The sequence below is a fragment of the Bos taurus genome, chromosome 14 (genome assembly GCF_002263795.3).
Source record: "Bos taurus isolate L1 Dominette 01449 registration number 42190680 breed Hereford chromosome 14, ARS-UCD2.0, whole genome shotgun sequence".
Lineage (NCBI taxonomy): Eukaryota > Metazoa > Chordata > Mammalia > Artiodactyla > Bovidae > Bos > Bos taurus.
In genome coordinates this window covers 19,082,256-19,658,971 of record NC_037341.1, presented here as the reverse complement: position 1 = coordinate 19,658,971, position 576,716 = coordinate 19,082,256, and the positions used below count along the sequence as shown (strand labels likewise).

The following is a 576,716-nucleotide window of genomic DNA, read 5'->3' as shown; positions in this document are numbered from 1 at the left end:
CTTCTGCCTGCGCTGCGGGACCCTGTGCTCTGCTTGCTCTAGGTTCTCCGGTTCCTCCCAGCACTTCTAAAGGAAGGTCAGAGGCTGCCCTACTTGGGACACAACTTGATGAGACCTCAAAAGTCAGTCTACTGAGCTAACTCTGAAGGAAAGAGATACCCAGACACCCTTGGGCACAGGTGGGGGCCCAGCTCACCTACAGGACCATGAAGTGGATACCCTGGCCTCAACCCCCTCTGGCCAGGTCAAGTCACTGACTCACACCTCCTGGTGCTCAGTCTAATTATGTCATCTTGATTCCAGAAAATTCCCTGGGCTGATGACAGCATAGAAGGAATGTCCAACAACTTATTCCTTTTTTGCAGATAATACAGACTGAGCAAAAAGCTTCCAGAACATGGCACTGAATCAGACACAGAGACTTGCAGCTAGAAGTAAACCCAGAAAACACTTTAAGACCCTCACTTCACAAAAGAGGGGACAGACTCAAAGCAGTTCATCCACCCCCATCACAAGCCATTGAATGTTCAGGCAAGGTTGAGTCCCTGTGCCCTGGGTGCCGCCCCTGACCCCACACACCTGCTTGTCTGGGACCACAACATACAAGTCACCTGGCACCACAGACTTGTCTGGTCCCACGGGATCACAGAGGGCACCCCAATCACTGCCCCCCAGGCCAGACACAGAGGGGCAGGCAGAGGGCCGTGCCAGGAGGATCCACCAGCACAGAATTTCCTCCCACTCAGAGGCCGAGATTCATGTCTTCTTAGTAAGAAAATCAGACTCCATCACTTCACAATCAAGATTAGCCGCAGCCCCAGAGGACGAATTACTCACCAGATTGCCATCTGGGAAACGTCCACCGCTCTATCTCTTCCTGGGTGAGGAGTCCCAGATGTCCAGATGTGGGGGCCGCTGGCTACCATGGCGACCAGACCAACACAGAGCAGCCTCTCCACACTGTGCTCCAGGGAGGCGGCCTAACCCGAATTCTCTCTCCTGCTACCAGAGCCAGACTTCCCACTCAAGTGGAAGCAGGTCCCTAAGAGGGTCTCAAATGCCCCTTGTCTGTTGTCCGCCAAAGCCCAGATAGGGGTCCAACGGAATACCACACAGACCAGAAGCTTCCGGAAGATGGAGGGCAGACTCTTCCACCCTGGATCACTGTCCTGACGGAAGGTGAGGGGCTTAAGCACAAGCCAGGAGCAGCTGCTCACAGGCACCATCTTCCTTATGGGAAGTGTGTGATCCTACATAAATTCAGGGTGATCTTGCGCTGAGTGGAGCCCTGGTGCAGGGCCCCTGACGGCTGGGTCCGGCTTGCTGCCTGGTGAGGCTCCTCAGCTTCAGGAGCTCCAGAAGTCTTGTGAAGACAGAGCGGGAGGGAGAGAAGATCTTTCACTACAGCTGGGCTTATTTCTTGGCCCTAAGTAAAAATTTCAGAAAATATTTTTAACCTTATTTAAACAGAAAATGAACACTAAAAACACCTCTGTGCCCCCCGCCAATTCTTGCAAAGAAGGAGCTGCTTGGATAACACTGAGTCGTTATAAAATATTTATCTAAAACAGTTTACTTATAATTACATTAGACTCTGTGATATATTTCTGATCACAGGCTGCCCAGCGCAAACCGACCAGACGGTTCTCGGAAGCCAGCACTTCTCAGAGGTGGGCCTGGAAAGGGCCTGCGTCAGCTGGTTCCTGTCTAACAAGAGTCCATACAGTAACCAGCTGCCCTGCTCCCCAGCCCAGCAGCGAACCTCTGGACCTGTTTTCTGATCTGTGGTCTGAGAAGCTGAGCCACTGGAGAGGCTGAGCCACAGGCAAGGCCACCTCTTCCAACACTGGTAGCCATGAACACCCAGTCCCTCAGCCCAGGGGCCAAGGTTGTTCCCGCAAACAAACTCGGGCCCCCCTGGGGTCCCCACAGGCACGTGCACTGTGGCCACTGCCCTTGGCCTGGGTGCTGGGAAGTGCCAGGGACGCTGCCTCTTCATCTTCTTTCTTATCCTGAGCAAACGCATCTCCAGAGCAGAGGGCCACCTGGCAAGGCTCAGGGAGCTTTGCCTGCGCTTGTGCGCCTCCAGCAGCACACGGGGATGGCTCCCCGGCCTATGACCCGGAGCCCGATGCCAGACCGGACCCCGTGGAGTCCGAGAGGCACCGGCAGCACCCACAGGTGGCCCTTGCCAAACTTCACGTGCAGGGCCTCAGGTTCTGTGGGGTCAGAATCTTGGGCAGGTGGGGGTCCTTCGTTGGGAAGAAAAGCGTACAATCACAAGTACAAAATGACACTGAGACTTGACCAGGATGAAGAAACCAAACCACACAAATTCAGCGAGCTCCGGGGACTCAGACCCTTTCTTCCGAAAGCCTTTTGCCAGAAATGCTTACATAAAAGGGCCTCCTCTCCACCCAGAGCCACCCCCATGTCCCACCCACCCAGGCAGGGGGTCCCTGAGCACAGACCCTCCCTGGCTGCCGGGGGAGGGAGAAAGCTTCTCAGCTGGGCTGTCCCTCCCGCCTCCCACGCCTGCTCTGGCCTCTGTGATCCGAGCTGCTTCACTGTTTGAGTGTCTTTTCCACCCACAGGAAACCCAGGGACACAGCAAGGGTCAACGGCAGGGTCCCAAGCTCCACATGTGGCACCGACGTCAGCCTGAAACATACACTGAATGGAAACAGATGTGTGAAAACGGGCTCTCAGAACACGTGTCCCACACCTGTCACCTGAGTCCCGGCCCCACAGCGCTGCCCGGGGCATCCCCGAGTCCCGCCCTCCGTTCAGACTCGGAGGACTCCAAGCCATAAGCGGCCGTGGAAACGTATACATACATCCTCGTCCCAGCGGCTGTCTTCTAAGGGCTATTTCTGTGTGATCCAGCTTTAGGTTTTCAACTCTTGTCATATTTTCTAAACTCCGGTCTCTTGCATTTACTTTAGGTCTGCGGCACCGCCCTCCCCAGAGGGAAAGCTAAACAGTGCGGTCAGGACTTGGTGTTCCCACGCAGCCCATGAAAACCCCTGTCCTCACTGTTAACTGTGGCGCTAACAGCTGTGCTGCCCCCACCCCACGAGGTCTATACCCCCCCACTGCCCAATGGATGGGCGGGCAGGTGGGTCCATGTCCACGCACATCAGGACCAGGTGTGTGGGAACTGGTCCACGCAGCAAGCAGCTCGGCTCCCAACCAGCAGAAAAAAACCATGCAGAGAGGGTTCACTGGAGGCCCATGCCACATCGCTGAACGAAAAGCTGGGAAGCAAGACCTAATACAATATGGCCTTATTTATGTACATATCTATCTGCCTGTATTTGCATGTTTCATACACACACATGAAGATTCTAGAATAGTGTTCAGTCAGCAAGTCAGCAGACTGATTATTTCTGAACAATGGGATCTTGTCTAACTCTGAATCCCTTATCTGACCCTCTCTCCAGATAAACACAAAAAATAGGCACAACGTGCAAAATATAAGTTTTACAATGAACAGTGACTATTTTTCAAAAGGAGTAAAGCATTTAAAGATGAAGGTGGCAGGCCTGGGGGCTCAGAGGGAAGCATGCGGAGGAGCCCTCGGGGTGGCGGGGGCAGGGGAGGACAGGCACCCAGACCAGAGGGATGCACACGAGTTGGGGCAGGGAGCAGCCTCAAATTCAAGTTACAAACGCCCTGTTTTTGCTGTTTTCTCTCTCAGCATTGCTCCAAACTCCCAGTCCCACAGGGTTCAGCGGAGATGGAGGACAAGAGGGGCTGGTTACAGCGGGAGGCACCTGGGATCAACGTGGGGCCTGAGTTTAGAATCCAAAGACCTGTGTTCAGACCTGGTCTGGCTGCTGAGTGATGACAACGACAGAGTCAAGGGCACTTTCCAAACCTCTGTCTGCTTGTCAGTTGCATCTTTACCAGGAAACCCGCAACGTCACACATTTAGCAATGTCATCTCCATCTCTAGGTTGTGCTAAACAGAAAACCAAATAATTTTACGACTGTATTTTGTATTTTCAGAGGCTCAGGAATAGCGGTCTTGGAAGTCGTGCCCACCTCCCCTCTGGACCTGCCTGCACATCTGAGAGCCCTGCCCCCTGCCCCGTGGAGCCCCCACACGGGTCCACCAAGGTTGGCAAAGATTTTTAGTCACTAGAACTTATTAGGGGCTTTCCAGGTGGTGCTAGTGGTAAAAAATCTGCCTGCCAACACGGGAGACATAGGAGACGTGGGTTGGATCCCTGGGTTGGGAAGATCCCCTGGAGAAGGAGATGGCAACCCACTCCAATAACTCCTGCCTGGAGAATCCCATGGATGGAGGAGCCTGATGGGCTACAGTCCATGGGGTTGAAAAGAGTCAGACACAACTGAAACGACTGAGCACAGGATCCCCGCCCATCTCCTCTGGCCCCTCACCTCGCTAGAGATGGCACGTCCCTTGTCACAGCAGCCGCCTCCTCCCTGGTGGGAGCCTCGCAGAGCAGCTCAGTCCATGGTGACTGTCCAGGTAACCGTCCATGGTGACCATCCATGCCACACAGAGGGCTGGGGGCTTCTGAGACCCATGTTTCTGCTCTTCAGGGAATCAACAGCCAACTCCTTGGGTCAGAAGGTACTTGTGGCCAAAATCACTGGCTGTCAAAAAAGTTCAGGAAGTTATCTTCCACAAATCACGAAGACCAGATGTGTAACCAGTGGGAGAGATTTTTTCCAAGGGGTTGATCACTAAAAAGTAAATGATCCAGCCCGCTGTGGGCATGCCCACTGCCCCGGCCACTGCCCCTCCCCTAGGGCTGCTGTCCCTGTGGTCACAGACACCTCAGTATCTCTCCCCTGCTTCCTCCTTTCATCTCGTGTTTCATGGTCCATGAGCTGGACTAGGTCACAGGCCTGTTCTGTGTTTGAAGATCAGTAAGAATAAGAAGTTGTGCTGGGCATAAGATGCAGTCCCTTGGTTTTACCACCAAACCAGAAACAAACTCCCAGTGGGGCCGGTGACATTGGGATGGAGTGGTTGCAGTCCCCAGCACCTGCTCCACCCTGGGACCAGCGGCAACCTGATCTCTGCTGGGGGAGCCACACACACACCCCGGGGCACACCAGCTCCTGTTTGGGTTCCTGACCCAAACAGCACCTCAGGCTCAGCACCTCCTGGATGAAGCACAGTGCTTCTCTGTGAAACTGGCTGTGTGCGTTTAATTCGCAGTAATTCCTTCAGCTCCTCTGTCTCTCCTCCACCGCCAGCTTCCTTCCCACCCAGAAGTCTATTTTATCTGAAAGAAGGACAGTTGCCTTGCTTTTTTTTTGGTTTCCACTCACATGGAATATCTCCTGCCAGACATCACTTCCAGCCAACATGTATCTTTAAGCTGAAATGCATCTCCTGTTGGCAGATACAGTTGGGTCTTCATTTTTCATCCCTCCAGCCATTCCACGCCTTTTGATTTCTGGGTTTGATCCATTTACATTTAGAGTGATTATTAATGTGTCAGGATTTTCACCTGCCTTCTTATTGTTTGTCTTCTGGTCATTTGTATTTCTTTTTTTTTTCTTTTCTTTTTCCCCTCTGATTCTGTCTACCTTTGTATTAGGTTGGTACACACATAATTAGGATTTTGGATCATGAATTTTATTAATAGGTTAGTTTCTTTTTTCACTGGTTGCCTTTAAGATTCTTTATCATTGATTCTTTGACAGTTTCATTAGAATGTGTCTTAGAGAAAGTCTTTCTGAATTGAGATAACAAGAACTTCTATCAGCTTAATGGATCTACATCTAATTTCTTCCCAGATTTGGGAAGTTCTCAGCTATTACTCCTTTAAATAATCTCTGTCTCCTCCCCTGCTCTTCTCCTCTGGTGCACATTTATTATTATATCTGTCTTTCTGAGCAAACCTGATAGCTCACATAAGGTTTTTTCACTAAGTCCACATTCTCTATTCTAATGGAATTATTTCTTCAATCCTATCCTTCAAGTCACTTAGTCTTTCTTTTATCTGGTTTGCTCTGTTACGAATACTCTCTATTGCTTCTTCATCTCATTCACTGGATTCTTCAGCTCCAGAATTTCTGGGTTTTGTGGGTTTTTTTTTTTTTCAATAATTTCAGGATCTGATAAAGAAATCCTCTGTTAATTTTATCCCTGAGTTCATCAAATTGCCTTCTGAGATTTCTTACGACTCATTGAATTGCTTTATAATGGCTATTTTTAAAATTCTTTATCAGCTACATTGCAATATTCTGTGTCCTTGAGTTCAGTTGCTGAAGAATTTTCTTTTCCTGATTCCATCTTTTCTTGATTTTTCATAGTGTCTGACAACCTGTGTTTCTACTTTCACACCTGAGTGAACAGACAGCTTCCTTAGTTGAGAATTTATTCTAACAATTCAACAAAGGTCTGTCTAGTCGCTATGGTTTGTCCAGTAGTCATATATGGATGTGAGAGTTGGACTGTAAAGAAAGCTGAGTGCCGAAGAATTGACGCCTTTGAACTGTGGTATTGGAGAAGACTCTTGAGAGTCCCTTGGACTGCAAGGAGATCCAACCAGTCCATCCTAAATGAAATCAGTCCTGAATATTCTTTGGAAGGACTGATGCTGAAGCTAAAACTCCGATATTTTGGCCACCTGCCGCGAAGAACTGACTCATTTGAAAAGACCTTGATGCTGGGAAAGATTGAAGGCAGGAGGAGAAGGGGACGACAGAGGATGAGATGGTTGGATGGCATCACTGACTCGATGGGCATGAGTTTGAGCAAGCTCTGGGAGTTGATGATCCTGTCCTTCCCACACCAGCACAGGGAAGCCTGGCGTGCTGCAGTCCATGGGGTCTCAAAGAGTCGGACACGACTGAGCGACTGAACTGAACTGAACTGAACCATTCAACAGGCTGGCAATTAGAAACCTTTCTCCTGTGTCCCAGAAGGTGGCGCTACAGCCCAGTCTTGCGGCCTCTCCTGAAGGCGTTCGGGCGGGTCCACCGAGGCTTGTGCACCTAAGCTGCCTGAGAGGGGCCTGGCCTTGGCACGGGGTCTTGGGGGTCCCCGCGAAAGCAGTAAGGTGACCCTCCGGTAGTGCTCCCGGAGGTCCCGGGGGAGGACTCCAGGGCAGCAGAGGGAGACACGATCCTTCAGAGAGTGTTCCCTCTGCCCCAACCAACCCCCAACCCACCCCCCACCCCGGTCCTGCCACCTCCCACCGCCCCCCCAACACCCCGCCTTCCGGTTTCCCCTCGCCCCCTCGCCTCTCCCCCATCTCCACCCCCGGTCATCCATCCGGCCTGAGGAGTCCAGGTGCCGCTGGACTGAAACGGGTTCGTGCTGCCACAATCCCACTGCTGGGTCAACTGGATGGTCATTTGCAACATCCCACCTTCTCGGCCAAAGCGATCCCCTTGGGGAGGGGAGCTGACTGTGTGAGGCCCTCCACCGCCCCTCCCTCAAAACCCACTGCCAGGTTCCCCGTGGGCAGGCGGGACTGCCACCGATGCTCGGCCATTGGCAGACATCTGCCCAGTTTTCACCCGAGGCTGCCTTCCCCATCACGGCTCGTGGGGGTGGGGCAGGCTCTGTGACCCCCTTGGACCTTCTAAGGCCTGTCTGCTGACTGTCGGTGCACAGGTGGTTAAACCTCCCTGGTTAGAGTCAGTCACAGGTGTCCAGCTAGTGGTACGTCAAAGGGGAGAGAAGAAAGGAGCGACTCAAGCTGCCATGATGGTGACTCCACTCCCCCTGCTTCACATTCACCTGACCTGTGGCCTTGGAGCCAAAGTGGGTCTCTGGCTTGGAGCATGTAGTTGGATCATGCTTCTGGTTTTCTGTTTTTTTAATCCCTTCTGCCAATCTCTGTCTTTTGGTTGGAGAGTTTAATCCATTTAAATTTAAATCAATTGCTCATAAGGAAAGACTTATTTCTGCCACTTTGCCATTTGTTTCTGTATATCTTATATAATTTCTTACCCATGTTTCCTTCCATTATTGCCTTTTATGTTAGGTGATTCTTTGTAATGATGTTTTGATTCTTTTTTTAATTCACCTTGTGTATATTTTATAGATATTTTCTTTGTGGTTGCTGTGGGGGTTACATGTAATACCCTAAAATTATGATGATCAAATCTGAAATGATATCAACTTCAATCACATATAATAACTACTCCTACACAATTCCACATTATCATTGTCACAAATTACATTTTTATACATCACCTGCCAAATTAGATTGGCACACGATGTACACAGATTTTTAATTATTTTATGTATTTATCATTTAAATCCTGTAGAAAATAAAAAGTAGTTATAAACCAAAATTACAGTAGTACTGGTATTCACATTTGCCATGTATTTATCTGCACCAGAGAGAGATCTTTACAGCTTCTGTGACTACTATTTACATCAAACACGCTTGCACTCCACTGTCAGCAGTCCCTCCAGCATTGCTTATAGGGAAGGTCTAGTAGTAATGGGCTCTCGTCTATGGGGTTGCACAGAGTCGGACACGACTGAAGTGACTTAGCAGCAGCAGCAGCAGCAGTAGTGATGAGTCTCCTCAGCTTTTGTTTACCTGGGCATGTCTTAGTTTCTCCCTCATTGGGAAGGGCAGATGGAGAATTCTTGGTTGACAGTTCACTCTATCACCCTACTGCTGACAATCTTATGGAGGACACCTTGTATGTAAGGAGTCACTTTTTATATGTTTTATTTCATCTTATCTCATTTATTTACTTCTGGCTGCACTGGGTCTTCCTTGCTGTGCCCAGGTTTTCCCTAGTTTTGCTGAGTAGGGGCTACTCTCTAGTTGTGGTACACGGGCTCCTCATTGCACCGAGATGTCTGCCATTTCTGAACTCTAGGCTCGATAGTTGGGACACATGGGTTTAGCTGCCGCTTGGCACATGCAATCTTCCCTGACCAGGGTTGAAACTGGTACCCTTTGCACTGACAGGCAGAATCTTGACCACTGGACCACCAAGGAAGTCCTGGGTTACTTTTCTCTTGCTGCTTTCAAGATTCTCTTTTTGCCTTGCCTTTTGACAGTCTGATTATAATGTATCTCCATTTGGGTCTCTTTGAAATTATCTTACCTGGAATTATTGAACTCTTACTTGTAGATTCACATCTTTCATTAAATTGGGGGTTTTGGCCATTCTTCTTCACATAATCTCTCTCTCACTCTCATGTTTGGGGACTCCCATAATGCAAACATGTATCTGCTTGTTCAGATCAGATCAGATCAGTTGCTCAGTCGTGTCTGACTCTTTGCGACCCCATGAATCACAGCACGCCAGGCCTCCCTGTCCATCACCAAATCCCGGAGTTCACTCAGACTCACGTCCATCGAGTCGGTGACGCCACCCAGCCATCTCATCCTCTGTCGTCCCCTTCTCCTCTTGCCCCCAATCCCTCCCAGCATCAGAGTCTTTTCCAATGAGTCAACTCTTTGCATGAGGTGGCCAAAGTACTGGAGTTTCAGCTTTAGCATCATTCCTTCCAAAGAAATCCCACGGCTGATCTCCTTCAGAATGGACTGGTTGGATCTCCTTGCAGTCCAAGGGACTCTCAAGAGTCTTCTCCAACACCACAGTTCAAAAGCATCAATTCTTCGGCACTCAGCCTTCTTCACAGTCCAACTCTCACATCCATACAGGACCACAGGAAAAACCATACCCTTGACTAGACAGACCTTTGTTGGCAAAGTAACATCTCTGCTTTTGAATATGCTATCTAGGTTGGTCATAACTTTCCTTCCAAGGAGTAAGCGTCTTTTAATTTCATGGCTGCAGTCACCATCTGCAGTGATTTTGGAGCCCAAAAAAATAAAGCCTGACACTGTTTCCACTGTTTCCCCATCTATTTGCCATGAAGTGATGGGACCGGATGCCATGATCTTTGTTTTCTGAATGTTGAGCTTTAAGCCAACTTTTTCACTAGTTTCCCATAAATCCCTTCAACTCTGTTCACTTGAAACCTGCCCCGGCTGCAGGCAGGAGAGGGGTGAGATAGGGAGGAACACCACAGGACTCTCCGACCACTCTGAACACGGTGTGTTCTTGACTGGACGTTGGCTTGGCGACTGTAAACTGCCGGTTTTCCCGAGCCCCAGTTGAGGTGGTTGAGATAGTTTGTTTCCTTCAATGCTTCTATCAGGGAGCAAGAATTATAAGCTTCTCAGACCACCATTCTGCTCATATTAACCCCTCTCCCAGTTCTCATTCTTATTTTACCACTTTCACTACATTTCTTGAACTTCTAGTGTAGTGACATTCTGAAACAAAGTATACAAATTTACCAGTTTACTTGAAAGACTTTGGCTTGCTGGACCTTCATCACACTACCTTTCAGGTAATCGTGTCCAGCGTGATCTTCGTCTCCACCAGCTTCCTGTCATCCACAATTCTCTATTCAGAGTTTTAGAAAAACAGCATGCTTAGTCGCCATGTTCTCCTAGTCTTCTGCCCTGTCTCACCAGCATCTGTCCCATAATCAGAACCCTGCATTAGAGCTACTTTGGTTTTTACTGAATCACAAACTAAGGCTCCCAAGCCATGAAATCTCCCCAGGGAAAACAGTCAACAGGTGTCAAGAGCCTTGTAGATGTCAGAAGCACTAAGAGTCAAAAGGTGATAATTACAGATAGTCTCATGAGTGTATGCTTAGTCGCTAAGTTACGTCCGACTCTTTGTGACCCCGTGGACTGTAGCCCCCCAGGCTCCTCTGTCCATGGAATTTCCCAGGCAAGAACACTGGAGTGGGTAGCCATTTCCTCCTCCAGGATAGAGACTCATCCATTCTTAAAATTCCATGATAAGAAATAATGTTGGTCCCCATTTAAAATTAAGTAGAATTTTATTTGCAGCAGTGAAAACCAGGAAGTAGGTAGTTTATCACAAAAACAAAGGCTTTGAAATCAAACAGACCAATATTCAAATATGGATATTGGCACATACTGATAGCAAATTACTTAATTTCTATAAAACTCTGTTTCTCATCTGAAAAGTAAAATGGAAAAAACAACTGTCTGGCAGGGATAACATGAAAATGAAATAAAATAGCAGATTCAAAGTTGTAATATTGAATTTCATGTTCCCTTTGCTAGTAAAAAAAATGAAAATTTCCCCAAAGCTATGAATTCTAACTTTATTAAAGAGATACTACTTGGACACCAGTCTTGGTTTATATACTTTTTCATTTGCACATGCTGTAACAGTGTGTAAATGTGATGCAGTGTATCAGGAGGTTCCAGGGTGAAAGTCTAGGGTATTTCTGGAAGACAGATGGAGTGGCCTGCCAGCGGGATATTTTGCACGAGGGGTCAAGATTCCTAGGAAATGTTTCTTATAAAAGAGGAAAGAGTCAAAGTCACAGATATGCCCCTAAGCTGGTTGAGTACAAGTCAAGGTGAGGTTTTCCTGAGTGTTGCTAGCATAGTGATGTCTAACATCACTGTGTAACTCAGCACACCCTCCACCTGCTCCCAGCTCAGGACTGACTCCCAGGGACAGAGGAACAAAACGCAGACCAAGGAGAAATGAGAGCTATTTCCTCGATCTCCTCGGGACATGGGGGCACTCATCCACTCTGGTTTACAAACAAATGAAACAGGAGTCCAGGAGAGAACTGCCTCCAACATTGGCACAGCTTCAGACTTCAGACTGACAGGCAGAAGCCAGACCAGGCAAGAGGGGACCTGCCCCAACTCTGCTCGTCGTAAATACACACAGCAAACTGAAGGAGCATGCAGTGCCTGGGGGGCACAGCCTTCACGGGAGGTCTGGCCTGGCGCTTTCCCCGGGACACGGCCCCGCCAGGCCCCACCACCACCTCCCCGCCTCCAGCCCACTCTCCTTAGCGAGGGCGGCCATGTCCAGATGTGGTGCCGGTCTGTGGGTTGAACCACTGCCCTCAGCCGGGACCAACGCTGCCCTTGCACACGGGGGGACATGTGGGTGTGAAAACGGATGTACGAGTTACACTTGTGTGGAAAGTTAACCTACCTTCTCAATCTCCCTCACCATAAGCACAGCAGACCTTGCACGATGAAGCAGGACCCAGGGCGCCGAAAGCACTTCTCTCACTCTCTGGTGGTTCTGCCCATGGGTCCTGAGGGGTCCGCTCAGCAGCCAGGACTCACTGCTAAGCCGAGAACCAAGGGCACCTGAGAAACCGCGTGCCATCTCTAACTGCTCAGGATACTCATGAACCTGTGTGTGTCAGCCTGGACACAACATGCACAGAGCGTGATGCCAGTGCTTTACATCAGGACGAGATGGACATTTAATGCTAGAAACACAGATTGCTTTATATTGATAAAACACAAATAATACAAATTACATAAGGTATCATCAGACTTTTTAAAATTAAATTTCAGCTTCATTTCAATCATTTTGATTGAAAATTAATATCCATTTTTGTAAATTTGCATTTTAATGTTAATGTTGTAAAATAAAAATAATTTTTGAAAAATATTACTTTCTGTAATTTTCACTTGTTTTAATTTATATTTTTAAAGACATTTTCATCTTAACCGTTTAGAGCACTACTGTCAATTGAACACAAATTATGTAAAAATCATTGTTATATCTATAATTTGTGATTTAGCTGAAATAAGGCAAGAGAAAATAAATTTTATATGATATCTATTAATTGTATAATTACGTATATTTTATTTTATTATTTATTCAAACATTCACAGAACACCCATATATATGGAATAATAATTAAAATCATCTTTGATACTTTGCTCTTAGTCATACAAAACTTGTAGCTTTACTTATATTTTTGTCATTATAAAGACATTTATCAGGATAAAACAACAGAACATGTACACTGGTACCTGTCTACTGGTCTGAGTTACAAGCTTAATATTATATGTGGCACGTGGGGCCAACAGGATGGAGGGGCCCAGAGACACCCCAGGCCCAAGCCCCAGGGCCCCCACAGCCCAGAAGCCCTGGGAGGAGCCCCTAAACCCGAGTGGCAAGCTGGAAATAACAGCCCAGCAGGTCCGGGCACCAGCACCCCCACCCCAATACTCCCAAGAAATAGCCAGAACTGGGGGTAAACTGGAGGCCAGTGTGATTGTACTGAGAACAGAGAACACCTCTGAGCTTCTGCCCTGTGGACCACTTCTACCCCAAGACCATGTGGCCTTAAAAACATTAAATCACATAAAGAAGCAGAAAAGTCCCTCTCCTACCAAGCCTACCAGAAAAATGTGCTCTGCAAACGTCTAGACTGATCTTAATTCTGCTGTAATAAGCAATTTAGGACTTCCCTGACAGCTCAGTGCAAAAGAATCTGCCTGAAGTGCAGGAGACTTGGGTTCAATCTCTGGGTCGGGAAGATCCCCTGGAGGGGGAAATGGCAACCCACTCCAGTATTCTTGACTCGGAAATCCCATGGACAGAGGAGCCTGGAGGGCTACAGTCCATGAGGTCACACAGAGTTGGACACGACTAAGCAAATGAACAACAACTGAGTCACCATGGAGTGAAGCAGGGTCCGGAGCTGAGCTGAGCTCTAGGAGAGGCAAGTGGTGCCTGACCCTCTCAGTGCCCAGGGTCCTGCATAAACACATCCTCTCCAGCCAGGGTGGCCCCCGAGGAGTGGTCAGTGTTCACAAACACCAGCCTGCAGCCCTGCTGTCTGGGGTGGAGAGGTTAGTCTCAGCTTCCTTGGCGTCAAGTGGGGGTGACAATCTTCAGAGGCCCCCACACGTGGGAGAGAACACACCTGTCCCCAAGGTAAGTCAGGTTCCTCTGAGACAGGAAGGATGAAGGGGAAAGCAGGGAGGCTCCATCTTCACGTAGACCGTGCCCGCCCAAGGGGTAGCCTGGACAGTCTGGAGACCTGTCCAGGACGCGCCACTTGGTAGAGTCCCTGAACCCCAGGACTACAGGAGGCTCCCCTTACTCTCTCTGTATCTTGCTGTCATCAGAGCATCAGTCACTGTCTGGAACTGTGTGGTTTATCTCTTGACATAATTCTCTCTCTCCCTCTCTAGAAGGTAAGTTCCAAGAAGGCCAGGCCTTACCTGTGCCACTCTGACGTGGTGAGGACTCAATAGACACACAGAAGAAAGTGGGGAGGGGAGAGAGGAGCTAAAGCTGAGACAACCCCTCATATTCCCCCAAACGGAGACAAAGATGAGGCCATGTCGTAACCACACCTGAGCTCGCCCCCAAAGGTGGTCCCCGTAAACAGCTCCTGGCCAGCGTCCAGGCACAGCCCTGGTGCCATGTTTTTAATGGTTCAATTTGTATCTAGTAAAAAGGAATTGGCATCAAACTGATAATTAAAACATTAAAAAGACTGCTGAGTGTTTTATTTAAATTTTTCTAAGCCTATTTTCTTAAGGAAATGTGCCTTTCAGCCAGTGATCTTGGTCAAGCTTTAATGACTTATTTATGGATCACATTCTAGATCCCCATTCTGCTGATTGAAAACAGCACTGTCTTTGGAGGGAGACTCCAGGGTGAGATAACTTCCTGAGGCTGGTGAACATTCACCCGATGCCTCACTCAGAAGGAACTGTTACCTGACTTGGATTCGCTTCAGCCCGTGTCCCCAGTTTCAACTCTATTAAGCTGCGTATTTATACACTATTTACAGTAAAGCCTCCAGACTTGATCACCAACTTTTTGAAGTCTGAACAGTCACGGTTGTGCCCTTCCAGCCCCTCTGAACCACGTCCTTTCGGCCCTCTCAGTTGTCCCATCCGCTCCTTCATGAAAATGACAGCTCCTGGTCCCTCGTCCACCGTGAACCTCCTCTGTCCTGGGCAGGCACTTCCATCCTTAGAGCCATCATCCCATGACAGACAGGGTCTATGTCCTTCCTGAGTGTCCTGAGCGTGGTGGCGTGGGCAACCTCACCGTGGACAGCTTGCCCAGAGGAGGTAGTGCAAGAGTGAGGTGATCATGTGACCACATGACATGAGGACTCCCCGGGTTGAAGGCCGCCAGCTGAGGGCACAGACAGCAGGATCCGAGCACCCTGCCTTACAGCTTCAGTGAGGACCGCAGGGCAGCAGACACCTTGTTCCAGCCCAGGAACACCCTGGCTGGCTTCTGATGTACAGAAACGTGAGAGAAACCACGGTGTTTGAAACCACTATATTCGTGGCACTCTGTTACGGCAGCAATGGGAAACCAATATGCCATGGAGTAAAAATAAACTCTTTTGGAGAAAAATAAACACTTTGAGAAGTATTTTTTAAATAAATTTTCAAATTCTGTCCTGGTTTTCCTGATTATTAATAAAACTTCTCAATAGGATAAGTTGCAAGAATATGGTAGCTGTTATTTTTAATTTTTCCCCTTCCCCTCCCTCTAGCCATCTCTTGCTCCAGTTTCCATGCTATTCTAAGCTGTAATTTAAGGTGAAGCTGAAAGACCACAAAATGGAAAGCTGTCATAAGTGGTTCTCTCAAGTTGCTTGGACCCTGGGACCAGAACCTTGCTGGTGGCTTTTTTGGTTTGACCCAGTTAATTCTCTGTACACTGAATTCTTTATTATGAACATAAAATGTAATGACCACTTTTTATTTTTAAAATTGCTAATAGATCTTTGCATCAAAGCAAAAAAGCAAACTCTTATGCATTAAAACTTCTCTTAAAATGAGAAGAATTTTTCAAGCCTGCTTTTTTTTCTTTTACATAAAACTCAAGTTTTACTTTATATTTTTCTAAATTTCATTTTTTGTTGCATTGGGTCTTCATTGCTGCAAGTGGGCTTTCTCTAGCTGTGGCAAGCAAGGGTTACTCTCCATTGAGGTGCGTGGGCTTCTCATTGTGGTGGCTTCTCTTCTTGCAGAGCATGGGCTCTAGGGCGCTTGGGCTTCAGCAGTTGTGGCGCATGAGCCTAGCTGCTCGGAGGCACATGGAATCTTCCCAAACCCAGGATCAAAAGGGTGTCCCCTGCTTTGCATGGCAGCACCACCAGGGAGGTCTGATTTAATTTAACTTTTATTGGTGTCTAGTTGATTTATAATGCTGTGTTGGCTTCTTCTGTACAGCACAGTGAACTGTACATCACAGTTCCCTACGATCCTTCTCGGGGCCATTGATCGTTCTGCAAGAGGAGGAGCTGGGTGGCTTCAGTAATGGCACCTGCCCCGCCTCTGGCCTCTGCCCTCAGGGAGCCCAGGGCCCTGCAGCATCAGGTGCCTCATTCAGCTGGAGACCTGCAGCCCAGGGCCAGCAGGAGGCCAAGCCTCAGCCGCCGGCGACCTTGGGCCCTGACCTCAGTCCTTTGCATCTCCCACAGGACATGCACAGCATGCTGAGGTCTGTGGGTCACAGCAGGAAGTGGCTACGGTAACCCTAGTAGTGCTGTGAGGTCCCCGCTCTTCTGCATCTGACAAGAGCCTCCCAGATGGTTCCTACTCTGATGCCTCTTGAGAAGCGCGAGCTTGGCACTAAGCTGGGGTGCCAGAAACAAGAAGGGGCAGGGTCATCCTGCAGGGCCCTGGGGACCCTGACTCACTCTCACAGTCAAAGTCCAGACAAGAGGAATGTGGCAGGTGCTGAAGTTGAACCAGAGCTGCTAACAAGGTTCTGTGACTCAAGGAAGAGGCCAGCAGTAGCATGAAAACTCAAAAGAATGATCTTCCTTGTCCTCTGTATTTGATGCCTTCAAGAAATAAATATGCTAGCCTGAACTAAAAGATGTGTAACGTAGTAGTAATAGTAGTATGAGTCACTCAGTCATGTTCGACTATTTGTGACCCATGGACTGTAGCCCACCAGGCTCCTCTGTCCATGGGATTTCCCAGGCAAAAATACTGGAGTGGGTAGCCATGCCCTTCTCCAGGATGTATAACATAACAGAAATAAAAATGCTATATAATTTACCATCGTGTATGTGTCTGATACTATCCTGAGAGACTTACAGACATTTTAATTTTCACAACAGCCCTATAAGACAGGCACTATTATTACTCTTACTGATGAGAAAACCCAGGCTCAGAGAGATGGTAACTCATGCATGATCACACAGCTTGGAAGTCACAGTTAAAAGCATGATGGAGGGCGGAGGGCACCTCCCGGCCATTCCCCAGACCTACCCTGGTCCTTGCAGCCCATTCGAAAAGGCAACCTCATTCATCACCAACTATATCAGCCTGGAGTCCCCACCCCAGCAAGGGGTACAGAAGACTGAAGGATGGACACACATGGACGTGTCTGGTGCTTAGACACCTGCTCCTTTTCCTCTGCCCAACGGCTGTGTTTGGGCAGGTCCACACACCCAGCCTCGCGGAGAGCACGCCCACATGGACCCCAGCCAGAGGGCAGCAGCCCTGACCTGGTCCTGCTCACACCACTGGGGCACTGGTGCTGCGGTCCCACGGCCATCTAACTACCTTCTTCAGTGTAATTTCAGAACCTGGTATTTCATGAGCACGGGCGCTGCTATTACAGTCTAGTCGCCAGGAACCTCTGTTTCCGTGATGTGGAGCCTGGACAGGGACAGTCAGGCGCAGAGACCCCGAGCTTCGGCCCAGAGGGAACTTTCTTCCTGTGAAACTGGGGGCAAGCTACTTGGCTGTTTAAAAGCTAAAAATAAATACAACTTACTGGTTCCAAACAGTGTTTGCAGTAGTTCAGCTCCAAGATCACGAGTTGTTTGTCAAACAATTAGGCCACAAGGTTATAACTGCTTTTTCTATTTAAAATAATAAAAAACAGAGTATTCTGATTAAAAAAATGGACAGCTGTACAGTAAATTTTCACTCATTTTCCCGAGGATATCAGGAACCTAGAGGCAGGGCCCTGTGATGATCCTTTCAGCAGAGAAACTTTCTCCACCAACCACAGCATTCCACCCAACATCGCAGAAATCCACAGGCTCACTCACTCAGGATAAAAATTAGGCTGCACCCTCCACAAGCCCTCTATTCATGCCGTAGGACTGAACAAATGGTTTCTGTCTGTTTCAAGCTCCTCATGAGAAAGAAGGAGATTTAGAATGCGGATTAGCAAATGTAAATTCAATGGTTAGGCAACGGGAAGTTTAAGTGTGTTTTGATAACGTGGCCTCTAAGCTGAGCTCCGGCCTCCTCGACCCAAACGCACAACCTGGGCTGGGCCACCCGCCTCCCCTCCACTCCTTCCCCCAGTCCTGCAACCCTGTGACCGACTGGGAGCTGCCACCTCAGGCCTGTCCTCGCTGCCCCCCACTCCCCACATCCTTCCTCACCGGACTCCAGGTGGGGTGAGTGACAGAGGCAGTCACAGGGAACCAGCTCCTCCCTGGGGTGGGGGTGCTCCCTGGAGCCTCCTTCCTGAACGGCAGAGACCTGGGCGTCTCCCCTGGGCCTCTCTGTGCTCGGAGAGAGCGTGGCCCCGCACGGTAGTGAGCGATGCGGCAAGAGTCACCGCAGCTTCCTGCTGGGGCCACCACGGCCCAAGTGGCTGAGGCCTGCGTGCCCTCAGCGGAGACCCTTCTGGGAGCAAACCCAGGTACCTGAGCCCCAAGGTCTCAGAGCTCAGTGAGGGACACGATCACGTCCCCCACCAACACCACACACACACACCACATACCACACACACACAGATACACACACACCACACACAGATACACACACACCCAACACAGATACACACATACCACACACAGATACACACACACCACACAAAGACAGACACCACACAAAGACAGACAGCTCACATACACACAGATACACAGACACACGCACCACACAACCACATCACACACAGATACACATACACCATACACACAAACATACAAACACAGATACTACACACAGACATACAAAGGCATACACCAGACAGCTCACATATACACACACCACATACCACACACACAGATACACACACACCACACACAGACATACAAACACAGACACCACAGAAAGACATACAAAGGCATACACCACACACACAGATACACACACACAACACACACACAGATACACACACAACACACACAGACATATAAACACAGACACCACACACAGACATACAAAGACATACACTACACACACAGATACACACACACACACACACAACACACAGAGACAGACACCAGACACACAGACAGCTCACACAGACACACAGACACACACACTACACAACCACATCACACACAGATACACACAGACACACACACCACACAACCACATCACACACAGATACATACACCACACATACAAACATACAAACACAGATACTACACACAGACATACAAAGGCATACACCAGACAGCTCACATATACACACACCACATACCACACACACAGATACACACACACCACACACAGACATACAAACACAGACACCACAGGAAGACATACAAAGGCATACATCACACACACAGATACACACACACAACACACACACAGATACACACACAACACACACAGACATATAAACACAGACACCACACAAAGACATACAAAGACATACACTACACACACAGATACACACACACAGATACGCACACAACACACAGAGACAGACACCACACACACAGACAGCTCACACAGACACACAGACACACACACTACACAACCACATCACACACAGATACACACACACCACTCACAGACACACACATACACATAGCTCACATACACACAGATACACACACACAGACACATATACCACACACAGATATACACACACCACACAACCACATCACACACAGATACACACACACCACATACATACACACACACATCACACACATAGACATACAAACACACACACCACACACACAGCTCACATACACACATATACATGCACACAGACACACCACACACACGCAGGTACACACACTCACCACACACACACACCACACACAGATATACAGACACACATTACACACACACATCACACCATGCCAACACCACATACACATACACACACAGACACAGACACCCAACCTCCCCTGCCTTACCTCATCCAGCTCAACACCTCCTGCCAGCCCTGAATTCCGCAATCAGCCGGAGGTTCCTGCAGGCTGGCTCTGAACCCGCAGCCCCACCGCACACACTCGCAGCGCTCCCTGCAGGCTCCACGGAGAAGACACACGACCGCACCCAGGAGCCCTCTTCTGGCACCTGCTCAGCGAAACTGAAGGATCAGATCCCATTTCCCCCAAATGATGAGAAAGTGAACACGTCTAAATTTGAGAATCTGAGCGTGCCCTCTAACTGGTATGCTTCTGGACACACTCTAAAAATAAATCAGGGAAAAGGAAACACAAGATGTGGACTGGGGTCCGATACTGCACGCTGACTGCGCACATGACGCCCATAGTTTATACAGCGCTTTCACACGTGTCATCTTATTTGACCCTCACAACCACTACGTACACAGAACAAGCATTTAATTTCCATTTCTCAGAGTCAAGTGTAGGCTTGGTGTGCAGGGGACAAGAATTCAGCAGCCTCAGATCAAGGTTGGTCCCACTGTTTAACTTTATATCTTTCCTGTTGCACTTTCTGTGAAACATGCAGGAAAAATTCCAAAACAGCACAAGGCTGAGGTCTCTGCTTATCCAATTTACAGTAAATGTGGATTTCCCCCCTTTTCAAAAGTGATGGCTTGAATGAGAATTGCATGAGTAATCAAGTTATCTTCTTAATTAAACCACCAGAGAGAGCTGGTTATAAAAGTGCTTCAGCGTGAGGAAGGGGTGGCCCTGAAGGGTCCTCATTCCCCCAGCCACCAGCCCCTAGTAGGCTCAGGAGACCCTGGGGTGGCTTTGTGAGGATACTTCGGGTGTGGCTGTCAAGACGGCAACATCCATCTGGGTCCTTTGTGTGGGACCACTGTTTCTCCACATTCCTTGCCTCTCTTGGTATCTGGACATTAGAAACAACAGCCCCCTCTCCTGGCCACCATGACCTGACTGACCGCTTCAGAATACAGAGAGGACCCCTACCCAGCCTAGCCAGAGACTCCAGAGGCTTCTTGGATCTCCGTGCTAAACCAAACCACTGCCTGCTTCTTACTGGCACCCTGGAAGCTGGAGCAAGCTGGGCCCGTTGACACCCCCAGGCCAGCAGGACAGAGGTTGGCTGTGTTCCCTCCCTCCCCTGCAGGAAGCACCCAGGACCTGGGGGTCCCCTCCTCCTGCAACCCTGGGTTGGGGAGGGATTACACCTGGAGGAGGTCTCAGACTTTACTACCAGCTTGGACAGGCATGTGTACCTACCAGTGCGGGGCACTGATGGGCACGAAACAGCACCTGCTTCACAGCCAGCCCTCGGCACAGAGGGCCCACCCACGGCCTTGGGTACCAGGGGGCCTCACTCCCCTTTTCTGGAGGTCAGCAAACTTCCTTCAGATCGTCACCCTCAGCCCCCATGGGGCCACACGTGCTGAAAGCCCACCAGGCCTCTCCCCCTTCACTCTGCAGCCACGTCCTGGTGGCTCTGAACTGCTCTGCTGGGTGTGACCCTGAGTCACACCTACGGGCTCCTCTCCACACCCCCAGACCAGCCAGAGCCAGAGCGTAGCCCAGGCATCCAAGTGGCCCCAACCAGGAGGGACAGCCCCCAGGTGGGACAGAGGCGGCAGGAACCAGGCTCCATCTGCAGAGGTACTCGCCCTGGAGCCAGACTGCAGCCAGTATTCTGGAGCCAGGACACTGGCTGGTGAGGAGAGGCCTGGGTGGGCGAGGCCAAGGGCGGAACCAGCCTCTCCAGCCTTTTCCAGTGAAAAGAACTGGGTTTGGTTCTCAAGACCCGACGTGCGGAAGCAGGAGCTGTGGCCAGGGAAGCGGGCAGCTTGGCAGCCCCTGTGCTGGTTTCTCAGAATTGCTGTGTCTTCTTCCAGACCAACCTCAGGAGAGCCACAATTTAAAGCTGACTTCATCTGGGAGAGTCAAGTCATGCTGGCAGTTCTCTGCAAGGAGGAAGAAAGACAACTAACCGCTTCCCAACTCCCTCCTGTGGACAAGAAGCAAAGTCACAACACAGGCTTCTGGGAGCTGGAGGCAGAAACACGGGGAGACCCGCTGAGCTGCACGTGTGTGAGTTTGGAGAAGCAGTGCTGAGGCAAAGCATCCAGAGACTCTGCTGAAGCGGCTCTTTGTCTTTGGCCGGCCAGGCCTGCACCTCAGGGTCACAGGAGAGGCCTCTGTGTCCTTTACAAATCAGGAAACTGGGCCAGTGGAGCAGGACCTTCAGACACCTGGGCCAGGAGGGCGGGGCCTTCAGGCACCTGGGCCAGGATGGTGGGGCCTTTGGGCACCTGGGCCAGGAGGGCAGGGCCTTCGGGCACCTGGGCCTAGGCTTCAGGAGCCTGAGGGCATGCCTCTGCACACTGCCGGGAGAGGGTCCAGTCCGAGGCCTTCGTTGAGGAGACACACTCGCATTGTTAATGTACAAGATGCACGTCTGACACATGGCTCCACAATGCACCCAAGACAAAATCTCAGGCTCGCCCAGCATCTCCAGGCATTCGTCCCTCTGGTGCCCACTCTGTTCTCAGAGAAAGGCCAGTACAGTGGGAAGCAGCCCAGGGGCCCAGTTAGAATGAGGGTGGGGGTGGTTGTGGGGTGGGGGGTGCAGCTTCTACTGGAGAACCATTTGGAGAAATGATGTTCTGTTGTTCAGTCACTAAATCGTGTCCGAATCTTTGTGACCCCATGGACTGGAGCACTCCAGGCTTCCCTGTCCATCACCAACTCCCGGAATTTGCTCAAACTCACATTCATTGAGTCAGTGATGTCATCCAACCATCTCATCCTCTGTCACTTCCTTCTCTTCCTGCCTTCTGTCTTTCCTAGCATCAGGGTCTTTTCCAATGAGTCAGCTCTTCACATCAGGTGGCCAAAGGACTGGAACTTCAGCTTCAGCATCAGTCCTTTCAATGAATATTCAGGACTGAGCTCCTTTAGGATTGACTGGTTTGATCTCCTTGCAGTCCAAGGGACTCTCAAGAGTCTTCTCCAACACTACCGTTCAAAAGTATCAATTCTTCAGTGCTCACCCTTCTTTGTGGTCCAACTCTCACATCTGTACTTGACTACTGAAAAAAACTGCAGCTTTAACTACATGGAACATTGTTGGCAAAGTGATGTCTCTGCTTTTTAATATGCTGTCTAAGTTTGTCATAGCTTTACTTCCAAAGAGAAAGCATCTCCTAATTTCATGGCTGCAGTCACCGTCTGCAGTGATTTTGGAGCCCCCCAAAATAAAATTTCTCACTGCTTCTACTTTTTCCCCATATATTTGTCATGAAGTAATTGAAGGCAGGAGGAGAAGGGAATGACAGAGGATGAAATGGTTGGATGGCATCACCGACTCAATGGACATGAGTTTGAGCAAGCTCCAGGAGTTGGTGAAGGATAGGGAAGCCTGGCGTGCTGCAGTCCATGAGGTTGCAAAAAGTCAGACACGACTGAGTGACTGAACTGAACTGAATGGGACCAGATGCCATAATCTTAGTTTTTGAATGCTGATGATGACAGAGCACAAATGATCAACCCGTGTAACATCACAAAGGGTGGAAGCCCCTGACAGGAGCCTCAAACTCCCTGGGATGAGGGGTGCCCTATGAACTTCAGGGGTTATTCAGCTTTAGTGGAGGGAGCAGGGAGTGCAGACACACAGCCTATTAAGTTGTGGGCCCCCCAGGCAGGCAAACTGCAGGGAGTGGCGGGCCCCCTCAAGCCGACCTGGGGTCCTTCCCTCTCCTCGCCCCTCCCCCACATCAGCACATCCCACCCGCTACCTCCTCTCACATCCTGACACCAACCTAGGGGTTCCCTCAGAACTGCAGCCCCTCCCTGCAACAGTAAGAGTCCAACCATCCCTTCAGGCTTCCAAAGGCTCCCCCGCAGGCACCAAGACACTGACACCCGTGGGCAGCTGGCCTGGTCCTGCCACACCGGGAGCCCCCAGCTCCAGCCCCTACCCCAGCCCGGGCCCACGGGACTGCACACTCAGTCCCCAGCACTGTGACCATGGAGGACTTGCCTGTTCACAGCCCTAGGGGCCCCACAGTCAAGGTCAGAGCCACATTCAGACCTGCTGTTGGCTCCCCATAGCGGTGTGCGGATGGGAGAGGGAGCCAGGGTCTCACTCACGAGAACACTGCTCAGGAACTTGGTCCACTACTTGCAGCATGGGGATGAGAGCTGTCACCTAGCAACTGTTCCACAAGCATCTTTGGAGGAACGAACATGGCCTGAGAGCATGGCCTGTCCAGAAGCCACTGTGTTTGTGTGAGCGGGAGGAGTAACAAGCAACAGAGAGCACAGGGGGATGAAAGGTAGAAGCCCAGTGGGGTGACACGTGTTTTTCATTCTGAAACCAGTAAAAAGCTACCAATAGAGCTTCATCCACTGCTGCAAATGGCAACAAATGGTTCCCGAGACACCAGAGTAAAGGCAGAGGAAGGGTTAGAAGACTGTTCCACCATCCAGGCCAAGAACGTGGCCCAAACCAAGAGGGTGGCTTTGGGATTGGACAGCACAGACTAGGGTGGTTTGTGAGCCATTAGTGATGAAAACTCGGCTAGGGTTCATCTTCCACTGGATGCCACATGCAGAAGGGACAAGCCCAGGGCGAATTAAAGGTTTCTGAACGGACAGAGGGGCAGGGAGCTGAGAAGGAAATCCTGGTCCAGGTTTGGGGAAAATGAGTCTGATTCTGAAAATGCTGAATCTGACATCACACACCCACGTGACGGCGGCTGGTCGCAGTTGGAGGCCCAGGCTTGGCGCTCGGAACAGTTTGAGCTGGAAGCACGGCACGTAGGTTGGATTTAAGCCACGAGAGTGGATGGGCTCGTGCAGGACAGCTGTAGAGAACACGGAAAGTAAGGGAAGTCTGAACACAAATCCTAATGAAAACTACACCGAGGGTGCAGGTAGGGAGCCACAGGAACAGGAAAGCGGCGGAGAGAGAAAGACTAGGGTGTGGGGTCTCATGGGCATCTGGAGAAGGGTTCCAGGGGACAGAGGCAGACGGCAGTCCAGGGACTTGGAAGTCACAGTCCAGTGACTGGGCAGTCGTCTAGAATCCTAGCAACATGACTTCAGGGGATGGTGGAAGCGGGGGAAGGAGGGTGGAAGAGGAGAGGAGACTGCACAGCATCCTTGAGCCAGCCTTCCAGCCTCCAAGTGTGTTCCCATCCACCAGTATAGGAAGTACTGCTGATCGGAGAGTGCTGGCACCACTGCCCTAAAAGCCACCAGAAAGGTGACTTAACCTTGCCACATTGACACAGCCATCTTTACTATGAAGTCACTTCATTTGGGAGGATGCAACTTTTTAAATTTCTAAACTTTTTTATTTATATTTCTGGTCATACCACAAGGGGATCTTAGTTCCCCAAGCAGGGACTGAACATGGGCCCTGGCAGTGAAAGTGCCGAGTCCTAATCTCTGGACTGCCAGGGAATTCCCAGGACACAACTTTAAAAAAAGACTGATCACGATATAAAAATAGGAACCACAGAAGTGCGTGTGTGAGGTGTCAGTGGAGAATATGCCATGGAGAACTTTCTGTGTTTGTGTCTATATTTTGCAAAGCCCCACAATATTTCATAAGCTACATACTTGCGCTAGAAAACGCTCACTGTTCTCTAACAGACATGAAGGTGGATTCCAGGATTCGCTATGCAGCACTGCAGGGGGTATTTAATTTTTATTCATCTTGTGTCCATATGCAAGTATTCATGCAAGTTGTATGCCAAATATGGAATGGCTGGGTCAAAAACGTGCATTTAAAATTTTTTTAGATTCTGCCAAATTGTGACGGGTATTGCCAAAAGCCATCACGATGACCACAACAATATGCACCTCAGGACCTGACCCCACCAACCCCAGGACAATTTCTATCTACTTAGCTTCCACAGGGCTAACCAGTGAAATATGGCATCATGCTGAGTTTTTAATTTGCAGTCCCCTAATTATTAGGGACATCAAGCAGAAAGGAGAAAGGGGGCATTTCAAGAGAACAGCTCCTCCTCCCAGGGACTGCCAGGGAAGGTAGAAGAGACTAGCCAAATCCTGGTGCTCTGGGGGTGATGCGGCTTCCATTACTTCTTCAAAGGAAAAGATACACTTTATCCTGAATACTGCTTTCATATACCTCACCAGTGTGTGTGGCTCACCTCTGGTGACCGTTCCAAGGCAACTGCCACTCAGCCCAATTCCCACTTATGGCCAGCAGCCCAGACGTGCGTCCACATCTCACGGACACAGTGACACAGTCACACTTCTGATTGTTTTCACTGTAATTTTTAATTCCTCACAGGCCTGGGCCATGTGTGAGGCCTGTGTGTGTGTACCAGACCGTCTTCCAAGGACCTGCCACCAATCAGACAACAGACACGAATCCGAACAAACGACCCCCCTCCTCCAGACCTCTGACACAGTGCAGCTTCCAAAACAGCCACAGGCACAGACAGCTCAGATCTCTGTTGAGCCGGAAGAGGTAGGGACACTGAGTTTCAGAGTCCAACACTGCCCCCCCACCCCCCGCCAGCCTGAGAAACTCTCTGCAGGAGGGTCGTCAGTCTCCTCACTTTGGGGTCCACTGAACCACGTACCAGCAGAGTGCATGGGTGAGGCCTGTCACAGGCACAGGTTCGGGGAGCAGGTGGATGCTGGGGCCAGGCCAGGCAGGTCAGGGATTCTGCCCCCATGGCTGCAGACACTGCCCTCACGCGGGCACGCTAGGTGGCCTCTGGTATGTCATTACCTTCCCAAATGGGCAGTTTCCTTTCCTGAGAATTTGGGATAATGACCGTTTTGGGAGACTCAGAACACCATGGGAATGATTGCAAATTCCAGGCAAATATTACTTGTGACTATTTCATTGCTGCAGTGAACATCCGCAGAGGTATAATCTACACACAGAGATGATGCTGTCAATGCTGCAGCCCTGCCCTGAAAGGGGTGATGCCCTGAATGTCCGTCCCAGGAGTGAGGGTGGCCAGGTCTTGCTCCCATGACTCCACCTGCCCCAAGGGTATGAGTAAGGGCTCAGGGATGAAGGGAGAGCTTTGTGAAGAGATGAAGTGAAGAAAATGAGAAGTTGTGACCAGACACATAACAGCAATAGGCCATTTCCTTGGGGTCTGGAGCCAAGGGGAGGGCGCAGTGACCAGGTCACCAGGGTCTTAGGGAGAGTGACACAGGCATCTTCAGGCTTGGCCAGCCAGCAGGGAGCAGGGATACACACCCTGAGCTTGCACCTCTGCTCTCCAGCATCCCACTGGTCCTCCCATCGACTGAACCCCCAGAGATGAGAAGGAAGCAAACCTGGGGCCTGCAGTCGACAGCAATCAGGAGTCCATTCCCAGAGCGTGGCAGGAACACTGGAAACACAGTGACCTGGACACTCAGAAAAAAGGAGATGTCATTCATAAATAGACATCAGTCAGTTCAGTTCAGTTCAGTCGCTCAGTCATGTCCAACTCTTTGCAACCCCATGAATCACAGCATGCCAGGCCTCCCTGTCCATCACCAAATTCTGGAGTTCACTCAGACTCACGTCCAGCAAGTCAGTGATGCCATCCAGCCATCTCATCCTCTGTCATCCCTTTCTCCTCCTGCCCCCAATCCCTCCCAGCATCAGAGTCTTTTCCAATGAGTCAACTCTGCATGAGGTGGCCAAAGTACTGGAGTTTCAGCTTTAGCATCATTCCTTCCAAGGAAATCCCAGGGCTGATCTCCTTCAGAATGGACTGGTTGGATCTCCTTGCAGTCCAAGGGACTCTCAAGAGTCTTCTCCAACACCACAGTTCAAAAGCATCGATTCTTCGGCACTCAGCCTTCTTCACAGTCCAACTCTCACATCCATACATGACCACTGGAAAAACCATAGCCTTGACTAGACGAACCTTTGTTGGCAAAGTAATGTCTCTGCTTTTCAATATGCTATCTAGGTTGGACATAACTTTCCTTCCAAAGAGTAAGCATCTTTTAATTTCATGGCTGCAGTCACCATCTGCAGTGATTTTGGAGCCCCCCAAAATAAAGTCTGAAACTGCTTCCACTGTTTCCCCATCTATTTCCCATAAAATGATGGGACCTGATGCCATGATCTTTGTTTTCTGAATGTTGAGCTTTAAGCCAACTTTTTCACTCTCCACTTTCACTTTCATCAAGAGGCTTTTTGGTTCCTCTTCACTTTCTGCCATAAGGGTGGTGTCATCTGCATATCTGAGGTTATTGATATTTCTCCCAGCAATCTTGATTCCAGCTTGTGCTTCTTCCAGTCCAGTGTTTCTCATGATGTACTCTGGATATGTTAAATAAGCAGGGTGACAATATACAGCCTTGACGTACTCCTTTTCCTATTTGGAACCAGTCTGTTGTTCCATGTCCAGTTCTAACTGTTGCTTCCTGACCTGCATACAGATTTATCAAGAGGCAGGTCAGGTGGTCTGGTATTCCCATCTCTTGAAGAATTTTCCACAGTTTATTGTGATCCACACAAAGGCTTTGGCATAGTCAATAAAGCAGAAATAGATGTTTTTCTGGAACTCTCTTGCTTTTTCCAAGATCCAGCAGATGTTGGCAATTTGATCTCTGGTTCCTCTGCCTTTTCTAAAACCAGCTTGAACATCAGGAAGTTCACGGTTCACTTATTGCTGAAGCCTGGCTTGGAAAATTTACAGCTCCAAATCCTAGGGGCTTTTGGTAATGGCCATGCATCTGTCTAGGGATGAACCAGTGCAGGGTCCTCCACACCATCATCCCTGAGGCCAGCAGACCCTGATCACCAGTAGGGCCCAGGTGGAGGCAGTCGGGTGGCCCTGGGTCATGGCCTATCAGAGTCACCCTGTAGTTTCTGAAGTCGAGAAGACAGGACACATAACTTAGCAGACACGCACACTGCTGAGATCCCTCTGTGCTTCCTTCATGGTTATATTCAGATTAACAGCGACGCCTCCACCCCTGCAGAGCTGAGGTCACATTCAGCGAGGAGACGCCCACACTGCAGGGGAGACAGCAGCACCTGCCTGCATCCGAGGCATCTGGGTCCCTGTGGACAGGGATCCTTCCCTGGGGAACAGCGTCCTCCGTTCTTTATGAGGGTGGGTACTGCCCTCTGCTGATGACTCAGAGTTGGGGGAGGACAACTGCCTGGTGCAGGCAGAGCAGGCATCTCCCTCACACCCTCCCTCATCTGTCCCCTCCCTGCTGGTGGGGGAAGGGGACAGGCAGGCAGACCCCCACAGCCATGTCCAGCCCGATGCCACCCACTCATCACTGAGGCCGCGCCCATCACAGATTGGACCTTGGTCCCCGAAGAGCTCAGGATCACCAGGGAGACCCCTGAGCACAGACGTGTCAGGGACCTAGGCTCCTCAAAGGGGACAGGAGTCCAGGGGAAACCCTCCTAGAAGTCACGGCCACATACAGGGTCCCTCTGCTTGGTGCCGATGCTAGGAGTGAAGACTGCCCCTCACAGAGAAGCTGGTCACCGGGGACAGAGTGCCCTCCCCAACATGGCCGTGCGAATGCACGTGTGTCGACCTCATGAGGCTCAGAGCGATGCCACCCATGGCCCCTTCCAGAACAGGGTGCCCCCTTACAGGCTGACACAGAAAGTCAAATAACACACATTAGGTTTTCAAATACACGTGTGGTGTTTACAAGTAGGAAACATAGTAAGAAAGGATCTTCTCCAAGTCTCTAAGGAGCCTATGCTGCTTTTGTCTAAGTATAGAGAAACCATGTCCTAATATTTAATGGGGCTTCCCAGGTGGTTCAGTTGGTAAAGAACCCACCTGCTAATGCGGGACACTCAAGAGACGGGGGTTCAGTCCCTTGGTTGGGAAGACTCCTTGGAGGAAGAAATGGCAACCTGCTCCAGTGTCCTTGCCTGGAGAATCCCATGGACAGAGGAGCCTGGTGGGCTACAGTCCATGGGGTCGCAGAGTCGGACACAACTGAAAGAATAGAAGTGGATTTGTTAAAATGAGTCTGATTTTTGGGGTTAAAATTAAGATTTCAGAATATGATTTAAATCACTACAAATTCTTTCCTTGGGAGAATACTTAAAAAAAAACTTATTTCTTGAGATCCCCTTAGGCCATGAAATTAATACATTCAACAATGCTTGTTCTGCATTTAATTATCCACATCCTCCTTATTCCCACACCCAGAAGTATTCTCTTCACTTCATCCCTATTGGGAAGAAACTTCTTGGCAGGCAACCTGAACGAATAGCACCTAGGGAAGCAGCTCAGACCCGTGGGTCACAGGAGCCTCAAGAACACCCTGCAGAGGCGGCGGCCTGAGTCATGACACGGCACTTCCTCTGGGTCCTGGGCTCAGCTGCATGGGCTCAGTCAAACCTCCGGTCACGTACTGGGCAGGGGGCCACTGTCACCGCCGCTCTTCCGGAGCATCAGCTGGGCCTGGACCCAACTCAGGCCTCCCTCCCACCTGGGGCCGCACCGACGCACAACCCCCAAGCTGGAGACGTGGCAGGAAATGCCCAGGGGCCTCGGCCCACCCCTCACTCAGGCGCCACAGCACCGTCTGCATACACAGCAGCCCCAGGAACACCTGTTGAATGCCTGTGCCTCAGGGGCTCGGCATGGTACTGGCGACTCCTCCGCCTCAGTCTCCCAAGCCCTGCAGTGACCGCTCAGGTGATTTTCAACAACAGGTAACACTAGTCTCATAGAATGAGTGCGAAGTGTTCTCTCTTTTTGGAAGTGTGTCTGAATTCTCCTTAAATGTTGGGTGCAATCCATCAGTGAAACCTTCTGAGCCTGGGCTTTCCTTCATGGGAAGTTGTTTTTATTACTAATTCAGTCTCTCTCTTGTTCTAAGCCTGTTCAGACTTTCTCTTGGTCTGTAACTGATAGTTCACAGCTTTCTAGGAATTGGTCTCAGTTAGCTAATGCGTCCCCTGGATCCCCTCTCAGCCCTTTTACTGGGGGCAGCGGGGGGTCTGAGAAGATTCCCCCAGGAGTATGGACACAGCGTCCCCATACAACATGGAGAAAGACCCCAGCCTGGAAAGGTTCTCTATGCAGCTGATCAGCTGCGGGAAACGGCCAGGCCTGCGGGAGAGGCCCCGGAGCCCCGGACCAAGCTCTGAGCCCGGCTGGGCAGGCGCCCCTGGCTGAGGGGCGGGAGGAGCCAGGCGCAATCCCTCCATTCTGACCCTCTCAGTTGCAGGGCCCCCTCGCCCAGGCAGCTGCACCTGTTTGTTGCCCAGCTAGGTCCCACCCCTTACCTGGAGCTCTTCTTACCTGAGGGCCTGGGCTCTGGGGACACAGTGCGCCTCCATTGGCTCGGGCCGTTGGGAGTTCCCCTGGACATGCGCACACACACCTGTGCGCTCCATATGTCCCAGCACCCACGTCCAGGATGCTAAGGCCACAACGGGCACGGCAGGGACAGTCAGTGGCTCTGGGAACATTCAGCCTCCAGCTCTGCCACAAGGCTCAGACCCAGAGAAGCCCCCGGTGCACTGAAGGGCCAGAGGACAGAAGGAGCCAGGCACCCCACAACGAAGCCCCTCAGAACCAGGCCTGTCCTATTTGCAACTTATTCTTCACCCGTATTTCTCCTCCAGTAAATTTAGATTTCAAATTAGATTGTAAACATTTGGAGAGAAGCAGAGGCCACACTTCCACCCACACTGCAACTAGCAGACTGAAATACTCACCTGGTGGTGGGAATTAAGTAAATTCTTAATTGCGTGAAGTCGTTGGAGGCTTTCTCAAAAAGCCTTTTCTATTGCGAAACGTCACAAACACAGCCAGCATCACAGCTGACCGAATTATCCCCTCAGTTCTCAGGACCCTCTTGACAAAACAACAGGATCCATGCTCTAGTTTTACCACAAAAGTCTAAACAGTATAGCTCAGGTTCAGTTACACACACACACTTTCCCATTATAGGTTATTAAAAGATACTGAATAGTGGGGCTGAGTCCCTTAGCTGTTCACCTCCAACTACCACAACATTGTTAATTGGCTCTCCTCCAATACAAAATATAAAGTTTAACATTTGAAAGATAACTGAATATATTTCCCTGGGCTATACAGTAAATCCTTTTAATCTCTTGTATATATTGTACTGTGTATGCATTAATCTCAAACTAATTTATCCCTCCCCCACCTTCCCTTTTGGTAACCAATATGTTTTCTGCATGAGTCTGTTTGGTAAATAAATTAATTTGTATTTTTTTTTTTTTAGATTCCACATAGAAGTGGTATCATGCCTTCTCTTATTTCACTTAGTATGATAATCTCTAGGTTCCTCCATGTTGCTGCAAATGGCAATAATTATTTTTTTAAGACTCAGTTATATTCTATTTATATGGCACATCTTCTTCATCCATTCATCTGTCAACAGACACATTGCTTCCATGTCTTGGCTAAAGAGTGCTGCTATGAACATTGGCCATTTTTGTCTTTTCCAGAATGTATGCCCAGGAGTGAGACTGCTGGATCAGATGGTCATTCTATTTTTGGCTTAAGGAAACTTCATGAAGTTTTCCATAGTGGCTGTACAACTTACATTCCCACAAACAGTGCAGGAAGGTTCCCTTTTCTCCACATCCAGCCTTTATTATTTCTAGACTTTTTGATGATGGCCAGCTTTTTCCTTTTCTTAATGGTATCTTGGTTCTATCATACATTTCTTATTTATTGATCTTTAGTATTATCTTTATTTCCTCCTGTCTACTTTCCTTAAGTTTAATTTTGCTTTCTCTGACCTCTTGAGAGGAATGTTTAGATAATCAACTTTTAGCCTTTCACAATTTTAAATATGTATGTTTTGTGTTTATACACTTTCTTCTACACAATATTTTTGCTTCATCTCACAGGTTTTAGCATGTAGATTTTTGTCATCACTCAATTTAAGACATTTCCAGTTTCCACTGTGACTTTTCCACTGACCCACTGGTTACCGACACAACAGAATCCCTAGTGTCTCATCTCATCACTTTCTGGTCTTCATTTTAATTTCCTCAATGCTTGGAGAGCACACTCAGTGGCAAAGATGTGCTTCCAAGGAGTGTTCACTCTGCAGTTGGCGGGTTTATTTTTCTACACTCGCCCTTTAGTTCAAGTCTGCTAATCACATTCAGGTCTTCCGTAAACTTAATGGTCTGTGCTGTATCTTACACAGAGAGACATATGTTAGTGTGCAAGTATGGTTTTCTTAAAGATGTCTGATTTCCTATCAATTTTTCCCGTGCCTATTTCAAGACTATGTTTCGTGGGTATGAACATAGGATGCAGATGTTTCCTAGTGACCAGCCTGCTTTATCTTCAGCAAGTTGTCTTTGTCTAGTGTTTGTATTGTTACCTTCCTGCATTCTTTTATTTTCAATCTTTCTGTATCCTTATTTTTTAACAGCTTTGAGGTAGAATACAATTAAACAGCAAGTTTAAACTGCACAATTTGATAAATTTCATGTTTATGTAAATAAAACCACCCCCACAATCAAGACAATATTATCCATTATCCCCAAGTTCTTTCACACTCATTTATGACTTCTCCCCTCCCAACGTCCTGTTACGAGGCAACCATCAAGCTGTAGACGTGATGGATTAGTACACTTTCTAGAACCTCATAAAATAAAGTCACATAGTATGAACTCTTTGTCATCTTTCACTTATTTTGAAATTTCATTTTATTGCTGAATAGCATTCCATTTATGGATATATCACACAGTTTATCCATTCACTTGATGATAGACATTTGATTATTACATGATAGGTTCTGACTACTGCAAATATTCTGAGTATTCATTTCTTTGCATGGACATATGCTTGTCACTGTCTTTTGAGGGCATACCTGGGGATGGAAATGCTATATCAGATAGTAGATGTTACTTTCAGAAGTCATACCATTTTACAGACCCATCAGCAACATATGAGAACTCGTTTACCTACACCTGCCCCAACATTTGGTATGGTCAAACCTTTTTAATTCAGACATTCATAGGTGTGTAATGTTATCTCATTATAGCTTCTATTTGCATTTCCCTAATGATGAATGATATTAACCATCTTCTTATGTGCTTGCCACCTGTATACTTTTGTTACTCAAGTGTCTGTTCAGTTTGTGCCTATTTTTTTACTGGGTTGTTTTCTATTGGGGAGTTTTGAGAGTTCTATATGTTTTCTTATACCAGTGTATCAGTTTTCAATTTGTCATCAAAACAACCAACCACAAACTTAAGTGCTTTAAACAAATGTATTACCTTTTAGTTCTGCAGGTTAGAAGGCTGAAATGTCTCACTGTTTGGCTAAGATGAAGTTGTGGTTCCCTGCAGGCTTGAAGTGTGTGTCCTCTTCCCTTCTCCAACTTCTAGAGGCTGCTCGCCCTCCTTGCCTTGGGGCCCAGCTCCATACTCACAGCCAGCTTTGCCTGTCACACCACCCTGACCCTGACCCTCGTCCACAGTCAAATGTCCCTGTGATCACCCCGGACTCACATAGACAGCCTCTTCTCAAGGTCAGCTGATGAGCAACCTTGATCCTGTCTGCAACCTGACCCCCTTCTGCCTTGTGATGTAACATTTTCACAGATTTGCAGGATGGGGACATAGATGTCTTCGGAAGACAATTACATGTGTGAGTCACAATATTTTCTTCCAGTCATGGCTGGTAGTTTTCTTCTCTAACAGAGTCTTTCAAAGAACACAAGTTACTCATTTTAGTGAAGTTCAGGTTCTGAACTTTTGTTCTGCAAATCCTGCTTGCTGTGGTTTGTTATCTAAGAAAGCTTTGCCGAGCTGCCCCCAAAGTTAACATTTTTCTATTTTTTTCCTCTAGAAGTTTGAGGAAAATGTAAACACTTTACATTTCTATGATCCATTCTGAATTAACTTTTTTATGTGGTGTGAGGTATGGCTTTAGTTTTGCATAGTGATCCCAATGGTTCCAGAATCATTTGTGGAAAAAGATTATGGGAAGTGACAAAGGGTTCCACTGGTCAGCAATGAGCGTGGCAGGAGCGCAGCTGGGAGGTCACAGACACAGGGGTCGGAGAGGCAAGCAGATGGTCCTCTGGGAGTTGGCACATAGCATGAAGACCACTGATCACATGTCAATGCCCATTAAGAACATCACCTGAACATCCAAGCAGACAGAACAGTCAGCTCGCCTGCTATCACGACCTTGGTGTGGGCAATGGGTACGTGAAGAGAGTGTCCATGGTGGTGGGTGGGGGCCACAGGTGGGCTTCTGCTCAGCAAGGCCTGTCTCCAGCTGCAACACCACCCTAGATGGTCAGTCAGACACTTTGGGGCAAGGATGAGTCCACGGGACCTGGTCCACCTTGCGGAAGGTTGGCTTCCTCCTCCACGATCCCCATGCTCCCCTGCCAAAGCCACCTGAGATGTCCCACCAGGCAACTCAGAGCTGGAGGGGAGGGGAGCAGCTCCTGGTGCCCGACTAGTACTAGTGCTCCTTCAGACTCAAAACAGAAGCACACCTGAGCGCTCTCAGGACCCGGAGCTGGCCTCTCACTAGTCTTTCAGGAGCAACCTGTTTCTCACACACACTTCATTCACCCAGTTGGGCTCCCTTCACTGATTCCTACCACGCAACATGACAATCGCAGTTCAACGTGTCTGCACATTGTCACATCTGCCAAGTTCTCGATACCAAACAAGTCTGCTGCCTGCACATTTTCAGCATTTATTTAACTAAACCCACAGCATAACAAATAAACAAATGCCCTATTTCGCTGAGAAACCTGCCTCCTCTGGTCAAGTACACCAATTTTTGCTCCCAGACGGCCTAGATGGCCTCCATGCGTGTGAAGAGCAGAGCGGCATTCCTGAAAAGTGACGCATGAGGATGGGTTGTGTCAAGCTGCTTTCTCACTGCGGGCCTTGCATCTTCTCCAGTCAGCGTGGTCCTGCCAGCCACTGTAATCTCCACCAGGACAGAGGAAACAAGATTTCTGTAAGTGGTCCTTCATCCTGAGCGCTGCCAGTTCACACCACTGCCCACTGAGGTTATAGTTTTTCTGGAAACCATCCAGGCTGTCACCCAACGCAAAGGAATATAAAGCACTGTCTTCTTCAGGCTTTCTCGCTGTCTGGCCACTTCCAATGCCAGAACCCTATTAGCTCTGGTTTCAGCGACAACCTCACACAGTCCTCTGCATCCTGCTATCCAAGTGGCCGCCTCTTCTGGGCCTCCTGACTTGGGCACAAGGGGACACACAGATGGGGCTGTGGAGGACCGCTCACCAGTGCCTGGTTGCAGCCTCAGACTGTGCAAACCTGACTGCCTCCCTGCTGAGGAACTGCTGGGGTGGCCAAGGACGCAGATCCGCTCCTCTCTGTGATTTGGGAAAACCCACATCTTCACACAATACTAACAGACCCACAAAGAACATTTATCCCTACCACTGCTGATGTCACCTGCCAAGTTTCAGCCCTCCTGGACTTCAATCTCACTTGTACGACAAGGATCTCAAAAAAATTGCTTCCTTAAAGTTATTGCTTACTCTAATAAACTCTTTTTTTCCTCTCCTCTAATTTTAGGACATTTTTATGTACAGAGAATATCTGTGTACTCCCGCCCCCTGCTGCTTCTCCTATTACTAGCATCAAGCCTTAGTTACTGTGGTACCTTTGCCACAACTGACGAAACAACCCTAATTATTACTAACTCAAGTTCATAATTACTATGAGGGCTCACTCTCCATGCTGTACACTCTATGGGCTGGGACATGTCTCCACCATTACGAACAGTGTCACTGTCCTAAGATCTCCACCAGTCATCCCTCTTCCTCCCCATCCCTCCCCGAAACCTGGGCAACCACATTATCTTTTCATTGTTTGTCTTTACCAGAAAGTCACATAATTGGGATCATACAAAATACAGCCTTTTCAGATTGACTGGACTTCTAGAACAACTTGTTCTCCACAGTTTATTAGCTCCAAGTTCATGCAAAGTTAGCACACACTGCTCGGAGAAGGCAATGGCACCCCACTCCAGTACTCTTGCCTGGAAAATCCCATGGACAGAGGAGCCTGGTAGGCTGCAGTCCATAGGGTCGCTAGGAGTTGGGCACGACTGAGCGACTTCACTTTCACTTTTCACTTTCATGCAATGGAGAAGGAAATGGCAACCCACTCCAGTGTTCTTGCCTGGAGAATCCCAGGGACAGGGGAGCCTAGTGGGCTGCCGTCTATGGGGTCGCACAGAGTCAGACACGACTGAAGCGACTTAGCAGCAGCAGCACACACTGCTGGAAAGCACAGTGACCGAAGAAACACAATCCCATGGACCAGTTGTACAACACAGAGCATTTCAAGACTATACTCCCTTGGATTAAAACATAAACACAAACTAAGCCTTTTATCCAATTCATAATGAATGTTACTGCTAGAAATATCTAGATCTCCAAAACAAAAAAAGTTCTTAATTAAGGAAAGGAAGAAAAAATGAGCTAGGAAATGAATTAGAAATTATGACTGCAAAAGATAGCAGAAAAGCAATTAGGTTAAAAAAAAGAAGAAGAAACGAAAGACATTCAGAGTGGAAAATAAGGATGACTATCTTTATTTGCAGATGATACAAACCTACATACAGAAAACCGTTAAAAATTTACAGCAAAAGCCTACCCACACTAGTAAGTTCAGTAAGATGGCAAACACAGGACCCCAAGCAAAGTGGGTACAAAGAGGATATACCTCAGCTGGTGAAGGCCACAAAGTGCAAGCCCACAGCTAACACCTCACTCCGTGGTGAAAAGCTGAATCATCTCCTCCAGGACAGTAAGACAAGGCTGTCTACTTCTACCACTTTGATTCAACATAGCACTGACAGTTCTAGCCAAAACAATAAGGCAAGAAAAAGAAGGGGAAGGGATGCAAGTGAGAAAGGAGGACGCACAACCGTACTTGTGGACAACGTGCTATTACGCTCAGGAAACCTTAAAGATCCCACCAAAAACACGTGTGAACTCATCAACAAATTCAGTCAAGTTGCAGGATGCAAAATCAATATATAGAAATCAGCTTCATTTCTATACACAAATAATTAGCTCTCAAAAAAAAGAAATTAAGATAATTTTCATTGAAAATTACATCAAAAACTAAAATACCTAGGAATAAATTTAAACAACATGAAAGAATTGTACATTTGAAAATGTACAGGACCCAGAATAACCAAAACAATCTTGAAAAAGAACATAATTGGAGGACTCCTAGTTCTTGATCCCAAAACTAACTATAAAACTATACTAACTACCTGTGCTTCTGGCATTAAGGCTAGATACATAAATCAATGGAACAGAATTGAGAGTCCAAAAATAAACCCATACAGACATATGGTCAAATGATTTTCAACAAAGGTGAACCACTCAATAAATGGTGCTAAAAATGAATGGGTATGTACATGCAAAAGAATGAATTTAGACCCCTCTCTCACACCATATGCAAAAATTAACTCAAAACAGACCAAAAGCCTAAATGTAAAAGCTACAAGTATAAATTCTTAGAAAACATAGATGTAAATTTCTGTTACTGTATCGGTTAGAACACAACATTACAGATAAATGGTAGACAGATAAAGAAAAGAGAGACAGACAGGCATAGAGATAGATTTATTTTAAGGAACTGGCCTAAGTGACTGTGGGGACAGGCTGGCAATTCAGGCAGCACTCGACACTACAATCCTGAAGCAGAACTTCTCCTGCAGGAAAACCGTTTTTGCTTGAGGCCTTCAGGAGACCAGAGGTGGGGTTCATCACGTTGTTAAGGACAACATGCTCTACAAAACATCTCCAAAGGACCCAGATTAGTGTTTGATTTAGTCACTGGTTACTACAACTTAGCAAAGTTGACACAAAACTAACCATCACAATGACTTTGGACTAGGCAATAATTTCTTAGACACAGTATTAAAATGACAAATGACCAAAGGAAAAATAGAAAAATTATACTGCATGAAAATTTCAGAATCTGCACATCAAAGAAATAGTATCAAAAACAGTGAAAAGATAGCCTAGAGAACAGGAAAAATATCTGCAAACCATGGATCTAATTAGCTCTAATATCCAGACTATCTAAGATATCCTGCGTGCATGCTAGTTTGCTTCAGTCGTGTCCAACTCTTTGTGACCCCATGGACTGTAGCCCACCAGGCTGCTCTTCCACAGGAGTCTCCAGGCAAGAATACTGGAGTGGGCTGCCATGTCCTCCTCCGGGGGATCTTCCTGACCCAGGGATCAAACCTGTGTCTGTCTTCCTGCATTGGCAGGTGGGTTCTTTACCACTAGCACCACCTGGGTATCCAGAATATCAAAGACCTCTTACAGTTCAACAATAAAACAACAAATAAGCCAGTTTTTCATATAGACAAAGGACATGAGTAGACATTCTCTAAAGAAAATATGCAAAAAAAAAAGAAAATATGCAAATAGCCAGTGATCTTGTACAAAGACATTCAGCATCATTAGTGACTAGGAAAACCTGCAACGAAAACTACTTTACACCTACTAGGATGGTGAGAATCAAAGACAGTAACAGTGTCGGTGCGGAAGTGGAGATGTATGGCTTAGCCGCTTTAGAAGACAGCCAAGCAGTTCCCCAAATGCCTGAACATGGGGTTACCTTATGACTCAGCAATTCCACCTCTAGGTATCCACCCAAGAGAAATGAAAACAGGTCCTCACAAACATTTGTACACACGTCTGTAACAGCGTAACTTATCACAGCCAAAATACATAAATAGCCCAATATCCATCATTTTGGAGTGTTCTACAATTAGACAGTGGTGATGTTTGCAGTCTTGTGGATATGGTAAGTCACTGAGCTGAACAGTTTAAAAAGTGAATTTTATGATATGTAATTTACATCTCGACTTTGCAAGAAACAGGAATAATAAATATGACCCAACCTCCTCTCCCGGCTCTCCTGGCCTTGGGCCTGCACTTCCAGGTGGGGTGGAGCCCCGTGCAGTGGGGCTTCAGCTCCAGGGAGCCCCCTCCCCAGATGGGGGATCCTGGATCCCCCTGAGGATCCGACTGAGATGTCGGTCACTAACCCTCCAGTAAGGAGCCTACTAGGCAGCATTTTACACCAAGTTAGCTCAAATGGCTTAGTCCCTTTTGTCCAGGGCTTCCGCTATACGCCCTGAGCAAAAAGGATGGTCCAGCCTCTGCAGGCCTGCTCTAAGTTCCAGGTCAGGGTCTGTGCTTCTGGTGGGCCAGCGAGGTGTGTGTCCCCACGGCGTGAGATGAATGCATGGATGAACCACACCAACTCCCCTCCAGGTCCACTTGTAACTTGTATTGGTCAGAACAATAATGACAACAATCATAAATGCACTAATAATGGACATGACATGGGAGGGCAGGAGTGGTGTGCCCCCAGGGGTGGACCCACCAGGGTGACTATACCCAGGGGGTTGGGGGAGGGGTGCCAGGCATGCCAGGTCTCCCTGGCACCCAGAACACCATCTGTCAGTCTTCAACCATGAGCAGAAATTAACTTCAGAAAGCATGAGTGGTTTAATGAAGCCTATAGAACCTCATATAACCTCTTGGAAAGTCAGCCTACCCCTTACACACGAGGACAGACCTGATGTAAATGCATATCTTAACATGATTTAAGTGAACGTTCTTAGATTAAGTAACATTTTTTAATACTACCATTTATTGATAAATCATTCTGCATCTGATTGTGATTAAGAGCATTTCTACTATTTCATGAAACCATAACTCTACAGGGTAAGCATAACCTCCTCTCAGGAGAAACTGAAGGACACAGGGCTAACTGGCCCAAAGCCATGGGGAAAACTGCCCTAGGACTTGCACCAGCTCAGCTTAGAACTTCATGGTTGACAGCGCTAGGGCTAGGGTTAGGGCTAGGGCTAGCCTAGGGCTGTCAGTGAGGAGCTCCAGGGGAGGCCCACAGGCCTCATCACTCACTCCATCACCAGGGCTGACTATAACTGGCAAGAGGCCTGTAACATCCATAGCACCGTCTACCTTTATGTCTTCACCAGGACTCAACACAGGGAGGGCTGGAAAACACACCCCAGCCTGTCTGCTGAACAAAACTCAGTAAAATCTGCATCACATAAAAAGTAACCTAGTTTCTGGCAGATATGTCAATAATTTTTAATCTAAATAAATAATTCCAACATTTCTTTGTAGCCAAGTACATTGGTTTCAAAAATGTATTTCTAATAATCTTAAATATCTCAAATAAGAAAACACGTTTTGATTTATAGTTTCAAAAAATATACTTTGGAGATTTTTTAATTCAAATAATATTAAATTATTAGAATACATTTATAAATATTATTAAAATCTTATTACTATGATGGGCGACTTAGAACTCTCAGAAGCAAATAAAGCAAACACATCACACACAAGGATTCAGCTCAGGGGAGGGCCTGTGCTTCTGGTGGGCCAGTGAGGTGTGTGCCCCCACGTAAGAGACGAATACATGCCCTCCCATGTTGTGTGTCAAACAGGACAAGAGTGACAGGGAGAAGACCTGCAGACCAAGGTGGCAGCGAAGGTGCGAGAGGACCCAGGTAATGAGGGGAAGGGGTAAACAAAGGGCACAGGCAAGAAGGAGCCACGCACAGCAGATGGTGTGAGCTCCGACTCTTTGGGACCCCATGGACAGCCTGCCAGGCTCCTCCGTCCATGGGATCTCCCAGGCAAAAATACTGGAGTGGGTTGCCATTTCCTTCTCCAGGGATCAAACCCCGGTCTCCTGCATTGCAGGTGGATTCTTTACCATCGGAGCCACCAAGGAAGCCCCATCACGAGTCTTCTTTAAGTCTGTGCTGAGAGATGACGTGCAGAGAGCACATCCAGGATGATCCGAGGAGCAGCTGAGAGAACGGATCCACCTTACATGACGGAGCACAGGAACGGGCTGACGAGAGGGAGACACAGAGACCACAGGTGAGGGGGACTACCAGAGAGCCACTGATGACAGACTCACAGAGGGAGGGGCCATGTTCACCTGCAGTTTGCTTTCTAAACCAATAAACGCATTCAGCACCTCGAAGCACTAAGCATGGGGAATCGCAGCACTTAGCTCTAACATACAAGGGATTAAACCGTTATCACCCAGATTTAAAACAATGTTACTAATAGATCAACTTATAGACCATCACCAATCACAGATTATGTTTATGTCTACAGAGGGCCATGAACACAGCAGAGTGAGTGTCACGGTCATTCTTGAGAACCAGGGTTTAAAACAACTATGGTCTCAAAGTGGAAGCCAAAAAGTCAGGAGTTCTAGTTTTCTGGTAAAGAACAGCAGAGGGGGACTTAATGCAGAAGCGTGTGTGTATCAAATGAAGGTCAGACAACAGAAAAAAGGTTTTTTTGTACCAGTATGGCAAGAGAAAAAAAGATAAAGAGAAACAAAAAAAAACTAAGGTCCAGCAGCACATAGTATAGACATGACAACAACAGAAAGCCAAGGAGAGACAATATTTACATTTCAAGTAGAGATTAATTCAATAAAACATTTTCAGTATTAAAGTCTTTTACATTTTAATTACTGTGTAACTTTTATAATTTTATTGGGCTTTATAATTTTATAGGACTAAGAAGTATATACATTTGCATTAACACAGTTTTATGCATTAAACAATATTTTAACAAAAATAATTCAAGACAATATTGAGTCCAAAAGAATTATTTTTTTCCTTAAGGAAGTCCACATGTTACTCAAGGTAAAGAAACCCAGGCAATTAGATACTGCACTTTTCTTGTGAACTCAATTTTTTCACTTGGGTATTCAGATGATTTTTTCAATTATAGCAGTAAAAAGATAATCTATGTTAGTGGATATAATCTGAACGTCTGTCAATCACTACTTATCTGGGCAACCTGGCTTAAGAAGCAGTCAGACATTTCTCTTTATCAATTATCAACTGTGGAGAGAATCTACTCTTCTCTCATGTTAAGGACAAACCACACAGGCCATAAGACTCCGCCCTGTGTAATACAGCGTTCACAATGACCAGGTTTGTTGACTGAAAGACAGTGAGTCTTCAGACCCAAAAACATGACCGTAAGTACTGTACCAACTTTACATTCTAATGCAGGTGTCATGTCAAAACCTCACTTTACGTTAGATGGTTAATCTTCAGATTACTTGGAAAAGTTATCTACTGTTAAGTGCCTGTTAAAAAAAAAAAAACTATTAGATACAGGAAAACTATTCCACTTAGTAGTTAGCAGTGTTTCCCCATAACTTCTGAACAATATTTAATTACTCAAGTGCAGTGAACAAACAACGCAAAGTTTCACTCTCAACGTATCCAACAGTCAGCTTCTTTACTGCCCACAGGTTTCTGACTTCAGCTGGCTCCTCAGTGTCAATAATTAGCCCTCCTTTGAAGGTGGAATATTAACTTCACTTTATAATGTTTTGGCTGCCAAAATCTCAGACGTCAGCAGCTGTTCTTATGGAACAAAGACAAGATGAAGGGATTCACAGGAAGTCTACATCTGGAGCAGAGGGGTCAGTGCCCAGTCCTGACACACTACCTGGTCAGTCACCACTGGAGGGAGGACAATTCCTGGACTCTAAGAAGTGAAATCCATCTGGCTTTAATCACCGACTTCACAAATGAACTTGAAGATAAAATCTTGTACAGATCTTCAGACTGCATGTGAAAATGAGATGGAGCAGATCTTTAGGGAATCTTTAGTGAGACTGTCCTATTAAAGATGTAAACTCCAAAAAAAAAAAAAAAAAAGATGTAAACTCCATGGGCAATCTCTTCAGATCCAGTGATTTTTTTTTTTAATGACATACTCACTCCATGAGTTCCTCAAACTCCCTTACTTCACAGGATGATGATTTTGACTTGTCATTTATTTTCTGTCATCAAATACCTTCAATACTTTTGTCTTCAGAAAATACTTGTAGTGTACCTTTTCTTTTCTGTTCTCTTACTATACTTATAAAATAACCAACATTTTCAGTATGACCCATAACAACATTTCCATCTACAGTTTAATAACCTCAGAGGCATATTAATTTAGCATAAAAGACATTCTATTTCCATATACTTCCTGCTTTTCAATAAAAACAGTACTGGAAAGGAATTAACTGCTAATGCTACCAATCCTGTAACATACTGTATCCACTGCTTTTCATGTTTCTATTTTTATATACAAAATATATACACTTCCCAAAATCTCAGGAGCTGGACTCTTTTTGTGACTATAACCAAAAGCCAACCAAGTTGTTACTGGAAAATCATACTGGTACTTCATAGTTTTCTGGTAGAAAAGTGAAATCAGTACCTCTTAGATCCTTCCCAGCAATTAATTATACTATAATGCTACACATATGCATCTAAAAAATATAAAAGGAAATCTGGGGGGAAAAAACCTGTTAAGTAACTCGCCAATCCTGTAACTCATGACACCAGACTGCAGCACACATACTTCTGATATGAGAGCATGGCCGTGTGCCCATCAGAAAGAACACAACTTTGACCAAAGCCAACAATTCACAAGGCTCCTTCCAGAGCCGCCCACTCCACCACGCCCACGTCACCACACACCACATCTAGAATGGAAAACACATTGATATTTTCCAACTGTGTCCTCTAAAATTTCAAAACAACTGAATTTCATGTGTATTTATCAATAACAATATATACTTAGTGGAAACTATTTAAGTCAATGAATCAGTATTAAGTAATCCAGACTATAAACTATATGCAAGTCAAACCAATTCTCCACACACTTACTCAAATTTGAAGTGTAAATTCCTTTAAAGAGATTTAAAATAATTTTTTTCTATTTTATACTCAAAAGATCAAACACCACTGACTACCTGTAACAAAAGTTTATGTTCCAAAATCCTGAAAAGTCACACATAAACCTGCAACAACAAATGCCTTTAAAGTACTAGAAAAAATATTTTTTAAATAAGGGATTCTGAAAATTAGTAATTAAAACCATTCAAGAATAACACTGACCTAACAGGACAAACACTTTACTTTTGCAATTTTTATTAATATATGATCATCCCCGAGGGTCTTACCTGCTAGCCTTTCAAAGGCAATGCACACCTTGGGGGGGAAGAGGAGGGGAGGCCTTCACAACACTGGATGTGGGGAAATGAGAGAAGACAAGAGGTCAAGGTGCCCAGGTGATCAGCCCACTTATGTGGAAACAACAAACAGCATTCAGGTGGTTATTGGCGACCACGTGGGATAGGACACACTCTCCCTATGAAAGGGGCCACTACACACCAATCCAGACCATCAGGAACCACCACTCTCACACAGGATGTCAGTGGGATTCCACTTAATCTCAACCAGTTAAAATTTTTAAAGAATGTATGCCAAGGTAACAGTCCATTTCAAACCCATTTTAACAAAGTACACACGCACTAGTACGTATGTATACATTCTCTACGTGTCACTTTAAACATCTTTGCTATTTCAAGTCATACTGAGATTAGTAAATTTAGATACAGTGCTGCTAACTTTAATGTATTCTGGCCAAGAAAAGGTAGCTGAGTTTTAACTCTGAATGCACTTGATAAAAACACGCCAGTGGTTGTTTGAGAAATAAGTTCTTATTACACGACCACCTGTCTATTTTCTTCAGAAAACACAACTCTTAAGAAGGAAGGATTTTCAACAAAGTAGTACACCCAAGTGCTAGGAGATGAAAAATAGCGACCCAAAGCCTCAAGTCACTGTGGTCAAAGCAGAGCAAAAGTGAACTTTCAATTCAGAATTACACAGCTGCCAGAGTTAAGGGTAAGTGGACAAAATTAATCCCAGTCAGTACTAAGAGCACTGGGAGCAGATACTATGAAGAAAACTAGAATGTATATTTGGATAATCTGTAATCTAAATTTTATAAAAACTGCTAGAACTCAGACATCTCTTTAATAATATTTCTAGTGAAATCAAGTTGAAAACATAATACCTGGGATTATTCTTCCTAACAAGAAATTAAAGCCTAATAGGAAATCTGTACTCTGAAATACTCTGCAAATTCCAATTTGCAAGAAGTATACCATACGGGATAAATAATGAGAGATGTGTATAGATGAACAGCTACAAGAATTCCAATTTTTGCAATCTCAGCAAGTTACTGTACACACACATCAATATAACAGAAATGGCACCGTTTCTGAAGACACATTCCACATTTTATTTACAATTTAAGACTAACTTTAATCTCCAAATCACATATCCATACACCTAATTCCTTTTTGATTTCATTTAAACGTAAATGCATGGTCTGTCCAACAAAGACTGTAAACAAATATTTACCACATCTGTTACATGGAACACACAGGAACAGCTTGTAACAGAAATTCATCCACCTCCCCCACAACATTTTTTATTATAAATACAGGTATCAAAACAATCCTGAACATATTTTTGATACTACTAGTAGTCAGCACCCATACCGCTTCAAAAATGAACACACTTTGTGACAATATTCATTGTACCTGCTACTTTAGACAATTTCAACTGAAGCTCTTTCTCTAAGCAAGATGATGGAGCACACCACTCGAGTTTCCTTCTCGGCTTTCTCGTCAGAAACACACCTGCCTGCACAGCCAGCCGACACTTCTTGCTGTGCTCTCACCTGCAAACCTGAGCTCCAGTGAGGACTCCAGGTGCGTGCTTAAGTGGTGGTGCCTTAACAAGAAAAGACTGCTGAATTTTCTTCCTGTTACCTGAAAACATAATGGGTGTACATATATTAAATATATTCTTACAAACGTCCAGGTCATGTTTACCAGCTGGAATTATCTTACTTTAATGTGTGGGTATTTTGCATTGTGATATTTAATCAAGACATTAACATGAGTAGAAGGTTGCTGATTTAAGACAAGTTTGAGATCCACTAAAATTAATTGTTGTATGTTTGTCCTTCTGGTGGCTGTGGAAGCTTCATATTTTCTTTGGACATCATTAGACGTCTTAGCTCTTGAAGTACAACTTTAATGCTATATGAATTTTGCCATTTTGCTAACACTGGTATGCTTCGTGCATCCACCTGAAAGGAGGGGAAAAAGTACAATTAACTGCGAAGTTTAAAGTACTTGGGCACCAATTTACTCGATGTAGTTTAATAAGAAGGGCTTTAAAAATCCAGTCAGGCACTATTTTCACAAAAGCAAACATTATAAAACCACAGGTCCACACAATACTTAGGGCCACAATCCAAGGCCTGAGCAGTTACTCACACCAGGGATCAGCAGACAGCGGTAACCCTGACTTCTGCTTTCAGATCCCACTCCAGCGTGCTCTTTGCACTGTGCTGAACTCATCTTCCACTGGGGGAGATGGACAGGCTGGGGCTACCGCCCCTTCGAAGCCTCAGCCACAGGTACCTGCTGTCGCCTGGCCTATCTGGCAGCTCCCTGGAAACTTGCCCACTGAGGACCACCTATTCCCTGACCACCTCCTCTCCACCCTGGTACCTGTCAAAAATAACCAGTGTCCAATGTGTAACACCAGAGACACAGACTACTATGTAGAAAATAGAGGCACCACGGATGTCTGGTACAGCACAGGGAAAAGATAATCATGATTTTGCAATAACTTTAAATGGAGTATAACTTATAAAACTACTGAATCACTATATTGTACATATGAAATAAATATAATATTGTAAATCAACTATACTTCAATAAAAAATACAATTTTTTAAAAATTAAAGAAAAAACTGTTTTAATAGTTCTACTGCCTGAAGCGGCAGCAAGAGGGCAAGCAGGAAGGGGACCAAAGATGCCACAGGAAATGCTGGGAGAGGAGATGTCCAGTGAGGCTACAAAGTCCCATACACACCCGAGGGTCCAGGAGACACACACGTGTGCAAGGCTGCACACAGGCTTCAAAGCCTGAGAAAGCAATAAACTCTCACCTATGGCTGACCCTGATCAACATACAGACATTTTGATTATGCACCATAACCAAGCAGAATTTATCTAGGAAGTGCAAGGTTGGCTCAACATACAAAAATCAATGTAACACCCCATATTAACAGACACAAAACAGCTTCTGACAAAATCCAACACCTTTCATAATAAAAATACTCAACTAATTAGGATTATCAACCCAATAAACAGCTTCCACATGCTTCTCTGTTTTTTAATGTTCTCCTGACTATAAACTTATAAGTTGTGTAAAAATAAAATAACTACTTTAACTTACCATTCCACTGGAATTATTTATTCCATTCATATTAATTTTGGTTACAAATCTAACTGATGGAGGAGCTTCTGGGTATTTAGGTCCACATTCTACTTTCAGGCTATATATTCTGTTTTCGTAATTTGTCTGGAAGGCAGAAATAATAACAACAATTTTCAAGTGCTAATAAATCGGAAAAGCACAAGATAAATGTACTTAATATTGCCACGTGTGTGACTAAGAATTTACTTTTCAACAAATTTATTTGATCTATATGCTTAGCAAAAATACAGTTAGTATGCAATTAAAACAAGAAAATAAAACATAAATGAAAGTGACAAATTTAATACCTGTTGATTCTTGTATAAATCTGTAAAAAAAGAAGCTGACCATCTATGGATCTCAGTCACCCCAACGGATCCACGGCTTTCTCTCTCATAGTAAGAGATCTCCCAGTGGAGGTGGATCTCGGGTGTTAATAACCATGGTTTAAAAGGTATACAACAATCTTGTACATATATTAATAAATGTTTCATTATTTTTAAATAGTAAACAGCTATATAAAACTCATCTAAGTTTAACAGCAAGCATATATTAACAGTATGCCCAGGACCCAGAAAGGCTTAAAAAGAACTAAAAAGGTCAAGGAGACACCTATCTGTTGCTCTCCACTCACACGCATACCAGCCTCTCTAGAACTTGCAGTAAAAGTATAATAATTAGATAACCAACAAGGACCCCACTGTACAGCACAGCGAACTATACTCAGTATTTTGTGATAATCTTTAAGGGAAAATAATCTGAAATAAAAATAGACACATATGTAGATAAAACTGAATCACTCTGCTGTACACCTGAAACTAAGACAACACTGTAAATCAACTACAAGAAAAAGAAAACAAAAAAAGGCCCTGAAAAATCTCATACTCTCAAAAATACTCAAAGTACATGGAAACAATCAGAATTCTCATACTTTGCTAGGAATAGGGAATGGTATAACTACTGTGGAAAAAATATGGCATTTTTTCCTATGCATTTCACTAGACACATTCAACTCTCCTTCCTTAACTCCCCTGCTGCTGCTGCTGCTAAGTCGCTTCAGTCGTGTCCGACTCTGTGCAACCCCATAGAGGGCAGCCCACCAGGCTCCCCCGTCCCTGGGATTCTCCAGGCAAGAACACTGGAGTGGGTTGCCATTTCCTTCTCTGATGCATCAAAGTAAAAAGTGAAAGTGAAGTAGCTCAGTCATGTCCAACTCTTAGCGACCCCACGAACTGCAGCCTACCAGGCTCCTCTGTCCATGGGATTTTCCAGGCAAGAGTACTGGAGTGGGGTACCATTGCCTTCTCCGCCTAACTCCCCTACTACGCAGCAATTCCAACCCTAGGCATTTTTGATCCAAGAGAAATGGAAACAAACCTATGTTCACAAGATGACGTATAATCACAGCAGCTTTATTTGCAATAACCAGAGAGAACCATGATCAGGGGAAGTGACAAGCACACTGTGGCATATCCCCACCATAATAAAAAGAAACAAACCACTACGCAGCGCACGGATGAAACAACGTAGGTGAACCTGAGGCACACCCAGTCAAAAGGAGCAGACCTCTCGGTACATACGCTACACGATTCCACTTACACCAAGTTCTCCGACGGGCAAAATACTCTAGGGCGTCAGAAGTAGTGACCGGGTCAGCTCTGGGGTGGAGGAGGGGCAAGGGACTCTCTAGGGTGATAGAAACGGTCTGTATCTCGACACAGGTGCAGGTAACAAGATACACCTTTTGAAAGTCATGGTAAGACCTATGCAAATTATAAAAGTTTTTCAGTTAAAAACAAACAAACAAACTCTAAACTAGCCTACAATGCTTAAAATTAAATATCCTAACTTTTGATACCCTGGATTAATTTCATCATCACTGGATTTTAAATTAAAAGCCAAGCCTTTCTGTTACCTAACAAAAGAGTAAAGAAGAGAATAGTAAGTAAAAGGAACTACTATTCAAGAACTATATACTAGAGTCAGATACTCTCCTATTGCCTAATTATTAATTCATTTAATTCTCAAAACTTCTAAAGTGATATGGTACTTCACTTACATAAAAGTAAACTTTGAAAAATTACTAAATCTCTAATGCTAAAAATTTAACAAACATGGAAAAACAAAACTGCTAATTATATAAATCCAAATAAATACTGGAATAATATAAAGCAACCAGGGATCTTAATAACATAAAAAAACAAGCAACAACTAACCAAGTAATAGAATGTTAAGGTAGCAATTTTCACATTACCCTAAAGCTGGGACAAAACTGTTCTAAATCTGGTACCCTACAAAGAAAAAACAACCAAGATGAGATGCCAACTCCTGCAAGTTTAATTAAAAGGCAGCTGAACGAATGCTGGAACCACAAGCCCTCATCCAGCCCCCCAGCTCAGCGAGGGGGCTGAAGCCTGGCTGGAGGACAGGGTCCACTCAGGCTGCGCCCTCCTGCACCACAAGAGGGGGAGGGGCTCCAAGTCGACCACCACAGAAAGCGGCAGGAGGCACACCTGTCTCTGAAACCCTGCCAGCTGGCCCACCCCCATGTTACCCTACAACAGCCAGGCCCCCAGTGGGCACAGCCGGACACAGGGGCTTCCTGTGGCTCAATGACACCAGGGAACAGCCAGTGTGGGGGTCCTGTGGATGACCGGAACTGGGAGAGAGATATCTGCAAACTAGGTTATGGGGCTGAGGGTCTTACTTTACATAAACTCCAACACTCTTCAAGTTCCCTCAGAGGAACAAATGGGATAAAACTCAAATCTAAGTAATTTCAGGACTTCCTGGTGGCTCAGTGGTAAAGAATCTGCCTGCCAATGCATAAGACGTGGGTTTGAGCCCTGATACGGGAAGATCCCACATGCCGCGGAGCAATTAAGTTCGCGTGCCACAACTATTGAGCCTACTCGCTGCAACCACTGAGTCCTAGAGCTGTGCTCCACAAGAGAAGCCACTGCAATGGGAAGCCCGAGCACCAGAGCTAGAAAGTAGCCACCACTCACCACAACCAGAAAAGCCGATGCAGCTGTGAAGATGCAGCACAGCCAAAAATAAATAATTAAAAAAGAAAAAATCTAAGTAATTCTGAAAGCATACTCCACTCAGTTCAGACTGTCCAATCTTCAAGTCATTCATTAAGTAAGAATGCTCAAAAGTTATAAGCACTTACTTTTACCAAACAGACCATGGTGATACTGTTCACAGGTAGTGAAAAAATCAAGGTTTTCATTACAAAAACTGAGTTACAAAACGACAAGAATTTTAACCATCAGCATTTTATTTCCTTCCTTACATGTCTAATGGAAAAATCAGAGCAGTGGAGGAAGAGAGAACTTGTTAGTTTAGGAGAGTGCATGAATTCTACAAAGGAATACTAGAAAACGGTAAACAAACATTTGTCTGAAGTTATCAATGCTAATTACCTGACCATTTTTCTTTTATAAAAATAAAAAAATCTAAATTCTACCCAACAGCAAAATAGTTGAAATAGTCCCATTACAGGTAGCAAACAGTACACAAAACCAAAGACTAAAAAGAAACTTAAAATTTGTGTTCTTTCTAACAAAGTCAAAGGTCATACAAAACCTATTTAAAAGACTTGCTGCAGGGGCATGCAGCAAATGCGGCCTTTGAGTGAGGAATGCAAGGTACAAAAAAATTTCCCAATCTAAAATAGATTTTGAGTAAAAATAAAAAGTCACGAACTTGAGAAAGACCTAAAATTAAAACAATAGGTCTGTGGCCAACACTAGGAAACATGCAAGAATCAGCCTTTCTGACATACTTTATAGATGAAGACATTGAAGCCAGAACATTTCCAAGGCCAATCAACCGTCACTGGCCAACAGCAATGTGCAGTCAACACAAACCAGTTTGGGAACCCTGTTGATACACACGGGCGGTTAGCAGCATGTTACCTCACGGCACGCTGTTCGCTCTTCCCAAATACCCCTCCGCTCCACGCCTCATCTTTTCCACTCTCTACCTGGAATGCTGTCCATCCCCATCTCACCTTCTGAAATCCTACCAGCCAGTCCTTTAGGCACTCCAAAGGCAACTTCCTCCACTGTCCAGCCTTCCTCAATTATTCCAGCTAGAAGAGACATATTCCACAGTCCCACCGTGGGCTCGCTCTGCCACATTCAGTCTGTCGTCTGCATTCATGCCTTCTCCTCTACTGAATCGCAAACACTTTGACAGCAATGATCACACCAGTCTTCCCGCCCTCCAACTCCTCCAGAAAATCCAGCATCAACAAATGTACAAAAAATAAGTAAAAAGTCACGAACTGTTTCACTTAAAGTTATCTTAACTATTTACTTTAATATTAATAACATAAAATAAAATGCATACTTGAAAGTTACAGTAAATATTCATAGGAAATAAATGTAATGTATGCACTGACCCGTGGTGGCCCAATGATCATGCCTGTCCACCTTGTGAGTGTCATGTCTTCATCATCTTCCAGGCCCCAGCTGACCGTACCGTCGCCCACTCCTTTCTGTCCTTCTTCAAGTTCTTCCAACAAACGAAAATTACGAGGAACTTTAACACCTATACAAAAGGAAGCCAATGTAAGTAGCTCATAATTATAAGGGCTACACACAATCAAATTCAGCTTTTCCCAAATTAACCGTTAAAAATTATTTACCAAAAAGACAAAATTCTCTAAAAAGTCTTCTGCCCCAGGAAATGCTCAATCTAATAATAATAACTCTTCAAAATGAAAAAGCTACAGACAGCATTGTTCCAAACATAACAGCAGCACAGAACATGTATAACAACACCTAACCAGTTTTACAGTGATGTACATCAATCATAAGGGAATCATTACAAGTGATTATTTTCCCATAATTGAGATTTCTGCCAAGAACAATGTATCAGGTAAACAGGCATGACCAGAAAGTCCATAAAAGTGTCACTGCATTAGCACATATTCTCCAGTGATCTGTAAAAAAGAGAACTACGTTCCATTTGTAAAAATGCACTAAAAGGCACTACTTTCTAGAATGCTGACCCCACCCTTGGTCCTCAACCAGTCTGCTGGCTGCCTAATAACCACAGCGTCCTGCCTCCACTGTGAGCAGGTCCGCTGCTGGAGAGCCAGTCTCCTGGTGGGTAATTCCCTATGACATATCTGTCCCACCCTGGCCCACCCCAGCAACACTTTCATAGCCCTTCTCACACGTCCACTTCTGAACCCTTTAGACCTCATCACTCTATTTCTCAAATCTTAATAAAAAATCTTCCCCTCTGCCCAGAACCCCAGCCTTTCACAGTCCCCACCCCCTCATTCTCACTGAACCTAGTTTTGCCACCATCACCATCCTGACCTCCAACCCCTGGAACCAGCAGGGCTGGTGATACAGCATGTGACTTGATCACAGCCTCTCTCAGGATCACTGGCCTGGCCTCTCCAGAGGATGGACCCTGTGGTCTTGCGAGCTCTCAACAGCATCCAGCCTGAAAACTCCCCAGCCCCACTGCGCAAGTTCTGAGAAAAACCAAGACCCCTCTGCTGGCTCTGGAGCACTGCCTCCCTCCCTCCCTTCCCACTCTCAGAAGCAAGCACACACAATTACGAGACAGGAAAAAACAGTGACATCTCTTTTAAGGCAACTGTCATTCTGCATAACTTATCTCTCCTGCCGAAACTAAAACATCTCTTTCAGGGTTTCCCTGGTGGCTCAGTGGTAAAGAATCCTCCTGCCAATGCAAGAGACACGGGTTCAATCCCTGGTCCAGGAAGATCCCACATGCCGCAGAGCAACTAAAACATCTCTTTCAGTTACTGATTCATAGTAGTCCTTCTGGACAAATAATGAAAAGCCAATAAATATTGTAACTTAGAAATAGTAGCCACTTTATGTACTGTGCTTCATAAAAAGTGCTTTAAAATTCTGGGCCACAGAAACATGGATATGTCAGAAACCACAAAACAAGAGTAAGCATTATTACAACTATAATAACTATTAATAACCATTTGCTTAGTGTACCCTCTGCACTAAATAAACTATCCCATTGGATCCTAAAAGCACCCATTTTACAGTTGTGGAAACTGCAGTTTGAAGGAGTTAAATGACCTACTCAAGGTCACATAGTTTTAAATGGCAACTGTTGCTGCTGTTGTACTAAGTTATGTCAGCCCCAGTATTAACGCCCAGTTTCCAGACCGAAGTCACTCTCAAGCGTTAGGTTCTCCAGGCAGCACCGTGGGCGCAGACCCGACCTCCAACCAGCCCAGCCGGCTCCCAGTGCTGCTGCCTCTCGGGCAGGGCCTCTTGCAGGTTCCTCATCTGTGAAAGGGAAGCCACCGTGGTTTCCACTTCACAGAGCCTCTGTAAGGTGATCGGTCTCAAACAGGATAAACTGACTCTCATCATTTTAGTGTTCATATTAAGAAAAATTACATAAATCTTCCACTCACCTTGACCTATGTTTTGTGAGAATTCAAGCTCTCTGCAGTCCAAAAGAATGACCCAGAAGGGGTCCCTGAGCCGAGAGTGTCTATAAACACACACTGTGCTCGCACCCTGAAACAACAGCCACTCTGTCAGAATCTCCACCATCTGTCGCTCCTGAGCTGCTCTTTAAAGGAATATGAAAGGAGCCTGATCACCCTCACCATCTAAGAAATCATTACCCAAGAAAAATTCTAAATTTGTGTGTAATTTCCTTTCCTCCCTTTCAAAAACAATTCAGTCAGGAGAGCTTTATAAGCATCCAAAACTACAAAGTAAAAAATGTAAAAATGTTTCTTTATGTAAGTGCCATAAAAGCAATAAACTGAGGGACTGCTAAACTTCTCACCATTTCTCAAAGCAGCATTTTGAGAAAATAATTCTAAGATTACCGGCAATGGTAACATTTAAAGGGTTACAGCAGCTAAGGTTGTTCTGTTTTTTTTTTTTTTTAAAGTTTAAGACTCAAACAAATATTAGTAAGCTCTATTTTCAAACTGAGGCCTGGTGTACTCTGGCTTCGTTTCTCCCCACCACTAATGTCTGTAAAGAGAACACACCACAAGGTGGGGCTGTGCGGCTGTGAATGCTGCAGGATGTGCGTCAGCTGCCCTCTGATGGCTGGCCATCTCGGAGCCCTTTCCTGACTTCCACTTGCCTTTATCCTGTGTGTGTCTATGTGTGCGTGGTGGTGGTACTATCCTTATTTAATAGTTTTAAATATTTTAAGTCCTTAGTCCGAGATCTTCATTAAAGGAAAAACAAAACGGCCCATATACATGATATGAGTTCCAAAGGCCAACCTCTTAGCCACAACTCTCACTGCCTGGGAAAACAAGAATTAAACCCTAAAGACCATCCGCCAGACTGAAAAACAAATGTTAACTCTGGCAACACCTGGTTTGACAAAGATATGGAGATGAAGGCTCTTCCACTGCTGAAGGTGGAATAAACTGGCACAACTACTTCAAGAGGAAACTGGTAACATTTACAGAGATGCTGGCACCAGGCTAGAGAAAGGCAGGAACGCTCATGTACTGTGATTTCTAACCGTGAAAATTTAGAAACAATCCAGACATAACATAGCATAACCCATGACACAATGATATTGCAATTAGAATGAAAGAATCAGAGCTACAAGTATCAATTAATGCTAAAATTTTAAAACACTGTTTAATGAGTGCACAGTTTCAGTTTTATGGCTGCACAACAAAGTGAATATGCAATATTGCTGAACTGTACAGAGGAAGTTAGGACAGTACACTGTATATTACATACACTTCACCATAATCACAAAGAGAAATAAACAGAAAAGCCATATAACAACAGACCTTTATACTGTTCTGAGTACATACATATCTAGCAAGAGTATAAAAATACTTGTGGAACAGACTCCAAAGTCAGAATACTGATCACCTCTGGGCCAAGAAGAAGTGGCCTAGTACTTGGAAGGATGCAGGTAACGTCTTAGTTTCTCAAAAAAAACAAAACAATCTGAAGCAAGAAAAACTTAGCACCATTTGGGAGAGCTGGGCGAGGGTGGGAGGGGGTGTAACATGTGTACTTACCCATTTTCTTGTGTTTTAAATCTTTTGTCTCAACAGAAAAGGAAAAACAGTATCCAAAAAAGGAGAGAGGGAACTGCAGGCAATGTTTGGGGACAGCAGCTGAGGATAAATGAGCAAAGAGCCAGAAACTGTCAGGAGGGACAGGTGTGCTTGCAAATTCAGACTTAACCTTTGGTGACAAGGACCCAGGGCGGGATTGAAACCCAGACTTTAAGGATGGGGAGGCAGGGTACAGTATCAGCTGTGATGAAAGAGGAATCAGGCACATGCCTCCACTAAGGAAAACGTGGTACATTTTATTGTAATTCTGTGATTTTGTCATCTGACAACCAAAGCTAAACATCGAGTACGAGCTAGGGACTGTGCGAGGCCGCCCTGCCCTCATGGAGCACACAGCATACCAGGGAAGCAAGACAAGGAAAACAAGGCACAGGAGAAGCACCGAGACAACCAAGGCAACGAGCACGTTCCATAAGGCAGGGGATCTGCTCTACCACAAAAGCAGAGAGCTGCATACTCTGACGTCAAATATGGAGCTAAAACTCACAGGCGATGACGTCCAAGCTTTGCCCGCTTCACCCCAGCTCAATGACCAATATGTGCAAGCCTCCTTCTGGAGGGAGTCCACTGGACTGGGCAGAAAGGAGAACTCCTGTCCCCAGTCTCTGCCCCTCACCTCTATCCCCAGGTTCAGAATCCCTGCAGAACCACAGTATTCCCAAAGCTCCTCCCAGGTTTAGGACCCTGGAATTCTATCTGAAGGAGTTTCAGAACAAGAGACATGACTTGAAGAAGTTTAAAAAACACAAATGCAAAGGGGAAAAAGTAACAAAAATAAGGTGAAAGTCGCTCAGTTGTGTCCAACTCTTTGCGACCCCATGGACTATACAGTTCATGGAATTCTCTAGGCCAGAATACTGGAGTGGGTGGCCTTTCTATTCTACAGGGGATCTTTCCAACCCAGGGATCAAACGAACCCAGGCCTCTTGCATTGCAGATGGACTTTTTTACCAGCTGAGCCATAAGGGAAGGCCAAGAATACTGGAGTGGGTAGCCTACCCCTTCTCCAGCGGATCATCCAGACCCAGGAAGTGAACCGGGGTCTCTGTATTGCGGATTCCTTACAAACTGAGCTATAAGGGAAAATTTTTAAGTTGATTTTTAAACAACTAAAACCCTATGTCAATAACCAGCTGCACTTAAGTAGTAATTGGATAATATATTTCACAGGTGTGAAATACAAATGATAATTGAACAACAAAAATATGCAGATAAAAAAATCATATTATTATTAGACCCCCATCAAAAAATAAAATTAACACCATGGTAAACACAATGCCAGCAAGACAGTGGAAAAACTCATTTATCCACCTCAACACATCACTGAAAATTGAATACACCTTGCTGAAGGGGTAAACTGACAAACCATCGCAAGAATTCTTAAATATTCATGCACACTGACTTAAAATCCCACTGAGTGAAATTCGCCCCCAAGAACAAAGCACGAGGAGGCAGGCAGCCTCCAGCACAGAGTCAGCTGTGAACAGCTTCTCCAGGCTCCAGGCTGGGCCCCTCCCGGCCCCCCGGAATCTGGGCTGGCCTTGCCACTTGTTCTGGTAGAACACGACACTAGTGCGGTTCTGGGACCATCCTTGTTAGAGCCCTGGTACCCTCTGTTTGGTCTTTCAAAAGCCAACTCCCATTTAAGTTCTGACTCCCAGACACTACTGGGATGCAAGTAAGTCCAAACACGACGCCTAGACTGCCCACATGGACAAGAAACAAGGCCCTGGGCAAAGGCCAAGCCCGTCTTCAGGCGAAGGGAGACAACCAGGCCCAGCCAGTCAACCCCCAAATCATAAGAAGAAACCCCTGTCTGAAGCCATGTATCCATTTAAGATATTAAAATCTGTCTTAGAATTGATGAACTATAGTAAATAAAAATAAATCTGAAAAAATTTCAACTCAACGGTGTACCTGTGAAGCATCTGAATTTACCTTCAATCACCAGGAAGACAGACCTCTGCATTACAGGGTTTGTGAAGAACCTGGAACCAAGGTGTGGAGGCTGCACTACATACAGCAGAGGGTGAATCACGCTACTGGTACAGGTTACAGCCAAAACCACTCTGCCCCCAGCCACTGCCCAAATTCTGGAACTCTTCTCACATCCCACATGCGATATACTAACTCAGGGAAGGAAGAAAACAAGCAGCTTCATGTGTTTATTTAATGAATGCACCCAAACACAAAATATCCTTAGTACTGTTTCATTTCAGAAAAGTAAGCTCAAAACAAAATTTATGAGTAAAACATTATAATACACTAAGGAGGAAAGCTGGATTTTACTTGTGCCGTTTGTCTTTTCATCATTAAAATCACTTACACAGAAACTGGACCATAAGTAATGCCGAGTGCCAGAGGCGCTCAATAAACCCGGGGTGCGTTTCCGGCAGATGCTTACTGTCCACCTCTCTGTCCACACTTAAGGGCCTGTCCTGTAAGAAGTGCTGCTGGTGGAGGACACAGACTCCTTTGCCTAGCATCTTGGCAGAGATGGCAAGCGAGGACAACCACGGAAGCAGACGCATTCAAATGCAGTAAGCTGTCCCAAAAGATTTGCTTGAACACACTATTGGTATCTCCGTGGAACAGACAAGCCAGTGAGAACAGAGTGACTCAATGTTCTCCAGGAGAGCTGCCAGCACTGTTTACTTCAGAGCTAAGGAGGAATGCCTCCCTCAGAAGAAACGGGGGTGGAGGGCGGTCAGGCCGCCTCTGGTCCCTCCCTAGCAGAGACTTCTAAGGGGATCGAGGGCTGGCACACTCTCCCCTGACAGAGACCACTTCCAGGAACACAACTGCTCGCCTGGGACTCCCGGGAGCTGCAGCTAGAAACAAAGGAGCGATCCTGCCAAGTCGCTGCCGGTAGGTAAACACTTCAGAAAATTAAAAACTTCTCAATAACTTAAGTATATCCTCTCAGGAAACAACCACTTCTATCAATACTGGTTAGTCAACCGTAACTGATAACTGAGGGAGCAGGTGACACTACCATGAAAAACAAACAGTAAACCAAGCTATGCGCTCTTGGTCCTTTTCAACAGCATTCCAGACACTAGGCTGAAAAAATCTTTGCATGATTATATACCTACAAAGAATAAACTGCTTGGAGCATTGCCTGTTACCTGGCTGTATTTCTCTTTGCTGCTGCTGCTAAGTCGCTTCAGTCGTGTCCGACTCTGTGCGACCCCATAGACGGCAGCCTATCAGGCTCTCCCGTCCCTGGGATTCTCCAGGCAAGAACACTGGAGTGGGTTGCCATTTCCTTCTCCAATGCATGAAAGTGAAAAGTGAAAGTGAAGTCGCTCAGTCGTGTCCGACTCCCAGTGACCCCATGGACTGCAGCCTACCAGGCTCCTCCGTCCATGGGATTTGCCAAGAAAGAGTACTGGAGTGGGGTGCCATTGCCTTCTCTCTCTAATGTAACCTTAAACCTCACACCTGGCAAGGCAGGGTTTAGACTCCTGCCCTCTGTCAGATGGTAATCATGTGCAGTAATCACAACCAGACCATCACTGAGAACTCACATATACCAACATGATGTTTTTAAAACAGAGTCAAACAATGAAGCACATATCAAAAGCCAGACTTCCCATCTTAATAAAGTAGAAAAAATAAATTGGACTTTATAAAAATTTACAACTCTGAGGTTTCAAAGGACGCCATCAAGAAGGTAAAAGAAAATACAAACACATAGCTAACGAACTCGTATCCAGAATATAGAAAGAACTCTTACTACTCAACAATAAAAAGACAGTCAACACAATTTTTTAAACATGGATAAGCCTATGAGAAGGCAATGGCACCCCCACTCCAGTCCTCTTGCCTGGAAAATCCCATGGATGGAGGAGCCTGGTAGGCTGCAGTCCATGGGGTCGCTAAGAGTCGGACACAACTGAGCGACTTCACTTTCACTTTTCACTTTCATACATTGGAGAAGGAAATGGCAACCCACTCCAGTGTTCTTGCCTGGAGAATCCCAGGGATGGGGGAGCCTGGTGGGCTGCCGTCTATGGGGATGCACAGAGTCGGACACGACTGAAGCGACTTAGCAGCTTAGCAAGCCAGAAATGAGCCCACACTTACATGAGCAGTTAATCTACAATGGAGACAAGAATATACAAAGGAGCAAAGACAGTGACTTCAATAAATGGTGCTGAAGAACTGGACAGCAATATGGCCTTGAATCATACTAGACTACTCCCTTATACCATCTAAAGAAATACACTCAAAACTGATCAGACTTAAATGTAAGACCTGATGCCTTAAAACTCCTAGAAGACACAGGGAGCACGCTCTCTGACATCAGTTTTAGCAATGATTTTCTGGATCTGTCTACTCAGGCAAGGGGGAAAAAAAGCAAAAATAAACAAAATGAGACTACATCAACTAACAGCTTCAGCACAGCAAAGGAAATTATCAACAAAAGAAAAAGGAAGCTTATGGAATGGAAGAAGACATTTGCAAACACTGAATCTGACAAGCAGTTAATACCCAAAATATACAAAGAACTCATACAATTCAACATTAAAAACAAACAAACAAGAAAACTGGATTTTAAAAAGTGGGCAGAGGATTTGAACAGGACATTTTCCCAAAGAAGACACACAGATGGCCAACAAGCGCATGAAAAGATGATGCTCAATGTCACTAATCATCTGGGAAATGCAAATGAAAACCACAATGAGATACCACCTCACACCCGTCAGAATGGCTGTCATCACAAAGACAACAAACAACAAGTCAGCAAGAATGTGAAGAAAAGGGAACCCTTGTGCACTGCTCATGGGAATGTAAATTGGTGCAGCCACCATGTAAAACAGTATACAGCTTCCTCAAAAAGTTAAAAATAGAACTACCATACAATTTAGCAATTCTACTCCTGGGTATTTAATGGAAGAGAACAAAAACACTATTTTAAAATGATACACACGCCCTCATGTTTATTGCAGCATCATGTACAATAGCCAAGATGTGGAAGCAACCTAGGTTCCCATCAATACATGAATGACTGAAGAAAATGTGGCAGGCATGCACACACACCGCAACACTACTCAGCCATAAAAAAGAGTGAAATAAAATGTTGCCATTGCAACATGGATGGACCTAGATAGTATTATGCCATGTGAAATCAGCTTCTCCAAGCGAGGCTTCAACAGTATAATTAGAACCGGACATGGAACAACACACTGGTTCCAAATTGGGAAAGGAGTATGTTAAGGCTGTATGTTGTCACCCTGCTTATTTAACTTAAATGCAGAGTACATAATGCAAAATGCCGGGCTGGATGGAGCACAAGCTGGAATCAAGATTGCCAGGAGAAATATCAATAACCTCAGATATGCAGATGATACCACCCTTATGGCAGAAAGTGAAGAAGAACTAAAGAGCCTCTTGATGAAAGTGAAAGAGGAGTGTGAAAAGTTGGCTTAAAATTCAACATTCAGAAAACGAAGATCATGGCGTCTGGTCCCATCGTTTCATGGCAAATAGATGGGGAAACAGTGGAAAACAGTGACAGACTTTATTTTGGGGGCTCCAAAATCATTGCAGATGGTGACTGCAGCCATGAAATTAAGACACTCGCTCCTTGGAAGAAAACTATGACCAACCTAGACAGCATACTAAAATGCAGAGACATTACGTTGCCAACAAAGGTCCATCTAGTCAAAGCTATGGTTTTTCCAGTGGTCATGTGTGGATGTGAGAGTTGGACTACAAAGAAAGCTGAGTGCAGAAGAATTGATGCTTTTGAACTGTGGTGTTGGAGAAAACTCTTGAGAGTCCCTTGGACTGCAAGGAGATCAAATGAGTCAATCCTATAGGAAATCAGTCCTGAATATTCATTGGAAGGACTGATTCTGAAACTGAAGCTCCAATCTTTGGCCACCTGATGTGAAGAACTAACTCACTGGAAAAGACCCTGATCCTGGGAAAGACTGAAGGCAGGACAGGGGACAAAAGAAGATGAGATGGTTGGATGGCATCACCAACTTGATGGACAGGAGTTTGAGCAAGCTCCAGGAGTTGGTGATGGACAGGGAAGCCTGGTGTGCTGCAGTCCACGGGGCCGCAAAGAGTGGACTCAGACATGACTGAGCAACTGAACTGACTGACGTGAAATAAGCCACACAGAAAAAGACAGATGCTGTATGATTTCATTTATAGGCAGCAACCAAGTTTACAGAATACAGTGTGATACAGAAGAGGCACCAAAGAAGCTGAAATCAAGAAACTAGTTTGGAATCAACATCGAGCTAAATAATCTTGGGAAACTCACTTTATATCTATATATTCACTGTTCATCTATAAAATGAACTTGGCTAGAGCCTAGATGATTCATAATGTACTTTCTATGAGAACTATTATTCCAGTGTATGTAAGCACCTATACAAAGCCCTAAGAATTTCTTCCCTTCTGTGGTCTGAAATTTTGCTGAGTTACAACTTAAACTGAAAATAACATCCACTTTAACACAAGTCAGCAGAGACCTTGTAAACAAGAACACACTCCTGAATCCAGTCTTGCAGTGCCATCTCATAGTATCTCAAAGATCTTATAAATATATTGGCTCTTTACAAACAGTCAACTACTTTTAAAACAAACTTTTAAATGCCGGGTTTCATTTCATTTATTCTGTTATATCAATTTTGAAGCTTGGTGTCAAAAAGCTCCCTAAATACTTGCTAAGTAGATGTCTCCACATATGGGCAATCTCTGCTTTTCATGGTTTCCATGTGTGACTTTCAGTTACCATGATTTAAACGCCAATCCCCCAACAAGAGGGTTTAGACTCTAGTCTCCAGGGCACACACACTAGGAATAAGCACAGAGTACACATGACTGCTACTCTTCTGTCCACAAGACCAACAAGAGAACTCGGACTCCAGGCTCCAGGGCACACACACTATGAGTAAACGCAGAGAGTTCACAAGTCACTATGTGAGTAACTGCCGAGCAATCCCGACCAGCGGCCACATGCCACATCTCTCAGTCTGCAGGTGATGGTTCACCACACAGCTTACTCAATTCACAGACAACAAAGCCTGTAGTAGAGCTTCCTCCTTGCGATTAAATTTTTGAATCACACATACTAAATATACTAACAAATTTCTATTCTGTAGAGTCGTGCCCTATGAAATTATCTTGATTCCCAGAGATGACTGTCTCTTGGGAAAGGGAAACCTAGCCAGTGGAGTCTCCACCACAGTCCTACTTCCATCCATGAGAAACACTTGACAGTCTGAGACAAGGAACCTGCAGAGAGAAGAGAAGTATGAAAGCCACTCTCAAGTCTCAAAGGAAGTAAGAGTCTTCATTTCAGGACTACTCCAAATTCACAATTCCAGACTAAGCAAGACACCTGAATTCTGATCTGGACTCTAGTGCTAACCAACTATGTAAAAGCTTATACTTCCTTAGGCCTCAGTCTTCTCAACTGCAAAACAAGAGAACCAAGTGGTATGGCTAAGTATTTTCCAGCTTAGAGGTCTCAGTCTAATTAGTACTAAGTCGCTTCAGTCATGTCTGACTGTGTGTGATCCTATGAATTGTAGCCTGCCAGGCTCCTTTGTCCATGGGATTCTCCAGGCAAGAATACCAGAATGGGTTGCCATGCCCTCCTCCACGGATTCTTCCAGACCCAGGGATCGAACTGAGTCTCTTATGTCTCCTGCATTGACAGGCAGAGTCTCTACCACTAGCGGCCCCCTAGGAAGTCCCAAGTCTAATTAAAATTCTTCCCAATTCTTCTTCTTAGTAACAGCAAGTGTAAAAGTATATGACTTAAATAATACATGTTAAAATAAAATGCTTTAAATAAGATTTTAAAAAATCTGTCAGTGTTTTTTCTTTTTGGATGGTCAAACAGTTATTCTTACATTAATTTGGCTTAAATAAAAAACACGTACAGTTTTTTTCCATCTAGTTCATCTATTTTAAATTTCAAACTTTATCATATTTATTTCACAAACAGGTACTGTTTCCCTCCCTTGCTACCAAGAAGCAAGCAATACTAAAGTATAACTAAGCGAAAATGTAATTTAAAAATAGTTATTTACAAAACATAGTCTAAAACTGCTTCTGCACTCCTCTCTCCCCATGCTGGATGATACTGTCAAGGTTACAAAACACAGAAGAGGAATAATCTGATATTGACCAAGGCAATCTTCAGCAACAGTGTCAAAACAAGTTTCAGGGTCTAAGAAAACATCAATTAATAGTCTAACAGTTATTCTTCCTAATTATGCTAAGATTTCAAAACTCATAAACATAAAATTAGTGTAAATGTAACAACTGGAATGCTGAAATATAAACTATAAAACTCAAGCTTCAGATGTACAACAAAATATACTAATAATCTCTCAGCAACTTCTTTATAATTCCTTCCAAAAATGACTTAAATGTTACCAAGAAGTTTCTGTCATTAATATAACCTAATCATTGGTTTTTTCAAAATATTTCCACACTCTTTCATATGTAAAATGGTACAGGGGAGAAAAACTGTATTTAAAAAATGAAATCTACAAAATGAAAACTATCAAGTTAAAATACACCATTTTATTACTAATTTTTCAAGAACCTAAAGATAGGATGCACAAGTCTTAAAAAAGACATGGCCCCATTCATGAGCACACTCGATTTCAAATAGCAAGGACAACAGCAGAGTCTCAACTCTAAAACGTCACTTTTCAAATCACCTATGTTTTACCTCTTAGCTCTGAGCCTAAGCTTGAAATAGTTCCGCAATGCTAAAATCGTTAAACAGCTTATCCTGACACCTGCACGGAACAGAGACACAAAAGACGCAATTTTCCATTAAAAGGTAGCTAGAAAGGTACTACCTTCAAAGTACCAATCGCAACACACAATAAAGTATTCCACTTAACGAAAATTCGTGCAATGATGGCAAGAAATACAAAACCACACTGTTCTCTAGTCTGGTTTCAATAACGATCAGAAAAACGAAAGACCACACGTACTAAGGTTTTAGATTAATACAGCTTTCAACATTTTTAACATTTTTAAATAGTCAGATTTCTAAAACCTCAGTGTTAACATTTAATTTCAAAATCTGTGCTTATAGGAAACCAAAATTGTATTCAGTAGGAGAGAGGAGTTGAAAAGCTAATATAAGAAGTCGTTTTTTCTTCAATGAGCGTTCACCTCGCTCGTTGCTTTTACTTAGTCGGCACCGCAGTTATGCATTCACGGGAAAGACAGACAACACGCATTCAGTCAGGTAAGAATGGGCCCTCCGCCCACGTTAGGGCGAGCCGGAGGATCCGACTCGCTCCATCCACGACCCCCACACGAGCCATCGCGCGCCGAGGTGGACAGCGGGCCGCCCCAGACTCCTCTCCTCGCTCCCGCATCACCCGCGAGACCCCGCCAGCCGAATCCTGCACCGTCTGCCGGACCCCCAGCGAGCCCGGCCCAGCCCAGCCCCCCGGCGCGCAGCCGACGCGGGGCACGACCGCCGCCCCGACGGTCGCCAGGACCCTCCCTGCTCCGCCTGCGCTACGCAGGAAGTCTGGCGGTCGAGGGGCCGTACTGTGGCTTCTCTCACACAACCAGGCCGGTCGCCAGATGCAAGATGAGACGCCGCGCGGGTCGGGGTGGAAAAGCAGGTAGCCGGGCAAGGAACCGACCTGTGGAGACCGCCATCTTCTCCTGCAGCCCGACGCACCGCTCAGACGCACGCGACGTCCGCGCCACTTCCGGGAGCGCCACCGCCCGCCCCGCGGCTTCCGGCTCCCGGCTCCCTCTCCTCGGCTTCCGGTGTGTCACCGCGGGCCCGCCCCGCGGCTTCCGACTTCCTGAGACGCAGCCGCTAACTCTGAGGGAAGGGTTGAAGGCTAAGATCATGGAACAGACTTGAGTCAGTCAACAAGAAAAAGCAAGAGCGTGAGGCGAGAATGCTCTGTGAGGGTCTAGTGCTCCGGGAGCTCCCGCCGGCGCCAACATCACAGGCGTGCCTCGAAGCAGGCGCGCGGGCGCCCCCCAGAGGGCTGTCCTCTGTCTGGGAGAGGGTGGCGTCTGTGTTGAGGTACACCAAGTGTTTGTAGAAATGAGGCCCTGACCGGGGCGTTGACGGTTCTGCAGAAAATGATTCAAGGAGTGACAGAATGTTTAAAGAGACCTTAGAATTAAGCCGCCGTATTCATATTTTCTTTTGAGATAGGCCTCCTGGAGAAACATGATTAAAGTCTCTGTGACTCTAGAAAGTTCTTTCCGTTTCTGAGTGATTAGGGAGCATGACTCCGTCCGGCGGGCTGAGGTGCCCACGGGGCTTGGGCGGCCACTGGCACGGGGCGGTTCCCGGCCGTGACAGCCAGGACGACCCCCGAGGATACGACTTTCCTGGGGCACGCCGATCTCTCCCTCCCCGCGGCCCGAGCTCCAGCCCCAGTGGAACTTGTTCTGCGCAGGGCGGTGGTCCCTGCTGGGTGGACCTCTTCTTTCCATCCTGTGCACTCATTTACCCATGCCTTAGCACGACCGAGGCTTGGGGAGAAGACAGGCTCTAGTCTTAGTTCTGAACGTTTAGTGTCAGCTGCTGCTTCTTCCCAATTGGTCCCAGCTACCCCCCTAAGGTGAAGTGACACTGCTGGGCGCTCTGTTACTTTTCACTCTGGTGGAAAACTATCGTGGCTCCCCGCTTGGCTTTCCTGTCTTGTTCTTTATAATCCTCTCGCCTTGTGTGTGCGCTGTTTACTGACCAGCTTCCATCGAATAAAATAACAGAAGCGTGGGGAGGTGGGGTGGCGGAGGTAATCACTTCGGAGATTTTGTTTTAGAAGACTAGATGGCCGGGAATTCCCTGCCGGTGGTTAGTACTCAGCTCTTTCACTGCCAGGGGCCCTTGGTTGGAACCTTGGTAAGGGAACTAAGAGAACTAAGATCCCACAGCCCTGGTCTGGGCCAAAAAAATTAGATTGCATGCATTGCTGTCCCTTGCTCCAGTCCTCCCTTTGAGGGAAGCCAGCTGTCAGTTACGACAGCTGCCTTATAGAGAAGCCCGCATGGCAAGGAATTGAGATCAGTCTCTGGTCAATAAACTTGACGATGTGAGGAGCTCAGTTCAACAGCCTGAGGAGCTGAATCTTGTCAACAAACATGGCTTGAGCTTTAAAGCAGATCCTCCCCAGTCAGGTCTTCAGCCTGCCCCAACATCTTGATGGCTACTCTGCTAGAGACCTTGAGACAGAGGAACCCATCTGGTCACCCCATTCCTGACCCTCAAAAATTGAGATAACAAATGTTTAGTGTTTTGAGCAAGGACATTTTGTGATAATATGCAGCAATAGGAAACTAATACACTCTTAATAGTAGCCAAGATATGGAAGCAACCTAAGTGTCCATCAACAGATGAATGGATAAAAATGCAGAATATGTGTGCAATGGAATATTACTCACCCTTTTAAAAGAATGACATTATGGGACTTTCCTGGTGGGCCAGTGGTTAAGAATCCACCTTCTAATTCAGGAGATGCAGTTCAATCTCTGGTGAGGGAACTAAGATCTTACATGTCGACGGGCAACTAAGCCTTGAGCTGCAAGTACTGAGCTCACGTGCTCTAGAGCCCCTGTGCCACAACTAAGACCTGCTGCTGCTGCTGAGTCAGGTCAGTCATGTCCGACTCTGTGCAACCCCATAGACGACAGCCCACCAGACTCCCATCCCTGGGATTCTCCAGGCAAGAACACTGGAGTGGGTTGCCATTTCCTTCTCCAATGCGTGAAAGTGAAAAGTGAAAGTGAAGTTGCTTAGTTGTGTTGGACCCTCAGCGACCCGATGGACTGGAGCCTACCAGGCTCCTCCGTCCATAGGATTTTCCAGGCGGGAGTACTGGAGTGGGGCTTCTCTCTGGATCCTAACAAATCCACCTCTTATCGCTTTGTCTCTCAATGAATTTTTGCAATGAGACATCAGAGCCTGAGTTTCATTAGTTTTGGCTGGGCTTGAGTCCCGGGAGAGAGCTGAAGGACAGGAGGAAAAAGCAGTGGGGAAAACGTGCCAAGGAATCCCCTTCATTGCCTGCTGGAAAATTTGCTAAATATCTGACCGGTGCTCACAGTTTCATTGGTCTGATCCTTGGCACAGAGAATAGAAAGGACAGAAGAACCCCCACAATTGTGCGGTAGTTTGAGCATTCTTTGGCATTGCCTTTCTTTGGGATTGGAATGAAAACTGACCTTTTCCAGTCCTGTGGCCACTGCTGAGTTTTCCAAATTTGCTGGCATACTGAGTGCAGCACTTTCACACCATCATCTTTCAGGATTTGAAATAGCTCCACTGGAATTCCATCACCTCCACTAGCTTTGTTCGTAGTGATGCTTTCTAAGGTCCGCTTGATCTCACATTCCAGGATGTCTGGCTCTAGGTGAGTGATCACACCATCATGATTATCTTAGTCATGAAGATCTTTTTTGTACAGTTTTTCTGTGTATCCCTGCCACCTCTTCTTAATATCTTCTGCTTCTGTTAGGTCCATACCATTTCTGTCCTTTATCGAGCCCAGCTTTGCATGAAATGTTCCCTTAGTATCTCTAATTTTCTTGAAGAGATCTCTAGTCTTTCCCATTCTGTTGTTTTCCTCTTTCTTTGCATTGGTCGCTGAGGAAGGCTTTCTTATCTCTTCTTGCTATTCTTTGGAACTCTGCATTCAGGTGCTTATATCTTTCCTTTTCTCCTTTGCTTTTCGCTTCTCTTCTTTTCACAGCTATTTGTAAGGCCTCCGGTGGAATCTAAAAAATGAAACAAGGAAATAGATATAACAAAACAGAAACAAACTCCCAGATGTAGAGAATAAGCTAGTAGTTACCAGTGGTGAGAAGGAAGGAGGAGGGGCAAGATAGGGGGAATGGATTAAGAGGTACAAACTACTATGTAGAAAATAAACTACAAGGACAGGACAGGAAATATAGCCAATGTTTTATAATAACTCTAAATGGAGTATAACATAAAAATTTAGAATCACAATGTTGTACACCTGAAACTAGTAAATCAACTCTGCCTGAATTTAAAATAAATTTGTAAATTTCTCTTGAGATTTTTTTATCTTTGCCTCTGCTGTTATTTAGAAGTGTGCTATTCTGTCTCCATATATTTTGGGAGTCAGTGAACTTTTTTGATGTATGGTAATGGTTACTCAGTATTATAAGATAAGCTAATGTACAATAACAATAAGCAGTTATATTCTTGCCTTCTCTGTTGTAGATTAATTGACCCTAAGTGCGTGGGTTTATTACTGGCTCTTCATTCTGTCCCTTTGATCTATGTGCCTGTGTTTGTGCCCATTTCATACTGTTTATGGGTTTTTTTGGGGGGTGGTGGCTGGGATGCTTGTCAAAAAGTTTATTTGAACTAACTGTTTTGGCAGAAGCATCTGTACATCAGCCTCCTGGTAAGCCAGTGGTGTTTGTTAGTGCTTTTACCCTGTGCACCCTAGGTTGGGGCGGAGGAGGAAGCAGACAGTCCAGGAGAAAGGGAATGCACTGGTGTGTCCCACACAGCTCATCTAACGGGAGTTGTTAGACCTGTTCTAGCTCTGTCTTCAGCATTATCTGACTGTTCGGGCCTCTGTAGATCTCAGCTGCCTCATCAGCAGCTGAGGGGTGAGGACTGATTGATGCTATCATACTGTTTTGATTAATGTAGTTCTGTAGTGTAGTCTGAAGGCTGGAAGCATGCTGCCTCCAGCTCTGTTCTTCTTTCTCAAGATTGCTTTAACTATTCAGGGTCTTTATTGTTTCTCTACAAATTTTAGAATTATTCTAGTTCTGTGAAAAACACCATTGGTGTTTTGATAGGGATTGTGAGAAAGCGTTTTTGTTTTGTTTTTTTTTTTCTTTGCCACACTGTGAGGCTTGTGGGATCATAGTTCCCCAACTAGGAATTGAATCCAGACCCTGGCAATGAAAGCGCTGAATCTTGACCACTGAACTGCCAGGGAATTCTTGGGATTGCTGTAAAGCTTTTTAAATAAATGAAAACACAACTTACCAAATTTTGTGAGATACAGTGAAAGCCATACTTAAAGGGAAATTTAACACCAGGCTCCTCTGTCCATGGAATTCTCCAGGCAAGAATACTGGAGTGGGTAGCCATTCCCTTCTCCAGGGGATCTTCCCAACCCAGGGGTTGAACTTGGGTCTCCTGTATTTCAGGCAGATTCTTTACCATCTCAGCCACCAGGGAAACCCTAATAAAAGAATAGTATGAACAAATCTATGCCCCACTTTTGACAACCCAGATGAAATGGATTAATTCCTTGAAAGGTATAGTCTGCCAAAGCTTACAGACAGAACAGATTGTATGAATAGGTCTGTGTATATTGAAGAAGATAATTAATCACCTTTCAGAACAAAGCACCAGCCGCAGATGTGTTCACTGGTAAATTCTGTCAAACATTTAAGGGAAAAATTACACCAATTCTCTACAGTCTGTTTCAGAGAAAACAAACTGAATATGTTCTACCTCATTTTATGAGGTCAACATTACCCTACTACCAAAATCAAAGACATAAGAAAACTGTGATCTGTGTCTTCAACATAGATAGAAAATCTTCAACAAAATATTTGCAAATAGATTCAGTAATATATAAAAAGAATTACACATTGCAACCAAGTAGGATTTATCTCACGGATACAAAGCTATTTCAACATTCAAAATCAATTAATATAGTTCATGATATCAGCGGGTTAAAACAAAAAACACACGATCATATCAATAGATACAGAAAAGCATATGATGAAATTCAAGATTCATTCATGACAAAAACTGTCAGTAAACTAGGAATAGAGGAAGGGCCTTCCCTGGTGATCCAGTGGTTAAGAACCTGCCTTGCAGTGCAAGGGACACCATTTCAATCCTTGATCCTTTTCAACATGGTACTGGAAACCAAAGAAATAAACTATTTGTTTGCCAATGACATGATTTTCTGTGTAAAAAAATCTGAAAAAAATCAAAAAAATTCTGGAACTATAATCAATTATAGCCAGGTTGCAGGATACAAAGTTATCATACAAAAGTCTATCAGTTTCTCATATATCAGCAATGATCAACTGCTGCTAAGTCACTTCAGTTGTGTCCGACTCTGTGCGACCCCACAAACGGCAGCCCACCAGGCTCTGCCGTCCCTTGGATTCTCCAGGCAAGAACACTGAAGTGGGTTGCCATTTCCTTCTCCAATGCATGAAAGTGAAAAGTGAAAGTGAAGTCGCTCAGTTTGTCCGACTCTTAGCAACCCCATGGACTGCAGTCTACCAGGCTCCTCCATCCATGGGATTTTCCAGGCAAGAGTACTGGAATGGGTTGCCATTGCCTTCTCCGATCAACTGCAACTTGAAGTTAAAAACATAATACTAACATAAGTACCCCCCAAATTAAACACTTAGGTACAAACCTAACAAATAACATATAATATCTATCTGAGTAAAGTTGCAAAAACTGATAAACAAAATCAAAGAAGAACTAAAATAAGTGGAGAGATATCTCATGTTCATGGATTAGAAGTCAGTATTGTCAAGATGTCAGTTCTTTCCAAATTAATCTGTAGTTTCAATGTGATCCCCATCAAAATCCTGGTAAGTTAGTTTGTGAATGTGGACAAGCTGATTCTAAAGTTTAGAGAGGCAAAGATCCAGGGCAGCCAACACAATATTAGGGAAGAACAAAATTGGTGGACTGATACTGCTCAAATTCAAGATTTACTATGAAGATGCAGTATTCAAGATAAAATCATTTTGGTGAAAGAACTGATCATTGGAACAGAATAGCAATCCCATAAATGCTGCTGCTGCTGCTAAGTCACTTCAGTCGTGTCCGACTCTGTGTGACCGCATAGACGGCAGCCCACCAGGCTCCCCAATCCCTGGGATTCTCCAGGCAAGAACACTAGAGTGGGTTGCCATTTCCTTCTCCAAAGCATGAAAGTGAAAAGTGAAGGTGAAGTCGATCAATCTTGTCCGACTCTTGGTGACCCCATGGACTTCAGCCTACCAGGCCCCTCCATCCATGGTATTTTCCAGGCAAAAGTACTGGAGTGGGGTGCCATTGCCTTCTCTGGATCCCATAAATAGACCTCTATAAATAGAGTCAGCTGATCTTTGACAGACAACAGAGGCAGTACAATGGAGGAAAGAGTCTTTTCAACAAATGGTACTTGGACAACTGAACATTCAGATGCAAAAAAAAAAATCTGGACACAGACCTTATGTCCTTCACAAAAATGAACTTGAAATGGATCACAGACTGAAGTATATAATGCAATACTATAAAATTCCTGAAGTTAACATGGGAAAAGCTTAGATGGCAATGGGTTTGGCAATGACTTTTTAGATAGGACCCTGAGGGCACCATCCATAAAAGAACTGATAAGCTGGACTTAAGTAAAATTAAAATTTTTCTTCTTTGCAAAAAACACTGTCAAAAGAATGTAAAAACAAGCCACCGGCAGGAGAAATATTTAAAGAAGACCCATGTGATAAAGAACTATTATCCAAAATATAAGAACTTTTATTTATTTATTTTTTTTATTGTAGTTTTTTTTTTTTTTTAAATTTTATTTTATTTTTAAACTTTACATAATTGTATTAGTTTTGACAAATATCAAAATGAATCCACCACAGGTATACATGTGTTCCCCATATAAGAACTTTTAAAATTCAACAAGAAAACAAACAACCTAGTTAAAAAAAAATGAGCTGGAGATCCTAGAAGACCCCTCAACAAAGAAGAAATACTAATAGCAAGTAAGCACATGAGAAGATGCTCCACGTCATGTGTCATCAGGGAGAGGCAAACTAAAAGAGCAATGAGATGTTGCTACACACCTTTTAGAATGGCCAGAACCCAGAGCCCTGACAGCACCAAATGCCACTGAGGATGTAGAGCAATGGGACTTCTCATTCTTTGCTGGTGGCAATAAAAAAAGGTGCAGCCACTTTGGAAGAAGTTTGGCAGTTTCTTACAAAACTGAACATATTCTTCATATATAATCCAGCAGTTTTGCTTCTTGATACTTACCCTGCTGCTGCTAAGTCACTTCAGTCGTGTCCAACTCTGTGCGACCCCATAGACGGCAGCCCACCGGGCTCCTCCGTCCCTGGGATTCTCCAGGCAGGAACAATGGAGTGGGTTGCCGTTTCCTTCTCCAGTGCGTGAAAGTGAAAAGTGAAAGTGAAGTCGCTCAGTCGTGTCCGACTCTTAGCGACCCCATGGACTGCAGCCTACCAGGCTCCTCCATCTGTGTGATTTTCCAGGCAAGAGTACTGGAGTGGGGTGCCATTGCCTACTCTGTGATACTTACCCAAAGGAGCTGAAAACTTATGTTCACTTGAAACCTACATGTTAATATAGTAGCTTTCTTCATGATTGCCAAAACTTGGAAGCAACCAATGTTACTAGGTGCATGGATACATAAACTGTGATGTTTGTAGACAATGGAATACTATTCAGTGCTTTAAAAAAAAATGAGCTATGAAATCTTGGAAGAAACTTAAATGCATATTACTGCATATTAGGTGAAAGAAGGTGCTCTGAAAAAGGTTACATACGGTTTGACTTTATGAAAGTCAAAACTGTGGAGTCCATAAAAAGATGGGTGGTTGCTCAAAGTAATGGGAGAGGTAGGGATAAATAAACAGAGGACTTTAGGGCAGTGAGATTACTCTATGATTCTGTAGTGGTGGATTTGTGTCATACACTCATCCAACCTATGGAGTAACAACACCAAGAGTGAACCCTAATATAAACTGTGGACTTGGGTGATTATGATGTTTCAGTGTACATTTATTAATTATGACAAGTTTACCATCTTGTCAAGGGTGTTGATAACGGAGGCAGGCGGTGGGACTATGCAGGGTTGGGGCAGGGAGATATATGGAAAATCACTCAGTTGTATTACAAACCTAGACTGTGCTTTAAAAAAAAAAAAAAAAGATTTTGTAAAAACCTTACCAGTGGCTTTCCTTGTCCTCAGCTAAGGTTCCTGCAGTTGACTAGAAGGTTCCACATGGTCTGTTCCCATGCCTGCTTCCTTATCTCCCATGCTCGCCTCTAGGTCTCCACTCCTCTGTGCTCTTTCACGTATGGTCCATGTGCTTACCCACTGTCTGTTCAACAGTGTAGATTCAGAGTCAGTTCTGGGTCTGTGCCCTGGCCATTGCTCCTACGTGGACCCCTTTCCTCCCAGTACATTGCAGCTGAGCGTCCTCCCTGCTGGCTCCTTGCAGTGTGTTGCCAGTGCATCCTGATGCTCACCTGTCCTCAGTCAGGCTGTTGAGAGCCCATCACCTGTGATTTGGATTACCGCTGGCTGTGCTCTGCTGAGAGCAGCCCCCCAGGGGTAGGTCTGCATGTTTCTGCTGCCCATTCCAACCAGCCCTGGGTTACAGCATCCTTTCTGGAGTGTCCAAGCAGGCAGAGCTGTGGGGTGAGAGTAGATTCATCCTTCACCATCTACTGTGAGCTGACTGTTCAGGCCCCAAGCTCCACAAGTAAGCACTTGCACCCTAGTGGTGGGCACTCTCAGGTCACCTCTGGTTTAGAACAGTGATTGGTGTCATGGTGTTAAGTTCAAATTCACTGGGTCCATTCTCCCTCCTCTCATTCAGCAACTGGAGTATTCTTAAATCTAAATAAATAGGAGATAATGAAAACTTAAGATAATACAGATGGAATTTGTTCTTACTCCAGTGTGTTATTTTCTCACTATGAAGGAGATTCTTAGGAACATTGATAACATTTGAAGTTTCATGTCCATAACTGGAAAGAATGGACAACAACTGAAATAACATGAACTATGCATGCTAAAAGTGGAGAGAGGACTCAGGGTTACAAAGAACTCTGAAAGAGAGGATCTGACATAAAGTCATAAACTTCTTAGATATCTAAATTCCTTCTTTTTAAAAAAGATAAATAATAATTCTACTATAATTTACTCATGACTATTACTTTGAAAGTGAAAGTGCTAATCACTCAATCATGTCTGACTCTTTGGGACCCCACAGGCTGTAGCCCGCCAGGCTTCTCTGTCAAAGGGATTCTCCAGGCAGGAATACTGGAATGGGTTGCCATTCCCTTCTTCAGGGGATCTTCCTGACCCAGGGATCAAACTTGGGTCTCCTGCATTGCAGGCAAATTCTTTACTATCTGAGACACCAGGGAAGCTAACACATCTATTTTTAGTTTCTTATACACCTTTCACATAAACATACTTTTTAATCACTGCCCTTCCATCCTACATATTATTTACTACTTTCAGTAAAACATTTTTTTCCAGTTTTCAGAAGTACAATTTTAAAGGCTTTAAAATATTAATATTTATCATATTATCAAGACATTTTCTTCTCTGGTCATTTATCACTGCTTCCAAGACTCTTCTAGAATAAGATCTTCTGTCCACATCCTTAAGCAGTTAGGGGAAAGGTCAGAGGTTCTTCCTGAGTCTTTGGGGCCTTAAACATAATCAGCCTAAATTAATCCTCATGCTGCCAAGCCAAACTCAGGTTTGCTCACCTGATGAGCGCCAAAGCCAGTCTACCTGGTTGTGGTGAAGAAAAGTACAGAGTTTAGTCATAGGCGCCAAGCAAGGAGAACAAGCAGCTGGTGCTGGAAAGACTTGAACACCCCAAGGACTTTCAGGGAAGTTTTTAAGGCAACAACTGGTGTGAGGGTCTCAGGGTGTGGGACCAGCTCAGGTACATTCTTCTGACTGGTGGTGAGGTCACAGGGTGATGTTTCAGGAATATTAATCATCAGTCTTCTGGTTCCAACTGAAACCACACAGCTGTCTCACTCAGCTTAATGAAGCTTAGGTTCTTTATGTCTCAACACAGTAGGAATTCGGTCAGAGACAGAGTGAGAGGTAAGAAGTGGATTTGTTAGTATAGGATTCTTGTGAAGGATATGAGCAGGCAGGCAGAAGAGCTCCACCCCAAGAACTTACTGGGCTACACTTTTATAACCAGAGGAAAAGTGGGGCAGAAGAGAAGGCCAGCTTCCCCCTCATTCTTTGAATAAACTCCAAGCTTACATCACTAGCTCCTCCTTCGAGTCTTAAAAGCAGAAATAAGCAGTTCTGCATAACAGTTGGAGTCTTTGGCACCCCACTTCTGATAATGGAGACAACCATGAAGCAGAAGATTGGGAAAGAAATTGAGGACCAAGACATAATATGGACAACTTGGACAACTTGGACTCAGCAACAGTATCACCCACGGTTTTCTCAAGTGCACATGGAACAGTCTCCAGGATGAGCATCTGTCACAAAACAAGTTTTAAAATAAATTTTAAAAGATAAGAACCATAAAAAGTATCTTTTCTTATCACAAATGAAACTTAAATCATTAACAGAAAAAAATCTGGATAATTCACAAGCATGTAGAAGTTAATCAATACACTCTTAACCAGTGAGTGTGTCAAAAGAGAAATCACAAGGGAAGTTTTCTAATTTCCCAAGAATACAATTTACCGAAACTTATGGGATGCAGTGACAGCAGTGTAAACAGGGAAATGTATAGCTGTAAATATATACATTAAAAAAGAAAAAGATCTCAAATTAATTACCTAATCTTATAGCATAAGGAACGAGGCAAGGAAGCACAAACTAAACCCAAAGCTAGTAGAAAGAAACAATGAAGATTAGAGTGGAGAAAAACAGAGAATAAGAAAACAATCAAGAAAATCAATGTAATCAAATGATGGTTCTTTGAGAGGATCAATGAAACTGACAAACCCTTAGCTACATTGACTAAGAAAAAGACTACTTTTTTTTTTCATGATTAAAATCAGAAATAAAAGTGGGTATGTAACGAACTACACAGAAATAAGTATTATAAGAGACTGTCATGAACAATTGTATACTCAAAAAGTGATGTAACCTAGATGAAAGGGACAGATTCCTAGAAACACAATCTTCTGAAACTGAATTATGAAGAAATAGAAAATCTGAATAGACCTATAACCAGTAAGATTGAATCAGTAATTTAAAAAAAAATCTCCCAACAAAGAAAAGCCCCAGATCTAGATGGCTTCACTGGTGAATTTTACCAAGGATTTAGGGAAGAATTAATGCCAGTCCTCTCAAATTTTCCCCAAAAATTAAAGATGAGGGAACACTTTCTAATGGATGTTATGAAGTCGGCATTACACGATATCAAAGCCTGACAAAGACCGTGCAAGAAGAGGAAACTGCAGACCAACATCCCTCATGAATATTGAAGCAAAAAATCTCAACAAAATACCAGAAAGCTAAAATCAGCTGCATAGTGAGAGGATTGTACACCATGACCAAGTGGGACATATTCCAGGAATGCAAAGTATGGTCACATGATACCCACATTAATAGGATGAAGAAAACATTACATTGTAATCTCAATTGGTGCAGTAAAAGCCTTAGACAAATTCACCACCCTTTCATGATTAAAAAACACTCAAAAAAACTAGGAATAAAAGGAAACTTCCTCAATATCATAAAGTCCACGTCTGAAAACCCTACATCTAACATCATTCTCAGTAGTGAAAGACTGAAAGCTTTTCCCATAAGATCAGCAGTAAGATAAGGATGCCCACTTTGTCACTTCCATTTAATGCATTATTGGAAGTTTTAGAAGAATTAGGCAAGATAAGGGGATCAAAGTTACCCAAATTGGAAAGGAAGAAATAAAATTTATCTCTGTTCACTGGTGACCTGACCTTATATGTAGAAAATCCTAAAAAATGCCAAAAAACAACTTTTAGAACTAAGAACCTAATGCAGCAAAGGGGCAGGATACAATCATCACACAAAAGTCAGAAGCATTTCTATACACTAACAATGAAGAATTTTTAATGGAAATTATGAAAACCATTTCATTTGCAATAGCATAAAAATAAAAGACTGAACAATATTGAAAACATCGCTGAAAGAAACTAAAAAAGACATACCTAAATGGAAAGACAGCCCATATTCACAGATTGGAAGACCTAACCTTGTTAAGATGAGAGTATACTGACGTGGCTGCAGATAAGCACGCAGGCAACAACGTAAGCAGATGGGCCAGGATCTGAAGGCAAGGAGGTGCCTCTGCCGCAGGGCTGTGCTCACACCTGCTCCCAAAGGAGATACCTGCCTCCTCCCCACAGGTGAGCCAGCACTCTGCACCTGGGAAGGGGTGCAGCTGCAGACGGAGTGGCTGCTCCTTTACTGCCCCTGGGTCTCCGGCTGACCACTCCTGTGGCCAGCCCAGCCCAGACAGCCCAGGGAAGGAACTGCACAAAACATAGCTTCAGGGCTTCCCTGGTGGCTCAGTGGTCAAGAATCTGTCTGCCACTGCAGGAGACAGGGGTTTGATCCCTAATCTGGGAATATCCTACATCCCACTAAGCCGATGCACCACAACTTTTGAGCCTGTGTTCTAGAGCCTGGGAACGGCAGCTACTGAGCCTGCACCACAGCTGCTGAAGCCAACATGCCCTAGAGCCTGTGCTCCACAACAAGAGAAGTCAACGAGCTGAGAAGCCCAGGCACCGCAACTAGAGAGTAGCCCCCGCTCTCTGCAACTAGAGAAAGCCTGCAAGGAAGACCCAGCACAGCCAAAAATAATAAATAAAATTATATTTAAAAAAATAGTTCCAGCTTAACCAAGTTGACAGGGAACACAGCCACCACACACATGGAATATTTATAACCCAAGAAAGAAAGTCTGTTGACAAGTGAGGAGGCTGCAAATGCTTCATGTAAAGCCATTGGACTGTGTTCTAGCTTTGATTGTAACTGACATCTCCTTCCAGTTGTCTAAGAAATTCAACATGCAGAGTTGAGGACACTCATCATGTTGGTTTGCACAGAGCTTCTTTTTACCCATTCAAACTGTAATTTTATGCCTGAAGAGACATCAGAAAGATTTATGAAATATATTTTAGATTACTTCCAAATTCATAAAATTTTTTGATAGTGCTAACTTGTATGCATATGTATCTGATTATTTTAGATACATCTGAACTTACAGTGAATTCACTTTTTCCTTTTTTTTTCCACCTTAATCTAGAATAGCTTTTTTCACATACTGCTTTCAAAACTAAATGTATCAGGCTTCCCTGATGATCCAGGGGTTAAAAATCTACCTGCCAATGTAGGGGACATGGGTTTAATCCCTGGTACAGGACCCGCATGCCCAGGGGCAAGTAGGCCGGTGCACCACAACTATCGAGCCTGGACACCCTAGAGCCCGTGCTTTGCAATGAGAGAAGCCACCGCAGTGAGAAACCACAACAGCTACACAGTAGCGCCTGCTCACTGCAACTAGACAAAGTCTGTGCACAGCCAAAATAAACATAAATAAGTAAAATTGTAAAAAAAAAAAATGCATCTTCTGATGGTTGAAATAGGTGTTTCAATTGCCATCTCCCTGCTGTTGCCATTTATAAAACACTTGAAAGTTTTTTTTGACATTTTTGACAGTTTCAAACTTAAAGCAGTAAAAGGAAAAATTGTAAAAAAAAAAAACAAAAACAAAAAACTATGAAATGGACTGAGAAGCTCACTGGGTATATGCGATGGAAACATGTCCGGGTAACCTGATTCTGCAGGTTCTCTGCTCCTTTTGCTGTCTTTATGCTATTTTACAACTCATTAATTTGTAAAAAAACAAAAAACTGGTAATGATCCATGATTTTTGTCCACAGAAATACAAATCAATTGTGTCCAGTAGTTTGCTATGGATTATTCCCTGTGGTGGGATTCCCAGGTGACTCAGTGGTAGAGAATCTGCCTGCACAGGCAGGAGACACAGGAGACATGGGTTCAATCCCTGGGTAGGGAAGATTCCCTGGAGAAGGAAATGGTAACCCACTCCAGTATTCTTGCCTGGGAAATCCCATGGATGGAGGAGCATCTACAGTCCACGGGGTCTCAAATAGTTGTATATGACTGAGCACACACATGTGCATTCCCTGGGTGTAGTTCCATTTTGCTTCAATTTATAAATTAATGCCAATATTCTTCCAGTTTTCATTTGAGCCAACTGTAATTTCTTTTTGATTCTTTGATTAATAAGTTAAAATCTTTGACAATCATTGTATCTTTCTCCATGTGTTGATTGTATCTTTTTTAAAAGTCACCTTTTACCAACAGAGAGAGTGAACCAAGAACTTCCAGATGTCCAAGCTGGGTTTAGAAAAGAAAGAGGAACTAGAGATCAAATTGCCAACACTTGCTGGATTATAGAGAAAGCAAGGGAGTGTGAAAAAATCATCTATCTCTGTTTCATTGACTACACTAAAGCCTTAGACTGTGTGGATCATGAGATGGGAATACCAGGCCATCTTACTTGTCTCCTGAGAAACCTGTATGCAGGTCAAGAAGCAACAGTTAGAACCCTGTGTGGAACAATTGATTGGTTCAAGAGGGGGAAAGGAGTACAACAGGGCTGTCTGCTGTCACCCTATTTGTTTAACCTATGTGCTGAGCACATCATGAAAAATGCTGGTCTAGATGAGTTACAAGCTGGAATCAAGATAGGTGAGAGAAGCAACAAGCATCTCAGATATGCGGATGATACCACTCTAATGGCAGAAAATGAAGAGGAACTAAAGAGCCTTGATGAGGGTGAAGGAGGAGAGTGAAAGAGCCGACTTAAGACTAAATATTAAAAAAACTAAGATCATGGCATCCAGCCCCCATACTTCATGGCAAATAGAAGGGGAAAAGGTGGAAGTAGTGACAGATTTTCTCTTCTTGGGCTCCAAAATCACTGCAGATGGTGACTGCAGCCATGAAATCAGATGATTGCTTCTTGGCAGGAAAGTGATGACAAACATAGACAGTGTGTTGAAAAGTGGAGATATCACTCTGCTGACAAAGGTCCACATAGTCAAGGCTGTGGTCTTCCCAGTGAGAGCTGGACTATAAAGACGCCAGAACACCAAAGAATTGATGCCTTTGAACTGTGGTGCTGGAGAAGACTCCTGAAAGTCCCTTGGACAGCAAGGAGATCAAACTAGTCAATCTTAAGGGAGATCAACCCTGAATATTCACTGGAAAGACTGATGCTGAAGCTGAAGCTCCAGTATTTTGGTCATCTGATGTGCACAGATGACTCATTGGAAAAGTCCCTGATGCTGGGAAAGGTCAAGGGCAGAAGGAGAAGAGGGCGTAAGAGGATGAGACGGCTGGATGGCATCACCGATTCAATGGACATGAACTTGGGCAAACTCCAGTAGATGGTGAGGTACAGGGAGACCTGGCCTGCTGCAGTCCATGAAGTTGCAAATTGGTGGACATGACTGGGCAAACTGAGCAACAGCAAAGAGTGAGTGATAGTCACTCAGTCGCGTCCAGCTGTTTGTGACCCCATGGACTCTAGGCTGCCAGGCTCCTTCCTATGTGCATGGAATTCTGCAGGCAAGAATACTGAATTGGGTTGGCATTTCTTTCTCCAGGGGATCTTCCCAACCCAGGGATTGACACACAGGTCTGCATTGCAGGCAGATTCTTTACCATCTGAGCCACCAGGAAGCCTACTAAGAGACATTCTAAGTATAAAAGACAGATCAACTAAAAAAGTATCAGCAGATACATGCTTGACTTTATCTTATAATCTATAGACAATATATTAGAATATGTAATGAATCCATACACTTTTTCCAAAGGAATACCCAAGATAGAAGTAGCAATAAAGTTATAACTGACAGTCACCACAGATTAAATAATTTAGATGAAGCTTACCTCTCTCGAAGAGATGGACTCTGGGCAAGTGGTTAGGAAGGAAATAACAGTGTGCTTTTAACTTTGTATGAAAAACAATGTTCAGTCCCATGTTGCCGAACACAGTTGTTTTTGCCAAATAAATCCTTTTCTTCAAATTTCTGTCGGAATGCTTTATTAAAACTCTGCTTCTGGCCTTTGTTTTGGAATCTGTTACTTTTGTTGCCATCTCCTGATTGCTGTCCTCTGAAGCTTTTACTTCTTTCCCACTGTCCCCTGACACCTCGGCTGTTCTCGCGCTGTCCCCTGAAGCCCCAATTGCCTTCCCCCTGTTGTGACATCGCTCTCATGGTCCTTCTAGCTCTGGTTGCTCTGTGGCCACAGAAAGGTTCCAATCGCCATGAATCATTCCACTTTTCCTGTTCTTCTGTTACTGATACAGTAGGGATATCAAAGCAAACACCCTGCTTTCCTTTGAGAAAGACCATTCCCTTCACTTTGGAATCAATATCCTCACCCAGTTGCTCTTTAAGTTCTTTCCAAGCATAACTAATGTTTGGTGTTTCAGTTGAGCATCACAGATCATGGTCACAAAGCCCGCATTTGAGTTGATCAAGGAGCGCTGATCTATTGATGTGGCACTGGAGAATTGGGCCAGGGCTGCTGCCAAAGCTTCCACAGCTCCCTTCTCCTCAATCAGCTTCTCAGCTGACTGCTTGAAGTGACCAATTGCAGTGGGAGGCACAGAGTCCAAGAGCCTGATGGCACCTTTGCTAGAAGCTTTTTTATTATCTCTGCTGCAGAAGGAATACCTATTCGCTTAAATTTAACTCTCACTTTTTGCTCCACTTGGGCTAACTCCATTTCTTCTGAGGGATTCCTGCCTGCAGTAGTAGATATAATGGTCATCTGAGTTAAATTCACCCATTCCAGTCCAATTTAGTTCACTGATTCCTAGAATGTCGACATTCACTCTTGCCATCTCTTGTTTGACTACTTCCAGTTTGCCTTGATTCATGGACCTGACATTCCAGGTTCCTATGCAATATTGCTCTTTACAGCATCGGACCTTGCTTCAATCATCAGTCACATCCACAGCTGGGTATTGTTTTTGCTTTGGCTCCACCCCTTCATTCTTTCTGGAGTTATTTCTCCACTGATCTCCAGTAGCATATTGGGCACCTACTGACCTAGGGAGTTCCTCTTTCAGTATCCTATCATTTTGCCTTTTCATACTGTTCATGGGGTTCTCAAGGCAAGAATACTGAAGTGGTTTGCCATTCCCTTCTCCAGTGGACCACATTCTGTCAGATCTCTCCACCATGACCCGCCCGAATCCCTCAGAAGAAATGAAGTAGCCACGATGGTCAACAAAAGAGTCTGAAATGCAATACTTGGATGCAATCTCAAAAACAACAGAATGATCTCTGTTCGTATCCAAGGCAAACCATTCAATATCACAGTAATCCAAGTCTATGCCCCAACCAGTAATGCTGAAGAAGCTGAAGTTGAACGGTTCTATGAAGACCTACAAGACCTTTTAGAACTAACACCCAAAAAAAGATGTCCTTTTCATTATAGGGGACTGGAATGAAAAAGTAGGAAGTCAAGAAACACCTGGAGTAACAGGCAAATTTGGCCTTGGAATATGCAACGAAGCAGGGCAAAGACTAATAGAGTTTTGCCAAGAAAATGCAGTGGTCATAACAAACACCCTCTTCCAACAACACAAGAGAAGACTCTATACATGGACATCACCAGATGGTCAACACCGAAATCAGATTGATTATAGTCTTTGCAGCCAAAGATGGAGATGCTCTATACAGTCAGCAAAAACAAGACCAGGAGCTGACTGTGGCTCAGACCATGAACTCCTTATTGCCAAATTCAGACTGAAATTGAAGAAAGTAGGGAAAACCACTAGACCATTCAGGTATGACCTAAATCAAATCCCTTATCATTATACAGTGGAAGTGAGAAATAGATTTAAGGGCCTAGATCTGATAGAGTGCCTGATGAACTATGGACTGAGGTTCGTGGCATTGTACAGGAGACAAGGATCAAGACCATCCCCATGGAAAAGAAATGCAAAAAAGCAAAATGGCTGTCTGGAGAGGCCTTACAAATAGCTATAAAAAGAAGAGAAGCGAAAAGCAAAGGAGAAAAGGAAAGATATAAACATCTGAATGCAGAGTTCCAAAGAATAGCAAAAAGAGATAAGAAAGACTTCTTCAGCGATCAATGCAAAGAAATAGAGGAAAACAACAGAATGCGAAAGACTAGAGATCTCTTCCAGAAAATTAGAGATACCAAGGGAACATTTCATGCAAAGCTGGGCTCGATAAAGGACAGAAATGGTATGGACCTAACAGAAGCAGAAGATATTAAGAAGAGATGGCAAGAATACACAGAAGAACTGTACAAAAAAGATCTTCATGACCCAGATAATCACGATGGTGTGATCACTGACCTAGAGCCAGACATCCTGGAATGTGAAGTCAAGTGGGCCTTAGAAAGCATCACTATGAACAAAGCTAGTGGAGGTGATGGAATTCCAGTTGAGCTATTTCAAATCCTGAAAGATGATGGTGTGAAAATGCTGCACTCAATATGCCAGCAAATTTGGAAAACTCAGCAGTGGCCACAGGACTGGAAAAGGTCAGTTTTCATTCCAATCCCAAAGAAAGGCAATGCCAAAGAATGCTCAAACTACCACACAATTGCACTCATCTCACACACTAGTAAAGTAATGCTCAAAATTCTCCAAGCCAGGCTTCAGCAATATGTGAACCGTGAACTTCCTGATGTTCAAGCTGGTTTTAGAAAAGGCAGAGGAACCAGAGATCAAATTGCCAACATCTGCTGGATCATGGAGAAAGCAAGAGAGTTCTAGAAAAACATCTATTTCTGCTTTATTGACTATGCCAAAGCCTTTGACTGCATGGATCACAATAAACTGTGGAAAATTCTGAAAGAGATGGGAATATCAGACCACCTGATCTGCCTCTTGAGAAATTTGTATGCAGGCCAGGAAGCAACAGTTAGAACTGGACATGGAACAACAGACTGGTTCCAAATAGGAAAAGGAGTATGTCAAGGCTGTATATTGTCACCCTGATTATTTAACTTATATGCAGAGTATATCATGAGAAACGCTGGGCTGGAAGAAGCACAAGCTGGAATCAAGATTGCCGGGAGAAATATCAATAACCTCAAATATGCAGATGACACCACCCTTATGGCAGAAAGTGAAGAGGAACTCAAAAGCCTCTTGATGAAAGTGAAAGTGGAGAGGGAAAAAGTTGGCTTAAAGCTCAACATTCAGAAAACGAAGATCATGGCATCCGGTCCCATCACTTCATGGCAAATAGATGGGGAAACAGTGGAAACAGTGTCAGACTTTATTTTTTGGGGCTCCAAAATCACTACAGATAGTGACTGCAGCCATGAAATTAAAAGATGCTTACTCCTTGGAAGGAAAGTTATGACCAACCTAGATAGCATATTCAAAAGCAGAGACATTACTTTGCCAACAAAGGTTCGTCTAGTCAAGGCTATGGTTTTTCCTGTGGTCATGTATGGATGTGAGAGTAGGACTGTGAAGAAGGCTGAGTGCCGAAGAATCGATGCTTTTGAACTGTGGTGTTGGAGAAGACTCTTGAGAGTCCCTTGGACTGCAAGGAGATCCAACCAGTCCATTCTGAAGGAGATCAGCCCTGGGATTTCTTTGGAAGGAATGATGCTAAAGCTGAAACTCCAGTCCTTTGGCCACCTCATGAGAAGAGTTGACTCATTGGAAAAGACTCCAATGCTGGGACAGATTGGGGGCAGGAGGAGAAGGGGACAACAGAGGATGAGATGGCTGGATGGCATCACTGACTTGATGGGCATGAGTCTGAGTGAACTCCGGGAGTTGGTGATGGACAGGGAGGCCTGGCGTGCTGTGATTCATGGGGTCGCAAAGAGTCGGACACGACTGAGCGACTAAACTGAACTGAACTGAACTGGGCTAACTGGTATTCTTCCTTGTGCTGATAAAAGCAGATGCAAACTCTGGTCTTTCCAGCTCTGTTCACCCAGAATGGTGAATGTAGGACTCCACGTCCTTTGGTGGAGAACTTGGAACAACCAGATCAACCTCAGGGATGTCTAACCTATGTGCAGCAATATTGGTTGCAACCAGAACTCCAACATCATCGTTTCTAAAACCTTTCAGGGTGATTTCCCCTTCCTTCTATGGAATGTCTCCATGTAAAGACTGGGCATCCTGCTTTATGGCCACATTGTGTGACAACTGGGTTTCTTCCTTCGTTTCACAAAATGTGATAGTGCACCCTTAATAACCACTGTACACTCAGCTCACGTCCCCAGTAACTGCTGCCCTCTCAGTCCAGTGGCACTTGATAGCCAGAGGCTCTACAGTTATTGCTCTTTTCTGTGTCTTTTTACCAATCGGGACTGCCTATTCATTTGTAGGTTTCATGTATTTCTTAGCAACATTATACACCCAATGAGGACAAGTTGCAGAAAAGACCAATGTTTGGGGATTTCTTCTGAATCTTTCTTGTATGCTACATATAAAATCTCTTCCACTTGATCAGCAAAGCCCATGTCCAACATCTGGTCAACTTCAGGACATCATGCCTAAGTGTGTTGAGAAGCTTTGCTTATATTCCAAATGGTGAATTTCAGCAAGAGCTCGTGGGACTACAAGTGCACCCCAGTTGTATTTATGTATTTCTTCCACTCCCACAGAGCACTCAGGCCCTGCTGCTGGGCCCTGAGGAGGAGGGAGGAGACCCACGACAGTAGGTACAGAAAGCACTGCACTGCAGAACAGAGATCCCAGAGAGGTGGGTGCAGGGCAGCGGGAGGACCTGGGGACATCACAGATCTTGGAGAACAGGTAGGACTTGGTCAGAGAAAGCATTTGTGTAGAAGCACCAAGTGGGGGAGCATAACACATCCAGGGGTGAAGGGGGGCAGTGGAAGGAAGGTTGGTGTCTTCCCCTCATGGGCTGCTGTAAAAAAAGGAAATACCAGAGACTGGGTGGCAACAAAAATGTATTTCTCACATTTTTAAGGCCTGGGAAGTCCAGGGTCATGGCACCAGCAGATTCAGGGTCTGGTGGGGGCCCTTTGCCGGGTTGCAGAAGGCCTATTGTGTGCTCATGGCATGGTCTCTGGGGCCTCTGTTACAAAACAGTGCTGCTTTTATCGCAAGGCTCTGCAGTCACCCCGCAAATGCTACCCACTAATACTATCACCTCGGGTATGAGGTTTCAACACAGGAATTTTAGGGGGACTGGACATTCAGCCCACAACAGTTGGGGATCTGGATAGGCCCCCCTGCCAGCCTGAATGAAGTCCTCGTTGAAGGACGGCACATGGCAGGTCCTGCCAACAGGAGGCTGTTTTTCTTCAGGAAGATGCTGCCCTGTCCTTAGGGGTGGGGTAGGAGAGTGCCTCACTGCCTGCATGGCTCAGCTGCTGCCTCTGTGTACACTGTGTTACCCAGAATCCAGGGACAAAGGGCTCTGCCTCTCAGGGCCAGTGGAGCTGGACAAAGTGGAAAAAAATTCTCATTTGCTCCTTCTTGATGCATCATCTTCAGTTTATCCGGGACATTTTTCCAAAGAAGACACACAGATGGCCAACAGGCACATGAAAAGAGGCCCAGTATTTCTAATCATGAGGGAAATGCAAATCAAAACCACAATGAGATACCACATCACACCTGTCAGAATGGTTGTCATTAAAAAAATAATAATAACGAATGCCAAGTGTTGGTGAGGATGTGGAGAAAAGAGAACCCTTGTGCACCGGTGGTAGGAATGTAAACCCATGCGGCCACTATGGAAAACAATATGGAGGATCCTCAAAAAGCTAAACAGAGCTACTGTTTGGTCTAGCAATTCCACTCCTGGGCATGTATCCCAAAAGGAACCAAAACAGTAATTGGGAAAAAAAAAACACACACCCCAGTATTCATTGTAGCACTGCTTATAATAGCTCAGACATGGAAGCAACCTAAGTGTCCATCAGCAGATGAATGGATAAGGACAATGTGGTGTGTATATACGATTGATATTGCTGCTGCTGCTGCTGCTAAGTCACTTCAGTCGTGTCTGACTCTATGTGACCCCGTAGACGGCAGCCCACCAGGCTCCCCTGTCCCTAGGATTCTCCAGGCAAGAACACTGGAGTGGGTTGCCATTTCCTTCTCCAATACATGAAAGTGAAAAGTGAAAGTGAAGTCACTCAGTTGTGTCCGACTCTTAGCGACCCCATGGACTGCAGCCTACCAGGCTCCTCCATCCATGGGATTTTCCAGGCAAGAGTACTGGAGTGGGGTGCCATTGCCTTCTCCAACCATTGATATTACTCAGCTATAAAAGAATTGAATTTTGCCATTTGCAATAACATGGATGGACTTGGAGGGTATTATGCTAAGTGAAATAAGTCAGAGAAAGACATTTAAATGACGCTAAAAAATAAAACAAACTAGTGAATATAACAAGAAACAGACTCACAGATATAGAGAACAAAACTGTGGTTACCAGTGGGAACCGGAGTGATGGAGGGGCAACGTAGGGAGAATGGAGGAGTACGAGGCGTGAACTACTAGGTATACAATAAACCAGCTAAAAGTTCCCTGACCCAGGAATATAGCCAGTACTTTATAGTAACTATGAATAGAGCATAACCTCGTAACAACTGTGAATCACTATGCTATACGCCTGAAACTGATATAATATGGTAAATCAACTATGCCTTCCCCAAAAGTTGATATACCTACGGCACCTTCATATCTAGTTATTAATATGTAGAGGGCACAAGATGTAAAAGTAAAATATTATTACTATTTAAACAGGCTTATCAACAACATGAATTAATCTTTCCTTGGTGGATAAATGTCTAATTTCTTTAGTAACAGCTACTAATTAAGCAACCCAATAGTTTGATGTGACATTAACTTTGTTCTGGTCTTCCCTCATTGCTCAGTTGGTAAAGAATCCACCTGCAATGCAGGAGACTCCAGTTCAATTCCTGGGTCGGGAAGATCTGCTGGAGAAAGGATAGGCTACCCACTCCAGTATTCTTGGGCTTCCCTTGTGGCTCAGCTGGTAAAGAATCTGCCTGCAATGTGGGAGACCTGGGTTCAATCCCTGAGTTGGCAAGATCCCTTGGAGAAGGGAAAGGCCACCTACTCCAGTATTCTGGCCTGGAGAATTCCATAGACTGTATAGTCCATGGGGTAGCAAAGAGTCGGACTTTCACTTTTTTTCTAACCTTGTTCTAAAAGAATCATTAAGGTGTAAAGTTAATAGTTTAGAAAGCACCTGGACCCCACAGTCAAAGCCTGTTTCATGGAACTGTCTGTCCTTTATCCATAAGAAGTTGAGTTTATGTAGGATCATCCACAGCCTGGAAATCTGACGTTGAGAACAAGTGAGCAGAGTGTTTCTTGAAAATTCTCCAATCTGGCATCTTTTCTTCTCACTTACAAATTCATTCTGAGCAAAAATTCACATTTGGCAGTGTTTTGATGTGGAAATCCTTCCAGATATTTTGCATTTTGACAGCAAGCTCCAGAGTTGAACTGCGGCTAGGCTGATTGGGCAAATTTAGGTCCTGAGACGGAGCCGCCGAAAGGGTCTGCTCAGGTCCCACAGAGCCATTGTTATAAATGTGCAGAGACAGTTACTCAGTGAGTCACCGAGGACAGGCTGTACCTGGTTCTGAAGCTTTCTTCTCTGTGACTGTCTGTAATTTTTACTTCTTTGCCTGCCTTTACTGTATCCTTTTTTAATTTTCAGGAGTCTTGTAAGAAACAGTCATTGAACTTTATTCCTGAGTCAAATGTGGCTTTGCTGTAATGATGCCAAAAGTCTTAAGGAGCAACATGAAGTCAACTGAATCATTATTCCCCAGTGCTTCAGCCCTTTTCAAGGTTCAGAGGGAAGAGACTTCATCCATTTAACATACATGTTGCTGAGCTTGAGTTTGGCCCTCTGGTTGTGCAAAAATTCAGAATGTATCTGATACAGTAGAAATAGGTTTCAGGGATCTTTTACTGTAAGCCCTTTTTGAAATAATCACAGGAGATAGCTTATAGAAATCGTTAGCACAGATGCTATATGTTCCATAATATTACAATATAATCTTCCAACTAAGGGAAGACTGTTTTCATTTTTGTGAGATTATGTGTTCAGGGTTCACAGCAATTCAGGCCAGCAGATCACATTCTGCCTGTGAAATCCCGCTGAAGACACATTGGCCGTGCCAGAAGCACAGCCCTCGGAGGAACAGACAGGAAGTTGGAGACTCTGAATTTTATGAGCCGGAAATGTCACTGAATTGTATGTTTCCAGTAAAGACTGATATTCTGTTGGGTAGAGCAGGGCCCCTGCTTAGCTGCTCCCAAGTGGTTCTGGAGCAAACACTGCGGAAGGCTGTCCATTCCTCAAAGACAGCTCTCCACCCTTGCAGGAATCGGCCCTGCATTTCAGCCCCCATGCCAGGAGACCCCACAAAGGTAAGGCAGCTGGATCAGCTGCTTGTCTTTCATGAGGGAAGGAGCTGGACCAGTGTCCTTCTCCAGCCCTCCCATGTCCGGGGCTGCAGAGACGTGCCTGTGAAACGGGACCAGCACTGCCCTGCGGAGCTCCTGAGAGGGGAGAACACTGCACATGGGCCGAGTGGTGTGTGTTTGTGAAATAAAACATGGAATTCATTGCTTGGTCTCGGCAGAGCCTGATAAAGCCTTGGGAAACAGAAAACAGTGGAAGTGTTATTTGCTCAGTTGTGTCCAACTCTTTGCAACCACCTGGACAGTAGCCTTCTAGGCTTCTCTGTCCATGGATTTCTCCAGGCAAACATACTGGAGTGGGTTGCCATTCTCTTCTCCAGATCTTCCCTACCCAGAGATCGAACCCAGGTCTCCCACATCATGGGCACATTCTTTACCCTCTGAGCCACCAGGGAAGCTTGAAAAACATAGAAGCAGATCTTAAATCCAACTTTCCATTTACAAAAGTAGACAGAGAGCAGTGAGAGAAAAGAATCCAAAGAATAAACACCTCTGAGGTTTTACGTTGTTTTGTTTTAGACTCCACGTAAAAGAGATTGTACAGTATTTTTGTCTTTCTCTGACTTATTTCCCTTGGCATAATGCCCTCTAGTCCATCCATGTTGTCACAAAGGGCAGGATTTCCTTCTTTTTTTTATGGATGAATGATATTCCATTGTGTGTATATGTACATACGTGTATGTATAATTACATATATATATTTATATAGAATTTCACATCTTGTTTATCCACTCATCCACCAATGGACACAGGTCGTTTCCATGTGTTGGCTGTTGTGAATAATGCTGCAATGATCATGAGGCCCATGAGGTTTTATAAATTGCTCTTTTAATCTGGAAAATTTATAGTTGCCTTGGAAAAAGTCCCTGCCTTCATGGAGCTTATGTGCTAATGGAAGTAGACAAATAGCAGACTTAAACAATACATACATGAGACACTTTCCCATCATGATAAGTACTGAAAAGCAAACGGGGCAACAGAAGAAGAGCAACAGAGTTGGCCCCGTTCTTTAGGGCGGGCAGTGAGGGAAGGGCCCTTTCAGAGGAGGGTTGCAGCTCAGACCATGGGGCAGAGGTCCTGTGAAGCCTGGAGAGAGCCCAGGCAGAGGCTGGGGGCTGAAAGAGGAGGGCCTGGGGCCTGGGGAATGGGCCTCTGAGAGGGAAGCCCTGGTATCTGTCACTGGCCTTAGTAATGGGCTTATTTGGCCACCAGAGGAAATCCAGTGTGACTGAAAGTGTTGTTTTAGTGTTGTGTCCCTGAAGTCCCAGAGACAGCTAGAGCCAGATCCTGCAGTGTTTTACTTACGAATGACAAGGAGTTTCTGTTTTAATTAGAATAGGCAAACTTGGAAAGGTTTTTAAGAACAGGATATGTAGTGTGAAATCGTGTGGCATTGCCAGATTGCAGTAATGTGATTTGTTTTAAAATGATCAGTGCTGATATTTAAGGGTTGTTGTTATCAGTCGCTAAGTCCTGTCCAATTCTTTGCTACCCCATCAATGCACGCCAGGCTCCTCTGTCCTCCACAGGACAAATTCATGTCCATTGAGTCAGTGATGCTATCTAATCATCTCATCCTGTTACCCCCATCTCCTTCCTGCCCTCAATCTTTCCCAGTATCAGGGACTTTTCCAGTGAGTTGGCTCTTTGCATCAGGTGGCCAAAGTACTGGAGCTTCAGCATCAGTCCTTCCAATGAATATTCAGGACTGATTTCCTTTCAGATTGACTAGTTTGATCTCCTTAGTCCTAGGGACTCTCAAGAATCTTCTCTAGCACCACAGTTCGAATGCATCAATTCTTTGGTGCTCAGACTTCTTTATGGTCCAGCTCTTACATCCATACATGATCACTGGAAAAACCATAGCTTTGACTACATAGACTTTTGTCAGCAAAGTGATGTCTCTTTTAATACATTGTCTAGGTTTGTCATAGCTTTTCTTCCAGGAAGCAAGCGTCTGTTAATTTCATGGCTGTAGTCACCATACTGTCAGAAGTGGTTTTGGAGCCCAAGAAAATAAAATCTGTCATTGTTTCCACTTTTCCCCCATCTGTTTGCCATGAAGTGATGGGACCAGAGGCCATGATCTTAGTTTTTTAAAGTTGAGTTTCAAGCCAGCTTTCCCTGTCCTCTTTCATCCTCATCAAGAGGCTTTTTAGTTCCTCTTCACTTTCTGCCATTAAAGTGGTATCACCTGCATATCTGAGGTTATTTGTCCTGGAAATCTTGATTCCAGCTTGTGATTCATTCAGCCCTCCTTATCGCATTATGTACTCTGCATATAAGTTTAAATAAGCAGGGTGACAAATATACAGCCTTAATGAACTCCTTTCCCAATTCTGAACCAGTCAGTTGTTCCATGTAAGGTTCTGTTGCTTCTTGAACTGCACACAGATTTCTCAGAAGATAGGTAAGGGGATGTGGTATTTCCATCTTTTTAAGAATTTTCCAGTTTGTTGTGATCCACAGTCAAAGGCTTTAGTGTAGTCAATGAAGCAGATGTTTTTCTGAAATTCCTTTCCTTTTTCTGTGATCAGATGTTGGCAATTTGATCTCTGGTTCCTCTGTCTTTTCTATCCAGCTTGAATATCTGAAAGTTCTTGGTTCATAGACTGTCAAAGCCTGGCTTGGAGAATTTTGAGCATTACTTTACTAGTGTGTGAGATGTATGCAATTGTGCAGTAGTTTGAACATTCTTTGGCATTGCCTTTCTTTGGGATTGGAATGAAAACTGACCTTTTCCAGTCCCGTGGCCACTGCTGAGTTTTCCAAATTTGCTGGCATATTGAGTGCAGCACTTTCACAGCATCGTCTTTTAGGATTTGAAATAGCTCAGTTGGAATTCCATCACCTCCACTAACTTTGTTCACAGTAATGCTTCCTAAGACCCACTTGACTTCACACTTCAGGATGTCTAGCTCTAGGTTAAGTCACCACACCACTGTAGTTATCCAGATCAATAAAATCTTTGGGGTTCAAACATACTCTCAAAATCTGACAAGAAACAGAATATTACATCACCCCAGATTGTCTTCTCAAAAGATACTTCTAATTTAAAAAGAAAAAAAACCCAAACAATTTACAATGAAGAAGCGAGGAGAACACCACCTTACTCAGGTGATAAAGTTCAACCTCAGCAGTAAAGGTCAGGTTCATGACCCCCTGGTGTGATGCGCTGAGGACACAGCCTCACCTGTGCTGCTGCTGCCAAAGAGTACCCAGAATCCAACCACAAAGATGTCAGACAGACACAAGTTGAGAGACATCTCCAAAAGCAGTGGCCTGCACTCCTTAAAAATGTCAGTCACAAAAAGATGAGAAAAGACTGAGGAATGCTCAAGACTGAAGAGGAGAGACATGAAAACTAAATGCAACTTGTGATCCTAAAGCAGAAACATGAATTTCTTAGTTTTACTATGAGCATTATTGAAGACATTTGATGAATTATGAATGTCTGTAGATTAGGTAATGAATAACTTAAAAAAAAAAATTAATTTTGGCGGTGCTACTGCATGGCAGTGAGATCTTAACTCCCCAACTAGGGACTGAACCCATGCCCCCTGCAGGGGAAGCACTCATTAACCGCTGGACCACCAGGAAAGTCCCTGAATTTTTATGAGTAATTCTGTGGTTTTATATGAAAGCTACTGGATTTAGGACATAAATGGTATTAAGGACATACTTATACGTAAAGGGGCATCCTGTCTAAGTGTCTTAAATAATTAAAATTTTATAGAGAATGTTAAAAGCAGATTTGAGAAAGCCTAACAAAGGAATTTGAGTGAAGGGTCAATGAGAATTATACTAATCTAACAACTTTTTTGGGAGAAGGCAATGGCACCCCACTCCAGTACTCTTGCCTGGAAAATCCCATGGATGGAGGAGCCTGGTAGGCTGCAGTCCATGGGGTCGCTAAGAGTCAGACACGACTGAGCGACTTCACTCTCACTTTCCACTTTCATGTATTGGAGAAGGAAATGGCAACCCACTCCAGTGTTCTTGCCTGGAGAATCCTAGGGATGGGGGAGTCTGGTGGGCTGCCGTCTATGGGGTCACATAGAGTCGGACACGACTGTTGCAGCAGCAGCAACAACTTTTTTTAAGTCTGAAACTTCAAAGTTTTAAAAGTTGAGTTGCAGAGTTATTTAAGAAATTACCTCAGACTTAATAAGTAACAGCACTTTCTTAAACTAAACATTTCCTAACTTCATTCTAAGAGAGTTACATTTTGAGCATCTTCAGTCTTGCTGATCTTTGATTCCTTGGGTGGAGGTGGTTATATTTATAACAGATGCTAGGAGTATCTGTGTCTGTGTCTAAATCCAGTAAGGATGCTCCAACTAGTAAGTCTGGGTGAAAATTAGAGGGAAAAATTCAAATTCAATTACATTATTTTATAGCATTTGAAACATGTACTTGTAGGAATTAAGCTGAATTGTACCGTCCTAACAAGAAAAATTCTTCGTTTGCAGGGACACTTGGGCAGGGACCACGTGCCAGCCCGGTGCATGGGTCAGGAAGAAGAGGAACCAGGACCCTGGCCTGGGCCGCCCATACCTATGCTCAACAAACCACATTCCACAGCTGGGAAGGTGCCATCCTTCCTGCCCCAGCACTTGGGGGTGAGTCCGCACGCTCACCCTCCAGCTCCAGCTCTTGGAACTGGGTCTGGCAGAGCTCTCCAGGGAGACGCACTCTTCCTCCTCCGTCTCACTGCCTGCAGACCTTTCTGTCCCGGCTCTGCCCCGGCTCTTGGGGACCCCCCCCCAGACCAAAAGGGACCAGAAACGTGCCCTAATAAACTTGGATCCTGCACAACAGAACCCTCATTGGGTTCATTCGACTCAAATTCCCTTAAAATCGAACTTCATCTGCAGCCTTCAGTTCTATGTTGTTACTGAATTAGAGTTCAGAAAAACATCATTAATGTGTTACTTCAGGGGAAGTCAAAGGTGACACTGCTCGGGTGACCTCAAATTCCACCCCTCACTCCCAATGTAATGCTGTTTAAGCACTCAATTTGGTCCGGACACTTTCCCAATGAATAGTGACTCTAAGTTATAAAAAGGCCAAACTCACAGAGTGACACGTTTCAGGGATTACTTGTTACAGTCGTATTTCTGCCTGAGATTGCAGCCAATAGTGGTTTTATGAGAATGACTGCTAAAACCGAAATAATTTTTAAATATGATGAAACTTATTAGTGACTTATAGAAAGTAATTAGCATCATGAATTTCCATAAAAGCAGTGTTTATTAAAGCTTTTTTCTTAGTGAAAAATGCCAGATAACCAAGTATTACTTATTCTATCACTTATTGAGGAAGAAGCTTTACACATTAGAGCAAAGCAATACAAGTTAACATGGAACCCCATTGTTACCAGCCTCTTGTAGGCAAGAAAACAAGCCTGGAGGACTCAGTGGGGCCCATCGCCTCCTCACAGGGAGGGATGGGAACACCTGCGTGTCTCCAGTACCTGACAGAGTCCAGCACAGACCAGGACCGAGACTGCAGTCTGCAGAGAAGAGCGTGTCCTGCTGTCTGTAGGGACACGCTACTCAGCCCTGGTGCTCCAGGAACAGTATCTGCCACACACTCACAGACAGCCCAGGATACTTCACTCAGCATCAACAGATGAATACCCAGGCTTCCCAGGAAAACTGAAGCCACGTGAGCAAATTCTCATGGTGCCAAGCAATGACCTTGAAGCCCTTCCTCCTGCTGGTGGTAGGGCCAGGACCATGCTGCTCCTGGGCCTTCAGAGCAGACGCACAGTCTTCCCAGTTACTGTCAAGAAGTCGTCATCCGCCAGGGCGCGCAGCGCTTCTTCAAACATGTCCTTGGTGATTGCCTTCGGGTAAGAGTAAAGAGTTTACACTTGGAGCTGCCCTCCCCAGACACACAAGGAGCCCAAGTTCAGAAACCACTGGAGTCTCCTGCCTTCTGGGTGGCTGGACACACATTTCATGCTCCAACTCTTCCCCCAAAGGGCCCGATGCTAAGCACCACAGGCCTGGGGCCCCTGGTCTGTGTGCACCACTCAGCGGTCATGTGGGGCCAAGAAAGGGGTGTCAGGAAAGCAGGCAAGGGCTGGTCCCAACCAGCAGAGCCCCTGTCATGAACCTGGCTTTCCTAATAACAGCCAAAAATTGCAAACACTCTAAATGCCCACCAACAGTCAAGTACATGATGGGGAAGGCATGAGACAGAGCAAACATGTCGTAGTGGCTTCAGTGTCACAGAGAGAGCTAAGACTGTCACTGATTAAAAAAGAAACCACTGACTCCGCTCAAAACCACTCATCGACACCCACACAGAAGACTGAAAAAATTCTCACTGTGATCACTCCCAGATGGTGGATGGGGACCTTACTTCTCTTCTTTATCTGTATCTACATTTATTACTCAAGCAGTAAATGAAGGGGGAAAGCTAGGGAAAAAAACTTTAAAGCAGCATCAAGGGAAAAGAAAACTATTAAACAAACAAAATGTCCGTGTAAACACTTACTATGTCAGACTGTCCCCGAATATCTTCAAAGAGCTGCTGGTATTTCAGGGCTGGCGTCTTGCCCTTCGATAAAATAAGCTTTCTCAATGCTTCCGCTAACTCTTCTTTCCGCTTCCGAGAGGTGGCACTCATTCCTGAGTTAAGAGAAAGCAATGAAGATGTTTCTCCCATAAAGAAGGGAACACCTTTCAAATCTCTAGAAGTATTTCTTCAGCCATAAATCAACTTTAGTCTAAAATAATCTTTAGTCTTGTCACCAGACAAGGTAAGGGGATGGTGGCTGAATGCCAGAACACACAAAGTCAGAGTGAGGTCTGAATCCTGTCCCCAATTTTATAAAAGCTCAGAGCCGCTACTTGCCACTGAGACACAGCCCAGCAGTCCACACAGGAGCAGAGCCCCCCTCGCGGGGGCCTGAATCACTCCGTGCCTGGACAGCTGGGTGGGACAGAGCTAGGCGGAGTGCGCCAGCGTCTGTCTCCGTCCAGCCCATCGCGTGGTCATGGGGGCTCTGACCCGAGACAGGGCAGCACCCACGTCGGGGGAGGCTGACCTGTGGTGAGGATGGAGATGTCCACGATGCCCGTCCGCGGGTCGGTGGCCGACTGCTTCAGCGCCTCCCGGTGCAGGCGCTTGGCCTCCTCCACGTCGATGGCCTCCACCTTGTTTGAAAACCGCACTTTCGCGTGGGCTTCTGCCAAGCGGATCAGCGACTCCAGCTGCCGGGGATATGCAGACACCATCCCTCGGCTGCTGCCAACCTTCCTCATGTCCACGTAGGCCTGCAAGACAGGAGACAGGCTAACTCTTCACATGGTGACTGCAAGGAGGTTAGTCCTGAGGGGAGCAAGAGCTGGTCTAGCCTTAGGCCTCCACCCTCATCCGGGGGAGGGGTGGCACCTGTGGGGGGATCGCGGTGCTGGGGAGGGAGCGGAGGACTTGGCCTGTTCACACCCTGGGAGGATCAAATAGCAGCAGGCCAAGGGGCGCTGACACAGAGCACACAAAAGGTAAACTGTGGCGTGTGGATGACCTAATTCTCTCAAGATGATGACCCAGAGGGAAAACTACGAATCACTTGTAACAGTCACTTGAGCATCTTCAGGACTGTCAGGATGAAAAACCCACCGAAGCACCAGGAACCTTCGTAGTGTCACAACGTCCATGCGTGTGTCACCAGGCACTGCTGCCCACTTAAAAGGTACTGAGAAGTGAACGTAAAATACTTCCAGTTCTTTAGAAATGAGCAAACGCAGCTCAGAGACCAGAACTACAAAGTCACTAAGTATTAGCAGCCTCACCGATATTTCAACTCAGGCATCCTGGTCTTAAATACACCGTGCTTACAAGAACTTAAATATAAAAAGAGCGCACAACTTGTAGAAATCAATCCTTTTTCCTCTTCCACACTTGGAAAAGTCAATTTTGCAACACAGGAAGGAAAACAGTTGTAGAAGACAGTGTTGTTCTCGAATAAAGACCGTTTCAGAGCTGAGCAGGGCCCAGCAGCACTTTGGGCCGCAGGTACCTCGATGAGGGCCTGGCTGGCGTCCTGGCTGAGCCTCGGCATCACGGTGCTGTGTGCGTAGGCGATGTAGTCCCTGAGCACCGCCATGTCCATGCCCTCCTCCTGTGCCTCCTCCTCGCTCTGGTAGTACAGGGACACCAGGTGGTGAGCCAAGCGCCGGTCGTACGCCTCATCCTGGGGGTCCAGCATGAGGAAGATCAAGTCAAACCTGAGGAAACATGGTGACGGTTCCCAGTCAGAACACCCAAGCACCTGAGGCCTCTGTGTGAGGGCGCAGGCGTGCCCGGCCCAGGTGGCCTGAGGAGCCCAGACCCCCGGGTCTCCTGCCCTGGCCCTCAGTCTGCCTGGGAACAAGTGTTGGGCGCTGAAGGTAAGTCAGAAGCAGGAGGCCCCCGAGGGAAACACTGCTGTGATTCTGAAGACTGGAGGAGGTGAGTGAAACACATTTAGCTGTGCTGGGGAAAAGCAACTATTTGTGTAAGAAGTGAAGGAACCAAATTCTAAAACCCATTTATGAAATATCCATCCTTGAGGGGAAGCCTGCGTCACGTCTCCCCTCCCACAAATGCCACTCTCAGACCCTTGTCTACTGCAGGAAGCTGCTCTCTGCACTTTGCTGATTGTCTACAGCGGCTATAGGACTGAGTGCAGCAAGAGGTGGGCTTCTGACAGAATGGAGCACACAGGCCCCAACTGCTCCAAGAAACGAGCATGCATCAAGGTGAGCAAACGCGTGGTCCTCACTTCAGGACCCATGACTGAGCAGACATGCTGACCACACCGCCATGAAGAGATGACGATTGGCTGTGTTAATCCTGGTTATTTCCTTCTCACCCTCACCCTGAACCTTCCACAGATAAGTAAAATAAAACCATCTGTTTGATGAACATGTGCTATCATACCTTGATAAGAGCGTGTGGGGCAGCTGGATGTTTTCAATGGTGGTTTTTTTTGGATTCCACTGAGACTCGATCGGGTTTGCTGCTGCCAGGATGGAGGTGCGGGCGTTGAGCTGACAGATGATCCCAGCCTGCCGGAGGGACAGCGCACTTAGCAGCCTCACAGTGAGGCCGGCAGGAGCTGAGAGCCCCTGCCTTGGGTGGCCTTTGCCAGGGACCCCTGGCACCACAAGCCTGGTACCTGCAGCATCCACCGGGGAAGCCTAAACTGGGTTTCACGCCAAGGATGGAGGTGGGTAACATTTGCCGTGGCTACATCCTTCTCAAAAACCAAACCCCTGGCGTGAGACTTAGGACAAACTCAAGTTCTGAGCGCCAGGCGTTAGAGGTTAGTACTGCACAGAGCACACAGGTCCCATAGAGTCCACTCAGATGGGCTGGGACCTGACAGCAGAGTGTTGGCCAGCCCCCGGAGCTGCAAGTCCAGAGGCTGTGGTTCAGGCCCCACCCCCCACCTCCACGCAGACCTCAGAGCGGGTGGGTGGCTGACCTTGGCGATGGACAGTGTCTGCTGCTCCATGACCTCGTGTAGTACGGAGCGTGTGCTTTCATTCATCTTGTCGAACTCGTCGATGCAGCAGACGCCGTTGTCGCTCAGCACCAGGGCGCCGGTCTGCAGCACCAGCTGCCGTGTCTCAGGGTCCTTCATGACGTAGGCAGTGAGGCCCACGGCGCTGGAGCCCTTCCCGGACGTGTACTGGCCCCGTGGGACCAGGTTGTGCACGTACTGCAGCAGCTGGGACTTGCTGGTCCCTGGGTCCCCGCACAGCAGGATGTTGATCTCCGCGCGGAACTTGCCCCTCCCCGTGTGGCTGAAATCCTTTCTAGTCCCGCCGAAGAGCTGAAGCAAGATTCCCTGGACAGACGGACAGACAGGTCTCAGCACTCACCTGAGGTGGGCGGTGGAGAGGCAGGGGGCTGAGCATGGATGGTGAAGAGATCAGAGAACGAGAAGCATGTCAGAAGCTACTCGGGGCCTGCCTGGAAATGGGTGAGCCGTGGGTGGAGATGAGGGTGAGGCCTCTGTTCCACCCTAGGCTCAGCCTTTCCGGTGTTCACACCATCTGACCTTGAGCTTTCAGGCCTGGCCATAAGCAAGAAGCCTTTCCAGGTCAGTTACCTTCTTTATATCTTCATGCTCATAGATGCTTGGTGCCAGGGCAGATGCAAGCCTCTCATAGATGTCTGGCTTCCTGGAAAGCTCCTTGAGCAACTCCACACGTTTCTCAGAGAAAAGTTTCTGCTCTGCTTCTTCGTCAAGGCCATGCAGACGCTTTGAGTCGGTCTTCCGGTAGTGAATGACATCAATGTGGGTTTTGTAGACAGACTTCACATTGCTCACTCTGGGGTTGATGCGAATGGGTACGGCTCGATAGATGCCTGAGGGTACAAAGGACACCTCTCACCCGCCTGCTCTCAGCCCAGAGCGCGGGGAGCGGGGCTCTGAGCACAGCCGAAAGGCTGACTGGGGACCCCCACCTCCGCACGGCGCCTGCTTGCTGCTGTGTTCAGTGTGAGACAGAATCCTCATTTCTCTTTAAGTGAATGTACACTTATTAATAATTTGACTAAAAATTCTAAAATCCTGTTCCAAAAGCCTAAAAAGAAAGGAAATCCAAAAGGCTAATATATTTAAAGTCGCTCACTAGTTATTTCGGACAATAGCAGGAAGACAAACTGCTGTCTGGGAAGGCACCACATTGGAGGTCAGAGGCAGGCACTGAAAACAGCAGCCCCAGGTCATGCGCCCCCGACCAGGTCAGAAGCCTTACGGTGGAGCCCCTCACCTGTGACGTGCACTCTGTCCCCAGGCTGGACCTTGTCCACGAGGTCATTGTGAGCAAAGAGGACGACCGTGTGCGGCGTCTGCCCCGCGGGCATGTCTTCGGGGGACTCCTGGAGCTTGATCTGGAAGGATGGGGAATGGACATCTCAGGACATCCAGATACCTGGCACCTCCACTGGCCCAGGGACGTTGTTCTGGAAGATGGCTATGCTCACCACAACACACTAGTCTCCAGCAACTCAGTCTCACCTCCATTACGAGAGCATTGTTGAGTAATGCTCCCCTATGTGGGGTGGCCACATCAGGGTGGCGGTGGGTGAGCCTGCATCACCCTCTGCCTGCTTTTCCAATTCATTCTGGACGGTACTCCCTTCCAGGTCAACCCAGTCAGGAAGCGCGGTTTTAGGGTTACATGAGTGGGCAGGTTACACTGGGCTTCAGAGGGCCCGGCAAGGGCAGAACAAGGACAGGGCACGTGGAGGGGGCACGCACCATCTGCTTGTCGGAAAACACAGAGCGGTTGTGGATGAGGGCCATGCTGTGGCTGGTATGGCAGCGCTCGCACACGCAGGGCTCGGCAATGCGGCCACGGTCTATTTCCACGCGGGCCGTGTGGGCACATACTTGGCACTGGAAGAAGGCCTCCTGCATCTCTGGAATCAGCTGGGATGTCCTGATCACCATGCCACTGATGGCGATGAGCTGATCGATGTCTGTAAGGCGGAGAGAAGGTGGCTCGTCCCAGCTGGGTGTGGGCCTCCCCAAGGGTCTGGGTCTGCTGTCCAGCCCTGGAGGACCTCACCGCAGGCCGCATGGGGGTGCTGGAGTCATAGGAGACGCTGTGGCCAGAGCACCGACACCTCACTGGGCACCCTCAGCTCTGGCCTGCGATGCCCCTCCTGTGTCCAGCCAGATTCCTCTCAATCCCTCAAGTCCACTGATCTGCACTAAGCTCAGCTGGCCCAAGGCTGCCTGGGGACGACCGGACTTATGAAGCAGCTGCAACAGCCCATGTGCTTGTGATAATATTCTTTATAGCCACACCCACCACCCACTATACATGCGGGGTTCACCTGTCCCACTAATAACTGGGGCCCTGATATAGCATTTCCCCAAATAAAGAACAGAAGCTTCAGGTCTGCTTTCTAAACCTTCCGATCAGGGCCCAGAGTGCGCCGTCTCCTGGACTGAGACCCCTACACTGTTCTTCTGCCTCTTCTCCTTCTTCCCAAACCAGACTTTCTCCTATGTATCAGGGAAGGGACCATATTTTATAGATCTGTTTTCTATACTGATTCTGAGAAAGTGCATACTTCGTAAAGTAAGTAAAACTATTATCATTGGATAAGTTTACCTTAGGATAGAAAACTGTCAAAAGTTGTATCTTTTATGTAATTTCATTTGTCACTAATAAAAAAAGGTATGGTGGACTCCAAGCATACGGCACAACACAGCCTGGTTTCTGCTCCTGGTTTCTGTCAACTCACAGTCCACCGCCGTCACTGTTAGCAACTCCTTTAAGGTTCCCTGGTGAAGTGACTCTCACGCAAGGTATTTTCCTGCTGTTAAAAACATTACCTTCTATATGTCAACAGTATCTCAATAAAACTGGGGGAAAGACAGTACCTTCCGGATTCAGGTTCCTCATATTCTTAGTCTTCAAGGCGTTGAATGGTCTCACTTGAATCTGATGCTCTAAGATTGAGTCAGGGTAGCGGTCAAAGAAGATCTCATTGACTGCCATGTCAAAAGTTGGGATGACTTCCTAAAAAACCAAACGTAGGATGCCAAGCTATGCTTGTATTTTTAGCTTAGGATTAAATATAATAAAGCAACTGACATTAGCAAGGGATAAAAACAAAAGAACATGGTATAATCCAGAAGCATTACCCTAGAAATCACACACGTGCAGTTCACAAACCCTTGAGCATGCTGCAATCTCACACATCAGCACTTTCTCACTTGACTTAAAGAGGCGCGTCTACAGTAGTTTCTTCAGGCCGTGCTGGCATGACTGTAGGCTTTTAATTAGTAACACAAGCCCATACTTTCATATCTTTTTCTCCATATCAAAATGATAGCAAGGTAGGTTAAACCATAATTCTTACTCAAATTTGTTAACACCTGTTCTCCGTTCTGTAGATGAGGAAATGGCTGCTTGGAAGCTGAGAAACTGAGCCAAGGTTACACAGCAATTCAGCAAAATCAAGACTTAATACCAGTCTGCTTGCCTCCAAAGCCTACAGCTATTAATAGGATCAGTACAGCTGATGCTTTGTTGATAAAGCCTGGCCTTAAGCCCAGAGAAGACTGTAGTATGGTTAACACATCCTGTTAAGACATGGCAGGCATGTGACCATTTTCATTCAAGATATTTCACATCAGCAAACCCAACGCACTATTGTGAGTCACTAATACCTTATGCACATACTAAGAAACACTGCCAATCAAACTATGACATGCCAGCAAAAGTAACACAGATCTTGATTTCAACGTTAATATGTACAAAAAAGTGTTCAACTTAAAAAAGAAAGAACATGGTTTAGGAGTTTGGGGGTAAATTCCCTGGCGGTCCAGTCATTTGGACTCCAAATCTTACATGCCATGAGGCATAGGCCAAAGAAAAAAGGAGAAAAAGGAAAAAAGGCTCTTTGAGGCATATTCTATTTATTACAAAATTTTTTTTTTAAAGTCTCATTGCCTTTTTTATTGGGATATTGTAGATCAGCATGCAGGTGTAAGAAATATAAAGATCTGAGTCTGCCCAGTTTCCATTAATGATAACATTTTGCAAATAGTCTAATATCACAAGCAGATATTAACTTGGTACAACTCACCTATATTCAGATTTTCCCGTTTTACGTGTATTTACTCTTGTATGTATATGTGTGTGTATCAAGTTCTATCAATTCTATCACCTGCATAGGTTCATGAATCTGTCACCATAATTAAGGTACTGAATAGTCCTTCAAAGCCAGCAAGATCCCTATGTTGTCCCTTTGTCACCATACCAAGCTCCCCCTCCCCTATTCCTTCTCTGTAACCCCAAGCAACTACTCATATGTCCATCTCTAAAATTCTGTCATCTCAAATGTTATGTAAGTGGAACCGTACATTAACATTACCTTTTAGATGTGTATGTAACCTTTTGCTCCCGTGGGATCCATCCAAGTCCCAGTATGTTTTACCTGAGGCATGTTCCAGACTGGCCATACCACAGCTGTTTGCCCACAACTGACCTGAAGGACATCAGGGCTGATTCCAGCTATGAACATCTGTGTACAGGTTTTTATGTGAACATAAGCTTTTGTTCCTCTGGGATAAATTTCCAGACATGCAATTGCTGTGTCATATGATGGTTATATGTTCACTTATTTTTTTCTAATTGGAGTATAATTACTTTACAGTATTGTATTAGTTTCTACTGTACTACAAGAATCAGCCGTAAGTGTACACACACACCTTCCTCACTACTATGCTGTCACAATTTGTCCCATCCTCTCATCCCCTGTAGTGCCCCACACACACGGGCACTCTGCAGGCATATTCTGTTACTGAGAAGACTGCTATCCAGAAACCCTGCAGGTGTTCTAGATGTTTACTGTAGTCTGCCAAGGTCAAAGCCAAATTCTTACCTGTGGGTAGCAGATGAGCTGTCTGTAGAGATTTGTATCAAATGATTTTATGTGTTCACAGTTTACGTTTAAAAACGGCTCTCCAGTAACATTAATCTACAGAATAGAACAAACAAATTATATTCTAACTGTTTTTACAACAGTTAACCTGAATTTTTAGGTAAGCACATTTCATTACCTCTTCGAGTCGCTGCATGTACAGAGGTTCAGTAATGTCTATGCCAACATTTTCTTCTTCTTTAGCCAGAGGATCAATGAAACGCTGAAGAAATCTCTAAACGTAGAGAATAGATTAAGCAGCTACTCAAGTTATGGGCACTAGGGTTCATGTATCTTTTCAAGTGCCCATCAATAAACAATTGGCTAAAAGATGTGATGGGACTTCCCTGGTGCTCCAGTGGTTAAGAATTAACCTGCCAATGCAGAGAGTATGAGATTCACCCTTGGGAAGAGCCCACATGCCTCGAGGCAACTAAGCCCCACAACTACTGAAGCTCACACAACCTAGGGCCCATGTTCTGCAACAAGAGAAGCCACAGTAGTGAGAAGGCCACGTACCGCAACTAGACACAGCTCCTGCTCACCGCAACGAAAAGCCCCGGCGTGGCAACAAAAACCAGGCAAACGCACACACAGTGACATATATGTGTTTATATAAAATGGAATACAACTCAGCCATAAAAAATCGGCCACTTGCAGCAACACAGATAGGTGCAGACAATATTATACTTAATGAAGTAAATTAGAGAAAATCAAGTACTATGTATCACTATCACTTACCTATATAACCTAAAAGATAACACAAATGAGTCTACGTACAAAACAAAGACTCACACAGAAAAGAAATGCGTGGTTACCAAAGAGAAGGGGGAGAGGGGAAGGGAGGGATGTATTATCAGTATGGGGTTAACAAACACAAACTACTTTATGTAAAATAGAAAAGCAACAAGGATCTACTATATAGCACAAGAAACTATGTTCAATATCTTATTACCTAAAATGAAATCAAATCAGAAAGAAAATGTATCACTTAACTGAATCCCTTTGCTGATTGTAAGCCAATTCGACTACACAAAAATAATAGTAGGAATAGTGTCAGAATTTGAAAACAAGCACATTTTTTCTTCCTAAAAACTACATCTATGGTTCTGACCCACATAAGCATCTGTGCCTAAACACTGGGGCACTTGGACATAGGTCACACATACTTGCTCTCACATTTTCGAAGCCTGGAGAAATGGTATCTCACCTGAAAGTTTTCTTTGCACGTCGCCACGTTTACATCTGTTCCCCAAATCACGAGTTTTTGGCCCAAAGACTGCTCGCTCGCCACTGTATCTTCTGCGGCCGGCTGCACAGGAAAAGCCGACGGGAGTGGGTTCGGGGGATCGCCCGCATCGCGCACCCCACCGCGCCCCGACCGGCCCTGGACTCACCCCGTCCGAGTGCAGATCCACCTGCAGCCCCTTCCGGGCCGAGCCCAGGTCGGGTCTCTGCCGCATGGGAGTGCCGCGCACGCCGCTTCTCGGGGTGCCCTCCACCCGCGAGCTGGGGGTGCCGTAGGTCAGGGGCGAGCTCATGTCCAGGTCCAGGGGGACCGCTGGGGATCGCATCCACACGGGTGAGCCGGGGCGGAGGGGGAAGGAAGGAGCCCAGCGGGGCGTCCACCCCCCGCCCCGGGTCCCACCCCCGACAGCGCACCTGCGGGCGGCGCGCGGGACGGGGTGCGGGGCTCGGCGCCAGGCGACGAGGGCAGCGGCTGCGGCTCTCCGGACGACAAGGGGTCCTGGCCTGTGGGGGTGGAGGGCACCGCGGCGTCGGCGCGGGCGGCACCGGGCCTGCACGGGGGCTGACCCGGCACCGCCCGCCCTCCCCGGGGACCCCATGGGGCACAGCAGGGACCAGACACTCACGTGGCTGAGCTGGGGCCGCCCGCCGGGAGCCGCGGCGGCTCGGGGTAGATGCAGGAGACGACATGGCGGGCTGCGCAACAGGGACGCGGGTTCGCGTGAACGCTCCCTACAGACCCCCGTCCCTCTTCTCTCGCTCCTGTCTTCGCTCCTCTCAATTCTTACACCCCCTCGCCCCCGCGGCCGACCACAACCAAACCCCCCCAGCCCCGCCCGGGCCCACCTAAAGTGCGCGTTTCACCTCGGCTTCAGCAGTACGCAGATTTCCCGCCGGCGGCACCGTTGGCTCCGCCCCCAGCGGCGGCCCACCAATCGCGACAGCGTCCTCGCGCGTCCCCGACGCCGGAAGGCACCACTGTGCAGCGATAGGGGGAACTGGACGGCCTCAGCCCGCGCCCCGCAGGACACCTACGCACAACTGGCTCGGCGCTCCCCCTCTAGAATGGTCTTGACCGCAACCGGAACGCGATTTCGCGGGAAATCTGTGGAGGCTGCGTTCCGGGCCTTCCTCCAAGGCGGGGCGGGGCGGGCGCGGGGGCGGGGTAGGGGTGGGGTTTTGTCCCTGTGTCCCTTGGGATTCCAAACGACCGCCCCCACCCCGATCCCCGTTACCAAGGACTAGCGGTGGCCCCTGACCCTAGCCCTAGCCTGTCTCTTTCTGCCTCGGGCACTTGGTCACCTCCAACTCGCCACCTGTCCTCCGCATCTATTTCCGGAGTCGAGCGGATGGGTTCCTGACTCTCCCTAAGTTTGACTGCATTGTGCTCTGTGTATCTTAACTTAGGATGTCTAAGCCGCCGGTCCTACAAGGCAGGCCACCTCCTCGAAGATCTCCAGCAGGGACCCCTCGCCCGCGTCCAAGTCCGGAGCACTACAGGGCCGAGGCTGGATGTGCTCAGGGATCATGGATCCCCCTCCCCGGCCCACTAAGGCCCCATTCGGCCCAGCACCTCGCCCCCAAGTCCTAGGGGCAGGTTCGGGCCCAGGCAGCTGTGCGCACGCGCTGGAAAATCCGCCCATCCTCTCCTTTTCCCGCCCCTTCCCGCCCAGCGGCACTTCCGGTCCCGGCAGAGAGAGTGGTGTTCGCGGCTGGAGGATATGGCCGATTCGGGGTCCGGCGTGCGGGGCTCCTTACTGCAGCTACAAGAGTCCCTGTCCGCTGCCGATCGCTGCGGCGCGGCGGTGGCCAGTGGTCAGCTGCTGCGGGGCCTGGGGCAGGAGTGCGTGCTGAGCTCTGGCCCCGCGCTGCTGGGTGGGTACGGCTCGGGGCTCCGGACGGCCGGTGCCCGGCCGCCCGCTCGAGTCCGAGTGGGCACCCGGGGTGGTGCTTGAATGGGCCCGTGGGAATTTGTGATCTGTGTAAAACTTTTGTCAACTTCCTCTGTTCTTAACACCAGAGGAAAGGTATTTCAAAGCCTGAGTTGTGGAAATGCTCTGAATTTGGCATCACTGCTAACCACGGTGGGGAGCGACGATGAGAGGGAAGTTTTATGTTCTTCCACCTCATTGTTGCCTCAACCCACCAGCACCTTTTCCAAACTCCAGTTTTGCTGTTCCTTTTGAGAAACAAGTCATGCTCTTAACTTGACTTATGCCTGGGTAAGAACTTGACCCTTTGCAGCTGAAGTGCCTCTTAGCATTTTTAATGTGTCATTGTGTGAAAACTTGGTTACATTCCCTTTTAAAAACCCAAACATGCAGAGTCTTAATTAGAGGATGAGATTTTCTTCTGAAAACGTCATTGTTAATAAAGAGGAGAAATAAAGCCTTAAAGAGATTGCTGTGTAGTACCTACAGACTGCCAGGGTGTGTTCATGAGGAGCATCACTGTGTAAATGCTTTCCAGTCTGTTCTAAGAGTTCAGTTTTGTTCTTTAGTAACCTTGTCGTAAAGCAGTTCGAGGTTCACTCTATCCAGGATGTGTCCTTTCACTTGAGGCATTGTAGGACTGTGTACTAATTTCCTATTGGTCCTGAAACACACCACAAACTTGGTGTTTACTACAGCACAGGCTTGTCGGTTATCCGTCTGAGGTTGGAAGCCAGCAGGGATCTCATCAAGCTAACACCGAGGCAGCAGGCAGGGCCACTCCTTTTTTGAAGCCCCTGGGGGAGAGTTAATTTCCTTTTCATTCAGGTTGTTAGCAGAATATCAGTTCTTTGCAGTTGTAGCACCGAGGTTCCTTTTCTTCTGGCATTCCTTGTTTCCAGAAGACACCTGCATTTCTTGGATCATGCTGTCCCTCTCCCCGCTTCCTCAAAGCCAGCAGCAGAGGGTTAAGTAAGACACCTGGAACCTGTCCTGCTTGCCTGTCTTCCATCTCCTTTTCCCCCTTCCACTTGTGAGGGCCCTTGTGACTGCATTGGGCCCGCTTGATAACCTGGAAGTGAAGTGAAGTGAAGGTTTCTCAGTTGTAACCAACTCCTTGAGACCCCATGGGCTATACAGTCCATGGAATTCTCCAGGCCAAAATACTGGAATGGATAGCCTTTCCCTTCTCCAGGGGATCTTCCCAACCTGCGGATGGAACCCAGGTCTCCCGCATTGCAGGCAGATTGTTTACCAGCTGAGCCACAAGGGAAGCCCTGATAACCCAGGGCACTCCCCAGTTTAAAGTCAGATGATTGGCAGCCTTAATTCCATTTGCAACCTAATTTTCATTTGCTGTGTAAAGTTAGCGCATTCACAGGTGTGATGCTAGGCATCAGGGTTCTGGCCATTATTCTGACCTTATCACTGTGGAACATTGTCTAGAGTTTCCCGTTTTCCTTTGTCAGTTATGAGGCTGAATTGAGAAACAAGCATCACCTTTAGTGTGCGTTAATGGAGAAACTTGGCAGCTCGCTTACCTGTTTTTTTTTTTTTTTCCAGCATTACACACTTCCTTAGTTTTTTCCAAAGATTTTGGTTTGCTTGTATTTGTTCGGAAATCACTTAGCATTGATGAAGTAAGTTGACCATTTTCATTTTGCTCTTCTAGTGTATGTCTCTTCATGTTGAGGTGACTTTTTTTTAGCCCAGTTTTCCGTAATGTTTATTTCTTTTATTATAGTTTCGTGATTGTAGAGAAGAAGCCCTAAAGTTTTTATGTGTTTTCTTAGAAAAAATTGGCCAGAAGATCATACCTTATTCTCTAGATATTAAGGTAAGAAGAAAAAACTTACCTCTTTGTATATCAGCATCTCTTAACTTACATGGAAAGTTACATGGTAACTTACGTCATAACATGGTTAAGCTTAATTTTATTTCTCTTTCTTGTTGGGGAGTTTACTTATTTTTGCTTGATTGTATTAGAAATTAAGTGGCTAATTTTTAAAAAATTTAATGAGCTGAGGCCCTTGTAGAAAACTATTAAAGTGTAGTATGTCAAGTATTGGTATTTCTTCTCCCAGGTGTAGATTTAGCTATTAAGTCTTAGTTATAAGAAGTAAGATCTTATTGATGATTTTGATATCTCTTTTTAAATCCTAGAATATTTGTACCAGTGTTTACACAAAAGATAAAGCTGCTAAATGTAGAATTCCAGCCCTAGAACTTCTTATTAAGGTAATTTAAAAAAATATGTCTAAGTGCATGTAGTTTGTGGCGCACATATAACTTGAACTGAAAATGAGAGTTGTGGGTGAGACGCTGAGGACTCCCGTTGGTGTGAGAAGGTGCCCGTTTCCAGCCATCACCAGCAGCACCTTGGTGTTCTGCCCTCACACCACTCTGGGGAGCAGAGGAAGAATCTGGGCTATGAGGGGCAAGAAGTGCAAAGTGAAAGTCGATCCGTCGTGGCGGACTCTGCGACCCGATAGACTATAGTCCGTGGAATTCTCCAGGCCAGAATACTGGAGTGGGTAGTCTTTCCCTTCATCCAGGTGATCTTCCCAACCCAGGGATCAAACCCAGGTCTCCCATATTACAGGCGGATTCTTTACCAACTGAGCTTTAAGGGAAGCCCTTACTCTGAAAACCTAATGCTGCTGAGACTTGCCCAGATGCACCTCATTGTGTCCTTGAATGTTTTCTTGAAACCTTACACTCACACCGCGAAGGGTCTGTGTGTTGTGTGTGTGTGGTCGTTGGGCTCGCTCTCACCTGGATCTCTGCTCAGATGCAAATCTTTTTTTTGCATCTCTGTTGTAGAATTTCTTTGGGTCTTGTTGGTTCTTAAGTGCCTCTGAGAGAATGGGTCTAGTCATAGAATAATTTTCTTGGGAAGGTGAAATTAAGTCTACATCCCTTTCCACTTGGTCTCCCCTGTTTCTCCACCACCCACCTCAGCCCCTCATTCCCCATAACCTAGCTTGACACCTATCGTGAGTGCCTGGAGATCATGGCTGTGGAACATGGCTGTGTGCGAACAGGTGCAATAGATGGAAGCCTTCCATTGCTTCCTCCTAGACTCTGCTAACTCGTGTTCTCTTAGTTACTTCAGACTTTGAGAAGTTCTAGACTCATGGATGAATTAAGAGTTGGAGAGTTATTTACCAAATTCTATGGAGAACTTGCATTGAAAGCAAAAATACCAGATACAGGTAAGATGTATTTAAATGTGTCTTTAAAATGCTTTAACAAATTTAACAAGTTTTTAGTGTAAAACTTGGATTTTTTTCTGCCAAGGTATTTATATTTTACAGATGAACTTTTTTTTAAACTTTTGTTGGAGCATTGTTGCTTTACGACATTGTGTTTCTACTGCACAAAAAAATGAATCAGTTCTCTCTTTTTTTGGATTTCCTCCCCATTTAATACAGATGAATTCTTTTTGCTGAAAAGAAACCAAAATGGAAACAGAAATAGTGTGTTAAATCTGCTTATAAAAATTTTAATCTATACAAAATGATTTCTTCAAATAGAAAACTCACACGTCAAATGTAATTTAGCTTATAATAATACATTCACATAAAACATATCAGGAAAGATTCAGTACATAAAACTAGATAGTTTGTGTGGCTTATTGTTAAATTATTTTGAAGTAAAATCCTCTCCTTTTATTTGTGGATTTTTGCTTAATATATTTAATTTTAGGCCTTAATTTGTCTAAAATTTATTTTTCAGTTTTAGAAAAAATATATGAGCTCCTAGGAGTATTAGGTGAAGTTCATCCTAGCGAGATGATAAACAATTCGGATAAACTCTTCCGGGCTTTTCTGGGTGAACTTAAGACCCAGGTATGATAAACTTTATGATCTTCTTTTCTGCTTCCTTGTATCTGGTGGGCTATTCTCTTTTTATGGTACCTTGTTAAACTCTCCTTTCAGATGACATCGACAGTGAGAGAACCCAAACTTGCGGTGCTGGCGGGGTGTCTGAAGGGACTGGCGTCACTTATGTGTAACTTCACCAAGTCCATGGAGGAAGGTATCGCTTGATGGCACTTGAGTTTCTTTCTTTATTGAAGAACTGCTACTAGTCTGATGAATTCCTGTGTGATTTTTAAATTGTATACCAGTTGTGGATTCACATGGAGTCGTGAGAGGCAATGCAGAGATGCACGTGTGGCCTTCCCCTGGCACCTCCCGGTGATGCCTGTCGTGACGTAGTGCTGCCTGATGAACCTTCGGGTCTTCTCGGTTCCAGTTGCTTCCCATGCACCGACTTGGGTGTTGAATTTAGTTCTGTGCCGCTTTATCGCATGTGGGCTAGTGTGTGCCCGTGACAGTCGAGGCCCTGGCAGCCTGCCGCGGGAGCAGCCTCCCTCCTGTCCTTCTGTAGCCACATCCCCGCCCCGCCCCCCACCCCCCCAACAGCCACTGCTCAGTCTCCCACCTTGAGCTTTGTCCTTTCACATTTATGTAAATAGACTCATAGCAGGTAACTTTGTGGCTGCCTTATTTCACTGTGCATGAGAATCCCAGGGACGGCGGAGCCTGCTGGGCTGCCGTCTACAGGGTCGCACAGAGTCGGACACGACTGAAGTGACTTAGCAGCTTAGCGGCAAGGTCTTCGAGGTTCACCCCTGTTGTAACAGAATCCTGCTGTATGAATACAGTACACGTATGTCCATTGGGCCATCAGTGAGTACTTGGGTTGCTTCTGCTTTTTTGACTGTTGTGAATGATGGTGCTGGAAATGGGTGTGCGAACACCTGGAGTCCCCCGTTCCCTTAGAGCATCCCCAGAAGTGGGCTTGCCGGCCCACGTGGTGGTTCTGTAGTTTCCAGGGGCTGCACTAATTCCCGTTCCCACCATCAGGGCAGTCTCTTCACGCCCTCAGAGTACTTGCTTCCTGTTGTGTGACGTAGCCTTCCTAGTGAGCGTGAGGTGGTTTCTCACTGCATTTCCCCAGTGGCTGTTGGTGTTGAGTGTATTCACAAGTGCCTCTTGCCCACTTGGGTGTCGTCTTGGTTGAAGTGTCTATTCAGGTTCTCTGCCCATTTGAAAAATCAGGTCATTTGACATTTTGTTAGTTGTATGAGTTATTTACGTATTCTGCATATCAGTTCCTTATGGGATCATAATTTGCAAATATTTTCTCCCATTCCATGGGTTGTCTTTTCACTCTGTTGATCGTGCCATTTGATGTGCAAAAGTTCTTCATTTTGATGAAGTTCAGTTTATTTTTTCTTTGGTTGCCTGTGCTTTTCGTGCCACATCCATGAAATCATCACCAAATCACTGAATCGTCGTGTCTTTGTAGAAAGCCAGCTGGGCATTAGCTGATTGGCTCATCACTTGTGGGGGTGGATCCTGGTTCTCTGTTCCCCTGCCCACACCACACTGTCTTTATGATATAATTATATAGCAAGCTTTAAATGTCCAGTATAGTTCTCACATTTTATTCTTTAAAAATCATTTGGGTATTATAAGGTCTGTGCCTTTCCGTGTAAATCTTAGAACGAATTGGTCTGTGTCGACGAAGTCTTCCTTGGATATTTGTGGTCTTTGTGCTAAACCTGTGGATCAGTTGGAGGAGAGTTGATGCCTTAACCATGTTGAGTTTTCCAGCCCATGAGCACAGTGCACCTCTCCATTTAGTTGAGTTGGGTCCTCTTTGATTTCTTTCGTTAGCGTTTTGTAATTCTTGTGCTGCAGATCTTTGCCTTTTGGTTTTAAACTGTTTAATACAGTTTTCTTTGTAACTGTCAGTAGTGTTCTTCTATAGTATCTCAAATTTAAGCTTAGAGGATAATCTAGCTATGAGAGCTTTATAATGAATTCATTTGTTTTTAAAGGACAAATAAAACGTTTTTAATCCCAGAAAATTCTTTAAAAGAAGAACTTGTTTGCTGTTCCTTACCATTTTTGTTCAGATAATTGCCAGATTTTTCTACCTCCTGCATGTGTTTGCTTTTATTGAATTGCAACTTAAGAAAATTCCAGATCTGATCATTTCAACCTGAGGAAGCAGCAGTTTCTAACGTTTCCACCGGGTGTTCCCAGTCTTTGCTGCCTCTGAGTAGGAAAGCTGGCCCAGCTGCTCCTGTTTCCCCTCCTCGGTCTCCTCTCTCCGGCTCCCTGTCCGTGGAGCATCCTGCCCTCTCAGCTTCCTGCTCAGGGATCTCCTGTTGTCTGAAGCCTCTGTGCCTCCTTGTGTGAGCTGCTTCCTTGGGCTTCTGTAGTCCTCTCTGTTACAGCACTTTCTGCGACATGTTTTTCATCTCCTAGACTGTCTGTTTTGTCACTTGACCTCGGTGGCAGGTGACGTTGCTTATTTCTGTTTGTTTTTGCTTGGCGTGTTAACTGACATTTGGTGAACAAGAAAATTAATAGTACTTATTGCTCATTAACCATGTGCTAAGGATTATCGTGTTCATGTTGCAAGGGAAATTCCTGTAACAATTCACTAAAGCAGGCGATAATGTTTGTTTCCTGGATTAGAACACTGGACTGAGGTGGACAGAATAACGGCTTCCAGAGATGTGCCATGCTGATCCTAGCCCCTCGACTGTTAGGTCTGAGGCAGAGGGGAATCATTTGTGGATGGGACGTTGAGACGAGGCTGTCCAGGTGAACCCAGTGTGATCACAGGGACATTTGACTGTGGACGAGGGTCAGGGTCAGGGTGCTGTGACGGGAGAAGCTGGCTATAAGGATGGAACTGGGGCCCCAAGGCAAGGGGGTGAGCAGCTTCTAGAAACTGAAGGCAGCCCTCAAGCCTCTAGAGAGGAGCACACCCAGGTGACTCCTTGCTTTGTGTTATTTTAATGGTTTATTCATTTATATTTCTGGCCGTCCTTTGCAGCTTGTGGGATCTTAGTTCCCTGACCAGGAATTGAACTTGGACCCTGTCGGTGAACGCACCAAGTTGTAAGCCAGGAAATTCCCTATTTTATTTTTTAACTGAAGCGTAGTTGCAGTCCAGGATTGCGTTACTTCAGGTGTACAGCATAGTGATCTGACGATGAAACACCTTAGGAAATGACCATGACGAGTCTCATAGTGTCCGTCAGCAGAGTTGTGACAGTGCTGACTGCGCTCCCCAAGCTGTGTGTCACGTCCTGATCTTCACCTGTGTCTCTCATGCTCCCGGCTCGCTTCCCTCTGGCAACAAGCAGTTTGCTCTCCGTATCTGTTTCTGTTTTTCTGTGTTTCTTTGTTCTTTTAGGTTCCACTTTTAGGTGAGATCACGTGTAACGTGTCTTTCCGTGACTCTGCTTCACTTAGCATAATGCTCTCTAGGTCCATCTGTGTAGCAGCAGATGACAAGACTTCATTCCTTGCAGCTGAATAGATTCCTACAAATACATATACCTGCACATTCACCACATTTTCTTTATCCATTCTTCTGTCTATGGGCACTTAAAGGTTGCTTCCATGTTTTGGCCATTGTCAATAATGCTGTTGTGAATACTGGAGTGTGTATATCTTTTCTAATTACTGTTTCCATTTTCTTTGGATAAGTACCCAGAAGTAGAATGCTGGATCATGTGGTAACTGTAGTTTTTTGAGGAACCTCCGCTCAGTTTTCTGCAGTGGCTGCACCAGTTTTCATTCCCATCAGCGGTGCATGAGGTTCCCTTTTCTCCATCTCCTCATCAACACTCTTTATTTGTTGTCTTTTTGATGACAGCCATTCTGACAAGTGTGAGGTGAGATACTGTGGTTTTGATTTGCATTCCCCTGTTTAGTGATGTTGAGCATCTTGTGCCTGTTGGCCATCTGTGTGTTTTTGGAAAAATGTCTATTCAGATCCTCTTCTCATTTTTTATTTTTATATTTTTTCTGTTTTAAATGTATTTGTGTTTAATTGGAAGATTATTGCTTTACAATATTATGTCGGTTTCTGCCAAATATCAGCATGCATCAGCCATCTGTGTACATACATCTTCTCCTTCTTGAACTTACTTCCCACTTCTCACCCCATCCTGCATCTCTGTATTGTCACAGTCTGCTCATTTTTTTTTTTACTGAGTTGGTTTTTTTTTTTATATTGAGTTGTTAAGTTCAGTTGTTCTTTGGACGTTAACCCCTTATTAGACCTATCATTTACAAATATCTTCTCTCATTCAGCAGGATGCTTTTCTGTTTTGTTGGCGGTTTTCTTTGCCATGCAGAAGCCTTTTAGCTTGATGTAGTCCTGCATGTGTCTGCTTTTGTCATCCTCTAGTGAGGTAACTCCAGGTGGCACCGGTGGTAAAGAACTTGCCTGCCCGTGTAGGAAATGCAAGAAAGAGATGCAGGTCCGATCCCTGGGTCGAGAGGATCCCCTGGAGTAGAAATGGCAACCCACTCCAGTGTTCTTGCCTGGGTAATCCCATGGACAGAGGAGCCTGGTAGGCTATAGGTCATGGGATTGCAGAAGAGTCAGACATGACTGAACACACACATATGCACTCATGAAGTAACAGATCAAAAAAAGCACTAAGACTGATGTCAAAGAGTGCCATGTATGTTTCTTCTAGGAGTTTTGTGGTTTCAGATTATAGGTTTAGGTCTTTAATCCACTGAGTTTATTTTTGTGTGTGGTGTAAAAAAGGGTCAGGTTTCATTCTTTTGCATGTAGCTGTCCAGTGTTCCCACCACTATTTGATGAAGAGGCTATCTTTTCTCCATTGTATATTCTTGCCTCCTTGTCATACATTAATTAACCATATGTGTGTGGGTTTTTTTTGGGCTTCCTACTCTGTTTCTTTGATCTATGTTTCTGTTTTATTGTGCCAGAACCATAACGGTTTGATTACTGTAGTGTAGTTTGAAATCAGGGCACACGATGCCTCCAGCTTTGCTTTTCTTTCTCAGAGACTGTTTTGACTATTTAGAGTCGTTTGTGTTTCCATTCAAATATTTTGCTTAACTGTTACAGTTCTGTGAAAAATGCCGTGGATACTTTGATAGGGATTGCATTAAATTTGTCAACTGCTTTGAGGAGTGTGGACATTTTATCAAAATTAGTTCTCTCTGCCTGTGAGCACAGTATACGTATGTATATTGTATATATGCATATACATATGTATTTTTGTGTGTATTTTTGTATGTATGCATATACGTATGTATATTTGTACGTATTTTTGTATGTATATTATGTATTGTCTTCAGTTTCTTTCATTAATATCTTAGAGTCTTCAGGGTATAGATCTTTTACCTTCTTGGTTTAATTTATTCCAAAGTATTTTACTCTTTTAGATGCAACTAATGGCACCCCACTCCAGTACTCTTGCCTGGAAAATCACATGGATGGAAGGGCCTGGTGGGCTTGCGGTCCATGGGGTCGCTAGGAGTCAGACATGACTGAACAACTTCACTTTCACTTTTCACTTTCATGCATTGGAGAAGGAAATGGCAACCCACTCCAGTGTTCTTGCCTGGAGAATCCCAGGGACGGGGGAGCCTGGTGGGCTGCCGTCTGTGGGGTCACACAGAGTCGGATGCGACTGAAGTGACTTAGCAGTAGCAGCAGTAGCATGAATAGGATTGTTCAATTTTTCTTTATGATAGTTTATTATTAATGTATAGGAACACTATAGATTTCTGTATATTAATTTTACACTCTGCACCTTTACTGAATTCGTTTATTCTAATTGCTTTTTGGTGCAGTCTTTAGGATTTTCTGTATATAGTGTGTCATCTGCAAATAGTGACAGTTTTACTTCTTCCTTTCCACTTTGGATTCCTTTTATTTCTTGTCTGATTGCTCTCACTAGGACTTCCAATACTATGTTGAATAAAAGTAATGAGAGTGGTCATCCTTGTGTTGTTCCTGATCTTGGAAGAAATGCTTTCAGCTTCTTGCCATTGAGTATGACGTTGGCCCTGGGTTTGGCATGTATGACCTTTACTGTGTTGAAGTACATTCCTTTTTTACCTACTTCATTAAAAGTTGTTATCATAAATGGGTGTCAGTTTTGTCAGAAACTTTTTTCTTAATCTATTGAGATGGTAATATGATTTTTAGTTCTTTGTTGAAGTTCTTACTGTATTCTTTTATTCTTCTCCCGAGTTCATTGAGCATTTTTATGACCATTACTTCAAAATTTTTTTCTGGGAAGTTACTTAACCTCTGTTTTACTCAGTTCTTTTTTTGAGAATTTGTCTTCTTTCTTGTAACATGACCTTTGGCCCTGTTTTGTCAGAAACTTTTTTCTTAATCTATTGAGATGGTAATATGATATGATTTTTAGTTCTTTGTTGAAGTTCTTACTGTGTTCTTTTCTTCTTCTCCTGAGTTCATTGAGCATTTTTATGACCATTACTTTGAAATTTTTTTCTGGGAAGTTACTTACCTCTGTTTTACTCAGTTCTTTTTTTGAGATTTTGTCTTCTTTCTTGTAACATGACCTTTGGCCCCTTGTCCTGCCTAACTCTCTATTTGTTTGTGTTTGGTAGCTCAGTTACGTTTCTTGGTCTTTGTGTAGAAGGTGTCCTGTGGGGTCCAGGAGTGTAGTTCTCCCCCTCCCCTTGACTGCCCTGGAGCCAGGCACTCCAGGAGCATCCCCTGTGGTAGGTGGGCCAACCTGGCCTCCTAGGGGCCACTGTGCTGCGGTTTCTAAGGCCTGTTACCGCTGTGGCTGGTGCTCTGGCATGTGGGGGCAGCTTGGGGGAGGGAGCCACTTTGGGGGATGCTGGTGCTGGCTGAGGTGTTGGCACAGCAGGGGTCACTTTGGAGGGGTCTTGGTGCTGGCCAAGGGCCTGCATAAAGGGCTGGTGGGGGAGCAGCTTGGAGGAACACCAGCTGTGTCGGGCCTGCAGATGAAATTGGGTGGGGTGGGTGGTGCTGCTGGCTTAGATGGAGAGTCAGACCCTGCACCTCGTCTTCTGGGTGCAGGGTCTCCAGCTGGGGGGCTGAGGTGGAGTCCAGACCCTGGGATCCCAGTCCTCGGGATGGGGCTGACAGCACCGGCCCCCTCCAGGGGCCGCTCCTTCTGTCTCCAGTTGTGGAAGGTCTGTCCTGCTGTCTTCAGGTCATTCTCGGGGTTTTCTGCTTGTGTCTGTGATGATGGTTCCAGATTGCTCACCTCCAGAGCTGGGTGGTAGTGGGTTTGTGCTGTTTTAAGGCACAAAGTTGGTGATAATTGATGACAGTGGTGACGGGAAACTAACGTAACCAGTGCACGCAGGACTGGGACTGCCCCCTTGGTCTGAGGCTAAAATTCAGGTTCTGGTCACGTTGTGATTATGTGACTCCAGGCAGTAGTACTGGGTACTAGCACGTTCACTAATGGAGGAAGAGCTCCTACTGTCTCCAGCAGAGCGGTGGGTCGTGAGTCTCATGAGCTTTGTCAGACACACCTTGTGATCTGTGACAGCGGCTGCTTTCTGTCTTTCCTCAGATCCCCAGACTTCAAGAGAGATTTTTGATTTTGCATTAAAGGCAATCCGTCCTCAGGTAGGATTTAGTATTCTAATTCTTTCACAACTGAGCCTTGTGATTGTCAAACATTGATGGTAGGTTTTTTTTTTTTTTAATAGATTGATCTGAAGAGATACGCCGTGCCTCTGGGTAAGATTCTGCATTTAAGGAGGTTATTAGGTTGGTGTCTGAGTGAGCGTTTGCTTAAACTGTGAGTGAAGGTGGTACTGTGACCCCTGTGATGCTCCCACGTGGTCACTGATGGCAACTCTTGGTGCTGTTCAAGATGGTCACACTAAGATTGTACCATTTCAGAAGAAATTACTTTAGAGCAATCCGGATCTTTTGACTCTGTCTGTATTTAAATAAACCCTGATCCTACTTCTGACCTTTGTTTTGGGGGTCACTGGCCGGATTGTGGGCCTCTTGATTCAAATGGAGGATGGAGGCATTAGGTGTGAGGGGACCCTGGGCCCCTGAAGTAAGGATTCGAGGGCTTTGTGAGCACGGTTTTGGTTTGATGTGTGCCTGAAGCTTCCTAAGTTCTTTGTCTTGCCCTTTGTCATCCTGTTTTCAATACGGTGTGTTCTGTGTTTGCAGCTGGCCTGTCCTTATTCACCCTGCACGCATCTCAGTTTAGCACCTGCCTTCTGGACAACTACGCTTCTTTATTTGAAGTCCTATCGAAGTGGTGCAGCCACATGAATGTGGAATTGAAGAAAGCTGCACACTCAGCCCTGGAGTCTTTTCTGAAACAGGTACTGTGTAAAATTCTTTCTATGCGAAGACATAAATTCCAGTCTTGTGCATGAACATTTGAAAAAAAAAAAATACAAGTTGGTCCATTAGCTTCTGTAGTACCGAGTGACTTCACTTTCACTTCTCACTTTCATGCATTGGAGAAGGAAATGGCAACCCACTCCAGTGTTCTTGCCTGGAGAATCCCAGGGACGGGGGAGCCTGGCAGGCTGCCGTCTATGGGGTTGCATAGAGTCGGACACGACTGAATTGACTTAGCAGCAGCAGTACTTAAAGAGAAAAGTTGGTTATCCCTCTGCCACAGGAGTGGCAGCAGGTTTGAAAGAAAAAAAACTTGAAAGACATCAAGTCTGATCAGGTTCTCAGAGCCAAGGCCAGACAAGAGAGTGAGGAGGTGGGACGGAGGGAAGGTTGGCAGTCAGGGCTCCCTAGGGGTGGTGCCTGGGTCAGGATGGGAGTAGGAAGGGGTGAGGGAGGGCTGGAGGTCAGGGCTCCCTGGAGGCGGTGGCTGGGTCAGGGTGGGAGGAGGGAGGGGAGGGGGAGGTTGGCGGGATCTGCTGTCCTGTTAGACTGGATGCTTGTATCTCTGTGGCTTCTCGGCCGAGGCGAGCCCTCCTGCCCCTTCTGCCCCAGGGTGTTTCCGTCTAGGTTGGGTATGGGTGCAGGGAGCCTGTAGGCGGCCTGCCGTCTCCGGGTGCTGAGACCTGAGGCCTTCCTACGGGTCGGCGCGGGCTGCAGGTCGGCAATGTGGATGTCTTCTTTCTCCCTTTGGTGATTGTCTGGCTTATTCCCATCCTTGTCTTAGACGGTTGTGGGCAGGTGGCAAGAGCTTCCTGATGCCCTTGCTGGTCTCCAGTTCTGGCAGGTGTCACCGTGTATGGTGGATTGTCATCTGCTTGCTTCTCAGAGTACTTGCTTTGGCTCACGTAATTATTGTAGCTTATTGTTTTGAGAAATGAGACACCTTTTTTTTTTCCCCTGGTTGTTTGTTTTGAATCCTCTCTGTGTTCCCTCCTGGGGGTCCTGTCTGTGGGTGACTCTGAGCTCGCCAGCTGCTGGGCCTGCCCAGCTCTGTGTCACCTTGAGTCAAAGATGAGTCTAAGGAAGCTTTCTGCTTCATCAGGGAGCTTTAGTCCAGAGCCTGTGTTTTGTGCATATGTCTTCCTGTATCTACTTGGTTTTTCTCTCAGTCCCTTTCCCTAGGAAGAATGCATCACGTGTAATAAAGGCTTACTTAAGGAAGTGCCTTTTCTGAACCTGATGGAGACTAAGTGGATTGAACAGATGGTTCTTTACAAGTAATAGCTGCCGTGGACCTGTAGTAGCTCACTGATGTTGTCCCATTCGGCCGTTCCAGCCTTTTCACGTTTGGAGGGATGCCTCTAAAGTGAACGTTGTGTGATGCAGGTTTCCTTGTTGGTGGCGCACGATGCCGAGGCACACAGGGGCCCCCTGCGCTTCTTCATGGAGCAGTTCTACAGCATCATCAGGAACGTGGACGCCAACAGCAAGGACCTGTCCATCGCCATCCGCGGATACGGGCTCTTCGCAGGGGTATGTCTCACTTACTGACCCCTTTTAGTTTCATTTGATGAAACTGTAGTATATTTTGATATATATCACTTTAGTATATTTTGAATAGCGTCTCACACTTTTGAAAATATTATTCTTATTTGTTTTGTTGTTAATGCGTTTTTTCAGTGCTTCCTGTGTATTATCTCAAATATTCATAACTCTCCTCTAAGCTTTTAGGAATATTATTCCACTTTACAGTTGAGGAAACTGAGGCCAGAGGAGTTAGAGGACTCGTGTAAGGGTTCAGCCAGCAATAGACAGAACCGAGACATGGCTGCAGCCTGGAGACGAGGAACACCATGTTCTCCTGGCTGCGCCTGGCCACCCATCACTGATGAACCCCTGAGCTCACTCTGGCATGAGCCCCTGAGCCCGGGTGAGGTCTGCTGGAGATGCTGGGAGTCGGCATGGCTGCATCCTCCTGGAGGGGTCTATGGCTCCCACTGGCGGATTACATCTCCTGCTGTTTCTCTGTATAGATCCCCATTAGGGCTACTCCCCTGTTTTTGGGATGGAGAGTCTCTTCCAGCCCTCTGCTCACTCCTCCATCCTGATGCCTCCTCATTTGCTTCTTCCCAACACTCCTTTCTCCTTAAAGTCTTCATCTCCACATGTTTCCGTGGCTTGTTTATACAAACTTAGGGCAGAGGAAATGTGTGTGAGGAGGCTCAGAGGTGACCAAGGGCACGGACTTTGTATCCTCAGACGCTGAGGTCTGGCAGCAGGGACCTGTTTACTGTAATGAGCTGGTGTAGACAGAGTATGGTGGAACAAGGGAGAGGACACGGATCAGGCGCTGGTCCAGGCTCGTGAGAAGGTGGGACTGGGGCCGACGTCTGAGGAGCCTTTGGGAAACGTGCAGCTGGACTGTCTCCGAGTTAGGAGGGTGTGGCTGTGGGAGCCGCTGCTGTGTGGTGGGGGGATCAGGCCTGTCCCTTCTCTGGGTGTCAGGCCTCTGCAGGGATGGCACCCAATTGTCTGCCGTCTGCCCCTGCCAGAAACACAGGTGACAATAAGTGTTTTGTGTGTTAGTAACTGTTTAGAATGTATTTACAGGTTTTTTGGAAAGCATCTTTCCGATGTACAGTGCATTCTATGTCTGTATTTCTTCTCCACTGATAAGCTTGTTAACATTCAGTTATAATAACATGGCCTAATGAGACACCTTAGGTGCCATCACCCGGAGGTGGATAAGGCTGATGGAGACTGGTTTTACCGCTCTCCAGCCGTGCAAGGCAGTGAATGCCCGAGACGTGGACTTGATGTTCGTGGAGCTCATCCAGCGGTGCCGGCAGCTGTTCCTCATGGAGGCGGACGCTGCCGAGGACCATGTGTACCAGCTGCCCAGCTTCCTGCAGTCTGTGGCCAGTGTCCTGCTGCACCTTGATGCCGTGAGTGAGGGGGTGGCCCGCCGAACATGGGCTTGGCGAGTTTAGCTCAGGTCTTCAGCTGGTTTGATGCAGTGGGAGTTACATACAGTCAGTTCAGGCACCAGTATGACCAAGGTGACCTCTTTAGCTAGTACCTTGTACAGTTTTTTGGTATAGTTTTTGTCATGAAACTTGATGATTTGTTTCCAAAACAGAAAAGCTATCTGTTACTCTTTTCATATTTCTAAAAGATTAGGATTGCTGCTTGAGATAGAATCGTAGCTAACATGTCATGCAGACAGTTTTACTCCGCTGTGTTCAGGCGGTCCCAGCGAGGAGTTAGTCCCCTAGGTAACAAGCCGCTTCTTCATGGTTCCGCCCCCCTGTGTCTGCTGTGCCTGTTGCCGCAGCCCTGACCCGCGTGTGCTCTCGTCCCTGCAGGTTCCTGAGGTGCACTCGCCTGTCCTGGAACACCTCGTGGTCATGCAGATGGACAGTTTCCCCCAGTACAGCCCCAAGATGCAGCTGGTGTGCTGCAGGGCCATCGTGCGCTTGTTCCTGGCCCTGGCGGAGAAGGGGCCCATCCTCTGGAGCTGCATTGGTGCTATGGGTGAGTTTGGAGTTTACTCCTGAGATGATGCATGAAGAATCTTACCGTGTTATTTGAGATAAAGAACATCCAGTTGCCAAATTCTTTTTTGTCTTTTGATGCCTCTTGTAGAACTGCTAATATTTTGGTGAACCAAAATCTTTTTTTCTCTAGTGTTTTGAATTTCTTCATCTTTTCCTTTTGAATCTTAATAGTCTAAAATTTGAAATTAAACATTAAAAAAAAGAAAAAAAAATTAAAGGTGTTAGCAAACTTAGAGAAAAAACCAAGAGGTACTGTATATTCAAATGGCTGTCAGTTTGTTGAGAGTTTAGTATTTTTCAGTGTAATTTTTCATTTTTGTTTTTATTTTCTTTTTTTAGTGCATCAAAGTTTAATCAGAATATGTTCTAAGCCAGTGATCCTTCAAAAGGTAAATTCTGAATATATGCTTTGAAAATTAGTCTTTTGTCACCTTGCAAGTTAGAGATGTTGCTGGAACTTTTAGTCTGTAAATATACAAAAGGGGCCTTTTTGATTGCCTGAAAGATTTTTTTTAATGAAGTTGACCAATAGGATGGTTGTCACTTAAAAGAATTACCATTACTTTCTATAGTAGGTGATAGCTGCTTTCCCAAATGCAATGTTAATATTATATTCAGGTGTTTGAAATTGCAGACAAATGTGTAAATTACTTGCAATGATTGGTAATTCTTTTGGGGGGGAAAAATGGCCTTTCTGTTATTAGAAATGCCTTAGATTTTGATAAGTGTAGGATGTAATACCTAACTATTTTTTCAGATAAATAAAATTCTGGGTGTGAAACATCCTTAAACATAACCTTATTACTGTACCTACATTTTTACAAAAGGATATTTTCCCCTTGAAAGTCTAGGACAAAATACTTAGTATATAATGGGAGGCTTGTCTTAAGTTTACTTCAGTTAGAGAAAATAGGATGAGATGAGAGATCTGTATGAGGAGTTGAATTATTGGGTATTGTTTTGAAGCTTAGTTCGTGCATCATTATTTTGGTCCTAGAGAATGGTGACTTTTTCCCAGCTTTTTAATTGTGCTTTCATAACGTGCTATCTTCCTCAACCAAGTTGCATTCTTCAGCCCGGAGCTCCCTTAGCTCCAAGAATGCACATCGGGAGGCACAGCAGTGCCTCTCTTCTCCGTCCCTCCTCAGCGTGGCTGTCTGTCTGTTTTCCCGCCAGGGAGCCGAGCCCGAGTCTGAGGACCCTGGAGCGTTGGGGGAAGCCAGGACCGGCAAGTGGAGAGTGCCCACCTACAGAGACTATGTGGACCTGTTCAGGAGCCTGCTGAGCTGTGACCAGACGATGGTAAACACTGCAGCTGAAAGCCACAGAAGCGCTTTGGCTCCTCTACAGTTTCCATAGTTCACACTGGAGACTTAATTATTTCAGAAACGTATTTTACTTTCGGTCTTTTTTTTTTTTTTTTTTTAAAGTACTTCAAGTAATGTAAATAAGGATAAAGTGAGACTTGAAAAAAATCAAATTAGGGGAGCGAAGTCATAGAACTCATTTGAAACTAATGAGTAGTTGTAGCCAAGTCCTCATTTTAGCTTAAGAAACTGCGTACAAGGTATCAGAAATGTGGCAGCGTTATCATGGTGGGAGAGCTGTGCTCTCTGTATTCCTTAAGGGTGATGTGATAGGATGGAGACGGTGCATAGTTCTGTCACCATTTGAACCACCCCTCCTGCTTCCTGTGTTGCTGGCAGGTGTTTCTGCAGTATCTGCTCCAAGCCAGGTTGGTCACCATTTCACATAGTCTCCGACAGAGCATGGGTATCCTAGGAAAAGCAGTTTTTGTCAGTAGATGGTTCCTGTCCTGTGGACAACCTCAGGAGTTTTTCTTATCAAGGTATTAGTAAAGTAGTACAGGAGTATTACTAAAATGTTTTTTTTTAATATGTGATATTAGGTATATTTTGAGGTTAAGTTCCATAGACTGTTTTGAGTGAAGACAGCATAACTGGTCTATGTTTTGGGATGGTAGAATATTTCACTTTGAAAGAAATAATAGATTATAGTGCTTTTCAGTCCCTTCTGAGTATGCATGTGTATGTGAGTACATGTGTGTTTACAAGTGCACATGTATATACGTACATGCATGTGCATTTGCATATAGACATACAGAACGTGTGTATATAGCATATAGATGTGTGTATACACACACTGCTTGTGTATATTCTCAGTCCCTCAGTCGTGTCCAGCTCTTTGCAACTCAGTGGACTGTAACCTACCAGGCTCCTCTGTCCATGGGATTCTCTAGGCAAGAACACTGGAGTGGGTTGCCATGCCCTCCTCCAGGGGATCTTCCCAACCCAGGGACTGAAACCACATCTCTGACATCCCCCGCATTGGTAGGTGGATTCTTTACCACTGAGCCACCAAGGAAGCGTCTCTCTCTCTCTCTCTCTCTCTCACACATACACTCTCACACACACACACACACACACACACACACACACTCAATAATGGAGTAAATACTTAGACGAGGTTGGCCTAAACCTTCTCACTACTGTTTATGTGTATTGCGTGACTGTGTAAGTCATGTCAGACTCAAATGGTGTTGTCTTAATAATTCGAAAGGTGTCTGTATTTTACGGCTTGAAAACTTAGAGGTAAGTCTGCTCTAGTTTACACAAGTGTTTCCATAAAACCTAATTACACGTGTATGTCATGCTGATTTAATACTCGTACTGACACTGTTTTGTGCAGCATTTTAAAATTTATTTTCTTTACTTTCAGGATTCTCTCTTAGCAGATGAAGCATTTGTCTTTGTGAATTCCTCCCTTCAAAGTCTGAATCGTTTGCTATATGATGAATTTGTAAAATCAGTTTTGAAGATCGTTGAAAAACTGGATCTTACACTGGAAAAGCAGAGTGTTGGGGAACAAGAGGTTAGAAGATGTTGTCAGTAGCAATTTTGCATCATTTTTGTACCAGCTCTATCTGCATGCTGCAGTATTCAGGAGCAAATCTTACATTTGTAAAGGATGGCAGGAAATTGGTTTATCAGCATTAATATGTGTCATTTATACTTTTCTATTGATATTTGAATTGCCCAGTGTGCAGAATATATTCTGTATTAGATTGTTCAAGAAGTAATTTATATGTTTAATAAGTTAAAGCAACTTTTTGGAAAAAGTTTTTGGGAGGATTAGAACTCTTGACTTAGCAACAGCAGAGACTAGTCTGATTTTGTGTAGAGGTGGCTTTTTGCAGAGGGTCTGGGCACCCTGGTGCTCCTCTGATTTATAGCCAGGGGGACTCTAGGCTCTGGAGACAGTAGAAGGGAGGGCAGGAAAGGCCACGCCTCCCGCGTTTCTGCACCGTTTTTCTGGCTGGGCTCAAAGATCAGACTGGGTATGAGGTTGCTAGCTTGGAGCTGCTGTCCCTCTGAGGAGACAGGACACTCAGGTAGTGAGACTGTCATCTAAGGTAGTTTGTTTCTGAGTCCAGTGGTTCCTAGAATCAAGTTTGCACGTTGGCTTCCATGGCTGAGGCCGTGTGGTCAGGGGGCCTACAGGGGCAGAGCCCTGGCCTTGGCTGCACTCGTCAAGGGCCAAGTTTTTGCGCTGGTTGTCGGGGCCATTGAGGGGTCGCCTGCCACTCTTCAGGCTTTTTATTTATTCACGTCTAAAGTAATTTCACGAGCAGACGTGCTCACTACCTGAGGTGATTGGCCACATGTCTGCGTGCAGAGCGCCCGTCCTAGTCTCTGTGTCTCTGCTCCCCCGCAGCCACCGCCCGGTCACCGTCGTCTCTGTTGGTGTTTCCCGGGACATGCCTGGTCTCCAGCCTTGCTCTTCTTCCTGCCTGTTTGACATTTCCACCTGGGTCTGAAACACAAATTGAACGTGTTTATATTTGTGTTTTACCTAACAGTAGCCACTGGTCCTCTGTCTCTCGTTTTGAAGTCTTGGCAGTACTGGTAACTGTCTGTTTTGAGATCCTGCCTCTGTCTGGGCGCTGTGGCTCCTGTGCGCAGTTCTGCCCCGCCCCGCCCCCCGCTCTTTCTGTGTTTGCACTTTTCTTCCTCCTCACTGCATCCCTTGTGGCCTCCGGTGTAGCATGTTCTAAGGGTTCTGTCATTTTTATCTGACTGTTAGCTTTGGGCCCATCTCTTCCTCCTCACTGCTGCATTCCTTGCTCAAAGCCTCACCCATGTCTGTGGTTCACTTGCTGAGTCATTTGTTGAATGACTGAACGGTACCGTGTTTTTGGTGCAACTGATTTTTAAGGATGAAAACAAAGCTGCTGGCATTTGGGTGATCCCGACCTCAGATCCAGCTGCTAACCTGCATCCTGCGAAACCCAAAGACTTCTCCGCTTTCATCAACCTGGTGGAGTTCTGCAGGTATTCATAAAGTTTTGTATACTTAAGAGTAGATACTATCAATTGTTGGCTGTGACATAGGAGAACCACTTATGTAGATACAAGAAATAGTAGGACTTAAAATCTAAAATAGCTTATATGAAATTTTAAAATAGATCTAATAGCTGTTGAAAAAAATTTTTTTAAATTGTATTTAAAAGAGCCTCAGGTAAGGACAATAAGGGGGCATCCCTGGTGACTCAGACAGTAAAGAATCTGTCTGTCTATGCGGGAGACACAGGTTCAATCCCTGGGTTGGGAAGATCCCCTGGGAAGGAAATGGCAGCCTACTCCAGTATTCTTGTCTGGAGAATCCCGTGGACAGAGGAGCCTCACGGGCTACAGTCCATGGGGTTGCAAAGAACTGGACATGAGTGAGCGACTGAGCACAGAACACAGCACAGCAAAGAAAGAGTACAGATACACCCGAAAATGGTGTATAATGGAACCACAGATGATGACTTTGTTTTGATTATGTCACTTACAATTTCAAAGCGGAGTAAAAATAGTATATGATGAGGATTTCTGTGTTAAGCTTTAAATTTGTTTTTACAGGGAGATTCTTCCTGAGAAACATGTAGAATTTTTTGGGCCATGGGTACATTCCTTCTCATACCAGTTAATTCTGCAGTCTACACGGTTGCCACTCATTAGTGGTTTCTACAAACTGCTTTCTCTTGCTGTGAGAAATGCCAAGAAGATAAAGTATTTTGAGGTAAGTGTTTTTGAGGGCATTGAACATGCTTGTGTATTTTGGATTACATGAGTGTGTATAAGTACATTCTAAAATATGATACTGTGCAGCATATTGCAGTTTTAAAGTCCACTACTTTTATTATTTGTATTTTGAAAAACTGATGTGAGTGGCAGTTGGATGACACGGTTTAAAAGTTTAAACGTTGAACGTTTTCCCCATTTTCTGATCTGACTGGCGAGCATCTGACTGGTGCTGTGAGCTCTTCAGCACCCACCTGCAGCATCACTGGCGCCCTTTCCAGACTCAAGTCCTCAGAGCCTCTGGGCCACACCTCAGCAGCACAGCTGCTGCCCGGGGATCTGGTGGCTCCTAAGGTTGGAGAGTGGCCGCGTCAGTGTCCAGGGGCACTAGTTGAGAGCAGCTGTCTCAGCTCACAGGCGTGCACGTCAGATGACTGGCACGGGGAGTGGACTTGGGCCCGGACTCCTGGCCAGCGGTCCCCCTCCCACCTCACACGTGCTTCCTCATGGGCCTCTGCCTGAAGTGTCTTCCTCTCTGCATGAGGCCTCAGCAGAATGAGAATGGGTCCCCTCACAAGGACCAGTGGGAACCACCAGATTAGAACATGGGACTATCTGGTTATCATTCCCTGAGCTCATTGCCTGTTTTATCTGACAGGGCGTTGGTCCAAAGAGTCAGAAACCGTCTCCCGAGGATCCAGAGAAGCATTCCTGCTTTGCTTTGTTTGCAAAATTTGGTAAAGAGGTAACTTTCAAAAGCTTTATCCAGTCTTATCATATATTATTTAAAGATGAAATGGGTTGCTTAATCCACATGGGGGTGGAGGGGTTGAAAACACTGGCAGAGAGTCACTGCACTTCCAAAGTCCCCTGAGGTTTCTCACGATAATTTTAGTGATGATGACTCAGGGTCCATAGATTCTTTAGCTTTTCCACATGATGGGAACTAAGTACTCAACACATGAACTTTTGCTGGAGATAAGTACTTAATTTTTAAATGAACATGATCGTGTCAAAGGCCACGTGATCATTTTTTGTATTTGCAAATCAGATGTTCCGTAGTTGATGATGGAGCTGAAGGCTCTGTTCAGGTGCATAGCACTAACCTTGTCTTCCCTGCCGAGGTGTCAGTTAAGATGAAGCAGTACAAAGATGAACTCCTGGCCTCCTGTTTGACCTTTGTCCTATCCTTGCCACATGACATCATCGCACTTGACGTCAGAGCCTACGTCCCCGCGTTGCAGGTGGGCACATCACTCGTGGGGGTCGTGGTTCCTGAGAAACATGGCAGTCACAGCGCCACTCACATGTCAGAACCCCCATCCCCACCCGCTGCCCACATCCTGCGTGGGCGGGCCTTCCTGAGGGGGCTTCAGTGCCCCTTCTCTCCAGCCTGCATAGGTCTGACAGAGGAAAACTTGTCATTTAAGAAGCCATCTCTCAATACTAAATTCCTGGTGTTCATTATCTCATTTGTTCTCATGTACAGATGGCTTTTAAACTGGGCCTGAGCTATGCCCCACTGGCAGAAGCCGGCCTGAATGCCCTGGAAGAATGGTCAGTTTATATCTGCAAACATGTAATTCAACCCTATTATAAGGATATTCTGCCTAGCCTTGATGGATATCTGAAAACTTCAGCCTTATCAGGTAAGTATAGAAGAGTTTTGATGTGTATCTTAAAATGGTAATGTAATACATGTGTTGGTATTTCTACATATTATGCATTCAAAATACATTTGGTTGATATTTTTGTAATCTTTCCAATTCATTTCAGTATAATTGGACATAAGTATAACTGAGGTATTAAAACTACTTATAGGTTACTTACTCATGTATATCCTAGCAAAATTTATAAAATCTTCAAGGGGAAGAACTCTTAAACATCTTGAACTTCTTATAAATTCTAATCTATTGTCTTGCAAAGAAAACCTTATTTAATCAAACAGGGATTAAAACTATAAGAAAATCCAATAGTAAAGTTATATTTTGACCTAATTTTACCTGATTTTTATTGGTTTTTCAAATAGGACTGATTTAGTACTGCATTGGGAGTGCAGAGTCCTAGCCACTGAACCACCAGGGAAGTCCCTCCAAGAAACTGTTTCTTTTAATTGGTAGTGGTGTTTAAAACTGAGACCACTGTTAATATTTTTGTTCTAGAAATTTCATTTTTAATCATACTTTAAATTAGCATTTTAATGTCTCTGTATGGTAGTCTAGTGTCTTTCCCCTTGTGTTTATTAACTAAACAAATGAGTGCTGTTTAAAATTGACTTCTGTTTACCATTGACAGATGAGACCCGGAGTAACTGGGAAGTGTCAGCGCTTTCTCGGGCTGTCCAGAAAGGATTTACTAAAGACGTGTTAAAGCATCTGAAACGGACAAAAAACATTTCATCTGTAAGAGACCCTTAAATTTTCTTTAGCTTAAATAGTGGAGAGATCAGATTCTGATGCTCATGAGTAGTAAAAAATCTTCATTTAAAATATCATTGTTACATATAAATTTGTGTACAGTATGAAAATAATTTCAGTATATGTTTAGTGATAAAAATGTAAACCGTGTTAACATGTAAACCGTGTTATTGTCTTGATCTTGTTTGTTTTGTTTGAAATAAGCAGTTGCCACACTGATATTGATGTATAAGATTGCCTCATTTACTGATTAAATCTGAAATAGGTCGTTTTGTCGAATTTAGTTCATGGCAGTTTTTATGTTTTTTTCCCAGTGATAATTTCTTAAGACCGGTTTTTTTTAGATGTGGCACATAATGTAAGAGATAAAAATGATGTAAATAGAGAAAATTGAGTTAGTGTAACTTAACATCTCGGAGAAGGCAATGGCACCCCACTCCAGTACTCTTGCCTGGAAAATCCCATGGACGGAGGAGCCTGGTAGGCTGCAGTCCATGGGGTCTCTAAGAGTCGGACACGACTGAGCAACTTCACTTTCACTTTTCACTTTCATGCAATGGAGAAGGAAATGGCAACCCACTCCAGTGTTCTTGCCTGGAGAATCCCAGGGACGGGGGGCCTGGTGGGCTGCCGTCTATGGGGTCGCACAGAGTTGAACATGACTGAAGCGACTTAGCAGCAGCAGCAGCAACTTAATATCTAGAACTGGTATTGCAAGCTTTCAGGAAGTTTCCTCTGATCTCATTATTTTTGACAGTTTTTGTTATAGGATCAGAAATTCATTTATTTCTTTTTTAAATTTTTACTTAATTTTCGCTGTGCTGGGTCTTTGTTGCTGCAAGGGCTTTTCTCTACTTGTGGCAAGTGGGGGCTACTCTCTTGACAGCTTTTGATTGGGCGACTTGAATGAAACTAGAAGTGGTGTCTAATGATTTTAAATTATTTTATCACATTTAGGTAAAAGAACATAAAGTTTCTTGAGAATATCTCTAGTTTTGCATATTTCTTTACAGGCATAGGGCCCAGGGGTCCCAAAGTGCGAGGCCAGAACTGTTTTCACTCGTGACTATTTGCACTGTGCAGTGGTGGGTGGGGCTGTTAGTTCCTTTAAGCTTCACGAAGCCTCGACCCTTGAGCACACACCGTGTACCATCCCGTGTGCTGGGGCAGGAGGCGCTGGCGGTTGTCCTCAGGGAGCATCGAGCAGCCACCTCCCCCATGAGCACCACTGTTACTGGAAGCATGGCAATGGACTCCTGGCTGCTCAGTGTCTGGCTGACATTTTCTCTGAAATAGAGAGCGGGCCTGTCACTTCAGGAGCACATCTGAGAATCTTTGCTGCCAGTGAACCACTATCTCCAGATGAGCAGTGCATTGTATTCCTAAACCGAGTGTAAGATAAAGCAAGCGGATTGTACTGTAATAGACTACATAAACTTCCCTCATGTGGGCTCACATGCCACATTGTAACTAACCTTTAAGAATCTACTGCTTCAGTTTTGAAGTAGTATCAAAGAAAACCCTGCTGCTGCTGCTGCTAAGTCGCTTCAGTTGTGTCTGACTCTGTGCAGCCCCATAGACGGCAGCCCACCAGGCTCCCCCGTCCCTGGGATTCTCCAGGCAAGAACACTGGAGTGGGTTGCCATTTCCATCTCCAGTGCATGAAAGTGAAAAGTCAAAGTGAAGTTGCTCAGTCGTGTCCGACTCTTAGCGACCTCATGGACTGCAGCCTACCAGGTTCCTCCATCCATGGGATTTTCCAGGCAAGAGTACTGGAGTGGGGTGCCATTGCCTTCTCCAAAGAAAACCCTAGTTTCCTAGAAAAACTATGAAGTCCTCCTCCCTTTTCTAGTCGCAGCCCAGAAGTCTGTCACAGACGCAAAATGTGAACAGCACCACTTGCCTGAGGTTGTTTATTTGGAATATATCCTTAGTTTTCCTAAAAGTATGTCATTTGTTAACATGTCATGGGTTTAGTGTTTTTAAATAAAATGATAAGTATTTAAATAATGGAAAGTAAAAGTGTTAGTCGATCAGTTGTGCTGACTTATTGCAACCCCATGGACTGTAGCCCGGCCAGCTACTCTGTCCAGGGGATTTTCCAAGCAAGAATACTGGAGTGGGTTGCCATGCCCTCTACCAGAGGATCTTCCCGACCCAGGGATTGAACCTGGGTCTCCCTCATTGCAGGCAGATTCTTTACTGTCTGAGCCACCAGGGAAGCTAAGTTTTAACAAGATAAATACTGGTAAATACGACCCACATTAACAGAAGCTCTGTGGGAATCCTCAGTACTTTTTAAGGGTATCAGGACTCCGGAAACAGGAACTGCTGACCTAGAAAATGGACATTGGCTGCAAAAGTGGGAGAATTGTGGCTTCTTTTCATGTTTTTGCAGTAAAATGACGGCAGTGCTGTGGAGGATTATAAGGAGACATTGAGGGCATCAGTGGAAGAGAGGGTCTTTCTTTGAGCTCAAGGTTGTTTCTCATTGTCACCACATTTGCAGAATGAAGCGCTGTCCTTAGAAGAAACACGGGTTCGAGTAGTGCAAGTACTTGGCCGTCTCGGGGGACAGATCAACAAAAACCTGCTAACAGGTGACGTTTCCTGAAAGTAACTCAACCCCTGAGACATGCGGGCCCCTCAGCTGAATGCACACCGGTCACGGTGTCTTCTGAGAGTGAATGCTTCTGCCATGCCCTGAAGCCTGTGGGTTCCTATCTTCAGGGTCTGGCATTTGTTCATTTTTTAAGCAGAGTCTAGCTGGATAGGCCTTTATGTTAAACATCGTGTCAGGAATTCAGAGTTACCTTTTTGAATACTAATATTGTTAATGTTTGGATATTTTTAGGTTGTTTTTGATCAGAATTAGTGTTTTTTGATGAGTAAAAATTTGTATTTTTAGTTTTAAAATTTCATCCTAAATGTACTGGTGATTTTGGCATTTCAGCGGTTAGAATGTGTATTAGAAAAATATGTGTTTTAAAGAGGAACTATTTAATGAAAGTATTGTTCATTTATCATTTTTTCACAGAAGAATAACTTAACTAAAATTGAAAATTAAACGTTCCAGACTATCAGACTTGTTTAAAAATAATCTGACTTTCAGTCAGATTAGAAACAGCGTGTGGTGGTTTCTGATGTTGCTGCTGTGTGTGTGTGATAAACAGAGCAGGAGAGGGTGGGCCAGGGCCGTCCCGGTGAGGGGAGGAGGGCTGACCGGCATCTCCCCTACAGCGGCGTCCCCTGAGGAGCGGGCCAGGGGCTGTGTGGCTTGGGACCGAGAAAGGAGGCTCAGCTTCGCAGTGCCCTTCATGGACATGAAGCCCGTCATTCACCTGGACCTGTTCCTGCCGCGTGTCACAGAGCTGGCACTCTCTGCGGGTGACAGACACACCAAGGTACTCACTCGTCACTCGCCGCGGTCAGCTGCGTGCTCCTTAGGAGACATGTGTTGTGTTTCATGGGCTTTGTGTTTTCTCTAGCTTAGTGATGGGGAAACTGCTCAGTTATCAGAAATCGGTACCCTTGGAAAATGGAAATTAACCCTAAAGAGTCTGAATAGATGATAAAACATTAACACACTAGAATTCTTCATCGTAGAGAACACAGGGCACAGGGTGTTGGGAAGGGATTTTTTAGTCTGTGCTCGATTCTGTATTCAGGTTGGGAGATTCAGAACAGATGATCTCAAGGTTTTCTATTTGTACCTTTCCACATTTTGTTCATTAAAAATAGATTTTCAGGAAGTAACAGTTAAAGCGTGCTCACAACTGGAGCTGTGTTCTGTGATACGGCACCGTGGGACTGTGTCTCTTATGAATGTGTTCGTCCCAGTGCCTGGATCTTTTACGTCTCAGTTCTCAGCTCTTGGCTCCAGAGCAGAGTGAACAGAAGCATTAATCTTATACGACAGGAAGTGTTGCTTAATGTTAGTTCGTATATGGGTGGGGTGGTTACCTGCTGCACAGGTTTACCTTTTCAAAGGGCTGCGTTCTGTAGCGTTTCAAGCTGCTCTTGACCTTTGTTGGACCCCTGGTCTGTTTCAGGTTGCGGCCTGTGAACTTCTGCACAGCGTGGTTATGTTTATGCTGGGAAAAGCCACTCAGATGCCTGACGGTGGCCAGGGCCCCCCACCCCTGTACCAGCTCTATAAGCGCACGTTTCCTGTGCTGCTTCGACTGGCGTGTGACGTAGACCAGGTCAGTGCGTGATCGTGAATCTGAAACAGTTATAGAATTTGGAAAAATGTCGCATCGGGTCCAGTGATCATCTCAGCTTGTTGCATGTTGGGACGACTCTTAGCATCCTTGAAACCTGCTGCCCGGCGCTGCCCTCCCACCTCTAGATAGGACCTGGGACTCAGGACTTCTCAAAGCGCCCGCAGTCCCTAAACATGTGCCACAGGGTTTGGAAAGAGTCCCTGCTGTGGCATCTGAGGCTGTGTGTGCCATTGGCCCTGTGACGTCAGCGCTCATGGTCTCGCACGGAGGGGAGGTGGGGGAAGCCGTGGCCAGCAGTCAGGGGGCTCAGAGATACTGGCAGGGTGCTCTTTCCTTGTGGCTTTGTGGATAGGGACACAGCCTTTGGTGCTGGGACACAGAAAACATTCAAGTTCTCACTTTATTTTGTGAAGCAATAGAGGGTTCACACATAAAATAGAAAATGAAAAACCCACTTATAAACATGGATGGAAAGTCCCTTGGAATATGTGAACCAGTACAGTCCAGCAGTGCAGTGAGATGCACTGTGATTAAATAGAATTTGGGGGTAAAACTAGAAATTTACCACAGTAGATTTCTTTAGTGGTGATTCTCTCCATATAGGCCAGAAAAATATTTGTGTTGGCAACCCAGGAGTAGTTTACTTTTGCCTTTAAAATGTCATTTACCTGAATGACACAGTTGGGTCGCCCCCAGCCTTGAAGCACTGTGCTGCCTCTGTTTGGGCCTAGGTTGAGATGTGGTGAGACGTGACTCTACACCCAGAGCAGGACCTGTGGGCAGCCTGTTCTCAGAACGGCTTCATGTGTGTCTAGGAATTTATTTGTGGGGGTTGCTGTCTGTGTCTCTCATCAGGCCACGTGGTCCCTGAGGGCATGGATGTCAGAGAAAGGAAGAAAGAAGTTACTTTTTTGAATACAGTTTGTAAAAACTCTGGAAGGTTCAGATGTCAACCCATAAGTCTAAGAATCAATGAAGGTGAAAGCTGATGAATTACAAAATAGGACTCTCATATATCAGTGTTTTAATATAGCTCGTATTTTAGTATTGACCCCTTGGGAAATGTGTCTACAGTATGCCGTTCATAACAGCATCAAAGAATATAGTGCAGCATCTGGGGGAGTTCCCTGGTGGTCTAGTGGACAGATTCCGGACTTTCAGTGCTATGATGCAGGTCAGTCCCTGGCCTGTAGACAACGTGGTGCAGCCATAATAAATACAGAAAGCATCTAGAATAGACTTTAACATGCCAGGCATTCGTGTATTTTATGAATATAAAATGAATGTGATGTGTGCCTGAAGAACCAGTACTGAGGGAATTTCCAGGTGGTCTAGCGCTTAGGGCCTGGCATTTCCACTGGTGGAGCCCGGGTTTGACACCTGGTCAGGGAACTAGGGTCCCGCATACTGCATGACTTGGCAAGAAGAAAGGATCAATACTGAAAAAAGGCTGAATCTTCCTCAAATCCTTCAGTAAGTTTGGTATCCTTCGAGCAAAAATCCTGAAAGTATTTCATTTTGAACATGAAAAGCAGTCTGAAAGAATAATTGCTTGAACCTAACCCCCAAAACTTGTGGGCGGGTCAAGTCCTGGAGGGAGTCCTGCCCTCGCAGACATCAGGAGGATGACACTCTGAGTACAGCGGTTGGACTACTGCACAGGTGTCAGTGGGGCTCTCTGGCAGTGGACATGTGGGCCCCTGTGTGCACATAAAGTATGTGTGGTGCATGGGGTTTTCTGGGTCAGTGAGAAATGGACCGTTTAGTATATTCTTTTAGAGTTATTAACATATGAAAGGTTAATTTCAGATTTAAAAGATACAGAAGGAAAAACAAACTGGAGATATGAGAGAGAAATGTAATGAATTATAGCCTGTGTGAATCTTTGGATAGGGATGGTCTTTTTCACTGGTAAAATATATTAATATGGAAACATAGGTTGCTAAAAGTAAACTCCCCACCGTCACCCCGCGCCCCCCATCACTCCCCAGGAAAAGGCATGTCATCCTCTGCAGAAAACCTGGGAAGCTTCCCTGAGATCTTAGTAAAACACATTCTTACAAACATATGTATAAATTTTGTTTTATAGAAAAAGTAGGGTCACAGTGTTCAGAAATTCTTTTATTTAAAATGAAGTTCTGCTACTCTTGTGGACTTTATCATTACATTGTAGGTGTCTTTCTGTAAAGTTTGTGTAGAAAGGGAGATTTTCATACAAGATTTGAAGGCAGATATGTGGAAGAAAATTATTAGTATATTGACTTGATCAGTGTTTAAAACTGCTGAATGACACAAACCCCACAATTTTGATATATATGTATTTAATGTGGGAGAGTCTCTTGGACAGCAAGGAGATCCAACCAGTCCATCCTAAAGGAAATCAGTCCTGAATATTCATTGGAAGGATTGATGCTGAAGCTGAAGCTCCAATACTTTGGCCACCTGATGTGAAGAACTGACTCATTTGAAAAGATCCTGATCCTGGGAAAGATTGAAGGCGGGAGGAGAAGGGGATGACAGAGGATGAGATGGTTGGATAGCATCACCAACTCGATGGACATGTGTTTGAGCAAGCTCAGGGAGTTGGTAATGGACAGGGAAGGCTGGCTTGTTACAGTCCATGGGGTAGCAAAGAGTTGGCCATGACTGAGCGGCTGAACTGAACTGAACTGAGTGTTGCCAGGCCAGTAGGGAAGAGGTCTGTCGTCCTGGCAGGAGGGAATGCGGATGCCATGCTAGTCCAGAGAGGCATTCAGAGCGTGTGCACGTGGCTGTCACGCTTGTGAACCACCTGTGTTTCTAGCAATAGGTCCTGCTGCGTCCATACAGGAGATGCTGGGCCTCTAGGAACATACAGATACAGCCCATGTATTTATGTGAAAGGTATTCAGACAAGAGGAAAAAAAAGGTGGTTACAAAAGTGTATTTTTACAGTCGTGTATATTCATATATTTAAGTGTAGAAGTGTATCGTGTTAACAGTGATTTTGAATGTTAACAGTGGTTACGTTCAAGCCCTACATTGGATGTAGGGTTATAGACGGATGGTTTTCTACATTTTCTATAAGGAATATGTATGTACATATATATAATTTATGTACTAGGAATGCAAAATAATTTTTTTGGAAACAAAAAAGTAACCCTTTAAGACCAGGTTAATTTCCAAACTGAAAGGTAAGACTCTTTTACTTTGATTTAGTCTAAAATTGTTTCAAGTTTAGGAAGATAATTTTCGGAGAAATATCTGGGTACAAGAGGACCTGTTTAGCCTGAGCCCCAAGACATGCACGTGAGTTTTGATGTGGTGTGCGTACCAAGTGCTTCCTTCTCGAGCACCGTATCACTGGGGAAGTAAAAGTCCCTGGACTGCGTGGGGCACCTTTGCGGCCAGCCTGTAAGACACAGAGGAGAGAGATCTGAACACGGAGGATGTTCGCCTTCACTTGGACTGTGAGCATTTACTCCTCATAGAGAAAGGGGACTAGCCACATAACCACGTGTCTCAGGAGATTGCTCTGATCCAAAAGGACACTGCAGCTTCTCCCCAGGCCTGGAACTGTGAAACCCAGAGGCCAGCAGGCTGTCTGGGTCCTGGAGAGACTGTGTCTACATTTGAGCCGCTTAGGGTAAGAAACTGGGATGCCATACAGTGAAGACTTGCCTCCCTTCTTCTAGCCGGGGATGGGGGAGTGCCTCTTCTGTGATGCGTGTGGAAGCGTGTCCGCGGAGGACGTGGGAACGGACCGCCTCCTGTGCACGCTCAGGGCCAGGTTAATAGGATAGTTGTGGGAAGCTATCACTGTCAACCCTGATTGCCCTGCTTAGAAGAGGAACAATGACTCCTGGGACACATGATTTTTTTTTGCAGGCCTCTTAGAAGGGGAGAAGTTAGATCATGTTCGTCACAGAATTTAGCTGGAGAAGGACACTGGTATAACCACAGTAGTGGTATTGCTTAATTTTGCTTCTGTCGTAGAAATGGAACTTTCTCTGCTATAAGATCAGCATGAAGGAAGTGAATTGTGATGGTCTTGCTCTTCCAGGTGACAAGGCAGCTATATGAACCTCTGGTCATGCAGCTGATTCACTGGTTCACCAACAACAAGAAGTTTGAGAGTCAGGACACGGTTGCCCTGCTGGAGGCAATACTGGTGAGTGTGATCCCCTCCTGCCATTCTTGTTGACTGGCTTGTGTGGTCAGTGTTCAGGATCTTAAGCTGCCCATCGGGGTGTCAGAATGTAGCATCTTGCTAGATCCATCATCTTTTTCTTTTGTTTTAGATAATCGGTGAGATGCCATTTAATGAATGTGGTGCCATATTTATTATCTTAAGTGATACTTTTAAATAGCTGCATGCAAACAGATTTTTTTGCTTTGTTTTGGGAGGATAACTATAAACGTGACAAACTTCATCTACTTTGAGGGACTGTGTGTGTGTATGTGTGTTTGGAGGGTGGAAAGGGTGAACAGGAATGTCCCTGGACTTTTATCAGAGTTGCAGTATCCTCTTGTTTTTAAAAACATGTCTCTGGTATAATAGTTAAAAGTAAAAGGAATTATTTGAGCTTGTCCCATTTTCTCCTGCATTCAGATTCAGTTCCTCAAAACCCCTAAAAATCTCAGCTCAGCGTTTACATACAAGTGTCCTGAGCTACTGGAGCTGGCATTGTTGGGCTGTGGTCTCTCGCTCACGGAGGCAGAAGGCAGTGGTCAGCTAAAGCCTTACTGTCTTTCCACACTTATTTTATTTTCATTTTCTGAACTTGTACAAATACATGTGATTTCTTTAAATGTCATATTAAGTGATTTTTACCTATTATATCAACCCATACTTTTATTTTCTCATATGCTGACTTTGAAGTCAAAATCCCCAGTTGAACTCATAGCACATTTGTCTAAACGAAAATCCTGTAGTTCTATGTTTTTGAAAACTGATTTCTTTGAATCTCTGTGTCACTCTCTGTTGAGTGAGTAGCGTCCTCACTTGGAGGACTGCCATCCGTCCCTGCTGGCCCAGGTCAGTCCTGGCGTCCTGTCAAGTGTGTCGTTACTCGCAGAGGCCCCCGACTAGAGGTCACGTGTGGGTGGTGGGCGTTAGTGAACACTTGTAGTTAGGATGGTGGCGTCAGTACAGCTGTGGTGTACTTCCAGCAGGGCCTGGTGGTGGAGCTGCCTGTGACAGATCCAGTTAATTCAGTTTCACTTGTGGATATTTCAAGCAGACGGATTTATTCTGCTGTTTCTAAAGTCGCTATCTTAGCTGATCACTGAAGGCAGTTTAAGTCAGGGTGAGAATGGAAATGTAATGTGAGCCGGTTGTGGAGGTGAGAGCTGGTTGTGGAGGTGAGAGCCGGTGCAGGCTCCAGCACCCACGTGTCTCTCCCGTCCGCGCCTCTGCCATTTCTGCTGTGTGTGACCATCACCTCCTTGACTCTGGTTGGGACTGTGATCAGAGATTTTGTGTATGGCAGGGAACCAGTTGTGTTAGAATCCTCTTATTTCATTTTCTGAGTACTTTCTCAAGTTAAACTTCTCCTTCGTGGATCGAAGAGGGAAACAAACACTCAAGTTTCCTAGGCAGTTTTTTCTAGGTGTTCAGAGACCATGGGCTTCGGTGGTGACTCAGCTGGTAAAGAATCTGCCTGCAACATGAGAGACCTGGGTTCAGTCCTTGGGTTGGGAAGATCCCCTGGAGAAGGGAATGGCTACCTACTCTGTTATTCTGGCCTGCAGAATTCCATGGACTGTGTAGTCCATGGGGTCGCAAAGAGTCGGACACGACTGAGCAACTTTCACTTCTCTTTCAGAGACCATACCATTGTGGAGCATGCTCCGACAGAAAGTTATATTTTCAGAACCGCATCTGTCAGATTTTTCTTTGTGTAGCATTTCAGTTTCCTTGAGACTTGCAAGGTCTTTTCTTCATCCTCAATAGATAAGCATCCCAGGTGCTGTTACAGGTAGAATCAGCAGCAGAAGGTTTCAGGATGCAGCCATTGTGTTTATTCAGGGAACGAGAGACTGCTTTGTTGATATATAATTAAAGTATTCTCTCTCTTCTTACAAATGTTTCAGCTTCTTAGTCAGTGTAAAAGACAGTTTCATTTTGTCGAAGAAATTTGTTATTAGAGTCTAGATGCTTCCTGCGAAGCCCCTTGACTAGTGTCTATTTGTTCCTGAATTGAGCTCTGACTTCATTCCCATAATGTACTCCAGTTATGTTCAGGGTACTCAGCTGTCACTTTATGCTTTGTTTCAGGATGGAATTGTGGACCCTGTGGACAGCACTTTAAGAGATTTTTGTGGTCGGTGTATTCGGGAATTCCTCAAATGGTCCATTAAGCAGACAACGCCGCAGCAGCAGGAGAACAGTCCAGTAAACACCAAGTCACTCTTCAAGCGACTGTACAGCTTTGCACTTCACCCCAGTGCTTTCAAAAGACTGGGAGCATCGCTTGCTTTTAATAATATCTACAGGGAGTTCAGGTGCGTGAGTTCCCTGTCTGGGGTACCGGGGCGGGGGAGCGGCACAGGGAGAGTAATACTATTTACAGGGAGTTCAGGAGTCCCATGCTTGGAAGAGTGTAAAGATTCTTACGTTTCCAGTAGTGATTTTGTGAAGTACTGTTTATGCATCCATGTAATCATGTATCAAGCACGTAGTGAAAACTTATATTCTGGACACTGTGCTGTTTTCTGGGGATTAAATAATGAATTAAAATGCTGTTTGCATTCAAGAAGAGGCTCAGAAAGTGTTGAGAACTACATTCACGCTTAATATACACAGTCTGGAAAGTGCAACAAAAGACGTCATAAGAGACTTGTGAAGCACGTAAAGGAGTCTGACACAGGGTGAGTAGGTTACACTGAGAGTGAGACTGGAGCCGTGTGGAAAGGCCCAGGCCCAGGTCAGAGAGACAGGCAGAGAGAAGAGATGGACGGGGGTCTGAGGAGACACATTTTCTCTTCCTTGCTGTGGGGGTTGAGGTGCTGATGCGAGTGAAGTGAGGCTGGCCCTGGGCCTCTCTGTAGAGCTAAGATCTGAAGGCCACAGCCAGGCCCGGAGTCATGGGAGCAGGGAACACGGTTGGACTTGTCCTGAAGCTCACCTGCCAGCAGCTGTGTGGGGAGTGGTCTGAGTGCCGGGACACCGGGGAAGAGGCTGTTTCATGGTCCGTGGAAAAGATAGTCCCTGACCTAAGGTCATGGCGATGCTGGCTTGTTCCTTCATCGAGCACTGGTTGCTAAGTTAGACTGCGTGTGCCAGGCTCCATGCCAGATGTGGGAGGTACAAAGATGCCGTGCTTCATGACGGTTGCATTTAAAAAAGCGAGGCAGGTGATAGTCACTTAGATAAAGGTAAAATTTGTAGCTGAAATCAGTGCTTTTAGTAGTAGTATAAGGGATTCCCTGGTGGCCCAATGGTTAGGACTCCATGCTTCCATTGCTGAGGGCTCAGGTTTGACCCCTGGTTGGGAAACCAAGGTCCCATGAGCTATGGTGTGCAGAGGAAAAAGAAGAAAAATTAAGTAGTGGTACATGATTACTAAAGGATCTTATAACAAATAATCAGACCTCATTTAGTCAGAATAGCTTCTCTCAGGAAATGGCACTTGGATAATGACGAGGGAGCAGTTGTTAAAATAAGAGAGATGATGGGTGGATGGGGGAGGTAGGTGGATGGTGAGTAGATAGATTGTAGATGGATGGATGGTAGATGGAGATATGACGGACGGGTGGACTGATGGATGTCTGTATCTGCATGTGGGGGCATGTTCACGTTTGTATGAGAATTGACTGGAGTTTGAAGTCATTGTTAATTTTTTAGTTGAGGTGGAGTTGATGTAAAATGTTAGGTGTACAGTGTGATTCAGTTTTTAAAGTTTATGCTTCATTTATAGTTACAATAAAATATTGGCTATATTCCTGTATTGTGCATTGCTTATCTGTGTTGTACATAGCATTGTGTGTCTTGAATTCCTCTACCCTGTTTTGCCCCTCCTCCTTCCCTCTGGTAGTCACTGGTTTGTTCTTTGTATCTGAGAGTCTGTTTCTGTTTTGTTATGTATATACGTTTGTTTTATTTTTTAAAGTCCCCATATAAGTGATATTATGCGATATTTGTCTTTGATCTGCTTCCCTAAGCATAAAACTCTCCAGGTCCAGCCATACAGCTGTGAATAGCATTATTTCATTCTTTTTTATGCTGTGTAATAATAGTCCATTGTCTATATACGCATCTTGCTCATCCTTTTATCTGTCAATGGAAACTTAGGCTGTCTCTGTCTTGGCTGTTGTGATTCGTGCTGCTGTGAGCATTGGGGTGCCTTTATCTTACCGAATTACAGTTTTCTCAGGTATATGCCCAGGAGCGGAGGTGCTGGGTGGCATGGTAGTTGTAGTTTTAATGTTTCGAGGAACCTCCGTGCTGTTTCCATGGTGGCTGCGCTAGTCTACATTCCCACCAGCAGTGCCCAAGGGCCCCCTTTCTCCACATCCTCAGCAGTACTCGTTATTTCTGGTCTTTTTGGTGATAGTTATCTGACAGGTGTGAGGTGATATGTCATTGTGGTTTTGATTGAATTTCCCAGATGCCTAATGATGTTGATCGTCTTTTCATGTTCCTGTTGGTTGTCTGTGTGTCTCCTTTGGTGAAGTGTCTGTTCAGGTCTTCTGCCTATTTTTAAAGGGGCTGCTTTTTGATCCTGAGGTGTCTGTGTATTTTGTATACTAATCCATATTTATCATATCACTTGCAGATGTTTTCTCCTGTTGCGTAGGTTGTCATTTTGTCTTGTTGATGGCTTCCTTTGCTGTGCAGAAGCTTAAGTTTAATTAGGCCCCATTTGTTTCTTTTTGCTTTTGTTTCCTTTGCTTTAGGAGACAGATCCAAGAAAATATTGCTACAATTTATGTCAACGAGTATTCTGCCTGTATTTTCTTCTGGGAGTTTTATGTTTTGCAGTCTTACATATGACTGCATATACAGTCACATATACAGTCTTTAAAGTCTGTTAAAGATCTTACATATAGGTATTTAATTCATTTTTTTTTAATATGTTGTTAGAGAATGAATGTTCTGATTTCATTTTTTGTATGTAGCTGTCCAGTTTGCCCAACAGCATTTATTGAAGACCCTGTCTTTTCTGCATGTTATATTCTTGCCTCTTTTATCATAGATTGACTGACCATAACTGGATGGTTTTATTTCTGGGCTCTCTGCTGTGTTCTGTTTATCTATCCGTCTGTTTTTGTGCCAGTCTCAGACCATTCTGATTACAGTATAGTCTGAACTCAGAGAGTGTGATTCCTACAGCTCTGTTACTCTTTCTCAAGATTGTCTCAGCTATTTGGGGTCTTTTATATTTCCATACAAAATTTAAAATTATTTGTTCTAGTTCTGTGAAAAATGCCTTTGGTATTTTGACTTTTTTTTTTTTTTTTTAGCTTTTTAAGTTGTGAAACCTATCTGTACATAAGAATGTTTAAAACAGATGGCCACACCCCACGGTGTGTGGGATATTAGTTCTGCAGTCAGGGATCAGACCTGCACCTCTTGCAGTGGAACCTCGGATTCTGAACCACTGGACTACCAGGGAAGTCCACAGATGACATGATAGTTTGCATAGAGAACCCTAAAGACTCCACCAATAAAACTGTTAGAACTGATAAACTCAGTAAAGTTGCAGAATACAAAACCAGTACAGAAAAATCTGTTGCCTTTCTGTGTACTCATAACGAACAATCAGAAAGTAAAATTAAGAAAGCAGTCTCATTTACAGTTGTATCAAAAGGAATAAAATACCTCAGAATAAATTTAACCAAGGAGTGAAAGACCTGCACACTGACAACTGTAAGACACTGACGACAGAAACTGAAGAAGACGCCAGAGACAGGAGGCTGTTCTGTGCTCACGGATTGAAGTATTAATGTTGTTAAAATTTCCATACCTCCCATACAAGTCGCGAGATGCAGTGCTGTCTCTATCTAAACCCTGATGGCTGTTTGCACAGAAATAGGACCAGCGATCCTAATACGTGTGGGGAGCCACAAAGACCCGAATAGCTGAAGCAGTCCTGGAGGAGAGCCAGGCTGGAAGCATCCCCTGGGTCTCAAGACTCGTCCAGCCCTTCTGTCCGCCCTGTCTGACTTGCCTCTGGCCCTGTGTGCTCCCCTCTCCCTGTCTGCGACTCTCCCCTCCCCTTCCGCTCCTCCCCTCCCTGTTCTGGTGAGACCTTGTTTCCTTTACCCTGTTGCTGTCTTCCTCGAATACCTGGGTTTGCTGGGCCACATTCCAAGTGGCTCTGAGAGAAGATGCCGAGGGAGCTGGGTTGGGGGTGTTGTGTGTTGGACTATATGAGTACAGGCTTGGACACTTCCTTCCCGCATGCTCCAGGGCCGTTCTGGAAATCTTTCTTTGGGGAGCACAGTTTTAGAGATCATTTGTCTTGTCATTTCTCTTCTCACTACCTTAAATGGATTTGGTTTTTGTCTTACTGTCCTTTGTTTAAGATAAAACTACTGTAGTCACCCTGGCCCTCTGAGATTGACTCCAGCTCTGGAGTTTGACCACACGATGCTTTTCAGGGGAATCTCTTCTTCCCGCTCTGACACCCATGTTCCATCCTGCCTCACGCCTTTGCCCACAGCCTGTATTTTCAGTGTCAAATCTGGGTGTGTGACAGGCTGTGCATGTGGAAGATGAGGAGCCTGTGGAAACATAAGAGGCTTCTGGGATCCCCTTCTGGGATTCAAATTGAAAAAAAAAAATTAGGGTAATATTCCTGCCAAACCAGACAGCAATGTGCAGTCTTGTCCTGATGCCCCCTTCCTCTAGCCCCGCTGGTCCCTACTCTGGCCCTCACTCTGGTCCTTCACTCTGGTCCTCACTCTTGACCTCACTCTCATCCTCACTGTGGTCTTCACTCTCGTCCTCACTCTGGTCCCTCACTCTGGTCCTCACTCTTGACCTCACTCTCGTCCTCACTGTGGTCTTCACTCTCATCCTCACTCTGGTCCCTCACTCTGGTCCTCACTCTTGACCTCACTCTGGTCCTCATTTCTGGTCTTCAATCTCATCCTCACTCTGGTCCTCACTCTTGACCTTACTCTCGTCCTCACTCTGGTTCTTCACCCTGGTCCTCACTGTGGTTCCGGGAAAACACCCCTTCCCAGAGAGGGGAGCGGTGCCTGTGTACTTGGTCACAAGCTGGAACACCCATGAGACTGCGAGCCTCCGCCTGGCAGTGTGTACACAATCACTCCCTGTCCTGTGTCAGAGGAACAGATTTTCCAGGGGCAGGCTGACCTGTGCCCAGACCCCCCAGAAGTCAGCTGTTAGTGGATCTTCCAGAGATGGTAGTGGTCCGTGTAACTGTTACATGTGGTGGGTATGCCTGTGAAAGGCCCAGAGTTGACTTGTTTGGGGCTGGGTAGAGAGCTTTTGAAGTTGCTTTAAAAGGATGAATGTAGGACCGGATCTTCTTTTCTGCTACATGTAATGTTGCGGAGGTGCGTGGATTGTGGTCAGAACAGTGGTTCAAGGTCCTGTGCTGTGAGCAGGTCCACAGGTGGAGGAGGGTGCTTGTCATGAAAGGCCATGTCTCTTGGGTCTGTTCTTGGCCAAGTTTTCTTCTTTGAGATGTTTTAGGTTGTTTTCTGTTTTAAAGTATTTGAGCCGTTTCTAAAGACAGATTCAGTTCAAGTGTGTTCTGTCTGGCAGCACTGCTGTGTCCCGGAAAACAGTGTCGTGGCTGTTTTCCGATTCTCAGATGACACTCATGTTCTCTGTTGCAGAGAGGAGGAGGCTCTGGTGGAACAGTTTGTGTTTGAAGCCCTGGTCACGTACATGGAAAGCCTGGCCTTAGCGCACACAGACGAGCGGTCTTTGGGTAGGTCCATTCGGGCTTTCTGTGCACGCTGGCCTGCACAGCTCGCCAGCTTGTCCACGCGGGGTGGGGCCAAGGCCACTCCCTTGTGAGGCGCTGTCTTCTTTCGTCTCCTGTTTAGGGTGATGAGTGAAGCAAGGACGGGCCCCTCACAGCCTCTAACCCAGTTTATACAAGAGGTGTCTGTATCCCTACCACTAAGACTCACCATGTCCCCCTGGTGGCCACTCAGGTTGACCCTGGTCATGCGGGGTCCTGCCCAGGGCTGGCGGGCCAGTTTTACGGTGAAGCCCCAGTGAAGCCAGTCAGCTGCCGTGGTGACTCAGCTGGTGGAAACTCACAGCTGGTGCAGGGCAGACAGTGGACCTGATAGGCTCAGAGAGGAGGACAGTGTCTCTGAACTCACTAACTGTGGTCTACAAGGTAGGAAATAGCTTTCCCAACAAAACTGTGATAAAGCTGTTGTGACAATAATGAAGAAAGTTTTAAAATACTGGGCCAGACATAGGCTACATTCTGTCCGGAGCTGTCAGAATCATCCTCAGTTTTCTAAGACTTCTTGGCGATCCCCTACTCGGTCTGCCTGGAGTCTGGCCCAGGGTTCTGACGTGGCTCTCAAGTGTGGAGACCCCCGCCCTCACCAGGGAGGTGCCTGTTATTAACAGACACATGGAGCCCTGTTGTCCTCCATGTTGATAGCCCTACTAATGAGTAAAAGCATCTAAACTTCAGTCCTGCCAGCATTACATTAAAATTGCTTCATCTTGACATCATATACAGGTGACTTTTCTCAACAGGAGAAATTTGACTCTTAAAAATCACTGTCAGGTAAAAAGTGTAGAGAGAAAATGCTTTCTTGGTAACAGGTGAGGGAGGCCTCTTTCCTAACCACCCTAGATGTCTGTGGATGATTTCACCGTTTTACTTCTGTTCTCCTGCAGTGCTGTATTATCAACTATAACAGAGTTTAACCTAAAGCAGAGAAGGAGGGTCAGGGAGCTCCCCCGAGATGACAGCCTGCAGTGGGGGTGTGTGGCTCTGGCCAGCTTGGTGGGTCCTGCGTCCCACCCGAAACTGAGGCTGCCTCTGGCTGGCGGGGCTGTGGTGTTGGTCTGTGTGAGTGCGCACCATGCTGACCTGCGTTTCTTGAACACGGGTTTTGGTTGTGGACGTGCAGTGTTGTATTTTATAAAATCACCTGTTTGATTACAAAGCTCGGCCAGTAAGCCTAGTACTGCTGTATTGATGACTGTCAGCTGTGAATCTCCGTGGCGATGTCTGTGTGTTGAGAGCAGGTACGGTTCAGCAGTGCTGTGATGCTGTCGACCACCTGGGGCGCATCATCGAGAAGAAGCACGTTTCCTTAAACAAAGCTAAAAAGCGACGCTGTCCCCGGTAGGTGATGTTGCTTCCTTTCTCTTTCTTTTTTTTCCCCCCAACATAAAACCAATTCTCAGTCAACACATGGGAATCTGGGAGGAGTCAGTTTTGCAAAGTCATTTAAAAGCTGTATGTTTAAAAGTGCTTCATTTAAGGTGTAATCTTGGTTGGGGTGGTAGATGCATTTTTAGAGTCGTTGTTGGAGCTGAGATATGTTTGCACTAAATACAGCTCTGATGTGGAATTGCTTGACATGCTATGGAGTAGGTTTGGAATGCAAGAACCAAAATACTAGAACAGTAGGATTTTGAGAGACATGAAGTTACAGGATTTTGAAATGAAGTCCTTCAAAACCAAGGCTGGCTCATCGCCCAGTGGTTTCCTGTCTTTACTCCCATTTCCATTCTGCTGGGTCCCATTCTCAGACGGGGTCAGGGTGTGCCATGTCCCCTCTCCCCTGGGTCTGTGCAGGGGCCTGAGGAGCCCTGGCATATGCTAACACTCTGCAGAGGCATAGCCTGTGGACTGGACATTGATTCTTACTCTGTGGTTTTAAAATCGATTCTCCCCGACCCTAGGCGTGGCATCCCTCCAGGTTGCTATGCTCACTCTTGAGCAGCAGGATTACTTTGAGGTCTGGTGACAGCGTGGGTCACTGGGCCCTGCCCTGGAATTGGCCTTTGTAGGTTTACAGGGGGCTGAGAATTTGCCTTTCTGCCGAGTTTACAGATGACACTGATGAAGCTGGTCCAGGGAGCACAACTTGAGAAGCTCTGCTTCGGATCCTTGACCCCTTTTGTTTTAAACTGCACTTAACAGAAAACATGAAAATATGTGGTGCTGTTCTTTTAGAAATGCTTTTTAATTTTTCCCTCAATTAAAAAAAAAGGCAATGAGCATTTAGGATCTATTTCACCTGTGACATTTTGATTGTATTCCAATGATAATACATTAAAAATAAATCAAATACCTTTTAATGAGTTTTCCACATGTATTAAGGAAGCAAAATTAAATTTATGGTTTATGGTTGGCTAAATGCTGAATGTTGGGGCAAATACTGAATGCAGTGTGTTCTCCATACAGAGGCTTCCCACCTATGGCGTCCTTGTGCCTGTCGGACGTGGTCCAGTGGCTTTTCACCAACTGCGGGAGGCCCCAGACGGAATGTCGACACAAGTCCATAGAACTCTTCTATAAGCTTGTTCCTTTGCTGCCAGGTATGGCGATCATTGTGCCCTATAAGTGTCTTTTACCAGTAGTCTAGAGATGTACTTATATAAAATGTGATCTTTCCATTTAGACTAATGTAACATGCCTCTAACAAACAAAAAGTAAGTTATGTTCAATAGTCATTTCAGGTCATTTGTATGACAGCTGATAATTTATGGCTACAGAGTTCTCAAAGATTTGAGAACTTTAGAAGGAAAAATCCTGTTTTGATGTTAGATGAAACAGAGGAAGTAAATTTAGGATTTCTTAGTATCTTTTTTTTTCTTCTACAACATTTTTGCTTTTCTATTCCACTTAAAAGAAGGAAGAGTTGGATGACCATGGTAGTTGTTAACGTGATATTCAATTAAAATTTAGAAATCTTATTAACGGTTAATGAAGAAATGTAGTTGTTTTATTTTGACATGTAAATTAATAAGGGATTCCGGACTCCCAAGTCTGGATGCTGTCAGATCTCTGTGACATTAAAGGAAAGCAGTGGACCTGTGCTTTTTAGTAGTCACTGTGCTGGATCTCTAAACTGTGCTTAGAGACGTGAGATCATGTCTCAGTGTCTCAGGAGTGAGCGTCTTGTCTCTCCAGTTAGTCCGTCCCCAGGTTTGGTGGCTGGGGCGTGGGGATGCTGGGCTTCACGTGCGCCGGGCACGAGTCCGGAACCAAGTGGTGCTGTGCCACGTGCATCCGGGTGCGGCGGCGCCCTGCACCATGGCTCCTCAGCCTGTTTAGCAGGTGGCGTGGAGGACCACTGTGGGGGACCAGAGGCGAGATGCCTTCCTGTCATTCTGGGAGTTAGAAGGATTGTGCATTTTGTTATACTGTGGAATATAGTACAAGTCGCTTAGTCGTGCCCCACTCTTTGTGACCCCATGGGCTGTAGGCTCCTATGTCCATGGGATTTTCCAGGCAAGAATACTGGAGTGGGTTGCCATTTCCTTCTCCAGGGTACTATGAAATACGTGATGTTAAATACTATATAATTTACATACTATATATCATGATTGTATTCATGCTGTATATTTACATATACTATGTAAACATATAGTATGTATTTATCCACTGTACTATAATTTAACATATGTGATAGAGATGTATGTTTGTGCTTTTAATTTTTAGGGAATTGTTTAAAAAGCATTAGTATTTTATATATGCTTTTAGTCAGCAAAGTTTGTTTCACATGTTTCCATTCTCACAAGGAAGTCAGTGCAGAGTGGATGGACGGGGTGGAGGGCGGAGCAGAGGTGGGACTGCTTCCTGCAGGCCCCATGCCTGCAGGTGGCATTGGCGCGGCCGCTCTTCCTCCCAGCTGCCTGCTGCAGGCCCTCCTCCCAGCTGCCTGCTGCAGGCCCTCCTCCCAGCTGCCTGCTGCAGGCCCTCCTATACTTTGGTGAAATATCAGGGCTCTACCTCTCAGAATGATCTGTGTTGAGCACCGGACGCTGGGTTCGCCATCTGACTCGTCCTCCTGTGTCCTCTAGGGGGCCTCTGCCCACTTCAGGGATATTTAAGGTCCTGCGTCCTGCAGAGGTGCCCTGTGCACCAGGGCCAGGCGCGTGGACACCCAGATGCATGGGACGTGATGAACAGTGCAGGTTTGTTCCCCACCAGGGGATGGTGGTGGAAAGGCCCCGCCTCACGGGGAGTGGGAGCGAGAGACAACCTCCCCACCCTCCCCGACTCATCTTGTTTCCCTCTAGGCCTTTCTTCCTGGGCCCTTCATTTCTGCATGTTCTCCACCGCCACTCTCAGCTAGCACTTGATGTAGAATTTACATATCTTCTTATTCTTTACTCACTGTTACAGTTTTCTTTGTCTCTTAGTGAAAATAATGAACTGGTAATTTTTCTTTCTAAAACTCTGAAAACATGGTTCTAATCTTTTCTTACGTGGCTTGTGATACGTATTTTCTGAGACAATAAAAAAACATTCCTTCTTTTGCATCAGAAATACCTTACTGTTTCAGTTTCTAACTTCATTAGAATGACTTGACGTGTTTAAAGGCACTGATTTCAGAGCCTACAAAATACGCTTTAACATTCTTTGTTTAATTTAGAAAATAATTAATATCTATTAGAAAAATATCTTTTAAAAAGTAGATCATTTAATTCTCTTATTTAATGAACACTGGACTTTGCCACGTGGTAGATGCTCTTCCGAGCACTGTTTCAGATATTAGCTGCTTTGGTTCACGTAATCTTGGCGACAGCCCCGGAGGCGGATGTTGTGTGAGTCACTGGACAAGGACACAGGCCAGGGGGCCGCTCCCCATGGCGCCGGCTGGCCAGGCAGGACCTTCAGAGGGCCTCACTACTCCTGTGCTTGTTCCTGCGAAAAAGCAATAATGGTTCTCAAGATAGAGGGCAGGAGGAAGAGTCTGAAGTTTATAGATAGTGAAAAGGTATCCAGTTAGGTTGCTAATGGTTAAAGACACTGAGGAGAATGACTTCTGGTGAAATTACCTTCTTGTCTGTGGGCACAGGGAGTGAGCTGTGAGTGCCACAGTTAGAAAAACACTATCCTGGATCATTTTGGAATTTCATTGCATTGGTAGGTTTGTTTGTGTGAGTCTTTTATGGGGGGCTGTATTTGAAATATTGTGATATTGCCCGTTTTGTTATGGTCTGATGACATTTTAACCTACCAGACCTTTTTTTGTTCTTTATTGGTAGGAGAAGCTATTTTTTATTTTCGTATAGCGATTACCAAATGATTTTAATCACCCGAGAGTGACTGATGTGTGTGTTTGAATCCTGTTTCTCTTTTAAGGCAACAGGTCCCCTTCCTCATGGCTGAGAGACCTGGTCCAGAAGGAAGGCGTCCCCTTCCTCGTGAGCACCTTCGAGGGCGGAGGAGCCCGGGACCAGCCGGCCGGCCTGCTGGCCCAGCCCACCCTCCGCCACCTGCAGGGCCCTTTCAGCCTGCGCGCCGCCCTGCAGTGGATGGATGCACTGCTGGCTGCGCTGGAGTGCTACAACACCTTCCTGGATGCGGGCACCCTCAGCGCCGCCGAGGTCCTGGGTGGGTAGAGCTTGTTGGCTCAGCTCCACGGCTCTGCCCGGAGCCAGGCTGGGGAAGAGATGGGGCATGTGACTGGACGGGATCATGGGTGTCATTCTCGGCTCTGCCTGCTCCCTGCGCTCACAGTCAGGGTGCGAGGCCCCCTGTCTCACCGCCCTGGGATCCACACCACTCTCTCGCCCTGCTCCCTGGTTTTCCACCCCCGTGCCCCCTCATCTTCTGAGCTCCTGGGGGGGTGTCTGTAGTTTTCTTAGCTCTTCCTGTTCCTGGAGCATTTCTGTTCTAGGCGGTAGTGACGGCGCTTGCGGAGGACAGCGGGCGGTGGGATGTGTGTGCTGAGCGGGCCCTGTCCCCTGGGGACCTGCATGGCCCACGTGGGCAGGTGCCACTCTGGGAGGGGAGTCCCTAGGGAGGAGTGCGTGCAGCTGGCCGGTGGCTGCCAAGTGCGCTCTGCTGTGAGGCTCAGAGCAGCTGCATTTAGTGTCTGGGATTTCTCCGGGGTCCTCGCTTGCATGGGCCTAACTGCAGACTTTCCCACAGAACAGGTTGGGCTGTTCAAATGATTGAACTGGGGGCATCTGCTCCAGCTGTGGTGACAGCTGACTGAGGGGACTGGGTCCTCCCCCAGTCCTGTCAGAGGTGACAGGGTTAGAAGGACTCAGGTGGTCCCTGGTCTGCTGCACTCAGGGCAACTCAGGTTTGAGAATGTGACTCTGACCAAATGTACTCTCAGTTACTTGAATACATAATGACCTGTCCAAAATTACTCAAGTGACCCGTCAGGTGGCAATTTGATTAACTTTCCTTAAATCTAATGACACAGAGAACTGGACACCCCACCCGAGAGGGTCTCACCCAGCCTCCACCTTTGCTCATCTCTCGACTTAGGCACCACTGGGGTCACTTGTCCCCGTCTTTATGCCCAGATGGTGAGCTGCACTCCGATTGCAGAGTGGAGAGCTTATGTCTGTCCTTCTGTGGCAGACGGGGTGGGCCAGGGGAGTGTATCTCAGACTCATGAGTTTTGTGGGAAACCCATCTGGGAGTTGGCCTGAAATTGACTCCATGAAACAGCCAGTCAGAGCCCCCTGTTTAAGGCCAGGATGTGTCTCCCCCGCTGCCCCTTTGGGGAACATTTATGTGGTTTCTTCTTATTTTAAATTGAAAACATTGCTAGAATGAACATCCTCAAAGCGCATGTTTGCAGTTCCACTGTTATTTCATGAAGATAAAATCTCAGTTCTGGATCAAAGGATATGAACTTTTAAACCTTTGATAGAAATTGGTGTGCACGTTATTTTAAAGCTTTTAGTATGATTGAGCAAATAGCCCTTCAAAAAGATTGTGTGAATTTATGGTCCCGTGGGTAGTGTTTGAGAAGCAGGATCTAACCCTGCATAGGTGTGTTCTTACTGTGTGGGTCTACAGCTGAATTCTAGGTGGGTTGTGTTTTGAAATGAGAAGAAATAACTGCCCGTTTTATTCAGCTTTTATTGAACCTTTAAAAATTTGACTGAAAGTATATATATCACGCCCATACTTAAAGAAGGAATTTTACATTAATCTTAGTGATTTTTGAAGGAGGTGTATGCTGATATTTTACTATAACTTTTTCTAGGTGCTGAAACGCAGTCTTCACTTTGGGAAGCAGTGGCTTTCTTCTTAGAGAGCATCGCCCTGCACGACATCGCGGCAGCACAAAAGTGCTTTGGTGTGGGGACCACGGGTGACAGGCCCAGCCCGCAGGAGGGCGACAGGTACAGCTACAGCAAGTGCACGGTGGTCGTCCGGGTCCTGGAGTTCTCCACGACGCTGCTGGGCACCTGCCCCGACGGCTGGAAGGTGGGCCTGCCCTCCCACCGGCTCTGCTTTCCCAGAGCTGTCCCTGTGTGGGAACAGTCTGTTCTTGAAAATACTGGACTTCAGGTTCTCACGTGGGAACAGAAGACAATTTTCTAAATGTCTTATTGGCTCTTGGGTTTTATGCTGTGACCGAGTACCTGCCTGAGGAAATGCACATCAGCCAAAGTTTGTAAATGTGTCTGTTTGGCCGAGGCCCACAGCCCACCCATTGGCATCTACTGTGTGCCTACTGTGCACCTGGCCTGCCCCTCCCAGGGCTGGGGGCCCAGGCTGCCCCATGAGGGTGCCATGGGAGCACCTCCAGGCCCACCTTTCCCAGGACTGGGGGCCTGAGCTGCCCCATGAGGATGCCATGGGGGCACCTCCAGGCCCACCTCTCCCAGGGCTGGGGGCCCAGGCTGCCCCATGAGGGTTTCACGGGGGCACTTCCAGATCCTACTCTCTGGTGGCTGAGGGCTCAGACCACCCCATAAGGGTGTCATGGGGGGCACCTTCAGGCCCGCCTCTCCCAGGGCTGGGGGCCCAGGCCTCCCTGTGAGAGTGTCATGGGGGGCACCTCCAGGCCCGCCTCTCCTGGGGCTGAGGGCTCAGACGACCCCATAAGGGTGTCATGAGGGCACCTCCAGATCTGCCTCTACCAGGACTAGGGGCCCAGGCCTCCCTGTGAGAGTGTCATGGGGGCACCTCCAGGCCTGCCTCTCCCGGGGCAAAGATGGAGAGCGGGTGCCAGCCCTTCCCCAAGGCAGACGGACTCCCATGTGCCTGGCCGTCCAGGGCACTGGGAGTCCCACTGCTGCCATTACGTCTGTCCAGCTCCTTGGGAAAGACTCGTGCAGCGCAGACCTCATGAGGCTCCTGGTGAGGACATTGTGTGCACCCTCAAGTGTGGGCTTCAACGTTGGAGATGTGCGGGTGATGGAGCAGCTCCCTGACGTGTGTGTGGCCCTGCTGAGGGCCCTGAAGACATCTCCACACCAGGACATGCTGGAGGCCCGCCTCCGGGAAGAGGTCACGGCAGAAAGGTGGGGCTCCGGATGGGCTCAGCACGGGGGCGGCGTCAGCCAGGGCCTGCTCGGCCCCAGGACAGCGGCCATGGCTGGGGCCCTGCAAGCTTGTAAATGCATTCCAGCAGGACTCATGATTGTCAGAGTCTTTACAGTAAGGAGGCCAGCACTCACCTGGTTTTTCTTTGTTTTCCTTGCCTGGCCAGCATTGGGGAGCTGTGTGCTGTTGACCTGTATGGCCCGGACGCTCACATGAAGAGGGCCAGACTGGCTTCTCTCGTGTTGGCTTGTAAGCAGCTGCACAAGGCTGGCTTTCTGCATGTCATAATGCCGTCTCAGGTAACTGTGCTGCGTTGTTTTACATTTGTCTTAGCTTATTATGCCAGTTAGTCTATTTGTGTGTAGTCTTTTTGAAGACATTGTTATGTACAGAGCTTGCTGAGATGGGAATTAGAGAAATACTTGATCCAGACACGTCAGTGTTGCCTGCAACAGTGAATGCTAAAGGTCGTGAATGTAAACTGGAAATCCAGTGAAGGACTTGTGAATGTTTTCAGCAGCCTTCTGAGACCTTTAGGCACTAACTGCTGTCCTCCCTTTGTGGCAGGAAGCAGAGGTGAGTGAAGTTGCCCCTGAGAGTCGGAAGGCAGTGGTCAGTGTTAGTGAACGTGGCTTTTTATGAATGAAAGCGGTGAGGTTGTGTTTTCCTCTCAAATGTCTCATTGCTGGGTATCTCAGTGTTGCTTCACTTCAGTCTGCAGATGAGCAGCATTCTCTCGGCATGAAGCTTCTTTCCTTGGTTTATAAAAGCATTGCCCCTGGACATGAGGGGCTGAGTCTGTCCTCCCTGGACCCCAGCTGCCGGCGGTTCGCACGTGAGCTTCTGGAGCTGGCCTTTGCGTGCGGAGGACTGGTAGGAGACGCGCCCGCGTGCTCATGTGCCTTCTGGTGACCTTGGGCAGCGTTCACAGCGTCCCTGGAGACGGGAGTTTAGTTGGGGACCCTCTCAGCTGTGGCTACCCACTGCTGTATTCTGACCTGGAGAATTCCATGGACTGTATAGTCCATAGAGTTGCAGAGAGTCTGACACAACTGAGCAACTTTGACTTTCACGCCACTTTTCTGAGCTGCACAAGGACTTTAATAACTGATTTACGTGAGATGACTTTTTCTCCCATAAGAAAAGAGTTTCCCTTTTTTTTATAAAAGGAGTAGAATGATGTTCTTCTTGAACTGAGGTTTGGTTTTTCTCAGGCAGAGCACATTCTGTGGGTGCAGAGCCACCCTGTGCTGACGCAGTGGCTCTTCCTCCCCCGTCCTTGGTGACTCGAGAGGCTGGTGTGGGAGGCGCGTCCAGACGCCCCAAGTGCTCATGGCCTCGGGCTCTGCCGGGCGGCCTCTGATGATCTCGCTGGCCGAGGGTCCCCGTCCACCGCCCCCCTTCTCCTGCCTGCCCCCATACCCCCTCAGCACAGACAGACTACTGTCTAACGTCCTCACCTGAGGGTCCCCACCCACCGCCCCCCTTCTCCTGTCCCCTTGTCCCCTCGGAACAGGCAGACGACTGTCTAACGACCGCACCTATCCCAGATGCTCCCCTCAAAGCAGGATTTGGGGGAGCCCTGGGAGACACGGGAGTAGGGAAGAGTTCTGACCCCAAATGGAACCTGGGAAATGGAGCCTGGGGAGGGTCTTCAGTGCACACCAGCCCGACCTCCCAGGCCAGGCCCCTATGCTTTACATGTCAGAGTTCTCTGTCGCCCAGAGAGTCCTGACCACTGCCGTCCCCTCTCCTCCTTGCAGTGTGAGCGCCTGGTGGGTCTCCTCCTGGACACAGCTGTGGTATCCACGCCATCCTCAGGAGGCACCCAGAGGAACGTTGTCAGCTTCTCTCATGGACAGTATTTCTACAACCTGTTCTCAGAAACAGTCAACACTGAACTGTTGAGAAATCTGGATCTTGCCGTATCAGAGCTCATGAAGTCATCTATGGGTAATCCCAAAATGGTAATGGGTTTTTCCTCTTAGGAAAGTGTGTTTTCTTTAGTAATAAAGGGGTTGCTGTACTGCTGAGAAAATGCATCATTAAAACAAAATACAATCTCTGCCTGGAAGGTCTAAAACTCCTGTCCAAAGCCTCTCCTCTGTGAGCAGTTAGTGACGTAGTGGATATGAGACTTTGACCCTTGTTCTCATCTCGCAGGGCCCGAACGACACGGCTCAGCTGTGGGAGCGACCGGCCTTAGTCTCCCCCGGCTACGGCTGTGCCAACGCCGCAGTCCCCGCCACAATGCTGCGTCCTCGCTTCCCACACATTCATGTTCTGGCCCCTCTGCCCCTCACACTGAACCTTTGCAGGTCAATATTTAATATGTAGTTGACTTTGGTCTGCTAAACTTAATTTTGAACTTTAAGTTGGTTGGTAGACCATCAAAAATTGTTAACTGTTGCAATGGCCATTGTAAGGCAGAGGCATAATTTCCTGCTGAGTTAATGAGCTGTTATTGCAAGGAGACTTTACAGCTGGGGCCCGAGTCAGCAGGTTTTTAACTATGTGAGAGTTAAGAGCAGGTGTTTCCGATGCGCCTGGTCTCCACGGGGTCTGTGTCTGTCCCGTGCGCCTCTCTGGGAAAGCTGCTGGGGCAAGTTCTGCACCAAAATGGTGTTGCAGTGGGGACTGAGGAGGACATAGATCTGGGAAGTGGGCAGTCTCCCGGGGAGGGCGCTGACCCCCACGCAAGCCCCGGGAGGCGCCCCCCCACCCCCCCGATGATGCACAGCCTCCCCCCTTCCCACCCCCGCCCCGATGCGTTTGATGACAGCAGTGATGGTCATGAGAAAAGCTCAGGAGGGGGACACACTGGGGCGCTGTCCCTCTGCCCAGCGAGAATCCACGTACAGCCTCTGTGTGTGCGAATCCCTCCCACGGACGGCGGTGCTAGAGTGCATTTCCTCGTCAAGGGTACCTGCGCCATTCAAACCATGTTGTTCACAAGTCAAGTATTAGGTTCATGGCCGACAGTGTTGCCAAGGAAGGAGACATATGCTAGCCTGGCTCATCTGTGAGTGGCGTCATGGCAGCGGGGACGTTGATTCGTGGATCTCAGTGGACTTAGGAGAGCGCTGTTGGGAAGGCGGTTGGACAGGAATACATGCGCGTGTGTCCCTGTGTGTGCACGTGTGTGCCTGTGTCCCTGTGTGCATGTTCCTGTGTGTGCATGTGCCTACGTATGTGTGTGCTCTGTGGCTGTATCTCTGTGTGCCTGTGTCCCTGTGTGTGTGCACGTGAACATGGTGGTAATGGTGACCACGGAGAGCTGACTTCCCCTCCCATGGAGGATGCCCCCACTAAGAAGACAGTAGTGGTGTAAGCCTGATTTAGTCAAGGGGCTGGAGACCACTGTGGGCCTTTGTAAGAAAACTCACATGTTAAGTTACATGTGAACTTCAGATTTGAGGAGCTGTGAGGTAAGAGGCTTTTCTGGAAATAGCGTCTTCATTTTCCGCGAAGAGCTTTGAATGACAGTAAATTCTGTTGTCCGTCTGTCGGCCTGGATGGTAAGTTTCCCTTTCTTTGCCCGCACTGTTCCAGGTGAGCACCGTTCTGAACGGCCTGTTGGATCAGAGCTACCGGGACCGAGCTAGCCAGAAGCACCAAGGCCTGAAACTGGTCAGCACCATCCTGCAGAGTTGGGGGTGCTGCAGCACGTGGTGGGCCGGGGACGCCACCCCTGACAGCAAAACTGCGGTGCTCACCTTACTGGCAAAAATTCTGCAGGTATTTTCAGAGAGCTTGAAAATGTAATTGTGTCCATTGCTTGTGTCTTTGAAAGTTTGGTGGAGGTTTCTTGAAAAGCTCATTAGTTTGACTAATTTCCGATTCACTTACATCTTATGTTTTTCTGTTTTTTTACTTTATTGTCCTTTATCTTCATTGTTTCTTCTTATACTTTATCTTCTCAGTGTGCCTTTATGTGCATTGTTTTAGAGGATAGTTTTAAAATATTTCAGAACAGAAATTGTTGACATCCTTTTGAAGCCCAAAAACAAATTTATAGATCATTTATGAAATTTGAAAAGTAGAAAATGTAGTATAGGAAATTGGAGGCACAGTGTAGAGATCTGAGTTTATTTTCCCTCTGTTAGATCGATTCATCGGTATCCTTTAATACAAGTCACAGTGCCTTCCCGGAAGTTTTTACAACATTTGTGAGTCTACTTGGTGATCCAAAATTGGATCTACATTTAAAGGTAAGAGATTAACAAGATTTTTTTCAGATTATGGTCTCCATTTGTTTCCTGTTTTATATTTTTGTGTATTTGTGATATTTTCTGTTTTTTAAAAAAATTTTATTTTATGGAAAATTTCAGGCATTCTCAAAAGCAGAGGGAGCAGCACAGAGAACCGCTGGATCCCTGTCACTGGTTTTTGTAGCCATCAGTCATCTTTCTACTAATTAAGAATCTAAAACTTCTCAGTAACTTGGGTCCAGAACTTCATAGACTGTAATTTTAGAGTCCTGTAACAGTTAGATTTTACTCCAGTAAAGTGTAGCCTCATGAAAGTGTCTTGCTCCTGGATCACAAGGATTTTTCTTTGGGATTTTCTGCTTCATGTGCTTAGTCAGGTTTCACATTTCTCAGCACAAGGGGCTCTGGGAACTGATGTCCCACCCAGGGAGGAAGGCCCTGCCTGGGATCTCCGGGGCCCTGGTGGAGGAGAGTCAGCTCTGTATTCACCCTGTAGGCTGTCCACAATGGTCTTTCCTCAAGGACTTGGGCAGCAGGTTCCTAGTAGTGGTTCTGCTTGTAGGAGGAGAAATCACGCAGACTCATGCTGCCCTGTCCCATGCTCTCGGGTGGCTCTGACTTGGCCACTGAGACGAGAGTGGAAGCCTGGATGCGGGCACATCCCACCGTGGGCTTGGTGTCCTGCAGTGGTCATTGAACCCCCTGGCTCCATCTGTAGAGAGCAGTCATTGCCCTTGTCCATGGGGCCTGCAGCTAGTCTCACCCTTGTGCTTGCTCCGCAGGGCCAGGCCGTGGCACTGCTCCCCTTCTTCTCCAGCCTCACGGGGGACCGTCTGCAGGAGCTCAGACACATTCTTGAGAAGCTCATCGTCTCTCATTTCCCCATGAGGTCTGGAGAGTTTCCCCCGGGGACTCTGCGCTACAGTAACTACGTGGATTGTATGAAAAAGGTTAGTTTTCAGTAGTAGCAAACAAAGGTAAAACACTGTTTGTTTCCTGTTAACATTTCTTGGGGAGAAGTAACTGAAATATTGAGAGAATGTTCTCATTTTAAGGATTCTGTTGAATTCATTTTGAAAGCTGGGTGTCTGTGGAGGCAGAAGCGTTATTTAAATCCTTTGTAACTAATTGTTCCTCAGACTTCCCTGGTGGCTCATACAGTAAAAGCATCTGCCTATAATGCGAGAGATCTGGGTTTGATCCCTGGGTTGGGAAGATCCCCTGGAGAAGGAAATGGCGACCCACTCCAGTAATCTTGCCTTGAAAATCCCATGGACGGAGGAGCCTGGTAGGCTACAGTCCGTGGGGTCACAAAGAGTCGGACACGACTAAACGACTTCTCTTTCTTTTCCAATATAAAAATTGTGAGGTATTTTATGCATATAAATTTGTGCAGTATTTTATGCATGATGTGTAACTTTTGAAGAATAATACCCAGACGCAGGGAAGTTCACACTGCTCTCAGACCCTGTGTTCTGTCGTCTGTGGTCACACTTCTGATGTCCTTGTGTTTGGCTGGATGTTTCAAATCAGGATCTAATTAACAGTTGCTTTAAATTGTCATGTCTCTCTGGTGTCTTTACATCTGTAACTGCTTCCCCTTCATCCCTTTTGTTTCTCTGTGATGTTGGGTTTTGGAAGAAAGCAGAGCCTGTTCTTAGAGGCTGACCCCCTTTGTCTGATTGGTTCCTTGAGGTGCTCTTTTGTTTCCCTCTCCCTCTGCATTTTCTCTAAACTAGAATTCAGGCTGCAGGCATGGCCATGATATTCAGGCTCACCTTTCTGGCAACAGCACCCTCCCCCAGTAGGCCTTGTGAGCGACCTCACGTCTGCTGGCTGGTCACAGTGGTTGCTGCCTCACTTCTCTGTTGGATGGTGTATTCTTTCTGCAAATTGGAAGTCATCAGTGGGCAGCAGCACCACTGCACCAGTACCATCTGAATTTCCTGCTCCCTCACAACCTGCCAGCGACTTGTTGAGTCCACAAAGGTTCTGAGTAGATCTGTAGTACCTTTCTCTTACTGTAAGTGCAAGTGCAAATAATCATGGAACGTTTGAAGAAAGCTTCTGGCCTAAAAAAGATGTAAAACAACAGGAACTGAGAGGGAACAGAGTCAACAAGTCAAGATAACATCAAAGAGACTGTTCAGAGTAACTTCAGAGACTAGAGATGGTGTCATGTTGAGAAAGAACAAGTGAGGGCTCTTGGAAATTAATTACACGAGGGCAGAATTAAAAAGCCTTCACCAAACGGCAGATGAGATTGCAGCTGTCTCCTGAAGTGTAGAGAGAGCAGAGGGACATGGAGGTGGAAGGTGGGACGTGAGGTGAGAACGCTGCACCCGCAGCCTGGAGTGTGTGTGGTGTGGCGAGGCTGGTGTGAGGGGACACTCGCACCCTGGGGGCTGGAGCCCAGGAGCGGCCTCGTGGAGGGGAAGAGAGGACCCAAAACGTGGTCAGAGGAAAACTATCTGTGAAACTCTGAGGGAATCAAAGCTCAAGTATTTTGTGAACATTATGGGCCAGGCATTAACTGTAGCCCCCAAAATGACCTATATTGGCATTTGTTAATCTTTGTGAAACTGTTACAATTTTCTCTTTTTTATTTGAACTGTCGAAAACCAGTCCAACGATTATCACCACCATTGGTGTGTGTTTCTTTCCTAGTTTCTGGATGCATTGGAGTTATCCCAGAGTCCTATGTTGATGGAGTTGATGACAGAAGTTCTGTGTCGGGAACAGCAGCATGTTCTGGAAGAATTATTTCAGTCTACTTTCAGGAAGATTGCCAGAAAGTAAGTCACTCCTAGTTTGTGATCCCAGGAACCATAAATGTTTTATTTCTGTGGGAGATTATTATCGCTGTGCAGAAAACAGTGAGTGCCTTATAACAGTAGATGCAGTTAAATTTTTGACAAAATCCAACACTCATTTACTCATTTATGATAAGAGTGGCAAAAGGTCATCTAAGAAAAACCAACAGCCAACAAAATATAGTGAAAGGCTGAGTGTTTTCTTCCTGAGTTTGAGAACAAGTTAAGGATGTATATTCTTTTCTACTCAATATAGTACTGGAGGTTCCAGCCATTGTAATCAGGCAGGCAAAAGAAATAAAAGACACTCAAGGTGGAAAGAAAGAAATAGAACTGTATTTACTCACAGATGGCCCAAGGTAGAAAATCCTGAAGATCGCAAGAAACTATTAGAACAAATAGACAATTATAGAAAATTTATTACGTACAGGATCAGTATTCACAAACCAACGATATTTCTATATATGAAGAGAGAACATTTGACACTATAATTACAAATGTAATTCCATTGATAATAGCATAGAAAAGAATAAAACAGGTGGGAATAAATCTAACAAAAGAAGTTCAAGACTAGTACACCAAAAAGTACAATCTATTGGTTAAGGAAATTAAAAAATGAAAGATCTAAATAAGTGGAGTGATATTCCATGTGCATGAATTACAAGATACAATATTGTTAGCATGGTTATTTCTATCTGCATTGGTAGCTTTCGTGCAGTCCATATCAGAATTCCAACAAGTCTTATTTTTTTGTATATAGGAATTGTCTAGGGGTTTCTAATATTTTATGGAAGTGCAAAATACCCCTTAACAGCCAAAATAATTTTGAAAAAGAGGGATAAAATTGGAGGATTTTTCACACCCCAGTTTTAAAACTTACTCCAATGCTACAATTGTCTCTATGTAATTTTTTTCATTTTTAGAGCTTTTTAAGACAAAACAGAGGTAAATGTCAGTCCATTGCCATCACTTTTCTTTCTGATGTTCCTGCTGTCCCATCTGTGGCCAGTGGGTCCCTGGTAGCTAGTTCCTCAGTGCTTGGGCAGCTCTCCACTGGTCTCCGATTGTCTTTCAGATGCTCTCTGGCTCTGCAAATTGTCTCAGGCTCCTGAATCACACCATTTCTCCAGAGGGTCCGTGAAATGGTGTTTAGAGACCACAGTCTGGGTCCGAGGTGAACTTGGTGCTGCTGGGTTGCAGTGTTACTTTCAGTTCACACAACTAAGGAAGAGTTTGTTAAGGAAAAGAAAAATACTCTGATCTTTCTCTTTCAATCTTAACATTATGAGTTCTTTATTGTTTAACTTCTTTTATTATTTTTTCCTTTACATTGTAGATCTTTATTTTTTCTGTTGAGTATTGATTTAAATAACATTCCATGTTACTAATTGTTTTATCCTATAATACACAGAAAGTATCTTCAAAAATAACTAAGAATAATCATAGCTGGATGAAGTTAACATTTAAAATTTTATTTATAATTTACTTAGAGTGTATTCTCTGAGGATATAGTCACACTTTATGTTCACTTGAGTGTTTTTCAGTGTGTGGTTATTACACCACTTCATTAGGTACACTTTAATTAATTTTCAGATCTTAGAAGTTATTTTCTTTTTATTTAATTTTGTTTTTGAACGTGTGAAATACATGCATTGAACACGTTGAAAGTAAGTAATGTGCTGTGTTCTGGAACCTCCTTCCATCTTGGTCCCTCTTCTGTCATCTTATGCTCCTTTACCTTTTTTTCTACTTATTATATTCTACAGACACTCCAAATCAGCTATAGAGATCTCTGCTTTCCTTTTTTTAAAAAAAGCAATTGTGTAATTATTCACTGTGTGGAAGTGTTGCAGTGTGTGGACACAGTCCCTGCTGCTGGGCTCTGTGTCAGCCTTTTGCTGTTGAAAGTAGTAGCTCAGTGACTAGAGTAATGGCTCAGTGACTAGAGTAATGGCTCAGTGACTAGAGTAATGGCACAGTAACTAAATAGCTCAGTGAGTAGGGGAATAGCCAGTGACTGGAGTAATAGCTCAGTGACTAGAGGAGAAATAGCCCAGTGACCAGAGGAGTAATAGCCCAGTGACCAGAGGAGTAATAGCCCAGTGACCAGAGCAGTAATAGCCCAGTGACCAGAGGAGTAATAGCCCAGTGACCAGAGGAGTAATAGCCCAGTGACCAGAGGAGTAATAGTGCAACGACCAGAGGAGCAATAGCTCAATGACTAGAGTAGTAGCTCAGTGACTAGAGTAATGGCACAGTGACTAGAGTAATAGCTCAGTGACTAGAGGAGTAGCTCAGTGACTAGAGTAATGGCTCAGTGACTAGAGTAATGGCACAGTGACTGGAGTAATAGCTCAGTGACTAGAGGAGTAATAGCACAGTGACCAGAGGAGTAATAGCCCAGTGACCAGAGGAGTAATAGTGCAACGACCAGAGGAGCAATAGCTCAATGACTAGAGTAGTAGCTCAGTGACTAGAGCAATAGCTCAGTGACTGGAGTAATAGCTCAGTGACTAGAGGAGTAGCTCAGTGACTAGAGTAATGGCTCAGTGACTAGAGTAATGGCACAGTGACTATAAATAGCTCAGTGACTAGAGTAATAGCTCAATGACTAGAGTAATAGCACAGTGACTGGAGTAATAGCTCAGTGACTAGAGGAGTAATAGCACAGTGACCAGAGGAGTAATAGCCCAGTGACTAGAGCAATAGCTCAGTGACTATAAATAGCTCAGTGACTAGAGTAATAGCACAGTGACTGGAGTAATAGCTCAGTGACTAGAGGAGTAATAGCACAGTGACCAGAGGAGTAATAGCCCAGTGACTAGAGCAATAGCTCAGTGACTATAAATAGCTCAGTGACTAGAGTAATAGCTCAATGACTAGAGTAATAGCACAGTGACCAGAGGAGTAATAGTGCAACGACCAGAGGAGCAATAGCTCAGTGACTAGAGCAATAGCTCAGTGACTATAAATAGCTCAGTGACTAGAGTAATAGCTCAATGACTAGAGTAATAGCACAGTGACCAGAGGAGTAATAGTGCAACGACCAGAGGAGCAATAGCTCAGTGACTAGAGCAATAGCTCAGTGACTATAAATAGCTCAGTGACTAGAGTAATAGCTCAATGACTAGAGTAATAGCACAGTGACCAGAGGAGTAATAGTGCAACAACCAGAGGAGCAATAGCTCAGTGACTAGAGCAGTAGCTCAGTGACTAGAGTAATGGCACAGTGACTATAAATAGCTCAGTGACTAGAGTAATAGCACAGTGACCAGAGGAGTAATAGCTCAGTGACCAGAGGAGTAATAGTGCAACGACCAGAGGAGCAATAGCTCAGTGACTAGAGTAGTAGCTCAGTGACTAGAGTAATGGCACAGTGACTAGAGTAATAGCTCAGTGACTAGAGTAGTAGCTCAGTGACTAGAGTAATGGCTCAGTGACTAAATATCTCAGTGACTAGAGTAATGGCTCAGTGACTAAATATCTCAGTGACTAGAGTAATAGCTCAGTGACTAGAGTAATGGCTCAGTGACTAGAGCAATAGCTCAGTGACTAGAGTAGTAGCTCAGTGACTAGAGTAATAGCTCAGTGACTAGAGTAATGGCTCAGTGACTAGAGTAATAGCACAGTGACTAGAGTAATGGCTCAGTGACTAAATAGCTCAGTGACTAGAGTAATAGCTCAGTGACTAGAGTAGTGGCTCAGTGACTAGAGTAGTGGCTCAGTGACTAGAGTAATGGCTCAGCGACCAGAGGAGCCGTAGCCCAGTGACTCGCCCTGGGCCTGGCCTGTTGTGTGTTGCCAGTGCAGCTTTGCAGTGGATCCCTAAGTGTGAGAGCAAAGGTAAACGCATCTTTAATTGTGCTAGAAAGCATCACATCCCCTCTGGGGGATGTGTTATTTGTATTCCTTTCGGCAATGTATGGAAGTGTGTATTTCATCACAGTCTTGTCAATGGAGTATACTGACAAACGTGGATTTTTTCCGGTGATAACAGGTGAGAAAGAATGTCTCAGTGTCACTCTAATGTGTTTCTTCTGTTATGAGTGACGTGGAACACGTGTTCATAGTGAATGCTCATCTGCACTGACTTTTCAGTAAACTGTGTGGTGGCCATTCTTGCTCTTTTCCCTTTCCTCCTCCTTCCTTTAGCAGGATGGTCCTGGAGAATTTAGGTCTGGGACAGAGTCTGGACTCACATTGCAGAGCTCTTGTAGGTCCAGTCGTGTCCTGAAACCTCAATTTTTTGTGACTGAATTACCCTCAAATTCAGTATTTTTTCTCATATCTAACTTGTGAACATCAAGATTTTAGAACTGGGAAAGATTTTAATGGCCATTCAGTCATAACCTCTTTTTTTTTTTTTGTAACCTCTTATTTTTATAGGCAGGGAAACAGTCTATCCTTTAACTTCAAGATTCATAGACTGAATTGTGTAGGCAATCATTCATAGACCGTGTTTCCCCGATGGCTGAGTCTCTACCTGGAAAGTACAATGGTGGGTCCTTGGTTCATGAGTTTCAGGGTCCGGGACACATGCTGGAGTTCAGCCTGGGGCTCTTCGAAGCCTTGCAGGTGTCCTCTGAACCGGACCAAACTTGAAAATAAATGAAAATATCCTTTTTCCTAGGCCTAAAAAGGCACGAAGGTTTCTGGGGATGAGTAAGATCACATGGCTTATGTGCATATTCTTCTTGTATTTCATGGTTTTATATACATAATCATTGGTTTTCTAATTCATAATCATTAGCATTTACTTGTAGCATAGTGGGCCCTCGTGGAGTATTCGTTTAAAGCCGGCATGTGCATGTAATTTTCCTTTGTTCTTAGGAGTTCATGTGCCACGCAGTTGGGCCTTCTGGAAAGCGTGTACCGGAAGTTCAGCAGGGACGATCTGCTTCCCAGCGCCACCCGCCAGGCGGTAGTGGGCCGGGCCCTTCTCACTCTGCTGCGGCACTGTGGTCTGGGGGCTCTGAGGGACTTCTTCAGCAGAACTGTGGTGGAGGCTATCGATGTGTTGAAGTCCAGGTTTACAAAGGTATCAAAGTCTGTTACTAAGTTGGATGTTAGTAAGAGATGACAGCCCTCCTTGGTCAGGGTCACTAGAAACTGCCGTGTATTCAGCCAGGGTGTCAGCAACTCAAGAAGCATCCCCTCCGTGCTCTGATCTCAGCCTTTGGGCACATGGCGTCTGCGTTAGTCTCTGGAGACGTCTGTAACAAATGACTGGGAGTGTGGCTTAGACCCACAGGGCTTTCTATCTCATGGTTCTGAGATCAGAAGTTAGAAATCTGCTTCCTGGGGCTGTACTTGCTCTGGAGGCTCCAAGGAGAACACGTTTCTCTCCACCAGCCCCTGGGCCCAGCATCCCTCACTCATGGCCCCGGTGCTCCTCCCTCCGAGTCTTGGTCACTTGACCCCCCCCTTCTCCTCTTCCTCTTCTTCTTTTTAAAAAAATCCACTATTTTTCTTTTTTTAAATTGATATATAGTTGATTTACAATGTTGTGTTCATTTCAGGTATACAGCAAAGTGTGTGTTATATTAAGTTGGTGCAAACATAATTGTAGTTTTGGGCTGTGAATTTTAAAACATTATAACTAGGCTCAAACACATCTTTATTAATCAAAGTAGGGACCATTACAGTCATTCACTGTTGTCGCATAGAATAAGAGAAGATGACTCTTCAAAACAACCAAGCCTTTTCACCTTTCCAGTTTGCTTCACATACTGAACAACCATAGAGTGGTTGACAATGAGTTCTTCGACAACTTCTCTTGTAGTTTTAAGAGGATCAGCTTCAGTGATGGCTCTCAATTGGTCATTGTCAACATTCGATGTCTGGGTACTTCACTCCTTATCTGCAAGGCTCTCATCTCCTTTGCAAAACTTCTTGAACCACCACCGCACTGTACATTCATTAGCAGTTTCTGGGCCAAATGCGTTGTTGATGTTGTAAGTTGTCTCCTCTGCTTTATGACTCATTTTGAACTTGAATAAGAAAAATCGCTCAAATTTGCTTTTTGTCTAGCTTCATTTCCATAGTCTATCATTACACATATCATTACATTACATTACAGACCATATCATTACACAGCTATAAGTCATTAGCAAAAATCTTAGTGAGAAATGTGCATTAAAATGATGTAATGATATATAACATAACCAAATTAAGAATGTATTCCAATATCAAACAGCAGAGTTCAACAGTGCAAAACCCCAATTACTTTTGCACCAACCTAATACATATATCGGAGAAGGCAATCGCACCGCACTCCAGTACTTTTGCTTAGAAAATCCCAGGGACGGAGGAGCCTGGTAGGCTGCAGTCCATGGGGTCGCTAGCGACTTCACTTTCTCTTTTCACTTTCATGCATTGGAGAAGGAAATGGCAGCCCACTCCAGTGTTCTTGCCTGGAGAATCCCAGGGACGGGGAAGCCTGGTGGGCTGCCGTCTATGGGGTCACACAGAGTCAGACACGACTGAAGTGACTTAGCAGCAGCAGCAATACATATATGTGTGTCTATTCTTTATTTGATTCTTTCCCATTAGAGGTTATTACAAGACACTGAGTATAGTTCCTGTGCTATACAATGGGTCTTTGTCTGTCTGTTTTATGTATAGTTACGTGTATGTTAATTCTAGACTCCTAATTTATCTGTTTCCCCTCCTCACCCTTTAGTAACCAGAAGTCTGTTCTCTGTCTTTGAATCTATTTCTGTTTTCTAAGTTGACTGTCTCATAGTTTAGATTCCACTTATAAATGATACCATATGATATTTGTCTTTGTGTGACTTACTTCCCTTCGTATGATAATCTGTAGGTCCATCCATGTTGCTGCAAATGGCATTATTTCATTCTTTTTTATGGCTAAGTAATATTCTCTCATGTTGATGTATGTACCACCTCTTTATCCATTCCACTGTCAGTGAACACTTGAGTTGCTTCTGGCCTCCTCAGTTCTGTGTACTGTCTCTCTCTGCCTCTCTCCTGTAAACAGGAGTGCGTTTAGGACCCTCTTGGATAATCTCAGAATTCTTTGTTTCATTTCATCTGTCTCGTCCCTTCTCTCATGCAAGGTGACAGACCCAGGTTCCAGGATTGGAGTGTGGGTGTCCTTTCAGGTCTTTAATTCAGCCTCACAGCCCACCTGTGCCAAGTGTTTCTACTTGCAAAATACAGTTACCTCATTCCAGGTCTAAACCCATTACAACATCAACTTCTGTGTCCAAAAGCTCACCTAAAAATCGTTAGCACCAAGTCCCAGACCTCATCATCTAAATCGGTATGGGTGGGCTTCTCAGAATGGTGCATTCTGAGCCCACATCCTCTCCGTTTGTGGACCTGTGAAGCTAGAAAACACGTTATTTGCTTCCAAAATACAGTGGTGGGACAGGCATAGGATGATCATTATAGACATTCCTATTCCAAACAGGAGACAGTGGAAGGAAGGAGTTTGTTCTCCAAAGCAGTTTGAAAATTCAGCCGGGCAGATCCATTAGGCTTCAAGACCTGAGAATAGTGCTCTGTGGCCTGATGTTTATGCTCTGGGCCAAAGACTCCGTCCTTGGAGTCATCTCCTTTTTCCTTGAAGGTTAGCATTTGTTTTCAGCTGAGCAGTTTTGTCTGTTTCTTGCCTGTAGCATTTGGGGAATATAGCATCCTTTTTTTAAATTTCATCTTGTCTCCTTCCCTTTCAGTTCAAACTGGTCTGAGCTTCTCAGAAACTTTCTGTCTGTCTCCTGCCCATCTTGGAGATTCCTGCCACGGCCCCTCCCTGGTCCTGGGTCTTACGGGGGTTGGGGGGAGTGCAGGCTGAGGCAGCAGTGAGCACAGGCTTCTTTCCCTGGCTGCCCCTGTGGTCTTCTCCAATCGACTTCCCTCACCATGGATCTCCTCGTGGCAGCGTCTTCTACAAGCTGGATGGGCTGAGAATTTCCCACATCATCAAGTTCTGGTTCTTTTTGTTTAATAGTTCTGTCTAATTTCTCATACCCACATTTTATTATGAGCAGCAAAGAAGAAGCCAGGCTTATCTCCAACAAATTTACTTAGAAATCCTTTCAGCTCCATATTCAAGGGCACAGCCTACATTCTCTGCTTCCCGCACAACCTCTGAACATTCTTCAGCTAAGCTTTCTCCCACCATAGGGCATGGATCCTCTTTCCTCCAGTTTCTAAAAACTGTTACCTACTTCATTCTGAGACCTCACCACCAATTACTTTTAACGTCCGTATTTCTACCAAAAATAGGTTTGTGACGATGCCATTCCGAGACAGCATTCATTGCTTTTGCTGCCACTGCCTTGCCCTCCACTTCCTTCTGAGCGCTCACCATCAGTGCCTTCAATGTTGACATTTCTAACAACAGTCTCTACAAGGCAATATAGACATTTTCTGTCATGTATGGTGAAATTTTTTTCCTCCTCTCTTCCCTGTTCAATTCCAAAGCCACTTATGTATTTTTTTCATTTTGAAGTAGCCCCCCCACTCTTGGTACCCAAATATATATTAGTTTCCTTAACCCCCTGTAATAAATTACTGTAAGCTCGGTGGCCCCACAGAAGTCTGTTGTTGTTTTGGAGGCCAGAAGTCCAAAATGAGTTTCACTGAGCTGAAGTATTTGCTGCTACACATCAGTACTTACGTTCATGTTTTAGCCCCTGGGCTGTTTCTTACTGAAGTGGTTTAACATCTTTGTTAAAATTATTTTCAATTTAAAGGGCATTGAGTATTGACAGACAGCAATTCACTCAGTCCTGTCCGACTCTTTGTGACCCCACAGACTGTGTAGCCCGCCAGTCTCCTCTGTCTATGGAATTCTCCAGGCAAGAATACTAGAGTGGGTTGCCATTGCCTTCTGCAGGGAAGATTCCCGACCCAGGGATTGAACCTGGGTCTCCTGCATCACAGGCAGATTCTTTACTGTCTGGGCCACCAGGAAACATTGAGTATTAAAGTTGATTTATTCAATAAAATATTTTCCATGTTTGATAGGACCAAAGATAATCATTTTTTATATGTTTTTAGCTGAATGAATCTGCCTTTGACACTCAAATCACCAAGAAGATGGGATATTACAAGATGCTAGAGGTGATGTACTCTCGTCTTCCAAAAGATGATGTCCACTCCAAGGAATCTAAAATTAACCAGGTGTTCCACGGCTCGAGCGTCACAGAAGGAAATGAACTTACAAAGACATTGATTAAGTAAGGTTTTCCTTAACTTTAGATTGTAGTTAATTTTTTTGGTGCATGTATTTTTACTTATGTATATAATATGAATACATGCCTAAACACTGAATCTTAGTAGTTTTCCTGTGTACAGACTATGTGGTGGTGGTGGTGCCTCTGTCCGTGGGATTCTCCAGGCAGGAACACTGGAGTGGAGTGCTGTTTCTTTCTCCAGGGGATCTTCCCAACCCAGGGATCAAACTTAGGTCTCCTGCATGGCATGGCAGGCAGATTCTTTCCCACTGAGCCACCAGGGAAGCCCCTACAGAGTACTTGGATGGAGTTAATTCAACATGTCATTGAGCAGCATGTTTTATCCAATACACATCATCCATAAAGAGTACAGCTTTTTCCCTTACTGTTTTTCTACCATTTTTTCTCCCTCAACAGCTCAGTATGTTTTCAGTGTATGATTTACAGGAAGGCAGGATTGAGTGTATTTTATTTCTCTCTCATTTGAAACTGAAGGAGTGTTTAGCATTTCTAAGCAGTGGTTCTGTAAGGCACAGAATAGTCAGACGTGTCATCTCTGAAGCCAGCTTTCTGTGCAGCTCCTGTCTTAGTGCTGAACACAGATGTGTAGGGTCTCGCTCTGCAGAGTCCCCTCCACCCCTGTGAAGCCTCCTTATGTGTGCGCCTTGGGGGTGATGTCACCCCCAGGCATTGGCATCGATGAAGGTCTTGAGGGCCATGTTTTTCCTTCTGAATCCAACCTCTGAGCACAGCCCCCAGGGCTGGTGGGTTTGTGTTGCTAGTCTCCTGGAGCTAGTGGCAGGGAAATGTTGGGCTTGCCAGGTGGAGCTGCATAGGCCTCCTGGTGACAAGTCTTGCTGCCCTGTGGTCACAGCTACCATCCGTGTATTTCCGGAACCTGATCGATTGCTCCTCGGCCTGCAACTCTGCAGAGGGACCCCGTCCCATAGCTGGGGGGTCCCATGGCTGGGGGTTTCCTGTAACTGGAGGGGGCCTGGCAGGGTAGGGGATGTGGTCCCCTGGCTGGGGCTGGTACACTTCTCCCGTCAAGGGCTGGCCGGTGATCCCTTCCAACTGCAGGCTGTGCGGAGCAGCTGGGAGCAGCGTAGACGGAGGGGCAGCTGTGTTCTGATGGCAGTGTGCTCACAGGGGCTGGCCGCTGTGGGCAGGGCCAAGACCAGGCTCCTGGGTGTGCTGGGCACCTCTGTCACCGCTGCCACCCACCTTCCATGCCCTCGCACAGACCTTGGACTGTCATTTCAGACCCGGCATCTTGGAGCACCCCCTCCTCCTCAGGCTGGGCCCCCCACCCCAGCTTCCTGTGCAGTACAGCCTAGGTGTGGGCGCGGGTGTGCAGGGCAGGTCCCGTGCTGTGGACTGGAGCCGGTCGCCCCTGGAGGGACTGACCGCCACCCGGTCGCCCACAGGCTGTGCCATGATGCCTTCTCGGAGAACATGGCTGGGGAGGCCCAGCTGCTGGAGCGCCGGCGGCTGTACCACTGTGCCGCCTACACCTGCGCCATTGCCCTCGTCCGCTGCGTCTTCACGGAGCTCAGGTTTTACCAGGGCTTCCTGTTCAGTGAGAAACCAGAGAAGGTAGGCCCCTCCAGACCGCTGGCTGTGCTGCCTGGGTCCCGCGGGGTGGGGTTGGGGTTGCTGCTGGGTCCCACAGGGCAGGGTGGGGAGGGGTGGGGGGGTCTCCCGGAGCTGGGTGCGGATGCGGACGGCAGGTGCTGCAGTGACATGAGCACCAGGTCTCTCTGCTGCTGGGGCATCGTCACAGGACTCTTTGCATTTACAGAACTTGCTCATTTTTGAAAATCTGATAGACCTGAAGCGCTGCTACACGTTTCCCATAGAAGTGGAGGTAAGTGAGGCTGGTCATGGTGTTTCCAAAGTAAAAACACTTACCAAGGCTTGAAGGGAAAAAAGTACATGGTGGTAAACACTAAATGCCCTCTACTCAAGTCCGCTGTGAACTGTAAACACAGGCGGTTTCTTACAGTTCAACCTCAGGTATTATCTCAGGCAGCTGTAAAAGATTGGCCCTGACTCACGTTTCCCCTTAACTTGTAAAGGAGAGAAAATGCCAGTAAAAGGAGCTGTTAGCACACATCCCCCTAGTGGTCTCCTGAGTAAGCTCCTGTGGTCAGTGAGTTGAGGTCTGCCCTGTGCAATGTTGGGCCCTGGTGGAGGCTCACCCAATCCTGGGCGCCGGGAACAGGAGTAGGGTGATGGGGAGGACACTGTGACCAGAGCCGAGCTCAGTGGGTGCTGGGGGTGCTGCAGCCTTTCACAGCCCAGAGTGGTGGACGGGCAGAGCAAGTGCGAGGGGAGGCTGGCATTCTGTCCCGCGCCACTGACCTCCGCCCTGTCCTAGTGTGGCTCGGTGGCTCAAAGTTCAGGTAAGTGGTTGCTCCTGCCCTTGTGCCCTGTGCTCTTTTGGAATAAAGCTAGGACTGTTTTCTAGGCCTATGTTCAAAGAACTAAGACATCACATAATCACACTAGTCTTTGGGGCACTCAAATACTCTGTGTGTTACCTGTGAGTGTCTGGGAGCAGCTGGGAGCTCTGTGGTCTGTTGCAGCTGTGCAGTTGAGGGCCTGAAGCTCCTGACCAGGCCTGAGGCTGGAGGAGCACCACCCGCTGAGTCCCAGAGCCAAAGGAACACCAGCTCCCGGGCTCTTGGGGTCTGTCTCTGTGGGTGTTAGTTTTGCTTAAAATGAGTAACAGTGATGTTTGTCAGATTGCTGTAAAAATAGAAAATATGTGACCCTGAGTCTAAAAAGTTTTAAATTGTCTGTTTTTGCCTAATAGGTTCCTATGGAAAGAAAGAAAAAGTACATTGAAATTAGGAGAGAAGCCAGGGAGGCGGCAAATGAAGATTCAGGTAGGACATTTTCAAAATGATGAGGAAGATTCTAGTATATAGATAGTATTTTAAATACCTCAACTTTGAATTGGATTTAGAAATTTTTATTTTCAAGTGGTAAATAGAATTGTACTTTGAAAGAAATGCAGTTAGTTAAAGCAGCACAGAAGCATCTCAGGGTAGCCAGAGGAGTTCAGATCTGGTTCACTTTCTTAAGCAAGATTGGTGAGCTGTTTGCTTTTGGATTCTGTTTGTGTGTTACTTAGACTCGTCTCCCCACGTTTGCTGCAGTGTCCCTGAAGGGGGTCTTGGTCCTCGAGGTCAGTGTGGCCCGCGATCCTTTGTGTAACGCCAGTCTCTGAAGAGAGCTCTCCTAGCCTCTGTATTCACTACTTACATGCCTGCATCAAGCCTTGGTTGTGACGCTCAGGCTTGGTTGCTCCGTGGCACGTGGAATCTGTTTCGTAACTAAGAATTGAATGCGAGTCCCCTGCCTTGGAACGCAGACTCTTAACCACTGCACCCCCAGGGACGTCCCTAGCCTCTCTATTTAGAATCAACCCTCTGTCCTTCCACGTGGTCCTGGTTTCAATTTTTGGCTTAATTTTTCTTCATGGCTTTCCCCTCCTCTGATTCAAGGGTAAAATTTGGACCAGTTTTGTAACCTTACATACTTTGGATTAGTTATTTATCAGTAATACCTCTAGCCACATTTATGTTAGGGTTTGTGAGCAGAATGTGCATCATCAAAATTTTAAATTCAAGAAGTTCTGTTAGCATCACGTCCAAAAACTGGATCTAGTTGGACTTAATGTCTTTGTTTTTGCTAAAGAGTAACTGCTCAGGGATTCCAGATCACCTGGATGGTGGGTGAGAAGTACGGATTTAATGAAAGTATCCTAAATGCACGAGTCACTTGAGCTTCGAGACACACGTACGTGTCTTACTGACTTGAGTGATGGTAGCTCATCCTCTTTTTCCTTCAGGTGGCCCCCAATACATGTCTTCACTATCATATCTGGCAGACAGCAGCCTGAGCGAGGAAATGAGTCAGTTCGATTTTTCAACTGGAGTCCAGAGCTACTCGTATGGGTCCCAAGACCCTCAGTCCAGTGCTGGTCATTTCCGGAGACGGGTGATTAAAGAGTGTTGTTGGTGTTGGGAAGGAAGGGGCGCCTCAGGATAGAGGGGCCCGAGCCTCTAGTCCAGGCGCAGGGTTTAATGCTGCCAGCACAGGGAGGAGGCAGTGGGGGGATGGTCACATTCCCGGCTCCTCCCGGGCTCAGAGTTGATGTCAGAACTGTGTGTCTGCCATCAGTGCTCCTGGCCCAAGCAGAGCCTCCCCCTTGGAGGGCGGGCCTCCAGGGAAGGAGTGTCTGGCAGCAGGGGCAGGCTGGGACCTTCACTTGTCCGATATGTCCTCTCGGGGTTTCCTGGAAGTGGTCTGTGCTGGGACAAGCCCACATCAGTTACTCCTCCCCGTGTGTGTGACACCTCAGTTCAGCATCCCGTGTGTAAAATGATTATCCCTGCTCTTTCTTTCTTAAAAAGGATCAGGAATTTTAAAAATTCTATTATTGATTAAAATTTTCAGGCAGATTAAGTTCACAGAAGTCCTCAGTACTTTTCAAAGTACTGACAACACGATAGGAAACCACGTACCCTGTGATTATCCTTCAGTCGCTCTACTTTCTACATAAAGTGGCAGCTGAGAATCGTGGGGACTGTTGCTCTCAACGTGGAGTGTTCTGGGGCCACCAGGACACGTCTGAAGAGATGTGTGTGTAGAGAGCAGCAGCTCTTCAGTGATGCCCTGACTTCGGTGTGGCCCCAGAGAGAGCTGAGCAGACGGGGGGAGGGGACACTTCCTGAGAACATGAGGAAGATGTGAGGTCGGACTGTGTGCACTGCGTGGCGGAGCAGGCAGTCGGGTGCTCAACCCCGACTCTCTCTCCCCAGGAGCGTCAGGACCCTGACGGCCCAGGCGACGTGCTGGACCTGGACGTGGATGAGCTCAGCCAGCACGAGTGCATGGCCCCCCTGGTGGCCCTGGTCCAGCACATGCAAAGACTTGAGGCTGCGCTGCCCGGAGAGGAGGTCTCTCTGCTCTTTCTGGTCTCATTCACCACGTCCTGTTGAACGAACATTTGACATCGAAGACTAAGCTGAATTCCATCTCTAACACTCGTGATGTCTTGTCACTCATGTCCTGCTTTGTCACTGTTGTGTCATAATGCCACTTTCTCACTAAGTAATATTGAGTGTGTTATTTCAGGGTTCAGTGCCAAGAAATCTTCCTCCTTGGATGAAATTTCTTCATGACAAACTGGGAAATCCATCAGTGTCATTAAATATCCGTCTTTTCTTAGCCAAGCTGGTTGTTAATACAGAAGAAGTAAGTTATTTATTTCTTTAAAAACTCTTTTCAATTACATGCATCTCCTTAGAGAAGGAAATGGCAGCCCACTCCAATATTCCTGCCTAGGAAATCCCATGAACAGAGGAGCCTGGTGGGCTACAGTCCATGGGGCCTCAAAGAGTTGTACATGACTTAGCGACTAAGCACAAAAGCGCATATGAATCTACTTTTAAAAAACCCATAATAAAGGAAGACGTTAAGGGTCACAGCATGGCTTTATTCTCTGAATAAATTAGCCAGCCTGGATTACTTATTCAGCATCATTTTTCTTTCATTTTCTTGTAAAACACGTAAATTAACTTCTCCTGAGTTAGAAGTGGCCTTTGTTATGAAGTATGTGGGTCGGCAGGTTTCTTACAGCTGCTAGCCTTCTTGGTTTAGAGTGACAGAGAACGTGGTGAAGAGATTCCTGGTAACTGTATGAAGAGTAGCCAACGTGTTTGCATCATGGCTCTGTTTATCTGTCGGTCACACGTGGCCCTGTCAGGAGGGGCACTCGGACGGGTTTATGAGTGATCCTAGGCTGACCTGGGAGGGGCAAGGGATTCACATGCAGCTCAGGAGGAGCAAGTGTCAGGAGGGGGCCTCTGGGCAGCAACTCGTGAGGCCTTAAGGCCATCAAGTAGTGAGGGCCCTTCCTCAGAGTCATACTTGGCTTCTAGCTCCTGTGGCTCAGACAGCAGAAATGACCCTTCTGGTTCTGGAGCTGGAATCCCGAGACTGGGATGTCAGCCACTTGGCTCCGATGATGCATGACCAGCTGCTGTGCACCTTGGCTGTTTCTTGGCCTGTGGACGGTCTTCTCTTGGCACCTATCTCACATGTAAAAATTTCCCTTTTAATCCTTTTATCAGATAAAGACACTGCCACTGGTTAAGTTCCCCGCTAATGACTCTTAACCTTCCAAGACCCTGTTTCTGAATCAGGTCACATTTACAGGTCCTGTGAGTTGGACCTCAGTGTCCTCTTGGGGTTCACAGGTCAGCCATAGTACTTGGGATCATGTGACTTCCAGCTTGTGTTCCTGTAGTGCTGGCTTGATGGCTGGAGGAGAGGAGCTGGCATCTAGTGTTTAGTTCAACAAGGGGGCTGCTGAGCTGTGTGCACTCGTGTGGCATGAGGGGCCTGCAGTATTGCACACGTCCTGAGCTCAGGAACCTTCAGGGCCCATTGTCTTAATGGAAGAAAAACAGAAGTTGTATTACAATTCTTTTTAAAGTTTGAACTTTTATCCTTTTTTATAGTTTAAAAACACAGTAAAGAAGTTTATATTTAGAATTTATAAACAAACCAGTAGACATATATGGAAAGTGTAAACATTATTTACCTCTGGGGTACTTGATCAAAAAGATTTGAGACAACACAGATTTAATTGTGAGCATAGATTTGAAATCCCTGAGAAAACATTTGGAGAAAGAAGAGGGTGGCAGAGGGGAAGGAGGCCGAAAGTCTTGGGTTACACTCGGTCTGAGTTTCTAAACTAAATTCAGTGGAATTTAGTACATCGAGGTGCTCTGGATTTCAGAGACCTTGGGTGTGTGAAAAAAATTCGCCACATGCACCTCACTTCTATATCCTCCTTTCCCACTTCCCCTTGCTTCTATATCCAGTAAGAGTAGGATCCTACAGCTGTATGCTGTGTGGAGGGTGGGATTGGCGTAGAACGTTGTTACTACTCTAAGCATAGTTGGAGCTGCTGCTGCTGCTAAGTCACTTCAGTCCCACTCTGTGCGACCCCATAGACGGCAGCCCATCAGGCTCCCTGTCCCTGGGGTTCTCCAGGCCAAGCATACTGGAGTGGGTAGCCATTTCCTTCTCCAATGCATGAAAGTGAAAAGTGAAAGTGAAGTCGCTCAGTCGTGCCTGACTCTTAGCGACCCCATGGACTGCAGCCTACCAGGCTCCTCTGTCCATGGGATTTTCCAGGCAAGAGTACTGGGGTGGGTTGCCATTGTCTTCTCCGATAGTTGGAGCAGATCTATGCAAAGAGCAGATCAGTTTGAATCCGTCTCCATTGAACTGTGGTTTCAGGGCCCACAAAGAAGACTTGAGCTGAGAATCTAATTGAATCAAGCAGCATAGTTGTTGACATTCATGTCTGTTTTGAATTTAGGTAGAGTTGTGAAACAGAAGGATGTTCCTGAACTCCCATCTTGGTTACTCAGCAGTTCTGACATCTGACCTTTGAACTCTCGCCTAGGTCTTCCGGCCTCATGCGAGGCACTGGCTGGGCCCCTTGCTGCAGCTGGTGGTCTCTGAGAACAACGGTGGGGACGGGATCCACTATCTAGTGGTTGAGATCGTGGCCACGGTCCTTTCGTGGACGGGAATAGCCACCCCTGTGGTAAGAGCAGCTGTGCCTCTGGTGCCCTCTCCCCACGCAGCACCCGGGACCCAACCCCGAGTGTCCTCAGCGTCTCCAGCCCAGATCCTGCCCATCTGTGCTGCTGCAGAAGGCCCCAATCTACTCCTTCACTTCTGTCTACTTTGCTTTGCTTTTGATAATTCCTCTGGCTTTGCTTTTGTTTTTAAGGTGTTGGATGTTTGTTCTGATTTCTTACTGCTTTAGCTTGCTAGGAGGACTGACCCTGATAATTGGTTTATTAAAAGTACATGTGAAGTATCCAACCAGGCTCCTCTGTCCGTACGTTTCTGTAGGCAAGATTACTAGCATGGGTAGCCATTCCTTTCTCCAGGGGATCTTCCTGACCCAGGGATCGAATCCAGGTCTCCTAGCATTGCAGGCAGATTCTTTACTGTCTGAGCCACCAGGGAAAAATATTTTATTAAAAGTACATGTAAAATAGATGTTGGCAGACCTTGAATGTGAGGCTGAGGTCATGGTCTCCGGCATCCGTCTTGTCAGCCTCCCTGCTCCTGGTGACCTGGTGTGACTTGGTGACCTCTGGTGTGATGGTGATGCTCAGTGCCCGCACTGTCCTGATGCAGGCCGTGGCGTCCCCCAGCTCTCTGGCTCTCTGGAGCTCTCTCTGCTCTCCCATCTGCTTACTGATGTCGGCCCCAGTGGTGTGCAGAGTTCCCCTAGAAGGATGGCCTGGCATGTGCTTACTGAACAGAATATGCGCCCATGGAGCTGTCACATGTGTTTGTGTTGGAATGTGGCTATCCCATTTCACAGCAAGCCGAGTTTAACTGAGGAACCTCTGCAAGAGGTTGACTCCCGTGTCAGGCATTCAGCTGGGCTAGGAGAGCTGCAACAGCCAGGTTGAAGGCCATAATGAACTTTCACCACTCATTGCAATAGTTTGAGCAAGAGGCTGAAAGCAGAGGGAGGGTGTCCCCGCCCCGTTCCTTGTACCCCATGGAGCAGTGTCTTGGCAGTGGGTCAGGTGACCGGCACAGACCTGGGGTCACTTCGCCATTGAGGGGTGGGAAGGCGCCAGCAGTTGGTGGGATCCTGGGTTTGGAAGGAGGCCGGGGCAGGGCTGGGTGCCCAGTCAGAGCAGGGAAGATGTCTTCAGGGACCCCATAGGGACGTCTCAGCAGAGGCCCCCAGGGGCTGCAGGACCCTGTACAGACCTGTAGGAGCACAGCCACCCTGGTGTCAGGGCTGCCCTTGAGGATTCTGGGGGAGACCTTCCAGGGGAGACCTTTGTGTTACAGTCATGTGTCGTCTGAACAATCATGGGAGCCAGAGTCCTCAGTACAATGCCAGTTTTCTTTTATAAACAGACTTCTGAGTTAAGAAATGTTTTCCCAGAAGGGAATGCTACGTATTTACATGAAATTTCTCTGCATTTTTCAGGGGGTCCCTAAAGATGAAGTGTTAGCGAATCGATTGCTCCATTTCCTAATGAAACATGTTTTTCATCAAAAAAGAGCTGTGTTTCGACATAACCTTGAAATCATAAAGACCCTCGTTGAGTGCTGGAAGGATTGTCTGTCCGTCCCTTACAGGTATTGGTTTAATGGGATTTGCAGTGTCCTTTAACTTTGTGCAGGGTTAATTACCATGAGATTTAATGACTTCAAGGCTTCCCTGGTGGCTCTGCCTGCAATGCGTGAGACCTGGGTTCAATCCCCAGGTCAGGAAGATTCTCTCGAGAAGGGAATGGTTACCCACTCCACTCTAGTCTTTTAGCCTGGAGAATCCCATGAACAGAGGAGCCTGGTGGGCTGCAGTTCATGGGGTTGCAGAGTCAGATACGACTGAGTGACTAGCATACTAATGGACTTGAAGTGCTGGAAGGAAGGATGGTTCCTGGAGTGGAATCTGTTGGTAGGGCATGATGTCACTCATGATCAGCCCTCAGCATCTCCGGACTGCACCGCCCTCAAGTAGCCTTCCCTCTCTCTGGGCCTGCAGCATGTGCTCTGCCCACAGGGCTGATTCCTGTCAGCATAGCCTGGGCTGTGCAAACCAGAATTTCCCAAAGGTTCTCCACCAACCATGGGCTTCCCTGGTGGTTCAGATGGTAAAGCATCTACCTGTAATGGAAGAGACCTGGGTTCAATCCCTGGGTTGGGAAGATCCCCTAGAGAAGGAAATGGCAACCCACTCCAGTACTCTTGCCTAGAAAATTCCATGGACAGAGGAGCCTGGTAGGCTAGTCCATGGGGTTGCAAAGAGTCAGACATGAGTGAGCAACTGCACTTTTCTTTCTTTTCTCACCATCAACCGAGGGAGAATTAGGGCAGATAACTAGATTGTGGGAGATGCAGAGCTCCCTGTGTCCCAGAGGCAGAGTAACCGGGTGTAAACAAAGTAATGGGAAGCAAGGGGTTTCTTACCTGACAGTCAGCTATGGAAGATCTTATGTCTGTCTTCCTGCTCCTTACATCTGACAACTTACACTGTTTCTTCACACTCACATTTCAGGTTAATATTTGACAAGTTTTCCAGTAAAGACCCTAATTCTAAAGACAATTCTGTAGGAATTCAGTTGTTGGGTATTGTAATGGCCAACAACTTGCCTCCCTACGACCCAAAGTGTGGCGTGGAAAGTGTCCGGTAAGTGTCATGTTTTTTTGCTTTGTTTCTTTTTTGGGTAAAGTGTCCCTGATTCTGATTGGAGACTGGAATATGGTTTAATTTTGATAAATTTAAGGACTAGAACCCATATTAGTATTTCCACCTAAATTAAGTAGTTGGGTTTAGAGATCATTTGGGAGAAGAAATACGTTAGTAGAGTGAATGAGAAAAGTGAGACCGTATGGTTTTTTCCATGCAATTTTGGCAGACAAGGTGTTAGCTATTTCTGTTATTTTCTAAGCTGCCATTTTCAGCATCCGTTCCAGAAAGCAGCCTGAGGTCCGGAGACCCTTCACCACAGGGTGTGGCCACGAGGGGGCGCTGCAGCTCTGCCGCAGGTGCAGCCTACCGGCTCCTCATCACCTGGGGTAGGGGAGGGTCCACGTGGCCGGGCCTTAGCAGGACAGCCCGAAACTTCACAGAGAGGGGCTGGATCCCTGCAGAGGCGGTCACTCGGTCCAGTTCACTGTCTCTCTGGAAGTGTTCACTGTCCAGTTGGTCCTCCTGGGTCAGCCTCCGAGGCACCAGGGGCTTTGGCCGCCTGGTGCCATGGACTACGTGCAGCTCAGCACAGCATCAGCGGGAAGTGGTTAACTTTCGAACAAGTGGCTTTCCTGATCCCCAGTCCTGCTGTCATGAGGCCAGGGTGCACCGCCCCCCACCCCCACCCCCACCCCACCCCTGTGTGACTGTGTGTCCTCCTCCTGTCGTATAGACAGCTTTAGAGGGGTCAGAGGTCAGGCCATTGCTGATTTCACCGCTGTCAGTGTCTATATCTGGAGCTGTGTGGGTGGGCGGGGCCTGCCCAGGGGTCACTCGTTTGGGTGGGTGGGGAGGACTGTTGTGATACACTTCTGTCTGACAGCAGCTTCGCTGGTGGCTCAGCTGGTAAAGAATCTCCCTGCAATGCGGGCGACCTGGGTTCAGTCGCTGGGTTGAGAAGATCCCCTGGAGGAGGAAACGGCAACCCACTCCACTATTCTGGCCTACATAATTCTATGGACTGTATAGTCTATGGGGTCGCAGAGTCGGACACGACTGAGCAACTTCCACTTTCTTTCGGATAGCAGGACGGGTTGCCCTGTGCTCACTGGCTTTCTGTGTTTCTTGCAGGTACTTTGAAGCTCTGGTCAGTAACATGTCCTTTGTCAGATATAAAGAGGTGTATGCAGCGTCAGCGGAGGTCCTGGGGCTTGTTCTCCGGTATCTCAGTGGGAGAGAGAAGGTGAGTGTGCACACACGGCATGAACGCCTCTTCTTCACTGTTGGCTCAGCCTCGGTACTGCGTCCTCTGTACTAGGAGCTAGAGTGGGCAGTTTTTTTAATGCCTGGAAACTTGGCAAGCGTTAAGGTTGTTAACCTGCTTCTTATTGTAAAGTTGGGATGTAAGCATTGGAGCAGCTTTCATTCCTCTGACCTGGCATCAGGGCACTTTGGAGAAACTGCCCTGATGGAGCCTTGCTTTTGTTTGGGGGAGGGTAAACACTCTTCCAGTTTCTGGCATAGTGCAGCTGAAAAGCAGGGGCAGCCTCTGACTTGGGCGCCTGGTGTGTGCTCTGCCCCTCCCGCACCCCTAAGCACAGTCTCCGCATTGGCCCGTGTATGGAAATCACAGGTTATAACTTGCTGCTCCTTGGCTGACCCCCATGGGTTACTGCAGGGACTTCACGCTAGCCTCTGCAGAGCCTGTCGCCCACGCTGACAGGACGCGGGTGCAGACTGTCCAGGACGGTCTGTGCTGGTGCCTGCAGAGTCCGTCACCCGTGAGGACCAGACTCAGGTGCACTGTCTAGAATGCCACACTGGACCAGTCCTTGGCCCTCTGTCACTGCTCAGAGGACACTCTCTCTCCCTCACTGGGGTGTCATCCCGCCGGCCTCCCCCACAACTTGGAGTGTGGGCCCCTAGCCGGTCACCTAGTCTCATGGCTTGAGAACTCCTCAGGCTCCTGATTCCCAAATTCGTGTCTCCAGTCCCCTCTCCTCCTACAACGAGACAGGATGAGGAGAGGCTGGGGAAGTCGGGGGATCCTTAGGGCAGAACCGTCCTCCCACAACATGTTGGAGCCCGGCCTATTTCACCAATTAGGCCTTTATTTGGATTTAGAGGAAAATTAAACTGAGAGGAAATAGGAACCCCCTCCCCTGAGAAAATCAAACTTATAATTTATTTTAGGGATTGCTAGCTATTTTTATAAAATAAAAACATGTTTCAAATTCAGGATAACGTTGTGATGACATGATTCTAATGCCCTTGAGTGGTGGGTTTCAATTCACATAATGTGCTTAGTTATCACCACGGGTGGAGCACACAACAGCAGATCGAAAGGTTAATCTCTCATGACTTAAGTCTCAACTTAATACAAATGATACACCCTTTGGTTTGACATAGCTCTTTTCTGAGTGTAAAATGGCTGATTTAGCATGCAAGATGGGGGAGCAGTGTGGGACACAGAAGTGGGGGTCACTTGTGTTCTGACCACTGACCAGTGCGGCTCCAGACCATGGTCTCTGGTCCCAAGGGCCCCTCGTGCTCCTCATTTCTCCCGTGGGGTCAGAGCCCCCTGTTCTGTGGGTGGATGCTCCCTGGGGGTACGGCTTTCGGGGAGCAGTCAGGAGAGGCCAGGCCTGGAAGGTGGGCATAGGGAGACGGGCAGGCTGCCTGCAGATGGAGCTCTCTGAAATCCTGGTTTGTGTGAGTCTTTGCCCAGATACGTGCACACTGACATAATAAAATGCATCTTTTTTTTCTTAAGATTTTTTGATGTGGACCATTTTTAAAGTCTATTGAATTTGTTGCAATATTGCTTCTGAGGCTTGGGAGTTCTTAGCTCCCCAACCAGAGATTAAACTTGCACCCCCTGCATTGGAAGGCATCCCAACCACTGGACCGCCAGGAAAGTCCCTCAAATGCGTCCTAAACAGCGTTCAGTCCCTGGTCTTTGTTCAGCTGCTCAGATGACTCGCTGGCAGAGTTTTGGTGTCAGAAAGAAGTTTAGTCTTGATCATTCTTTCACCCGCTGTGTGGCCGAGGCCTGGGTCACCTGAACCCGTTGCCGCCGAGCCTCTGGTGGTGCCCAGTGGTGAGGGCCCCCACGGCCTCCTCGAGATGGTGCTCTGGGTGGTCACCTCAGTCCTCTCAGTTCCTCCGAGTTCCCACTTGTGTGTATTTGAAAGGAAACTTGGTCTTCCAGATGCTAGAGGAGTCTGTGCATGAACTGGTGGTGAAGCAGCTGAAGCGGCATCAGAACACGCTGGAGGACAAGTTCATCGTGTGCCTGAGCAGAGCCACGAAGAACTTCCCTCCTCTGGCTGACAGGTGGGGGTGGCGTCTGCCTGCCTGCTGGGGAGGGTCATGCGCGGGGTGGGTGGTTGTGTCCGTCTGCCTGCCCCTGCCTGCGGAGAGGGTCGTGGGGCGTTGTCAGCACCTGCCTGCCGGGGACAGTCCTGGTGGGGGTCAGTGCCCCTCCGCTCACTGGCCCTGCCCGCTGCCCAGGTTCATGAACAGCGTGCTCTTCCTGCTGCCGAGGTTCCACGGCGTGATGAAGACACTGTGTCTGGAGGTGGTGCTGTGTCGTGCGGAGGAGACCCCTGACCTGTACCTGCAGCTGAAGAGCAAGGATTTCGTTCAGGTCATGAGGCACAGGTGAGTGGCCGCTGCCTGTGTCCTTGGATGCAGCTGTTTGTTCCGCTGTCCCCTCAACTCAAGGGGACTTGTGAGTCTTCGTGACAGGAGTGTTTGTTCACTTTGACACCTGACACTTGAGAGGCCCCGTCTTGGGTTGTCCAGGGCTGTTTTCAAATTCAAAATGTGTGGTTTTGAGTTCCGTACCTGTTCTGTCAGCTAACAGGCTTCCATTATTTGTTAAATTTGTTTATTTTCAAAATGGTAACACGCGATTACGGTAAATGTTAACAGAGGGCTGCTGATGGCACCCCGTGTGTTCCTCCCTCTGCTGTTTTCCTCCCGCCTGTGTGCACACTTTTACACGGTGATAAACTGTCTTTGTGTTGGTTTCCTCCAGTCAGCCTGGCTCAGTGTCTACTGTGTGTGGAGCCTTCAGCTGGTGCTTATTTAAGGAGGACATGGGGGTGCACCACATTGGGCCCTGACTGCACTTAACCCCTGGTGCCTGACCAGCCCTGGAAACCATTTTTTAAAGTCATGAAATCCTTTATAGTTAGCTTATTTTGTTTGACTTTGTCAGGTTTTTTAAAAATGAACTTTTTATTTTGGAATAATTTGATTTTTACAGAAAAGTTAGAAGTACACAGAATTCACACACACCTTTCACCTAGCTTCCCCATCTTACATCATCAGGGTGTTTGTCTAAACCAAGAAGTTAACATTAGTGTACTTCTGTCTATTTGAAATCACCAGTTTCCTCATCCTCTTCCTAGGATCCAGGCAGGACACTACAGTGTTAATTTCCTTTTCATAATCTAGCCCATGATAATTATTTTCAAGAGTTTAATTTTTATATAAATGTAGTATTAGCTATAATAATAAAATCTGAAATACAGAACAGCACAGAGAAGAAAATGTTACCTGTCATATCTAAAGGTATAGTAATAGCAGTTAAGTCTGTGTTTTTGAAAATTCCTGTTTTTATAGAGATGATGAGAGACAGAAAGTGTGTTTGGACATAATTTCCAAGATGATGGCACGGCTGAGACCGGCAGAGCTCCGGGAGCTCCTGAGCGCCGTGGTGGAGTTCCTGGCTCACCCTGCAGTGCTGTGCCGTGAGCGGATGTACGCCATCCTCATGTGGGTCCATGACAACTACAGGTGAGCGCCTCGCCTGTCCCCGCCAGACGCTCGTGTCCCGTCTCTTAGAGAGCGTCTGGGTGCCTCCAGCAGTCTGGAACGACTATAATAAATGATAAGACATTTAAAAATGTGTGGTTAACAACTGCAGCAAGTTTGGTATGTTGAAATATATTCTCATCTTACTGCATTTCGTGAACCCGTGGGAAATGTTCAGAGCGCGGTGTTACTGATTGAGCTAAAAGTGTACTTTGTTTTCCCTTACAGTCTGACAAGGTTTAGGAAGGAGCTCCTGGGATGTTTCCTCCTTGGGGACTGTGGTCCTGCTCGCCAGCTGGCCACCAGGGCCCGGGTCAGGGTGCAGGCCCCGTGGGGGGGGTGGAAGTTGGGGAAGAGGCCGGTTTCGTTACTTTCATCCTAGACAACATTGTTGGGTTGACCTAGAGCAGCAGAAGGAGCAGTAACAGTTTTATTGTCTTGTGACTGCTCTCAGAGACCCAGAGAGTCAGGCAGATGAAGACTCGCGTGAAGTATTCAAGCTGGCGAAAGATGTGTTGATCCAAGGGCTGACCGACGAGAACCCTGGGCTTCAGTAAGTGCCCCTCCCGGAGCAGCGTGGGTGGGTGGGCACATTCAGGGCTCTTTCTAGGCCAATGTGGGGTCTCTCTGAGGTGTAAAAGGGCCTTTGCTGTATTAGCCTTTTCTCTGCCTCTTGCTGGCATAAGAAAAATGTATTTTAAATCACATTAGAACCTGAAAGTCCTGGCATGTTACTTTAATATACAAGTCTTGAAAAACTGGTGTGGGTAACGCTGTCTTAACTGTGCTGTGAGTTACAGCATCTCAGGATGAGAAACCTGTAATGAAAAGTGGGTTGTCATTCCCCATTTAACCCCAAGTGAGCTCCCACCCTGCACATCAGTGTCAGACGGCGTGCTGGAGGCCTTGGAAACCAGAGGGCGCTGCAGCGCCATCACAGATGCCCACACGCTCGCCATGCGCTCGTTATGTTATAGCAGGCACGGCGGAAACCCTGACGATTCTGTGTGTCAGCTAACTTGGAGCGTACTGCAATTTTTAATTCATTGAGCTTTTAAAAATTGTATTTGGACTCCTCAAACATTCACAAATTATAAAGCCGGATCTGGTTTTTAATTTCTTTAATAGTTTGACTATTTTCTGTTCACATTATGTTTTGAATATTTTGTGGCACTAATGTGTAGAGTGAATTGTCTTAGTAAGACAATGAAGGACTATATATATAATTTCTCTTGGTGTTTTCTCAGTTTCAGAGTATGTAATGTAAAATTCTCATCTTTGCAAACTTCTGGGTAATAGAAATGAGAATAGAATGATCCAGCTTCTCACCTCCTGTTAAGTATGCCAGCATTCTGGAATATTTCCCCTTCAGCACGTGCCTCATCTGTCAGGCAGCTTACCTGTGGATGGAGGTCTGCACGTGGATGGAGTCCCAGGGCTGATCTCCGGTGGAAGAAGAGATCTTCCCCGTGGGGCACACGTAGAGACCTCCTCTTCTTCTTTCTTCTCTGCCTTCCAGATTAACTATTCGGAACTTCTGGAGCCATGAAACTAGGTTGCCTTCAAATACCTTGGACCGATTGCTGGCCCTAAATTCCTTATATTCTCCTAAGATAGAAGTGCACTTCTTGAGTTTAGCAACAGATTTCCTGCTTGAAATGACCAGCCTGAGCCCCGACTTCCGGACTTCCCTGTTTGAGCACCCTCTGTCAGAGTGTGAGTTTCAGGTGAGCTCTGGCCCTGTGAGCTGACTATCCCGCCTGTTGGTCAGCAGACTTTGTCCACTGGTGTTAAATCCTTGCTTTTTTCTTTAATTAAGGTATAATTAGGATAGTATTTGTTTTCAGTGCACAAGGTAGTGATTTGATATTTGTATATATTACAGAATTATCACCACAATAAATCTAGTTAACATCCATCACTGCCCATAGTTAGAGGTTTTTTATCTTGCGATGAGAACTTTCAAGATATACTCTCTTACAAAACTTCACGTATACGAATGGTGTTACTGACTGTAGTCGCCATGCGCACATCGCCCCCCAGATCTTACTTACAGCTGTGAGTTCGTGCCCTTCGACCCCCTTCACCCGTCTCCACCACCCCTCACCTCTGACAACCACCAATCTGTTCTCTGTTTCTATGAGCTTTGTTGGTTTGGTTTTGTTAGGTTTTTGTTTTAGATTTTACGTATGAATAAGATCACGCAGTATTTGTGTTTCTCTCTGACTTATTTCATGTAGCATAATATCTTCAGGGTCCATCCATGTTGTTGCAAATGGCAGGATTTCGTTGTGTTTCAAAGCTGAGAGCTGAGTAGTAGCCCATCATTGTGTGTGGTGTGAGTGCGTGCGCGCTCACCACACGTCTTCTTTCTCCTTTTGTCTGCTGACGGACACTTAGGTTGTCTCCATATCCTGGCTGTTGTCAGCAGTGCTGTTATGAACACTGGGGTGCCTGTGTCTTTTCCCATTAGTGTTTTTGTTCTCTTCTGATAAACACCCAGCTGTGGGGTTGCTGGATCCTCTGGTGGTTCTATTTATAATTTCCTGAGGAACCTGCACTCTGCTGTCCACATGGCAGCAGCAGGTTACACGCCCACCCAGTGCACAGGGTGCCCTTCCCCCCTCAGCTGCAGGTGCCACCTCTCTCTCCTGGTCACAGCCACACAGCAGGCGTCTGGTGATGCCTCACTGTGGTTCGATTGGCGTTTCCCTGACGACTCGTGCTGGCTTCCTGAGTTTACTTGGAATCCACACACATTCTTCCCGAGATGCCCACCTGCACGTCACCCCGCTCGCCCCCTGTCCTGCACACAGCTCACCCTTGTCCCTTCGGCCTCCATGGAGGCATTTCCCTCCCCCGCTCCCCCGCCACGCCCCGTAGGTGCTTGTTTGCACCTCCACCTGGCAGCACCGCTGATGAGCCACATGATGACTCACAGCCCTGACGCAGAGCCCCCGCCCCATCCCCCCATGTCCCCAGCATCTCCCATTCTGGATACTTGGCAGGGGCAGTGGGGTCAGAGGAGCCGAGTCATTCCCTGAGCGTGGCAGTGAGCCTCTGAATGCAGGATGTTAGGAGGAGAAAAGCAGTTTTTCTCCCCAGCACTGATTGGTTTTATTTGTTGACAGATAATTGTTCTGTTAAAAATTTTAAATTTGAGAAAGTTGTTCTTCAGCGACTTCTTGCAGAGCTACATGGAGTGTAGTACTGTTTGTAGAGAGGACTGTGGAGTTTTAAATAAAGCATTTGCATGTTCTGAGAAGGGCCGTGACCTCACCTGACCCTCTCTCCTGGCAGGAGTATACCATTGACCCTGACTGGCGCTTCCGGAGTACGGTCCTCACACCAATGTTTGTTGAGACTCAGGCGTCTCAGAGCACGCTCCAGGCCCGGACCCAGGAAGGGTCCATCTCGGCTCGCAGGGCGATGGCTGGGCAGGTCCGGGCCACCCAGCAGCAGCTCGACTTCACGCCCACACAGAGCGCAGGTACTGCCTCCGCTGTGGGTATGCACGCCGAGGGCACCGTGAAGGCCTCGATGGCAAGAGGGAGGATGGGCTGGGTCCCTGGGTTGTAGATTCGGGGGTGGGGTGGCCTGAGGGGCCCTGGGGACAGAGGTGGGGAGGGCTGTGCAACCAGCAAACGTGCTGGGCTCTTTAGAGTGCGTGACGCCATCCATTGGACTGTCTGTGTTTTTACCACAATTTTAAAAAGGGGGAGAAAAACATTTCTGACTGGAGAAAACAAGAAAGATTTCAGTACATGTAAGTTTTAGTTTGATTTTTGTCCGGAAACATCTGTCCAGTGCATCCCATTTAAAACCGCTTGTCTCAGAAGCAAAGCAGAGCTAAACCAGATTCACTTACTGTGTTCGTAGTTGATTAAACTGCTCTTTCTCAAACGGTTCAGCTGTTTCCTTTGATCAGCAGAGTATCAGTTGTAGAGTAAAATCCCCAAGTCGTTTTTATGGAAATACTTCAGGGTTTTTCCCTTATGTAATTTTTTCATACTCTGTTGTGGAAATAGGACTAACTTGGCCAATTACCGTGGGACCTTTAGAAACTGATGTTAGAAATCACAGACCTTAGTGGCATGTAGATGCTGTGTCATCCTGACGAACATGTGGTGGTCTCCCTCGTGCCCACAAGGACAGGAGGTCCAGCTGCCGGGCCTCCTTGGGACATGGCCCACCCTGGTAACTGTGGGCTGCCCTGCTCTCGAGCAGCAGGTCCTGGCCGAGGCACCGGCCAAGCGGCGCTGCTGTGACCCGCGCATCGTTTGTGTTTGCAGGGGGAAGAGTGCTCTCCCACTGGCTGACGGCGGGCAGCACCGACCCTCTGGGCGGCAGCCTGGCCCCCACCGCCGAGGCCTCGTCTGCGTCCCTGCTGTTTGCCCACAAGAGGCCCGAGAGGCCCCGGGGGACGCCCCTGAAGCCCGTGGGGCCTGAATTTGGGAAGAAAAGGCTGGGACTCCTTGAGGATGAGGTGGACGACGGAGCACAAGGTAAAAGTGTTGAAACGCCTGCCTCCACAAACTCATGACTGTTCCTGAGTCCGGGTGGCCTGCGTGGAGCCCAGCACCACGTGGGAGCCTGGTTTGGAGTCCAGAAAGCGGTTGCCTGAACTGGCTTGGCCCCTCACTCAGGGCTCCCAGGGGTCTAGAGGCCATGGTACTAGCAGGATGGGGAAGCTGAGTCAGAGAGAGTTTAGGTTCGGGGGCTGGGAGGGTCAGGGCAGGCCTGAGGGCAGGAATGGGGATGCAGACATTCGGCTCACTGGGGTTGGGGGTGTGCTCCGGGAGGAGCCCCGGCCAGATGCCCCCCAGACTCTAGAGAAGCCCCCAGCCCCATCCCCGGGCCCCCTTCCCCAGCCAGCCTCATCTTCACATCCAGCTCGTCAGTGTTGCTTCCACAGCTCCAGTTGGCGTTACTGTGGCCCCCTTTCTTTGGGGTCTTGGTCACTTTCTCCCTTGCCCACCCCCTCTCTCCACACTGTCACCGACGTCCTGAACAGGTCTTGCTGCGGCTTGGCTCACGTCGGGCTTCTCTCCTTTCTCGTGTGGTCACTGTTCATGGGCATTAATGGCCTCCGTTTCCTTTTTGGTTGCAGTAGAGTTGTGTTGATTTCTCCTGTGTGGCACAGTGATCCACCTGCATGTATGTACATATATACATGTTCTTTATCATTAGGAAACGGCTTCCCTTTTCTCCCGTGGGTGATTTTGCTGATAATTTCCAAACGTCAGTTTTCTCTTGTAGGAATTCCACCTTGACTGTCAGACCCGAGGGATTACCCTTCCAATTTTCCCTTCTTACCATCTCTGCTCGGCTCTGGGCACAGCGATACCTTCTGACTGTGCGTGTGCGTGACGATGTCCAGTCTCTAGTTCCCACGAGCTTCTGTGCTCTTGGAAAGTCCCTTCCATGCCCTGTTACAGGACCTATTTTTGCTCTTGTGATAAAGGGTCATTTAACAAATTTTTTTCCTAGATGGTCTGCTTTCAACATTTTCTCCCCCCTGTTGCTTTGGTTCCTATTTTTCTTACTTGAAGCTTTGCTCAAACGTCAGCTGATTTTCGGCTTTTGCTGTGTCCAGGCAGGCAGTAACTGGCGTTGGGAGTGGTGGCTGCACACTGGGTGTGCTGACTGGCCTCATCAGACAGGGAGGCCCCCGTTTTGTACTGGGTGGTCCCCCTCCAAGGCCAGGTCTCCCCGCTCCCGCCTGCACGTCCAGGCCTGGTGCTGGGGCAGCGCTGGGTTCCCCAGTGGTCCCGGCTGCGGGGCTCTGCTCCAGCCATGTGGCCCCGCACCTCCAGCCTCAGCCTCGCATTTCCAAGCCCTCTCTTTCTCCAAGATGTCCGAGCCCTGCCTGCTTCCTCCATGCAGCCTCAGTTCTCCAGCTTCCAAAACTGCGCTTCACAGGCTTAGGTTGTTTTGGAAATAGAGCTGCGGGGAGTAGGAGATGGAGATGAGCAGATGCCTCATTTCATGTCAGCAATTCTGGGGAGGAGGGGACGACATCAGCCGCGCATAACCAACCTGCTGTCTGTTCTTCAGCTCCAGATAATCGTGCAGAAATACTGCGATTACGCAGACGATTTCTAAAGGACCAAGAAAAGCTGAGTTTGATTTATGCCAGGAAAGGTGTTGTGGAGCAAAAGCGAGAAAAGGTTTGTACCCATTTCTGGAATTTGGTCGGAAATAGGTATTTCTGTCACAGGATGTGTGCCCAGGAGATGTCTTCCTGGCTGGCCTAGGCCAGATCGCAGAGATGGCCCATGCGATCCCACCTCCAGGTGTCCCCTGAGCCCCACTGCTCTACTGGGGAGTGGGAGGTGCTGTTCTCTCTGGACAGACAGGCTTTCTGCATGAGGTGGAGATCAGACCCCCCTGCCCCCAGTGCCCTGGGGTCACGTCTCCCAGCTGCAGTCCCTGCAGCCTTGAGGCCAGAGCCCTGACGCCGTGGCTGAGGGCAAACAAACCGAGGGGCTGTGCTCCTGGAGGCTGGTGGGGAGCTGGGTGAGGAGCGTGGCCAGTCCCGAGCTGCCTACTGCAGACACACGTGTGGCATGAATGGATGGTTGAACGTTTCTCCCAATGTGGAAGTAACAGCAGAAGTTGTTCAGCCCTAGAGTCAGTGTGAGATACAGATCAGTGATGTTGACAGGCTGTTCTAGGACTAGACTGTGGGTGAGAATCCTGTTTCCACTGTGACTCAGTTTAAATCCTCAGGCACTTCACTTCCAAGTCTGCGTGTGAAATGGTCAAAAGGTTCCACTGTCTTCTGTGGAAAGATTGGACTTCCCTATATCTCTGTAACCACAGCACTGCAGGCCAAGGGCCGGCCCCACCCAGCCTAGGGTCCTTCGCTCCAGCCTCCTCATTAAGCCTGAGTCCTGCCTGGGCTTCTTGAGGGGACAGGGCGGGGGTGGGATAGAGGCACTCGGCTGATCGCTGAGGGTCTCAGGGAATGGATGGAGTGTGGCCTGGGACCTGGGGTGGCCTTGCTGGGTGTCGTCACCACTCTCAGCAGAGGTGTTTGGGGGTCCCCTCTACTCTTGCAGCTGCAGAGCAGCATGTTGCAGATGGAGAAGCTGGGCCGCCTCAGGGGTTAGCCAGGATGTACGCATGTGAGGGAGTGCCCTGTGAGGGGAACAGGGCCCGCAGGGGGAACCTGGCCCCACAGAGGGAACGGCCCCTTGGCATTGGAACTGGTACCCGCTGGGGGAATGGGGCCCGAAGGGGGAACAGCTGCAGAGAGCAGGGCCAGCTGGGGCCAGTGGGCTCTGTAGCCAAGGTTTGTCTTGAGAGTGACAAAGAAATACAATCTTCTCATTTGTGGGTTGAAAAAGTTTTAAATCAAGTTCTCTAATTTCAGAGAAACTCGGATTTCTTTGTAACAGATCTTTAAATAATCTTCCCATTGCACATCTGACACTGGTTTTGGGCTCACTGTCTGCCACCTTGATCAAGTGTAGTGACTAGAGCATCTTGGATAGAATTGACCTTGATTCACTTTTGTCAGTGGTGGGTGAGGATGCTTTCATCACCCAAGCACTACTCTTTAGATGAAAGTTGTAACCTTCCTGTATTGCTGATGATCGTAGGAGATCAAGAGTGAGTTGAAAATGAAGCACGAGGCTCAGGTCGTCTTGTACAGAAGTTACCGCCGGGGAGACCTTCCTGACATCCAGATTCCACACAGCAGCCTGATCACCCCGCTGCAGGCTGTGGCCCAGGTCAGTGCGGGGCTGGCACATGCCCTGGGGCCGTTGCCTCGTGTGGGAGCAGGGGTGACCTGTCCCCAACACGGGCCTCAGTGCTGAGCCTCATCCCAAGTCCTGGCTCCCGGGGACCCCGCCATGGGGTCCCATCCAGCACTTTGCTCTGGGCCCAGTGTCTCTGTGTGCTAGTCACACCGCACTCTTTTTCTCACCAGTGATGTTGGTGGGAATGAAATAGTATGTAAGTAGCTTCACCACTTAAATCATTGATTATACAAAACCCTCTTGTGGGGGTGATAGGGAAGGTCAGTGGTATCAGCATCCTCCTCCAAAATTCCCATGCACCGAGGACTGAAATACTCCTCTGCGTCGTTAGGGTGACCACGAGCTTCAGGAGTGAGTGAGGTTCTGTAGCTGAGTGCTCTGAGATAAACGGGATATTTATCCCTCAAAAGTCTGGTTAAGATTCCTTTGACTTTAATGAAGTAATTTTAAAAATCTTTATACTGTGTCATATAGTACATAATTAGGTACTGAAACTTGATGCCTCATATTTTTACTGTACTTAAGTTTGCAGTACTAATATTGATCATAAGTGATAAGTGAAAGTCGCTCAGTTGTGTCTGACTCCTTGTGACCCCATGGACTATACAGTCCATGGAATTCTCCAAGCCAGAATACTGGAGTGGGTAGCCTTTCCCTTTTCCAGGGAATCTTCCCAACCCAGGGCTTGAACCCAGGTCTCCTGCATCGCAGGCACTTTCTTTACCAGCTGAACTATTGGGAAAGCCCAATATTGATCATAATAATAGGTTACGTCTGTGTAGCCCATTACTGCTTTATAATCTTTTTACTAATCTAACTATTTATAAAGTGATAGGAATTTGCAAAATAGCGTACAGCCCCACGTCCCTTCCCAGCTTTATTGGTGGGCACAGTCCTCCAGTGACATTGCCCAGCATGGCGACCGGCGGCAGCGCTTGATGTTTCAGGCCGGGCTCTGACGCATGGGCAAGTCAGTGCACCTGTCCCACTCGGGAATGTCTTACAGAGAGACCCGCTCGTCGCGAGGCAGCTCTTCGGCAGCCTGTGCTCGGGGATCCTGAGGGAGTCGGGCGAGCGCAGGACAGTGGCTGAGGGGCGGGGCGCCGCCCAGAAGCTCCTACAGGACTTCACGCACTTTCTGGACACCAGCTTCTCCTTCTTCCCGCCCTTCGTGTCCTGCATCCAGGTGAGGCTGTCGGCACGCCCGTGTCCCAGTGGCTCTGCTGGTTTCCCAGTTGCAGTATGGGTTTAACACAGCAGCTGGACTCTGGTGGGGCCACCTCCTCCCAGGTGGCTCAGGGCAGCTTACTTATTCTTTTTGGCTGTGCTGGGTCTTCCTTGCTGTGTGGGCTCTTCTCTAGTTGTGTTGGCGGGGGGTGCGGGGCCTAGTCTTTGTTGTGGTGCACGGGCTTCTCATTGCCATGGCTTCTCTTGTTGTGTAGCTCAGGCTCTAGGACACGGGCTTCAGTAGTCCTGGGTCCCGGGCTCTAGAGCACAGACTTGGTAGTTTGGCACCTGGGCTTAGTTTCTCCATGCGATGTGGAATTTTCCAGAGCAGGGATTGAACCTGTGTCTCCTGCCTTGATAGGCAGATTCTTTACCATTAAGCCACCAGGGAAGCCCCAACTAATTTGTATTTTTTTAAAAATTTATATATGACAGAATAATCTGAGATCCAACTTAATACAAAGTTGCTCTGACTGTGTCAGCTCGTCCCTGCAGGGTTCTGGTCACACCTGCATGTCACGTGGCACCCAGCCCTACTGTCACCTTTGGGGACATTGACGGAGTACGTGCCTACCTGTGCACCGGGTGGGGACCAGGCAACGGGGACACAGAACTACATTCGGTGGGGGCAGGCGGGGGGCAGGCAGAGGTGGAAGGTCACGAGGGCATGGCACATGATGCAGAAGTGGGTGGGGTGCAGGGCCTGATGGGCAGATCAGCGGGCCACACCTTGCTGGGGGGTGGGGGGTGCTGTGCACCATTGCAGACACGGGGGACACAGGTGTCAGAGAAGGTTTCCAAAGCAATGCAGTTCGAACAGAGGACTAGTGTGGATGTACTGCTGTAACCACTAAGCATACTTATTAGGGGATTAAGAAATACTTTCTTTATACTCGAAACATGGATAATTACAAAGCTCCTAATAGAAAATCATCTGGATTCATGTCAGTATTTTTGTAGTTAGTTATGTCCTTGGAGTAGTTTAAAAATTTTGTTCTTTAATGCTATTTATCAGTAGCTGTGGTTTGCAAACTGGGTAATAATTCCTTGAGTTGAAGTATTTATTATGCCTACTTTGTTCTTTTCCATGCAGCATGAAACTGTTAATACAGTTTCTTTTTATGTACTCTACTTTTTATTGGTTTATAATTTACATGTAGAATTCTTTCATTGATTTTCTCCTGGCAATACCAAAGACAAGGCTTGAGAAATTATATTGCATCAGCCAGTGTTTCAGAGTAAGTTTCTCTTCACGTTGTATCCTACAGTGATTTTTTTATATCTGAATTTTTAGTTTTGCAGTTTTGTCCACTGCTGTGTAAGGAGGTTTCCATAGGTAACATATCGCCCTGCAGCTTGCCTTCGGGCCCGGAACTGGGGGAGCTGCACGGGAGGGATCCAGGTGCAGACTTGGTCTGAGACTGTGTGTGAAGTGTTCCATGTCTCTCTCCCGTGACTGCTAACGCCAGAACTTAGTGTTTTTGGTAAAACGAGGTGCTCCTGGTTGGAGACCCTCTCACTGAAGGACTGCGTATCTGTATCTTGCCAGGAGATCAGCTGCCAACACGCTGACCTGCTGAGCCTCGATCCGGCTCTGGTCAGTGGGGCTGGCCTGGCGGGCCTGCAGCAGCCCGGGGCCATCTGCCTGCTGGAGGAGGCGCTGTTGCGACTGGCACCCCAGGAGCCGCCCGCCAAGCGTGCGCGGGGGAGGCCCAGCCTGCCCCCCGACGTCGGCAGGTGGATGGAACTTGCCAAGTAAGCTCTGGGCCCCGACCCTGCTGTAGCCAAAGCGATGCGTCTGACACAGTTACTTTATTTGGGCAACACACAATCCTGTTTCAGTCTTCTCTTACCTGAGGTTTATCATGAGAAACCCAGTGCCTAATTCTCAGGCACTGGATTCTGAGGGCGCTGGATTAGGGTGAGACTGGGTTTGCACTTTTCCTGAAGCACTGGTTTTAAAATATTCCAGGTTCTGGGAAAAGCATAAAAGAGTGTCATTGTTGTGTAGTCACTCCTGTCCCTGTACCAGCAAGAAGTGAGCAGTAGGAGCTGTGTCGCTGCCGAGGAGCCTCACAGTCCGGGTGTGACCCATCCCCTGGGGGACCACGTGCTGGGGCTGCTGCTCTGCCCACTGGCTGTTCCCACCCCGTTGTGTCCTCTGTGGGCATGGATGGTCGTGACACCTTGTGTGGAGACACTGAAGACAGGAAGAAGTCTCCAGGGAGGAGGGAATGGACTTTTAGACACCTGAGCCTGTCTTCAAGTGGGAGGCTTGGCTGATGGGCCCACAAATTTGTGTTGACATCAAAGTTGAAACTCTCAGTAACATCGAGACAGCCGTTGAATGTGGAGTACATGGCATCTGTAGGACCAGAACTAGTTTACCTACTTCTGGGTTTTGGACCACATTCCAGATTCCAGAAAGGTCCCCACAGATAAGTGTTTCAGTGATGGCGTGACATAGAACAGTCTCATTTAATGAGTCAACTTGTGCATTGTAAAGCTAGGATATTTTCAGCTTTTACATTGAGTGCACTTTAGAATGGGCTTCCCAAGGGGATGCTCTTGGCAAAGTGCCACTAGTGGTTAGTGGCAAAGAAGCCGCCTACCAATGCAGAAGACATGAGAGAAGACATAGATTCCTGGGCCGGGAAGGTCCCCTGGAGGGGAGGGCATGGCAGCCCACTCCAGTATTCGTGCCTGGAGAATCCCATGGACAGAGAAGCCTGGCAGGCTACAGTCCACGGGGTCACAAGAAGTCAGACCAGCTGAGGTGACTGAGCACACATGCATGCACTTTAGAATAATTTCTGCCTTCTCTATGGCTCAAGTAATAAAACTTAATGGTAACTTCAAAATTCTTAAGATTTTATGTTTTAACAAAACAATATGACATCTTTTTTAGTTATTATAATTGTGGCATCTTGATTTAATGTCATTTCAAGAAAGACTTGAAAAATATTAGGGCATTCACTGATTTGTCCTCTTTTTTTTTTTGATCTGTTTCATAGACTGTACAGGTCGATCGGGGAGTATGACATCCTCCGTGGTATTTTCAGCAGTGAGATTGGAACAAAGCAGATCACTCAGGACGCACTGTTAGCAGAGGCAAGAAGTGACTATTCTGAAGCTGCCAGGCTATATAACGAGGTAGAGCTGATCTCCAGCGAGTGTGTCAGTTGCTTTACCACTTCTGTTCTCTGGATGGAAACACTGTCAGCTTTAGAATTTAGACCTTCAGATATTCCGCTGTATTCCTTAACTTTTGCACAAAGATTACTACCAGAAAATGGTTTCATAATAACTGAACGTGAACTAGTTACTGTTCTGATTCTTACTCTTTTTAAGAAAATACTGAATCAAAGAGAAAGTGTTTTTTACCAAGTTAGTATGAAATTGTAAGATGTCATTTCAGTATCTGGTATTGTAATATAGTTTCTGTTTGAGTCGATTGTTTCCACTCTGGAAGTAAAACTTATAAAAAGGTGGGTGAGGGCTGGTTTGGGGAAGTCCAGTTTTGCACGTCTTGTGTTGGAGTTGCCCGTGGCTGAGTGTGGGTGTGTGGCAGGTACACACTGCAGTTGAGGGCCTTTGGCCTGTGCGAGACGTCTACATGGTGAAACCCTCTGCAGTCTTCTATAAATGTCCTGTTTTCTAATTTTCATTCTAAGAACTTTCCAAGTAGTGAAGAATCTACAGTATTTACATCAAATTAGGGGCCGTTTTCAGTTTTCAGCTTATTAATTGACTTTATAGTTAAGTTCCCCAAAGAAGTGGTTCTGTCCTAGCTGGGATTTTTAATATTCATTTGACTGTTAGGTTCCCTCAAGTTAACTCTCTTTTCCCTTTTTTCTCTACTTGTCATAAATCTGACAGTGATTATTCTTAGTGTGAATGTTACCTGTATCCAGTTTGGTAAAATAATCTTCACAGGCCCTCAACACACAAGAGTGGGCAGATGGCGAGCCCACGGAAGCTGAGAAGGACTTCTGGGAACTCGCATCCCTTGACTGCTACAACCAGCTGGCCGAGTGGACGTCGCTGGAGTACTGCTCCACGGCTAGCGCTGATGGCGAGGGCACCCTGGACCTGAGCAAGATGTGGAGCGAGCCCTTCTATCAGGTGCGGGGCCATCTGTGAGGTCATCCAAGTAGATGTCCTCGATGGTCAAGTGCTCTCTCATTAATGAAGGTGTTTAAAACTTTTCAGAAACAGGAAAGTGGTTGTAAAGCATTAGAGTGTTTATAGAACTTGACTCCCCCAAACTCCATAATATGGTTAAACCACTGTGCTTCCCTCATAGCTCAGTTGGTAAAGAATCTGCCTGCAATGCAGGAGACCTGGGTTGGATCCCTGGGCTGGGAAGATTCCCTGGAGAAGGGAAAGGCTACCTACTCCAGTATTCTAGCCTGGAGAATTCCATGGACTGTATAGTCCATGGGGTCGTAAAGAGTCGGACATGACTGAGCGATTTTAACTCACTCACTGTGCTCTTAGCTAATGCTTTCAAAACAAGCAGATGCCTTTACAGAGGAATGTTAGCCTCCCTGGTGTGACCATAGGGAGAGTGCTTCCTGTTGTGTCTGCACCGCACAGAGGCCTCACTGGGCCGGCCTGGCACCCATCTGCACCGCTGCCCTCACCCGGCCTTCAGGTCCTCACTTGGTACTGCACGTCCGGTTCTCTTTCAGCTACAAGTAGTTCCTGTTTTCCATAGAACGTGTTCCTGTATGTTTTGTGGTTATAAAATAAGCAATTGTAGATGAACTTGCTTTAAAGATCGTGGCCTTAGGTTTGAAACATTAAGCGCCATCATTTGAACCTGTGAAGTGACACCACAGATGCGTGGCGACGCCATCTCGGCATGTCACATCCATTCTTGCTCTGCAGGAGACCTGCCTGCCATACATGGTACGCAGCAAGCTGAAGCTGCTGCTGCGCGGGGAGGGCGACCAGGCACTGCTGACCTTTGTGGACGAGGCACTGACCTCCGAGCTGCGGAAGGCCCTGCTCGAGCTCCGCTACAGCCAGGAGCTGAGTCTCCTCTACCTCCTGCAGGACGACATTGACAGGGCCAAGTATTACATCCAGAACTGCATCCAGATGTTCATGCAGGTAACCTGGGCGCACCCGCTGGTGGTGCGCTATTCCTGTGAGCTTGGGTCGACGTGGGCAGCTCGCTGGCCACTTCCCTCTGATTCCCTGCACACCAGCCAACGGCCTGGGGCCTTTTAGTGGCTGTTTCTGATTTAGAAAGTTCCTTTTGTTTTCCCTTGGGGTTTTCTTTCTCTCCCTGGACGAGTACCTGGGAGCAGGCCCCACCCCCAGGCATCTGGGTGGAAGGTGGTCGTGCAGGAGGGTCGTGCGGCCCCACCAGCCAGGGTCTGTCCTGCCTCTGAGGTTGGCCATTACGTTGTTAAAGATGCATCTTGTGTAGAGTCCCTGAATGTTTGTTGTTGCCAAACATAGACATTCACTGTCTTTATTCTAGTTTTTAAACATGTTTGAGGTTGAGTAGCAGTCCACTCTAGGAAGTTTATGGAAGGAGACAGGTTGGCTTCTATAGTTGGCAGTTCTGTATTATAGGATATTGTGACTTTTAAGAATTGGTGGGGAATGGAGGCAGCAGCCCCTGATTGTATTGCTCTTATTGATTTTGTTGAACCAAAATGTAATTGAAAACCAAAATTTAAAAATAAATTAGACCATTTAATTGCTCCTGTGACCACTCAGAGACATCCCGTGTAACTGATCTGTTTATAGGGTGGTTGCTGTTTCATGTTTAGACTGTGTTAAAATCTGAAGCAGTACAGTGACCTGTAACCAATGCTAAGTAACTTTTCCAGAACTATTCCAGTATTGATGTCCTCTTACACAGAAGTAGACTCACCAAATTGCAGTCTGTACAGACGTTCATAGAAATTCAGGAGTTCATCAGCTTTATTAGCAAACAAGGTAATTTTTTATTTATATGTATCTTTTGTCCTTTCATAATTAGGAAGAGTTTTGGCATCTGTGTTTGTTTGTTTGTTTGGTGATAGTACATGTTTCTTAATGTATGGGTTAGAAACTGTCTTGAGTTTACTCCATGAATGTGTGTTTTGAGATTGTTGAAATAAGTGTTTAAAATTGTCCAGTGCTCTTCCGGGTGCTTAAAAAGCTTCCAGGGAGCAGACGCTGTGGTCCCCACAGAGCAGAGCAGTCCAGGAGCCCCATGAAAAATTGGGGTGATAGAATCTGCAGGTAGGGCTTGAGTTGGGTATGGTCGGAAGAGAGGGGTTCTCAGAAGGCCAGCCTGAGCCTGGGGTACTGGTGTGACTGTCCCAGGTACCAGGTGGTGAGGTGAGGCCCTGGTGGCTGTGCCCAGACCGAAGGCCTTTCTGCTGCTGCTGAGTGGGCTTAATCTTGGTGCCGATGGAAGGTCCCCCAGAGTCAGAAGTGATGTCTTGTTAATTTCATTTCTATTTCTAAAAATAACTATGAAAGACTTCTTAGAGTACCGATAAAAGTTGGTATTCAGAACCATCTACCTGACTGTTCTCTGTTTTAAATTTGGAGAATGGTTTTTCAAGTATGTATTATTAGTGGCGTATCATTCTAGGAGCTGTGTTAGTTTCTTTTCTCTGTATTTTACCCAGTTTTATAACAGCCTATGAGATGTAGGCTCAAAAACTAATATATATCATGGCATCTGATGACCGATGCTGAAGCTGGAATACTTTGGCCAGGTGATACGAAGAACTTACTCATTAGAAAAGACCCTGATGCTGGGAAAGACTGAAGGCAGGAGAAGAAGGGGACGACAGAGGATGAGATGATTGGATGGCATTACTGACTTGATGCGCATGAGTCTGAGCAAACTCTGGGAGTCGGTGGTGGACAGGGAAGCCTTGTGTGCTGCAGTCCATAGGGTTGCAAAGAGTGGGACATGACTGAATAACTAAACTGAACTAAACTGATCAGGTTTTGTATTTATTATGTCAGCAAATCTGGAAGACCCAGATGGGGTAGTACTAAAGAATGCTCTAACCATCAGACAATTGTACTCATCTTCCATGCTAGTAAGATCATGCTTATAATCTTGCATGCTAGGTTTCAGCATTATTCAAACCAAGAACTTCCAGGTATCTAAGCTGGGTTTAGAGAAGGAAGAAGAACTAGAGATCAGATTGCCAACATTCACTGGATTATAGAGAAAAATATCTATCTCTGTCTCATTGACAATGCTAAAGTCTCTGACTGTGTGGATCATACAAACTGTCGAAAGCTCTTAGATGGGAACACCAGACCATGTTACCTGTCTCCTGAGAAACCTGTATGCGTGTCAAGAAGAAACAGAACCTTGCATGGGACAACTGATTCATTCAAGACCGAGAAAGCAGTGTGACAGGGCTGTCTGCTGTCACCCTGCTTGTTTAACCTATACACTGAGCACATCATGCGAAATGCCAGCCTGGATGAGTTACCAGCTGGAATCAAGATAGGTGGGAGAAACAACAACCACCTCAGATATGCAGATGATACCACTCTAACGGCAGAAAGTGAAGCGGGAACTAAAGAACCTCTTGATGAGGGTGAAGGAGGAAGGTGAAAGAGCTGGCTTAAAACTGTCAAGAAAACTAAAATCATGGCATCTGGCCCCATTACTGCATGGCACATAGAAGGGGAAGAGGTGGAAGTAGTGACAGATTTCCTCTTCTTGGGCTCCAAAATCACTGTGGACGGTGACTGCAGCCATGAAATCAGAAGATGCTTGCTTCTTGGCAGGAAAGCAATGACAAACGTAGATGGTGTGTTGAAAAGCAGAGACGAAAGTCCACTGTGGTTTTCCCAGTGGTCATGTACGGTTGTGAGAGCTGGACTGTTAAAGAAGGCAGAATGTCAGAGAATTCATGCCTTTGAACTGTGGTGCTAGAGAAGACTTCTGAGAGTCCCTTGGACAGCAAGGAGATCAAACCAGTCAATTTTAAGGGAGATCAACTCCGAACTGGAAGAACTGATGCTCGAACTGAAGCCCCAGTATTTTGGTCATCGGATGTGCACAGACGATTCATTGGACAAGTCCCTGATGCTGGGAAGGATTGAGGGTAGCAGGAGAAGAGGGTGTCAGAGGATGAAATGGCTGGACAGCATCACTGAAGCAATGAACATGAACCTGGGTAGACTCCGAGAGATACTGAGGGACTGAACAACAACAAATGAGACGTAGATTCTTTTTCCTCATTTATAGGGCATCAGAGATTGAGTAACTTGCCTGAACAAGGTAAGCATGCTTTCTCACCATAGAAAGAAAACAAAAGCTTAAAACGTTGCTATTATTGTTCAGTCGCCCAGTTGTGTCTGACTCTTTGTGACCCCACGGCCTGCAGCACACCAAGACTGCGTGTCCTTCACCACCTCCTGGAGCTTGCGCAAACTCATGACCATTGAGTCGGTGATGCCATCCAGCCATCTCATCCTCTGTCGTCCCCTTTTCCTCCTGCCTTCAATCTTTCCTAGCATCAGGGTCTCTTCTTATAAGGTAGCTCTTCCTATCAGGTGGCCAAAGTATTGAAGCCTCAGCATCAGTCCTTTCAATGAATATTCAGGACTGATTTCCTTTAGGATGGATTGGTTGGATCTCCTTGCAGTCCAAGGGCCTCTCAAGAGTCTTCTCCAACACCACAGTTCAAAAGCATCAATTCTTCAGCACTCAGTCTTCTTTATGGCCCAACTCTCACATCCATATATAACTACTGGAAAAACCATAGCTTTGACTAGAAGGACCTTTGTTAGTAATGTCTCTGCTTTTTAATATGCTGTCTAGGTTTGTCATAGCTTTTCTTCCAAGGAGCAAGCATCTTTTAATTTCATGGCTGCAGTCACCATCTGCAGTGATTTTGGAGCCTGAGAAAATAAGGTCTGTCACTATTTCCACTGTTTCCCCATCTATTTGCAATGAAATGATGGGACCAGATGCCATGATCTTTATTTTTTGAATGTTGAATTTTCAAACCTTGATGGCATCATCCTTTAGGGATTTGAATGGTTCTGCTGGAATTTCATTAACAGCAGCTTTATTAAGAGCAGTGCTTCTTAAGGCCAGCTTGACTTCGCAGTCCAGAATGTCTGGCTCTGGATGACTAACCACACCATCACAGTAATCTGGTTCATTAAGATCTTTTTTATATAGTTCTTCCATGTATTCATTCCATCTTTTCTTGATCTCTTCAGCATCTACTAGGTCTCTACCATTTTATCCTTTATTGTGCCCATTTTTGGGCGGAGTATTCCCTTGATGTTTCCAGTTTTCTTGAAGAGATCACTAGTCTTCCCCCTTTTGTTGTTTCTTCGATTATTAAGCACTGTTCATTGAAGACGGCCTTCTTGACTGTTGCAGCTGTATTTTGGAACTCTGCATTTAATTGGATGTACTTTTCCGTCTCTCCCTTGCTTTTCACTTCTCTTCGTTCTTCTGCTATTTGTAAAGCCTCCTCAGATAACCACTTTGCCTTCTTGCTTTTCTTTTTCTTTACAGTGGTTTTGTTTGTCACCTCCTGTACTGTGCTTAGTTCTTTAGGCATACTGTTAACTCGATCTAGTCCCTTGAATCTGTTCATTACCTCTGTCGCGAATTCATATGGGATTTAAGTCATACCTGGTTGTCCTATTGTTTTTTCTAGTGTTTTTTTTTTGTTTTTTTTTTTTTTAGTTTAAGCCTGAATTTTGCTATGAGAAGTTGATGATCTGAGCTACAGTCAGCTGCTGGTCTTGTTTTTGCTGACAGTATACAGCTTCTCCATCTTTGGCTACAAAGAATGTAATCACTTTGATTTCAGTATTGACCATTTGGTGATGTCCACGTGTAAAGTCATCTCTTATATTGTTGAAAAAGGTTATTTGCTATGACTAGTGCATTCTCTTTAAATATTAGTGTTGTGGAATTTAGAAGCCCTTGAGCCAGGTTGTTTGGGGACTTTTGTCATGGTGACCTCACGTGCACACCAGATCTGGGTTGGTGGCCAATCCTCCAGCAACGGACGAGTCTCCCCCTCCTCTGGGCACTCCCACGAGTGGCACGAGCAGGTTCGGTTGTCCCGCGACGATTCATATTAGATTTTGTAAACAAGAAAATTGGTTGCAACCCCATGAATAGCTTGTCAGTTTTCAGTGCATTTTAGATTTTCGGATTGTGAGTGAGTGGAGCATTGTGATTGTGGACCTGTGGTGAGTGTAAAAACTGTGCATGTTTATGTCCTCCTCTTTCCTTGATGGCCTGAAGACATTAAGTTTTCATGCCAGAATATATTAAACATGGTAACTTTGTGCTCCTGTTGTGAACAATAGGGCCAAGTGTTGTAGTTTGGACCAGGAATCTGAACTAAGTTTCTGTTTACTGATGGCAGCTCACTTTGTAAGGTGGTCTGATCATTGGGCTGTTGGCCACACTCATACCATAATGTCATTTTAGGTAATTTATCATCTCACGTTCCCCTGAAGAGACTTGTGAAAACCTGGACAAATCGATACCCTGATGCTAAAATGGACCCGATGAACGTCTGGGATGATATCATCACGAATCGGTGAGATGTGATCCCCCAAGTTGATGTGATCTCTTTTCTGAAGTTTCCAGAATTGTTTTTCTCCCAAACTGTGGTTGAGCAGTGTGGAGTCGGAGCCTTGCGTGCGCCCGTTTCCACTGAGGTTGTCCATCAGCAGTCTCCCTGCCTGTGTGCGATCATGTCCCCTGTCCGTCCTGTGCTGGGTGGTGAGCTGTGGATGTGCTCGGAGGTGAGAGAAGGCGGGGCGGCCCCTCTGCTCCTGTCTCAGGGCTGCATGACGGGGAGCGACACCCCAACTTCTCAGCCCTGTTATGCACCATATGCCTCACTTCACCAGGTCTGAGGCTCTCTGCCTCCCTTGTAACAGCCCTGGGTGGTCCACAGGCAGATACTTGCCACACGTATCCGTGGGAGGAGCAGGGCCAGAGAGGCTGTGAGCTGTTTTGTGCAGAAACACAGTCAGCGGGACTGAAGGACTGTGACCCCACAGTTCCTCTTCCTGCCATTGGACCCTGTTTCCTCTGGTACTACAGCTTTTCAAAGATTGTCTTTTAATACTTTTTGTTTTTCAAACTTTTTTACTTTTTATTTTGAGACAATTCTGTAAAAAAAAATAACAAGAGAAGTGGCACTCTCCTGTATGCCTTTTTCTCAGATTCATGGTTTTTTAAACATTTTAAATAGATGGCTGTATTAGCCTTTTGTTCTTTCTCTCTACATATATGTGCTTATTTTTGGAACCATTTGAGGATAAGCTACACACATCTGCTTCTTTACCTCTTTGTTTATCAGTGTACCTTTCCTAAGAAAAAGAGTATTTTCTTAGAATCACAGTACAATAGTAACTTCTCTGTTTTCACTTTAATGTACAGCCTCAATTTCAGTTTTGTCATTTCTCCATTAATGTCCTGTAAAGCATTCTGGCCTTTAAGACAGGACGCAGCAGCATCGTATATGCATTTATTTAGCTGATATGTCTTCTTGATCTCCTTGAATCTGGGACAGTTCTTCAACTATCTTTCAGGACACTGATGCTCTGGAGGTGTTTTCTGTAGTTTGGGTTTAGCTGTATGTTGTCACGACTGTCCAGGTGAGATGCCCATGGTGGGAATGCGGCTGAAGCAGTGTGTGCGTCCTGCGGCATCCCTCCTAGAAACACAGAGTGTCCCCTGCCCTTCCTTTCCTGGGGGCAGTGGTGTTGGCTGTCTGGTTAAAGCAGTGTCCGGCCTTCCCGGGTGTCAGGCCTGTTTTCTCCTCTGCACCTAACGGATGACAGAGGAGGTGCTCTGCGACACGCTGGTCCTGCTCGATGAGGCTGCCGCCTCCACACTGGGTCTGGATGACCTTGGACAAAGCAGCCTTGGCAGTGCTGTCCAGTGACCATCGTCTCCCCCTGCCAAAGTGCCTGTGTTTGTCTGCACCTTGTAGGAAGCCCTCCTTCTTCCCCACCTGTTTATCTACTCATTTACTTAAATTTTAATTATTAGTATATAATCATGGAATCAAATTTTATTTATGGAATATAATCCATTCCTGTTCTTCTTTATTTCATGTTCAGAATGTCTCAGGTTTAGTTAGTGGGAGACCTTTCGATCTGGTATTCCAGGCTCATCTTGCAAAATCATCCTCCTGTATTTTCTTCTAGAAATGTTATGGTTTCATTTTCTATGTCTAGGCCTGTGATCCAGTGAAAGATGATCCTGTAGATGGTGTGAGGCAGGGGTACAAGTGCACTTTTTCCATGTGGATATCTGATTGTGTAGATTGCCTTGGCACCTTTTGTGAAAATCAGTGGCCATTATATTTGTGGGTCTTTTTTTGAATTCTCTGTCCTGTTTCTCGATTTTTATGCTTATCTTTTTACAATATCAAACTGTATTCATTACTGATGCTTTATGCTGCTGCTGCTGCTAAGTTGCTTCAGTCGTGTCCGACTCTATGTGACCCCATAGCAGCCAACCAAGCTCCCCCGTCCCTGGGATTCTCCAGGCAAGAACACTGGAGTGGGTTGCCATTTCCTTCTCCAATGCATGAAAGTGAAAAGTGAAAGGGAAGTCGCTCCGTTGTGTCCAACTCTTAGCGACCCCATGGACTGCAGCCTACCAGGCTCCTCCGTCCATGGGATTTTCCAGGCAAGAGTACTGGAGGGGGGTGCCATCGCCTTCTCCGGATGCTTTATAGTAAGTCTTGAATCAGATAGGGTGAGTCCTCCAACTTTGTTTCCCTTAATGAAAATTGCTTTGTTTCTGTTAGGATACTTATATTTATATATACTCTTGAATCAGATAGGGTGAGTCCTCCAACTTTGTTTTCCCTAATGAAAATTGCTTTGTTTCTGTTAGGATACTTATATTTATATATACATTTTAGAATCTGTTTATCAATTTCTACCAAAAAAAGAAAAACAGAGTTTGGTTGGACTTTTGTTGACTATAGATCAGCTTGGGGAATTGCTGTCTTAACAGCATAGAGTTCTCTAGTTCAGGAATGTGGTATGTCTCTCGGTTTACTTAGGTCTTATTTAATTTCAAAGATTTGTATTTTTTCAGTATGGAAATCTTAGATGTCTTTTGTTAGATTTGTTTCTAAGTATGTGTTGTTTTTTCAGCACTGTTGTAAATGGATTTTTTTTTTCATTGTATTGGTATTTTCCAATTATTTGCTGCTCATCTACTGATTTTCTGACAGTTTTTTTTTTATAATGAAGAAATATTGAATTTTGTCATATGCCTTTTCTTTGCATCGTTTAATTGAACTTGTTTTTCTCTTTTTTTCATGTATGTGTCTGTTAGGTCAGTATTGTCTATAGTATTGTTCAAATCTGCTATTTCTTTACTGATTTTCTGTCTGGATGATCTATCCATTGTTGGTGGTGGAGTATTAAAGTCCTAACAATAGTTGGATTGCTGTTTATTTCTCCTTTTAGTTCTATTACTGTTTGCTTTGTAGGTGTTTCGATGTTGGGTGCGTAAATATTTATAATCGTTATATTTTCTTGACAGATTGGTAGTTGGCCCCTTTATCCTCGTGTAATGACCTTCCTTGTATCTTTTTACTGTTGTTAGCTTAGTTTGCTCTGATAGAGTAGAGCTATGCCTGCTCTTTGGGGTTACCATTTACTTGAAATATCTTTCCCTTTACTCTGTCAGTGTGTCTCAGAGCAAAGGTGAGTCTGTAGTAGACATCATATCGTTGGATCTTTTTTGTCTTCTGACTGTGTCATGTGGCTTGTGGGATCCTAGTTCCCTGTCCAGAGATGGACCTTGGGCCAGGACAATGCAGGTGCCAGATCCTAACCACTAGACCTCGAGAGTTCTCCCTGGATCTTGTTTTTATCCATTCAGACATTCTGTGTCTTTTGCTTGAAGACGCTAACCTGTTTACATTTGAAACAGTTATTGATGGGTAAGGACTTACTGTTCCCATTTTGTTACTTGCCCTCTGACAGTTTTGTGGGTTCATTACCCCTTTTTGCTTTCCCTGTTCTTTCTTGTGTGATTTGATGACTTTTTGTCTACTGAGTTTTGACTTCTTTATCACATCTTTTGTGTGGCTACTACAGGCTTTCCTTTGTGTCTAGCATGTGGCTTACATAAACTGTCTTGTAAAAGGATTCTCTGTGCTGCCTGGATTCTCTGATCAGGCTTCCTGGGTTGTTGGAACAGGGTCCTGTGCTCAGCAATAAGGTAGGGTACTGTTGAGGGGAGGGGACAACTTATCATTTGGGGACCCAGATCAGGTGGGACTGCACACCAATTCCCTGGCCAGACAGGGCCACCAGTTCCCTCTGAAGACAGGACGGGAGAGACACTGGCCAAGCTGTCTGCTGCAGCAGTGCTGTGTGCTGGGCTGCTCCACAGCCCACATGTTCTTGTGCGGCTCCCTGGGTAGCTGAGCTGAAGGCTCTTCCACAGGTCAGTTCCCGGCCCATGTGGGGACACCCCGTAGGCCCCTCAGCTGGCAGGACTCTTGTCTGGGAACCAGATGCAGCAGAACCATGCGCCAAGCTACATGGCTCTGTGGCCAAACCACTGACCTGGCTCTGTCCACGCCACTGTCCTGGCTCTGTCCACAGGCAGGGCCTCCTGCTGGGCTGTCCCATGCTGCTGTGAGCAGGGTCGCAGGGTGGGCTCTGCAGGTGCCCGAGCTCCAGTTAGGCTTCCCAGTACGGTGGCTGGGGCTGTGAATTACCTTCTCTGCCCCTGCAGAGGACAGAACACACTCCAGGACTGGCGACACTCATTGTTTGGGTCCTGAATCAGGCAAACCTGCACCCTGCCCAGCTCCCTGGTCAGACTGGGCCAGCATCTTGGCTCAGGTACATAAAGCCACTGGTTAGGATTTCTGTTCAGGCACCACTGGGAGCAGGGCCCTGCCTCCCTGGATCCATTGGTGGTTGCTGTAATCCCCCCAGCTTTTCTGTCATGGTCTGAGCCCTGAGACCTCTAGGAGGTGAGAACCACAGCCCTGAGAGCGGGCATCCCCTCAGTCTCTGGGGTACAGGCTTATTTACAACTCACCGTTGTGTTGGGGGATTTTCCCAGGAGTGTCTTGTCCGTGAATGTTGTTTGGTTTTCCTGTGAGGGGACCAAGGTCAAGAATGACCTGTGTCACCATCTGGATAATGTAGCTCATCTTTGCTGTGTTTTTGGTGTAATATGTTGCTTTTGATTCTGAAGTAGATGGTGCATTTGAAGGTAAACCTGTGTGGTTATGGTGATCTCTTTTCCAATCTCTTTTCCATATTCTTGGTTTGCTAACATTTTGTTAAGAATTTTTTCTGTCTGTATTCAAGTGGGAACTAGTCTGTAATGTCTCCCTTTTTTGTAATGTCTTTGTTAGGTTTTGATGTTAGGGTTATGCTGGCCTCATAAAATGAGTTAGGACAAGCACCCTTCTCTCTTTTTTGAAAACAGTTTGTGTAAGATACTTCTTATTTCCTAAATATTTGATATAGTTCATCAGTGAAACTGTATATACCTGGAGGTTTCCTATGGGGCAGCTTTTTGATAGTATATGTCATTACTTAAGTAATATAGAGCTGGGACCTCCCTGGTGGCCCAGCAGCAAGGGCTCCATGCTCCCAGGGCAGGGGGCCAGGTTCATTCCCTGATGGGGGAAGTAGGTACCACCTGGTGCAACTAAGACCCAGCATGGCGAAATAAATAAATACTGGGGAAAAAACACCTTTCTGAAGACAGATATATAGGACTATTTAAATTTAAATTTTCTATTTCTTTCCATATCAATTTTATTAAATTGTATTTTTCCATTTCATGTCAAATTGTTGGCATAAAGTTACTCATATTATACTCTAATGTTATTATTTGTGGTATCTGTAGTGGGAGATCCTTATTCAGTCCTGATATTGATGATTTGTGTTTCTTTTTTTTCTTCATCAGTTTCTCAATTTTAGGTGTCTGTCAATTCTGCTGATTTTCTCAAAGGATCTGCTTTGCTGATTTTATCATCAATCTGTTTTCTGTTTCGTTTATTTCTGGTTTCATCTTTAGTATTTTCTTTCTGTGTACTTTAGACTTAGCTTTTCCTTTTTCAGTTTCTTAAGGTGTAAACTTTGATCATTGATTTTATGCTTTTTTCTTCAGTATATTTAAAGTTATAATGTTCCTCTAAGCACTGCTTCAGCTGCACACTGCAGATTTTAGTATGTTGGTTTTATATTTTTATATTTTATATTATCTTATAGTTCAAAATATTTTCTCATTCTTCTGTGATTTCCTTTTTGATCCATAAAATAGTTATAAGTGAGTGTCTGTGTCTTACTGAATTAATTCCTCGTGGTTATAAACATACTGTATGGTTTCGGTCTCTTTAAATTTATTGAGTCTTGATCCATGGCCAGGCATATGGTCTATTTTAGTAAATATACCATGTGTACTTGAAAACCCAATGTACTCTGCAGTTCTTGGACATAATGTGTATAATTTTCAATTAGATCAAGGTGGTCAATTGTGTTTTTCAGATCTTCCATGTCTTTAGTGATTTTTTGGTGTGCCAGCGTTACTGAAAATTAAAACACTGAAATACAATCACAGGAACCAAATCAGATATGTATAAAATTGGCCATATGTGTAACACAGCCACTGAGAACAGTGGTTATAACCTGCCTACCACTTGACACTGTCTGACTTTGGGAGGAGGACCTTAGATCTGGAGACAGAAGAGAAAAATGGTTTTGACCCAACACCGATGTGCTGTCCCTTCATTAAGAAGGCAGGTTATGAGTGTAAATACTGTACTTTGTGGAGGTGGAGGCAATAGATGATATCTGAAAAGTTAAAATATCCTCGGTGATCTTCAGAGGATCCTCAGAGTTGGTTAATAAAAATGGAGATTAAGTCCAGTTCCGAGAGTGTAACATTAACCGTCTAAAAAATGAGCAAAATTTCAGTAAGTGTAGAATTTCTGTCTAAAGGCTATCCAGTAGCTTCCTGTATGTCAGAGATTCCTTTCACAAGTCCGGCATTAACTCTTACTTTTCTTTGTTTCATGTAGATGTTTCTTTCTCAGCAAAATAGAGGAGAAGCTCTGTCTCCTTCCAGACAGCGAAGGTGCGAGTGAGGACGGGGCCGAGATGGACTCACAGGCTCAGGAAGAAGACGCACGGGCCCTGATCACGAGCTGCAGCTTCTCCATGAGGATGCAGATGGCCGAGAGCGCGAGGAAGCAGGTGGGCACCAGGGCCACAGACTCGAGCTGGCGGTCTCTAAGCCCAGCTCCTCTTAAAAAGCTGATGCTTAGAGGTGATGGAGTTGTTCGTATTTCTTAAGAAAGTAAGCTTGAAGAAAAATTAAAGTTTTCCAGAAAGCCTCTAAAGTTTATTATTCACTTGTCAGTCATTTCAAAATGATTATTTTCTGTAACTTACAAAGAAAATAGGCCTAACATCAGGTTTTCTCTTCTTTAACAAAGTGAGTGCTTGCCAGTTTGTTACAAATTGTATTGTATTGTATTTAAGTTTCAAATTGTATTTTGTGAAAAATATGTCCTTTGATAATAAGATCCTTAATTTATACAAGTGTGCTTTGTTTAAAAGTGGCATATTAACATTTTAAGTATTAAAATTTTCATGTAATCATATTTAAATGTACTAGGGGAACTTTCTGTTTTAATGACCCTATGTTGATTGCTGTTATAAAGCAAAGAATATTATGCCAATAATAATTAGTATTTCTGTTTTGTGGGTTTTAATGCTCTTGTATAATGTTTTTCTTTGAGGTAAGTATTATATGAGGAATTTTTATATTTTCAATAAGAAAAAGCCCAGCCTGGAACAGCCTGAGTGAACAAAGGAGCTGTATCAACCCCTAAATTGTGTTTTAGAGGAGCACAATTTCAGATGCTCTCAAATTCGCCACCGAGGAGGATCTGTCTCCTGTCCCAGTCTCCCCTGCCACACACAGACTAATCTTGTTCTTTGTGACTCTGGTAGCTCCAGGCTTCCCTTGGAGTTGGAAATGCTCTTGATGTTTTGTGTATTGCTTTCCCACTGCGTCTTTCTGGGATTAGGTAGTCTCTCCATGACTATTTCCTGCAGAAAAGAAAGAAGATTCTCTTTTTCCAGAAGGTCCTGGCCATTTCTCCTTCTGTCTCCTTAGCTCTGGGTGCAGCAGTAGTGGCTGTGGTCCAGGGCATGCAGCTGAGGTGATGCACGTGGCTTCTCAGCAGGAAGCGGGGCACAGCGGGTGCTTTCCACTGCTGGGGGGGCACAGGGTTGTGGGGGAGAAAGGCTCCAGGGAGAGGAGGCACCTGGGAATGGTAGGAAAGAAAGGTGCTGAGATACATTTTTAGATAATATCCCAAAGATGAGAAACTGGGAACTGAAGAGCCTGCTGTGAGGGGAAGGCTATCCCGTGATGCTGGTTTGAAGTGGACCGTGAGGCTTGTGGCCCCAAATTAGGTACTGGAGACTCCAGGAGGTCCTGGAAGGTCTTGAACATGCTGGTGGGAACAAAAACTGTGTTCAAGAAGACCAGAGATGACAGGAGTGATGAGGGCGACCTGGACTTCTGGTCTGAGTGGTTGGAAGGGTCGTAACACACTCTAATGTCAGTGTCCTTGAAGCTTTGGCAGAGAATTAGATTTAAGAGATGTCCATAAAACAACCAGATAAAAAGTAGAGAAATTGTACATTAAAAGCTTCTGTACCTCAAGCAACACACTAAAGAAAGTGAAGAGACAACCCACACAATGGGAGACAATATTTGGAAATTGTTTATCTGATAAGCGTCCTCTTATCCAGAATACATAAATAACTCTTTACGACTGAACAACAGAAAGTCAAACAATCTAGTGATAAAACGGGCAAAGGATCTGAATGGATGCTTCTCCCAGGAAGACACTCAAGTGGCTAGTACACACATGAAGAACACAGCACCACGCGTCGTGGGAGGAGGCGGGTCAGACCACAGCAAGGGCCCACCCACCACCACCCTCGGGACGGCTGGAGTAGAGGTGCACCCTGCGGTCACCGGTCTGGCAGCTCCTGCAAATGCCATGTGACTGTAGTTCCCTCCTCGGAATATACCCACAGGAAAGCAGAGCTTAGGTCCACACGGAAATTTGTATCTAGGGGCTTTCAGTTCAGTTACTCAGTCATGTCCAACTCTTTGCGATCCTGTGGACTACAGCATGCCAGGCTTCCCTGTCCATCACCCATTCCCAGAGCTTACTCAAACTCATGTCCCTCGAATTGGTGATGCCATCCAACCATCTCATCCTCTGTCGTCCCCTTCTCCTCCTGCCTTCAGTCTTTCCCAGCATCAGGGTCTTTTCAAATGAGTCAGTTCTTCGCATCAGGTAGCTAACGTATTGGAGTTTCAGCTTCAGCATCAGTCCTTCCAATGAATATTCAGGACTGATTTCCTTTAGGGTTGGCTGGTTTGATCTCTTTGCAGTCCAACGGACTCTCAAGAGTCTTCAACACCACAGTTCAAAAGCATCAATTCTTTGGCACTCAGCTTTCTTTATAGTCCAACTCTCACATCCATACATGACTACTGGAAAAATCATAGCTTTGACTAGACGGACCTTTGTTGGCAACATAATGTCTCTGCTTTTTAATATGCTGTCTAGGTTAGTCATAGCTTTTCTTCCAAGGATCATATGTCTTTTAATTTCATGGCTACAGTCACCATCTGCAGTGATTTTGGAACCCCAAAAATAAAGTCTCTCACTGTCCATTGTTTCTGCATCTATTTGCCATGAAGTGATGGGACCAGATGCCATGATCTTAGTTTTCTAAATGTTGAGTTTTAAGCCAACTTTTTCACTCTCCTCTTTTACTTTCATCAAGAGGCTCTTTAGTTCTTTGCTTTCTACCATAAGGGTGGTATCATCTGCATATCTGAGGTTATTGATATTTCTCCCAGCACTTTTGATTCCAGCTTGTGCTTCATCCAGCCTGGCATGTCGCATGGTGTACTCTGCGTAGAAGTTAAATAAGCAGGGTGACAATATACAGCCTTGATGTATTCCTTTTCCAGTTTGGAACCAGTCTGTTGTTCCATGTCCAGTTCTAACTGTTGCTTCTTGACCTGCATACACATTTCTCAGGAGGCAGGTCAGGTGGTCTGATATTCCCATCTCTTTAAGAATTTTCCAGTTTGTTGTGATCCATACAGTCAAAACCTTTGGCATAGTCAATAAAGCAGAATTAGATGTTTTTCTGGAATTCTCTTGCTTTTTCGATGATCCAATAGATGTTGACAATTTGATCTCTGGTTCCTCTGCCTTTTTTAAATCCAGCTTGAACATCTGGAAGTTCTTTGTTCACATACTGTTGAAGCCTGGCTTGGAGAATTTTGAGCATTACTTTGCTAGCATGTGAGATGAGTGCAATTGTACAGTATTTGAACATTCTTTGGCATTGCCTTTCTTTGGGACTGGAATGAAAACTGACCTTTTCCAGTCCTGTGGCCACTACTGAGTTTTCCAAATTTGCTGGCATATTGAGTGCAGCACTTTCACAGCATCATCTTTTAGGATTTGAAGTAGTTCAGCTGGAACTCCACCACCACTAGCTTTGTTCATAGTGATGCTTCTTAAGGCCCACTTGACTTCACATTCCAGGATGTCTGACTCAGCGTGAGTGATCACACCATCGTGGTTATCTGGGTCATGAAGATCTTTTTTGTTTATTTCTTCCATGTATTCTTGCCATCTCTTCTTAATATCTTCTGCTTCTGTTAGGTCCATGCCATTTCTGTCGTTTATTGAGCCCATCTTTGTATGAAATCTAATTTTCTTGATGAGATCTCTGCTGCTGCTGCTAAGTCATTTCAGTTGTGTCCGACTCTGTGCGACCCCATAGATGGCAGCCCACCAGGCTCGCCCGTCCCTGGGATTCTCCGGGCAATAATACTAGAGTGGGTTGCCATTTCTTTCTCTAATTCTATTCCCATTCTATTGTTTTCCTCTATTTCTTTGCATTGATCACTGAGGAAGGCTTTCTTGTCTCTCCTTGCTATTCTTTGGAACTCTGCATTCAAAAGAGTATATCTTTCCTTTTCTCCTTTGCCTTTAGCTTCTCCAGGGGCTTTATTTCCATTCAGATTAGCAAAGAACATTATTTGAAATAGCCGAAAGGTGGCAACAACAAAGCTGGAATGTGTATCAGGAGGAGGTGGGTGATAAACTGTGGTTCACCCTGCGAGAGAGCATTGTTCAGCTGTAGGGAAGAGTGGGATTGTGAGTCAAGTCGAAAGTTGTCTGCTGATTTGACGATACCAAGGGTCCGGAAGAGGCAGATCCAGAAGCAAAAGGCCATGGTCGCCAGCAGCTGGGGAGGGGAAACCCCTTTGGACAGGGCTTTCGTGGTTGAGGAATGTGTTGTGAACTTGGTGGCAGTGACGCTCTCCCAGCCTCCCTGGAGTGCATGTTGTGGCTGCGACTGTCCCTACGGTAAACACAGGGAGACCCCGTGGTTTCAGCTCAGGTGATGGGTCTCTGCTTCCTGCTGGATTGTGTGCTGCGGGCCCCATCTCATCTCTCTGCTTCCTCTCTCTCTCTCTCGCAGAACAATTTCTCACTCGCCTTGAAGCTGCTGAAGGAGCTGCACAGAGAGTCGAAAGCCCGGGAGGACTGGCTGGTGATGTGGGTGCAGGCCTACTGCCGGCTCAGCCACAGCCGGGCCCGGGCCCAGCGCCGGCCCGAGCAGCTGTGCACGGCGCTCAGGACTGCGTCCCTGCTGGGTGCGAGCTGCTTTCTGGGCGGCGCACATTCTGCATCCTGTCTTCTCACCTCTTCTTTGTGCTGCTCTATCTGACATTTGGGAACTCAATTTTATAAAAATGTTTTAAAAGATAATTTTATTTGTTTTTGGCTGTGCTGGGTCTTCAGTACCACACGAGCTTTTTTCTAGCTGCAGAGGATGGGCTCTGGAGCACTCGGGCTTCAGTCACTGTGACATATGGGCTCAGTAACTGGCTCCCTGGCTCTGGAGCACACGTTCAGTAGTTGTGGCCATGGGCTTAGCTGCTTCTTGGCATGTGGAATCTTCTTGGCTCAGGGATGGGACCTGTGTCTCCTACATTGGCAGGCAAATTCTTTACCACTGAGCCACCAGGGAAGCCCTGTAAAATTTTTCTTAAATGTTTATTAGGTATTTGGAGCCAAGGTACTTTGTATCCTAATAATACTATTAAATATGACTTTTGGAGCTTTTATTTCTTTAAAGTTTAAGTTTAAAATGTTCTTTTTAACACTTAGCTAAGTTTTGGGTGTAATAGTTTAATTATGACTATATTTTCTTTAATTTGTGTTTTTACTCACTTCTAAAAAATTTGTGTGTGTGTGTGTAATCCAATAGCTGAGAACACATTGAGCACAAGCACCCTGGCTTCCCGTGACCATCACGTCCTCCTGGGTACGACCTACCGGATCCTAGCTGATGCTCTCTGTGACGAGCCCACCTGCCTTGCTGAGATTGGGGAGAGTAAGGCCAGGAGTGTCGTGGAGCTGTCTGGGTCCAGCTCGGAGGATGCAGACAAGGTAGTGAGGCTGGGGACCTGAGCTCCTTGTGTCGTGTGTTTGTCCTGCCCGTGATGGTTCTGCTGCATGAAAGCAGCATCAGGTCTTGCTGTGTGCTTTTAACACGTAGCTGGCAGTTACACGCAACTGAGTTTGCCACCGGGCTAGTGACACGCTCCATGTGCTTCCTGTTCATTCGGATAACACCTTTCCTTTAGTGTCAAGAATGAGGAGTCTGTGTTGATCCCTGTGGACAGTTTTTCCATGCACTTTGCTATAATCTTGCCACCCATCGTTATCCAGACACCCCACTAGCTTGTGGGGAAAACCAGCTTTTCTGCTTTTTTGTGTAGCAGCTGCTCTGTTGGCTTTTTTCAGGTGATTCTGTATTATCAGTAACTCCCATGTGCTCCTCATGTCTCTTGTGTCCCCAGCCCTTCCTCAGCCCACTCTGGGGCCTGGGGGCCCACCTCGTGTTGTCTTTCAGGTCCTGAGGTTGTATGAGGCTTGTGTCTCTCCTGGTCTGGCACTAACAGCTTTGTGTTCACTGGTGGCCCATGGGGCCCAGGTAGGGAGGAAGGTCCTCAGGAAGCTCTGGGCCCACTCATAGCTGTCGGGGTCTCTGAATTCCAGGTCATGGCAGGTTTATACCAGAGAGCGTTCCACCACCTTTCTGAGGCTGTGCGGGCAGCAGAGGAGGAGGCCGGGCCCTTGGCACGGGGCCAGGGCCCTACAGCCGGCGTGACCGTGGCTTACCTGACACTCGCCGAGTTCTGTGACCAGCAGCTCCGCAGGCAGGAGGAGGGCATGTCCGGTGAGCCTCATGTTGTGTCAGCGTGCAGTTTGTTTGAGCGGCAGTGACACGGACACACCCTGTGGCCTGCCTGTGACCGGTGGCAGGCTGTCTCTGTCCCTCCGTCTGCTTACCTGACGCGAGTATGACCGGCTCCTGTGGCCGCCCTCCTGTTGCAGCCCAGGACTCAGATGGCTTCACCCAGGAGTAGGGGTCAGCCCCTGAGCGAAGCCCTCACACGTGGCCCAGGACCACCTGCTCTGCTGCAGTAGTTGCTGCAGAGGGAACATGATAATTACAACATGCAAGCCCTGGGAAGTGAGCGTCAGAGTCGGTCACTGTGTCTGCCTGGGGGTAGTGACCGCATCTCCCCTCTTCTGTCCCACTAGTCCTTGGGTCCGCAGAGCTGCTCACGTATCCAGCCCTTGTGGTGGACAAGATGCTGAAGGCATTGAAGTTTCACTCGAGCGAGGCCCGGCTGAAGTTCCCCCGGCTCCTGCAAATTGTCACACAGTATCCAGAGGAGACGCTGGGCCTGATGACCAGAGAGGTCAGTGTGTTCATTCCAGCAGCCGGAACTTGATAGAACTTATGTCCAGACATGCACCATGTATGGGGCATGGGTGATGGCTTTTCCTAACCACCGCTTTCTGCTCCATCCCAGAACATGTGTCAGTGAAACGCTGAGAGTGAGCTCCCAGGCCCTGCTTTCCTCTGGGGGTGTTGGTGTGAAGACTCCGTCTGCAGGGGGACCCGAGGGGCAGAGAAGGGGCGAGGCTGGCACATGACCCCCTCTCCCTTCAGGGCCGAGCCTCGTCTGTCGCATCCCGGGCCTTATGCTCAGCTCACTGTTTGGCAGTGCCACATTTTGGCAGGGGACGTTTTGGGAGCCAGCCCACCACACCCTGCATCTCAGCGACCCTGAGGGCTCCTGCGAACATCCCACTCCCCTGCTCATGTCCTGTGCTGGCCTCTCTGCTGGGGCTGCGCTGGGGCAAAAGGGCGGCAGGGTCCTCAGAGAGGCTCCTTAGTGACTTCTGTGGTGCTGTAACTGGAAAACTAGGCCAGGCTTTGAATTGACAATGTTCAGAAAGGGTGACACAGCACTGTTAACTGGGCACAGCAGGCTTGTAGATGGTGCTGTCACCGAGCTCAGAGTCAGTGCTCTGCGCACTTGGATGGGTGAGCATTTCAGTAGGTGCAACACAGGAAATTAAGGTAAATTTAGTATGCAACACACAGGTGTTTTTCTTAAAGATAAGTAAAGAAATTTCAATAAGTTATTTCATTTTTCCCCAAATCATATTTATATATAATAAAAATAACATCTCGAGTTTGTGTGGAAACAGAGCGGTGGGTCTATATCAAGACCCTTGAGAGGGGCAACTGGCCTCGCGCTGCGGGTTTCCTAAGCTGCCCGCCCTCCCTCGCTTTACACCAGTGTTTTAGGTGCGTCAGACTTTATCCTGAAACAAACGGCTGGAAAAGCTTTGGAGGAAAACCTGAGCGAAATTTTAAAATGATCTTGAAGTTGAGAGACAAAAACCAGGGGCTATAAAGGAAAATAATTTGATGCTCCTATCATTTAAAAAAAAACAACAACAACAACTGTATACAAAGTTTAAAAGAAAACTCAGAGAAAGATATTCGCAACACATAGTGGAGATGGAGAGCAGTTGTCCCCGGTCTCCAAAGTAACAGACTAATAGGAAACAGCAGATGCTCGCGTGGTTAAAGTATGTGAGGCCAAGACGCGCAGGCTTCTAAAAATGAAACATGCAAATTACAATCAGATGCTTTTTCATTTCTCAGATTGACAGTAAATTTTAAAAGTTGATTGTCCTCAGTGTCGGAAAGGATTTTGGAAAAGACTTAGAGGTGAACATTGGAAAAATCTTCTTGGAGGAAAATCAGTGATTTTTACTGTTAACATTAAAAGTGAGCAGAGAGTTAGGAATTTCTCCTGTGGGCGTATAGCACAGGTACAAAGAGATAAACATGCAGGGATGAGCCCTGTAGTATTGTCTGGAAAGCAAGACCTGCGGGCACCCTAAAAGTTGATGATGGAGCACAAGTGAGATGACGTGGGATACAGTACAGCTGGCGGAAGGAATGACGTAAATCTAAGGAGAATCAGCAACAGCGGTTCTGTCTGCTTCCCATCTTATGAAGAAAGGGGCCGTGTGAGTGCCCAGAGAAGGCTCGTGGCGGGTCAGAACCGAAAGGGCAGGAGAAGGCCAACCTCCATCAATGCATCTGTCTGCTTTTACGCTGACAATCGCAAATGCAGCTGTGCTTTGATGTTGGACACACAGCCCCTGTGTAGGGAAAGAACATTAAATGCCCTGCTCTGTGTTGCAGATCTCTTCTGTCCCTTGCTGGGAGTTCATCGGCTGGATTGGCCACATGCTGCCCTTGCTGGACAAAGAGGAGGCGGTTGCCATCCAGCGCACCGTGGAGGACATTGCTGACCACTACCCGCAGGCCATCGTCTACCCGTTCATGATAAGTAGCGAAAGCTACTGCTTCAGAGACACTTCTGCTGGTCATAAAAACAAGGAGTTTGTGGCCAGGTGACAGAAAAATTAGGTCGCTCAAACACTGAAAGGTTGTAAAAATGACTGTGGGCCAAGCAGACACACGGACGCTTATGTTTGTCCTCAGATGAGTTAGCGCCACCCTGGGGCGGGAGGCCTGGGCGTCTGCAGGCTGGGTGCATCCACCTGGAGTGTTACTTGCTGTAGAATTTCTTTCCTTTTGTAAGCACAATTCATCTCACAGTGTTGGTCAGGAGAGGGTTGCGCTAAATGCTAGTGATCCCTTGGTTGAGACAGACTCGAGATGCATTCTGAAATTAGTTCCTGAAGTTGTTCTGAAATTGAAAGTCTCTGGGAAGCCCCTCTTAATTAGGACTTGCAAAATAGCCCAGATGTTATCCTTTTGGCTTCTTCAGTTGATTGGTGAGTGAGCACACAGGCAGTGGTGTTTCGCTTTAGAAAGAGGACTTTGGTAGACACCAGTGTTGTAGCCAGCCTTCTGTGTCAGGAGCTGATGTGCCTAGTTATTTAGAGTGGTGAGCTTCTGAGTGGCAGTGTGGGGGAGTTCAGTGCCCTGATGGGCTGGCCATGCACCCACCGCCCCATGACGCCCACCACCCTGTGGCACCCACCTCTGTCTCAGCAGAGGCAGCTGTAGCGTGATCAGTTCCTTAGAAAGAGAACAGTTGCAAGTTTGTTGAGAAAGGGACCTTTTAACCACAGAAACTGTATATGTCAGTTTGTGTGCATCAGAATGTCGAGGATTTGCTTTCTTTTTTTATATAAGTATCTTTTTTTTTTTTTTAAAGTTCATTTACTTATTTGGCTGCACTGGGTCTCAATTGCAGCATGTGGGATCTTTAGTTTTAGTTGCAGCATGTGAGATCACGTTTCCCGACCAGGGATTGAACCCCAGACCCCTCGCATTGGGAGCACAGCATCTTAGCCCCTTGTCCCACCAGGGAAGTCCCTGTTTTAATTTTTAAATTGCTCCTTCCCTGGACTAGGTAGCTGGTTAAATATTTTCTTATATATAAATATAGTTATATACACATAAAAATTGTTGGCCTTGATCTTTGGAAGACGTTTGAGCACCTAAACTTTAATTTTTGTAACAGGATTAAAGCTAAGCTGGATCGAGAAGGCGTGGTTCAGGATTTCATTAACGCCCTGGAGCAGCTCTCCAACCCTGAGATGCTTTTTAAGGTGAGGTGACAGCTCCTGGCGTAACTCACGGAACTCAGTGCGACTTGCCTGTGGTCCCGCTTGACGTGTCTTTCTCTGCGCAGGACTGGATGGAGGACGTTAAGGTTGAACTAGGGAAAACACCTGTGGATAAAAAGAACATTCAGAGAATGTATGAGAGGATGCATGCAGCCCTGGGAGACCCACAGGCTCCTGGCCTTGGGAGTTTTCGAAGGAGGTTTATCCAGGTACGTGGATGGCAGGCTCCTCGAGATTACAGAGTCGTGTGGAGACCAGGGCTTATACTTGCTGGTTCGTTGATAATTCTGGTTTTAAAATGTCTGTTGCGCTTGTAAACTTGCATTAGATCTGTGACTTTCTGGTAGATATTGATGGCATGTTTGTAGGTCAGATAGTGGCACGTTTATTACATTCTGTTCTTCATGGCTAGATTCTTAGATGTACAGGTTAAGTGTGGTTTAATCTTCTTGGTTCTCAGAGTGATCCTGGATACCACACATGTCTGCACCATCACCACTCAGAATCCCAGATGGCAGGTGGATGGACCGCAAGGCTGGCAGGGTTCAGCAGAATTTGGGTGTGAGGTCAGGCAGGGGCTGGCCCAGGGTCGACCAGAGAGGGCAGCAGAGTAGGTGCTGCAAGCGGTCACAGAGCAGCCTTCCAAGGAGAGGAGGGGCCCGCCCGCTCCTCCTGTGGAGGGCTCCTGCGGGGTCATACCCAGGTCAAGCCCGTTGTCACTCTGCACACTGGGTTTCCTTTCCCTCCTGCTGAGCCCATCAGCTCTGACCCAGAAACTCTGGCCTGACTGGGTCGAGTATAGCCCGCTGCCCGCCTGGGCAGAGCCCCTATAGAAAGAAACCTTGCTGCAGCTGCAGCTATGGTTTGTCCTGAGGTTGGTTTCTATTACCTGGGACCATCCATCTAGAACTTTCTACTTCATCACAAATCAACACATAATTTACATCAATTAAAAGGTTAATCCACCAGAACAGGGTTGAAACATTCAAGGAAAGTGAAACTGTTGATTAAAGGCACAGGAAAAAAGCAATGTAACTGAGTACCTATTTGTTATAAAGATTTATAAACCTAGAACCTTTCCAGGAGTCAACTTCACATTATTATTAAAGATAAATTAGATGGACGTGTGTATACTACTGTGTATACCATAGGTGACTAACGAGAACCAACGGTATGGCACAGGGAACTCTCCCCAGTGCTCTGTGGTGACAGCAGAGACTAACACTGTGAAGCAACTGTACCCCGATAAAAAAATTTTTTTTTAAATTTAAGGTAAGTTTATTATTACTTTCAGGCTTTTGGAAAGGAATTTGATAAGCACTTTGGGAGAGGAGGCTCTAAACTCCCAGGCATGAAGCTCCAGGACTTCTACACCATCGCTGGCTCGCTACTGGAGAGGATGCTCAGGGCCTCAAATGCGCCGGGGAACCTGAGGGAATGTTCTCCCTGGATGAGCAACTTCAGGGTGGAATTCCTGAGAGCGGAGCTGGAGGTCCCTGGTGAGTTCACCTGTGTGTGTACAGCACGGTGCTGGGGAGAGTCGTGCCAGAGCAAGAGCCTCTGTCTCTAAGAGGGTGAAATCAGAATCATGACAGTTTTCTTTCTTTTTTTGAAAAGATTTTAAATTCCACATGTTTTTCATCATGAAAATCTGTAGTTTCTATGGTCAGTACACTTAAGCACATTAAAGTCCTGTCCCATTCCTGAGGACGAGTGCTCAGCTGGCCCCCTGCTGTCATGGTAGCTAGTAATGTCCCCAGAACCTGCCCACGCTTTGCCCTGCAGAACTTTTCTTCAGAAATAAAATTCAGGCAACCCCCCGAGATGCTGTGTGTTTTATTCCAGCCCCTGCAGCAGAGCACATCAAAGCGGGTGACTGCCCAGTGACGCATTGTAAGTGCTGTGTTTATACCACACTGTGCAGTGGCCTCCTGTCTACAAAACAGAGTACATACGAAAGTTAAAACACACTGTTTCTGAAAAACGCCATCTCCTGGCAACTCAGGGCCGTCACCAAGCCTCCATTTGTAAAAACGGCAGTGTCTGCAGAGCAGTGAGATGCAGTGTGCCTGCACCCTGCTTCTCTGGAGACGTGCTGGTCCCACCTGAAGTGAGGGGGGTGATGGCACCTGACATGCCTTCAGGAGGGGCTGGGGACTCTGCAAGCAGGCGGCAGCAGGCTGGCCAGATGTGGGCACTGTGATCCCCACATCCCTTCTTCCCCCTGGAATTTGCCAGACAAAAAATGTTACAGTACAGTGACTTGTATCCTTACTCCAGTGGGGGGAAAAAAGATTTGGAGAAACACTTCTCTTTGTTATTATTAACAGCTATGCATCCCAGACTGTGAGTTTCAGGAAGAACGTTGAAGCATAGCCTCCTGATACACAACGTGACTAGAATCGGGGCTGAGGTGGGGGTGGGGGGCTCGCCCAAGGCCCTGTCTCCCCATTTGCTTCTGCTCCACCAAATAGGAAGCAACATCCATTAGTCAAACGAGAAATAACAGCATTTTTAAAAAATACATCCACTGAAAATTTTGAGTAACATTTTTCTCCTATTAGACTGGGGGAGGGGGATGAAGCGGGGTGTGAAGGGCATGTGCTGTCCCTGCGGCCTCTGAGGCGGCTCTGTGTCCATCCCAGGTCAGTACGATGGCAGAAGCAAACCAATGCCCGAGCACCACGCGCGGATCGCAGGCTTCGACGAGCGGGTAGGTGCCGGTTCCACCAGGTCCAGGGCCAGGGTCAGCCCCTCGGTTCACTCCTCACATTGGTCTCGGGCGCATGGAGTTCTGTGAGAGTTGTGTTATGAGTTTTCTGATGGAATTTACTGGCCTTAATGTAATGTTCACTTTCAACTTCAGTCATGTGTAAGGGTCTAGTAGACTTGAGGCATCAGCTCTGTGTGTGTCCATTATAGACGTAACGCAAGTGGACGTGTCGTGTGGCTTGTTCACGAGCACGCGTGTTTGTCAGTGTAACTCGTAATCAGGGCAACCAGGGGCCCCACAACCTGTCACCCACCTGCGTCCCTCTGGGGACGAGACCACCCGGTCTCTCAGCTGCACCTGAGGATGCTGTTCAATCTCTAAAGGTCAAAGTGATGGCCTCGATCAGGAAACCCAAGCGCATCGTGATTCGCGGCCACGATGAACGGGAGTATCCCTTCCTGGTGAAGGGCGGCGAGGATCTGCGCCAAGACCACCGCATCCAGCAGCTGCTCCAGGTCATGAACAGCGTCCTGGCCCACGATGCCGCCTGCGGCCAGAGGGGCCTGCAAATGACCACCTACCACGTGGTGCCCATGACCTCCAGGTGCGGCTGCCCCTCTGTGGGGGTGGGGGGCTGCCCTCTGTGGGCGGGGGCAAGGGACAGTTCGGGTTTCAGGTGTCACAGGACAGAGAGCAGCAGCACAGACTGCTCTGCTGTGAGGCTCCTTCTCGTGGAGGAAGCGAGAGCAGAGCTGTTGTATAGAGAAGGCCGAGCAGCGGGGGCTCATGACTGTCCCTTCCTTTCAGGCTGGGGCTAATCGAATGGATTGAAAACACCTGCACGTTGAAGGAACTTCTTCTGAGCAGCATGTCGCGGGAGGAGAAGAAAGCCTACACCAGGTGACCCGAGGCCCAGGGCCCATCTCCCACTCCACCTGGCCGCCCCAGCCCACTGCCCCCCTCCCTGGGCAGGACTCCTTCACCCCGTGCCTGCAGGGATGTTTTCAGGCCCTTTTCATTGCTTCCCTGCCCAGCCTGTTTCAGTCTGCCTCTAGGTGGGTAAAGATGACCTGGAGTCAAGGTTTCTAAGCAGTCATTCACTCACTCATGTCCAGTTGTTCAGTCATACCCGGCTGTTTGCAACCCCATGGACTGCAGCACTCCGGGCTTGCTTGTCCATCACTATCTCCCGGAGTTTGCTTAGACTCATGTCCATTGAGTTGGTGGTGCCATCTAACCATCTCATCCTCTGCCTCCCGCTTCTCCTCCTAAGTAGTAGCTGCATATATTTTATCACAATCTTTAAAAAAGAATTAACCTTGAACAAAAAGAAGAGTGTTTGAAGAAGATAAAGCAAATAATAAAATTTCAGCTAACATTTAGTTACATGTTTTCTGTGGCACCATTCTCAGTTTTTACTGTGTATGAAGTTATTTTTTACCAAAACTTAACATGGTGAGTACTACTGTCCCCTCTGTGCAGACAAAGCAGCTGAGGCTGGAGAGGTGAGGTGTCCCTGGTGTGTAAGGGGTGCAGGTCAAAGACTGCTGGGCACGGGTGGGTGACTGGTGGGTGTAGGTTAGTGCATGTGAGTGACTCATGGGTGTAGGTCAGTGCAGGAGGGTGTAGGTCAGAGTATGTGAGTGACTGGTGGGTGTAGGTGGGTGACCGGTGGGTGTAGGTTAGCGCAGGGGGGTGACTGGTGGGTATAGGTTAGTACACATGGGTGACTGGTAGGCGTAGATTAGTGTGTGACTGGCTGGTGCAGGTGGGTACAGGTTAGAGTAGGTAGGGGACTGGTGCTGAGTTCCAGGTCAAGATACAACTTTATACTTTCCTTTATCCTTTTTTATTTTCCAAGTTTTCTATATGTACTTTTGTAATCAGTAATTAAAAAAAAATTGTTCCTTGTTTCTGTAAAGAAAGGAAAGAACAGTGTGGCTTACAGCCATTTTGAAGCGGGAGTCAGCATGTTTGGGGACCAGCAGGAGGATGGTGGGGAGGAGACAATCATAAAAGGCTTCAGGCCTCTCCTTCTTCTCAAAGCATTTGCGTAGGAGCAGCGCTCTTACCCAGGGATGGGAGCCTGGTGGGCTGCCGTCTAGGGGGTCGCACAGAGTCGGACACGACTGGAGTGACTTAGCAGCAGCAGCAGCGCTCTCACCGCCTCTTACTTAACGTAGGAGCACTGCTCTCTTCAGACTCTCACGCCTGGGTAGTAGTTGCTACAGAGTGTTTACCCACTTTAAATTCCAATCACTGGAGTCCTTTGCCTGAAATGACTCCTGCTGTCCCTGGAGGACTGCGCCCGGGGTCAGGAATCTGCTCTAGGATCTACTAACACGCAGTGAGCCCAACTGGCCCCACAGCCCCACTTGTAAGGTGAGAAAGTGTGAAAAGCACACTGTACACAGATGTCCATGGAGTGTGAAGTGCTTTTCAAATTGGGCTTCCCTGGTGGCTCAGCTGGTAAAGAATCCGCCTGCAATGTGAGAGACCTGGGTTCGATCCCTGGGTTGGGAAGATCCCCTGGAGAAGGGAAAAGCTACCCACTCTAGTGCTCTGGCCTGGAGAATTCTATAGACTGTATAGTCCATGGGGTCGCAAAGAGTCAGACATGACTGAGTGACTTTCACTTTCAAATAGGAATCATATAAATTGGAGAAGGCAATGGCACCCCACTCCAGTACTCTTGCCTGGAAAATCCCATGGACAGAGGAGCCTGGTGGGCTGCAGTCCATGGGGTCGCTAAGAGTCAGACACGACTAAGCGACTTCACTTTCACTTTCCACTTTGATGCATTGGAGAAGGAAATGGCAACCCATTCCAGTGTTCTTGCCTGGAGAATCCCAGGGACGGGGGAGCCTGGTGGGCTGCCGTCTGTGGGGTCGCACAGAGTCGGACACGACTGAAGCGACTTAGCAGCAGCAGCAGCACCTTTTTAAAACAGCCCCCTATTCCTAAAATCCTTGCCATTTTTTCCCTTAATTTGTACATTGCAATTTTCCTGCCTACACATTTTTGTCCAGTTGTAACTGAAAGAGAATTTAGTTTGAAATCATCTCTTCCTGAAATTAACTTAGTAGCAGCTCAGAAAAGCTTCAGGGAAGTGATTTGATTACTAAGTAGTACATGTAACCCTGTTTCATCTTCAGCTTTTGATACAAACCCCAAAGTGGCTCTACAAGCACCAGCTGTTTCCACCTGTCCAGACACTGCCTTTTGTCTGTGAAGCGTCACTGAAAGCAGCTTTTCAAATTGAGCTCACCTCCATCGTCATTTAAGAAAATGCTTTTTTGCACTTACTCTGGATTTTGTCTGTATTTCCTTATTGGAAATGTTTTAAGAAAACGTGTGGCAATGTTTAAATAATGACAGAAGCAGACAGTCTGCCATCAACAAGTAATTTGTGGCTGTGTAGTTTGTTAGTGACTGGCCTGCTGTGAACAGGTTGTGTGTGGTGCTGCCGTCCTGCTGGGAGGGGTCCCCCCTCCCCGGGGCCTTCGGAACCATATGCCTGCATCATCAGCTCATTTTCCTCCTCTGTGTGAAACGGGATGTCACTTGTATCTGGTGGTCTATCCCTGCATTTTTGCACAGGAAGTAGCCATGGGTTTTGAGGAGTGATTCAGAATGAATAGTGTTATGTTGTTCTTGGCCCAGGGTGGCAGGAATGCAGTGTCAATATTAAATATGATTTAAGTCGTATTTGTTTTTCCTGCCTCTTCACTATTTTGCAGTGAGTCCCTGGTGGTGGGGCCTCTGAAGTCAGCTGCCCTCGATACCTTCCTAACATTGGTTCTCTTTCTCCTGCATGTTAGTGACCCCCGGGCGCCTGCATCTGAGTACAGAGAATGGCTGACCATGATGGTGGGAAAGTGTGACCCTGGGGCCTATGCCCGCATGTTCAGGTACGTGGTGTTCTCATCCCCTCGTTCCAACTAGTTCATTCTTCTCAAAGTTGTACATTCACTTTGTTTCTGAGAAAATTTTGCCTTGGAGTGTCAGTTTAACAAAAAATTTTAATTTTAAATCATGGGAAGTTTGTTCTAATCAGACATTTCCTATGATTAAATCATAGAGTAGCTAATCGCACTGAAGCAGTCACATCTTTTAGGAAAAGAGAAAGTAGAGTGCCTGCAGATCTCTTAAAGTAAGTGCCTTTCTGACTTTACACCTGTGGGGGAGGGGCAGGGTTGGGGCAGAGGCCACATGACCGTCCCCTGTCCCCTGTAGGCGGGCCTTCCTGAAGATGAGCACTGGCCCCGAGGCCTTCTTAGCCCTTCGCAACCACTTCACCACCTCCCACGCACTCCTGTGCGTCGGCCACTGGGTTCTGGGCATTGGAGACCGGCATCTGAACAACTTCATGGTGAGCCTGGAGACGGGCGGCGTGATCGGGATTGACTTCGGACATGCGTTCGGCTCTGCCACCCAGGTGAGCTTGCCCGGCTCTGTGCTGGGGTGGACCTGTCGTCAGCTTTGTGAGCCCTCTATGGACAGTTGGCCTGCTGTGATCATTAAAGTGGCCATTCTTGCAAAATGGGAGAGTCTCAGCTTTGTATCAGCCTCATTCAGGTGATTGTAGACGGTGTGCTGATAGATTAATTACATCACTTGCTCCTGTAAAAAGGTAGGAGGCTCATCAGAACGTCTTGTGTGGATGAGATACACACCTTTCCTGATGTCAGACTACAGCTCTCCTTCTCTTGGCCGTGTGGTTGCTCCGGGGTACGGTGACCTCACACGCATGTGGCCAGTTCCAAGAAGAAGGGAGCAGATGTGCTCTGCACGCATGAGCGACAGCTGCAGGAGGCCTCACTCATCCGCCTCCTGCATCTCATTTGCTGTTTAGGTCCTGCGGGTCCCTGAGCTAATGCCTTTCCGGCTGACTCGCCAGTTCATCAACCTGATGTCACCACTGAAGGAGACGGGGCTCGTGAGCAGCGTCATGGTGTGTGCGCTGAGGGCCTTCCGCTCGCGCGCCGACCTGCTCACCACCACCATGGACGTGTTCGTGAAGGAGCCGTCCTTTGACTGGAAGGTCGGTGGTTCTCCCCGCTTCTCAGCTTTGTTCCAGCGTGCTCATGACTGACCGCCTTTCCTGTCTCCTGGTGGGGATGTGTTTACCAAAGTACTTACCTGGTTCTGTACAGCTCTCAAAGTTAACATTTGGGATCATTTAGCTTGAAAATCAGACAAGAGACCTGCCTTTTATTTGGAGGACACTGTTAGACTTGAGAGTATTTGTAGTCCTTTGGTGATGGGGATTGGTTTCTTTTAGACAAGTTTTAGTTTTGAGTCTGTTCCACACAAGGTCAGCATCCTTCTCAGCTCAGCCCCCAGGAGGAAGCGCAGCAGTGACACGTCCTCAGGGAGGGCCGCGGTAAGCCCAAGTGTAGACCCTGGTGGTCACCATCACTGTCACGTGTGCTGCAGGGAGGGTGTGTGCAAAAAGCTGCAGAGCCCTTCCTGGCTGGAGACTTGCTTTATTTTGAGATCACTACCTGTTGGGTCTGTTTGAACGTGACCGTATGTACCATTAAGCAGAGAAAATCATGTTCCTTTCCCTCAGAATTTTGAACAGACAATGCTGAGAAAAGGAGGATCGTGGATTAAAGAAATAAATGTAACTGAACAAAATTGGTATCCACGGCAGAAGATTCATTATGCTAAGAGAAAGCTAGCAGGTGCCAATCCAGCAGTTATTACTTGGTAAGCATTTATTTGTGGAAAAACACACACACACCAACATGCCGCTGTTCCCAAGAGAATCACTAAACGTATTTGTGTGTGTGTGTATGTCCTCAGCCTGTGTCATCAGCCCGTCACCCCCACTGACAATGCCTCTCACTGCCCGGCCAGGTCCTGACTCTAAAATACACACACACACACGCCCCACACCCCGGTCAGCCTGGCAAGGTCCTAACTCTGAAACCCACACTCACACCACACATACACAGGCACACACCGGTCAGCCCAGCAAGGTCCTGACTCTTAAACACACACAACACATACCATACTCCCCCAACACAACACCACCCCCCGTCAGCCCAGTGAGGTTCTAACTCGGAAATCCACATTCACACCACACACACACACGCACACCCCACACCCCACACCCCAGTCAGCCCTGAAACACACATAGACTCATAGACACAGACACATACACCCGAGTCAGACCAGGCCCCCTCACCACACCCCCGGGCCAAGACACACACACCCCCCCCAATCAACCTGGATGCGCTCATGCATGTACACACACACACACACACACACACACACCGATCAGCCTGGGCACGTGCGCACACACGCACATACACACACACGCACCAATCAGCCTGGACTCCCTCACCACAGTCCTGGACTGTCTCATGAACATGTCTACCTGCATGAGCAAATGTTGTTTTTAAATTTGCTTCTGTCTTTTCTCGGGACAAATGTGGCCCTGGTGGCAGAGCCCTTGGTGCACAGAGCATAGTGGAGGCTCATTAATGCATATGCAGATCAGGTTACCTTTAACCTAGCTTTCATGTTTTTCTGGTTGAGGTCTACAACAAATACAGATTTGCAGAAATGATTCACAAGAAGGAAAAAAGTTGGATTTTCCCATTAATAGTAAATGGTGACCGTGGTCAGTTCTTTTTTGACAAAGATGCCAAGACCATTCAGTGGTCTTTCCAGCAAAGATCACTGAGAGGAATGAAGGTGGAACTCCCACCCCAAACGACATACAGAGTTAATTCAAAGAGGATCAAGACCTACCTGTGAGAGCTAAAACTATAACGTCCTTAGAAGCAAACATAGGGGTAAATCTTTTGGACCTTGGATTTGGCAATGATATTTGACCTTCTTAAGTCTAAAACCAAAAGCACAAACAAGAAAAGGAGAAAGAAAAGCATAAATTCATCAAAATTAAAAACTTTTGTGCCTCAAAGGATACCATCAGGAAAGTAAAAATATAGTCCACAGAATGGGGTAAGACATTTGAAAGTCATATAGCTAATAAGGAATTTGAGTATAGAATCCATTAAAAAATTCTTACAGCTGAATAATTAAAAGACCACCCAATGAAAAAAATGACCAAAGGACTTGAACAGACATTTCTATAAAAGAATGTAGACAAATGGCCAATAAACAAATGGAAAGATGCTTAAAATCGTTAGTCATCAGATAAATGCAAGTGAGACTCCTCTCCCACTAGGATTGCTATTAATATAATCAGAAACTGGAATATAACAAGTTGTTGGTGAGGATCACACACACACACACACACACACACACACACGGAGTCTTGACTTTAAGGACAATGAGCAGCAGAGAGTATGCTGTGTGACCAGGTGGAGCGTCTGGTTTGGACTGGAGAAATAACCTGCAGTTTGTGTCTTTGTGTTGCTTGATCTTTTCTCCAGTAATGAGCTTCTCCTGGGCCATGAGAAGGAGTCTGCCTTCAGAGACTACGTCACTGTGGCACAAGGAAGCCGAGAGCACAGCGTTCGTGCCCAGGAGCCTGAGAGTGGACTTTCAGAAGAGGCCCAAGTGAGGTGCCTGATTGACCAGGCAACTGACCCTAACATCCTCGGCAGAACTTGGGAAGGGTGGGAGCCCTGGATGTGAGATCCCCCGGAGGCAGCAGACAGGGCCCCTGTGTGTGTGTTTAAAGACCGTCCTGAACTCTGATCCAAGCCACCAGTGACTTCATCTTCCCAAAGCCCCAGAGAGCAGGTGTCTGTGTGTGACTTCCTCTTGTATCACAGTTTAATCCAGCTCATGATGAAGTGAATGCTGACCCGGGTGAGGGACTAGGCCATGGTCAAGGATGAGCTTAGGATCACAGTGGACATAGAAGGGCGGGTGTATCCAGGCTCGTGCAAGTGCCGAATCATGGCACAGCAAACAGGCGCTATGGCCGGATGAACAGCTGTCAGCGTTAGTGGTGTGTGTGAGCATCCCACGTGCCTTGGAAATTACGCCCAGAAGACTGTCCCGCAGACTTTGTGAGAGTAACTGATGGGATGTTAGGTTGTATCAGCAGCGCAAGAATATGAACAGCTCAGGGTGCGGTTATGGCTTATATTTACACATGGTTGTGTAATGTGTGAACAGAAAGGATCTCTTTATTGTTGTCTGGAATTGTGGCACCATCTGTTACCCGGTGGCTTTTAGAAAATTGATAAATAAACAAACACAAGAGAGTCAGAAATGAAGTTACCTGAATGCTATGAGAACTTTATAGATGTTTATCCCCAAATTTTTCCTTGATTGTGATTTGACATGATTGTGTTTGACATTTTAGGATATTTTTGTAGGTTTTCTCTTTCACATTTTTCTCCTCTAGCTTTGAGAGTTTATGATAGAATTGTCCTCTAGAAGGTAAAGTGTTGAGGAGAGAGAAAGTTTTGGTCTTAGCTTTGCTACCTTTGCTACTCTGATCACAGCTGGAAGGTGGATACAGGAGCTTTGCATCCCAGACTCGGGAAGTCTGAGTAGGCCTGGCACTTGACATTCCTGTTCTAGGAACATGAAGAAAACCCCTGCTTGAAATGAGTCCTCCTTGGAGATAAAGCATGATTCTGGGGCCACAGGTCAGGTTATGAAATGCAGGATGGAAACAGTTTCCTGTCCACTCACCAAGCCTTGGTCCCCACACCTCCCCAGCTGGAGCCTGTTTCAGGCTGACTTGAGCTTTGTGTTAGAGCTTTCCAAACATTTCTAATCACAGACTCTTCAATGTTTGGGGAAATGGTGAATCTTAGTGCCCTGACCAGGGATCAGATCCACATCCCCTGCATTGCAAGGCGGATTCTTTTTTGGTGGGAGAGTTTGAAAGACCATTTGTCCTTCAGTTTTATTTTCACTTTAATTATTGTGAAATAATATTTAAGTATGGACCATATTCTCCAATTCTAGCTAAAGAGATAAGCATGTTTATATATGTGTGGACAAGCTTGTAGATTTCTGTTGTCTCAACACTTTAAATCATAACATTTTAAAATCATAGGTCCCTCCTTGGAGAGGTTAAGGGTTGTTCCTATTGCTGTTGGCAAGTGTAATCATGGACTGACAGTGTAGATGAACAAAAACGATCTCTTTATTGTTGTCTGGAGTTGTGGCACCATCTGTTACCCAGTGGCTTTCAGAAAATTGATAAACAAACACAAGGGAATCAGAAGTAATGTTCCCTCAATGCTATGAGAACTTCTTTACAGTTGTTTATCTCCAAATTTTCTCCTTGTAAAACATTAGTTATAGAAAAACACACATTTATACCATGTTCAGTTGTGAGGTTTTTGAGCTCTACCCTATATAATTCAGAATCAGTCTCTCTTTGGTTGTAATAAAATGTAGGCAAGTTGCCCTTTAAACTTTGGCATTGTGAATTTGAAAACAGACTGCTGTTGTCCACCTGCACCTCTTGAAATGGAGTTCAGATCAGTGGTGTGCCAGAGCCCTCTTGTTCCCACCCACACGAGCAACATTCAGAACACCAGGAATTTTGCCAGCGAATTGTTACGCTCACTCAGAAAGTCAGCAAGTGCTACGAATCAGGGTTTCTGTTTATCAGAGTCTGTGCTCCAGTGGACAGCTGGCGTCCACGGTTAGGGCGCCGTCAGTCCAGGCTGGGTCCATCCAGCATGACGCCCGCAAGCTCCTGGATGCCAGTGTGTGGCGGTCACGTCCCAAGTGTCTCCCACTATGTCCCCTCTCGTCCTGTACCTCTCCCTGGATCCTGTCTTTATGGTCTTTGCCCAAGATCACTGCCACTGCCTCCCAGCAGACTCTCTACCACTGGAGGGACTTCCCTGATGGTCCAGGAGCCAAGACTCTGTGTGCCCAGTGCAGGGGGCACAGGTTCAAGCCCTGGTTCAGGGAACTAAGATTCCCACAGGCTGCACGGTGTAGCCAAATAAATAAATAAGTAAATCTAGTACTAGAATACAATTTAAGAAAGAACCCTGCTATCCTGGAATTGAAGAAAAGGTAGTTATCTCCAACTATTGGGGGAAATTGCTATATAAATAGGGCGCTTTTGATTGACTGTAAAGTAGGTGTGGTTTTTGTGTAGTAGTACCCAAAAAAATTGTTCTACAGACTGAATCTATGACTGTAGAATTTATTTTCAAAACAGTTGGCCAGCGCTAGGTTACAGCCCATAACTATGTGACAGTGATAGTAATACAGTCACAGTGCTGCTGACCCCGTGAGTTCTGACCTCATGATTGTCCTGTTCTAGCCAGCTGATCAGGAGCAGTTTGTGGATGAAAACATCCCCCAGAGGGACTGCTCCCCTGGGGCATGGTCACACCCATCTCTATCTTACTCTGCCCGAGCCTGGGCTGGGGGAGACCCTCCAAGCTGCCTCAGCTCCAGTGTGGTATCACCCAGCCTGCTGCAGGCATGTCCATAATTAACACTGGTTGTTGTCATTTTAATTGCTAAATCGTGTCCAATCCTTTTGCGACCCCATAGCTCTTCAGGCTCCTCTGTCCATGGGATTTTCCAGGCAAGAATACTGGAGTGGGTTGCCATTTCCTTCTCCAGGGGATCTTCCCCACCCAGGGATCAAACCTGCCTTTCTTGTGTCTCCTGCATTGGCAGGCAGATTCCTTTCTAAGAAACCGAGCTAATTAACAATGTTAGATGTGCAGAAATACAAGAATGCTGCGTTTTCTTCTTTATTTTTTTTCCATTTTCACCATGTAAAAAATTTTTTATTGTTTAAGTGAAGCATAATTGCTTTACAGAATTGTGTTGGTTTCTGCCAAACATCAACATGATAGCCACATGGCCTCATTAAGAAAGTAAAATGTTTGTGAGTCTCCTGCAGAATTTTTCTTCTCCGGATTGTAGGAGCTCTCTGTCAGCACAGCACTCTGAGCCTGGAGAGTTCAGAGAATCACTTCAGTAATGTGACAGCCTCGTCCATTTAAAATGGAATTCAGTGCCAGCTTCCCTCAGAGGCATTCACTGAAACTCCGTGCATGAGCTGTTCCTGTTGTCACTTAATAATGTCTCTCATGTTTGCCAGACATGACAGCATTGCTCAAGTTCATTAGGCTGGACTGGGCTTCCCTGGGATGTGTGAAGCCTCCCACAGTTCATTCTGCATCTTGTTTGGAGCAAGGAGCAGCAGCCCGTGCCATGCTGTTAGGGGCATGAGCAGAGGTGATTGGGGTCTGGGGCTGACCCCTGTAAGGTGGATTCTTAACCAAGTGGTTTGATATTTAACAATAGTAAATCTTCCAGTCCACGAACATGGTGTCTTTCCTTTTATTTAACTTCTTTCAGCAGTGTTTTGTAATTTTTACTAGTTTTTGTTTCTCATCTTGAATTCCATTTTTTGAGACAAAGGATAGTATATGAAAATGACATACCGATATTTTCTATAAAGTTCATGAAAGATATGTAGCCCAGGTAAGCACGTACAAAGGAAAGCGTGTCACCCTGACCCCTTACAGAGCTGGGAAAGAACATTGTTGTTTTAAGTTACACTGCTAGCATCAGAAGGAAAAGAAACACTGATCTTGATGGCTGAGCAGGCACTCCACCTTGAAGGAGCTGTAGTTAATGTGTGATCGGACACACCCTACATCCCTCTATACACTAAAGGGACGGCAGGGAGGGAGGAGGCCTGAACAAAGAAATTTTTGATTTTTCTTGTCCTGCCTTCAAATAGAAATTTTTATTTCATCACATTTTAGCGCCTATATTAGAAAAGAAAGATTGCAAAAAGTAACCTAATGCTACACGTTTAGGAGACTAAGAAAAGAAGAACAAACTTAAACTTGGTGCCAGTAAAAAGAGCACAAAAAGAAGCAGCAAGCAAAACATTGATTCTTTGAACAGCTCATTGATAAACCTAGACTGATTCAGGAAAAAAAAAAAAACACGCAAATATCTAATACCAGAAACTAAAGTGGAGCGCAGAACGGTTTGGTTGTTCGTTGGAAGGTGTTCTTCCGTTCGTTGGAAGGAGTTTATCCCGTAGCTGAGCTATTGCGGCTCTTTGGGCAGCAGCGGCGGCGAGGTGGTCGGAGAAGAGGCCTAAAACTTAGGCGTTGGGTAAAAGAAAATGGCTCGAACCAAGCAGACTGCTCGGAAGTCAACGGGTGGGAAAGCGCCCCGCAAGCAGCTGGTCACAAAAGCAGCCAGGAAAAGCGCCCCCTCTACCGGCGGGATGAAGAAACCTCATCGCTACAGGCCCGGGACTGTTGCGCTTCGAGAAATCCGTCGTCACCAGAAATCCACCGAGCTTCTGATCCGGAAACTGCCTTTCCAGAGGCTGGTGAGGGAGATCGCCCAGGATTTCAAAACCGACTTGCGGTTCCAGAGTGCCGCCATCGGTGCGCTGCAGGAGGCTAGCGAAGCGTACCTGGTGGGCTTGTTTGAAGATACTAATCTGTGTGCCATCCACGCTAAGAGAGTAACCGTCATGCCCAGAGACATCCAGTTGGCTCGCCGGATACGGGGAGAGAGAGCTTAAGTGAGGGCGGTTTTTATGGTGTTTTGCAGTACATTTTTGTAAAATACTTTGGTTTAATTTGTGACTTTTTTTGGTAAGAAATTGTTTATAATATGTTGCATTTGTACTTAAGTTATTCCATCTTTCACTCAGGATGAAGGCGAAAAGTGACTGTTCACAGACCTGAGAGATGTGAGCGCTGTTGCTGAGGAGTGACAAGTTGCTAATATGCAGAAGGGATGGGTGATATTTCTTGCTTCTCATGATGGATGTTTCTGTATGTTAATGATTTGTTGGGTAGCTATTAAGGTACTAGAATTGATAAATGTGTACAGGGTCCTTTTGCAATAAAACTGGTTATGACTTGATCCAAGTGTTTAACAATTGGGACTGTAAGTCTGACCATACATCACTGTGATGGAATGTGGGCTTTTTCAGGAGTGAAGATACAAGTCTTAACCACAGTGTAACTTACAGTTTCCTTAAAAAAAAAGTCAACCTGGCAGCTATAGAATACACTATGTGCATTTATAATAGCTATTTTATATATTGTACTGTCAACATTTTTCAATTAAATGTTTTACATTGACATGTGCTGGAGACTGTTGTCTTTAAGGTGTGTGTAATTCAGAGGCCAATAGGTTTTCTCCTGAGTAGACTGCACTTGTTTATGCAGTAAAATGCTTTGTGCGTTATGCCTTGCATAAGTCCTCGTTCTACCACATGTTAAACTAACCCTCTAGCTGATAATGCAAACACTAACGGGGAGGGGGATTTATTTATAAGGGCTCTAGACTATAATACTGGAGAAGGCCATGGCACCCCACTCCAGTACTCTTGCCTGGAGAGTCCCATGGATGGAGGAGCCTGGTGGGTTGCAGTCCATGGGGTCGCGAAGAGTTGGACAGGACTGAGCGACTTCACTTTCACTTTTCACTTCCATGCATTGGAGAAGGAAATGGCAACCCACTCCAGTGTTTTGCCTGGAGAATCCCAGGGACGGGGGAGCCTGGTGGGCTGCCGTCTATGGGGTTGCACGGAGTCAGACACGACTGAAGTGACTTAGCAGCAGCAGACTATAATACAAGTTATTCACAGCAGCAGCATCTGTTACTAATATAGTAGTTAGTGCAGCTTTTCTTTGTGTTGTGATTGGTCTGATAACTAGGTTGAACTTTTCTCTACCGAGGAGGAACAATACCGAACTTTTTTTCCTGGTGGGGTTTGTATTATAACCGTTAGGGTAAACTTGCTGTGGGGGAGGGACACAGCTTCAGCTTATGGAACCTCTGCCAGTTAAAATGGTGTTCATGTGGCATAGGTTCTAGGAAAATCACTTCATAGAGATGGCTTTCCAAGTGGTTTAAAATTTATCCTTCATTGAAGTTTTTAGGTCAATTATGTAAGTTGACTAAATTTACAAATAAACTTGTTTATTCAAAAAAAAAAAATGAAAGTGGAGACATCAGCCTTACAGAAATAAAAATTCCTAGAAATATAAATTGCCAGAACTGACTCAAGAAATAGAAAATCTGAACAGATCTGCAATGAGACTTAATTAGTAATTAAAAACGAACCCCCGCCCCCCACCCACCCGCCAAAAGAAACAGACAGTATACTGGTGAATTCTACCAAACACTGAAAAAGGAGTTAACACCAATCCTCAAATGCTTCCAAAAAATATCAGAAAGGGAAAAGCTCCCTAACTGATCCCAGGAACCCAGCATTACCCTGATATCAAAGCCGGAGACTCTATAAGAAAACAGTAGACCAATATCCCTTATGGACACTGATGCAGAAATCCTCGATAGAACACTCCGAAATGGAGTCCAGCAGCACGAAGGATTACTCACTGGCACGTGGTGCCATCCCAGCGTGGCAGGGTTGCTTCAGCATCTAAAACCCATTGTTGTGATGCATAACATTAATACACAAAGGAAAAAACAGGTTCATCTCAATGCAAAAAAGTATTTGACAGATTCAATACAGTTTCCCGATAAAAATCACACAGCAAACCAAGACTAGAAGGAAACTTAATCAACCTGACAAAGGACATCTATGAAAATCCACAGGTAACATTCTACTCATTGGTGAAAGAGAAAACGTTCCCCTGAGGTCAGGATCAAGAGAAGGATGCCCACTTTCACCACTGCTGTTCAACACTGCTGGATGTTCTAGTCAGAGCAGTCAGACAAGAAAAAAAGATTCAAATTAGGAAAAAAGAAATAAAACTATCAGACAACTAACAGACAACATGATCATATATACAAAAAAAAACCCAAAGATGCACAAAGTACTAGAGATGGTAAATTAATCCAACAGTAATTAACTGTTCTTACCTTCTTCAATACATCTGTTCTCAGATTTTTTGCTCCAGAGAAGTGATGGAACTTCACTGCTGGAATCAGGACTCCAAAAGAAGTACCCTTATCAGTGGGTGATTGTCCAAATACTTATTCTTTGGAAGGATAACAACAGAAAACTTATTCCACCATCTTGCTGTGATACCACTCTCCTACATAGCTCTCTTGAAAAAGGTTTCAACACAGTTTCATAGGTATATAAGCAAAACCAGTAACACATGTAGCTTATAGTGTTTCAGCATATTTCAGTTATAAAAATTGTACATACGTAGATACAGTAAAAGGATGAATGTGCAAACATACAGCTAAAAACAATTTTTAATTCCAAAAAATAGTATACACCTAGGTTGCTTAACGGAGAAGGCAATGGCACCCCACTCCAGTACTCTTGCCTGGAAAATCCCATGGATGGAGGAGCCCGGTAGGCTGCAGTCCATGGGGTCGTTCAGAGTCAAACACGACTGAGCGACTTCACTTTCACTTTTCACCTTCATGCATTGGAGAAGGAAATGGCAACCCACTCCAGTATTCTTGCCTGGAGAATCCCAGGGACAGGGGAGCCTGATAGGCTGCTGTCTACGGGGTCGCACAGAGTCGGACATGACTGAAGCGATTTAGCAGCAGCAGTAGGTTGCTTAAACACAGAGGTTAGTACACATCAGTAAAGTAGGAAGTAACTCACCCTATTGAATACATTAATTATGTGCAGTTTTTTGTATACCTGTATCTCAATAAAGCTGGAGGGAAACAAAGTATGTTTCACACATATACTTCTATCCATAGTAAGGCACCCACCAGTTTTAAATACACTGAATTATGATATACCATTTAATAAGGGGGCAGCCATGCCATGCACATGTAAACACAATGTTTCTAACATCTCAATACTGATGAACACTCGCCTATCACTGTTAAACACACTGTTTCAACAAACACCATTCAAAGGTCAGAGTAAGACTTAGGCGCAGAGTCCAGTTTAGAGTCAGACTGAAGGTCAAGGTCAAAATTGGATTTAGGGTACTTGGAGTGTGTGGTCCAAGGTCAGCTTCAGGGTTATTATGGGGGTAAAAGGTCAGGGACAATGGGGAAGAATCAAGCAGCAGATGAGATTCAAGCTCATACAGTCAGGACAGGTTCAGGATTTTGGTGAGGAGGTGAGGACAAGGGTCAGAGCTGACAAGATGTTCATTGTGAGGTATATGATCATCAGGATCTCCATGGTTAGGGTCAAGGTCATGGAAATAGGGTCAAGGTCATGGCAGTAGTAAATGGCAGAATTAGTGTCAAGGGTAAGTTTAGGATGAGGATCTAGATCAGGGTCAATGTCAAAGTTATGAGGAACGTTCTATTCAGTATCGCGGTGATTATCAGGGTTAGGAAGATGTAGCCCGAAGTGAGTGTAAAGGTCATAGGGTCAGGGTAAAGGTCAAGTTCTGGTCTGTATGAGAATTGAAATCAGTTTCATGTTAGGGGTGGGTATAAGGGTGATGGCATCATTGACCCAATGGACATGAGGAGGACAGGGAGGCCTGGCATGCTGCAGTCCATGGGGTGGCAACAAGTAGGACACGACTGACCAACTGAACCACAACAATAAGGGAGAAGGCTCGGTCATGGTAAATGTTAGATTCACTTATGGTGAATGAGGGTGTTTATTAGTTCTTAGGTCTGTGTAACAAATTGACACAAACTAGTTAGCTTAAACCAAAAGAAGTGTATTCTCCCACAGTTGTGGATGTCAGAAGTCTGGAATCTAGGTGTGGGCGGGGCCATACCCTCTCCAGGGGAGGAGCCTCCTTGGTCTCTTGCAGTTTCTGGTCCCCCTGCAGTTCCTGGGCTTGTGATGGCATCACTGCAGTCTCTGCCTCTGTCTTCATGTGCACTTCCTCCATACCTGTGCTTTCTCCTTTTCTGTGTTTCAACATATATCACTAAACAAACTAGTACATGCGCCACCCACAATGCAACGGTGTTCAGCGTATCTCATCTAGAGGTCCTTAATTCTGCAAAGGCCCTATTTCCAAGTAAGGTTAGATTCACAGGTACTGGTATTAGAACTTAGATACATGTTTTGGGGACTACTATTCAAGCCGGCATAGGGTCAAGGCATTTCGAATGATGTACTCTGCATGTAAGTTAAATAACAGGGTAACAAACTATAGCCTTGATGTACTCCTGAACATTAGGATTACAATAAGGCCAAGGGTTAGGTTCAGGACTAGGGCTGGGTGACATGAGGGTCCAGTTTAGGTGTGGGTCAGTGCTGGAGTGAGGGTGGGGTGACTTGAGGGTCAGGGTAATCATGGTCAGTGTTGGGTGTTAGGGAGAGAGTCATACTGATGGCTGCAGTTACTGTCTTAGGAGGGTCAGGATCACAGGTCAAGGTCGGGTTAAGTTTCAGTGTCAGGTTCAGGGTCAGTGTCAAGCTCTGGGTAAAGAGTGAGTATTGTGATCAGTTCAGGGCTATGGTAAGTGTGGGTCAGGGTGAGATTCAGGATATGTGTTAGGGTCAGCATTAGAGTGAGGGTTAATATCAGTGATGTTTAGGTTCAGGGTTGGTTAAGACTCAGGAAAAGCGTTAGAGTCCAGGGGAGTTTGAGTATCAGGGTTAATGTCTGTTGGTTCAATTGTAAATTCCTCATAATTACACTGCGTTATGAATGGCATAATGTAGAGAACACAGACCTAGGTGTCACACTCGAGTCTAATTCTAAACATTACTAGCTCTGTACCCTTAGGCAAGTTTACTTACTAATTATTAGTTCATTTATTCATTCATATCTAGTATTTATTTGAGTGCTTTATATGTGGAAGAAACTGTGAAGTGCTATGGATGTAAAGGTCAAGAAGACAGAAATGGCACTGCTTTATATAGGTGGAGCCAGATGATAATTATTTAGGTTATGAACATTGTAACATCATCAAAGGAGCATAGGGTTTGTGAAAATGAAGAACAGGGAGGTTCAGCCTCCTAGGAGTTCAAGGAAACTGAGAACAGGTTCAAGTTCACTCTGTCTTGTTTTTTTAAATCTCAATTGAAATTAAAAAAATTATTTTCATATATTTCATTTATTATTATATAAAAACATATATCAAGGAATATTATAGTGAACCTCCATGTGCTGACCTCCCAGCTTCAGCACTTTTCAGGAGCTGTATATAAACTGGCTTGGCAGAGACCAGAGCCTTTCAGGAAACGGAGTAGCGAATGTGCAGACTCTGAAGCACCATGCACATTCAGTAACTGCAGGTAAGGCTCCCATGAAGAGCACACACATCCCTGGGTATCTGTGTGGAGAATGGATTGTGTGTGCTTATATGTGCACGGACGAGGGCAAGAGCGGACCAGGGACACTGCTTATGAGGCCACTGAGTAGACGGGGCAAAATAAATCAGGGGCCTGAGATACATCCATGGAGGAGTCGGGTGGGTGGAGAGATCAGCACAGGACAGACAGGGCTTTGACAGGAGAGCCAGACGTGCTCATGATAGTTCTCAGGTTTTGTTACTGATCCCCAGCGGGTTGGTTCTAGAAGATCTTGCAGGTCTTCATAGAATTGGTCAACTTCAGCTTCTTTGGTATTAGTGGATGGGGTATAGACTTGGATTGCTGTGATGTTGAATGGTTTGCCTTGGAAATGAACCAAGCTCATCCTCAGTTTATCCCAAGATCTACAACACCTTCTAGCACTAACACCAAAAAAAGATGTCCTTTTCTTCATAGAGGATTGGAATGCAAAAGTAGGAAGTCAAGAGATACTTGGAGTAACAGGCAAGTTCGGCTTTTGAGTCCAAAATGAGGGAGGGTAAAGGCTAACAGGGTTTTGTCAAGAGAACACCCTGGTCATAGCACCCTCGTCCAACAACACAAGTGATGACTCTACACATGGACATCATGAGGTGGGAAATAGTGAAATCAGATTGATTATATTCTTTCTAGTTGAAGATGGACAACCTCTATTCAGTCAGCAAAAACAAGACCTGGAGTTGACTGTGGCTCAGATCATGAGCTCCTTATTGCAACAAATGAAATGAAAGTCATTCAGTCATGTCTGACTCTTTGCGACCCCATGGACTATACAGTCCATGGCATTCTCCAGACCAGAATACTGGAGTTGGTAGCCTTTCCCTTCTCCAGGGGATCTTCCCAACCCATGGATTAAACCCAGATCTCCTGCATTGCAGGTGGATTCTTTACCAACTGAGGTATCAGGGAAATTGCAACATTCAGGCTTAAATTGAAGAAAGTAGGGAAAATCACTAGACCATTCAGATATGACCTAAATCAACCTCTTATGATTATACAGTGGAGGTGATGAATAGATTCAAGATATTAGACCTGGTAGACAGAGTGCCTATAGAACTATGGACAGAGGTTTGTAACATTGCACAGGAGGTGGTGATCAAAACCATTCCCAAGAAAAAGAAATGCAAGAAGGCAAAGTGGTTGTCTGAGGAGGCTTTGCAAATAGCTGAGAAAAGAAGAGACACAAAAGGCAAGGGAGAAAGGGAAAGATACACCCAACTGAATGCAGAGATCCAGGAAATGGCAAGGAGAGATAAGAAAGCCTTCCTAAGTGAACAATGCAAAGAAAAACAGGAAAACAATAGAATGGGAAAGACTAGAGATCTCGTCAAGAAAATTAGAGATATCAAGGGAATATTTCATGCAAGGATGGGCATGATAACAGACAGAAATGGTAAGGACTTAACAGAAGCAGAAGAGATTAACGAGAAACAGCAAGAATACACAAAACTATACCAAAAAAGTCTTAATGACCACGATAACCACAATGGTGGTGTCACTCAGCTAGAGCCAGACATCCCAGAATGCGAAATCAAGTGGGCCTTAAGAAGCATTACTATGAACAAAACTGGTGGAGGTGATGGAATTCCAGCTGAATTATTTCAAATCCTAAAAGATGTTGCTGTGAAAGTGTGGCACTCACTACGCTAGCAAATTTGGAAAACTCAGCAGTGGCCCCAGGACTGGAAAAGATGCGTTTTCATTCCAACCCCAAAGAAGGGCAATGCCAAAGAATGTTCAAATTACCATACAATTCCACTCATTTCACATGCTAGCAAAGTTATGCTCAAAATCATTCAAACCAGGCTTCAACAATATGTGAACCAAGAACTTCCAGATGTTCAAGCTGGATTTAGAAAAGGCAGAGGAACCAGAGATCAAATTGCCAACATCCACTGGATCATAGATAAAGCAAGGTAGTTCCAGAAAAACATCTACTTCTGCTTCATTGACTATGCTAAAGTCTTTGTGTGGATCACAACAAACTGTGGAAAATTCTTAAAAAGATTGGAATAACAGACCATGTGACCTGTCTCCTCAGAAACCTGTATGCAGGTCAAGAAGCAACAGATCTGGACATGGAACAACAGATTGGTTCAAAGTTGGAAAAGGATTTTTATAAGGCTATATATTGTCACCCTGCTTATTTAACTTCTATGCAGAGTACATCATGCAAAATGCGAGACTGGGTGAATCACACGCTGGAAACAAGATCGCCAGGAGAAATATCAACACCTCAAATATGCAGATGATACAACTCTAACAGCAGAAAGTGAAGAGGAACTAAAGAGCCTCTTGATGAAGGTGAAAAGAGGAGACCGAAAAGCTGGCTTGAAACTCAACATTCAAAAAATGGACATCATGGTATCCAGTCCCATCACTGCATGGCAAATAGATGGGGAAAAAGTTGAAACAGACAAATTTTATTTATTAGGATCCAAAATCACTGTAGACGGTGACTGCAGCCATGAAATTAAAAGATGCTAGCTCCTTGAAAAGCTATGACAAACCTAGACAGCATAAGTTATATGGTTATAACTTTAACCATATAGTTAAAGCTAATGTTTTTCCAGTAGTCATGTATGAATGTGAGAGTTGGACCGTAAAGAAGGCTGAGTGCCAAAGAATTGATGTTTTGAACTGTGGTGTTGGAGAAGACTCTTGAGAATCCCTTGGAGAGCAAAGAGATAAAATGAGTCCATCTTGAAGGGAATCAGTCCTGAATATTCATTGGAAGGACTTATGCTGAAGCTGAAACTCCAATACTTTGGGCATCTGATGTAAAGAATTGACTCATTTGAAAAGACTCTGATGCTGGAGGGAGAAGAGGATGACAGAGGATGAGATGGTTGGATGGCATATCTGACTCAATGGACATGAATTTGAGTAAACTCAGGGAGTTGGTGATGGACAGGGAGGTCTGGTGTGCTGCAGTCCAAGGGGTCACAGAGTCAGACATGACTGAGCGACTGAACTGAACTGAAGAGAAGTTTAAGGGGTAGGAGGCAGACTTGTTAGTGGGGTTCTAGGAATGGCTTCCCTCATAGCTCAGTTGGTAAAGAATCTGCCTGCAATGCAGGAGACCCAGGTTTGATTCCTGGGTCGGGACAATCCCCCGTAGAAGGAAACGGCAACCCTGTCCAGTATTCTTGCCTGGAGGATCCCATGGACAGAGAAGCCTGGCAAGCTACTGTCCATGAGGTTGCAAGAGTCAGACATGACTTAGCGACTAAACCACCAACCAGGAAGGGGATGGAGATTTCCGAGGGCAGCCAGGTTCGGGGGGGTGGTGGTGTGTGGAGCAGCCAGGGCTTGCACGCAGCATGAACTGTGCCTGCTGCTGCTGCTGCTAAGTCACTTCAGTCGTGTTCGACTCTGTGCGACCCCATAGACGGCAGTCCACCAGGCTCCCCCGTCCCTGGGATTCTCCAGGCAAGAACACTGGAGTGGGTTGCCATTTCCTTCTCCAATGCATGAAAGTGAAAAGTGAAAGTGAAGTCACTCAGTCATGTCTGACTCTTAGCGACCCCATGTAGTGCAGCCTACCAGACTCCTCTGCTCATGGGATTTTCCAGGCAAGAGTACTGGAGTGGGTTGCCATTGTCTTCTCCGGTGAACTGTGCCTAGCAGAGTACAAGTCTCCACCCCCGTCCTTGGATGGAGATCTTAACATAGTAATGAAGCAGTGGTAACTTCTGGAGACCTCCAAGTCTCATCTGCAGAGGTGCATTCCTGTGGTCAAGTCAGAGCCAGTTTGGAGCAGTTGATCACTACATACCTCTGAAAGTACAGCTGCAAAGCATCTGTCAAACATCAGATGCTTCCGAAACATAGAGGTGAATGGAGGCAATGATCGTTTAACTGTCAGAGGCTGGTATGGGTGACAGTTTCAGTATGAGCTACTGGCTGGATGTCAGTGCCACCACTGAGATGGAGATTTCTGAAAAGGAAGCTATTTTGGGAAGAGAAGAATTTAGGTTAAAGAGTCTCTCAGACATTCAAGTGACAATGACCAGAAGTTAGTGCAATGGGACTTTAGTTCAAGCATCAGGAAGCGATCTGTTTGCAACTTATAAGTTGAGAGCCAAGAAAGACACAGTGAGATGGCTGAGCTGTGTCATTGGGCCTAACTGAGGCAACCATTTGTGCGGTGTCCCAGTCAGAGGCCCAATATTCTAAACCCTAAACTAGCTACATTTAGAGTCCAGTTTATCTTAGGCTAAGTGTTGACAATAATAGTATTAGCAATATCTGTGTGTGTGTGTATGTGTGTGCGCGTGCTCTTTGTGACCTCATGGATTGTAGCCTACCAGGCTGCTCTGTTCATGGAATTTTCCAGGCAAGAATTCTGGAGTGGGTTAATATTTCCTACTCCAGGTGATCTTCCCAACCCAGGGGTCAAAACTGTGTCTCTTGGGTCTCCTGCGTTGCAGGCGAATTCTTTCCGCTGAGCCACCAGGGAAGTCCCAGTAGAAATGTCTACCTAGAGCTAATATGTTTCTTTCTTTCTTTTTCAAAAATCGCAGTGTGGACATCTTTATACAAAGTATTTGTGCTTTAGTGAGTGAAACTCAAATGCAATATGTTGAAAGAATAGGGACTAGGCAGGAAAGATGGAAAATGGATCAAGTGCAAAATATTGGTATTCTTACAGAGGCATGAGAAAGTGCTTTTAGAGCAAAAAACTCCACTTCCGCCAAGTTATGAGGGTACAAATCGGAATCCTTTCCTCCTTCCCAGGCTGACGCTTTTCAAATCACTATTGTCGGTTTTTTCTACAATAGACACCTTTATTTAGACAACAGCCTGCCTGGTGAGTTTGTAACCTAATTATGGCTCTCCTCAGCCCCAACCCCCCTTCCCATTACATTTCCTTTAAAATCTCTGCCTCCAAGTGTTGGAACACTTAAGCAAACTCACGTGCAGGGTATAAGGAAGGGTTCTCAAAATGACGCGGGATGGCAGCAATGTCACCTGAGAACCTGTTAGAAATGCAAGTTCTCCGGCCCCAGTCCGGACCTTCCGAGTCCGAGACCCAGTCACGGGCTGTAGCAGGTCCCCGGGGATTCTGGCGTCTCTGAACTTGAAAACTGCTCTGGATACTGCTGCTACTGCTGCTGCTGCTGCTAAGTCGCTTCAGTCCTATCCGACTCTGTGCAACCCCTTAGACGGCAGCCGACCAGGCTCCCCTGTCCCTGGGATTCTCCAGGCAAGAACACTGGAGTGGGTTACCATTTCCTTCTCCAATGCAAGAAAGTGAAAAGTGAAGTGAAAAGTGAACTCGCTCAGTCGTGTCCGAGCCTCAGCGACCCTATGGACTGCAGCCTTCCAGGCTCCTCCGTCCATGGGATTTTCCAGGCAAGAGTACTGGAGTGGGGTGCCATTGCCTTCTCCAGCTCTGGATACTAAGCCCCCCCAACCACACCCCTGCCTCCGCCTCAGCAGATGGGGCAATAAGACCCCTATCTCCGGGTACCCACGGCTACAACCATTTCCTAAGCACCGCTTGCTGAATTCATAGCCCACTTGGGGTTATCATTTATTTTTAATTTCGGTCCTTATTATTAATGTCGGTCCTTGCCTGACAAAGCACACCCCGGACGAGCTTTATTTGGAAAACCCCGCGCAGGCTTTTCAGCAGCTCCCTGGCCAGGAGCCGACAGCGACGCTGCGCGTGCTCCGTTAATCCGGGTCCAGCCACAGGTTGGGGCCACAGCGCAGAAAATCCGTCCCCGGATCTGTTGCCCGTGCCGGTTCCCAGACGCCACGGTTCAGGTCAGTGCCAGGGGGCGCGAGTAGCAGGAAAACCACGCCCCCCCGCGGACCATCAGTTCAGTTCAGTTCAGTCGCTCAGTCGTGTCCGACTCTTTACGACCCCATGAATCGCAGCACGCCAGGCCTCCCTGTCCATCACCAACTCCTGGAGTTCACTCAGACTCACGTCCATCGAGTCGGTGATGCCATCCAGCCATCTCATCCTCTGTCGTCCCCTTCTCCTCCTGCCCCCAATCCCTCCCAGCATCAGAGTCTTTTTCCAAAGAGTCAACTCTTCGCATGAGGTAGCCAAAGTACTGGAGTTTCAGCTTTAGCATCATTCCTTCCAAAGAAATCCCAGGGCTGATCTCCTTCAGAATGGATTGGTTGGATCTCCTTGCAGTCCAAGGGACTCTCAAGAGTCTTCTCCAACACCACAGTTCAAAAGCATCAATTCTTCAGCGCTCAGCTTTCTTCACAGTCCAACTCTCACATCCATACATGACCACTGGAAAAACCATAGCCTTGACTAGACGGACCTTAGTTTGCAAAGTAAAGTCTCTGCTTTTCAATACGCTATCTAGGTTGGTCATAACTTTCCTTCCAAGGAGTAAGCGTCTTTTAATTTCATGGCTGCAGTCACCATGTGCAGTGATTTTGGAGCCCCAAAAAATAAAGTCTGACACTGCTTCCACTGTTTCCCCATCTATTTGCCATGAAGTGATGGGACAAGATGCCATGATCTTAGTTTTCTGAATGTAGAGCTTTAAGCCAACTTTTTCATTTTCCACTTTCACTTTCATCAAGAGGCTTTTTAGTTCCTCTTCACTTTCTGCCATAAGGGTGGTGTCATCTGCATATCTGAGGTTATTGGTATTTCTCCTGGCAATCTTGATTCCAGCTTGTGCTTCTTCCAGCCCAGCGTTTCTCATGATGTACTCTGCGTAGAAGTTAAATAAGCAGGGTGACAATATACTGCCTTGACGTACTCCTTTTCCTAGTTGGAACCAGTCTGTTGTTCCATGTCCAGTTCTAACTGTTGCTTCCTGACGTGCATATAGGTTTCTCAAGAGGCAGGTCTGGTGGTCTGGTATTCCCATCTGTTTCAGAATTTTCCACAGTTTATTGTGATCCACACAGTCAAAGGCTTTGGCATAGTCAATAAAGCAGAAATAGATGTTTTTCTGGAACTCTCTTGCTTTTTCCATGATCCAGCAGATGTTGGCAATTTGATCTCTGGTTCCTCTGCCTTTTCTAAAACCAGCTTGAACATCTGGAAGTTCACAGTTCACGTATTGCTGAAGCCTGGCTTAGAGAATTTGGAGCATTACTTTACTAGCGTGTGAGATGAGTGCAATCGTGTGGTAGTTTGAGCATTCTTTGGCATTGCCTTTCTTCAGGATTGGAATGAAAACCGACCTTTTCCAGTCCTGTGGCCACTGCTGAGTTTTCCAAATTTGCTGGCATAGTGAGTGCAGCACTTTCATAGCATCATCTTTCAGGATTTGAAATAGCTCAACTGGAATTCCATCACCTCCACTAGCTTTGTTCGTAGTGATCCTTTCTAAGGCCCACTTGACTTCACATTCCAGAATGTCTGGCTCTAGGTGAGTGATCACACCATTGTGATTATCTTGGTAGTGAAGATCCTTTTTGTACAGGTCTTCTATGTATTCCTGCCACCTCTTCTTAATATCTTCTGCTTCTGTTAGGTCCATACCATTTCTGTCCTTTATTGAGCCCATCTTTGCATGAAATGTTCCCTTGGTATCTCTAGTTTTCTGGAAGAGATCTCTAGTCTTTCCCATTCTGTTGTTTTCCTCTATTTCTTTGCACTGATCGCTGAGGAAGGCTTTCTTATCTCTTCTTGCTATTCTTTGGAACTCTGCATGCAGATGCTTATATCTTTCCTTTTCTCCTTTGCTTTTTGCTTCTCTTCTTTTCACAGCTATTTCTAAGGCCTCCTCAGACAGCCATTTTGCTTTTTTGCATTTCTTTTCCATGGGGGTGGTCTTGATCCCTGTCTCCTGTACAATGTCACGAACCTCCATCCATAGTTCATCAGGCACTCTATCTATCAGATCTAGTTCCTTAAATCTATTTCTCACTTTCACTGTATAATCATAAGGGATTTGATTTAGGTCATACCTGAATGGTCTAGTGGTTTTCCCTACTTTCTTCAATTTCAGTCTGATTTTGGCAATAAGGAGTTCATGATCTGAGCCACAGTCAGCTCCTGGTCTTGTTTTTGCTGACTGTATAGAGCTTCTCCATTTTTGGCTGCAAAGAATATAATCAATTTGATTTCAGTGTTGACCATCTGGTGATGTCCAAGTGTAGAGTCTTCTCTTGTGTTGTTGAAAAGGGTGTTTGCTATGACCAGTGCATTTTCTTGGTAAAACTCTATTAGTCTTTGCACTGCTTCATTCCGTATTCCAAGGCCAAATTTGCTGTTACTCCAGGTGTTTCTTTACTTCCTACTTTCGCATTCCAGTCCAGGAGCATCCAAATGCAGGGCAAGGCGGGGCGCCGGGAGGTGGTGGGGCCGTGCGCCGGAGAAGCCCCGCCCCCAGCCGGAGCATCTGCCAATCGCAACGCTCGCGCCGGTAGGGCGGTGCGTCCGAGGAAGCCCCGCCCCCTACCCGAAAGTCCGCCAATCGCAGCACGCTGTGCGGCCCGGCGCGCCGAGTTGGTTCTGCGACTCACGGCCTTCCGGTGCCTTCAGAGGGCGGTGCACCCTTGAGGAGGTGGAAGCGCCCGGAGATGCCCGGTGGGGGTCAGTCTCGAGGCCCCAAGGTAGGCTGTGGGCTTGTGGGCGCAGTCTCCCTGGTCTCCATATGTTGGAGGACCCGCGGGGCGCGTATGGCGGGCTCTGGGCTGGTGGAAGTTTGTGGAATGGACGCCGCCTGCGTCTGGCCGCCTTCCTGGAGAGCGAGGGTCGCTGCCTTGGGGCCACGATAACGCATGAGCCTCGCTGGTGTTCAGGGTTTCTGCCTGGTCGAACCATGACAGCGGTGTCGGGGGTCTGGGAGAGCTTCGTCCCTGCTGCGATGCCTCTCCTGCCCCGTTGCAGAGAAGAAGCCAATTCTTACTCCATGTTGAAATTGTTTCTGTGACTTGCTTTTTGTTGCTTTTGTTATTATAATCATACTTAATACCTTACCTCAGAGAATCCTGCCCCTCTACCTGACTGTTAACTAAAGTGCCTTTGTTCAGAACCCTGTCTACCTGTAGATGGCAGGGAGGAAGAAATTAACACATCCCCTGCTTTTCTAGGAGATGTGTGCAAGATTAATGGCCTTTTTACTTTGCTTCCTCACCTCTGCCCATCTCTGATCTATAAAAGAACCTGGCATCTAGACCCCGAGAAAATGGTTATTTTGAGGTTCTAGCCTGCGATCGTCTCCTCAGCTGCTTTCCGAATAAAGTGTGTTTCCTTTCCTCAATACCTCCTCTCTCGAATTCATCAACCTGTTAGGAGAGCAGAGAGAGCTAGGATTCAGTAACAGTTTGGCAAGCCAGCCGGGAGCCTAGCTGCTTGGGGCTAGCTGGCCCTGGTCAGGGAACACTAGGGCAAGACCCTAGCAGCTGCTAGAACTGTCCTGAGGTTCTTTCCTTCAAGATTCCCTGAAGTGGCACCAGCTGCCCCCAGCTCTTGGCAGTTGAGACAAGGAACTGACAAACGTCTAGAGTTGACGGACTCGATTTTGTTTATAGTGTGAATGAGTGATAGTTGCTCAGTCATGCCTGACTCTTTGCAACCCCATGGACTGTAGCCTGCCAGGCTCCCCTGTTCATGGAATTCTCCAGGCAAGATTACTGGAGTGGGTTGCCATTTCCTTCTCCAAGTGATCTTCCTGACCCAGGGATCCTGCATTGCAGGAGAGTCTTTACCATCTGAGCCACCAGGAAAGCTTACTATTAAGAGACATTTCTACATATAAAGACAGGTCACTTTAAAAAGTATTAGCAGATACATGGAGAAGGCAATGTCACCCCACTCCAGTACTTTTGGACAGAGGAGCCTGGTAGGCTGCAGTCCATGGGGTCGCTTTTCACTTTTCACTTTCATGCATTGGAGAAGGAAATGGCAACCCACTCCAGTGTTCTTGCCTTGAGAATCCCAGGGACAGGGGAGCCTGGTGGGCTGCCGTCTATGGGGTCACACAGAGTCGAACACGACTGAAGCGACTTAGCAGCAGCAGTAGCAGCAGCAGATACATGCTTGACTTTATCTTATAATCTATAAACAATACATTAGAATAGGTAATGAATCCATACACCTTTTCCAAGAGAATACCCAAGATGAAAGTAGCAATAAAGTTATAAATGACAGTCATCAATCAGATGAAATAATTTAGATGAAGCTTTTCTCTCTTGAAAAGATGGGGACTGGGCAAGTGGTCAGGAAGGAAATACAATGTGCTTTTAACTTTGTATGAAAAATAATTCCACATTGCTGAACATAGTTCTGTTTTTGCCAAATAAATCCTCTACTTCGAGTTACTGTCCAACTGCGTTATTAAAACTCCACTTCTGGCCTTTGTTTTGGAATCTGTTACTTTTGTTGCCACCTCCTGATCGCTGTCCTCTGAAGCTTCTACTTCTTTCCCGCTGTCTGCTGACACCTCGGTTACCCTTGTGCTGTCCACTGAAGCCTTGATTGCCTTCCCTCTGTAAGTCTACCCAATTCGGTAGCGGGTGCAGTTGGTCCACTTGTTTTATGTGTTCTTTTTTGTTAAGAGTGATGGGCTCGATTTTGGAGGATAAGTCGCTCCAGTGTCCGGGAACATATTTGCCTCTCAAGTTGGGCTTTTCCTTCATGGGACAAGCCAATTTGGTTGGGGTACCCTGTTGGAGAAGGGAAGTGTTGGACGCTACCCTGAACCAGTTCACTGGGGAACTAGTTCTTGTGGGGCAAGCCCACCCTAGTTTGAATTAGCTTATTTGTTGATTAGGGTAAATTTCTTTATCTGATTTGGGAATTGGTTCAGTTGGAACTGGTTCATTGGAGAGCTAGGTCTTTTAGGGGTGGGTAGCCTAGTTAATGGAGAAGGCAATGGCACCCCACTCCAGTACTCTTGCCTGGAAAATCCCAGGGATGGAGGAGCCTGGTAGGCTGCAGTCCATGGGGTCGCTAGAGTTGGACATGACTGAGTGATGTCACTTTCACTTTTCACTTTCATGCATTGGAGAAGGAAATGGCAACCCACTCCAGTGTTCTTGCCTGGAGAATCCCAGGGACGGGGGAGCCTGGTGGGTTGCGGTCTATGGGGTCGCACAGAGTCGGACACGACTAAAGCGACACAGTAGCAGCAGCAGCAACAGCAGCCTAGTTGAAATTAGTTCATTTGTTTTGTAAGTTAAATTTATTTACCTGATTTGGGAATTGATTGATCTGTATGCATCGATGCTAGAATCTGTTCATACCATTTTTGTTGGAATTTGTGTGCGTCTTTTGTGTTTTGATGTTATAAAACTTATAAAAATGGGAAATATTTCATCTGTCACAAAGGAAAGATCTTTGGGGCATATATTAGATATGTTAAGATCAGAAGAACAATGGCCCCCGAATGGCTCACAGTTAAACAATCTGGTAAGCAGAAGGAGAAGAACACTGATAATAAACAGGCCCAGGGGCTCCCCTGAACTTGAGGCATCCCTTTCTAATTTCCCCTACAGTAGCCTCCGGTAATTGTGACAGTAGGGAACAAGTTGATTGACTTTCTAATAGACACAACTCTCCTTTGTAAATTAAGTGCTCAAATAACTATTTCCCCAGAACAGCCTTATATGAGAGTCCCTGCCGGGGCCTTTTTGACCTTGTCCAGCCTGGGGAGCTTTGGCTCCAATTTAGGGTGTTCTCCCTGTGAAGGGAAACTGTTTATAAGGTGCTTTGGAGAAAGGCCACTAGTCTAATGGGACTGGGAAGGCATGTTCAATGTGGCTTTCCAGCTGTTAGGTTTTGGTTTATTCTGGTTACTTTGGTAATGCACAGACATCTGGTACTAACTGCTTCCTCTAAGGCTTCTTCTACAGTTTTCTCATTTCTTTCTTCTTGAACCCTGTGCACACAGGTGAGTGGCTGTGGAAACAGTTGAAGAACTCTGGCCAGGGTTACTCTGGTGTGTTCCAAAGGCCTCCCCTACCCCATCCCATCCCCTCCAGGTTCGTGGCTGAACCAACCATTCTAATTATGACCTCAGGATGCACTTCAGCAGAAACCATCAGGGGACTCTGAGAAACAAGATTCATTGCTCACAGATCCTGAAGGGTACGTGGTACACCCTGGGGCTGCACAGTGAGGTCAGAGGCAGAGAGACACAGAGGGAGAGAGGGAGGTGCACCTGGGTCTGCCTTTATTAGGGTCTGAGGGCTAGGTGTCTAGAGTTTCGTGTGCTCACTCTTCATTGGCTAGTTTAAAGCAATAGCAGGGATCAGGGTGCAGGAATGGAGAAGGAGGGTCACTCAGACGGTCATTTATGTAGGTTACCAGGGCTTTTTGAAATCGGGACCTCCATGTGTGGAGGCAGGCTAGTCCTTGCCTTGTTGTTTTGGAGTACAGCTGACCAGAGCAGACCGTGCCCCTGTGGCCAGTCCTGCGGGATACTTTTATTCAGGTTGGACTTCTGAAGTGGATGCCACTTGGCAGTCAAATGATTAATGTTGGGCAATTACACTACATCTTCACTTAGAAATATTCGTGTTTTTGACCTAATACTCACTTTTTCCCCTAGTCATTCTATTAGTTTTCGAGACCTTATCATTTTTTTAAATTGTATTAGTTAACTATTGTTGATATAACAGATTTGACTCAAAACCAAAGCAGCTTAAAAAATGTTTGTTTTCTGATACAGTTTCTGAAGGTCAGGGATTGGGAATGGTTCAGCTGTGTGGTTCTAGTTCAGGGTGTCATCAAGTTGGAGTCAAGGGTCATCACAGCTGGAGAATCTGTTTCTAAGCTCATGTGTGTACTTCTTGGCAAGTGTCAGTTCCTTGCCACTTCCATAAGGCAGCTCATGACATGGTAACTGGCTTTCTTTCTAAGAGACCCTGGTGTCTTTAATAACATAATTTCTGAAGTGACATACCATATTTTCTATTAATCACATAGATCAAACTGATAGTGTGAGAGGGAACTGTAGAGGTTGTGAACACCAAGTGGGGGATCATAGGATGCTATCTTAGAGACTGGCTATCAGGATAGTTTTGCTCCAGGATTTTTTCTTTTTTTTTTTTCATTTCTTCCTAGATTGGGTACAGAGTAAATACTTTATGCCTGGAGTGTTTGTGTGTAACAGGTAGCGTACTCCCATTCCATCTTCTGAGATCCTTTCCCATAGGAACCACTTTAATTATGTGTAATTAAATATGTATAATTCCTGTGCTTCCCACGTGGCACTAGTGGTAAAGAATCCCCCTGCCAATGTGGGGGACCGAAGAGATGCACGGTCAGTCCCTGGATCATGAAGATCCTCTGGAGAAGGAAATGGCAACCCTTCTAGTATTCTTGCTTGGAGAATCCCATGGACAGAGGAGCCTGGTAGGCTACAGTCCATGAGGTGGCAAAGAGTCGGACACGAGTGAGCACACACACACATTCCTTTGCTTAAGCATCATTTTACTTCTTATTGACTGCATAATAGTTTTATTTTGGGCTGCAGTCAGTCAGTTCAGGAGCTCAGTTGTATGACTCTTTGTGACCCCATGGACTGCAACACACCAGGCTTCCCTGTCCATCACCAACTCCCAGAGCTTACTCAAACTCATGTCCATTGTGTCAGTGATGCCATTCAACCATCTCATCCTCTGTCATCCCTTTATCCTCCTGCCTTCAATCTTTCCCAGCATCAGGGTCTTTTCCAATGAGTCAGTTCTTCACATCAGGTGGCCAAAGTATTGGAATTTCAGCTTCAGCATCAGTCCTTCCAATGAATATTCAGGACTGGTTTCCTTTAGGATGGACTGGTTGGATCTCCTTGCTTTCCAAGGAACTCTTAAGAGTCTTCTCCAACACCACAGTTCAAAAGCATCAATTCTTCGGCACTCAGCTTTCTTTATAGTCCAACTCTCACATCCATACATGACTACTGGGAAAACCATAGCTTTGACTAGACAGGCCTTTGTTGGTAAAGTAATGTCTCTGCTTTTTAATATGCTATCTAGGTTGGTCTATGTCCAGTTCTAACTGTTGTTTCTTGACTTGCATACAGATTTCTCAAGAGGCAGGTCAGGTGGTCTGGTATTCCCATCTCTTGAAGAATTTTCTACAGTTTGTTGTGATCCACACAGTCAAAGGCTTTAGCATAGTCAATAAGGCAAAAGTAAATGTTTTTCTGGAACTCTCTTGCTTATTTGATGATCCAGTGGACCTTGGCAATATGATCTCTGTTTCCTCTGCCTTTTCTAAGTCCAGCTTGGACATCTGGAAGTTCACGGTTCACATACTGTTGAAGCCTCGCTTGGAGAATTTTGAGCATTACTTTGCTAGCATGGAAGATGAGTGCAGTTGTGTGGTAGTTTGAGCATTCTTTGTTTGGCATTGCCTTTCTTTGGGATTGGAATGAAAAGTGACCTTTTTCTAGTCTTGTGGCCACTACTGAGTTTTCCAGATTTGCTGGCATATTGAGTGAAGTGCTTTCACAGCATCTTCTTTTAGGATTTGAAATTTCAATTTGAAATCTGAAATTTGAAAACCTGTAATTCTATCACCTCCACTAGCTTTGTTCGTAGTGATGCTTTCTAAGGTCCACTTGACTTCGCATTCCAGGATGTCTGGTTCTAGGTGAGTGATCACACCATCATGGTTATCTGGGTCATGAGATATGCAAATATTGCAGATTGGGGAAATAATCTGGTCAGAAGACTTCGGTACCAGCCTCAGCTCTCCAACTAACTAATTATATGATTTTTAGCAAGATATATAAATCTTTCTGGACTCTTAAAAGGAAAGTTGATATGGGCCTGAACTAACATGGTAAAATTGGAAATAGTGTTGGGAAAGGACTGAGTAGATAGATTTAAAAAAAGGAAGATGAGATTTAAGCACCTGAAATCTCTTGAAAGATGAAGAGGGAGGAGTCAGAGTTGACTCAAAAGTTGAACCTGTGAAAAATGGGAAGCTTGAGGAGAGTTAGTTGTTTCTTAACCTGATGTTAGGATACACAGATACATGAAACTTAAGGCCCAGGGAGAGCTTAGGGCAGTCAGTTGCAGAGTTTTACTTCTTCCTTCTCTCTTGCCTTAGCCGCTCTTACTGTTCTTTCAAGTACTATGACTCTTATTCCCTTTATGCTTTGTCTTCTTTCCTTGCTAAGTAGCCACGAATGACCACAAACCCTTTATCAGTTGCTTGCCCCCTGAGAACCCCTGATCCTACCCTCACTCTCACAGTTCCTTTTGCCCCCTCAGACTCAATCCTGGGTGTCCCACTTCTGTTTCTCACTGAAAGAAAACCTGTATCTTGGTAAGATCATAAAAGAGATCTTTCTGATAATACCCTGCTTCTCTAATCCTTTGGGTCCTCATTACAAAACCTTATTTCTGGTGCTTCTTGTATAATGTCAAGGACATAGTGATTATTAATTAAATGAAGTGTACCCTTCATTTCAGAGAGTTTTTCCTTTTTTAAGAAAGAGAAACATGGCTTCTTTGAAGCAGGAGGGGAGGAGCCAAGGGGAAAGTAAGGACCTGGCTTCTGTTGTATTACTGAAAGGAGTCAGCTTTGGGTAACAGGAGCATTTTTCCTCTGGGACTGCTGGGGAGAAGGAGAGCTCGGTAGATGAGAGGTCTGCTGAGTTTCGTGGTGGCTCATTTTACCCTTTGGGAAGATGAGACGATCAGAGCTATGATGGTGACATGGAGAGGTAAAGGCAAGCCTGAGTGTGGAACTTGTGTATATGTAAGTGTGTGTGTGTAAGAGTAGAGGAGTAGAGAGTGGAAACTGTTTACCAGCATTGATCAAGGACAAGTAATAAGAAAATTTGAAGAGGGTCGCTCTCTTTTCGGGTCTTTTTATGCTAGCCCTGTGGGTTGGTGACTGGTAAAGTGAACTGGTAGAAGGGTAGGAGTCCTAACACTTGAAAGGCCACCCTGAAGTCGTTGGCCATGAGTGCAGAGTGGCAGAAGAGCCTTCATGACTAGGGAGGCTGGTGATGACAGTGTGATTGGGCTTGAGACTCATAAGTCCCAGTGAATTCCCAGGTATTCAACCCAGTCAGAAGCCCAGATGCCGGTATGTACCTTTATGAGGGACAGTTTTGTTAAAGTGAGATAATGTGGAGTGGCTAGAGTCTTTATTTCTGGGAATTAGACATACATGGGAGAAAATCCTGACATATTGCTTACTAGCTCTCTGACTAGCACAATATACCCAGCATTTCTAAGTTGTAGCTTCTTTGTCTATAAAATGGTGATAATACCTGCCTTGCAAGGTTGGTATGAGGGTTAAATGATGAGAATGCATGAAATGATATACTGAGCATATAAGTGTTCAATTACTGTCAGTGATAATGAAAGCAATTAATAAAACACCATGATAATGAAAGTATCTTTTAGATACTATTGTGAAACCTCTACTGTTTTGCCTTTGACTTTCCCTGGGATTGTTGACTCAACTTGTTGAACAAGGAATAGGAAGAGGGCTTAGTTTTAATCTCTCTTCAGTGATGGTGAGAGATTCTCTTATAGTTATCTTTGGGTGTATACCTTATGGTTCCAGTTTTAGCTCTTGGTAATGCCACTGGATGACTTAGTAGTAATTCCTTGGGATTCTCCAGGCAAGAATACTGGAGTGGGTTGCCATTTCCTTCTCCAGGGGATCTGCCCGACCCAGGGATCGAATCCAGGTCTCCTGCATTAGAGGCAGATGCTTTAACCTCTGAGCCACCAGGGAAGCCCCTAAAATCCATTGAAGACTTTTCATATGACAGGTACTTCACATACATCCCTGTGTAAAGGAAAAATATTTTCTTTTAAGTCAAGCATACATAGATAAGATAAAGTAGTATGAAAAAATTTCTCATGAAAACTAGAAATCATTGCACTGGTCTTTTCTCCACTTAGTCCTGACCCTGTAGGCAGTCTGTCTTTAAAACTGCGATATTTGTAGAAGCACATACAGTTGTAAAGAATAACAGAGATCTCATCTATTCTTTATCCAGTTTGTCCCATTGGTGACACTGTGCAAAACTGTAGTACAGTATCACCACCAATATATTGACCTGAATACAATCCGACTGCCTTATTCAAATCTCCCTAGATGTGTGTCTGTGTATGTATTGTGTGTGTGTTTAGTTCTGTACAATTTTGGGACATGTGTAGGTTCATACTACTTTATCAGCTGGAATTCCACCACCTCCACTAGCTTTGTTCATAGTGATGCTTCCTAAGGTCCACCTGACTTTGTATTCCATGATGTCTGGCTCTATGTGAACACCATCGTGGTTATCTGGGTCATTAAGATCTTTTTATATAGCTTTTCTGTGTATTCTTGCCACCTCTTCTTAGTATCTTCTGCTTCTCTTAGGTCCATACTGTTTCTGTCCTTTATTATGCTAATCTTAGCATGAAATGTTCCCATGGTATTTTATATTTTCTTGAAGAGATCTCTAGTCCTTCCCATTCTATTGTTTTCCTCTATTTTTTTGTATTGATCACTGAGGAAGGCTTTCATATCTCTCCTTGCTATTCTTTGGAACTATGTATTCAGATGGGTATATCTTTCCTTTTCTCCTTTGCCTTTAGCTTCTTCTCTCAGCTACTTGTACAGCCTCCTCCAACAACCATTTTGCCTTTCTTTTTCTTGGGGATGGTTTTGATCACTGTCTTCAGTACAAATATCATGAACCTCCACCCATAGTTCTTCAGGGACTCTGTCTATCAGATCTAATCAGTTCAGTTCAGTTCAGTTGCTCAGTCATGTCCAACTTTTTGCGACCCCATGGACTGCAGCATGCCAGGCTTCCTTGTCCATCACCAACTCCTGGAGTTTACTCAAAGTCAGGTGAGTCTATTTGTCACTTCTACTGTATAGTCATACGGGTTTTGATTTAGGTCATACCTGGACCGTCTAGTGGTTTTCCCTAGTTTCTTCAGTTTAAGTCTGAATTTGGCAATGAGTTCATGATCTGAGCCAGTCAGCTCCTGGTCTTGTTTTGCTGAATGTATAGGGGTTCTCCATTTTCATCTGCAAAGAATATAGTCAATCTGATTTTGGTATTCACTATCTGGTGATGTCCATGTGTAGAGTTGTCTCGTGTGTTGTTGGAAGAGGGTGTTTGCTATGACCAGTGTGTTTGCTTGGCAAAACTCTGTCAACCTTCGCACTCCTTCATTTTGTACTCCCAGGCCAAATTTGCCTGTTACTCCAAATATCTCTTGACTTCCTACTTTTGCATTCCAGTCCCCTATCATGAAAAGCACATCTTTTTTGCTGTTATTTCTAGAAGGTCTTGTAGGTCTTCATTGGACTGTTCAACTTCATGTTCTTCAGCATTAGTGGTTGGGGCATAGACTTGGATTACTGTGATATTGAATGGTTTGCTTTGGAAACAGAGATCATTCTGTTGTTTTCGAGATTGTAGCCAAGCACTGCATTACAGACTCTTTTGTTGACTATGAGGGCTACTTTATTTCTTCTAAAGGATTCATGCCCACAGTAGTAGATATAATGGTTATCTGAATTAAATTTGCCCATTTCGGTCCATTTTAGCTCACTGATTCCTGAAATGTCAATGTTCACTCTTGCTGCCTCCTGTTTGGCCACTTCCAATTTACCTTAATTCATGGACTTGACATTCCAGCTTCCTATGCAATATTGTTCTTTATAGCATTGGGTTTTACTTCCATCACCAGTCACATCCACAGCTGGGCGCTGTTTTCACTTTGGTTCAGCCTCTTTGTTCTTCCTGGGGCTATTTCTCCACTCGTCTCCAATAGCACATTGGGCACCTACCGGCCTGGGGCGTTCATCTTTCAGTGTCCTGTGTTTTTGCCTTTTCATGCTGTTCATGGGGTTCTCAAGGCAAGAATACTGAAGTGGTTTGCCATTCCCTTCTCCAGTGGACCATGTATTTTTTGTCAGTTCACATGTTTTATAGTCTCACCAGCATGGAATGAGGATTCTAATTTTTCCCATGCATGTCAGTACTTGTCACTGCCTTCTTTTGACTTTAGTGTGCTCAGTCTTGTTTGACTGTTTCCAACCCACCAGGTTCTTTTGTCCATGGGATTTTCCAAGCAAGAATACTGGAGTGGGTTGCCATTTCCTCCTCCAGGGGATCTTCCCAACTTAGGGCTCGAACCCTCTTCTCTTGCATCTCCTGCATTAGCAGATGGATTCTTTATCAGTGTACCACTTGGGAAGCCCCAGGGATGACTATATTATCTCTGAATATTCAGAGGTAGTTTTACTTCTTCCTTTCCAATTTGAATGTCTTTTATTTCTTCTCCTTCCCTAATTGCCATGACCAGAACCTCTAGTACAATCTTGAATGTAAGTGGTGAGGGCTGGCATCCTTTTCTTGATCCTTATCCTAAGGAGAAAGCATTCAGTATTTTATTATTGTGTTGTTGTGTATGATGCTCTCTGAGTTCTATTTAGAACGCTAATATCATGGAAGGATGTTGGCTTTTGTAAGTTGTTTTCCTGTTGATCCTGTTTTTTTTTCCCCTTGATTATATTGATACAGTATATTGATTGGTTTTGGATGTGGCATAAATCTTGCATTGCTAAGGGGAAGATCCCTATTGGTCACTGTGTATATTCCTTTGTATATGCTGCTGGATTCAGTATGTTAGTATCTTGTTGAGGATTTTTGCATGTGTATTCATAAGTAATAATGGCCCGTAGTTTTTTTGTGATGTCTTTGGTTTTGTTATAAGGATATTGGATTTCATAGTATGAATTAGGAGTTTATGAAGCATTGCTATTAATGGGTTTTTACATGTTTGGTATAAATTATCAGCATAGCCATGTGAGCCTTGCTTTTCTTTGTGGTAAGCTTCTAAATTACTCATTCAATCCATTTGTTATGTCTGTTCAGTTTTTTATTTTTCCTTGAGTCAGTTTTGCTAGTTGTGTCTTTCTAGGAGTTTGTCTGCTGTATGGTAGTTATCCATATTTTCAGCATGTGGCTTTTTCATGTTTCTCTCTTGTCAGTCAGTCTCTCAGTTGTATCCAACTCTTTGCAACCCCATGGACTGCAGCACGCCAGGCTTCCCTGTCCGTCACCAACTCCTGGAGCTTGCTCAAACTCATGTCCATCGAGTCGGTGATGCCATCCAACCATCTCATCTTCTGTTGTCTTCTTCTCCTGCCTTCAGTCTTTCTCAGCCTCAGGGTCTTTTCTAAAGAGTCAGTTCTTCGCATCAGGTGGCCAAAGGATTATAGTTTCAGCTTCAGCCTCAGTCCTTCCAATGAATATTCAGGACTGATTTCCTTTAGGATTGATTGGTTGGATCTCCTTGCTGTCCAAGGGACTCTCAAGAGTCTTCTCCAACACCGCAGTTCAAAAGCATCAGTTCTTTGCTGCTCAGGTTTCTTTGTGGTCCAACTCTCACATCCATACATGACCACTGGAAAAACCATAGCTTTGACTAGATGGACCTTTGTTGGCAAAGTAATGTCTCTGCTTTTTAATATGCTGTCTAGGTTGGTCATAGCTTTTCTTCCAAGGAGTAGGCATCTTTTAATTTCATAGCTTCAGTCACCATCTGCAGTGATTTTGGATAATCTTATAGTGTTTTATATAATCCTTAGTTTGGTAGTGCTTCTCTTCTTTCATTTCTTATTTTTGCAATTTGAATCTTCTCTCTGTCCCTATTTTTTCTTGTCAGTTTAGCTAAAGTTTTGTCAGTTTTTAAAAATGTTTTTCATATTGATTTTTGTTAATTTATTTGGCGGTAAGGAATCTTTAGTTGAGACATGCAGGATCTAATTCTTTGACCAGGGATTGAACTTGGGTCCCCTGCATTGGGAGCACAGAGTCTTAGCCACAGGACCACCAGGGAAGTCTCAAGACCTGTCAGTTTGGTCTTTTCAAGGAATCAACTTTTGGTTATATTCTTTGTTGTTCTGTTTTCTATTTTATTTCTGCCTAATTGTTCTCATTTCCTTCTTTCAGCTTGCTTTGTATTACTTGCTCTTTTTTTCTAGTTTTCTAAGATGAAAGGTTAAGCTGTTACTTTAAGGCCTTCTTTTTAAAAATAGGTATTTAGGGCTATAAATTTCTCTGTAAATGCTGCTTTTTCTACATCCACAAGTTTTATCTATTTTATTTTTTCATTTTTCTCATAGTGTCTTCTAATTTTTCTTGTGATTCTGTCTTTGATCCAATGGGTATTTAGGAGTCTTTTGTTTAATTTCCACATTTTTGTGGTCTTTGCAGTTTTATTTCTGTTGTTAATTTAATTGTATTGTTGTCTTCAGTTCAGTTCAGTCGCTCAGTCATGTCCGACTCTTTGCGACCCCATGAACCACAGCATGCCAGGCCTCCCTGTCCATCACCAACTCCTGGAGTTCACCCAAACTCATGTACTTTGAGTCAGTGATGCCATCCAGCCATCTCATCCTCTGTCGTCCCCTTCTCCTCCTGCCCCCAATCCCTCCCAGCATCAGAGTCTTTTCCAATGAGCCAACCCTTCGCATGAGGTGGCCAAAGTACTGGAGTTTCAGCTTTAACATCAGTCCTTCCAATGAACACCCAGGACTGATCTCCTTTAGGATGGACTGGTTGGATCTCCTTGCAGTCCAAGGGACTCTCAAGAGTCTTCTCCAACACCACAGTTCAAAAGCATCAATTAGTTGGTGCTCAGCTTTCTTCACAGTCCAACTCTCACATCCACGCATGACTACACATGAGAAAACCATAGCCTTGACTAGATGGACCTTTGTTGACAAAGTAATGTCTCTGCTTTTTAATATGCTGTCTAGGTTGGTCATAACTTTCCTTCCAAGGAGTAAGCATCTTTTAATTTCATGGCTGCAGTTATCATCTGTAGTGATTTTGGAGCCCAGAAAAATAAAGTCAGCCACTGTTTCCACTGTTTCTGCATCTATTTGCCATGAAGTGATGGGACCAGATGTCATGATCTTAGTTTTCTGAATGTTGAGCTTTAAGCCAACTTTTTCACTCTCCTCTTTCACTTTCATCAAGAGGCTCTTTAGTTCTTCTTCACTTTCTGCCATTATTGTCTTACGAATAGTAATAATATGATCTCACTCCTTTACAGTGTATGGAGGCTTGTTCTGTCTAGGAGAAGTTTTCCTCTGTGTGTGAGAAGAATGTATTCTGCTGCTGTTTGTTTGAAGGGTCTTCATGATTTCTTGTGGACAGTTAGCTGTTAATCTTACTAAGGGTCCTTTTACACGGTGAGTCGTTTTTCTCTTGTGCTTTTATGATTTCTCTTTGTCTTTCAGTTGACACGATGTGTTTATAGTTGGTCTCTTTGAGTTTATCCTCAAGAGTTTTTTGAGTTTCTTGGGTATATATTTAATAGCTCATCAAATTTGGGAAGATTTTGGTCTGTATTTCTTGAAATACTGTTTCTACTGCTTTCATTTTCTTACCTGATGGTATCCCACAGGTCTCTGAGGTTTTGTTCATTTTTATTCATTCTATTTTCTTTCTGTTCTTCACCTCGGATATGCGCAATTTTCCTATCTTAAAGGTTGATGACTTTTTTTTTCTGCTAGCACAAATCTGCTATAGAGCCCCACTTGAGATCTTATTTCAGTTATTGTACTATTTAAATCTTGAATTTCTGTTTTATTTTATTTTTTTTTTCCCTTTTTTTCTAAAGAATAATTGTTATGGCTTTATATTCTCTATTTGCTGAGGTGTTTTCTTTTAACGTTTTAAGACAATTTCCTTTTTTTTTTTCCTTTGAGCATATTTACAGAACTATTTTAAAGTTTTTGTCTAGTGCATCCAACTTCTGGCCTCCCTCAGGTACAATTTTTTTTGACTGCATCCTATTTCTTCATGTGTCTCACAATTTTTTGTTGAAAACCAGACATTTAAAATATAATGTGACCACTCTGAACATTGAGTTCTCCCACCCCCTTTCCAGAGGATATTTTTGGTTTGTTATTGCTGTTTATTTTGTTTAGGGATTCCCAGGTGGCACTAGTGGAAAAGAACCAGCCTGCCAATGCTTGAGATGACCCTCCTAGTCTGGTTTTGTGATGTTCATATTTCCCCCAGGAAAAGGGGTACCTCCAGCTTTTCCTGCTGGCTCCATTAAGGGGCAAGGAGAAGATTGCCATCGCCTTGAGCTGGAGGTAAAGGAGCCTTGCAGTCCCAACCCGTGTCCTGTGAACCCGGACCCACAGACTGCATAAAATGTGGTATTAGTGGCTGTTTGAGGTAAATGCCAAAAATCTGAGGAAAATTTTCTGTCATGTGTAGCTGCTGAAGACACTCCATTGTTAGTTTACTTGTCTATGAGTTATTGGACAGAGATTTCTTTAAATGCTTTGAGCCAATAAGTCCATCAGTCTTACTGAGGAACTCACTGTATGTTGATACATGCCTTCTGTACTCTGGCAATTTATAACCGACTATCCCCTGGAGGAGAAAATGGCAACCCACTCCAGTATCCTTAGGGCTCACGGTGGTTAACGTTAAAGAATCTGCCTGCGATGCAGGAGACTCGAGGTTGATTCTTGGGTCAGGGAAGATCCCCTGGAGAAGGAAATGATAACCCACTCCAGTATTCTTGCCTGGAGAATACTGTGGACAGAGGAGCCTGGCAGGCTACTGTCCATGGGTCACAAGAGTAAGACATGACTTAGTGACTAAACCACCACCATTGTGAATGACTATTCAAACCTCTTGCCTATTTTAATGAAACTTATCTTTCCTATGGGGCTTCCCTGGTGGCTCAGACTGTAAAGAATCTGGCTGCAGTGCAGGAGACATGAGTTAGATCCCTGGGTCAGGAAGATCCCTTGGAGAAGGGAATGGCTACCTACTCCAGCATTCTTGCATGGAGAATTCCATGGACAGAGGGCCAGGCGGGCCACCCTCCTTGGGGTCACAAAGAGTCGAACATGACTGAGTGACTAACACTTTGACTTTCCAGTGTTCTTGCCTGGAAAATTCCATGGACAGAGAAGCCGGGTGGGCTACAATCCATGAGATTGCAAAGAGTTATACATAATTGAGCATGCACACACACTCACACGCTTGGCATGTAACTCTGTGCAGGGCCTCAATCCTGAGGTACTAGGGTCTTCTCAGGGTTTCCTGGGCATACACACAGCCCTTCAAACACAAATAGCATTCCAGATCCCCTGAAGGTGTCAGCTCTTCAGTGCTGCCTATGGACATCTCATTCTTCAGATATTCCTTTAGTATTTTTTGTCAGTGTGATTTCTTAATCCACTGTTTCTGTCTCAGGCAGCTATAATATTAATTAATTGCTGTCAATTGTTTTAGACAAATGCTCTGATGGTAGGGCTTTCCCACTGAGTGAGCTCTGAGTTAGAGCAAATTACGGTAATTTCTGTGAGTAGTTTTTTTTTTTTTTCTCCACTAGCTGTCGGGCAGTTCAGGTAGGGATAGTACTCTGAGGAAGCAGCCTTTTTGACAGCTGCAAGCCCAGTTTGCTCTCTCCTATGACTGCTGGGCTATCAGTCTACACAGCTACCCGGGCTGTGAGGCTGCTGTTTTTCAAGGCTGCCATGGAGCTAAAGAGGGGGTATGAGATGAGGGCAAGTTAAAACACCAAAAGTTCACTGTTCTTGCTGATATTAAGCTGTTTTTTTGAGTGAATGCTGTTCAGATTATGAGCCTGTGGTTAATTTCCAAAGTTTTGAAAAATTAAATTAATTTGAAAAAAATTAGTTAATTAATTAATTAATTAGATTATTTTTTGCCACTATTATTATTCCTCTTATGGAGGAATGGGTTTTTAGAGGTTGTTATTCTCTTATTCTGGAAGTTTGTCCATCACAATTTTATTTTAGCTATTTTTATAGGTGTGTGCAGATAACTCATTGTGACTTGACTTTGTATTGCCATGATGGCTAGTAATGTTGAATGTGTTTTTATGTGCTTATTTACCATCTGTCTATCTTCTTTGCAAAATATCTGTTCATGTCTTTTGCTGTTGCTTAGAAGCGAAGTCGTGTCTTTGTGACTCCATGGACCTTAGCCTGCCAGGCTCCTCTTTCCATGGGATTTCCCAGGCAAGAATACTGGAATGGACTGCCATTTCAGTCTCAAACGGACCATGTTTTGTCTTTTACCCATTTTTAAATCAATTTTTTTTTTTTTTGGATATTGCTGAATTTTGAGTGTTTTAAAAATATTCTAGATATTAGTCCCTTGTTGGACATGTTGTTACCAAATATCTTCTATCAGAGCAACATTTAAAAATTTTTACAATGTCCATTTGCTAGTTTGTGCTTTTGCTATCAAATTTATATAAACTCTTTGCCTAGCCATAGAACCTAAAGATTTTTTTTTTTTCACAAACAGCTTTGCCATTTAATAGTTTATGTTTAAGTTTGTGACATATTAGATTGGCCAAAAAGTTTACATGGTTTTCCCATAAAGTCTAGGTTAATTTTCATATAAGGTGAGCAGTTTAGAGTTTTTTTTTTTTTTTAATTTTAATTTTTTGGTCTATGGATGTTCTGTTGTCCAGTACCATTTACTGAAAGTCTATTCCTTTCTCCACTGAATTGCTTTTGTGTGTTTGTCGGAAACCAATTGCACTTTGGTTTTTACTTCTGGGTTTCTGAAGCAGTCTAGTCATCTACATGTCTGTCTCTTTGCCAAATGTATTGTCTTGATTATTGGAGTTACGTAATAAGCCTTGACATCTGATAGAGTGACTTTCTACTTCATTCTTCTTCAAATAGTTTTAGCTTTTCTAGGGCCTGTGGCTTTCACTGAAAGTTTCAGAATAGCCTGGCAATATCTATAAAGTACTTTCTGGAATTTTGACAGGAAATGAACTCAAACTATAGATCAGTCTGGACCAGATAGACGCCTGTGAGTCTCCTAGTTCATGTTTCTCTGTTTATTAATCTTTCTTTAGGTTCTTTCATCAGCATTTTGAATTTTTTAGCCTGTAGATTCTGTACATATTTTGGTAAGTTTATGCTTAATATTTCATTTCCTTTGGTGTGATTATAAATTGTATTCTGTTTTTAATTTCAGTTTGTATATGTTTATTGCTAGTATTTAAAAATGGATTGGTTTTCGTGCATTGATGTTATATCCTGTAGCCTCACTCCACTCACTTATTAGTACTGGTCATTGTGGGGGGTAGATTTCGTGGGATTTTCTACATAGACTATAATGTCTCTGTTGTTTTTCTTTTTTCTTTTTCAAGCTGTATGTTCTAAAAGCCATCCTTCACCGCCTGCCTCCCACCCCATCTCCTGGTCTTATTGCAGCAGCTTTAGCTTCCAGTTGTGGCTCAGCTGGTAAAGAATCTGCCTGCGGGAGACCTGGGTTCAATCCCTGGGTTGGGGAGATCCCCTGGAGAAGGGAAAGGCTACCCACTCCAGTATTCTGGCCTGGAGAATTCCAAGGACTATATAGTCCATGGGGTTGCAAAAGAGTTGGACACGATTGAGCGACTTTCACTTTCACTTCACTATAGCTTCCGGTACCATGTTGAAGAAGTGATGAGAGTGGACATCCTTACTTGTTACTGATCTGAGGGGGAAAGCATTCATTCTTTCCTGGTTGAGTATGGTGTGAGCTGAAGGTTTGTGGTAGTTGCTCTTCGGTTGAGGAAGTTTATCTCTACTTGTAGTTTGTTTATAGTTTTTCTTGAATTGGTTTTGGATTTTGCCATACGCTTTGTTTTTGTATCAGATGGTGCAGTTTTTTTAACTCGTTGATATGGTAGATTACATTGGCTGACTTTTGCATGTTGAATCAGCCATGGACACCTGAAATAAATTCCCCTTGACCTTGATGTGTAATTCTTTGTAAACATTCAGTCAGCTCAGTCACTCAGTCATGTCCGACTCTTTGCGACCCCATAAACCACAGCACGCCAGGCCTCCCTGTCCATCACCAACTCCCGGAGTCCACCCAAACCCTTGTCCATTGAGTCGGTGATGCCGTCCAACCATCTTATCCTCTGTCATCCCCTCCTCCATCCCCATCCCCTCAATCTTCCCAGCATCATGGTCTTTTCCAGTGAGTCAGGTCTTCTCATCAGGTGGCCAAAATTTTGGAGTTTCAGCTTCAAATCAGTCCTTCCAATGAATACTCAGGACTAATCTCCTTTAGGATGGACTGGTTGGATCTCCTTGCAGTCCAAGGGACTCTAAAGAGTCTTCTCCAGCATCACAGTTCAAAAGCATCAATTCTTTGGTGCTCAGCTTTCTTTATAGTCCAACTCTCACATCCATACATGCCACTGAAAAAACCATAGCCTTGACTAGACGGACCTTTGTTGGCAAAGCAATGTCTCTGCTTTTTAATATGCTGTCTGCTGCTACTGCTGCTGCTAAGTCACTTCAGTCATGTCCGACTCTGTGTGACCCCATAGACAGCAGCCCACCAGGCTCCCCTGTCCCTGGGATTCTCCAGGCAAGAACACTGGAGTGGGTTGCCATTTCCTTCTCCAAGGCATGAAAGTGAAAAGTAAAAGGGAAGTCGCTCAGTTGTGTCCGAGTCTTCGCGACCCCATGGACTGCAGCCCATCAGGCTCCTCCGTCCATAGGGTTTGCCAGGCAAGAGTACTGGATTGGGGTGCCATCGCCTTCTCATGGTCATAACTTTCCTTCCAAGGAGTAAGTGTCTTTTAATTTCATGGCTGCAGTCACCATCTGCAACAGTCTTGGAGCCCAAAAAAATAGTCAGCCACTGTTTCCCCATCTATTTGCCATGATGTGATGAGACCAGATGCCATGATCTTAGTTTTCGGAATGTTGAGCTTTAAGCCAACTTTTTCACTCTCCACTTTCACTTTCATCAAGAGGCTTTTTAGTTCTTCTTCACTTTCTGCCATAAGGGTGGTGTCATCTGCATATCTGAGATTTTTGATATTTCTCCCGGCAATCTTGATTCCAGCTTGTGCTTCCTCCAGCCCAGCGTTTCTCCTGATGTACTCTGCATATAAGTTGGATTCCTTTTGCTAATATTTTGTTGAGTCTTTTTTTTTTTTTGCACTTAAATTCATAAGAGACATTTGGTCTGCAGTTTTCTTTTTTATACTGTTTTTACTTGACTCTATCAGGGTAACATTTGTTTTCTAAAATGAGTTTGGAAGTGTTCTCTCTTATTTTCCTGAAGTTATTATATAATATTGACATTAATTCTTGTGTTAAAGGTTAGTTAGAACCCTATAATGAAATCACTTGGGCCTAGTGGTTTGTTTTCAGGGACTTTTAAACTTCAGATTCAATTTCATGGACTTTTAAACTTCAGATTCAATTTATTTGATGGTTATGAGGTTTGTTCACATTATCCTTGATTGAGTTGTAGTTTTTGAGGAATTGGTTGGTTTCCTCTAAGTTACTGAATTTTGGGTGCAAAGTTTGTAGTGTTCTTTTATCTTGTTAATGACTGTTGAATTTGTAGTAATATCCCCTATTTTAAACTCATATTGGTCATTTGTGTCTTCTCTGTTCTTGTGTTTTGTCAGTCATGCTAAAAGTGTATCAATTGTCATTATCTTTGAAGAATCAGCCCTTGGTTTCATTGCTTTAAGAAGTAATTGTTTTCCTCTTTTCAGTTGAATTGATTCCTACTGTTTATTCTCTTCCTTTTGCTTGCTTTATTTTTTGTTCCTTTAGTTTCTTGAGATTGGAATTTTGTTATTGATTTGAGATTTCCTTTATTTCCAGTGACAGTAAGTTGACCCTTGAACAGTGCAGGGTTTAGCAGGCTGATCTCTTGTGCAGTTGAAAATCCATGGTTAACTTATAATTAGCCCTCTGTATCCACGGTTCCACATCCATGGGTTCTGGCAACTGTGGATCATGTGCTCCTGGAGTATATATTTATTGAAAAAAAAAATCCATGTGTAAGTGGACTCACGCAGTTCAAACCTGTGTTGTTCAAGGGTCAACTGTATTTAGTATTATGAATTTCCCTCAGTTTTGCTCTAGCTACATCCCATATATTTTGATGTTTTCTTTTTCATTTAATTGTGTATATTTTAAAAATTCTCTTAAAGTCTGTATGTTTGATTTGTTATTTTTTAGTCATGTGTTTAGCATTTATTTTCATTCCTGATTTCTAACTTAATTTGTTTATGATCAAGCCACACATTCTGTATGATTTCAGTCGTTTAAATTTACTCTGAATCTGCTTTATTTGGGTAAATATTCCTTTTTGTTTGGTGAAATAATATGTATTTTGTTTTTGACAGGTGGGCTGTTCTCTCTGTGTCAGGCATTAGGTTTGTTTTTGTGTGTGTGTAAGGTCTTGTATCATTTAGCTTGTTTTCTCCCAACTAGTTCTATCAGCTGCTGAGCACGGTGGGCAGGTGTTGAAATCCCCAGTATTACATTGGTGGATTTCACTGTTTATTCTTTCAGCTCTATCAGTTCTATTTTATGCATTTTGAGGCTCTGTTGTTGGGTGTTTATAAAATTAGTATTATATCTTGCTGAATTTATCCTTTTATCATTGTGTAATATCTGTCTTTGACCTGAGTCTACTTTACCAGATACTAATATTGCAGCCCCTGTTCTTGTCAGTGTTTACTTGGCATATCTTTCTATTCGTTTACTTTCAATGTCACTGTAATATTGAACTTGAGTTTCTTCCAAACAGCATGTAATTGGTTCATGTTTTCAGTTTATTCTGCCAGGCTCTGTGTTTTGATGGATGTACTTAGGTCATTTACATGTAAGAGATAATTATTGATATATTAGTGCCATCTTGTTATTTGTTTTTTGTGACTTTCTTTCTGTTGTTTTTTTCCTTTCTCTCTTCTTGACTTTTTAGAGCTACTTAAACATTATTAGGTTTCCAGTTTGACTTACTTATAATTATTCCTAGCTTATCTTGTTTTATTGTGTTCTCGATGGTTTTTCTAGGTATACAATAATACGTATGTAACTTACCACAGTCTACATGTGCAGCATTTTACCACTTCTGGTAAAATATAGGAGCTTCACTTTTATCTTTAATGTCAGCTAGTGTTTTAACTTGTTTCATATTTCATATTTATTGAATGTGATTTGTACAGTTCTTGAGAAGGATTGTCTTTAGTATTTATCCATATATCTGTAATTTCTGTTTTTCCTTTTTCATCACTGATGACAAGATTTTTAAAAAATCATTTTCTTCTGTTTGAGGACTTCTTTTTACCAATCTTTATACATCTGTTGATTTCTAAGTATTATATATTTTTTGGGTCTAAAAATGTCATTATTTTCTCTTTACTGATGAGGATATTTATTGTTTATTGTTTTGACTATTATTGTTTATTGACTGTTTATTGGATATCAAGTCGTGAGTTACAGTTATTTTCTTTAAGAATTGAAAAATAATTACTCCAGTTCATTCTGGCCTCTAAGGTTTCAGATAAGAATTTTGCCACTAGAATTGGTATTTCTATATAGGCAATATGTTATCATGACCCTTTTCCAAACTTTTTTTTGTCTTTGGATTTTAAAAGTTTAATTTTGATGTCTCACCATTGGTTTCTTTAGGTTTATCCTGCTTTGGGTTTATTTAGCTTATTAAATCTGTAGAAGTATTGTACCTTTGGCCAAGTATAGAAGGCAATGGCATCCCACTCCAGTACTCTTGCCTGGAAAATCCCATGGATGGAGGAGCCTGGTAGGCTGCAGTCCATGGGGTCGCTAGGAGTTGGACACAACTGAGCGACTTCACTTTCACTTTTCACTTTCATGCATTGGAGAAGGAAATGGCAACCCACTCTGGTGTTCTTGCATTGAGAATCCCAGGGACGGGGGAGCCTGGTGGGCTGCCATCTATGGGGTCGCACAGAGTCGGACACGACTGAAGCTACTTAGCAGCAGTAGCAGTAGCAGGAAATTTTAAGCTGATATGTTTTAACATATTTTTCCAATCTCCTTTCTTTTTCTTTACCTCTCGGGGCACTGATGGTATGAATGATGAATCTTGTTACTGTCTCACAGGCTCTGGGGCTCTAGTCAGGTTTTTTTAAAAGATATTCTCTTAATCTGTTATTCAGATTAGGTGAATTCTATCGATTGGCCTACAAATTACTGATTTTATCTTCTGTAATTATTTTACTACTGAGTCCATACAGTAGTGTTTTTTTTTTTGGTAATTTATTATTATTTTTTAATTTGATAATTGTACTTTTCAGTTCTATAATTTCCATTTGGTCTTTTTAAAATAATTCTTTTTTTACTAGTTTTTCATTGTTTCAAGAGAACTTGACGTTGATGGTTGAAACATTTTTATGACAGCTATTTAAAAATTCTTGTTAGGTATTTCCAGCACAAGATTCATTTAATTGTTGGCATCAGTTAACTTTTTTCTTACTTGTTTTTTGATAGTATTGATTCTTAGTGAAGAGCAATTTTTCAGTTGTACTCTGGACATTTTGTCCATTTAGGAGATGCTGGGTTCCATTTAAGTGTTTTATCTTAGTAGTATGCTGCTACGATCAAGCACTCAGGTCCTGACCTACTTTTGTGGACTGTGGTTTCAGTGATAGTTTAATTTTTAGAATCTTTGTGATGGTGTTGGTCTGCCTGGCATATCTAGTGCCAGGAACCTGAGGGAACAGAGGATGGTTCCCCAGGCTGCCCTGCTGCGTGTCTCTCGGTGAGGGAGCAGACAGTCTCGGGGCACAGAGTGACCAAGAAGCTTCCCTCGTCAGGTTCATGCTATGTTCCTGCCCCCATGCCTCTGACATCAGTGAATCTTCTGTTGTGGTGGAGATTTGTCTTACTGACACTCATGTCTTCTCCACCTTTCTCCTCTCTCTTCCTTGTCCTGAAACCTCTAATGAAGAAGGAGGTCTGAGTGCATTGGGATTCCCTTGTTCACTTATCTGTAGGGCTCGTGATTGCTCTCGCTGGTGGTGCTCGGCTTACTTGATATTGTCAGAGAGACTCCTGCTTGATCAAGTGGAGGAATGAGGTAGATTGCAGGTGGGGACACATGGGATCTGGGTGACCTTCTGTTGGATGCTGGGACATAAGGCACTTTGTTGCTCTGTTATTCCTTCAGTCTTGGGCTCTTCAACCAGCTTGCCACCTTCTTGCCACCTTCGAGAATTCTCACCAGTCTCTGTGGTACTTCCAGGGATGATAGTTGTTCTTGCTTGGCAGAAGCTGGGAGAAACAAATCTGTACCATTTTGTTTAGGTTAGAAGTTTGCAAATCACTAATTCTTTTAGCTATTTTTTGTGGAGTTTATTTCCTTATTTTAAAAAACACGTTTTGGCTCAGCTGGTAAAGAATCTACCTGCAATGTGGGAGACCTGGATTCCATCCCTGGATTAGGAAAATCCCCTGGAGAAGGGAACAGCTACCCACTCCAGTATTCTGGCCTGAAGAATTCCATGGACTGTGTAGCCCATAGGGTTGCAAAGATTCAGACATGACTGAGTGACTTTCACTTTCACTTTCTTTAAATCTGTTGATTACCTACTATGGAAAATCAGGACATAGCTCCCTGTGAGCATTCCATATCTCTGTTAACCTTTCTTGTATAGTTATGTTACAGTTTTTTTGCTAAACCAGAAGTGAATATTAATACTATGGTCACAGAAATATGGTCCATTGAAAACTCAAGTAGTATATACTGTTTCCTTTCTGTGCAGCCATTATTTTAATATAGGAAATAATCACTGCATATTTTTCTTTACATCATTTTTTACTTAATTATAGGTAATTAAAGTTTTTATGCCTGTCTCTAGTCAGGTATATGGCTTATTTCCTCCTTTTACTGTGATATATCCTCCAGTATCTTCCTAATAAAGAGTTTTTTTGAGTTCTGCATGTCTGAAAATTTCTTTATTTTGTTTGCACTGTTGATTAATAATTTGGCTGAGTATATAAGTCTAGATTGAAAACCAGTTTTCCTCAGAATTTTAAAGACATTGTTCCAGTGTCTCCTAATGTCCATTTTGTCTTAAATGACTTAATTAAAATATAAGTGCAGATGGAGTTGGGCTTTCCTCGTGACTCTGAGGTAAAGAATCTGTCTGCAGTGCAGGAAACACAGGAGGGGCAGGTTCGATCCCTGGGTCGGGAACATACCCTGGAAAAGGGAATGGCTACCCACTCCAGTATTCTTGCCTGGAGAATCCCATTGACAGGGGAGCCTGCTGGGCTGCAGTCCATGGAGCAAAAAGAGCTGGACACAGCTGAAGTGACTGAGCACGTAATCAAGGCCCGTGTATATATTTAGGAAAAGAAAGTTAAAAATTCAGTACTCTTAATACTTTGCTTCATAATTTGGATTTTGATCAGCAAAGCTAATGGATTCAGATGTATGGAGAAAAAAGTTTGAAGGTATGGAAGACATTGAAGGAGGTAGCTAAAGAAACTTAGGAAAGAAAAGCTTTAGAGTGGTTAAGTTGTTTCCTGATACCTTGTTAACTTGCTCTGAAGTTCATAGTTCAGGTATCATTGTCTTTTGATATGATTTGATTTAAGAAATCTTTGCCTTCTAACCATTGCTCTTACTTTTGGGGAATTGTTTAAATAACCAGCAGGGGGAGTACTTAGGTTCCTTTTGGAACAGAGACTCAAGCTGGAAAGATACTTGGGATTTTAGTGTGTACAGTTTAGAACAGTTAAATTTTTTTTTTGTCTTTTCTGATAATAATACACACCTATTATAAAATTGCTATAAAATAATACACTAGAGAATATCACCTGTCAATCTGCAGTCAGGTGACACAGGCACTTTCATGCGTTTCCTGCAAATATTTTTTTCTATCAGTGCTTGTATCTACATCAAAATTGATGTTACTGTTTTAAAACTTACAGTCATTAGTGTTAATAGATATATACTTGAAAATAAATTCTGAATATTTTTTTCCATCCGGATACAGTCAGAAACAGAACATTGATTCTTGTGTATAAATGGTTTCCATTGGCTTCTCATAAACTCATAGGTTTGATTTCTCTTCTTTTAAGGGGTAGGACTTTTGTAGAGCATCAGAAAATTCCCATTGAGCAAAGAAAAACAGCAGAATACAACATTATCTGTTTTAAGGATACAGCTAAAATGTGTGTAACCAGAAGACACGAATCGGGCAGCAGTGTATTAAAACAGGTGTGTCAGTGGCTAGCCTGGTCCCGGGTACACAATTTTGTACTCAGTTTTTGTAATAGACAAATAGTGGAATAGAGTGATTCTTTAAAAAAAGTTATTGTAATGTCAAGACACAAAAAGGAATACTTCTGTAAAGATTGAAACACACAAGAACAATTTCTGTAAAAGTTATTTGTAAGAAAACCTGTCCAGTTTGTGTAACTCTAGGTTATCTCCTCCTAAAAACTATGACAGAGAAAAACAGTGTATTTTGTATACCCAATAACTAATTTATTTACAGAAAGAAGAGAAGCATACTTAGTGCCTGAGTTCTTGGCCACAGTTTTATGAAGATCTCAAAAAATTTTCCCTTTGAACATTCTGTATAAGTCTTTCCTTATTTTGAACCAGTTTATTGAATTCACCTGGGCTTCCTAGGGGGCTCTGGTAAAGAAACTGCCTGCCAATGCAGGAGACTCAGGAGACGCCAGTCCGATCCCTGGGTCAGGAAGATCCCCTGGAGAAGGAAATGGCTACCCTGTCCAGTATTCTTGCCTGGAGAATCTCATGGACAGAGGAGCCTGGTGGGCTACAGTCTGTGGGGTTGCAAAGAATTGGACATGACACATTGAATTCTTTTTTCAGTTCTTGTCATTTATTTATGAAAATAATGATACCTGTACATTTATGAGTGTGAAGCAATACATTCATCAAAGGGAAAACAGTTTTGAGGAGAGGTTAGTGAAGAAATGAAGTTGCAGTAGTCTCTGTGTAAGTGTGCTAGGGAAGAGAAGGAGCAAGGGATAGCTAGATGGGGTCATGGTAAGAGAGAGATTAAAAAAAAAAAAAAGCAGAGAGAAACTTGTGCATGGTTGAATGACGGCTTGAGGAGTGGAACTGTCTATGGTAGGAGAGTTTGGAGCCTGAATATAGTGTCTTGGGACTTGCATCCTGGTCTTTGAAGATTTCCTTCTTACAGCCTCCAGCCCCTGGGATGTAAAGCTTCATAGGTTTCTCCCTTGGCCTTTTCAAAAGCTCAGCAGAGCCAATGGTATTTTTACTTGTTTTACCCAACAGTGTGTACTTGACAGCTATAGAAAATTCCAAGTATGTGCAGAGACGCTTGTGTGTTTAGTTTCCCCTTACAGTGCGGATTTTAACCCAGTGTGCTGTGTGGCAGTTCTCAAACTGTAATAGTGGAAGACTCAGCAAGATGGTTGCTGAAATGCAAATTCCTGAGCCTCTCCTCACTCAGGGTTCTCATTTGAGGTTTGAGGATCTCCTGTCTCCAGAAGCATACCTGATGATTTTGATGTGCATTGCCCTTGATAGCAATTTTTAGACTTGTGGTAAAATAATGTAGTTTACTGTTTTAACGATTTTAAGTGTATGGTGTGTGACACTAAGTACTTTCCTGTTGTTCTGGAACTGTCACCACCTTCCATCTCTAGAATTTTTTGTCATCCCAAACCGAAACCCTTTACCCATTTAAACAACAGCTCCTCATTTTTCCCTCCCCCAGCCCCTGGCCACCATAGTTCTACTTTATGTCTCTGTGAATTTGATGACTCTGAGGACCTCATGTGAGTGGAATCATACGGTGTTTGCCTTTTGGGTCTCTTTTATTTCACTTAGCTTAATGTCTTCAAGGTTTTTCCATGTTGTATCTTGTGTCAGAATTTTTTTCTTTCTTTAAGGCTGAATAATGCTCCATTGTGTGTGTATACACTGGCTTTTTCCAACGAGTCATTTAATTCCTTTCTGCTCCTTAAACTCTCTGAGAGACTGTAGGGTGCTAATCAGTAAACTTCATTTTCTTTTTTTGAGTTTTGAAATATTAAAGCTGGTCATTAGATTGAAACAGTATTTTTGTGAATCCTAGTAAACATCTTTATTAAAAATGTCTAAAGTACATTCTCATATTAACTCTCCTGAATATTAACCAACTCTTCTTCTTCCTTCTGTTATGGTGGTATATGGTACTATCATCTCACAGTATTGTTTTTAAGTACAGATTTTATCTTGGTGGTGGTCTTGAGATACGTGCATCTATTATCCATATTTTACTGACACAGAAACTGGGTCTTGAGAATTGTAAATGTAGCCAACTGGTAGCACAGCTGTGACTCAGGCCAGACCAGTGTGACAGCACAGCCTGAAGATGAGGGCGAAAGGATTTGTGTTCTGCTTGTGAAATTTCCTGGGTATTTCTGTGCTTAAGGAGGATCATAGCTCACGACATTGACTAGCCTGGACAACCCAGGATCTACAGGTAGCCGTCACCAAAGTATATTTCTTCCTTTGTTCAAGTCAGAGCGAGCTTTCTCCAGGAAACATTCACTCATGAACCTGTTTCTGAGCTCATCAGCCCAATGTTGGTCTATTTCTTCCTCCACTCTAATTATGTCGTTAGAGCCCAAGGTCATTGAAGGTGAAAATGGGTTTTGGCTGTGTACCTTCAGAGGGCTCAGTGAGTCACTTCAGCTCAGTATAGATATTTACTGAATACTGTGGCTCAGCTCTTTTAGTATCTGGTGATTGAAGGCCAATTTAAGTTGGATAGAGGCTTGGAAGATTGCTGCGTTGGCCTGCAGCTCACAGCATCTGGGCACCTGGGCTGCTTGGGGACCTGCCCTCTAGCCTGGAGCATGGCTTGTTCCTCTTCTGACTTTCTCAGGTTTCTTCCCATTGTATGGGATAAGGTGGCTGGCTGCTTTGGGGACACACCCTTGACCAAGTTGAGAAGAGAATCTTCTCCAGTGGTCCCACTGAGCGGGTCTCTGACCGCCTCAGCTTGGGTCCCGTGGCATTACTGGACCAGTCACTGTGGACAGGCCAATGTCCTATGATTAACCTTGACCATGCTGGGTGCCCAAAACTGTGGTTGGGGAGTGTGTGTGTTTTTTGTGGGAAAAAAAAAAAAAGGTGGATGAACGAGAAGGTTGGGTAGTGAAGTTGCCCTGTAAGCACCTGCTTGTGGCAGAGTGAACACTGTGGAGAGAGAAGTATCCATGCTGTCTAGCCATGTAGAGAGGGATGCTGGAGGTATTGTTTTTGACCATAGGTGGATAAAATGGAAATGAAGTGGGCTGCATTTCCCCATAGGCTTATACTTACTGACTGACTTACCTTGGATATTTAAAAATTTTGTGACAGATCTGGTGTAATAGTCACAGAATTTGCCTGTTTGTTCAGTAGTTATGTAAAGAGGACCTCAGGGGGGTGCTGTGCAGCGGGGATGAGGTGCAGAGGCACGGGACTCCTGCCCTCAGGAGCTCTTACTCCAGGGCAAGGGGTAAGTTGGGCAAGAAACCGGATGGGGTCCCTGAGGGAGGGCGTTGATGGAGACTTTGAAGGATATTTCATGGAAAAGATGAGCATGATCTGTGGAGGAATCTGTTAGAGAGACCAGAGGAGGAGAGGAGACGTCTGGCAAAGTGTGCGTGGATGCAGGTGTGGTGTTGGAAATGCCCCGCCTGGCAGCAGCACGGGAAACGAGACTGGCTGGGGCAGTCGGAGGGACCGCCGAAGAGGGCTGTGGAGGGCCGGGCTGGGAGCTGCCTGAACTGGGGCTCAGACCCTTTTGTCCTTGCACTTGTGGAAGGGTCTGTGTCACTCCTGCCTGAGCTGCTGGAGGGTGGGGTCCTTCTTGCTCATTTTGTGTCCCGGGGCCTGCAGAGTGTCTGCATTGGCTGACTGGAAAGCAGGACCTTAGAATTCTGTCCTTTATGTTAAGTTACAGGGTTCTAGTCCCTGAAGAATCTTGAGTGTGGATGAAATCCAGAGAAGCAGAGGACGGGTCAAATGTAACCAAAGTAGTGAGTGACAAGCCTGAGAGATGTTCTATTGTCAGAGCAGAGGAAGGGTCTCTGAAAAAAACACGCACTCAGTAAACCTCACAGGACAGGCTCTGAGCACCACAGTGCGGGCATACTCGCTGATGTAGTTAAAACTTCACATCTGTTCCTCATTCTCTCTCCTTAATGTAGATCAATTCCTGGGTGAAAAGTGTTGACATCCATTGAGTATGTGGCTAGAGCCACTGAGATTTTTTCAGATACCCAAGTAAACTCTGTATTGGTAGACATTTGATTTGTTCTCCAAATTTATTACATGATATCCAAAGCAATATTTAGAAATTTTCACTTCTTTCCAAAGGGAGTATCCCACAGATGTATAGTGGCGTGCATTTGGTATCAAAGGAATAAAGTTTCAAAATGAGTAAATACATACACCTGATGTGAAAGAAGTGAAAATTTGAGCAGAGAGGTGAGAGGAAGGAAAAGTGGTCTGTGAGGGGCTGATGTGGATAGTAAAGCAGAATTTAACGTTTTTGGGTTTTAACTAGTTGCTTCTTTCTAAGTATGCTCCGTTCAAAGTACAGTCAATTATCATTTTTCAAAGACTGTATATTTATGAAATTGCCTCCTTGCTCAACTTTATTTGTAATCCCTGAATCGCTGCTCATGGTGCTTTTATAGTCTCTTGCAGGCATGTAGAGCAGGGAAAATTCCGAGTCACCTGACATGCATGTTCCCAGCGGAGGTTCATGGCCCCACTCTGTCTGCTTGTTCCAGTTCTCAGATCCGCTCAGTTCAGTCGCACAGTCGTGTCTGACTCTTTGCGACCCCATGAACTGCAGCACGCCAGGCCTCCCTGTCCATCACCAACTCATGTCCGTGTTCTCAGATCAGTTGCCTAATAATGGTCTGTTTTCCTGGTTCAGGATCCAGTCCAGGATCACATGCTGTATTTTCTCTCCATGCCTCTGCAGCCTTACGTTGATCTGGGTTAGCTCCTCAGGTTCTCTCCGTGTTTCTTGGCCGGGTCCTTGTTGAGGCGGGCAGTCCAGTTGTTTTAGGTTTGTCTGATGTTTTCAGTGTTGAGATTGAGGTTATGTGTTTTTGGTAGTAATATTGTGGAGGTTGACTTATATTCTGCTCGGTGCCTCATATCAAGAAGCACTTGTTGATGGTTTGCATCAACATTCATGACTTGATTAAGATGGTGTCTGAAAGATTGCTCCACTGTAAAGTTACTGTTTTTCCCTTTGGAATTAATAAGTCACTTCTGGGGAGATGTTCTGTGACCATGTATATATTCTCTTCATCCTCAAACTTCACCTACTAGTTTCATTGATGATATTCTAAATCTGTCATTTGTTTGTTTATGTCGTTGTAGACTTACGTTCTTATTTTGTTCAGTTGGTTATAATCCTTTACTATCATTACTTACTTGATGCTGGAATGTCCCACATTTGGCCATGAGGGCCCCTTCATGCAGGCCCCTATGTCTTTTTTGCATGCTCTCATTATTCCTTGAGCAGTTTCTTACTCTCTGGCTCAGGATATTTCAGGCTCATGCTGTCCTTCCCTGTCCCATTCCTGGTATCACCCACTTTACTGAGGAGCCGACCTGGACCGATTTATTGTATTAGAGAGATATTCGGGAGTTAAAAACATATGTATATATATAGACCAAGAACTGAATAGACCAAATGATGTTTCCCAGTTTCCTTACTGTTCTAGGTAACTCAGTGAACCTCTTCAGATAGCTGCACTGTGGTGGAGGTGGCACCTTCCTGAGGTCGATGCCTCTTTGCTTGCAGTTCTCCCCACCACGGGAATTTCTACATAAGAGGAAACAAGCTTAGACCTCTTAAGTATTAAAATGCCATCTATGTTATGGCTGAATTTATGTTTATGAATTTGTTCCCTTCTTCCTCATTAAGGAAGTTTTAATGGTGTATTTTAATCTTAATTTATTTTTTAAAACTGCAGTGTCATTGGTTGGGGGGTTTTATTTCTGATAAAGTGATCAGCTTCTAGTAGGTTACCTTAATTTAATTCCCAATGCAAATCTAAAATTTTCTTTAAAATAAAATGCAAATTAAAGAACTTATAAGGTGAGTGTTTGTTTGTCACATATTGTGTTAGTCACTCAGTCATGTCCAACTCTTTGTGACCCCATGGACTGTAGCCCGTCAGGCTCCTCTGTCCGTGGACTTCTCCAGGCAAGAATACCCGAGTGGGTTGCCATTTCCTTCTCCATTGTTTGTCGTAGACATTAAAAAAAAACTAAATAAAATAGCTTGAGAGAAAACAATCAGTGTTGTCACCGTTTTTGGTCGTAAGCTCCTTGGTTCCTTTGGGTCTCGGGTGGAGCCCCTGCCCTCCCATTTCTGGTGCATTCTCAGCTGCTGCTCTCCTGCCTGCTGCACACCAGCTGCCTCTGTGCTCGGCCCTCCTCTGCTTTCTTGCTTCTCTTGGCTCTTTCCTGTCAGATGGGATACCATGCAGGACTTTGGAGGGTTCATGGTTTGTCCTCATCCACTTGTATTTTAGAGTTGGTTGTCTAGTTGTGTTGTTCAAGCCCTTTTAGTTTTGCTGTCTTCTGACTCTTCTTTCTGTGGAGGTTCAGAGACAATTTGCAAACTCTGCCAGTTCTCTCTTGCCTCCTTGCTTCCATTTCCAAAATGACCACGGAAGGAAAAAACGATGGTCGTGTCTAGGAAGGGCCGAGGCCACGTGCAGCCTGTTCATGCACCAGCTGTGCCCAGTGTGTGCCCAAGGACAAGGCCATTAAGAAGTTCCTCATTTGGAACAAAGTAGAGGCTGAAGCCATCAGACATTGCTGAAGCGAGTGTTTCCAATGCCTGTGTGCTTCACGAGCTGTGTGTGAAACTACCTTACTGTATGAGCCGTGTCACTCACAGCCAGGGGGTCAGGAGTCATTCCCAGGAAGCCCAGAAGGACCTTCACCCTGAAGCAGACCTGCAGCTGTTGCCCCACGGCCTCCACCGAAGCCCATGGAAGGAGCTAAGTCCTTAAAGACTGGAGAAATACTGTTCTCTAAAAAGACACTAAAATGGAAATTCTACATGAAAATGAAATAAAAACTGGGTCCTCACTGATGCCATTGCTGGGCTTGCTCCCCAATGCCATTTGTTAGTGTATATTTAATGAAATTGATTTCCTTATTTTTTTTCTTTGAAAACTGTTTCTACAGAGAAAAAGAAATCGGGATGCAGAGTACCCGTCCTTTCCAGGAGAGAGTCCCCTACCATGCAGACGACCAGGGCTCAGGACCGTGGGGACTGTGGCTTCCCTGTCTGAAGCATGGCTCAGGTGTGGAGAAGGATTTCTGAAGAGTCCTGGCACTCCGGTAAAGTCATGATGCTGTCTTCCCCGAACGCTGAGCGATAAATCCTAGCTTCCTGAGAGTTCACGCCACTATACTTACATTTCTTTGGAATTCCCTTCCTTATTTTCTTTCAGAACACTGTAATTGATGTGTTCCTTGTTTTTCTCATCCTTGAATTCCCTACAATCGTGGCATAGTAGTATTCACCTCTTTCTGTCATGTAGGACTTTGCACTTTGTAAGTAGGGATGCATACTGGAAATATTCTCAGAAGATGACACTGTTGAGCATCCTACCTTTAAAAGAAGTCTATTTAATGAAATGCTTATGTATCAGGACCTGATGACACTGGGGGATTCTGGTTGATTTTGGTTTATGTGGTAACTTTGAAGTACTCACCGTAAGAAGGAGTGCTCACCACTGTTATCAACTCTAAAAAGACAGTCCTCTGTTTAGATTCTGGAAAAATATAAAAATGCAATTATAAATATGTGCTTTGGGAATACTTGTTGATAAATAAAGGAAAATAGACGAATATGTTAAAGGGGTGTAGTGTAAGTTCTTGAATATTTTATGTAATGTTGGTTTTTAGCTTTTGTCACATGAATTACTACATCATTATTAATTATTATTATTATTGTTACCATTATCTGCTTGAAGTCATTAACAGATGAAAAGAAGACTACTACAGAAAAACACCTTGAATTATCCTGTCGACCCAAGAAAGGTAATATTGTTGATTTCTTGGCAGGAAAGATAAAAGCCTAATATATCCTCCTTTGATTTATTTGTTTTCTTTTAAAAAGTCATTTATATCGTTTGGAAAAACTATATATTCATGGTTAGAAAAAACACCCAAACAATGTAAAAAGGTGTTTTTTGCATCTCTCTCATCTTTTTTTCACCATTTGTCCCATTTTTTATGCCTCCTATAGATAATTATTAAATTTTTTTGTTTCTTTATTGAATTCAGTGTTATCAACAGAACCCAGTAGGTAAGCTCAGATTCATGGCTGCAGGGTTTTAAAAGGAATCTGATTTGAGAAATAAAGTTATGACCGGTAATATAAGGACTATACTACTTAGTCAGTGATGGTTAGGGAAGACTTGGAGTTATGGATCGTAGGAAAGTGTATTGAAGTGTTTGAAGGGATGGGTTGAATTTATCTCCTGCAACAAGAAGGTCAGGGGGCTGGACTCATTTTGAGTTCTGCTGTCTGTTTTTGTAGTCATGAGGTAGAAGCTGAATTCTGCAGGCCCAGTTCTCAGGAAAAGTGTAGACTTGGGAGGATTTTCTCCAAATGAACTTTCCTCTGAGAAGGAGTACTCTCCCTCGGACCTCTGCCTTTAGCCAGAATCTGTTCCACAGTGTCACCTCCACCAAAAGAGACATCAGTGAAATTAGGGATTTTTAAACATATGTGTTTCTGCTCCAATAAAACTGGGATTTTGTTGGTAAGGAGGAAGGGGTGTGACTATCAGGGAGGCTGCAGGTTCTGCTGCTACACTCGCTCACCCTCAGGCTGGGCAGGAGGGGTTGTGACTCCAGACTTCGGGGGTCTCATTTGATTGTGCCATGTCCCGACTGTGTTTTGACTGTGGTATCTTGAGAAAGCAAGCTAAGCATGCTTTGCTTCAGTTTCTGCATCTGGAAAATCAAACTTGTGTATCTCACTGGGTTGTTGTGAATTAAAAAAAAAGATCCCTGTTCAAAGGTTAACACTTAGTAGGAGATCACATCAGTCAGTCCTAAAGGAAATCAACCCTGAATATTCATTGGAAGAACTGATGCCGAAGCTGAAGCTCCAGTAATGTGGTCACTTCATGAGAAGAGCTGATTCATTGGAAATGGGACTGATGCTGGGAAAGATTGAGGGCAGGAGGAGAAGGGGATGGCAGAGGATGAGATGGTTGGATGGCATCACCAAGTCAATGGACATGAGTTTGAGCAAGCTCCAGGAGATGGTAGAGGGCAGAGGAATCTGGCGTGCCGCTGTCCGTGGGGTCGCAGAGAGTTGGACATGACTTAGGGACTTAGATGGTAACAACTGCAGCAATTGCTGTTCTGTTTGATGGCAGAGAGGTGAGCGCCTGCTCAGTGTCCTGCTGAGTGAAAAACTTTCTGTGAATAAGAGATTTAACACTTTAAGCTGTATTATTATTTTAAGGGGATTCCTTTTATGCAATTGAAAAATAAAATTCTCCTAATTTTTTTGATTCTTAAAATACTGTATAGTAAAATAATACCGTAATCTTCTGATGGTGCTACAGAATTTAAATTTTACTATTATTAATGCCAAATGTTGTAATTTTCAAAGATCAATTTAATTCTAATTTCTAAGCTGTCATAATATGAAGTATGGAGAAAATAAATAGTACAGTTGTCCCTTGAATGACTGGCGTGGGGGGCTGGGGTGCTGACCCTACACACAGTCAGAAATTCGCCTGGAGCTAACTTCACAATCAGCCCTATCTGCAATTCTGCATCAGCAGATTCAACCTACTGTGGGTTGTATAGGACTGTAGTAGTACATACAAAAAAATTTCTGTGTAAATAGACCTGTGCAGTTCACGCCTGGGTTGTTCAAGAATAAACTCTTTCTTTCTTTTACACGATGTGGGTTATACCTTTTTCTGCAGATTTGAAGGTATAATCAAATTTAACTTGGACAGAGAAAGAAATATTAAATAAGCTGCTACCTTGTGTTTAATTTCAAAAGCATCTTTTGAGTTGGTTTTCCATGCCAATGTATATTCAACCTAAAACCTACTCTGCTATACTATCTTTTCTGTGCAATGACCAGTATGTTCTGATAGACTGGAAAAGCATATATCCATGTATAGTTAATTTGTTTACAGCATAAGCAGCTTGTTAAGAGAACAAAGTGTTATTAATAATTTACCAAAAACTCACAAATAGAAACTGATAGAAAAGGGAACTCAAGGCATTCCCTGAAACTGGTTTATTTTAAAAATAGTAACTTTTAAAGTGTTAGTTTAAGATAGGCTGTTAACAAAATTTCTAGAATGTGGAAGTAGTATTTTTTTGAGAACAGGGAAGCAAAAGTGGGGGAACATACTTTGGCAAAGTGTGCAAAAAACGGGGAGACTCCATTTCCTTATCTCCATGTCTGTTTCCTTACCTGTAAGGTACTGAGAACCAGACAAGGAAGGGGGAGGAGATGGAGGAGAAGAGAAGGGGTGAGAGAGGTGATCCTTTGCTTGCTGGCAAAGGATCTTGCCGGAAGGTTTGTAGCAGGTGGAAGAAGAGAAAACTGAAATAAAAATAGGCTGGAACCTTTGTAAATAGTGATTTTCTTTAAAAGGAAGAACTTTTTAAAAAATGTGAAAATGTGTTTCCTAAGCAAATGAAACCATGTAATAAAAAAAATAGTGTGTTTTATTTTATTTTTCTTGAAATATTCTGCAGAATATATTCTCAGAGGCTGTTTTTTGTTGAGGTCAGAAATCTCCTTGAAAGGCATCAGTAAATTTTTAAATTGTTATTTTTTGATGTGTCTTTCTCCCTGTTGAACCATAGGTTTTTTTCAGGGCAGACCCTCCTCTGTTGCTCATCTTTCTCTCCAAAGTGACTTGGGTTAGCATATGGCTAAGGCTGCCATAATGAAGTGCTACAGACAGGATATTTTAAACAACAGAAACTTTATCTCTCACAGTTCTGGAGGCTAGAATTCCAAAGTGAGATATTGGCAGGATTGGTTCCTTCCAGGAAATGTGCTCCTGACTTGTTTCCTTGACTTGTAGGTGGCTGTTTCTTTTCCAAGTATCTCTTTCCTAGGTCTTCCCTCTCTGCATGTGTGGTTAGGTGTCGAGATTTCTCCTTTATGTAAGGAGAGCTGTCGTAATAGATGGGGGCCCACACTAACTTCTCACTTTAATTTGATTACCTAAAGACCCAGTCTCCAAATACGATTACATTCTGAGATGCTGGGGTTAGAACTTAACATATCAGTGCATTTGTTGTTCATTCGCTGAGTCGTGACCAGTTCTTTGCGACCCCATGGACGGCAGCACGCCAGGCTTCCTTGTCCTTCATTATCTCCCAGAGTTTGCTCAAAGTCATGTCCATTGAGTCGGTGATGCCGTCCAACCATCTCAACCTCTATTGCCCCCTTAACCGTCTGCCCTCAATCTTTCCCAGCATCAGGGTCTTTTCCAATGATTGGCTCTTCTCATCACGTAGCCAAAATATTGGAGCTTCACCTTCAGTCCTTCCAAGGAATTTCAGGGTTGATTTCTTATAGGATCGACTGGTTTGATGTCTTTGCAGCCCACGGGACTCTCAAGAGTCTTCTCCAGAACCACAATTCAAAACCATTAATTCTTCAGCGCTCAGCCTTCTTTATGGTTCAACTCTCATGTCTGTATCTGACTCCTGGAAAACCATAGCTTTGACTATACTGACCTCTGTCGGCAAAGTGTTATCTCTGCTTTTTAGTACGCTGTCTAGGTTTGTCATAGCTTTCCTTCTGAGGAGTAAGTGTCTTTTAATTTCATGACTGCAGTCACTGTTATCAGTGATTTGGAGCCCAAGAAAATAAAATCTGTCACTGCTTCCACTTTTCCCCCTTCTGTTTGCCAGGAAGTGATGGGACCAGATGCCGTGATCTTAGTTTTTTGAGTGTTCAGTTTTAAACCAGCTTTTTCACTCTGCTCTTTCACCTTCATCAAGAGGCTCTTTAGTTCCTCTTCACTTCACCTTGTGCTAATTGCCTTCCTGAGGGCTTCACCATTATGACCTGATTACCTCCTGAAGAGGCCATCACAGAGGATTAGGCTGCAATGTGTGAGTTTTGGGGGACTCACACATTCAGTGTATAGAGCATTCCACTTTTCCCTTTTGATTACTTTTCCAGATGCATAATAATGAAAAAGATTGATAATGTCTTTTGTAAGTAAGTTCACAGCTTAGTTTTATTAGCTCTTTAAATCAATATGGGTTCTTTGTTTATTCTGAATAGTTTACATTTAATTTTATATTTTGATGGATAGACAACTTTAGTAATTCTAGATGTTCATAACACAAAGTAAGTGTTCAGTAAATGTTTACTATTATTTCATGTTTTTGTGCCTTTGTAAGTGTTGATTTTCTAGACACCATTTTGTCAGTGAATCTTCCTTTCCTGATTAGTATAAAGTGGAGCATTCACTTTTTTGTGTGATCCTCAATATTCTGTGACATATCTCAAATAAAGTATTTGATTTTTCTTTTCATAGTTAATTAATGTTGCATTCCTCGAGGGCAGGAATTTTCTTCTTTTTTTTGTTTTCCTCAAGGTTTTACTGTATCGAAGATGTTATATAAATATGTATTTAATGAAGCCATTTAGCTTCTGATACTGTTTCCTCTTCTGTAAAACTTGAGTTGTAATATCTAATCTCTTATAGTGTATTGAAATGTGGTTAAGGGTTTTTTCCTTGGTTTTAGCATTATAACTCAATTATCCACTCAATGTGAATAGGAAAATTGATTTTTATTAGATATCTAATCTGTTCTGATTAATATCAGTAAGATTTTCTGTTAAACTTTGGTTCCACTGCAGTGGAGATGCTCCATTCCTGCTAGATTTCCTGTCTGTAGAATGGACAACATAAAAATAGTGAGCACACCACGTGCTGATGATACGGAGAAACTGTATCACCCTCACAGTGCTGTGGGACTGTAGAATGGCACAGCCACTCTGGAACACAGCTGGGCAGTTCTTTATAAGGCTTCACATGCAATTACCATACAGTCCAACAGTCATACCCTTAGACATCCTGGAGAATGAAATTGCAGTCACATGAAATCCCGTACACAGTGTTCGTAGTGGCTTCATTCGTCATAGCCCCAAACTGAAAACAATCCAAATGTCCTTCAAGGGGTAACTGATTAAACGTGTTGTGCTTCATTCACACCACAGAACAGCGCTCAGTAATTTAAAAAAAAAAAAAAAAGGAAGTGACTGTTGGTACATACAACAGCCTGGTGAACGTCCAGGTAATTATGCTAAGCTCAAAAAGCCAGTGATAAAAGGGGATGTAGGTGATATCATTTGTATGTTATTCTTGAAATGACAAAATTAGAGAAGTGAAAAATTGCTTTGTGATTGCTAGGAAATAGGAATTGAGGTGGGGAGGCGAGCTCTGTTACTGGCTTTGAAAAGGCAGTGCAAGATATCCCCACAGTGATGGAGTTGTTCTCTGTTTTGACAGCATCACTGTCGGCATTCTGGCTGTGATGTTGTACTGTAGTTTGCAGAATGTTACCCCTGGAGCAGCTGCTTGAAGCATACCAGGGCTCTCTTGTTATTTCTGACAATTGTATGTGAACCAACTATAATCTGAAAATAAGGTTAATTAAATTTAAAAGTTCGCTGTTAAGCATTTTAAGCAAACTGCTGTTACCAGGGCTCCTAGTATAGTAAAGGAAGCACACAGAAGCATTCCTTTTGTAGATAATTATTGATTTTTTGTTTTTTGGGGAACTTTTTTACCCTTAAGGCTTGATGAAATATTCTATAACAAAGTTATAGTTTTATAGTTATTTCAGGGTTATTTTTTGACTTTTCATTTGTGCTCCAGTCATTTTCCTTGTCTTTTATAACTTTGATTTTATTTTTTTTCTTCTTGTAGTTTGGATTTAATTTAGCCAGGTTGCTCATAGACCTTTAGTTGGAAAGATTTGAAATAAGACATTGTTTTCACTATCAACAGAACTTTGTATATTTGTGCCTTTGGCAAAGTAGCATGTATTAAACCTCATATTGATCAATAACCATAATCAATTGGCCATTAAGATTTTTTTTTCTTTTGCAGAACCTACCACCTCTAAGAGTACCAGTGGGCTTGCAGCTATAACGTGGAGTTCTAGTGGAAGTGATCTGTCAGATGAAGATAAAACAGCTTTTAAATCACAAAGAGATAATGGATATCATTCTAGAACAGGCAGGTGTTGTAACAGCAACATTTTATGTCCAGAAGATGGGGCCAGTGAAGGTAAATTGATAATTTTTTAAAGAAATTTAGTTTCTATTATATATTGTGTTTTAATAATACAAATAACTTATACTTCTCTTCTAATACTTAGCATTGATTTTGATATTACTGAGTCCCAACCTTTTAGAAACATTTTCTCATAATAATTCTCACAATAACTCCCTCAGAGGTAGGTATTACCAGGATTATTTTTACAGTTGACAATTTAGGCTTGAACATGTTAAAATTGATCAAAGCCAGTTCTCTAAAGTACAATATAAAATAATATATAAAGTATAAATAATATAATATAAAGCATAAAGTACCTGGAGGTATTTGGGTTTGGCTCCAGACCAGCACAGTAAAGTAAAGTGAATGTTGCAGTAAACAAGTTACCTGAATGTTTTGGTTTCCCAGCACATACAAGTCATGTGTTTATACTACTGTAGTCTAGTAAGTGTGTGTGCACTAGTATTATGTCTAAACAAATGATAGACACACCCTAATTTAAAAACACTTTATTGCTTAAAACTTCTATGTACCATCTGAGCCTTCATTTAGTAAGTCTTACATTTTTGCTGCTGGAGGGTCTTACTTCAGTGTTGATGGCTACTCAAGTGAAGCTTGGGGTTGGTGTGGCAGTTTCTTAAAGCCACAGTGAGGTTTGCAACATCGATGGAGTGTTCCTTTCATAAACATTTTCCCTGAAGCGTGCAGTGCTGCTCAGTAACATTTTACCCACAGAACTTCTTTCAGAATTGGAGTCAGTCCTCTCAGACCTTGCTGCTGCTTTATCAGCTAGGTTTATGTCATATTCTACATCCTTTGTTGCCATTTCAACAGTCTTCACAGCCTCTTCACCAGGAGTCAATTCCATCTCAAGAAACCACTTTCTAGGAGCACCTCCTCACCAGTTAGAATTTTATCCTGAGATTTGAGCAATTCAGTCATATCTACAGGCTCCACTTCTAGTTCTCTTGCTGTTTCTACCACACCTGCAGCCCCTTGCTCCCATGAAGTTTTGAACCCCTCACAGTCATCTGTGAGGCTCCAAACCACTTCTTCCTCACTCCTATCACTGTGGGTATTTTGACCTCTTCCTTTGCACGAATCATGAATGTTCTTAATGGCATCTAGAATGCTGACTCCCCTCCAGAAAATTTTCAGTGGACTTTGCCCAGATCCATCAGAGAATCACTGTCGATGGCAGCTGTAGCCTTGTGGAGTGAACTTCTTAAATCGTAAGGCCTGAAGGTTGAAATTATTCCTCGATCCATGGGCTGCAGAGTGGATGTTGTGTTATCAAGCATGAAAACAACATTCATTCTGTTGTACATCTTCATCAGAACTCTTGGCTGACCAGGGACATTGTCAGTGAACATTAGTATTTTGAGGGGAATCTTTCTGAGGAGCAGGTCTCAGCAGTAGGCTCACAGTGCTCAGCAAACTGCCTGATAACAGATGTGCTGTCACACGGACTCTGTTGTGCTGTCACTGGAGCACAGGCAGAGTAGACTTAGCTTTGATGCTTAAGCACCCTAGGATTTTCAGAACGGTGGGGAACACTGGCTCAACCTCAGCCCACCAGCTACATTAGCCCCTGACGAGGCGGTCAGCCTGTCCTTTGTAGCTTTGCAGCCAAGCACTGATTTCTGCTCATCTATGAAAGATCAAATTGCAAACATCTGTTGGATCATCAAAAAAGCAAGAAAGTTCCAGAAAAACATCTACTTCTGTTTTATTGACTATGCCAAAGCCTTTGACTGTGTGGATCACAACAAACTGTGGAAAATTCTTCAAGAGATGGGAATACCACACCACCTGACCTGCCTCCTGAGAAACCTATATGCAGGTCAGGAAGCAACAGTTAGAACTGGACATGGAAAAACAGACTAGTTCCAAATTGGGAAAGGAGTATCTCAAGGCTGTATATTGTCACCCTGCTTATTTAACTTCTATGCAGAGTACATCGTGTGAAATGCTGGACTGGATGAAGCACAAGCTGGAATCAAGATTGCAGGGAGAAAGATCAATAACCTCAGATATGCAGATGACACCATCCTTATGGCAGAAAGTGAAGAACTAAAGAGTCTCTTGATGAAAGTAAAAGAGGAGAGTGAAAAAGTTGGCTTAAAGCTCAACATTTAGAAAACTAAGATCATGGCATCTGGTCCCATCACTTCATGGGAAATAGATGGGGAAACAGTGGAAACAGTGACAGACTATTTTTTGGGGCTCCAAAATCACTGCAGATGGTGACTGCAGTCATGAAATTCAAAGACACTTGCTCCTTGGAAGAAAAGTTATGACCAACCTAGACAGCATATTAAAAAGCAGAGACAGTACTTTGCCAACAAAGGTCCGTCTCTAGTCAAGCCTATGGTTTTTCCAGTGGTCATGTATGGATGTGAGAGTTGGACTATAATGAAAGCTGAGCGCCAATGAATTGATGCTTTTGAACTGTAGTGTTAGAGAAGAGTCTTGAGAGTCCCTTGGAGTGTAAGGAGATCCAACCAGTCCATCCTAAAGGAAATCAGTCCTGAATATTCATTGGAAGGACTAATGCTGAAGCTGAAACTTCAATACTTTGGCCACCTGATGCAGAGCTAACTCAGTTGAAAAGACCCTGATGCTGGGAAAGATTGAAGGCAGGAGGAAAAGGGGACTACAGAGGATGAGGTGGCTGGATGGCATCACCGACTCAATGGACATAAGTTTGAGTAAACTCCAGGAGCTGGTGATGGACAGGGAAGCCTGGTATGCTGCAGTCCAAGGGGTCACAGAGTCTGACACTACTGAGCATCTGAACTGAACTGATGAAAATCCTAGGTGGCCTCTTTTCCAGTAGCAGGCTGTTTCACCTGATTTGCTAATCTGTTGTTTAGTGTAACCACCATCATGAATTCTCTTTGCCTGATCACTGGATGACTGGGTGAGGCATTTACATCTGCACTCACTGTTTCACTTTGCACTTTTCTGTCACGGAAGTGACTTCTTTCCTTAAGCCTTGCAAACCAGTCTCTGCCAGCTTTAAACTTTTCTTCTGTAGCTTCCGCACCTGTCTCAGTCTTCACAGAACTGAGGAGAGTTAGGGCCTTGCTCTGGGTTAGGCTTTGGTGTCAGGGAATGTTGTTTCTGGTTTGATCTTCTATCGAGATACTAAAACTTTCTCCATATCAACAGTAATGCTGAAGAAACTCCAGACGAACAGAAAAGCAACTAATAGAAGTTGAGAATTGAGGTGGTAGTCAGAGGTGGGAGAAATGAGATGCTTATAGATAAAAGTAGAAATATACTTTCTTCTGCCTTTTAATATATTTTTAAATTGTTGAACAACATGGGTCTTTTAAAAATCCTGAGGACACACAGATTTAATACAATTTAAGAATATTTTAAAATTGTATTTTTAGATGACCTGCAGGTTATTGACTGGGAGATTGACAGTGAGAGGGAAGATGCTTGTGAATGTGATGAATTTGAAGAGCGTGAAAGTGTGGAGATATCTGACTGTGCTTCCGGCGCAAGCAGTCGTTCTTTGACACCAGCAGAGACGCCACCTGAGCTTCCTAAGGTGAGGACGAACTGTTTCCAACTTTCCATTCTGTTCATGGCATGTCTTAGTCACAGCCTTTGGTGTTTTGTTTGCAACTCCTCTAAACAGTATGCTGGTAATGTGCTTTTAAACATGGATAAATACTGAGTTCTCTTCTCACCTGCTCTCCCCTCTGGTACACATGGGTCTTTCCCAGGATCCTTCTGTTCCATCCGGACAGGTGTCTCGTGGTCTAGTCAGATTAGATTCAGCAATGTGCAATTCTGAATAATAATATTCATAGCAATACAACTACTAATTGTGATTTTCCTTTACAGCTTTCATTTTTTTATGGAGTTAATTATTTGGGTTTATGCTGCTTTGTTTTACTTATGAATAAAACTCTTAAGTTTTCACTGTTCAGTTCTCTCATTAAGATTTTCAGACATAGCAGGCATTCTATTAAGTTTTTAGAAAATTAAAAAAATATTTTATTGAAGTATAGTTGATTTTCAATGTTGTGTTAATTTCTACTCTACAGCAAAGTGATTCAATTTTATATATATGTATGTGTGTATATATGTATTCTTTTTTCATATTCTTTTCCATTATGGTTTATCGCAGGATATTGAATATAGTTCCCTGTGCTATACAGTAGGACATTGTTGTTTATCCATTCTAAATATACTAGTTTACATCTGCTAATCCCAAACTCCCAATCCATCCCTCCCCTGTCCCCCTCCCCTGGGCAGCCACAGGACTGTTGTCTGTGTCTGTGAGTCTGTTTATGTTTGGTATATTTGTTCATATGTGTCATTTCAGATTCCACAAAGAAGTGGTACCATATGATATTTGCTTCTGTCTGACTTACTTTACGTAGTATGATTAGGTCTGTCTATGTTCCTGCAAATGGCATTACTTCATTTTTTATGACTAAGTAATATTCCATTGTGATTATATACTGCTGCTGCTGCTGCTGCTGCTGCTGCTAAGTCACTTTAGTCGTGTCCGACTCTGTGCGACCCCAGAGACGGCAGCCCACCAGGCTGAGTGGCAAGGTTCACAAAGCAGAGAGGACTCTCAGGTGACATCAGAGAGGCTAGGAGTTTGTGAGAAATAGTTCTCCACAAAAACAAAACTAATCAAATGCTGAATGAATAAATAATGAATGAATGAATAAATATTCAGCATTTGATTAGTTTTGTTTTTGTGGAGAACTATTTCTCACAAACTCCTAGCCTCTCTGATGTCACCTGAGAGTCCTCTCTGCTTTGTGAACCTTGCCACTCTTCACCCTCTTTCGGGGAATTCCCTTCACCTTGTTCCTGCTTGGAGTAACTTTATCCTGGATTCCATGTCTTTTTCTTTCTTGGTTTTTACTCTCATTTTGATTGAGCACTTCTTCCAATAGCTTCCAAGGAAGGATTTATGGAAGATAATTTTGTGGAATTTGTCATGTCAGAAAATGCAGTCATTATACTTTGACCTGGGGTTGAAACTTTATATAGAATTTTGGTTGGAAATCATTTTTCTTGAGAATTTTGAAGGCAATGCTTCCTTTTCTTTTAGTTCCAGAGTTGCTATCAAGAAACCAGCAGTTATTCTTACTCTTGATGTTTTAAGATTTCTCTTCCCTGTTTTAAACTGTTTTGGTTGTGATGTGCTTAGATGTAGTTTTCTGTTCGGAGTTTGCCAAGTTTTTGGATCTGTGGTTGGTCTGGGATCCCCAAGTTCCCTTCTAGGTTCGGTGATTTGCCAGGAAGACATGCAGAACTTAGCATACAAAAGCAAAATCATCACTCTTCCAAGAGTCTTTCTCAGCGGAGTCACACAGGGTATGCTTTATTGCTCCAGCAGTGAGTTTTGACAACATATGTGCACTTGTGTCTACCAGTGGGGCTCCCTCATCAGTGACTCTGAGCCCAGGATTTTTACTGAGGGGTGCTGTCTGCCTAGCATTGCCAGAATTTCAGATTTCAGGAAGAAAAACGGGTATTCAACATAAGCCGCATTGTTGGCACAGTTGAGGCGCAGGGAGCCACTGTTATCATTTAGGGCATGGTGGGCTCATCCTGACATCTTTTAGGGCATGGTGGGCCCATCCTGACATCCAGGTTAGTTCCCAGAGGTTGGCAAGGACCAGCCTTGCAAACAAGGAGCTCGCGGGACACCTGTCTCAGGTCTGCTGAGTTAACTCTCTTCCTCACAAGTGGGCACAAAGCTTTCATCAAATTTGAAGAGTTTTTTGCCTTTATTCAGCACTTTTTTTTTCCTTTCTGATTTCCCTTTCCCTTCTCTTCTGTGACTGTAATTATCTGTGTATTAATTGGGTTGCTTGATTTTATGTCATGGTTTATTGATGTTGTGCCCATTTTTTCTCGCATTTCATTTTGAGCGGTTTTTATTGTTATATCAAGTTTAACCGTTTTTCCTGTCATTCTAGTCTGCTGTTTGCCACCTCTAAAAGTTTGATATGAGTCATTTTACATTGTCCATGTCTCTCCTTAACACAATCATACATTTATCTGTATTTTCAGCATAAATAGTCTATTTATAATAGCTGTTTTAATGGCTTTTTCTGTAAATCTATCATCTGTGTCATTTCTATGTCTCTTTCTATTGATTGATACTTCTTTTCATTTGAAGTTGTATTTTTCTCCTTCTTTACCTGCCTGGAAATTTTTGAGTGTATATCAAATATTTTGAATTTTATGTTGTTGGGTACTAGATTTTTAAAAAATTTCTTTGAATACTCTGAGGCTTTGCTCTGTGGTACAGTTACTGGAAACAGTTTCATCCTTTTTAATGTTGCTTCATGGTTTTTTCTCTGCGTCTGGAGGAGTACTCAGTCTTAGGTCTTAGTGCTGAAGCAGGACCTTCCCGAGTGTTCTCTGTAATGCCCTGAATTACGGTTTTCCACCGGGTTAGCAGGAACAGCCAGTTTCCTGACCCTGTATGAACTCTAGGCGCTGGTCTTCTCTGCTCCCAAGGGACTCTTTCCCTGATGTAGAGTTTCTTTATGTGCACATGCTGATCAGTACTCTGCCGAATACTTGAGGGGGATGTTTGGGTTTCTCTGTGCAGCTCTGGCTTTTCTGGTGCTCTGGCCTATGAACTTGAGCTCCTTCTGTCTCCATGGACTCTCGGCCCTGTCCCTTCAACTCAGGGAGCCCTGAGTCTCCACCTCAGTTCCCCCTCCTCACTGTGTAGTTTGGAAATTCTTTCCGGAAAGTAAGCTGAGTCAATTGTAGGGCTCAGTTCTTTGTTTCCCATCTTTAAGGAGTTAGTGTTCTTCTTGCCTGATGTCCCATGTCTTGAAAGCCATTGTTTCAAGTATTTTGTCTCATTTCTTTCCTTTTGGTTATTTCAAGCAAGAGGATAAATCCATTTCCTATTATACCATCATGGCCATATTCTGGATTCTTTCCAGGCAACCTGGAACATGAAAAGATGTTCCTAATTGTTAGTCATTAGCTGATCAAAACCATAATGAGATATTACTATATACCCATTAGGATAGCTGTTACCCATAAATGGGAAAATAAATGTTGAGGATGTGGAGAAATTGGAACCCCTGGGTACGATTGGTGGGAATTTCAAATGATGCAGCCACTCTGGAAGGCAGTTTGTTGGTTTCTCAAAAGTTAAAGTAGAATTACCATATGACCTAGTGATTTTGCCTCTGGACATAGACCCCAAAGATTTGACAGCAGGGTCTCAACAGAAATTGTACCTTAATGTTCATAGTGGCACTATTCACAGTGTCCTAATGGTGGAAGCAACCCAAATATCTATCATCAGGTGAAGGAATAAACAAAATGTGTGGGTATGTGTATTGTCTGGGCTTCCCTGGTAAAGAATCCGACTGCCAGTGGAAGTAGACGCGGGTAGATCCCTGGGTCAGGAAGATTCCCTGGAAAAGGAAATGGCAACCCATTCCTCAGTTTTACCCGGGAAATCCCATGGACAGAGGAGTCTGGTGGGCTAAGTCCATGGGGTTGCAGAAGAGTTGGACACGACTTCGTGAGTGAACAACAACAAATGTATATTGTGTACTAAAAAAAATATTCACAACCTAAAAGATGAGAGTTATGTTTTATTTGGTGGGAATTTTTAGGACTTAAGGCCTGGAAGGCAGCATCACAAGTAACCCCGAGATAAACTGCTGTAATGAGCTGAGTGGGGAGGGGTAGTCAGAATATATAGGCGTTATGCAACAAAGGGTAGGTAGTCTGAACATCAAAAGGTTATTGTTAATTAAAGAAAACCTGGTATCTCAAGTTAAGGAATTTAGTGCTTTTCTGTGTTTGGGAAGATACCAGAGTCTGAATTCCCTTAAATCATTCCTTAGATACACATCTTAACTGTCTAGGGCCAGTATCCTGTGTTTTCTCATCCCAAGTTTCCTCAGGGCTCAGTGTGGGGGGTGACTGCAGTCTGATGGCTGCTAGACAGCAGGTACTTCCTTCCTGCGTTCCCTCAGGGCTCACCAGCTCATCTTCTGTGGTGGCTGCAATCGGTAATGACTGTGCCAGCCCTTGTTTACTGATGTGGCAGGAAATATACCATTTCTCAATGTGTGTGTACGTATATGTGTGTTTTTGTATATAGATATAGATGTGTGTGTGTGTGTGTGTGTGTGTGTGTGTGTGTGTGTGTGTGTGTTACGGAATTAAACTTGGGTCTGCCTGCTCTGGTGTAGTAAAGCCAGTCTGTTGACACTGGGTTGTGGTGAGGGCAAGTGCAGCCTTTGTTGCATGGCACTCCCACTGTTTGGGGCTGAGCGTGGAGGCATGAGTTTGGGTCCCAGGGACCCAAACTCCGCCATGGCTTTCAGGGCAAAACTTTTAGTGACAGGGCTGCAGGGTGACTGATCAGTTGTGGACATTTTTCTGCTTGGCTGGTGCTGAAGTAGTCAGGAGTCACCATTATCCCACTTCTGGCAACATCCAGCCTGTGGCTTGTGTGCTTGTGGTCAGCGTGCAGCTAATTTATTCCACCTGGTGAGGTTTCAGTGTCAGCAGAACGACTCAAGGACAGTGCTCAGGATAATACCTCTGTCCCCTGCGGAAGAACTGAAGGTCCTTGACTGTGTTCAGTAGCTGAACTGTTACTGTTTTATGTTGCTTGACAGCTTTCCTTTGTTCCTCCATTTTCTTACTTGTCTAATTAAATTTGTTCTTTGGAACTTGGGAAGGTCCTAGCAGGTGAAGCTTTTCTACAAACGAGAGGCAGGATCCTATTCTGTTTCATACACAGTGGTTATTATTCAGCATTCAAAAGGATTGAAATTCCGATACGTGGTACAAGGTGGATGAAACTTGATAACATTATGCTGTGTAAATTTTTTTCTTGGCTTTTTTGGGGGGAAATACTCTTGTTAATTACGGTTATATTTATCACTTGAAAGTTGTGTAAATAACCACGTCTGTTAGAACTGTAATGGTGCGTGGTGGAGATGCAGTTGGCTGACTGGGGTTTACTAACTCAGCTAATTGAGAAACTCGTGCACACAGGTCTTGTAGTGCTTGCAATTCAAATTCACACCTTGTTAAAATTACAAATTACAGTACAACACAGACTTTTCAGGCTAGCTCTTGAAGAAGTGGGCTTCTGTGGTGGCTCAGATGGTAAAGCGTCTGCCTGCAATCCGGGAGACCCAGGTTCAATCCCTGGGTCGGGAAGATCCCCTGGAGAAGGAAATGGCAACCCACTCCAGTACTCTTGCCTGGAAAATTCCATGGACTGAGGAGCCTGGTAGGCTACACGTCCATGGGGTCGCAAAGAGTCGGACACAACTGAGCAATTTCACTTTTCACTTGAATAAGTATAGTTTATGAGAAGTGTGTGTCTATGGGTGGTAGAATTATTGGAGAAGTTTATTTCCTTCTTTGCTATATATATATATATATTTCATAATAATAATAATAAAAGACAGAAAAGTCATTGGCTTTTCCCTCAAGGAAGAGGAAGAATCAGATCATGTATATTGACCATCTACTGGGCCTTATATTGTACTAATTGCTTTATGTATTAGTCTGTTTGAGTTGCTGTAACAAAAATATTATAGACTAAGTGGCTTATAAAACAGAAATTCTGACAGTTTTGGAGGCTGAAGTTCTGCTATCTAGGAGCCAGCAGATATGGCGTCTGTTGAGGGCTTGCTTCCTGGTTCTTAGATAGCTGTCGTCTCATGTGTCCTCAGTGATGGAGGGGGTTAGGGCGTCTCCCTGGGACCTTCCAGGAAGGGCATTAATCCCATTCATGAGGGCTACACAGCATGGCTTCACTCCCAGGTGCCATCACACTGGGGATTAGGTTTCAGCATGGAGTTTGTAGCAGTACATTTTTCATTTGAGCCTTAGAACAAGCTTGTGAAGTCAATGGTGTTATGCCCTATTTTCAGACAGGAAAGTGTATTATTAAAGGTATGTGACTGTGACCAGGTTATTTCTATAATCATCAAGGCCGCTCTGAAACCTTGCAACGAAAGTATTGGGTGGTGGTTGAATGCCTCAGGATCCACGTCGATTGCTTTCTTATATCAGAAGCAGCGTGCACACGCACGTGAGAACTTTGAAAGTTATGGTGATAGAAAAGGGAAGTCTGTGGCTCGCTCTTTATCTAAAAAATTCAGTATTTCTCTATGTAGTTTCTCATCAAGTGCACTTGTTTTTTTTTAGTAGTTAATATGTTAAAATATGACATATTATGTTGTTATTAAAAAGTGACTCAAAAAATGGATTGCTGCAAGCAGGCCCTGGGAGGCGTTCTTGTGATGGGGAAACTGTGGTCTGCCTAGTCATGGCCGTGTTCTCTGTGGCCTTAACTCCTGCCTTCTTTTCCTCCTTTCTCTTCCTGGTATAGGAACAAAGACTCAATTATTATCCTTATTATCTTCAAGCTGCTCATTGTTAAGTCTTTTTCTGACCCCCTTGCCATCCTGAATTCCATGTGGGTTTTCAACTGCCTGATGACATCTTTGTGTGGATGTCCTAAACATACCGCGAGTCTCAGAGTTCCAAGTCCTGTCCCTCTTCCTTCTAATCCAGGCTCATGTTCTCCATGTGTTTTGGTCCTAGTTCTTTTTTTTTTTTTTTGCACTGCCTTAATCTACTCATTATCAGGTCATGCAGATTTGGCCTCAAAATCACAGCATCCCTACCACTTCTTCCCTATATCGGGCCCCTTCCCCTGTTGTCTGTCTTGTTTCCTTGCTTCATAACTGATTTCTTAGCTTATGTCTTTTTCTTAGATTCATCTTAATAAGCATTATCACCTCATCATTTACTTATTTATACTTTCAGTGGCTCCCCACACAGCCTGAGAATCAAGGTCCATGTAATTCGACCATTACAGTTTAGCCTCAGGTCCTTAAAATGAATGAGGCAGAATATATACTGTATAATTCTATTTATGTAAAATTTTAAAAAGTGCAAATGATTTTAGTGAGAGAGCAGGCCAGTGGTTTATTGGGAATGAGGGTGGAGATGGATGGATTACAGTGGGACAAAGAGCACAGTTCTGGGGCTGATTGGGAAGGTTTATCTTGATTGTGGTGATACTTTCATATGTCAGTGGAATTGATAAAACATTTTCTCAAGTATAAGAAGGATATAAGTCTGTGTGCTTATGAAATATTCAAAATAGTTTGTTAAATGACAAAAACATAGACTAATTGTGTAGAAAAATGGAAAGAATGTACATCTGTATGGACTGTCTCTGCATTGAGGAATCTCTGCGTTGAGGCAACTTTTTTCTATGCTATTTTGAATTTTGAACCATGTACGTGCATTACTTGTATTAAAAAATTTTTTAAAGGACACTTTACACTTCTATCCAGAATATAGTGAGAACTTCTGCAGAATAGTAAAGAAAAGATAAATAGCTCACAGCTGTGGTCCTGTCCATTTTGTTATAGTGCCAATAATAGTAATAGCAATGATACCATTAATAACAATACAGTAACTCTGAGTTATTGCTATATGCCACACACTTTGGTAAGTGCTGATCATGTTATGTAGATGTTGTTATTAGCCCCATTTTGCAGATTAGGGGATTGAGACATAGCTGGTAAATGCAGAATGAGGTTCTAACTAGTGTAGCATGATCCCCTGCAATGTAGCACAGTTATGCAACTTGGAGGAAAAGCATGATGAAAATCAAAAGATCATAGCTTCAGTTCATAATGTCACCTTTTAGGACATGTGATTAATTGATTCTTGCTGTGACTTCCTATTCAGTATTGTTATCTGGGTTTTCCATTTATTTTATGTGTCTTCCAAGAACCCTTCCTATAGAGGGCAGCAGAGATACAGCAGTGAGTTTTCTACTAACCTACATTTTTCAGGAAGCACGAAGAAAATTGGCTTTAAGTGAGCTTTGTTATGTAATTCTCTTGTACTTTATATAGTGATTCCTATGCAAATACAGGCTTGTAGCTTAATAAATATCAGATAACCTGAGTGAGAGTTGGAGTTTTGTTGAAGGTGCGCAACATAAGCTGGATGACAAACAAGATCTGAAAGTTGTAGTTTTAAAGAGAAAGCAAATGTGATTTTCAAATTTCAAATATGGATTCATTGTTACAAAACAGATGTTGTCTGTGTATTTTTAACAGTAAGAGCAGAACAAATGATTCAGTATCTCACAGAATATGGAATAGGGAAAAATTTAATAAAAGTAGACTAGCAAAATTTTATATTTCTTGAGAGGATATTTAGAAAGTAATCTGGCAGACTTTGAAAGTATTTCTAAGTTTAATGAGCATGTTTGTAATTCTTTGTTTATATTATATGAAAAATTGAAAGTAACACATGTAATTTAACATTTAATCATTTTAAATGATGAATCAGAATAAATTGATGTAACTAAATATGTACTAATTGTTAATGTCTGAGAACTCCCCAATTTATCCATGTAGATTTGACGGAATTTGATTATGATGATCAAAAGCACACATTTTAGAAATCCTCTCTAAAATGTAATTATGTTTATATAAAATGAAAATTTCATGCTTGTAAAAGGGAAAATATAGGGAGTGTTTAGCCATGATTTCGTTTGATTATATTTTGAAGATTTCAGTATAGAAACATTACATTTAAGAAACAAAGTCAAGGCTTTCCTGGTGGTCCAGTGGTTAAGAATCCACCTGCTGATGCACAGGATGCTGGTTCCATCCCTGGTCCTGGAAGATCCCACGTGTCACAGGGCAACTAAGCCTGTGCTGCTGCTCCTACTGTGTGCTCTAAAGCCTGTGCTTTAGAGTCTGGGGGCTGCAGCTACTGAAACCCATGCACCTAGGCCTGTGCTCCTACAGCAAGAGAAAGCACCGTGATACGCCCACGCACTGCAGGTAGGCAGCAGCTCGCACTCACTGCAGTGGGAGAACCCTCACAAAGCAACAAAGACCAGCACAGCCAAAAACACATAACTAAACACAGGGCTTTTTAAAAGAGAGGCAGATTTGTACTCCAGTGTATTCTTATGTTAAAAAGGAGGACTCTTAGGAGTAGTACTGAGGAATAGGTACTTTTTGTTGTTGTTTTACATTAGTTTTGTGTGCATATATCTGTGAACACTATCTGTTCTTGATCTGATAGCGCTATAGCATATTTTGGCTTTTATTCTCTTTAGGAAAGTGAGTATGTGCCAATATCATTTGTAGCATTTGTTTCAGAACTTAACATCCTTATTCTTCCACATCTCCCTTGTTAATTGGCTAAACCTTAGCTTATGACATATCAGGTCTGAGACTTTGTCATTTTTTGTTTCAGTGTAAATCTTCCTCCTTTTTCACTGTCACCCTGTCATTTCTTATACCTTCAGTTTTGTTTTTCCTTCTGTTTCTTTTATTCCTAAATTCATCTGTTTTCTGGTATGAGAATGGTAGAATAGAAAAGAGTGTTGTAGGAATTATCATTGCTGCTGGTGCTGCTGCTAATTCACTTCAGTCATGTCCAACTCTGTCCAACCCCATAGACGGCAGCTCACCAGGCTCCCCATCCCTGGGATTCTCCAGGCAAGAACACTGGAGTGGGTTGCCATTTCCTTCTCCAATGCATGAAAGTGAAAGTGAAGTCGCTCAGTCGTGTCCGACTCCTAGCGACCCCATGGACTGCAGCCCACCAGGCTCCTCCATCCATGGGATTTTCCAGGCAAGAGTACTGGAGTGGGGTGCCATTGTCTTCTCTGAGGAATTATCATTACATGTATATAAATTAAAAAGTCATAATATGAGTCATTACAGTGTGACTTTAGTCCTCTGCTACTGCTGCTAAGTCACTTCAGTCGTGTCTGACTCTGTGCGACCCCAGATATGGCAGCCTACCAGGCTCTTCTGTCCCTGGGATTCTCCAGGCAAGAACACTGGAGTGGGTTGCCATTTCCCTCTCCAAAGCATGAGAATGAAAAGTGAAAATGAAGTCGCTCAGTCGTGTCTGACTCTTCAGGACCCCACGGACTGCAGCCTACCAGGCTCCTCCATCCATGGGATTTTCCAAGCAAGAGTACTGGAGTGGGGTGCCATTGCCTTCTCCTCTAGTTTTCTAATTTAAAAAAATCCTTAGGAGTTCCACTTGCAGTAAGGACAGAGCATCATGTGTCAGATTACCTTTCTTACAAATAGCAATGACAAATTTTGGACATATAAAGTATATTAAATATATTTTAAAAATAAGTTTATATAAAAATATAAAGAGTATAAAAATACTTGAAGACAGTAGATAAAAGGAGAAGACAGTAGATAGAAGGAGAAGACAGCTGGCAGAGACTTGCAGGGGTTGGCATTTTAAAGAAGAAAATGGCACAAGCAAGGAGGGATTTTCATTTATCACCACTTTTTACCCAAAGGCAGGCCCCTGTCTGTGTTGGTCAGGGTGACTAAACTTGGATAGAAATCATAACACAGAGTTGGGGGTATAGGAGGTTAAAGGTGAAAGTAGAACCTCCCAGGGAGAACCCCACATTATGCATATAGATCTTACAGGCCATAAGAACTACACAGATTTCAGCTGCTCTTCACTACACAGGAGAAAGCAGTGTACTTTCTGTACTCACAGGGGAGTGAGTATGCCAAATTAACTACTGTTTAAGCAGAAAAGTAAATACTCCTCAGAAGAGCGTAACAGAATCCAGAGTCTACATCCCTGATAATGACCAGGATACACTTCACATTTGTTAGACATAGACACATATACACGTAAACCCAGGAATGTGATGCATGTTTAAAGGAAAAGGCAGATAATTGAGATAGACCCTGATATATTAGAATATACTAGATAATATTAGAATATTAGAACTCAAATATTAGAATTACCAGATCTTGTAACTCTGTTCCAGCACAGAAAGGAAAATATGCAAATAATGAATGCACCGATCAAAAACTCAACAGAAAAATAGAAATTGAAGAGAACTTTCTAATTAAATGTAGAGTTGTCTTTCTGTCACTAAGTCGTGTCCTTGTGACCCCATGAACTGCAGCATGCCAGGCTTCCCTGTCCTTCACTATCCCTAGGAGTTGTCTCAAACTCATGTCCATCCAGTGATGCTACTTAACCATCTCATCCTCGGTCGCCCCCTTCTCTTTCTGCACTCAAACTTTCTCAGCTTGAGTCTTTTCCATTGAGTTGGCTCTTTGCATCAGGTGTCCAAAGGATTGGAGCTTCAGTTTCAACATCAGTCCTTCCAGTGAATGTTCAGGGTTGATTTCTTTGGCATTGACTGGCTTGATTCCTTTGCTGTCCAAGGGACTAAGTCTTTTTCGGGCACCACAGTTCGAAAACATCAGTTTTTCGGTGCTCTGCCTTCCTTATGGTCCAACTCTCACATCCACACGTAACTGCTGGAAAAACCATAGTTTTGATTAGTTAGACCTTTGTTGGCAAAGTGATGTCTCTGTTTTTAAGTATGCTATCTAGGTTTGTCATTGCTTTTCTGCAAAGGAGCAAGCATCTTTTAATTTTGTGGCTGCAGTCACCACCCACAGTGTTTTTGGAGCCCAAGAAAATAAACTTTGTCACTGTTTCCACTTTTTTCCCATGTATTTGCCGTGAAGTGATGGGATCAAGCACCTAATTGGTATTTGTAGAATATTTCATGCAATACAAATACAATAGGATGCACATTCTATTCATGTGCACACGATATACATACCACAATAAATCATATGTTGTGTCATAAAATGTCTCAAAAAACTTCAAAAGATTGTAACTCTGAACATGATATTCTGCAACCATGATAGAATTTAAAGTAGAAATCAGTAATAATAAGATATCCAGGAGAAATTCATATTTAAAAAAATTAAAGAACATAATTTTCTCTAGTTGATATGTAGATTTAATGCAGTTGAAATCATGAACATTTTTAAAGGCATCTACAGTAGATACAAAAGTTAGTCACTCAGTCCTGCCTGACTCTTTGCAACCCCATGGACTGTAGCCCACCAGGCTCCTCTGTCCATGGAATTCTCCAGGCAAGAATACTGGAGTGGGTTGCTATTTCCTTCTCCAGGGGATCTTCCTGACCCAGGGATTGAAACTGCATCTCTTACATCTCCTGTATTGATAGGTGGCTACTTACCACTGGCCACCTGGGAAGCCCTATAGTTATGGTTATAGTTTTATTATAAAGGGTATAACTCAGGAACAGCCAAATAAAAGGAAGAGACGTATAGGAAAAGTTGTTATGGGGGTGGAGGTACGGCAAGGGGTAGGGAGTCTCTTGGTCTGCTATTCTCCTAGCTCACGGTTGTGTTCACCAAATTGGAAAGTCTTGCATACCTCACCATTCTGAATTGTGTTTTTATTTAATTTACATTTTTAAAGTTTTTATACAGTTTAACAATTTTTGATGTACAGTTATTACAAAATATTGGCTGTATCCCTGGTGTTGTACAGTATATCACTGAGCCTGTCGTATACCCAGCAGTTTGTACCTCTTACTCTCCAACCCCTATATTACCTCTCCCCGCACCTACTTACTGGTAACCTGTAGTTTTTTCTCTACATCTGTGAGTCTGCTTCTTTTCTGTTGTATTCATTGGTTTGTTGTAGTTTTTAGATTCCACATATAAGTGAAATATCATACAGTATTTATCTTTCTCTAACTTATCTCACTTATCATACTTACTAGGCTTATCATCTGTGTTACTGCAAATGGTAAAAAATTTCATTCCTTTTTTATAGCTGAATAGTATTCTGTTTTGTGTGTGTATGTACCACATCTTCTTTACTCATTCATCTGTTGTTGAACACAGGTTGTTTCCATGTCTTGGCAATTGTAAATAATGCTGCTATGAATATTGGGGTGCATGCCTCTTTTTAAATTAGTGGGGCTTTTGGATATATACCCAGAAGTGGAATTACTGAGTCCTCTGATAGTTCTAGTTTTAGATTTTTGAGAAACCTCGATATTGTTTTCCACAGTGCTGCACCAATTTACATTCCTACCAACAGTGTACAAGGGTTCCCTTTTCTCTGCATCCTCAGCAACGTTTGTTATTTGTAGACTTTTTCATGATGGCCATTCGCACAGGTGTGAGGTGGTTCTCATTTTGGTTTTGATGTGCATCTCCCTGATGACTAAGTGATGTAGAGCATGTTGTCATGTGTCTGTTGGCCCTCCGCATCACCTTGTAATGAGAACTTTTTGTGGTATCTCATTTTGGTTTTTATTTGCTCTTTAATAGCTAAATGGCTTTGAACATTGTTTCATGTGCTTATTGGGTATTTGTGTATACTTTTATAATTTCTCTCTTCAGTTTCTTTATTCTCTCTTTCACATGGAATTTCTGTTCAGATCTTTTACCTATTTATCACTTGGCTTATTTGGGTTTTTACTGTTGAGATAAAAGAGTTCTGTATATAGTGTATATATGTGTTATCTGATACATGACTTGGTAATATTTTCTCCCATGTATGAGTTGTCTTTTCACTTTCTTGATACTGTCCTTGGTTGCAAAAGGTTTTTATTTTGCAGAAGTCCAGTTTATTTATTTTTTTCTTTGATTCCTTGTGCTTTTCTTGTGTCATATATAAAAAACTATATAATATATGGTCATGCAGATTTAAACCTATGCTTTCTTCTTAGATTTTCTGTAGTTTTACCTTTTAAATACTGATGTATGATCCTTTTTGAATTAATATTTTACCTGGTTTTAGGCAGGGTGAAATTCGTTCTTTTTCATGAGTTTGTCCAATTGTCCCAGCACCATGTGTTGAAAACCTGTTCTTTCTCCATTTAAAGGTCATGGTATCCGTGTCAAAAATCAGCTGACTATATGTGGATGGGTTTATGTCTGGAATCTAAATCATTTTCCACTGATCTGTATGCCTCCTCTTTTGCCAATTCCATCCTCTCTTGATTAGTGTAGTTTTGTAGTAGATTTTGAAACTGAAAAGTTAGCATTCCCTAACTCTGTTTTTCTTTTTCAAGATTGTTTTGGCTATTTTGGGTCTGTTGCATTTACATATGTATTTTAAAATGAGTTTCCTATTTCTGTCCTCTTCTGCCCCACCCGTCCATGGCTGGGAGGACCTGTTTCCTTCTCCTGGTGTTGGTGTGTGGGAGCATGAGGAATGCAGAGGAGCATTCTGCAGGAAAGAGACCACATTCTAGAAATGACCTAGTAGTGGTCAGGGCCTGAAGATTTCAGGAGAGGCATGGTTGGAAGAGTGCTGTTCTACTTTTATGCTGTAAAATTCCTAACTGTAAATGTAACATGACCAGAAAGCCTAATTATTCACACATTCCTGGTTAAGACTTGAGGTCTTCAAACAAAATCTAACAACCTTTGAGAGAATCATTGGAAGTTAGTGATTAGGTGATACAATGTAAGAAGAGTGTCATTAGTAGAGATAGAACCAACATTGACTAAATGGCATCGAGGAACCGGAGCACATGTGTACTGTTTCAATACCAACATGTCCTAGGAGCACTGTGAGTGATAACCGTAGTCACCTTTTTCTTGACTGGGAGTTATGAAATTAGTTTTTCACTGTGGCAGTAAAAACCGCAGATATGATGTCTATACTACACCACAAAGAATATTTATGTGCATGATTGCACAGTAGATAGACACTGAGTGTCTGTTTTTCTAGTCCATATTTGAAAACTTCATTGATAAATCACGTAGCTCTCATGAGCCCATGAGAATTTTGTAAAATCAATTATTTATTCAGACAGTTGCTTTACAAAAACCATATGCTCAGGACTGCCACATAGCCTAGGGGTTTACATCAGTGAACAGAATCCAAGTTGTCGGTGGGATGTCAGCCTTGCCGTTCTTTTATACTAATTGATAGGATCCCTGAGAACAGGGAATGTTTTCATGAGTTAAGGGTAGAGTGAGTAGTATCAGTTGAGCTTGCATTGTTTTACTTTAAACAAAGGTGTTATTTATAGTGTCTCTTCATGGGTGAATGCACACTGAGGAGTATGAGTAAAACATTTCTTTAACTAGATGTGTGAACTTTGTGTTCTTAGGACTGCCTCTGAGGGGCCTGGGCTGGGTGGAGAACAGGAACTACAGCGTTCAGGTGTTCGTAATTACAGCCTTCAATCCACAGTAGAATTGACTTTTTAATTATAACAAAATCTGAAGCCTAGGCCTACTTCTAGGTGCAGTTTTGGTCCATGTAACCTTAGTTGTCAGTTGATGTCAAGATATTTAGATTAGTTTTAACATTCATCTGAGTAAATCATATTTGATTGAAAACAGAAGCTTTTATCAGAAGGTAAACCATATATATTTCCAGTTTTTTTTCCTTTGACTTCCTATGCTAGTATTATTTATAACTTACTTTAAACATAATTTGAAATAATTATGAATAAATAATTATGTCATAGTTTTGAAAGAGTAAGGTTTAAAGTATATGATAATTTTAAAAGAATAAATGTTCAAGATTTTTTAACCTTTTACTATGTTGAGGAAAATCATTTGACTACGTGATTCTGTCAGAGTTAAAGATGTGATAGGCCTGTTTGCTTTGATCTTAAGACATAGTTTGTGTTGTTGTAAGACGAGAGACCTATGAAACTATTTAGTAAAAATTAAGGCTGAAAACTAAAGGGTGAACAAACATCTGTGATTTCATCGTGGCCTTCTACCAGCGTAGACTGCCGAGTGTTTGTGGTTTGAGTCTTGTGTCTGTGAGTACTGTAGGACTCCTGTGGGTTTCCCTGGATCAGGAGCTGGTTGTGAACTGCTACAGTTCATGAGGATGAACTGTCGTAATGTTACACCAAGGATGGCGTTTTTGGAGTAGGAGAAAAAGCAGATGACAGAAACTAGAGGAAAAGAGATGCATTTTTTTCTGAAAGTATGTAGACTGCCTGCAGATTGTGTGTTCCTTGCCTCCTCATTTGCATCTCACCCTTGTGGACGAGTTAACGTAACCTGTGTGGGAATGACATAACTTTCCTATCTCTCACTTAATTCTGACTGCATCGTGTGAGGGGACTGCACGGTGGCCCACATTTTTCTCCAGGGCTTTCTGCGGAAGTGAGTCAATACGTTGTTTCTGGCTTTACTTGCTGGCCCTCCCTCCCATGCCAGCGCTGGGTGCATTGGAATTTTCCAGGTATATCATTAGAGGAGGCAGCACAGAAGGGCCGGAGCAAGATTCACAGTGCCTGGGGAAGTCCCAGGGATTGTTCCAGGAAGTACTGAAAGTGAGCCAGATGGAGTAGGGGTAAAAAAATGACCTGAATTAAAAATGGACAGAACACGGAACAGCCTTCATCATATTTAACTTTTATTATCATATTTAAAAACTGATTTAAAATGTAAGCTGAGATTTCTTTTTAGCGTGGATTTCAACACCTTTTTTTCTGCTTGTGCCAAGAACACAGTGTTCTGTTAAGTCATTCAGTGACGAAGACTGCTGGCTTGCTGCCAACCAGGGTCAAGTTCATTCAGATAAGCTTCAGTGTAGATAGTAAACTGAGTGAGGAACATTCCTCTGTCTTGGCATGTTAGGTGGGTTTGGAGGATCAGTTGTTTTCGAAGATTGTTGTGCTAATGTCACATTCTTGTCTGTTTGTTGACTCTGAGTCTGACTTAGTGAAATAGCGCTGCTCTCCTAACCATTCCAGACGAGTACCTCGCAGGCCCTGGATGAGCTCTGCTCTGTCATGTGAACTGTGCTTTACACCACTGAAGGGAACACGCAGGATTCAAGAAGTGCTCTTTTCAGTCACATATGCACATCAAAGCTGGAAAAGGTGGATTAGAAGCAAGAAAAATGCTATTAAATACCCATCTTTAAGGATTTTATTCATCCTTTCACTCATTGGAATGGTTCTTTCTTAGTTCCTTGGTTTAATTTCTCAGTTACCATCTTTGTTTTCCAGTTTCAGAAATTCATTGACTCTGTTATATTAAAAATTACTAAGTACACAGAAATATAACGACTAGAGCTATTTTGCCTGAAAATTACATTTAAACAGTTTTTTTCTGAAAGTATTTAATTTGTCAGTGTGTGATTGAGCAAACACATCTTGGCTTATAAGTGGCTTACTAGATCCTAGAAGATTACTTTTTTCCTGTTCATTGTAGTATTTACCCAAGGATAATTTGGAGTTGGTGTTGCTACTGATAAAGTTTAAAGAACGCGTGCATTACTTACTGTCTGCTGGAATATGTGGTTTGGGGGCCAGTGTCTGGTGATGGCCCTCTTTCTGTGATTGGTCACGGTGTCACATAATAGTTCTCTTCCTGTGACTGATCACCGTCTTACTCATTAATGCCTGTCTGGACTCGAGCAGGATGCCTTGTCCTCATCGGCTCACCGGGTACCAACAGTTGGCCAGTTAATGGATACCAGTCACGCCACGGGTCAGACGTGTGATGATGGAGCATTTAGGTCTGGGAACATATTTTATATCATAAAAAATAATCCCATGAAGCAAATAAATCATAAGCATATGCCTTTACAGACTTATTTAAAAGCAAACATGTTATCAAAAGCTGAAACATAAGTATTTGTTTGGCTAATTTTTCTGCCTGGGTTACTTTGGGCTTCTAGTAAAGCTTGAGCAGAAGAAACTTCTTCCATCAAATCTTCATGTAGCAAGCATACTAATTTACCACTCTTCCAAGGACCTTTGAACAGTATTAAATATTGTTAATGCAGATAGAATATGCACGAATTTCTCAGAAAGCCTTAGAATGTTAAGTGCTGGAAGGAATATAGCATTCCTCCCTTCCTCAAGAGGCATCTGTAGTGTTAGTAGAGAGTTAGGGTTGGGTATTATATCGCCATGGCACTCCTTTTGCTTCCATTGTGCCCTTTATCATAGCTCCCAGCAAACATTGCCTTTCTCCCCAGCTAGACTGAAGTTTCTTGAAGTCCAGGGTCTACCTGAGTGAGGGAATGAATGAATGAGTGAAACAGAGGCAAGACATGCAGATGGACAGTGACAGGGACTTTGTAAAAACACTGCTGGCAAGACTCATATATTCTCAAGTTAAATACCTATATCTGTGGTGAAAGCTGAACTAAATACAACTATTTAAATGTTCATTCTTATGGAAATTGAATAGCTGATATTCTATTTTTTGTCTATTTATTCTCCTTCATTTCTCTACTTTTATCAGAAAGCTTTATGCCTGCAGTGAGGGTGACAGGACAGAGTAATGGGGTCGGAGTGCTGTCATGGGAGCATGATTTCTCATCCAGTCACTGTGCCTGTCAGTACCCAAACTTCCAGATTGTAGTTGAGGGTACTTAACAAAGTATGTGTCCTGATATCATCAAAATTTTCAGCTGTGAGAAAAGCTAAGTGGAGAAAGATTCTGTACCTAATTAGGAAAAAGTTAAACAAATGACTGTGTAATAAGCATGCATGATCACATGGCTTAGCCACTTGAAAACGTTTTACCAGAATTTTGTATGATACCTACATTCCAAGTAGAGAGCTCATTAACAAAGCACACGGGTCTCATAGATTGAATGTGTGCTAATGGTCTATATCACTTATATTTCTAGGAGGAATTGTAGTGGAAACACTCTTCAGTACACAGCACGTTTGTGGTGTGGGAGCAGGGGATACCTGCTTGTAGTCTACTCAGTTTAGTTGAGTGTTCATATAAAAGGGAGCACATGTATATCTGTGATGGATTCATTTTATATTTGGCAAAACTAATACAATTATGTAAAGTTTAAAAATAAAATTAAAAAAAAAAAGGTTTTGATTCTTAAATAAGTAGGAGTTTAAGGAGTAGGGGAAAGTGTGAATTTATCTACAGGGATTATAAGGGAAACATGTTAAATTTGCCATACTCCCGTGCTTTTTGTTCATCTTTTACTGAGTCTTCCATCCAAATTGCTGGACCTTTGACATACTTGCTGTTTGGATCTGAGGGAGGGAACATCATCGCACCACGTTTCCACATCGCAGCAGCCGTTGCCTCCACGCCCCGACACCCACTCCTAGCCACAAGTCAGAACTTGTGCTTGTCTTGCCTGTGTTAAGGTATCAGCGCACTGCTCTGCTCCGTGTGTATCTTACAGGTTTTAAAGATGTCCTGCTAGGTACTAGGATTTCTGCCTGAAAAAAGCACTGAGTGGAGGGGTTTAGGAAGGCCAAGGGAAAGAGGACATTTGCTTAAGTCAAGCTTCTTTCTTTTATCTTATCCATCCTTTCTCTTTGGCTATGAGTTACATTCTTTGTGTGGTATGATGGAGCAAGATAGCACTTATTTTCCCCACTGTATGATTTCTGCTTCTTTTATTGAGCTGAACTTCTAAGAAAGAAAGCTCAAAGGGCCTTATTTCCTTAAATATGTGCCTTTGTTTTGTTTACTTATAAGAAAGAAATTTGAAATCTCAAATTTGGAGTTGTGAAAAAAAAACAAGAAGAAAATGAGAAAAAAAGGAAAGGAGATTTCTTATGTGTTGAGGATGTAGTGTTTTAAAGCTGCATTAAGGTCAGTAAATCCTATTAGAAAGTATTAAATGTAAATATGCTTATTTGTGATTCAGTAGATGTGTGAGTGTTTCCTCACTAAAATGTGGCTTGCACATATTTTATTCTGACAGATTTTGCTCTCCACCCTGGTAAAAATTGCCATCCGTATTTATAAAATCTGTTAACAAGTAAACTGGTCTCTAGGCATAACATTTTATTTATTTAATTTAAAAATATTGAATGATTATCTTATTTTTCCCCCAAATAACTGCACATCCAAAATGATAGATTTACACTGTATGGTTCACTCCTGAGTTTGGCACATTTTCCTGTGGTGGCAGGAAGACAGGACCAGAAACAGATTTTCTTAAGATTCAGATTTAAGGCTAAGATATCCTTCTGCCCATTGCACAGCAGTCTTGTGACGTGAAGACAATTAAATATATTCACGTCTGCTCTTTCTGTAGTTGTCTCTAATACGGAATGGCATTGGCTCAAACTGTCTCATAAGAATTTCTCAATTCAAGAGCACTTTCTCACCTTTATATTACTTCAGTGGGAAACTTCAAAAGTTCTATTTTCATGTAATCTTTCTTTTCTATGGGTTTTAGTCCTGCCCAAAGTTATTTATATTTAAGAAGTTAGGATGTAGGATACACATGTGAACACATACACCCTCTTTTGAGTTTTGTCTTCATTATTAATTCATATTCCAGTAATTTTTCTATAGTCTGTCTAGCTGGAGGTAATTAGAATCAGCACTTTTATATAATTTATTTTCATTTTAAGATGTGAACTCTGTGTGACTGGGATTTCATGGACATCTGGTAATAAGAATGAAGCATAGTGTCTCCGACCCTTTTACTTGTATAAGTTTTTAGTCGAGTTCTATTTTTATATTATTATCCGTGGCACATTAGATGAAGAATTCATACCACGTCAGAGCACTGTTAGTCCCAAATGTTGACAGCATCACTCCTTTAAAAGTACCACAGACAAGGCCTCTGCTTGTTTGGGAGTCTCTGGTCCCAGGTCTGTGCGTCAGAGCACATGAAGAGCCTGAGATGGCCTTCCCTTTCGGCTGAACCCACAGGGGCAGAATTGAAAAGAGAGTTTAGGAATGCAGGAATGCAGGATAGTGATTTTATGTCTCAGCCTGTTCTGCAGGGATGAAGGTGGGGAATGAATATTTGAATTCTTTTTCTCATTTTCCTTGAAAATCAGCTAACCGTTGCAGACAAGCTTGAGATTTGATCACTCGACTTAGCGCCTTGTACGGTTTATCGGTGTCTTCCAGTTTAAGGTAGGCAGCACCCCATCTCTCTGGAGAGTGCAGTCTTTTGTGGATGTGTGTGTTTCAGGTACTTTGTGTGTGTCAAGAATACATCACGAACGGTAGTTCTCATTTTGAAATTTACCACTAGCTTTCTCCTTCCAGGTATTCTTCCTGCTTCAACAAGTGAATCCTCAGTAGCAACAAACCACAGCAGTGTAATCAGGGTTGACTTTCAGACTGAACAATGCATATGTATGTATGTAAAACTGCTTGAAAGAGCCTGGGACACTCTTTATAGAAATGGAGAGAAACTGGCTTTTCCAGAAAGCAGACAATAAGAATCATTGCTGTGTGGCTGGTTATTTCTCATTAGTTCTTAAGCAGCCAGAGGACATCGCTCTCAAGTGGTGATTCCGTTTACTGTGCTCACCTTGAAGCCTGGGGAGTTTCCTCTGCTCACCTGTCTCTGTCATTGATTCTACCTGTGGATCAATGGTCCACAGGTAGGAGGCCTGTGGGCTGGGGGAGTGGTTCAGAGCGTCAGGCCTCTGAGGGGTTGCCGGGCACAGGACCTGTAAGCTGTTAGGAGGCTCCCACAGGTGCTGCTTTACTGGAATGTGGCTCCCACATCAGATCCTCTCAGTTTCCAGGAAGCTCTCCAGATCTATCTGTAAAAATCTCCCCATTTCTACATGTAGGCAGCTCATGCAAAGAAAATCAAAACGAAAAGTGAAACACTCCATAGGGTGAAAAGCAAACACGGAAACTTCTCAGCTACTGCCAGTCTGAGGCAGTGTTGATGCTTCACGGTGCCCATCACCTTGTTCTTGGAACATTGCTTTGGTGCTGTTTGTATTCATGGGCGGGTAGGACTCTGATTCAGCATTTATTTTGTGTTATGGTGAGCATTCACCTATGTCTTTCACACCTTGCTTAGATTCTGTTGTGCTTTTTAATATTGAAAATAAGTGATAAGTGATGCTGATGAAACTGTAAAAAAAAAAAAATTACAGCTGATAAATGGATTAAATGACCACAGTTACGCAAAAGGAGGCGTCTAAAGTGCTAGTGCGTGGCCTTGAGTAGGTTCAAAACTGCTCTGACTTCACTTTTAGCCCTGAAATGCAGACGGTGATATCTGCTATTAGAACTTGTTGTCAGGTTCCAGTGAGCCCACATAAGAGGATGAAGGATTTGTAAATGGTAAAGCATTATATGAATTTGTCATCATAATAAATCATTTTTGTTAATAATTGAGTTCCTTATATGCTGAGTGCCTTCTAGCCATCCGACCATTAGTAAGGAGACAGGCTGGAAGTACACTGACCCTGGTCTATAGGTCAGTGACACACTGTGGCCCCCAGGAAGGGCCTGAGTGGGGGCTGCCAACCCCCATGCCTAGTTAGGGAGTTCACTGCCCCTGGGGAGACTACAGGCTTGGACTCAGTAAGGCTGCATTAAGTGGACAGGAGTTAAAACCAAATATTCAGATGTGAGGCCTGTGTAGAGACGTCATCTCCAACCAGCAGCAGAGCACCACCTAAGAGCTTGTTAGAAATACAGATTCTCGGGCAAGCCACAGACCACTGAATCAGTCAGGGGTGAGGCCCAGCTGTCCTTAATGAGCTCTGCAGGCGTTCTGTGACTTGAACGTTGCCAAGACGGAGAGGCATTCGGAGATATGTGTCGTAGAGTAGTCTTGGAACTGGCGTGTGTGGGGATCTGGAACTCAGGGCTCCGGGAGTGCAGGAGTGCTCGCTTAGTTTGGCTCAGTTGGGTCTGGAAGAGCAGGCCCTCGGTGATGGGTGTCAGGAACACAGGGCTCGTCAGCTGTCAGGTCACGGCCAGCGCTTCTGGGCTGCCTTTGCGGTGGTCATCCAGTCCAGAGGCTCTGCATGCTTCATGTCTTCTGACCTGAGTCTAGGTTTTGGAGTAGCCAGAGGGGCCCCGGGAAGGCAGAGTGGTTAGTGTGAGCCTAATCGCAGTGTGGTGGAGGGCTGTGGGGCAGTGGGGCTGTGTGTAGGGTGTGTGTGCGCGCAGCGTAGCAGGTGCGGTGGAGGGTATGTGTGTGTGTGCATGGATGTGTGCAACATGGCAGGTGCAGTGGAGCACTGTGGGGCAGTGTGGAGGGTGTGTGTGTTTGCATATGCACACGCTTTCGTGGATGTGTGCAGCACAGCAGGTGCAGTGGAGGGCTCTGGGGCAGCTTGGAGGGGGTGTGTGTGCGTGGATGCGAGCAGCACGGCAGGTGACATGCGCGCTTCCTGAGGTTGGTGGGGAAGAGGCCTGCTGTGCTGCCCCAGAAACAAGAGGCTGCGAGGGCCTGTCTTGCGTGCTGCTGACAGAACACTTGCCTCGTGTTTACAGACGCACAGTAGCTGTGATGTGTGGTGGGGTCAGAAGCCCCCATCAAGACTGTTGCAGAGCTGTCGTGGGACTGGCCTGGGGGGCCTTCCTCCGGGCCCCGTGTCTGCAGGCCGCCAGGCACAGGTCACCTTTTGCAGGTGTGTCTCCGAGTCCTACCTTGAGCCTTTTCTCCCATCACTCTTGGCCCACACACCTTTACACATCACCACATCTGATTTCTGCCATTTCTAGAATATGTGCGTTGTGTTTTTTGGCCTGTTTTTTTAAAAATAAAATAGGTATAAAAAATAGAGAAAAAATCATGAGCACCCATGAATCTGCACAGCCTGGGAAATAACACATTACAGGGAGAATTTAGGCACCCTCCTCCCTTCTTACCCATGTTCCTGTTTGGGGGGCCACCATCACCTCCACTTGATCAAAGCCTTACCTATCCAGTCTTGTCCCGCCGCTGCCTGGTGAGCCAACAATGCGGTGTGTTTTGTCAGAGGTTGCGTTACAGTAAGCTCCAGGGGAGACTCATGGGCTAATTCATGTTGCAAAAGTGTCTCCCGGGGAATTAAAAGACATGGAAATTAGAGCTATTTAAAGGAATGTTATTTAGGTAGGAAAATATTTCGAACTCTTCAGTTTCTGGGTTCCCCTCTGTCCTTGCCCCCAACCCTGCCTCTGGCATTGACCTCTCAGAAGGGAGGCTTGTTGGATGGCCCCTTTCCATGCCTGTGTTTGGAAGCATCACAGAGTTCTGCATGTTATTAAAATGACTCTTTTAAAAAAAGCATTCGCTTTCTGATTTTGCTCTTCAGAAGAGCAGAAACATGCTTTGTGTTGCAGTTCAGTTTGGGGGCCGCTGAGCTCATGTTTGGTCGGGAGAGTGCGGTGGCCCGCTGCCAGTGTGCTCCCTCCCCCTCCCCCTCCCTGCTTCTCTCCCTCCCTCTCTCCTTTCCTCCATCTCTAGGAGTTAAGGAAAATCACTCTCTTCTAGCAGAGTTCTAGCTGTTTTGGGGGCTTAAAGCGAGGTGGCTGAAGTGCCTGTAGAGTACTAAAATCAAAGGTAGACATCTGTTTTAAATATACATGGGTCACTGTTTCAAAGGAGAACATGGAGAAGGGGGAATATGCTCTCTGTGTTTAGTGGTTGCTCCTATAAAGCATTATTCTTCTGTTAATATGAAATAAAACATTTGGTTCATTGTGAAAGTGTACTGCCCAGGAGAGTAAACAATCACATTTAATCCTACAGATAAAGAGTTCCTCCCTGAACTCTTTCACGGCTCCTGCCCTGTTGGCCATCAAGCCAAGGTTCCTCTGTGCTGGGTGTTCACTCCCAAGTCCTTGACTCTGGAGTTTGGGCCTCACTTTGAAGAGCCGTGGTTGTCTTGTTGGCCTAATCTGGGCCAGAAGCTGCCACAGGAACCCCCGCTTGGTTTCAAGCTGTGTTCTGGTTCTTTGTTTATTTTTCTGTTTCTTAAGTTGCCATGTAATTGGCATATAAGGTTGTAGAAGTTTCAGGTGTACAGCATGATGATGCTGTATGTCTTTTGTGTGTGTCACAGGATGATCACCAGAAGTCTAGTTCAAATCCCTAAGCAGTGTTTTTGATCCTGTAACTTCAAAGCAGGTTTTGTTTTTGTAGAGCCTAGTCCTAGATGAGGTACCAGCTCCACTAGCTGGCTAGGTCTGCTCAGTTGTTTAATTATCAGTCGCAGGCCCCACATAGAATTGTCATTTGGAAGATACCCAGTGTTCATTTGATTTCTTTCAGTGGTAACAAATCTTACAGACTTTTTTGAAAATACCAGGTTTCTCATGAAGTCTTCTCAGGGGTGTTTCTGGTAAAGCAGCCTTCATATTCCAAAAATGTTTACTGAAAAGTGTCTCCATCTCTAGTAGTTAGGTTTTTCCTTTGAGCTTATGGTCAGACCTTGTCTTGGGTCCACAGCTGCTGCCCAGTCTCGGGTGAGTTTCCAGCCTTTCCCTGCATGCACTGGGGCAGGTAGCAGATGGATTGGCTTTATTTTTTCTTTATTTTTAACTTATAATTGATTCAGTTTTTAACTGAAATAGTTTGGACAGATACCACCTGTAAATTTAAGGTGTACAGCCTGTTAATTTGATACAGTTGTATATTGCAACATGATTGCCCTTGTGGGGATAATTAGCACCTCTGTTATGTTACATAATTATCATTTCTTCTTAATTTTTGCAATTGTTAGGTGTCAGTCTCCAAGCCAGTTTGATGATGAGAACACTTATTGCTATCTGTATTCCCTGCTGTGTATTAGATTTCTGGGGCTTATTTCCTGTTGGCTGCAGGTCTGTCCCCGTCACAGCATCTGTCCCACCCCTCCACCCCCAGCCCCTGGTAACCATTGTGTTGCTCTCTGCCTCTACCAGTTTGGCTTGTTTGTTTAGATTCCACGTATAGATGATACCATGTAGGACTTGTCTTTCTCTCCCTGACTTGCTTCACTTAGCGTAATGGCCTTGAGTTCCATTCATGTAGTCGCACATGGCACATCTGATGGTCTCTATGGCAGGGTGGGCGGGTGCCACCTGACCACCCTCACCACAGGCTGTGGGTCTTCTCCGATGTGTCTGTGCTGCGGGCAGCCCAGCACCTGCCGCAGAAGTGGGGTCCACAGGTGTTAGGATGTTTGACCTCTGCAACTTCCCCTGCCAGAGAAGGTCAGGTAAAGACATAGGTGGGTTTCTGCAAGTAGGAGGCTTCTTCTGGGGCCCTGAGCTTGGTAACAAGCTGTGGGCCAGTCTGTCCTGCTCCTGCATTCGCAGAGCAGCTCCGCCAGGCCTCTTTTGGAACCAGGTTCCTGCAGTCACCATACTACACGCAGGGTGGCAGCTGCCTCTCTCCCAGAGTCCCCTTCCCCAGCAGGCAACCACTATGACTAAGTTTTCCCAGAGACATTAGTGTGTGACGCTCTGTCCCCTGACCTCTGTACACGAATGCCAGCATGCCTGACACACAGCGCTGCACGTGGAGTGCACAGGCAGTGTGCCCGGGTCCTTCCGTACCTGACACACAGCGCTGCACGCGGAGTGCACAGGCAGTGTGCCTGGGTCCTCCCATATGTGACACACAGCGCTGCACGCGGGGTGCACAGGCAGAGCGCCCGGGTCCGTCCGTACCTGACACACAGCGCTGCACGTGCAGTACACAGGCAATGTGCCCGGGTCCTTCTGTACCTGACACACAGCATTGAACGCGGAGTGCACAGGCAGTGTGCCCGGGTCCTTCCGTACCTGACACACAGCGCTGTACATGGGGTGCACAGGCAGAGTGCCCGGGTCCTTCCGTACCTGACACACAGCGTTGCACGTGGGGTGCACAGGCAGAGTGCCCGGGTCCTCCCATACCTGACACACAGTGCTGCACACAGAGTGCGCAGGCCGTGTGCCTGGGTCCTTCCGTACCTGACACACAGTGCTGCACGTGGAGTGCACAGGCAATGTGCCCGGGTCCTTCCGTACCTGACACACAGCACTGCACATGGGGTGCACAGGCAGAGTGCCTGGGTCCTTCCGTACCTGACACACAGCGCTGCACGCAGGGTGCACAGGCAGAGTGCCCGGGTCCTCCCATACCTCACACACAGTGCTGCACGTGGAGTGCACAGGCAGTGTGCCTGGGTCCTTCTGTACCTGACACACAGCGCTGCATGTGGAGTGCACAGGCAGTGTGCCTGGGTCCTTCCATACCTGACACACAGCACTGCACATGGGGTGCACAGGCAGTGTGCCCGGGTCCTTCCGTACCTGACACACAGCGCTGCACGCGGGGTGCACAGGCAGTGTGCCCGGGTCGTTCCCTGGGAACGCAGGAGGTCCCCTTCACTGCCCAGTGTGGTGCGGGGCCCACACAGGGCAGGACCCCCTTCTCTCGTGCCGTTCCCCTGTGTGTGGACATTCAAGTTGTTTCCCATCTTTTACTTGGGAAACAAAGCAGCCCCCATGCATAGCAGTTTTGCATATGAAAATGTAGATTTTCCAAGTTATGTTTCTCTCCCTACTTTAAAGCTTTTACTATGTGTCCTTGATTTCTAGAAGAAGTAGTTTATTTTCCTAGAATCTCTTTTCCATTATTTAATGTAGACATTAAGTAAATTGACTTATCTGTAACTCTGGATTGTTAGTTATGCTATTACCTCATTCCTATAGAGAGGAGGAGAATGGATCACTTACTGTATTAGCCTCTATTCTGAACATGTTGTTCTTTCCAGCAGGGAGAAATAAAGGGATTCTAAAAACAGATGAAAAATTAGGACTGGAGATATCAATAAATTGGATAGTGGGGAAAAATGACAAATTCCCTAACTTCTTAGGTGTGCTGCACAAGGTCTGAGGGATCTAGAAAACAATGTGTGTGTGTGTGTATGTATACTGAACACACACATACTCACACAGATCTGGACAAGGTAGAGAACCACAGTGCCCTTATTAAACGTGTGTGTGTGTATGTATACCTAACACATACACACACAGATCTAGACAAGGTGGAGAAGCACAGTGCCCCTATTAAACATATATGTGTGTGTGTGTGTGTGTGTGTATGTATACTGAACATGCACACACACAGATCTGGACAAGGTAGAGAAGCACAGTGCCCCTATTAAATATATGTGTGTGTGTATATATGTATATTGAGTGCACACACACACACACACACACACACACAGATCTGGACAAGGTAGAGAAGCACAGTGCCCCTATTAAATATATGTGTGTGTGTATATATGTATATTGAGTGCACACACACACACACACACACACAGATCTGGACAAGGTAGAGAAGCACAGTGCCCCTATTAAATATATGTGTGTGTGTATATATGTATATTGAGTGCACACACACACACACACACACAGATCTGGACAAGGTAGAGAAGCACAGTGCCCCTATTAAAGTGACAGGTGCCAAAGCCAGATGAGGCTCATGCTGGGCAGTGTGGGTACAGAGTGTCTGAGACAGGTGGGGGCTATAACCAGAAAAGCCTCCGTGGAGCAGGCTCAGGAGCCTCTAGGGCTAAGGCATGTGTGCTCTGAACCTGAGGTGTGGGCCTCGTCGGGAGGAGTCCCTGAGGCCGACTCTGGTGTGAAGTGGGATTGAGGGCCTTGAAGTATGAGGTTGGGGCTCAGGGAATGCTAAGTGTTGGCCTTGGGTGCTGGCCTGAGGAGCTCCCTGTGACTGGAGCAAGGGGGCCACGCTGATTCCCAAGTGGAGGAGACTGAGTGGGCTGCTGAGGACTTCACTGGCATGGGTGGAGCGGGGCCAGTCTGTTCATGGACAGGAGAAAGAAGGAAAGTCCCTGGGAGGGGAGGTCAGGTTGGGTTTCTAATGACCCTGTTCCAGACGGAGTGTGCGTGGGAATGGAGAGAGGAAGGAGTATTAAGACCTATGAATGAATTAGTTTCAGTTTGGCTTGTTGTCACAGAGAACATAGAGCAAAAGATAAAGTCATCATGCTGAGGCAGGTAGCCTGGAACACTGGCTGCCTGCGGGTGTAACAAAAATCTAAGAAGGGGGAAGGCTATAAATTTGCTTGTATTATGTGAGGTTGAGAGACATATTCAAATATAAATGTCTCAGGTATTTGTAAAGATGAGTGATTTAAGGATAAAAAAGCAGGAGGCATAGATTTGACTGTTGTCTGTAATTTTTTGGTTTTTGCAATCTCAAGTTTGAAAAATAAAATCCTTACATAGAAAGAAACTTGTACTCTATTTCTCATCGGTACCATAAATTCTTCCTTGATGACAAGTATTTTGATGCCAGCTTTTTGTGGTTTTTGCGTTTTCTTTATAAATTGTGGTAGAGTTCTGAAATGACCCTGATACCCCACTCCTGCTGAATCCTGCACGGCCCCTGAAACTGTGACTTGGGTGCATTTACTCCCTGATTAAACTTTGTATTTAGCTCAGTGGACTTGAGGACAAGAGTTGATCCTCTGGGCCTGGCCTCATCCCACAAACCCTTTCCATCTGGGTCTAGAGGTCAGAGATGGGGGAGTCAGAATTGGAGGCAGAAAAGGGATTTATGTAATATTGCTGGTTCACAGTTGGAAGAGGCCACAGGGCAAGGAGTGTGGGAGCATCTAGGAGCTCAGGGTGGACCCTGACCCCCAGCCAGCCAGGAAGTGGAGACCTCAGTCTTAAAGTCAGAAGGACCTGAATTCTACCAACAAGAAGACTGAACTTAGAATTGGATTTTTCTCCAGAGTCTGGGGGAGAACTAAGCCCAGCCATGCCTTGATGTCACCTTTGTGATACCCTGAGCAGAATACTCAGTTAAAATGAGCAAGGGACTTCCCTGGCAATCCAGTGGTTAAGACTCCCTGCTTCCAGTGTAGGGGGTGCATGGGTTCAATCCCTGGTGGGGGAATTAAGATCCCATATGCCACCTGACACGGCCACAAAAACACAAGGGAAAAACAAGCAAGACTTGTGGCCTGCAGAACTGCTAGGTAATAAGCCAGTGTGACTGCAGTCCCCTGAGTTTGTGGAACCCTGTTGCATAGGGTAGAAAGAAAACAAATGCAGAGCTTGTGGACAGCATTCTAAGGGCACAGGCAGTGCATGTTGTTAAGCACATGTTTAAGACAGTGGAAATATGCGAACATGATGAAGTTAAACAGCTGGCCAGAAACTCCACTGCCGGCGGCCTAGGACATTCACAGGGCCAGCCTCTCCCGGGAGCCCTCCCTGTACCCACCCCGGGTAGGCTCATGCCCTGCTCCCCACCTCATAGCGCTTTGTCCTTCCTCCTGCCATGGCACGTGGTGTGCTCGGTGGTACAGGTTACTCCCTGCCCACGCCTCGCCCACGTCTACCTCAGTGTTTGTGCAGCAGCAGTGAGCAGAGCGCCTGGCGCTCAGGGGTGTTTGGTCCGTGAATGAAAGTGAGACAGGGAGATGTCGATCTAAGAACACAGGGATTCAGAAGCCAGATGAGAAGTGTAGGATGATGATTTCAGTGACTGTTGAGATATCAAAAATGTGGTTTTTCAAGGGAGATCTCACTGTTGAGTGCAGGTCATTTAGAGTAAAATAGTGATTACCAGAACTCCTCATAGATAGTGAACGAAGACATGATTTGACTTCTCTAGGTGAAAACGTGAGGCATTCTGATTTTGACAATCAGAATAAAAAGCAGGTTCTGGTGCCTCACATTACTCACAGAAGTAAACATGCTGAGAGTCGGGCTAGAGAGAAATCGACACGGTCACACTTACTTTCCAGACTTGGGAAAGAAAGTCACATGTGGTCTTGTATGAAACCTGTGAATAGTCTTGTTAATGCCACTACTCATATTTATAAAGCCTGTTATTGACTAAAAACATATATGCAATGCTATTTCTTGCTTAATGGTGAAAAGGTGTGTTCTGTGAATATTTATAAGCATCCTATCCTATCAATCCTGAGATATGAAGTTTCTGTTCAGTTTCTGTTGTCTGTAGCTTCCCCTGTAGCTCAGTGGTAAAGAATCCACCTGCAGTGCAGGATTCCATCCCTGGGTTGGGAAGATCCTCTGTGGGAGGGCATGGCAACTCACTCTAGTATTCTTGCCTGGAGAATCCCATGGACAGAAGAGCCTGGCAAGCTTACAGTCCATAGGGTCGCAGAGAGTTGGATATGACTGAAGTGACTTAGCACACATGCATGCACAGATGAAGGGGACAGAAACAACTTCTACCGGAGAGTCCTTAGGTCTCACTGTGAAAGTTGTTCTGAACTCAAAATGATCATTTGTGCTCTTTCATTTATTGCCAAGGAGCTGACTAGTAGTATGTTCTTTGTGACTACGACAATCTTACTGGCAAATGGAAATACACTTTCAGAGAATCTACCATTTTTTATGGAGACTGAAAGCTCCTGTGGGAGCATTTGTATGTGAGAAGGAGGGTGCAGGGCATGGTTATCATGAAGAGGAGTATGACCAGGATTCTCATTGTAGGAGCAGACGGGTGAGAGTGGTCTTCCTCTGTCCCTTTAGTCAGTGTCATCATAGACATTCTTACAGAAGAGCTCCCTGCAAGGAATAGAGGCAGACAGCAGCTCCTCACAGACAGTTAAAGAAGACAGGATTTGACTTCTGTAGGTGAAAACGTGAGGCATATATGTGCGTGCTCAGTTGTGTCTGACTCTTTGTGGTCCCATGGACTGTAGCCCTCCAGGCTCCTCTGTCCATAGGATTTCCCAGGCAAGAATACTGGAGTAGGTTGCCATTTTCCACTCCAGGAGATCTTACTGACCCAGGAATTGAACCTGCGTCGTAAGGCGGATTGTTTACCATTGAGCCATCCGGAAATCCCCACTGTGGGTAAACTTTACCCTGAACTGCATTGGCAAAGTTTCAAATTTATAATTAATGATAACCTGAATATGCTGCATAAGGTTTTAAGTATGTGTGAGACCACAAGTAGTTTCTTCAGTATTTTCTCAAGTTCTTAAGACACTTAATTCTCCCTCTTGACTTCCTCTTCATCTTAGAACCTGCAATTTCCTTTGTACGAACAACTTCCTGCTGGGCTCCACTGTCTTCGGCCACTTCTGCCTTGGATGCCCTGCGTTTTCACCCAAGCCATAACTGCATTGCAACACCAGGCCGTTTCATCACCCTCTGAGTTGAGAAAGTCTAGCAGGAAATCACCAGTTGACTGTCCCCAGAACAAGCTTCGTGTTTCTTGGTTGCTGTGTCATGATAGGCAGTTATGAGGGGGATGCTTTGTAGAAAAAATTTGTTTTCTATGGTACATTTAAGAGTCTTGTCATCTGGGGAACAAATACTTGTAGAAAGAGAAATATTTTCACCCTAGTCTGAAAAAGATCCTATTGTTAGTGACTGTTTTCCTACGGTCACTTCAGGTCTGTTGCTTTCTGTTAATCCCATCTTCTCTCACAGGACCTGATTTCACATTTCTCTCCTGAAGAGGTAGTTTCCTGGATGTAAAAATAGGTCAGAGCCGAGGTGGTTACCCTCTCATATGAGTAGTAAGTTTGGTTGTGGTCTCCCCGAGGGTCTTTTTTTTGTGTGTGTGTTACGTAACATAGACAGAATCTGCGCTCCTCCCAAAGCAGAAGGAGCCTGTTTAGCTTCCTTCTCTACCAGCTGCAGAAGTGGTGCAAAACTCATTTCCCCATTGCTGCTGTTCAGATGGAACTGTTGTGCCTAGCACATAAGGGAAGGGTATATAGTGTAAAAAATGGATTTCTGCTGTTGTTATTTAGAGATCAGATAAAGAGAAGTTTTCAGTGAGTGATGTGGTCAGAACCTACTTGTTTCATATTCTCTCTCACAGGAACTTTCTCTGTGCCAGTCTAAACTCTTGAAGCCGTGCATACAGAAACCAGGTTAGGCTTTTAAGCTCACAGTCTCAAAGGACGGACATGTACACAAATAACATATAGAAATTCAGTAATAGAAGTGGGTACACTGTGTAGTGTTGGCAAGAGAAAAGCCTTTGTGGGTTAGGAGGAGCTCTGTAGTAGATACATGCTAAGCAAAGTGTGGGAGTAGCCATGGGGTATCCTCAGTGGTGGATGTGTGGGTGTTCACTCATAATAGAAGGTTGGGGTAGAGAGGACTTTGTAGATGATGGATGGATTAACAAAGTCTTCAGCATTAAATAAGAATTTGCCTGGTAGAAGAGAAAGAGGCAGGGCATTTCACGGGCTTCCAAGGTGGTGCTCGTAGTAAAGAATCCACCTACCAATGCAAGAGATGTGAGAGACAAGGGTTTGATCCCTGGGTGGGGAAGATCCCCTGGAGGAGGAAGTGGCAATCCGTTCCAGTATTCTTGCCTGGAAAATTCCGTGGATAAAGGAGCCTGGTGGGCTACAGTCCGTAGAGTCGAAAAGAGTCAGACATGATTGAGCATAACAACAAGAAAATGGCTCTAATTGGTTTATGGTCTCAAGTTGTTAGAAATTTCTTGTTTTGTTCTTTTGTGTTAGTTATCATTAAGGCAGCAAGTTGTGGAGATGAAGGAAGGAATTTATATAGATTTGGGGCACTTAACAGGTATGATTAAGAACCTCGCATGATAAGCATGTTTGTTTGACCTCATTCAAAGTCATGTAGTCCTTGAATGCTTAAGGTTCACGTCAGTGCTGGTCCAGTGTCTCAGAAGCTTGGGTTAAATGTTCTTAAGGTCGGACCATTTCTATAAAAAAGCTCATTTCAAAACCTCTCAATGATTTTTCAGGGCTTTGATTTTGTTAGGCACACTTTGCGATATTCATTGAGCAATGCTGAATCCAGTTATTGTCTAAATTAAATGTTTAGACTTTGACTGTAGGAACAAGTTGCAGGAGATTATGTGAGGATTCCACAGGAACAGGACTGTTTGTTGCTGGATCTGAAGATGGGGCGGCCATGTGGAAAGTAATGTTGGGTAGGAGCAGCCCCCAGCTGACGGGCAGCAGGAACCTCAGTCCAGAGGCTGTGAGGACCTCACTCTTCTATTGTGGGGACTGGGAAGAGGACCCTGTGCCCAAATGAGAAGCAGCCCGCCAGCACCTTGACTGACCTTTAGGGACTCTGTGTAGAGACTTTAGCCTGGACTCTCTTGCCCTGAATAAAGCCTTGAACACCAGAACTGTGAGCTAATAAATGGATGTTGCCTTAAGCCTCTGACTTAGTGGTGATTTGTTATGAAGCAATAGAAAACCCAGGCTAGAGTTTCCCAGTGCCAGAGAGCCAGGAAGTTACCCCTGGCTTGCCTTTTCGTGACTTTTGGTATTATTCTGAGTTCATAGAAGGTATCAGCAGATCCTAAGTTGATTTTTAAAATTTATGATTTAGGTCATTTGAGTTTTATTATAGCAACATTGAGTGATGAAGAAAGAATTTTGGTATTCTCCTTTGTTTACTTTTTGTTTTATTATATTTTTAATATGTGGTTTTCTTTACCTAGGAAAGAAATTGAAAAAATCATTTGTTCTGGAATGAGGTTGGCAAACTGTAGCTTGCATGCTACATCACGCCCCTTACCTGTCTTTGCAAATAAAGTTTTATTGAAATGCAGCCATGCATACTGGTTTCTGCACTGTCTGTTATGGTGCTCATGCTGCAGTGACACAGTTCAGTATTTGTGAAAGACACTGTGTGGCCCTCAAAGCCTAAAGTACTTACCATCTGGTCCTTTACCAAAAAAACCCAAAAAAACAAAACTGCCATCCCGTGTTCTAGATGGTGATCTGATTTAAAACCGTATTTATCTAACTATAAATGGTTTCCATGAATGGAGATTGATATTTCTCTAAGTCATGTAACTTATGTTATTAGAAGAGCTGTATCTGATTACCAGGATTGTATAGACTAGTTTTTACCTCTTATTCTACTCAAATGATGGAAAGTGTATTAAAATTATGAACTCTGTGTGTCTGGAGTCCCTAAGACCCTCTCCAGATTTAGCGATTTGTCAGGAGGAATCATTGAACTTGGAAGTCATTATACTTGAGGCTGTGATTTATTACAACAAATGATACTAAGCACAGTCCACAGGGGAAAGTGTGTCAGAAGTTGGGTGACTAGGCACAAGCTTCAAAGAGTCCTCGCCCAGGGGTAGCGGAGGACATGCTTCATCTCAACCTGCAGCAGCTCTTGCAGAGTGTAGTAAGCTCATTGGTTCCGCACAGTTTTGGTTGTCCCTGTAACAGTGCCTGGTGACTGGGCAGTGACCAAACCCAGTTCCAGAAGGAAAGCAGATGCTTACCATGAATCACATTATTTGCACAGACCACCTAGACAGAACAGTACAGTGTGGCCAAGGTACTGAGTGTGCAAAATGTTTCTATCAGTTTGAATATTCCAAGAGGTCAGTTCTCTAGTGCCAGTCAAGAGGCAGTGAGTAAAGCAACCCTTCTGAGCACACGTGGTTGGTTCAGCTTGTGCGTTAATGCTCTTGAGCACTCCATGGTACGTGTTCAGAAACACACACAGAATTTTTGTTGGTTGTAAATGTTCTGCTATACAGTCTTTATGTATGTAGTTTCAGGTACATATAGAATGTTCTTCTAGTTACAACTGTATTTCAAGTATGTTCTTTTAGTGAATTATTTTTAGTCAGCATTATCTTTATTTTTCAAGTAAGAAAATCTGCATTGCTTCATGTATCAAGCCCAACATAACTTTACAGAATCATGGGTCTTTAAAACTTCACAAAGATAAACATTGTTTTGTTTGAATTTATAGTTTAAATTGGAGAGGGCAATGTCAACCCACTCCAGTACTCTTGCCTGGAAAATCCCATGGACGGAGGAGCCTGGTGGGCTGCAGTCCATGGGGTCGATAGGAGTCGGACTCAACTGAAGCGACTTAGCAGCAGCAGCAGCATAGTTTAAATCAAGTATCTTCTTAAGGGTGGACTACTTTGCTGTTTCTGGCTTTGTAGGGACTAAAACAGCCTGGTACTTCTTTTCATAGTTCATGTTCCTGCATGAATGTTAAAGAGTAATCATTTTCAGAGTTGACTTACCTCCATGATATTGTTTTGGCTCATTGTAGCCAATAAAATTCCTAACTGTATTAAACATTATCTTTTAGTTATTGAAATAATGATGAAATGAGCTTTACGAAACATTACACCTTTTAAATACCTTAATATAAAGTGCTTGCTGTATCACCTTTATCAACCCTCATGTTATGGAAAAATATACAGGACAGATTTCTTCTATGGACAGAATTCTTATAAGTTTTGCCTTCCTGTACTTCTGTAACTATCAAAGTTAAATATGTATACATATGTGTGTGTGTGTGTGTGTGTGTGTGTGTGTGTGTGTGTATATGTATAAGTTTTCCTCTATTCCTTCGCCCGGCGTTGTTTTCTTTTTCTTGACAGAGGCTGATACAGTGTGTTTAGGATTCTGTGTGGATAGTGAGGATTCCTGAGATTATTCCCTTATCTTGTGTGACTGCACAACTATGTTTAAGTCATCTTCTGTATTTCAGTTTACCTAATTTGTCCTCTTTCATCTCAAAGGAATTTTGTGAGGATTATTTTGACGAGGTTTGATTATTTTGAAGAAGCATCTATTTATATATAAGATACGGTCAGGTGCTACCTGCCTGACGTCCAGTTGGGACCCTTTCAGCTAACCTTGGGTCTGGAGCGAGGCCTAGGTCCTCTGACATACTTGCTGTTAGATTTGCTTTACAGTGAGTGTTTTGGCTTCACTCGGTTATAAGCAAGTAGCCAGATAGAGGTGTCTAAAGAGCAGAGTATATATTTTTTAGTCTTCTGTTGTCCAGCACTGAGCCTTGCTATTTCCTGGTTTCAAACCCAGAGCAAGCAAGGAGCCTGTGACTTTGATAGTCAGAAATGCAGCAGGGGCGGGCTTGAGCATCGCAGGTTTGAGGCCCACCAGCAGTCTTGCAAATGGTGGGAAAGGAAGCCTATCTGGTACGTGCAGAACTGCACACCTCAACATCCTAAGTAATGTTTCTCTATGAGAACAGCTGTCAAGAAAATGTTAAACTACATTCAGTCTACGATATTTAAACAGACAGAAGTTATGGAAAACTACAGCCCTCCCTTAGAGATCACAGATGGAAGGACGTAGTAAAGGCTCCTGAGAAAGCTCAGCATTTAATTTCATTCATCCACGTTTATTCACACTGCCTTGACTGTGGAGCTCCCTCTGCCTTCATCTCCATGCCTGTTAATGCCTCCTGGCGCCCTACTTGGATTTGTTTACCACCTTGTTCCTTAGGGCACTTCCCTGGCTTGTTTCCTTGGAAGCTTTCTGCCTTCTCCAGACTCCTCCCTCCATTCTGACTTCCCACCCCCACCCCATTCGGCACTGTGTAGGATTTTATTTTGCTTCAGTTTAGTTCTTTTAAATTGAAGTGTGGTTGCTGTACAGTATTACATAGTTACAGGTATACAATGTAGTGATTCAGAATTTTTAAATGTTATACTGCATTTATAGTTATAAAGTATTGACCATGTTCCCCGTGTTGTATCGTATACCCTTGTAGCTTTGGTTGCTTGCTTAGTTTGTTGTGTCCAGCTCTTTGCGACCTCATGGACTATAGCCCACCAGGCTCCTCTGTCCATGGAATTTCCCAGGCAAGAATATTGGAGTGGGTTGCCATTTCCTCCTGCAGGGGTTCTTGCCAACACAGGGATAGAACCTGCCTTTCTTGTGCCTCTTGCCTTGCATGCGGATATTTTACCCACTGAGCCATAGGGGAATGCCCATGGTCTTATTTTGTACCTAATAGTTTGTGTACGATTTTAATTCTTTGCCTTGAAAAAAAGCAAAGTCTGGCTCATAACCAGCAACAGCCTGTGTCTTGCCTCTGATTCTGTTTGCAAATGAATAGATTAATTTTTTGAGTGTGCGGTCATTTTGCCTTTCTGTTAGTTTTGAGGCTCCAGTTTTGAGCGTGCTCTGAGTTGGATGTTCCTTAGCCTCCAGCTGACCAGGGAAAGGTATGCCACCCCTGCCTATCTGCCAGAAGACCTGTGTCTTCAGGGAAAGACAGGCTGTGTCTTTCCCTGAAAATGTCTGAAACAGAGAGAGAGGCAGCCAGGTTGTGTCACAGACTGCGTCTGTACTCCAGTCGAGCCCTGTCTTCCTGGGAGGAGGCGTGCTTTCACTTCCTGACCTGTAGTCACTCTCTGGGCTGGGGGATCCTGATTCTGGGTGGATCTCTGCTGCGAGGCCCTGCTGGCCCCGGGCCATTAGGCACTTCTGTGCTCTCGGCTGCTGCTCAGTGAACTTTGACCCACAGCTTCCTTTTTGAGTGCTGCAGTCGCTGTCTTGCTGTCTCTAATGATGAGCCTCTCCCCTGCTGATCGTTGTTTTCCCCTTGGGCTCCTCAGAGCAGGCACTTTGGTTGTAAAGATGAGGTGGAAAGGTGCTTCTGTGAACCCACAGAACGTCGGTAGGACTTGAGTTCTGTTGTTCTCATCGGGCTGGAATTTGAGGTTGGAAACATTTTGTTTGGGGAAGGCAAGCCAAGTGGTTTACAGAGGTGTAACTCTGGGTGTAGCTTGTTAAACCTGTTTACCTCAGAAAAAAAATTTTTTTTTTCTTGAATGTGTGAGAAAATCTGTCGCTTTTGTTTTCCCTCTCACTAGTTGGCAATGATTTTCATGGATAAAGTTTCAGTCACAAAAAGCACGAAAGTAAACAGTGAAAGTGTATCACCTGTGATTAGTTTAAGGCTGTATTATCTAGAATTATGTTGCTTTTACTGATTTTTAATCCCAATAGAAAATAAAATTCTGTTAGGATCTGGAAGTCTGATACACTCCTGGTCTCAATGGTTTTGCTGTCCTTTTCTACACATCCAGTGTTGTTCTTGATAGAGAACAGCCCACGTGAATGAAGGAGTGAGTGTGTATCTGTGTGTGTGTATGTGTTCGTATGATGATTCCACCAGAATTTAAAGACCATAGAGGTTCGGATTCTGGTATCGGCTCCCCCCATCACCACCACTAGATCCATTGTACCCAGAATGATTTCTGATGCACAGCAGCATTGAGCTGATTTGTTAAAGCAATGAATTCCATTTTAGAGTTTTGAGTGGAAATGGAAGTGTCTGATAACTAAATTTGTTGGTTTATCAGCTGCCAGTATTCCTCATTCCCATTAATTTTTAAGAGCTGTATTGGTTTTGGTGGTTTCACTCATCACAGCTGCCAGGGCATATCTTCTTTAGCATTTTAGCTGTTGCCTGCACCTTTTAACCTACATAAACATGTTTAGTGGTTGTTATTAGATTCAAAAGCTCCTAAACAGGCAGAACCTTATACTTCTCTTCTAATGTCCTTAAAATTCCCGTGACTGTTGTCATTTGTAGTGTGAGTTGAAGAAAGGGAGGCTGAATCAGGATAAACGTGAACTTGGCGTGGCCTGGGCCTCGCTGATCTTCCCGGGCAGGTCTGGGCCAGCCAGTAATTGGGTGGGAGCCTCAGAGAGCAGAAACCAGTGCTTCGAGACACGGGCCTGCCGGTTAGGGTGCAGCCGACAGCTGCTCCCACAGCAGGGCCCCGGCCGCACAGGGTGCTTCACTGACCCTGCAGGGCTGAGACCAGAGCGTAAGGCTTTTGTTTTTGCATAAAATACAGTAAAGTGAGCTGTTTTTGTCCTGTAATCGGTTATCTCAAGAAGTGATTTTAGTTTAGTTACCTTTCGTTTGTTTTGCCAGCTGGGTAAGTAATTTAGCTTACAAAGGTGTCATTTAGAATGGAAGAGGTCGTCATTTGTTACTGATATTCCACTGTTGCTGTTGGTGCAACCTGCCTATACATTTTAGAATTGAAAGCTGTAATTTCTGAAAGTTAGAGAGTGTTGTTTCATCTGGCTGATTGGTTTCACTTGTTTTATGGCAGTGTGTCTTTGTCTTGCAGGTAGACGCTTGACTTCCTGACTTTGTTAGTGGACGCTGTTTGTATCCAGGACGACCCTGCACATGTAGACATGGATTTAGATTTAGATTTGATGTGGGAACTAGGATGCTTAGGTTCAGGGCTAGTTCTTTATTTATGAGACTCTTTCCTGAACATTTCATGCAGAAATTAGTGGATAGGATTACAGGGGGTAACTTCAGCTTAAAGAATATCAGATGAATTACATGGAATATTGTGTGAATTAATTTTTTAAATTAAAATTTTGTGATACTTATTTAAAAATCTATTTTAAATAAAACGTGTTGAATATCTACCTATTTGGAGAATTGAAGAATTTTTTTATTCCTGATTTTTCCAGTGATTATAGCTCACATAAGTGTGTGTGTATGCTTCCCATATTTTCCTTGCTCTCATCACCCAGATGTATGCACTGCCAGATAACTGGCAGATTTTAAGGGAGAGACAGTGGAGTCTTTTTTATCATCTTAGGTGCACAGTATTACAGATTATCAAAGTAAGATGGAGTCGTTGTGATTCGTGATATAGTCTGTAGGAGGTTGGTTGTTTATGGTGAGGCTGAAGTAATAAATGCACCTGGACTCGGTCCACGGAGCCCAGAAATCAGAGTGCTGCAGCCAGCTTGTCTTCACTCGTGTCCTCCATGAGGAGTCTTACGGGTTGGTGTCGTTGGTGTCTTGAATCATTTCTTCTCCAGTGGCATCTTTGTCAAGGAGCTGAATTTCCAGTCTCCTGCTAGGTGGTTCTGTGTGTCTGTGCTCATCCTGTGATCATTTAAAACTCCATGTGTTCCAAAGAACAGCTTCTCTTTCCATTCTTTGCTCTTGAATGTGTCCTCTGTTTCAGTCAAGACAGCACCACTGTCTTGACTGAAGTTTGGCCTTTTGTAGTGCATTACTTGAACCGACTATCTGCAGTATTTTCATTAGTGCTATTTGGTTACCAAACAGTTTTAGAATAATAATTATTAAAGTAGTAGGCTGTGAATGCATTTACACTTGCCAGTGTGCTGAATTTCCACACATTAAAATACTATAGTAACTTAAGTTGCTGGACTTACCAGGTGACTCAGTGGTAAAGAATCCACCTGTTGATGTAGGAGATGCAAGAGACACGTGTTCAAGCCCTGGGTTGGGAAAATCCCCTGGAGAAGGAAATGGCCACCCACACCAGTATTCTTTCCTGGGAAATCCCATGGACAGAGGAGCCTGGTGGGCTACAGACCGTGGGGTCGCAAAGAGTCAGATGTGATTTAGCAACTAAACAACAACAAACTTAATTTGCTAGAGCATGTCTTCAGTGGGTTTGGGAATGGAAAGAAATCTGAAGGCATGGACCTTATCACTGACCCAGAGCAGTCCCTGGTACCAAGAAGCCACACGGAAAGTATGTGAGTGAATTTGCCATCAAATTTATCATCATTCCAAGAAATAAATTTAGAACCTACTTCCCACTGCTGATGGCTTGCTTGATTTGTCTTTATGTGAGAGGACGTTTGTGCTCTCTACACCCCTGAGTCTGTCGGTTACCTTGTTATCTCTTGCCTCCCAGTGTGAACTCCACACTTTGATTTGTCAAGACTTGTCCCTGTATCTTGAATATCCTGGTCCTTCCCTGCCTCATGTGCTTTCTTTCATCTTTTCTCATCTTTAAAATGCTAAGGATTCTTCGGTCCTTTGAGACGCAGTGTAGGTTTTGTCTCTTCCAGCGCATCTGCTGGTTTCTGATCAGCCAGAAACAGGGGCTCTATTCTGTGCTCATTTGGAACATCTCATGTGAGCCGTGCTTACACTATCTCCTTTATTTGATTTCAGGTTCGTTATGGAACTGTATCTCATTAAATTTTGTTTCTTATATAACACCTTACACATAGTATATCCTTAATAAGGCTGCTATTTCTTTAATGGAACACTTTTTGTACCTTGAGATATTTAACAGATAGTTAATTTTTAGTTGCAAGTAACAAAAAGCAAATATAGTTGAACAGGAGTAAAGGTTTTAGAACCATGCTAGTATATCCTGAGGTTGCTCTGGATATATTATTTCTGTAACTGGACTATAGACCTGAAGAAAGTAATTATATGTGAAAGTTTTCGGAGGGCTCCATTTGGTCAGCTTTCACAAGGAACCTGCTGGAAGTCAGTCTCTCCATCTCCCTGTGTCTCTCGTCTTTTGCTCTGGCAGCCTAAGCAGACTCATCCAGAGGTTGGTGCTGAGAAGTGTGGTGCTGCTATAGCAAACACCTTAAAGTGCAGAAGTGGCTTCAGAATTGGATGTGGGGAAAGGCTGGGAGAATTTCGAGGTACAGAGACACAAAAACAGACGGGGGTGAAGGGACTGCTCAAGGTGATTCCGGTGAGACCTGAGAAAGAAGTGATACTGTTTTTTATATATTTGGTTAAATAACGTTGTTATATTAATTTCATCTGTTTCTTTTTATTTCTCAATATGGCTACTAGAAAGTTTTAAATTATATATCTTTTATTGGGCAGCACTGAAATAGAGCTACATGTATGAACATGAATAAATGTTTTAAAAAAGATAATGTTGGTGGAAAAAATAGGTCATTCAGAGCTGTGTTCAGAGGATACCATTTAAAAATTTTATATAAAGTTTGAAAGCTCACAAAATAATACACTATAGTATTTGTGTGTGTGGTAAAAAATAAAGAGAGAATAATATTCTTTTATAAGAATACAAAGAGGATGTTGATGAAATGCCAAATTCAGGAGGGAGTTACCTCTAGGGTGGAGGAAAACTAGAACATGAAGAGAGATGCAGGAATTTTCAACTGCCTTTTAAAAAAAAAAAAACTGAAGAAAAATTTGTATTGTGTTAATATTTGATGAAGAGTGATTAGGTAATGAGCACAGGTATTTTTTATTTCTTGCACTTTTCCATGTGCTTAAATCATTTCATAATAAGTAGTCATTATCCCTCATTCTTAAAATGCTTCTGGAAGAATTTTTCCATTTAGCTAAGGAATGACAGAGCCAGCAAAGTGACTTGTGCAACTACGAAACAGGAAAACAGGGGACCTGTGATTGAAAACCAAGTCTTTTTTTGTTCCAAAACTCATAGCCCTCCATTCTCATTAATCAGCTTCTACAATAAAGATAAAAGTCACCTGGAGCTTCTGAACCTGCAGACTCCTGTGAGCGGTCTTTGATTCCTTCCTTCTCCTCCTATCCCATGCACTTGCACCTCTGCATGCATGTACAGGGACACACAGTGCGTGTGCACTCATGGACTCAGCATGCTTTGTGAAAGAATGAGTTCCTTACTGTCAGGCTGGGACTAAGACAGCTGGGGTCTCGTGAGCGGCCATTTCTCCCTGTGTCCATGTGAGGAGAGCTCGTCCACACTCATCAGGATTTCAGCCTTTGGGGAGCAGTTCTAAAGGAAAATGTGCTGAAGTGCTGCTGCTTGCCATCTTTCCCCAAAGATGTTTGTTATGGCTTTTGTTTCCTCTTAAAAATTGGACGTGCCTACATCAAGAATCAGATCAGATCAGTCGCTCAGTCGTGTCCAACTCTTTGCGACCCCATGAATTGCAGCACGCCAGGCCTCCCTGTCCATCACCAACACCCGGAGTTCACTCAGACTCACATCCATCGACTCAGTGATGCCATCCAGGCATCTCATCCTCTGTCGTCCCCTTCCCCTCCTGCCCCCAATCCCTCCCAGCATCAGAGTCTTTTCCAATGAGTCAACTCTTCGCATGAGGTGGCCAAAGTACTGGAGTATCAGCTTTAGCATCATTCCTTCCAAAGAAATCCCAGGGCTGATCTCCTTCAGAATGGACTGGTTGGATCTCCTTGCAGTCCAAGGGACTCTCAAGAGTCTTCTCCAACACCACAGTTCAAAAGCATCAATTCCTCGGCGCTCAGCCTTCTTCACAGTCCAACTCTCACATCCATACATGACCACAGGAAAAACCATAGCCTTGCCTAGACGGACCTTTGTTGGCAAAGTAATGTCTCTGCTTTTGAATATGCTATCTAGGTTGGTCATAACTTTCCTTCCAAGGAGTAAGCGTCTTTTAATTTCATGGCTGCAGGCACCATCTGCAGTGATTTTGGAGCCCAGAAAAATAAAGTCTGACACTGTTTCCACTGTTTCCCCATCTATTTCCCATGAAGTGATGGGACCAGATGCCATGATCTTCGTTTTCTGAATGTTGAGCTTTAAGCCAACTTTTTCACTCTCCACTTTCACTTTCATCAAGAGGCTTTTTAGTTCCTCTTCACTTTCTGCCATAAGGGTGTTATCATCTGCATATCTGAGGTTATTGATATTTCTCCTGGCAATCTTGATTCCAGCTTGTGCTTCTTCCAGTCCAGCGTTTCTCATGATGTACTCTGCATATAAGTTAAATAAACAGGGTGACAATACACAGCCTTGACGTACTCCTTTTCCTATTTGGAACCAGTCTGTTGTTCCATGTCCAGTTCTAACTGTTGCTTCCTGACCTGCATACAAATTTCTCAAGAGGCAGATCAGGTGGTCTGGTATTCCCATCTCTTTCAGAATTTTCCACAGTTTATTGTGATCCACACAGTCAAAGGCTTTGGCATAGTCAATAAAGCAGAAATAGATGTTTTCTGGAACTCTCTTGCTTTTTCCATGATCTAGCGGATGTTGGCAATTTGATCTCTGGTTCCTCTGCCTTTTCTAAAACCAGCTTGAACATCAGGAAGTTCACGGTTCACATATTGCTGAAGCCTGGCTTGGAGAATTTTGAGCATTACTTTACTAGCATGTGAGATGAGTGCAATTGTGCCGTAGTTTTAGCATTCTTTGGCATTGCCTTTCTTCAGGATTGGAATGAAAACTGACCTTTTCCAGTCCTGTGGCCACTGCTGAGTTTTCCAAATTTGCTGGCATATTGAGTGCAGCACTTTCACAGCATCATCTTTCAGGATTTGGAATAGCTTCACTGGAATTCCATCACCTCCATTAGCTTTGTTCATGGTGATGCTTTCTAAGGCCCACTTGACTTCACATTCCAGGATGTCTGGCTCTAGGTGAGTGATCACACCATCGTGATTATCTGGGTCGTGAAGATCTTTTTTGTACAGTTCTGTGTATTCTTGTCATCTCTTCTTAATATCTTCTGCTTCTGTTAGGTTCCTACCATTTCTGTCCTTTATCGAGCCCATCTTTGCATGAAATTTTCCTTTGGTATCTCTGATTTTCTTGAAGAGATCTCTAGTCTTTCCCATTCTGTTGTTTTCCTCTATTTCTTTGCATTGATCGCTGAAGAAGGCTTTCTTATCTCTTCTTGCTATTCTTTGGAACTCTCCATGCAGATGTTTATATCTTTCCTTTTCTCCTTTGCTTTTTGCTTCTCTTCTTTTCACAGCTATTTGTAAGGCCTTTCCAGACAGCCATTTTGCTTTTTTGCATTTCTTTTCCATGGGGATGGTCTTAATCCCTGTCTCCTGTACAATGTCACGAACCTCAGTCCATAGTTCATCAGGCACTCTATCTATCAGATCTAGTCCCTTAAATCTGTTTCTCACTTCCCCTGTATAATCATAAGGGATTTGATTTAGGTCATACCTGAATGGTCTAGTGGTTTTCCCTACTTTCTTCAATTTCAGTCTGAATTTGGCAATAAGGAGTTCGTGGTCTGAGCCACAGTCAGCTCCTGGTCTTGTTTTTGCTGACTGTATAGGGCTTCTCCATCTTTGGCTGCAAAGAATATAATCAATCTGATTTCGGTGTTGACCATCTGGTGATGTCCATGTATAGAGTCTTCTCTTGTGTTGTTGGAAGAGGATGTTTGTTATGACCAGTGCATTTTCTTGGCAAAACTCTATCAGTCTTTGCCCTGCTTTACTGCGTATTCCAAGGCCAAATTTGCCTCTTACTCCAGGTATTTCTTGACTTTCTACTTTTGCATTCCAGTCCCCTATAATGAAAAGGACATCTTTTTTGGGTGTTAGTTCTAAAAGGTCTTGTAGGTCTTCATAGAACCGTTCAACTTCAGCTTCTTCAGCATTACTGGTTGGGGCATAGACTTGGATTACTGTGATATTGAATGGTTTGCCTTGGAAACGAACAGAGATCATTCTGTCGTTTTTGAGATTGCATCCAGGTACTGCATTTCAGACTCTTTTGTTGACCATGATGGCTACTCCATTTCTTCTGAGGGATTCCTGCCTGCAGTAGTAGATATAATGGTCATCTGAGTTAAATTCACCCATTCCAGTCCATTTCAGTTTGCTGATTCCTAGAATGTCGACATTCACTCTTGTCATCTCTTGTTTGAGCACTTCCAATTTGCCTTGATTCATGGAGCTGACATTCCAGGTTCCTATGCAATATTGCTCTTTACAACATCGGACCTTGCTTCTATCACCAGTCACATCCACAGCTGGGTATTCTTTTTGCTTTGGCTCCATCCCTTCATTCTTTCTAGAGTTATTTCTCCACGGGTCTCCAGTAGCATATTGGGCACCTACTGACCTGGGGAGTTTCTCTTTCAGTATCCTATCATTTTGCCTTTTCATACTGTTCATGGGGTTCTCAAGGCAAGAATACTGAAGTGGTTTGCCATTCCCTTCTCCATGGTTTGTTTTGCTGGCTAAGGCATTGTTCGTGTTTGATCGGCTGCTGAAGACATTATTTGCTCTGTTCCTCATTGTCATTTACAGAGATCCTCTTAGGGATTAAGAAAAATCTTAAAAAAGAAAATAAATATAAAATTTAATACATTTATTAAATGCTTAAAACCTCAGTTGCAAAGAATCTGTCTGCAGTACAAGAGACACGAGTTCAATTCCTGGGTCGGGAAGATCCCCTGAAGAAGGAAGTGGCTACCATTCCAGTATTCTTGCCTGGAGAATCCCATGGACAGAGGAGCCTGGTGGGCAATAATCATGGGGTTGCAAGAGTTGGACACGACTTAGTGACTAAATGACGATGAAATGCTTAATGTGTTAGATGTTACTGTGTCTCCAAATTGAAGATGAAGAAACAGGCATCAGATCAGATCAGATCAGTCGCTCAGTCGTGTCCGACTCTTTGCGACCCCATGAATCGCAGCACGCCAGGCCTCCCTGTCCATCACCAACTCCTGGAGTTCACTGAGACTCACGTCCATCGAGTCAGTGATACCATCCAGCCATCTCATCCTCTGTCATCCCCTTCTCCTCCTGCCCCCAATCCCTCCCAGCATCAGAGTCTTTTCCAATGAGTCAACTCTTTGCATGAGGTGGCCAAAGTACTGGAGTTTCAGCTTTAGCATCATTCCTTCCAAAGAAATCCCAGGACTGATTTCCTTCAGAAAACAGGCATAGGAAAGTTAAATAAATTGCTTAAGATAACCTGCGATTGAGGGCAGGGCTGAGCTTGAGATGGTGTTGGGTTCATATCTGTGCAATCTCTTCCTTCTCAAGTGAGTTCACTTTTCTGTCTCTTCTCACCTGAATACAGCTTAAATGTTGATGATATTCCCAAAGTTCCAGCCTGGAGCTTCTCTTCGGTTACATGGTTTCTGTGGACCGTCTTTCCCATGAGCCCTCAACTTGAGCGCACAGTTTCTGTCCCTATGGTTCCTGCACTTGAATCTCCATGTCGAATCTCTTTGTTTAAGCTCCAGGCCTGTTAAGCCGTGGCTGCCTCTTGGTCATTGTTACCTCAGCTATTTCATAGACGTTACAATATTAACATACCAAAACCAAATTCAGTATTGGGAACAATCCTGTTCCAGATATATTTCTGGAATTCCCTTTCCTGATAAATGGACCTCTCTTGTTGCCCAGACCAGGTGCTTGGGGTCTCCTTTCATTCTGCCTTCACTTTCATTTCTGACATCTGGGAGTCCTCAAGTATTGTTACATTTTCTTTGTTATTTTCTCTCCAGTCTGCTTCTGTATCCTCCTGCCACCTCTCACATCTTCATCTCTTGCTTTGATTATGGAGGAGACTTCTTGCTAGCTGCTGCCTCTTCCTTTCAACAGTAGAGTCTGTTCTTCAGAATGTTGTCTGGGTGATCTCTCCACACCAGCATGAGCCTTGGCTTGCCCCTGGTAAAACTGCCCGTGGCTCGCAAGGGCCTCAGAGTGCAGCAGCATGCCCTGCTGTGGTCTGCTCGGCCTTCAACGCCCCTTTCCTCTGCTTCTTGTAGATTACCCTGGTGCGCTCTGTTCTTTCTGGCCTCCTATTTGTGGTCGTGCTATTTCAGTCCCCGAATGCACTTCCTTTTCTCTCTGCCTAATAACCTGCAGTTCGCATTCAGCTTTAGGTGGCAAGTCCTGATTCTAGTGGCATCTGTTTCCTTCTTCCCCTCTCCCTGTGCCCCAGCTGGCTTTGTTCTCTTACCTGTTCCTGTGCAGCCTGAACAACACTTCTATTGCAGTACTTCCACCAGTTCGTTCTGTGACTATTTCATTTTGACCTCCTCAGTTTTTCATGTGAGTCCCTGGCACAGGCCACGTGTAGCTGGTTATTTGTTGACTTTTTTCTAGGACAGTAGTTCTCGATCGGGGGATGCCTGGAGACTTTTGATCATTCTGCTAGTGGGTAGTGGCCAGGATGCTGCTAACCACCCTGCGGTGCACAGGACCGCCCCCACGTTATCCTGGGTGAAATGGCAGCGGTGCTGACGCTGAGCAGCCCTGCTCTAGCAGGAAGTGCACAACTTTCGAGTACTGAAGAAAAAGACATTCCATAGCAAAACCATGAAATTAAACTGGGAGTTCTCAAGTAATATCCGAAAATTTCATGTTGAGAAACTTAGTTTTCAGTGTCCGCTACTGTGGTTCTTTTGTGGCCTGTTCTTAATGTTTACTCGGAAGCTGTGTCTGGCAGGGCAGTGTTGAGGGGAACAGGTGCCCCTGACGAGCAGTGTGTAGTACTGAATACTTCTGCTACTGCTGAGTCACTTCGGTTGTGTCCGACTCTTAGCGACCCCATGGATTGCAGCCTACCAGGCTCCTCCGTCCATGGGATTTTCCAGGCAAGAGTACTGGAGTGGGGTGCCATTGCCTTCTCCTACTGAATACTTCAGTAACACAGTAAAGTGGGCACACAGTTGAGCCTGTGGAGAGGATTGTGGGATGAAGCTCTTCTTTTGACAGTTTTTTCATGTACTTTTTCATATTTTAAATGGCACCTGATAACAGGTGACTACCCAAACTTTTGAGATGTGGGAATAGGTGAGGTCCTTTTTAAGCTCTTAAAAAGATTTTAACGATAAGATTCTTAAAAGGCCAAATGTGATCAATTTTTTGCCTTGTGTGTAGATTAGTAAATGATTAAAATTGTAATGCTAACCTACACACACACACACACTCACACACACACACACACACACATACCCCCAGTGCACATGCGCACACACACACCCACAAGTGATAACCTCGTTCTCATGTGTCCATGTGCCTGCTACAGTGCCAGTGACACAGTCCAAGCTGACCATCAATAGGAAGTGCTCCTTTTGAGGGTCCCTGTAGCTGCAGTATGAATCAATGGGGTATAGAACCCAATCAACTAAATGTACAGTTTACATTTAATGAGTTAAAAATTTAGTGTAGCTATTAAATTAGGAGCAGCTACTAATATACTGGAAAATTAGAATGTTGAGGGATAAATTGTTGCTGACATTAAAACAATGAGAGTGACTTGCAAAATCAAGTAATAGGAAAATATCTACCATATTTAAACATTTTAGCATGTTTCTGGGCAAAGACAGAAGATATTACAGAAGAATGTTCTGATTTTTCTCTCCAGGATTTGCAGTTTATTTACTTACTTATTTATTTATTGGCTGTACTGGGTTTTCAGTGCTGCACGAGCTTTTCTCTAGTTGCAGCAGGGGAGTCTACTTTCTAGTTGAGATTCTCGGGCTTCTCACTGCGGTGGCTTCTCTTCAGAGCATGGGCTCTAGGGTGTGTGGCCTTAAGTTGTTGCAGCTGCCAGGCTGTAGAGCACAGGCTCAGTAGTTGTGGTGCATGACTTAGTTGCTCTGAGGCATGTGGGATCTTCCTGGACCAGGGATCAACCCATGTCTCCTGCATTGGAAGGTGGATTCATTACTACTAAGCCACCAGGGAAGCCCTAGTTTTGGCTCTTGATGTGAAGTCCTGTTTTATAATCTGGTGTTCAAAGCAAAAATTCTTATTTGGTACTTCAGAAATTTGAGTAGAAGGAAGTATAGGAAATGTTAGGAAAAAGACTCAGTGACTCATTCTAACATAGTTCCTGTTTGTTTGTTTTTTAATTCCAAAGGTAAATATTTGTTATGCTCTCAAGCATATTATTATTATATTATAATTATATTATATTGCATAACAGTTCTATCCACCATGCCATGATATTTCCCTCAATTATCAAGATAGCACAAAAACACAAATTAATAGAACATTCTGAAAAACAAGACATTAAAAGGGGAAAAACGTGCATAGGACTAGTTTCTTTTTTTTTTTGATGTGCAGTGAAAAGAGGATTTTATTTTATTGCCTTTATTTTTAATTAATTAATATATTTTAATTGGAGAATAATTACTTTATAGTATTGTGATGGTTTTTGCCATACAATCACATGAGTCAGTCACAGGTATACATGTGTCCTCCCCAATCCTGAACCCACCTCCTTCCCCACCCCATCCCTCTGGGTTGTCCCAGAGTACCAGTTTTTGGTGCCCTGCTTCATGCATCAAATTTTCACTAGCCATCTGTTTTACATATGGTAATACGTATGTTTCAATGCTATTCTCTCAAATCATCCCACCCTCGCTTTCTCCCGCTGAGTCCAAAAGTCTGTTCTTTACATCTGTGTCTCCTTTGCTGCCCTGAATATATGATCATCAGTACCATCTAAATTCCGTATATATCCGTTAATATACATTATTTGTCTTTCTGTTTCTGACTTATGTCAGTCTGTATATTAGGCTCTAGGTTCATCTACCTCATCAGAACTGACTCAAATGCATTCCTTTTTATAGCTGAGTAATAGTCCATTGTGTATATGTATCACAGCTTCCTTATCCATTTGTCTCCTGATGAAGATCTAGGTTGCTTCCATGTCCTGGCTATTGTACAGTGCTGCAGTGAACATTGGGGTACATGTGTCTCTCTCAGTTCTGGTTTCCTCGGGGTGTATGCCCAGCAGTGGGATTGGTGGGTCGTATGGCAGTTCTATTTCCAGTTTTTTTAAGGAATCTCCACACTGTTCTCCACAGTGTCTGTACCAGTTTGCCTTCCACCCAACAGTGTAAGAGGTTTCCCTTTTCTGCACACCCTCTTCAGCATTTATTGTTTGTAGACTTTTTGATCATAGCCATTCTGACCAACATGAGGTGATACCTCATTGTGGTTTTGGTTTGCATTTCTCTAATAATGAGTGATATTGAGCACTTTTCATGTGTTTATTAGCCATCTATGTGTCTTCTTTAGAGAAACGTCTGTTTTGGTCTTTTGCCCAACTTTTTGATTGGGTTGTTCATTTTTCTGGTATTGAGCTGCATGGGCTACTTGTGTATTTTGGAGATTAATTCTTTTTCAGTTGTTTCGTTTGCTATTATTTTCTCCCATCTGAGAGTTGTCATTTCACCTTACTTACAGTTGCCTTTGTTGTGTAAAAGCTTTTAAGTTTAATTAGGTCCCATTTGTTTATTTTTGTTTTTATTTCCATTACTCTGGGAGGTGGATCATGGAGGATCTTGCTGTGATTTATGTTCGAGAGTGTTCTGCCTGTTTTCCTCTAAGAGTTTTTATAGTATCTGGTCTTAGATTTAGGTCTTTAATCCATTTTGAGTTTATTTTTGTGTGTGGTATTATGAAGTGTTCTAGTTTCATTCTTTTACACGTAGTTGACTGGTTTTCCCACGGTTGAAGAGACTGTTTTTTCTCCATTGTATATTTTTGCCTTCTTTTTCAAAGATAAGGTGTCCATAGGTATATGGATTTATCTCTGGATTTCCTATTTTGTTCCAGTGATATATATTTTTGTCTTTGTGCCAGAACCATACTATCGTGATGACTGTAGCAGGTGATGGCACCCCACTTCAGTACTCTTGCCTGGAAAATCCCATGGACGGAGGAGCCTGGTGGGCTGCAGTCCATGGGGTCGCTACAAGTCAGACACGACTGAGCGACTTCACTTTTACTTTTCACTTTCATGCACTGGAGGAGGAAATGGCAACCCACTCCAGAATTCTTGCCTGGAGAATCCCAGGGATGGGGGAGCCTGGTGGGCTGCTGGCTATGGGGTCACACAGAGTCGGACATGACTGAAGCGACTTAGCAGCAGCAGCAGTATAGCCTAAAGTCAGGAAGATTGATTCCACCAGTTCCGTTCCTCTTTCTCAATATTGCTTTGGCTATTTGGGGCCTTTTGTATTTCCATAAAAATTCTGAAATTATTTGTTCTAGTTATGTGAAAAATACCATTGGTAGTTTGATAGGGATTGCACTGAATCTATAGATTGCTTTAGGTAGTATACTCATTTTTACTATGTTGATTCTTCCAATTGAAGAACATGGTATATTTCTCCATCTATTTGTGTCATCTTTGATTTCTTTCATCAGTGTTTTATTCTGTATACTTGGTCTTTTGTTTCTTTAGGTAAATTTATTCTTGAGTATTTTATTCTTTTCATTGCAATAGTGAGTGGGATTGTTTCCTTAATTTCTCTGAGTTTTCATTGTTAGTATATAAGAATGCAAGCGATTTCTGTGTATTAATTTTATTAGCAGTTTCAAACTGGCCTCTGGAAAATATTTCATTGGAATTATATGGGAAAACTCAATTTTTCATCTTTATCCTTAGAGACTTCTTTGGTCAATTAAGTGGGTTACATCTGAAGAGGCAGTTTTAGAGAAAATTTGAGTTTTAACAAATAGTAAATTATTATTATACCCCACATTAAAATTCAGAATCAAAAGATTACTTTTTCCCCAGTAGGTGTTAAATGACTGATGGCATTCAGGTTCATGCTATTAATTCAGTTTTTGAGACTGACAAATGTGTGGCACATTTCTTTTAGTTTATTGAAGGAAGATTGAAATGTTTGTACTGGATTTGGTGGATTCTGTGAGATAGTGTCTGGCTTACAATTGGTTTAATCTCTTCTTTGGGTATATGGCTTGCTTAGTTTGGATTTTGTATCAAGAAAGAAGTTTAAGATACAGATATTATGTCTGCAAAGTTATTTCAATGAGTATAATCATAGGGGAGTAGAATAATAGGCGTGGTATAAATATGGATTTGAATAAACAATTCTGTAAAGTTAATTGCATTTCTCTTAATTTTTTTTGTTTTCAGACAAATCCTACAGAGATTTTAGAGTATTCATCAGATAGTGAAGAAGATGACGGCTCTGAGAGCGTCTTGCTCATTGATTCAGAATCCTCTCACAAATACCACATGGATTTTGGATCAGATGGAAGACAGGTCACAGAGAGACGAAAAAACCTGCGGGTAGAATCTACAGAGACCATTTTGCAGACACCCAAGAAACAGACAAAACTTCCCAAGACTCCGGAGACCATTTTGCAGACACCCAAGAAACAGACAAAACTTCCCAAGACTCCAGAAAGTTCAGCAAAAAGGAAGAAGCTTTTAAGGTTAAATACTTTATAAAACAGTTTTTCTTTTTCTAAAAAAATCCAAATACCTAAAATGTTAATTTAAAAATATCTATTTATTAAAAAAAAAAATCTATTTATGTGGGAAGGAAGATTTATAGAATAGAATTGTAGTTCTGATGAGCAGTTATAGGGTCCTAATTTCTGGAGATGACTTATGGATTTGTTTATATAAGTTGAACATCCACTGTTTCAATCATAACCAGCTTATGTAACTGTTTTCCTTAATGGAGACTGGTTGGTTGGGTTTATCAAATTTTATTTAGTAACCATGTTCCAAGTGCTGTGTTTGACAGTTAATACAAGTAAATGACTGTTCTTGTTTTTGAGTGAGTTATATCTAAAGAGGGAAATAGAAATAAAGAGTATTGAGATTGCTTTTGTGATTGTAGTTGGCGAGAGCAAGGATTCACAGGCCTGATACTGGCTGGTGTGTGTGTGAAGAACCATAGAAGCTAGGCTACAGAGGGCCAGCAGAATGTGTGCAGGAGCACAGTAGAGTGTGTAAATGCACTAATGAAGAATACGGTTTGGGATCTGTTGAGGCTGTGTACTTCACGGAGGGCAAGTACAGCACACACCAAGGAGAGCCCAGTGATGGTGTTAGTGTTGGGTCAGTGGGGGAGGAGGCAAGGAGCTTGAGTTCTGGAAAGCAGTGTCACCTCTGCTAGAAGCTGCAGTTCAAAGCAGGAAAGGGGCAGGCACACGTTTGATCAGGCTTGATTGGGATCCAGTGTCTAAAAGAGATCCCAGAGGAAAAATGTGAGATGAGTTAGAAAATAATAGAGAAGACCCAGTGGAGACAGAGGTTAGGAATAATCGCTGTCCATATCCAGGGATGCAAATGGGAGAAGGAGACCTGTTTTGAATAAAGGAGCAGAGGGGAGACTAGAAGAATGTGACTGATCCAGTGCGATGGATATAGTCTGGTGATATGTCGATGCCTGTTCACTGTTGTTGTTTTTGACATAAAGTAAGACAGAATGCCTCATGCCCAGAGTGAAGAAGTTATTAAATACCCTTAAATGAGAATGATGTCGTAGTCTATTGAGAAAACAGGAAAGGAATCTAATTAAAGGGATTCAAATATCCTTTGCTCATGACTGAAGCAACTCCAGCAATATGCAAATAGTTGATTTCTTCTTGTGATTTCTAAGTGATAACTGAGAGATGTCTGTTTTGTGGTTATTCTTTCAGAGTTACTGTGTTGAAATACTAAGAGTGTGATTGGTGTGATTAGGGCTGTCTGTCTCAGGCATCAGACTGGAAGACTCTCTGTTGACACTAGGAGGAGCTTTACTGAACTTCCTGAAGGCCCATGGTTGCTGCCCGGAGCAGGTTTGCTGACCTGGTTCAGAAGCAGGGGAAAGGTCACATGTTCGGCTCATAGGCTGTTCTGTTTAGAGCATCATGTTTTCAGTTGAGAAAATCTCTTAACTAGTTGTCTAGTAATGATGAAAGAAAGACTTGTTGAAGTGAACTTTTATGAAAATGCTGTGGATACAGACATCTTGATAATCTTCACAGGGAAGGGTCACAAGCCATTGTCACAGAAGTTCAGCTGGGGATGGGGTGGGGGCAGTCTGTGGAAAATGAAACTGCAGTGAGGAAAAAGGTGGGTGTAGCACAAATGTAGCACAAATAAAATATTTATAAATGCGATTAAAAGGATTTTTTTCTTTTTTTTAAACCTCATAAGGACTAGCTAGCAAGGATCCAGTTAAGTAGTTGGCATTTCAAGGCTGGAGAACATTGGCCCTCTCTCTTGTGATTTGTCCGACAGGGAAATGTTAATTCAGCGTCTTTGGGCCTTCTTCCTTGTTTGTTTATTTTTTAAAAGTTATTTATGTATTTATTCATGGTGGTACCGGGTCCTGTTGCTCCATGTGGGCTCTCTCTACTTGCGTGGAGTGCGGGCTACTCTTTGTCGTGGTGCACAGGCTTCTTGTTGCAGTGGCTTCTCTTGTCGTGGAGCACGGGCTCTAGGAGCACTGTCCTTGGTAGTTGCGGCCTGTGGGCCCTGGAGGGTGGGTACAGTAGCTGTGGCACACAGACTCAGTTGTTCCTTGGCATGTGGAATCTTCCCGGACCAGGGATCAAACCCATGTCCCCTATGTTGGGAAGTGGGCTCTTATCCACTGAGCCACAAGGGAAGTCCTGTTTTTATTTTTGTTGATGCATGGCACTGTTTAAGGCATAACTAATGAAAGGCAATCTAGCACTGCTTTGATATTTTAGTTAGGTTGTCAATAATAAGGCCATATTTCACCAGTCTTACGGTCAGGTGTTTTTGTTTTTGTTTTTGCAGTGCTTGCTATATTTGACAGAAAGCAAAACTTGAAGATATTATATAGTATGTTTATTTAAATTATTTTCTCTTTACCTGATTTCTTCACCTGGTAGAGTGTATTAAAAGTATGTGGTGATTCTTTTTCTGGAAATTAGTTAGAATGCTTTTGAATCTTTCTCTTTTTCATTTCACATTTTGTATAAGTGTTTAGCCTTGTTGAATTGATGCCAATCTATTTTTGGTACCAATTATTGGTACCAATTATTTTATATAAAAGGTAATTGGACTGTCTTAACTTGCCTGTGAAATCCCATGGACGGAGGAGCCTGGTGTGCTACAGTCCACGGGGTCGCAAAGAGTTGGACACGTCTGAGTGACTTCACTTTCACTTGAAAACTTTCATGCATTGGAGAAGGAAATGGCAACCCACTCCAGTGTTCTTGCCTGGAGCATTCCAGGGACGGGGGAGCCTGATGGACTGCCATCTATGGGGTTGCACAGAGTTGGACACCACTGATTTGACTTAGCAGCAGCAGCAGCAACTTGCTTAGTGAATTTATGAGATCCTCACCATAGACCCCACCCTGGCTCAGCAACATGCAGTTTGCATGTTGGAGCAGAGAATTTGGATCCAGTATTTAGCACTTCAACTTCTAAAACTTTCACTGGAAGGACTAGCCCCCCAAACACCTGGCTCTAAAAGCCAAAAGGGCTTGTGTCTATGAGACCCACCAGATTCTCAGTTCAGTCGCTCAGTTGTGTTCAATGCTTTGCAACCCCATGGACTGCAGCATGCCAGGCTTCCCTGTCCATCACCAACTCCCGGAGCCTACTCAAACTCATGTACATCCAGTTGGTCCTGCCACCAGACTTTAGCAGAGATATAGTTCTTAATGAACTTACCAAGACTCCCTGTGGCTATTCCTCTAGGGCTCAGCCCACAGTGAGCTGACAAAAACATCTCCCATTCTTTCTCCCAAAGAGGCCTATTTGCATATGATAAAAGCTGTTGCCTGAGGGTCAGTTCAGTTCAGTTGCTCAGTGTCCAACTCTTTGTGACCCCGTGGACTGCAGCACACCAGGCTTCCCTGTCCATCACCAGCTCCTAGAGCTTGTTCAAACTCATGTCCATCGAATTGGTCATGCCATCCGATCATCTCATCCTCTGTCGTCCCCTTCTCCTCCTGCCTTCAATCTTTCCCAGCATCAGGGTCTTTCCCAATGAGTCAGTTCTTCACATCAGGTGGCCAAAGTATTGGAGTTTCAGCTTCAGCATCAGTCCTTCCAATGAATATTCAGGACTGATTTCCTTTAGGATGGACTGGTTGGATCTCCTTGCAGTCAAAGGGGCTCTCAAGACTCTTCTCCAGCACCACAGTTCAAAAGCATCAATTCTTCTGTTTTCAGCTTTCTTTATAGTCCAGCTCTCACATCTATACATGACTACTGGAAAAACCATAACTTTGAGTAGACAGACCTTTGTTGGCAAAGTAAGGTCTCTACTTTTTAATATGCTGTCTACCTACAAGACCTTCTAGACCTAACACCCCCCAAAAAATGTCCTTTTCATCATAGGGGACTGGAATGCAAAAGTAGGAAGTCAAGAAATACCTGGAGTAACAGGCAAATTTGGCCTTGGAGTACAAAACGAAGTAGGGCAAAAGCTAACAGAGTTTTGCCAAGAGAATGCACTGACCATAGCAAACACCTTCTTCCAACAACACAAGAGAAGACGCTACACATGGACATCACCAGATGGTCAACACCAAAATCAGATTGATTATATTCTTTGCAGCCAAAGATGGAGAAGCTCTATACAGTCAGCAAAAACAAGACCAGGAGCTGACTGTGGCTTAGATCATGTACTCCTTATTGCCAAATTCAGACTTGAAGAAAGTAGGGAAAACCACTAGACCATTCAGGTGTGACCTAAATCAAATCCCTTATGATTATACAGTGGAAGTGACAAATAGATTCAAGGGATTAGATCTGATAGACTGAGTGTCTGAAGAACTATGGATGGAGGTTTGTGACATTGTACAGGAGGCAGTGATCAAGAGCATCCCCAAGAAAAATAAATGCAAAAAGGCAAAATCGTTGTCTGAGGACGCCTTGCAAATAGCTGAGAAAAGAAGAGAAGTGAAAGGCAAAGGAGAAAAGGAAAGATATACCCATTTGAATGCAGAGTTACAGAGAATAGCAAGGAGAGATAAGAAAGCCTTCCTCAATGACCAATACAAAGAAATAGAGAAAACCAATAAAATGGGAAAGACTAGAGATCTCTTCAAGAAAATTAGACATACCAAGGGAACATTTCATGCAAAGATGGGCACCATAAAGGACAGAAATGGTATGGACCTAACAGAAGCAGAAGATATGGAGGTGGCAAGAATAAACAGAAGAGCTATACAAAAAACAGCTTTATGACCCAGATAGCCACGATGGTGTGATCACTCACCTAGAGCCAGACATACTGTAATGCAAATCAAGTAGGCCTTAGGAAGCATCACTATGGACAAAGCTGGTGGAAGTGATGGAATTCCAGTTGAACTATTTCAAATCCTAAAAGATGATGCTGTGAAAGTGCTGTACTCAATATGCCAGCAAATTTGAAAAACTCATCAGTGGCCACAGGACTGGAAAAGGTCAGTTTTCATTCCAATCCCTAAGAAAGTGAAGTCATTCAGTCATGTCTGACTCTTTGCAATCCCATAAACTGTAGCCTACCAGGCTCCTCTGTCCATGGGATTTTCCAGGCAATAGTACTGAAGTGGATTGCCATTTCCTTCTCCAGGGGATCTTTCCAACCCAGGGCTCCAACCCTGGTCTCCCGCTTTGCCAAAGAATGCTCAAACTACTGCACAATTACCTGAGGATCAGGTTCTAATTTATCACACATCTTGGCTGCTGACTGCCATTCTCCTTGGATACATGGGAGGCCAGCAGGTGCCGTCTTCTCACTCTCTCTCCACATCGCTGTGGGTTGATGATGTCTCCTAGAAGAGGCTTGTGCACATGTCTGGCATTTTAGCTTTTGTGACTGCCACCCAGAGGACATACCTTGATTGCCTATGTCTGATGGCCAGCAGGACTGGCGTTTGCGGATTGAGCAGGAGAGTAGCAAATAAAGAAGCAGTTCTTATCTGGCTATCCCCAAAGGGCTCAACACAGAGGGAGTGCACGGAATTGCCCAGCTCCCTGTATTTCCCTGCAGAAGTTTACTTGTGTTCTTTAAAAGGTGTTGACTGAGATTCTGCCTTTGGGACACTGATGGGTCTTGGCACACTCTCAACTTCCAGGACACTGAGAACAAAGAAGACATCTTGGATGTTCACAAAAGTTTGCGGGAACCAAGAACTCAGGCCTGGCTGAACAATAAGGTTGTTCTCCTAAACACATGGAGTCAAACAAAATGAAAAAATAAGAGAAATACATTAAAAAAAAGAAAACAATAGAAAACTCTGGAAACAGACAGAGGCATAAATGATTTGCCTGAAAAGAGTTCAAAAATAATAGTCCTAAGGATGCTCACTGAGGTCAAGAGAATAATGCAATAGCAAAGTGAAAATTTTAAGAGATAGAAGATATAAGAAAGTACCAAATAGAAGCCACAAAGCTGAAGAATGCAATAATTTCATTGAAAAACTGAGTGGAGGGTTTCAACGGCAGTGTAGATCCAGTGGAAGAATGAATCTGTGAACTCAAAAACAGGGCAGGAGAGTTCATCCAAACAGAGAACCAGAAAGAGAGAGGAATGAAAAAGACTGAAGATATCTTCAGGGACTTGAGATACCATTAAGTGGGCCAGTATTTCATTGTAGGGGTCTCAGAAGGAGAAGAGAGAAGCAGGCAGAAAGTTCATTCAAAGAAATAATGCCTGAAACTTACCTATGATGGGTAAAGAAACAAACATCTAGATCCAGGAAGTCTAGAAAATTCTTAGTAAGTTGAATCCAAACAGACCCATGTCAAAACATATAATGAAATTATCAAAAGTTAAGGTAAATCATTGTAAAAACAGCAAGGGAACATCAGTGTCTTATGTACCAGGAAACCAAAGTAAAACTATGAGTAGATTTTTAGCACAGCATTGGCAAACAAGAAGTGTGTGGCATGATATATCTAGTGTACTGAAGGGGGAAAAATGCCAACGTAGAATACTGTACCCAGCAAAATTGTCCTTCAGAGTTGAACAAGAGATGAAGCAAAAAAATTGAAGAAGTACATCTATTACACTAATCTAGCCTTACAGTAGGAGAAGGCAATGGCAACCCACTCCAGTACTGGGAAATCTGATGGACGGAGCAGCCTGGTAGGCTACAGTCCATAGGGTCACGAAGAGTCAGACACAACTGAGCAACTTCACTTTCACTTTTCACTTTCATGAACTGGAGAAGGAAATGGCAACCCACTCCAGTGTTCTCGCCTGGAGAATCCCAGGGATGGGAGCCTCGTGGGCCGCCGTCTATGGGGTCTCAGAGAGTCGGACGCGACTGACGTGACTTAGCAGCAGCAGCAGCCTTACAGTAAGTGCTAAGGGAGTTCCTCAAACTGAAAAGAGGGATGTTAAAAGTAATGGGAAACATGTCAGAATAAATCTCACTGGTAAATGTAAATATATCGTTATATTCACAATATTCTAATTCTGTTATAGTGGTGAGTAAATCACCTCTAAATATAGTATGAAAAAAAATTAAAGACAAAAATATTTAAAATTACTGTAACTACAGTGCTTTGTTTGGAGAAGGTGATGGCACCCCACTCTAGTACTCTTGCCTGGAAAATCCCATGGACGGAGAAGCCTGGAAGGCTGCAGTTCATGGGGTCGCTGAGGGTCGGACACGACTGAGCGACTTCACTTTCACTTTTCACTTTCATGCATTGGAGAAGGAAATGGCAACCCACTCCAGTATTCTTGCCTGGAGAATTCCAGGGACAGGGGAGCCTGATGGGCTGCCGTCTATGGGGTCACACAGAGTTGGACGAGACTGAAGCGACTTAGCAGCAGTAGCAGCAGCACAGTGCTTTGTTAATGGATACATAAGATAAAAGCATGTAAATTGTACCATCAAAAACATAAAATGTCAGAGTGGGATAAAGTAAATGTATAGAATTCTGGTAAGCATTTGAACCTAAGTTGTTATCAGCTTCAAGTAGACTGCTTTAAATACCAGACATATTATATAGCCTCATGGTAACCACAGAGTGAAAAACCTATAATAGATAACAAAGTTAAAGAGAAAGGAATCAAAACATACCATAGAGAAAAATCAACAAATTGAAATGAAAGGGACAAAGAGAAGACAAAAGGAACAAAGGGTTACAGAAAACCAGAAAGCAATGAACAAAATGGTGACAATAAATCCGTATTTATCAGTAATTACTTTTGGTGTAAATGGACTAAATTCTCCAATCAAAAGACAAAGAGTAGCTGAATGGATTTTTTAAAGAAAAGTCCAACCAAATGCCGCTTGTAAGAAACTTCACCTTTAAGTAGAGAGAAAGAGACTGAATGTGAAGGGATGGAAAAAAATATTCCATGAAAATGGAAACCTAAAGAAAGAGGGGTAGCTCTACTTGTACCATACTGTATAGGCTTTGAACCCAGAACTATAACAAGAGGCAAGGGAAATCATTTCATAATGATGAAGTCAGCAGTGCACGAACAACCTAACTGCACTTCAAAGAATCATATTAAGAAGAACAACTAGGCCCAAAGTTAGTAGAAGAAATAGTAAAAATCAGTAGGGAAATATATGATATAGATTGAAAAGACAATTGAAAAGATTTGTAGAAATGATTAATGTTTTGAAAAGCTAAACAAAATAGACACACACTTACCTAGATACAAGAAAAAAGGAGAAAAGTCTCGAAACTGGAACTAAAAAGGGAGTCATTATAAGTAATACCATATAAATAGAAAAAATTATGATAGGTACTATAAACAATTATATACCAACGAATTGGACAACCTAGAAGAAATGGATAAATCCTAGAAACATTGACCTACCAAGACTGAATCAAGATAAAATTAAGAATTTGAATGGAGGAACTACTAGTGAGATTGAAAGAAAGTGAGTTGCTCGGTCCTATCTGACTCTTTTCAACCCCACCGTCCTTAGCCCACCAGGCTCCTCTGTCCATGGAATTTCCCAGGCAATACTGGAGTGGGTTGCTCTTCCCTTCTCCAGGGGATCTTCCCTCCCTGGGGATGAAGTCTGGGTCTCCTGCACTGCAGTCAGATTCTTTACCATCAGTAATCAAAAACCTCACAACAAAGAAAAATCCAGGAACAGATGGCTTCACTATTTAATTCTGTCTCATAGTCAATAAAGAATTAATGCCAATGTTTTTCAAACTCTTTCCAAGGACAGAAAAGGAGGGAACAACTGCAAACTCATTTTACATGGCCCTGATATGGAAATCAGACAAGGACACCTGAAGAAAAGAAAATTATAGATCAATATCCCTAATGAACATGGACACAGAAATCCTTAATAAAAGTATTGGCAAATCAGGTTCAACAATATATTAAAAGGATTATGTACCATGATCAATTGGGATTGATTCTAGAGATTCAAGGATTGTTCACCCTTCACAAATCAGTCAACATGATATATCACATTAATAAGATAGACAAAAAAATCATATCATTTCAATAGACGCAGAAAATGTTTTTATAGATATCAACATCCGTTTATGAAAAAAACTTCCAACAAACTGAGTGTTAAGGAACGTACCTTAACGTTGTAAAAACCACAAAGTGCAAACCCACAGCAGACATCATACTTGACAGCGAAAAGGTCAAAGCTTTTCCTCTAATATCAAGAACAACAAGGATGTTCATTCATTCTTGTCACTTTTATTTAACACAGTACTAAAAGTCCTAGCCCCAGTAATTAGGCAAGAAAGAGAAATAAAAGACATCTAAATATCAGAAGAGTTAGAGCTTGTCTTATTTACAGATGGCATGATACTATACAGGAAAACCCAAAGACTCACTAAAAAAACTGTGAGAAGTAGTAAATAAATTCAGTAAAGGATACAAAATCAATATAGGCCTACTTCTTTTTTTGTGTGCTTTGCTTCATTGTATTTTGCAAGTATTGTGTGTTTTTGTTTTACAGATTGAAAGTTTGTGGCAACCCTGTGTTTTTCTGCCATTTTTAGTAGCATTTTAAAATTAAGATATATACATTTTTAAGACATAATGCTGTTGTACATTTAATAGAGTACTGTGTAGTGTAAACTTAATTTTTACATGTATAAGGAAACCAAAAAGTTTCTTGTGATCTGCTTTATTATGATAATAAATTCACTGTGTTGTTCTGGAACCAAGTCCCTAGTATCTCTGTGTACAAAAATCCGTTGCATTTCTCTATGCTAACCACAAACCTATCCAAAATAAAAATTAAGAAAGAAATCCTATTTTACAGTTCCATCAAAAAGAATAAAATACTTGGGAATAAATTTAACCAAGGAGGTAAAAAAAAAAAAAAAAACACTTAAAATTATGACATTGGTGAATGAAATTGAGGAAGACAAAAATAAATGGAAAGTTATTCTGTTCTCATGGATTGAAAGAATTAATATGGTTAAAATGTCCACACTACCCAGAGCTATCTACAGAGCCAGTGCAACCCCTATCAAAATTCCAATCCTAAACTTTATGTGGATCCACAAAGACCCCAAATAGCTAAAGCAATCTTGAGAAAGATGAGCAAAGTTAGAGGCATCACACTTCCAGATTTCAGGCCACATTACAAAGTGGTAGTGGAGCATGATAGAGTCCAGGAGTAAACCTGTGCACACATGGTGAGTTAACTCATAACTGTGGAGCCACAATATACTATGGATAGAGGGTAGTCTTTTCAGTAATGTTGGGAAAATTCGACAGCCACATACAAAAGAATGAAACTGAACCCCTGTCTTACACCACTCATTAAAGCAACTCAGGTGTTAGACTTCAGTGGAAGACCTGAAAACGTAGAAGTCCTAAATGAAAACATAGGTGGTAATCTCCTTCACCTTGGTCCTGGTGATGGATTTTGGGGATTTGACACCAAAACAAAATCTAAAAAAGCAAAAATAAGCAAGTGGAATTTTTCAAAATAGAAAGCTTCTGCAGAATAAAGGAAACCAGAAGCAAATGAAAAAGGCAACCTACAGAATGGAAAAAAATACTTGTAAATTATTTCTGATAAAGGTTAATATCCAAAACACATCATTAACTCATGCAACTCAATAGCAAAAATATCAAACCATCAGCTTTTAAAAATGAGCAGAAGAATTGAATAGACATTTTCCAAAGAAGACATTCAAATGACCAAAGATGTGAGAAAAGGTGTTCAACATCAGTCGTCGTCAGGGAAATGCAAGTCCAAGTTCACTGAGATGCCACCTAACACCTGTCAGAATGACTGTCATTAAAAAGACAAGCAATGACAAGTGCTGGCCAGGATGCAGAGAAACGGGAACACTCGTGGGCTGTTGGTGCGAGTGTAAATGGTGCAGCCACTAAGGAAAACAGTATGGAGGTTCTGAGGAAACTGAGTAGATTCTTCCATACTATGCAGCAGTCCCACTTCTGGGAATGCATTCATGTGAAAAGAGTGCAAACTTATAGTCATAAAGTGAGTAAGTTATGAGGATCTGATGTAAACATGGTGACCGTTATTCAGAACACTACATTGTACAACTGAAATTTGTCAAGAGTGGAATTTAAATGTTTACATCAAAAAAGATAAAATATAAACATGTGATCTATCAGCTGAGTAAATGGGGGAGGATCCTTTCACAGGTATACATATATCAAGTCACCACTGTATATACCGTATGTACTTTACAAATTCATTTGTCAAATATGTCTCAATAAAACTGAAAAAGAAAAAAATTATTTTGCATATATTATAGCAGAGCCTTATTGAATCTTTTTTTTTTTTTTTAAATATACAAGAGATTTTTTACTGGAATTGTGATTGTTGACTAGAGATCATGGTGTTTCCATTCCTGAGTTCTGGTCTACCTGCTCAGAATTCCCTGCAGGAATTCTTGGAACAGAGGAATCCTGTGACCAAAGCCTGGGAGGGAATGTAGGTTCTCTCTTAGGCTTCAGATGCTCCCACATGTGACAGAGGACAGTTTTGCATTCATTCATTTTTACTCCTGATTTTTACCTTTCAATCCTAAGTTCACTTGTAAGATAATGCTTTCAGACTGTATGTTCTTTTTTTTTTCCTTCTCCCTTAAAGTCATAAGTTTGCAAACAAACATTTGGTAAATAATTAGGTCGTTGTGCAGAGAACACGGTCTTCTGCTTTTCTATGTATTCTTAGTATCTTTAAGTAGCAGGTATTCCTGAAGAGGCAGTAGGTGTGTCACTGAGTCTTGAGCTTGTGATCTCTGGAGCCAGACCGCCTGGTGTTCACCAGCTGCGCCCCTCAGCAGATGTCTCACCTTGCACAGTGTTGCACTCTCAGTGCTTCTGTTTGTCCTGTGTCATGTGAGGATGCCAGTAGTGCCTGCTTAGTCACTTCATGTGAACAGAATGATCTGAAGAAAGGCTTACGTATATATAAAGTAGAGATGCTTTGGCATATATATGATTGTGAGAATTTTTAAAAATTTCCTGTAATATATACTGCTCTCTCACACACATATTCAGAAATAATAAGTGCCTGTAGAAAAAAACCCTACCTAATAGGAAAATGAAGTAATTTGTAGTGATAATATATATAATGTTTATTAAAATGAGGTCTTTTAGTCATTGTGGAAAGAGTGTAGGGTGCAAGTAAAAATCTAACAGAGTCAGTAATGGCAGTGACAAGCATTTCTTGAAGATTGACTAAATGCCAGACACAGCATCCTTTCTGTTTCCTCATCTGGCTGGTTATACAATATTGGAGAATTTTCCTGATCTCTCTTTAAGCTCTGACTTTTTTCATGTATGAGGTGGGTATTGATATCTGTTGTTTCTACATCAAAGGAATATTATTAGAATAAAATGAAATAATGAGAAATGATCAGTGAACATAATTTTATGAGATAATAAATAATTGATGACTTACATAGTCAAATGGTGATTAACAGCTGATCATGGTTTCTCTTGTGGTCAGAGATATGTTAGGAATTGCTGACTCTTCTGAATGTAGGTAGTTCATGGAAAAACCCAAATGAGCTTTATAATTTATCTGTATGTCTATTTATTCATTGATAGATCGGGTCTCTTGTGAAGTGCCTGTGTATCCTTTATTATTAGTCATCTTCCTGCCATTCATGGAAGTTTTTTCCTTTGTATAATGTTGGCTGTATTTACAGTTAATACTCACTTATCTCTAGGTCAAGTAATGAGCTCATACCCAGATCCTCTTATGTGAGTGTTCTGCCTGTCAACTGGGTGCAGGTTTTATTCTTGATTACAACTCTGAACCCATTTTACACTTATCTTTTTGCCCATCTGTGGATTAGACTATAAGGTCCACCGTGGTGTGGCTTGTTGCCTTCTTCACATCCTTGGCACCTGTGCTTGGCTCGGCATAGCAGGAAACACATAATCAGTATATATGTATGGAGTAAGTTAACTAAGAAAGAGTAGTCAGAAAGTCAGACTCATCTCAGAGGAGCTCACATTTCTAAGAATCAGAAAACTGATCATCCAAGAAGTCTTAAAAAAGGAGATCACTAACATAGAAGGATTTGACCTGTAGGAAGAGAATGTAATGCCAAATGAGTTAAAACTTGCATGCCCTGATTGGAGGGTATAAAGTATAAATGTTCCAACTGTTCTGAAGCTTTTCTTTTCACTAAACTTAATACATTATAATTTGTTGAACAGAGGCGGGCTAGCAGAAAGACTAAATGGACTGCAGAATCGAGAGAGATCCACCATTTCTTTGTGGAGACATCAGGGTCTTTCTTACCAAAAGACACTTTCAGGTAAGGCTTGCACTGGTATATGTGAGTAAAGAATATGCCAGGTAAAAGTATTTTTACATTAAAATATATACATTACTATTTTTACCCCTTTTTCTCTAGGTGCCAAAGATCTGAGTTGGAGGGTTCTATATTATATCTGTTTCTGCTTTATCTGTTTCAGTAGCTTTCTGATTGTTGTGACTGTGACCCATAGTAAGCAGTACATCTTACTGCATCTCATAATACACACACCTGAAATAGACATTCAGTAAACACTAACCTAACATTTACACATAATAACTCATACACAGACACACACCCGAAACATTCACACATATCATTCACACACACACACACACCTGAAACAGATGTTCAATAAACACTAACTTCAATAGTATCCCAAGTCCTTGTCTCACTAAATTGATGTAGAACCCTTCTAATGAGGTGTAGTATGCAGCTTAAAAGTTGCTACTTCAACTTCTCATTAAAGTGAATTAACCAGATGGTCAAGCATAGAGCTGAGAAAGTACGTTCTGGAGGTTGGACAAGAAAAATACCAAGTAAAACAAGTATGACTGGGTGCTGAGACGGAAGGGAACAGATGAGCTTTTGTTTGGCTCATCAACACCAGATAGCTTATTTGGAATCTTCCTTTTGTTTTCTTTTCTTTCATTTGAGAATAGAGGGTACTTACTGATATGATGAGTGAAAGAGAAAAGCAAAATAAAAAAACAGGCAAAAATTGTCTATTAATTGAAAACATGAATAAGACCAACTCCAATAGATTGTTCTTTTAGAAGTCTTTGTATTTAAGAATTTGGATTTTGTTTTTCTCTTTGATGAATTTCTTATTTTTCAGACCTATGAATCCTCTCCTTGATATTTGTAAGAAGTTGTGTCTTTTTCTTTACTTTTGGTACACCTCACTGTAGGTGTATATTAGGAAGAACGTCTCACTGTTTGGTGTTTTGTTTCCTTTGTGGGCTGGCAGAAGACTTTTTTTCCTTTCAATATAAAAAAGTATTTTCTCACTTCTGTATGTTTATAGCAACTGGTAAATAAGAGAAAAACTTGTAAATATTAAATAGAGGTAATTCCCTTTCTCCCCAATCCCAGGAACTGCCATGTAGTGAACAGCTGAAATTCAGGGATGGACTCATGGGGTATCTCTGTGACGAAACCCTCTGAGCCTAGAGCCTATTATACAGAGTGAAGTAAGTCGGAGAAAAACAAATATTTTTTATTAACACACATATGTGGAATCTAGAAAAATGGTACTGATGAACCTATTTGCAGGGAAGAACTGGATACGCAGAGAATGTACTTGTGGACATATTGTGGGGAAGGAAAGGGAAGTATGAATTGAGAAAGTAGCATTGACATATATACACTTGGTGAAGGCAATGGCACCCCACTCAAGTACTCATGCCTGGAAAATCCCATGGACAGAGGAGCCTGGAAGGCTGAAGTCCATGGGGTCGCTGAGGGTCGGACACGACTGAGTGACTTCACTTTCCGCATTGGAGAAGGAAATGGCAACCCACTCCAGTATTCTTGCCTGGAGAATCCCAGGGACAGGGGAGCCTGGTGGCTGACGTCTATGGGGTCGCACAGAGTCGGACACGACTGAAGCGACTTAGCAGCATATACACTAGCACGTGTAAAACAGAGAGCTAGTGGGAAGCTGCTGAATAACACAGGAAGCCCAGCCTGGTGCTCTGTGATGACCTAGAAGGGTGGGATAGGGGGAGAGAGGGAGAGGAGATATATACATATATAATTATGGCTTATTTGCGTTGTTGTACGGCAGAAACTATCACAACATTCTAAAGCAATTATCCTCCAATTAAAAAATATTTTTAAAACTGAGGTTGATTTTCCCAGTGAGGCAGTTGTTACAACGCTGAGTAACAAGATGCTCCTTGTCCTTGAGCATCATTAGCTGTGAGCACTCAGAAGTTTCATCTCCAGGGGCAGAGTGGGTCCCCTGGGCACTGCTCCTGGAGCCCTTCTCTCCCTTTGCTGTGCCCCTGAGGCACAGGAAGCGTCCAGAGTAGTGGCTCCTGTGGAGTGGGTCTCCCTCGGCCCTGCTGGGGCAAGAAGCCAGAAATCTGGCCCCTGCCTCTTTCTCACTGCTTCCCAGGGACCCCTCTAAGACTCAGGAGGCCCCTGAAACAGGGTCGTGTTCAAGACTCCCCACTTGAGTGGTCAGGACAGGAAGAAGAAATGACAGGGCCAGCATTTTCTACACAGTGATGGTGGTGTGAGCCCGAAGACCAGGGATTTTGTGTAGATGTGTGTTGTCTCCTGTGTTGTGCTGTGCTTAGTCGCTCAGTAGGGTCCGACTCCTGACCCCATAGACTGCAGTCTGCCAGGCTCCTCTGTCCTTGAGGCTTCTCCAGGCAAGAATACTGGAATAGGTTGCCATGTCCGTCTTAATTTCTTCATTGCAGTATTTTCTCATAAATAAAAAGTGTCTTGGTGTTAGTAAATGGTTGATTATTTCTGCCAAACCTAGTTAGTTGGTAAACTAAGATCCTTCAATTACTTGAAAAAAATACTTGATAGAAAATACATATGACTTGGTCTAAGTATTCTAATATTGAGAGCTTAAAGCTAGGAAAGAGAGGCATGTGGTTGGCTGTTTATTTAATTTGTCTGATTTTTGGCAGTATTGTGCCTGTTAAATTTTGGTTTCTGTGAAGACGTGGGGTTTTTGACATAATATGACAAGTTTAAAAACAATACATGTTTGTTCAGATTTATGGAATGATAATGACATGGCCTGAAACAGGTTGCAGTTTCCTAGTTCCAAGTCTTAAACTCATTTAAAATGTTTTCTTCAACTCCTTGGTCTATCTTAGTTATTTACCCTTTGCTTCAAGTGAAGGGACCCTGCCTGTGACCTGCTCAGTGTGGGTCAGCTCCAGGATGCTGAGGAGGTCTAGCTGCAGTTCTTTTTCCTAACTTCCGCTTTCCTCTGGGGTCAAGGGAGCTGCCTCTGGAGTATTTCTAGCTTCCCTCTGACCAATAAAACCAGAAAGCCGATTAGTGTCTAAGCTTTATTTTTTCCACTTTTTATATCCAAACCCACATTTAGGTACGGCAGTGGTATTTAATATTGCTCTTTGTAGTCATGGGCAAGAGGAACTCACATTAATTCTCTTTGAGTTATTTAAGTCAGGAAACAAACAATGATACCAGTTTACCCACTGTTAGAACTGTGACTTCATGTCCCAAATGACTGTAATTTCCAGTGATCATTTTAAGTGTAAGTTAGTAGAAAAGAGTTCATATGATCAAGTTATTTCATAATTATGTTAAAGTATTGATGGGACCTGAGAGAGAGAGGAAAGGATACTGACACCAAACCCAACTCTCTAGCTACTGTGTGTCAGTCCTTAGCTGTTTCTGCTTCATCTATTTTTCATCTCTTGTGAGTTTTTCTACCTAAAAACCCATGTAATGAGATTTGGTGGCACAGCAGAATTAAATGATGCTTTCAGATTCCCTGCAAGTTTATTTAATCTGTGCTTTCTCCATTTCTTTTTACACGAAAAGAAAAACAGTAATTCTACAGATTCTTTTCTCATAGATCTGAGGTTTAAAAGAATCTTTATTTCTGTTTTCTTTTGTAAATTATCCAAAAACAAGACTGCAAAGTTAGCCCATTCTAAATGAATTATATAGTGCGTAATACACATTTGCTGTTGAATTCCACATGTGGCTCAATGAATAAAAATTCATTCATAGAGTTAAATTGGGACCTCATTAATGACAAAAATTATCTGTATGTTCAAAATGCTAGTTGTGACCTTTAGAAAAGCGTTGATCTTGGCAAGGCAGCACTCCCTTTGGCTTGCTCAGGCAATTGTCGTTTTACCCTCCAGCCTAGTTCAGTATCGTGTCGGCCTTCGTCCTGATGTGAAATCTTGAGTGTGTCATCGTAACCTTTTCACCAGTCTATCTTTCCAAACTCTGTGAGCTCATTTTTACTTTCAGGGAGGTTGTAATTTCCACTTGGGACCTTGGTGCCTGAAGGAGTCTGCTTGAAAGTAGGAGTCCAGGCTTGACTGCCTGTGTCTCCCCGGAAGATGGTGAGGAAGGGGAGTGAGCCAGCCGACTTGGCGGCTCATAAGTGTTGTTGCAGGATGGTGGTCTTAGAGTGTGCGGCTGCTTATCACACAATGCTCCTAAGCTTTCCGAACACATTCTGTTACAAAATAGGAAACTTTTCAACACGTGTGCAGAATAAGTAAGTTCTTGGATTAGTAAAATGCCTTACAAAGTTTGGAAACTGCCTTTGTACTGTGACAGCGATTTACGAGGGTAGCAACTTGAGCACACCCGCTTCCATCCCCTGTGACGCTGCTCCATCTCCACCAGTATGCGGAAGTGGTCATTCCTCGGCGCTGTGTTCATGCAGCCTCACACAGCTGGTCGCCCTTCCTTCAGGGACACGCTCCTTCCTGGTCTGCCTCCTCCTGTGTACACTTTCCTCCTGTGTGACTCCTCCTCTGTGTGCAGCTTCAGCAGGTGTTTGTCAGGCTTCTGCCTTGACCTCTTCTGTTCTGTGTCCCCTTCCTGGATAATCTGGGATCTCCATTCCAACCACCGCCCCCCACTCCCAGGACTGCTGGGCAGTCTGGAAACTGCCCTGGCCCAGCACCATCACCACCGGCACCTCAGTGCCTGCACACCCAGCGGACCAGTGTGCCTGCCACCTGCTACCCCGGCCCATACACCAAGTGTCTTCCATGGGCTCTCTTTTTTTTTCCCCATGGTCTGTCTTGCACATGTTTTCAAGCCATCAAGTCCCTCAGTGCTGGTGATTCTTCCTCACAACTCTCTCAGGTCAGACCTCTTCAGCGATCCCATCTGCCACGAGCTCAGGCCCCTGTCCCCTTGTGCCTGGATTGCTGCGTCACTCCCGCCTGGTCTCCCTGTCCCTGCCTGTCTTCATTTTCAGCTTGTTGGGGTCATTATCCTAAGAGGCAAATCTGCTGTCACTTATCTGCTTTAAAACATGTCCATTGACTGCCTCTTGTGTTGGAGTAAGTGTCCATCACCGTCGGAGCCTGTGGTGTGAGCTTTCTTGGTCTGGGTCTTGGCCCACCCAACTAGTTATTTCTCACATACATACCACCCTGAGCCTGTCACAGCTGCCCTGCACCTGCCGTGTCTTTCATGATAGCCACTTGACCACCAGGCCCAGTACACTTTTCTCTGTTGGTAGTTACACTGCTGGCGTCCTGTTGTTCGGTAGGTATACCAAGTAAAGGTAAATCCTAGCTCTGCAAAGTGCCACAAGGATGTGCAGGGCTGAACCCAACCCTGAGCTGTGCCCGAGGACTCAGTAGGTGTTTATGAAGTAAATAAATGATGTCGGTGGTTTAAATTAAAAATTTTTCCATGACACCAGAGTACAGAAATGGTCCTAGCTCTGCTGAAGGAGCTGAAGGCCCTTGCAGGTCACTTGATCTGTGCCTCTTTCTTTCCTGAGAAAATTTGTCTTAGCCAAACCTTTGGTGATTTCTTCTTGAGATCCTGTGTTGCCATTGTCCACTGTTCTGGCATGAAGGCATCCTCCGAGTGCTCCCCCTCAGGCTCTCTGGTGATTGTATTCCCTGGTCTCTCCATGCATGCCCTTGGAGAGACGATAAACTTTTCTATATCATCTCATTTTAATCCTTCAGCTGATTGCTCTCCTTTGCCTCTCCTCCCTCTTAGGGTCAATTACAGTGTCCTTGGAAAGGGAATGGCACCCAAGACCGAAATACCTGCTCTTCTTTAGCAGTTGTGAATTCACTGTAATTCCTGCTGGAACGTACACTGCTCTAAGTATTGATACTGCCTGTGTGTGTGCTCAGTCATGTCCAACTCTTTTGTGACCCTATGAACTGTTGTCCATCAGGCTCTTGTCTATGGACTTTGCCAGGCAGGAATACTGGAGTGGGTTGCCATTTCCTCCTCTAGGGGATCTTCCCGACCCAGGGTTAGGGTTATGGATTGCCAGGCAGATTCTTTACCACTACACCACCTGGGAAGCTTGCCTATTTTGACCCAATTTAAAGTGGCTTAACTAAAAAAATAAAAAATAAAATGATAAAGTGGCTTAACTGATGGATTAGAAGTTCTTCACTAGAATATCCTTTATGAATAGTTCTCAGAGACTGGGAGGGGATTAGGGTTGCTATTGGAGTGAGTATCAAGAGTAACAGGGCCTTAGGGACACCCTGGATCTGTCCATACGTCAGTACACGTGTCTTTAGTTCTTTTGGCTGCAGGATTTTCAGTATGTTGGACTGCCAGTGAGTGTGCACTTTGCACAGATGCACACGCACTCTAGCCTCCCTCAGGATGGCTTAGAGAAGGTGGATATGAGCCCTGATTTCTAGAGGACTCTGCTAGTTAATAACTATCCAGAAGTAGTAATTGGCTGTTTTGTAGTTGGGTTCCTAAAATTTTTCTCAAGACATTTGTTTGCTTTATAGCTGATGTTAAATATATAAAAAATAGAGATATTTAACAGCCCTATGACCTTTTAAAAGTTGTTTTCAGTGTGATTTTTAAAATTTTTTATTTTGAGGAAATTGCTTTACAGTGTTGGGATAGTTTCTGCTGTATAATAGTGCAAATCAGTCATGATTGTACACCTATCCCTTCCTTCCTGCACCCGCCTCCTCTTCCCTCATCTGGCCCTCTAGGTCGTTGCGGAGCGCCGGCTGAGCTCCCTGCGTCATGCAGCAGCCTCTCACCGGCTGTCTGCTTTTCACAGGGCAGCGTGTATGTGTCAGTGCTGCCCCCTCAATCCGTCCCACTTTCTCCTTTCCCTACTGTGTCCACAAGTCTGTTCTATACATCTGCGTCTCCATTCCTTCCCTGCAAATAGGTTCATCAGTACTGTTTTTCTAGATTCCATCTATATGCTAACACATATATACATATAAGCAATGTTTGTTTTTCTCTTTCTGACTTCACTCCGTATCACAGGCTCTAGCTTCATCCCCCTCACTACAACTGACTCAAATTCATACTTTTTTTATGGCTGAGTAATATTCCATAGTATATATGTACCATATCTTCTTTATCCATTCACCTGTCAGTGGACATCTAGGTTGCTTCCGTGTCCTGGCTGTTGTAACTAGTGCTGCAGTAAACACTGGGATACATATGTCTTTTTGAACTGTGGTTTTCTCAGGATATATGACCAGTAGTGGGATTGCTGGGTCATATGGTAGTTTTATTCCTAGTTTTTTTTTTTTTTAAGGAATCTCCATACTGCTATCCATAGTGTCTGTATAAATTTACATTTCCACCAGCAGTGAAGGAGGGTCCCCTTTTTCCACACCCTCTCCAGTATTTATTGCTTGTGGATTTTTTGATGATAGCCATTCTGACTGCTATGAGGTGATACCTCTTTGCAGTTTTGATTTTCATTTCTCTAATAATGAATAATATTGAGTATCTTTTGAGCATCTTTTCATGAATTTATTGGCCATTTGTATGTCTTTTTTGGAGAAATGTCTAGTTAGGTCTTCTGCCCATTTTTTGAGTGGGCTGTTTGTTTTTCTGATATTGAGCTGTATGAGCTGCTTATATATTTTGGAGATTAATCTTTTGTCAGTTGTTTCATTTGCAATTATTTTCTCCCATTCTGAGAGTTGTCTTTTCATCTTGTTTATAGTTTCCTTTGCTGTGCAAAAGCTTTTAAGTTTCATTAGGTCCCATTTGTTTATTTTTGTTTTTATTTCCACTACTCTAGGAGGTGGGCAGTATGATTTTTGAACACCATTTTAAAACACTGTTAGAACACTGTTTAGAACACTGTTTTCTGAGCCAAAAATACTACCTACAATACTATGAAGGAAAGTTTTTAAACAAGGAAGTTTTTCAATAAAGAAGACCTTGCTTTGGGTGTACTCAGAGTGGAAGGGTCAGTTTGCACATCAGGTGGTCCCACACACAGCTCCTTTGGAAATCTAACCCGTACTAGACCCTGTGTCAGCTCGGGCAGCCATAACTTAGTACCATAGACTGGGTGACTTGGCTAGCAGATGTTGTTGCTCAGAGCTCTTTAGGTGAAGTTCTGAAGTCAGGGTGCTGGCAAGACCTAGTTCTAGCGAGGCTCTCTTCCTGGCTTTTAGGCAGTTGCCATCTGGCTGCGTGCTTATGCAGAGAGAGAGAGATCTGGTTCTTTAGTTTCTCTTCTTATTTTAAGGGCACTTGGGCCATCTGATGCGAAGAGCCGACTCATTGGGAAAGGCCCTGATGCTGGGAACGGTTGAAGGCAAAAGGATAAGGGGATGACAGAGGGTGAGATGGTTGGGTGGCATTACCAACTCAAAGGGCATGACTTTGAGCAGGCTCAAATAGTGAAGGACAGGGAAGCTGGTGTGCTGCTGTCCATGGGGTTGCAAAGAGTCAGACACGACTTAGAAACTGAACAGCAACAAAGGACACTAATCCTTTAGAATTGGTGCCCCAATCCTTATGACCTCATTTAAGTTAGACCCTTCCTTAGAGGCCCCGTCTCTAACTATATCCACACTGGGAGGCGAGGGGGCTTCAGTGTATGAATTTTGAGGGACCAAAGCATTCAGTCTCAAATATCCTGCCCTAGCCTTCAACAGTTCATGTTCTTCTCACATTCAAAATGCATTCATTCTATCCCAACAGCCCCCAAACCCTTAAGCCTTTCCAGCATCGGCTCTATAGTCCAGAGTTTCGTCTAGATGTCTGAATCAGATGTAGGTGAGACTTGAGGTTCGATTCCAGCCTGAGACAGAATTCCTCAATAGCTGTGAGACCATAGTCATGTGCTTCTGGATACAGTGTGGTCAGGTATAGGACAGACATTGTCTTTCCACAGGAAGAAACAGGAAGGAAGAATGCAGTGATAAGTCCCAAGCAAGCCCAGAAACTACCAAGGGTCATTCTATTAATTTTAAAGGTCAAGGAAAATCCTCTTTGGTTCAGTGTTCTGCCACCCAGGCCCCCTGGAGGACGGTGTCACCCCCACGGCTCTGTTGGGCCTCTCACCGAAGGCTCTCTGTAGAGACACCACCCCTGGGGCGGAGAAGGGCATCTTCTCCCCACAAACCCAAGATGCAGCCCTGCCCTTGGAAGCACAGAAGGGAATACCAGCCCTGCCCCGGCCTTGTGGTGAGAGTGGCAGCCCTTAGGATCTCTGGGTGGCCTTTAGGGTCATCATTCCCTTTTTTGAAGGGTGACACATATTTGCAGGCTAGCTTTTCTGTCCTGGGAAGAAGCCTCACAGCCTTCCTTCATTTCCCGTGGTCTTTGTCTCCTCTGATGCAGACTGGTAGTGTCTGTGCTCACAGAATCTCTTTACTGAGTGATCGTTTAGCTACATCGTTGGGATCCTTGTCCCAGTATGCTTTTTCATTGTTTGGCAATATGGACAGGCTGAGAATTTTACAGATCTTCAAGTTTTGCTTCTTTCTGCCTTCTGCTGTGTGCTCACAGGCGAGGAGGGAGAGCCTCGCTGTGTCTCTTCTTATAAGGGTTCTGACCCTATTCTTGAGGGCTCTGTCTTGGCATAATCACCTCCCAAAGCTGCACCTCCAGGCACCATCACGTTAGGGACCTCAATATAAAGATTTTGTGGGGACAGAAACATTCGGTCCATAGCAGTCCCCTGTCCTCCGCTGTCCATGACTTGTTCCTTACGTCTGCTTGATACCTCACCAGAATCTCCTTTAACATCTGTATTCCTAATATGTACCTCATACTTCTCCAGTCTCTGCCCACTGTCCAGTTACAAAGCTGCACCCACATTTTCAGATACTTGCTATAGCAGAAGCCTACTTCATGGTACCGAAATCTGTCTTACTCGGCTTTGGCTGCTGTACAAAATGCCGCAAACTGCAGGACTTAAACAGCAGACGTTTATTTTCTCACTGTTCTAGAGGCTGGAAGTTCAGGATTGAGGTGCCACCGTGGTCAGTTTCTAGAGAGAGCTGTCTTCGTGGCTTGGAGACGGCGGCCATCTGGGCATGTGCTCACAGGGCCTTTCCTCTCTGCTTGGCAAAGAGATACAGGAAGCTGTGGCTCTGTTCGCCCAAGGACCCTCACTAATCCTGTCACATCAGCCCCTCCCATGACCTCTTTCAACCTTAATTACTGTCTTGGAGGTCTGTCTCCAAATATAGCCACAGCGTGGGGTTAGGGCTTGCATACGTGGGTTTAGGGGGACACAGGCATGCACTCCAGAGTACTCCCTCTTCTCTGGTTTTGTATGGACTTTGCTGAGGGGTCTGTTGCTTTCCTGGAATTTCTGTATGCTTTTTCCTTACTTGAATTTCTTAAAAAATGAGACCTTCCATTGCTCATTTACCCTCTCCAGAACAGTGCAGGCTACCCCAGAGAACAGACCCTCTGACACAGCTGGTGGCCGCTCTGTGTCTCTGTGATCCCAGGGGCTGACGTGCTCTCTCCATTGTTCACATTGCTGGGGACTGTGATGGGCATCACAGCCTCTCAGGCCATGTTGTCTTGTCTGGTTCTTTTTTTTTTTTTTTTCTTTTTAAGACTTGGGTTTCAGATTTCTGTTTCATGCTTAGAATTATTGTGGCTTTTGGAAGAGAATATTTTAAACTGGGTGAAAAGGCCAAAACAAAAAAAAAAATGTAGAATCAAGAAGTGAAAGCATAATTGTTTACAGTTCAGTAAGCAGTTGTGGTTAAGAAATGTGTCTGTTCATCATTGCCAGATGACTTAAAATTTTAAGGGGGAGCATAAGTTTTACAAAGAATAATTGTGCTTTTACAGGATTAAGATGTAAATTTCCTCAGAATTCAGTTTTTAGGTATTGTAATCTAGAACTCCTAGTTAGAGCTTTATGAATTTTATTGTGAAATTATCTATGAAATGAATCTGATGGCAGCTTACAACATTTACTCAGAAACTAAAATTTTGATGTACCAAGCATTAGTAATAATATAATAATGCACTTGGGCATACCAGACCACCTTACCTGTCTCCTGAGAAACCTGTATGCAGGTAAAGAAGCAACAGTTAGAACTGGACATGGAACAAGAGACAGGTTTAAAATTGGGAAAGCAGTATGTCAAGGTTGTTTATTGTGACCCTGCAGAGTAACGTTTCTTAACTTAAATACAGAGTACATCATGAAAAATGTGGGGCTGGATGAATCACAGGTTGAAATCAAGATTGCCTGGAGAAATATCAACAGCCTCAGGTATGCAGATGATACCACTCTAATGGCAGAAGGTAAAGAGGAACTAAAGAGCCTCTTGATAAGGGTAAAAGAGGAGAGTGAAAAGGCTGGCTTGAAACTCAATGTTAAAAAAAGTTAGGATCCTGGCATCCGGTTCCAACACTTCATGGCGAACAGAAGAGGAAAAAGTGGAAGCAGTGACAGATTTTATTTTCTTGGGATCCCAAATCTTGAGGACGGTGAGTGTAGCCACGAAATTAAAAGACACTTGCTCCTTGGAAGAAAAACTAAATCTAGGCAGCAGCAGACATTACTTTGCTGACGAAGGTCCATCTAGTCAAAGCTGTCATTTTTCCAGTAGTCATGTACGGATGTGAGTTGGACCATAAAGAAGGCTTTCTAGTTGTTGTGCTGAAGATGGATCTTGAGAGACCCTTGAACTGCAAGGAGATCAAACCAGTCAATCCTAAAGGGAATCAACACTGAATATTCATTGGAAAAACTGATGCTAAAGCTGAAGCTCCAATTCTTTGGCCACCTAATGGTAAGAGCCAACTCATTGGAAAAGACCCTGATTCTGGGAAAGATTGAAGGCAAAAGGAGAAGGGGGCAGCAGTAGATGAGATGGCTGGATGGCGTCACTAACTCAATGGACATGAAATTGAACAAACTCCGGGAGATAGTGAAAGACAGAGGAGCCTGGAGTGCTGCAGCCCATGGGATTGCAGAGTCAGACACGGCTTAATGACTGAACTGCAACAACAACAGTGCAGTTAAAGACTCAGTAACTGAACACTCACAGGCCTATACTGTTGCTGGGTGTTTGAGATCATTGGTAGAATCAGGCATTGTTGTAACATCTCAAAAGAAAATATAGTACAGTTGTGTACAAATAAATACAATTCAACTTTCAGTATATATTAATGAAAATAAGCAGTGGTACAATAGAGTGAATAGATCAAATACCACTTGGATTTGATTTTTTGGACTGTAGTGTTTATTGCAGTTTATTTTGCGTCCCTTGGGTACACATCACTTCCAGTTGAGGGGAGGGAGGTCACAACCATCTTGGTCGGCAGTGAAATCAAGAACAGAAGAGAGGTCCCAAATTTCTTTACACCGATTTGTGTTGTTGGAATTCATTCAGCTCATACGTATTTCATTGGTATTTATCTAAGTACAGTGCAAAGTTAATGATTTAGTAGACAAAATTATTCCTTTTATGTGTTAAAATCTTGGTAAGTAAGAGCTACAGTGATGACATAATGGAGATAAACTACTGAACGGGAAACAACTGTGGTCAGAGCATTCACCTGGGAGATGGTGATGAAGTGCTTTCTTAAACTGAGAGTATGGCAATAATTTAAAGCTTCTTGAGAGCTGTGGAACTTGAGGGCAGAGCAGGGAGAAGTAACTGGTTACAAAAGCATTTCTAAACAGTGGACCGTTGTTTGGGTTACTCAGTGGTTGGCCCCTGAAGCGTTCAAGAACAGGAATGGCTGTCATCAAATTTACGCGGAAAGAGACAGCTCTGGAAGGCCTTGGGATCGGGCCGAGCAGTCTGGTACCAGACTGAGGAGGTCAGTTGGGGCCAGGCTGTTGTAATAACTAAGAGACATCTCAGTCTTACTAAGCCTAACACTGATATCTTGATATCACTGTTGTCCCCTGTCCCTTGCCCATCACACACACACGCCTGCTCCTCTGTCTGCACAGGAAGCCCCGATTTGCTCTACTGTCTTGCCCTCCCACCCCAGCCTGTGTGTGCACATGTGTGTTTTCATGTGTGCGTGTGTAAACACATGTGTGTACATGAGGAGTGAGGACCGAGGGAAACATGACGGGCACCTGCTGATGATTTGGCCTGATGAAGAGAAAAAGTGCCAGTTTCAGAGAATAGTAGACATGTATTTTAAAGCCAGACTCTTTATAGGTTAGCCTGTTGGAATATCTGTGAAGACAAAGAGTAATAATATGGGGAAAATCCCAAATTACTCTGTGGTCAACATTTGGATAAGTAAATGGAACAAGTTAAAGTTAATGCAACCATTATGAAAGGTATTTCATAATAAAAAATTACAGATGTTTCTGTCTCAATAGGAGGATGATTTCAATATTTCTCCCCACATAGCAATTTGGCTCACTTGCTACTTTCTTTTATAATTTTTGTTAGTTTTTTGCATAGTATTTTTATGTAGGTATTCATGAAAGTTGTCCTCACAATATATATATTAATTCATCAATGTAACCCACTGAGAAAGATTGGAATTAACATGTATTATAAATGGACTCTAGCCACCTGTATATTGCAGATAAATCAATTCAAGTATCAAATATCAAATTATATTATTTGCTTGATTGTTTTTAGACCTCTTGTTTATTTAAAAGCAAAGACTTTTTTTAGAGCAGTTAGGTGATAAAAATAAGTCTCTTATTGATGCATTCATTCAGCAGATGTTTGCCTGGAAGGCGCCTGTTTTCCCTTGTAGCGCGGAGCGTTTTGTCTGCTCAGCCCTGGTGGCGTATTTCCTGTGAGTGGTCTTCCCCAAGCCTTCCCCGCTCTGGTGCTGTGTTGCTGTCCGTACCCTCCATTTGGTCTTCGAGCTCTTCTTCCTCGGAGTTTGGTTTCTGTCAGATTACACTCTTCCTTACCAGTGTTGAAATCCTGACTGTGTCCTGCCAGTGAGAAGCCTCACTGGAGTCCATTTCTCAACCTGGTGTACCTAAAAAAAAAAAAATTGTTTTAAACAAGTCCAATGTTTTAGTATAATAAAACAGGGGTAAAAGCATCCTCAGTTTCCTGTCTTTCACTGGCATTTACCCTCAAGACACTGCTTCCAGGACTCATGAGAACACTGTTTTCTCACCTAACCCTAACCCCTGAGTCCTGCCAGTGATCCTCTCTGCCCTGAAGAAGTCATGTGAGCAGCTAACTTGTTCAGTTTTCTTACTGGTCAAAACGGGAGATTAGTATATTCCTTACCTATTTCATAGAGTTATTGTGGATCAGGTGCGAGAATATCAATAGATGTAGAAATGCCTTGGAAAGTCAGTGTTGTGACAGCGCTGTGATGACAGTGGCCGCCTCTGTTGCGCGGGTAGCAAACCAGGCCCTGCACTGTATGCTCTCCGTGTCTCTCGGTGTTTGCAGTGTTCTAGACAATAGCTGATACCATCTCCATTCTAAAAGGAGGGTTCTCATGAGAAAGATAAGTGTAGATAAGGCAGTTGAGGGTTTCTGAGGGAAGGAACACTGCCTGTGGCTGGGATTCAGGAAACACTTCCTTGACAACATAGATAGAAGCTTCGACCGAGTCTCAACAGGGCTTATGAAAAACTGTTGTCCCACCATCACAGAATAGCCTTTTTGTATTCCCCTCCATCTAATTGCAAAATTGGTCATTTGTAAAACCAGTATCTGCTGTGCTCGGATTGAAACTTGGATCGAATGCATAATTGGTCTTGGATTGTCCAGGCTCTGTCTCCCGCCGAGGAAGGGGAGGTTACCCTGTTTCCTTTCTCCAGAGAAAGCCGACTTCGGCTTCCCCGCTGGCCTGTGGGAGGAGCTTCACACCCCCCCACCTAGCCCCCGAGCCCCACTTGCAGCCAAGACCTGTTAGTCAGGAAGCGTCCAGTGGTAATGGTCGGATCAGGGTTCATATTTATTAGGTATTGTCAGGAGTTCTCATAAAAATCTTCAGAGAAACTGCAGTCAGTAGCAGTGTGACTCAGAATTACAGGTATTTCTACTGTCATACTATTTACATGCCTCTGTAGTGTCTGGCCTTCTGTAAAATCTGTCAGGGACTGTAGAGTTGGAGGCAGACCATTGAAAACCTAAGTCACTTTGTGATCAGCCGCACGTAACAGTGACTGGTAACCGGAGGAAGAACAGTGCTGCCTGGACAGGCGCTGGCCCTTGAACTCCAGTGGGGCAGTGGGTACTGGGGAGCACAGGCCTCAGAGCCCTGGGCAGCAGCCGCTGCCAGTGGCGGAGGATAGTGTTGGGGGTGAGCCCTGAGTGCGCATACAAGTTTTAATAATTCCTGAAATATGTCCAGAAATGTTCCTGTGGCTAGCCCTAACCCTAGGGCTTTTCTTTTTGCTGCCGGTGAACTTGACTCCGCCCACTGCTCTGCTGCCCAGTGCAGGCAAAAAATGTGTGCACCACAGTGACCCCACATATGCTGACTTCTCTTCCTGTTCGCTTGCTGAGGGTGCACTGCCTTTTACTTGGAGACGCCTGTAGTGGCAGAGCCGAGTCCGTCTTCCCTTCCTAGGCAGTGCTGTTCTTATGGTGTGTTTTTACTCCCTGCAGGGACCAGTGCAGCCTAGCATTGTGCTTGTTCATGTACCTCCCCCTCCTCAGGGTAGACGCATGCCTTAGAAACGCTTGTTCCCGGTTGTGCTCTGGGGAGGTGCTGTGACCTTACTTCATACGTGAAGTGCTGTTGGCACTCAGAGAGAGGAGAGTATGGAACAATTTGGGGAAGAGGGGAAAATGATGGAGAAAAGTGAAAGGGTTTTTTTTTTTTTTTTTTTTTTTAGAAATGGAAACGAGATTAAACTGTATATCCACAGCCTTGGCTCCGTTAAAGCCTTTCATTAACCGGTTAGCTAAAGTGGCAATGAAACTTGTATTAGTATCTATTATTAACAAGACACGTGCCAGACACTTAGGTTTTATCTCATTTAATGCATTTACTTTTTAATTAAAAAGCAGAGAGTAATAAAAGTAATAAGTAGTCACTAACTAGGATTAACAGCACATTAATCTTCTGTGTCTTCCGCTTCATGTATTTTTATAACAGTATAGCAGATAAGTTTGAAGTCTCTTGGCTTCCCATCCTGAGGCACACTCCTTTCTCTCATGATGCAGTGGTTATCACAAGTTTTCTGTGTGTTTTACTAGTCCATATTTCTGTAACTGTCTGACATTTGTGTCTGTAATGATATTTTATTGGTCTTTGTGTTTGAGAGAAATAGCATTAGGGTGTTAGGCTGCCCACGGCTTGTTTACCCCTTTTATTTACTGAGATCTCTCCCAGCTGATACACACAGATCAGGTCCACTCATGTAGCTGCCGTGGAGTCTCCTCTGTCCACCCCCTCAGCCCACCCACTGGCCACCGATTGATGCTGGGTTGGTTTCCGGCTCTTACAACACTGAGTTGTGTGGCCTTGTCTCGATCTCCGGGAGCATGTGACAGAGGCCTTGGATGCATTTCTGCTATATGGTTACAGGCTATGCACACTGTCAACTTTATTTATCTTACTTAATTCTTAAAAATATTAATCAAAGCAGGTGGCATGATCCCCATGTTACATATGAGAAAAATGAAGTGTTGAAATGCTGTGTAACTGGGCCAACTTAATAAGAGAGCCGGTGATTGAATCCAGATCAAATTCCATCCACTTCAGTCTCGAGCCCTAACTCCCATTATTCCACAGAAATCCACAACTTTTAATCTGTATGATTGTTATAGTATTTGCAGCTGGTCAGTCATACTGCATCGTTTACAAGTAGGCAATCAGAGCAGGTAATGAAGTGGAGGAGCGTGTGAGACAGGGGGACCCCGGTCATGCTCCCTTTGTTGTTGTTTTTGAAAGGGTTCAAGTTTTAGAGTAAAAACATGCTTTATGAAATGATGGGTTTGCCTTTTTTCATCTCCTTCCAGGTATAAAATCTGGTGTCTTAACTGTGAAGATTCTAGAGCTGCATGAGGAGTGCAGTGTCCACGTCGCCACGTGTAGGCAGCTGTCAGAGCTACAGGCTGACGGCCCTTCTCAGGGTGGGGCTGTGGGGGCCAGCCTGAAGGTTCTCTTCACCAAGGAGACTGCCCACTGTCTCAGGGGGCGTCCACAGGATGTTGTCCACATCTATCCTCCCTGGTGAGTGCAGTCACCAACTGTGAGTGTGTCTCAAAAGACTTTGTTATCAGGAACATTTTTATGACTTTATTATATGGTGATGCCAGGGGAAGGGAGCCAGGATTCAACATGGGTTTTATGTAACAGAAGCTCTGAACTGCCTCTCATGGCTTGTTTGTACTTCTGGCAACAAAGTTTCGATAATTTGGTGGGGGTGGAGGTCCACATCAAAATTTCTGCTTAAGGGCCATGTTTTTATAAAATCTGGCTGTTTCTGTTTTTATTTTTCTTAGAAATGTAATTTTAGTAATGGTGATTATTTTGTCGGAGGGGTAAAAATCATAAAGTAAGATGAAATAGGGGTTTAATCTTCCGGGGCATAAGTGGTCACTAGTGGATCAGAAATTATTTTTGAGGATACCGTGTTTGTTTTCTTCTGCATAGGATATTAATTTTTACCACAATAAAAAGAGGGAAAGTTTGCACAGACTTGTTTTAAGGGTTACTAAGTTAACTATCTGTTCATCTGGCTGCTCCAGGTTTTGGCTGTGGCAGGACCCTCAGTCTTCACTGTGTCACACGGGGTCTTAAGTGTTGGCATGTGGTGTCTAGTTCCCCGACCAAGGATCAAACACGAGCACCCTGCACTGGGAGCGTGGAGTCTTTACAACTGGACTGACCACCAGCGAAGTCCCTCAGGGATATTGATTTTATTGGCAGTTTTTTTTTTTTTTAATTATTTATCTGTTTATTTTTGACTGTGCTGAGTCTTCATTGCTTTGTGTGGGCTTTCTCCAGTTGCAGAGAGTGCGGGCTACTCTCTGCTTGTGGTTCATGGACTCACTGCGGTGGCTTCTCCTGTGCGTGGCTCCAGAGCACATGGGCTTCAGCACCTGTGGCGCACAGGTTCAGTTACTCAGCAGCCTGTGGGATCTGCCTGGACCAGGGGTTGAACTGGTATCCCCTGCATTTCAGGGTGCATTCCTAACCACTTGACCACCAGGAAAGCACCCCTACTGGCATTTTTTAAATTTCATTCATCAATAAATTCTTAGATTTGAATTCAGCTGGCTCAGATGGTAAAGAATCTGCCTGCAATGCCGGAGACCCAGGTTCGATCCCTGGGTGGGGAAGACCCCTTTGAGAAGGGAAAGGCAACCCACTCCAATATTCTTGCCTGGAGAATTCCATGGACAGAGGAACCTTGTGGGCTACAGTCCATGGGGTCACAAAGAGTCAGACACAACTGAGTGACTAACATTGTCATTGTCATTGTAAAGATCTTTAAGTTTAACTTCTTCCCCAGAGGAGGGATCTTTTCATTTTGTCTATAGTGAGTGAGCATTAGTCTCTAATTCAATTCTTCCAAATAGGCTGAGGATATCACAGGTAACTTGAATTGCTTTATTTAAATTTTTAATACGTTTTAAAATTGACCAATATAATACACATATAGAATCATACACAGGTTACAAGTTTATGTTTCATTAAGTTATCATGAGGTAAATACATAATTGTTGATTTGCATGGCGGGGATACGCTGCTGTGCTTTTCCATAAGGTGACTGAAGATAAATGATAATAAATACTCCATTTTGAACCAGACTATTTCTACATGTTTTTCTCTGTGACATAAAACATAATTATAACTGTGTGGTTCAGGGGCTTCGACTTCACACAGTAATTTTGAAAATTCTGTGAAGAATTAGGAAGTAATCTTGGTGAGTATTTTAGGTAACAGAGCATTGAGTTCAACACTGCTTACTGAGGTGACACATTTAGGGTAAGCTAAGTGAAGTCCTAGGGATAAAGTGTTCTGTGGATTTGTTCTGAAAGAGGAAGACTTACTGAGGTCAGCAGATACTGCCCTTTTTCTGTCTTGAGCAAGGTTGATTTCTTTCAGAGAAACTACACATCAGTCATTTTGATCCAGCAACACAGGCAGCTCCTGGCACGGGCACAAGTGCTGTGAAGGCCTGTTAGAAACATTATGGTTCCAGCACTAAGCTTTTGGTTAAATATTATACATTAATGAATGAATGGAATGCTTCATGTCTAATGTGGCCTCCCAGTTGGCCCACGTGTACTCTTTATCATAAAAATAAAGATTGGAAAAGCAAAAAAGTTTCCTTGTTTTAAAAATGTGTCTGCTTTCTGGCCGTGGTCTTCCAGAGGTGGGCTGTTAGCGCAAAGCACAGCCCCGGAGCTCCTGGGTGGAGAAAGTGCAGCCAGTGTCGCTGCCCGGCTCTCCTGGTGTGTCTCCCTCTTGGAACACTCCATGTAGCACACGAGTTCTGTCAGATAAACAGACACATCGTGACCTGTCAGATTAAAGCACATCCACGAACCCAGGAAATATCTCATAATTCAGTATAGATTTATTCTTAGTTGAAAGGTCTTGGAAACAATCCTGCTTTCTGCCTTCTGGGAGTTCAGATCATGGAAGCATAACATGCCTTATCCGTACATGTCCTAGCTAGAATGATGAAGTTTCTCCTAATTTTTCAAAGTTGTTTTTTCTTTTATTATTTTTAACATAATGATAATCTGTGAAACAAAGACAAAAGCCAGAATAGATAGTGGGTGACTTTTGCATGGTCTTGTTCTTCAGTGGCTTATTGTGGTCACTGAGAGTCCACACACACACCCCACCCCTCTGCCTCTGTAGGTATGGTTCTTTCTTACTAGAGGGTTTTTCATGACCCCAGGTCCACGTGACAAAACTTATGCCTCTCCTGCCCCTTTTCTGTATGCTTTCCTTGCCTCTTCTTCCCAACTCAAGACGCGCTTGGTTGCTCTGCTTACATGCCACATTGTGCCTTCCACACGCCGCTATTATAAGACATCTGATAGAAAATCATTTCAGTCACACTTCTGTCTGACCCTCCATGGTGAGCTTCTTGAGGGCAGGGCACATGTGATTGGTGCTTTGCAAGACCATATGACCATAGCGAAGTGAAGGTGTTAGCTGCTCAGACATGTCTGACTCTGCAACCCCATGGACTGTTGCCCGCCAGACTCCAGACTCTGTCCATGGATCCATGTTTTCTCAGAAAATCTTGAGATTAGATAACCAGCTCATTTTTGAGGAATTGAAATGGTAGTGGGAATATGTGTACCAGTATTTGTATCTGTGAAAGCACTCAGTTATTAGATCTTCCTAGCCTAGCTAACATGAAAATGCTTGCAAGTTTTCCTTCTCTCTCCACAAGCTTACAGGACAGGTAGTGTTCACTTAACAGCAGTGCTGTCCTCATCAGTCAGCAGCAAGCAGTCAGGAACAGTGCTTCTGCACAAGCAGGATCCTTGGGTCTCCAGCTGTTTTCACAGGAGCCATACTCTCGCTCAGCCCAGCATGGCGACACTGTAGGGACTCCATCACCATCCTTTAATGGCTGGAGAAAAATCACTAGGCGGAAAAAAATCAGAGTAGTCTGGTTGATGATTGGGAAGTAGATATATGTTTGACCACAAATCTTAAGCATATTTTTTTAATAGTATCAGGCTTTTTTTTTTCAAAACCGTGTGGAACATTCATGGATATTTTGAGGAAGTTTGAAAATAATGTTGAAAATGAATATATGTTAATTAATAGCTTACTCAGTAATTATGCTCAGTAAAAATGCCATCCTTAGCTGTTTTAGGAATGTAATCTTGAAAGAATAATCCAAAGACTACTGTAGTGGGAACACTAATATGTAAGGGCTTTCTCTAACCCCAGTCACAGCATCAGTCTCTCAGTGGTTCTGAACCCTGGACCACTTTCTCATTGGGCTGAAGGTCAGCTCTTACCTTCTACAATGTCTATGAACAGATCAGCTTATCATTTTGCATACTCTTCTCCTTCAGAGAAGACAGTAATGTAAAAAGAGTTCTGACTCCGTTTCCTTTCCAAAGTTGGTCTCAGACCCTTTTCTTTTTTCTGGTAACAGAAAATAGAAATGCCTGTTTGATTTTACCTGCATCTAGAATCCTAAGGATTTTAGAAATAATTGATTTAAGAACTATGACTCCAGTCCAATACAGAATTAACTTGTTACCTGCTCTCTTTTGTGGGATGTAGAATTTGTCATTTCCATACTATAGATGAGGGAACAGAATTAATACAGTTTAAGTGTAGCTGTTTGATGCAGGCAGTTTGGTCATAACATTCAAAATTCTTGACTGTCACATCTGCTTGCATTGTGTCTATCACCATTTTTACTAACAGTGTCATGGACACGTAGTTATTTAAGTTACTTTGGATCTGTGAGGAAGCAACTTCATGTTCTAGCAGTAGATGCTTCATAGATTCTCTTCAGGTCCTGGGGAGGTTGCCATGGAGAGTGGGAGACTGTTGGAGACTGCTGGGAAGCCATGGCATGATTCTCCTGTGATGCTGCCCTGTGTATAAAGGCAGCTGGATTGGCATTGTCTTTACCTGAAGCCCCTGCGTTAGGGAAAGCTGTTGAGGAAGGCAGGCTGGTGGTCCAGCAGAGGCATACGGGTGCAGTTTGCTGTCCTCCTCATGCCCTGCCAAGTATTCCGGAAACATATTCTGAGTAGAATGTACTCATGCAGGGTAGTATATTTTGTTATCTCACTTTGTTTTGATTTTTACTCTTTTCCTGCCTTTCATGTAGAAATCAAACCAGCTTTCAAGGAATAGATTTGTGCTTATTAGATGGCTATTTCATGATTCTTCTTGTTGTTCAGTTGCTAAGTTGTGTGCGACTCTTTGTGACCCCATGAACTGCAGCACGCCAGGTTTCCCTGTCCTTCACTGTCTTCCAGAGTTTGCTCAAATTCCTGCTGTTGTGTTGATGATGCCATCTAATCATCTTATCCTTCTCCTCCTGCCCTCAGTCTTTCCCAGCATCAGGGTTTTTTTTCCCAGATCAGCATCATCTTTTCCAATGAGTTGGCTAACACGCTTATTTCCAGCCACTGCCCTCTGTCACGTCAGCCCATCTGAAAACCAGACCTGACTTTTTCTCTTCAGATTACTTGTCATGCACTTTCCTATGAGGCCGTAAGTGTGGGCTGAGGGAAGGATGGCCGGTGTCACAGGAGTAGGTAAAGCAAGAGTACAAGCCTCCTGTTTGTGGAACTTAGTTTCAGATGCTCTTCACCCTTAGTATGCTACATACACCACTTTAACTTGCAGACATGGTATTCCTGGATGTATCCTTCCCTAATACTAGTTGAATCAGATAGTGCCCAGTTCATGATAAGTCCATGGCCATCTCATGTCCCTTGTCAAGGCTGCATGATTATCTAATATAGTCAGGTGTCCTGTCACCACTGGGAGCCAGCAGCAAGCCAGGATTTCCTGTCAAAAGGAAAACAGTTATTTATTGACTAAAGCATGTCTTAGCCCCCAGACCTTTGGTCCTTCTGCTCTTCTGTTTTGGCTCCAAGTATCTCAATCAGCTGTAGGCATTTCCATTAGTTACTGAGACCAGAACAGAGATCCTTGTTGTATCCTGGCCCACATGGAGTGCGTTCTCTCACCTCGCTGAATGCTGAGCCTTTTAGGTCACTCAGGAGATAGAGAAGAACACAGGTGGGTGGAATGAGAGATACTGACATTCGTGCCTCTTTTTTGGTGGTAGCAGATGAAGAGCACAACAGTTTTTCTCTTTGGAGGAAATACCTTAACATGCTTCCACATCATAGCACCTTTGGAAACTTTGCGCAGGGCACAAAATTTACTCTGAATTCTTTTAGCATTTATCTTCTGTCCATTGGTACAGGCTTGTATTGCCAGGGTGTCTGAGGCTACCTTTTGTTTCCTGTTAACACATTCTATCTGTATGACGCCCTCTTGTCCTGTGAAACAGTGAGATGATGAGGTTCCTGTAGGCTGAGCTGCAGTGAGAACTGGAGTTTATATCGCGTAATGTCAGCAAGATGGAAGTAGCCTGCTGTCGGCCAGGTGAAAGCAGGTAGCTTTCTGTTTTCTCTGCTGTTTGGGACAGAGAAACACACCTGCACATACACATTGAGCTCTGAGATCAGTAGCTGCCAACCAGGGCAGGCAATGTGCTGATTCTCTCCAGTAGAACTCACAGCTCGATCTGCAGCTGCAGCAGGGGCTGCTCCTGGTAAAATCTGTGGTAACTGCTGTCATCCTCAAAGCCGTCTGTGTTCTATGGAGGCCTGATGCCAAACAGGAGGGGAGAGAGGAGTCAGCAGCATGCCTGTCTCAGTCTCTGAGATGATCCCTCAGAAGATGTGGTATCTCTTTCATTGTTGTTTGCAGTGCAGAGAAACTTGGATTTCTTTTCAGCTCATCTCATCACAGCAGTTCTCATTATATGAATCAAGGTGCAAATGTGGGAGTTCTTCCTGTTTCTGAGTATATGTTCCATCCACAAACTCAAGATCTGGGCAGATAATCATAAGACAGACTTCATTTGTGTTTGTCACTCATGAAACCTTCAACTTGGCCAGTAGAGCACAGGGGTATTGAGTCCTCGGGGATCAACATTACATCAGGACAGGGACCCGTAAGTCCCGAAAGGTCTAGCTTTCTCTTTCTCCAGTGCACTGCTGCTGCTGCTGCTGCTAAGTCGCTTCAGTCGTGTCCAACTCTGTGCGACCCCATAGACGGCAGCCCACCAGGCTCCGCCATCCCTGGGATTCTCCAGGCAAGAATACTGGAGTGGGTTGCCATTTCCTTCTCCAATGCATGAAAGTGAAAAGTGAAAGTGAAGTCGCTTAGTTGTGCCCGACTCTTAGTGACCCCGTGGACTGCATCCTACCAGGCTTCTCCCTCCAGTGCACAGTTGTCCCCAAAAGTAACGCTTTGGGAAGAAGGACGAATTAACTGACAGGATTAGGATGTCAGTGAAGGGTTCTTTCCTGAAGGACCAGCTGCTTTCTGAATCAGGGGCTCTGGGACTGCCTCTGACTCAGGCTGGGACCCAGAGGATACTCCTGGACCTTATGGTGCTTGATCAGGCAGGGCCTCTGTTACCCTAGAGGTTATATGGGAGTTTCTTTAGATTCTCAGCTCTTCCACAAATCTCTCAGTAGCCATCCTCCACCAAATATTCCTGTACCTCAGGGCGTATTAATAACTTAGGTCCTCTGGGTCCTTATGTGTGCTCTGCCTGACTGCTTCTGGGCACTTGGCTCCACTTTTCCTTACCTCGTGGAAATCTGGGAGCCTATTTCAAGGGCAGCCTCTGCCATACTGACCTTCTCTGTGGCTCCCCGAGGGGTCAAGTTAAGAGGTGGGTGACCATGACACATGACAGATGTCTCTCAGTCTTCATATTTCTGTCTCTGTCTTTTACTGTCACATTGCTAGCATCCAGATATTCTGATTTCTGTTCTGGGCTATGCAGAAGGCAGAAAGTTTGAGTTGGGCTTTTATAGGATAGTTCTAATTAAAGACAAACACTTTGGCCACTGTGATGAATTCCCAGTTTCATCCCTGAAATGCGTTTTGTAGTGATATATTACAATACCTAACAGACAGAAGCTAATCAAGGAACTTCTCGGAGTACTTTCATGTCTGTTTTCTTATTTCCTCTTCAGATAACCTTGTGGTATAAATAGAACTAGATTCTTACAGATGAGGAAACAGGTTCAGAAAAGGTAATTACTTTTCTGGAGGCAGAACTAGGACTGGAACCTGAATCCCTTGACTCCTTACCTTGTGCTGTCTCTTCAACACACGCCTAGTGGCTCACATAGGGTGGCATACGTGTCTCTATCCGGAAACCACAGTTCACAGTTGTGTTAGATGCTGGTTGCCCCTAATTACAGCTTATATTTAAGAATATATTTGCAAGTAAGTTAACAAACACACTTGACAGAAACCTAGGAAGTTACAAATGAAAATTGTAGGTAAAAAGAGTATGTGCATGTTTGTATTTTCTCTGTAATATTCACACCTTCAGTTTCTATCTCTATGCAATAATTCTCTCCAGAGGAAATACATCTGCTACTTTCTAAATGCATCCACTGCTTGCTTTAGAAGTCCCTGAATGGGACTTCCATCTCTTCCTCCTGTAAGAGGATTTGGAGACAGGTTGAGGGGTTGTTTAATTGAGGAAGTTCTGCAGGTTGAAACCCAGCCTATTTTGTTGTCCATCTTACCTGATCTGCATAGTAATGGCTAAGCCTAAGATCAGTCTGTTGATCATTGTTGCTAAATCATTTTCTGTATTTTTTTCTCCCAAGAAACATAAAATTTTTGAAGATTAGTGTTACATGTACTTTATAAGTTCGCTCAGTGCCCTGCCATCTTAACTATTCATGTTTAGAGCATCACATGAAGGCGTTCTTAATGAGATTTAGTGCAGGCCTCTGCTGTTATCTCACTGGAGGGTTTGCTGGAGGCTGGCTTTCCCGACAGCCCTGACCACAGAGTGTTGGAATGCGGGGCTGACGTCACAGCCGCTCCTGGGAATGTTCTGCATTCCTCTTCCTGGCAGTGGTCAGGTGGCTTCCAGCAAGAATGAAGGATAACAGCTTCCAAAGAAGAAAAAGAAAGAGGAGGAAGAGAACAGTTTATAATCAAACTATTGTGGGGGAGGCACTTTTATTCTGAGCCAAAATTGAAATTAGAACCAGATGTCTAACATTCTGATGCTGCACGAATGTTAAATGCATTTATTAATGACTGTAATAGCTGAGTTATTTGGCTTCTTATTGAACTTAAGTTTTGAAACTCTCTTTAAGAATTCTGGAAAAACAACTTCTTGTAGTTGATATTTTATCTGCAGGCACCTTTTTGAGTGTAAAGGGGGGTGGGGAATGGCGCACTGAGGCCCAGGTGCTGTGGTTAATGAACAGGCTGTGTAAAATCTGATAATCTTCGGAAACATGACTTCTGAAACATGAAGTCTCTGTAATGTGTTAATGTAGTAACTTCAATCCATTAATTAGGGGAGAGGTATATTCTATTAAGATATATGCTACAGAAGTTTTTTTCCTGAAAATATTCGCATTAACGTTGTTGTTTCTGAATATTATGTTACTGGCCAAGCCAGGTATTCAAAACAAAACATAGCAGACTCTTAATATAATAAACACAGATTTCCCAGAAGTCATTCAACTCTGCAGTAGTGTGTGCAACAGAAAATTGGACAGTAACTGAGTTAAGTTTAAACTTAATTTGTGTTTTCCTGTCTTCTAGGCACTGAAGTACTTTGTTCACAGTGATTGTACTGGCTTAGCATATCATAATTTGTGTGTGTTAAAGTAAAAAAGTTTTTTCTTTTTTTTTTTAAACAGTGCCTTTCAGTAGATTCTCTTATTTCTGTATCATAGCAGTTACATTAAAACAGTTCTCCAGTTTAGGTGAACTATGTTTGAATACTTCCTGTTACATATTGAAATGGAAAGTTGGCCTCCTGTTGTAGGTCATGTCGCTGGTAAGGAATTTCCAGAAATGTGGAGAAGTGCTGACTCATGGTGTACAGTGGACTGATCCCACTGCAGTAAGTCATGAGGGGGTTTTCTGAGTTCCTCGTTGAAGCAAGCAAAATATGCCTGGGTAATGTGCTACTTTATTTTTAGATGTAGCTGTGGGGGTGGAAGAGAGGCTGTTGGTTGGACTATTAGTCTTGCTAATAGCTTTAAAAGTTCTAGGGTTAGGTATGTGTGTAAATGTGTTTTTCTACAGGCTATTATTAGAATTTGGAAACCAGATTGTTTTTGTTGTAGTCACCTACTGTTGTTCTCTCTGAATCTTGCCCCCCACAGGAACCCCATGCCCTCAGGCTGGGATGGTGTCTGGCTGTGGGCTCTATGAAATGTCAGGGATGGTGGTGCTTGCGTTTAGGGGGGTTGGTCCAGAAAGAGGTGTTGAATTCTTTGTATCTATAATTGGAAGTTTCTGAAACTAATAGTAATGATTTACAACTTTAAATATTAGCAGGCAGAAGTTAGCAGAAAAACTAAGATTTGTTGCGTTTAATGTACCTGGCTCTGTCCTGAATATTTTACGTATGTTAAATTGTCTAAATCTGAAGTTACCGGTTGAAATTTATTTTTCATTCATTTGGTATGGAGATGTCTGCTAAATTTGAGGGAGAGGAGCTATCTATAACAAAAATTCACTTCTAAATGCATATCTAATCTCATCTAATGCAAAGTGTACCCATCCATCAATTCCACAAACACTCGCCGAGTAACTGTTCTGTTCCAGGCCAGTGCTGCTGGGTGCTGGGCGCTAGGCGATGAGTGCTGGGTGATAGGTGCTGTGGAAGATGTGCCCTTAGTTCCCTCTCTGAGGGCAGCGGTGCTGCATGTAGGACCAGAGCAGGAAGCACACGTTCATGGTTTGTGCAGCATTCTGTTATGGCTATCGTGGTAGAATTCTATAGGTACAGTGGGGCACAAAGAAGGGATATACTTAGATCTATGCTAGATTCTGTCAGATTGTGCTGTGCTTAGTCGCTCTTTGCAACCCCATGAAATGTAGCCCACCGGGCTTCTCCTCTGTTCCTTGGATTTTCCAGGCAAGAATCCTGGAGTGGGTTGCCTCTTTTAATATGATTCTGAGGATGTCAAACTTGATGACTGAAAGTAATTTGAGTAGGCAGTGCTGAAAAAAACAAGCTTATAAGGGAGATGAGGGAAGTACTCCAGTATATGTGACAGTTACTCAGGACTGCTTAAGAGGAAATTTAAGAAATTTAAATATTTCCTTACGTCAAGTCATTTCCTTCCATACACACGTACATCTCACAAAACAGCATGACAGTCGCCTTGTGTGTCTGAGTCTACCCTTCTCACACACTCCTAAAGAGATTGAGTGGCTCTTTGTTAACACTCACCATGGAATCATAGAGCATGTTCTAAAACTGTTTCCTGTTATGTGAAGGTTGACAGAAGGAAGAGTAGGTGTCCTTCTGGTGAGTAGAGCCGCTGCCATTGGGGAGGCACATGGAACTCTGCAGGTGGCCTGCAGGCGGAAGCCCCGCTGAGCAGCTGTTCAGGGAGCTCTTGTCCTGTCTCCTGACCACCTCTATTGTCACCTTCTGCTGAGCTATACCAAGGGAGTCATTGACCTGTTTTGAGAGGTGATCGTAAGGAATTATTAACAGAACGATGCTCATATTTCAGAATGCAGGAATAGTTCTCTTCCTTTTCCAAATGTGTGTTCGCTAATTACATTGCAGAGAAAATCCTTGCCGACCTCTGGTAGGTGTTTTGCTTGAGAATGGGATAAGCACCGGCAGGGCATAGCCAATAGCCCTGAGGCTGGAGGTGATGCAGAGGCACCTAGGGCCTGTCACGCCATCCACATGGGATCCTCCAGTAATCTACAAAGCCCAGGAGTGTCTAGAAATTTAACATATTTGTTGACTGAGTAAGTGATGTTTCTATACTTTGAGACAAAACTACATTCTTTACTTTGTAAACTCTCGTATATGTATACACATAATTCATCAATGCTTAAAAAAAAACAGTGGCAAATACACATCACATAACATAAAACCATTTTAATATTTTTGTACATATTCAGTGGTATTAAGTACATTTGTAACGTGTTGCAAGCATCACCAGTGTACAGAGCTTTTTCATCATCTCAGACAGAAACTGTACCCATTTAATAATAATTCCCCACCTCTTTCCCCAGCCGCCCCCCACAGCTCCTGGTAACCTCCGTTATACCTTCATCTCTATAGACTTGCTTATTCTAGGTAACTCGTATAAGTGGAGTTACACAGTATTTGTCCTTTTGTGTCTGACTTCTCTCACCTAGCTTAATGTTCTCAAAGTCCATGCCACTCTATGGATGGATCACATCTTATTTATTCATTCATTTGTTAACAGACACTAGAGTTGTTTCTACCTTTCATTTATTGTGGAAAATGCTGCTGTGAACATCGATTTACAAATACCTGTTTTAGTTCCTGCTTTCAGTTCTTTTGAGCATATATCTAGGAGTGAAAATAGTAGAGCATATGTTCATTCTGTGTTTAACTTTTTGAGGAACTCTTGTAGTTTTCCACAGTGGCCCAGCCATTGCCCATTCCCACCAGCAGTGGGTTCTAGTTTCTCGATGTCCTCACCAATGCTTGATATTTTCCTTTTAAAAAAATAGCGATTCTAATGGGTGTGGGGTGGTATTTCATCCTGGTTTTGGTTTGAGTTTCCATCATGACTAGCGATGTTGAGCACATAATACACTTTGAAATTCCAAAATAACCCAGAAAACAATTAAAAGTCTCTAAGAAGATGAAGAGTTCCTCATCAGACCATTTTCACTGCAACTGTGGCCTCTCCAGCCCACAAACACAGTTTCTTCAACATTTGCATCTGTGACTGAAGGCTGGGACCACTGTTCTCAGGGCTCAGAAAAATAGAAAAAGTTCTTTTCAAGTCAGGTAACCGTTCAACATGGAGAAGGCAATGGCACCCCACTCCAGTACTCTTGCCTGGAAAATCCCATGGATGGAGGAGCCTGGTAGGCTGCAGTCCATGGGGTCGCTAAGAGTTGGACACAACTGAGCGACTTCACTTTCACTTTTCACTTTCACGCATTGGAGAAGGAAATGGCAACCCACTCCAGTGTTCTTGCCTGGAGAATCCTAGGGACAGGGGAGCCTGGTGGGGTGCTGTCTATGGGGTCGCACAGAGTCGGACACGACTGAAGCGACTTAGCAGCAGCAGCAGCAACCCTTCCACAACATGTTCTTTTGCTGTGTTTGTATCAGATTCATTAAGTATGAAAAATGATTATGTTCACTTACACTTACTAATTTTCTTAAACAAACCAAGCTTTTAATCTAAAACTATGTGCGTGTGTGTGCTCAGCTGTGTCTGTGACCACATGGATTGTAGCCCGCCAGGCTCCTCTGTCCATGAGATTTCCCAGCAAGAACATTGGAGTGGCCATTTCCTCCTTCAGGAGAACCTTTTGACCCAGGGATCGAACCTACATCCCTTGGTTTCCTGGATTGGCAGGTGGATTCTTTACCAGCTGCGCCACCTGGGAAGTCAGTCTAAAGCTATATGTAGGCATTAGGTAATTGGAAAAGAAAGGGTCTATACCGTGAGGGCATGTGAAAATGATGAAATCAATTAAATGTTTAATTCTGTACTAGTAATTTCATGATTTCATTATTTACATTTATTGCCTTAATATGTTTATATTTAATGCTTTAATATATTTTGGTGTATAATATGAGATAGGGATCAATTTTAATGTTTTCCAAATAATTTTATCAGCCTCACTTTCTAAATAATTTTCCATCACTGACTCTAAATATTTCTCTTATTGCTTATTATATTCCTGTATCCTAGGATTTATTTCTTTGCTCTATATTCTGTTTTGTTGTGTTGATAGACAGTAAACCTTGATATAAATCAATGCCTTGCTTCTGTGTATGTATGAATAATTTATAGATAAATACACTTGATCGGGGGGCAAAATCATTAAAAATTTTAAAACAAAGTGCATGATCGGTTTCAAAAATAACAGCCCACCAGTCCATGAACACAACATCTGGCGGGTTTTGTAATTCTTCTCTTGCCCTTGGATTTGACCGTTGTTCATTCAGTCAGCACAGCTTCATCCCACCTTCAGGCAGGGTTGTTACTTCAGGACGACCCGACTTCACTACAGATGCACAGCCCACGCTTGGGATCTCAGCAATGAAGGGTACTTTGCTTGACTCACTTTTCTTTGTTGCTCAGTTTTCTTGAGAAACTCTACAAAGGAATTTTAGAGCAATATGCTTCTTATAACAGAGGGAGTTTTTTTTTTTTTTTTTTTAAGTACTTTATTGATCAGCGGAGAAGGGAATGGCAAGCCACTCCTGTACTCTTGCCTAGAAAATCCCATGGATGGAGGAGCCTGGTAGGCTGCAGTCCATGGGGTCGCTACAAGTCGGACGCTACTGAGCGACTTCACTTTCACTTTTCACTTTCACACAATGGAGAAGGCAATGGTGGCCCACTCCAGTGTTCTTGCCTGGAGAATCCCAGGGACGGCAGAGCCTGGTGGGCTGCCGTCTATGGGGTCGCACAGAGTCGGACACGACTGAAGTGACTTAGCAGCAGCAGGTCTTTAAGGATCCCCTAAGTTCCTTGGATTGCAAGAAGATCAAACCAGCCAATCCTAAAAGAAATCAGGGTTGAATATTTATTGTAAGGACTGATGCTGAATCTGAAGCTCCATTATTTTGGCCACCTGATACAAAGAGCCAGCTCATTGGAAAAGACCCTAATGCTGGGAAAGATTGAGGGCAGGTGGAGAAGGGGACAACAGAGGGCGAGATGGTTGGATGGCATCACTGACTCAACAGACATGAATTTGAGCAAATGCTGGGAGGTGGTGAAGGACAGGAAAGACAGGAAAGACTGGCGTGCTGCAGTCCATGGGGTCGCAAAGAGCTGGACATGACTGAGTAACTGAACAACGACATAGCTTGCTAGTGATCAGTTTAACATTGGCCCCAAGGAGGTCACCTGTTCTGGTCACCTTTTTACTTCATGTTAAAATTGGCACAGCTTTAAAAAAAGTTTTTATTGAAGTGTAGTTAGGAATAAAACATAGCCATCCTATATTTTATTTGGTAAATCGGACAACTGTTTACCTTAAGCTGAATTATACATAATATATTTAAAATGTTGTGTTACTTTCTGCTGTAGAGCAAAATGAGTCATTTATACATATATATGTACCACCTGACCTGCCTGTTGAGAAATCTGTATGCAGGTCAGGAAGCAACAGTTAGAACTGGACATGGAACAACAGACTGGTTCCAAATAGGAAAAGGAGTACGTCAAGGCTGTATATTGTCACCCTGTTTATTTAACTTATATGCAGAGTACATCATGAGAAACGCTGGACTGGAGGAAACACAAGCTGGAATCAAGATTGCCGGGAGAAATATTAATAACCTCAGATATGCAGATGACACCACCTTTATGGCAGAAAGTGAAGAGGAACTAAAAAGCCTCTTGATGAAAGTGAAAGTGGAGAGTGAAAAAGTTGGCTTAAAGCTCAACATTCAGAAAACGAAGATCATGGCATCTGGTCCCGTCACTTCATGGGAAATAGATGGGGAAACAGTGGAAACAGTGTCAGACTTTATTTTTTTGGGCTCCAAAATCACTGCAGATGGTGACTGCAGCCATGAAATTAAAAGATGCTTACTCCTTGGAAGGAAAGTTATGACTAATCTAGATAGCATATTCAAAAGCAGAGACATTACTTTGCCAACAAAAGTCCGTCTAGTCAAGGCTGTGGTTTTTCCTGTGGTCATGTATGGATGTGAGAGTTAGACTGTGAAGAAGGCTGAGCACTGAAGAATTGATGCTTTTGTACTGTGGTGCTGGAGAAGACTCTTGTATTGCAAGGAGATCCAACCAGTCCATTCTGAAGGAGATCAGCCCTGGGATTTCTTTGGAAGGAATGATGCTACTGAGAACTCCAGTATTTGGAGCTGAAACTCCAGTACTTTGGCCACCTCATGCGAAGAGTTGACTCATTGGAAAAGACTCTGATGCTGGGAGGGATTGGGGGCAGGAGGAGAAGGGGACGACAGAGGATGAGATGGTTGGATGGCATCACTGACTCGATGGACGTGAGTCTGAGTGAACTCCGGGAGTTGGTAATGGACAGGGAGGCCTAGCGTGCTGCAATTCATGGGGTCGCAAAGAGTCAGACACGACTGAGTGACTGAACTGAACTGAACTGATGTATATATATATCTAGTCTTTTTTTAGATTCTTTTCCCGTGTAGGTCATTACGGAGTACTGAGTAGAGTTCCCTGTGCTACACAGTAGGTCCTTGTTAGTTATGTCTTTGACATATAGTAGTGTGTTTGTGTCAATCCCAGTCTCCTAATTTATCCCTCCCCCGCTTCCCCTTTGTTAACCGTAAGTTTGAAACTGGCACACATTCTGAGTGTTTGTTTGATATGAATGAAACAAAACTTAAATTGTTGAGTTTTGTGCTTGTATCAAGCAAACTGAAGAGTGGTTTGTTCATTTTAGAGTTTGACTTCAGAATCTTTGTCCCTGAATTTTCTCCTCTCAGTCCCCGGGGTGATTCCTGCCTCTCCTGGTCTGCCTTGTGACCATGCAAGACAACACGCAGCTGATGGCATGAACGTTCTTGTTCTTTGGAGAAGAAGCTCACTGGATATAATGTTTCATGGATGTTACTTCTTTTCATCCTTAACACAAATATAAGAGAAGCATAACTGTCTGAAATTTTCAGATGGGGAGACTGAAGTCAGGGAGATGAGATCATTCGCTGCATGTCCACCACTCTTGAGGCTGGCAGAGCCATGTGCAGGGCAGGTCGGCACCTAGAAGGAGTTCTGGTTACCTGGCTTCAGAAAGGAGCCCCATCTTTGTCTTAGACTTGCTGTAGTATGGAGCACATGGAGAGCAAGGGATGTCAAGTTTTCCTGAGCTTTTGGTAGTCTGTTGAAATGACCTTGAGAAAATTTAAAGCAACTGGCTGAGGCTCTCAGAGTTTTGTAGGGACCTTTTCCTGATGTGCTCTGCGACTTTCATATTACTGTGGTCATGGCCTTTCCCAGACTTTGCTCTTTCAGAGAAAAGGGTATGGGTAGCATTTGAGATTGCCTCTTGGATCCCAGTCCTCCCCCAGCAGAGAGTCTCTTCAGAGTGGGCGTCAGGTCAGAGGCAGAGTGGGTGGGACCCAGCAGAGGGCCCCAGGTGCATGTTGAGGGTGACCTCATTCACTTTTACTGTGGATGTTTGATTAAGTTGCTTTGATGAATAAATAGTAGTAACTATCTTCCTTTCCTTACTACTTTCTCCTCAAGAGCAAATGATTAAAGCCAGAAATTTCTGTCTTGGGTATTATGGAATGTATGTTGGTATAAATGAAGGAAATATGGAAATGGCGAGGAGGATTTTAGAAGAAATACCTAGATGTTTTTGTTGTCCTAATAGAGAGTAGATCCATTTTGTATTTGAAAGCATTTCAGGTGGGTTTTATAGATGCATTTCAGTTAGTTTTAGGGTAGCGTTTCACATTAATGAAGGATGCTGCTAGATCTTAGAAGTGTGTGAGCAGTAGAGAAATGATTTTAGCCCTGAGAGGATCATGCTGTCCCACCTGCTCGTTGCTTCAGTAAGCATGTGGCTTTGACTGGCTGTGCGGCACTGTGACACATCACTGCATGTACCCACACACGTTCCCTCGCATTATCTCTTTCTCCAAACTTGTGAGGAAAATAACCATTGTAAAATTCATTTATTTTCCCTGTTTGGTTGTCAGTGGCAGAAAAAGCTGATGAAGGCTTGGTCAGAGCCAGCGTGGAAAGGCAAGGGCCTGTGAGCTCAGAGGCCTGGCTCAGAGGTTGCCGGCTTCCAGAGTAGCCTTGGCCTGACTGGTCTCCTCTCCAAGTTTGCAGGACTGACTGGGCTACAGGTGTGTTCATGTCAGAAATCACAAATCACTGTGTTGTGTGCACCATATTCTATTGTTTTCCTTTTTTGAAAAGACCATTGTAGGTAGAAATTATTTGTAGAATTTTAAAACATGGTTTTAAAATCCAAGTTTATATTATTATTTTTTAATCCTAAAAAATATTTTATTTTCTGGATATCTTTGTTTTTGGATAGTTTTTTTTTTTTTTTTTCCTTCTTCTTCTTCTTCCAGGTAGTAATATTCTGTTTCTGGGAAAGCTCTTTATTATGTATTATTTGTGAAATCTACAGTAATCTAATAATGTTTCTGCCACATTGTTTTAAAAGCAACATTTAAGATAAGGAATTTTTTTAAGTTTTAAGGCAATTTTTTCTTTCACAAGTTGAACCTGGCTACTAGTTTGGTGTATTTTCGCCTAAGTTCTATTTTATGAGCTTCCTGGTGCTTTATTGAACTCCTGTTTCACTGACCCTGACCGAATCAGTAAGGTAGAGGCATTGCACACAGATGGACTTTGGTGGGATTGTGACCTCAAATGGTAACTTCGTGGCCTGAAAATCTGGCTTGGGAGTCTGGAGCTTTGATGACTGTGCTTTAGGGGAGACCCCTACTATGTGACACAGAGACTTGGAGCTGTGGCTGTGACACTTGAGCTGTTTCTCCCCTTAGTTGAGCCACCAGCCTCAGGGTTGTCAGTTCAGCGCTGTTGTCCTTGACCTTCCGCTCACTCCTGAACCTGTCATGTCTGACTCTTTATGACCCCATGGACTGTAGCACGCCAGGCTTCCCTGTCCTTCACCATCTCCCAGAGCTTGCTCAGACTCATGTCCTGTGAGTTGGTGATGCTGTCTGGCCATCTCATCCTTTCTCCTGCCCTCAGTCTTTCCCAGCAGGACCCCCAGTGTACAGCAGATTGCACCCAGCTTTGCCACTCTTTGCTCTTTATTGCTCCTTGCTGTATATCCTAAAGAAGCCTCTCAGTTTTTCTTCCAATAGTAATAACACCTCTTGAATTCATTAAAATAATGTCCTTGTGGGGTTAAGAAACATTTCCCCCCTTCTTACTCCTCATCTAAACCTTGAAGTCAGGGAAGCCTGTACTTTACTTCATGTTAACCCCTCTACACTCCGCTCCCGTATGCCCAAATGGAAATCTCTGAGGGGCGCTTGGCCCCTTGTGTTTCACGTGTCTGGCTCCTGGAGTCACTGTCATTTAGGTCAGGGCCAGCCGTGCTGTGGCAGCAGGGCAAGTTCCTGTCTCTCCTGACCCCTCCCTCCTGAAACCACTGGCCCAGCACTCCAATTTGTCCCTCCAGCCAGAGGCAAGGGAGACGGGCATGTAAAACCCCCGGTGTGTTTCCGGGGGTGTGGAGGTCTTCCCTCCCTCCAGCTCTGAGACCCCTGTGAAGTTATTCAGGTGACCCAGGGGACAAGAGCGGGCTGATACAGTGTCAGAGAGGGTTGCGGAGTGGAAGGGGTTGGCAGAACTAGATAACTTTACTGCCTTCCAAGACTGATAATCGGTATCCAGAGGGGGTGGAGCAGAGCTCCCAGCCGCTCCAGGGCCTGGCTGTGGGCATTCAGAGGTCCTGCACAGTATTTCTAGATCATCTGAGTGAAACGGCATCTCTTGTATGGGCCTTTAACACCTGGAAGCTCTTATTTCCAAAGGCTGTCAGTCAAGGTGTCAAGGCCCTGCTGTGAATTAAGGTGACACGCCCTGTTTGAATTGGATTTCCTGCTCGTTCTGATGGCAGGCATTATTCCCGGACAGGGTGAATTCAGTTCCAGTGTTTGCTTGTAAAACTGAATCCAGTCATTGTATTTGTCGTTTGGCTTTTTGCCTGCTGTTAAAGCACAGAGCAAACTTCTGCTAGTTCGTCCCTATGGTTCTGAGTCCTCCGCAAAGAACAGGGACGGGAAAGGGGAAAACCCAGAGGGTGACTGAGTTCATTTACATACGGTGCCAGAGGGCAGCTGTGTGCTGCCTGGCCGTCACATGACCCTGTGCAGAATCCCAGTGTTCCACTTACTGGAATAGGAGACAGCCTGAAAACCCCAGCACACAGGAACTGCTTAAGATCTCTTTATGGTTCTCAGCTTAGTGTTGGCAGCTGAATACCGCAATTCTACTGTGTAAAAAACATAGGTGAAAAATAGGCTTCATGTTTCTCCCTCTTTTCAAAGTTTTGTTCAAGAAAGAACTTCTCTAAAGGAGCAGACTCACGGGGCCCTGTTGGTTGGCTCAGCCCGACTGGACTCTGCCCACTGAGTCGTCCTGAGGGCCCAGATCAGCAGGCTGCTGTTGGGATTTGTGAGTGAGGTTTGCAAGGCCACACCCTCTACCTGGACTAATAGAAGATGTGATTCAGTCCACTCAGTATGACTCCAGGTGGTCCACACATGGCTGAGTGCAGTAGACACGTTGCAGAGTGTGCATTAAGAAGGATTATTTTTCCCATTAAATGTGAAGGGCATCCAGAAGGATCCAGCAGCGCAGCCACCCCAGGTACCATAGGGGTACAGTACTTAGAGTCGTTCCCCTGGGTTAAACTGAGCCCTCCTAACCTGGGGAAAGGATAAGGTGGGGGGGTGGGCTGATCAGCTGCTGCTGCAAATCTGTTCCCTCTCTGAGGCAGCCCCGCCTGAAGTGAAATGAGGGGTGTGGTGGTGATGCCCCGGGGTGGATTCCCATCCTGCCCTGGTGACCTTACAGCCTCTGTGTCCCTTGCTGCCCCTATTTTATTTAATTCTGGTCTGGCCCGTTGGGTTAGAGCTAGATCACTTTTTCCTCAGACTTAGTTTATATAAATGGAAGAAATTTGAGTGTTTAATTGAGTAAATATCAATAAGTTTTGAGTTTTTTATTAGTGAGGAGCAGAGAGCCCTGCTGCCTTGCTGCTGCTTTGCTCAGTACTAAGAGAATATCCAAACGTCTGAGAAACAGGTTTTGGCCACAGGGAGCCCATGGTCTTCTTTTGGGTAGAATACCTAAGCCCAGCCAACTGTCATCTCAGAGCAGAGTGTGAACAGAAAGAAAGACCCAGGTTCCCACGTGGATGTTTTGTAGACTGGACAGTAATCAGATGTGGGAAAAAAAGAGCTGGTGGGTGGTAAGCTTCCCAGAGCCTGCCGCGGGAATGGTGCAAACAAGGAGGGCCCAAGGAGAGCAATAGGAAGAGTTAAAGGCCCAAATGAAGCCATCAGAACAGGAGTTCTGATTTCGTTTCTGGTCTGACATACAAGGAACTTGGAAGGCACTTCTATTTTCACAACAAGAAAAAAGCCAAAGAAACAAAATCAGCAGCTCCTTTAGGTCCGACAGAGAATTGAAGTCCTAGGGCGCATCCCTGCCCCACAATAGAGAGAGATGGGCGAGCAGATGTAGCAACTTGTAGAGGCTTCACTGGGACCAGAACTGGGGTGGAAGGGCTTTGAAAGTGCAAGTGTTGGTCGCTCAGTCATGCCCAACTCTTGGCAATTTCATGGATGGCACCCCACCAGGCTCCTCTGTCCTTGAGATTTTCCAGGCAAGGATACTGGAGTGGTTTGCCATTTCCTTCTCCAGGGGATCTTCCTGACCTAGGGATCAAACCCAGGTCCCCTGCACTGCACTGCTCAGTCTTTAGCGACTGAGCCATCAGGGAAGCCGGAAGGGCCTTAACAGTAGTGGAAGAACTACTGGGGCTCAGTGCGGACAAGCCAGAGAGTTAAAAATCCCAGGGGCCCCACCTTGGGGGTGAGGGTACAGTTTTGTGAGACTACTTCTCAGAGCCCTACCAGATTCTCACAGAAAAGATCAGAGAAAATTCCCCCCAGGCACCTGGCTTGGAGAGGGAACAGGAACCATTTTGAAAGACACCATGGCACTCTTTACTTCTTAACAGGTCCTGGCCTCGGGGAACTATCTAACCAGGTCTTATCAGAGCCTCTTGGCTCAGCCCTAAAGAATCCGCCTGCAGTACAGGAGACACAGGAGATGCAGGAGACATGGGTTGGATCCCCTGGAGGAGGAAATGGAAACCCACTCCATTATTCTTGCCTGGAGAATGCCATGGACAGAGGAGCCTGGTGGGCTACAGTCCGTGGGGTCTCAAAAAGACAGGACTGAACACGACTGTTAGAGCCCAACAGACCTGGTGGGGAGGGAAGAGAGCCCATGCCAGATTCCTCCAGTCTTCCTGTCTCACCTGAGGGGGTCATAGTCCAGAGGCTTAGGCTCAGGAAGCCCTGAGACCTGATCGTAGGCTCTAGGACATTTGCTTCACCCCTCAGGTCCTGCCTCACCTCCACACCAGGTCTCCTTGTACTGTCACGGGAGTAAAACTGAAAGGGCCACACGTCTCAGACCTCCTTTAAGAAGCCTCGTGGGAAAGGCAGACACAACAGGGCAGACAAAACAGTGACCACAGAGAAAGTTTTTGGCTATGACGACTACAGCTACGCACGCAGCAAAGACAGTGTGAATCCTCATGAGGCAGACGTAAAGCCTCATGCTAAGGGCCTGCACACCTCAGTTCCTTGGACCCAGGACATCATATCTGGCTTTCAACAGTAAGTTGCAACACATTCTAAAAGGCAAAAATCATAATTTGAAGAACAGATCAAGCATTAGGACTGGACATAGATGTGGCAGAGATGTTGGAATCACTCAGATTAGGAACGGAAAACAGTTGTGTTAGTATCCTGGGGGGCTGTAAAGGAAAAAGTGGACAACCAGGCAAGAACAGATGGGTAGTGCAAGCAGAGGGAGAGAAGCCCTAAGAAAGAAGCAAAAGAAAATGATAGAAATCAAAGGCACGGTGACGTGAAGTGTGCCTTTGGTGGGCTCATCAGCAGACTGAACATGCCCAGGGAAAGAATCCACGAGCTGGAAGAATGGTCAGTAGAACTTTCAAAACTGAAGTGTAGAGGGAGAGAAAAAGAGTAATGAAAAGGGAACATAGTATCCAAGAACTGTGGGACAGTGGCAGAAGATAAAAGGTACAGACGATGAGAGGGCCTTCCCAGCTGACTCAGTGGTAGAGAACCCGCCTGCCAGTGCCGGAGACTTACAGGAAATGCGGTTTGACACCCAGGTCAGGAAGATCCCCTGGAGAAGGAAATGGCAACGCACTCCAGTATTCTTACCGGGGAGATCCCATGGACAGAGGAGCCTAGTGGACTATAGTCCATGGGGTCGCAAAAGGGACAGATCAGTCATAGAGTGACTGATCTCTATGGAAACAGCATGGAAGGTCTGCAAAAAATTAAAAATAGAACTACCACATGGTCCAGCAATCCTACTCCCAAAGAAAACGAAAACGCTAATTTGGAAAGGTATATGCACCCCAGTGTTCACTGAAGCATGATTTATAGTAGTTAAGACAGGGAAGCAACGTAAGTGTCCATCGATGGATGAATGGGTAAAGAAAATGTGGTGTGTGTGTTCCACACACAAGGGAATAATATTCAGGCATTAAAAATGAAGGCAGTCTAGCCATTTGTGAATATAATGCACTGTGCTAAATTTAAGTCAGGAAAAGAAAGATAAGTACCATTTGACTTCACTTATATGTCGAATTTAAAAAGAACAGCAACAAAACAAGCTTATAGAGAGAGCAGATTGGTGGTTACCAGAGACAAGAGATGAGAATGGGAGAAGGTGGCAGAAAGGGTGAAAATGTACAAACTTGTAGTTATGCAGTTAATGAATCCTGGAGATGTAATGTACCCAGGATGGCTATAGTTAATAACACCATACGCACATTTGAAAATTGCTGCACGAGTAGCTCCTAAAGTTCTTGTCATAAGAAAAAAAAATCTTGTAACTGTGTATGGTGATGGATGTCAACTAGATTACTGTGGTGATGATTTTGCATTGTCTGTAAATATCATGTTGCACACCTGAAACTGACATAATATAATGTCAGTTATATCTGAATGTTCAAAAATGTAAATGGATGCAAAGAGCTAACAAGATTCAAAAGGAAGCTGGAGTAGCCATGTTAATTCCAGCCAGAGCTGATTCCAGCATGAGGACGATGATCAGATATAGACAGGAGCATCACATAATTATAAAGAGATCAGTTCTCTAAGAGGACATAGCAGTTCTTAAAGTGTATGTGCTTAATAACTGACCAGCAACATATGCAAGGCAAAAACTGATGGAGCTGCACGGGGGAAGAGAGGAATCCAGAACCTTGGGTGGGATGGAGCGTGGGCCCGTGATGGGTGAGAAAGCCCATGCTGGCAGTGAGCAGCTTTGGCAGCAGCTTGACGGATGAGCTCGGGCTGGGCTGAGGCTGTTGGGAGGGACGGCTTGGGGCTGGTATTTAAAGTGACGGGACTCCATCAGGACAGTTTGGAGGAGGAAGAGGGACAGGTCTGAGACCATTCCCGAATTCTGACATTGACAGTTGCATGTTAGTGGGACGTTTAGGCAAGATAAATAATACTGAGGCCAGGGAAAGCTTCCCGTTCCATTTTTGACAGATTTTCATTTGAAATCCAACGTGGTCTAGTCGGTCGTTAGAGTCAAATACATGTGGAGAAGCAGGTCAGCAGGTTGGAGCCAGAGCTGAGGAGCCCATGGGGTAGCCATCCTGTGGGGTGACACTTGTGGGAAAAGAGAGGGGAGAGGAAGGAATGACCTTCAGACGGGCCACAGTGGGTGATGGCCATCCAGTAGCCTTGGGAAAGACAGTGGTCAACAGAAGAAATAAGACGAGGAAGTGCCCCTTTCCTTAGGGGTTGTGGTGACTAGGGGTGTTGCAGTGGATGCCAGTACTACTAAAGGTTGAGCAAACAGTGATTCTTTCAAGGAGCTTGGCTAAGAAGAGGCCTTAGAAATGGATGGTGGCTAACAGAAATGGCAGTAAAGGGCTTTTTTCTTTCCTTTAACTGGGAAAACCATGGACATTTTTCACCTGGTGGCAAGAAAACTTTGGATAGGAAGGGATTGAAGACGGAGATGAGGCAGAGTTACGAGAGAAGGTTGGAGAGAGCCAGAATGAGGGATTTAACCTTGGACAAGTGTGCGGTCTCTTTTCCAGGTCAGAGGAAGGGAGGATAGGAGGGCTGGACCTTCTGAGAACATATGTTCTTGGGCCTCTTAGTAGTGCCGGCTGGAGCAGACGCCCCTCTTGTCAGAAAGGGGCAGTGCCAGTTTCTGACTTCCAGGGCTATTGTGAGACTAAATGAGGTCATTCATGCGAAGAATTCAGTACAAAGAGAGGTTCGTAGTACTTACTTTAAACAGTGTTAATTTAAATGTTAAGTGTTAATTTAAATGTTAAGTGTTACTTTTGTTTCATCAGAATTAATTTCCATTACTCATTAATACACCTAATAACTACTTCATGAATACCTACTGTTTCCCTGGGGTGCAGTGGGATGAGATACCACAAAGGGTGGCAGGTAGGTGAAGAAGGACTTCACAGCCTGCTCCGGGGCCAGGTCTCTCTCCCATCTTGCTGCTCCAGGAGCACTCCTGTTTCTTTAGGGGCCACACCTACTTTCCTTTTACCCCACCCTACTCCTTAACCACATATTAAAAAGCAGAGACATTACTTTGCCTACAAAGGTAATTTTCTAAAGGTAATCAACACTGAATATTCATTGAAAGGACTGATGCTGAAGCTGAAGTACTTTGGCCACCTGATGTGAAGAGCTGATTCATTGGAAAACATCCTGATGCTGGGAAAGATTGAAGGCAGGAGAAGGGGATGACAGAGGACGAGATGGTTGGACGGCATCACCTACTCAATGGACATGAGTTTAATCAAGCTCGGGGAGATGCTAAAGGACAGGGAAGCCTGGCGTGCTGCAGTCCACGGGTGGGTCACAAAAAGTAGGACACAATTGAGTGACTGAACAACAACCGCCTTAATCACTGACAATCGTTTATCTGTTTCCTGTTGTTGCTATTTGGTATATCAGCAGCATTTCCTAAATGGAATTGTATGGTACATAATGTGTTGAAGTAGGCTTTTCTCACTCGGGATGATTCTCTGGAGGTGTGTCTAGCTTGTCACCTGTGTCAGTAGCTCTTTCCTTTTCACTGCTGGGTAGTCTTCCCTTGTGAGGAGCAATGTAGTAGTTTATCCTGTTGAGGGTTTTGTGAATAAAGCTGCTGTGGACATTGATATACCAGTTTTTGTGTAAACATATGCTTTCGTCTCTCTTGGGTAAATACACTATACCAGAGTGTAGTTATGGGATCTTATAAATAGTTACATGTTCGGTTTTTTAACAAACTGCAAACTTTTTCAGACTGGCTATGCCACTGTACATTCCCACCAGCAGTGTGGGCATGATCCTGGTTCTCCACATGCTCACCAGTGAGTGTATCTTGTTTTCACTTTTTATTTTAGCCACGTGTGTAGTGATTGCCAGTGTGGTTTAAATGCCTTTCACAGATGACATTAAATATCTTTCGATGTGCTTGTTTGCCATCTGTGTGTCCTCTTGGTGAAATGTGTGTTTGTATCTTTTACCCATGTTCCAATTGGAATGTTTTCTATTTACTGTTAAGACTTGAAGCTTCATAAATGTATTCTAGGACTTCAAGTTCTAATCTCAGTTTCTAGTTTATCTTTTCAGCCTTCTTAACAGTCTTTTCACAGAACAACATTTTTCTCAAATCAACGAAGTCCAACTTAACAGTTTTCCCTTTTCTGAGTTATGTGTTTCTTGTCAAGTTTAAGAACTTTGTGCTTAGCCCTAGTATCCAAATATTTTCTCCTGTGTTGTTTTATAGTTAGTTCCACAATGTGCTTGGAATAATTTTTTATATAAGGTGTGACACTTGTTTGGAGGTCCTTTGTTTGTGCCTGTGGATACCTGGTTCCTTTAGAACCGTTTGCTGAAAGCCTATCTTTTCTCTAAATTATTTTTGCCCCTTTGTCCAAAATAAGTTGAACATACGTGTGTGGGTTTTATTGCTGGATTCTTTGTTCTGTTTGTTGAGTTACATGTGTGTCCCTCTGCCAGTACCATACACTCTTAATTGTAGAAGCTCTTTAATGTCTTGGAATTAGGTAGATCAGTTTTTACCCCCGCATTCTTCTTTTTCAAAACTGTTTCAACTGTTCTAGACAAACATTGCCTTTCCACATAAATTTTAGAATAATTTTTGTTTAAACCTTGCTGAGATTTCAATAGGAATTATGTCAAACACGTTTATGAGTTTGAGAATTGACATCATTCCTTTATGTAGTCTTTTAATCAGTGAACATAGTATTTCTCTGCATTTGTTTAATACTTCTTTGATTTCTTTCCTCATTTTTAAAAATGTATTTATTTTTTAACTGAAGAATATTTGCTTTACAGAATTTTGTTGTTTTCTGTCAAACATCAACAGGAATCAGCCATAAGTGTACATATGTCCCCTCCCTCTCCTTCTTCCCATCTCCCTCCCCATCCAGAATCTTGTAGTTTCAGCATGTAAGTCTTATATACATGTTTTGTTAGATTTACAGTGAAATATTCCTCTTTTTAAAAGCAGTTGTAAAAAAAATAAATAAATAAAAGCAGTTGTAAAGAGTATTTTTAATTTTGGTGTTCATTGCTAGTACATATGAACACAGTTAATTTCTGTGTGTTGATTTTGTGTCCTGCATTGATAAGTGAACTCATTTATCAGTCCTAGAATTTTTCTGTAAAATCCTTGGGAATTTATATGTAGGCAGCATGTCATCTGCAGGTAGGACAGTTTGCGTCTCCCTTTCTGGTCTGTGCACCTTTTCCCCGCTCTGGCCACAGCCAGTCATCCTGTGTTGAAGAAGAGCAGTGAGAGCACGTGTTCCTGATCTTGAGGGAAAACTCGTAGACTTTCCCCATTAAGTGTAAGGGTACCTGTGCGTCTGTTGTGGATGCTCTTTATCAAGGTGAGGGAGTTTCCCTTTATTTCTACTTTTCTGACTTTTTAAAAATCATGAATGAGTGTTGAATCTTACCAAACAGTTTTTCTTTATTGATGTATATGATTGTATGATTTTTTTCTTAGCATTTAATGTAGTAAATTATAATGCTTGATTTTCGAGTATTAAACCAGCTTTGCATCCCTGCACTAACCTCTACTTGCTCATAGGATGTGTTTGTGTGTGTGTATGAATTTTTTGTTACATGTTGCTGAATTCTGTTTACTGTTATTTTGTGAAGAATTTTTAGAGCTACATTTATAAATCACACTGGCCTGTAGATTTCTTTTGTGTGTGTGCTGTCTTTGTTTTGTTTTTAGTATCGGGGTGATTCTAGCTTCCTGAAATGATAGACAAATGTTCCCACTTCTCTTTTCTGAAAGAGATTGTGTAGTATAGTTACAAATGTTAATGTGTCTTCATATGTTTGGTAGAATTCTCCAGTGAAATTGCCCAGATTTAGAGAGATATTTCGGGGGGTTCTAAAATTACATTTTTAATTTTCTTACTGACTCTTAAGTCTAGTCAAATATTTTGTGTTGTGTGAGTTGTGGTGGTGTGTGTTCTCTCAAGGAATTGGTTCGTCTCATTGAATACGTCACGTTTATGTGTGTAGAGCTGTGTGTAGTATTTCCTTCCTTTCCTTTGTCTGCAGAGTTGTGTGAGATCCCTTGCTCCATTTCTGATACTGGTTGGTAGATTTTGTCCATGAACCAGTTCTCTGTTATATTGGTTTTCTCTTTTTTAAAAATTTCAACATCAGTGATTTCTGTTCTTCTCCTTGCTTGGGTTTATTTTCATTTTCTTTTTGTAAGTCACTGAGGAGAGTGTTTAGATTATTGATTTAAAACTTTTCTTATGTCTGTGGCTCATTTGCTCAGTCGTGTCTGACTCTTCATGGCCGCATGGACTGTAGCCTGGGAATTTTCCAAGCAAGAATACTGGAATGGGTTGCCATTTCCTACTCTAGGGGATCTTCCTGACCCAGGGATTGAACTTGCATCTCCTGTGGCTCCTGCATCACAGGCAGATTCTTTAGCGCTGAGCCACAGGGATGCTGTGAGATTCCCTCTCAGCGCTGCTTTAGCTGCATCTTACCTGTTTTGTTGTGTAGTATTTTCATTTTTGTTCAGTGGAGCATATTTTTCAGTCTCCTTTAAGACTTCCTGTGTAACTCGTGGACTTTTTAGAAGTATGTTATTTAGTTTCCAAATGTTTGGTGATCTTCCTATAATTTTTCTATTATTAATGAGAAGACAGGAAAAAGTGGCTTTTGCCTTAAATTAAAATCCAGTAATGAATATGATACAGTACTGATGCATGACACATGAAGTATACAGATTATATAAAATTGATAATCAAATATAGCTTAGATCTGCTATGTACATTAACACAAAGAGTAGAAGCTGCCGCTGCTGCTGCTAAGTCGCTTCAGTCGTGTCCGACTCTGTGCGACCCCATAGACGCAGCCCACCAGGCTCCCCCGTCCCTGGGATTCTCCAGGCAAGAACACTGGAGTGGGTTGCTATTTCCTTCTCCAATGCATAAAAGTGAAAAGTGAAAGTGAAGTCACTCAGCCGTGTCCGACTCTTCGTGACCCCATGGACTGCAGCCTACCAGGCTCCTCCATCCATGGGATTTTCCAGGCAAGAGTACTGGAGTGGGATGCCATCGCCTTCTCCAAAAGAGTAGAAGAACATAGCCTAAAACTTCAACTTTTTACATAATTCTACCTGTTTTAACAAAAATGATAAAAGGACTGATTAAAATTATTTTAAGAAGCAAGAGGAAATACTCCATCCTGTGTATTTGACTATCTTAACAGTTCTTTGTATTGAAATGTATATTGTCTAGGTTAAATATCAAATGCATGCATCCCATAATTTTGATTACTTAGAAATATCAAGTTCCTGTCTTCCAGTCCTTGGTCTAGAAACTTTAGACGGTCATGAGTTAATCTAGAGAACTTGTAGGTAAATGAATGGTATAAACAGTTCCCTTTTTATTATCTTTTCTCTGTGCTTTGCTTTGACTTTCTCCCACTTTTCGTGGGATCATTTTATTGTCCTAAAGCACAGATTTCAAAGACATTATATGTATTTCTTAAGGAACAAAACTAGAAAATGAATTCATCTATAGTAATCCATTAGGTGAAATAACCATCCTGGGATAGGAAGGACTTGCTGAAGAAACCGAGAAACATTCATTCCAACATATATCTGGTGACGCCTGCTGTGTGCCCAGCACTTACTGCATTCCACATGAGGTGGAAAAATAGGAGCTGTCATCCAGTCCCTAGGATCTCACGGGGTACGTCCTCTGGAAGGTCCTGGGAGACAGGTGCTCGCTCACCTGTAATGATGTGGTCTGGTAATTGGTTTGTTTTCATTGCTGCACGCTGGCTTCCTCTAGTTGCAGCGAGCAGGGGCTGTACTCTTCGTTGCTGAGTGTGGGCTTCTCATTGTGATGGCTTCTCTTATTTTGGAGCATGGGCTCTAGGCGCTCAGACTTCAGTAGCTGTGGCTGTGGGCTACTAGCTGTGATGTGTGGGCCCAGTAGTTGCATCTCCAAGCCCTAGAGTGCAGGCTCAGTTGTCCTGCAGCATGCAGAATGTTGCTGGACCAGGGATCGAACCCATGTTCCCTGCATTGGCAGGCGGCCTTCTAACCACTGGACCACCAGGGCAGTCCTTGGCACCGTTCTTAACCTATCAAATAAGAACAGCACCCTCTCCACCTTGGCAGGGTTATTTTTTTTTTTTTTTAGTACCAGGAATTTAATGGCAGGGTTATTAAGAGGACCGAATAGAGGACTGGAATCACCAGTCTTAGACAAATAGAGATGCCCTACGCGTGTCCTTGAGTTTCTTGTACACAGATGCCCACGTCCTGAAGTTCCCTGAAGGCCACGCTCCCTCCTGCTACATCATCTGTTGTTAGCTGGGCATTGCTTTTAGTCTCTGCTAGGCCAGACGGACCAGTAATGAAAACAAACCGTGGGCCTTGTGACCTTAGACGGAGAGCCATGCTGTGGTCTGGAGGCAGGCTGGCCGCAGGTGGGTTCCCAGGGGGCTGCACAGGGGTGTGTCTCTGAGTTGGCTTCATCCTGTGTGATGCCTGTCCCACGTGGATTCTCAGCCTGCCTGCACCGCTCTGTCCCACTGGTTCCCGTCCCGGGGAAAAACTAGGTACAGTCTCACACTCTGACTGCAGATGAGCAGCCTCCCAAACCAGAACTGTCATCTGGGACCTAGATATTTGGGCTGAAAAATTCCTGGCTTTTGTTTTCTGGAGCACCAGTATGTTACATAACATATCTAGCCTTCACATTAATTGATGAATGAAGTCTTCTGATTCGACATAAACAGATAATGCCCACACTACGTGTTGTAATTGAAACCTGTAGGTGAGTATTTAGGACTAGAAATCACAGGTTACTATATTGGTAGGAATAAAACTTGTTAAGTTTAAATCAGAGTGTTTGCTTGTCCCCAACCTTGCTACCTGTTAGTATCTGGACCCAAAGTACACACCCTAAAGTATGAATGGGTTGTCTCCCAAGGGTTCCTTTCTTAGAACTTGGACTGCATTTGCCCAAAGAACAGTAGTAGAAGAATGGCTTCATTCCCAGGCCAGCTCCAAAAAGTCTCTTTCACTTTAATGCATTCTAACATTTTACTGACAGTGGAACTTGAGCTGCCTTATCCCACATTTATAACATTATTTCTCTAAGAAAAATTTGAGGCCAAGCTCAGACGTTAAGGGCATTAAGTGCATGGGAGTGGGGAGAGAGAGAAGGGAAGAGAGAATCTGTTATCTGGAGGCTGGCATGTCTTAATACGTGGAGAAGCCATCCTGAGCACTGACAGGTCTGTATGCCTTCTCTGAGAGGATACCTGTGCGGGCCAGACTGCTCTGTTCTGAACTGGCCCAGAAGGGTTGTTGCCGGAAGACGGCACAGGGGAAATGCTGAGGAGTGCTGTCTAAATACTGTCTGTGCGTGTGTTTGGTTATTTCCTAAGTTGGAGGCAGCTCAGAAACTGGTTGTACAATGTTTGATGTGTATGTTTCTCATTTTTAAAGCATGTTAATTGCATCATTGTCAATTTGTAAACGATGGTGGACAAAAGATGCATTGGCTGAACACTTCCCATGTAGCCTGAAGCCCACACTACCTAACTGTCTTTCAGACTCTTAGTTTAGTTCGTCGGCCAGCGTTGTGTACAGGTCTACTTATTTGAGGATATGAGCCTTTGGTGTGGTCCTTGAGACACCTAAGGTCTTTTTAGATGTACACCAGATTTTCGAATTCTGTAAATGGTTTAAAGAAGCCTGCTTTATATGCTGATGCTTCTGTTGCTATGATGGTACATTTTTAATATTCTTAAAAAATGGAGCTTTTTGAGTTTGATACAAATATTCATATTATGCAAATGTAAAAATTTTGTTTTGAACCTTTATATAGCTCCAGCTGAACACAAATTATATACTCCCAAAGAGAAAAAGCCCCATAATGTCTTTATTCCAGAAGATACTAATAGATAATGAGCAAATTATGGTTACATTCAGAACATGGGGATTATTGTCGTCTTTACAAACCCAGTTCCAGGTAAATACAAGCTCTCCTGTTTTTAAACCCAAGGAAGCCTTGAATTCCACATTAACCTTGTAACAAGCCAGTGAAATATGCACTGGTGTATCTTGTGCAGCATGTGACCTTATCTGTAGATTTTAATATCCTTTGTGGTTGCTGGTGACGTGGTTTGTTTTAGGCTCCGAGGAATGTTTGCTCTTGTTTCTTTCTCTAGTCTGGCGCTAGTTACTCTGGAGCATTCCTTGAAGTGATTACTGTATAATATAAAAGGAAAAATAAAAGCAGTTTTGGACACAGAGGTGAAAAAAGTCACCTGCAGGAAGAGTGGACATTTTAAAATTACACAGGTTTTTGGAATAATAACAGTTCTGTTCTGAAAAACATGTTGCATTTAACTGCCTGTGCCTGTATTCTAGTGTGTCATCTGACTAAAACTGCATATTCTTTTTTAAAAATCGGTTTTACTCTGCCTAGACTTGACTGTCTAACCAGCGTGGCTGTACGTATTTTGTTGGAAGCAGTTTCTTTGAGCAGCCCAGTTGACCTGAGCCCATGCTCTTTCCTGAGCTCTGGGACCGCCATGAGCCACCACCTGTTGTCTGGTGTGTCTGCTTCCCCATCCATAAAGTGTCTAGTGGCATGAAGACAGCCGTGGTCAGGCAGGGGTGATCTGACTGCTGGTGAGATTTCCTCTTCTCTGTGCTGTGGCTACTGAGCAGACAGGGGTCAAGTGTGGGTGACACAGACACAGCCCTGGGCTTGTTTGCAGTGGGTTTCAAGGCGAGGCTGGGTGGCAGCAGTACATAGTGCTGTGTTTGTGGGACCTTACTCATTTATGAAGAAGTAAATTAGGAAAGAAATCTTCATAGCAAAAGCTGTATGGTTGTATCTTATATCTTCCAGAAAAGAAAGATAGCACTAAGTTGTGTCCGACTCTTGCAACCCTAAAGACTGTAGCCTCCCAGGCTGCCCTGCCCATGGGATTCTCCAGGCAAGAATACTGGAGTCTTCCATCTGGGACCCAAATCCAAGTTTTCTCCTTCAGATCAGGTTGACTTTACCAAGCACCAGCAGAAACTGTGGTTCCTGATTTTGTTTTATGTAACCAGCTTCTGAAGACTAACATGTAATATGATGCTACTTGTTTGAAGTGAAATGCTTATTCTCTTTGGGGAAAATAAGCAGATATAACTCTCAGAATGATAAAATTTCCTTGCTTATGTTATGTTGATGTGCCACACCTGAGAAAGTTGCAGACGATCTTATCAAAAGTGGTTGTTGTTGTTGGCTGCATTAAAGAGCATTTCCCAATTTCTCCTGTATTCACACTCTTCCTGGGATTCTGACGTACACATGTCTGTGAAACTTGACATCTGTTCCACTCTCTTGTTAGGAACTGTCGCTCTGTTACAGTCTCAGCTGGCATTTCCAAATCTGTTTTTCCACATCTCGTCCTGGTAAGCCAAGGGGACAACCTGTCCACTGGTGTTCAGATTCTTGGCGCCAGCGTCTTTCCTAGACGTCTTCAGGTAGCCACTCACAGTTCCATTTCTGTGTCTTCAGGGGTCAAGCATCCACACTTACTGTTTTTCTCATCGACACTTGCAGCTTTTCTTGCATCTAGTAGTTCGCTTAGAATTTTCTCTTCCATGAAAAGCCTTCCAGTTTCAAACAAGGGGTTCAGATTACATAATCATTTTGCCAAAACTCTGGGTTTGTTTAGGGACAGATGTTCAAGAAGCCCAGTGTAATTGCTTTTACATATTCCACCAGAATTACAGAGATATACCAGCATATTCAAATGCCTGTCTGCTTGTTAATTATTCTTTCTTTTTTGTACTTTTCTGATTTTCCCAAGTTGTCTGTAATGACTGTTTATGGTTTTCATAATCAGAACAACTGTTTTTCTTCCTGTTCTCCTGTCCCCTTTATGCATACCTTGGGGAAATCTATCTATTCTTAAGTCTACAACAGATCCCACATTTTACTACTTGAAGAGTTAGTATCTATGTGGGTTTTCTTCAGAAAAAGTAAGCATTTCACCTGAAACAACCCCTTTGGACTGTTTTGTAAAATGAAACTGACGATTCCTTTGTTTCTGGGGATGTCCTTTCTAGGTCTTATCCACGTAAGATAACGTTAGTTCACACCTAGTTTTTCTGTTCCTGGCTTTGTGATCTTGGTATGTTAACCTGTTTCCACATTGGTTTCTTCACCTGTGTTTGTGATGTCAACAGCACCTCCTTTGGAGAGCGGGCCTAACAGCTCATCCAGGTGAAACATGCAGCGTGCCTGGCTCAGAACAGGTGTTTCATAAAACCTTCGCACTTGGAGGCTTGAACTGTTCATGCATTCAGATCCTATTTGAGGTGGCTCCAGGCTGCCCGATTAGGGCCTGTCAAGTATACCTGTGTGGCTGCATATCAAATAAAAGTGCTTCTCAATTCAAATATATTTCTTTTGTAATTTTCACAGGGAGCTTCCAAACAGAATTACTTTCTCACATCTTGACCTGTGTCCCAACTTTGCTGTTTTGACTTTTACACTAGCTTTAAAATTGGTTACTCTACCACTCTGTTTAATTTGGTATCTGTGATACAATAAAGAAGAGTGATTCTCATAAATATTTAGAAAGGCACCTAATTAAATCCCACTATTATAATAAACTATTTAGATTTTTTTCATTTTCATGTAGTATTTACTCATTTGTATCTTTTTTTTAACTGTTGCAGTTATTTTAACCATGTCATATTACATATTTTTACTTAATATTTCAATAAACATTTAATGTATGACTCTATAGTCTTTGAAATGAAAACCAGATACCAAAAAGGTACCTGTACTCCCATGTGTATTGCAGCATTATTTGCAGTACCAAGATATGGAAACAACTTGAGTATCCATGAATAAATGAATAAATAAAGAAGATGTGACTTATATATACACAGTGAAATATTACTCAGCCATGAGAAAAAGAAAATTTTTTCTGCCCTTTGTGACATGGATGGACCCTGAGGACATTATACTTAGTAAAATAAGCCCACAGTTCATTTCAGTTCAGTTCAGTCACTCAGTCATGTCCGACTCTTTGCGACCCTATGAATTGGAGCACGCCAGGCCTCCCTGTCCATCACCAACTCCCTGAGTTCACCCAAACTCACATCAATCGAGTCAGTGATACCATCCAGCCATCTCATCCTCTGTCATCCCCTTCTCCTGCCTCCAATCCCTCCCAGCATCAGAGTCTTTTCCAATGAGTCAACTCTTCGTATGAGGTGGCCAAAGTACTGGAGTTTCAGCTTTAGCATCATTCCTTCCAAAGAACACCCAGGACTCATCTCCTTTAGAATGAACTTCTTGGATCTCCTTGCAGTCCAAGGGACTCTCAAGAGTCTTCTCCAACACCACAGTTCAAAAGCATCAATTCTTTGGCACTCAGCTTTCTTCACAGTAGTCTTCATAGTCTTTATATAGTTTTAATACTTGCATTGTATTAAATATAATATAAATATATATGCTAGTCCATAAATTACTATTTAACCTGTTTATTAAGATTTAAGTATTAAATATTACTAAAAGAATAAAAATAAAATTTCAAATGGGAAATTATTTTTTCTTTTTGGCTGAAAATTATGTAAACAGTATATACCAGAATATTATTGATAAGGATCTGATGTTTGTATTCAGATTTTTTCTTTCTTGAACTACTTTCTTCCTCTAATCTAAAGTGATGTCCTCCCCTGAGTTTTCATATCCAGCCACAGGTACACATCTACTTTCTTTTCTTCCCTGACAGATAGTATGCAATTTTAAGTGGATTATCATAGAACTGTAGGACTGGGAAGGACTGGTAGAGTCAAGCTTCTGTCTCCAGATGGGGTGACAGTTGCTTGAGGCAGATGACTGTCTCTTTTTTATCTTGAAAATCTCCTGGGAAAAAGATTTCAAAGCTCTCTGGAGCCACTGTTAGATATTTTGAATCATTTTTCTGCTTTTCACATTTATCTTAGATCATGTTCACTATAGTTTAAGCCACTGTCACTTAGTACATACAAGACGTAGTATTATATGCTGAGACATATATAAATTAAAATTTCATCCCTGAAGGCTCTGCAGGCCGTTTTTAGAAGTTGAAAGTGAATGTGTAGTCGCTCAGTCGTGTCCAGCTCTTTGCAATTAGCCTGCCAGGCTTTTCTGTCCACGGGATTTTCCAGGCAAGAATACTGGAGTGGGTTATGGTTTCCTTCTCCAGGGGATCTTCTGGACCCAGGCATTGAACTCAGGCCTCCTGCATTGCGGGCAGACTCTACCATCTGAGCCACCAGGGACTTCCTAAAAGTCTGTTCCCATCCAGTTTTGAACCAGGGACCTTTCATGTGTCAGGCGGATGTGATAACCACTACGCTACAGAGACGAATGGGCTCAAATATCACACTAAGGATTCTATTCTGTATATGGAGCCATCAGGGATATCTTAGCATAGACGTGATGCAATGGCTGTCATATTTTAAGTAGATTTAATCTGTGTTTCTGGGCAAAAAGCTTTCATTTATCACTCACTAAGCACATATTTGTTTTAGACCTAATTTTATTTATATATCCATGTGACAGATAAAGAGAAAACACAATTTCTTTTCTCTTTCAAAGACTTTTAAATACATGACTACATAAATAATTGTAATGTAAGGCAGTGAATTCCATGTAGGTAGTACAGACAGAATGGAGACTGCATTTACTGGACTCATGATGGTAGGCTTTCTGGAGATAGTGGAGATTAACCTGGTTTTGGAAGATAGGCCATATGTCTGAAGAATGTGAATTCTGGACTCTGCCATTGTTTCTGAAGATACTTCTACTGAGGCAGAGATTTTGCTGCAAATTCCAAATGCCTTGGTGCTCAGAGAAGTGAGGATATATGGTAGAGAAGGGCTGGGAATTAGTAGACTAAGTGATAATCATCACTTTGGATTTATAGACTCTTTGTGTGACCTTTGGACAATTCACTAACTTTATTGAACTTTTGTTTTCTTATTTACAAAATGAATGACCCAAACCTGATGATTTTTAAGGTATTTTCTAGCTCTACTGAAGTTCTTTGTGCAAAGTGTAGTGGTTAGGAGAACAAATCTGATGCTAAACTGCCTTGTGGCCCAGATCCACTATTTTGCGTCTCTTTGATTAGACTTGTTGCTTTGTCTCTGATCCCTCACTTGTAAGATGGGAAGCCTCCTAATACACTCTCACAGTGGGAAGATATGAGGGTGGAGACTGTTCAGCATAGTACTTGGCACAAAGTAAGTTCTTAGTAAGTATGAGCTATTTTTGGAACCAAGTCAAGGAAGATGGCAGAACAGGAAGTTCCAGGAACATGTCCCTCCACCAAAACAACAACTGAACTTTCAAAAATGTCTCAGGCAACTGTTTGGAACTTTGGATCTAATAGGACACTTGCAGTGTTCGGGGAGAACTTGATGAAGACAATGGTAAATTTCAGTAAATCTTGGTTGAATTCAATGTTCACGCTGCTGTGGCTGCCATCGGCCACCTCCAGCCTTGTGGCAGGTATCTGTCAGGCGCTAAAGCATTCCTCATGCAGCTTGCTGGTGCCACGGTGGGCAATGAGGATTTTGTCCTCCAGCAATGAGGGTTGCGAGTTTTGATTGCTGGTTGCTGCTTTTGATTACTGTGGGCATGACAGAGAGGTCAGCCATTGTTTCACTCCACTATGGGCTGAAGTTGCTTTCCAGATATTGGGGGATTTAAGAGACAAAACTCTCCCTTCCCCCACTCTTGGGAGTCAGACTTTTGAAGAATCCTTTGGTTAGGTCTGTGGCTGTCATCAGAGACAAATGAAGAGAAAGTTTAGTTTCTCACATACAGTAAGAATACACAGTTTGCAGAACAGCTTTGGAAGAGTCACAGAAGGATAGCTCCAGCTCTCAGCAAACAAAAATTGTTCCCGAGGAGTGGGGAAATTAGATTTCTAGAATTACCACAACATAATATTCACAATACCCAGTTCTAAAGAAAAAACATACAAAGGAACAGGAAAAGTATTTCTCTTTCACAGGAAATAAGAATTTGACAGAAACCATCCTAGAGGAAGCACACACATTGGAATTATTAGTCAGACTCTGCAAATCGATGTCTTTAAACTGTCCTGTAACAGATGCTGAAGTGACTTCTTCAGGCTAATATGAAAGGATACTAAACAGCCTCTTGAATCCATAAGAAAAAAATGAACACCAGTAAAGGTAACTACATAGGTAAAATATAAAAGCTGGTATTATTGTATTTTAGATATTTGTAATTTCTCACTTTTTCCTATATACACCAATGGTTATAAATCTCTGTGAACATCTAATGGATATATAATACATAAAGTTGTTATCTGTGTCAATAACCATATAAAGGGGAAGAGATGGAGATGTGCAGGAGCAGAGTGTTTATATGATATTGAAACTACTTTGAGATTATTCAAACCAGGCTGTTACATCTTTGAGGATGCTAATTATAATTTCCAAAGTAACTACTAAGAAAATTTTAAAAATACAGAATAGGAAAGAAGAGAATTTAAATGATACACTCCCCAAAAATCAGCTAAATATTTAAAGAGCAGTAATGAAGGAACTAAATAAAGAACAACAACCAAAAGACACATACCTAAAAAGAATAAAAACCACATACATAAAAAGAGTTAAAAAACACTAGGAAACCAATTTATAAATGCCAAAAGCAAATCTGCCTTTATCATTAATCACATTAAATGTAACTGATTGAAACTCAGCTATTAAAAGGTAGAGATTGGAGGACTGAGTTTCCCCCTCACAAAGGATCCATCTGTATACTGTCTACCAGAGATTGACCTTAGGTGTAAGAACGCAAAGAGATGGAAAGTAAAGGGATGGAGTAAGATATTCCATGCCGATAGTAATCAGATGATTGTGAGACAGTGTCCACTTTAACTCAGATTATAAGAGATAAGGAAAGGCATTTATGTTGATAAACGTTTCAGTACATCAAGAAGAGAGAACAATTATAAACATATGTGCACCTAAAAATGTTCATGGATTGGACAACTAATAATATTAAGATGTCAGTACCACCCAAAGCTATCCACAGAATCAATACAATCTTTATCAAAGGATTTGAATTTAGGGGGTAGTTTTTCTATTTTTGTTTGTTATACAGAAAACCTCATCTTAAAATTCATATGGGGCTTTCCTGGTGGCTCAGTGGTAAAGAATCCACCTACCAGTGCAAGATACTCATGTTCCATCCCTGATGTGGGAAGATCCCACCTGCTGTAGAGCAACTAAACCCACACACCACAACTATTTAAATAAATAAAAGTTTTAAAAAATTCTTTTGGTATCTCAGGAGACCCTGAATAGCCAAAATAATCCTGAAAAAAAGACTAAAGCTAGAAGACTCACATTTCTTCATTTCAAAATTACTGCAAAGCTATAATAATCAGTAATATGATAGTGACATAAAGGTAGACATATAGACAGTGAGTTGAACAGAATACCCAAGATAAACCCTTACACATATGGTCAATGGAATGCTGACACAGGTGCCAAAGCCATTCATGTGGAAAGGATAGTCTTTTCAGCAAATGGTGGCTGGGAAAATCAGATATCCATATGCAAAAGAATGAGGTTAAAGTAGACAAGGAATATGAATAAACATTTCTTCAGAGAAGACACACAAATGCCAGTAAGAATAATGGTTGTCCAGACAGACTGCCTCTACTCAGATGTTGGCCTCCCACTTGCTAGCTATGTACTCTTATTGCACTTTTCTGTACTTCAGGGGGTCTCCTTTGAGGTTGAAGGCGTTCATGAGTGGAGGGTGTCTGGCACCTAAGAAGCATGAGGAAATGCTGGCTCTCTTGGTTGTCGTCATGTGCTTGGCCACATCCAGGCGCCGGTGCAGGCATCTGCACCCTGGTTCCTGCCCTGCTTTTCACTCATCTTCCAAGCAGACCACAGGCTTCACCTCTAAAATGCAGATGATTCTGTGTGCCCTACTTTCCTCTCAGGGCAGTTACAAGAATCAAGTGAGATAATTTAAGGGAAAATAATTTATAAAGTGTTCATTTAATTAGTGCATGAAACATAAACATAACAATAAACATTATTATAATTATTAAGCATTACTATAATTAACATAACAATGTATGTTATTTTTATGCTTTCCCTCTCCTAATAGACTAAGCTTCTTATTGTGTTAATCCTATTCTTCTTTGTATCATTTGGTTTACTGAGTAATATCTTGTGTATAATAAGTGCTCAGTAAATGTACTAGAGGAGAATTTAATTGGTATGGTATAAACTTTTTATTTTTAAAAATGTATTTATTTTTGGCTCTGCTGGGCCTTGGTTGCTCCATATGGTCTCTTCTCTAGATGCGACGAGTGAGGGCTGCTTTCTTCGTCGTGGTGCACATTCCCACTGCGGCGGCTTCTCTTGTTGCTGAGCGCCGTGGGTTCCCGGGTGTGCGGGCTTTAGTAGTCGCGGCACGCTGGCTTTAGAGCACAAGCTTGGTACTTGTGGCATGCAGGCTTAGTTGCCCCACAGCCTGTAGAATCTGTCTGGACGAGGAGTTGAACCCATGTCTCCTGTATTTGCAGGTGAATTCGTGGCTGAAATAGTATAAAATTTGTAATTATATGAAATACTTGAGTGTTGTTTTATTTTCTGAGAGGGTGCAGCGGGCTATTTTGAATTAATGTCAATGGCTTTTTTGGTCTGTTTTGACAAAAATGACAAAAAGATCATCTCTACCATTGTATGCTTCCCTGGTAGCTCAAATGGTAAAGAATCTGCCTGCAATGCAGGAGACCTGGGCTTGATCCCTGGGTCAGAAAGATCCCCTGGAGAAGGGCATGGCTACCTACTCCAGTATTCTTGCTTGGAGAATTTCATGGACAGAGGAATCTGGCAGGCCACAGTCCATGGGATTGCAAACAGTCTGACACACTGAATGATTAATACTTTCAGAGTGATAATTTACAACCATAAGTATAGATATCTCTAACTATACATTTTAAGGAACCAAGAATTCAGTTGATAGGTATTGTATTTAGTTCATAGATAGTAATAAACTCATAAAAGAAGATAGAAACACTTGTAGAATTGTTTCCTTTGAAGATTCACTTTGCAAATTATAACCGTTTTAAAGACAAAAATGAAATATGAAAAAGGCTTCCATTTGTGTAAGTCCGTTCCCTCTTGCAGCCTCACACACACGGACTCAGTGTCTCTCTGGGAACTGGGGCTCTGCCCTGCCTGTCCCCAGGAGCCCACTCAATGGAGTCCAGGAAGAGGAGAGCATTAAACAGTACCCAGTGGATGGAAGGAAACAATCCCATCATTGAGGAAAACAAATCCTTATGTGCTTGTCTTTGTATTAAGAAACAAGAATGATTTAAGTTTGTTAAGTAGAAAGTCATTTATATTAATTTTTCAAATAGTATGTTGAATACAGGTGAGCCTGGTTCTATTGAAACGTATCTAAATTGCAGAGCGGAGCTTCTGCACGGTGAGCTTACACACTGCTTGTCTCGATCAGGGCACTGGGCAAGCTCGTACCTGAGGAGACTTGGGAATGTGGGTAGGCGTTTGTAGCTTAAAGGTATGTTTCAAGCTGTGTTACTAACCTTCCACGGTAAGGAGTTGAAAGGGTAATGGCATACTAACTGCTCCATGGTCATACAGTCACTTTCAGGTCAGGCAGGCTCAGGAGGCCTCAGTGATGTTGGGACCACCCTCAGATTCTGCTCTGCAGTTGTGTTTGTGGGGGTGTGGCACCCAAGACCAGGGCTAGGCAGCTCTCAGGGGGACACACTGTCAGGTGGACCCACGTGGCGGAAGGTTTCCGGAGAAACTAAGTACAGAAGCTTTCATCCCCTCCCCTGGATTAATGCGCAGGACTGCAGCCTCGGCTAGCTGTGGCGTCTCAAGGGAGGTTTTTCTTTTGTGCGGCACACTCTCACTGTTTAAAGGCCCAAACTTGTATTTTGTGTGTCTGGCTCTAGTTACTTTAGTGTTTCTCCTGGGTGGGTGAAGCGCACATAGAGATACTGGTTTTGATTCTGGCGTATGACACGCCCTGCTATGGTTTTGCTCTGCCCTGGTTGCTATGTTACATTCTGAGGTTTCTGCCATTCTTGTTTGCCCTAATTTCTTTTTCATGAAGATAAGTTGTGCCATTCAAGAGAAGTTGTGCTACTGCTTCTTCTAAGAGTGTTTTGTTGTCCCAGAACATTCTTATTCCTTTTATAATTTAAAGCGTGTCCTCTAATGAGTCTTGTACATTTATCTAGTTCAGCTGATGCTCCTTCAGTTTGAAGCTAGACTAGGTTTTGTTTGTGGTAATAATTAAACCCAGGCTTTGAGATTTTTGAGGACAGTCTTAATTAACTCTCTGAATTTAGTACTGTCAACTTCAGTTCTTTTGTGATCATTGTCTTCCAAAGTTTCTTTAAATGTCATTTATTGTGAATCCTTTTGGTCTAAATTTCATAAATTTTGTACTGAAATTTCAGTTTGGGACATTTTTTGGATTTTAGAAAAATATTTTTCAATTCATTTGATTTGTTTTTCTCCCTTTTTTTTTCTTGACACACTATTCAAATACTGTAGTCTATTCCTCATTTTTTGTGTTACCTCAACTTTTATTTTTCTTTGTGAGATCAAAAGATCAAACCATTAAAAAATTTATTTTACATGTGAATACTGTCATCTTTTGTTGAGATCTATATTATATATTATGTGACCATTATTAGAATTCCTTTTACAGAACACTATTATGTTTCTGCCTTCGTTAGTTTTTGGTGATCTGAATCTATTTGCGGATTAAATTATTTGTATGAATAGTTATGGTAACATTTCTTGATAAAAGTGGATTTTTAAATCAACTTTGTATCTCCGTTGGAAAGAGAAACCTGGACAAGATAAGCTTAGCCATTCTGACTGCTGTGGTTCTTTGGTCTGTCCTGAGCCAGGTTTTCCTTCAGAGCTCTAGTGAAGGCGAGCATAAGGAAAAACTCAGTCACTCCTCTGACTCCTGGCTTGCCTTGTGTCTTGTCGCTTCATCTTTTTGTTTCTAAGTTTCATTTTTCTTTGAAAGTGGTCTCCACATTGAGGTTTGTGGTTATAGACATCTTAGAATTGAAGTTAGCTTTGTTACCTATGTATTTGGGAAGTAATATATTTCTGATTAAAAAATCATACACCAAAAGAGTTCTCACTTTTGATAGTTTTTAAAAAAGCATCTTTTTTGTTTGTTTGTCTGTTTAACATTAAGTTGCATTGAAATTGCAGCTTTAAATTGTTTGTAACTGGAAAGATGCTGTTTGGAAGTTTTCTAGAATGGGTGAATTTTTATAATCCACGGTTGTTGAAGAATAATAACCATCATTTATATAAAGCATTTTAATGTATCAAATACTTTGGTATCCATTGTTGTCTTAAAATCGTCAAGCTTAAATGTTGTTATCCACCAGAACAAGACAAAAAGGATTCTGTTTGTTTAGGCGATGCAGTCCAGATCATCTGGCTTGTAAGTGACCAAATGGGATTTGAACCCAAATCTCTAGACTTTCACGTTCTTGTTCTACTTGCTGTACCAAACTGCTGCTCTGAATAGACAATTTTTACCTAGAAAGAAGCATGGAGTGTTATGTTGCAAGTTTCTAAAAAAAAAAAAAAAAAATGCATTTCATTGGGATGGCCAAAAAGTTCATCCAGGTTTTTTTAAGATGTAGCAGAAAAACTCAAACAAAGTTTTCGGCCAAGCCAGTACTTGCAGCCTTGTCTTCCAACTCTGTGGATGAGATGTGAGGGAGGCGCTGTTCACTCCGTCACATGAAGAAAACGCTTCATCACGTTGTGATTTTTATCTTGGAGCCATTGAGCTGTGGGCCAGAGACAAGAGGTATAATTTCTTTCTCTTTTTTTCTGCTGCATGGAGCGAGATCTTTATTGTTAATTCAAAGGTGAGAAGGCCAAGCCCTGCCAATCAGTGAGTTAAAGTCTTAGATATGTACAGGTCACCAGATGTGATGGGAGAGCAAAAGAGGAAGTGCTGCCTTTGTACAAGTCCTGGCAAAGCCAGAAGACTCCGCCAAGAAGCTTCCTGCCCTTTGTGCAGGAAGTCCTGACGGTGGAGCAGGTGTTCTGTAGCTAACAAGAGTAAACTTGAAAGGGCTGCCAGTCTCTTGAGTGAAGTTAGGAAGGTGTGATGGTCGTGTGGGTTTTTCTAGAGCAGTAATCCTCCGAGTATGGTGAGGGGACCAGCAGCGTCACCGTGGAGCCTGTAACCAACACAGATTAGGCGGCCCCTCCCCAGACTCCTGAATCAGAGGCTCAGGGTGTGGGGCCTAGCAGTGGGTGTTGTAACAAGCCTGTAGTTCTGATTCATGCTCAAGTTAAAACTTTCTGTTCTGGAGTCACATTAGGAGATAAAGTCTGTAAGTAAAGGTTTCAGATAGGCTCCGAGAGAGCGGTGTGGCAACGTGGGAATACTTGTAGGTTTGTGTTCAGGAAATGCTTATGACCTTACAGATAGAGGCCGGCCACAACTGATCCTGAGGCATCAGGTTTCTGTCTTCACTGTCCTTGTTAATGCATATATTTAGGTCTTGTCATAAAGATCGCTGTTTCTGATTTTCAAGAAACAGAACTGAATAGAGCAGGGAGAGTCCTTTTCCCAGAGACCACAGCTGCAGGAAGTCCAGCCACAGCACTGTGCTGTGTAAGCTGGTGGAATATGCTTTAATGAAGCAGAGTGGCTGAAAGATGGTAGTCCACTTTCTGAGTATCTTTAAAGGTGGTACTGTCGTGCTGCAAATCTGAACTTAGAGATGGGTAGACAGACAATAGAACTGAGGTGCTGAGGAAGAGATGGGAAAGGAGCATGTGAACTCTTACCAGTTGGTCAGTTTGGACTCATTTGAGAGTTACTTACAGGAAGTGGTTGTTGCTTAGTTTATTCAAGTAATGAGGCAGTTTATTGTTAAGTAAAAGGTTGATTCAAGTGCTTATTTGTATCTGTTAAAGAATACATTTTTACTGTAGGAAAAAAAGACAATAATATAAAGAAGAGCATTCAAACTTACTGGTATATAATCCTTTTATTTAAGGATAAGTTGCTTAGTTTTCTGGTGCAATTCATCTCAAAACTTCCTCCTTGTAAGAATGTTATATAAATAATATGTAGTCTTACTATCTGGGAATCTCATAGTTCATACGAGCCTGAATCTGTTTCTCTAATTCAACAATATAACAGTTGTCACCCACAGTGGTGTTACCCACAGGGGGCTACTCCTTGTTGCTGTGCCCTGGCTTCTCATTGCGGTCGCTGGTCTTGTTACGGAGCACAGGCTCTAGGGCTGCAGGGCTTGCAGCAGGGGGGATCAGCAGTTGCGGCTCCCGGGCTCTGGGGCACGGGCTCCTAGTTGTGGTGCACCGGCTTAGTTGCTCTGTGGCATGTGGGATCTTCCTGGACCAGGAATCGACCTGTGTCTCCTGCATTGATTGGCAGATGGATTCTTTACCACTGAGCCCCCAGGGAAGACCCCTACTTTTCTTTAATTAGGATTCTTTATGCTATCATTTGTATAGCTGTTTCATTACTTTTCTACTTTTTATTAGAAAGTTAGCTTCTTTGCTGTGTTTCACTATAATATATGAGTATGATTAATGTTTTTGTGTGTCTTATTCCTCCACATCTCTGATTATTTCATTGGTATAAATTCTTAACAATGACTTTGTTGAATAAAAATGAATAAACATTTTTAAGGCCTTTAATTACCCAGTTGTATATAGAAGTACATATATTAGCATGAACCCAGAGGAAACTAAATTTTTTTAAGGTTTCCTGTCTTACACTGGAAATACCGTTAACCTATAGAGAGTTTTAAAATAGCCAATGTATTACGTACTATTTTAATTAGTAGCCAGTGTGTATGCCAAGCCTGGTATGTACTCGTCTCTCTCTGGCTTGTATATTGGAATGTATGCACCTAGTCTCACAGTAACAACATTAAGTAGGCATGATCCCCATTTTAGTTATGAAAAAGTTAAAGTTGAGAAAAATCTAAGTAATTTGAAGAAGATAAAATTGGCAGCATGTAGCATAGCTAGAATTTAAACCGAGGTCAGTCTGACATCAGACCATGCTTTTTCCTGCTTTCCTTCTTTCTTTCTGCATTTTCTATTATATTTTAACAGAATTTTTGTTACTGAATAAGTGTGGGATTTGTGCCTTGAAAATAAAGTTTACACCTACTGCCAGAAAAGTGGTGGTTCTTTCTGTAAACTGGAATTTCCAGTGACCTGTGCCTGAAAAAGGATATGGTCAGAAACTTATGTTAGTGTGGAGAATTAGGCTTCTGGTTTACAGAGGAAGAAACTTATGTTGGTGTGGAGAATTAGGCTTCTGGTTTATAGAGGAAGTCTGTCTTACATTTTATATTCTTCCATGAATTCATCTTTAATGTCTTTTGCTGTCCACTTTAGAATGGGAATAAACTGTCAGTGATGTCTTTATTTGGATAAAAAAGGAATTAATGTCTACTCTGGGAATTTAAAATAACACACAGTTATAACTGTGTTCTGCATCAGTGTTTTTATCAGTTTTTTAGGTAATGTGGGTGTTATTTGGATAGGAAGGTAAAAGAAACATATTTGAACCAGGTGATAAATCTTGTCAAATAAGAAGTTGAAAATAAAGGGAGTATGAACTGTAAACTTACTGTTTCTTAAATTGGTTTGATTCTTCAGTTTAGAGATTTCCTAGGATTAAGGTTTTAAATTTTTTAGAATAAATCTGATTTTTGGTGAGAGGAGGAGTGCCCATTCACTCTTTGAATAATTGAAAATGTGGGCAGGATATTTTGCTGTTTTTAAAAATTCATGAAAACACTGCTAACACTGTCTTGTTGCCAACTTGGGTTTCACGCAGGGATTCATATGCTGGTGTCTGGGGGAGGGGCCAGATGGGCCTGAGCTTGTGCAGTGGCTCAGAAGTCAAGAGGTACAATAGCCTTTTTAAATCCAGCAAGTTGATCAATGAAAAAGGGCTTACCAAGTGAATGGAATGTGGTTTATTTTCTCTCTGGAGAATGAAGTTCTCCGATAGCTGCGTGGAACTCTGTGCGGTGATCTGTGCTGCCCAGTATGGTACTGACCACATCGCAGACTGGACACGTGGCTCCTGCACCTTGGGATCTGTATTGTAGGTTTTGTTTTCTTTCATTTTATTTAAAATCTATTTGCCACTATGGCTGCCTTCCAGGCACGGGTGTAGAAAGTGGCTCTGAGGCTCTGTTGTCACCAGAGACCTTTGTGCATCTGCTTTTACGTCCCTGCGTGGCTGCTTGTCAGATGGGCCCCCCACTGTCTCACACTGTCCTGGTGGCTCCGCTGACCTGTGCACTGGCCCCTGCCTGGCAGCCGTGCCACTTCCTGTCCAGGCACTGCCCTTCCGGGAGTGGTGCGGGACCTTTCTGGCCACATTCAGTGGTGGGTCCCGTCCTCCCACCAGGAAAGAGAACAGACTGGCTTTAAAGCCGTTGGCTTGTGTTTCAGCCCTGTCGTGGACCCTTGCTGTGGACACAGTTGTTATCGTTCCTCCTCTGAAAATGCAGACAGGCCTCCTCATTGTGAAGAGGACTGAATGAGAGTGTGGCCAGTGCAGTAGCACCCAGAGCAGAATCCAGCCAGAGAGGAGGAGCGACACAGGCGTCTTCATGCACATGAGCACATGGAGGCAGCGGGGAGTCGTATTTTCTGCTCATGGCGTAGACTTCTCACTGACCTTCAGGAGGAGAAAGAAGATGGGCCACAGGCAAATAACACTGTTACCCTAGTTTTTGCTAAACAAGAGACAGTGACTACTGTGAAGTGACTGAAGGTGTAATTCTTGGAGGAGCAGCAGTACTGGCAGCCTCCATCTATTTGTGCAAAGCTGCTCCCAGAACCCCACACCATGCTGTTACTTCATCCTCGAAGAAATCTCTGCGGTCCTTATAGCTACTGTTCATGCTCCTGTGTTATACAAACTGAGTCATCAGTTACATTTGCCCACATTCACACAGCTCAGTTCAGTTCAGTTCAGTCGCTCAGTCGTGTCCGACTCTTTGCAACCCCATGAATCGCAGCACACCAGGCCTCCCTGTCTATCACCAACTCCTGGAATTCACTCAGACTCACGTCCATCGAGTCAGTGATGCCATCCAGCCATCTCATCCTCTGTCCTCCCCTTCTCCTCCTGCCCCCAATCCCTCCCAGCATCACAGTCTTTTCCAGTGAGTCAGCTCTTCGCATGAGGTGGCCAAAGTACTGGAGTTTCAGCTTTAGCATCATTCCTTCCAAAGAAATCCCAGGGCTGATCTCCTTCAGAATGGACTGGTTGGATCTCCTTGCAGTCCAAGGGACTCTCAAGAGTCTTCTCCAGCACCACAGTACAAAAGCATCAATTCTTTGGTGCTCAGCTTTCTTCACAGTCCAACTCTCACATCCATACATGACCACTGGAAAAACCATAGCCTTGACTAGACAGACCTTTGTTGGCAAAGTAATGTCTCTGCTTTTGAATATGCTATCTAGGTTGGTCATAACTTTCCAAGGAGTAAGCGTCTTTTAATTTCATGGCTGCAGTCACCATCTGCAGTGATTTTGGAGCCCCCCAAAATAAAGTCTGACACTGTTTCCACTGTTTCCCCATGTAATTGCCATGAAGTGATGGGACCAGATGCCATGATCTTAGTTTTCTGAATGTTGAGCTTTAAGCCAACTTTTTCACTCTCCTCTTTCACCTTCATCAAGAGGCTTTTGAGTTCCTCTTCACTTTCTGCCATAAGGGTAGTGTCATCTGCGTATCTGAGGATATTGATATTTCTCCCGGCAATCTTGATTCCAGCTTGTGCTTCTTCCAGCCCAGCGTTTCTCATGATGTACTCTGCATAGACGTTAAATAAGCAGGGTGACAATATACAGCCTTGACGTACTCCTTTTCCTATTTGGAACCAGTTTGTTGTTCCATGTCCAGTTCTAACTGTTGTTTCCTGATCTGCATATAAATTTCTCAAGAGGCAGGTCAGGTGGTCTGGTATTCCCATCTGTTTCAGAATTTTCCACAGTTTATTGTGATCCACACAGTCAAAGGCTTTGGCATAGTCAATAAAGCAGAAATAGATGTTTTTCTGGAACTCTCTTGCTTTTTCCATGATCCAGTGCATGTTGGCAATTTGATCTCTGGTTCCTCTGCCTTTTCTAAAACCAGCTTGAACAACTGCAAGTTCACGGTTCATGCATTGCTGAAGCCTGGCTTGGAGAATTTTGAGCATTACTTTACTAGCGTGTGAGATGAGTGCAATTGTGCGGTAGTTTGAGCGTTCTTTGGCATTGCCTTTCTTTGGGATTGGAATGAAAACTGACTTTTTCAGTAGCAAAGCCAGGATTTAAACCCAGGCTTCTTAGAATCCAAACCATGTCTTTCCCCCCGCCTCCCAAGCCATCGTGTGCTGTGCTCTGGAGCTCTGTGCCTGCACACGTCCCCTCCAACCTTCTATTCTTCCACGGCCTGATATGAAATGTGTGCCACGGCCAGATTCCTCCTCTAAAGAACATGGACACAGCTGTGTAAGTTCTGGTTTATCTGTTCAGAAGGCACGCTCATTTCTTTATAAACACATCTGATGAATAGGAATAAAGTGGTTTTGGTTGCATTAATTTAGGAAGCATTTATTGAGTCCCTTACACATGTCAGGTACTGTCTGGCACTCAGAAACAAAGATAAAGGAGAGGCAGATGATCTATTCTAGGATTTGAGGGGTTTAGTTGTAGAGGCCAGCATAAACATTTTGAAAAGCACTAGTGAGTACAGAGAGAAGAGGTGCTTTTGCCACAGACGCCAGAAAAAGGGGTAACATCCATTTGAAAAACATTTTTATCTGTATGAAATAATGATGGGTGAACCAATCAGACAAGACCTCTCACAGGGATAGCAATCTGTAGATGATTAATTACTTGGAGAGCTCCATGCTTGTCTGCCCTCAGAAGCCTGGGTTCCGGCAGCGCCAGCGTTGATCTGCTTCTCTCGGGTGTTCCCTTGGTGTCTGTCCCCTTGTGGGCTGTCTTCCCCTCAGCCTGCCCCCCATGGTGGTGGGGGACGTGTACACCAGCCAGCTCTGTACTGTGGCTTCCAGTGGAGACAGAATTGTAAACAGAATTTATTACTGGTCCCAGGTATGTCATAAGTGGAAAGTAGATTAAGACTGCTGCTGCTGCTGCTAAGTCGCTTCAGTCGTATCCGACTCTGTGCGACCCCATAGACGGCAGCCCACCAGGCTCCCCGTCCCTGGGATTCTCCAGGCAAGGACACTGGAGTGGGTTGCCATTTCCTTCTCCAATGCATGAAAGTGAAAAGTGAAAGTGAAGTCGCTCAGTCGTGTCTGACTCCTAGCGACCCCATGGACTGCAGCCCACCAGGCCCCTCCATCCACGGGAATTTCATGGCAAGAGTCCTGGAGTGGGGTGCCATTGCCTTTTGTTTTTCTGACGACTACAGTTCTCAGTCTGACTCTTTAGCTAACTAGCCATTAAAATAAGAGAGAAGGAAAAAAGTAAGGGAATTCCTTCTGTTTGTCTTGTTTTCTTTAGGTCACAGCATTAATCCCAACAGTTGTCTTTGCCACCCACCAGATTAGGACACCTTCTTCCTAGACAGTAAATAAACACATTGATCTTATTTGTGATGTGAAAGAAATACTGTTTGTTCTGAGCTGCTAATAGGATATTTCACACTTTGGCAGGGTTGACAAGCACTGGAAAATGAAAAGAGATTTCACTTGGTTTTCCTTCTGTGCCCTTGGTGACATTAAAAAACAGTCTATTTTTCCCTGTTTACCTGAATTCTGTTCATAACAGACTCAGTAAAGAACAATGGAAATGGTTCTTCGTGAAAGCAGACATTCTGACAAATTACTGTTTCTATTTGAATATACAGGGTTCTCTTTCTTTTCTAAATGAGCTTCAGTAGAAACCCTGGTGCTTGGCTCCACACCCTAGGATTCTGTGTGTGTCCCCGTGTGTGACTACCTGCATGGCAGCCTGTGCCGCTGCCGCCGCTGCCTCGTCAGGGAGGTCCTGAGCGAGGACTGGAAAGTAAACACATCGCATTCCTCATATTCCTTAGCAGAAGAATCCGTGCAGGCCCAGCCTCATGTTGATGTTCATTGCTGTTGTTGGTTGTCATGTGATTTATCAAGTGAGCTTTTACAAACCTTGTTGTTCAGTCACTCAGACGTGGCTGACTCTTTGCGACCCCATGGACTGCAGCACGCCAGGCTTCCCTGTCCTTCACCATCTCCTGGAGCTTGCTCAAACCCATGTCTGTTGACTCAGCGATGCCATCCAACCATCTCATCCCCGTTGCCCCTGTTCGCCTCCTGGCATCAGTCTTTGTGTAACAAGTGATTTTAGATGGTAACTGTGCACGTTAGGTATTATGAGATCCTGGATCTTATTTAAACCAGTTTTAGCTGGCTTTGTCTGACAGTGCTCTGGGAAGAGAAATGGGGGGATGGGGGGGTTCTCTCTACCAGGCGGAGGGAGACGTCAGGATACCCCTCGTCCCTGCCCCCCGCATGGCCCCCGCTGACCACAGTGGATGGTGGTGGGAGACTGGGTTGTGGGGAAAGCCCTGACACTGCTGGGCCTCCTCTGACACTGCGTGGGCTGGAGGTGGGGCTTGGTTCTGGGCGTCGGGCATCACCCTGTGATGGCGGGGTGGGCAGTCCCACTGGGCTGCAGAGACTCCCCACGACAGCCTGTCGAGGGCCACGTGTGGGCTCCTCTCGCCCTTGGCTGGTGTGTGTGGCCATGGGTCACGGTTTTTCTGTGAAGTTTGCCTAAAAGGAAACAGCAAAACCCTTTCTGGCTCACTGGGCTGCCCCTTCCTTGTCCTTCAGTTGGAGAAAGTGCGCTTTTGAGGGTGTTGTCTGCTCCTCTCTCCTTTCAGCATCTTCTCATTTTGTTTCTGTGCAACATCAGGCAGTCCCTGTGTCTAGGGGGAGAAACAGGGAAAGTGTATCTCCTCCATCTCCCTGGGAGTGGAGGTTCTAAATCTCCCTGAATGTTAAGCAGCTCCCCCTGTGTGAGGAATGAGCCTGAGAGTCTGAGAGGCACCGGGAGAACCTTGTCCTGTTTCTGCTCAAATGTGAGCCACCGCAGTGACTGTAACTGTGTCCGTTTGGTAGCGAAGGTGGAGTTCCTTTGGTGTCTGACGCCTCTTCTCTGAAAGAGGCGAGCTGTCTTCTTGTAACGTTCCCTTCAGGTCTGTGCTCCTCCCCTCTGGTGGTGCCTGCCCCTGAGGGGTCCTGAGGCCACCCTGCAGCAGCTCCCACTGGCAGGGGTGTGGTCGCCTCCTCCACCTGACTCCAGAGGCAGGATCTGCTCCGAGCAGCAGAGCAGATGCACTGACGCTGCGTGAGGCCAGGGCGCTCTCCCTGGGGCTGGTTTGTGGTGTCTGTAGCCAGCACGCCATTGCCCTTCGTACTCAAGATTTAGCAAGAGAGAGGAATCCAGCATTGCAAATAAATTTTTATTTGCGTTTCTTTCCCTTTCCAGGCAAAAGCTTATTATCCCAGGTGGAAGTTGCCCTGTTATTCTGAATACTTACTTTTGTCAGAAAGTTGTTGCCAAAGAAGATTCAGAAGCATCACGTGATGGGCACGAGTGTTACACGCCCTGTCCGAGGAGGAGCAGCACTCTGGCTCAGATGTTCCAGTTTAAGAGCCTAACCGATAGCTCACCCGAAAGCAAGGTATACTCCTCAACTTAGAAATTTTCACTTTGTAATAATACTGCATTTAAAGGCCAGGTATTTATAGAAGTGTTTTCCTTTGGTCTTCTTTAAGTATTCAACACACATATATGTCATATATACTCTAATTTATTAAAATTTGAGGTTTTTTTCTGTTCTCATAACTGCCTAAGAGCTTACTTAAGCCTCTTTAATTTATTTTAAAAAATCATCTTTTTCTTTTTCATGATGTTTGTTGCCCTGGGGATAAAGAGAGTTGCGTAAACTTGAGGTTACACACTGGAGATTGCTTTTTGGAATGTTAATGACCCTGAGCCATGACTATCCATGATGATGAACTGGGGGAGCGCTAAGCCACACTTGTGGTAGGCAAGAGGACACTCCTGGGGTGCTGTGGGCTCCAAGTGTCTGACTCCAGCGCAGCTACCTCAGGGTCACCTGGCTCCCCGCGTCAGCACTGAGGGGTATGTTGAGGGTGACCACATGAGGGGAAACCAGAAAGCAAAGCAAATGGACTTTCATCCTGCTTTGTATGTGTGGAATCAAGCAGGGCCTCTCTTTGACTATCAAAACATGTGTCTGGAAGGAATTACATGAAATCTCCCTTTAATCAATTTAACAGATGTACAGTATATGGCCCAAACTACATTACTGCTTTAACATACAGTTTCAAACAAGTATGTGATGTTAAATTCATGAAATGTGTCTACGTTGCCATCTATGCCAGGGTAGCTGCCAGAGAGCTTAGTGTCGAGAGTGCGGGCTGTGGACCTCAGTGCCGAGTTCGGGTCCTGCCTCAGCCACTCTCTGCTGGCAGTCTTGGGCAGGATTCTCGGCTCCTGTCTCAGCACGCCTGTCTGTATAACAGTGGTGACGGTGCAGCCTGCCTCCTTGGGTTGTGAGGGTCACATGTTTGTTACGCAAGCACAGGATGTAGAGAACAGTGCTGGGATGCAGGGGCACAGAGTCTTCTGGAGGCACCGTCCTCTTGTGAAGGTGTTTACCGGGATTGCTGAGGCGGCTCCTGTGGTTCACTGGAGTGTGCAGAGTGCTGGCACTTCACAGTAACCCTGGTCCTTCTTTCGTTTTGTTTTGTAGTTTGTGCTTTGAGATTGTTACCTCATAGAAGAAAACTTTTAAAATTACCATGAGATATTTTAATAGGAGTCCTTTCTGCATGTTCTCAAACCCCCGAGGTGGTCTGTGTGCCTCAGCTCACCATGGCTGCACAGGTGGCCCGCAGGTGGGAGCCCTGAGCTGCGGCTGTGCATTTGTCCTTGTCATTCCTTGAGTGTCCTACAGTCACGCGGGCTGCCACATTTGGTATGGTGCATGCCCTCGTGAGTCAGGCTGCAAGTGTTCCTTTTGCATGTCTCATCAGGTTCTGTGTGATAGTCACACTGCGGTGGGCACAGACCAGACCCTCCATCCTGAACAAGTGGAGCCATGCGTCCCCAGCCAAGCTCCCCTGAGGGACTCTCTGCTGGATGCAGTCGAGAGCCACGGAGCTGCCGCCTGGACGGGAGTGGGCGTGCGAGTGGTGGTGCAGAGAGTGTACTCCCTGCCCTGCAGAGGCCAGCAGGCACACAGCGCAGACCCAACCAGGGCACGGTGAGTGACGGACATGGGTGCCGGGCCCACACTCATCTGCACAGAGGGGAAGCTCTTCTCAGAGTGGTTTCATCACCACGCACAGGGGTGGTTTTTCTTTGGTTGGTTTTCTCTTACATCAAAATTTGAAACACCTGGTATGACAGAGGATTTTGTCCACGTATAATTATCTAAATGTGCTCAGTTGCTCAGTTGTGGCCAACTCTTTGTGACCCTGTGGACTGTAGCCTGCCAGGCTTCTCTGTCCATGGAATTTTCCAGGCAAGAATACCGGAGTGGGTTGCCATTTCCTTCTCCATTTTATCTAAATAGACCTAGTAGAAAAGTTAGTCACATTTACTTTTACCTTTGATTGTTTATGTTACTGAACGTCATACAAACATGATTGGTATTGTTCTGAAAGAGCCAAGGCAAGGTTAAGAAGACCATGACAATGGCTGTCAAGTTTTATGTCTTAGAAACCAGGATAAAGAAATGGCAGCTGGTGGGTCTGTGGCTCTCAGATGGGCCTTTTGAGTTCACTTCGGTGTTACCTCAGGATCTGTGAGTGATGCGGATGTTGCTCACTGCCCTCGCCCGTGCGGCAGCCACTGACCACGCAGGCAGTACGGCTGCTGGGGCGAGCAAACTACATTTATAATTTCACTGAAGTTTAATTAAGTCATTTTAGGTAGCCCCCTGTGGGTAGTGGCTGCCTTGGTGCCCTGCCTAACTCAGCAGCTGTGGGAGCAAGGGCAGACCTGTGATTCACGGTGCTTCGCTCCAACAGATAGTGGGAGCGGCAGCTTTCTACTCGCATTTCCACTCTTCCTGGTTGTGTGTTTGCAGACAGCTGTAGACACATGGTTGAGTAAGAGTTTCTTTGTCCTTGTCAGACCCTTCTGAGGTCATCTTTCTATGTTAAATTGCTCTCAAAGCAGTAACAGATTTATAGAAGAATAGAAATTAAAAGTGTAGATGCCAGTTTATCTGACAATCAGTCATTTTGTGCCTCTACTGTTAGAGAAGCACATACTGAAGCAATAATAAGTCACAGGCATCCTGTCCTTACGGTGCCTTCTGATGTTCTGAAGGAGCGGCAGCAAGCACGACTCTGTTACCTGTCAGTCGCCTTCCGGTGGACTGCAGCTTACTTTGAAGGACCATGAATTTCACAAAGTCCTTTCAGGTGCAGAGTTACAGAATATTTCTTGTGGAATTATAGAAAAGTTTATTTTTATTCTGTTTGGAAAATGTATGTGTGAAACCAATATATCCGTCTTTAGGTCTTTAGCACACTTGTAGCTGTTGACCGGTTTTGTTCTAGACTTAAAATTGTGTCCTTTTAAACAGACTTACCTGAGACAGTTACAGATCAGACAAAGGTTTTGTCTTGCTTGGCTGCTTCTGCGGTCTGTGACCATGCTGGGCTCTGAGGAGAAGATCCTAAAGCCCACAGAGCACTGCTCCCACCTGGCACATACCAACTGAGGCTGTGCTCACAGTGGATTGAAGGCAGGGCAGGTGTAAAGCTCAGAAATAAGAAAGCAACACTGAGTTAATCAGATGTAATGAATATGCATCAGTGAGCATGGGGATTTCTTGTAGCACATGTGAGATTATAAACAGAGGCTGGAGGACAGTAACCCATTTCATAGATGAGAACACTGGGCCTCAGAGATTGACTTGCTGACAGTTATACGTGGATGAAAGAAAACCATCATGAGATATAGAATCCCCACATGACAGGGTTGTAGAGAATACTGAAGCTGAAAGAAAGGGAAGAATATTGACTTGGAAGCAGGCTCTGTTTGATGCTAGATGGCCAGGGGCCAGTCACCCTGGAAAGCCGGCATGGGACCTGAGTAGACTGTGTACCATGAGGAAGGGTGGTCCTTCTGGACAGAGGTCATAGCGTTTGGCCTGGGGTGGGAGACGAGCCTTCTGTGATGTATTTGGGGTACAGAAAGGTCTTACTGTATACTCCATTATTAGTTTTTTCTAGATTCATTTGCTGTAATAATGATCAGGTCTCCAGTTTACAAATCCAATTAATATAGAAGGAATAAGACCCTTAGCCCTCTACTGATTCTCTGCTGGTGTGTATAAGGTGTGTCCTTGAGAGTCACTCAGCAGCATGTGTCCTGGCGTGGACCTTCACACCTGCATGTGCCACATGATACGAGGGGAGACACCCTCAGAAGACGTAGGCGTGTTGCCCGGAATGCTCTTTTCTATCAGCGATTTCTGCCTGTAACTTCTTGCCTGCTGGTAATTTCGGGCAGCCGTGCAGTGCACAGAGTCAGTCTTGTCCAGAGGCCCGAGCACGGAGGACATAGCAGGGAGACTGAACAGTGAGGGCCACTCCCCTGAGTTAGCTCACCTGCTTTTTCCCAAGAACCTCTGCTCCAGCAGTGAACTGAAGTCTTCTCTGATCACCATTTGTTTCCGTAGAGCCAGAAATTGCCATGTCAGAGTAAATTGAGGCCTGTGCCTGGGCATAAACAGAAGCAAGTCTGTTTTCTGGGACTCTTGCTACAGTGATTCTCCCTTCCTGCCCAACCAGGTCAGATGCCCCCCGAGGAAACACTGTGATGACTCACGTCTAACTTGGCACCTGATCTCGTTTGTCTGTCTGCTCCCAGCACTCTACCCATGGCACTTTTATGAGATCAGTCACAGCTTAGCTTCTGATGGCATGTAGCCCAATTTTTGTCACCTTTGAAATTAAGAGAAATTTATTTGAGGCCTGCCAGTCCTGAAGAGGGTCAGATAGATTTGTCCTCTGAGCTGTGAAACATTAGCGAAAGTTTACGTTAGATTTCAGAAATGTCATATGTGAGTCTGCTGTCCATTGTTCTTCTGGATGACTTCTTTTAACTCACGCTATTAAAGAAAACATTTTTACTTGGTTTCTCAAGGTGTTATATATCAGAGTAAGCCACATGAACTTTAGTTTTATAAATCATTCAATCAAAAGTAACAGAAGCCAGACCCGAAGCACTCCCTAAACAGTAAGCAGGAAATCTGTTCAGCACCAGCACACACCTTTACCTGGACCCACTTCATGTTGGATAAGTGCTAGGTAAACGTATGACTAATCAGACCACAGGCTTTTTAGCCCAGGGGGAGCACTAGTTTCTTCTGGAGGGAACTGCAGCAGAGAGCGCAGAAGTGGGCTGCCTGCCACAACCCCCTCCTGGCAGAGTGGTGTCTAGACCACTCTACTCCCTGTCCGTGGTGATTGACTTTCTTCCTCCCTTTCTGAAACCATCACTTCCTTTTTCCTTGAGATGCTTAACTTAGGGACAGATAATTTTATCCCTCAGAGACACGTTGTTTCTAGCCTGTCACTGCAGAAACATTTATTGCTGGAGAGTTAGTCTTTCGTGAGGGCATTGAATTCATAGAACTTGTCCAGTGGTCTTGCATTTGGACGAAAGCCTGGAGGGAAAGACCCTTCATATTTAACTATTTCAGGGGATTAGATCTGATAGACAGAGTGCACGAAGAACTATGGACTGAGGTTTGTTACACTGTACAGGAGGAAGGGATCAAGACCATCCCCAAGAAAAAGAAATGCAAAAAGGCAAAATGGTTGTTTGATGAGGCCTTACAAATAGCTGAGAAAAGAAGAGAAGCTAAAGGCAAAAGAGAAAAGGAAAGATATACCCATTTGAATGCAGAGTTCCAAAGAATAGCAAGAGATAAGAAAGCCTTCCTCACTGATCAGTGCAAAAAAATAGAGGAAAACAATAAAATGGGAAAGACTAGAGATCTCTTCAAGAAAATTGGAGATACCAAAGAAACATTTCATGCAAAGGTGGGCACCGTAAAGGACAGAAATGGTATGGACATAACAGAAGCGGGAGATACTAAGAAGGGGTGGCAGCAGTACACAGAAGACTGTACAAAAAGGATCTTCACGACCAGATAACCATGATGGTGTGATCACTCACCTAGAGCCAGACATCCTGGAATGTGAAGTCAAGGGGGCCTTAGGAAGCATCACTATGAACAAAGCTAGTGGAGGTGATGGAATCCCAGTTGTGTTCTTTCAAATCCTAAAAGATGATGCTGTGCAAGTACTGCAGTCAGTATGCCAGCAAATTTGGAAAACTAAGCAGTGGCCACAGGACTGGAAAAGGTCAGTTTTCATTCCAATCCCAAAGAAAGGCAATGCCAAAGAATGTTCAATTTATCACACCATTTCACTCATCTCATACGCTAGCAAAGTAATGCTCAAAATTCTCCAAGCCAGCCTTCAACATCATGGGAACCATGAACTTCCAGATGTTCAAGCTGGATTTAGAAAAGGCAGAGGAATCAGAGATCAAATTGCCAACATCTGTTGGATCATCAAAAAAGCAAGAGAGTTCCAGAAAAACATCTACTTTTGCTTTATTGACTACGTCAAAGCCTTTGACTGTGTGGATCACAACAAACTGGAAAATTCTTAAAGAGATGGGAATACAGACCACCTGACCTGCCCCTTGAGAAATCTGTATCCAGGTCAAGAAGCAACAGTTAGAACCGAACACGGAACAACACACTGGTTCCAAATTGGGGAAGGAGTACATCAAGGCTATATATTGTCACCCTGTTTGTTTAACTTCTATGCAGAGTACATCATGTGAAACGCTGGACTGGATGAAGCACAAGCTAGAATCAAGATTGCCAGGAAAAATATCAGTAACCTCAGATATACAGATGATACCACCCTTATGGCAGAAAGTGAAGAAGAACTAAAGAGCCTCTTGATTTGAAAGTGAAAGAGGAGAGTAAAAAAGTTGGCTTAAAACGCAGCATTCAAAAAATGAAGATCATGGCATCCAGTCCCATCACTTCATGGCAAATAGACGGGGAAACAATGAAAACAGTGACAGACTTTATTTTTGGGGACTCCAAAAATCACTGCAGATGGTGACTGCAGCCATGAAATTAAAAGACACTCCTTGGAAGAAAAGCTGTGACCAACCTAGACAGCATATTAAAAAGCAGAGACATTACTCTGCCAACAGAAGTCCATCTAGTCAAAGCTATGGTTTTTCCAGTAGTCATGTATGGGTGTGAGAGTTGGACCGTAAAGAAAGCTGAGCACAGAAGAATTGATGCTTTTGAACTGTGATGTTGGAGAAGACTCTTGAGAGTCCTTTGGACTCTAAGGAGATCAAAACAGTCAATCTTAAAGGAAGTCAGTCCTGAATAATCACTGGAAGAACTGATGCAGAAGCTGAATCTCCAATACTTTGGCTACTTCATGGGAAGAACTGACTCATTGGGAAAGACCCTGAGCTGGGAAACATTGAGGGCCGGAGCAGAAGGGGACGAAAGAGGATGAGATGGTTGGATGGCATCACTGACTCGATGGACATGAGTTTGAGCAAGCTCTGGGAGTTGGTGATGGACAGGGAAGCCTGGCATGCTGCAGTCCATGGGGTCACAAAGAGTCAGACACAATGAGTGACTGAACTGAACTAATGTTGTGTTTTGCTCAGTCGTGTCCAACTCTTTGTGACCTCAGGGACAGTAGCCCGCCAGGTTCCTCCATCCATGGGATTCTCCAGGCAAGAAGGCTGGAGTAGGTTGCCATTTCCTTCTCCATAAGCTGCATTTTAGTTTCATGGAAATTCATTGAACTGAACTCAGGAAAGAAAAACATTGTCCTTTCTCTCTACTTTGACGTTTTATTCTCTTTTCATCTTTTGACCCTTACTTAGTCTCTTGGCTTACATTTCTTCCTCTTTTCACTTCCCCTGGTCCTGGGTTGGGTTCTGGTTCTACATAGTTGACAAAACCAGGCATTGTCCTGTGCTCATGGAGCATTGTCTGGTGAGGGAGTCCCACATAAACCAATTGAAACCAAAGACATTTATGATTTTAAGTTGTACTCAGTGCTTGGTGAGAACAAACAGGATATTCTGAGAGACAGTGAGTCGACAGTTTGGGGATCGAAGGCCCGTGTTCTGAAGCAGTGCTACTTAAGTGACACTGGAAAGCTCAGAGGATGTTGGATGAAAAAGAGATGAAAGAGAAGTATCCATGGAGGCAGGGGTGTGGGGGGCCTTCTAGAGCTCCAAACAGGAAGGAGGTGGCAGAGTGGCAAGCGAGTGTGGGCCACTGGTGTGCCTGTCCGGCAGACACGTCAGCTGTGGGACGGAAATGGTTTGGGAATGAGAGGGCGTGGAGCATGGCCTCAGTGGAAGTAGAGAGGCCCAGAGGAAGCTCCTGCCAGGCCCAGCACAGACAAGGCTCCCATCTCACACAATGCCGCAGGGAAATGGAGACACTTCTCATGTGCGTGTGACTGGATGGAGGGTTGGGGGTGGTAAGGCAGAAGGAAATAGTAAGAGTGCTTCTCAGGCAGATTCAATCTGGGGCCTGTTCAGTTTGAGATTCCTTTGAGGCATCCAGGAAAGGGTGTCAGGTGAACAGTCTGGATAAATAGATCTCACAGTTAGGGAAGACTTTAGCTTGGAGGTAAGTATTGAGGGATTTTTAGCCTCCAGCTTGCCAGTCTGTGTATTTGTTATGTGCATTCGTGTGTGGCTGATGAAGAGTACTTTTGTCCATGGTGCCAGATTCCAGAGGTCCTGGGACCTGGAGAGAGAGCAAGATGCCCTCGGCCCTCCTCCCTTTATACCTTCAGAGCTGTTCCATCACAGGCGGAGACTGTCTAAGGCCAAGGCAGTGGATGTGAGCACACTGCGGACATAGCAGACACCAAGGAAGGAAAACATTGGCTCCAAGACTTCAGGTCCTGCAGCACTGGAGGATGGAGCCTGGAGGGGAAGGGCTGGTCGTGGCAGCACTCTGTCATGGGGCAGTGCCTCAGGTGAGAGAGGGCAGCTGATCTGATGCTGCAGAGATGCCTGACAAGGTGACAGATGACGCCAGGTGAAGTTCCTGGGTGACTTACGTGCAGGAGTTACCGAGGGGGTGGGAGGAGGGTGGAAGCTAGCTCCCTGGGCACGGAAGAGGGTGTGATGCAAGGAGCATGGACAGGTTTTGATAGCAAGGTCTTATTGATGCAGACGGGGATGAGAATGCTCAGCATTCAGTGGCACAAGAGAACTACAGTGCAGGCATTCTGTTTCTTGCTCCCAAGACAGGTACCAGTTTTCTTTCTTCTTGTGTGTATCAAGACAGAGTGGCATGGAGTTCCTCCAGAATAGCGAATTATGCATGTCCGCAGGGAGAGAGTGCAAAGGGAGGACGACCGCTCCTCCTCACCAGGACACATAGGCCGCCCCACGCGCCCTTCTGTGTCCCCCACACTCCACCAGTCTGTGCAGTGATTGTATGGATCGACCTGCACAGCAACACATTTTCATAGGTTGTTGTTGTTACTTGTACTTTATTTCTTCATATTGTAGAAAAATTGGAATCACTCCTTTTCAATGGTTTGAGTATTTTTATTGTGATGCAAAGATATAAGAGCAGAGCATCATTTTCTTAATGTGTCCTCATAAATGATGTCAGAGCCCATTCCTCAGGTTCTCCTTACTTACCTGTGCTCTCAGTAAATACAAGTCTTCGCTTAATCATTAGCTCTGTGTTCATGAGTCTTAAATAAAGCCTCTAATCTCAGCTTCCTAGCTCCTACCTTTTGCCTGTTTGATCTCTCAAACAGCTCTTGGTGGTCCTTGTGATATCTCAGGGTCATTCAGCCCTGATTCCTTCACAGCCTGTCTTATTACTGGTGATTCTACTAACTGACATCCAGACCTGTTTATTATGTTCTCTGCCCTTCCTTCTGTTCACATTCTGGAGTACCGTGAAGGGTAAAAACAGCATCGTGTCCTTGGAATTACAGCTCTAGGCCTTACTGTTCTTAATGCATATGAAGAGGTGTCAGCATTGGAACTATCTTACTTCTATCTCCTCTTTTTTATATAATTCACATGCTGTAAAATTCACCCTTTTACAGTATACAGTTCAATACTTAATGTTTGCAGAGTTGGTCAGTCATGACCACATTCTAGTATTACAACATTTTTATTGCCTCAAAAAGAAACTCCATACCAATTGGCTGCTAACTTCCCTTCTCCCAGCCATGGCAGCCATTAATCTACTTTTTGTCTCTATGGATTTGTCTGTTTTGTAATAGTGCTGCTATGAACATTTTAATCCAAGTTCTTTCTGTGGACATAATTTTTCAGTTTTCTTGAGTATATATCTAGGAGTGGAATATCTGGGTCATAGGGTAACTCTTTTTTAAATTCTCTGAGGAATTAGTGTTTTCCAAAGAAACTGTTTTGGCACAATCAATAACATAGAAAAACATTTATTTCTGCTTTATTGACTATGCCAAAGCCTTTGACTGTGTGGATTACAATAAACTGTAGAAAACTCTTCAAGAGATGGGAATACCAGACCATCTGACCTGCCTCTTGAGAAACCTATATGCAGGTCAGGAAGCAACAGTTAGAACTGGACATGGAACAACAGACTGGTTCCAAAGAGGAAAAGGAGTACGTCAAGGCTGTATATTGTCACCCTGTTTGTTTAACTTCTATGCAGAGTACATCATGAGAAACGCTGGGCTGGAAGAAGCCCAAGCTAGAATCAAGATTGCCAGGAGAAATATCAATAACCTAAGATATGCAGAGGACACCACCCTTATGGCAGAAAGTGAGGAGGAACTCAAAAGCCTCATTGATGAAAGTGAAAGAGGAGAGTGAAAAAGTTGGCTTAAAGCTCAACATTCAGAAAACTAAGATCATGGCATCTGGTCCCATCACTTCATGGGAAATAGATGGGGAAACAGTGGAAACAGTGTCAGACTTTATTTTGGGGGACTCCAAAATCACTGCAGGTGGTGATTGCAGCCATGAAATTAAAAGACACTTACTCCTTGGAAGGAAAGTTATGACCAACCTAGATAGCATATTAAAAAGCAGAGATATTACTTTGCCAACAAAGGGTCCTTCTAGTCAAGGCTATGGTTTTTCCAGTGGTCACGTATGGATGTGAGAATTAGACTGTGAAGAAAGCTGAGCGCTGAAGAATTGATGCTTTTGAACTGTGGTGCTGGAGAAGACTCTTGAGAGTCCCTTGGACTGCAAGGAGATCCAACCAGTCCATCCTAAAGGAGACCAGTCCTGGGTGTTCATTGGAAGGACTGATGCTGAGGCTGAAACTCCAATACTTTGGCCACCTCATGTGAAGATTTGACTCATTGGAGAAGACCCCGATGCTGGGAAGGATTGGGGGCAGGAGGAGAAGGGGACGACAGAGGATGAGATGGCTGGATGGCATCACTGACTCGATGGACGTGAGTCTGAGTGAATTCTGGGAGTTGGTGATGGAGAGGGATGCCTGGCGTGCTGCGATTCATGGGGTCGCAGAGTCAGACACGACTGAGAGACTCAACTGAACTGAACTGAAAGAAACTGCAGCATTTTACATTCCTACCAGCACTGTGTGAGGGCTCCAGTTCCTCCACATCATGCTCAACACTTGTCATGGTCTTTTTTCTACTAGCCATCCTAGTGTTACGGAGCCGTATCTCATTGCGGGTTTTTCTTCCAGCCATCCTAGTGGGTATGAAGCTGTATCTCATTGCAGCTTTGATTTATATTTCCCTAAGGGGTAACAATGTTGAGCATCTTTTAATGCTTCTTGCTCATTTGTATACTTCGTTGGAGAAATGCTAGTTTAAATCCTTTGCCTACTTTCTTATTTGGGTTATTTGTCCTTTTTTGTTGAATTATAAGAGTTCTTTATTCTGTATATAAGTCTCGTATATATGATTCACAAATATTTTCTGCCATTATCTGGTGGGCTTTTTCCCCCACTTTTTTTATAGCTCTCTTTGAAACAGAAGTTTATAATTTTGGTGATGTCCAGTTTATCTTTTTGCTTGTTTGTTTGGTTGCTTGTGCTTTTGGTGTTGCATCTAAGGAAGTGTTGCCTAATCTAGGCTTATGAAGGTTTACTTCCGTATTTTCTTCTAAGTTTTAATAGGTTTACTCTTCCATTTAGGTCTGTGATCCATTTGAATGATTTTTGTTTATGGTGTGAGGCTGGGGTCCAGCCTCACAGTCATGCTAACATGACTACTCTTTGTCTATGGAATTTTCTTGGCACCCTTGGCAAAAATCAGTTGACTGTACATGTAAGTGTTTATTTCTAAACTCTCATTTCTCGCCCTTTGTGCTGTCTGCATGTCTCTATGCTAGCACTGCAGTGATCTCAGTTACTCTATGTTTATGCTGCTGCTAAGTCACTTCAGTCCTGTCCAACTCTGTGCGACCCCATAGACAGCAGCCCACCAGGCTCCCCCATCCCTGGGATTCTCAAGGCAAGAACACTGGAATGGGTTGCCATTTCCTTCTCCAGTGCATGAAAGTGAAAAGTGAAAGTGAAGTTGCTCAGTCGTGCCCGACTCTTAGCGACCCCAGGGACTGCAGCCCTGGGATTTTCCAGGCAAGAGTACTGGAGTGGGGTGCCATTACCTTCTCCCTCTATGTTTATATTATGTTTCAAAATCACGAAGTATAAGTCCTCTAACTGTATTTTTCCAAGATGATGTTCAGAATTCTGAGTCTTTTATATTTACGTATGAGTTTTAGAATCAGCTTGTTAATTGTTATTTATTTTTCAGTAAATCAACTGGGTTTTTGATAGAGATTGTGTTGAATATGTATGTCAATTTGAAGAAAATTGCTATCTTATCAGTATTTAGTCTTTGGATCCATAAACATGGGATGTCTTTCAATTAGATCTTTCATTTCTTTCAGCAGTGCTTTATAGTTTTCAGCCGTTAAATTTATACCTGAGTATTGTCTGTTTTTTTTACTATTGTAAATGCAGTTGTTCCCTTAATTTCAGATTGTTTATTGCTAATGTGTAGATATGAAGGTGATTTTTATATATTGGCCTATACTCTGAAGTCTTTTTGAATTTGCTTGTTAGCTGTCATAGTTTTTTAGTGGTTTCCTTAGGATTTTTCATACATAAAATCATGTAGTCTTTGAATAAAGACAGTTTTACTTCTTCATTTTCAATCTGGATGTATCTTATTTCTTTTTCTTTCTTAATTTCCCTGGAAGCTCTCTTAATTTTCTTGAGGCAGAAAAACCAAAATGGTTATTTAATGCTGTGGTGTTTTCACAGTAGCTCATCTCCAACTCATTTTCTCAGTCTTTTGAGGCCTGTGCAGACTTCACTATGGTTGTATGCCACTTGCCCTGCGAAGTCTCTCCTGGTTTTAGCCATGCAAATAGTCTCTTTATCAGTGTATTAGAATGAAAAAAAAAAGCAAATTTTGGAAGTAGGCAGGCGTGGGTTTGAGTCTGAGCTTTGCTAACCTACTAGCTATATTTTCTTGGTTAAAGATAGGTAGGTAGATAATCTTAACTCTCTTAATTTTTTTTAACAGCCCCATGCAGTTAGTAACGTCATTGTCAGTCATGTATAATTGTTTTGAAGATTCAGTGAGATAAGATTTATAAAATGCCTGGTGCCAAGCATACACTCTTAACACTATTTGCTTTATGACAGCTGTAGTCCTTTGTATTATAGTTAGTTATAGAAGTGTCCGTCTTTATTGGAAGGTTGTCAGCTCCTTGTGGGTAAGGATTATGTGTAGGAATATTTATTATTGCCTCCTGGTACACATACTGTGCCTACTATATCTATAGTTATATATCCCTGAATATTTTTTCAGTTAGATGTATCTCTTTTGGCATTTATGATGGTTTCTGTGAGTTTCATTTCTCCTCTTCTAGATGGCACAAAATGGATCCATTTTCCTACCCTTTATCTCCTTTTTAAGCTTTTATCATTTTATTGGTCTAGTGTCAGATTACAGGTAGCTGGTTGCAATTTTAAATGTTGCAGAGTAGAATCAGAGCTATGAATAATTTGAAAGCAGTATGTTCATGTTCTTTAAACTGTGTAATACCAACCTATATCATTGATCCTGTTTATATTTACAGCATACATGTGCCTTGAATGTGTGTATGTATGCTTAATGAGCTTATTGATAATATAAAATAGCAATGAAGGTTCCCTCATTCTTTTTTTATGTATTAAACCAGTGATACACTTGAAGGAAAAAATCAAAAGGAATGGCAACAGCCTAGTGATATGAGTACAGACATTTAGGAAAATAAAATGTTCATAACCTGATGAAGATAGCAAGAGTAATTTTCCAAATTAATAGCCAGACAACTGTGGTGCGTGTATCCATAGTTGAGAGTTTGCATATTAGTCTGACCTTGGTGATTTTCCAGCACCTGTTATCCATCAAGATCAAGAATGATTTCAAGGTGGCCCTATATAAAAGCCGTGGAATTTTCTGCCTGTTCCTGACCTCCTTTCTCTGGAAACTTCTGTTCTTAAAGAGGCCGGAGACCTCTGATGGTCTGCACCCCCACCCTCTCGTGCCTGCAGCTTGATCTGGAGCTGTGCTGTGGTCACGCTAGAACTTTCCTGTGAGCCAGACAGCGCTCTGGAATGTGTGCTCTGAGAGGACAGCGCAGAGCAGAGCCGTGGGAGACAAGGTGCCAGCCGGCAGCATTGGGGTGGGAGGCATGGGGAGAGGGGAGCAGATGCGAACACTCAGCCCCACGTGCCTCTGCAGCCAGATGCTCAGAGGGGCGAGATCAGAGAGACCGGACTTGACCTCCCACTCCAGCTGGGCTGCCAGGCTTGCCGCCCCCTCTCCCCCGTTCGCCTGTGTCACGTGGACCTGTTCCGCCCTGCCTCCCAGCTGCTGTTGGATCCAGAGCACTTGGGGCAGCCAGCTGGCAGTCTTGGGAGGCTTGCCCTCGTTGTGCTCATTTCTTGGCCCTGAAGTTCTAATTAGCTTGAGCCTGATGAGCGCCATGTGCCACAGAAAACTGCAGCAAACGTATCCTCCAGAACAATTCTTAGGAAGAGAGAGACACTGTGAACAAAGACTCCTGGTCTCTTCTGGATCAGCTGGCCTAGCAGTGATGAAAATGTTCTGAACCTTCATGTTTATTTGCACAGATATAAAAAGAGAGAGGGATGGATACAGGGGCATCTAGACAGTGCTTGTTGTAGAGTGAGGATAACGGCCGGGTGTTGTGCATTCACTGGCACTTGTCAGTACTTTCAAAATCAGCCCATACATGTCGTTTTTAAATTTCACTCCTCCTGTTTAACCATCTGAGGTCAAGGACTGTGACTCATTGGTTTTGGTACAGGACCACGAAGGCAGCCTGTGGGGATGGGAGAAACAGTAGTGGGAGAGGAGCTGAGGGTGCAGTGTATGGTTGGCTGTGTCACCGTCTTCACACAGGACTAACCAAGCTGTGGGCACAGCGGAGCACAGGAGCCGTCATTCCTCAAAAGAGACCTATGAGGAGGCTTAGGGTGGGTGGTTTACTGAATTGCCAGGGACACTGTGCTTCAGGAAAGACTCAGGGCCCCTACAGGGGGGTCATTCAGTATAAAGCAGCAGGCAGGGGGGCTTCTAGAGAGGAAGCAAGGAAGGAGTAAGAGCTGCTCTGGGCCCAGGGTGTTCATCAAGAGGAAAAAAAAAAAACAAAACCTGTTGCAAATGACTGAAGGTTTTAAAGCATTTGTTACAATTAGTGCAGAACTAAGAAATCAAGATAAAAGCAAGCCCCCACAGGTAGAAGATGAAAGGATAAAAACATTTTAATGACACTTAGTGAGGAGGAAGGAACCCATGACTTGAATGAAAGAGAGAAGGTCTGAGTCATGCAGGGGCAGCTGGCTGGGCCAGTCTCTGGGTTTGGAGTAGCCCTTACTGTCAGCCTGCTGCTCTGTGGGGTCTTTGGCTGTGTCCTGGCCTGTCTTTCCTCTCCCCTTGGTGGAGTCTGAACACAGAGGGAGCAGAAGGACCAGGCCGGCTACACGTAGGGGAGAGGAAAGAGAAGAGCTACATTTCCCTACGTCTCACTACTTATACCAGGGGCTTCCCTGGTGGTGCAGCAGCAAAGAATCTGCCTGCCAAAACAGGAGATGCAGGAGATGTGGGTTTGATCCCTGGGTCATACTCCAGGGAAGATCCCCTGGAGAAGGAAATGGCAACCACTCCAGTATTCTTGCTGGAAAACTCCATGGACAGAGGAGCCTGGCGGACTACAGTCCCTGCGATCAGAAAGAGTTGAACATGACTTAGAAACCAAGACCATCACACCACTTACACAGTCTCTTGGAAAACTGGTGTTTATTGGAAGGAATGATGCTGAGGCTGAAACTCCAATACTTTGGTCACCTCATGCAGAGAGTTGACTCATTGGAAAAGACCCTGATGTTGGGAGGGATTGAGGGCAGGAGGAGAAGGAGACGACAGAGGATGAGATGGCTGGATGGCATCACCAACTCGATGCACATGAGTTTGGGTGAACTCTGGGAGTTGGTGATGGACAGGGAGGCCTGGCGTGCTGCGATCCATGGGGTTGCAAAGAGTCAGACACGACTGAGCAACTGAACTGGAAAACTGGGAGGTGGCCTAGGAGGCTCTGCACTACGAGTGTATGCCCAGAGAAGCCGCAGTAGGATCCTGGTGTGTCGGAGACCATAGACATTCTTCGAAGGCCTGTCTGTCTGGGAGCTGCAGAAAAGTGGAAAACTGCAGTGACAGCAAAGACACTGGAAAATTTTATCTTTAAATCTTTCGAAAGCAAGTAATTCCAGTTTTTACTCTGCTCATTAACATCTTCTCTTCAGAAAAGGCCAGAATGAGATTCCTACAGTGACATGCTTTGGACCAAGGCTACAGCATATTTGGTAGCTAGTGTCATCCAACATGGGGACAGTCTACCAGAGTCTGTTTATGTTTAAACTTGGGAGTTTCTTCCAGGTGCTTCCTAAGGAAGAGTTGGTGCTCTCTTCTGGGGTGGGGGTGGGTCAATGAAAAGTGGAGCAGAGACCAAACCTGGGACTGAGGTGTGGCAGTGAAGCCCCTCTCAGGGGCTCTCAGGCTGCCTGGAAGTTTACACGAGGAGGGGCTGTTTCCATCACTGCCTGGGGAGGAATTGTCCATTGTGGGACCAGTTCCCTGAATGCCTGTTAGAACACATGGATTCTGTGTGTCCATGTCACCTTTTCTTTAAAAAAAATTTTTTTTAGATTGAGGTGAAATTCACATAAAACTAACCATTTTAAAGCATGCAGCTCAATGATACTTAGTTCATCACAGTGTCGCACAGCCACCACTTCTATTTGGTTCCAGCATATCCTGCGCCCATTATCAGTCCCTCTTATAAGCCTCCCCCACCCCCGGCCCCTGGCAACCGCAGCCCTGCTTTCTGTCTCTGCGTCTCCACCCGTCCTGGACATTTCCTGTAAATGGAGTCCTAACAGTGTGTGGACTTCTGTGCCTGCTGTCTTTTACTCAGCATCATGTTTTCAAAGTTTGTCCATGTTGGAGCCTTCTGTCCTTATGGCTGAATAATATTCCAGTGTATAGATGCATCACATTTGTATTTACCCACTCATCAGCTGATTTACATTTGGGTTGTTTCCACTTCGGGCTGTTATGGATGATGCTCAGTGAACATCTTTCTAGAAGTCTTTGGGAACAGATATTTTCATTTTCCTTGGGCATATCCCCAGGAGTAGTATTGCTGGGCTGTATGGTATTTCTGTGTTTAATTCTCTGAGGAGCCACCAGAGACGCACCATTTCATATTCCTGTATCAGGCCTGTGATTTCTCCACACCCTCCCTAACACATGTTACTGTCTTTCTTTTAATAACAACTTTTGTAACTCGTCTGAAGACTAGTTTTACTCTTCCTTTCTAGCATATTTGTCATTCGTTTCTTATTTTTACCTAATTGCTCTGGGTGCAGTTTCCAGTACAACAGTTAAAAGGAAGTAGCAAGAAAAAGTGTCTTCACTTTGTTCCTGATCTTGGGGGGACTTTGATCTTTCACCATTGAGTCTGATGTTGGCTGTGGGTTATTCATACATGTCCTACGTCAGGTTGAGGAAGTTCCCTTCTGTTCCTAGTTTGTTGAATATCTTTATCATGAAAGAGTGTTGGATCTTGTCAGATGCTTTTTTGCACAGCCTAATCCAACTTTTTTGGGATTATACATTTTAAGGTTAGGAATCTGAGAAGTTATTAACGTCGTGTTTCTTAGTAGAGAAGGTATTGTAACCAGATTATTAAAATAATTGCTTTGAGTCACCAGGTTATGGAACTGCTTCTATTCTACTTGATCCTTCTCTGCAATAATATTCTCTGTAATGGGAGTTTACAAGCATGCACTTAGCTTTGCTTTTCTTAAAATTGATTTTAATACAGTTTTTCTTTTAAAATAGTTTTAGATTTGCAAAGAGAGGTCCCACGTATCCCATACACAGCTTCCTCTATTTTTTTTTTAAATTGAACTATAGTTGATTTACAATTTTATAAAAGTTTATATAAGTTTCAGGCTATTTTTAATATCATACTATTATCATGCAATCTCATTGTTATTGAACCAATAGTGATTCTGTTATTATTAACTGAAACTTATACTTTACTAGATTTCCTCAGATTTTCCCTAATGTCCTTTTTCTGGTCTAGGATTCCATCCACAGACCATACTACATTTAGCTGATATGTCTTCTTAGGCTACTCCAGACTGTCAGTGTCATAGATCTGCTTTCTTATGATAACCTTGCTAGTTGTGAGGATTACTGGCTAGGTGTTTTGTAGAATATCCCTTGTTTTGTGTCCTCTTGATGTTTAGGCCAGTATGGGTTTGGGGAGGAAGAGCCATGCTGAACACATCATGTCAGGGTGCATGCACCCTGTCAGTAATTTTTAAAAATTAGCTTTATGTTTTAATTCCTGTTGGATAATGACAAAGCTAGAGCATTCACTGTTTCCTCCATTGGTATTGGAGGGAGTCTGGACCAAGAGCGCTTGTGACTTTTATAGGCTCAGAGCAAAGTGATATGTGAGTCAGATTTCTGAGTTGGTTATCTTTGACGTCATTTATTATTCATGTTCATTTCTGTGTGGAAAGTACAGAGTTAGGATTCTTTCCCCACAAACATGCTTGTATGCTGAGAAGGCGTTACTCTGGCCATCAGAAGACCCTCTGTCTTCCTTTAGAAGATCAGGGGGATGACGGACCCATGGTGCAGAGGGGTGGTCAGTTAGCAGAAGGTCAGGGGGATGATGGACTCGTGCTGCAGAGGAGTGGTCAGTTAGCAGAAGGTCAGGGGGATGATGGACCCATGGTGCAGAGGAGTGGTCAGTTAGCAGAAGGTCAGGGGGAAGATGGACCCGTGCTGCAGAGAAGTGGTCAGTTAGCAGAAGGTCAGGGGGATGATGGACCTGTGCTGCAGAGGAGTGGCCAGTTAGCAGAAGGTCAGGGGGAAGATGGACCCATGCTGCAGAGGAATGGTCAGTTAGCAGAGGGTCAGGGGGATGATGGACCCATGGTGTAGAGGAGTGGTCAGTTAGCAGATCTTCATGAGCCTCTTGTGGTGCAATACCCTGCAGTGCAAAAAATGGCATTAACAGAAAAGAAGCTTGCACAAGTCACCTCTGTGCCCAGATTCGCCCTGGATGGGCATTGATCCCATGTGGGTGTTGGAGACTCTAAGGTGAGAATGTCCTGTGTGTGTCGGGGCACCTATGTACACACTTGGTGCCAGGAGGCTGTGTGCTTGAAGTAGGCAGCGCCATGCATGGTCCACGGGGCAGCTAAGCATCTGCAGTGTGTGCAAGTCCTCAGAAGACTCCTTGAGGCTTCAGTGGGCCTTCCTGTCACAAGCAAGTCCTAACGTGGAGAGTGCCAGGTGACGGAGTTACACACTTTTATATCTGTGATTTGTGTTTGAATCAGAATTCCTCCCATGTGTCATTTCCAGTTGATTGGTTCAGCTGGGTTTTTTAAATTAGTAAGATATCTTCCTTTTATCTTCTACAGCTGAGATCTATCTATCCATGACATCTTTTCTTATCATCCAGTTCAACTAAAACAATTTAATTGCTTTATTTAGTCTTGAAGGAAACCTAAACTGAATTTATTTGAAATCTGAATCACTTGAATTACTGGTTTTTCCCTTTGGGTGCATACATTAACACAAACTGTAATAGAATACCACCAAGGATGATAGGCTGTGCAGTGAACATTTCTGAAGTTTAACAGGTGTTAATTTCTCTTTATGAAGCTATATTTTTTCATAATTTAATTTTGTGAATATAAACTTTCAAAACACACTAGTACTTATTATGCAAAAAGAATATAAATAAATGTGTTGCCTTTTTATAATTACTTGAGAAGCAATTTATTACTCTACATGAGGTATTATTTTTAAAATACATGAAAGCTGGCTTAAAACCCAACATTCAAAAAACTAAGATCATGGTATCCAGTCCCATCACTTCATAGCAAATAGTTGGAGGAAAAATGAAAACAGTGACAGATTTTATTTTCTTGGACTCCAAAATCACTGTGGATGGTGATTGCAGCCACAAAATTAAGACACTTGCTCCTTGGAAGAAAAGCTATGACCAACCTAGACAGCAGAGATATCAGAGTCACAGCTATGGTTTTTCCAGTAGACATGTATGGATATCAGAGTTGGACCATAAAGAAGCCTGAGCACTGAAAAATTGATGCTTTCAAACTGTGGTTCTGGAGAAGACTTGAGAGTCCCTTGGACATCAAGATCAAACCAGTCAATCCTACAGAAAATCAACCCTGAATATTCAATGAAAGGACTGATTCTGAAGCTGAAACTCCAATACTTTCGCCCTGATGCGAAGAGCCGACTCATTGGAAAAGACCCTGATGCTGGGAAAGACTGAGGCCAGAAAAAGAAGGGAGCAACAGAGGATGAGATGGTTAGTCACTCAATAGTGTCTGACTCTTTGCAACCCAGTGGTCTGTGGTTGCCAGGCTCCTCTGTCCATGGAATTCTCCAGGCAAGAATACTGGAGTGGGCCGCCATTTCCTTCTGCAGGGGATCTCCCCAACCCAGGGATCGAACAATTGTCTCTTACATCTTCTGCATTGGTAGACAGGTTCTTTACCAGCTGAGCCATGAGGCTCAGAATATCTGATAAGGCATTAATTTATCCCAGATTTAATGATCAATTTTTCATAACATAAACCTAAGTACTCAAAGTGTGTATGTGTGCTTAAAAAATTGCTCAGAGTACTCTGGCTCTGCTTTTGAAGGTTTTCTCTGCCCCCTGTATGTTATAGAACTAAATCTGGGATCAGGCGGAATGTTGGCCCCATGTGCTAATGGATCTTGTGGTTCCTCCCCTCCCCACCTCTGCTGAGTGGTTCCTGCACACACTGTTCAGTAAACAACTGGGAGAACCAAGCTCAGCCGCTTCATTCACAGAGTGTTTGGAAAGGGCTGAGCAGCCTTGACACACTGGCTCAAGTGGGGTGAGAGGCAGTGTTCATGTTTTCGTTAGTTCTTTTTATAGCCTCCAGTCAGCTGTAGCTGGTTAACTGAAGCCGGGGCTGCTATTAGTGCACAGGTCTCTTACGCAGGATAAAGGGCCTCTGGTGGAAAGAGATTTTGTTACTCATGATGCCACGACCGTGTTTACATGAGCTCACCCTGTCGTCTGTCATGGGATGTGATTTAGAGTGGTTCCGTGAAAACACAGGAAGTCCCTGGGAGCTGTTCAAATCACCCTTGAAAACAGAAAATACAGATAGCTCTCCTGTGAAGCCAGCCGTCCTTCATAGATCATGCTCTCTGGGCTGACGCCTGTGAGGAGAGCGCAGACATTTCCCATTGGTGTTAGAGAAACTGGGTGGAGAGAGTGGTTTTCCCTCTTCCCACAGCAAGGAATCATCATCTTATTGGGGTAGAGAGTTATTTACCCAGTCATTTCTGGATAAGTTCAACACAGCTGTTTGTATCGCTGTAGCTTTTCATGGGCCGAACTCTGACTGAAGGCGGAGTTTAACTTGTTAGAGATCATTAATAGCTAGATGGAAATAAATGTGGGCTGAATTCATCCTGCCACCTCTTTGTAAATAAAGTTTTATTGGGACCAGCCTATCTGTTCTGTTCTCTGGCATTCTTGTCCAGAGGTGCTTTCACACCTCAAAGGCTGAGGTGAATAATGGCAAGAGCCTGAAATACCATCCTCACTGACTCTGCTCCACAAGTGAGAACACAGCGAAGCCCCACTGTAAGCAGGTTCCTCACCTCTGCTACCTCGTTTAATCCCCTGAACAACCCAGTGAGGCGAATGACAGTCCAGCCCCTGGCACCACCCTGACAATGGTGGTGGTAGTTTCATTCACTAAGTCATGTCCGACTCTTGTGACCCCATGGACTGTAGCCTGCCAGGCTCCTTTGTCCATGGCATTCTCCAGGCAAGAATACTGGAGTAGGTTGCCATTTCCTTCTCTAGGGGATCTTCCCAACCCAGGGATCGAACCTAGGTCTCCTGCATTGCAGGCAGATTCTTTACCAACTGAGCTACAAGGGAAGCCCCACCCTGACCAGTGTAGCTACCAGGTCTCTGACCCTGTCAGAGTCTGCTCTGGGCAAGAGAGGCACATGAGGAGGAGCCAAGGACAAGTCTGGATTGTGAGAGGGGCCTGCATCTCCTCCAGCAGCTGCTGCCCCTGTCAGAGGAGAAACCTCAGCCCCTGTGTTTTCAAGACGTCATCATTTCACATGCTGAAGAAGCTCACTTCTGCTGATAAATCAGGTTTGAAAGAACGTACTTTCTCGCCTCTAGTGAGACCGATCCATCAAGGAGTTGAGCCCCACAGATTTTTGGCAACTTTGGAATGCTAGCTAAATTGGCTTATCCGTTAATCCCCCAAAACAAGCAGCACAAGAATTCAATGCTGCTGCTGCTGCTAAGTTGCTTCAGTCATGTCTGACTCAGCGACCCAGGGTCCAGTGTCCATGGGGATTCTCTAGGCAAGAATACTGGAGTGGGTTGCCATTTCCTTCTCCAATAAACACTCTCCATTCAAAATGCTTTTTATTTCCCATTTCCAGTTCTCTACATAGAATTGAATATATATAGACATTTATTTCCATCTAGCTATTAGTGATCTGTAAAAATTATGCAATGGTTAACATTTCTTGTCACAATAACAGTTGAAGACATAGGTATATGCTTTGAACTACATACAAAAAAATATGTGAAATTAAAGTGTGTAATGGTTAATATATTAATTTTCAGATACAATAGCTCCTGTCACATGCTAAATGACCTGACTTTAGGAATGTTGGGATCTCTGTGTACTTGGCCTTCAGATGTGATGAATTACAGAGTGATAGAGGTAGTATAGCAAACTTGTGAGCCAAAGTAAGTAAAAACATGAAACCTTTATACCAGGATTTATGATTTACAAGTGAGAGAATGAACACAGGAGAATAGTAAGCACTAGGAAAACATGTTAATCAAATTATGGGTGAAAGCTTTGTTAATGTGAATTCTGAGTGAAGCAGTGGGGAGTGGGAAGCAGGGTGTGATTCCAGTCTCACCTTCAGCAGCCGGCCCTGGCGCTCCCTTGGCCTCAGCCCTGGGCAAGCAGTGGGGGTGGAGGCTTCACATTGTCCTGTGGGTGCTGAGGTGCATCACGAGCTTCCGGGTCCACCCGGCCGAGCACGAGAGCGCAGCCTCACCTAATCATAGCGGTCCGAGCAGCCTCCCAGGGCTGGGGGAAACGATGCACAGACTCACCTGGTCCACTCTCGGTCTGGGCCTCAGGTCCACCAGCCATGCCCTCATCCAGCCTCACGCACCAGTGCGGAGTCGGGTGCGGAGTCATGTGGAGTGGTGGCAGTTTGTGCTCTCTACATCCTCCTTGTCGGTCACAAACCTGCGCCCCTGAGCCCAGGTGAACCTGCAGCCAGTCTGACACGACTCATCCTTACAGGGGTGTAGCCCAGACCTACTGACTTTCCTGTGGGCTCAAAAGCAACAAAGCAGGAAGTCAGGTGCCTCCTTCAGGGCTGGGCAGAGGTTAGAGCAAGGATCCAACCAACCCCGTGGTGGGGTGGTGGGTGGCTGAGGCAGGGGAGGTGGGCCCTCCCCCTCCAAGTCTGCTATTCCCTGCAGCCTCTGCTGGCCTTGAAACAGTGGGGACTTCAGGCTGCAAACTTGTCATTACAGTAGATTTTAGGGAAAATCAGTATTGCACTTGTACAAACAGAAGTAAGAATTTAGGCTTTTGTCCATAATCACATGGGTCTTACTTCCTCATAATTACATATTTCATGTATTAATGGATTTAATAACTTCACAAATATTAATGTATACTGTAAAACTGAAAAGTAGCCCAGAAGCACTGGATTCAGGAGTCATCACATTAGACATATCAGGGCAAATGGTGAAAGAGGAAATTTGTATCTCAAAAACAAGTTTAGATTTATCTATTCCTAACATTTGAAAAAGGATTGAAGGGCAGATGAAGAATTCTTATTAGATTTTTCAGAGTTCACAACTCATGTAAAATTCAGAGAATCAACATACGGTTTTCATTTATAATTGTCCTTTGCTTTCTGGAAGGCCAGTAAAATACAGCTCCTTGATTTATGTGAAATTTACCCCCTGACAAACTTAAGTCTTTCAGTGAGACCAGCATCCAGGATTCAGCCGTTACCTCCGGATGATCTGAGAAAACTGAAGAGCCAAATGTTTCATTGCTTTAGATTAGTTAAGTGATGATAACCATGAGCATTTATAATATTATTTTTAAATTGTCCCTGTGAGGTTTTAAGACACAGAACTGAATGTACTGCCAGATATTTTTGCAGGAGTCACAGATGTAAAAGAGAATTCTGCACACACATCCCGCGCCCCAACACCCAAACAGAACATATTTTGCGTTAAACCCTTTGGAATGGACTATTTTTAGAAAAATGACAGGGGAGTTAGGAAATGTTTTTTCACAACTTTTTGCATTACAGCCCATAAAAAATGATTATGTTTTAATTTAATTATGACATGTCCTGTACTGTGATTGATTCTGCTGATAGTGAAGTACCGAATGGAAAGACCATCCTATCTTTATGTCAAACAGATAGCAGCGTTCTACCTGCTCTGAACTTGGGGAGGTCACACGTGGTGCCCAGGCGTGGGCCAGGCTTGGCAGGACTGCTCTGGGAGCAGCGTTGCTCAACATTGCACACTGCATTGCTTGTGCTCACAGCCCATCTTGTGCATGAAGTAACATAACCATGGAAGGAATAGCCTGGTCCATTAATATTTTTTGTGTACTTTTAAACCATAAAAGCAACATGGTGACATCTATAGAAAATTTCCAGCAATAGAAAAATTATTCTAATTCTGTTCACCGTGTAATCATTTTGTATATTCTCTGTTTTTATGGTACTTCTTTCAAGCTGAAATCATAAAACACTTGTTTTCTTAGCCCAAAGAATGTCGGCACACTGTTATTATTGTTGCTTCCTTTGTGCAACATTTCACTTTCGCTCTGTACTCAAGGAGGAAAGAGGGAACTTGGTTGAGGACCTACAGTATGCCGAGTGCTTCTGTTTTTGTGTGATTGTTTGAGGGGCTAATTGTGTGCATGTGTTAGTTACTCAGTCGTGTCCAACTCTTTGTGACCCATGGACTCTAGCCCACCAGGCTCCTCTGTCCATGGAATTCTCCAGGCAAGAATACTGGAATGGGTTGCCATTTCCTTCTCCAGGGGATCCTCCCAACCTAGAGACTGAACCCAGGTCTCCTGCATTGCAGGCAGACTCTTTACCAGTTGAGCCACAGAGTTGGTAAGGAATCCACCTGCAATGCAGGAGATCCAAGTTCAATTCTTGGGTCAGGAAGATCAGCTGAAGAAGGGATAGGCTACCCACTCCAGTATTCTTGGGCTTCCTTTGTGACTCAGCTGGAGAATTCCATGGACTGTATAGTGCATGGGGTCACAAAGAGTCGGACACAACTGAGCAACTTTCACTTCACTTGAGGGCCTAATTAAGCACATAAAATATCCATGCAGTACCTGCCAGTAGCCCTGTGCACAGCAGCAATGGAAAAGGCCAGTACCTGGGAGAGGTGGGTGTGAGTTTTCCCATTGCTCAGAGGAGGCCACCGACTGGGAAGGAGGCTAAGCTTGTCTCAGGCCGAGCTTGAACTCAGAATCAAGTCCTTGTGGCTCTGAGCCATTTGCCATTTTAAGTGTAGCAGCCAAGGTATGCCCCATTCCAGAGTTCAGTAGAACACTGTCCATTTGAAACCACTGGGTCCTTGTAAGCACTCTCACTCACTCTGGTGCAGCCTGCACTGGCACTGATACTAGAAAAGCTACTAGTGGCGTTTGTAGTTGAGTGTGAGCAGTTACTGCCTGCACAGTAACTGCAAAGAACACACCTGTCCAAACAGCTGGCTGTAATCTGGTGTTTGGAAGATTAACATTGATAACATTATTTCTTGGCATCTAAAAGATTTTTAAACAAAAAGTCAGTCATGTATCCAGTGGTAAATTGCCTAAGCTGTTTGATAAAGAGAGAAAGTAAAGGTCCCTGAGCCCCTCGGTGTTACCTCCTGCTGCTGCCGGCCCTGTGGGCAGCGCTGCTTTTCAGAAAATGCCTCTGAGCCTGTAAGGGAGTAGGAGGTGTGCTGCAGACCGGCATCCTGGGCGTGGAAACTGGGCGCACACACGTGCTGGCTGGCTGTGCAGGCTCAGGCAGCACAGCCCATCCACACAGCGAACCATGTCCCTCTGTGAACAGAAATTCAGTCCGGAAAGCTTTCTAAGTAGTTCATGAATGCTTGACCAAGAAATGAGATTAAATCTAAACCTGTAGCAATTTAGAAACACAAACCAGTAACAAAGTAGTTCAGTAGTCTCACTAGTCAAGAAAAATATTATCCCATTATGCTGTATCAGTGCAGTTCAGTTGCTCAGTCATGTCTGACTCTTTGCAACCCCATGAACTGCAGCAGGCCAGACCTCCCTGTCCATTACCAACTCCCAGAGTTTACTCAAGTTCATGTCCTTTGAGTCAGTGATGCCATCCAACCATCTCATCCTCTGTCATTCCCCTTCTTCTCCCACATTCAATCTTTCCCAGCATCCTGGTCTTTTCCAGTGATTCAGTTCTTCCCGTCAGGTGGCCAAAGTCTTGGAGCTTCAGCTTCAGCATCAGTCCTTCCAATGAATATTCAGGACTGATTCCTTGATTGACTGGTTGGATCTCCTTGCAGTCCAAGGGACTCTCAAGAGTCTTCTCCAACACCACAGTTCAAAAACATCAATTTTCGGCAGTCAGCTTTCTTTATAGGCTAACTCTCACGTCCGTACATGACTACTGGGAAAACAGTGCTGTATGTCAGTTGTATCTCAGTAAAACTGGAAAAAATAAAATATAATAGAGCATTATTGTTCCTTCCCTGCGTAGTGCTGAGCACAGAGCTGCCCTGAAGGCTTCAGCTTAGGGTGAGGGGTCCTGGGATCCACATGGACACTCACCATCATCTGCATGGACTGAAGTGTCTGCCACAGAATGGACTACTTCCTGAAAGTATATAGAGGTTTTTTGGTTTTGTTTTTTAGCTTTATTTTTGACTGTGCTGGGTCTTTGTTGCTGTGTGGGCTTTTCACTAGTGAGGCACAGGCTTTAGGGCACGTAGGCGTCAATAGTTTCAGCAGATGGACTCAATAGTTGTGGCTCCCGGGCTCTGGAGCACAGGCTCAATAGTTGTAGTACACAGGCTTAGAGGCAAGTGGGATCTTCCTTCAGGGATCGAAGCCATGTCTCCTGCATTGGCAGGCAGGTTCTTTTACCAATGAGCCACCAGGGAAGCCCCAGAGGGTTTTTTTTTTTAATTAACTGAAGTCCCTAATTTATTCAGTTTCCCTAGACTTAATGTTTTTATTCTGTCCCCCACCCCCACCCTGACCCTATCCAGGGAGCCCATCACATTTAATAGTCCTGTGTCTTTATGGTCCTCTGGGCTGTGACTGCTTCTAAGGCTTTGCCAGTTTCTGATGACAGTTTTCAGGGCGACTGGGTAGGGCGGGTACTCTGTGGAATCCTCTTAACTGGAAGTGGTCTGATGACTCAGGATTAGACCGGGGTTGTGGGGTTGCAGTGGCACGTGTGTGAGGGCTCACACATCCTGCTGCTGCTGTTGTTGGCCTAACTGCTGGCTGACGGGTTCTCCATGTCTCCTGGGACCCCACTACCCACCCCACCCCCACTCCCCGGAGTCTTTGGGAAGAAGTTGGTCTGCACATCCCCAGCCCAAGGCATGGGTTCCAATGGCATCCGTGTCCGCGGAGTCCTGACTTGGAGTTCCTCATGTATTTATTCACTTATTTAGATCAGCATGGACTCATTATTTTTTTTTATACTTGGATTATAATCCAGTACTGTTTTGCTTATTTTGTTGCTCAGATTGTTCCAGCTTCGGCCCCTGAAGCTCTTTGTGCTGACTCCTTGTCTCTCTGATGTACTCCCATCATTGTGGGTTTTCAGTTTGGTTGTGCTTTGTCTTCAGCATTTTCTTACTTCCTGGCACTGCATAGTGTTTATTGCCCCTATGCTAGAATCAGCCATTTCAACAAGGAGTTTCTTTTGTTGGAAAATGGTTTGGAGATACCAGAAAACACAATTTTAAGAAAATACAAGTTCAGGATGTCTCTGGTGACACAGTGGGTTAGAATCCACCTGCCATGGGTTTGACCCCTGGTACAGGAAGATTCCACATGCCTTGGGGCAACCAAGGCCATGCGCCACAACTACAGAAGCCCGCACGCCTGGAGCCCACGCTCAGCAAAAGGGGAGCTGGCACATGAGAAACCGTGCAGCTGGAGTAGCCCCCACTCACCACAATGGAAAAAGCAACAAACCCCAGCACGGACAGAGTAAACAATTCATTTAAAAAGGAGAATGCAGGCTCCGCTTAAAGCATCATAGGGTTGCTGCCAGCTTCAGTAGTCAGGGTCAGATAGAGGCTCTAGAAAGAGGAGTGCCTGGTTCTGGAGTGTTTGTTGTGTAGCCCTGACCTTGGGCAGGGGTTGTCTGTAGTCCGAGGAAGATGGCCTGTCTCAGCATTGTTCTGTACACAGAACTCTCTTTAGCTCTTGCGCTCACTTGTCTCTTAGACGGTTTTCACGATCATGCTCGACCATCTTTCCAGAGATGATGTTTGTCTTGCGCTCATTTGTCTCTCAGACGGCTTTCACAGTCATGCTCGCCATCTTTCCAGAGATGCCGTTCGTCACCCAGCGTTGTCTGCAGTGTTTTTGGGCGAGCACACTGTCAGCCTCGGTGTCTATGCCGCCCTCCTGGGACTGCCTCCCCTCCTCCACCTGCCCCGCTGGGCCTCTCAGCCACATGCCTGCGCCCTGGTGTCCTCTGAACCATTTCAGGATATTTCTGCACAAAAAGGCTCCTCTAAATGATTTACTGTTTGTTTTATGCGTCTCTGGTGCTAGATGCTATGGTTTCTATGATCTGTGACTATGGTATTAAAAGAATGTGCCTTCTCAAATACTTCTTAAAATAAATTGTGTGGCCAGATAACACCTAGGTATTTTAACCACTGGTTTCCAAACAGTAAGACCCCCTTTTTTTTAAGCACCAGAAATACTGTTTTTTATAAAAATTTGGTATTATTAGCTGAGATGTATTTTACTGGTGGTTGCCTTATGAAAATCATACTAAGCAATAGAAGGAAAGAAAAACTCTGGGTACACCCTCTTTTTATTGTGGGTCACTCATTTTCTCAGGATGTGCTACCATGTAGTTGCTCTATAGTTGTTGACACATAAGTAATATTTCTTACAGATTTTCTCCTCTGTCGTCCAGCAATTATGTAGAAAAACCCCAGGTTCAAAAGCTTCGTGGGGTCCCTGCTCAGGGGACTCTGGGCATAGATATGTGAACTGGTGTGTTTCTGATCTCATTCATCTTTCAGAGACTTAAAATTATCTGTGGAAGTGAACACAAGTCTTTGTTCATGAGTTTGTTTTTGCCTTTTTGGTTGTTGTCGATTATTGAGGAAAAAGCATATAAAAGCATATAGCATTCTCTTCCCTCACAATCTACTTCCTGTGAGAATCTTCATGTTGAAGAAGTTAGGCTCAGTGACAGGGATATCTACTCCATTTAACCTAAACAGAAAAAGATTCATCAAAGAGTTCAGAAGGCTTAAAGAGTTTCTGGAAAAAGTGAGGAAACAGACTTCAGGACAGACTCTCCGAGTGGCACTGAAGAGCCAGGGTGCCGTGAGGACCTCCCCAATCCAGCCCTTCATAGCTCCAAAGCCTCTTCTCGTGATGCCTCATGTCTGCCTTTTAGCCTTCACAGTGATTGGCCAGGCCCTGAGATCTCTGTTAATGTCGTGCTTGGCAGCAGCAGGACAGAATCAGACCCTCCGCCTTTGATCCGCAGGAGGAACTCTGCTGCAGGGAGCATTATAAGTGCAGTTTGCTCGCAGCCTCTGGGGTCTAGGAAGGCCCAGAGAAGGCGTTTGGAATCTTCTTACCCACCAGAACAGTTAGAAAAATTGAAAAGAGACAAGTAGAAATGTTTGAAAGAAATACAGGCCCGCCTCGAAGACATGGAAGGTTCAATTCCAGACTGCCACAATAAAGTGAATATCCCAATAAAGTGAGTCACACAAATGTTTTGGTTTCCCCATGTGTATAAAAGTTATGTTTACACTATACTCTTGTTTATTAAGTGTGCAGCATTATTTCCAAAAAAACAATGTATATACCCTAATTAAAAAATACTTTATTGCAAAAAAAAATAAAAAAAACATCACCTGAGCCTTTGGCAAGTCTTCTGTTTCTGCTGGTGGAGGATCTTTTCTCAGTGTTGAGAGCTGCTCTCTGATCAAGGTGGTGGTTGCTGAAGCTTGGGGTTGGTGTGGCAGTTTCTTAAAATAAGGCCACAGTGAGGTTTGCAACATCGATGGAGTGTTCCTTTCATAAACATTTTCCCTAAAGCATGCATTGCCGCTCAGTAACATTTTACCCACAGAACTTCTTTCAGAATTGGAGTCAGTCCTCTCAGACCTTACTGTTGCTTTATCAGCTAGGTTTATGTCATATTCTACATCCTTTGTTGCCATTTCAACAGTCTTCACAACCTTATCACCAGGAGTCAATTCCATCTCAAGAAACCATTTCTTTGCTCATGTGTAAGAAGCAGCTCCTCACCTGTTAGAGTTTTAGCATGAGATTTGAGCAATTTAGACACATCTACAGGCTCCACGTCTAATTCTCTTGCTGTTTTTACCACACCTGCAGCCCCTTGCTCCCATGAAGTCTTGAACCCTCACAGTCGTCCGTGAGGCTCCAAATCCACTTCTTCCTCACTCCTGTCACTGTGGGTATTTTGACCTCTTCCTTTGCACGAATCATGAATGTTCTTAATGGCATCTAGAATGCTGACTCCCCTCCAGAAAATTTTCAGTGAACTTTGCCCAGATCCATCAGAGAATCACTGTCGATGACAGCTGTAGCCTTGTGGAATTCTTAAATCATAAGGCCTGAAGGTTGAAATTATTCCTCGATCCATGGGCTGCAGAGTGGATGTTGTGTTATCAAGCATGAAAACAACATTCATTCTGTTGTTCAACGTCTTCATCAGAACTCTTGGCTGACCAGGGACATTGTCAGTGAATATTAGTATTTTGAGGGGAATCTTTCTGAGGAGCAGGTCTCAGCAGTCGGTTCACAATGCTCAGCAAACTGCGTCGTAACGGATGTGCTGTCACACAGACTCTGTTGTGCTGTCACTGGAGCACAGGCAGAGTAGACTTAGCTTCGATGCTTAAGCACCCTAGGATTTTCAGAATGGTAGGGGAACACTGGCTCAACCTCAGCCCACCAGCTACATTAGCCCCTAGCAAGGCAGTCAGCCTGTCCTTTGTAGCTTTGCAGCCAAGCACTGATTTCTGCTCATCTATGGAAGTCCTGGGTGGCATCTTCTTCCAGTAGCAGGCTGTTTCACCTGAGTTAAAAATCTGTTGTTTAGTGTAACCACAATCATGAATTTTCTTTGCTTGATCCCTGGATGACTGGGTGAGGCTTCTGCATCTGCACTCAACTGCTTCACCTTGTATTTTCCTGTCATGGAAGTGACTTCTTTCCTTAAGCTTCATGAACCAGCCTCTGGCAGATTTAAACTTGTCTTCTGCAGCTTCTGCATCTGTCTCAGCCTTCACAGAACTGAGGAGAGTTAAATCTGCAATAAGTCCATTTTGCTTTCTTATCATTTGTGTATTCACTGAAGTAGCACTTCTAATTTCCTCAAGAACTTTTCTTTACATTTGCAGCTTGGCTAACTGTTTGGCTCAAGAGACCTAGCTTTTGACCCATCTCTGAACTTGCCTTCTTCATTAAGCATAATCATTTCTAACTTTTGACTTAAAGTGAGAGATGTGCAACTGTCCTTTCACCTGAACACTTAGAGGCCATTAGTATGGTTATTAACTGGCCTAATTTCATTATTGTTGTGTCTTAGGAAAAGGGAGGCATAAAGAGGGGGAGAGAGGCGAGGGAATGGTCAGTTTGTGGAGTGGTCAGAAAACACAACATTTGTTGATTGATCCGTCTCCTATGGACGCAGTTCATGGCACCCGAAAACAATTACAGTAGTATTAGTAATACCGATGATGATTGATCATAGATCACCATAAACTAATACAATAGTAAATGAAGCTACCAAAAAGTGATGCAGAGACACAAAGTAAGCAAATGCTGTTTGAAAAATAGCACTGATAGACTTGCTTGACACTGAGTTGCCACAAACCTTCAATTTATTTAAAACACACACACACACACACACACACACAGTATCTGCAAAGCACAATCAAGTGAAGTACAATAAAGAAGATCTCCCTGTGGAGGAGAACTGCAAAGACCCACAGTCCTAAAATTTCATTTTAGAATGCCATTAGCTATGGAATGCTATTGTTCAGTTGCTCAGTCATGTCCGACTCTTTTGTGACCCCATGGACTGTAGCCTGCCAGGCGCCTCTGTCCACGCGATTTCCCAGACAAGAATACTGGAGTGGGTTGCCACTTTCTTCTCCAGGGGATCTTCCCGACCCAGGAGACTCGGTTTGAACACAGTGGGTGCACATGTAGCTGAGGGCTGTGTTCAGTGCTCAGACTCTGGGGGACAGAGACTGACTCTGGATGGGGGACACTGAAGTGGAGCTCAGCCCCACACATGCTGGAGCTGGGTGAGAAGTTGGTAGATTCCTAGACAGCTTCTTACTCTGTGATGAACAGAAAGGGAACGCCTGCCTGCACTTTGGAGAGACTGAATCTGACCTGGCTGTGGTCTTTGGGGCCTGAGAGCAGTGGCAGGTCTGCGTGGCAGTGACAGGCCTGGTGTGGAGTTGTGGCCTCAGTCACGCTGGCATACACGGATCGGTGTGCGAGGGGACCCGAGGCCTGCTCTGGTGTGATGAGCAGTGACCGAGGACAGGGGCCAGGCCCCTGCTCCACTGCACCCAACACCTCCTATCAGGGCAACGCTGTCGCTTCCACATGGTACCCCTAGTAAAATGATAGTGCTTTTCTCATCTTAAAAGGTTATTAATAAGAGGGGAAATTCAGCAAAGGTTGAAAAAGCAGTCGTGAGTATGAGTCTGTTCATGGAAAATTCTCAAGAAAAAAATGTAATTTGGTGGAAGGCAAAGATGTACGAATATTTCCAGTCTTTGTAACTTGGGAAATTATAAAGGTCTTGGAATGTGTCTTATTCATACGTGAGGGTTCTGGCATATGAATCCAGAGCACTCTCATTTATTCTACTTTGTCCTCCTGCCATGAAATCAGTGCCACCGTGTTTGTCTTCTCAGCGTCTAACCCAGAGAGAGCTGTCAAGGTCTACAGAGGCTTGAGAACATGAGCATGAACACGTCTTCCACACAAACTGGAGGACACAAAACTCCGTGCGTAAACTGGAGGACCCTAGCTCTGTACACAAACTGTAGGGAACTTCTGAGCAGAACGTATTTTAAGTCACATTCAGCCCATGTCTATGTATTTGTGGTGGAAAGTACTAATATTCAGATAATTAATGGATGCAGTGTCCTCTGTTTTCTCTTCTGCATTATGTAACTTTCTCCATGCTGTAACTGTGATCATCTATTTCAGAGAAAACTGCAGCCGAGTAGTTGAAATATTTTTAGTGTGTTATATATGAACAAAGCATTTGCCATGAAAAAACTTTGAATTGTGTATTCAAAAACATCTTGAAGAGTGGTATTTGAAATGGGAAGACTTTGCTTCCTGTCCGAAATGGAATAGTCGTTCAGCTCTGTGCTGTCATGGCCTTGTAGAGCAATACTTAAAACATGCTTTCAGTTTATTAAAGGTTGGTTTTTTCCATGATATGTTTTATTCAACTGTGTAAACTTTTGAGGCCCTTCATCATAGTTAGTGACATGCACATGCTTGTTAATCACACTGTTTAAACGCCAAGCACAGTGTCCCCAGAGCTCACATTTCTGGAACCTGTAGGCTCCATATTCTGTCCTCACTAGCCCTCGGCAGTGACTCTTGCTATCAGCAAAGCTGAGTCATGGCCAAGCCAGTGCCGAGGGGTCATCAAGGAGGCAGGACCCTGGGGGCCATAGCCGCCACTGCTGGCCTCCTCGGCCACCTCCTGGCAAGAGGGTAAATCTGAATGAAGGCTGAGGTTGCCTCCCTCCTCCTCGTAATTGAGGGCTCAAAACTGTTTGCTCTTCTTATGGGAAGTGATACCATGGTGTGTATGGAGGAGCTTGGGTCGGGTGTTAGGGTTACCTGGAGTGACTGAGACGGAAGGCTGGCAAGAGCCCTTTGAAGAAAGACCTGAATGCAAAGGTGGATCCAGCCTGGAAAGCTCCAGGAGACGCACTTTCTAGAAAGACCATCGCTTGCAAAGAAGGATGAACTTTGTGTTTCAGGAAGCAGGGAACTGGCTTGACTGGGGCGCCACGACCCCAGGCCTGACACACAGGGGCCGGGGAGGCAGGCAGCTTCCTCCTGTGTGCTGAGAGGCCCTGGGGGCTCAGGCCTGGGCTGCTCTGATCTGTGCCTCGACAAGAACGCTCCTGCTGTGCTGGATCACATGGAATGTGGAGGAGCAGGAACCCAAGGAGAGGGCCGAGGCTGTCTCGGGAGTCCAGATGGGAGGCGGGTGATCTGGGTGAGCTTGCTGTGAATAACTGGAGGAAAGGAGAGAGACTCGCACCCTGTTAAAGGTGCCAGTGGCTGGATGTGGGGTGATGGAAGGAGGGGTCAGGGATGACTGTGTGCTGTTGGCTTGAGGGCAGCTCAAGTTACTGAGGGGAAGTGACCCGGGAGGCACTGAGTGGAAGTTGAGAGGTCCAGTACGTCCTTGAGATGGAGGTGCCCGTGAGAGACTAGACTAGAGAAGCCCGCCTGCACGTGAACTTGCAGTGGAGGAGAGAGGCGAAGCCCTGAGAACCAGGTGCCGTGCCCAGGACAGAGGGAAACACCATGAGCTGGGTCATATCTAGCTGTTAGAATTTAATGGAAGGCAGAGTTTTCCCCCTTAGTGTAATAGATAAACCAATGGAACAAGAGAGAAGATCCCAAATATATATAGGAATTTCATAAATAATATGCGTATTTCAAAACAATGGGGAAAGATTAGCCATTCGATAAGTGGTGTGAGGACAACAGATAAGCCATCTGGGAAGAAAGAAGCTGGATCTGGCTTATCTCAGCCTGCACTGGAGAAGGAAGTGCTGGGTCCACACAGGACAAGCCGAAAACCCGAGCTTACACGTGCACCCCCAGCCCCTCTCCCCCAGAGTGACAGCTCGTCCTCCCCACCAGACTCCTCGTGGAACTTACCTGCAGATGCACAGAACTGTGCTCTTCAACAGCGTAAATGGTCAGCATTAGAGGGTTAAACTAAATCACACCCAGTGGGGTACTTACTACACAGCTGTCTGTCTATGCTGTTGTATAAAAAGAATGAGGAAGCACTCTGTGATCTGATACCCAAACATCAATGTATTGGTTAAATACAGAAAGCAAGGAGCTGGGCAGTCTTTAAAATGTGCTGTGCTCCTTGGAAATTTATAAACAGAAACTCTGGAAAGACACGTAAAAAGCAACAGTGATAATCTGTGAAGGGCATATGATTACTAGGGGACAGAGGACAAGAATGGGAGGGAATCTTTGTCACATACCTCTGTATAATTTAATTTTTTAAATTATATATTATTTAGGAAAACAAAGGACTTTTATACACAGTCGTTGCTCTTGGGAATTTTTAACCATTACCCATGGTTTTGGAAAGCAGTACATAGAGCAATGAAGATACACTCTTTGACCCTAAAATTCTTAGAAATTTAATTCATAAGAAACACAAAAAAATCACAAGAGTGCACACTATTCTTAATGGTAGCAATGCCTATAATAATGGAAAAATAGAAGCAATCCCAGTATTCAGTATAAGGAAGCTTATTTAACACTGACAAACCTCACGATATAATATTGAGCTGCTGCATAATATACTGAAGAAGACCAGTGGAGACATTCATATAGCACGCACCTTTGTGCCACCTCCGTCACTCGTTGTTCTGGGTGTTAGGGATACAGCAATAAATAAGACCAAAAAAGGCAAAGTCTGTGCGCTAATGGAACCAACATTAGATTGGGGAACACTGGCAGCAGGCAAACACATACTGTATGAGAAAGTAATGCTGGTTCTGACTTCAAATAAACCTGGATGACCCAGTGGTTGCTGCTTTCACATAAGAATCGAGGCGAGCCTTGTGGATTACATAGTATCTGAGTGAAAGAGTGGAAGGAAACACACACCCTACCATAGTAAGATAGGTAGCCAGTGGGGATTTGCTGTATGACACAGGGTGCTCAAACTCAGTGCTCTGTGACCACCTAGAGGGGTAGGTTAGGGTGGAAGGTGGGAGGGAGCTTCAAGAGGGAGGGGACATATGTCTACCTACGGCTGACTTGTGTTGACGTATGGCAGAAACTAATACAATATTGTAAAGCAATTATCTGCCATTGGGAAAAAAAAATCCCAAAGGTGAGAAGCCATGAGGCATTTGGAGAGAGTGTCCCGGGGGCAGGGCGGACAGGGGTCTGTCATAAGAAGGTCAGGAAGCTGTGGCTGGACTGTTGACTCTATGCTCTGTGCAACTCAAAGCTTCTGGGAGGTTTTGTCAGAAGAGGATGTATCATAAATGCCATGTGAGAAGCACGGGGAATGGTGGATAAAGAGGTGGTGCACCCTGAAGACAAGGAAAAGGCAGGACTGCATGAAGTGTTGGATGTGGGGAGTGGAGTAAAGGGAGGAACCGAGAAGGATTCAGTGGTTTGGGCCACAAGATGAATGGTGGGTACCATAAGGGAGATAGGAAATTGAAGCGCTAACAGATGTGGAAAGAAGAAGGAAAGGGGTGGGTTTTGTTGTAGATGTGTTGAGTTTGAGGTACCTGTGAGTTACAGATGTAGAAAGAGAGAACTAAAATGAACTGTGTGATGAGTAAACTTACAGTTTTCGTGATGGGCACACGGGTGAGTAAACAGAGGTGGACGTGTGCTGATATGTGGGAGGGTGTGTGTCTTCTGTGAGGTCCTGGGCCTGTGACACTCCAGGAGCACTGAGCACATTTAGCACCTGGGTATTAGCTTTTAAATATCTGAAAGAAACCAGGGCTTCTTGGTGAAATGGGTGATTCCAGGGTGGGGTGGGAGAAAATAGGATATGCATCTTGAACATTTTATGTGGAAAAGAAGGAATGTTCTTAAAGAATGATGGAAACATATCGGGAGGACACAGGAGCCAGCTTGAAAAAAGCCCACAACCAGCTGATTCTGGGATAAGTTGAGCATCACAATGATAGTTTGGGGGTACAATCCATTGTCTGAGAATTCATGAATCCACAGTTTTTAAAAATTAATGATTCAAAAATTCGACAAGGACTAGGATAGTTGCATAGCCTGACAGTATTTGCCACACAGTTTTTTTTTTTTTTTTTTTTAATTTCAGAAGGAAAAAGTAACTTAAGAGTTGAGAAGCCTGATAGACATCACCTCAATTAAGTAATAAAACTGATCATCGTCGCAAATGGTCATTACTGAAATAGCATGCCCACTGTTAGCACACAGCAGCAATACATGAGCTGATCTCATTGGGAGAACATATCAGAGAAATCTAAAGTGAGAGTTTGTGTACCACAAAACTGCGTCCTTGGAGAATGTCAAGGTCATGAAAGTCAAGGAGGACTAGGATCCGACAGCAGCACGCAGCTCTGCGTTATCTCCTGCTGCAGAGTGTGGGACGGACAGAGTGGGGAAACACAGAGCATGTGAGGGCAGACAGTGTTCCTTTCCTCACTTCTGTGGTCGTCAGTGGTGATTTTCACAGGAGAAGGTCCTTGTTTATAGGGATGACCCTCATTTGAGAGTGACTGGGCAGTAAGTGAGAGAAACAAGATGACAGTGCCACCAGGGCTACTCAACTGATTTTGAGTAAAAACTTTCTTAGCTAAGATCTGTCCTTCCTTCATTTATCTTGTTCTATTTACAACTTCACTAGGACACTAGTGATTCAGGGTTGGGGGCGGGGAGGGAGAGGAGGGAATGCTTTGTACTGTATTTAGAAGTTTTAGAAAATTCGAAACTGTGAGACCTGTAGTTTCTCGAAGACGACAGAAGAGAGGGCTGCAGGGCACCTGCTGGGAGGAGAGCATTGCTCTTACAGGGACTCACCATGCTGGTCCGCACACAGAGCTGGCCTGTGGCGATGGAGCGGGGCAGGGGCTGCTCACAGGGCTGGGGGTGGGCGACCAGCTGGGAGAGCTGGGGCTGGAGGCCGGGTGTGGCCACTGTCCTGCCCTGACGTGGATTCATACCTGAGGACCTTCCTTCTCTCTGCAGTCGAGTCGTCTTCTGAAAGTGATCCCTCATCTGCTCTCTTGAGTATGATAAACTGAGTATGGTTTATTCTTTGAAGTTGAAATTATGTCATTATCAAACTCCCTAAAACAATTTACTATTGCTTAGTGATAGTGTCCCTAGAACAGGTGTTCTTAGGATTACAGAAGAACTTACAAACTCAATATTGATGTTTAAAAAAGAAGACAGCCTTGCATGCATGCCTCTTGCTGAGGTGGTTTGTGTTTTGTTTGGTAAGGTCAGAGCAGGTAGAACATGTACCTCTGCTTCACAAACACCGGTGATTTACACGCTGCTTGTTGGACAGGACCGGTTTCCAGGCCGGTTAGTCAGCTTCTAGTGTGAAACCCTGACTCAGAAGCCGGTCGTCTGGGATGAGTCACCCTGCTCCTGCTGCGTCACGAGGTCCAGCGCAGCCTGGTTGCTCTCAACTGGCGCCCTTCCTGGAACCACAGACCCTGAGGATATTCAGGACTCTTCTCTCCCAAGACTGCATGTAACCAGTGCCCCCACGATGCTCGGGAAGGTTGGAGCTGTCGCATTCAGTGCGGCCTTAGTGTGTCAGGGCTTCAGGCTTCACAGAGAACTCTGAGCGAGAGAGGCAGTGAGGACTCTGGGTTTGGCCGCCAAGCCACGTGGTGATCCAGGGAGCATCATGGAATGTGTGACCTCCCTAGGCAATACAGAAGCACTCAATGTCTTCTTCCTTCTTTGCACTCAGGCACAGGCCCCCGGCCTTTCAGGTTCAGCAGTGAGAGGCCATGGAAAGGTGGGAATACCAAATGACCCTCGTTTGAGAGTGACTGGGGGATGAATGAGGGAAAACAAGACCACAGCCCCCAGGGCTGCTCAGTGGATTTGGCACATTTTGAGTAAAAACTTTCTTAACTAAGATCCCTTCTTCCCTTCATCTGTCTTACTCTGATTTAGAACTTCACTAGGCCACTAATACTCCTACCCGTTGTAGCAGTGAAAAGGTCTCAGCTTGTGAACTAGCTGTATAAGGCATTTTAACACTGATTCTCGTCCACAAGTATTGAAACTTCTTCTTACACCTTCTGTCCCTACAAAGCCAGAATAAATGCCTGTCAGTTAATTCAGCTTGGTACATCAAGCACATATTGATCATCTGTAATACACAGCTAAGGGCTGCGATGGGCACGTGGAGAATACAAAGTATGTTCCCATCCCCAAGAATGTGCAGTCAAAAAGAAGAGAGAAAAGATCTACTCAGGTTTTTGAGTAGAATGTGATAAAAGCTAAAAGGCAAAAAATAAATCATTTTGCATACAAAGAAAAAGGAAGAATTGGGAACTTACATGGTTGTCCAGTGGCTAGGACTCCATGCTCTCAATACAGGGGTCCTGGGTTCAATCCCTGGTCAATAAACTGTGACACGCATGCCATAACTAAATATCCTGCATGCCACACCTAAGACCTGGTGCCACCAAATAAATAAATAAAATACTAAAGAAAGGAAAAAAGAAAATTGTTTACACTATAGAATGAGAAACATTGAGAAAGAAGTGGAATGAGTTTGTCTTTGAAAAATGAGCATCTTTAGACAGGTATGGTGGTGGGAACATGAAGTTTGTGTAGAGGAACTAATGGGAGCCCAGTGGAAACAGTGTCAGACTTTATTTTGGGGGGCTCCAAAATCACTGCAGATGGTGATTGCAGCCATGAAATTAAAAGACACTTACTCCTTGGAAGGAAAGTTATGACCAACCTAGATAGCATATTCAAAAGCAGAGATATTATTGATATGTTGCCAACAAAGGTCCGTCTAGTCAAGGCTATGGTTTTTCCAGTCGTCATATGGATGTGAGAGTTGGAACGTAAAGAAAGCTGAGCGCCAAAGAATTGATGCTTTTGAACTATGGTATTGGAAGACTCTTGAGAGTCCCTTGGACTTCAAGGAAATCCAACCAGTCCATCCTAAAGGAGATCAGTCCTGGATGTTCATTGGAAGGACTGATGCTGAAGCTGAAACTCCAATACTTGGGCCACTTCATGCGAAGAGTTGACTCATTGGAAAAGACCCTGATGCTGGGAGGGATTAGGGGCAGGAGGAGAAGGGGACAACAAAGGATGAGATGGCTGGATGGCATCACCGACTTGATGCACATGAGTTTGAGTGAACTCCAGGAGTTGGTGATGGACAGGGAGGCCTGGCATGCTGCGATTCATGGGGTTGCAAAGAGTCAGACATGACTGAGCAACTGAACTGAACCGAACTGAACTGAATGGGAGCCAAGACTCAGTTGGGGGTGAGGCTGCAGTAACTTGGTCTTAGACTCACACATGCATCAATCAGGAGACCTGCAGGAGTCATGAGCATGCCCTGGAACTTCCATAACTAGTTCAGTGATATGACTAACTGTCCCTTAGGAAAGAGTGTTTTAGAGCAACCTACAGGAGTGGTGAGAGGGAAGGACCAGGTTAGGAGATCAGTTAGGAGACATATCCCTAGTCCACGTAACATGCAAAGCAAGAAGCAAAACAGGAATGAGAAGGAAGGATGATGTTAAAAAAGATAAACATGGGGCAAATGGATTGACTGCAGCAACTGGATATGGAAAAGGAAATAAAGGTCACTTGCAGATTTTGGAACAGAGTGACCAAGAAATGGTGGGGCTGTGGCTGTGTTACACAAAGAGGGAACACACAGGAAGAACCTCAAGTCTGGGCCACAAGACACAGGACACTGGGAGTCCTCTGATGATAAAGTCATAGAACTGGATTAAATGAGATCCTGGTCAGTTACCTGTGCTCACGTTTCCCTGGACCTAAATAAACAACAGCAACAACTTTAGTCTGTATATCCTGGGAAGGATAGATGCATTTATACATCTCTGTGCTAATGATAGGCAAAAAATCTAATTAAATCCTCTCCTTTGGTGGGTTCAGACTATTTCTTTGAAGACCTACACTCATATACTTCATTTTTGAAAAGATATCACTGGCATGATATATATGTTCTTTTAAAATTATAAATACCTTTCATCTGTGATCTGAGCTTCTCTGGTGGCTTAGCTGGTAAAGAATCCACCTGCAATGCAGGAGACCTGGGTTCAATCCCTGGGTTGGGAAGATCTCCTGGAGAAGGGAAAGGCTACCCACTCCAGTATTCTGGCCTGGAGAATTCCATGGACCATATAGTCCATGGGGTCACAAAAAGTTGGACACAACTGAGCGACTTTCACTTCATCTGTGTTCAACTGATTTTTTGACAGGGGAGCTGACATTTTAACTGGGAAAGAATAGTAATTCCCACAAGTAGCCCTGAGAGAAATGGATATGCACATGCAAAAGAGTCAAGTTGACCCCTGCCTCAAATCATAAATAGGAATTATTTCAAAATAGATCATGGGCCTAAATATAAGAACTAAAACTATCATACTCAAAAGAAAAAATAGGAATATGTCTTCATAACCATATATACTGGGCAGTTGTTCCTTACATATGACACCAAAAGTATATACACACCCCAAAAATAAATAAATAAAGGGGACTTCATAAACACAGAAATTTCTTTGCTTCACAGGACATTCAGGAAAGTAACAGACAACCTAGAGAACTGGAGAAACTTTTTGCAAATCACGTATCTGGTAGGGGATTTGTAACCAAATAAATATAAAAGCTAATGCAAAAAGTTGCATCATTATAAAAAAAAGATAACCCAAATGAAAAACAGAGGATTTGATTAGACACTTCACCAAAGAAGTTGGCCAAGAATCGCATGATATCATCATTAGCCATCAGGGAAATGCAAATCAAAGCCACAGTGTGATATATCACCTCCCACCCACTGGGGTGGCTGTAATAAAATAGACAGCCAATAATATGTGTCTACAAGGATGTGGATAAAGGACCGAAATGGTATGGACCTAAGAGAAGCAGAAGATATTAAGAAGAGGTGGCAAGAATACACAGAAGAACTACACAAAAAAGATCTTCATGACCCAGATAATCATGATGGTGTGATCACTCACCTAGAGCCAGACATCCTGGAATGCAAAGTCAAATGGGCTTTAGGAAGTATCACTACGGACAAAAAGCTAGTGGAAGTGATGAAATACCATTTGAGCTATTTTAAATCCTAAAAGATGATGCTGTGAAAGCGCTGCACTGAATATGCCAGCAAATTTGGAAAACTCAGCAGTGGCCACAGGACTGGAAATGGTCAGTTTTCATTCTAATCCCAAAGAAAGGCAATGCTAAAGAATGTTCAAACTACCGCACAATTGCACTCATCTCACATGCTAGCAAAGTAATGCTTAAAATTCTTCAAGCCAGGCTTCAACAGTATGTGAACCATGAACTTCCAGATATTCAAGCTGGATTTAGAAAAGGCACTCTTAGAGTACATCATGAGAAATGCCAGGCTGGATGACGCACAAGCTGGAATCAAGATTGCCGGGAGAAATATCAATAACCTCAGATATGCAGATAACACCACCCTTATGGCAGAAAGTGAAGAGAAACTGAAGAGCCTCTTGATGAGAGTGAAAGAGGAGAGTGAAAAAGTTGGCTTCAAGCTCAGTATTCAAAAAATGAAGATCATGGCATCTGGTCCCATCACTTTATGGCAAATAGATGGGGAAACAATGGAAACAGTAACAAACTTTATTTTTGGGGGCTCCAAAATCACTGCAGATGGTGACTGCAGCCATGAAATTAAAAGACACTTGCTCCTTGGAAGAAAAGCTATGACCAATCTAGACAGTATATTAAAAAGCAGAGACATTACTTTGCCAACAAAGGTATGTCTAGTTAAAGCTCTGGTTTTTCCAGTGGTCATATATGGATGTGAGAGCTGGACTATAAAGAAAGCTGAGCGCCAAAGAATTGATGGTTTTGAACTGTGGTGTTGGAGAAGACTCTTGAGAGTCCCTTGAACTGCAAGGAGATCAAACCAGTCAATCCTAAAGGAAATCAATCCCGAATATTCATTGGAAGGACTGATGCTGAAGCTCAAGCTCCAATACTTTGACCACCTGATGCAAAGAACTGACTCATCGGGAAAGACCCTGATGCTGGGAAAGATTGAAGGCAGGAGGAGAAGGGGACAACAGAGGATGAGATGGCTGGATGGCATTACTGACTCGATGGACACGAGTTTGAGCAAGCTCTGGGAGTTGGTGACGGACAGGGAAGCCTGGTGTACTGCAATCCATGTAGTCACAAAGAGTCGGACATGACTGAGCAACTGAACTGAACTGAACAAAGATGTGGAGAAACTGGAGCCCTCATAATGGCTGGTAAAATGGTGCAGCCACTTTGGAAAACAGTCTGGCAGTTCCTCAAGAATCTAAACTTCGCATTACCATATGATCCAGCAAAGGTACTCCTCGGTATAAACCCAAAAGAATTGAAAACATATATCTATGTAACTTGTACACTGACATTCATAGCAGTATTACTTGTAAATGCAAGAATGTGGAAACAACGCAAATGGCCATCAGTGGTGGATGGATAAATAAAATGTTACATATGCATATAATGGAATACTATTCAGCAATAAACAGGAGTTCAGTACTGGCACTTCCTATTAATATAGCTTGGATGCGACTTGAAAATGTTATGCTGTGTGAAATAAGCCAGTCTCAGAAGGCCACAGCTTCCGTGATTTCATTCCTGTGAAATGTTCAGAGCAGACAGATCCATAGAGAGGAAGTAGATCAGTGTGTTTGGGGGAGGGGAGAGCAGGGAGGCCCTGTGACAGCTTGGGGCTTTTGGACTAATGTTCAGGGACTAGACAGTGCTGGTGGTTGGAGAACACGTGTATGTACGTAATGCCACTAAATTGTACACTTTAGAATGGTGGAATTGTATGTTTTATGTGTGTTTTGCCACAATATTTTTATTTGGGTGAATTTTATGGCATGTAAATTAGGTCTCAGTAAAGCTGTTATAAAAATACAAAGCATATCAGCCTGATTGTTTTCAGGGCATTGTGCTGAGGCGAAAGGTTCAATCCAAAGATCCTATAGTAGATGACTCCATTTTTATAACATTTCAAAGTGGCCAAATCTTAGAAACCGAGGACAGATCAGCAGTTTGTAAATGTTGGGGATGGAGGGGAGGGAAGGGAGGTGGGTGATAAAAGACAGCCAAGGCGTCCCTGTGGAGGACCCTGGGAGGTCCTTGTGGAGGTGGGTGCAGGACGTCCACAGTGGTGAACTTCACAGCACCAGGCACACGGCACACAGATACCATCGGGATGGGTGAGACGTGAGCCCAGGTGCGTGGCAGCCACGAGTGTCTGGTGTGATGTCTGACTGTTGTCGGCCTGGGACAGTGTGCCACTGGGGGAAGGGGCAGAACTGACACCTCTGTCCATGGGAATTTCACTTCAAAATGTGTAAGAGGAGCTGTGTCTCTTTGAAAACTTGTTCTGGAGGCGGACTTCTGTGGCTGTGAGATGTCCTCTTCCGACATGCCTCGGCCCAGTCTAGTCTCATCTCCAGGGGCGGTGACTGCGGTCCAAGTCCAGGACTCCAGTTATGTCCTGGTTACTTGTGTCCTCCTTCAGACCAAGCTTGCAGCAGGATTTATTGTTTGGTTAATTTCACCAATGCAGTATTTTCCGAAAATAAAGAGGAAGTGAAAGTGTGGAAAAGGCCTTTCTCGGGACTTTTGCCATGCTTTAGTTACGTTTAGCAGGGGAAAAAAAAGGTTGTTATTCTTTCCTATTCACTGATATTAGAAAGTTTCCATGTCACACTTTTATTTTAGCAAAGAGAAAATATGATTTTTCTGATGAATAAAACCACATTTCCGTGCAGTAGAGATCATCCTGCTAACATCTCATGTTGAAAAGATAAACAGCAGGATTAACTGTTTACTTTAGGAGCGCGGTCTGCTTGTTTTTCAGGAGGACACAGTGTCCTGCTGTATCTGGTTTCCCGTCTGCTTGCGGCTTGGAGCTGGGAAAGGCCCTGCCCCTCGTGCTACGCACCCCCTCCAACCCTGCCCCCCCACCTCACACCGCACCCCCACCCGCCCCCGCCCCGGGCTGGGTCCAAATTCCCCTCCCAACCTCTCCTCCCCTTTCTGTCTTTCCTGCTTTTTTTCTCACTTTATCCTGGAATTTCTTCTGTTTATTTCTTAGATTGGGTTTAGTAAGGGATCATAACGTGGCGAGAAGGACCGTTGTTGATCAGAGACTGCTTCGGTTGACTCTGACCTAGAATAGAGCAGCCGGACCTGACTCTGATTCCGGGAATTCTTAGTGAAGTGCTCAGAACTGCTTCCACGACTCATGTAAACATCCACATGTCACTTCATCTGCTTCTCCCTTGGAACACAAGCATCCGAAGACACACGTGTGCACACACGCTCACTGGTTCTCTCCCACTCTGCTTCTGTGTCTGTGATGCAGAGCCAGTGAACGAAAGGAGGGAAAAATAAATATTTTTGAAAAGTTGGGAAGGGGCATTTGAAGCTTCAGAAATTAAATTATAGGCTCTCTGAAACCCCCTCTGTGAATCAACAGTTTTGTTTTTCTTCTTCCTTATGCTTGTTTTGTTGCTTTCACAGATTAACAGTACATGCACATTCAGAATTTTTTAAATGTTCTTTAGTTAGCATGATGAGATGATGAGACATTCAGCCCATAAGAGAAGGAAAGAAAGAAGCATTCTTAAAGACAAACATTAACTCCATGGTGGACTTTATACTTCCATGGTGATACGGCTGAGGTTGAACCCTGCACCTCTTATCTGTTATTTTGTTGCTGGGCAGGTGCTGTGCAGCGCAGCAGTTTTACTCCCTTCCTCCAGCCTCACCCTCCTGGCTCATGAATGCAAGAAAGTCAAGGCACTGCAGCCAAGGGCTCTGGGACCAGGCGAGCGGCGGCCGAGGGTTTGTCATTGATTTCGACTGCTCAAGCAGAGAGGCGCTTTCCTTACAACAGACCCGGGTGGTGTGGTCGGCACCTGAGGCACCTCCTGAGCTGGCTTCAGGGAGGACGGCGTTGTTTCTGAGCCCTTTCCACTGCCTCAGTCACTGTCCTATGGGCCCTTCACGCAGGAGATCGGCCTTTTACAAAGGGGCTCACACCTCTTACCACTCAGGAGAGCTGATACCTGACCAGAGAATGCCACCTTCCTGTCAATCAGCTTTGTCTGGTAGCAAATTGGATTTGCCTGGTGGGTGAAGGAAACTGAGATGCTTAGGTGCAGAGTAGGGGCAGGCTCTTCACCAGGGGCTAAACAGATTGGAGTTACCTGGATTGTGAGGGTCAGAGCGGAGCTCCGAGCAGCCGGGCAGGTCTCCAGCGGTAGAGGAGCCCCTCCCCCACAGCCAGGCACCACATGCTGACAGCCATGAGAGGGGGGGAGGGGTTTACTTGGTGAAGGTCAGTCTTTTAGGCTTGGGTGGAACCTTGAGCTGAGATAAGTGGCATTCTCTTGCCAGACTCTTGGAGAGTTTTGAATGGCAGACTGACAGGCTCTTTAACCCTTCCTCCCTGGAGACATCTTCTCTGTGCTGTTTCAGCGTTTATCAACGTTTATCCAAGTGGACCACATCTGAAAGCAGCAGTTTACCTCCCATGCAAGGCTTGGGATCCCAGCATCAGTGCTCAGCATGCATGAAAGTCACCTGCAGCCTGGGGCATGGTGTCACTGGGTGTCCTGGGCGTCCTGGCTGGGGCTCCGAACATTCTCTGTTAAAACAACTACCTCCCGTGCCAGCGGCCGTGTTTCTACAACAGCATCCCCCTTACTCCCCAGTGGTAGGAGGTGGGCATGCTGGCTGTCCTGGGCCAGTGACTGACCCACCTGGCCCTGGACCCAAACCCTCCACCCCACACAGGCTGCTCGCTGCGGCTCCACACCGCCCCCAGAGCTGCCAACCAGGGTGACATCTCTACCTCCATCCCTGTTTCCATAAACATAACTGATTTTAAATTAAGAATAATGCATGGGAATACCCGAATAGTAAGTAGTCTTTCCCCTTATGACCACTTTCCCTCTATCTTTGTTCTTGCATAGTATTTTCCGGCCTTCTCTCAACTTCTCAAACATGGGAAAACTCCCATGTTGCTGTCCCAGTTTTTGAGTGTGCCTTGCGCCCTGCTCTTAAGTGTGTTCCTGTCAACCCTGTGCAGGACAGGCTTCAAGACCAGCCCTGGAAGAAGCCTTCCCCGACCACCTGGCCAGGCCCTTCCACCCCAGCACTTTGCCGCAGGCTCCAGCAGTCCCGCGCCTGTGCTCGTGTGTGTGCTTGGGCCAGGCCTTGCCCTGGGGAGGAGCTGAGGGCCCTGCCCAGGCCTGGGACCGCCGCAGTCCCGCTGTTCTTAGCACACAAGAAACCTCTCGAGGCTGGGGCACTGTTCGGGGCACGGGGATGAGCATGTTCGTGCCACTGTTACTGACTCTTCACCCCTCAAGGCCTCTCTACGTCAAGCACTCCTGCGTCTGACCCAGTAATTTTGCATTTGGCTCATTTCTTGTGTTCACACAAGTCAAGGTGTCTTTTAAGGAAAAAAGAACAAGTCACACTTAAGTCTGTGAACTCAGAGAGTTTCCAAATACTCTTATAACTCACAAATAACGGCTGAAGAGCCTGGCACATGCTGGCTGTCCAGAGGGTCTTTGTTTGGCGAGGATGTGAGTTGCAGAGTCAGATAAGAACCAGCTTCTGGAGTAGCAGTGAGTGCACGGTGGACTCTCCCCTCACAAACTAGCATTGTAGCTGCAGAAACTGAACAACAATCATTTGAGCTTTTGGAAATTGTCCTAAGGGCACACAGCAGATGGAGGACATTCCATCTGTGGAATCATGGAAACCTACTATGTCTCAGTAAGAACAGTGAGTCTGTGGCTCTTGAGCCTTGACCCACTTCCTGCCAGCTGCTCCTGCTCTAGGCTCTGCTCCAGGGCCACAGACAGTGCCCAGTCCAGCACTCGGTCTCCTTCTAGGAGGGCTGTCCACCACATCCCTCATCCCCAGGCCTCTGTTGAGAGGCTCCACCCCAAGTGTGGGGGGCCAAGAGTACCTCCCCTAGCTCACCCTCAGGGTGAGAGGCTCGCCCAGAAGACCCACGCCCACCAGCACCCATGCTGGGGCAGAGGCATCCGTGCAGGCAGAGGGGCACTGCCCAGAGGGAGGTGGTACCCGAGAGTGAAGGGAACGGGATCTGGGAGAGCAGTTCACAGAGTGCTTCAGGCAGATGACAGAGCCATGAGCAGGTAACAGAGAGCATCAGGGAAAGAGCCAAGGGCTGCCCAGGAATCGCTGTCGGACTTGAGAGACAGGAGGGGTGCGCTCAGGAGCAGTCGGCACACCCACGGGGAGAGGTGGATACAAAGCTCACTGCCCTGCAGGCCTCCACACCGCCTCCGTCCCCACACTGGACAGTCAGCTGCTTGACCCATGGACAACTCTTAGAGCCAGTATCAATGTCTTATAGCCACAGCATATTAAAAAAATGTCACATGTGTGGAAATTTAACACTAGTATCTTTAAGATAGATAGGGCATTCTTCTGGTTTCCACCTGCCAAATAACCACTCCCGAACAGACTGAAACCATAGTGCATCAGGTGAGCGGACAGGGGTTTCCTGGTGTTCTTGGGTATAAAATACTATATTGCAAGGAAAATTGAACACAGTAATAATTATATATGATTTTGATGTATTTTTACCTCTGTAGATCTGACAAAGTAAATTTTAGAAAAATTATCGCTAGCAACATTTTGGTGATGATTTTCAAGGAATACCTATTAATATATTTGAATATTAATGTTTGGTAAAACATAATTTGATTGCTAAGTAATGTCTGACTCTTTGCGACCCCATGAACTGCAGCATGCCAGACTCCCCTGTCCTTCAGTGTCTTCTGGAGTTTGCTCAAACTCATGTCCATTAAGTCAGTGTTGCCATCCAACCGTCTCATCCTCTGTTGCCTCTTCCTCCTCCTGCCCTCAATCTTTCCAAGCATCAGGGTCTTTTCCAATGAGTCAGCTCTTTGCATCAGGTACAGAAAGTATTGGAACTTCAGCATCAGTCCTTCCAGTGAATATTCAGTATTGATTTCCTTTAGGATTGACTGGTTTGATCTCCTGGCTGTCTAAGGGACTGTCAAGAGTCTTCTCCAGCACCACAGTTTGAAAGCATCAATTCTTCGATGCTCAGCTTTCTTTATGATCCAACTCTCACATCTGTATGTAAAGGTTGATTAGCTGATTATTAAGTATAATATTTATAGTTTTTCGGATACTCTAATTGTTATGCCTTTAGACTGTGCTGCCATATGTAGCTGTTTACATTTAAACTAATTACAGTTAGGTAAAACTTAAAATTCAGCTCCTCGCCCACGTTAGCCGCATTTGATGTCTCAGCAGCCTGCGTGGCTGCCGCAGCGGGTGCAGAGCCACGCATCAGCACGGTTTTTGAGCCCACACGCTGCTGCGGGCTGCCGTTCTCTGCTTTGCTCCTCACTCCCACTGTGTGTTCATCGGGTTTACCTGTCTTGACATAAGGAGTTTAGCTTCATTTCTGGCTAATTTCTTAGCCTGGTAATTTCCCAGTTTTGTACATTTAAAAAGAGATTTATGTTAAATATGTTTATATGTTCATTTTATCTTATTGTTAAGAGTTCTCTTATGTAACATTATGTGGTCTTGGGCAAGACCCGAAAACCTTCTGATCTTCAGTTCTCTGTATGCTGAGTGAGGGTGAGAATAATCACACCCTCAGAGGCCATCTAAGGATAAAATGATGCCCATGGAACAGGGCCTGGCACCCACCACCCACTGTCAAGATGATGCATTTCTAACCCATGCCCACTCAAAAAAATTAATGTTTGTTATTTTAAGCTTCTAACTTGTAGAATGACTTGCTGTGTAGCAATAGGTAGCTAATCGAATAACTAGTCAGTGAGGCAGACAAAAAAAGTTAGTGAAGGAACACAAGACTTGAAAAATACACTTAAGTAACTTGACTTACAAATCTCATACAAAACCATCTTTAACAACTAGAGCATGTCCATTCTTCTTGGTTGATATTGTCTTAAAAAGTGATTGTGTGCTAGGCCATACAGCAGATCCTACAAATGTAAGAGAACCATTATCAGAGAGCATATTCTTTCACTGTAGTACAATTAAATTAGAGTTAATGACAAAAATATGTGCATTTTCAATCCTTACAGAAAAAAATTTTAAATACTTCCAAATAATTCCTGGATCAAAGAAGAAATAATAATGGAAATTTAAAAATACCTAGAACTGATGAATAATCGTAAAAATACTAAATATCAAATTTTATGTGATATCATTAGTTTGATACTTAGAAGAAATGTTATAGTCTAAGCTCACTTTAGAAAGAAGGGAGGTTCAAAATTAAATAAGCCAAGGCTCTAACATAAAAAGCAATTTAAAAATAATAGGATAAATACCAAGAAAATAGAAGGAAGGAGATTATAAGCATAAGGGTAGAAATTAATGACATGAACTGAGTAAACAAAGCCAAGAGTTGGTTCTTTGAAATGATTAATAATAATTCAATGAAAAACTCATAAAGAGAGGAGAGAAGATGTAAATAAGCACAACTGAAAAGGGAAGATATGAGGATCAGCCCCATCAGTTAGAGATGCAGTGAGAGGGTATTATTCTATCTTTATGCTAATAAACTTGAAAATGTAAACAAAATGGATAAACCCCTAGAAAAATATAACTTACCAGAAAATCCCCCAAAGTTCAACTGTTATTCAAGAAATTGAGAGTTAAAGTCTTCCCAGGTAAAGAAAGCATGGTAGCGAAGTCATTTTATTACTAAATCCTTTCAAAGTCATGTGTCGAAAAACATATGACTCAAGTCTTATATGAAGTCTTCACATGAAAAAGGAATTCCTATCAGCTCATTATATGAAGCTGATATAAAGAATCCTGATACCAAATCTAAGAGAGAAAATTAAAGGTCCATATCACTCATGGGTATAGATAACAAGTCTGAATACACAGCAGAATCCTTGCTCTTTCTTGGGAGTAAAAAATTGGTTTCATACTTGGTAAACTGTCATTGTCATTTAACCACATTAGTAAAGGAGATGAAAACATACAGTCTTTTCATTGACTACAAAAAATGCATTTTATAAGCTCTAATACCCATTCATGATTTTTAAACTTTCTCAGTAAACTAGGAATCTTTAACCTGATGAAGAATATCTACAACCAAAAAAAAAAAAAAAATTGAGGATACAAACTTTCTTTAAAATCAAGAACACAATGAGGATGCCATGTCACTGCCTCTGTTCACTGTGGCACTGAAGACATTCAAGGGCAGTCAGAGAAGATGATGCAAAAAGAGCATCGGGGCTGGGAGGTGGACGCTTTCCTTATGCACAGACCAGATGGTAACTTGTACCTCCTTAGAAGTGTTGTGAATAGTAAACTCCATTAGGATTGATGAATTACAGGAGCTGATTGTACTTTTTCCATCCTTTGGCCACAAAGAAAAACACCATCTAAAACAGCAAGCACAGCCATGCGCAGTCTAGTCACAGACCGACGGAGGTGGAGCATGGGCTGTACAGAGAACCTTGTTCTAAAAACTGCCCTGAGCGCCCCTCCCTCCCCCCAAGGCAGGACGGACTCCTGGTGCCGTCCCTGTGCCAGCCCGAGCGCCCTTCCTGCTCACAGCCCCAGAGCTCACTCCCCACCATCTCCTTACAGTGAGAACATTCCAGCTACTGCAGTCACCCCCAGGGTACTACCTCCCTGCGAAGGCATTCGTGTTCCCTGAATGTGATGTAATTTATGGGAAACACCTCTTGATTCAGGAAAAACAAGTTGATCGAGGGCCTTTTCTGTGCAGACCTGCAGTGGTTTTTGAAGATTGCTGGTCAGGAGCAGGAAACAAGTGTAGTGCTTGGGGCTCCTGTGTGCTCCTCAGCCCGCTCCCACTGGGAGTGTGCTGACCGCCCGGCTCCCGTCCCGTGGGCCAGAGGGACAAAGCTGCCTGTGAGAGCAGAGCAAGGCGGGAGGGTGTGTGTGCTGGGTGTGAACACGGTGAGGAGAGTAGTAGGGGGGCCTGAGTGCCTCCCTCCCCCCCAAGTCAGGACTGACTCCAGGCAGAAGAATAAACAGGAGCACCCTTCCTGGGTCATCTGCGACATGGGCAAACGTCAGAGCAGGTTTAAGGCAAGGGTAGGATCCAGTTCCCCACCTCCCCCTTCTCAACACAAGCAGTCAGAAATTCTCTCTAGTTTCAGGTAGGATTGAAATATATACATTACCATATGCAGAGTAGATAGCTAGTCGGAAGTTGCTGTGAGCCTTGAGGAGATCAACCCAGTGCTCTGTGATGACCTAGTGGGGTGGGGTAGGGTGGGGTGGGGAGGGAGGTTCCAGAGGGAAGGGATATATAAACACTTATGGCTGATTCCCATTGTTGCATGGCAGAAACAAATACAACATTGTGAAGCAAGTATCCTCCAATTAAGAAAAAAATTCTAGTCTTAAAAAGCAGATCCTTTTGGACTCTGTGGGAGAAGACCAGGGTGGGATGATTTGAGAGAAGCATTGGAACACGTATATCATCATAAATGTGAAACAGATCGCCAGTCCAGGTTCGATGCATGAGACAGGCACTCAGGGCCGGTGCACTGGGATGACCCTGAGGGGTGGGATGGGGAGGGAGGTGGGAGGGGAGTTCAGGATGGGGAACACATGTACACCCATGGCTGATTCATGTCAATGTATGGCAAAAACCACTACAATAATTGTAAAGTAATTAGCCTCCAATTAAATAAATTTAAAAACAGATCCATGGAGGTTTTTGTATACATCTTGACTTCATATGTGTTAACAGTAATACAGAGCAGTGTGAAATGCTCCAGGGGTCGGTCAGGCGACCGAGGGCATGGGAGTGGGTGTAGCACCCCCTGCGCTGCCCTCTCACAGCTGGCAGATGGAGCCTGGTCACCTGCCCCTGCCTCAGCCTGAGTTAGACTAGGAGCAGAGGAGCAAGTCAGGGCAAACCGAAGGGCTTCCCTCCTAGAGGCTCTGCATTGCGGAATGGTCAGGGGACAAAACCACAGGATAGGTGTAACATGGAAGTGCGTGCTGTCTTCATCCCTGCCTTCACTCGGCAGGCTGCTCCAAACAGGACAGGATCATGAGAGACCGTGGCTCAGTGTTGAGCATCCATACGAAACATAAATGTTTCTGTTACGGCAGACAGAGTAAACAAGGGAAAGGGGCTACTCTGTGTCTGGCAGTGGTAAAATACTTGATTTGAAAGGTGGTCTCAATGTGCTCTTGTAAAGCACATTGGGGTTAGGGCGTAGTTATCTTCCTGAAGAGAATTCTGTCTCCTACTGTTTTCTGTGGGTGGTGGTCCACGCACCTGCTTGTACAAATCTAAGAAGTGCATGTTTTAGTTCAATATTGTTCATTTATCCTGGTTCACCTATTTGGGAAGATGCCTACAGTGGATTTCTGTTGAAGGAGAAGGAAATTCTGGTCTCTGTACCGAATCAAAACCTGTTTCCTAAAGAGCACATGTGGATGCTTTTTTGTAGAGTCTGCCTTCTTGTGCAAGACGCCCTTGGACTCTTCAGTGAGGTGCACTTGGAGGGCGGCATCCTGAAAGACAGGCGGCTGGAGGGGAAGTGCTGCAGGCTGTCAGGCATGAAGGTTCTGCAGAAGGTCACCAGAGCAAGGTGAGACATCTGTACTTTTATTTTTAGGCCTGAAAGTTTGCCTCTAAAACAAGGCTAGGAGTTGGGTTAAGCTCATAAAGTATTTCTGAGAGAAACAGTATAAGTGACAACAGAAATAATGTTGCAAGTTCAGTGATTCACAGTTTTATTAAGATTAGGATTAAAAATGCTATACATGTGTCTTTTCATTCTAAAGTTTTTTCTATATACTATCTATACTAATAAGGTAGCTTCGCATGAGTCAGTTTATATAAATAAAAATACAACTTTGTGAAAAGGCATTTCAGAACTCTTTATTTTGCCGTGTTTTTTGCTTTCCATGGCAAGAAAGCATATTTTCTGTCGAGCTGCATGGCACCTCACCCTCGATGTTGTTTTGGGTAGAAATAGTACATGGATCTGGCCCAGCGGTTCATTGTTCCATTCAAGTAATCATCTTAGTCTTGAATTAGGGGAAAGAAGAACATTTTTAATGGAACTATCCAGTCATGTAGAAAATTGTAAACAGTGAATTTGGGGATTTCTCATTGGAGCCTCTTTCCTCAAACAGCATGTCATTGTAGGTCTTGATGTCCGTGTTTTGCTGGACAGCTGTTCAGCTTGTCACACTGTCTGCGGGAGGGCAAGCCCATCATGTGCACATGCGGTCTGACTTGGAGCAGGTTGGAAGCCGGTGGTTTGCACCTCAGCCGTCTGCTGTGGTCTTCCTAAACTTGGAGCATTGCCGAGCATTCCTCCACCTGACCTCCATCCACAGTCCGCTCTCCCCATCCCGGCTCTGTGCCTAATCTGTCTTTCACGTGGCACCGGGCAGGTGAGCAGTGGCTCCACCCAGGACCCTGCTTTCCTGAAGGACAGATCCCTTGTGAGCCCTGCGTTGATCCATGCATGTTTGTCTTGTAACAGATTCTTCCTCCTGTTTGTGGAAAGGTGGCTGTATTATAATGTAATTGCCTTATACGTTAGGCACAGCACTGCCCAGATATTTGGAAAGCCCAACTGGGCCGCATGAACCTTGTCCTTATGAAGTTGAACCCCATTTAGCCCTTGGTTTCAGAATCACAAGCATCTGGAAAGACCGTGTGTAGTTGTGGTAAGCGAGGTGTTGCCCTGACATTAGCCTGGCGGCAGTAACTCCACTGGCCCTGTGTAGACCTCCCAGAGGTGCACTCAGCACGGTTCCCCCCGTCGCCACCACACACCAGGTACGTGGGGCTCTGCGTCACGTGCATCTCAATGGAGCCCCTCCAGCTGGCAGATCTCCTGGAGTGCTGCAGGCCAAGGGGCTGCTCCTGGGGACACACTTCCTGCTGGTGAAGGCGGGACTCACCTCCAGGGCCGTGCTCCTGGGGACTGACAGAGCCTGGGGCCCAGGGGCTCTGGCTCCATAAAGCACCTGCTCTTTACCGTGAGGCCACAGAACCGTCTGTGTACCTGACATTTAACCGGGTTCTTGTGAGTTGTACTGGAGGTATACTGTTGTCTACAACATTGCCATAGGACATATTTTTTCTGTAGGAAATGCACTGAGTAATCTAAATAATTTGTTTACAGACAAACTTTTGGAACCCACTCCATTTTTAAGTTGAACTAAAATTTGACTAAATGTCATTTAGTTGCTAAGTCATGTCCTACTCTTTGCCACCACATGGACTATAGCCCCCCAGGCTCCTTTGTCCGTGGGATTTTCCAGGCAAGAATAATGGGGTGGGTTGCTATTGAAATAGTTGATACTTCTTTTTAGGTTGGAATTAATTTCTTTATCTTATGTATTTAACTTTACTTTGACATGTAACCATCCAAATAGATTGTCTTTTTGTTCTTTTGGAAGCTATATTTCTTCAAAACAAATTATTTAATAGTTTTGGAATGCTGAATGTTATAATTGCCTATTAGTGACATCACCCACTGCCAGTCATCCATCCATGGCCCAGTAAACAAAAATTGTCTCTTTTTTCCCCTAAATTATTGTGTTTCGTAGCAACTCATAAACCTTAACAAAATATATTTCTCATAAATCTTAACAAAATAGACTTACTTCCCAGAACTCAAGCTAAAATGATTAATTGTAATTATATAACTCCAATGTCTAATATAGAAAGCTGCTTCTTTGTCTGTTTGAAGGTAGTTTTTGTTTGGGCTAAGTCATGGAGTCGTTTAAATTTTAGCTCCTGATGGTCCACTGTCCTAGTGGCAGCTCTGGGTGGACTGATGGCCTCGGGGCTGGGCCCCTGTGCAGGGCACCCCACCCTGTTCACCTTCCCCCCTTGGAATGGTTGAACAAAAACAGCCGTCTTTTGTGTTTCTCTGACACATTTTTGGTGTTTTGTGTCCCTACTGACCAGTTAAAGTGAGAAGAGTCAGGAAAATAGCCTGGATGTAATGGCAAAGACCCTTTCAAATAGCACTGCTGAGCCCACCCCTGCCCTGCTCGCTTCTTCCCCAGGACTCAGGCTGTTTGTCCAGGGACAGGCGTGTCCCCTGACCTTTGTTCTCCCAGGTGGCCTCTTCAACGGTGTAGAGGTCAGATAGGCTGAAAACTCACTTTACTTTGATGTCCTAATTCTGGGTATGAGCTTTATCTTTTTATTGCTGATTAGTAGGTGATCTTATTTTTATGTGATATATCAATACTGAGGGAAAATAGAACTTTTCTGAAATATGTTAACCCTAGAAATATAGAAAACACAATAGCAACATTTTTGCAGGGGAGGGGAACCTCTTTCAATTCAAAATCCTGCTAGTACTTATGTCCCAACTTGTTAAAACCAAAGCTACTAACCCGTCTAAAGTACAGTATTAGTTTATAAGGTACTAATTTGTTTAGATTTTTTTCAGTGGCACTTTGAGAGTAATGTACTGAAGACTGTTGTTTAGTCAGCCTTCACTGTATACAGACGAGTCTGCCTGAGTGCTGACCATGATGAGGAAGCAACTTACATGGTCTTTGACCTTGAATTGCCTCCCTTTGAACTGAAGACTAGACCTGCCCAAGGACTGGGGCGGTTGTTGCTTTAAGTGATGAGGTCTTAAATATCTGATCTCAGAAGATTTCCTGAAAGCAGTGAGTGAGAATGTACAGACATCTTGATCTTGCAAATAGAAAATTTCTCCTCAAATTGGTAAGATGTTATCTGTGAAGACATAAAAGTAGGGTTAGGAGAAAGTATAATTCATTTACTCTTTAAATATTTGGTGCCTGTTTGTGCTATGTGTCTGGCTAGTTACTGCTCTGCTAGATTTGGGGGATTTATCCTAAATCAGAAAGTACTGAAATAAAAAGTCAGTCAGATGAAGCCTCAAATCCTGTTAACTAGGAATTCTGCAGTGACCCAGGGAAAATTAGGGCCCCTAGGAGTTTTTGAGAGAAGAAACGAAGAGGTAACAAAATTGAAAATGGAGTAGAGCTGATTCTGGTCTTGTATTTTTAATATATTTGAAACAGAGGGAGTGATTGGGGCAGCGGTGCAGACCTGGGGATCTCTGCAGCCGCTGGGGGCAGAAGCAGGGACCTGGCACCGTGGATTTGTAACTTCCGGTCACTCCGGGGTGGGAGTGGGGAGATTCTCCAGGGAGCCAGGACTGATGCCAGGAGGGTAGATTAGCCCTTTCCTGCCCGAGCTCACAGACCAGCAGGAGAGCCAGGAGGAGGTCCTGAAACACACCCACCAGTGAGTACCAGACACAGCAGCCATTTTGTGGGGCTCAGAGGGCAGGTTCAGATCTGGGGACCCTGGAGAGAACCGCAGGAGTCGGGGGCTGAGGACTCAGGTGAGGGCGGGAGGACCCATCCCCCTGGTTGAGACATCCACTCCCCTGTCTGGGGCAGAGACTGGTAAGCTTTGAGGATAGAGTGAGGGGTTGGGGACGCTGAGGGGGGTGTATTTCAGAAAATGGTCCAATTAATAGTTAGTGTTTACATGCCAGCTTTTGTTTTAAAGGTAACAGATTTAAGTACCAATAATCTTTAAGTTCAAAACCAAGCTTAGTTAGCTTGCTCACAAACTAACCCACGGCCAGGAGGTCAGAAGCCCCCATCCCACCCCCAGCCCACAGTACTTCCTGTCCAGAGCAGTCACCCTTTGTCCCAGGTACCAGTCCTTCCTGCCCTCATATCTGGGCTCTCTAAGGCCCTCTGTCTCCTGCAGCAGCTCCCTTGGCCCAGTGCTCAGGGCTATGTGGGTTTCTCATGACCTGTGTCCCACCAGAGGGGTGTATTCTAATGTAAATTTGAGTGACATCTTAGTGATAATATGCAATTATCAACACCTGTCTGAGGAGCCCTGGAATGGCTCCCCTAGCTTGCCTGTGTCAGGTACAGGCTGCCCAGCTCAGAGTCCCAGTGGCTTACTGACATACAGACTGGTTCTCAACCCAGTCACTCCCCTCTGCATGGTGTAGACCTTTGTGGATTAGCATACCTGGTGGCCAGTGTCCACGCTGGCCTGCCCATCGCCAGGCTCTGTGAGTGCAGGCTCTGTTTCTCACTCACCATTGTATTTCCTGTGCACGGTTCAATCCCTGGCACCTGAGAGGCTCATAAGAAGTGTTTGTGGAATGGACATTAGTTGTTTGCTTGGATTCATCTTAGATTTTCCTCAACAAGACTTGAACTTGTGCTTTCTTGGCAGTAATCACTGGTGCACAGTTTTAGAGGGAAGATTGGAGGCTGAGTTGTCCAAAGACCAAGTGCAGATGGGAAACACATCCTCTGTGTGACCCGGGCTGGGACCCTGGGTCCTCCCCACTATGCCCAGGGGGACGCACTTGAGGGTGATGGGAAAGCACTTTGTCAGGGATGGAATCCCAGCTTATGGAGGAGGGCCTGGAACAGGGGAGGGTGGCTAGCCCAGGTCAGGCTCTGCGTGACTCTGGGCCCTGGGGCGTCGGTCTCCTGGAGGCCCTTGTGTGGCCAGGTGTGTGGAGGGGCAGCACAGGAAGCTTTTAGGAACCGTCCAGCACGAGTGGACGGGGCTTGGGGGCCGTTGTTGAGGCATCATCTCAGATGCTGTTTCAGCAGAAAGCGAGTCTGGTGAATGTGCTCCTGGGAACAGAAGCCTCAATGACTTCCTCCTTTGATTCCCCTCTTCAAACAGCTGCCTCTTAAAGAGACACACTTCCCTTGGGGTTTGCTCATTGCTGTGGTTGGAATCCTCTTTCAAGAGACATACTCAAGAAATCTTTCATCATTTTGAAAAATTGTTCCTGGTGGGTTCACCACCCAGTTAATGGCAGGAGAATAAAGTGTCACTGAAAGAGAATGTACTAAATCCTAAAACCAAGGATGCTCAAAAAACTGGCCAAAAGGCACAAAGCACTGACTCATGTAGAACACGATGCTGAGTGAAGGGAGTCCACGCAGAAGGCTGCATGCATGCTGTGGGGTCCCGCTTGCATGAAACAGAGGAGACAAACCCATGGCGACAGAGTGCGGGTTGGTACTCGCCAGGCGGGAGGAGAGCAGGGGGTGACTGCTGGCGGGCACCATGTCTTGCTGGGACAATGACTGTATTCCAGGACTGGACGACATTGTGAATGTGCTCACTGCCAGTGAACTGTGCTGTGTGACACAGTTAATCCTGCGTCATGTGAATTTCACCTCAGCCTTTTAAAGGGACATAAATGAATTCATTGCCCCAAAAGTACACTGTGTTATGAAAACAGCTACAGATGTTTCATAAGTCCAGTTGGAGAAGAATAGTTTCTAAATGGAATGTCTAGGCATAATTTCACATCATTCAAAAAGACCTAATTCGGGAGTTAGGGGCTCAGGAGGAAATGTCGAGTATTGAACTTGAACCGTAAAGATTATTTTTGGGAAACTAGGACAGATTTCTTTTTGGACATGACTGAAGCGACTTAGCAGCAGCAGCAGCAGGACAGATTTCTTTAGTAAACTGGGCACTTCTAAACCATTCCTTACCTTTAACATTCAATGAACAACCCTTAAGAAGAGAAAACTCTTGTATATCTCTCTGTGTAACCAGTGATGAATATATAGACAAAGGGGAAAACCGGCAGATTACAGAGAGGCTCATACGCCCACCAGGTTGATCACAGGAAGAGGAGGAGAAGAGAACCACAAACCACCTGAAAGAGGCGTTTGAACTGTGTAGGCCAAGCATTAACCACTGTCAGGATTATTGCCCTAGTAGTGCTTCAGAAAACCATCCAATAAAAAGAAATTCACCCTGTCGGCAGTTAGATACAGAAGTTCTGCCCTGAGGGTCCTCTGCATGTCTGTCCCTGTCAGTGGTTCATGAACACGGTGGCTGAGTGTGGATGCAGGGCTGAAGTCAGTCCAGTCGGCAGGAAGCTGACCTGCCTGCGGGGCTGCACTGACAGTCGGAGGAGGTTTTTGCTGGAGCGGGTGGGGCTTTACCCAGAGGCTTTCAGGGTGTGGCTTGTTCCAGTTCATGGCAGACACCCATGGGAGGGCACGTCCCCACCCATAAGTTCATTCCTGTTATCTCTTGACCAAAAATAGACTGTCTTGCTGGAGCCAAGTGTTACTTATCCTCATGTCCTCTGTAGCAATCAATAGATCGTGCAGTGAAAACCTGACTAAAATGATGAGGTCTGAACCACAGCAGACTGTCACAGTAGTTCTTGGCCATTTGAAAAAGGAATTGTTAGTAGCAATCTCCGAAGTGGCTCAGACACCCACCCCCTTTCCTAAGTCGAACCCAGTTCACTGGGGTGATTTTGGCAGTGTCGGCCTGACTGGTGCAGGGGGCTTGCTTAGCAAAATCAAAGCTTCGGGAGCGACGCTGGTCACTGAGTAGAGGCAGTGGAGGGGAGAGCAGGGCTCTGCACCACCGTCTGTGCGTCTCATCTCAGGTGTCGGTCTGTGCGCTGGGGGCTGACCCCTCAGGCGTCAGGCAGGACAGGTAGCACTTGCCTTCCCAGGCGGTTGTGACTTCGTGAGTTCACACACAAGTGGTTCTGCACACCTGAGAACACCATGGTAGTGGTTCTGCCCTTGCTCCTCCCACTTTTTTCTCTTTTCCATTTAACTAAAAAGTAGAGCTCTGGTCAGCATTAATCTCTTTCTTTTCTTGTTTTTACAAACAAAATGGGAAGAGTACGATGAGTAATTTAGAAGAATGATAACTAGAGGTTGGAAGTGTTTTTATTTTTTTCCAAGATAGAACAGAAATCAAGTTGGCCTTGTTAATTATAACAGTGGGCAAGAAGGGGTAATGAAGCCAGTGGAGTTAAAAGTACAGAGAGATTTTAGCTAAAACAGGAATCCAAGAGACCAGAAGGAAGATCAGCTGATACAGGAACACAAAAACATCTGCTGCCTAACTCTGGTTAGTAATTTATCCAGTAAATTTACCTGCAGCACAGTAAGTCTAGAATTCAGCCAGTGGACAGGATTTTTTTTGCTTTTTCATTCATTCCTTCTCTTACAAATCTCAGTACTCCCCTTCTCCCCACACTCATCTCACAAAAATCAAAATGATCTACCTGCAGGGGACCAGCAGTTTTAAAGCTTTCAAACTTTAAAAAAATAGAAGTCCAGACAGCAAGCTCTGTGTTAATAATAAATCTGCATAGAGCTCTTCTGTTTAGAACTGGGAGGTGGTGGGTTGGGCCACCATGGCCCCCACCCAGCTCCTAGGGCTGCGTGATTGGGAAGTGATCACTGAGGACTGGCTTTTGTTCTGGACATTTCACATATCCACACGGTTCTTTCTTGAGACTTCCCTGGTGGTCCAGTGGTTAAGACTCCTAAGGCAAGGGGCCTGGATTCCATCTCTGGTCAGGGAACTAGATCCTGCATGCTGCAGCTAAGATTTGGCACAGCCAAATAAATAAACAAAACTAAGTATAAAAATATATGTATATGGTTTTTCCTCTTCCTCTCTCAGCATAATAGCCTGGGGCAGCAGGCCTTATCGTGGGGCACTGGGCCATGTGATTCAGAAGCTTGGTGGGATGTTCCTTGTTCATCTCAAATATGAAACACAAATGCTTGATTTTGCTTTTGTTAAGTGCCTTCTCAAATTTGGAGAATCTTACGTATGATAATTTTAGGTAGAAGCTACTTAAATCTTTTTGTTTGCAGTAAAATGCCTGTCCGTTCATATAGGACGTCGAAGTGGGAAGAGAAGAAGTGTCACTGCCACTGTGGTCCTTCTTTCTTTCCCTTCAACTCTCCAGCCTGCTGGCAAATTAGGTCATGTTACTGTGTTTTTAAGTAAAGACCCGGAAGCTCCTGAGACAAGTAATAACTTGGCTGCAGGTCAAGGGTGGGCCTGGAGCCTGGTCCTCCAGAGGCCATCGGCTGCATCCCTGGTGCTCTGGCCTACATGTAGTTACTTCCAGTTCCAGGGGAATTCACTTCTGTTAAATTTCTCATTTGCTTTATAGTTGTAATCCCTGGCCCTCAGATCAGAAGTCTGACCATTTCTTGTCAGGAGTGATGTAAATTTAGATTCTTGGTGTTTTCCACTGTTTTTGTTAAACAGCAGCAGTGAGCCATCTCTGCTGCAATTATCTTGAATGACAGGAGGAGCATCAGATCCATACTAATTGCACTGAATGCCTCAGGTTTAGTTCAACATTTTTTTTTTCCTGTTTACTTAGACACTTACGAATGAAAATATGACGTTTAAGAACTGGACATTTTCGTTACTATTTTTCATTATAGTATAGTCATTTTCATTACTATTCTTTTTAAACCAAAGACTTTGCTCCTCTGCCTGGAATCACTGACAGTGGAGAGAGTGGTCCCAAGGGTGCCCTGGGGCTGGACCACAACATGTTGGAGAAGCATCAGACCAGGCCTCCAGGATTATCTGTGGGAGCTCATAGTACAGCTGCCGCCGTCACTGGTTGTTAATATATGGGGAAAAGGAAATTTAAACATCTCCTTTCCGCTGGGCATTTACTGCACGTCTTTCTCCACGAATGCAAACTTGTTTATAAACAAAGGAGAATGGTTGCTTTTCTCTTTGTTGTTTCCAACGGTGTCCTTTCCAGTTTCTGCCACCGCTAGTAACGGACACGTGTGTGCGCCCTGTGTCTCCTTTACTGATCTTTTCACTCACTTAGCCTTGTTTATGGGGAAACGTGACAGACATGAGAGCTGTTCCTCAGTGCAGAGTAGAGTGAACAACTGTAGGGCTACCCAGGATGTCACCACCAAATTCAAAGGACAAAACATGCTGGGCGTCCAGGCGCCACCCCACGCTCCAAGACCTCTGCAGCCCTGATTTCCTCCGCTGTCTTCTTTGTAGTTTTACCATTTTATGTTTGCCTCAGAGCCCAGTCATTGGCAGAGGGTTGTGTTGATTTGTTGCTTGTGCCCATGTAGACCATCCCCACAGGAGAGCAGAGGGTCTTCCGGGGAGTCTGTGCAGGGCAGCTACGTGGTATGTGAATTTGTGGTGATGGAGTAGATTGTGAAGAGGCTAGCTTGTTTCAAATATGAGAGCGCACCGGTAGTGTTGGATAAAAAGTGTATGTATCTATCAGAAAATCTGGGCTGACAGATTTTGTGTGGAGTGTGAGTGTTCCTGTCTCCACACTGGTAAGTAGGTCACGTCACACTGTTGAAGTGATAAAGACCTCCTGGGCCCTGAGACCAGCCTAAGAACTGTCTGCAGTTCTGGACAGCAGCAGCTTGCAGCAAGAATTCCTTATTTCCCCTCTCTGAGTGTGTGTGTGTGTGTGTGTGTGTGTGTGTGTGTGTGGCAGTTCCTGCCCAGGTAGAACAGAAATGCACAAAGTACTTGTTTTATATGAACTTGAGCTCAGTTCAGTTCCCTTCATTTGCTCAGTCGTGACCGACTCTTTGTGATCCCATGGATTGCAGCACACCAGGCTTCCCTACCCATCACCAACTCCTGGAGCTTACTCAAACTCATGTCCTTTGAGTCGGTGATGCCATCCAACCATCTCATCCTCTGTCTTCCCCTTCTCCTCCTGCCTGCAATCTTTCCCAGCATCAGGGTCTTTCCCAGTGAGTCAGTTCTTACCATCAGGTGGGCAAAGTATTGGAGTTTCAGCTTCAGCATCAGTCCTTCCAATGAATATTCAGGATTGATTTCCTTTAGGATTGACTGGTTGAATCTCCTTGCTGTCCAAGGGACTCTCAAGAGTCTTCTCCAACACCACAGTTCAAAGTATCAATTTTTCGGTCCTCAGTTTTCTTTGTAGTCCAACTCCCATACCCATACATGACTACTGGAAAAACCAGAGGTTTGACTATACAGACCTTTGTTGGCAAACTAATGTCTGCTTTTTAATATTGCTGTGTAAAAAAAAAAAATTATATATATATATATATATATATATATATATATATTGCTGTGTAGGTTGGTCATAACTTTTCTTCCAAGGAACAAGCGTCTTTTAATTTCATGGCTGCAGTCACCATCTGCAGTGATTTTGGAGCCCCCCAAAATAAAGTCTGTCACCGTTTCCATTGTTTCCCCATCTACTTGCCATGAGTGATGGGACCAGATGCCATGATCTTCGTTTTCTGAATGTTGAGTTTTAAGCCAACTTTTTCACTCTCCTCTTTCACTTTCATCAAGGGGCTCTTTAGTTCTTCACTTTCTGCCATAAGGGTGGTATAATCTGCATATCTGAGGTTACTGATACTTCTCCCAGCAATCTTGATTCCAGCTTGTGCTTCATTCAGCCCAGCATTTTTCATGATGTACTCTGTATATAAGTTAAATAAGTAGGGTGACAATGTACAGCCTTGACATACTCCTTTCCTAATTTGGAACCAGTCCGTTGTTCCATGTCCTGTTCTGACTGTTGTTTTTTGACCTGCATAGAGATTTCTCAGGAGGCAGGTTAGGTGGTCTGGTATTCCCATCTCTTGAAGAATTTTCCACAATTTATTGTGATCCACATGCTCAAAGGCTTTGGTATAGTCAATAAAGCAGAAGTAGATGTTTTTCTGGAACTCTCTTGATTTTTCGATGATCCAGTGGGTGTTGGCAATTTGATCTCTGGTTCCTCTGCCTTTTCTAAATCCAGCTTGAACATCTGGAGGTTCACATACTGTTGAAGCTTGACTTGGAGAATTTTGAGCATTACTTTGCTAGCGTGTGAGATGAGTGCAATTGTGTGGTACTTTGAATGTTCTTTGGCATTGCCTTTCTTTGGGATTGGAATGAAAACTGACCTTTTCAGTCCTGTGGCCACTGCTGAGTTTTCCTAATTTGCTGGCATATTGACTCCAGCACTTTCACAGACTTTCTTATCTCTCCTTGCTATTCTTTGGAACTCTGCATTCAAATGGGTATATCTTTCCTTTTCTCCTTTGCCTTTCAGTTCTCTTCTTTTCTCAGCTATTTTTAAGGTTCCCTCAGACAACCATTTTGCCTTTTTTTTTTTTTTTTTTCATTTTGCCTTTTTGCATTTCTTTTTCTTGGGTATGGTCTTGATCACTGCCTCCTATACAGTGTCACAAACCTGCGTCCATAGTTCTTCAGGCACTCTATCTATCAGATCTAGTCCCTTAAATCTATTTCTCACTTCCACTATATAATCGTAAGGGATTTGATTTAGGTCATACCTAAATGGTCTAGTGGTTTTCCCTACTTTCTTCAATTTCAGTCTGAATTTGCCAATAAAGAGTTCATGATCTGAGCCACTGTCAGCTCCGGGTCTTGTTTTTGCTGACTGTATAGAGCTTCTTCATCTTTGGCTGCAAAGAATATAATCAATCTGATTTTGGTGTTGACCATCTGTGATGTCCATGTGTAGAGTCTTCTCTTATGTTGTTGGAAGAGGGTGTTTGCTATGACCAGTGCGTTCTCTTGGCAAAACTCTTTTAGCCTTTGTCCTGCTTCATTCTGTACTCCAAGGTGAAATTTGCCTGTTACTCCAGATATCTCTTGACTTCCTACTTTGGCATTCCAGTCTCCTATAATGAAAAGGACATCGTTTTGGGGTGTTAGTTCTAGAAGGTCTTGTAGGTCTTCATAGAACCGTTCAACTTCAGCTTCTTTAGCATTACTGGTCAGGGCATAGACTTGGATTACTCTGATATTGGATGGTTTGCCTTGGAGACAAACAGAGATCATTCTGTCATTTTTGAGTCTGCATCCAAGTACTGCATTTCGGACTCTTTTGTTTACTATGATGGCTACTCCATTTCTTCTAAGAAATTCCTGCCCACAGTAGTAGATACAGTGGTCATCTGAGTTAAATTCACCCATTCCAGTCTGTTTTAGTTCACCGATTCCCAAAATGTCAGTGTTCACTCTTGCCGTCTTCTGTTTGACCACTTCCAATTTGCCTTGATTCATGGACCTAACATTCCAGGTTCCTATGCAATATTGCTCTTTATAGCATCGGACCTTACTTCAATCACCAAAGTTGTGTTAGTTATTTATTTACTTAGTGTTTCGGCTGTCCTAGGCCTTTGCTGCTGCGTGGGGCTTTCCCTAGTTACAGCGAGTGGGGACTGCTCGTCATTGTGGCGCCCAAACTTCTCATTACCGTGACTTCTCTTGTTGTGACATATGGGTGCTGGAGGGCATGGGCGCAGTTGTGCACATGGGCTTAGTTGCTCCGTGGCCTGTGGGGTCCTCCCGGACCAGGGCTGGAATCTGTGTCCCCTGCATTGCAATGTGGATTCTTTTTTTTTTTTTTTTTTAATCAGTAATTATAGCTTTGTTTATGAAAATAAACTCATGTTTAGCATTTGTTCACCAGTTTGAATGCTACAATTCCAACTTAAAAATATAAAAGTGAGCATGTAAATTTCATTCTGTTCCTTTGTAAATGCCACCAACGTATCAATACTTTTTTTTTAATGAATGCTTATCAACAGAGAAAATACTGAATTAATTTTGATACACACATCATGGAATATCATGTAGCCTTTTTAAAGAATTAAAACTATAACAAATGAGTTGGAAGAGATTTAGCAAGGTGGATTCTTAACCACTGGACCACCAGGGAAGCTCTAGTTAATATTTTTATATCCTAAATCTTGAAGAAAGAATTAAGATTAGGAAGGACATTTTAAAAATTTAACTACCAGATTTCCTGCAAAATGTGAGGTATTCCAAAATTATAAATTTATCTTACATGGTTATATAATAAATTTAAGTGATGGTACAAAGAAATAGTAAAAAAGGCTTAATTTCAGATGCGTATGCATTTCTTTTTCTTTTTTTTTTTAACGTAAAAAATTTTACTGGGTTATAATTAACATATAATATTATATTAGTTTCAAGTGTACAACATAGTGATTTGATATTTTTATACATCATGAAATGGTCACCGCTGTGTGACCAGTTACCACGGTCACCATAAGTTCTGTTCTGTTGCCACATCTCCACCTCTGTATTGAGATCGTGTCCCCTGATTCTTTCCCAGCTTTGCTGGGTTTCTCTTCCTTTCACTAGCTTCTGAGGAAACCAGCTCCTCTGTCTTACAGCTCCACTGTTTTGTCTGGAGTGTCTGTTTGTGGCTTTGTTTAACCTTGTCAGTTTACCCTCTGAGCACTTAATTTTTTCAGTATCTCTATCTACAATTTGAAAAATATCATCCTGAAATGCATTGGATTAACCTTGCAACGTGTTTAGTAATCCCCACACTTGTGGGGTGTTCTTAGCAGAGCATGGTCTCTGAAGTCAGAGTGCCCGACTTGATGCCATCACTGTCTAATTAAGGAACAGCTGATTTCTAATACAGTTGATTTCTAATTCAGGAATCTCTCCCAAAGAGGCACATCCCCATGAGCCGCCGCTCCCTCCCCGGCCCCCACCACTGTCAGCAGCCCCTGGCAGCTGTTCATCTGCTGTCTGTCTGTGAGTTTGTGCGTACTGAACATGTGATAGTGAGGAACCATGGATAGTGAGGAACCATGGATAGTGAGGTCCATCCGTGTTGGATCATGTGTCAGTGCTTCAGCCCTTTTCATGGCGGCCTGATGCTCTGTTACATGGATATAGCAGTCAGTAGTATTGTACCACTCTTTTTACTCACCAAGATGGCCAGTCCAGTTGGTAAAACCAGGGCTTTAGCTTCAGACAGACATGCACAGAATGGCAAGGGGCGTGTGTGCTTTTCTTCCACAAGTTCGCCTGGGTTTGTAGTTTTTGTTGTCCTTGCCCAGCCTTTCTTTGAGTAGTTTCATTATGTAGTGGGGGCAGGGAGAAAGTGGAAAGGAATGAGAGAACTTGTCTGCGGTTGAGGGAATAGGGTAGTGACTTTGCCCTTCATCCAGCTTCGTGAGTGTCCCGTTGCTGACATCACACCCCACCACTCTCCATGTGCTCCTGGTCATGTTCTCTGTCCTTGATGTCCTCTCAGGGTTTTTTCATATCAGAGTGTTTGAAAGTGGAAGTTAAATGTTAGATTATATATATAGATAGATTTTATATATATATAATATATATATATATGTGGAAGTTAAATGTTAGATTCTGATAGAGTGCTTTCAAAGTACTAAACAGACTGACTAGCACAGTGAAGCAAGGCAAAACAAAAGAATCAGAAAGGAAGAAATAAAACTGTGAGATGACATGATGGTCTAGGTCAGAAATCCCAAGGAATCTGCAAAAGACAAAAAGGTTCCTAAAATGAGTAAGTCAGTTTAGCAGAGTCCCAGCATACAAGATTAACATTCAAAATCGGTCACATTTCCAGTGAACCCTTCGAACCCAAAATTTAAAACAGTATTTTCAGTTGCTGAAAAAGGACTATTTAGGCATAACCCTAATGAAATATGTCAGGAGTTGTATGCTGCAAACTCCAAAACACTGATTAAAGGAATCAGTCGACATCTAAATAAACATGTGCCACATCATGGATTGGAAGACTCAACATCGTGAAGATGCTACTTCTCCCCAGAAGAGTGGATCGGCTTGACACAATGCCCATTAAAGTTCCAACAAAAAAAAATGTGTAGATATGTCTAGGCCTATTCCAAACTTTATTGGGAAATGCAGAGGAACCAGAATAGATAAAACCACTTTGAAAAGGGATAGAGTGGGAGGAATGGTACCCAATTTCAGAACTTATTAAATGGCTACAAGAAACTGCTGCATTGGTGGAGGCATGACTAGTCAGTGGAGAGAACTTAGGAAGGGCTGTGGGATTACAGCCACGTGACTCCTGACCAAGTGCAAACAAAGCCACTCAGTGGAGGAAGGATGGTCTCAGCTCACTGCCCGTGGATGGGCAAAAAATTAATCTCAACCTCAATCTCATACCTCACGAAATATTTTAGGTTTAAATATAACATAAAACTATAAAGTTTTTAGTAGAAAACCATTGGGACCTACTAAGAAAAGAGTTCTGAGATAGACACCAAAAGTGTGTTCCACAAAAGGAAAAAAAATCAGTAAGTTGGACTTTATCAAAATAAAAATCTTTTGCTCTGCAAAAGATTGTATTAAGAGAATGAAAAAGATAAGCTACAGACCATGGGAAAATATTTGTAAATCTTATATCTTAGACTATATAATGAAATCTAAAGACTCAGCAGTAAACATACACACACTCAGTCCGGTTAGAAATGGGCAAAGGACATGAAGAGACATTTCCAAAGAGGACATCGCATGGCAGATAAACGCCTGGAAAGATGTTTGACGTCACTGTCCTCAGGTAGAAGCACAGCATGACTGAGGTGAATATTACCACACTCCTGTCAGAACAACTGAAATGAGAAGCAGTGGCAGCCTTGGATGCTAGTGAGGATGTGAAGAAACGGTCTCTCATGTTGCTGGTAGGGCTGTAGGGTGGTGTGGTTCCCTGCAGGAACAGAATTGGCAGTCCCTTTAAAACCTGAACATACTTAGCCAAGCAGCTGCACCCCTGGGCATTTATCTGGAGAAAAGAACATCAGCATTCCCATAAAATTCTGTGCCAAGTGTTTTTAATAGCCCCAAGCTGGAAAGAACCCCCATGTCCCTCAGAGGTGATTGGTAAACAAGCTGTGTCACGTGCACACCGTGGACAGCGCTCAGCAGTAAAAGCAGCGAGTGCTGGTGCCGCTGCAGCCTGGGGGGACCTCAAGGCCACTGTGCTGAGTGACGGAAGCCGAACTGAACACACCAGGCACCACATAACTCTGTTTATGCGGGGTTCTTCTCTGAGGTTGTGTCAGTGCACATGAGACTGTGTGAATGCTGGTTACTCCCTCACAGGGTCTCCAAGCCTCGACTGGGCTAGCACTTTGGTGCCCATCCCTCAGGGAGCTGTATGGAAGGAGGAGGGGCAGAAGTGGGCAGACAGGCACAGTGGGCCCACCAGCCCCCAGCTTCCAGGGGACCCCCGGCATCCAGTGGCCGCCTCTCAACCTCAGCTGGCCCTGGTCAGTCACCCAGCTCTGTCCGGTCACCTACACAAACAGCTGCTGCCAGGAGAAGGGGAGAGTGACTTTTCACCAGCGTGTCCCCATTTACTTGCCGCTTTTGTTCTTGATTTGGACCCAGAGTCTTGGTGTTGGCTGCAGACCCTGCCCTGTGCACCACGCTTCTGCTGTGATCCATGCGAGGGGCCAGAAGACAGCAGGGAAGCTTTGAGTCTCCTTTTCTGTGATGCCAAGGCTCTCAACTCTGAGTTTAACTGCTGGATCCTAAGCATTTAAAATAGTACATTTCTCAACGTTAAATGTGGAAAAAAATAAAAATGTGTAATATTAATTGTCAAGGCCACAAGCTTTTAATAACGTAAACAACATTATTATCTATTAACACTGTTGAAAATTAGGGCAAAATCTAAGAAGCCTTTGAGATATATAGTTTTTTTTTTCAACTAAAACGGCATTTTTAAAACTGATAAAATCCACATAATATAAAAGTTTCCATCTTACAGTTTTTAGGTAGCAGGAAGTACATTCACAGTGCTCTGCAGCCATCATACCAGCATGTCCCAGAACCTGTCACCCTCGTGAAGTGAAGCTCTATGCCCTGAACCAGGGCTCCCTGGCCCCTGACAGCCACCCCCTACCTTCTGTCTGTGAATTGCTCTGGTTGGGGACAGAATGTGGTCTACTGAAGAAGGGAATGGCAAACCACTTCAGTATTCTTGCCTTGAGAACCCCATGAACAGTATGAAAAGGCAAAATGATAGGATACTGAAAGAGAAACTCCCCAGGTCAGTAGGTGCCCAATATGCTACTGGAGATCCGTGGAGAAATAACTCCAGAAAGAATGAAGGGATGGAGCCAAAGCAAAAACAATACCCAGCTGTGGATGTGACTGGTGATAGAAGCAAGGTCTGATGCTGTAAAGAGCAGTATTGCATAGGAACCTGGAATGTCAGCTCCATGAATCAAGGCAAATTGGAAGTGGTCAAACAAGAGATGGCAAGAGTGAATGTTGACATTCTAGGAATCAGCGAACTGAAATGGACTGGAATGGGTGAATTTAACTCAGATGACCATTATATCTACTACTGCGGGCAGGAATCCCTCAGAAGAAATGGAGTAGCCATCATGGTCAACAAAAGAGTCCGAAATGCAGTACTTGGATGCAATCTCAAAAACGACAGAATGATCTCTGTTCATTTGCAAGGCAAACCATTCAATATCACAGTAATCCAAGTCTATATGCCCCAACCGGTAATGCTGAATAAGCTGAAGTTGAACAGTTCTATGAAGACCTACAAGACCTTTTAGAACTAACACCCAAAAAAGATGTCCTTTTCATTATAGGGAACTGGAATGCAAAAGTAGGAAGTCAAGAAACACCTGGAGTAACAGGCAAATTTAGCCTTAGAATACAGAATGAAGCAGGGCAAAGACTGATAGAGTTTGGCCAAGAAAATGCACTGGTCATAACAAACATCCTCTTCCAACAACACAAGAGAAGACTCTATACATGGACATCACCAGATGGTCAACACCGAAATCAGATTGATTATATTCTTTGCAGCCAAAGATGGAGAAGCTCTATACAGTCAGCAAAAACAAGACCAGGAGCTGACTGTGGCTCAGACCATGAACTCCTTATTGCCAAATTCAGACTGAAATTGAAGAAAGTAGGGAAAACCACTAGACCATTCAGGTATGACCTAAATCAAATCCCTTATGATTATACAGTGGAAGTGAGAAATAGATTTAAGGGCCTAGATCTGATAGATAGAGTACCTGATGAACTATGGAATGAGGTTCGTGACATTGTACAGGAGACAGGGATCAAGACCATCCCCATGAAAAAGAAATGCAAAAAAAGCAAAATGGCTGTCTGAAGAGGGCTTACAAATAGCTGTGAAAAGAAGAGAAGCAAAAAGCCAAGGAGAAAAGGAAAGATATAAACATCTGCATGCAGAGTTCCAAAGAATAGCAAGAAGAGATAAGAAAGCCTTCTTCAGCAATCAATGCAAAGAAATAGAGGAAAACAACAGAATGGGAAAGACTGGAGATCTCTTCAAGAAAATCAGAGATACCAAAGGAACATTTCGTACAAAGATGGGCTCGATAAAGGACAGAAATGGTAGGGATCTAACAGAAGCAGAAAATATTAAGAAGAGATGGCAAGAATACACAGAAGAACTGTACAAAAAGATCTTCACGACCCAAATAATCATGATTGTGTGATCACTGACCTAGAGCCAGACATCCTGGAATGTGAAGTCAAGTGGGCCTTAGAAAGCATCACTACGAACAAAGCTAGTGGAGGTGATAGAATTCCAGTTGAGCTATTCCAAATCCTGAAAGATGATGCTGTGAAAGTGCTACACTCAATATGCCAGCAAATTTGGAAAACTCAGCAGTGGCCACAGGACTGGAAAAGGTCAATTTTCATTCCAATCCCAAAGAAAGGCAATACCAAAGAATGCTCAAACTACTGCACAATTGCACTCATCTCACACGCTAGTGAAGTAATGCTGAAAATTCTCCAAGCCAGGCTTCAGCAATATGTGAACCGTGAACTTCCTGATGTTCAAACTGGTTTTAGAAAAGGCAGAGGAACCAGAGATCAAATTGCCAACATCCACTGGATCATGGAAAAAGCAAGAGAGTTCCAGAAAAACATCTATTTCTGCTTTATTGACTATGCCAAAGCCTTGGACTGTGTGGATCACAATAAACTGGAAAATTCTGAAAGAGATGGGAATACCAGACCACCTGATCTGCCTCTTGAGAAATTTGTATGCAGGTCAGGAAGCAACAGTTAGAACTGGACATAGAACAACAGACTGGTTCCAAATAGGAAAAGAAGTATGTCAAGGCTGTATATTGTCACCCTGTTTATTTAACTTATATGCAGAGTACATCATGAGAAACGCTGGACTGGAAGAAACACAAGCTGGAATCAAGATTGCCAGGAGAAATATCAATAACCTCAGATATGCAGATGACACCACCCTTATGGCAGAAAGTGAAGAGGAACTCAAAAGCCTCTTGATGAAAGTGAAAGTAGAGAGTGAAAAAGTTGGCTTAAAACTCAACACTCAGAAAACGAAGATCATGGCATCCAGTCCCATCACTTCATGGGAAATAGATGGGGAAACAGTGGAAACAGTGTCAGACTTTATTTTGGGGGACTCCAAAATCACTGCAGATGGTGACTGCAGCCATGAAATTAAAAGACACTTAGTCCTTGGAAGGAAAGTTATGATCAACCTAGATAGCATATTCAAAAGCAGAGACATTACTTTGCCAACAAAGGTCTGTCTAGTCAAGGCTATGGTTTTTCCTGTGGTCATGTATAGATGTGAAAGTTGGACTGTGAAGAAGGCTGAGCACCGAAGAATTGATGCTTTTGAACTGTGGTATTGGAGAAGACTCTTGAGAGTCCCTTGGACTGCAAGGAGATCCAACCAGTCCATTCTGAAGGAGTTCGGCCCTGGGATTTCTTTGGAAGGAATGATGCTAAAGCTGAAACTCCAGTCCTTTGGCCACCTCATGTGAAGAGTTGACTCATTGGAAAGGACTCTGATGCTGGGAGGGATTGGGGGCAGGAGGAGAAGGGGAGGACAGAGGATGAGATGGCTGGATGGCATCACCAACTCGATGGACATGAGTCTGAGTGAACTCTGGGAGTTGGTGATGGACAGGGAGGCCTGGTGTGCTGCGATTCATGGGGTCGCAAAGAGTCAGACACGACTGAGCGACTGATCTGATCTGATCTGGGGATCTCATATAAATAGAATCACACACTACTTGTCTTTTTGTGTCTGACTATATTCTCTATTTTAGATAATATTGGTAATTTTTCTTGTTCTGTGAGTAAAACGTATCTGTTTTTGAAAAATACAGGAAAGACTTAAACCAAAGGAAGAAAATAAATGTCACCTTTAAGTTCTACTCGGATAACCACTAAAAACATTTTTTTTACTCTTTCAGAGAGAGACGTTATAATTTGTTGTCTGCTTTTCACTTAGCAAGGTATCATGAATATCTTTCCATGTCCATAAATAGTTTCTGTGTAAACATTTCAAAAGCTGTATCATATTTCATTGTGCAGATGCATCATAATTTTGTGTATTTTTTTATTGAAGTGTAGTTGATTTACATGGTTTCAGATGGATAGCAAAGTGATTCAGTTATACATACATGCATATATATTCTTTTTCAGTTTCTTTTCCATTATCGATTATTACAATTTATTGCATATATTTTTCTATCCTATACAGTAGGTTCTTACTGTTTATCTGTTTTATGTATAGTGGTGTGTATCTGTTAATCCCAAAGCCCTAATATATCCCAGCCCCACTGCCTTTCCAGTCTGGTAACCATCAGTTTGTTGCTTACATCTGTGAGTCTATTTCCATTCTGTAAATACGTTCATTTGTATCATTTTCTTAAGATTCCACATATAAGTGATATCACATGATATTTGTCTTTCTGTTTCTGACTTCCTTCACTTAGTATAATTTCTGGATCCATCCATGTTGCTGCAAATGGTATTACTTCACTCTTTTTTGTGGCTGAGTAGTATTCTGTTGTCAGAGAAGGCAATGGCACCCCACTCCAGTACTCTTGCCTGGAAAATCCCATGGACGGAGGAGCCTGGAAGGCTGCAGTCCATGGGGTCACGAAGAGTCGGACACGACTGAGCGACTTCACTTTCACTTTTCACTTTCATGCATTGGAGAAGGAAATGGCAACCCACTCCAGTGTTCTTGCCTGGAGAATCCCAGGGACAGGGGAGCCTGGTGGGCTGCTGTCTGTGGGGTTGCACGGAGTCGGACACGACTGAAGCGACTTAGCAGCAGCAGCAGCAGTATTCCATTGTATATATGCACCACATTTTCTTTATCCAGTCCTCTGTCGATGGACATTTAGGTCGCTTCCATGTCCTGGCTACTGTGAATAGTGCTGCTATGAGAGTTGGGGTGCATGTGTCTTTTTGAATTAGAGTTTTCTCTAGACATATCAAATGCATGATAATTTAGTGAACAGTCTCTTTCCTGAGCTTACACATTCCAGGTTGCAAGGTCTGTCTGTCTGTGTGTGTGCCCCTGACTTCATCACGTATTCTGAATGTTGGCTTCTTGGTGTTCAGCCTGCATCTGACCGGCTCACTGATCAGCATCTCTTCTTTCTTCAGGATGGCTGAGCTTTTTAGTTTGATTGACACCATGTGGCCTCCACGGGCAGCTCTGAAAGCAACAGGCCCTGGCACGGCCTTCGAGGTAAGCCTGGCATTGAAGCACTGCCCTGCCACAACAGTGCACCTCCTGAGAAACCCTGTGAGGTTAGCCTGGCATTGAGGCACCCCTACACATAGCGCACCTCCCAAGAAGCCCTGTGAGTTAGCCTGGCTTTGAGGCACCCCCCACCCCCCCCCCACACACACAGTGCACACCCCCTGAGAAGCCTGGATCCAGTGAGTGTGAGCCAGGACAGAGGTCACACTGCTGCCTCACTTATAGGCTGGAGTCTGGCTACCTTCTCCACCATGTCGCATGCGTGCTTCCGGAGGTTCCTTTATGGTGACCTCTCTCCACCCCCATTGTCATGGGCCACTGCACGCTGAGGGTCTCAGCCTTGCACCCAACAAGAAGCATGTGGTTTCCCTGCCTCCTTCCAGTCAGTAGTAGAGCCACCACTGAGTACCAGTTAGAGCAGAGACTCAGTGCACGGAATCTGTGGGCATCGGTCCAACTGCTAGCTCACCTCAGCTCGGGGTCTCCCTCTCCTTCTTCCTCACTCTGTGTATGGTAGCTAGTTGCCCACAGGTAGCAAAATTGGGAAGAGTATCTGTCCTTCCTGCTCTGAACCCTGTCCAGCAGGCTGGCAGCTACTGCTTCAGGCCTTGGCTCCCCAGGCTGAGAGCTGGCCCCTTGCTTGTGTGGTTCTGACTCCTGGCACAGGCGGACACAGTAGCTCTGTCCAGAGCTGGAGCAGCGGCCCAGTCAGAAATGCCATTTCTAGATGCCTCACAGGGAAGAACTTTGTGAATGGAGTCTTCAGTAAATCTGGAGATTGAATTTCTAGAATGACATCTTGAATTGGTGATAAATTCAGGAGCACAGAAACTCTCATGCTGGGTCCAGAGAGAAACAACCCCATCTGTAAAGAACCTTGCAGAGAGTCAGTCTGCATCTGTGAGCAGAGATGGCTCTGTTGAAGAGTCAATTTATGTTAATAGTGCATTTGAGTCTTTTGGCAGTGCATTCACGTTCTACTTTTGTCTTCATTTTAAACAGGAGAAAACTCATCTGCCTCCTCCTAGCTTCTGTTACATCCTCAGCGCTCATCCAGACGTGGGGCAGATTGATGTAATTGAAGATGACCCTGTTGCGGAACTTTACCAGCCACCGACTCCCCGCTTCTTAAAAGAAATTCTGCAGGTGGTGCCTTTCTGTGTGCCAGGCCTCTGTTCCTTTGCTGTGTGTGTGGGCTTGGGGAGACTTACACACTGTTTTCAATACATTCCAGACGGATGGCCTCTGTACCCATTGCAGCTTCTGTGCCAGAGTGATTTACCGGAGACCACAGGTGATCCATTTCTCTTTCTCCTCACATGTCGTACAGCTTACCAAAGGATAATCTCCCTCAGAAATGGGTGGAGTCCCCAAACAGAAAAGCATTGTTAAATGCCAGTTGCGTGATCTGCACTGACATGGTGGTAAGTGCACTGCTTGTGCAGGTGGGGCTGTGGCCTCTCATGAAGTCCTGGGTGTGAAGCCTGAGTGTGCTCTCAGGACGCGAGCAGCAGCCTCGTGGCTGTCGCTCACTGGCTTCTGCCCACAGCCCTGCAGCTGGGCCAGAGGTGGAGGGGCAAGGAGTGTTCAGATGCACTGCCACCTTCGGCTGGTCTGTGGAAATCCTTACCCTTCCTGAGAAACTGACCATTTGCTAAGATGAACTCCTCCGTCCAGTGTAAGGCCATGTGCAGGACCTTGGGGTCCTGTCCCTTCTGTCTCCTTCAGATGGAATGTTTTTTCATCTTTCTTTTCTTTTATGACCTTGTCATTTTTGAAGAAGAGGTTGATTACTTAACAGAATGCCCCTCCATTTAGATTTGCCTGATCACAAAGAGATTTGTGATCTACGCCACATAAAAATGCTGTGTTCATACCAGGAGCACACAGTTGAGCTGTCCCAGTGCTGTGACATGATACCAGTTGATTAAGATTTCTCTACTCTAAAGTTAACTAATAAATATTCCATACTTATTGCTTAATAACTGTGTAACAAATGTTTTGTAGGAAGATAGCTTAAGACTATTTTAATATCCTGTTTCTTATCAAACTTCTACCCATTCATTGTAACATCTATATGAATCTTACTTGAATTATTACTCTGATAGTGGCTAAATGATAATTTTCTAATTTCAGCATTTTTCTACATTTATTAGTTGGCATTGGCTATACTTAGGAACTTTTATTTCCATGATTTATTTATGAATTAAGTCATTTATCTCAGCTTGAACTAGTAGATTGAATTTTTATTCAATGGGTTGTTATCTGTAACTATCACTTATTCCAATGCTTACGTCTCCCCAGATTCAGGACAGCTCCCGTGTCCTTTGGACATGTCCCCATCACTCCTCAAGGGCTGCCTTACTTTCTGCAATAATAAGATGCTTCAGACTCTTCTTGTGTTTCCTCTGCTCTGAAGTCAGCTGTCTGCTAAGGAGCCCTGGTTGATTTTAGTGAAGAATGGCATTTAGAAGCCAAGATTTGGGTCCTTGGTGGGCTCATTGCTGCTGGGCCATCTCAGCAGATGGAACAAGGAAGTATGTGTGTGTCCTCATGCACGTGTACCTACCGCTCCACATCTATTCTTTCTTTACGTCTGTGTCTACCTAAAACTCATCATCTTATACCAGTACTTCCAACTCGAGGCCATAACCATGGAACTGACTCTAGATTTCCTCACTTCCGTATTAATAACTCCCTCATCCAGCTCTGAGAAACCCGGCTCTCACTTTCCTCAGTATAAACTTCTTTAATTTCTTATATGTAATCAACCTCCCAACCATGTGAACCACCTCTTCCACTCAGCTCACAGCCCCTGACTTCACCGGTCACCTTCTTTGCCCAGTCATGTCCACTAGCCACGTGGGATCATCAGCCTGACCACCATCCATCCCAGCAACACCCTCATGCCAACCAGCTTCTCATAGCCTGGCCCTGCTGATCCCAGGGGTAATTCCAGTCAGATCCTGTCCCCATGTGCATCTACTGAGTCCTAATGGCAGAAGACTGTGATGTAATTGTGTCCTAGCCACCTCCCGAAGGCCCTGTGTCCATGACCATCACACTGGAGTGTAGGATTCACCATGTGCATCCGTAGGGCCAGGGGTGTGAGCATTTCGTTCATAATACTTCCTCATCCTTGGGACACTTACATCTCGCAGGAGAGAAGAGTGTGTGTGCTTCGTGGAAGCCACTATGATGACTCACATCCTCACCCTGTGGACGTGGGATTGGGAGGAAGTGCGTGGCTTCTTCCTCTTTGGTCAGAGGACTTGGAGAGAGGAGCCAGGGAGGGACAGGCCTCCCCCGAGCCATGGAGCCCTTAGAACAAAGACAGGGCTGGAGCTTACTGGGCTTGGCCATGTCCGGGGTGCTGATGACCACATATGCAAAGGCCGTTGCATCTGTGGAAATACTTATTGAAATGATATCAGAAATATTAGTGTTAATAATAATCATCTAAGATTATTGCCTTTAAAAATAATTTTGGATTTAAGAAGAGCTACCAGGTTAATGGCAATCCACTCCAGTACTATTGCCTGGAAAATCCCATGGACAGAGGAGCCTAGTAGACTACAGTCCATGGGGTCGCAAAGAGTCGGACACGACTGAGCGACTTCACTTTCACTTTCACCAGGTTAATAGCCTTGACTGTGACTTTGAATTCTAGGCAAACAGTTTGTTTCTGGAGCCAAGGGAGATGTGGCTGGTGGTGACCGACATTACTCTGCAGACGCTGGACAAGGACTCAGGCCTCCCCAGAACCATGCCTGTGCGTGTTGCTGCCTCCTGCCTACTGGACCAGGAGGTCCGGGATGCTCTCTGCAAGACCACCTCCCAAAGCTTCCTCTTCCGGGACGCTCTCCAAGACCAGGGTACGCCTTCCTCTTACTGAAAGCACTGGTCTTTCCCCGGCCCAGAGTTCCCTGCAGACCAGGCCCCTGTGACAGCTGCCTAGACAGAATAGAGCCCCGCCTGTGGTGCTGGCATGCAGGGGTGATGCTGGGGTCACTGGGGAGGGTCTGTTGGGATCACGCTTTGTGGGTACAGAAGTAACAAAGCTGCTGCCTAGAGCACCACTTTGTAAAACAAACAGAGAGCTCAAGCATTAATGTCCATCCTTCAATGTCCACCCTCTGCAGCACCAAGTCTCCGTCTAGAGAAAGGTGGTGTTCGCATGTGACCTACATACATGTTCTTACCAGGTAAACCCTGTAAAACATGTACCTCGTGCCATGTCAGGCTGTGTAAATACTGGTTGATGTGCAGCAAATCCACATTTTGCCTTTTGGAACTTTCCCTAAGTGTGTTCCACCCACGGTAGTCTGCATCCGTTCTGGCTGGAGTCTGCAGATATGGGGCCTGTAGGTACGGAGACCTGACTCTCTGCTTATAACCCGTCAGCACTCTTTCCAGGAACCACAGTAGGACCCTGCCTGGACAGCATATTTTCAGTGTTGAAGCTGCGTGACACGAAATTGATCTTTCTGCATCGAATGTGAACCCGTGTTTGTGTGTGTTTACAGCTCTGGCTCCCTTTCTGCATAGGCTGTGTCCCTGGACACACAGGGGCCCCACACCAGTGCCCCTGGCCATCCCTTCTGCCACTAACTGCCAGGAGGCTGGCAAAGGATGAGTCTTTCCTGGCAGGAGAACTTGCTAGTTTCAAACCTAGAACTGCAGTAATCCAAAGCATCTCTGTTGGCAGGTCAGATTGTCTGTGTTGGCCGAACTGTCCTCCTGCCTCTGAAACCCCGTGAGGGTGTGACCCTGGGTGCCTGGGAGCTGACGGGCCCCCTGCGTCTGGATGAGCTGGGCCCTGCCACTCGGGTCAACTCCATTTGCAGCATCCAAGGTGTGTATCGATCTTGATGGAAGAGAGATTTGTATTTTCTTAAATACCCCACTCACTTTGTGTTCGTTATTTATTCAGTGAGTGTTTGTTGAGTACCTGACATAGGGTACATGAGGAACAAAATGAAAAGACGCCGGCCTTTCAGACACAAGCAGAGCCAGGTTGGCAGCCTCTGGGGCTCCGAGTGCCTGTCCTGGGCCCTCCCTGTGGGCACAGACAGGAGCCCTGAGCCGAGGGGGAGGGGAGGGTGAGCCTGTCAGATGAGGGGCGGGGCGGGGCGGGGGTGGGGGGCGAGCACACCTGCCCAGGCTGCTGACGGGGCAGGGTGGGTGAGCTCCGAAGTGGGAGGAGGTGGCAGAGGTGTGTGTGGCGGGGGTGGCAGTCGGGGGTAGGGGGATTCAGGGCGGAGGTGTATGTGAGGGAGAGTTCGGTCAGGAGACCGGACACGTGGGGGAACAGTGATCTGGGACAGCACCGTGCTAGTCAGTTTCCAGAAGGTACAGAGGTTCCACACGTACGTCGCGGGCCTGTGTCCTCCACCCCAGGGCCACTCGACCCCCAAACCCCGTGTGCTTTTTATGAACAGCAAAGGCTGTGACCCCACTGCTGCTTGAGCCCAAGTCCCCTGTGTGATTGTGAGGCTGAGCACGTGTCCGCTGTGTTTCCTTCAGTGCATTCCCTTTACCCTAGTGTTCCCACCAAGATGTAGCTCCTCAGGCTCATGGACTTGAAGAAGGCAGGCTCCAGCCGTCAGCTGGGTCTGTTCCTGCCCCCGCTCTCTCATCTCTGCTCCAAGGATGGCAGGACTGACCTCAGAGACTGGTTAAGGAGTCCGTGGGCTGACGGGGAAGCCAAAGTTCTGTGCTCCGACTGCCACAGGCGGGCGGCTGGCTGGGGGCTCGGGGGCTGGAGCCAGCGACAGCAGGGATGGGGCCCAGACTGCCACCCCTGCCCAGGCAGAGTTGGTGCAGGCCTTTCAGAAAGGTGGGAGGGCACGTGGGAAACCCAGGACAGCTGCACAAGCTCCATGTGCTGGAGGAGAGGGGCCAAGGTGGCCAGCTGGCCCTGTCCTGTTCTGCTGTCCCAGCTGTGCTAACGGAGTGGAACAGTCAGGTTTTTGTCTTGATGAAGCCCTGTTTTCAGCACCACGGGTCGACTCTGGAGTAAAATGGGGGCTGGCTGTTGGCTATTGGGAGGAGCACAGGAGAGGTTGGCTGAGAGTCTGGAGGCTGGGCAGGCCGGTGGACAGGCGTGAAGGCCGGACTCTGCAGAGCCGCACAGACTTTCCGCGGCCTATGCTCTCCAGGCTCCCATCCCCTCGGGTCTCCCAGGGTGGGTCATCCAGGCTCAGAGCCCCTGGAAGGAGGAGGAAGTGACTCCGGGTGACAGTTCCCACCCCCAAACCCCTCCCGCATTTTATGAGAAAATGTACCTGAAGAGCTGGCTTCCTGAGAAGGGTTTGGAGCCAGACCGCTCTTACCTGCAGCCAGGGAGTAAGAAGCATAGAGATGCAGGCCAGGAGCGTGCAGACAGTGGTGAGACAGAGACTTGCCTTTCCTAAAGAACCTCACATTTTAAAGAAATAATAATTTACAGTGAGATTTACAAAATACAAAATTTAACCATTTGAACAAGAAATTCGGTGGCAGTCCATTTACAGTACTGTGCAACCCTCTCCTAGTTTACATTTTGGCCTTTGTCGTCTCACTGGCTTTGAAAATAGAGTGGCAGCCTAGTTTTCAATCACAGTGTCATTGAGCAGAAATTCACCCTTTTAAAGTGTGCAACTCATTGTAGTGTATTCATACAGTTGTGCAAGCATGGCCACTAAGCTCCAGAGAGAAACCCTGTGTCCGTCAGCACTCATATCTCATCCCCTCCCAGCCCCTGGCTCCTGCTCCTCTGCCCTCTACCTCATGGACACTCATGTGAATGAATCATACGCTGTGTGCTCCTTGGTTTCTGGCTGCTTGCACTCAGCAGGACATTTTCAAGGCGTTTCTCAGGCTTTGTTCCTTTCTGGGGCTGAATAGTCCATCATATGGATAGAGCCTGTTTTATTTATCCATTCATCAGTGGATGCACACTTGTTTGATCCTATAACTCATGCTGCTCTGAATTTTCATGTAAGGTCCTTGGGTGGACATCTACTTCCTGTTCTTTGGGTGTATGCCTGATGTCTGACATAGTTTTCATGTGGGCCACAATCACAAATAGCAGCAGCAGCAGAAGTTGTGCTCCCTCCTCACGTGATGGGGGAGGCATCTGTAGGAAGTGGCCCTTCAGAGGGCAGAACGTGAGGCTGAGACTGAACACCCCATGTCCAGACGTGGTGACCAAAGGGAGTGTCGGGAGGTACAGCCCAAGATGAGGGAGATCAGGTATCCTCTGTGACCGGTCTGGAGAGGGGCAGTGTTGGTGGAGGGTCTCTGGCCAGCGGTGCCTGTGGAGTGACCCTGGGCCGACACAGGCTGCCTCGCGCTCCTGGAGCAGAGCTGTGACATGTGACATCCCCCTGCTCCGTCCTCCCAGCACTGGGTATTCTCAGGTTGTAGATCGTCAGTCATTCTCTCAGGTGTGTGCTAGTGTCAGGTTGCTGATTCAGTTTGCGTTTTCCTGACAGCATGTGCTATGGAACGTCATTCCTGTGTTTATTTGACATCTGTATATCTTCTGTGGTGAGGTGTCTGCCAAGGGCTTTGTCCGTTTTTATTTGGGTTACTCACTTTCTTATTGAGTTTTTTGAGTTTTTCATATATTTTGGATAGCAGTCCTGTCCTAGATAGGTATTTTGCAAATATCTTTTCCCATCTATGGCATCTCATCTCTTAACAGTGTCTTTTGTGGACTAATTTTAATTTTAATGAAGTCCAACATAGACTTATTTTTCCCTATGAATTGTGGTTTTGATGTTGTATTTAAAAACTCATTGCCGGACTAAGGTCACCCAGATTTTTTTCCTGTTTTCTTCTAGGAATTTTATAGTTTTGCATTTTACACTTCAGTATACAATCTGTTTTGAGTTAAATTTTGTAGAAGAGGTAAGGTCTTTTTCTAGATTCCTGTTTTTCCAGGGTGTTTGTCAGTTGCTGTAACACTATTGGAAACACTGTCTTTTCCTCTATTGAAATGTCAGGTCAGTTGACTGTGTTCGTGTGGGTGTGTTTCTGGGCTCTCTGGTCTGTTGCGTTGGTTTTTTCTTTCGAGGGTAGGATGCTGTCTTGATGACGGTGGCTCTGTTGTGTGTCTGTCCTCAGCTCCATTCTTCTCCAGTATTGTCCTGCCTACTCTAGGCCTTTCTGCCTCCCGTGTAAACTTGAAACTTGGCTTATGGTATCCACAAAGTGACTTGCTGTGCTTTTGATGAGAATTGTGTTGAATCTGCAGTGCACCTTAGAAAAAGTGTACATCTTAACAGTGTTGTCTTCCTGTACGTGAACATGGACTATCTCTCTCATAATTTTGATCTTTGATGTATTTCAGCAGTGTTACAGTTTTTCTCATACAGATCTGTATGTATTTTGCTACACTTATACCTAAGTATTTCATTTATTTTAGCTAATATAAATGGTATTGTATGTTTTTAATTTAAAATTTCACTTGTTCATTGTTAGTGTATAGGAAAGCAATTGAGTTTTGTATTTTACCTTTGTATCCTACAACCTAGCTACAATCATTTTGTAGCGCTAGATTTTTTTCTTGTTGATTCTTTGAGATAGTCTATATAGGAAACTGTCACTTGTGAACAAGGACAAGTTTTTCTTCACTCCCAGTCTCTATCCATTTTATTTCTTTTTCTGGCCTTCTCACCTTAGCTGGATTCCCAGCACCAGATTGAAGAGAAGTGATGAGAGAGACCTCCTTGCCCTGTTCCTGATCTCAAGGAGAAAGCACCACCTTTCCCACCATTAGTCAGTGATGTCAGCTGTCAGGTTTTGAGTGTTTGTTGTTTTTTCAGCTAAAGATAATATCTCTTTATTCCACATATTGAAGGGAAAGAATGTACCGGTCTCTTACTTCCCCTCCAGTCAGTTCTGATTATTAAGATTGATAATGTTCCGTTCTGTAGCTGTAAAGCTTTGCCCTTTGTTGCAGGTTGATCCTCATAGATGAAAAACAGTAAATGGTATTTTATTATAATGATTATATAAATATTTTTCGCTGAACAGGAAACTAGTACATACTGTATTTCCTTTCTTGTATGATTCTTTTCATGGAGTTTTGTGTTGAATTTTGTTTTACTTACACTGCCTGCTCTATACTCTTAATTATTTTCCAAATCCTCAAAAATGGTGACAGATCTTTGGAGCCATCCTTTTCCTATGTAATTTCTCTCCTGGAGCCTTCTGTCCCTCTGAACCTTCCTTGACTGATTGCTCTGCTGTCAGCTGTCATCTAGGCCTCCTCTGTATTAATCCTTTAGGGTCATCCTTTCCTAAATCACAGAACTTCTTTATTGGTTTATTCCAACTGTAGGCTTTTAATAAATGTTCTTTACCAAGGTGAGGAAACTTCCTCTGTTCGTTGATTAATGAGAGTTTTTATCATCAGTGGGTATTGGATTTTGTCAAGTGGCTTTTCTACATCTATTGATACGATCATATGATTTTTCTTCTTTATTCTGTTGATATGATAGACTGTTGTTATTTAGTCGGTAAGTCATGTCTGATTCTTTATGACCCCATGGACTGTAGCCCACCAGGCTCCTCTGTCCATGGAACTTCCTTGTAAGAATACTGGAGTGGGTTTCCATTTCCTTCTCCAGGGGATCTTCCCGACCCAGGGATTGAACCCGTGTCTCCTGCACTGGCGTATATTCTTTAGTGCTGAGCCTCCAGGGAAGCCCGGTGATAAATTACACCCGGTGATAAATTAGTTGATTTTTTAAAATATTGAATTGGCCTATAAACCTAGAATAAGTCCCATTTGGTCATGGTGTAATCCTTTTTTATATATAGTTGGATTAGATTGCTGATATCTTGCTAAGGACATTTGCAGCTCTGTTCATGACAGACCCTGGTCTGTAGTTGTCTTTTCAGGTAGTGTCTGTATCTGGGTTTGGAATTAGGTGCATGCTGTTGTTAGGGGATGAGCTGAGAAGTACTCCCTCCCTCTGCTACTGTCTTCTGGAGGGAACTGCATAGGATTGGTATAATTTCTTTCTTAAATGTTTGCTCCAATTGATCAGTGAACTCCTCTGGGCCTGGTGCTTTGTTTTGGAAAGTTATGAATTATTGATTCCGATTCTTTAATACAGGCTTACTTCGTTTTATAGTGCTTGGTGGATACTATGCTTTTTACACATTGAAGGTTTGTAGCAGCCGTGTGTCAAGCAAGTCTCTCCCTGCTGTTTCTTCAGTAGCTCACTTAGTGTTTTGGTGTCACATTTTGGTAATTCACGCAGTATTTCAATTTTTTTCCTTATGGTTATATTTGTCATGGTGATCTGTGATCAGTGATCTTCGATGCTACTATTACAAAAAGATTGCAACTTGCTGAAGGCTTAGATGACAGTTAACGTAATTTAGCAATTAAGTATTCTTTAATTAAGGTGTTCGTTTTTTAGACATTATGCATTTGTTGCACATTTAATAAGCCATAGTATAGTGTGGACGTAACTTTTATGCACACTGGGAGCCAGGGATCAAACCCAGATCCAGCCATTGCCTGGCTTGCCAGAAGGGGGTTGCCAGTGGTATGAAGACCCCAGACAAAATGTATTTCCTCAGCTCGAGTCGTGTTCTGTAATTGGAAGGAAATTGCTTAATCCCATGTAATTGTAAATATTGTTAGCGCTCACGGATACCGTAGGATAAAAGGAACTGTGGTTTGTACCAGTCTTCTTTTTCTTAATTCATTTAGGAGACTCGCCATAACTGTGTGATTGAGTCTCTGTGCTGGGAGCCCTCCCCTCAGCTTGGACTCTGCCCTCTGTGAAGACAAGCCTTCCGGCTGTGCTTTTACTGGCTTAACTTTGACTCAATCTTGATTAGATTTGTAAGAACAATGAAATTAGCTAGGCAGTCTTTTTTAAATCAGGATGTATTATTTTCCTTTTCAAAAAGTCATTCAAGGATGCATTGCAGGAATGCATTTTAATAAACCAAGCCTACTTAGTTCTCATTATTTTATCCTCTACAGATAAATTTTCTCCTAATGTTTGTTCTAGTGGAAAATTAAATTCTTTGCTCCAAGAGTGGGAAGGATGACTCTCCTGTTTTTCTGGAAACTTAGTTCACATCTTACTTTTTCTCACATGTCTCATTTCACCACTCTTCAACAAGGATGGTCTGAGATTTGCAGTGTATCTTGATGGTATGTACAGTGCTTCACATTCCAAGAAAATTAGACCAACTCAATCTCCTGTTTAAAATTCCTTCCTGGCTTCTCATCCCTTCCAAGATCAAGTCTAGAATCCCAAGGAGACTTGGAAGGTGCTGGCCCGAACAGTTCTCTGCTGTCTCACCTGCCTTTTTCTCTGCCTCAGGGTAAAGGGTGGGCCTGTGCCCCTCCCTACCAGCAGCCCCACCTCAGCTCCATTCTTTCAGGAAGCCTCCCCTGACACTTAGGCCAGCCTAGAGGGCCTCTCTTAGGCCCCTCTAAGGGGTCTTTTCCATTTCTCAATTTAGCATGTATTTTATGTTCTACTTTTTTTTTTCCTTCAAGACACTATTTTTTAGAGCAGTTTTAGCAAAATTGAGCAGAAGGTTCAGAGATTTTGCACATTCTCTCTACCCCCACACATGCACAACCTCCCCCACCGTCAGCACCCCCACCAGATGGTGCGTTTGTTGTAACTGATGAACCTGTACCGACTCTCATCACCCAGAGTCATAGCTATAGCTGGGGTCACTCTTGGTGACTACATTGTGTGGATTTAGACAAACTTATGACATGCAGCCATCATTACAGTGCTGTACCGAGTGGTTTTCCTGACCTAAAACGTCTGTGCTCCACCTCTTCAGCCCTCCCCCTTAATACCTGGCAGCCACTGATCTTTTCACAATCTGTATAGTTTTGCTTTTGCCACAATGTCCTATAGTTGGAATCATACAGTCTGTAGCCTTTTGAGATTGGCTTCTTTCGGTTAGTAATATGCATTTAAGGTTCCTTCATGTCTTTTCATGACCAGAGAGCTCATTTATTAAAAATTACTGAACAGTGTTGCACTTTCTAGATAAGCCAGACTTTATGTATCCATTCACCTACTGAAGGACTTCTTGGTTGCTTCCATGTTTTGGTAATTAAGAGTAAATAGCCACATGCCAATGTGGAGAAGGCAATGGCACCCCACTCCAGTGCTCTTGCCTGGAGAATCCCATGGACGGAGGAGCCTGGAAGGCTGCAGTCCATGGGGTCGCTGAGGGTCAGACACAACTGAGCAACTTCACTTTCACTTTTCACTTTCACGCATTGGAGAAGGAAATGGCAACCCACTCCAGTGTTCTTGCCTGGAGAATCCCAGGGACAGGGGAGCCTGGTGGGCTGCCGTCTATGGGGTCGCACAGTCGGACACGACTGACGCGACTTAGCAGCAGCAGCAGCAGCAGCAATGTGTATGTGGACCTGTGTTTTCAACTCCTTTGTGAAAATACCAAGGAGTGTGATTGGTTCATTGTACCATAGGACAGTGTTTAATTGTGTAAGAAATTGCCAAACTGTCCACAGTGGCCATACCATGTTTTATTACCACCAGCAGTGACTGCAAGCTCCTGTTGCTCCACATCCTCAGAAGCATTTGGTGCATCAGTGCTCAGGACTTGGCTGCCCCTGTAGGTGAGCAGCAGGGTCTCACTGCTGTGTTCATAGGTGTGCAGGGGTGTCTCATTGCTGTGTTCATAGGTGTGCAGGGGTGTCTCATTGCTGTGTTCATAGGTGTGCAGGGGTGTCTCATTGCTGTGTTCATAGGTATGCAAGGGTGTCTCATTGCTGTGTTCATAGGTGTGCAGGGGTGTCTCATTGCTGTGTTCATAGGTATGCAGGGGTGTCTCATTGCTGTGTTCATAGGTGTGCAGCGGTGTCTGATTTCTGTGTTCATAGGTGTGCAGGGGTGTCTCACTTCTGTGTTCATAGGTGTGCAGCGGTGTCTCACTTCTGTGTTCATTTGCATTTCCCTCATGACATGACACTGGACATCTTCTTGTGTGCTTCTTTGCCGTCTGTGTATCTTCTCTGGTTAGGTGTCTGTTGAAGTTTTTGGCCCATTTTTTAATCAGGTTATTCTGGTTCTTATTATTGAGTTTTAACGGTTATTTGTATATTTTGGATAGCAATTCTTTATCAGAGTGTCTTTTGCGGATATTTTCTCCCATATTTCATGATATTTTTACTCATTTGTTTATCTGCTTTCCCAGTCAGACTGTGGAGTCCATTGTAATTGTGGCATTTATTCTTATGTTCACAGTGCTACATTTATATCCCACAGTAAAAAACATTGTATACATATTTGTTTGTTGAATAAATAAATCACAAATGTTGGAGTAAAGAGAAATAGGGAAACCACATAAGAGGAGATACTAACAAACCAGTAAGAATCTTTCCTTATCAAGAAAGTGGAAACCAAGATGTGGGATTCCATTCCACCATCCAGGAGGCAGATGCTTACTGTAAATGTCCAGGCAGTGGGCGAATGTGAACAGTGTGAGCCAGAGGTCCTGTGGGATGCACCTCTGAGGGTTTTTCCATCTCTGGGCTCACACTTTTGGACACAGTGACTCCGTCCACCCCATGAGTCCATTCCAGGGGAAGAGCCCTTCACGGAAAGGGCCCAGTAGACAGATGCCTGCTGCCTTGTCCTAGAGCAGTTTGGACGCCTAGTGTCCAGTCTGGAGAGTGGTCAGGGGAACCCTGACGTAAATCTTCAGTCATGCAGAGCCTCAGGGCAGGACGTGACGGCGCAGGCATGCGTTCTTGTCACGTACTCATAACACGCATGCTGGGAGAACGCAAAGACAAAAATACTCGGGTAGGTGGTAATAGGCTTACGCTTTAAAACTTGTCCTTTGCTGTAACTTAGTGCAATAAATGGGAATTATAATAAGTTTGAAAGTGAAAGTGAAGTTATTCAGTCGTGTCAACTCTTTGCAACCCCATGGACTATAGCCTACCAGGTTCCTCCATCCATGGGATTTTCCAGGCAAGAATACTGGAGTGGGTTGCCATTTCCTTCTTCAGGAGATCTTCCCAACCCAGGGATTGAACTTGGGTCTCCCGCATTGTAGGCAGATGCTTTACCATCTGAGCCACCAGGGAAGTAATAATAATAAGTTTAGGAGCATTTATATAAACTCACAAATTGAGGAAACAAACCTGGGCACCTCCTGTTACCATCTGTGACCTGAGGGGCACAGAGAGGCTGGGGGACAGAGCCGCCTCTGAGCCCAGCTCCCCTTCCCTGATCCCAGGCACCGTGGTTGCTGTGGACGAGAGCACCGCCTGCTCGTGGCCTGTGTGTGATCTGTGTGGCAGCGAGAGACTGGAACGGAGCCTGGCAGACAGGTAGGGGGCAGCCGCCAGGAACCCCACGGCCTGGGGCTAAGGGGGCACATGGGGCAGCCGAGCTGCCAAAGGAGGCTGGGCGCGTTTTCTCCCCAAGTCACCACTGCGCTCCTGCTGCTCCCTGAGGCTCCTCTGGTCCTAGAAGAGAAAAGAGCGGGCTTCCTCAGCTCCTCTGTTGTCAAGTGGGAGAGAAAGAACTTAGGGCAAACATAAATGTGTGGCATGCTGGTGACCGCACGGGCGACCCTTCGCAAGCTGACATACCTTCCTGCCCAGCATTACTGCCCCCTGCCCCCCACACACCCTGGACCCACCCTCCGAGCCAGTCCTCTGGCCCCACTGGCCGTTAGAGGCACCCAGGGCGCCCTCACTTTCCTGCTGCTGGACACCTGCTGGGTGGTGGCCTCGGGCCCAGACCAGACAGTGCAGGCCAGGACTTGGAGACGACGGGAGCGTGGAGCTAGGTTCCTGGGAGGCAGGAAGGAGCAGGGACACAGGTGACCAGAGCAGGTCTGCCTGGCCCCGCCCCTTGTTGGCCAGGCGCTCAGCCGGGTGAGCTCCCTGCCAGGTCTCTCCCTCCTCCGGCCACTCCACAAGTGGCCAGATCTCTGCGCCCAGGCTGCTTCGGGCCTGTGTCAAGACCTGGGTTTCTGAACGTGACGCCCAGACCCGGGGTGCAGCAATTGTCTGTCCCCACCAGGCTCCCACTCTCTGTCCTCTTGTCTCCAACAGCAGCGGCACCTTCTCCTGTGGGGACTGCTCCCACGTGGTCACCTTGCCCATCCTCAGGAGGCACCTGCAGGTCTTCCTGGACTCCCCCTCGCAACCCCGGTGCACAGTCAGGGTCAAGGTAGGAGCCGGCAGGGGCTGGTGCGTCTGTGTCCACCTCCAGGGCCCCTTCACCTGCGGCCAGGAGGGGGCTGCCTCTCCTGGTCTCTTCCCGGGGAGGGAAGGCTCAGTCTCTGCAGTGGGGCTGGTGGCCTCGAGCCACACGGCAGTCCCCGGGAGGGGTGTTTCCGGTGAGTGGGGTTGGGTGTTGACGCAGCCCCCTTGGTGGTTCTTGCAGCTGCTACAAGACAGCATCTCTTCGCTCCTGAAGTTTGCTGCCTGCGAGGATGGGGTAAGTGGAGGCCCAGCCCCTGGGTGTGTGCTTCTCCCCTCTGCCTGTTCCTCGTGTGCTGGGCACCAATAGAGGTCAGACTCTGGAGGCTCAGCTCGGTCCCTGCTTCCTCCTCTGACTCACGCCTTTCCCTTTCGGAACTGAGGTTACTTCTCATCAGTCCTGCAGGAGATATGGGGCTCTGTCCCCTGGCTTCCACTGTGATAGGATGGTCTCAAGGTTTCAAGTTAGACCTAATAGAACAGCTATCTGAGACATACATTTTTTAAATTGCTGGGTGAGTCTGAGTGCATGGAAACCTCTCAGAGCTACCCTGACTGAATGGTGGTGGCTTTGTGAAGAGGTGTGAGGCATGCTCCTGAAAGAGACTGCCACCTGAGCATACACACCTCACCTTACACGCTGACATTACCTTACACATCCATCTCACCTTACACACCCACCTTACCTTACACACCCACCTTACCTCACACACGTTACCTTACACACCCACCTCAACTTACAGACTGGCATTCCCTTACACATCCACCTCACCTTACACACCTGCATTCCCTCACACACCCACCTCACCTTACACACCCACCTTACCTTGCACACCTGTGTTCCCTTACACATCCACCCTACCTCACACACCTACCTCACCTTACACAACCACCTCACCTACATGCCTACCTTATCTTGCACACCAGTCTCACACATCTACCTCCTTACACATCCATATCACCTTACACACCCACTTTACCTTACACACCCACCTTACCTCACATACCTGTTACCTTACACAACTGTTACCTTATACTACCACCTCAACTTACACAGTGGCATTCCCTTACACATCCACCTCACCTTACACACCTGCATTCCTTTATACACCCACCTCACCTTACACACCTAACCTTACACACCTACCTCACCTACAGGCCTACCTTACCTTGCACACCCATCTCACCTTGCATACCCATCTCACTTTACACATCCACCTCATCTTACACACTGGTATTACCTTACACACCTCTCACCTTACACACTCACTTTACCTTACACACTTGAATTCCCTTACACACCTACCTAATTGCACACACCTGCCTTGCCTCACACCCTTATGGAGCAGATAGCTCTGTCCATGTCAGAGCCATGCAGAAGCTTGTGAGGGGCTTGCGTGTCTGCTCTCAGTGTTTGAAACCCAGGTGGCAGACGTGCACAGCTCCTGCAGTTGCTGGCAAAGAGGATGCTCACATCGGCAGAGCTAAGGGTTCCCACAGCCACAGGCCCACTCTGCATCCAGCCTGAATTTGGAGGCTCCATGCAGCCCTCCTAGCTGCTTGCCAGCCCCTCCTGGGCTTAGGGGTGGGGGGAGAAGTGGCACTTATTACAGTCTTTACTTTACACCAGATGTCAGAGTTTTGAGTAAATCGGAATGTCCGTGCACAGAATCTGTAAGGAGCCCTGGTCTGGCTGCGGTTCCAACTTGAATCCCCAGCCTCATGCACCTCTTTAGAGCAACTTGTTGACCCCCTGCCCCCTCCCCCCAACAAACCTTCATCCAAGGGGCTGCTGTGCGGTGGGGACCAATGTCTCGAGGAGGGCTTGTGGACAGGTGTCCCTGATCGTGTTCAAGTGTGATGGGAATCAGCAGTTAGAGCAGCCAGCCCCCATGCTCCCTGCTGTCCTCAAGATGGGCAGAGGCCACACTGACTGGAGAGGCCACAGGGACAGGGCTCCTGTCAGATGCAAAGAGACCCGCAGAGGGAAGGTCACTGCAGTCTTCACAAGCGACAGCTAGAGGGTAGCCAGCCTGGGTGGGGACGACAGGGACCCTGCGTGTGTTCTCTTCAGATGGAAGTCCTGTGTTTCACAGGTGGTGAGCCTGTGGTTCGGTGACTGTTGGTCCTTGGGTAAGGCTCATGGATTGGAGAGTTCCAAGGTAGGGGGCTTTAAACAGACACTAAATATGGCAGGTCCATCTCACCTCATGCCCTCAGGGAGGAGAGCTCTGTCTGTGTCAGAGCCATTTGGAATTTGTTACCGTGGAGGATAGGATGCTGGGGGAGTTCTTCTCAAGGAGAACACAGCAGAACAAATCGAAGCCCATGGCTGAGTGCTTAGGGATGGCACCCAGAGCATCCATGGGCCCTGCAGTAACCCGGGTGCCTTTCCTGGGCCCCAGGCTCCCTGGACAGTGGCCCTCGACCTCCTGCTCTCTTCAGGGGCCTGGAGTCTGAGAGGCCTGGTAGGAACCCACTCATTCACTTATTCCCTTTTAATGGAGGCAGGCTGTACCTCCCACACATTCGACTTCTCGACTGCTTGCATCCTAGAGAGCTTGTGTATGCTTGTGTGTATGTGATCCATGTGTGTGGGGCATGTGCACCAGTGCCCTGGCTGAGAGGCCCAGTGGCGAGCACCTCAGTGTCCCCTTTGTGCTGCTCTGCCAGCAGAGGCGAGGCCAGTAGGACTGGGGAGGTGCCAAGCTCGTCACCCCCAACCCCGCCTCTGCACTCAGTGGATTCTCAGGCTTTATGTCTACCTGGAAGGAAGTGGACACGGGTGTGGGTGAGAGGGGGGCATTGGCCACGAAGACCACCTGAACTCTGTCAGTTTAGGGTGCGGATGTACATTCACAAATTGCAAAGAATCAGATGACTCTCCATGAGAACCATGACTGCATTCCCAGAACAAACTGTGCCATTTCTGGTAGGACCCAGGAGTGTTGGGTCTCAGGCCTCCACTTAACAAGGTCCAGCTTCAGATGTGAAGGCAGTGGTCACACCCACCACTCTACCTGAGTGACATCACAGAAGCAAGAGTCAAAGAAAATACACTGTACCTTTTAAAAACAGAGGCACGTTTTATACTCACACACAAATACATGTATTCATGTAAACGAGCACGTGTGAGTTTGGTACTGTGATTGTTTTTAACTTCTTCATGTTAATTTCCCCCCAATATAGGTATAATTAAATCTCTATTTATAAATGATAGAGTTATTATTGAAAACTATAGCTGCCAAACCTGGCATTTTAAAAAGAGGGTATTTTTCAGACTTTTTTTTCCAAGTCAGAGTTTAGTGCTTGTATCCAGGGGACCTGGGCCCCCCATGGATACACACCGGGGAAGCCCTCGTAGACGACACAGCGGCATACAGCATCACCTTGTCCCTCTCAGCCCTGAGTGGGAACCTCCTGCCCCCTTCTCCAGCATCTCTGCCGCCTTCCTGCCACTGCGCCTGTGCGAGGCCCCTCATGAGCACAGAAGCCCTGGGAGTGACCGAGGGGGTGTGACCTTCATGTCTTGGCCACAGGAGCCCGGCGGGAGGCCTCCACACTGTCCAGTCTCATCCTCTCATTTCCCCCCTTCACCTGCGTGGACCTCAGCTCTCTCCCTCGCTTTACCTGAACGTGCTACCAGGGAGGTCGGACCTCCCTGTGAACCACGGTGGGGAAACAGGGCATTTGGTGCTGTGCCTGTCTTGTAGGTGGGAGACGGGGATTGCAGTGAGCTGGCTTCACAGCGTCCACATCCCAGACCAATCTGGACATTTACTGCTGCAGAAGGAGCCATCTCAGGCCTCAGTGTGTCTATGCTGTGCACACAGACCCACTGTCTGGACATGGCTCTGCTGGGCAGCAGTCACAAGGCTAGACTGTGGTCACAGATGTCCCCCAGTCCCTGGCTGGCCCTTATGCTCCTGTCGGCTGGGACCTCGCTGGGCCCTGAGCCAGAAACCCACGTGGTCTGGACCCCCTCATGGCATGCGTCTGGTCCTGAGCAGGGATGGGGCACACTCCATGCCCCTCCCACCACACCATGCTCACAAGAAGCCAGACACGGGGTGAGGGCAGTGAGGTGCCCATCAGGAACACAGACGCGCCAACCCTGGCCATGCTGCTGACCGCCCAGCCTGGGTCTCCCTGCCAGGACACGTTAATGATGGAAGGGGCAAGTTAGCACTGAACTCAGTGATCACAGACATCCATCAGGTGTCTGGCACAGAGCAGGGCTGGGAGGAGCCCCAGCACTGCGCCTCAGGTCCTGTGGAGAAACTTCCCAAAGAACACGTGACCTGAGGCTTCAGTCTTCCTGAAGACCAATAAGCCTCTCTTTTTGTTCAGCCCTATTCCCCCAAAGAAAGTGTCCTGAGGTCTGATACCTGGAGACCAGGAGGGCACAACATACTGCCCAACTTGGTCACCGGGCCCCGTCGCCTGGAGCTCTGCATTCCCAAGTGGACATGATGCTTGCCCAGGGCTAACCTGTTCCCTGAGACTGTCATCAGACAGTGAGATGGAAGGCCTTTCTACAGCATGGGGAGAGGCGCTCAGCTCAGGGCAGCTCTGGGAGAGATACCTTGTTGAGGCAGGCAGAGCAAGTCCTTGACCAGAAGTGCTGGTCGACTGCGGAAGTGGGAGTCAGCAGCAGGCGCGATAGAACTCCCGCTGGGACCCCAGGCATGGCTTCCCGTGTGCTTCCCCCCCAGCTTCTGTCCTAGAGCGGCCAGCTGAGAGGTGTGCGCCTTGTATCCACTGACAGACATCGATAAGAGACATTCTTGATGTTCTTGTGTAAAAACAAACTCAGCTACCAGAAAAAAGCAGTTCCTTTGCTTGTATCACAGCCTATTCTCACCTCCAGAGAGGGTCACGGGCCAGGGAAGGGCCTCCTGCTCTGGCTGTGGTGTGCCAAGTCGGCGGGGAGCAGGGTGTCCAGGGCTGTTTGCTCTAACCAGCCTGCCTCTCCTCCCTGCAGAGTTACGAAGTGAGGAGTGTCCTTGGAAAGGAGGTGGGGCCGTTAACCTGTTTTGTCCGGTGCATCACCACCCACCCGACCAGCAGCGTGGGATTGGAGGAGGTTGAGCTCCTGAGCGAGGGGAGAGCCTCTTGAGAACACTGGCAACGGCCACAGGATCTGTGAACTTTACCAAGTGGCTGAGAGGTGGTGGTGGTTTGGGTAATTTCTTAACCCTGGGCAAAGTGAATGTACTTTATGATCTTGAAATGGAACTTCATGTTAGTAAAATGGCTTTGTAAACTATAAATCAAAATACTTTTTTCTATGATTATGTATTTTTTATTACCTTTCTGCATGTTAAAGCTTAAATAAGCTTCAGGCCTTCGTATTTATTTTAGATAATACAGTAGAAAAAATTATTTTGTCCTACTGTAATTTTAAAGTGTTCTGTTCAAATTTTACCATGATTCAACAGGTTTTTTTCCCCATTTCTTTTAACATTTCCTCAAAGAATACCCAGCAAAGGGCCAACCTTTGTCCTCTCGTCTATTACTGCCCTGCACAGTCAGTGTCCAACCTAAGTACTTTGCAGTTCATTATTATTGTTTGGAAAATGTTCTGGGGGCACTATGTCAGAGGTCAAACTGTTATGAGTAAAGTATAGATAAAGTGAGAGAACAACAGGTCTGGTTAGCACTGGGTGCAGAGACAAGGCCACCCCGCCACAGGAGAGCTGGGTCATCGTTCACCTTGTTGGCAGAGTATCTGAGTTAAAAGTAAAACCCCGGACTAATTATCTCTGGACACTAAAGATTTTGTTTCCTCCCTATGACAATATAATCATGACAGGCCACGGTTAATAAATTACATAATATAGAGGTAGCAGCCAAGACAAAGAAAGGCTGCCCAATACCCACTCTCATGGGGGAAAGGCAACGACTTTATTTATTCGTCCAGGTTAATCTTTGAAATATTACAAGTACTGGCAAGGTAGCCAGTTTTAAGTAGCTTTGTGACTGTCCTTTCCATCTCCTACATGACTTGTACTTCACGCACTTGGAAAATCTACTTGAAGCTGACTACAGAAGTGAGGAAAGTGAAAGCAAATCCCATGAAAGCCAAGATGAGTCGGGCTGGTTTTCGGGTAACCGAGCCCTCTTCTCCTTGCCCCTAGACCCCCACTCGAAGTGGGACGCACTCCAACGGGTTTCCAACACGTTCCCGGGGCGCGGGCACCTTCCACCCGAACGGATCTCGGCAAGTTAACCAGCACGTCCGCAGGTGGAGTTCGGCCTGTTTGAGAAGCAAAGCAACCCGGGATGACCGGCCCCGGGGTGCAAGTCAGCCAGATGCGCGCCCTCCCCTGCGGGTTCGGAGGGCCGCGAGCGCAGGAATCAAAGTGGGTCTAACGCGTCTTTATTCTTACAAATACTGTAAAAATCAGTATAAAAAAGTGAGCATGCTCAGTCTTTCCCTCGTATCTACAGTACAAAGGCTTGTCGGAAAAGTCTCTTTTACGAAAGTACCTTAGCTGCATCCTAGGCGTAGGATGTAGAGAAGCTGCCGTCACAGTAACTTAGGGTCCACGCGGCAGCTGTCCGAGTCCCGGCCAAGCGCGGGAGTCCGGCCCGGCGGCTCCAGGCAGTGCGGCCGCAGCCCGCGCGGCCCCCGCGTCACCGCGCGTCCGCCGCCCCCGCGCCGGGCAGGAAGGGCGCGCCGGGCAGCTGCTTGAAGAACCGCCGCAGTCCGGCCAGGTCCCGCGTGAGCTGCTCCACGCGCTGCTGCAGCTTCTCGTTCTCGGCCGAAAGCTCCACCAGCTTCTGCTGCATCTCCTGGTTGCGTCGCTTGGCCTTGTCGCGGCTCTTGCGCACAGCGATGTTGTTGCGCTCGCGTCGCTGCCGGTACTCGGGGCTGCCGCGGTCCGGGCCCCGCTTGCCTGCCGCCTTGTCTCGCGCGGGCCCGGGCGCTGGGGGCGCGGGGCTCCGGCGCGGCGGCTCTGGCGACGCGGGCGGTGTGGGTTGCGCAGCGGCCGCGAGGCTCACCACCGTCTGCGCGCACGCGGCCACCTGCGCGGGCAGCAGGGAGCCGGGCGCGTCGCCGTCGCCCCAGTCGGGCTCGCGCTTGAGGGGTCGCGGCGCCGGGCCAGGGCCCCCGAGGCGCGCGGGGCCCCCGGGCAGTAGCTCCAGGGCGCCCGCTTTGTGGTTGCTGTTGAAGAGGTCGGCGAAGAGCTCATCGTGGCACAGCTCCAGGGTGGGCACGGCGGCCATGGAGTCGATGTAGGCGCTGAAGTCGATGGCGCTCTCGTCGTCGTACATGGCGGACGCGGCGGGCTCGGCTCCCCGACCCGGTTTCCCCGCGCGGCCGGGCTCGTAGAAGGCAGCGGGTTCCGCCGTCCAGGGCGCGCCGCGCGCTGGGCCGTCCAGGCTGAAGAGCGCGGCGCTCATGGCGGCGTCGGGCCGGCGGCGAGCGCGGTCCCCGGGCGGGCCGGGCGCTGCCTTTTCTAGCCCGGCTGACGCGCACGCCCCGCCCCGGCCGCGAACCGCGGGACCCCCGCCCGCGCGCCTCCCCCGCGCTTCCTGCCCGCCGGCCCGGCCCGCGCGGCGCTGCCGGGAACGACCCTCCCTTGGCCGCGCCTCCTTCTTCCTCCTGGTGGGTCGGCGCCTCCGGGGCGGAACCAGAACGGGGCACCGGACCGGCTCGCGAACTAGGGCACCGGGGCGCTGCCCCGCAGCTTCAGGGAGTTCGGGCCGCGGTGCTTCCCTATCGCGGGGATCGGGAGGTCGGGACGCTGCCCCATCGAGGCTCGGCCATGTCTGGGGAGCGCGCCTGGGGCCAAGGAGAGCCTCGAACCCCGCGCGCCCATGAACCCCAAGAGCGCCCGAGAACTCCGAGCTCAGCTCCTGTGAGCCCCGCGCCCCGGACCCTGCTTCCAGGTCCACAGAGCAGTCCCATTTTGCGGTGGTGTCTTACTTCGGTCCTATCTATACTTCCAGACTTTTTTTTTTTTTTCCCCTTCTGTTCAGTGTTCCAAAAAGAAGCGCCTTTGGATCCAAAGCAGTGGGGTAGTTCCCCTTTAAGAAAAAGATAATATTTAGACTAGTAGCTCTGAGAAGGTATTAACTTGCTAGCTTTTCACTTTATAAAACTCAGGAGAAGACTGTCAATTGGCTTTGTTGGTAAACATTTGCTACAATTTGGGTCAGGCATTTCGGGTTAGTTCTATTTTTCACATCACAGTCCGTTTTCAGACCGGGCCTCAGTCCACATCCTTTTTCATTTTGCTACTTCCCAACACCAGGCAATCCACAAGCCCCACAACCTTCCACAGTATTCCAAAAGTAACTTCTAATGTGTGGTTCATGCACACTCTCAGAAAAGACATTTATTTTGGAAGACAAAAAAACGCTACTAAAGCCCTCCCTAGTCAGGGAATGCAAAATAAATACTTGCACGGAAAACCGTATTCTCCTGAAAATAATTCGGTGACATGATTAGTAGATTCGGATGTCATTGGGATTGAGCTTGAGAGATACTACGCCCATATTTTTTAGATGAAGTAACTAGTAATTAATGATAACTTTTCGATAAGAATTTTCTTCCCTTTTCCAAAAATGAGAAAGGAAAGATCATAGACCAACAAAGTAGGAATTTGTTATGACTTTTAAAGGCAATAGAAATACAATAATACGATTTAAAGTTTAGCTTTTGTGTTAGTAGTTCACACTCATTTCTTAAATGTCTCCACCTACTGTCTTTTCCTATTAATTTATGCAAGGTAAATATAAAGTTGTTCATGATTTCTCATAGTTAGGAATCTTGAGTTTTCTGATTCTGAGTGATTTTGTGTGGTTTTCTGAGTAGGACTGTCCAAAGGAAGCAGTCACATAAGAAAGCGTTTTCTTGAAAATGTTGGAGCCTTGGATTCCCCCGTGTTTATTTACCCCGTTTTTTAACCGGAGTAAAGTTATGTCCTCTCCCCTCTCCACCCACCCCCCACCCCCAGTCCCGTAGAATGTTGCTATGGAAATTTTTCAGATGCTGTGCTTCAGGTGGACTTTCCAGATATGTCTGTCCTCTAGAAATTCTGGGGACTGGGCATGCCTGAACACACTCCAGCTAAGAGGCACTGTCAGGGTTAGAAAGTGGGACTGGCTTGTTCCTAACACTGAGGAGTCACATGTCAGTCCTCACAAGGGATCATTTTTGGGTGCTTCATAACGTGTAAGATACAGGCAAGAAGAGTTCTCCAAATTGAAGTCTGAAACAAAGTTTCTGAGAAGTGCCAGCATCAAAAGGACAGAAAGTGTGACTTTAGTGCCCTCTTCAGGGGATGATTCTCCTGTTCTGTGAGAGACAGTAGTGAAGTTACAAGGACAGGCTTTTTAGATAAACCTCTTTCTCAGATTTTTTTGTGTAAGGACTATAAGAATGAAGCCACTGGGTATTGGGGTCACACATCCATGGCACTGCTAAAGCCTGTGTATTTCCTTAAAAACCTACTGTAATGAGTCAAACATTCTGCATTCACTTCAGCCTCTGGAATTTAGGAGACAGAGCCCCCAGACGACAAAGCATCCAGAGCGGAGAACAGATTTATTCTGTGAGTCAGGTGTCCACCTGCCACAGATTGGCTTATGTTCCCAGTGGTACAAAAGAAGGAGACGCACTTGACCTTCCCAGCCCCGCCTGTCAGCACTGCCACAGGCCATCAGTGTGCGTTGAATTGGCACACGGTCTTGCATAGTATGGTCCTTTTAACAACGTTGATTCTTTCAGTCTGAGAACAAGGCATATCTTTCCATTTGTTTACATCATCTTCAGTTTCTTTCATCAGTGTCTTTTAGTTTTCAGATTATAGATTTTTTGCTTCCTTTTTAAAGTTGCTCAGTCGTGTCTGACTCTTTGCGACCCCATTGACTATGCAGTCCATGGAATTCACCAGGCCAGAATACTGGAGTGGGTAGCTGTTCCCTTCTCCAGGGGATTTTCCAACCCAGGGATCAAACGCAGGTCTCCCACACTACAGGCAGATTCTTTACTAGCTGAGCCACTAGGGAAGCCCAGGAATACTGGAGTTTGTAAGCCTATCCCTTCTCTAGTGGATCTTCCTGACCCAGGATTTGAACCAGGATCTCCTGCATTGCAGGTGGATTCTTCACTGGCTGAGCTACCAAGGAAGCCCTTTACCTTCTTGGGTAAGTTTCTTTCTGTGTGTTTTATTCTGTCTCTTCAGTTCAGTTCACTCACTTGTGTCCGACTCTTTGTGACCCCATGGACTGCAGCATGCCAGGCCTTCCTGTCCATCACCAACCCCCGGAGCTTGCTCAGACTCATGTCCATTGAGTTGATGATGCCATCCAACCATCTCATCCTCTGTTGTCCCCTTCTCCTCCTGTCTTCAATCTTTCCCAGCATCAGGATCTTTTCCAACGAGTCAGTTCTCCGCATTACGTGGGCAAAGTATTGGAATTTCAGCTTCAGCATCGGTCCTTCCAACGAATATTCAAGATTGATTTCCTTTAGGATTGACTGGTATGATCTCCTTGCAGTCCAAGGGACTCTCAAGAGTCTTTTAGAGCACCACAGTTCAAAAGCATCAATTCTTTGCCTCTCAGCTTTATGGTCCAACTCTCACATCCATACATGACCACTGGAGAAACCATACTTTTGACAAGATGGACTTTTATCGGCAGACTAATGTCTCTGTTTTTTAATATGCTGTCTAGGTTGGTCATGGTTTTTCTTCCAAGGGGCAAGCGTCTTTTAATTCCATGGCTGTAGTCACCATCTGCAGTGATTTTGGAGCCCAAGAAGATAAAATCTGTCACTGTTTCCATTGTTTCCCCATCTACTTGCCATGAAGTGATGGGACCAGATGCCATGATCTTAGTTTTTTGAATGTTGAGTTTTAAGTTAGCTTTTTCACTCTTCTCTTTCACTTTAATCAAGAGGCTCTTAGTCCTCTTGGCTTTCTGCCATAAGGGTGGTGTCATCTGCATATCTGAGGTTATTGATATTTCTCCTGGCAATCTTGATTCCAGCTTGTGCTTCATCCGGCCCAGCATTTTGCATGCTGTACTCTGCACAATTGCACTTATCTCACACGCTAGCAAAATAATGCTCAAAATTTTCTAAGCCAGGCTTCAACAGTATGTGAACCGTGAACTTCCAGATGTTCAAGCTGGATTTAGAAAAGGCAGAGGAACCAGAGATCAAATTGCCAACATCCTCTGCATCATAAAAAAAGCAAGAGAGTTCCAGAGAAAAATCTACTTCTGCATTATTGACTACACCAAAGTCTTTGGCGGTGTGGGTCACAACAAACTGGAAAATTCTTCAAGAGATAGGAATACCAGACCACTTGACCTGTCTCCTGAGAAATCTGTATGCAGGTCAAGAAGCAACAGTTAGAACCAGACATGGAATAACACACTGGTTCCAAATTGGCAAAGGAGTACATCAAGGCTGTATATTGTCATTCTGCTTATTTAACTTACATGCAGAGTACATTATGCGAAATGCCAGGCTGGATGAAGCACAAGCTGGAATTAAGAGTGCCAGGAGAAGTATCAACAACCTCAGATACACAGATGACCCCATCCTTACAGCAGAAAGCAAAGAAGAACTAAAGAGCCTCTTGCTGAAAGTAAAAGAGGAGAGTGAAAAAGTTAGCTTAAAACTCAACATTCAAAAAACTAAGATTATGGCATCTGGTCCCATCCCTTCATGGCAATTACATGGGGAAACAGTGAAAGACTTTATCTTTTGGGGCTCCAAAATCACTGCAGATGGTGACTGCATCATGAAATTGAAAGACGCTTGCTCCTTGGAAGAAAAGCTATGACCATCCTAGACAGCATATTGAAAAGTAGAGACATTACTTTCACTACTTTGCCAATGAAGATCCATCTAGTCAAAGCTATGGTTTTTCCAGTAGTCATGTATGGATGTAAGAGTTGCACTATAAAGAAGGCTGAGTGTCAAAAATTTGATGCTTTTGAACTGTGGTGTTGGAGAAAACTCTTGAGGTCCCTTGGACTGCAAGGAGATCAAACCAGTCAATCCTAAAGGAAATCAGTCCTGAATATTCATTGGGAGGACTGATGCTGAAGCTGAAGCTCAAATACTTTGGTTTCCTGATGGGAAGAACTGACTCATTAAGACCCTGATGCTGGGAAAGATTGAAGACAGGAGAAGGGGACGACAGAGGATGAGATGGTTGGATGGTATCACCGACTCAATGGACATGAGTTTGAGTAAACTCCGGGAGTTGGTGATGAACAGGGAAGCCTGGCATGCTGCAGTCCATGGGGTTGCAAAGAGGTGGACATGACTGAGTAACTGAACTGACTGACTCTACATATAAGTTAAATAAACAGGGTGACAGTATACAGCCTTTACATACTCCTTTCCCAATTTGGAATCAGTCTGTTGTTCCATGTCTGGTTCTAACTGTTGCTTCTTGACCTGCATACTGGTTTCTCAGGAGACAGGTAAGGTGGTCTGGTATTCTCATCTCTTGAAGAATTTTCTATAGTTTGTTGTGATCCACACAGTCCAAGGCTTTGGCATAGTCAAAAAAACAGAAGTAGATGTTTTTCTGGAACTCTCTTGCATTTTCTAGGATCCAAGGAATGCTGGCAATTTGATCTCTGATGCTCTGCTTGAACATCTTGCTTGAATCCAGCTTGAACATCTTGGTTCTTGGTTCACGGACTGTTGAAGCCTGGCTTGGAGAATTTTGAGCATTACTTTCCTAGTGTGTGAGATGAGTGCAATTGTGCGGTAGTTTGAACATTATTTGGCATTGCCTTTGGGATTGGAATGAAAACTGACCTTTTCCAGTCCTGTGGCCATTGCTGAGTTTTCCTAATTTGCTGGCATATTGAGTGCAGCACTTCACAGCATCATCTTTTAGGATTTGAAACAGCTCATCTGAAATTCCATCACCTCCACTAGCTTTGTTCATAGTTATGCTTCCCAAGGCCCACTTGACTTCGCATTCCAGGATGTCTGGCTCTAGGTGAGTGATCACACCATCGTTGTTATCTAGGTCATTAAGATCTTTTTTGTATAGTTCTTCTGTGTATTCTTGCCACCTCTTCTGCTTTTGTTAGGTCCGTACTGTTTCTGTCCTTTATTGTGTCCATCTTTACATGAAATGTTCCCTTGGTATCTCTAATTTTCTTGAAGAGATCTCTAGTCTTTCCCATTCTATTGTTTTCCTCTGTTTCTTTGCATTGATCACTGAGGAAGGCTTCCTTATCTCTTCTTACTATTCTTTGGAACTTTAATTTCAAATGGGTATGTCTTTCTTTTTCTCTTTTGCCTTTAGCTTCTCTTCTCTTCTCAGCTATTTGTAAGGCCTTGTCAGACAAGCATTTTGCCTTTTTGCATTTCTTTTTCTTGGGGATGGTCTTGATCACTGCCTCATGTACAATATCTCAAACCTCCATCCATAGTTCTTCGGGCACTTGGTCTATCAGATCTAATCACTTGAATCTATTTGTCACTTCCACTGTATAACCACTGTATTGATTTATGTCATATCCGAATGGTCTAGTGGTTTTCCGTACTTTCTTCAATCTAAGTCTGAATTTTGCAATAAGGAGTTCATAATATGAACCACAGTCAGCTCCTAGTCTTGTTTTCGGTGACTCTGTAGAGCTGCTTCATCTTGAGGCTGCAAAGAATATAATCAATCTGATTTGGTATTGACCATTATCCTGTCTGATGTGATGGTAAATGGGATTGTTTCTTTCATTTCTTTTTCTGATATTTCGTTGTTAGTGTATAGAACTGCAATAGATTTCTGTATATTAATTTTGTATACAACCTGCAACTTTACCAAAGTCTGTGATTTCTGCTGGCATCTTTAGGGTTTTCTATGTGTAGTATCATGTCGTTAGCAGACAGTCACAGTGTTACCTCTTCCTTTCCTATTTGGATTTCTTTTATGTCTTTTTCTTTTCTGATTGCTGTGGCTAGGACTTCTAAAACTATAGTGAATAGAAGTGGTAAGGGTGAGCATTCTCGTCTTGTTCCTGATATTAGAGAAAATGCTTTCATCTTTTCATAGTTGAGAATAATGTTGACTGAGTTTGTCATATACGGTCTTTATTAGGCAGAAATAAATTGTGGATCATGAGTTTACCTCTTAGTGGAGGAAATTCATCATTTTCATTCAAAAGATGCTGATAGAAAGTTAAGTATAAAATTTAAACCCTCTTTGTATTTTTAACAAAGTATATTTGATTTGCAATATTTTGTTAGTTTCAGGTGTATAGAATAGTGATTGTTTTGGCACATTATACTCCATTACAGGTTACTGCAAAACAATGGCTGTAATTATCTGTGCTATACACTGTATCTTTGTTGATTATTTGTTTTCTACATAGTACTTTGTATCAATTCTATGTTCTTAATTTGTCCTTTCCCCCTTCCCTTTCCCCTTTGGTAACCATGCATTTATTTTTTTAGATCAGTGAATTAGTGAGTCTGTTTATGTTTTGCATGTTAGTTCATTTGTGTTTGGGCTTCCCTTGTGGCTCAGCTGGTAAAGAATCCACCTGCAATGTGGGAGACCTGGGTTTGATCCCTGGGTTAGGAAGATCCCCTGGAGAAGCGAAAGGCTGCTGCTGCTGCTAAGTTGCTTCAGTCGTGTCCGACTCTGTGCGACCCCATGGACTGCAGCCTACCAGGCTCCCCCGTCCCTGGGATTCTCCAGGCAAAAACACTGGAGTGGGTTTCCCTTTCCTTCTCCAGTGGGATTTTCCAGGCAAGAGGGAAAGGCTATCCACTCCATATTCTGGCCTGGAGAATTCCATGGACTGTATGGTCCATGGAGTCGCAAAGAGTCGGACATGACTGAGTACCTTTCACTTCATTTGTATTATTTTTTGGAGTCTACATATAAATGATATTATACAGTATTTGTCTTTCTCTGACTTATTTCACTTAGCATAATATTCTGTAGTTCCATCCACATTACTGCAAATGACAAAATTCATTGTTTTTTTATGGCTGAGTAATTTTTTCATTATATATATATACATATATATATATGTATATGTATATCATGTCTTAATCCAGTTGCCTGTTGACAGATACTTGGGATGCTTCCATGTCTTGGCTATTGTAAATAATACTGCTGCATACCTTGGTGTGCATTTATCTTTTTGAATTAGTGTTTTCATAACCCATGACTGGCAGTGCTGGGTCACATGGTAGTCCTAGTTTTAGTTTTTTGAGGAACCTCCGTGTTCGTTTCCATAGTGACTGTACCAATTTACATTCCCATTCACATTATACATTATGAGTTCCCTTTTCTCCATCTCCTCTCCAATATTTGTAAATTTTTAGACTTTTCAATGATAGCCATTCTGCCTGGTATGAGGTAATATCTCATTATTGTTTTGATCTGCATGTCTGTAGTAACTCGTGATGTTGAACACCTTTTCATGTGCCCATTAGCCATCTGTATTTCTTCTTTGGAAGAATATCTGTTCAGGTATTTTGCCCATCTTTTGATTTTTTTATACTGAGTTGTATGATCTCCTTGTATATTTTGGAGGTTAACACCTTGTCCGTCATATCATTTGCAAATATTTTCTCACACTCGGTAGGTTATCTTTTCATTTTGTCAGTGGTTGCCTTTGCTGTGCAAAAGCTCTGAGGTTTAATTAGGTCCCACTTGTTTGTTTTTGCTTTTATTTCTCTTGCCTTAGGAGACTGACCCAAAACAAATAGTGCTACTGTTTATGTCAGAGAGTGTTCTGTGTGTATTCTCTTTTAGTAGTTTTTTGGTGTCCCTCCTTCCTTCTAGTGACTTTGAGCTTTGTTTATGCTGCTGCTTCTAATTCCTTTAGGTGGTTGATTAGGTTGTTCATTGAAGATTTTTCTTATTTTTTGAGGAAATCCTGTATTGCTAAAAACTTCCCTCTTAGAACTGCTTTGCTGCATACCATAGATTTTGGAAAGTTGTATTTCCATTTTCATTTGTCTTGAGGTATTTTCTGATTTCATCCTTGATTTTATCAGTGACCAATTGTTTTTCTTTTTTGTATCATGTTATTTAATCTCCACGTATTTATCCATTTTCCTTCTGCAATTGATTTTTAGTTTCATACTATTGCAGTTGGAAAAAAAATGATTGATATAATTTCTCCCCTCTTAAATTTGTTGAGGCTTATTTTATGACCCATACCAAGACACATTACAATTAAAATGTCAAAAATTAAAAACAAGACTATTAAAAGCAACATGGGAATCCTCATGAAACTATTAGCAGATTTTTCAGCAGAAATCTATAGGCCAAGAGGGGAGTGGCTGAAATATATACAAAATGATTTTTTAAAAATCTTCTAACCAGAAATAGTCTATCTGTAAAAGTTATAATTCAGAACTGAAGGGAAGCTAAGGAATTTTAAGACAAGGAAAAGCTAAAGGAGTTGATCGTCACTAAAATGGCTTTAAAGAAATGGTAAAATAACTTCTTTATCTTGAGAAAAGAGTACTAAATACAAGAAAACATAAAGGTATACATCTCATAGGTAAAGGTAAATAGACAGTAAAATTTAGAATAACCTAATGTTGTAAAGCCTTTGACTGTGTGGATCACAATATACTGTGGAAAATTCTCTAAGAGATGGGAATACCAGACCACCTGACCTGCCTCTTGAGAAATCTGTATGCAGGTCAGGAAGCAACAGTTAGAACTGGACGTGGAACAACAGACTGGTTCCAAATAGGAAAACGAGTACGTCAAGGCTGTATATTGTCACCCTGCTTATTTAACTTATATGCAGAGTACATCATGAGACATGCCGGGCTGGAAGAAGCACAAGCTGGAATCAAGATTGCTGGGAGAAATATCAATAACCTCAGGTATGTACATGACACCACTCTTATGGCAGAAAGCGAGGAAGAACTAAAGAGCCTCTTGATGAAAGTAAAAGAGGAGAGTGGAAAAGTTGGCTTAAAACTCAACATTCATAAAACAAAGATCATGGCATCTGGTCCCATCACTTCATGGCAAATAGATGGGGAAATAGTGGAAACTGAGGCTTTGTTTTTTGAGCTCCAGAATCACTGCAAATGGTGACTGCATCATGAAATTAAAAGATGCTTACTCTTTGGAGGGAAAGTTATGACCAACCTAGACAGCATATTAAAAAGCATAGACATTACTTTGCCAACAAAGGTCCATCTAGTCAAGGCTATGGTTTTTCCAGTAGTCATGTATGGATGTGAGAGTTGGACTGTAAAAAAAGCTGAGTGCTGAAGAATTGATGCTTTTGAACTGTGATGTTGGAGAAGACTCTTGAGAGTCCCTTGGACTGCAAGGAGATCCAACCAGTCCATCCTAAAGGAGATCAGTCCTGGGTGTTCACTGGAAGGACTGATGTTGAAGCTGAAACTTCAATACTTTGGCCGCCTGATGTGAAGAGCTGACTCTTTGGAAAAGACCCTGATGCTGGGAGGGATTGGGGGCAGGAGGAGAAGGGGATGACAGAGGATGAGATGGTTGGATGGCATCACCAACTCAATGAACAAGAGTTTGGGTAAACTCTGGGAGTTGGTGATGGACAGGGAGGCCTGGCGTGCTGCAGTTCATGTGGTCGCAAAGAGTCGGACACGACTGAGTGACTGAACTGAACTGACTGAATGTTGTAAAGGTGGTAGGTTAATCACTTATAAAGCTAGTATAGAGATTAAAAGATAAAAATAGTAAAAAAATATATAACCATAAAATTCATTATAAAATAATTAGTGGTTACACAGGATAAAAAGATGTACAATATCTTTTATAGCAATAGATATTGATACAAAATACCACAAACACAAAATGTTGGTGGGAAATAAATATGTAGAGCTTTAAAATAGGTTCGAACTCAAGTTATTATCATCATAAAGTAGACCATTATAAATATAAATTGTTATATGTAAGTCTCATGGTACCCACAGAGCAAAAACCTATAGTTGCTATCCAAAAGATAAAAAAAAGAGCATTTAAGTATGACCAAAAAAAGGTCAACAAATCACAAAGGAAGAGAAACAAGAAAAATAACAGAGAAATGTGAAACAATCAGAAAATAATATAGCAATAAGTGCATACCTATCACTAATTACTTTCAATACAAATGAACTAAACAGTCTAGTCAGAAGATATAGAGTAGGTCTTAACAGGTAAAAAGCAAGACCCATCTATATATTACCTACAAGAGACTTATTTCAGATTTAAGGACATTCACAGATTAAAAGTGAAAGAATATATAGATATTGTATACTATACTTTAATAAAAAAGTAAAGATTTATAGACAATAATTTACATAATTGGGGGAAAAAGAAAAGGGATGGCAAAAGATATTCCATGAAAATGGAAATCAAATGAAAGCTTGGTTAGCTATATACTTATATCAGACAAAATAGACTTAAAAACAAAAATTGTAATAAGAGGGCATTACATTATGATATAGGGATCAATCAAAAGGATATAACATAAATATTTATACATCCAACAAGAGTACATACAGACACATACACACACATATGTAACCTATAAGACTGAATAATGAAGAAACAATATCTGAATATTCTTATATACACACACACACAAAGATTAAGTTAGTAATGGATACCCTTCCAAAAAACAAAAATTTTGGACCACGTGGCTTCATTGGTGGATTCTACCAAATATTCAAAGAATTAATACCAATATTTCTCAAATCCTTCCAAAATACAGAAGAGGGATTCCTCCAAACGTATTTCACAAAGCCATTAACCTGATAAAGTTCCCCGGTGGCTAAGCAAGAAAAGAATCTGCCTGCAATGCAGGTGACGTAAGAGAAATGGGTTGGGTCCCTGGATCAGGAAGATCCCCTGGAGAAGGAAATGGCAACCCACTCCAGTATTGTCGCCTGAAAAATCCCATGGACAGAGTAGCCTGGCAGGCTACAGCCCAGGGCTAACCTGATAACAAAAACAGGCAGGGTATCACGTGGAAAGAAAAATTCAAACCAGTAATTCTGAAGAACATCAATTTCAAAATCCTCATCAAAGTATTAGCAAAGCAAATTCAAAAATATATTAAAAGGATCATCAGATCAGATCAGATCAGTCGCTCAGTTGTGTCCGACTCTTTGTGACCCCATGAATCACAGCACGCCAGGACTCCCTGTCCATCACCAACTCCCACAGTTCACTGAGACTCACGTCCATCGAGTCAGTGATGCCATTCAGCCATCTCATCCTCTGTTGTCCCCTTCTCTTGCCCCCAATCCCTCCCAGCATCAGAGTCTTTTCCAATGAGTCAACTCTTCGCACGAGGTGGCCAAAGTACTGGAGTTTCAGCTTTAGCATCATTCCATCCAAAGAAATCCCAGGGCTGATCTCCTTCAGAATGGACTGGTTGGATCTCCTTGTAGTCCAAGGGACTCTCAAGAGTCTTCTCCAACACCACAGTTCAAAACCATCAATTCTTCGGCGCTCAGCCTTCTTCACAGTCCAACTCTTACATCCATACATGACCACAGGAAAAACCATAGCTTTGACTAGACGAACCTTTGTTGGCAAAGTAATGTCTCTGCTTTTCAATATGCTATCTAGGTTGGTCATAACTTTCCTTCCAAGGAGTAAGCGTCTTTTAATTTCATGGCTGCAGTCACCATCTGTAGTGATTTTGACCATAACAAAATGAGATTTATTCTAGGGCAAGAATGGTTCAACATTTGCAAACCAGTCAATGTGATATACCACATAACAAAATGAACCATAAAAATTATATGATTATTTCAACAGATGAAGAAAAAGTGTTCTACAAAATTCAACGTATATTTATGATTAAAACTCTAAACAAAGTGGGTATAGAGAGGGAGTTACCTTATGGTCCAGTGGTTAGGACCCAGCACTTTCACTGTTGCGCCCCGTGTGCAGTACTTGATCAGGGAACCAGGATCCTGCAACCTGTACAGCACAGCCAATAGAATAAAATAAAACTCAAGAAAAAGTGGGTGTAGAGGAAACATATCTCAATATAATAAAAGCCGTATGTGACAAGCTCACAGCTAATATTATACTCAATGGTAAGAATTTGAAAGCTGTTGTCTAAAATCAGAAACAAGATAAGAATGACCACTGTCACCACTTTCTTTCAGCATAGTACTGGAAGTCCTAGGCATAGCAATCAAACAAGAAAAATGAATACATTGGGAAAGGAAGAAGTAAAAATCTTAGCACTTGCAGGTAACAGGATATTACATTAGAAAATCCTTAAGACTCCACTCAAAAAACATATTAAAATAGTAATTTATATAATAAAAAATAATTGATTCAGACTAGAGAAGATATTGTCTAAGGCTATAAAATACGTTTTTATAGCTACTTTACCTGGAGAATTAGATGGAATTTTTTTTAAATGTGAGTTCTGGTTGAAAACTTGCAATATCCGTTATATTTATATGACTTTTCTCCCATGTGAATTGTCTGAGACTTGTAATGTGTGACCTCTGACTGACAGCTTTTGCACAGGCATGGCATTTTACAGTGTTCTCTTGACTGAATTCTCTGATATACTGTAAGGTGTGAGCTCTGACTGAAGGTTTTTCCAATCTGTTCCCCTTAGAGTTCTTCTCTGGAATGAAATGCTTGCTGTGCTTCTTCAGAAGCGTTTTGCACACCAGTTACCTTGGTGGTTTCTCTCCAGGGTGACCTCTGGGATGTGTTGCAAGGTAGGAGCTCTGGCCGAAAGTTTTGTCACAGTCATTGCACCTGTGGGGTTTCTCTCCTGTGTGTCCCCTGATGACCAATAAGTGGGAATCCTGACTAAATGCCTTCTCACTCTCACTGTTTATGTAGGGACTGGGTTTCTCTCCACTGTGCTTTTTGATATTCACTGAGAGCCGAGTGTCCCTGAAAGGTCTTCCCACATTAAAAACATACATGCGGTTCCTCTTCCGTGTGAATGGACTGCTGCTGATTGTGTGCTGTGAGGTCACTGAAGCCTTATCCACCCCTACCACACTTCTAGAGCTTCCCTGCACTGTGAATTCTCTGGTGCTCAGTGAAGGATGAAGCTTTGGCTGAAAGCTTTCCTGCATTTACCACATTCATAGGCTTTCTCCCCAGTGTGAATTCCCTGATGTTGAGTAAGGGAATTTTTAAAAACGTGTTTATTTAATTTTGGCAGTGCTGGGTCTTCACTGCTGTGTGCAGGCTTTCTCTCATGGCGAGGAAAGGCCATTCTGAGTTGCGGTGTGTGGGCTTCTCATTGCGGTGGCTCCTCTTGTTGCAGAGCAAGGGCTCCAGGGCATGCGGGCTTCAGTGGTTGTGGCTCGCAGGCACAGTGGTTGTGGCTCATGGGCTATAGAGTGCAGGTTCAGTAGTTGTGGCTTGCGGGCTTAGTTGCTTGGTTGTGGAATCTTTCTGGACCAGGGTTCGAATCTCTGTCCCCTCCATTGGTCCACCAGGGAAGTCCTTGAGTAAAGAATTGTTCTGAAGTCATTCTCTGAGTTTGCTACATTTGTATGTGGTCTCTCTAATGAATTAACTGGTACTGAATGAAAGATTTGGTGAGGCTGAAGAGTTTTCCACACTCATTACACTGAAAAGATTTGCCCCCAGAATGGCTTCTCAGGTGCTGAGTACGGTGTACTCTGCAGATGAGGCCTTGTCATGTTCTGTGCATTTGGATTTCCCTCCCACATGAATTATGTGGTGTTGAGTTACTGATGAACTTTTACTGCTGAATGCTTTCCCATATTCTTTGCAATCACAAAAATTCTCTCTGGTACCAAGTGTCTGCATCTGAATAGAGCATCCTCTGATCAGGGCTTCTTCTGCATCCAAGGACCCTTGTGAGCGTGAATTATCTGTGTTTCAAAAGAAAAATGCTGCTCTGGCTGACGGCTTTTTAACATTCACTGAAGACAGCTTCTTTCCAGCACGAGCTCTGTTGTGTCCAAAAGTCTGGGAAGACCATCAATTTGTTGCCACATTTCTAGCACTCTGGAGTTTCTTCCCTGAGCTGACTGAGCATCCCATTTCAGAACCTTTTTCTGGTAGGGATGCTGGGCTGTCTACACAGAACTGACAACGCTGGTAGCCCCTCTTTCCATCAGTAATAGCCAAGTGGTGTTCGTGACTTGCTCCAGAGTTGTGCTGAGTTGCCTCTGCCCCTCAGCCTTGACCTCCAGCTGCCTTGGCACTTCCAGGCCTCATATACTCTGGTTTCTGGAAAATGGTTCTTGGTGAGGAAAGATGATCTCTCATCCCAAGTGTCTTTGTGAAGCCTTCAGTCTGAGAGATACAATCAATTAAAAGTTCTTTTGAGTACTGTGGTGGGAATTAGATAATAGGGCAATAATGAGACTGGGATAACAGGACAGAATTTAATGCCTGGTGACATTAATTACCATGTTATTAAAATCCACAATTTGAAAAGTTTCCCTTAAGGGCAGATGCATGTTGATGTATGGCAAAACCAATACAGTATTGTAAAGTAAAAAAATATATAATAATAATAAAAAGTTTCCCTTAATTAAATGCTTTTTATGGTCCAGACATATTTTATAGCACCTTTTGTATAATTAATACATTTAATTCACACCACTACCTTACCTCTGAAGTAGGTCCCATTATTATCTCCATTTTATAGATGATGAAACTGAAGAAGTTGCCAAAGGCTATATAACAAAATACAAACAAAAGCAATCTGGCTCCACATATATTGCTTTAAACGACTTCATTTCTCAGAGGAAAACAGGAAACAACTCAAATGTTCAATGGTTACAATATTACATTCCATAGAAATTTTGGAAAATAATGTGGCCTGGGTAGATGTCAGTTTTTATGTTAGATTAATGTAGCAGAACACAATTTACGTATAAGTACACTTTTAAAAGTTACATTAAAAGCCCTTTGTAAAATGAAACTACCTCCTACTTTGGGTGTGGTGAGGGATTACAGGTGACTTTTTCATTTTAAAAATTAATTGTAATCAATTTGTCTTCTTTTTCTTGGAATCTGGCAAGCTAGGTTATTCAGACCAATCATCGTCCCTCCCAAGAAAATGAAGTATATGTGATACTGTGACTTAGAAGAAATATGTATTCGATTATTCATAGGTCCCAATATATTTCTCATGTAAATGGCTTCCGTCTTCACCTTCTAGCTCCAACTCCCAAACCGCTAGAATAGTCCAGGTGTTGAGAGTGACCAGTTATCTTTTGTTATGCGACTGAGGTGACTTTTTGGAAGCACTTTAGAATGGGGCTGGCTGCCAGGGGAAGCAGCCTGTGAACAGAGGGTTGGGCTTTTCAGGACCACCCCGATTTCTGGGAAGGGGAGGGTAGCTGGGGGGTCTGTCAGTCACCTGTGGATAATGATGTAGTCAATCTTGACTATGTGAAAAAGCCTTCATAAAAACCCTAAAGTCAGCTTTCTGGCCCCTTTGCAGAAAGCTTTAAAAGCAGGGAACCCACATGCTCCCACCCATCTCCATGTGGGGCCTCAGGCCTCAGAGGACAGATACTCCTGGCTGTTGAGTCATATCTTTTAATATCCTTTAATGATAAATCAGTGATCTAAAGAGTCATTGGGATAGTAAGCAAGAAGTAATAAGCAGGAGGAATGAACAAAATATTAAAAAATTTATAGTAGGTTAACAAAGTCAACACTTGGTTCTTTGAAGAAACAAAGTTCACAAATGTCTATTGAAGCCAGTCAAGAAAAAGAAACACCAAGAGTCAACATCTCAGATGGAAACATGCTGCACATATAAAAAGATGAGGGTGTAATTTTGCCCATGATTCAGTGCTGTAGTTTCTGTGAGACAGAAACTTAATTTAGGGATCAGAGGATGTGTCCCTCAGGAAGTGGCCTGTATGATGAGAAGTGTGTGTGTCCGTGTCTGTGTGTGTGTGTCTGTTGTCTGTGTGTGTCTATCTGTATCTGTGTTGTGTGTGTGCCTGTGTTGTCTGTGTCTGTGTGTTGTGTGTGTGTGTGTCTGTGTCTGTTGTCTGTGTGTGTCTATCTGTATTTGTGTTGTGTGTGTGCCTGTGTTGTCTGTGTCTGTGTGTTGTGTGTGTGTCTGTGTGTCTGTGTCTGTTGTCTGTGTGTGTCTATCTGTATTTGTGTTGTGTGTGTGCCTGTGTTGTCTGTGTCTGTGTGTTGTGTGTGTGTGTCTGTGTGTCTGTGTCTGTTGTCTGTGTGTGTCTATCTGTATCTGTGTTGTGTGTGTGCCTGTGTTGTCTGTGTCTGTGTGTTGTGTGTGTGTGTCTGTGTGTCTGTTGTCTGTGTGTGTCTATCTGTATCTGTGTTGTGTGTGTGCCTGTGTTGTCTGTGTCTGTGTGTTGTGTGTGTGTCTGTGTGTCTGTGTCTGTTGTCTGTGTGTGTCTATCTGTATCTGTGTTGTGTGTGTGCCTGTGTCTGTGTGTTGTGTGTGTGCCTGTGTTGTCTGTGTCTGTGTGTTGTGTGTGTGTCTGTGTGTCTGTGTCTGTTGTCTGTGTGTGTCTATCTGTATCTGTGTTGTGTGTGTGCCTGTGTCTGTGTGTTGTGTGTGTGCCTGTGTTGTCTGTGTCTGTGTGTTGTGTGTGTGTCTGTGTGTCTGTGTCTGTTGTCTGTGTGTGTCTATCTGTATTTGTGTTGTGTGTGTGCCTGTGTTGTCTGTGTCTGTGTGTTGTGTGTGTGTGTCTGTGTGTCTGTGTCTGTTGTCTGTGTGTGTCTATCTGTATCTGTGTTGTGTGTGTGCCTGTGTTGTCTGTGTCTGTGTGTTGTGTGTGTGTGTCTGTGTGTCTGTTGTCTGTGTGTGTCTATCTGTATCTGTGTTGTGTGTGTGCCTGTGTTGTCTGTGTCTGTGTGCTGTGTGTGTGTGTGTGTGTGTGTCGTCTGTGTGTGTCTATCTGTATCTGTGTTGTGTGTGTGCCTGTGTTGTCTGTGTGTGTGTGTTGTGTGTGTGTGTCTGTGTGTCTGTGTCTGTTGTCTGTGTGTATCTATCTGTATCTGTGTTGTGTGTGTGCCTGTGTTGTCTGTGTCTGTGTGTCTATCTGTGTCTGTGTTTTGTGTTGTCTGTCTGTATTGTGTCTGTGTGTGTGTGGTGGTAACAGCACAAAGGCCCAAGTGCTCTGGTAGAAGGGCAGGAATGGCAGTGGGCTGGAGTGGGGGATCTTGGTGGGCTGATGGGGTACAGCTGTGGGTGGGGAGGCTCCTGAGAAGGCCCATCAGAGGCGGTGGTGCTGGGATGACGAGGGAGGGAGGTGAGCCACCGAGTTTCCAGAGTAGTTGCTGCATCTCCACACTCTGGCCAGGCCAGGCTCAGGACTCCTTCCCCAGGCTGCCCATCTGCTCCCAAGATGACCCAAGGCTTCCTCTAGGCTCCGGGCTACAGCCTCTCTCTCAGCACTTTGTCCAGGGAAAGGTTCCCAAGGGACTGGGAAGGCACTGGCTGGGCCAGTCTCTGACCTGAGGGGCTGCTTGGCATCCTCTCCTCTCCTTGGATGGGGAAGAAGGAACAGCCACGATCCCGGCGCCTACTTCCTTTCCCTTCATCTCCTGCCCACTGAACGGACATGCAACTCCTCCCCCTTCAGGGTGTGGGCATAGCAGGGAGGTCCCGTTCACACACGCACCCCCACCAGATCACCAGCTCACTTCACAGAAGGTGCAAATCTAAGAAGCAAAGGCACAGCTAAGAAAACTTCATGAAGCAAAGGAACCGTAGCTGGGGGGTGAAGGCGTGGTTAGAAGTCATCAAGGCTGTGTCAGGATCATGCAGGCTGGAAGATGTTTGCAAACCCCTGACGTCCTGTATACAGGGATGAGACTGGAGGGGAAGGAACTAGGACTGCCAGGACTGGAAACAGCACCCACCCCTGGCTGGGAGCGCTGGTGCACAGCTGGGGACCATCCGTGGGTCACCTTGAACTTAACAGAGGGACATCCCTGTTAGAAGGGACAACAATGAACCCATGTGGGAGACTGGCTGGGGGAGTCCCTGTTCCCCACTGAGCAATACTACCCTCCCCGCAGTTGACATAAACCACCCCCTGTAGCCCCAGGAGCTGGAAGACCTTCCCTTCGGCAGTGCATGCTGCTCGTTAGGCCTCCTGCTTAATCACGGGTAACCGCTGCTGTACTCACACCTGGGACACACGTGCATACCTCCCTGGAGATACCCAGACTCCCTGTTCAGGGTCAGTGCAGGTGACACAGTGACAGCCGCTCTGGGACCAGACTTGCAAAGCCCATGCCTATATCAGTGGCCGCAGACGCCCCCTGCACATCCTGCTGGTCACTCCCTACCCAGAGGCCCAGCAGCGCAGGTGAGTCTGAGTGTCCTCGGGTTGCTCAGGTCAGGGCTGGGCTGCTAGTGGGCTCGTGCTTCCTGGCGGGGGTGCTTGGGGCGCAGATCTGAGCCCACAAGAGCCTTGCCTCAGTCTCAGGTGGCACCCAGTCTTGCCTGGGCCCCGTTTCAGCAGGACTGTGTGGGCTGCGGCAGCTTGTGGTGGGGACTCTGACTCCCCAGAAGTGTGGGGGCTAAAGCTGTCCTAAAGGCTCCATGCGTGCTGAATTCCAGCCTGCCTCTGACTCTCTTTACTTTTCTGCCTTCTCAGTGAAGAAAGAGAAAGATAACCATTTTTAGTTATCATGCTATCCCCCTGGCTTTCTCCTTGCTGGTCTCCTTTTCATTCTAAAACTAAATTCAGATATCCTGGAGTCTGGACAACCTTCACATATTCCTTGATGTTACTTCCTCCAGACATTTGCACATTTCTTATTCTGATAATTTAAATTTAATTGTTAAATGTGTTTATGAGTTTGTTCCTCTAAAATCAGAAATGAAGACTTCACCAATCATTGAGGTGGGAATAAGCAGGGGTTCGATAGAGTAGAAGAGAGAGAAGGCCTGACCTGGGTGAGCATAAGCTGTCCCTCTGTGTGCTCTGCTTACGGTGACTGGAGGTACTAACCATTGGCCATCCCAGTGATTCCGTTGATTTCTTTGGTTGACAAACTCTCTCAGGCCTTCAGAGTCCCTTCTCTCTCAGTGCAGATGGTGAGGGCCAGGGTCCCTGTGATCCCTTCTCCATCAGTGCAGATGGTGAGGGCCAGGGTCCCTGTGATTCCTTCTCCGTCTGTGCAGATGGTGAGGGCCAGGGTCCCTGTGATCCCTTCTCTCTCAGTGCAGATGGTGAGGGCCAAAGTCCCTGTGATCCCTTCTCCATCAGTGCAGATGGTGAGGGCCAGAGTCCCTGTGATCCCTTCTCTCTCAGTGCAGATGGCGAGGGCCAGGGTCCCTGTGATCCCTTCTCTGTCTGTGCAGATGGTGAGGGCCAGGGTCCCTGTGATGCCTTCTCTCTCAGTGCAGATTGAGGGCCAGGGTCCCTGTGATCCCTTCTCTCTCAGTGCAGATGGTGAGGGCCAGAGTCCCTGTGATCCCTTCTCTCAGTGCAGATGGCAAGGGCCAGGGTCCCTGTGATCCCTTCTCTGTCTGTGCAGATGGTGAGGGCCAGGGTCCCTGTGATCCCTTCTCTCTCAGTGCAGATGGTGAGGGCCAGGGTCCCTGTGATCCCTTCTCTCTCAGTGCAGATGGTGAGGGCCAGGGTCCCTGTGATCCCTTCTCTCTCAGTGCAGATGGTGAGGGCCAGGGTCTCTGGGATCCCTTCTCTGTCTGTGCAGATGGTGAGGGCCAGGGTCCCTGTGATTCCTTCTTTGTCTGTGCAGATGGTAAGGGCCAGGGTCCCTGTGATCCTTTCTCTCTCAGTGCAGATGGCGAGGGCCAGGGTCCCTGTGATCCCTTCACTCTCAGTGCAGATGGCGAGGGCCAGAGTCCCTGTGATCCCTTCTTTGTCTGTGCAGATGGTGAGGGCCAGGGTCCCTGTGATTCTTTCTCTCTCAGTGCAGATGGTGAGGGCCAGGGTCCCTGTGATTCCTGGGCTTACCATGCTATTTTGTTATGTTCCAGGAGGCCACCTGGTTCCCCAGCCACACGCCGGCACAGACATAGCACAGGTGACTACTGATGCCATGGTCCTGAAGGCTGTATTCCTCTTCCAGGCGGGAGCTGGCATTCTGGGAAACTCCTTCCTCCTGTCCACCTATAGCTCCTCCTTTCTCACTGCACACAGGCCAAAGCCCACAGACGTGGTTCTGTCCAGCTTGGCTGTGGCCAACTCCTTGGTTCTCGTCTCCAAGGGGACACCTCATGTGGTGGGTGTGCTGGGACTCCCAGGTGCCCTGGGGACCGCTGGGTGCAAAGTCACCTACTACTTGCGCAGGGTGTCCCGGGATTGTTCTCTCTGCACCACCTGCCTGCTGAGCTGCCTGCAGGCCACCACCATTAGCCGCAAGAGCGCGGTATGGGCAGCCCTCAAGGGCTGGGTGTCAAAGAATGTGGGCTCCTCCTGCCTGTTCTGCTGGACCCTGAATCTGGCAATCAACTCCTTCTCTCCCATGCAGGTAAGTGTCTCCTGGGACAATAACAGTGTTTCCAGAACAGAGAACCTCCTCTTTTGCCAGTACAAGTTCTCCCTGTCTGGAATATCTGCAATCCCAGTCTCCTTTGTGGGTGCCATGTTAATAGTCCTTATGATCTTGGCCAGCGTCCACATGGTGTGTCTCCTGCATAGTCCCCACCGGAGAGTGCATTACATCCACCACTCCAGCCTCGCCCGTAGGACGTCTCCTGAGAAAGGGGGCGCTGACACCATCCTGCTTGTGGTGGCTAACTTGATTCCCTTTTACTTTCTCAATCCCGTGTATATATTTTATGACACAAAGGCTTTTAGTTCCTACTTGTGGCTGTAGCACGCGCTAAAGCTTCTTGCTGTACGCTTTCCCTCCCTCAGCCCCTTAGCGCTATTGCTTCAGAACTCCAGAGTCCTGGGGTCTTGCTTTTAGACCCTGGGAGTGTCAGCCAGTCTCTCCTCTCTTTTGCCTGCCTGCATAGCTTCCTTCCTTTCTTCCACAGGCTTTTCATGACACTCCTGCAAAGTGCTTGTTATTAATACAAATAGATCCAGAACACTCTTACCAATCTTTGCAGGACCTCACAGCCTATCAAAGAGACAAAGTGTAACATTAATAAATCCAGTACAACACAGTGTGGTTTTAACTTAAGATATTTAGAGGAAAAATAATTTATCTCACACATAGCAATATTAATGTTTTTCTTTCTCTTCCATGTGTATGGGAAGAAAGGTAGGTATAATCTGGGAGAACTCTATCGGGATTTTAATAAGTTTCTTTGCTGTTATAGGAAATTGAGTAAAATAAAGCAAGTAAGAGCATAGCATTAGCATTTATCAGATATAGTTTTCATCTGGACCATACCACTTCTTCAGGGCTATGTGATTTTATACTATTTAGCCATTTTGAGTTTCAGTATATTTTATGTCATAGAATTATAATGAAGGTAACTGTGACTCTGTGACACTAGTATCAGTGTCTAATGCTGCATGTCTTTTTAGTTACTATAATTAGCAAAATATGTTATTAACGGATAATTGATAGATACATGACAATTATGGAAAATTTAAGAATATTGGAACACAATTCACATTAAGGTAATACTGATTTCTTTAGTTTTAACAAACTCCATGAGTTATGTTTCATCACATATTCTAAGTCAGATATACTGTATACATTGTTATTATTAGTATAACTCTCTAACACACATGATATAATTATTGTCCTTTTCCATGTGGATTGTATGACTCCTGTATCATTTCCAAGGTTGCACAGCAAAGAAGTATAATATTTTTAAACGGGTTATTCGCCAACACTTAGATTCTTTATATAATTCAATATTTCACAAACAGATACTTAATAAAGAGCAGTAAACTATGAGTTTTAAGAAAAAAAAAGGGGAGAAGATTTCCATTGGCTTACTTAAGAACAAGGGCTTCCCTTGTAGCTCATCTGGTAATGAATCCACCTACAATGCAGGAGACCCCAGTTTAATTCCTAGGTCTGGAAGATCCCCTAGAAAAGACATAGTCTACCCACTCCAGTATTCTTGGACTTCCCTGGTGGCTCAGATGGTAAAGAATCCACTTGCAATGCAGGAGGCCTGGGTTCAATCCCTGGTTTGGGAAGATCCCACTCCAGTATTCTGGCCTGGAGAATTCCGTGGACTGTATAGTCATGGAATCGCAAAGAGCTGGACACTTTGACTTTCACTTTCACTTAAAAAGGAAGTAATCATAAGTTAAATCCTGTGACCTGCCTTGATTGATTATGCTCACTTTACTTGTTGCTGCAGAAGACTGGTATGTCCTTCAAATGTAATCGAAACAATGTTTGCTCAAGTTGTTTTTGTTGAAGGAACTTGGAGTCAGATGGTGCAGTTTGAACTGAGCTACTAAAGGTGGGCTAAGACCACTGACCCTCCAGCTAGGCACGTGCAAGTTTCCACTCACTCACCTTCTGACTTCAGAGGGCTAAGAGCAACCCCCTGGGAACACCCTGGCGTTGCCACTTCCTGAGTATGTGTTCTAAAGCGTGCAGCTTAGGTGTGCCTGTGCTGGACAATTACCTCACCTTCTTCTCATTGCCCGTTACATTTCCCTACACTTGCCACATCTCAGCTTTACCCACACAGATCACAAGCCCTTCACCTTCTGGGGGGCTGGGGACCAGACTTGTTCTGTCTCCACACTTGGCTGCCTCATGGATAAGCTCCCTCTCAGCTGCATGGCTTGGCTTCTCAGCATTTGGCTTGCTGCAGATGGCTCAGTGGTAAAGAATCTGCCTGTTGATGCAGAATGCAGGATATGCTAGAGACGTGGGGTCAACCCTGGGTCAGGAAGATTCCCTGGAGGAGGGCATGGCAACCCGCTCCAGTATTCTTCCTGGGAAATCCATGGACAGAGGAGCCTGTTGGACTACAGTCTGCAGGGTCACAAAGAGTCGAACATACCTGAGCACACATGCAATTTGGGGAAATCAAACCTGGTTCGGTAACTTATATAACCCAGAGAATTGAAAGTTGCAGTATCTGTGAATTCCTTATACCCAGCCTAGTGTGTGTTAAATGCAGAGAAAGTGCTCCCATTTGTCACTCAACTCGGGGGAGCTCATTGAAGCGTTTTGCTGCCCACACCAAGGGACAATTCAGATGCTCACCTTGGTGTGTAAATAAATAAAGCTCAGATGAATCCATGTTAAATGTTACAGCATAAAGGTATTCACATTTATTATTTATTTTGTGGTTCCAGTAACTATTTGCTCCAGGAAAAGCATAAACAGTTCTGAATAATAAACATTGGGTTTCTGATTAGCTATAACTTTTCCAAAACCACGGATCCTCTGATGGCTCCATGTGGCTTCTGAAGGGAGTAAATAGTGAGCCCACAAAGAACAACTTTGAACCACATCCTAGTAAACAGACAAAGCTAGTGAAAAGTAAAAGAAAAAACAGACCATCGCAGGTCCTGGAAATTGACGTAGGAGCAAGCCAAAATGAAGACACAATCACTCTGAAAAGTCAACTGCATCTTTGAAGAACAGAGAGGTCGGTGGCACATAACCCTGACCCACACCCTCTTTTCCCTGACACACCCCCTCTCTCCTGCTGAAAACTCGGGCTGCCAAGGATTTACTCCATCGGGTGTGACGAGGAGGATGGGGATTCCTCCTCCTCCATCTCCAGGCAGGAGACTGGAAGGAATCTCCCTGAAAGAGTCAGGCTGCCAATACTTCTCATATCCCCAGCATCATGTGAAAAGGGCACAATTCAAGGGTTAAGGTTAAGGGTTCCATCTCCTGTCAGTCTCCTTGGAAGCAGGAATCAATCTCTCCTGTGAAAGGTACACCACCTGAGACCTGAGGCCTGAGGCTGCAGGGCTGGAGGCCTGCTGGCTTCTGCACGTTAGTTCCTTCTGGAAGCCTTCTGTCATGACTGCTGAGGTGCCATTACTTTTGTGACAACCGAGGCCAACTCCTCTCTCGGCCTATTTCTGAGAAAAGCTGAGCCTGAGCCTCTGCAGATTCTCTGCATTTCTTGGCACAGAGACTGACCCGCACCCTCCCATCCTGCCAGACCCCTTGTACAAACACCTCCCCTTTAAGAGTTCTTTTTCCTCATCCAGATAATAACACCCAAGTCAGCAAACCAGCCGACAGATCTCCAGCTGGTCCCTTTCTACCTCAGCCACTTCAGAGTCACTATCTCAGAAGTACTTTAACTCAATGACTTACTGCTGTGTCCCTTTCTCTGGCACAGTGCCATCCCTGGTGAGCCCCATCTCATGTCGCCATGACGGCCTTGCTCAGGTGAGCTGGACACAGTGCCCCAAAGTGGCCCGATGGAAGCACCATACCTTCAAAACGACCAACACCCCAAATCCACCATCAACATGGTGGTCCAGAGACTGGGGATGTGTGTGTGCCTCCCACAAAACCGTTGCTCAGGAGACCCCAGCATCTATCAACAATCTTCTCCATGTTCTCCTGACCCATTTCCTTCCTCTTTTCTGCTGATACCTTGCTAGATTGTTCACGGAGAGATTAGATACCATCCAGCAAGAGCAGACTCATCTCTCCAACACATGAGAAAAGAACAGACACTGGCCTGCAGCCACTTTATCCTCCTCAGTCTGCCTGGCCCATCATGGCAGCAAAAGGCGTCCCTTCTCCCATCAGAAGCAAACCCCAGGTAAAAGACTTAGATGTGAGGGAAACCAGATTACTGTCTTGAGCTTCAGACACTTCAGGGCTTCCCAGGTAGCTCAGATGGTAAAGAATCTGCCTGCGATGCAGGAGACTGGGGTTTGATCTCTGGATCAGGAAGATCCCCTGGAGAAGGGGCTGGCAACCCCCTCCAGTATTCTTGCCTGGAGAATTCCATGAACAGAGAAGCCTGGGGTCCATGGGGTTGCAAAGAGTCAGGCATGACTGAGCGACTAACACATACATATACATACAGACAGACACTTTAAAAAACAAAAACAAAGCAACACCCTCAAAACAGCAAGTGCAAAAAGGGTGTGCTGAGCCTTCCCCTCTTTCTTCCTGGAAGCAGGAGAGAAAATATCCACCCCTACCCCCACAGAATATGTCCTTCATCTGCTGGAAGGTGAATGACATTGTTATTGTCAAGGGCAGAAAGTTGAGAACAAGGGAATTCTGTACAAACAGACCTTTTCCGCCTTAGCCTCCGCACATGGTGTACTTCCTTTTTCACAATCACCTCTCTTTGTTCAACAGAAAAGCATTTAGGTTTTGCCACTTCTCCGGGTCTTTCTTCATTTCCTTGGGAGGGTGCCCTGGGTCACATAAAACTCATGGGAAATAAATGTAGATGCTTCTCTCCTGTGCATCAGTCTTGTGTCCACTTTGTTCTCAGGATCAGCTGTCAACCCTCCGAGGGTGGAAGTGTGGTTTTGTCTTGGCGACATCTTTCTTGCTGGGATCACTGAATTCTACCTTGTTCCTTGGCTTAGTTCCTCAGTATGCTAACATGCTGTCAGCTACCATCTTCAGAAATTCTGAAAATGAAACACATTCTCACCGTATGATCCAGCCATTGAACTGTTTGGTTCCATGGACCCAAGTGAGTCGAATGCTTACATCTAATGCTTATATAAGTCTATATAGGACTTTAATGGCAGCTTTATTCATAACTGGCAGAACGTGGAAGCAACCAAGATGTCCCTCAGGAGGTGAATGGACACATAGACTGGGCTTCATCCATGCAACAGGATGTTCTTCAGTGCTGAACAGTTGTGAGAGTGATGGAGTCATGGGGAGACAGGTGGGGAAACTTCAGTGCATATTATTCATTGAAAGAAGCCAATTTGGAAAAGCGGCAAAGCTCAGGATACCAACTACCTAGGACCTTCCCGAAAAGGCAAACCATGAAAAGGGTGAAAAGATCAGTGTGTAGCCAGGACTTTGTGGCAGTGTTGAGGGGTGGGGGGTGGTAAGCAAGTCAAGGACAGAGGATTTTTAAGACAGGAAATTATACAGTGAGATAAGAGTCGTCAAAACCCATAGAATGTACAATACGAGGAGTGATGCCTAATGTCGATGCTGGACTCTGGTGACCATGATGTTTTCATGTAGATTCATCCATAGTAACGGGCACACAGAATGCTGATAGGGTAGTTGGGGAGCAGGAGGCTTTGAGCACCTGGGTGGGGGGCTGGGACTAGCAGAGCAGGGAGCTTAAGGCACCTCCCTGTACCCTTAATTTTGCTGTGAACTCAAAACTTCCTTAAAAAAACAATAAAGCCTGTTTAAACAAACAAACATTCCAGTAGCATGCCATCACTGTTCCTCTTCAGTTCCTCAATTTGTCTGATCCGCTTGAGAGTCAAACTTCAGCAGATGTTTTCCTTTCAACCTGCATCCTTTCTAAGTTTCATGTGACATCTGCTTTTTACTCTCACTATACTCTTTTACTTTTTAAAGAGTATTTTTCTTCTTTTAAAATTTATTTATTTATTTAATTTTTGTTTTACATGATCTTGGTTCCCCAACTAGGGATTGAAGCCAGGCTCTCCCAGTGAAAACACTGAGTTCTAACAACTGGACCACAAGATAATTCCCTTTTTAAAAAATTGATATATAAATGACAATAAAAAATTGATATATAAATGTATTGAGTTGGCCAAAAATTTCTTTTGGTGTTTAAGTAAAAATAAAAGACACAGTTTTGATTTTCACCAAGAGCTTTACTGAACAATGTATTCACCATTTCGTTTCACTGCCTTCTGCCATTTTCCAGGTATCTTTTTAATTCTAGGTACCTGTCCTCCAAAAACTTTTTATCTTTTTGCACAAAGAACTGTTCCAGGTGCCTTTTACAGTTGTCTATGGAATTGAAATTTTTTCCATTAAGATAATTTTGTAAAGACTGAAATAAATGGGAATCTGAAGCTGAAATGTCTGCTGAATATGGTGACTAAATCAGAACTTCTTAGCCAAGCTGTAATAATTTTTGCCTGATCATCAAAGAAATATGTGGTTTTACATTATCCTGATGGAAGATTGTGCATTTTCTGTTGTCTAATTCAGGACAATGCGAGTGCTGCTTTCAGTTGGTCTAACTGAATGTACTTGTTGGAATTAATCATTTGGTTTTCTGGAAAGAGGTCATAAGAGAGGACTCCTTTCCAGTTCCACCATATACACAACATCACCTTCTTTGGATGAAGATTGGCCTTTGGTGTGGTTGGTGATGGTTCATATCACTTACCCCACATTCTCTTCCACTCCATATTTTTGCACAGTATCCATTTTTCATTGTCCATCAAAATTTGTTTTAAAAACGGGATGTTTTGTTATGTTTCAGTAGAGAATTGCATGTAGAAATATGGTCAAGAAGCTTTTTTTTCACGTATGTGGAACCCAAACATCAAAGTGATTAACAAAGTTAACGCAAATAATTTTAAACGCTTGATTTGGATATTTTGAGTATGTCCTCTATCTTCTGTGTGGTATAATGTTGATTGTTCTCAATTAATGTCTCTATTTGATCAGAGTCAACTTCAACAGGTCTACCTGACTGTGGAGCATCGTCCAGTGAGACATCTGCAGCATAAAACTTTACAAACCACTTTGGACATGGTGAAACAGTTACAACAGTTTCTCCATACACTGCACAAATCTTTTTTTTTGCATTTCAGTTGACTTTTTACATTTCTTGAAATAATAAAGTATAATATGCCAAAATATTACTTTTTCTACCATCTTCAATATTAAAATTGCTATATAAAAATTCACAAATTTGGTAAGTTTTTAAAGTTTTCATTTACTTTAATTGGAGGGTAAGTACTTTACAGTATTGTGATGGTTTTTGCTGTACATCACTATGAATTGGCCATGGGCATACCTGTGTCCCTTCCCTCCTGAACTCCCCTCCCACCTCCCTCCCCACCCCATCCCTCCAGGTTGTCACAGAGCCCCGGCTTTTGGTACCCTGCATCATAAATCAAACTCCGACTGGCTATCTGTTTGTATATGTTTCAGTGCTATTCTTTCAAGTCATCTCACCCTCTCCTCCCACTGAGTCCAAAAGTCTGTTCTTTTTGTCGGTGTCTCTTTTGCTGCCTTGTATGTAGGATCATCGGTATCATCTTTCTAGATCCCACATATTTGCATTAATAAATGGTATTTGTCTTTCTCTTTCTGACTTACTTCATTCTGTATAATAGCCTCTAGGTTCATCCACCTTATTAGAACTGACTCAAATGCATTCCTTTTTATACCTGAGTAATATTCCTTTGGGTATATGTACCACAACTTCCTTATCCATTCATCTGCTGCTGGCTATCTAAGTTGCTTCCATGTCCCAGCTATTGTAAATAGTGCTGCAATGAACATTGGGGTGCATGTGTCTTTTTCAACTATGGTTTTCTCAAGGCATATGCCCAGTAGTGGGATTGCTGGGTTGTATGATAGTTTTATTCCCAGTTTTTTAAGGAATCTACTACTGTTCTCCATAGTGGTTGTATCAGTTTGCCTTCCCACCAACAGTATAAGATAGTTCCCTTTTGCCACACCCTCTCCAGCATTTATTGTTCATAGACTCTTTGATGATGGCCTTTCTGACCAGTATGAGATGATACCTCATTGTAGTTTTGATTTGCTTTTCTCTAATAGTGAGCAATGTTCAGCATCTCTTCATGTGTTTGTTAGCCATCTCTATGTATTCTTTGGAAAAATGTCTGTTTAGGTGTTCTGCCCACTTTTTGATTGGGTTGTTTGTTTTTCTCATATTGAACTACATGAGCTGCTTGTGTATTTTGGAGATTAGCTTTTTGTCAGTTTTGTTATTATTTTCTCTCATTCTGAGGGTTGTCTTTTCACCTTGTGTATAACTTCCTTCGTTATGCAAAGCTTTTAAGTCTAATCAGGTCCTATTTGTTTATTGTGTTTTTATTTCCATTACTCTAGTGGGTGGGTCACAGAGGGTCTTGCTGTGATTTGGGTCAGAGGGTGAGTTTTTTTTGGGGGGGCTTTATTGTGATATAAAACACAGCTTCAATCACTCATCAAAGTGTACAATTCAATGGTTTTTAGTACATTCACTGTTGTTTAGTCACTAAGTTGTGTCCAGCTCTTTTGCAACTCCATGGACTGTAGCCCGCCAGGCTCCTCTGTCCATGGGATTTCCCAGGTAAGAATACTGTTGCTGCTGCTGCTGCTAAGTCGCTTCAGTTGTGTCCAACTCTGTGCAACCCCATAGACAGCAGCCCACCAGGCTCCCCCATCCCTGGGATTCTCCAGCCAAGAACACTGGAGTGGGTTGCCATTTCCTTCTCCAATGCATGAAAGTGGAAAGTGAGAGTGAAGTCGCTCAGTCGTGTCTGACTCTTCATGACCCCATGGACTGCAGCCCACCAGGCTCCTCCATCCATGGGATTTTCCAGGCAAGACTGTTAGGCAGCTATTAATAATAGAACATCTTCATAACTTCAGAATGGAAACCCATACTCATTAGAAGTCATTTCTCATTCTCTACCTCACACTCTCCCACACCCCAGACTTAGACAACCACTAATCTACTCTCTATTATGCCTATTCTGGACATTTTATATAAATGGAATCATACAATATTGGTCTTCTATGACTGGCTTCTTTCACATAGTGTGTTTCAAGGTCCATCCACGTTGCATGTTTCAATATTTCATTTCTTTTTATGGCTGAGTAATATTCCATTGTATAGATATACTACATTTTATTAATCTATAACTTGCTGAGAATTTGGATTGTTTCCACTTTTGGGCTTTAATGAAAAATGATCCTGTGAACATTTGTGTACAAGTTGTTGTGTGGATATATATTTTCATTTCTTATGGGCATATACTTGAGAGTGAAATTTCTGCATTGTAGGGTAGCTCTATGTTTAATATTTTAAATTACCAAACTGTTTTTTAATTTTATTGATATAATCTCACCAGCAATATATGAGCATTTCAATTTCTCCATATCCTCATGAATGCTTGTTATTGCCTGTCTTTTGATTTTAACCATGTAGGTGGGTATGAAATAACATCTCATTGTGGGTTTTTTTTTATTTTATTTTTTAAATTTATTTTTTATTGAAGGATAATTTCCTTACAGAATTATTTTGTTTTCTGTAAAACCTCAACATGAATCAAACGTAGGTATACATATATCCCCTCCCTTTTGAACTTCCCTCCCATCACCCTCCCCATCCCACCCCTCTAGGTTGATACAGAGCCCCTGTTTGAGTTTCCTAAGCCATACAGCAAATTCCAATTGGCTTTCTCTTTTACATATTGTAATGTAAGTTTCCACGTTATTCTTTCCATACATCTCACCCTCTCCTCCCCTCTCGCCATGTCCATAAGTCTATTCTCTATGTCTGTTTCTCCATTGCTGCCCTGTAAATAATTCTTCAGAATCATTTTTCTAGATTCCGTATATGTGCATTAGAATATGACATTTTTCTTTCTCTTTCTGACTCACTTCACTCTGTATAATAGGTTCTAGGTCCATCCATTTAATTAGAACTGACTTAAATGCATTCCTTTTTATGGCTAGGTAATATTCCATTGTGTATATATACCACAACTTCTTTATCCATTCATCTGTTGATTGGCATCTAGGTTGCTTCCATGTTCTAGATTTGTAAATAGTGCTGAAATGAACAATGGGATACATGTGTCTTTTTCAACCCTGGTTTCCTCAGGGTATATGCCTAGGAGTGGGATTGCTGGGTCATATGGTGGTTTTATTCCTAGTTTTTTAAGGAATCTCCATACTGTCTTCCATAGTGGCTGTATCAATCTACATTGCCACCAACAGTGCAAGAGTGTTCCCTCTTCTCCACATTCTCTCCAGCATCATTTATTGTTTGTAGACTTTTGACGATGGCGATTCTGGCCGGTGTGAGGTACTATCTCATTGTGGTTTTAATTTGCATTTCTCTAATAGTGAGCGATGTTGAGCATCTTTTCACGTGTTTGTCAGCCACCTGTACTTCTTATTTGGAGAAATGTCTGTTTCAGTCTTTTCCCCACTTTTTGATTGCGCTGCTTGTTTTTCTTGTATTTAATTGTATGAGCTGCTTGTATATCTTGGAAATTAATCCATTGTCAGTTGTTTCATTTGCTATTATTTTCTCCCATTCTGAGGGTTGTCTTTTTACCTTGCTTGTAGTTTCCTTTGCTGTGCAAAAGCTTTTAAGTTTAATCAGGTCCCACTTGTTTACTTTTGTTTTTCTTTCCGTTACTCTAGGAGGTGGGTCATAGAGGATCTTGCTTTGATTTATGTCATTGAGTGTTCTACTCATGTTTTCCTTTAAGCGTTTTATAGTTTCTGGTCTTATATTTAGGTCTTTAATCCATTTTGAGTTTATCTTTATGTATCGTGTTAGGAAGTGTTCTAATTTAATTCTATTACATGTAGCTGTCCAGTTTTCCCAGTACCATTGATTGAAGAGGCTGTCTTTGCCCCATTATATATTCTTGCCTCCTTTGTCAAGAATAAGGTGCCCATAGGTGCATGGGTTTATTTCTGGGCTTTCTATCTTGTTCCATTGGTCTATATTTCTGTTTTTGTGCTAGTACCATACTGTCTTGATGACTATAGCTTTGTAGTATAATCAGAAGTCAGGAAGGTTGATTCCTCTGGTTCCATTCTTCTTTCTTAAGACTGCTTTGGCTATTTGGGGCCTTTTGTGTTTCCATATGAATTGTGAAATTTTTTGTTCTAGTTCTGTGAAAAATGCCATTGGTAATTTGATAGGGATCACATTGAATGTATAGATTGTGTTTGGTAGTATAGTCATTTTCACAATATTGATTCTTCCTACTGAACAACATGGAATATCTCTCCATCTGTTTATGTTGCCTTTGATTTCTTTCATCAGTGTTTTACAGTTTTCTGTGTACAGTTATTTTGTCTCCTTAGGTAGGTTATTCCTAGATATTTTTTTCTTTTTGTTGCAATGGTGAATGGGATTGATTCCTTCATTTCTCTTTCTGATTTTTCATTGTTAGTATATAGAAATGCAAGTGATTTCTGTGTATTGATTTTGTATCCTGCAACTTTGCTAAATTCACTGATTAGCCCTAGTAATTTTCTGATACTATCTTTAGGGTTTTCTATATACAGTATAATGTCATCTGCAAACAGTGAGAGCTTTACTTCTTCTTTTCCAATATGGATTACTTTTATTTCTTTTTCTTCTCTGATTGCTGTAGCTAGGACTTCCAGAACTATGTTGAATAATAGTGGTGAAACTGGACACACTTGTCTGTTCCTGATCTTAGAGGGAATGCTCTCAGTTTCTCACCATTGAGAATAAAGTTTGCTGTAGGCTTGTCATATATGGCCTTTACTATGTTGAGGTAGGTTCCTTCTATGCCCATTTTTTTTGAAGAGTGGAAGTGAGAAACAGATTTAAGGGACTAGATCTGATAAACAGAGTTCCTGATGAACTATGGATGGAGGTTCGTGACATTGTACAGGAGACAGGAATCAAGACCATCCCCAAGAAAAAGAAATGCACAAAAGCAAAATGGCTGTCTGAGGAGGCCTTATAAATTGCTGTGAAAAGAAGAGAAGTGAAAAACAAAGGAGAAAAGGAAAGATATACCCATATGAATGCAGAGTTCCAAAGAATAGCAAGGAGAGATAAGAAAGCCTTCCTCAGTGATCAGTGCAAAGAAATAGAGGAAAACAATAGAATAGGAAAGACTAGAGATCTCTTCAAGAAAATTAGAGATACCAAGGGAATATTTAATGCAAAGATGGGCTCAATAAAGGACAGAAATGGTAGGGACATAACAGAAGCAGAAGATATTAAGAGGTGGCAAGAATACACAGAAGAACTGTACAGAAAAGATCTTCACGACCCAGATATTCACAATGGTGTGATCACTCACCTAGAGCCAGACATCCTGGAATGTGAAGTGAAGTTGGCCTTAGGAAGTATCACTACAAACAAAGCTAGTGGAGGTGATGGAATTCCAGTGGAGCTATTTCAAATCCTGAAAGACAATGCTGTGAAAGTGCTGCACTCAATATGCCAGCAAATTTGGAAAACTCAGCAGTGGCCACAGGACTGGAAAAGGTCAGTCTTCATTTCAGTCCCAAAGAAAGGCAATGCCAAAGAATGCTCAAACTACCACACAATTGCACTCATCTCACACACTAGTAAAGTAATGCTCAAAATTTTCCAAGCCAGGCTTCAGCAATACATGAACCGTGAACTTCCAGATGTTCAAGCTGGTTTTAGAAAAGGCAGAGGAACCAGAGATCAAATTGCCAACATCCACTGGATCATGGAAAAAGCAAGAGAGTTCCCGAAAAACATCTATTTCTGCTTTATTGACTATGCCAAAGCCTTTGACTGTGTGGATCACAATAACTGTGGAAAATTCTGAAAGAGATGGGAATACCAGACCACCTGACCTGCCTCTTGAGAAACCTGTATGCAGGTCAGGAAGCAACAGTTAGAACTGGACATGGAACAACAGACTGGTTCCAAATAGGAAAAGGAGTACGTCAAGGCTGCATATTGTCACCCTGCTTATTTAACTTCTATGCAGAGTACATCATGAGAAACGCTGGGCTGGAAGAATCACAAGCTGGAATCAAGATTGCCAGGAGAAATATCAGTAACCTCAGATATGCAGATGACACCACCCTTATGGCAGAAAGTGAAGAAGAACTAAAGAGCCTCTTGATGAAAGTGAAAGAGGAGTGTGAAAAAGTTGGCTTAAAGCTCAACATTCAGAAAAATAAGATCATGGCATCCGGTCCCATCACTTCATGGCAAATAGATGGGGAAACAGTAGAAACAGTGTCAGACTTTATTTTTGGGGCTCCCAAATCACTGCAGATGGTGATTTCAGCCATGAAATTAAAAGACGTGTACTCCTTGGAGGGAAAGTTATGACCAACCTAGACAGCATATTCAAAAGCAGAGACATTACTTTGCCAACAAAGGTCCATCTACTCAAGGCTATGGTTTTTCCAGTGGTAATGTATGGATGTGAGAGCTGGACTATAAAGAAAGCTGAGTGCAGAAGAATTGATGCTTTTGCACTGTGGTGTTGGAGAAGACTCTTGAGAGTCCCTTGGACTATTAGGAGATCCAACCAGTCCATCCTAAAGGAGATCAGTCCTGGGTATTCACTGGAAGGACTGATGTTGAAGCTGAAACTCTGATACTTTGGCCACCTGATGCGAAGAGCTGACTCATTGGAAAAGACCCTGAAGCTGGGAAAGAATGAGGGCAGGAGGAGAAGGGGACGACAGAGGATAAGATGGTTGGATGGTATCACTGACTCAATGGATATGGGTTTGGGTGGACTCCGGGAGTTGGTGATAGACAGGGAGGCCTGGCGTGCTGCAGTTCATGGGTCTGCAAAGAGTTGGACACGACTGAGTGACTGAACTGAACTGAATCATAAATGGGTGGCTTAATTTTGTCAAAGGGTTTTTTTTGCATCTGTTGAAATGATCATATGGTTTTTATCTTTCAACTTGTTAATATGGTGTATCACCTTGATTGATTTACATGTATGGAAGAATCCTTGCATCTGTGGAATAAACCCAACTTGATCATGGTGTATGAGCTTTTTGATGTGTTGCTGAAGTCTGTTTGCTAAAATTTTGTTGAGGATTTTTGCATCTATGTTCATCTGTAATATTGGTCTGTAGTTTTCTTTTTTTGTGTTCCCTTTGTCTGGTTTTGGTATCAGGGTGATGGTTGCCTTGTAGAATGAATTTGGAAGTGTTCCTTCCTCTGCAATTTTTTGAGAGTTTTAGAAGGATAGACATTAGCTCTTCTCTAAATGTTTGATAGAATTTTCCTGTGAAGCCATCTGGTCCTGGGCTTTTGTTTTTTTGGGAAAATTTTGATCGCAACTTCACTTTCAGTGCTTATAATTGGGTTGTTCATAATTTCTATTTCTTCCTGGTTCAGTCTTGGAAGACTGAACTTTTCTAAGAATCTGTCCATTTCTTCCATGTTATCCATTTTATTGCAATATAGTTGTTCATAATAGTCTCTTATAACCCTTTGTATTTATGCATTGTCTGTTGTAACCTCTGCTTTTTCATTACTCATTTTGTTCACTTGAGTCTTCTCTCTTTTTTTTTCTTAATGAGTCTGGCTAAAAGTTTATCAATTTTGTTTATCTTCTCAAAGAATCATATTTTAGTTTTATTAAGCTTTACTATTGTTTCTTTCATCTCTTTTTCATTTATTTTTGCTTGGATCTTTAGGATTTCTTTCCTTCTACTAATTTTGGGGGTTTTTGTTCTTCTTTTTCCAGTTGTTTTAGGTGTAAAGTTGGACTGTCTATTCGATCCATTTCTTGTTTCTTAAGGTAGTATTGTATTGCTATAAACTTCCCTCTTAGGGCTGCTTTTGCTGCATCCCATAGGTTTTGAGTTGTCGTGTTTTCATTGTCATTTGTTTCTAGAATTTTTTTATTTCCCTTTTGATTTCTTCAGTAACCTGTTGGTTATTTAGAAATGTGTTGTTTAATCTCCATGTGTTTGTGTTTCTTACAGTTTTTTTCTTGTAATTGATATCTAGTCTAATAGCGTTGTGGTCGGAGGAGATGCTTGATATGATTTCAGTTTTCTTATTTACTGAGGTTTGATTTGTGACCCAAGATGTGGTCTGTCCTGGAGAAAGTTCCATGTGCACTTGAGAAGAAGGTATATTCTTCTGCATTGAATGGAATGTCCTGAAGATATCAAAGAGATTGATCTCATCTAATGTATCATTTAAGACTTGTGTTTCCTTTTTAATTTTCTATTTTGATAAACTGTCCATTGGTGTGAGTGGGGTGTTAAAGTCTCCTACTATTATTGTGTTACTGTCAATTTCTCCTTTTATGTCTGTTAGTGTCTGTCTTACGTATTGAGGTGCTCCTATGTTGGATGCACAGATATTTACAATTGTTATGTCTTCCTCTTGGATTGATCCCTTGACCATTTTGTACTGTCCTTCCTTATCTCTTGTAATCTTCTTTATTATAAGGTCTATTTTGTCTGATATGAGGATTGCTACTCCAGCTTTCTTTTGCTTCCCATTTTCATGGAATATATTTTTCCATTCTCTCCCTTTCAGTTTATATGTGTCTTTAGGTCTGAAGTGGGTTTCTTGTAGACAGCATATATATGGGTCTTGTTACTGTATCTATTCAGCCAGTCTGTGTCTTTTGTTTAGAGCATTTAATGCATTTACATTTAAAGTAATTATTGATATATGTGTTCCTATTGCCATTTTCTTAATTGTTTGGGGTTGATTTTGTAGATCTTTTTTCTTCTCTTGTATTTCTTGACTATATAAGTCTGTTTAACATTTGTTGTAGAGCTGGTTTGGTGGTACTGAATTCTCTTGACTTTTGCTTGTCTAAAAAGCTTTTTATTTCTTTATCAGTTTGGAATGAGATCCTTGCCAGGTACAGTAATCTTAGTTGTAGATTTTTCCCTTTCGGAACTTTAAACATATCCTGCCATTCCCTTCTGGCCTGCAGAGTTTCTGCTGAAAGATCAGCTGTGAAGCATATGGGGTTTCCCTTGTATGTTTTTGTTGCTTCTTCCTTCCTGCTTTTAATATTCTTTCTTTGGGTTTAGTACTTGTTAGTTTGATTAGTATGTGTCTTGGCATGTTTTTCCTTGGGTTTATCCTGTATGGGACTCTTTGTACCTCTTGGACTTGATTAACTATTTCCTTTTCCATGTTGGGGAAATTTTCAACTATAATTTCTTCAAAAATTTTCTCATACCCTTTATTTTTCTCTCCTTCTTCTGAAACCCCTATTATTTGAATGTTGGTGTGTTTGATATTGTCCATGAGGTCTCTGAGACTATCCTCAGTCTTTTCACACTTGTTACTTTTTTCTGCTCTTCAGAAGTTATTTCCACCATTTTATCTTCCAGCTCACTGATTCATTATTCTGCTTCATATATTCTGCTATTGATTCCTTCTAGAGTATTTTTAATTTCAATAATTGTGTTGTTTGTCTCTGTTTATTCTTTAATTCTTCTAGATCTTTGTTAATTGATTCTTGCATTTTCCCCATTTTGCTTTCAAGGTTTTGATCATCTTTACTATTTTATTCTGAATTCTTTTTCAGGTAATTTGCCCATTTCCTCATGATTTATTTGGACTTCTGTGTTTCTAGTTTGTTCCTTCATTTGTGTAGTATTTCTCTGCCTTTTCATTGTTATTTTAAAAAATTTATTGTGTTTGAGCATTTGAGTTCTCGTTTTCCCAGACTTCAAGTTTGAATTCTTTCTTCCTTTTGGTTCTGCCCTCTAAGGTTGGTCCAGTGGTTTGTGTAAGCTTCTTATAAGGTAAGATTTGTGCTGAGTTTTTGTTTGTTTGTTTTTCCTCTGAGGGGCAAGGCTGAGTGAGGTGGTAATCCTGTGTGCTGATGATTGGGTTTGTATTTTAGTTTTGTTTGTTGTTTAGATGTCCTGCACAGGGTGCTATTAGTGGTTGGGTGATGCCGGGTCTTGTATTACAGTGGTTTCCTTTGTTTGAGTTCTCACTATTTAATACCCCCTAGGGTTAGTTCTCTGGTATTCTAGGGTCTTGGAGTCAGTGCTCCCACTCCATAGTCTCAGGACTTGATCTCTGGTCAGGAATGAAGATTCCACAAGTGGTTTGTTATGGCATTAAGTGAGATTAAAACAAATATTCAAAAACGAAAAACCAAAGATGAACTCCAGACAAATGGCAGTTACAAAATCAGGCAAATAATAATCAAAATAATGGAATATACACATATACATCCATGAGAAAGTCAAAACAGTCCAACAAAAATAAAGTACAATAGATTGACCTGGCAAACAAAGGAAATAAAAAATTTTATTTACCAGTTAAGAGCAAAGCTAACTAAAGCATGAACTGGAAAACAAAACTAAAGCAAGGTGCCAAGGGGGGAATAAAGCAATGAAAGTAAAACTAACAAATATGTTGAGAGGAAAATAAAGAAAGAAAAAAAAGAAAGAATAGATATGCAAAGTTAAATAGAGGTAGATGAAGAAGATTTATATATATTAAAGATTAACTGCAAGGGGAAAAGAACAGTAGGAAGGGCAAACAAAGGAATACATGTAGAAAAATATAATAGGTTTAAAAAAATAAAAAGTTAAAATTATAAAAAAAGAGAAAAGATTTAAAAAATGGAAGAAGAAAGAAAAAAAAAGAGAAAGGAAAACTCCACAGAACTGCAAAAGCCCAACGTAGAAGCAGAGGTTTATAACAATAATAAAAAGTGTGACTGAATACACACACACACACACACACACATACATCCATAAGCAAAATCAAAACAGTTCAACAAAAATAAAGTACAACCTGGAGAACAAAGGAAGCCTAAAATTATATCTACCAGAACAAAACTAACTAAAGTACAAACTGGAAAACAAAACTAAAGCAAGCTGCCAATTGGGGAATAGAGCAATGGAAATAAAACTAACAAATATGTTGAGAGGAAAGGAAAGAAAGAAAGTATAGCTATGCAAAGTTAAATAGAGGTAGATGAAGATTTATATACATTGAAGATTAACTGCAAGTGGAAAAGAACAGTAGGAAAGGCAAACAGAGGAATAAATATAGAAAAAATACAATAAGTTTAAGAAAATTAAAAATTAAAATTATAAAATAGAGAAGAAAAAAATATGGAAGAAGAACAAAACTAACTAAAGCACAAACTGGAAAACAAAACTAAAGCAAGGTATGAATTGGGGTATAGAGCAATGAAAATAAAACTAACAAATATGTTGAGGCTAAAGGAAAGAAAGAAAAGAAAGAATAGATATGCAAAGTTAAATAGAGGTAGATGAAGATTTATATAAAAAATTAACTGAAAGGGGGAAAAGAACAGTAGGAAAAGCAAACAAAGGAATAAATGTAGAAAAAAATAATAATAGATTTAAAAGATTAAAAAACAACAACAACGAATCCTCCCCCAAACTGCAAAAGCCCAATACAGAGGCAGAGATTTATAACAACAATAAAAAATGTGACTGAGAAAAGAAAAAAGCTCAAAAGCTTAGTTAGATTTCATAGTGCCAATAAAATTGACAACTACAACAAATGGGGGGAAAAGAAAAAAGGATCTACAGAACAAGTCAAAACATAAGAATATTAAATGTTTTTCTTGAGTCACTGCTGTCAGAGTCCTTTCCCTCTTTGGGAGTCACAGTCCACTTCACCTCCCTAGGATGCCCTCTAACACTGTGCTGATCTCTGGACATGCTTTGAGGGCAGCTCAGATTCTAATCTGCTCCTATGCCTCTGTGTTCTTGCCTCCAATGTCCACAGCTATCAGAACTAGTGCGTCTTCTTTTGTGGGAGCTCTCAATTAACTTTTATCTATTTCACAGATGCAGAGTCTGCCTAGTTGATTGTGTGGATTTAATCTGCAGCTTGTACAGCTGATGGAAGGGTTTCAGGTCTTCTTCCTTAGTCACACTGCCCCTGGGTTTCAATTGTGGTTTTATTTCCACCTCTGGATATGGGTCGTCCGCTGGGGTTTGCTCCTGAGGCTGCCCTGGAGAAATTGGGTTTGCCCCTGTGAGGGCCAGATGTGGAGGCGATGCAGCTGCTTGGGTCGCAGGGGTTCTGGCAGCACCAGGTACTCAGGGGAGTTGGCAGCTAGGGCAGCAGGAAATATAGTGCTCTAGAAGGGTAGGGCAACCAGTATTGGCCAATATGCTCCAGTATTCTCGCCTGGAGAACCCCTCTCTCTGACAGAGAAGCCTGGCAGTCCACAGTCCACAGGGTTGCAAAGAGTCAGACATTACCGAAGTGATCCTGCATGCCTAGGCGAAGGCTGCCTGTGGCAGCTCTGCCCCAGTGAGAGTTGAGCATGAAGGTAGCAGAGCTGCTTGGCTTGCGGGGACCCTGGCGGTGCCAAGTGTACAGGGACATGGACTGCCTCTGCTGTAGGAGTTATGGCCCTATCAGAGTCTTTTTTCAAGCCTCTTGTAGCTGGCAATCAGAAGGCCTCTTTGACCAGTCTTTCTCCATAGCTCCACCCTTTCAGGCACTTAGAGGTCTGTTTCATTACCTGGGGTCCTTCTCTGTTGTTCGGTGCCAGGGTCCTACTCTATAGATTGGCACATCAGGCACTTAAAGGGGCACCCGGGGTGGGGTCCTACTCTGTAGTTCAGTGTGTCAGGCATTTGATGGGCCAGGCTCTCTATTGTTCAGCTGCCAATGCTGGCGTGTGGGGGGAGAGGCTGTGGTGATGACTCCACCCCCTACGCGTGACTCAGCAGTATTGCCTAGTTTCCATGGCTGCCTGGCTTTCCTCTACAGGCATTTCCCCCCACAATCTCCTCCCTCACATCCCCTCAATCCATCTCTCCACAGTCAACAGCAGCCCTTGCCCTGGGATTGCTCCACAATCCCTAAACTCCAACTCCCAGCCACTAGGCTGTGACAAGGTCTGTCTGATTCTCATTCCATTTAGGCTGCCACAGATCAGCTGTTTCCCTTTCAGTCTTAAATGTTTCTCCTCTGACTCAGACAATTGCCCCGATGTCGGGGTCGGACCCCTGCTTCAGTTCCCTCACCCACCGAGGGCAGGCCCAGTCCTACCTACTAACACTCCCGTTTCCCCCCTACTTCCTTCATCCTACCGAGTTTTGTGTGGCTCTATATATTCTTTTCCACTGGTCAGGTACTCCTGTCCGCTCTCAGCTGGTGTTCAGCATGAACTTCTGTGTCTGAAGGTGTGTTCCTGATGTATCCGTGCAGAGAGATGTATTCCATGTCCACCTACTCCTCCGCCATCTTGTCGATCAGAGGGTGAGTTTTTAACAGATGCATTCTGACAGCTGTCAAAATACAATTTAAAAAATTGTTTCTAATGAAGTTAAAGACAACTAACCCCTACCAGAGCCCACTCCAGTATTCTTGCCTGGAGAATCCCCATGGACAGAGGAACTTGGTGGACTTCAGTCCATGGGGTCTCAAAGAGTCAGACACGACTGAGTGACTAAGCACAAACAGAGAGCCACCTCACTGAAAAAATGAACAAAGCGTTTGGCCAGCCCAGTGTTAATTTTCTGGTATACAACGTAGTGATTTTATGTTTTTATACATTACACAATGATGACCAAGATACGTCTAGTTACCGTTCATCACCATACAATGTTAGTGCAGTATCATGGACGCTATTCCCTAGTCTGTATGTTGCATCCCCATGACATTTGTTCCACAAGTGGAATTCAGTGCTTCTCAGTCTCTCTCACCCTTTGCACTCATGCCCCTACCCCTCTGCCCTCTGTCAACAACCAGCACATTCTTGGGAATCTATGAATTCATTTCTGTTATGTACTTGTTCGCTTGTTTTATTTTCTAGTTTCTGCATGTAAGTGACATTATAAGGTGTTTCTGTTTCTCTGTCATATCTCACTTTCTCTGTCATTTCTCCCTCTAGGTCCATTCATGTTGTTGTAAGATATCATTTTTTTTTTGTGGCTTAGTCATATACCAGTGGGGCTTCCCTGGTGGCTCAGATGGTAAAGTGTCTGCCTGCAATGCAGGAGACCCAGGTTCAATCCCTGGGTTAGGAAGATGCCCTGGAGAAGGAAATGGCAACCTATTCCAGTACTCTTGCCTGAAAAATTCCATGGATGGAGGAGCCTGGTGGGCTACAGTCTACGGGGCTGCAAAGAGTTGGACACAGCTGAGCGACTTCACTTCACATATAGCATTGTGTGTGTATGTATATATATGAAAACTTCTTTATCTATCAGTTGATGGACATTTTGTGGCTTACGTGTCTTGGCTATTATGAACAAAGTGCCATGAATATAGGGGTGTGTATATCATTTTGGATCGTGGTATTGTTTCATCGGAAAGATACTCCCAAGTGTAATTCCTGCATCACATGGTAGTTCTAGTCTTAATTTCTTGAGGACCTGTGTACTATTTTCTGTAGCTGTACCAGTGAACATTCCCAACAAAATGCATGAGGGTTCTCCACATTCTCGCTGATACTTCTTATTTATTGTGTTTTGGATGGTAGTCTTTTTATTTTAGGTGTGAGGTGATAACCTAAATTCCTTGTTCTGTTGATGTGCATTTCCCAGATGAAAGGCGATATCGATGATAGTTGCATGTGTCTCTTTGCCATCTGTACTACTCCTTGGAAAAACGTTCAGTCCCAATTTTTAGTTGGGTATTTGGAGGTTCACTTGTGTCAGTTCTTCATCCGTTTTGGATATGAACCCCTTTTCAGGTGATATTGTTCACAAATATTTTCTCACATTCAGGTTGCCTTTCATTTTGTGAATGGTTTCCTTTACCCTTGGGAAGCTTTTCAGTTGGATGGAGTCTCATTTGTTCTGCTTTTGTTTCTCTTGCCTGCGGGGACAGATCCAGAAAATGTTTCTAGGTCTGATGTCAAAGAGTGTACTGCCTGTGTTTTCTTCTAGCAGTTTTATGGCTTCAGGTTTTGCATTGAAGTGTTTGATTCATTGTGAGGTTGCTTTTGAGGATAGCATGGAAAGGATTCCAGTGTGATTCTTGTGCATGTGTGTGCAGTTTTCCCATCACTACTCACCGAAGAGACTCTCTTTTCCTCCTTGTGTAGTCTCACCTCCTTTGTCATAGATGAATGGACTATATCACTTCACTCACTTCAGTCGCTCAGTCGTGTCCGACTGTTTGTGACCCCGTGAACTGCAGCACACCAGGCCTCCCTGTCCATCACCAGCTTTCCCGGAGTCCACCCAAACCCATGTCCGTTGAGTCAGTGATGCCATCCAACCATCTCATCCTCTGTCGTCCCCTTCTCCTCCTGCCCTCAATCTTTCCCAGCATCAGGGTCTTTTCAAATGAGTCAGCTCTCTCTCTATATGCTTATTTCTGGGCTCTCAATTCTGTCCCATGGGTCTGTGTGTATATCTTTTGTTCTCATACCATACCATCTTGAGTATTATTATTGTAGTATATTTTGAAATCAAGGAGGGCTTCCCTGGTGGCTCAGATGGTGAAGAATCTGCCTGAAATGCAGGAGACTTGGGTTCAATCCCTGGGTTGGGGAGATCCCCTGGAGAAAGTAATGGCAACCCACTCCAGTATTCTTGCTGCTAGACCATGCTGAATGAAAGTGGTGAGAATGGTCAGGTTAGTTAGGTATAAGCTCAACTGGCTCTCGTCCCCTTGCTCCCTCTCTATCTCTCTGAGGCTTCCAGGAGGGACAGGACTAGTCCATGGTCACACATGGCTCAAGGAGTCAACTGGACCATTATTTTTCTACTCCCCAGTCCTGGGCACAGTTTTGTGAACTGTGTACCTTCTTTGACCCAGTGTCCATTTAGAGCTTTCCTAATTTTAATGGGGTTGTGTTAGAGTTCTTTGTATATTTTGAGATAAAACCTTTATTAAATATGTGTTTGCAAATATTTTTTTCCCAGTTGTGTTGTTTTTTGATTTTTTGAATGAGGTTTTCACAACAGTAGCAATCTTTAATTTTATAACATCCATGGAATCTCTTGCTTTTCTTTCTGGAATGGTGTGTTTTGTGTTGTGTGTTACAACTACAAAGCTTGTGATCTACATGACCAAACCCAAGCTCATGTCAATTTTGTTTTGTGTTTTCTTCTATAATTTTGAATAGTTTTGCATTTAAAATTTGTGAGAAGGTAACAGGAAGGCCAGAGGCCCCCAAGCAGCAGGGGGAACTGCAAGTGGCAGACGTTTTTTGTTTTCTTTTGTTTTCCCCTTCTCTGTTGATCAAACAGGTTCTGCCTAAGACTAACTTTTTTTTTCTTTTCTCAAACCTTGGGCTAATAATGGCTCAACAAGGCAGTATTCATGGCAATTGTTTTATGGCCAGGAATGATACAACTTGTGCCATCCTATCTCAAAAATGCATATTGTGAGAGGGGGGGCCTGGTGAAACTCCCCTCACCCTTGAGGTGTTTCTTTTATCTGATTAGAAGCTCGCTAACAGACATAAAATGCCTTGCTAAAAACTAGCACGTGGGCATTCTATCTGCCCCTTCTGATGTCCATGTGCGAAGCTTTCTCTATCTCCCTTATACTTGAATAAAATTCTGTTACACAAAAAGCTCCAGCGGTCAAGCCTCGTCTCTGGCCCCGGATCAAATTCTCCTCTGGAGGCGGCAAATCTCAGCATAGCACGTGGACAGCAGCAGCAACCTTTCAAGTTGTCTATAAATAATTTTGAGTGAATTTTGTGTACCTCGTAAAGTTTGCGTCTACATTTATTTCATTCTATATGGTTTTCAATTCTTTGTTCTTTACCTATTTTTTAAAAGTTATGGGATATTGTCTTCATTTGAGTTTGAATTTCCAGTTTAATGGGTTTCCCTAGTGGCTCAGCTGGTAAAGAATCCGGCTGCAATGCGGGAGACTTGGGTTCGATCCTTGGGTTGGGAACATCCCCTGGAGAAGGGAAAGGCAACCCACTCTAGTATTCTGGCCAAGAGAATTCCATGGACTGTATAGTCCATGGGGTCTCAAAGAGTCCGGCTCGACTGAGCGACTTTCGCTTTCCAGTTTAACAGACTCAGCAGTTCTGCCAGCAGGGGCCGCTGTGCCCCGTGACCTGTGAGTGAGGCGTGGCCGGCACTTTCCTTATTGACCATAGGGTGGCGCTGAGCCCGCGTCACTGACTCACAGCGCATGCGTGTTCCCTGCAGCTCCGACTTAGCGTAGCTGAGGGGAGTTTGTCCGCTCAGGTACGGCAGGGCTTCGTCTGGGACTCCCAGGTGAGCGCTCAATCGCCTTGGAAGTCGCTGGGGTGTCGGCTTCAGGACAACACGGGGCGGCGTCCACACTGATGGGAGCTGGGATTCCTGACGACTCAGGCGACGTCGAGAAGAAAAGGTGGGGAAAATTCAGGAGAAGTTTGGTGAAGTTTCCTGTGTGCGAATGACTACTGTTTTCAGGCGACCCAGGAGGCCGTGATGGAAAGCGGGGGTTTTAGTCAGTTGTAGACGGTGTAGACGGTGTCCGGGGCCCGTCTTTGGATGTGGTGTCTAGTTTTCCCAGCTCTGTTTATTGTGGGGACTGTCCTTCCCCTTGGTGAGTCCTCGGCCCCTTTGCCATGGATAACGGACCATCCATGTGGGCAGAATTCTGAGCCCTCTATCCTGTACCTCTGGCCGTGTGCCTGTTTTTTTGTGCCAATTCCGCACAGTTTTGTAGCTTCACCAGATTTAGTGTGGAGTCAGGGAGGGAGATGCCTACAGACGGTTCTTTCTTGGGGTCACCTTGGCTATTGGGGGTCCTTTGTGATTCACACAAATGTTAGGAGGATTTGCACTTTCTGTGAAAAGTATCATTGGAAATTTAGGAAGGATTGCATTCACTGTGTGCTTTGAGTAGAATGGACATTTTAACAACCGTATTTGTTCTGTTCATGAACACAAGTTGTTCCGTCACTCAGTCCTGTCCGA

General features: G+C 44.5%; 8 protein-coding genes, 3 long non-coding RNA genes and 2 pseudogenes across 17 annotated transcripts in view; 6 read left to right on the top strand and 7 right to left on the bottom strand.

The window, feature by feature from the left end:
• Positions 1–46,076: 46,076 nt before the first annotated feature.
• Positions 46,077–65,907, bottom strand: UBE2V2 (ubiquitin conjugating enzyme E2 V2). The gene is made up of 4 exons (NM_001034042.2): positions 65,884–65,907; positions 52,547–52,695; positions 48,115–48,240; positions 46,077–46,954 (listed from the first exon to the last, which is right to left on the bottom strand). Exons 1-4 carry the CDS (start codon positions 65,897–65,899, stop codon positions 46,808–46,810), a joined length of 438 nt encoding a protein of 145 aa, NP_001029214.1. The 5' UTR covers positions 65,900–65,907; the 3' UTR covers positions 46,077–46,807.
• A 573-nt stretch (positions 65,908–66,480) lies between these two features.
• LOC100139903 (nucleolar RNA helicase 2-like) lies at positions 66,481–90,622 on the bottom strand (annotated as a pseudogene).
• Positions 90,623–95,754: 5,132 nt separating this feature from the next.
• On the bottom strand, positions 95,755–107,147 carry MCM4 (minichromosome maintenance complex component 4). 2 transcript variants are annotated; one of them, XM_025001443.2, is made up of 17 exons: positions 107,087–107,147; positions 106,849–106,918; positions 106,637–106,726; positions 106,372–106,535; positions 106,185–106,286; positions 105,114–105,209; positions 104,936–105,031; positions 102,927–103,065; positions 101,793–102,013; positions 101,302–101,422; positions 100,635–100,894; positions 100,005–100,370; positions 99,458–99,585; positions 98,556–98,763; positions 97,581–97,809; positions 97,028–97,161; positions 95,755–96,371 (listed from the first exon to the last, which is right to left on the bottom strand). In XM_025001443.2, the coding sequence occupies exons 2-17, from the start codon at positions 106,910–106,912 to the stop codon at positions 96,279–96,281; spliced, it is 2,511 nt and encodes an 836-aa protein (XP_024857211.1). In that variant the 5' UTR covers positions 106,913–106,918; positions 107,087–107,147; the 3' UTR covers positions 95,755–96,278.
• Positions 107,148–107,914: 767 nt separating this feature from the next.
• On the top strand, positions 107,915–234,684 carry PRKDC (protein kinase, DNA-activated, catalytic subunit). 2 transcript variants are annotated; one of them, XM_010811951.4, is made up of 86 exons: positions 107,915–108,097; positions 109,717–109,793; positions 109,898–109,990; positions 110,317–110,391; positions 111,260–111,368; positions 111,892–112,004; positions 112,095–112,194; positions 119,543–119,598; positions 119,682–119,712; positions 120,163–120,320; positions 121,729–121,875; positions 123,123–123,287; positions 123,708–123,876; positions 124,239–124,288; positions 125,076–125,201; positions 126,639–126,791; positions 128,136–128,251; positions 128,825–128,984; positions 129,645–129,731; positions 130,111–130,230; positions 130,476–130,635; positions 131,282–131,388; positions 133,913–134,003; positions 134,644–134,807; positions 135,456–135,608; positions 139,672–139,779; positions 141,889–142,115; positions 147,426–147,520; positions 148,813–148,912; positions 149,981–150,114; positions 152,891–153,142; positions 154,761–154,984; positions 155,819–156,027; positions 156,216–156,348; positions 156,764–156,922; positions 157,813–158,016; positions 159,602–159,787; positions 160,156–160,260; positions 161,043–161,210; positions 162,928–163,055; positions 167,904–168,111; positions 172,104–172,282; positions 173,707–173,875; positions 174,081–174,146; positions 175,098–175,170; positions 176,139–176,287; positions 177,112–177,249; positions 177,428–177,547; positions 179,772–179,915; positions 181,338–181,489; positions 182,412–182,543; positions 183,678–183,789; positions 185,758–185,882; positions 186,060–186,209; positions 187,179–187,352; positions 187,825–187,923; positions 188,890–189,097; positions 190,671–190,860; positions 191,663–191,875; positions 193,428–193,540; positions 194,978–195,109; positions 196,146–196,325; positions 197,916–198,121; positions 199,381–199,519; positions 200,303–200,491; positions 201,260–201,484; positions 202,216–202,324; positions 206,820–206,931; positions 213,427–213,601; positions 217,949–218,123; positions 218,741–218,922; positions 219,535–219,715; positions 220,084–220,244; positions 222,056–222,267; positions 223,350–223,437; positions 223,521–223,664; positions 224,750–224,954; positions 226,101–226,168; positions 226,552–226,772; positions 226,976–227,068; positions 229,990–230,079; positions 230,250–230,321; positions 230,405–230,606; positions 231,024–231,212; positions 231,744–231,883; positions 233,581–234,375. In XM_010811951.4, the coding sequence occupies exons 1-86, from the start codon at positions 107,944–107,946 to the stop codon at positions 233,783–233,785; spliced, it is 12,375 nt and encodes a 4,124-aa protein (XP_010810253.2). In that variant the 5' UTR covers positions 107,915–107,943; the 3' UTR covers positions 233,786–234,375. The 2 variants fall into 2 exon arrangements, with proteins under 2 accessions (XP_010810253.2, NP_001243488.2); NM_001256559.2 differs by having other exon boundaries at positions 107,944–108,097; positions 191,663–191,881; positions 193,434–193,540; positions 233,581–234,684.
• A 3,493-nt stretch (positions 234,685–238,177) lies between these two features.
• On the top strand, positions 238,178–239,231 carry H3-5 (H3 histone, family 3C). The gene is given in 2 exon segments (NM_001099370.2): positions 238,178–238,652; positions 238,785–239,231. A coding segment is annotated over 1 exon segment (411 nt). The 5' UTR covers positions 238,178–238,241; the 3' UTR covers positions 238,785–239,231.
• A 13,541-nt stretch (positions 239,232–252,772) lies between these two features.
• On the top strand, positions 252,773–528,653 carry SPIDR (scaffold protein involved in DNA repair). Of its 4 annotated transcripts, XM_025001813.2 has the most exons (20): positions 252,773–252,851; positions 285,263–285,418; positions 286,057–286,123; positions 292,216–292,395; positions 295,785–295,945; positions 349,132–349,433; positions 362,579–362,679; positions 379,539–379,752; positions 432,237–432,432; positions 433,814–434,043; positions 486,390–486,530; positions 508,022–508,106; positions 509,124–509,267; positions 509,356–509,415; positions 511,792–511,996; positions 512,830–512,976; positions 522,381–522,474; positions 523,207–523,324; positions 523,541–523,594; positions 528,341–528,653. In XM_025001813.2, exons 1-20 carry the CDS (start codon positions 252,819–252,821, stop codon positions 528,473–528,475), a joined length of 2,823 nt encoding a protein of 940 aa, XP_024857581.1. In that variant the 5' UTR covers positions 252,773–252,818; the 3' UTR covers positions 528,476–528,653. The 4 variants fall into 4 exon arrangements, with proteins under 4 accessions (XP_024857581.1, XP_024857584.1, XP_024857583.2 ...); XM_025001816.2 differs by lacking the exons at positions 252,773–252,851; positions 285,263–285,418; positions 286,057–286,123; positions 292,216–292,395; positions 295,785–295,945 and adding an exon at positions 335,428–335,526; XM_025001815.2 differs by lacking the exons at positions 252,773–252,851; positions 285,263–285,418; positions 286,057–286,123; positions 292,216–292,395; positions 295,785–295,945 and adding an exon at positions 343,790–344,279.
• On the top strand, positions 282,452–285,231 carry LOC132342191 (small ribosomal subunit protein eS26-like; annotated as a pseudogene).
• LOC132342190 (craniofacial development protein 2-like) lies at positions 340,369–346,033 on the bottom strand. Its single transcript, XM_059874416.1, has 3 exons — positions 345,620–346,033; positions 344,188–344,905; positions 340,369–342,544 (listed from the first exon to the last, which is right to left on the bottom strand). The coding sequence occupies exon 3, from the start codon at positions 341,931–341,933 to the stop codon at positions 340,953–340,955; it is 981 nt and encodes a 326-aa protein (XP_059730399.1). The 5' UTR covers positions 341,934–342,544; positions 344,188–344,905; positions 345,620–346,033; the 3' UTR covers positions 340,369–340,952.
• LOC101902180 (uncharacterized) lies at positions 481,006–485,239 on the bottom strand. Of its 2 annotated transcripts, XR_009490467.1 has the most exons (4): positions 485,103–485,239; positions 483,547–483,765; positions 482,816–482,915; positions 481,006–482,028 (listed from the first exon to the last, which is right to left on the bottom strand). It is a non-coding gene; the product is annotated as an uncharacterized lncRNA (long non-coding RNA). The 2 variants fall into 2 exon arrangements; XR_237318.5 differs by having other exon boundaries at positions 481,006–482,915.
• On the bottom strand, positions 489,292–502,806 carry LOC132342192 (uncharacterized). Its single transcript, XR_009490468.1, has 3 exons — positions 502,015–502,806; positions 500,502–501,071; positions 489,292–489,664 (listed from the first exon to the last, which is right to left on the bottom strand). It is a non-coding gene; the product is annotated as an uncharacterized lncRNA (long non-coding RNA).
• Positions 528,654–529,198: 545 nt separating the features above from the next.
• Positions 529,199–530,793, bottom strand: CEBPD (CCAAT enhancer binding protein delta). Its single transcript, NM_174267.2, is given in 1 exon segment — positions 529,199–530,793. A coding segment is annotated over 1 exon segment (771 nt). The 5' UTR covers positions 530,767–530,793; the 3' UTR covers positions 529,199–529,995.
• A 20,552-nt stretch (positions 530,794–551,345) lies between these two features.
• LOC132342151 (vomeronasal type-1 receptor 4-like) lies at positions 551,346–552,125 on the top strand. The gene has a single exon (XM_059874378.1). The coding sequence runs from the start codon at positions 551,346–551,348 to the stop codon at positions 552,123–552,125; it is 780 nt and encodes a 259-aa protein (XP_059730361.1).
• A 23,463-nt stretch (positions 552,126–575,588) lies between these two features.
• LOC112449505 (uncharacterized) overlaps positions 575,589–576,716 on the top strand; it is a 15,790-nt gene continuing 14,662 nt past the window's right edge. Inside the window, exon 1 of the long non-coding RNA XR_003038052.2 lies at positions 575,589–576,144. This is a non-coding gene — a long non-coding RNA (uncharacterized lncRNA). The remainder of the gene's footprint in view (positions 576,145–576,716) is intronic.

What these genes read in the sequence shown, in the direction of transcription:
- UBE2V2 (NM_001034042.2), bottom strand. An exon ending in TGATCATTGGGCCACCACGG is followed by an intron (nt 48,241 to 52,546) that starts GTCAGTGCATAC and finishes TCTGCCTTCCAG; the next exon opens with ACAAATTACGAAAACAGAAT. An exon ending in TAAATAATTCCAGTGGAATG is followed by an intron (nt 46,955 to 48,114) that starts GTAAGTTAAAGT and finishes CCCTCCTTTCAG; the next exon opens with GTGGATGCACGAAGCATACC.
- MCM4 (XM_025001443.2), bottom strand. Translation starts at nt 106,912, where the DNA reads ATGTCGTCTCCTGCATCTACCCCGAGCCGCCGCGGCTCCCGGCGGGCG. An exon ending in GGCGGCCCCAGCTCAGCCAC is followed by an intron (nt 106,727 to 106,848) that starts GTGAGTGTCTGG and finishes CCACCCCCACAG; the next exon opens with GCCAGGACCCCTTGTCGTCC. An exon ending in GGACAGAGTGCACGTCACAG is followed by an intron (nt 100,895 to 101,301) that starts GTGAGGGGCTCC and finishes TTGTACCCTCAG; the next exon opens with GCATCTATCGAGCCGTACCC.
- PRKDC (NM_001256559.2), top strand. Translation starts at nt 107,944, where the DNA reads ATGGCCGATTCGGGGTCCGGCGTGCGGGGCTCCTTACTGCAGCTACAA. An exon ending in GCTTGTTCCTTTGCTGCCAG is followed by an intron (nt 150,115 to 152,890) that starts GTATGGCGATCA and finishes TTCTCTTTTAAG; the next exon opens with GCAACAGGTCCCCTTCCTCA. An exon ending in CGCTGCAGGCTGTGGCCCAG is followed by an intron (nt 195,110 to 196,145) that starts GTCAGTGCGGGG and finishes AATGTCTTACAG; the next exon opens with AGAGACCCGCTCGTCGCGAG.
- SPIDR (XM_025001813.2), top strand. Translation starts at nt 252,819, where the DNA reads ATGCCCGGTGGGGGTCAGTCTCGAGGCCCCAAG. An exon ending in GTCAGTCTCGAGGCCCCAAG is followed by an intron (nt 252,852 to 285,262) that starts GTAGGCTGTGGG and finishes CTGTTTCTACAG; the next exon opens with AGAAAAAGAAATCGGGATGC. An exon ending in GGACGCTCTCCAAGACCAGG is followed by an intron (nt 511,997 to 512,829) that starts GTACGCCTTCCT and finishes CTCTGTTGGCAG; the next exon opens with GTCAGATTGTCTGTGTTGGC.
- LOC132342190 (XM_059874416.1), bottom strand. Translation starts at nt 341,933, where the DNA reads ATGATCTCTGTTCGTTTCCAAGGCAAACCATTCAATATCACAGTAATC.
- LOC132342151 (XM_059874378.1), top strand. Translation starts at nt 551,346, where the DNA reads ATGGTCCTGAAGGCTGTATTCCTCTTCCAGGCGGGAGCTGGCATTCTG.